The sequence below is a fragment of the Astatotilapia calliptera genome, chromosome 4, assembly GCF_964374335.1.
Source record: "Astatotilapia calliptera chromosome 4, fAstCal68.1, whole genome shotgun sequence".
NCBI classification, from domain to species: Eukaryota; Metazoa; Chordata; class Actinopteri; order Cichliformes; family Cichlidae; genus Astatotilapia; species Astatotilapia calliptera.
Window position 1 is genome coordinate 18,051,888 of NC_137425.1, and position 543,877 is coordinate 18,595,764.

Below are 543,877 nucleotides of genomic sequence, written 5' to 3' on the forward strand. Positions count from 1 at the left end.
GGTGCAGGCATCAGGTTGTGTTTTCCTTTTGTGAGTAGTTTGTGTTCTAAAAGAAACCCACTGCATCAGGAAAAACTCCAAAGGTGGCTTTGAGTGCTCTATCAAGCATTACACCGTATACGTGACTTGTCAACATGATGACATCTGAAGATTTCAGGTAAATGTAACAAAATGAAGGCTGAAGTTTCAAAAGGTTGTTGTTTGGGAACTCCTTGGCCTTTAATCCCATTCAGAGGCATAATAACTCTGGCTTCTACATGCATCATAAACACATATTGTGAGTGCACATTTTCAACATATAAGTGGCAACAATGTTTCAATCCTCCACAAAACCAGTCAAAATACTCACCCATCAGACCCACATCATAATCTGGAGAATGGTGTGCTTGGCAAAGTCACTGATAGTACTGCTTAAATCCCAGCAGCGTTCTCACCCTGCTCTCTTCTCTCATTCTTCCTTATGAGCAATGCGTTTCTTGCAAAACATCATTTAAAATTGCCGCCGCGCCAGCTAACTGCTTTAAAAGATGCTCACTGAACAACAAATTGTTGCATAGGAGACTTTTTTTGTACAAATGGCAGCGAACAAGGCCGGGAAACGCAAATCAGGAAATTCAGGAAAGATGCCTGTTTTAATCAAATGTTTAATACAATCAGAATCAAAATGACTGAGCAAATAATTGCACGCCTAAAACTGAATTAATAAGGAAAGTGTATATTAAAGTCAGGCTTTGGTTCTGGGCGCCTTAGCATGATAGAAGCATTCTCTGTGATGTGCAGGGCCCTCCTACCTTCTTGGTCCGGGCGCGTTGCCCCAACTACCCCATTGGATGTTGAGCTTTCATCCCATTCCCAGTCTTCAGTCACATGAATCTCTGCGAATCTTCTAAAATGTGATCTCGCTAATGCTAAGATTTACTAGGTAGCTGAATAACCGGGAAGGATAAACACGACCGTGCTCTCTGTGCATGTGAGAAAAGACAAAGCCAACCAGAGGAGACGTCTGAGATGTCTCTGTCATGCCTTAAAGTCCAATTCTCCCCCGATGCTGAGCGCTTCAAAATGGCGACTCGCTCCTTTTTACCCTTCAAGATGGCGGCAGTATTCAGATGGCGCACGCCTGCAACGCCCACATCCCGCAGCCACCTAGTAAGCTTGACCCTTTGCCCCCATCTCAAGTTGAGACCTCCCCCCTCCTGGCTACATTCTCAAACTGCCTGTCTCCACGTCTCCCGGGAACCAGACGGGAGAGAAGCAGCTGCATCTCCGCTGGCCCGGGCTCATCCTCTTCCCTGCGAGCCACCCAGCAGTCGTCTTGTTGGCACCCACCCAGCGCCTCGCCGCCTGTCTTAATGACATTCATTAATGAGCTGCGTGCTTTATGGATACTAATGAAGTTGGCGCCTCAATGAGAGAAAGAAACAGTTTGTTTTTGTGCGGATCGCCATGATATGTCTGCTCGAACTCGCGTTACGTTTTACACACAGAGTATATCACCCTGACTGCAGATTGCGTCGTTCCAGCTGTTTTAATCCTCGCTGACAACTTTACAGCTTTTGCCAGATTGCGGTGTGGATGCACGCGCAACCTCACGATATTTCTAGGTACAGGCTGCTAGCCTCACACGATGGAGGGGGCATTAACAGATATGGGCATGCTCAGCGGTCAGACAGTGCTGATGGATGGCACCTATAAGAGCAGAACAGGCCCTCTGGTCAGGAAGCATCCTGACAAATGCTCGTGTGAATGCATGAATATGCAGGAGGCGGCTGCAGCGGTGTGTCAATGTATTTAGATATGAGTTGTCCTTGTCACACATGTACTGTTGAAACAGGAGATGAGCTTTGTGTGTCTTTCTTGGCTTTATTTATTCAACTACATTAAACTGCACCTCACGAGCTCATCTGCATGAAGCCAATGTGGCTCCAATTAACACCTGTTTGTAAGATGAATATAACTATCTAGCTGTTCCCCCCCCCCCCCTTTTTGATTTATTAATTAGCTAACTTGATTGCAAAATCTGTCGAGATGTTTGTCACACGTGCACGCGTGCATGCAGCTGATCGTGCTGTGCATACATTTGTTTAGCGTGTGTTTACATGTCCACCTCGCTCATTCTTAGTGGCGTGAGTTGTTGTTGTTTGCCCCCCCATTTGTCTCCTCCTTTTCCTCCATCTGCTGTTTCCCGTCTCCTTTGTTGGCGGACGCCTCACCTTCTCCTCCTCCATCCGTCCCTTCCTCCCTCCTTGCTCCTCTCGCCAATGTCAGTTTCCACCCTTTTCTCCTGGCTCCGTGCCAGGCGCTCAGACATGCGTGGGGGAGGGGCTGCGACCGTATGCAAATGAGTCGACTTTATGCAAATCGGTCCCGTCGTTAATTAAAAGTCAGCTGCAAATTCAATTAGCCGACTGAACAGAGAGGGAGGTTTGCAAGTATCCATGGGATGACGGTTGGAAAGAAAAATTCCCAAAACGACGCGAGGGTTTGAAAAACAAAGAAATCGCAGCTGAGGGGGGTTTGGGGGAAGATGGGATGCAAACAAACAAAACAAAACAAAACAAAGAAGGGGCTAAATATCAAATACTGTTTGAATACACTCTTCAGCTAGAGCATGTGGTCGCAGTAATTGGTTGCAAGACAAAAATGTAGGCGCGTGCTGCTCCTGGTTGACATACGCAATGCTATAAAACACTTCAGACAGAAGGGAGAGAGAGATCCAGACAGAGAAGGTGAGACAGAGAGAAGAGCATCGTTGGTAGCTCCTGCCTCTGGCTCATTACTGTAAGTAATTAAACCAGTCGCAGATGTGTGTCAGCGATTATGCTGCTGTTATGGAAATGACTGCGAGAAAGCATGGGAATAGGCGTACATGCATGCTCGTCACCGTGCACGCTTACGCATTTTCGTACATTGTTTGTCTGGAGATTTGTCGAATTTGGTCTTTTGTGCATTGTGCTGCCTTTTACCCAGCATATTGTAGACACAACAGCAGGTTGTATTAAGAGGTGTAATCACTCTCTAACCCTAACCCTGGCAAAGTGAGCCATTCAGAGCCCCAGATTTAACCCGACTCTTTGTTAATCAAAAGCAATGGTGTATTAACAGTGTTCATGAAAGGGCAGATGTTGATGTGTTATGGCATTACATGGCAACACAACTGGCGTTATGGTGGCATCACAATGGTAGGTACAGTTGTGGTCAGATGTTTACCGACACCCATCGAAAATGTCGGGGTAATTTGGGGCTTTTAATGATTTCTTAATGCAACATGCATCTTTATTACTTTAAAAAACAAGAATATGGTGCACAAGTTTGGGGCTGTTTTGGATTTTCTCTGGCTTAAATATATATACATACACTCACTTCAATGTTTTTATAAGGGGTGGAATTCGTCATTTCTCTCTGCAAGCATAAAAAACGCTTTTTTGACAGCACTCATTGGTTATCAACAATCAGTTAAAACAATTCAACATAAGTACAAGTCATTTAGTTGTGTCACCACTTTGGCACGCACCTCAGCAAGCTTACACCCTCAGATGAGAGGAAATTGATTTGGATGTTCAGGAACAACCCAGGAACCACCGAGGCCCAAGCCTACAATGAACTGCCGAACAACAACATTACTGTCCACAGCAAGGGGGCAGCTTGACCTAATCATGGACTGAGAGGGTGTTGACCAAGAAAGGAGCCCATGTCCCAAAATCTGAGCCTCAAAGCTTGACTGAAATTTGCAGCTGCACACACAAACAAGCCAAATGCCTTCAGGAGAAACGTTTAATGAGACAAACTTTGAGTTATTTGGCCACAATGACAAGACGCGTGTTTGGAGGAGTAAAAGTGAGGCTTTTGCACCTAAGAAAACTTTACCACCTGTAAAGCATGCCTGTGGTAGCGTCATGCCATGGGACTGTTTTGCTGCTAAATCAAATCAGTAGCTAAATGGTTGAAACTTGGGCACAGTTGGCTGTTCCAATGTGACAGAGATCCCAAACACACATCAAAACTGGTTTTGGAATAGATAAAACAAGCCTTCCTGAAGCTCCAACCTCAACCCTACTGAAAATTTAAAAGCCGAGCTCGTGCCAGGAAACCAACTAATTTAAATTAAGTCTAGCAATTCTGCCAAGACGATTGGCCAAATATCCAATCAAAATTATGCCAGAAAATTACTGATGGCTACCAAAAGCATCTGGTCAAAGTACAGCTTGTTGAGAGAAGCACTGGGGGTGTGTGTGACCTGTCTGTAAACCTTAGACCCTGTGTGAATTGGAGGAAATCCAAAATAAATTCAAACTTGTGCACCCAATTCTTGTTTTTTAAAGTCATAAAGAAGCATGCTGTACACTCATTCCACTCTGGATAAAGAGGAATATAAAGAAAGCATGTGAGATTCAAGCTCATGACTATATGCATAAACCTCTGATCACAGCTGCATGTTTAGTCGGAAGACAGAACACCTTTAATGAGATACAAATGCGCCGCTGCAACCCACACTTTCAGTGGCATCTCTGTAATTGCAATATGTTGTGTTTGTCTATATTTTTAACTTAGACTGCATAAATGCTGGTAATTCGAGAAAGTTCCTTACTACTTTATCTATGAAGTGTATGTGGGATGATGAATATGGAGGATGGGTGTGTTCTGCTCCCTGGGGGTGAGTGCCAAGGCACTCTGCCAAGCATTTGCCAGCAGGGATGATGGATGGAAGTAAGTTTGTGATGAACGGAGCAGAAGAGAAAAATGGATGTGAGGCGAGAGTGTAGGAAGACACTGAAATGGATTCAGTTAAATGAAGAATGGTAGATGTGTGTGTCTTACTGGGGAATTTCCTCCATGTTAAACAAGAAGACAGACGCTGTAGTGAAGCCAGGAACTTGATATTTCCCATAATTGTCTCGATGGATAGTTCCTGTTCGGGTTTGTCCTCAAGAGGTCTCCCGATCAATACTCATGTCTTGATGAGTTTATTACTTTGTCTGTTTTCCCATCGAAGTCAGGTTTTGCTGTTGCTTACAATATGCCAGTATCTCTGTCTGCTTTTTTAGTCCAATAAAGGCTTATGTCTCTTTACAGTTATTTTCAGTAGCCATTAAAAGGATGCTCATTTCTAAACATCTATCCAAAATCTGTCCGAAATGTAAAAAATGAACCTGGATGGATGTCTTATCCATAAAATCAAAGGTTGTCATTTACAAAAACACATGTTTAGCCATTGAAAAAATCACAAAAAAATACCAACAGACTTCGTCTACACACTTATTTACGGGAGAGGAGGATGGCAGCAAAAAGGAAGAACCTGGATATAAGAAAGTATTTTTAAAGTCAAGTTCACTCAAAAAATGTGTCCGTCAAAATAACGTTACTATGCTAGGCTTTGGCCCACATCAGTCTAAAATTGTATGTAACCATGAATAACGTGTTTTGGAAACTAACTGCACAACAGGCAGCACTATTAATTATCTCAGTCTCAGAGTAACATTTCTAATTTTGATTGAAACAGTCAGCCTCGAGCAAGCCAGGATATTAGTTTACAGAGGAAGTTAAAATTATATGTCTAACGTTAAAATATTGGTGACACAATAATTTCATCCTAATGGTACTGACATATTCATAGGGTTCATTTTTGAGACAAAATGTCATGAGGTAGTCATGATTTTGCAAATATTCCACCTTGTAGTGCAGTTTGCACAAATTGTTTTAAAAATGCACTCAGCCTACAAACATTACTGATGAGTCAAGATCTGCACAAAGTGACAGAAACACTGAAGCAGCTCCACATTTTATTCTTATTGTCATGTATGTCCTATTTGTCAGGTGACAGAAGAACCAACACAAAGCTCAGAGAGCAATGGTGATACAAGATCACAGGAGAGATTGGATGATGACCTGGTGGTTCATTACTGTATTTGAAGCACATGCGTGACTGCATGTATGTGGAATGTCTCACTGTTATTCATCAGGTGACAGAGGCAGCTCTGCCATGTCTTCACCTCTTCACCTCGGACAGAGGTGAAGAGGTGAGGTCACAGGTGACTGACTGATGGTTTGGTGCTATAGGTTAACTAGTATTTATTATCACGACAATTGTTAGGCTGCTGATGTAAATTGATTCATTAGTGTATATTTGACAAAGAATCTGAATTGACATGTCTCACTTTTTATATGGCACGAATCCATGTGTTATTTTATCAGGTGGCAATATGTCCTAGTGCAGTCAGAGGGGAAGAGCCAGGGCCAAAGGTGAGGCACATCAAGCAAACAATAATAATTTTAATCTGAGGATAAAACGCATGTACAGTGGCTATAGAATAAAATCTACACACCCATGTTCAAATGCCAGGTTTTTGTCATGTTAAAAAAAATGACAGCAAGTCATGTTGCTGTAACAGTAGTTCATGTTTAGAATAAAAAGTCCCAGCTCACTGATTTGATCGGGGCAATGGTGCCTAAAATGTTGCATAATTTTGCTGAGAGATCTTTGACTTTGTGGTAATCTTAGATGAGTAGTTTTATGGACAAAAACCAGCAGGTCATTCAGTGTTCCCTTTGTGCCAATGTATCAGAGATGTTGGTGTAGTATAACTGAAGTAATGTTGTTAAGTCCTTAAAGTCATATTCATTTATTGTCATGACTCTATTTGAAGCAATTTTTATTTTTGTATGATACCTGATTTATATGGAATATGGCTGAAGTAAACTAAAGTCTAAAATACTTAGTCAGTCATTTGTTTAATAGTAATTTAACATTATATAATTCACATATAAAACTATGAATTGTAATTTTAAATGGTTTAAAAGCATGTAGAATAGCATATGTAGGCAAGTATATTTCCCACCTTTTTTTTATCAAGAAGCAAAGACAAAAAGGAGAGAAAAAAAAGAAACAGAGCAGGGTTTGGTGGTTGAATCATCCGCCGCCACCAATGCCAAAACCAAATCTACGCCCTTGGCTAGAAAGTAATTCTCAAATGTGTTTTTAACCTATTTTAATAGGTTTTAAAAAAGATGAAATGAATGTGTCCCTCAGATGTTAAATCCCACACATGCATACTGTCCCACATTTAGTTACTTAGTGTCAAAGTTATCTGGTCAATCTAGTCACAGCGGCTACAGTGAAAATCAACTGGTAGGTGCAACTGTTTGATTTTCAGACACAAGCTTGTTAAGCTTTAACCTTACTGTATATTTCATGAGACAGACCAGTCTTTGGTCATCATGGTAAATGTTAGCTTGAATGGTAGAGAAGAGAATACGTGGGAAAAAGGAATCACTGGATCTACAGTTGTTGTCATGAGTTTACATCCACTCATCATGACTGTTGTGGTAATTTAGGTTTTTTCCCAGGGTGGAACAATTGTAAAGTATAACTATCTTTAGCAACTTTTAAAAAACATGAATCGGGTTCACTAATTTGGATTTTCTCTAATCCACAGAAGGTCAAAGGTGTATACACACAGTCTCGAATATATGCACAATTCGGTTAAACGTCTCTTAGCAAGTTGCACTTGCCATTAACAATCTTCTGGGATAAATCTCCACATTTGAGCAGCCTTGTTAGCAGAATTGGTGAAGTTTGTTTAAATTGGTACAGAGCTGGCTTTTAAGCACAACCCACAGGTTTTCGATAAAATTGAGGTCAGGACTTTGGGAAGGCTGAAGTTTGTGTAAGCCTGCTTTATCCATTCAAAAGCCAATTTTGGTTTGTGTTTGGGATCATTGCCCTGGTGGAACACGCCACTGTCCAGGTTTCAACCATCTAGCGCAGGGGTGCCCAATCCCAGTCCTCGAGAGCTACCGTCCTGCAGCTTTTAGACGCATCCTTCTTCTGACACACCTGAATCAACTGAATGGCTTGTTATCAGGCCTTTGCCAAACTTGATGGCATGCTGAAGAGGTAATCACACCATTTGATTCAGCTGTGTTGGAGTAGGGATGCATCTAAAAGCTGCAGGATAGTAGATCTCGAGGACTGGGATTGGGCACCCCTGATCTAGCGCTTCGTGGTGAAATTGAAGATTTTGGAGTTAGTCCTCTTTTATTATTCCGTCCACTTTGTGCAATGTACCAGTGTCACTGGAGCAAAACAGCCCCATAGCATGACGCTACCGCCACCATGCTTGACAGTGTGTACAGTGTTCTTCAATTTTAAAGCCTCGCCTTTACTCCTCCAAACATGCCTCGTGTCATTGTGGCCAGATGGCTCAATCTTTATCTCGTCTGGCCTTAAAACTTCCTTGATCGACACGCTCCTGTTTCACGGTGATGAAGCCTACCCTCACTGTGGACAGCGATGCTGGTTTTCAGCAGTTTCCAGTTCATGGCAAACATGAGCCTTGGTGGGTCCTGAACATCCTACTGTATTTCCTCTCATCTGAGCGTGACAGCTTGCTAAGGTGCGTGCCAAAGTGGTGATGCATCAGAATGACTTGTGCTGATGCTTGCAGAGAGAAATTACTGATTCCACTCAGTGGTGAGAGGTTAATAGACCTCGGTCCTGTCAAGTTAAAAGACTTTGTAGAAACTTTAGTGCCACTTATTAAAAGATTTTAATTAATTTATGTACATATTTGACCCAAAGAAAATAAATTCAAACTTGTGCACCCATTTCTTGTTTTATGAATCCCAAAAGGTTGATTCTGTTCGTCTGGACGTAGAGCTGAGACTGACTTCTTCAGTCTCAGCTGTCTGCAGGTTTCCACAACCTTATAAACAGCACATTTGCACAATAACTGAAACTAGCCCACTGAATGAACAATGGGCTGTGAGGTCAGTTCTTTGATCATTGCAAATTGTCATGACCACTGATCAAAGACGATTGATCAATGATCTATGGACCGTTGATGATTTATCTTGTTTTATAAAGTCATTAAAGATGTATACTGTACAATCACTCCACCCTAGAATAAGAAAAGTTCAAAGAAATGACAGTCATGTCCATGAACGATGGGTGTCTGTAAAATTCTGACCACAACTGTTTCGTGTGGCACACAAATCATATTGGTTCATATTGGTAAGTGTTACCTTGAATATTAGAGAAGAGCCTTCATTGGATCTATATTTCCTCCTTTGGGATTTTAGAAGTGATTGTAAAGAGATGGACATTAAGGAATTAGTACAGGAGCAAATTTGTCTTTGATGAGCCCATTTATGTGCGCGCGTGTGTATGTGTGCATCATCTGCATGCAGAACTGAAAGCACGGAAAAAGATCCAATCAGAGTGTGTGAGTGCCTGAGGAAAATCATAAATGTGCTCAAGTACAAAAGACACACTTGCCAGATTGGTGTTTGACTTTACTGCTCAAGTCTCCTGACAGCCCGCAAATTCCATCGGAGATAGGGCGAATGAAACCAGCCGGCTGTCTGGAAAAAGAATTTAAAGCCGCTTGGATGTATGCAGCCAAGTGAGACGGCAGGTGAATAGTAATTGAGGTTAAGGACAAGCCGGAACAGAAACGGAAAGGTTGTTGATAAATGGAGTGAGGAGAAACAATGTGTTTTATGTATGCACGTAGCAGACACTGGAGCTGTTACAGGACACAGGCTTTTAGAAGAAAGCAGGTCGCATAATAAGAATTTAATTTTCCCCATGGTTGCACATTTGCTTGGTGCAAATGGAGAATGGTGCACATGCTTAAATTGACCACAAATACTTGAATTATTCCCACTATTACCCCAATTGCTGCTGATAGTTGGAAAAATGACCGTGAAAAAGAAGAATGCCGGAAAAGTGAGAGTGACAGGAAGCAAATAGTCTAAATGAAGAATCTGTGCAGTAGCAAAGAGGAAAAGTAAAAGCTGATATCCAGCGCCAACCTGTGAGCAGATCCCCTCATTTCATTTCATACTACTGACCTCAAAACCGTCGACAACCCAGAAGCTGCCCTCGAGTTTCAGCATCTGGCTTTTTAGTTGACTGTCCGTCCATCTTTACATCGCTCGGGTTATTGAACTGCCATCAGGCATCTACAGGAAACCTTGTCACAGATAGGACCGGGCAGGTGTGGCTGCCGCTTATTTCCCCTATGACTGTCAAGTCATAACGGTCAAGCTGACTGGTGTGACAGGCAACACCTCCCTGCTTAAACAAATCCCACATCAAAGCAGATGTTTCTTAAGGTAAAACTTTAAACTGAGCCACATTGACCTCTTGGATTTTCTACATGTCAAAGATAGACAATGAAGCGAACTGCTTCATTGTCTCTTGCACAGCTGTCCTCTGGGCTTTTCCTCCCTCTCCATTAACCTGCCTCTCTTTGCTTGAAAGGTTTGATATTGTGGGTGTGTGGGTTTAATATTGGGTGAATGCTGACCACCCAGCTCTCACACATGCACACCCACCCCCTGTGGCTACAGCAGTCAGTCAGATGTGAACCAATAAAGCTTCTCTAAGTTTGCAGTGAGAGGTGGGAGTACGTGCTCTTTATTAAAGGAGAAATGTTGGCACAAAGTCCCTCCGTACCTCTGTCAGTTCATTCTACTCTGCTCCACTGAGCCCCCACAGCACCACAGACTTCACTTTGTTCCATGTCTCCTGTCTCTTTGGAGTATGATGGGTATCCATATGTGGGGCTCTGTGTTGGCTGCTTTTCTCTGTGGTGGGTGGAGAGTTTGCTATCGATTGATGGCTCATCCGAAGTGAGATAAAGCCCTTAGATACTGAATGTTATGCAGACAAAACGAAAGAACTCGTGTCCACGTTTGTGTCTGTAACAGTAAAATGAAAACATGAGCAAATAACAAAGGCCTATGATCGGACTCCACTCTATCTCATCAGCTGTATCTTGCTATTTGATTATTCTTACGCCAGTGTCATTGTAAGCATGCAGACATGATAAGACAAGATGACCGAGCAACGCAGCAGGGAAGAAAGGTGATTTCAGTGACTTTGAACGTGGCGTGGGTTTTTGGTGGTGCCAGACGGGCTGGACTGAGTATTTTCAAAACTGCTGATCTGCGGGGATTTTCCCACACAATCATCTGCAGGGTTTACAGAGAATGGTCTGAAAAAGAGACAATATCCAGTGAGCGGCATATCTCTGGATAAAAATCCATCACTGATGCCAGGGGTGAGAAATAAAAAAAAACCCTCTATGTACGCTCGCTCCTTTTCAGTAGAACGACCTGGATGCTGAAGTACCATGACTGCAACTTTATTTACATCTGCACAATGAACACATCACAGGGGTGAGAAGGAAAAATGGATCTGTCGAGGGTGTAAGTGGGAACATGGGAAGGCATTACTTTGGTATTGCTGAGTGGTTATCTCCACGCTGTCAGCTCGAAGCAGCGCAGGCAGCAACACACGGAAAAATTAATCTGCCTATCAAATTTAATTAATCATTAGCTGAAGTTGCCCGTAGACGACATCATGTTACCCAGAACTTACATTTTAAGTTCTGGCATTGCGACCTTCAATATTTTGGTTTTCTTGAACTGGAAATGATCATATTTGTATGAGAGAGTATGGGCAGTTTTTAACTTAATGCTTCCAAGAGCTAGCTATCTTTGTTAGCAAAGATGTCGGCTGTCAGCTAGAGAAGCACGCGTAAAGCTACAGACAGTAAAAAAACATGGACACAGCTTGGGGTTGAAAAAATGAAGCCTGTGCTAATGTACCTTAAAATGTCTGAAACTGTCTATCTTAAAGCCATCAGGTTGTTGCAAAACGATTTCTCGTCCTTTCTGACATAACCTCTGTAAACACATTCAGTCAGTCAGACTCGCCGCTTTTCAGATTCTTTTTTTTTTAAACCAAGATATTGCCAGTGAAAACACTCATCTAAAACGGTCTTCGTAAACCGCCGGATGACATATTGCTAGCTACGTCCATGTTTTATGTGGCGTATGCCTAAAACAAAACGCACTCACCAGAAAAACTGAACAGCTTGTAACTGTTTGTTGTTTGTCAGAGTTTCCAGATAATTTATTAATAACTATTATTCCAAATCTATTTTATTTATTGGTTGCTTAATGACTTCCTAAATGTATTTTCCTTGTTAGCAGGCTACTTGTAACACAAGAACACAGACTATGTAAATAGACTATGGTGTATCACTACCAGTGTTGGTCAAGTTACTTGAAAAAAGTAATCAGTAACTAATTACTGATTACTTCCCCCAAAAAGTAATCCCATTACTTTACTGATTACTTATTTTCGAAAGTAATTAATTACTTAGTTACTTAGTTACTTTTTAAAAACACGATCTACAACCTGAAGAGGTGATAAAGCAATAGATCTTTCAGCCCAATTCTACTTTTTCTGCATAATCCATCATACAAAATGTAATCAAATGGAAAAGTCTCTTTTTTTTAACTTGTTTTATTATTTTTAATCTTTTAACTTTATGCATCAAGCAAAAATTTAATTATATGCAACATTCTCTGAGTTGAATAAATTAGTTTAACATTTAAACCTATTTCCTACACATTCCAGCACATAAAATAGTTTTTGTGTTTACACTCAGTCTTTCAAATAGATGCAAGTAAAACACAGCAGAACATAAATAAAGTCAAAGACTCAGCGGTCCTGTTGCTCTATTTTCACCTGTAAAGCAGGACTGCGGTAGGCGGAGGTTTACCCTGGTGCAGGTGTGCCGCGGTCAGTTGAAGAATCCGCGAGTGTCTCTGTGAGTTTCCCATTATGTCGTAGTGCACTCGGTGCTTGCTTGGAAGTTTAGGGGTTTTTTTCGCTGTAAAAAGAAGTTTTCTTCCCACGCACGATGGACGCTAATGTTTTTGTCACTTTTTATGGAATCAAACTCAAAGTAAGGTCAGTACTTCCACGCTTAAACGCTGCACGCTCATACTCTCTCCCACAATCAATATGTGATCCACTGTTGATCTGCACACAGCTGTTGTCACTAACGTCGCACTTGCTTACTCACTGTCGTGAGACATTCTCGCAAAAAATCAGTTTTAGTAACGCAGTAACGCAGCGTTCCTACGGGAAAGTAAGGGTAATCGAATTACCGTTTTTGCAATAGTAATCCCTTACTTTACTCGTTACTTGAAAAAAGTAATCAGATTACAGTAACGCGTTACTGCCCATCTCTGATCACTACTAATATATATATATATATATATATATATATGAACACAATTAAATTTGAATGCAGAGGTGGGTAAGAGACACATCTATGATACTGATACATTAACTACTACAAATACTGACATAAACAGAAAAAGTAACAAACTGTCTTACAAGAGTAAAAAAAAAAAGTGTGACAGCTGTGATGGAGCTCAGGACGAAGGCGCTGTAACAAATGATTTAACCGGAAACTTGTGGCTCTGAGCGTGACAACTCACCTGTGTCAGCTGCAGAAAAGTAGACTCGTCTTGACGGGTCCTTCCTTCAAGTCAGGAATATTTGAATAATTGATCGATGTTGGTGCTGAAACATGGAGCAAGCTTGATGTTAAGACTAAAGAAGCTGTTTTACCTATTGCTTTACTTTTATCTTTAACATACTCACTTTGCGGTTATTTTTTAATTTGCTTTGGATTTGTTTTGTCAGCGAGAAAGGGCGAGAACGAAGGTCAAAGCGGACGCAACACCATAAGCGTTAGGGTCGGTAATCCTACGTTATGTCTACTGTAAAAACCCATCAAAAAAAAAACTGACTGATAACAAGGTGACAACTCAAAAATATGTGCACAATTTACTGCATAGTCCACACAGAGCAAAGGCTCTTCTTGGGGGCCATCTTTTTCACAGTGGGATGGGCTTTTAAAGACAGCAGGAGAAATTTAATCAGATGCTGTATTTAATTCTGAGCCCCAATGTGATGAAATATTCTGCACCATATGGAGATCCAATCAGCATGCATGTTTATGACCGACCTACAGTAATTTGAGGATATTTTAGGGTTTTTTCAGCCTTTCCTGGGAGAATTTCTATTGCTTTTGATCTTTCATATAGGTGTGCTCGCACACGTACAGACTAGTGCACATCATCCGCCAGGAGCTTTGGAGATTATGCACCATGCAGATGATAAGACTGTCAGTGCAAGATGATTTAAGCTCTCCCTTTTTCTATATGCTACCCTCTCACTGACCTTTGTGTTTCTTAGCTTTGCATGTGCATTGGTTTCTTCTTTCAAGGTGTCCCAAAGAATAAAACTCCTACATGTTATCATTTCATAATTTTCATAATTTTCCACAAGTCTGTTGCATTGGTGCTAAACGACACGCTATAGAGTGAGTGGAATAAAACCCCACAGTTTAGCAGAACTGCATATTACACGCAGAGGTACACGCACAACAGTAGTCCACATTTGTGCTGTAACACCATAACAGAGTACACCACATTAAATTAGATTTATCTATTGTGACTTCAGACAGCGTGTGTCTGTGTAAGTCAGCCCAGAAACCTGTTATTGTGTTCATTTTCCCCTCTTTTTCTGTCATTACAACACCTAGTTTCAACAATGTCGTCGACAGGAAGCGTTCAGTTCCTTTCCATCATCTATATTACAGCTGGAAAAACCCTGACAGCCTTGTTTGTCTTTTTTCTCTTCGGTAAGGCTTTTACAGCCGTGCTAATGACACCGAGAGTGCCACAGAAGGGGAAACTGCTGTCCTTGTAATCCCTGCACACCTTCAAATGAGGCTCCTTTATTGAGGAAGTATGTGGTTTATAATTTTGAGTATTTACTGCTCTCTGGCTCAGGTACCTTTCATTAAAGAATACCCCTACAATGTTTCATTCGCTAACAGCGACACCGGGGTTAAAATACAGAGTGGAGGAGGCCACATTATGTGTTGCAAGCTGCTGAAATTGCAAGGATAATGTGACATTAACAATGAAAGCATGAAGCCGTAGTGTCCTTGATTCAGTGGGTAGAAACCTACATCCTATTGCCCACAGCTAAAAGCATGATGTTAGTTAGATATTTTTGTTCTGAAGACACCCACATAAAAAAAATCCCCCTACTTTACATTACCATTATTGAGTTGAAAAGTTTTGAGTTTTTTAACCCTGTGAAGTCTAAACCTTAATAAGATGAGAAAAGCAAAAAATATATATTTATTTTTAAATAATGAAATATGAGGGAATATATGACTCAGCCCTTCATTTCTAACATAACAGGAAATATGATATATAAGGCAAAAACAGAGTTTTTATATGAAAGTCATTATTAGTTATGAGGACCTTTATTCTTCAACACAGTCTGAACTGTAATTTCTTTAAGTAGCCTTCACGAATAGTTCTCCGGGCTTCTCGAAGGACAGTCGAAGCTCTTCTTTGGATGTTTTCATTAATAATGTTGAGGTCCGGGCTGTATTTTGCTATGCAGGTCTGCTTTTACTGCATTGGCAGGGTGTTTGGGATCGTTGTCATGCTGGAAAATAAAGGCATTGCCAATCAGAAGCTTTCCAGATCGTACTGCAAAATACTACTACTTTTCCTTCCATTTATCATTCCATCAATCAAGATCTCTGACAAGATTCAATATCACTGGCTGACATGCAGTCCAAGCATGTCAGATTCTCCACCATGTGTTATAGATGGTTGTGGACAGTTACTGTCTCTTGTACAAAGATGCCAGATTCTCAGTGCAGCTCTTGTATAATTTAGTGTTTCTCAGCCATTTCTCTCTGTTTCCCTTCCTAATCATGGCTTCTTGACAGCCACCCTTTCACTGAGACCATTTCTGATGAGACTTCAGTCAACAGTAGATGGATCAAGTGAAGGTCCAGATTATCTCTCAGATCCTGTGTTAGGTCTTTCCTGGATTTCTGCTCTATTTCTTTAGGGCATGGCTTTAAGATGCTGTTTACCTGCTGTAGATATTTCAAGACTTCTTCTTTGTGCAGTTTCCTCAGAGTTTCAGAAAATAACTCTTTGAAAATCATTTTGTTGGTGCAAGAATGTTGTTTTATACCTGTCAAATTGAGTTATCTTTGGCAGTTTTTTATAGATTCAACTAGGTTGTAGAAACAATACTGTTTCAACCCCCTTGATTTAGGTTCCTGTACAAGCAAAAAACATTCCTTGATTTGAGACTTTTTGTACAGTATTGTTATCTGATACCACAGTATTAGAGTGAGGGTCAGACTTTACAAGGTTAATAAAGTAATAAATAGGCTTTTCTGTTATTCATCTATAGCAGATGGCACTTATTATACAGGCAAGAAAGCAACCTTTCTTTGGCTCAGCTTTGACATGACAGAGTTTTAATCCTTAATGTCAGTTCTTCCTGAACCTGAATCAAAACAAAGAGAAACAGAACAGATCCTCTTGGTAGGTCTCAACCAAATTCCCACAGAATATTTTCATCAAGTTTCTGTCTCATCGCAGCTATATTTCTGCAGAAATGGTTAATTAAAGGCCGGGCCTATCTTCAAAGCTGTGCAGTTCAGCACCTTTCCAACAGCACCACATGAAAGCAGTCAAACTCTGAGAGATTTGAAGGATACAAATCTCTACAAAGACAGAGAGGTTTCACTAATGTCGTTTGTGATTTATCTGGGATTTGGGAATCTTGTAAAGAACAAAAGAGGATTTTCTGATTGAGATTACTAGAATCAGAAGGATGGAAGGAAATGTAATACAATTCATTTTTACTTTTGTTCTTTTTTCTTTCTCCTCCTGACATCACAGATTAAATGTCAAGATTACTTTTGGCACACATTAAAAATATAACTCAATAAAAACTTGTTGAGAATAATATTCTATCTAGGCTACCAAGATTTTTGTTTAATCTCTCTAGTAGATGGACAGCACAGTAAACTACCGCTGAAATGCCAAAGACAGAGTACTTAAAAAATGCACTGTGGCTGAGTAGGAGCTGGCAGTCGAAGCTGCACTTTCAAGGGAGATGTTTATCCTGTTGAAGAGCTGATGAAACAGTGTTTCTTTTCCATTTTAATGGCTCTGTTGGCCTGTGCCTCGTGTCTTTAAAGTCCACCACACAAGATTTATGCAAAAAGGCAAGACTCATGGAAAACTCCTGAAAGTTCTGTCTGGTAAAATTAAGTTGGCCTAACTAAATAATGGGAGGTGTTTGTGAAACTGCAATAAAATGCACATCCCAGCAGCTGGAGCGCCAGAAAAAAACGTAAAATAGCAGAAATTTACCACCATGTGAAAATACAGAAATTCTACATAAAAAAACACTTTCATGATTACAGGATATTTTTAATTAGATGTGCTAATTTAAAGTTTATTTTTCTATCTTTTTTTTTTTTAAACTGGAAAATTCAGTAGAATTTAACAGGGAAAAACAACTTTTTTCTACAGTGCACTGAAATTTTTCCCTTTAGTAATTAAAGTTAGTGATCAAACAATTATGTCTCATGCACTGAAGTAAATTAATGATTTATTAAAACACAGGTGCACTTTTAGGTGCAAGTACAGTAGTTACATAAACAGGAGGAAGTTTCTTCGCCTCAGGAGAGAGCTTTGACCTCTATAAGATTTAATGTTATGTTACTGTCATGGTCCCGGGTCCTTTTGACTCAGCGTTTTGTGTTTTCTATTAGTGTGATTGTTGGTTCTGTTCTTCCTCTGTTTAGTGTTTACTCTGTTCTGCCCGTGTGTTCCTGTATCAAGTCCGCGTTTCTTAGTCTGTGTCCTTGCATGTGTAAGTTCCTGTTTTATTGTGAAGGTCTGCGTCTTATGTGAGTGTTTTCAGTTCGCCTCCCTAGTCTCGCCACGTTAATCACTCCCAGCTGTGTTCCCCACCTGTGTGTAATCTCCCTGTGTTCTCTGAGTGTTTTTAAGTCGTGTCTTCTGTCGTTGCTGGTTCGTCTGTGTTGTTTACCTCGGTCTCCCTGCGTCTCTCCATCCGTCGTCCCTGCATCTACGTTTCTGGTTTGTTTTGTTAGCTCTGCCCAGTTTAGGTTCCAGTTTCATGTTCCCGCGCCATTGCTGTTTGTATTTTCTTTTGTTTAATAAATCACCTGCACCAGAGCTGCCGTATTTTGGGTCCTATCTTCAACCCCACACGGCTGCCACACCGGACGTGACAGTTACTAACACACAGTTATTTAAAATGTGTCTTAACTGATGTTGGATGCCAAAAGGGTTTGTTTTGTTTTTTCCCCATAATTTGCTATTAGATTGCTTGGAATTACAACCCCAGCACTGGTGATAAACAGTAGATCAATCCGATCTTTGATTACTTCCACAGCCTCTAAAGTGGTTGTGGTGCTCATTTCCAAGTCAACATTTATTTACTGGATTTGTAATGTTTAACTAACTTATAATCCTTATTTATCTTATTTTGCTATGATCATAACAGCCATACTGATGGGACAGCAGTTGAAAGGCAACAAATACACAATATTTTCTTATTATAGCTGTCACAAAATACCAAAAAAACAAATAAGACATCACCAAATGAGAAGAGAAATAAGGAGCTTGTGAGGTGACACGTGAGATAGCCCCTCTTATGATATCTTTGTTTCAGGACCAGCATCGCCCCACAGGGGCTGTAGCCTCCAATTTCCTCCCACAGTCCAGGTACATGCATGTTAGGTTAGCTGGTGATTGGCTGCATTAGCCCTGTGATAGACTAGCAACCTGTCCAGGGTGTACACCGCCTCTCGCCCTCAGCTGTAACAGCTTGTATCATTATACCACTCAAGCTGATGTAACGATCTATTAGAAGACACCTATTTCATGTAAAATAAGTAATGTTACTGTCGTTTCTACTAACACCTTGACAATTAACCAGGCATAAAACAGTGCTGCAGACGCTACAGAGCAACACGTATACATGGTGTACAGTATATACAGAGAACATGAGGCAACCTTTACCCTCTGCCTCAGCTGAGACAGGGGTCAGCTTCTTGGAGAATGTCAGGCCACCAGACAAGATTAATATTGTCTTGCTGTTATAGACACACACACAAAGGCACACACAGTGTACATAGAGACACACACCTCAGCACCAAGGTGTAACTCAAATTCTCTGGCTTAATTAAGAGCAGCCCACTTTGGAGCTGCCATCTCATTTAGCTAATTAGTCATGAATATGAAATGCCAGGATTTTAATTAGCTTGCCATTGTCAGAGAGGGAGAGGGAGGAATATCAGACTAATTTTCCTTTCCTCGCTTGGCCACGCTTCATATTATGAAGACCTAGTAGTACGGCTGTGATTTGATCCCTTTGTAGCCATCAGGAAGTTGGACGAGCACATGAAAGCTCATTTTCACTCTCTAACTGTTTCTAACAAGGCCTGCGTGTTCAAAATTAATGCTAATATTTGTTAAATGGTCTCATTTAGAATTTAATTTAATTGGTTTATTTATAATCGACTGAATCCACTAAAAGAGAGCACTTCACAACAAAAAGAAACATGTGACGATGGCAGTTTGCGTGTTTATTAGTGATATCACTGGGCTGTGCATAAATAGTAAACAATAAAAGAAAAAAAAAACATCTGATACTCGTTGAGCGATTCAGCAGGGTGGGGCTGTCTGGGCCCAAAGCAAGCACGGAGACAGCCTGGACAGACATAGGTGGACAGGTAGATGGGTCTGGGGTCTATTCTGCGGTTGGTAATTAGATTGATTAAGGCTGAGCTGGCGCTGGAAGGACGACGACAGGGAGCGGGAAATGGAGATGGATGAGCCCGTGAGGCTGCAGCTACGAGATAGGAATGGCGAATAGGGCTCATCTCGACTGGCTGCTGTGGAGCAAAGAATAGGCCGTCGGGGTATAATCCTCCCCTCCGTCCTCGCTCTGCGTCTGAATGCAGCCGGGGCACACACTCATTCCCACCGAGTCAATGGACGGTGTGGATGCCAGTTTGCCCTTTTCGATTGGTGGGTGGATTCGTTTTGCGTGTGTGTGTTTTCTGTGCTCTCATCACTGTTATTTCTCTTACTGCCTCGATGGCAGAGGCAAGCTGGGGTTCTGCATGGTTTCAAACACGCACAAACAGGGCCGACGAAACAGGTGGGCTCAGCGTGTGCCTGTCACTCCCTGCGGAGTTAATGTTTGATCAGGGACAGACTGAGAGAGAGTAACAGAGAGCGAGAGATGATTGTTTTCTGTCTACAGGCAGAGCTGTGACCAAACCACAACTTCCTCAGGCGATATCAGGTTTCACGGCTGCGACTGCTAGGTGTTTTCCAGACATTTTCGAGCTCACTGGGGAAATTCATATCCCACACATGACATTTCACACAGCCAACGCTGTCAACTATCAAACACTGTTAGCCGTCAGGCAGAATAGATTAAAGTCTCCCCCCCCCCCCAAAAAAGGATATATTGTGTACCTAATGTAAAGTTACCTGGGAAATGGCTATTTGGTATGCAGTCTCCATTGTGGTGACAAAATGAAATGGCAATTAACAGTGAAGTGACTGCGGCAGAGTGTACCCTTGGTAAATAGAGTCTGCTGATTGGTGCAGATTAAAAAGGGGGTTGGAGGCAACTCCTTATACCCAACAGAAATAAGAAATCATCTCTGAAAGTAGATTATGCAAGTTAATAAATAGACTTGGTGCTCTTTTCATTTGTGAGACACTTAGCAAGACTGGCATCTACAGCCGTGAATGCAACTTTAAGAGGCGAAATACTAACGTCGGCATGCATGAAGGTAATGTTCACTTCATTTACTATCTTAGTTTCATCATATTAGTTTGCTACCAAAAAGCAATTAGCACTAACAACAATTTTGTACGCTTTATGTGGCCCAAGGATAAACAGTGGATTATAAAAGAGGATGTGAATGTGTTAATGTGCACTAGTCTGATTGAAATTGCAAACTTAATGGTTGTGCTAGGGCAGGGATGTCAGATATAGCCCGCTTTTATTTTGGCTGAACCAGCGAAACCCCACTTTGTCGTTGTAAAGTGTGTAACTACATATTTAATACCATTTAGTATACGAAAAAGAAGTGTTATTTCAACAGCATGTCTCGGTTTTTCTACATGATAACAAATGCTGCCATAGCAAATAGTGTAAATTCACATTTACACAATTTTTTCTCCCTTGTGGATCCACTTTAAAAAAATAAAAATTCTCTATTACATTGTGGAAAAAACAGGAACTTGTCTTTGTTTGTGGGGCAAGTCTTTATGAGTAGGAAAAGCTGTAAAATCTATGCCCTCCTTTACATTTTCCTAATCCGTTCAGTAGTCCAGATTGGAGTCTTCGCTGGGCCAATTCTGAGCCCTGAGCCTTATGTTTTGTTACCTGTGTGCTAGAGGATCACAAGGTCAAGAGGTTTTTTTTCATTCTATTGCAATCATCAAACTGTCCCGTGGATGACCCCTCTGTAAACGTCACTAGATCAGTTAAGTCAAGTTATCTGGACACAGCTCACGTCTAAACCGCCAAGTTTAATAGAAGACCCTGCAATACCACGAGTACCACAAACAAACAAGCAGTTCATCAGGTCTGTGGGATCTGTGAATGTCTTGATAAAAATCAGTCCCTTGGAGTCTTTTGGCTTGTGACTCACCTGTTCAATCATGCAAAATGTTGGGCCAACAGAATGGTGCTGCATGAACTGCTCACAACCAGGTGTTTCTAATGAAGACATATGACAGGTGTACACGGTGTTTATGGATTCAGAGGATCTTTATGGGAGTTCACATTTGTAAAGTGAGAAGAAATAGTTTAGAGAAATGTTAAATGGTGTCTTCGGTGTACAGGCAGCATGTTTTGCTCTCGCTGCTCTAACAGAAGAAAAAAGATATCCATCTAAATCTCTCCCAGGAACTCTTATTCAATCATCTGAGAGAGAACTGATTTAATAGCAAGACCTCAACCTTCCATTTATCACCAGAATGAAAGGCTCTGCAGAACTGAAAATTAACACAAGCGCGTGTGTGTGTGTGTGTGTGTATGCTGTCTGAAGGGAGTAATGGTCTAAATATTCTCCCCCTCCCCCGTCTTGCCCTTTAACACATAGACATGCGTGTGCCAAACCCTGTTGTGGTGAAATTAGAAATGCAATGATTATTGATCTGCGGCTTATAAATAATCCCCTTATTCACCGTCCCCTCGACACTCTCTCTTCTTTTTCATTCTTCTGTTTTTACCGTTAAATTAAAAGAGTCTTTTGAACTGCACATGTACTCAATGGTTGCCTGGGCTGTGAAATGGCAAGATAAAAATGTTTACGGCGTAAATTCCAGGAATGTGCTTTGTCTTTGGGAGTGGCTGAGGCTTATAGGGCAGTCATACTGGTCACTGAAAAGCAGAAGCAGAAGGTTATAATGTCACAGGTCATTCCTGATGTAGTCTGAAACCCTGACCTCTGAACTCTCCTTGGAGTTCCCAGGGGAGTTTACAGCTGTGAGGATGAAAAATTGATTTTATTGGCTTGTGTGTATCATTATAAAAAGAATTACTGAACGTTTTTATAACTATGTTTATTTGGTTTAGATGTGTGGTACTACTCTGTGAAGTAGGCTGACATTTATATAATGATTCTCTAGTTAAACTAGTTGACCACTCAAAGCAACATTTAATCATTTTAACTACCTTACATCCATAGCCACTTTAGGACCACTGATTAACTTCACAAGCATGTTTATCGACTATGGAAGAAAGCTGAGGAACCTGGAGAGAACCCATGCGGGGAGAACGTGCAATCTCCACAGAAAGGCCTCAGCCGGGGTTTGAAGCAGGAGTCTTCTCGCTGTGAGGCAACGCCCCCTGTCTGTTAAATATAAAGCTACAGTTCAACAGTATGTCTACTTATCCTCTTAATTTTGATGAACCTCAACAGTGGTGGCTAAGTGGCTAGTTTAAGTCTGTGTCAGCTCAAGGCTCAAACATATTTTCAGCTCTTAACAGCTGGGGGATTTGTTCAAAAATTGCTCAGGGAGCCCCTGGTTTAAACGGTTCTGACGTGCCAGAACCACTAGTAATAAAAACTAAAGCTCGTGTTTGGTTTTTGTGCCGCTAACAGGAAGCCAGCTATCTGAGATTAGCGTTGAGAACCAGTGTCTTTTGCTAGCTAGCCTGCAGTTACTGTCTTTACAGTTAGCATTTGGCATTTAGCATATTTCCCAAAACGATTACTTATTCCCTGAAATTAGATGGTTAAATCAATCTTTAAGCTGATCAAGGACACTGAAGATGTGATATTGCAGATATTGCAACAAGAATCCCTACTGAAGACCAAATGCTGTTTACATGCAGCTATTTTTTTCTGTAGAGTAAGTCTGTTTCATAAATTTTAACTCCTCTTTCTCTCTCGCTCATTCAAACATGTTTATTTGCCTTCCGCACTGTGGGGGAATGTGATAAGAGAGCATCCTAGTTACGTATGCAACCTGTGCTCTTTGTTAATTCCTGGGCCTGCAACTTATGGGTCATGTCATCAAATAAAGCTCCCTAAAGCAGATAACAGTGAAATGAGTATAGACTGAGGAACAAAGAGCAGTCCCGTCTCCCCTGGCCCTTTTCTTTTTCTTCTTCTGTCTCCTCCACTCTTTATCTGCTAATGAAGCACAATCCTCTCAAGAGCGCAAGTGCTGGGATTTGTCAAGTTATCGCAGGCTTGGTTTGACTTCCCAGCTCGACACGGTGCTACTCTTAAATATTACAGCTTCTGTCTGTCTTCACATCTTATTAGAATGTTATTTCTCCATTACTTTCCTCTACTTTAGACCACATTTTATTGTTGTTCTAAAACTGCTTCTCTTTTTTTTCTGCAACGATGCTACTCGTGAGTATCAGAGTGAACGGCAGAGAATCCGCTACCAGGCCCAATTTCAGTCTTAGTTTGCAGTCATCAGTTGGAGTCTCATACCTATTTTTTCCCCCAGAATGTATTGTTTGCAAAAATCTGTCCCCAGGAAAACTGACTGTACAAGATTATGCATGCAAACAACGCATAATATTTGCAACTAAAAGTATTAACTCTGCTGTGGGAGATGTCTAATCACAGAAATGTGATTTTCATGGGCTGATTTCCATAAATATAATCTACTCTGTCACTGCGTCTCACACACCTCATGAATTTGATTGAAGCTGGAACGGTGTAATTTCCAACAGATATTAAAAGATGCAAAATTGCGTAATTGCATTGCCTCTATAACAATAGCTTTGGTCTGAAAATATGGTATTATGAGCAGCACAATCCACCTCAGGTCTCCCCTCACCCATCTGCAATACTGTATGCTAATGATGCTATGCTAACAGCCACAATAAAAGTAATGATGATTACCAGAGGGATTGGGGTAGTAACAATAACAGACCCTGTGATGTAGAGTAAATTATAAACATCCTCCCTGCTGTAATTTCACAGCTAATCTGTATTTTTTTTTCCAGGGTAAGGAGAACTCACTCCCTGAGCTCTAAATAAGCTCTCAGCCTCACTCTCAGCTGCAGCTTCCCTTCTTTAGAGGGCATTTATATTAGGGTATTGAGCATCATGAGGGACCTCTCACACCCAGCCCATGGATTGTTTAGCCCCTCTATCTGTTCTAAGTGTTCATTAACGCACCTATCCAATCAGCCAGTCACATGGCTGTAACTCAGTATATGTAAGCATGTAGATGTGGTCAAGCCAGCCAGTGAAAGTTCAAACTGATCATCAGAAAGGGAAAGAAAGGTGGCTTGGAACGTGGTATGGTTGTTGGTGCCAGATGGGCTGTACTAGTATTTCAGAAACTGCTTATCTGCTGAGATTATCCTGCATATCCATGTTTAGCTTACAGGGGATAGTACGAAAGAAAGAATCCAGTGAGCTGCAGTTCTTTGGGTTAAAATTATGTTCGGGTGAGAATGACCAGACTGCTTCAAGCAGATTGGAAGGCGAACTCAGATAACCACTCATTACAACCAAGGTATGCAGACGAGCATCTCTGTATGTAAAACACACCAAACCTTGAAGCGGATGGGCTGCAGCTGACGAGTCTTGATGTCTTCTGCTACGTTTAGACGGTAGAATCAAAAGTTGTCATAAACATCGTGAAAGCATGGCTCCATCCTGCCTTGCATCGATGTTTCACGCTGCTGTTGGTTCTGTAATGTAATGTCAATATAGACCAAAGCTCTGAAGAATCTGTACTGTGATGAATTAAGGCAGTTCTGCAGACAAAAAAAGAGGGTCTGGTGAGTGCATGTGGTCCTCAGTTGGGTGTCCCCTGTCACTGGCACACCTGCAGGTGGCAGTGTATCTCACTGTGCGTGTGTCTATACAAATCAATACACTGCGTGACACTCATTTAGTATAAATCTGCATCTGCAGTTTTTCGCAACTGTGCATTTATGCACAAGGCGTGTGTTCATGACTGATGGTAGTGTGTGCTGTGCTGCAGCTTCTCTCTGGTTGGAGCCTCAGCAGCTCTGTCTGATCACTTATGCAGCACAGCAACTGTTTTGTCATGTTAAATGTTCACAGTGTCTCGAGAGGGAAACCTCGCATGACAGCAACCAAGAGCTGTCCAGCGGACTGATTTGTGATGACACACACACACACACACACACACACACACACACACACACACACACACACACACACACCTCATGACAGCATAGTGTGTGTGTGTGTGTGTGTGTGTGTGTGTGTGTGTGTGTGTGTTTGTACACATGCACAGCTTGTCTGAGGGTGTGTCACAGTTCCCCAGAGAGGCTGCTACGTCTGGTTTTATTGCCTGTATTGATTGTGACTCAAGCCGAGTAAAAGGATCAATATGTGGATTACAGAGGGGAGTTGACTCCTCAGTGCTGCCCCAGACACCCCGCACCCCACCCAAACCCCTCACAGTTGGACTTAGCACCTTATCACTGCTGCGTAAAAGGGAGAAATGAAGAGGGAGAGGCACGTTTGTGTCTGAGTGTGTGTGTGTGTGTGTGTGTGAGAGAGAGAGAGAAAGAGAGAGACAGTGGGTAGAGACAGATAGGAATGCGTGCTGTGCTCAGAAGACGTCTACCCCACACTCCCGGCCTGTATCTACATATCTACAGTAATTGACAGTTTCCATTTGGCAGGTTCTGTATTTTCTTCCCGTTATTTCTATGGCAACCAGCAGTGGGGGCCTTAGCTGAGTGAGTTAGCTGCTCCCCTTGGGCCAAGGCGTCTAGCCAGCTGCCTGCTTCGAAAAAGCCTACAAAAGAGCACAGGGGACTTTTTTTTTTTTTTTAATAATAATTTTACTGCCCATTTAATGAGGTGAATACTCAGACACTTTAATAAAAACTAAACCCTATTTAGTCCTCTGTTTGTAAGCCAATTATTCTAACACTAGTTTCAACACCTGGACGCATCTACTTTACTCAGATTTCCAGCAGTGCTAATCCACCAAATATCATTAAAGCTGTATGGTTTGTTGCAAGGAAATACACAAGCATCTTTGAGAGTGCAGGCAGTTTATTCTTGGTATGAAGATTAACCTCTTTTGCTTGGAGTAAAAGTCATCCTTCAGGTGACTTCTTTTTTATCCTGTTTATGCGATGATACCACGTACGTAGCATACCCAGATAACTAGTCGAGTGGATTTCAAATTTTCCCCCAGGCTGATATGAAAACGTGTGTTTAAATTGATGGCATGCACGCGCTTTTACGATGACGTTAATCATCGTAAAAGCATTGGGGCAATAATTACTTACATGTCTCACAGATTTTCTTTTTTGTGCATATTTCAATATCAATCTTCTTCTCTGTCCTCTCACATTTTTCTTCTCTTGGATTTTCCCACATGAGGCTCGTTACTTCTGCCTCTTACACCTTGCATCAGTACCTTCATTCTCCCTCCTTACTTCAGTGTCTCCACCTCTCTCTCTCTTTTTCTTTCCCACTTCTATTTGAAAGAGTGAAGATGGGGTGAGGGTTTAGAGCGTCTGTCCCCACGGCCCCTGTTTTAGCGCGGCAATTAGGAGCTGAAGAGGTACTACCAAGATAACAGTGGCACTGATGTGCACATACAAAACACACACACTGTACCCCCAGACTTCCAATGAAGACATCAAATGCATTTGCACGTAAGAGAAGGGAAAGCAGGAGAGGAAGGATTGAGCTCTCGGTGAGTCGGTGCATTATCAGACAAACACTCGGGCTCCTTGAGATGGAAAAATAAGCTCCCGCATAGGTTGGAGAGGTGAGAGGATAATGGAACAGCAGAACAGCGCCTGTTCCTTCTGATATCTGCGAGGTTTGTCATCTTGTGGCCTTTTGTGGCTTAATGGCGTAATTTGTTACTGTGGGTTTCACTTTTCGGTCGCTCTCCATGAGATATGATTTAACAGGGCACACATTTCTCTGCAGCAACACGATGAGCAACCATAAAAAACTAAACAAAAAAGCTGTTAAATTTTGTATCAGTGGGAATATAATGGACGGCATGCAAAAAGCCATGACTGAAATGGCTTCAGGGTGCTCCAAAAGAAAAGCTATTTGTCACTGCCATCAATGGCACATACTTTGCTCTACCCTTGTAACTCTCTGGTACTTTCCAGCACTCATCAGGTCCTGCCTGCCACGCAAGCTACTGGATTTCCCTAGCAGCCAATGTCATGCAGTACTTTAATATGAATGCCTCATATGATATACATATGCTGCTGATTGCGAGCGTATTTGTTTTCCTGCTGTGGCACAACCATAATTGAGTGTTTTGTACAGCGATAACTGACATACCTCATATAGTGTTTTTTAATTTTTACATCATTTTGTGCTTTCATGTGTGCATATTCAGTGATTTGTAAGGATATCTTACAGTATCATGACCCAAAGGGGTTTTCTTTTCTACCAAACACTTCGGCAGCTGCTGAATTGATAAAGCATTAGTGCTATTTCATTTTTTTTTTTACTGTTTATTAAACAGGGGTAAGGGAGGTGGGGTGAGGTGTAGAGGAGAAACTGAGTTGTAGAGGCTAAGCCTACGCTTGAAGCCACTGAGGTGGTCGTTAACGGGGGGTGACGCGATGTCACTGGTATGCATGAATTAAGTTAACAGTCCAATAAATCCAGCAGTATGTATCTTGTCCTTTTTTTTGGTCTTTATTCTGTATCGACTTAGCATAACAGCGCAACGGTCACAAACTGTTTGCCTTCTTAATGACACACCTGACGCCGATTACGTGCGTCTACCTTAAATACCTTTACATTACATAATCAAAACAGAAAAAGGTGACCTCTAGTGACCACATAAGGTATTAACCCAAGAATGGCTCCTACAGAGTATTTAGATTTCTCTCAAATCAAGCCTGTCTCATAAACTGCATAACTAAAGCCTCAGTACAGACTAAATGATAGCCAAACAATAATTACAAAGAGGAAAATTAGCTATAGTAAGCATGATTATGTCTGCACCAAAAGCACACATTTTAAACCGAGGATTGACTCCCTTTTTTAACCAGCCTCAAGTGGCCACTTTAGGAACAGCAGTTTTTGGCATTTTTCTGTTGGATTCAATTTTTTTTTTTAGATGTCCTGGTTTTCATAGCGGAGAAGTGGAAAGTCCGCACAGAGCTGATGAACGAAGGTTGACTTAAAAAATCTTTTATCCAATCCTCCCTGTCTGGCTCGAGTTTCTAACTGCTGCTTATATTATCAGAGTTCCGCTGAAAACAAAACAAAGACCTCCCTGTGAGCATGTGTGTCTGTGGTTATTCTGTCAGTACATACTTGTGTGTTGTTTCACTCAGCTCTTGCACCACACAGCCACAGGGAACAATGAATGCATTACTAGTGATTCATGTGTGATCAAGAGACTTGCTGACCAGAGTTAAGGTCTTATAAGGCTTATAAGCCAGCAGATTTCGACCTTTTTCAGAAACATCAATCTTTTGCACCGACATGGGGATTCCCAAAGAGATATTAGCTGAAAACTTGTCATATCTCAGCAAGTTGTGCAGTTTTTCCTCAAAATATTCAAAGAAACTGGACAAATGGCAGACAAAAGATGAAGTGACGGGCCTAAATAAGTATTTACAGCACATGAATATTATTTTAAAGTCATGTCCCTATGAAATAGGAAAAATTCAGATCTGTCGCAGGATCTGAGAGATGCAACTGGCCCTTCAGATGATTCATCCGCTGTTCACTGAAGCCTCATCAGAAATGGTCTCAGTGGAAGTGTGGTTGTCAGGAAGCAATTTTTAAGGAAAAGAAACAGGGAGAAAAGGCTGGGGTGTGCCAAATTTCACAAGAAATGGACTGAAAATCTGGTTTGAGTATTTGGTTTGGGACCTGGATTTCGGCCAGTGGTTTTGGGGATCTGGTCGAAATTGGTGGAATTATGAATGCAGAAAAGTACCATCAGATTTTGATCCACTGCGCAAAACCATCTGGAAAGCATTTGATCGGCAATAGCTTCATTTTTTAGCTCGACAGTAATCCAAAACACACTGTCAGAAAAAGTGACAGAAAAACAGAAAAACACACAGTTGAACACTATCAGTCATGGATTGGCCTCCCCAGAGCCCTGGACATCAACATTATTGAACTAGTATGGGATCAGCTCACCTAAGAGAGCTCACATTGTGACTGTGAGAATCCTACAAACTCTCTTTTTGCCTTATATACCGTATTTCCAATAGAGCTGGGCGATATGAGATTTTTTCATATCACGATATGTTTTTTTTTCATTTCAGGCGATAACGATATCTATCACGATATAAGCCAAATAACTATATTTGTAAGATTTAAATGTGCCGTTGCTCACAAGTAAAATGTGAAATAATCAGCAGCTTGTTTTTAAATATTTATTTCCCATAATAAGTTCAACAGGGTAGATGTACTTAAGGAACATGAGACTTTTTCAGATAAATAAAGGCAAATATTGCAAACTACACAAAAGGCAGCCGCTAAAGCGTTTAAGTTTCAAAATAGAACAAATGAAACAGACTAAATTGTCAATTCCACTTAGAAACAAAGTATTAATTCTAAAAATAAATCTTAGTTTGTTTTACAGAAGAACAGACAAAACTGACTAACTTTTGTCAATATCAAATAAACTGAGAACTAAAAGGAAATTCTCAATCTCTCCTTGTTGTATAGCTGAGCTTTTCAAACAGTTTTAACAGTTACTTTAGTCTGACAAAAGCCGAATGACGAATTAGCGCTTCCAGTCAGAGACTGAGGCTACGTCCACACGTACACGGGTATTTTTGAAAACGGAGATTTTCCGTTTTCGTTTTAAAAAATAATCCCGTCCACACATAAAGGCAGAAATGAAGGAAAACGCTGCTATGAACATGCCAAAGCAGCAGGTGGCGCTAGATTCCTAACCGTGCAGAAATGTTGGCCAATCAGAAGTCTAGAAGCCTCGGTGGGAAAAAGTAAACAAAGCTGGGGCACAGAAGCAGAGCCCAGTCGTATGTGTGGAGGGACAGTAACTGTGTGTATATGTAAGCATTTAAACACTGCAGAGAGTAGAATTAACAGTAACAGTATTGTAGAAATTCATTTCACCGAAACAATAACGTGGCGCAGTGTGACGCATGCACCAGTTTATTGTATTTCCAGACTTGCTTTCGGCACATTTACAGTGCACGCTACTCTGTTTTTGTCAGACTTGAAATAGCCGAAATACCTTCACACTACGGAACTTCTATGGCTCTTCCGTTCGACAATCTCTCCGGCATTGGAACCATCATCTGTTTTCTCTTCGGTCACGCTCGGTTGATTTTTCTAGTCGGTACACTCATTTCCTACATTACCCGCTGGCTGCTTCCCAAACAAACACACGTGCGGCTTGGCACTTGTGCTGTACGTAACAAGTCACGCGACGTGAAGCTGCGGCTGTGATTGGTTCGGCTCTGCGCTACTTAATTTGGATGGCCGACCTTTTTTTTTTTTTTTTTTTTTTTTTTTAAGAGGACAAGAGCGGCGAGGTCTATCGCGATAGCTTAATTTCTCTATCGAGTAAAAGTTATATCGCGATAGATATCGTTATCGTTCTATCGCCCAGCTCTAATTTCCAAGTATGTTTGCAGAAGTTTCAATAAATCGCAGCACCTTTTTCTCATTTTCTCATTAAAACACAAAGAAATAAGATGTGGCTCAAGATTTTTTTCACAGTACTTACTTGTTATGAAACAATATAAATAAATAATAAATAAGTCATGGATAAACAGAGACATACAATGTCAACTCCTGGACCTCATATCAAACATACCTTGCCAGATATGGATACCACTCAAGCTACAGATAAATCTCAAGGATATTTAAAGAAGAATGCTTCTATTACTTTAAAACTACATTTAATAAATATATTTCATTAATATGAACTTTTAAAAACACCTTCCTGGTTTTGAACATTAGTTGCTCTTTTTTTAAATAAAATTTACATTAAATAAAGTGTTTTATCTTTTTAGAAGTGCGGTGTTCTGAACATTTTCTAAATGCCTTGAACAAAATGATTTATTCATATATTTCATATGAAAACGGCTGACTCAGCATGTTTGACTAATTAGTAGTTCCTTCCTCCGTAACCTCCTTCCCTTAACCAGAACACTGAAGATGGGTTGTAAATAGATATTTCATCATTGCAGTGATCCATGAGACACCACCAACACAACAAAGGAGTGGCTAAAGAAGAAGCACAGTAAGGTCATGGAGGGGTTTAGCCAGTCTCCAGACCTCAGTGGAGGGAACTGAAGATTCAAGCTGCCAAACAGCAGCCAAGAAATCGTAAGAATTTAGAGAGTTTATGTAAAGAGGAGTGGGCCAAAATCCCTCCTGAGATCTGCAAGCCTGGTGACCAACTACAAGAAACATCTTACCGCAAGTCATGTTTTGCTTTGAGATCAAATAGCTATTCCACTCAATGGCATGAAAATCAATTTAATACTTTATGTAACACACATTTTTCTATAATTTTGTTTGTTATTCTGTCTCTTCATTAGAATGAAACTACTATAAAGGTTAGAGACTCTTCATTTCTTTGTAAGTGAGCAAATTTTCAGCAGGGGATAACATCATTATTCCCCTGCACATCTTTTTTGTTTTACTGTCTTTATTCAATGTGGTCCCTCTTTGACTTACAAAGTGCTGCAGCTCTGTGATCAAACGACTTCATACTTACTCTGTTCATGAACACTGTAGCTACATAAGCAGACAGACACGTCAATTAAGTAGAAAAGGAAAAGTGCTTTAGTCCAGATATGATTAAAAATACATGAAAGAAAAACTGTCTTATACACCCTATGAAAATCATCCATATCAGTCAGTCAGAGCTTATTAAATTGTCAAATGTCTTAACCGGCCTCCCAATAACATGCTTTTAATCTAATCCATCTGCTTAATCTATCGCACACTGTATTGTCTTACATCTTAACCCATTTCATTTCCAGCTTCACTCTCATAATCCTCTTCTCCCACTGTCTTTCTGTCTGCCCTCCCCTCTCTCTCTGTCTCTGGCGAGAGGGCTGAGGGCATTATGTGCTCCTATGAATGATTCATCGTCTTCTGTGGTGTGTGTGTGCTTTGACTAGAAAACAAGGAGGGAAGGAGAGGGTAAGGTAGGCGTCTGCAGGAGGAGGGGAGATGAGGTGACAGGAGTGAGAACATGGCCAGAGCTGGTGGACAGCAGCGTTGACTTTGAAAGGGGAAGCACATGAAGAAGCGATGAGGTTTTGATTACAGCAGTACAAAGAGAGGTAAATTTTTTAGGCTCCCTCTGTACACTCCGTTTATAGTCTCTATAATAGGTGACAGGAGATCTTTGAAATTAATGGTCTCATTATCACGCACTCCTCAGGGTGCTAATTGCAATACATCATCCTTTTTAAAAACTACTTCTTATTGCCCCATCAATCTAAATACATCTCAGACTATTTCACCTCACTGACTCTCCTGCTTTATCCCTCTTTTCCCCCCAATTTTACCAATAATGCTCCCAAAACTCGTTTAATGCACCCATCATAAAAACCACTCGAGTGGAAAGCTCTCCACACTCGCACTAAAGATGGTTAGAGCCTAGCAACAACGTTATCTTTCCTTATCTAATTTCCCACGACCTGGAATAGATTATCTGCCGGATAATTAAGACCTGATGAATAATTAAGTGGACAATAATGCTAATTCATGAATAATATATGTGTTTATGATGGCGAGGCACAGATAGCGGCTGCAGTGGCTGCTGACAGGAAGATTGATGCTGTGGCCTAGATAATATATCTCCGGTGAGGGGATGCTACCGACTGCAAAGCTGCCTGTATTCATTAGGCCACTATCGCTGGCTCTGTGCACGATGGCATGCTTGTGTTTCATTTACAGGCAGAGGTGGCACAAGTGTGGCACGTGTTTTGCTTTGCAGTGCTCTGATATGTTCCCGCTGCTAGTGATCGATCAGCGTGCTGCCTGCGTCAATAATGGGACAGGTGTTACGGCTCTGTGTGCACCTTACACCGGCATGCATACTCTTTGTTCCATCAGAAGACTACAGAGAGCGTGCTCCAGCTTCAAAAACATCCCTCCCTGTTTTTTCAGCTCAGCCCACCCCACCCGGGCGCAGTCCAGCCTAGCTCAGCAGAGCCTGCAGAGTCCCAGCCAGTTTGATTACATTTGCGATTAGAGCAGCGGCCAAGCGATGGTGAATTATGCCTGAGCTGTTACCTTGCTGTTGCTGCCGGGAGGGAAATGGGCCGCATTTTTCCCCCCCACCGCTACTGCTGACCTTGGAGGTCACTCGCAGGAAGGAGACATTCATCACTCTGACGTGTGGATGCTGCGGGGAGAAGAGGAGATGATGCGTGCGCGTGTGTACAGTATTAATCCACCAAACTAAACACTTTCGTGGTCCCAGTAGTAATAAAGCAGAAACTGAAGTAATGGATAATGTGTTTACATCATTGTTTCGTGTAATACTTTTGTTAATTGGAAGTTAGTTTACGATATGACAGCTTTAAAAACAAGACGGGTTGTCCCTTCCCTTCTCCTTTCCTCCCTCTCTAAGCCTGTAGTCTCTCTTTTCTGTGCATACAATCATGAGTGGCGGACAGATATCGACCGTGGCCACTGTTGGCCCGAGCGTCTGTTTGCTCACTAAAGAAGACTCATTAAGTTACAACAGATTGATACCCCCACCTCCCAAGGACTTTAATCTCATCTCAAATGAAAATAGAAGTAATCATAGCTTTGTTGGTGGGGTAATGGTCTTTGTGAGTCTCTCCGCCCCCACCACCACCACCTGAAACATCAGCAGAGTGACCTTGGCAGGTGAAGGCAGCAATGGGACGCACTGACTTTGAAGGATGACGAACTGACAAGCTTTCATAGCATATCGCTGTGCCATCTTCTCCTCCCCCTCCATCTTTCCCCAATGCGAGACAGAGAGCCTGCGCGCCATATTCGTGGGCTCGAGTGAATGCAGAAACTGCCACGTTGGGGGGTTAGAAGAAAGACAGCAAAGACAAACAGCACTGAGAAAGCAAATTAATGTTTACCAGAGATTAATTGTTCAGCTGAATCATTTGAATCCATAAAGACACACAATTATGTTTACGCACGCCATAAATCTGATTAACGCTGAGCTGCAAAAGGAATACAGTCTGTACGGGGGGTTAATGCCCACCCACACAGCACACATCTGATTAGCTGCATAGCACAATCACTTGTCTCTCGTTCAATTACAGTCTATGAAATGCAGTATAGAGATACCCCCCGTAAATTAATCGCAGCCTTTTCTTATTTGGGACACAAGCATCAGTGACAGAAGTGTTAAAACGACAGCGACTCTTAAAGAGAGACCTTCATTCTGTCAACAAACTGATTTGCCATGCTTGTCTGAACAAGCTTTGGTTCAAGCTGCGTTTGCGGTATTTTTCTAATGATAATGTACAAAATAAATTCTGAGAAAATATCCCTTCATTAGAGTCATCTAATTCTCCTTTATTGGATGCAGAAAGCACTGGGGAGAAGCACAGAATAAAAACATAAAAAACAAATGGCTGTCTTACACAATCGTGAAGAAAACATGTAATATTGTTGTGCATGAAATGTGCAGTTGTTTAGAAGTTGCTGTGCTAACATGCAAATACATGAATAAGGCTTTTACGACAGCACACCGACCCATCTGTATGTGACTACATCTTAGGTTGTGTTTTTAATTCAAGTAAAACCTCTAACCCCTGCTCCCTGGAGGTCTCAAAGTCCCGCTTCTTCACATAGTTTAAAATGACACCTTGATTGACCCCTCCGCCTTTCCCACAGGGGCAGGCTGGTAACAGTCTAACCATTGAACTTCAGTCGCACCCAGACAGGCCATCTCAGCTGGCCGAGGTGATAATTGAATTTCTCACATACACACTGCCTGTCTGTGTGTATTGATCAGTGCTGTTAATGCAGAGACAGCAAGGTCAGATTCTCTTGTATGGATCACAACATACTGAGATGCATTTGTTGTTTTTCTTTTCTTTGTATTCTGCTAATTGCATAACAGCACATATAGTACTGTGTAAAAATATTTTGAGTAGGGAAATGAGAAACGGGCAAAAGTAAATAGAAATACATTACATTAGGCAAAAACGGAGTTTGTACAATGAACTTGAAAATCATTGTACAAACTCTATTTTGTTAGGGATAGGTGTGGGCATGGACCCAAATGCAAAATGCAACAATGAGAAGTCTGAAAACGAATCCAAAGTAACAAACAGCAGGGGAAATACATTAGTAGGCAACACTACAATCTGACAAAGAGCTATGGGAAACTGAGGCTTTAAATGGATACATGAGGTAATCAGGGATATGGGAAACACCAGGGAAACGAGACACACAAAGTAATACAAGATGATGAGACAGGGGACACAAAACTGGAAAACAAGACACAAGAGACAGAAGATACCAAAGTAAAACAGGAAGTATCAAAAACAAATGAACCCCCAACACAGAAAAGGAGATTAGACAACAACAGCACAGGTGAGCAGGAAAACTAAGATTCGGGGAGTTAACAATAAACAGTAATGATAATCTAAAACTGAGAATGAAATCATAGGAGATTTTAGGTGGAATACAAAACTCAAAATGACATGACAAAAACAAGCTAAGCTGAAAACAGGCAGTGGTACACGAGCTCATAATGCAGGACTGTGTGTTGCTATCCAAGTATGATTTTACTGCATCGGCAGTGTGTTTGGGGTCATCGTCCATTGTCATGCTGCCAATCAGATGCATTCCATGATGGATCACAATATGACTGTACTTTTCTGCATTCATTCTTCCATCAGTTTTGACAAGATACTCAATACCACTGGGTTAAATACAGCCCCAAACCATGGTAGAGCCTCCACTGTGTTTCATAGATGGCTGTATACACACACTGTTGAACCTCTCTCCTGACCTCCTGATGACAGATACTGACAACAGTTTGAACCAAAACTTGCAAATTTGTTGTATTTCTTAAGGATATGATTTTAAGATACTCTTTATCTAGTATAGAAATTTAGTGGTGTGTCACTCCTTCTTTTTTCCTTTGCTTGTCCAGTTCACTCATATTTCTTTTAGGACACACTGCATGCCACGCTGAGATATGCCAAGTTTATACTGGTTCATGCTTGAAGTATTCAAATGTCAGAGTAAAGTGACTTTGCAGCCTGCCTCACTGTAGAAACTGAAAAAAAAGAAGCTTACCCCCAATTTCCCATAACTTTTTAGCAATTATTACCAATTAATAAAGGATGAGGCATGAATTCTGCTCAAAGGTGCACCAAAGTATTTTTTTTTACTTCTTATTTTTCATAACCTCCATCCATGTACACTTTTGGAACCACTGCCCTGAGCAATGCTTAAGGTTTCCGCCCCTTTCTGAGCATTCCTGATTAATTATTAGCACTCCTGCTGATTCTGCAGTTATGCTAGCAGTTCTGCAAATCTACTTAGATGCTACTTTAAACTAACATGTTCAAAAAGGCAATGATGACATGCTCGCTTTTGGTAGCCATCGTGTTTACGGCCGCCATCTTAATTTGCATTGGTTTAGTAAGCAACTAAAAGGATTGCATGAATCTATGATCTACAATACTTTAGTGGTTAAAACATTTCATAACAAATCGCAGATGTCGACTTCATGGCACTGTGCTGAAATTTAGGAAGTAGTACGAGGAACAAGCATGGCATAAAAGCAGGGTCACAGTATACTGTTAGAGAAATCGTTCAGTCATTTTAAATGTAATAATTGGTGAGAATATCTTCCCACAGGGAGCATAAACTTTTTTTTTATGGCAGCTGTTCAAGGAGATCTCCCCTCTTTACATGCATACATGCTCACACACACACACACACACACACACACACACCACGCACAAACTCGGAAAAGGATTCAGGCGATGGATTATTATCTACTGCCATGACACACAGAAGATTCATCACTATGGCGTGTGATTAGTGTCTCCCTCTCCACATACTCCCCTTGCACTCGATCATCTTGTAGACTGACTAATTGTGTTTTGCCACCGTCACTGTAATGCATTTTTCTGCGATTATCCAGATGTGGGTGACACTGTAATCTATATGGCTCTGACAGCAAGTACAGATGGTGCTGTAATTGTGAGCACACGGTGGCGATCAACCTGCTTTGTAGTCAGAATTATGGTTAGTTCATGTGGGCGTTCTCCATTTGATGTTTTCAGACTCTTTTCAGATGCCACAGATACTCAAGCGGAGTGGTCTTTTGTGGCTGCAAGTGAGATAGGAGGGCATTTATTCAGGCCCAGAACTGACTTACTGAGTGGAGACGAATTGACTCAGAAGGCACTCCAGTCATATTTGTTTCTCTTCAGTTTGATGGAAAACATAAGATTTCCTTTGAGTCACGCGCACGGGGAATTTCTCACACTAAATGACCAAAATCCTGGCTGTGTATTAGAAAAACATTCAAAATTGGCAACATAAACATGCTAGATCTATATTCTAGTGCATTTGTATTATCAATCATCACTGTCATTCACCTCAAAAATAATGTCTATAATAAACTTTCCAAGTTCTCCTGATTTACGCATTACAACTATATATTTAATCAAAGCCTTACTTAATATTTTGATGTTTTCATGTAGCCAAATTAAACCACAATTGTTTTATTTCCCTAAAAATGAAACACACATTTTCAGTGCTGCTGAATTTATCCCAAAGAGGAAAGCAAATCATGCTGTAATTTTAGAAATAGAGTAAATAAAAACATCTCATGTAACTGCACAGTGTAGTCTAATCACTTTATTTTAACTGCGTCAATCAGTATTGACTAGGAACAATTATTATTATTAATCTTATAATTATTTCTTAAAAACGGGTACTGTCAGTCTGCACAGTCTACACAGATTAAAACCTCCCTTTACAACATGCTGTTTATCTCATTGAGTGTCTTGCAAGGTCAATTTTCTCATCATAACAGGTTGTTAAGTACCAAAGTTATTGTATTAAGTGTGGAAAAAAAAGATTATGCCTAACTAAGATAAGACTAAGATAGGGCAGAAAATATGGAAGATTGATTCCTGAGCACCAAAGAAACAAACAAACAGACAAAAAAACAAAACAAATAAATTGCCATCAAGTCAAAATTTCAAGTTAGATATCTCAACTTTTCAACTTACAAATTCAAACTTTTGAGAAAATAACTCAAAATTGAGAAAATGGCTTAAAATTCTAAGTTATTGTGTTAAAAGTTTGAGATAGCAACCCCAAATTTCAAGTTATGGATGGCTTTTTTCCCAGTGGGGAAAAGCTTGCATAGGAAAGGAATGCATGACTGCATTTAGTGCACATGTTTATTCGGACAGAGATGTCTACATGCCTCTGTAACAATGTTATCTTAACTCTTCTTATGACCTTCTTATGACCCTTGATGAATACACCCATCTTCTCTGGAAACTTACTAACGAAAAACAAACCTGAAATGCACATAAAAAAACATAATTCATAAAGAGATTTTGCATATTTTCACAAACCTATTACAAGCTTAAATCTTAAAGCTCTCAGATAAATGCTGTGATGCACAGTGTTTCTCTCTTTGGTTGCTTAAACTGGACACATCCATTCCTATATCATTTGTACTGCATGTTCTGTTACGTTTCCCTGCTGAACTGGTTTTAACAGCAGAAAGATTAAAATATATAAATAAATAAAACTCTCACCGCTTCATAGTGCGAATGTATATTATGACTATGACGAGGCTATCTGCGTTGTAAAACAAACTGTGCCCTCTGTTGGCGTTAAAACACAGCGCAGGTGCCAGCGCTGCTGAAACGCTGTTATGTTTCTTATTATCCCCCCCCCCCCCCCCAACAGTTCACGTTTTACACGGAGCTTACTGACTTTTATATGTGCGTACTTTCTTCGTTGAATCTACACCGTATACCGTGAGGAAAAGGGGAGGTAGGAGAGGTGGGGGAGGTGAAGGGAGGCGAGTCCACGCACGGCTGCGAGCTGAAGCGAGCAGCACAGAGAGGGGAGTGATGGAGGAGCTGCAGTTGTCATGGAAACGCCTGGGCGGAGCGATGTGAAGTGGGACCAGTTTGTTTTGTTGTTGAAGATCACATGGCAAGGTGGAGCTCCGCCCCCCTTCCCCGTTACCACCGATTCAACCGTCTCGAGCTCCTGCTCCGGTCAGTTACTACAAAATGGCTGCAGAGGCTCCGCCGCTGCTGAGAACCGACTGAACGCTTCACGGTAGGATTTATCACCGAGTCCGTGAGGTTTACCGCGACGGAGATGTGCCTTGTCGCGTTTTTGTTTCTTGTTGGGGGGGAAATGTGGCGAGTTTCGATAGCAAACATGGCAGCTGGGAATCAAAATATTTTCAGCTCAGCCCACTTTGACATCAGTGCTGTCTTCTTCGTGAGTGCTGCTTAACCCCCCCTTTTTGTATATATCGCATTTGTCGAGTGCACACTGGAGCTTATTTTAACTTCTAGCGCGGTCGCTGAGGTTAGCACGGAGGTTTTCTTCATAGTATGTTCCTAACTTGAGCTAGCTCGTCATTAAAACACCGTGGCTGCACAGCTGCGGTGATTCAAGGGCGCCCTGTGTTGTCGCTTGTCGAGTTGTCGTATGTGTAGCAGCTTGGCAGACATTGGTGGGACGCTTGTTGTTGCGCTGCCGTGCAAGAGAGTTGACACGAGCATTAAAGCCGAAATATCCTCGGTGCTGCACAGAGAGGTGGCTGGATCTAGCTTGCATCACCTGACTGGGTTTAAACGCATTAGCCACCAGGGTTTTACCTATTGTACTCATGCCCTCGTACGGCCGCTCTCTGTTTCATTTACTAGGACTGCTGCTTGCACCTCATGCATCCTCATCCGCTCGGCTTTTTTTTTTTTTAATAGTTGGTAACTGCTGGTCCTCACTTTCTGCCTACTTTTAGATGCAAAAACTCTCCCCCTTTCAATGCTTTGATTATAACCCCGGCGCTGTGGTTGAAATTGCTCCCAGACTGCTCAATAATTTATACAGTATATGTGTTGGAAATCTCTTCTCAGTTCTTTGTTTCCCATCAGAGACCAGTGTAACCCTTAAGATGCACCAGTTATCTGTACCTGGCTTTTTCCTGCAGCTTGACATCCTGTAGGGGACACACACACTCTCCATTAGAAGACAGTGTGTGCGGCTGATGCTGGGGATACCAGTACCCCGATGCATGTAGAGGGCAGATTGATGCAAGCTTTGAGGTCCGCTTGTTTTACTAATGCGTTGGAGTCCTTAATTTGTGTGTGTGTGTTTGGACCTGGCAAAGGGTTAAGAGAAGCGGGCTGGAGGTCTTTTCTGTCCCTGCCAGGTTTGGGGCCCCCGGTCAGCACCCAGTCCTCCTGAAAGAGGCAGTGTGTATTCACAGAGAGGCGCCAAAGGGGGGCTTGATAACAAAAACAGACTACTAAATGCTGTGATTACTATACAGCTTAGGTCACAGCCTCACTTTCAGTTCAGAAGTCTTCACGGGTTATTTTGCTTAGAGCTGGACTGGAGGGATGAGGGGTTGCTTTTGCCAGATTATGTCATTTGGTTTGGCGGCTTGTTTTCTGTGTCAGCGATCAGATGCTCGCTTGGAGTCTTCAGTGGAAATGATGAGCTTGATTTCTTATGAAGGCAGTTAATTGATTTCACACACAAAACTCTACTTTTGTCTTGCAAGATGTTTTTGAGTAATTTTATCTCCCCTTTAAAAAAAACAAACAAAAAGCCCCCCACATATTTGGTTTGCTTGAGTTCAAGAATTTCTTAAGAAATGTATCCCAGAGGAAATTATTATCATATCTTGGTTCTGTTATTTCTATCATTTTCAGTAAGAAACAACCTCTTATTCTTTTTTTCTTTTGAAGTAGTAGCTGTTTTGTTTTGTTTTCTGGACAAATACTGCATGAAAGTGTTTTCCTAATTGCCCCTTTCAGAAATAAAAATCTGAAACAATGTGAAAAAACTGTGACAGAGCTGCATGATTGCATTTTAATTAAGCATTTGTTGAGGATTTTCTTTGATCTGTTGGGGGGGAAAAAAGAAAAGAAATTGTCAACATGCACCCTAACCCTGTGAACGTGTTCCCTTTACTTTTGGAGCAGCTGACACTGTGTGCTTTTGGAGTTTGTCCATACAAGTTATTTTAGGGCCTCTACATAGCACCAGGAGTGCAGCACAAGTTTCTCTTTTCCCCCGTCATTAGTCCGGGTCAGAAAGCATTAACATGGCTACACTGAGAATAGCTTCAAGTAGTTTACAGAGTGCAATCCTCTTTGCAGAGCACAAAGACGTTGTAAGTGCTTACCCAGCAGATTTTAAACCTTCACACAATCTGAGCGCATTACTGACAAAAAGTTGCTCCTTTTCTTTCTCTCTTTTCTTTCCAATGCGCTTGAGGTTTTTGCATTTGAAAACCTGAGTGCGGTGACTGATCAGCAGGCTTGAAAAGCTGCGTCGCCCGGCGTGCAGGCGAGCAGAGGGCGCTACACGCGCTGCCATAGCTGTGGCTGCTGCTGCTGCGGCTGCTGCTGCGGTTGTTAGCAAGCCTTCTCCCGAGTGCTCGCCGTTCTCTTGTTTGGCTTGCAGCGATGGCATTCCTGGCTCTGTGCCCAGTGACTGCCGTCTAGCACCCCTTCCCCCAACTCTCACACACAACGCACAAGCCTGCCTCATCGTTTGTAGCACCCCCCTCCTCTTTAGTGGTACAGTGAGGGGCAGTGAGGCATTTACACATCCACGGCAGCAGCGTGTGCAGTTTTGACAGTTCATCTATTGAGTTTCCTCTCCATCTCCACTCCACATTTTCAACCAGTTTTACACCTGCTTTTGTTAGACTGCCCTTGGTCTATGTGCAGTGTGTGTTGCCTTTTTTGTGTCTGAGTGTGTGTCTGGTTTTAAGAGGGACACCAAGCTCTAATCCTGTTGTTCTGACAGGAGGGTGTAATTCCACAACAGAGCTGAGCTTATTGAACGGTGTCCTTATCATGAGCAGTGCTTTGCCACTACAGATTCATAGCATATTCGTGTTGCACATTTGTTAAAAGTACATCCCATTAAGACTGCTTTTTTTGTGATTTATTTGATCCAGATCTTCATTGAATCAGTGCCTATTAAGAAAGGTGCTATACACTAACAGAGACTTAAAATCACTTCATTTTCTTCATTCAAATGAACAGTAATGAAGAAATATTTGACAAGTCACACTGAAATAAGTTGGTATACACAGACTAGTTTCACACCTTCAAATCCCTAAAATTAGGATCAGCTGTTTCAGATTAGGTGAGTGATTGCAGTCTCTTTAAGCAGTGACAAGTGCAACCTGAATTGGCTTCTAGGATCTGTTGATCTCATTGCTTAATATTGCTGTTGTTTTTGTTATTGATTTACCAGGTTCAGGGGTCATCATGGGGAATAAGTTTGTGGATACCTGTGATTTTTTTTTATTTTTTTCTTTCTTTCTTTCTTTCTTTCTTTTTTTAAAGATCTTGAAAGTAAGTGGGGTAAAAAAAAATGTAAAGAAAATCAAGTTTCAAAGATTTGAGGCAGTTCCCAATTTGTTCAGGATCAGCTGCTGCAGCATGGAAATAGATTAGAGAGAGAGAAGTTTTCAAGATGCTCCATATTTCATCCCCGGATCTCCAGATAGCTCTCGTAGTCAAAGTGCATACATCTACACAAAGAATTTATGTACTTGCAGAGATGAGGAGAAAGAGTTGTTTGGTCATAGTAACATTAGCAAAATCAAGAAAGATAAAGGACTTGAGGAGTTACAATAAAGAGGAGTGGTTCAAAATCCCCCTGGAGATATGTGCAAACATGGTGACCAACTACAGGAAACATCTTACCACTTTGTAACCCTTGGAGGATATGTTTTCAAAATTACAGACCATTCATATCTTTGTAAGTGAGCAAACTTACAAATTCAGCAGTGAATTAAATTAGGGCTGCACGATTAATCGTTAGAAAATCGTGATCTCGATTCATACTTATGTGCGATCTCATTTCCAAATGACAACGATTAAAAAAAAAAAAAAAGGACGACGGTGATTGTACCGCATTTTGATCCGGGACGTAATCTGCATGAAAACAAGCGCTCACCCTTCCTGCTCAACAAATGACAAGGGCGGAGCCTTATACCACGTGATACAGAAGCTGTGCCGTGTGATGCTAAAATTAGCAGGGAAAAAACAACGGAGAACACGTCAGGGATGACGAGAAAGTGACAGGAGAAAATCCGTCCCGGTCAACCACCCAAACATCAATAACGGGAACCTTATACAGCGCTTCCCTATACCCGTCGAACTCCCGCAGGCACAAAGAAATTACGGAGGCTATTACTTATCACCTGACCAAAGATATGGCTCCCATCAACACTGTGCAAAACGAGGGATTTAGGAAAATGATCAACACCCTAGACAAACGCTACACAGTGCCGTCCCGCAACTATTTTTCTATTGTTGCACTACCTGCTCTATACACGCAGCGTCGAGCAACGGTGGAGACGGAATTTCAAGCAGTACAACATTTTGCAGCAACAACAAAACGTGAGACATTTATTGTTTTTATGTTCAGTCTCAACTGTTGCGAAGTTGATGTGCAGTTAATAAGTGCAATAAATATTTATACTGGAAAAGAAAATCGTGAGAGAATCGTGATCTCAATTCTAAGCCAAAAAATCGTGATTCTCATTTTATGCAAAATCGTGCAGCCCTAAATCAAATACAAATATTATTTAGCGCACATTAAAGTCGCAGGTCACCTTAGACCAGTTACAGGTCGGTCACAGAGCTGACACCCAGAGACAACCATTCATGTTCACATTCACACCTATAGTGAGAATCAACTCTGAATTTTGCATCATAGCTATCTGAAGCATGTACAAACTGATATTCCTCTTTAATAGGGCTGTCAAAATTGAGAGCAAACAAAACAACTGCTGTATAATGCCCTCTGCTATCTTAGTTTAATTGGTCACATGACTGCACCATATGACTAACACGTATCATTGTTTTAGAAAGTCTCAGTTTTTGCTGTCCAAACTGCGACGCACAAGTCGAAAATGCTGCATTTTCCTTCGGGGAAAACGCCGTCTCAGTGTGGACGGGAGGCCAAAACGGAGAGAAAACTATTAGTGTGGACGTAGCCCAAGATGCTAAGCGACAGCTCTCATTGAGGGAGACATCCTTCATCCTGCTTAGGGACCAAATGTTTCTTACTTACTTTATTTTGACGCTTCGCTCTGCTCCTCATGTGGGTTGGTGGCTGACACCAGCTCACATTAACTGGAGCATCTCCCTTCTCCCATGATCCTACGTGACACAAGTCCCACTGATGCCTTTGAAACAAGCAGCACCTGCTAAATTTAGCTCGGCAGCTGTACTCAGCAGGTTCCGTATCAGCTAGTTAGAGAAAAAAATTACGTGATTACAGTTATGAATTAATAGCCAAGTTTATGGGAGCTCTGTGTTTGCATGGTTTGGTCAGGCTCACAATCTGAGCTACAGTTTATAATACGGGGCCTTCTTGTTGCTGCTCTTTGGACACAGCCTGCCTGCATCAGAGTCAGCTAAGGGCATGTGTTGAACTGATTGAGCGATATTATTGAAGTTGTTGGCAATTGAGTTTATAAAAATTGCATGATATTGAGGTTTAGCTCATTAAAGTGTGCCGTTACCTAATCGCAGGATGTTTTTGAAGGCTGCTGTTGACAAGACAAATGTACTGTCTTTTTTTCTCTCTTTAAATATAAAAAATGTTCACAGCAGCTCCTTCTATTTCACTTGTGGCTGTTGTGGTTTAAAAAAAAAAATAATGCAGATCTCTGAAGTGAGATGAGACAGCAGTTCTCTTCTCTCTGTTATGAAAGGGAAGAAAGTTTTGTTGTCAAACAATATTTGAAAGAGAGCTCAGAAAACCTGTGTTTCACAATTACATACCTAGGTATAATCTCCGGCACTGTGGTTGTTGTTTTTCTATGTTTTGGTACTTTTTTTTTTTTTTTGACATAGAGTTTAAGGGAAAAAAACATTCAGTAAAGGCAATAAGCAAGTCATTTATATAGTTACGAAGTACTCTTGAACCCATGGTTTAAAGACATGCTTTAAAATCCTCACTTAGCTGCTTAATTGGAAACTTATGTGTTACTTGCCCAAGCTCGTCTTTCTTTTTTCTGTTCTTTCTTTTTTTTTTTTCCTTTTTTTTTTTTTTTTTTTGAAGTCCTATTGTTGAACTTCTACAACCAGACTAATGTCAGCGCTGTCAGCACTTCAGGGCGCATTCTATCTCCACCTGACTGCTCACCTCGGGCCTCCGGGAGCGCTTGTTGCCAGGCAGTGGCTCATATCGCTGTCGCCTGCAGCAGCTTAGGCTTGGCAGGGGGAAAAAAAGCTGAAGGTTTTATGTGCAGTTTCACATTTGTGGTTCAAGCAACTTGACTTTCAAATGTATATATGATTTTTTTTTTTTTTCCCAGGCCAATTCATTTTTACTATGTCCTTCTTTTAAAACACTGTTTCTAGCTGTAATTTATTTATTCATTTCTTAGTGTAGGCTGGATATAGATGCTGGATGCTTTTGTAGCTCATAAGAAATGAAGGAATCTCTGTGTGTATGTCTGTGTGTCAGTGTCATCTTTGCTTTTTCATACCAGCCGTTTATCTGATGATCTTGACACTTGCCGGGTGTGTTGCTGGGGACCTAAGGAATCAGGAAGGTTGAAATGAAATCAGTGCACATTTCCATCCTGTTTCACTCATGCTTTGAAAAGGCCACCGAACTAGTGTGAAACAATAGGCCATTGGCAGATGGTTTTCAGCTTGAGTTGTCGACATTTAAATCCTCAAGACCGTAAACTAAAAGTGCAGGGTACAACCCGAGGTTTTGAGATTTTTGTTTCGATGTAGTGCGAACACATTATTTGTGTTAGAATCTGTTGGTCTTGTAGAGTGTGTGTAGACTAAAGAGCGGCAGGCTCAACTTAAGAGCACCAACATGCTAAACCCACAATGCCTTCCTAATAGCTTCCAGAAAAAAACCTAAAGACAACTGAAAAACGTATGCACACATCTTTGCACACTTAAAGAAATATGCTGCTTAAAAGTGGAATGTGAAATAAACTCACAGTCTTACGTCTGTGGATTGTGGACGAGTCGCTCACAAGCACCTGCCTCATGTTTACCACCAAAACAAGTGCCATGGACATGGGTCCAGTCTTAATTTCATTGACCAATAATTTCTGTGATAGTTTTTGTCAGCCTTTTTTTTTTTTTTTTCTTCTTCTTCTTTCTTTCTCTTAACAGAAGCAAGACGATGACTAAATAAAAATGAATGCACGAGTACAAAAACAGTGATGAATAAAAACAAGATGGAAGTGTTCTGGAGAGACTAGATCAAATCAGTTACAAATTAACAAATTAAATTGTTTAGAAAGGCGGGATGAGTTTGCTTCTGATTGGATCACTTTCAATCTTTTGTGCAGTAAGATTAGAAAGGACATTTGATCTATCCCAATAAACAGGGTGGCAGCCAGCTCCCATGCTCTCTCATAAAACTGCGAGAAAGAAGAGAAGAGTGGACATATGGACACATTTTGCTTTTGTTTTATTTCTCTTGATATCAATCTGTAAACGTGCCGAGTAACTCTTACCTATAAAATCACAACAAACTTTTACTCTTAAGTCAAGTGAATGAACTTTAGATTTATTCTGTCATAATCTTATGACATTTAGTCAGCTGAAGCTAAATGACAAGACTTTTGGTTTTTAGGGTTTTTACATTAGGTTGGAGTACTTGGTACCAGGTGGTTGTTTAGTACCTACTCAGCTGGGGTTCTGTGACGTTAACAGACTGCACGCCACCAATTGGCTAGTTAGTGGCGTCACTCAATGAGTCATGAGAGTGGCTTCATGAAAATCAAAACTTCAGTTTTTCAAACCCGAGTATATGAGAAATGTCCCAGAGTCTGAGAAAAAGCCATAAACTGAGAAGCAGGTATACTATAACCTTGACATCCACCATATTTTTATTTTTTATTTTTTTTTTTTTGTGGTTTTTTGTTTTGTTTTGTTTTTCTATCCAAATGACGTCACATCTTTCAGCCACATTGCTGTAATGACCCCATTCACAATTGTATTAGGAAACAACTGAAACCAGGTAGGGCTGAGTAGGTACTATTAGAACTTTGGCAGTGGATCATTTTGAGTGCTGTGGGTTGCAGTTAACCCTGATTGGTTTGGGGTTGTTCTGGAAGATCCTGAACAGATGTTGATTGAATTTGGATTTTGGAGTTGACGATAATCAAAACTATTCACCTCAGCTGACAGTGATTTCAGTGTGTTACTAGTCCACATATCGTCACGTGTTACAAACGCAGCTACTGACACACTGATTTCAGCTTGAAGACTGATAAAATGAACCATTCAGCTGAAAAGAAAATGTCAAGAAATCACTTTCATCTGTGTTCACTCTGCTGAGCCAAAGTACTCCTCTCTTTGACTGGTTCTTGGGGTAAAACCTTGTCCATCTCTCTCCATCTCTCTTTTTATTTAAGCTGTGAAAAGAAGCAAAAATACAAGAAGAGAACCATTTGATGGAAGATAAGAAAAAGAAAAAACAAGACGAGAAGAAAAAGAAAGAGGCTGCTCAAAAAAAGGTAGGCTTGCAGAGTGTTTTTGAAACCCACATGCTTTTATCATGTTGCTGTAATTGTTCCTTCCTGTTCTTTATCATATGATAAGATACTGTAAACTCCAGCTAATTGCAGCAGTTACTGGCAGTCAGCTGGATTTTGGGTAGGGATTGGAGTGATTTTATAATTATTAATGTTTTATTTTTAACCAGTTTCCAGTTAACTTTGTGTTTAATGCAGGGACTCCTCTTTGTCTGTAGTCTCCATTACGAGGGCTCAAGCAACATTTGACCTGTTGTGCTGCTTGTTTTGGTTACACAGAAAATATTTTTTGTTAGTTCTAATTATAATTTTAGGATAAAATGTCTACATTTTATAGACTAAAGCAATCATAAATAATTACAGATTATTCTATGGTGAAAAGAACAAGCTTGTTGGCATTTGTAGTATTTTAGATGCTAGTATGCTATGTAGTACAAGGCCAGGCACAGCTCTACATTATAAGTGTTTTCGGTGTATAGAGCTCCTATGTCAGCACATTTATATATTCATATCCCCTAACCTTAAGTCCTCTTCTAGCGATCTGTTGTGCTTGTGCTTAAGCTTTTTTTTTTTTTTTTTTTTTTGCTAGTGCTGGAAAAAGTACAAGCTACAGGCTAGTTTTCCCTCATTAACTTAATAAATAATACAGTTTACACTATTCAATTAAATAACACAGCAATAATCAGGTCCTCATCTGTCAGATGGACTTAACTCCACCGTCTTGCAATGAGGCGAGTGCCAGCAGTCAAACCACGGCAAACTAAATCTTGTTTGGAGCTCTTAAATGTGTCGAGCGTTAATCAATTTAGTGTTTAAATACACGAGCACTACCTGTCCCTTAGCATTGCCCTGACTAGTTTGCTTCATTACTGTTTCCGTGGATCATGAGCAAAAATGTTAAAAATTATTTCATGCAAAACCGCATACTGTTTTCTGGATCTTACATGGAATGCATTACATGTTTATCTTATCATTTTAAGTTTGATCTGTTGTTAACTTGTTTGTTTGTTTTTTCAGGCCACAGAGCAGATTACCAAAGGTGAGTTGTTGCTGCTTGTTTTTTGTACAATTGATGCACAACATCAAAGAAAGACTCATTTGCTTTCTTTACCACAGAATAAAAGGAGCGTCTGTTATGCATGTTTTAATACTGGAGTTGTCAGTGTAGACCTTTGCTGCGAGTCTGTGTGATATCTTGTGATAGCAGGAAGGACACTGACTGTGTGAGGGTGTTACATTGTTGTCAGAAGGGGAACCACACAGTATATGCAGTTCTACCTTTTTGCCACTAGGCGTCAGTTGATTCTCAGCTCATTGCTATGCTGTTGATTATGAAGGATTTGCTTTTAAAGTTGAAAAATATATTGCAACTGAAAACATTACTGGCCACCAGCTCTGCTGTACTACCTGAGCCTACTACCTACAACCTAATAAGAAGCATAAGAATGGTCCATCTCCTCTCAAAGCCTCCACATAGGGGTCCTCAGGCTTACCTCAGAGGGTAGAGGAGAGGAAGAAAATCTGAAGGAGAAAAAAAACCCAACAAATAAACCATCTGAATAAAAATGCCTAGAAATGTAGTTTTGTAGTGAAGACTGCACTTAGCTTGCAGGTTTTAACTCCTGCTTTGTGGCAGCTACAGACCCACTCTCTTCACTGTCTCCCCAAGCCAGTGGTTTTAACAATCAGAGGGAAGCAGGTAGGATGTGGTGGACAGTCAGTTAGCCTGGAAGCAGATCTTCATGTCGGCATGAGCAAGCAGATGGGAGAGGGACTTAATGTGTCATGAGGGATAGGCAGCGGGAAATCTGATTAGAACTGCTCAAAGATGCTGACAGGATGGCCTGAAGGGTAGAAAGAGAATGGTTATTAGTGAGTGTTAGCACATATAACATGCCGTTTCTTTTCATAGTATTTATTTGACACTTCAACTCTTTATCTTAACCCCTATTAAGTACCAGATCTAAAATTCACCATTTATAACAGGCTTTTCTATTATCACACTTGACTTTTTAGCACCTTTTACATATTTTTCTGTTGCACTGTGCTCATGTTGATCATTTCTGAAGAAGATCACACAGATTATAGATTGTCTTTACCTCAATATTACTGTGGCAGTTAACGAGGCACTGCAGTTATTATCTATTAATGACTGGAAAAGATTGTGAAAAGGGGCTGAAACAGTTGTCTTTTTTTCTGAAAGACACCATGAATCTTAATTGACTAATCAACTAAAAGAGGCAGATTGTGCCTGATACTAGTGTAAGGTACAGTGGGAGCTAATTAGGAGAGCAGGGCTAGTGCGGAGGCTGAATAAACAGGCATTCATACACAGGAGATTTCCAGGAAGACCCCAAGCGCCATAGTAACACTACACCACCTCCTGTCTGGTCTAGCACTGAGGCCCGCCCTGGGACCAGAGAAGGAGGAAGGAGAGAAAAAGGTGGGCTGTAAGGAACAGAGATGGAAGAAATTGTTGTGGTTTTTATTTGTGTGAAATGTAGAGAGGTGGCTGGTGCCTCTGGTTGATTTGGGAGAGTGCAGGAAAACAGTGTTTGAGAACACACAAAAATGGGCAGAGCTATGTGAAACTGTGAGAATGCACTCCCGTTTCCTGTTTGCCGGCACAGCTGAGGGGCCCCTTTGTAGGATATTTCTACTGGCTCATTTTTATGACACACACGCTCTCACTCTTACAGTCTCCTAATGTGACCTGCAAACACAAACAGCATATATATGCTCTGTGTCTGTGCAAATCCACCGTTACGCATATGGTTTTATATCACAGCTACTACAGACTCCTTTGCTTCAGCATCCTTGAAAGTGCTGTAATATTTGTTAACTAAACGTATCACATTTACCTCCAGATACAATAGGTTCAGTTAAAACAATCTAGTGTGATTGCCTGTTTGGACATTTGGGGTTGGAGTATAAGCTGTCAGATGACCAAACACAATAAAATATCTGGGCTGAGACTGCTTGAAAAGCTGGTCTGTCCACTTGTAGGCAAATTCTATGATTTTGAAAAATGAGAACCAAATGTGAGCATTTACAATGCCAGGTATTTTAGCATATCCACACCATTTCAGTATCTAATATCAGTCACAGAAATCACTATTTTTATACTTTCAAGAAGGCATCACATAGATATATAGAGAAAAGAGATATGAGAGAGAGATCTATATTTGTCTGTCTCTATATCTATCGCTCTATTTTACAGTATTTAAAGTCCTACTGTATGATTGATTAATTTTGCATAACCCCAGGAAACCAGCCTAAAACATACACGTGTAACATGTGTAGGATGTATCTACTGGCATGTGGCTTTTTTTTTTTTTTTTTTTTTAAACTAAAGATGCTCAAACAGCTTTAATGGTGTGGGGAAGCCATGAAGCATGGCAGCAACGCTGTGATGTGAGTATCACAGAGACCTTTATCACAGTGTGTGCTGGGCCGCACTCATGGTGTCAGCGACGCACCCTAAAAAGAAAAATAATAGAAGAGTCTATTAGTAATAAGCATTGTGCACATCCACCATCAACAAGCTACTCTAGAGTTCATTTCTAGGGGTTAATGAGCTATTGTGTGCCTATCCATGCTGTGCATTTTTGTCCCTATCAGAGACTGGGGACAACATGCATGCACATCAAGGCGCACATTTACATAGTGCAATAAAAGATAACATTATTACAAAGTAGTGTCGTGGCAGTAATTTCATAACAGATTAATTTGCCGTTTCACATTCGCTTAATTACGCCCAGCGCTTTGTGCTAGAGAGCCATAAATTGTGGTGCGATCAGGGGGGAAATTTATACCACTGCTTGTCTTATCCCGAGCAGCACAGCTTAAATGAATGCAGTACTGGTAATGATAAGCTGCACTTAAAGGAACAACACAAGTAACAGCTGTGTTCAGCTGTATTTACACCATAAATTGTGCATATGAGCCTGTTGTCATTGCATATTGTCACTTGAGCCATTATATTTATGACAACTGACAGATGGGCTTGGGTTTTGACATTACGGTACAATTTAATTAGCAACACTCAGATGTGAAAGGGTCTTTGATAAAACACTTGTGTGCTATATAATTCACACGTGATCTTTTTTGTGTATGTGTGTGTCTTTTCTTGAAATATACCCACACGCTGAGTTTAGCCTGTCAAAAAGTGGATGTGGACTGGTTGGTTAGTGAGCTGCAATCTGAAAGGAAGCTTTATTGGAGAAGTTGCAAAGGTCAAGTCTGTGGCAAACAAAAATGTCTAGAATGTGTTTGACAAATTAAGCATTTTCAGCCCCTGAATGTGGCGAAACAGATACTTGTAACATAAGTGCCAAGTGGCATTTCTTTGTTGCAGTTTCAGTTTGACGCTGTTATGTGAGACTGAACCATTTTTCGGGCTCAGCAGGGGCTGCCCAGGTCAGGAGGACAGGACGTTCCACTGTCTTTCACACTTCGGTTCCTGTAAATCATAACACGCTGGAATCTGGGCTGCCTGCAGCTGCTGGCACAAGAGCTGTTTTGTCTTCTGAGATCCCCCCTACTTCAACCTGTGGAGCTCTTCTGCAGGTGGAGAGTAGGTCTGGAGAGAAACACTTAAGAGCTGGAAGTGAATGTCGATCCTGAGATTATATATTCAGACCCATAGTTACCGTTTGATTAACGCTTTGACCATCACAACCTTGCGTTCTCTGCACTGTGCTGTCAGATATTAAATATTTTTTAAAAATCTTATTATTATATATATATATATATATATATATATATATATATATATATATATATATAATTTTTTTTTTTTTTTTTTTTTTTTTTTAAACAGCATTTTTCTCTGTGTGGAATGTAATGCAGTGACGGGTTTCCCTCTTAACTACAGTGTCGTATTTATTCACTTCTAATTAAACCCTTTAATCTTCTCTCTTGTGAGGCTCGCTGCTCACATTTTAAAGCCCACAGGAAAAATGAGACGGAGAGCCTCAAAGACATGCCGCCGTTCCTCCCTCACGATTCACTCTTTCTGCTACTTTTTTCTAGAAATAGGCAGCATGTGTGTTTTCTTCTATTTCAGTTCCGTTAAAGTGGTGTGCTGTGACAGTTTGGAGGCAAATGATGCAAAGGCATCAAACAGGATTTCACTCTTAGTCACAAGAAGGCCTGGCTGTTAGATTGAACACATGTAACATACTGGACAATAAGCAAACAGCAATCCTGTTTACAGCAGCGAGATTTTCTTTAGCTAGTTTATAAAGCTCCATTCATGGCCTAACTTGTGGGATTAAAGGCTCAGTTATAGAAGGCTTGCATTTCAGTATGTACTCTGTCCAAGAGCGAGACGAACCACTTCAATGAAGGAACAGAGCAGTGAGAATGATTATTAGCATGCTATTATTGTACATATAGGGGAGGAGAATACTGATAGTATTTAATATATACTTGTAAATATTGTACAGGCTGCACAGTACTGTTAATATATTAATTATGTTTTTGAAAATTGGTTTGCGACTCAGAGGAACATCATTTGAAAACATTCATTCATCACGTATTGTTGTTAGGACAGTTTTAAAACTAACTTACCTTGTGATGAGTACTTGCATTCGCTAGTCTTCAGTTCTTCTGCACATTGCTATCCAAGCACCTGCACAGAAGTATCCTTTGTCTGCAAGGTCACAGACCTTTTTTTTTTCCCTTCCACTCAGAGAGATTGCCAATGCTTTTCACTCTCTTTCTCCTCCACCTTCTTCCAACTCTTTTAATATATCCCCAGACAATCCTAACCAGGCAGCCCACAACCTCTAGCTCTTAAACAGCCAGGCAAGCATACTATCATTGTTTCTGAGGAAATTAAGACCCCTTTTAAAATAGAAAATGGGATGGCTTCCTCTGCATGAAGCACACACAGCCCCAAGGCCAAGGCTTGATGTGCATCTTTGATGAAGTGGGAATTCTCCTGTGCAGTGGCACAGCTGAGGACTCTGTTATTGCAAACAGGCTGTCAGCAGGAGTCGGTCTCGTCTCTTCTTACTCTATTTCACTGTTTCGCTGCTAAGTACTGCCTGAGATACAAGCACTGTACACCACACCTGCCAGAAACATTTATTAAGCCCTGCCTTGATCAGTCTCTGAATTTTAATTGAGAATAAAAGGATATTTTTACATTAAATCATCAGTTTATCAGGATAACTGAATTTGGAGGACTTGTGTCGCTCATGCAATCTGAAGAAACCAAAGCAGCACCGGCAAATGGTGATCCAGTTGTAAGCGGATTTGGACCCAAGTTGATTTCAGGCAGTGAGTCTCGAGCTAACAGAGGAGTGCACGAGGGGGTGGAGACTTTCTTACACACACTACACTCTTCATCACTTATCCTCGCTCCCTGCCTCCTTCCCTTCCTCCCGAATGTCGATTCTCTCGTTCGCTCGCTCTCCCTCCCTCCCTCCCCTGTCCCCTCCTTGTTTCTTCCCTCTGATTGGCTAAAAGGGCAGCCAGCTCTCCCCCCCTCTTCAGCTTCCAGAAGAATCTACGTCACATCATGGAGTCCCAACTGTGTAATGCTCATGTTCATAACTACGATTGCACATTGTGGCATAACCTACAACAGTCTTCAGTTTTTTTTAAGAGGAAATCACCTCTTAAACTCAGCGGGTAGAATTGGGCAGGAATTATCGTGTCCATCTGCCGCCTTTAATACAGTAATAATGACAAGAGGATAATGGTAGATCACTGGGAGTGAAGGAGAAAGGGAGAGGGGAGCACAGGAAGGTGGGGAGGGATAAAGAATGAAGAGGAAATGAAGCAGATGTAGAGAGATCTGATGAGAGGCGAGCTCCAACACTATAGCGTGTGTCGTCTCTCCCCCCCCCCCCCCCCCCCCGCCCTCCACCCGCAACATTGCTGAGCTGCAGGGAGAGGGAGATACTCGGACAGATTTGGGTGAAACTGGATCATACTATGACTGACACACACACACACACACACACACACACACACACACACACACACAAACAAACGTGCACAGAAAAATGTTGCCATTTGTGACGTGTGAGCGAACATGTCTGAGTATTTACAAGGCTGAGTGTGCTTCCACGACACCATCTCGCCCTCTCCCCTCTGTGTGGGCCTCAGCATTACATAACTCTTTGTTTTTGTGTGTGATGCCGGACTAGCCGCATGTGTGCAAGTTATTCACTGCTGCCTTGCACACACTCATTTTGTCAGCCAATCGCAAGGCCCCGCTCTTTATAATACAGTTAGGCTGCAGCACAAAGATTTTCTTTTTCTTCTGGCTGGTGGTTTTTAAAGACCCCCCTTCCCCCGCAGCAAGAGCTCAAATGCCATTGTGGCTCAGTGCACATTATGTCCAGTCAGCTGGTGTTTGGGGGTCTGCTCTTGTACAGTATGTGTAGCTCTTAAGCACTTTTTTCTTTTTTTTTTCTTTTTTTTTTTTGGCATCCTGTTTGCATTCTAGTTTACCAGCTTATTTTATTATGTAATAAAATGTGCTGAGGAGATTATCCAGTGCGCTTTGTGTCTCATGATCAATCTCATTCTGGAGCAGCTCCGTGACCCCAAGCTGACCAACATGTTTGATTTGGTGGTGGCTTCCGACCGCCTATTTCCAAATTCAGCGACTGTAAATTAGCATCCTGGGGGTGTTTTGGACTTCACGGCTCTGATGTTTGACAAGTGGATCTTGTCGGTTATAGCAGCCGTGTTTTTTATAGCAACAACTCTTATTTCAGTGTATACATTTTAGAGAGGTGTGATTAGGTAGTGATGAACAAACAAGGGATGCATCACCCATTATTAAGCTTTACACCTTCACTTACCCCAAAAGTACTAAAACCTGCATGTGGTAAAAACACAGTTTTGGTCACTGTAGATAATTTCTCCCTTTATAAAATCTATAATGGGAATAAATATTTTAACTAATTTGTGTTTTGTGAACGCTTAAAGATGAGAGCAAATCGCCTCTTTGACAGGCGTGACGATATCTGGAGCTGTAGTTGATTGTAGTCTTAGACCCTTTACCAGTAGTTCAAGTCACTTCTTGACCATGTTTGCAGTGCTGGGGGTTTTTGCAGCATTTTAATCAAATGATTTCACGGGTAACACGACTCTCTATAAGATGCAACCAATCCAGTGAGTTTGCACTCCAGTTTTGTGAAATTCTGGTAATTTGTTAGTCTGTTACTTCTCACTAATTGGCGAGCATCATATATGCGTTGCACCCATCCAGCATATGGATTAAGCTTGCTAGCCTTAACTTGGCCCTTCACTCTTCTGTCTCTTGGAAATGAAGATTGTGACAGCGTAAAACTAAACTGGAGGCTTCACAGTGGTTGCATTTTTTTTTTTTTAAATACATAGTAGATGCTCTCACGAATCCCCAATAAAACGTCTCAAGTACACATTAGCCTGGTAGCTGCATGCAACAGTTGACACCAAGATTGTAGATATGATGATGCATTTTTAAGCTGCAGAGAGGCTAGATATTTTCCTCTGGGGAGTAAGAGAGTGACTATTGGAGTTTAATTTTCTTTTGTAACACACCAGTTTTATAGTGATGATATACCAATGTTTTGTTCCCAACTTCTAATGTCCCTCAATTGGAAAAAAAATAAAAATACGAATGCATGAATAAATGTTATTGGAGGTTTTTTAAATTATGTGCAGTTCTTAGGCTTCGCTGCTCATGTGAAACCCTGCAGGGCTTCGACCATGAGAAATGGCTGGTCAGAGCAGAGAGAGCCTCGCACTCTGTTGCTAAGGGTAACTAAAGCTAGTTGGATAAGAGCACTTTGCTTCAGCAGCCGTGCAAGCAGTTAATAACTAACGGCTTTTGTAGAGCGCTGAGAGGTGATCATTTCAGGGGCCATAACCTGCCACAAACCATGAACAGCTTATGTTGATGGTGCTCAGCGCTCTTTACAGCACCGTCCTGATGGAGACAATAGCCCACAATAATGTAGCAGGCAGGTCTAAGTCCATTTTCTGGTACTTGACCTCTTCAACACATATAATCTGTGAACCGGCACCATGACAGGCTGTGAGGGAGTTGGGTGTCTTGGCCATCTCTAAAGTCATCATTTTTTCTTTTATAGTGCCACCCCGAGGTTATTACAGTCCTGTGGTTCTCCAAAGAACAACCATCTGTTTGGACTGACCACTGCCTTGAGTAAATCTTGTGCATTTATAGATTTCTGCTCCTTTAGCCTTTCTGAATTTAACTTCATAGAAATCTTCCAAAAGTATCCAGGGCTTTGAAAAGAGTCAGTGAAGGAAATGCTTAACCACAGTAGCTTTACAGAAAACATTTAAAATGAATTACTGACAGTAATTTATAGAGGAAGAGGGCAGTATTCAGCAGTTCCTTTTAGTTTTCTTTAAATGTGTTATGTGTCAGATATAAGTCATATAAACGGTCTCTAGCGAGTGATTTTATTTATTTATTTGGAATATGGACCAGTCCATTTGCAACTAATCATATAGTATTTTAGTACTAGTGTGTGCTCAACAGCTCTGCTTTACCCTTCCTCATCCCTGCATTTCTGTTTTCTTGTTGTTACTTATCCCCACCCATTTCATCAGTGCCAGACTCTACCAAGCTCAACCCCAGCCCTCCTCTTCCCCCCGTCAACCCCAGTGCCATCCCATCTGTACCCCCAAGCAGTGGAAATGGCAAGCGCATCCCCTCCGGAGGTCAGCCGCAGACAGCACAGCAGTCCCAGACTCCGCTCCAGCAGCGCTACCCGCCCAGAGAGGTGCCCCCACGCTTTCGTCAGCAGGAGCACAAGCAGCTGTTAAAGCGGGGCCAGCCTCTTCCCTTGGGGACGCTGCCTCTCATCACCACGGGACGTCCCACCACTAGTGAACCTGCAGCAGCAACAGTAGCCATACACGCCTCTCTTTCCTGCTCCTCTTCCACTGCAGCCAGCTTGCCCACAGGTCTGTTGGTTTGAATAAGTACATTTAATGTTTTCTAAAAAAAATCTTGTGATGTTTAATAAATCGTAAGAGGTTATTTGGAATTACTTGTTTTACTGATGATATATTCAGCTTATCCACATGAAGTGGATATAAATTGAGAATGAGGAGTGAAATTCAGTGGAGTTACATTATGTTATACATATAGATGATGCACTTCCTATAATATTGTTTGACCTGCTTGTGATGGGATAAAAATGATACGCTGCTTTTATAATGTGTTGTGGGAGCAGCAATGCTTCTTCGTTTTAGCACATTGCTAGGTGGTTGCCAGGTAACCTGATGGCATCATAACATGTCATATATAATACATGTTTTGTGGATACAAATTAGATATCGTGAAATAAAATTGGATGATGCTTTTTATAGGTGCACAAATGTTAAAAACAGTTGATTTTAGCCCTGTTGCTAGGTTGTTGCTTGGCAACATGACATGGTCACAAGACTTGATATAGTTAAAAACCTTCAGGGACCTAAAATGTACCTGTGTGTCCCCTCATCCTGGTCTTGTAAGAGGAGTAAATGGACAAGGAAACAAACACACATACAGATTGTGTATTATAGTAAGATGCTACACATTTTAATCAGGCTTCTGCATGGACAACACTTTCTTGCTCTCACTGTCTGCATCACTAAAATTTAATCAAACAAGACAAAATAAAGTTGACGTTACTTAATACAATTAGAGAGTGCAGGTACTCATTGCTGCAGGATGTAAACTCTTGGTTCAGTCTGTACTCGAGCAAATTTGAGTGTATCCCATCAGTCACTGTCAAGTCTGCAGTTTTAGTTGCAACATGTAGAACACTACTCCAATAATAACTTTGGCTGGCTACAGCTACTTAGTCAAAAAGTATGTCATGCCACAACAACAACAGTGTTGGTTCTTCAAAGATCTCTACTAATATCTGTTTGACTTATCTCAGCTGTGCCAAAGAGTTCTGGCATTCTTAAAAAGCAATGGCTGTATCCACTCCTGTTTTTGTAAGGCACTGTGCTGGTAATCATGCAGTTTACCTGCAAGGCTGTGCAAATGCACAGGTGCCGCTGGCTATTGTTTATTTTCATTCAGCCTGTCTGGGAATTAGGGATGTGGATGTAGGAATACTGGGGTAAAGGATGGCAAGTAAACACAGCTGGCTATCTTTGTGTGTCTGTGTACTCTCCTTCCTGTGGTTTTATGTTTGGCAGTAAATCAGGTTCTTATGTGTTTTTAAGTGGCGGCAGGGAACGGTTATTTCCTAAAAAGGTGCTCTTTGGTGACACTTTAGGGGCACTGGACACTTTTCAATGCCTGAGTAGCAGCACAAACTTTCTCATAAATGTGTCGTCTGCTGTTTGAGTGCAGCCTTATCTCCATGGTGATAAGATGTTTATCCTGTCCACGTCTCTGTCTCCGCCTCCACCTCCACCACCTCCTCCATTATCATCTTCCTCCTACTCTTTCTTGAGCTTTCCTGACCATCCCTTCAGTATTTCCTGCTTTTGTAGGCGGAGCAACACTGCACTAGCTAGCAAGCTAGCTGGCTGCCTCAGTGGGCCTGACCTGGCATAGATAGAAAGACCGAGTGAGAAGGAATAAAAGAAAGAAGGAGAGAACTAGCATGGCAGACATCCAGTTCTGTGGGCTGAAGTGACTCATGGCTTACGGTAAAAGCTGCTGTTTCTCCCCGCCCCTCTCTGGCAGGCTGGTTCGGCTCTGCTTTTGCTCTCTCTGCGTCTTTAAACGGACTGATTACATTATGACAGACAGACAGAACGACCTCACAACACTAAAGGCAGCTCAAATGGACAGTTTTGCACAAGCATGACTCTGCGCCATCTCCCCTTGTGATTCGTCATATGTCTCTTTAGTTAACTTCAGTCGAGTTTCACTGAGTTCCCTTTTGCTCTTCTAGTTTTATCATGTTTCCATCTCATTTTACACTGTATTTCATTACCTGCCCACATGAGGCCTTTTGACGAGCAGTAAAGGTAATTCTGTGTGCACCACTGTGTATACATGCGAATGTATGTTAACGTAAACAGTCATAACTTGAATGTCCCTGCTCAACTTGACTCATAACAGTAAACAGCTGGTGTGTTTAATAGTCCAGGCTCAGGGCAAGAGTTAAGATTGTATGTCATAAAGATTATTAGCTATTCTCTGGATTAAACGGCTGTCTCTATCAGGGATATGTGAGGATATTACATAGGGAAATCCTGGCCTCCCTTTGACTTGACTTGTTTAGGTGAACTGTTATGACTGCATGGTTGAAAGTGCTAAAATTTATAGCTACCCCCTTTTTGTATTTGTGTAATGCTCTGTGGGAAAAGCCCTTAAAACATGATCAGGTTTTTTATGCCCATAAGCTGCATTAAGACAAAAATGGCATAACATTGTGGTATGAGCCGTCTTTGTCAAGTGAAAGGACAGTGCAGCTAATGTGCTAATGGCTTGTCTGGTGGAGCAGAGAGAGAGTGAGTACATGCTTGCTAGACTTGATGTGCTCTTTAAGTCTGCTGATGATGCTGTAAAAGAGCCTTGGGAATCCCCTCAAAGAGGACTGGGACATCTTGTGATGTGATTAAACATCAGCTCTCGCTGATTTTTTTTAAAAACTTTATTTTCTTCTATCTTGTCTTTCTTACACTGTGTCCCTGCTCTTCTGACTTTGTCTGGTGTGCTGGTTGTTCTTTTCCTCAACCTCTGCCACGCCAAAACACATGCTCACACATACTGTAAGTAAAGAATGTAAAGTATCCGTGATTAGTCAGGCTCCACATACTATATTATATGTGTAACTGTGAGTCTTCCCATTATTATCACTCTCTCCCTGATGTTGCTGTTTTGTTTTTTTTGCTTTGCAACAATTCATATCCCGAGGCCCTTTCATGTAGAGAAGGCATGACACCGAGCTATTTTAAGACTGGCATGTTGAAGAAAGACCTTGACCTGGTTTATCCTTTAGAGAGGGAGGAGAAAGATGATACTGACAGCCAAACATGATGGCCAGATGTCTTTGCTGTGTACTTTTTAAAAGGCACAGATTGTCCTTCTGCCATTCTTTTCCCCTTGAGATAATGTTGAGATTATCGGCAAAGCAGTTGCAAAGAAAGCATCCATTAAATCAGGTTTTGCATATGTATATACGCACAGCTCCTGTCCTTATCTCACCCTTGTTTGTCAGAGAATTTAGCAAGCTATCTGTGCCACTTTGGCTTTGTTGCTACTGCTGCGCTGCAAATATCTATTGAGGAGTGTTATATTTGCCTTCAACAAATCTGCTGGTTATGCCTGTGGTTGATGACAGCTGGCATTGTGTCCTGTTCCACTTTGCCTTGTCAGGATATCCGGGTCACTGTTGCCATACAGTTTAACCCTGCCTCAACTCTAACTCTTAAATCTGTAACACTAAAACTTGCCATTATTGCAGAATATCCCAAACACAGCATGCAGTGACTAAATAGCTTTGTCTTGCATCTTGTTGTGGTGTGGGTGTGCAAAAGGGCCATTTTCTGCGTGCTATCAACTGGAATTGTAATGCTTATAACAAAAATGTGTCACATTAGTGGCTACCAACCCTATTAATAGCGTTTTTGATTAACCATCATCTCTAGCTGATATGTAATTTTTAAAAAATCATTACAATTCCTCTAACAATTTGTGCAAAACTGCAAACACATTTACACATTTTTCTGTCTCATGGGGAAAAAAACCCCCATCAAATCAGCTCATGTGAGCTGAGCTGAAAAGTGCCTAAAAGGATTTGTAGAGCGAAGATGCTCCATAATATCAGCAATGAAATGTTGGATACAACTTGCCCCAGTTAAGGTCAGTAAGTGGGTTGCATTGTAATAAAAATTAAACTAGTTAATTCAACTTCCCAACAGTTTCTACATCACAAATTCGCCGAATTTTTGAGTCCCTCTTGTGTTATTTTTGTTGCTTTGTGCAGAAGTAGAACAGGAAATATCAAAGTAGGAAAGACAATTTTTTTTTTTTTTTAGTTGTCTTGTTTTGTAGTACTGAGACTTCAAAATAGTATAGCATGACGCAGAACAATTGTTTTTGCAATGTTTCTGCATCAAACCCATTCTATCAATAAGTTTGATAAAACGAACCCCTGCTGCCGCTGCTGTAATGTTTTGCACTGATTACAATGCATCAAATCAAACGCAGTGTGGCGTTTGAGACCATCATAGGCAGAGGTAGCAGATTCCTGGGAGGTGCACGTTTGTGTGTTTATCAGAGAGTTCATTCATCTGGCTGGCAGCATGCATTGTCAGCTCTGTACCATCCAGTCTCTGTGCCCCTCAGGGACTTCATTAAGCCAGGATCAGTACAGCTGAGGCCCACATAGCCCTCCTAGATTATTTCCTCCTCCTATCTCTCAACATCCATCTTTGTCCTTCATTTTCTGACTTCTTTCTTTTATGTTTTCGTTCCTCTGGATCCCTCCCTTGTTCTACCCTCATCTCCATTTCCTCCACAAGTACACCCTCTGAGAATACATTGGCCGTGAAAGTATTCAGATTTCTATTACCAAACATCCGTCAAGTTCATAGGAGTACTTTACAGAAAATAGAAGGCATAGTTGAGCAAATTGTGCATGCCGTACATTTCTTGGGAAGGTGAAAAGGGAAACGTTAAAGCATTGTTTGCACAAAGAAGGCCACTTCAGCAAGGAAACTCGAGCTTCCCTCGCCTCTAGTCAGGTGTGTTGTACAAATGTTAAAGTGAAGGACAGAGAACAGAAGGCACACAGGCAGTCCAGTACCAGATCAGACCGCATCATTTTACAATCAAGAAAAATGAGCATTCAGCAAAATGACCCAAAGTGTGTTAACCGCTTTTTGAAAGAGAATTTTTAAAGCAAACAATCCTCCACCAGCTTTTGACCTGAATCACACAGACCACCTAGCTTTCCAAGCTAAAGGATCACAAACTAAATACTTGAACATTTCAAATTTTAGTGATCCCACCACTGGATATCCGAATGCTTTAGCTTTCTTTTAAACTGTAGCTTTTGCTTTTACAGTTTGCTGCACGATAAAGTAATAGATATACAACGAAGCATCCGAGTTGTTGTCAGGAAGCTGTTTGTTTTTTCCTCTACTTGGATGCACCATCTGTACTTTGTGTAAGTTAGCACACAAAGCGAGCGAGTGGCCATGACCTCACCGTGCATTAGGACCTCACAGCCGAGAGGCACAGGGGGCTGAACTTCAGCCATAAAGGGACTCTGTTCTCCACTAAACATTGACTTATTGTCTTGTTGTGTGGGTGCTGGGATCATTTGTAAACAATAGCAGCCTTGATCTAGGGAGCTGCTGCTCCCTGCTCTTCCTATCCTCTTCCCTCTCTGCCTTCTATCTCATGGGTATCTTCCTCTGTTGTCTCTGTGTGCGTCACTCCAGCACCATGTTTTGAACCAGACTAAATCACACACAAATTAGCAGATCCCTTCAACCTTGCTTATTTCATGTGTCCAGAAACCATCTCCCCAAAGTGACAGCTCTGTTTTTGATTACTGCATTTCCGACTTGCAGCCATAAATTTTGACAAAAATCGACATTTGTCATCCTGTGCATTCTTATCCTGTGTCTGTTCATGTGTGAGGAAAATTGCCATTCCAGCTCTGAAGGGCTTCTCTCGCTCTCTTTCGCCTGCTGCCGCTATTCAAGAGGTTTTCCGTCGTGGGCGGCAGCACTAATTGCAGACGGAGCTAAATGTTTAGTGACAGTTTTGAAAGGTTGAAAGATGTGAGGGCATGGGCGGGAGAGAAGAGCCCTGCTTTTTTGTTTTACATCATGGCTTGAGAGTGAATAATAAAAGTCTCCCCTCTGTTTCTCTCACTCTCATCCCCTCCCCCTCCCCGCTGAGTCGGCTGCGTCTCGGTGCTTTTCCAGAGAGGGAGAATATCCTCCATCAGGATAGGAATAGAGCGCGATATAAATAAAGCCGGAGAGAAGCAATAGATAGGAGAGGAAAGACCCAGTCAGAGCAGGGTTAGTGGGAGGGGCCGAGCAAGAGGGGTGAGGAAGGAAGGGAGGTGGTGGAGGAGGATGGGGGGGGGGGGTTGTCTCATGCCGTGCAAGAGCTGTGCAACTTCTTGGCAGCATTTCAGATATGAGCCTCAGAAGCTTGGCGAGCCGAGCAGACATATTGAGACAAGGATGGTCGCTGCGTTGCACACAACCTAGCTCTTTACAGGATGGTCGGGAGGCACCTCTCCACAGGTATTTCATTACTGTGTTGCACACTCTTCTACTTTCTTCTTGCTCTCTGTTTTTCCTCCCATCCCTGTGTTGTTTCGGCTGATTGCGTTTGCGCACTTTTAAATATTAAAGCGACAGTACACTGTCGAGCATGCAGTGTCGTGTTACGATGTTCTGTGTGTGTTATTGTGAGGAAAGCATGTGTGCTGTTGAAGCAGGAGCACTGGTTATCCAGACAGGAGATCAGAGCCTTTTTGGCTCTAGTTCAGGACTGAGAAAATGGCGGCCCTGCACTTCTCAGTCGAGTGACGCTACAGAACGACGGCGCTGTGTGTGTCAGAAATACATTGCCCTCTTTTTCTTTCTTTCTTTTTTTTTTTTTTCTCCCCCTTGCTCTCTTCTGCACCCTCTCTCCCTTGTCTGTAGTTGCAAGCATTAAAGTAAGCTTGAAAACATCTTGGTGCACGCATCCTATCACTTCCCTCCTGTTGTTGTGACAGTCGCCGTATTTGCATACAAACTATGCACGCATGTGAGGGCGCATGTAAACAACAGAGGCTTCAGTTTGAGATGTAGCAGAAATGAGCCAGTGAGGTGGCGCAAGGTTGATGATTGGAGTAGAGTTTATTGTTTCAGTGCTGAAAATCGCAGCCGGATTGCTTGATCCATTCTACTCGCTCTCGGAGAAATAAGATGAAGCATTTTTGCATGCAGTTGTATGGGTAGATGGATGTTTTCTGAGGTGTAGAGGTCGTAAGTAAAAGATGTTGTCATTGATTGCATTCTGCAACATGGTTCCCAAGTATGGAATTCCTTTTTTGACTTTTTGGTATAAGGATGCTCCAATCCAGCTTTTTCCAGTTCCTATACTACACCATTACAATGGCTTTGGGTAACTGCCAATACTGAGTACAGGCCCTGTGACAACTTTGAGCTGTAATCCACAGTCTGATGGAAAGAATAATGTAAGATAACATCATTTAGCCTAATTGTTGCTTTATGAACTTTGTAAATTAAGATGCTGGAGTTTAATATATATATATGTACTAAATTGGTATTTATTAGTGAAATAACTTGGGACACAGAAATGAATTAAAAAATTTAATAGATAATAATTATTTGCACTAGGGTTATTTAAGTTGAGTGTGAGGATCACTACTGTTTACTGTTTTCCTTTACAATAACGCTAGCTTCTAATATAGCCCTGCTCACAACAGGAATGTGTTGAGTCACACACTTGTATCTCAGCTGGAGTAGAGCTCAAAAGAAACAGGAAATCTGAAATAACTGAGTTGACTTGTGTTACCATGAGTGAAACGAAGGCTTTAAAACAGGTGTTAAACCAAACACAAGAGACGCTGATGGGGAAGCATTTTTGTTTATTTAGCACCTTTGAATATAAATGTCACAACAAAAATGAACATTAAAAAACAAAAACTTGCCCAAAAGCATGTTTTATTTAAAATTAACTCTGGAGTTAATGGGGAGCCAGTGCAGCTGAATTGATAGCTCCCTCATATTGTGTTATGCTGCCTTCCAGTTGTAGAATTTTTCCACTCAGAAAGTTGGAGAAGCCCCGCCAACCCCGACTTCATAATCCAAGATGGTGGCAGTGCACGTCAACAGTAGTAAAACTGGGAATCTGTGCTATAAATGTTGTGTATTTGTGACTCGCTAAGCAAGCTGTACACAGAAAAACGACCAAGGTATTGTGTGTTATTGCTGGCGATGGATGAATGGTTCGACCTTGCTAAAGACCAAAATAAATCCTGCTATTTCTTGCTTTTACTACTGCTACCACAGCAGTGGCATCACTCCCAGCTTCAACTTCAGAGGTAAAATGAGCGCAGCATTAATTCAGCCTGTGCTCTGTGTGCTGACAACTGTTGTAGTAAACAGAGAGGCCCCAACAATAAAGGAATATCACATATCAGATCTGTGCGTCACTAGTTGGAAAGGTGCAGTATCTATCTGTTATGACTTCTGTTTGCAGTGTGTGTTAAATTATTTCAGCAAAAATATTTTACATGCAAATGTTTTTAATTTGATTTATTTTTAACCTTGTTTGTTATAAATAACCTTAGAAACTGAAAACTTTATTATTGATGCTTGAGCTGTATACATGCACAGTAAAATAAAGAGCAAAGCTGTCAAAAAATTAAGACTATGTTATTTTTACCTGAAGGTATTACAAAAATAAATACATTTCAGTGCATTTGAAATACATGCAGAATTTGGTTTGTTATTGATTTGCTGATATGGGTCAGTCATTCACTAAAAAAGACATTCCCTAGATAGCAGCATATGTTGCTCTAAAGCCTGTGCACATATATCTGTCAGGATTAATGGTGCACAGGTGGAGACTTGCCATGTCCACTAAAGCACCTCTGCATCACGGTTCCTGGCTTTTGAATTGTGTGTTGATTGCAAGCTGGAATGTCCCTGTCCTCTTCCGTCTGGAGCATTCCACTTCCATTATTTCTCCCAGAAATTGCTCATTTTGATTGGTCAGACCACAGAACATTGTTCCACTTCTCCTCAGTCAATCTTAAATTACCTGAGGCCCATAGAATGAGGCAGTTTTTTTTTTTTTTTTTTTTTTTTAAATGGTAGCGTAGTTTTAACTTGCATTCATGAATGCAGTGATAATGTTGACAAGTATTCCTGAGCCTGAATCTTTTTATGACCTACAATACATAATAATAATCACAATGATGATAATAATAGTTATTATTATTATTATTATACGTAGAGCAGTTTGTTTGTTTTTTTTATGATAAAATATAAAATACTTCCTCTTGCAGTCTGTATGAACTTCTTCCCATCAGCCTCTCTGGAAACTTTTTTATCTAATCATGTTACCAATTAGCTTAAAAGGTTCCAAGATAGTATTCTAGCTTTGTACCACGTTTCCAATCTTTCTGTTGTTCCTTTCTTTAAATACTCATAACTTTTCAATCATTTTCAATTAGAAAAGCAATGTTATCACTGCCATTTTTTTAAAGAATTGCACTAAACTAATTGAACATTTGAGGGAAAGACGAGAGAAAAATATAATATCATGTTTTACTACAAATTCTTTAAACGTACTGAATGCACGGCACCTTATTTTGATAAATGACATATTTTAAAGTGTTTGTTCCTTTAGAAATGTGTAGTATACAAATAAAGTACATAATTTTTATTCATTTACTAATTAAAGCCCCCTCTGTTATCATATTAGTAATTTTTCCTTTTATTTATTTATTTTTATGTGGGTGGTATGTATTTTCATTTATAAAGCATGGTGAAGACACATTGCATGTTGCCATGGTATTTCAATCTTACTAAGCAAATGTGGGTGTGATGACGTATGCAACTTAGTCTCTCTGCTGTCATCCTGTTGCTCCTGCTTATGGCTCATGATTTTTTTTGTGTGTGTGTCTATTTTCCTTGTGTGTGTCTTTCACACAGAACTGCCCCCACAGAGTGGCCAGGGAGCCCAGTATGATAATCCCCTCTGGGGGCACCTGCCAGCCAACAGAAGTGCTACGAGTGCTGCATCTTCCACCAATCTCAGTGGCTGGGATCAACTAATTATCGACCAGAAGGACACAGAGGCTTGGCCTTCTATTACACTCAGCCAGAGCCAGGTCCCTCCAGGAGGATGCCCTTTGGACACTGACTCTGGTCACCTGACCAGCAGCAGCAGAAGCAGTAGTACTAGCAGTAGTTGTAGTACAGTGAGTATGGCCACGGGAGCAAATAGCCAAACAGGCCACTTCCCTGCCAACCACCTCAGCAGCAAAGCCAACAGTGGGCCCAGCCCTGCCAATCATACTGGAACCAGCATGCTCTCTGGCCAGGTTGCAGCCAGTCGCAGCTGGGGCCCTGGGGCTGTATCTTCCCATTGCCCCCCTCAGTCCTCAATGGGGAGTGAAACGAAGAGTGACAGCCCAGGAGGAGGAGGCAGTACTAGGAGCTGGGGTCCTTCATCATCCTCCAGCACCAACTTTAACTTGAACCTAAACCCTAATGCCAACCCGTCTGCCTGGCCCATGTTGGGGCATGACGGAAGTGGCACAGGGGGAGGCAGCTCAGGGGGAGCCAACACCATTTCACCTCCTCACTCTACACCCAACCTCTGCAATCCACCTGGCCCCCCACCAGCCCAGACCAGCACCTGTACCGGAGCCAACACTAACAGCAACTCCTCGGGGATTGGCAATGCCTGGATTACCATGATGGCTTCTGATGCAGAGCCACACCCCTCCCCGTCCACGAATGTGTCTTTCAGTTCAGAACCTCAGAACCTTAAAACTGATGGACCAAATCACACTAATAAGCAGGAACCCCCCAGCCCCATCCGCAGTTTGCCTGGCTGGGGAAGTGCACCTGTAGGCTTGGGTTCCATGACCCAGCCACCGCCAGGAGGCTCACAGGTCAATGGTGAAGATGGTAATTCAGTATGGGGTAACAGTGGCAACTCAAAGGCAAGTTCATCTAAGGAGGCACCTGGCTGGGGCCATGAAGGAGATGGAACAGGGAACTCTGGAGGCTGGGGTGAACACCCTGAAGAGACCCAGGGAGGATGGGATACACCCAGCTCTCCCGCACAGGACTCTCAGTCCATCTCATGGAGCAGGGCTGTAAGCACAGCTGCGGCTAGTGAAGGAAGCAGTGACAGCATGGAAGGCCATCCCCAGCAAAAAGACCGGTCATCCAGAGAAAAATCAGCTCCTTTGATGCCTGCCCAGGATCTGGACCCCAGGGTGCTGTGCAACAGTGGCTGGGGACAGACTCCCGTTCGCCAGCACACTTCCTGGGACATGGACGATACCAAACGTAAGAGTGATGTAGCCACTGGATCATGGGGCTCTGGCTCAACCACTCCAGTCGATGCCCAGGGGCCCTCCAACACTAACACAGGCCCTAGCCAGATGACTGACTCTGGGAGCAAAAATGATGCGCCTGGTTCTCAGGGCACTTCTAGTTGGGGTGGTAACATAGCAGCTACCAACCAGCCAAGCTCTGGTTGGGGAGAGCCACCCAGCAACATCAAGCCCCCAGGTGGCCCTGGTGGTTGGGGAAACCCTCCACCAGGAGGTCCAAGCACCAGTATACCCAAAAATGGTGGTCAGTCCTGGGGAGAGAAGCCAAGTGGGTGGGAAGATTCTCACATCAAGTCAGGATCCCAGAACTGGGGAGAACAGCCCAAAGCATCTCACACTTGGGCTAGCAGTGGAGTGAGCAATAACACAGCAGAGTGGGGGGACTCAGAAGAGAGTAAAAAGAGTCCCACTACTGCTTGGGAAGGAGAACCACGAGGCTGGGGAATGTCTTCTCAAGGACCTGGAGGTAATGGTGGCTGGGGAGAGTCACTTCCTCAGCGACCCAGTGGTCCCTCTCAAGGCTGGGGGGGCAAGCCTCAAGATGGGCCTAGTGGTAACAATGGAGGAGGGAGCATGGGGTCCTGGGGGGGATCGGGCTCAGTGAAACAAGGTCCAGGTAGGGGTGGAAATAAGCAGGAATCCTCAACAACTGAGCCTACAGGCTGGGAAGAGCCTTCCCCTCCTTCCATCCGACGCAAGATGGAGATCGATGACGGGACCTCTGCTTGGGGCGATCCCGGTACCTACAACAAGGCAGTCAATCTGTGGGACAGGAACAATTCAGGATCGTCCCAAGCTAAAGTTACTACTGGAGGCAATAATCCCCCCAGCACCAACAACAACCATCCCCACCCTCTCAATCACCCTTACCACGGGCCACCTGCACCCCTACAGAGCCACAGCCAAAACAGCCAGAACTCAGGCCCCACCAGTGGGCCTTTGGATCCTACTGTGCAACACCAGCCTGGAGCATCTCACAGCAGAGGTCCCCTGATGGCTCAAGGTAAGGTGATATAAACTATATATTATGCAGACTGTAACATGACTTGCTCAGATTTCCCTGTTTATGAATGCTAACAATGTATAGTTAATATACACAGTCAGCATTCAAATTTTGATTTCAATGAGTTTAATCTAGTTAATGGTAAACTATAATGCCTGCCTGGGTTTCCTAGTTTCTTCATCCTTGTTCACTGTTCAAAGCAAAAGGTGCTAAAAAGCTTGTTTGGTGGTTGGCTTTGTCCACTGCTAAGCTCCAAGCTGTTGATCCACTTAAAGGTAATATCTTAACCTAGTTTACTCTCTTTGGATTTGCCTCTAATCAACTATCTAAATCAGGTGGGTAGGGCCAGGCCTGTCCCTCAGTGACGCCCTCACACTTCACAACTCTCGGCTCGACTATGGGGGCAACCCTGGCAACCTCACATGGCAGAGGAAACACAAGAATGCTGTTTACAAAGGGCCTCGTGAAAATATTGATTCACCACAAACTGTTTGAGGTGGATAGGAAGTGTGTAATTCTATAGGAGCCACCATCTGTCAGTAGTTGAAGTGAGGAACAGGAGGAGGAGGAGCAAGACACTATGCACTGGGCAGAAGCCTCCTGCTGGCCCTCATTTGACTCTTCATGTTGAACCCTTTGGATCAATCCTGACAGCAGGCTGTTCACTGGCTGTTTAATATAGAGTTTTAGTGACTTACGATGGATAGAAACAAACTCTTCAGATGAGATTATATCTTGTTTAGATCAGTGCACCTCTTACCCAGTGACACAAGAGGGTTGAATGTTAACTATAATTTTGAAGCAGCCTTTGGGACTTGACCTTTCCTTGGGGAGAGAGCTAAACTGAGCTTGGCGCTGCTGCAGGCCTAGAGACAGCACTCTGTCTTTCTTGCCAAAAGGGACGGGACCATGCCAAATCTTAAATGGGCATCTCCTCCCTCCATCAACCTTCCTGCTAAGCCAAACCCAGGTTTCTGCCTCTCTGCATGGCTGGCATTTCACACTTCAAAGCAGAAGGCTAAATCAGTTTAGTGGTGTTAACCGGACTCAGTTATATTTAAGCCTCAGGTTATTAGGGATCAAATACTAAAATGTTTGGTTTTTCTATGTATATATAGACATTGAATATGGTCAAGACACAATCATACATCACTGTTAGATTTCCATCCCATTTTCTGTGTCTTGGGCATCTACCATGCACATTTAAACTTAGCTAGCAAAGTAAACCAGGCCGTGCTGTATGGCACAAAGAGCCTTTATTGTTGCTCTGTATGAAGGGCAAGAAATAATGATTTGGTCTCTTAACTGTCATTTAAACACACAATTTTGCAAACAGAAGTCAGTGTAATGAACAAATGGCGTATCGTAACAACAAAATCTTTGTAGTTTAGTTTGACACTGTGTGGTCACAATATTGAAAAAAACGCCGCATGATCTGATTGGTTTCTGAGTAGTACTGATTGTGTTTGTGTGTCCTCCAGGTTGGGGAGAGATATCCAGCTCCCACACAAAATCGGAGAGCTCCTGGGGGGAACCTGCATCTTCCCCGGTTAGCGTGGATAATGGGACGTCTGCCTGGGGCAAACCCAGCGGGAACTGTGGGGGCTGGGGGGAAAGCAATCCGGAGAGCTATGGCAGGGGCAACCCGACAATGACACCTGCATCTTGTAAACCTGGTAAAGGGCTCAGTCTCGTCCAAGTGTGGATAGCTTTGGGATACAATCATACTGTATGTGTTGCTATACTGCTTAAAAACAGAAGTTTAAAAATTCTCTCCCGGTGAGTCAAGTCAAGGACATCAATATGGCACAAGGGAAGCAGGAGTACTTGGGTTTTGCACATAAATCTACACTGACCCCTAGTGGCTATATTATGTTTTTGACGTAGTCTCTATGTGAAACATAAAACCTTCACATTTACTAGATGTAAAACATCGTACAAACAAGTTTTTAATTGTGCATTATAAACATTACTAGCTTAAGAGACTCATGCATATTACCCAACCATCCCCAGTGCTTTTGAGCCAGGTTGTCAAGCGTGGTTCAAACATCCTACCCATATAGTTGAGATTAACTTGGACCAGGGAATAGTAGATAATAGAATAGAATTTACCTGTTGCTCTTATTCATACTGCTTATTTTAATAATTAACTTCTTGTTATTTATAAAGACAATAACAATAGAATTAATAGTAGCTTTGTGCTCATGGTAACAGATAACTTACATTCATGTTCTTAATGTTAACTTTTTTTTTTTTTTAACCACCAAAACGCCTCGTTCAGCTGACTAATGGTTACTTTTAGTGATTCAACTATGTTAATTTAACTAAGGCAAATTACTCTTTTGCTAAATGTTTTGACATATTGCTCATGTTTCCGTCTTGGCATATTTATATTTAAAAAGAAAAAAAAAGAAAAACTTGTTGCATGTGTGGCTTTGAGTGTTGTGAGCATTTACTCTTCAGAAATGAAACCACACTTTCGAGCAAGTCTGTGTATTTGATGCACAGTGCAGCCATGGTTGTAAGAGACAGCTGCACTCACACTCAGAGGCTCTAAAAGAGAGATAATGGGTATTAAAAACAGAACAGAACTCTGCTTTAATCAAGGTTTGTTTGTTTTTTTATTAATACTTTGGCCCAGTCATTGTTCCAATACTGGGTTTCAGTATCCATCCTGTTGATATGTGAGATATTGTAGTACTTTGAGCATGTTATTTTAAATAATGACAAACATCACAAATATGCCACATAAGGTACCTGTTTTGCCCTTATTATTTGTTGTTATGCGTTTTTGTGTGGTTGTTTCCAGCTCCCAAACCTATGCAAGATGGATGGGGAGGTGGAAGTGAAGACCTGAGCCTGTCAGGTGGTCAGTGGGATGCAGAGGAGGTAGACATGTGGAATAGCACTGCCTCCCAGGAGAGCAACTCTTCCTGTAACTCTTGGAGCAATGCAAATAAAAAGCCCCCACCAAAGGTGTGCAGCACAAATGCTTGGATAAAGAACACTTCCTTATGCTTTTATTTGACATCATAAGAAATCAGTTAATTGCACTGACATTGTCATTTTTGATCACATCTCCTACAGGGGAAGATCCCAGGGAAGCAGGATGAGGTCTGGATCATGAATCGTCTCATCAAGCAGCTGACTGACATGGGCTTCCCTGTGAGTGCTTAGTCTTTTCTTCAAATATAAATATATATAAAAAAAAACATTCAATAGCCATTTTATAAACTTCTTATTAAAAGACTAGTAATTAATAATAATAAAGCTAATCATGAAATGCTTATAACAGCATAATTTTGATCCGAACATTTTGGGATTAATCTCTTTTCTGTTTTCAGAGGGATCCAGCAGAGGAGGCTTTGAAGAGCAACAACATGAACCTGGATCAGGCCATGAGTGCCCTGCTGGAAAAGAAGACGGAGCTTGACAAGCGTGGGATGGGGATAGCTGGCCACGACTACAACAACGGGCTCATCAACAAGCCCATGAGCTGCCCTCGGCCTCCGCTTCTTTCCAAAGACCCCTCAGCAGATCCCCGCCTGCCCTTCATGGATAAGGTGAGTCACTCCATTGTTAATCCATATTTAAATACGCTCTGCATGTGCAGTATTAAATTCCCTGCTGATGACAGCAGAGTGTCTAAATGTTTCCTGGGATTTCTGCACGTTGTAGTACATCATACCTGAGCTGGTCTTATGATGCTTAAAAGCCACAAATGTAAATAGTCTCCATTAAAACAAGGTCACTTCAGTAGAGTAAATGCTAAAGAAAATGATCGACATGTCCTCTTTTCGGCAGGTGCAGAGTGGAATGTTTGGCGGTGGTGGAGCAGCACAAGTCCGGGCCATGCCGCAGCCGCCTCCTCAGCCACCAGTGCCGCCTCTCAGCTCCTCTCAGCCTAGTCTACGTGCTCAAGTGCCTCAGTTTCTCTCCCCTCAGGTACACTCATACACACAAACATATGAACTTATTTAACACTTCCTGTCTAAATATTAGGAGAGAACGAGTTTGTATGTATACAGTGGTGAATACTTCAGACTTGTACCATAACCTTTAAAAGCAGCCATGTGAGATTCTTACATTTATTATTTCAATTCAAATGTCTCAGAGTCTAACACGAGAAAGGTGCAGACTATACATAAGGCAGATTCTCAGATTTGCATCTTCATTTTGTTAAGTCATTGCCTACTTATCTTTTTCTTCCACAGGTTCAAGCACAGCTCTTACAGTTTGCAGCAAAAAACATTGGTCTGAATCCTGCACTTTTAACCTCACCAATAAACCCTCAACATATGACCCTTCTAAATCAACTTTACCAGCTGCAACTGGTGAGTCTCATTTAGTTTTATCTGCTTTCAGTTTTGTTGGATACATCTGAGCATTTTAAATTCATCTTTAACCTCATACGTAACTAAAAAGGACATGTGGTCATATTGTTTAATCTACATTTATTGTACGTGGCATTGAGAAACTTTTAATCCTGTTTATGCCTGCACAGGCGTACCAGCGTTTACAAATTCAGCAGCAGATGTTGCAGGCGCAGCGCAATGTTTCTGGCCCCATTCGACAACAAGAGCAGCAAGTAGGTTCACTTTTTAATTCTCCTACTGGATCTGTAAAACCTGCGCATTGAATATCCATCATGTTTATTTTTTTCCCTAGGTTGCACGTACAATCAATAACATGCAGCAGCAGATCCAACAGCACCAGCGTCAGCTGGCCCAGGCCCTGCTGATGAAGCAGCAGCAACAGCAACCGCCCCCTTCCCACTCAGGCCTGCATCCTGGTGGAGCCAAATCCTCCCTGGATTCATTTCCAGGTCATCCCCAGGCTCCAGGCCTCCCGGACCTGCAGACCAAAGAGCCGCAGTCATCTCCTAACACCTACAGCCCCTACTCTCTCTGTGAGTAGTATCAGCATTGCTCTTTGAATGTGGAAAAGTAGTCCTTGCAGGATTGTGAAGTAACATCTCCTTAATGTCCTCAGCTGGACTGAATGTAAACTGCATGGAGGTGGGAAGTCTGTCAATGAAGGAACCCCCCCAACCCCAATCGCGCCTGTCACAGTGGACACACCCAAACTCAATCGAAAGCCTCTCTGGAAACTCTTCTCCATTGGAGCCCAACCTGGGCAAGCACGGTGAGAAAGAAAACGGGGCTCACTGTCATGATTATTTCACCTAATAGCCTTTTGACACTGGAGACGAGTGTTCAATGTGTAAAATGCAGATCTGAAATGTGGACTGGAAGTTGTATATCCAGCATGATATATTCAAACAATATGTTTACGAGACCCAACGCCAGCTTGAAAATCCCTTTGTATTTGAGCGTGTTGAAAATACTGTTTCAGCAGTTTCTGCCAGTTATTTAAAAACTGTTAATGTATTTGGGTTTTAGATGTCTCATTGTCTCATTGTGCTTTTCTTAGGTGCCAACCTGGGCCCTCCTGGAAAGCCCACTCAGCTGGATGAATCTTACAGCCCCTACAGCCTGATATCCAGCTCAGAGTCTCCTTCCAGCCCTCTGGTGCCTCCAGACAGCTGGGGACAAAGCAAAGGCAGCAGTGACAAAATGGCCAATGGGACCAATATCAACTGGCCACCAGGTGAGCAGCGCTCATGTTCTCAGTTTGTCAGCTTTAAGTTTGTTATGTTGTCTGCCAAAAACTGCTTTGTCATATCTTCAGGACAGGCATTTGAATTCATGTGCAGAAAATGAGCATAATAGAAAAACCTTTACCTGTGAAACATGCCTGTTATAAGTTTCTTTGGTGTCCCGTAAGTAAGAAAATCATGCGCACGTGTTCCTTTTACTTTCAGAGTTTTGTCCTGGTGTACCGTGGAAGGGCCTCCAGAATATCGACCCTGAAACTGACCCCAACGTGACCCCCGGCAGCGTCCCCAGCGGACCCACCATCAACACAAATATCCAAGATGTCAACCGCTACCTGCTCCGGGACAGGAGCGGAGGTGAGAACAGGAGAAGTGAGTGAAGGCCGGACCACGTCGCCTCCAAATCAAGATGCTCAGTTTGAGTGTTTTGGTTCTGATGTTTAAAGTCAAATAAGTAAAGAGATGAATTGGAGATGATTTTAAAAAAGAAAGGTGTATGAATCAGCCGTGATCCGGTGTATTTCTGCCACCTGAGAGCCTGCTTCTTTTTCTTTCGTTCTTCATTTTCCTACTTTTTTAACTGCTGCTGTAATCATTGTCATATTCTATATTCTTCTCTTCTTAAAGAACCTTACTGTCATCATTTGTTGTGTGTTTTTCTTTATGCCATTTTCTCTCTGCTGCGTTTTCCTTATTTGTTTTGTATCTATTTGTTTGTGTTGCTGGCGTCGGCTTAGGCTCCTCTCCCACCTCATCTCAGAACGAGGCTCTGCCTCCCTCCACTGATTGGCCAGTCAGTGGCTACACTAGCTCGTTCAGTCTTTCGTCCCCGGAGATGGAGGATGCAGGTACATGGTTTATCCACAACCACCCACCCACCCCCTCGCCACACTGCAGTGGCTAATTTCACTGCAAGTCAGCATTTTCCTCTCCTTCCTGTTACTTTAACACCCAGAGCTTCAGCCATTCACTGGAGAGACGTGTCTTCTTTTCCATACGAGTCACTGCCCCTGATTAAACGTGACCTTCATTTGAGCTGTATCCCTGTCAGTTTTGTGTATCCTGCAGTGCATAATCCCCTCCCTGCGATGTTAGTGCATCTCCTTCCTCCTCTGTGTGCGGCATGGAGAGTACAGCTTGTCGTGTTTCCCGTTTTTATAGCGACTCTTAACTGGTCTGTTTGAAAGAAGTAATTTTCCTTTTGTGTGTCTCTCAAACACATCTCATGCATACGCTAACACACTGTGGGGTTTTGTGCCTCCTGCGCCACACACAAATGTGCATGAAGGCCACCAAGTTCAGTTATTTTTGGTTTATATGTAAAGTGTGTGCTTCACAGAAACAGAAGATAGATTTGTACCATGACACAAGATGAGATTATTTTGGAGTAAAATCCAGCGAAGGCTGTACTTTGTAATGCAGTCTTTACTTGCTTATTCATATTCACCTTTGGACAGTTTCTCAGAACTTTTCAGCGATTTCATCCTGCAGGACTCCTTCCTGCGGGAGCGGTTGTCTTTCGGACGAATGATTCTGCAGACCAACCTTTGCCATCTTCTTTTTCTTGTAGGTAAACTGTCAGAGATGAAATCCACTTGGTCTCCAGGCCCCATTTCTCACAGCCAGGCCTCTCTGTCCCACGAGCTGTGGAAGGTCCCACAGGGCCCTCGGAGCAGCACCACAGCCCCTTCCCGCCCCCCGCCTGGCCTCACCAACACAAAGCCTTCCTCCACCTGGGGGGGCAGCTCTCTGGGTCTGGGACAAGGCTGGAGCAGCTCTTACACCACAGGTAGTGTTACAAAGAGGTTATTGTGTCTCTAATGTTTGTCATGTTCCTCTTCAAATGCTTCACGTGAATTTTGTCATGTCATTAATCCAAAAGACAGATATAACTGTTAAAATAACAAACCAACAGAGCTTCAAACTTTTGGAAGACAATGCACTTCTAATAGGAATTGTTTCCATGGGTGATTTGGAAGAAAACAGCATTCATGTGAAAATACTGGACATTTAAAAAATGAAAACAGTGGAATAATTAGAAATGAAACCGTATAGCAAAGAGGAAAAGTTCACATTCTGTGAGCCGTGCAGAGGTTAGTGTATTTAAAGTACTATGTGTGAGCGTGGTTGTCAGTATACTCTCATAGGAGGAGGCATTTTGATGTGGCCTACGACCGCAGGGCTGCTGTACAGGTAGAGCACAGGCAGGAATAACGCCTCGAGAAGATCTTGTTGTGGTTGAACGTTGAAATCAACTGACTCTGGTCAGCTTTTCTTTTTTCGTGGGTGAAGTTGACACCACCCATTGAGCTTAACTGACTTGATTCTGGTTTCACATAAGCTTGGGAAGTATGAACCACATGCCAACAGACTTCTTCCTTTCACTGCTGTCTCTTTCTCGTGCACAGCAGGTACCACATGGAGTACAGACAGCTCCACCAGAACAAGTAGCTGGCTCGTGCTGAGGAACCTCACTCCGCAGGTAAGAGGCTTGCTTCTCCACAGTTTTTGAAAATACGCCCCTTTGTAGCTAAAATTAAATGAGCTGGCTCACCATTGGCAGCTGTTTTTTCTTTTTCAGATTGATGGTTCGACTCTGCGAACACTGTGCATGCAACACGGCCCCCTCATCACATTCCACCTCAACCTGACACAGGGAAATGCTGTAGTGCGCTACAGCTCCAAGGACGAAGCTGCCAAGGCGCAAAAGTCCCTGCACATGTACGTGCATCAGCGCATTGGTTCAAAGTGTTTCACTCAGTTAATTTTAGGGCATTTAACCATGAATCATTTGTCTTTGTGCTTCAATCTCCACGCAGGTGCGTGCTCGGGAACACCACCATCCTGGCCGAGTTCGCCGGGGAAGAGGAAGTGAACCGCTTCTTTGCACAGGGCCAGTCACTCGGAGGAACAACCAGCTGGCAGGCCACTCCAGGCACCAATCAGACAAGGATGGGCGGGACCGGGTCTGGAGCGTCTCACCCCATCGGGCACTCGCCCCACTGGAACAACAACAACAACGGCGCCGGCAGCAACAGTAGCAGCGGCGGCCTGGGAGCAGGCGGAACAAAAACAGGTGGAGAGCTGCTGTGGGGTGGTGTTCAGCAGTATTCCAGCCTGTGGGGACCCCCGAGTGGAGAGGAGGGACGGGTCATGGGGAGCCCCACCCCAATCAATACACTGCTGCCTGGGGACCTGCTGAGCGGGGAGTCCATGTAGGATAGAAGAGTCTAGGCTTACAAAAACAAACACAAACAGGAGCAAAAACCTTGCAAATCAATGTGGAGATAATCAGCGTGGATGTAAAGGTGGAAAGGAGAGACGGAGGAGGACGAGGAAACACCTTGCTGCTCGCCCTCGTCAGCCTCGTCTCCTCCTGGGTTTTTACTGACATTTTTAGTTGCAGTTCTGTTGTGAATCCCAATAACGGATATTTTGATCACAGTGTTCAGCTTTTTCTTCACAGGAACGAGAACTTTATTTTATTTTATTTTTTCAGAAATGAACTTTTGAGAACTTTGCCGTGCGAGACGTACTTTTAGTCAAACTGACACAGTGACGAGCTGCCATCTTTAAACTAATCCCTCACTGCCTATTTGAGGCAATCATACTGCACCTCAGAGATCCATGGAAAACAAAAAGGCGTCATTCCCAAAGTTTAAAAAACCCTTCAATCAGAGTGGTTGTTGAACTTTCAGCTGGTCCAGACTCCACATTTGTTTCTCTCAGCACTAATAATTAGCCTTAAACTATTTCCTGCCCTGCTATCCTCACTCACTCTGTACTTGGTGAAGAAGCATACGGACACCTGCACACCCTTATTTCTGAGCCAGTGAAACCTGAGTGGAGAGTACATGCTGCTGCGGCTTAACAACCGCTTAAGCAACCACAGCTCGCGACTTCAGTGCATTGTTTTGTTTAGTTTTGTTTGTTTGTTTAAAAGCAGATTGAGTTCCCCTCACAGCGCTCAAAGGGAATGATGCAACTCTGTTCGCCTTGTTCAAGCCATTTATTTTTGCAGTTTTATTTTTAATTTCTCTTCTTGAACCATTGCAAACAAAGCTAAGAAATGATATTATTCAAAATGTGTCTGTCAATCTTATGTGGTGGTGTCGGGGGACGGGGTGGGTGGGGTCGTCGCATGTACAGTTAAGATGGGCGACAGTGATGAACCACTGCTATTACTATGGAACTGTAAAGATGAAACACTTCGATGCACCTCAACTCACTTGCGGGGAGACACCTCGCAGTTTGGTCTCAGTCTCTCAGACCCAGTCACTGATGCTGTGGAGGAGGAGAAAAAAAAACTTAAGTCGTTCCCTGCCTCTGCCTCGCCCCCTCTACCGTGCGCGCCCACTCCGCCTGCAAAGCAACCATTTCAAGCGACGTGCAATATTATAGCCACAGACTCTCACCGTCCAAGCACCCCTACTCGCGGGATTAATAGAGGAGACTGTAACGAATGAACTGCAAACACTTTATCGGTCTGCCCGCCAACTTCACCACCCACCCATCCACCCGCCTGTACCGGCCCTCATCTCCTCATTGCAAAACAAAAAACAAACAAACAAAAAAAACCCTGCCACTATAGCTTCCCTTTGTCTCCCCCAGCAGGGTGTCAGGAGAGTAGCACGCTGGCCTTCTGTCTAAACACAAGGACGCACACACCACCCGACTCTCCACGATTATGCTTGTGACTGATTTTTGGGGAGAAGGACAGGCAGGTGTGCGTGCATGTGTGTGTGCGTGTGTGTGTGTGCGTGCGTGCATGACGGGGTGATGGCGTCAAACCAAAACAAGAAGACCAGATGACTCCCCTTCCCTCCATTTTACCCACATTTGCATTTCAAGAAATGTCTGAATCAACGATTTGTGTGAGTTGGTGGTCTTATCACAGCACATAGCAAGAGCACGGCTACTCCTCATACCCTCAATGCCAACGAACAGAAGAAAGGAGAAGCAACACTGGCAAATAAAAATTGAAAAGACAAAAAAAGCAATCTGCTTAGTGGCTTCTCTGTATACTTATTTTTGAACTTGACGTGGATGTGAATTTATTTTTATTTTTTCCCCAATTTTATTTTATTTTATTTTATTTTTTGGAGTCCTTCTTCCCTCGAGTCAGCGGGACCAGAAAGGATGTCAAACCGTAGCAAAGTGAAGGGAAACACAAAGAAGAACTAAGTCAAGCGATGATGGGTGGTGGCAGGAAAAGACCTCAGAGAACTCCACCCCTCTGCTATCAAAGTAGATATCACTGTTACATTGCAGCTTTTGAAATCTTTATCCTTGGTGTCTGGAAACACTCGACGTGTTCATGTTCTACTGGGTTCAGCAGGGAGGATCGCCCCCACCCCCGCTTTTGGATTGTTTTTGTTGTTGGAGGTCCTGCCAACCTGTGTGATAGTGTGGCCACTGAGTGCCTGCCTGCTGCAGAGTGCAGTGCTGCAGCAGCCCTCGCCCCCTCCCTCCATCTCCCACGCTCGCTCGCTGCCTCCCTGCGGACCCTTACAGACTAGCTTCCCTCCTCTTCCTTCTCCTTTTCCTCCCAAGAGCAGCTCCTTCAGAACTGGCCCGCCACCTTGTATTGAATCTACTACTCACTACTACTACTGCTACACCAGAGTCTGTCAGCAACCTCCACTTCCACTCTCTCCTCCCGTCTCTCTCCTGCAAGGATCACTTTATCCGGAGACGGAGTCGACTGATGTTTTGTTTTATTGTATTTTCCCCTTCTTCTTTTTTTTATTTTATTGGAGTTGCTGGTGTGCATTTTAATTTTGTTTTGTTGTGAGAAGTTTGCTGATATTGTTGCTGTTATCATGAACGATTGTTATATTTGATGATTTCATGGTTTTTATGCAGTGTTCATCTTCTTTCCTGTCCCTCCCACCGCCGCTGCCTCCAAGGCAGAACCAGCGTGTAGTTTAGAGGTACGCCTCAGCCGCGTGAATCACTGAGGGAGGGAGGGAGGGGGTTCAGAATTGAGGAGTCAAATCAGGATGAAAAGGAGGGGGGTGTAGTTTAAGGTTCTCCAGGATGACAAGCCAACTTCTTCTGTCCATCCTGGGGTGACCGAGCGTCCACTGCGCTGTGTCGTAACACACCCATCGTTTTTAGTGTTGATGGGCCTCGCTCACGCTGGTGCTTTAACTCTGGGAGCACCCAGTTATCACTTAGAACCACCTCAACTTGATGACAGCCTTCCATTTCTATGCAAAGACAAGGAGGTGTTCGCTCACAGCCATCCCCTTCATCCGCCAATTTTCCACTTAACCCTTTCAACCTTTATTACCGGGCAGCTTCTCTTGAAACCTCACCTGGATTCAAATGTAGGGGACACTGATGGAGCCTCTCTTCAGAATAGAAAAAAATAAAGGGTGGGGGCGGGGCGTGTAGTGGACAGAGCTGTTAGATGACACTAAATGACCTGCTGGAGGCACCAAGTTGAGTTTTTGTGCCAACAGATTTCTAAAAGTCTACTTCCACTTTTGGCCACATCCTGATTTATCCTTAGCAACAATGAGTGTATGTTATCGCTGCAGGGCTGTGGGAGCTGTGGGAGGCTTAAGGCCAGATGAGTGGAGCTGGTCACTCACCAGTAGGAGGAGGAGGAGGGAGCGTCCCTGTATGTGTCTGTGCACTGTTTATGGGTCACATCGGGTACATCTCTTTAAAAACCAAAAACATTATCTTTCTTTCTCTTTTTTCCTTTATCATCAAGGTTTTTGCAAAAACTAGAAACTACAAAAAAAACCACAGTCTGTTTCAGCTGTGCACTCTGAGGCCGAGACGCCTGATTTCTGTTTCTCTGCAAGCTGCCGCCTTCTCACCCTCTCTGGGCTCGTTTCTCCGAGCCACGCCTGGGAGAAGCTGTATCCTGGAGGTTCACTCTGGACCTCCAAACCTGAAGGTTGTGCCAGCCAGTATACACGCATATATATGAATATATAGAAAACAGGTCATGTCTGCACATTTGACTTTGGGGGTCCAAGCGGGGATCTGACGTATCAGCAGAAACAAGAGACGCACCTCAAGTTCGGTACCAAGTCTTAAAACTCTTTGCGGGGTGGTTTTTGACCCTCTTCCAGAGTCACTTTAGACTCGCATCATTCAACGAAACAATCACTATTGCCTGTGCTGTCTGTTTTTGTGCGATTGTTCCTGAAAAACCTGCATTTTGCTCCACACTGGACTTGAATCAACGGGAGGAGGGGGAAGTTGAACCGAGTGGGAGGGATGGGTGACCAGGACAGTCTCAGACGTGCCCTGGGATTTCACCAGCACTGAGAAGCCCCACCCTCTCCCACGCCTTCGTCTGCACTCTTATCTACCGGTCTAGTGTTGGAAATCACATCCTCCCCTCCCCCCTCTGATTTTTTTACGATTTATTATTGTTATTTTAAGTCACACGGACTCAAAGGCAACTGGAGCTCGAGTAAAATCTACTTCTCAGTCGTGGATCAGTCGAGGATCTGGGGGCAAAAAGAGCTGAATTAGCAAATCTCTAAAAACAAAGGTCTGGGTTGAATATGCACATGCTAGCTCATACACAGGATACAACCAAGCGTACATTTGTGGGTGTATGTGTGTCTATGGCTAGATTTCTGTTTTCCACTTAAGCCTAACGCCCCACCCACCCACACCCTTACCCTTACCTCCCCGCCCTCTGCCCTGGCATCAGCTCCTTACCCTCTGTATCCAACATCAATGTTTCCCAGAAGACAAGATCATAAACATATCAGAGTAATACAAAATAATGAAAACAAATACTTGAATCAAAAGAAGCGCCAATAATGTAATGTGAACACTTTTTTTTTTTTTTTGTAGTGTTTTTCTTTTTCTTGTCTCATTCATTCACTTTGGAGTTTTATTTTATTTTTATTTTTAAGCATCAGTTCAGAGTGAAAAAAAAACAAAGATCGGTTTTAAAAAGATTTTTTTTTTTTTTTTTTTTTTTTTAAAGGCAAATTTACATCAGTCGTATTTGAGTGTTTGCACAAGGCCGCTTGTACTGTACGTTGTGAATGAATGTCTGCGAGGTGAAACGATGCGTGAGAGCTCGTGATTACAGCGGAGGGATCTCTGCCTCACGTTTCTCTTCAGTTCAGTATCATTTTTGTTGTTGTTGTTTTCTTTTTGCTTGTCAAATACTATATTCTGATGTTAATTGTTACTAGCCTCTAGCGTTGCACTGAGTGTCAGCCTCACCCCTCATCCAGCTATATGAACAACATGATACAAGTACTGAGGGGAGGGGGGAAGAGGTATCTGGGGGGACAGTTCATGTGTAAATGTTTACTCAAGGACTAAAAATAAGTGTGTTTTTAAAAAGAAAATGTAATGTTTATCTACCTTAGTGGCTTTCATTGTGGAATAATCCAAGAAAGTATGGATCATAATTGAGTATTGCACCATTTTTCAGACTATAAACTTTAAAAAAAATCAAAAAAAATCATATGTATAAAAAAAAATGCAGCAAAAAAAAAAGTATTTTGCAGACCTGTGGCCATAGATTGGGGTAGAAGGACTTCAGCTCTCCCAAATCTGAGCAACGGAGGGTGAAGGACATGACATCAGACCGAGCCTTGGCTTCTAGGGCTCATTCAGAGGTGCCTACCTTTTTATTTTTATTTTATTTTTCGGGGTTTGTTAGCTTTCGTTCGGTTTTCTCTTAGTTCACTCATCTGTTCTTCTGCAAGGCCACTGACAGTTTACAGTTTTTATTCTGGAGTTCAGAAACAAATCAGCAAAACAAAGGAATGAAACCATGTGGGGAAACTAAAAAAAAAATTAAAAAAAGATTTTAAAAAAAAGGACAAATGCTTCCATTTTTAAGAAAAAGTGCAACACTTCACAGAATGAAGATTTTATTGTGCTACTTTCAGAACTCTGGGATTGAACAGTGTTGTCTTGTTATGTTTAACCTTCTTTATTCTGTGTTAATGTTGTTCATGGACTATCTGAAGCCTGTTTGTTTTATGTTGATTATATATATTTTTTTCCTTTATATAAAAAAAAACAGAAAAGAAGACAAAAAAAGACATAATTGCTCACTATCTTGCACACACACGAAAAAGTGGATCTTGTCTCAGGAAGGCCAGGGTTCCAGAGTACCAACTCCACGCCATTTTAATGTACATTTTTATGAGTTTAAAGAAAAAAACAAAACAAAAAAAAACAAAGGATGACTTAAAAGAAACAATTCTAAGCACTGAAAGTTATGGATTTCAGAAGAAGAGAGAATACCTTTTGTTTCTAAATCCGTAGCAGTTACATAATAACCAAATAATGGACTTTAAAATAAAAATGGAGTGCTTTATATATAAATCTATATATTAAAATTGCTTTACATGGAAAAAACAAAAACAAAAATGGTCTGAGTTTGTTTAAGAAAAAAAAAAGATGGTGAATAACATGCAAAATGCTGTATGTTTGAATCTTTATTGTGTTTTCTTAATGAGGTCCCGTCCTGACTGATTCAGGAAACATTGTGCATTAATCTCTTTCTCTCTCTCTCTCTCTCTCTCTCTGTGTCTCTCTCTCGCTCTCATTCTCCCACAGCGGGTATTAATGTTAATAATAGATGAATTTTGTTTTCTTTCTTTTTGTGGAGCATTTTTCACAGCTTGGAGGATGTTTGTAAAACGTGAGCTGGTTGTAAAAGGATCATGAAACTATGCACAAGTGTTTGGGGTGGGGGTGGGAGGGGTGAAGGTGGGGATTTTATGGCCTACTTGCTGTAGGTGGCTGATCTATTGCAGGGGTTTTGGGGATCCAATGTGTTTTTATTTGTTTGAGTTGTTTTGTTTTTTTCTTTGATAAAGAGGGCAGAGAGGGGTTGGAGACCTCCATCTCCAGCTTCCTCCCCCCACCCTCTGATTCAGATTGGCCTAGCGCTACATCACCATGCTGTGTATTCCTAAAAACCAATGAGCGTCTCACTCTTTAGCACTGTGGGATTCTAGCCTGTCACCCTCCAAGGGTTTTTTTTGTTGTTGTTGTTGTTTTTGTTTGTTTTTCTCCTCGGTTAAGGTTTTACAGAGGGTGGGTGGGAAAGTTATGGGATTAGGGCTGCTTTTTTTTTTTCTTTTGTTTGAATTATTAAGTAAAAACGTCTGTACTGAGAGTTAATGAGAAGTCAGTGGCTTGTAATGTTTTGTTTTTATTTTGTTTCTCTCTGTATATCTCTTACTCCTCATAGAATGTGATTGTTAAATGACATGCACCGAAACAAATGTTTTCATGAACTATGGAGCTTCTTTCAAATATTAATAAAAATAGCATTTTTTTGTTACTTGGCTGTTAAAGCCGTCCCCTTCTCATGTATTGCTTCCACCAAGAAGGTTTAATGTGTGTTGTCCTGTCTGTAAACACGATAGCTCAAAGACTTTCCACAGAGTGTAGAGCGGGGTCGGGTTAACAGTCCATCGAGGTCTTTAAGGTCGACTCAATGATTTATTGGTCTAAAATTGACAAAAAGCCTTCTGACTCAGACACTATGATTCTTACAAGTGTGGTGTGTTATCAGCGTAAAAATTTATCGTGTAAACAGCGATGTTTAACTCATTTCTGTCATTGTGAAGAAGTTTAACCACACACTGAATCTCCCAGATGTAAGGAAAAAAAGTGCAATTTCAGCAGAACATCAGAGTTTGTGATGAAGAAATGCTGCTGTAGTTAATGGAAATGGAAGAGTAGATGGTGAAAAGACTGTTACTTTGTTTATATATTACTTAATTACTTTGGTGTAGTGTGACTGGTCATGGGGGAGGTCTTCTCTACCTGGCTGTTTCTGGCCCCCAAGCCATATAACGACACCCCTGGTATAAGGATTTAAAATGTCAGCTTGACTGCTCCTTCAAGCTCAGTAGATTTAGCTGAAGATAAAAGTGATAATAATGTTATAAAGAGCTATTTTTGTTTTGCTAACTGATAATGGTGTGCAGGAATTCTAAATGTCACATGTGACCTCTGACCTCATTTTTACTTTTCACGTCTGCCTTTCTTTCAAGTTGAGCCAAAATGAGTTACAAGTATCACTAACCATTTTTAAGTATCACCACTCAAATGTTTGATCACATATATAAAAAGGGTTTTGAACAGAGAAAAACTTCTTAAATTATGTTTAAAAAGAACAAAGTAAACTAAATGCATGTGTACAAAATACAATTTTAAAAGTGAATACTGCTCAGAGAGTGAGTCGCCTCAGTGGAGGTTCGTGCTATTTCTTCATCCTTTTGTATCCTGAATGCAAATCACCATCAGAGCGTGTGCAGCGCTTGTATTTTTGCAAAGGCGTCTGTTATTTCCTGTTACTGCTCGCAGCACCGTTGGCCCGATGGTGTCAGTCTCTCAGTTTGAGCTGTCTGGGACAGGCGTAGTAGTTGTCCTGAAGCTGTCGGATGTTTGGGTTAGCGTACACGGGGAAGTTGACTTCCTCCAGGTGCGAGGGGGCCTCGTGGTTATTCTGGGGGCCTCTGGGGCTCTGGTGCTGCTGCTTCCTGCCCATTTCCTCATAGATCGGAGCATGAGGTTGTGGTTTGCGATGAGACCTTAACTTCACCTACAACACATGTTTGGGGTTTTTTTTAGATTGTGATAGAACAAAAAGTTTCAGCTTTTGTTTTTGTAGCTTGGATGTGTCGTCTTGATTTAAAAAAATAAAATAAAAAATCCCTCGGGGGTTTTCAGTCTGAAAATATCAAAATACTCCAGTAATCTCTCCTTTAACGCTCACTCCACCAGTACCTGATCACAGACCTTATAAATAAAGTTTGTTACTTAAAAAGGCAAATGATACTAATTACATTAGAAACTGTTCTGTCCTTGGGTTTTGCACCTTGGCTATTTTGTGCAAAACTGATGGTATTAATAATAACGCAGCAGGAAATGAAGCGTACAGTCATTTGAGGTTGTCTGGGTTGTTGAACACAGATCCTGCTGTGGTTCACCTCTAACTTGGGCTCCTGTCTGCTAATACCTTTTGCACATTTTGAGTAACGATGCTGCAGTCACACATCACACTTTATCAGAAGATTCCCTCAAAAAAAAACAGATGACTGTCAGACCAGGATCATAGCCGACACATTAATCGATAATTAGCCTCGTGTAACTCACTCGTGCAGCTGTAGCCGTTATTTTGATGGAGTTATGCAACCAAACTATCAGAGCTCAGTTAAAGCTGCATCTCTGAGGTAACTACTCACACATTTCTGGATGGCCAGCCAGGTGAGGGTCAGCAGAAGAAGCCCTGCTGCTGTGAAGATGGTCCAGAGTAGAGGGGCGTAACTAGGAGAGCAGTGGCACGGCCTCCCTGCAGCACAAACAACAGTTAAATCTCAACAAGCTTGAATCCTGCACTGTGAGGTGGTGTAACCACATACCTGCCACCTCAACCAGCACGAAGGTCTTCTGAGCGCAGAGGATCATCTGATCAGAGCTGTTAGTGTCTCTGTAGCTCAGATCCCACATGTACAGCCCTGTGTCGCTCAGCTCTAAGCGAGAAATGGTCACGTTGACCTTCATGGAGCTCAGGTCTCCACGGAGCACCAGGCGAGCTCTGTGATCCGTGGCGACCGTGACCTCACCGGCCTCAGTCACGGACACCAGGGTTGTCTGGCTCTGGACACCGCGGTGGTACAGGTGGAGGCCTGTCAGGCCTCCGTGGGCCTGCCAAGGGGAGCAGGAGATCACCACAGCCTGACCCTCCGTCAGACGTTTTAAGATCACCTCTGCGTTGGCTGAAGGAGGGAATGATAGACGTTAACTCCACACGGAAATATGTCTCAACATCCCTGAGGATTAACCCTTCTGTCTATCACATGTCCAAACAGCTGGAGAAGGAGCCATCAGATTTTCCACTTTCTTTACATCTCGTTGTGGAGGTTGATTTGTTTCCCCCATCATGAGATCAAATGTTCCTTTTATTCATTACCAAGGTTTATGATTTCAAACCTTCTCTCACAAACTTTTAGTTTAAGTCTACACACACACACATTATTATTAATATGATTCAAATGTCCGTATTTCTTACCTTCGAACAGCTGAAAGAAAATAAGAATCCAGGCCGGCCTCGCCTTCATTGTCCGTTCAGTTACAGAAGCTCTGAGATCCACCGCAGCTCAGTCATAATGTGTCTTTCCTCTTTGTTTCACACTCTTGTGAGTCTCTGTGGACAGCCTCACCCTATTTATTGTTCTTCACCTCGAAGCAGGAAGACGACTTCAAAGCGAGAGCAGCTGTTAAAATCCTCCCCTTGGTCTCCGAGCTCCACGCTGAGATTTTCTGACTTGTAAAGGTTGTCACGTGCTGGGTGCACACCCCTCTGAGTAAAAAACTACAGTGAAAATGAATCCTCAACATCCTCAAGAAGTTTTTTTTTTTTAATTAGTCAAGTAAAAACAAATATAGAGTTCTAACATGCGAATCTTCTGACTGCCTCCAACAGTCAGGTTACAACATTATCAACTAAACACAGATTAAATAAGAAAACTAGTTTGTTTCTGTGTGACTGTGTGAAGTTCCTGCAGTCAGGAGGCCATGCTTGGTGGAGCAGAGTGTGGGAGGTGGTTTTATAGCTTCCTTAACACAGAAAGATCTAACATACGTAAAACAATACAGAACATAAATCTGTGAACGTTACTTACATACTCACAGGAAAATTATCTTCTGGCTTCTCCCTTCAGGGGTCACCTCAGCAGCCCTCTGCATGTCCCCCTTCACTACATAAGATAAGATAAGATAACCTTTATTAGTCCCACACGTGGGAAATTTGTTTCATTCTGAGGTCTTCCTTTTTTCCTCCTTCCTGGCAGCTTCATCTTCAACATCCAGCTGTCCCTTCTCTGCACATGCCCAAACTATTTCAGCCTCACCTCTCTAACTTTGTCTCCAAACCTGAGTTGTCCGTGTGATGTACTCATTCCTAATCCTGTCCATTATCATCACTCCCAATTAAAATCTTAACATCTTCAGCTCAGCCTCCTGTCTTTTTGTCAGTACTACTGTCTCAAAACTGTACATAATAGCAGGTCTCACTACCATCTTGTAAACCTTCCCTTTCAGTCTTGCTGCCACCCTTCTGTAACAAAATCATCCCTGACACTCGTCTCCAAGAGTTCCTTTTCATTCTCTTTACCCACACACAGAAAAATAACTTAAAACATCATGTACATGGAAATATATATGATGTGATTCATTTAATGAATTTGTTCAGTAAGTTTTTTTCAGTAAGGGCCATTCATTAGAAAGCCTCAGAAATAAAATATCACCTAAAAGTGTATGTAAATGAAACTAAAGCAAAGAAAGACAAAATAGGAATTATGTTCTATAGGACCCACACACAGCACCAGAGAACTACCTTATACATAAACAAAGAATAAAATGTAAATAATAAATCATTAGTAAAAAAGAAATATGATGCATTTTATTTGAATGCATCATATTTCTCATCTCTGGGTGTAACAGTTGACCTGTATTATATTATTCACTATCAGCTCTGCCTTTGTTAACAATGAAGGTTACTGTGCTACTGGGCCACGTGCGTAAATGCGCTCATCTCTTTTGCTTTCGGGTTTTTTTTGTTTTGTTTTGTCTCTTTGTTGCACATTGCAATATTCACACATGAACATCTAACAAACATTTCCTCAATCTCTAACATCGTTACTAAATCAGTACAGTGAAATCTGCGCACTGCTCAGATAAAGACAGCGCAAATCAGCTGATTTCTGCCCCGTTTCATGACGATCTGAGCCAGGGGCGATTTTAGCCCATTTTTGGGCTGAAGCACCCCCAAAGATTTCTTACTTTTTTGACAATATTTGCTGTTTTTGTGACACATTACTAAAAATATAAAAAGCATACAGTACGTAACATTTCAACAACAAAAGTATAGCTACCCCCCCCCCCCCCCAAACAAAATGGTTTGTTCCAGCTCGTCTCTCCCCTACTGTGAGACGCAGCGGAGCGGAGGTGTAAGTGCCTGGCTGAAAACAGGACATGTTAGCTGCATTTAACCTGCAGTTACTCTTTATATAGTTGGGTAGGAGTCAGACCATGTTTCTTTTTAGCTGAAAACCATTACACCAGGTAACCTGCAGTGTTGAAAACGTGTTTTCCGACGATGTTTGCTACCCTACAATCCGTCCTACTCTGTAGTAAAATCAGCGACATTTGACCGTCCTGTTGCTCCCATTGAATTTTATATAGCATATTTAAAATGTAAAACTTAAAATTGTCCGTAGCCTGCTGTTGTTACCACTGTCCTGTTTGAAATGGATACTAACTAGCTAACTGACTGAATGCCCATTAACATTATAACTCCTGGTGTGTGTGTGTGTGTGTGTGTGTGTGTGTGCAGAGAGACAGCCAGGTTCATAATGGATATAAGGAAGTTTTTTTCAAAAAAAGGAGCAACATTCAGGTAAAAGTGTACCTGTGTACCAAATGATCCGTCAATAAAAGATAATGTTGGATCAGTGTTTCAATATTTATATCTTTTATTAGATGTTCATGTGGTTTGGTTATTTGCCTTTTGGTTGAAAGTACACTGAAAGAGGACTTTTTGTTAGCGATCTTAATAGTATTTTTTTCATATTAATTTAATTTTTTCATCTAATTGAATACAATCTATTTGTGTATGATTGTCAGTCCAAAGAGGGAGAGAGGAAAGAGGGGAACATGAGAAAGTACAAGGTCAGGAAGAACCAGGTAAGAAAACAGACAGGGAACAGTGACAGGCACAACAGAAACTGTTTAAACTGACAAAGAAAAAAAAATGTACTCACACAATCAGGAAGTTGTGTTCTCCCTATATTAAAGCTGCTATACAGAATCTGCTAAACAAACTGGGTTGAAACATTTTGACCCTCTTTAACAACATTCCAACATAACATTATCATTGATTTGGGAGATTAAAATTAATGATATATTTTTATGTGGTTCAGCCACAACTCTACTAAAACCTCAGCCAGTAATAGGTAGGCCAACTTTTGGACCGTCCAGTCGTCTGTATGACTGCCACAGTACATACATCACATTTGCACACTATCAGAAAGTGCCAAACAGCCCTGATGGAGTGAGGAGCTGTAAAGAGAAGCAGATGCTCTGTTTATATTCTAAAAATGTTTTAAGCTTGTTTCAAAGATTCTGTACTACAGCTTTAAATGTTTTCCAATAGCACACATACACTTATCAGTGTTTCTCAAACTTTTTACAGTGTGTACCACCTGAGAAAATGTCAAGCTCTCCCAAGTACCACTATGAAAGCATGAAACTCATAAATCTTACAACACAAAATTAGTATTATTAAATTAGTCAAATTAGTGTCTGCAGTAAAGATTTTTTCATACATTGTATACATTCTACCACAGGCAAAGTTGCCTCCATTTTTATTTTTTTTTATTAATATTTTGTAATAATTTATTCTGTTTTGGGAGTATTTTTGTATGTATCTGTATTATATTATACATACTCATTAAAAGTGAATCTCTGTCCAAAAATGCACTCAGTTTACTTTTTACTCACTATGAGCATCATTCATTATTCTCCCCCAGTAATTAAGGTTAGGATGTGTATTTTTTTCTATTCCAATCCATTCATCTTTTGCAGCATTTAAATAAACTTTATCAGATTTGATGGTTTTGTTACAGACTTTTCAAAATTTGGGGATTAAATTGTGTTAAAATGTACAGTAACAAAAACAGGGATGTTGTGTTTTGTGACGAGGATCCAGGCACAAAGAGACTTGATGAATTTAAGAATCTTATGATTTAATAAAGAAATTTGCAGACTTGCACAAAGATGGTGAAATTATGATGACTGATAACAGAGACGAAGACAACAGATGACGAGGACAGGGAGGAACAGGGGTTTAAATGCACCAAGGAGGCAGTCATAGAGAACTTGGGACAACTGGAGACATTTAAGGATGCAGGGACTGACAGAGACAGGGAAGACGTGTAAAGTTTATTTTGCCTGGTTGAGCAGCTCTCTGGGTGCTCAGCACCCCCAAAGCTCTGATCCTAGAATCGCACCTGATCTGAGCAGTGTCGTCGTTGAGCATCAGTGAGTGGGCATCAGCTCTAAACACTCATCGTGAACACTGAAGAAGAGTTTCACGACAGAGCCATGTGGGCACCTCGCTCACAGCTTTGAGCCACTCATCCAATGTGCCAGTTACGCGCTCGTTCGCTCCCTCTCAGTAGGGGAGACCGGGGATAGTTGTAACATTTTTGACATTTCTGTCTGTAAATTGAAGCTCTTTTAAGGTAGTGGATTCAAAATGTAAAGCAAAGTATTTACATGTCTCTGCTATTAAATAGTGCAGTTATTTTCTCTGCAGCACAATTACCCATTGCATGGTATGGTCTCAAACACGAAGAGTGAAATGTTACAATTAACCCCATAGTCTGGGTTAGTTGTAACACAACTAACTGGGGTGAAATGTAACACAATGAAATAAGGGTACTAACAAAACATTAACATGTAATCTTTGTTTATTCAACACATGAATGCACTTACATCCATTTATGTAGCTCTGTGTGTGTGTGTGACAGAATGCAGAAATCTAGCTTTTGAACATATTCCAACCCCCCAAAAAAGACAAATTATGGAATTTTCTGCAACTGAATATTTCATTAATTTTGGTTGGTCTTCCTTGAGTTTGGCCTCATTGGCTCAGTGGGCATTATAACCTACAACTCTTGCACCAATTTTGAACATAACAATGAAGCTGAAAAAATGTAGTTGTTCACCAGCATCGCAATTCCATTACTTTTTTTCATGGCTTACCTTGGTGTGGTTTGCAAAGTGCTTCAGAAAGATGAGGAAATCTGTTTCTTGCACCCATCCTGACTTATTTCCACTACCAGTACTTCCTACTGGTCCATCTCTGACACAGTGGTCTGCATAATGTATGTGTTGGAACACAAACAGTGGAGGAATTGTGTTGCCAATGGCATTAACCGCATATACAAATGCGACCAGTGAACCTCTCTCTGCTGATGTCGTTGCCCCAACTTGTTTAATATAAGTTAAAGTAAAAGTGTGGTAAGTTGTAACATCTGCATTATTGTTACAACTAACCCAGACTGTTGCTGTTACAACTGACCCAGACTCCTATAGCCATGAACTCGCTAACATTACAGCCAACGGCTAAAACATTAGCACTAAAGACCTACACAGAATATATCCCCATAGACATTCAAATAACATAATTTAAGTTTGATGAGTTTAACTGAAAAGCAAATAATGCTATTACAAATTGAAATAAAGTAGAAAAACTTACTTTTTGCCATACAAATTACTTTTTTTCATGTTAAATTGTCTGTGTTTGACAAAATGTGCTGATTTTTCACATGTGATAGCAGAACTGAATTGGGCATGCACAGGATGAATCACATCATTTGAAACTTAGCCCTGATTGGAGAAATTGGAAGTGTTACAACTGACCCACGTTACAACTATCCCCGGTCTCCCCTACAAGTAAATTACTCACATAGAAGCAACTACTACAACCACGAGGTACACAAAGCACCCTTTTTCGGTGTTAGATCTTTGTACAGTTCCAACAATTTCTCACAGACTGCTCTCGTTAACACGATCTGCATGAAGTACGTAGTTATATCTTTTCCCAAATCCATATGAAGCCTCCTACCCGTCTTTCCTACCCACTTTTTCTTAATCTCAATGAGGTTTCTGTGAAGGAAGGGAGTTTAGGAAAGGAGGCAAGAGGAACCCCGAGACTGCGTGGATGCAGGTAGAAGCTCATTAGTGTTTGAGTGGACTCAGGTGTGCGGGGTACGCTGACGAGGCTGATTGGTTGAAGCTTAAAACGCTCCTCGTGTCAGCCTAGAGCGCTGTCTCGTGGGTCAGACAGGAGCGCTCGCGGTCCGAAGCTGGTTGCCTCGTTTTGTTTTCTTTATGGAGCCTTTACATTTTTGGGTTGACCTCCTCGTTGGGCTCTTCCTGTCGGGACTCTGCGTTCAGTCATCTTTAGTTTTCCCGCCGCCACCGCTTCATGCTTTCTTCCAGAGGGCTCCGCGTTCGTGGAGCCACAGCCACACTCACAGCGCGCACCAGGAGCAAAAAGAACGGGAGCACGTGAACACCGTTGGCGTGATCTGCCACCCGGACTCTCTGGAGGTCGTGATCAAGGCAGACATGTTTGCTATTGGAGCTCCTGTTAACAGCGACGACCTCCGCCTTGGAGTGGAGGGCAGCGACGACTGCAGAGCCGCAGCGGCCTCTGAGGATGAGTACAGGATCCACGCTGGCCTCGCGGACTGCGGCACCAAACACATGGTAACTAATCTGTGCTGCAGCTTATACACGTATTAAATCTTACATCGTCTACTTATAAACACACCTGCTCTCCACAGATGACTGAAGGATGTCTAGTCTACACAAACCTCCTCATTTACGCTCCTGTGGCCTCTCCTCATGGCGTAATCCGAATGGAGGAGGCTGTGATTCCAATTGAGTGCCATTATGAAAGGTCTGTATTCCCATTTATTTATTTTTAATAAAGTACACCTTCAAAGATTATCAATATATTCTTCACTCTTTTAAAAACGTGCTTTGTATTTTAGGAAGTACAGTTTGTCCAGCTCTCCACTCCAGCCTGCCTGGATCCCCTTCACATCTAGGCAGACCACAGAGGAACGCTTGGAGTTTGACCTGAAGCTGATGACAGGTGAGTTGACTTCCATCACTGACTTCTTGGCCTTGATTTTATGCTCACCGCTCTGCTCTCTGTGCAGACGACTGGCAGCACGAGCGTGGGGTTAATGTGTTTTACCTCGGCGAGCCCATCAGCATCGAGGCCTCAGTCAGAGTTGGACATCACGCGGGACTCCGGGTGTTCATGAACAGCTGTGTGGCCACTCTTCACCCAGACGTGAACACTCAACCCAGATACAGTTTTATTGAAAATGGGTAAGCACACAAAGGCCTGGATTTGGACTACGTTAGAGTGGATTTTAAGCCTGAGCGGGAGTTGCAAAGTAATGAGGGGCTAAAGTGATGAGCCATTTAGGGAGTGTAACTGTTGATGATGAAGATGGTGTAAAGGCTGGCTAGAATGGTTTGAGTTATGGAGACTTGAGGTTAAAGTTTCTACAGTCAATGCAAGTTAAGTGTAGTTTATCTGACTCTCACATTACCCTAAAATCTTGTTTAGGTGCTTGGTTGATTCAAGGCTTCCAGGGTCGAGGGCCTTCTTCCTACCCAGGGCACAAGACGAAAAGCTCCACTTGGTGATCGATGCCTTTAGGTTCCACAATGCCGACAACGGGGAGGTGAGAATGTATTGTGGCAGTAAGTCGTACTCTTGCAGATGTGCTTTCTTTGTCTTCCTGACAAATTCTCTTGTTAGGTCTACATCACATGCCATCTGACTGCTGTCCCAGTGAATGATGCAGAATCCACAAATAAAGCATGCACCTTCATAAATGAAAGGTGTGTCTGAAAGTGTCCAACAGATGATTGAAAGTCAATGCATGTGGGACTGACTAAAACGTGCCAATGATTCTCTTCAGATGGCGGTCAGCTGATGGGAACGACTACCTCTGTGGGCAGTGTCAAAGCCAGAATGAAGTCGTCCAGCCCCGCAGTAAGCCCATCAGCCAAGGGAGATTTGGTCCCCGTGGGTTTGGGAAACCAGTGGAACCTGAACCACTGAGGACTAATCAGGGTAGAGTTTCCAGTCTGTCCATTGTAGCTGCTGTTTAGTTTTGTGCATGCTGGTCACCACTAGATGTCAGCATTAACCCAGTTTTGTGCTCGAAAGTCTGATGGTGTCCTATTTTCTTTTGGGAAGTGTGGGAACATGAAGCTAAACTAGGACCAGTGAAGGTCTTGCACTCACAGAAGAGCAGGCCTCTACCTGTGGAGAAGCTGCCTGTGGGTCTCAATAAAATCGGTGGGCCTGCTGTGTATGGCAGCCAGTGGAGAAGTGGAATACACAAACTTGGTAACCAGAAGGGCAACAGTAATTACTAATTTTTAGTCTGGTTTTGTAATAAGTGAAACTTCTTAAAATAATAGATTTGGAGAAAGGACTGCTTCCTGACTTGTCTGCACCAGACCTTGAAGAGACTGATGGCAAAAGTGAAATGGCTGGAAAAGGTAAACTAGGGTCTTGTCAAGTCTTTTAAAATTTGAACAGTGATAATGTGGGGTTCTCTTTCCTCCAATTACAGGTGGGGAAGAAGATGCTCCTGAGTCTAAAGTGAACCTTGAAGAATCCTCTCTGGACAACAGCACCACTGCAGCTCCCCATGTCAACACCACCTCAGAGTTTGAAGTGGAGGAGACCATGCTGTCTAATGCAACTGCTATAGAGTCTGACCCTAAGAAATAAACTTAGCTATACATTGTACTCTGATCTGACTAATCTGTTCTGTCACAGTTACACAATTTTGCAAATGGACTGCAACAAGGCACATTTCTTTGGAAACACGGGGTCACTGGTCAAGATGAGACTTTTGGAAGGAGATCATGATTTAGAGTAGCAGGCAACATGGAGAAACCTTAGATTATGGGAGACTGCTGCACTTAACATGTTGCTGGTTCTAACTCCTATAGCTGTGGGAAGAACTGACGAGTGCACTTGCATTTTAATACTGGACTTGTCTTCTAACATGAGGTTGTGAGATGGTGCTGGTCTGTCTCGAATGAGGGTTGTATATGGAAGGAGATCCAGTTTTGAGTCTGACTTGCAGCTCATCAATAACACCAACAATGCACAGGTGGATGGCAGGATTATATTAAATATGGAGCTGTCAGGCAGGAGGAAGAAAACACAAGTTCTGGGATGTAGTGAAGGACGGAGCAAAATGGCAGCACTTAAAGCTAAATCTGAAATGTGCTGTTTGTCCATCAATAAAATGACTCGTCAGCAGACACAATCAACCCTTTGAGGGCCAGCATCAAAGTCAAGGCAATACATAAAACATCGATCTGTAGAATAATCAAACTGCTTCATGCAGTGCCAACGTCTAATAGTACAAAATGGGTGAATTAAGACATGATTCAGTTTAATCTGCAGTAACTGAGCTGGTCTCCTGAGACATGCTGTCTGTCATGCCTGATTCCAGCACTGGAGGAAACTAGATTGCTCACTGTGGTAGATGAATTTCATTTAGGAAGTTGTTTCTCTACTTACAAGACAATCAGGTGGGGTGTTGGGTGGACAAATGTGAATGTGTCATCATGGCCAACATTTCTGCTGCTCCCAATAATCTCTATATGAACATTTTGGTGGCTGACCAAAGTTGCATGAGTGTCTTTGCAACATGAGTGACATCAGTTCACTGTGAAAACAAAACATAAGTTCAGAACCCTTGGCATTAATGTCATCGCCCTCTTTTCTTTTCGTTATTTTGTTACTGTTTTTATCGTTAACTCTGTTTTCCTGGGTCTTTTTACGTATGTTATGAATAAATCTTCTTTTTTTCGGTACCGGTGTTAGTTTTATTTTGTTGTATTTATCCGCGACACCTTAAACGCCGGTCCGTGAAAATATTGTCGGGCACAAACCGGTCCGTGGCGCGAAAAAGGTTGGAGACCGCTGCCTTAGAGGGAACATTGACAGGAGCGTTTAAACCTTTAATAGCTTCAAAATCTTTCCCACTTAAGTCCGTCCTTGATATGAAAGCATATTGGCGATAACAGCTCCTTCAGCCTGTCTGGCTCTTTTCATTATGTTTATATTATAACCTACATATATCTGAGAATAAGGATGACCTCTGCTGTAGTTCCTGTTTCCTGCCACTATAAAAGATAACATTTAACTCATTATCTTGTTCAAAGAGGAGAGCATGCACTTCGGCATAGCCTCTTATTGGCTGACCTGAGACAGATGTTGATTCAGGGTTTTTATTCTGTAGGAAATAAACCATTTAAGTGACAAAAAATAATAATAATTTGATTTAGTAGCTCCATAAAATACAGCAAACATCTAGGCCTGCATTGTTGGCACCTCCCCTGGATTTTAAAATGTCTTGAATTGAGGTACAGATCACCAGACACCCCATCCTAGCTGGGCTTTATGTTTGACACCCCTGATCTACAGCGACTGTAAAGCTTTACAGCTTGGAGATGCTTCATGAGGAATGTTGTAAAGCTTATAGTTAGAAGAGGCTTAATCCTGTAACATTATGTTGACAGTTTCAGATGCCGTGCGTGGTGACACCCTGAGGTCTGAGGACTTTGATGATTTTTTCCAGTAAGTTTGAAAAGAGCAAACACCTGGAAAACAAACTTCTCCTCCCTTATTGTGTCATGGTGCAGTTGTAACGGGTGTCTTAAAAAAATAATTTATATTTCACCAAAGATCCATCCTGTAGTGTTATTTTGCTTTGTCAGTTTTGGTTATGAATATGTGTTTATTTATATATATTTATTTTCTGTATTTATTTTTTGGGAGCTTTTATTTGGTTTGTGTGACCTTTGACCTTTGATGCATTTTGTCTCACAGTTTTGTCAGATGTTTTAGTGTGAATTGTTGTTTCTCTGTCGAGTACAGCACTTTATTGCAGCATGCTAATTAGCCGATCTCAGGTTAGGGCACAGGAGCATGCAGGTGGTTTCTCATGTGGTCCGCTATTCTTCTCTCTCCCCTGAAGGTGTGCGTGCAGAAGCCCACCTTCAGATTTGATTTATTTTTCTTTTGAACAGGTATGTGAGCTCCCTCTTTTATTTTTGTGTCATGTGTAGGACCTACTGGTTATATCTTTTAGTTGTTTGTAATTCATGTTCACTGCTTCAACTTATTGTTAAATATATGTAACTAAAAATATGTAAAATTGCCACTGGTAAATGGGGTCTCCCTAGAGCTAAATTTTGTTGTTGATGAGGAAATGTCACAATTCAGTGCATTTTAATTTCTTATATATGTTTAAAGATGTGTTCGAGTATTTTAATAGATCAATTTGTTATTGTGTTGCACCTCAGTCGCCTAGAGGCCCCGCTGAGGAGAGGTGTGCATGCAGAAGCCCAGTAAGATGAAGTTGCTGTACGGATTTATTTTTATTTTGAACAGTCGCCTTGACGCACCGCTGAGGAGAGTTATGGGAGAATAAATCCGCCCCAGCTGCCAAAGTGAGAGTTGACTCCTCTGGTCATTCGCACAGCACAACACAGAGAACACGGCGATCGGAGTTTCAGGCCAGACCGGCTACACAGTGTTAAAGGTGGATTAATATAACATAGAAGAGAAGCACTGTAAGTCCTTAAAAGTGTTTTAAAGTGTTAACTTCTGTTAAAGTGTTGACTTCTGACTCGTTGGTTCAACACACACATTCATTGCTTTCTTTGTGTGTCACACATTTCTTGAAACAAATAGACTCAGTGAGCCTGCTGCTGGAGGCAAATAAAGTTTAATCAACCCTGCTGACACGATCTCCAGAAGGCTGAATTATTCTAATACACCTCTCCCCCTACAGTCGACATGTCCATATTGAAACTTTGGACATAAAATGGTCTTTTACGTGACTGCTAAACTAGAAACCCTTAAATCCATGATGGTGTTGCTCTTTAATAGCCTCATCCAAATATTTGGAATATCAAACTTCCTCTTCACGACTAGCAGAGCTTGTTTCTCTGGTTTCATTTACAAGAAAAGCAAAACATAAAAGGAGCTACGACTGTCCTCACACAAACAACAGCAGCAGACTTACACAGGTACGTTCTCTCATTTCCTGGTGGATTCATTTTTGCTTACTTTCACTCACATGACTTTACCCTGGTCTCTAATGCAGCATTTATTTTATATTTAAAGATACAGTGAAGTGGGTTTAACATGGAGTGGATTACACTGCACTTAGTCTGCCTTCTCTTAAATTACAAACATACTCATTCACATGAAAAATGATCTATAAGTCTGCAATATTACAGTTTTGACAAACGTAATCAGTTTAACTTTCTGACAGAGGGAGAGGTGAGTATCATGAAACCTGGTTGTTGTCGTGTCGCACGCACTGCTTTAGATACTGGACTCGTTTCTGAGCCACACCTGACAACATAAATAAAATTCTGGTTTAAAAGAAGTGTAATGAATAAAATAAAAGCATGTTTGGTCATGGCTATAAAATATGCTTCACCTCTTTGTTAAAGAATTACTTAGTTTGCTTTGTTTAATTAATCCTCTGTAAACTGAGTGTTGAGCGATCCTTCCCTGTTATTTATCTGAAGCTGACAGGAGGCTTCAGCCAACAAGTTACAGATACAAGTTATTAGTGTGATTTTCTCTCTTTATGTCACAAAGTTAAAGCCGTTTGAGAAAACAACATTTCTCACTAACAAGCCTCTCTTAACACCCTCTTAATTAAAAGTAAACTCTAATATTAAAAAAGTAACTTTTGATTTCAACTGAAGAAAACAACATTTTAAAAAGCAATTGCATGAACAGTAAAAACAGTGACTTCTTAAATCTCCACAGGATGAAGATGTTTGGAAGAATGATGAGCTGCTGTGTGGCTCTCCTCCTGACCTTCAGCTCTGTGTCAGCTGTAAGACGAAAGCTCAACTCAATCACTGATCTGAGGTCAGTAGGCTTTGGCCAGTCTGTGCCTGAGCAGAGCCTCTGGTTGCTCCGCTGGTTTGCCAATGAAATTGACATTGACATAAACGATGACATAAGTCTGATCTTTGACCCAAATAGTTTTGACACCATATATATATATATATATATATATATATATATATATGTATATATATATATATATATATATATACATATATATTAGGTGGCTGTGGCTACATTGTAGCTTGCCATCACCAGTGTGTGAATGGCTGGTTGTGTAAAGCGCTTTGGGGTCTAGTAAAGCGCTATACAAATACAGGCCATTTACCATTTTTATAATATAATATAATATAATATAATATAATATAATATAATATAATATAATATAATATAATATAATATAATATAATATAATATGATAATTATGATAATTATGATTATTATTGATTCGAAATTTTCCATAATTGGTACGATTATTGCGAAAGAACTTTTAAAATCAAAATAGTTACTATTTGAATATTAATTGCAACTATGGTGTTTTGCAATCAAGCCTTCGTCACTGTGAAGACAGTGATCTTATTAAAAGGGTTAAATTATATCTGCCTGAATACAGACACTGGCATTATTGGAGTCTTACGGGAACCATTCTCAGATTGTTAAATAAAACTTAGAAGGTCGGGATTATTTACCATGTGAATTCCACAATGCAGATGACATCTATATTTAAGGCTGTAACCGAATTAGCTTTTTTTTTAAAGAACAGCTGATTTACTGATTTATTTTTTGGTTGACTAGTGCAACGATATTTTTATTAAAGAGCATATCACTCTGATTCTTAGCTCACTGCACAGACTTCCAGTAAGATATTTAATTGTTTTTTTAAACTTACTTCAGATAAATCACTGAGAAAGTTTGGGCCCTAAATTTATACCTGACATGTTTAATTAATATGAACCTGGCAGGTATCTGCAGTAGAGCCGCTCATCCTGTGGTGCCTTGATGTGAAAATAAAGAGGGTGATATGACATTTAGTAGCGCTGCTGCCTGCTGCTCAAACAAACTGTCTTAGATCGTCTCCAACTATATCCCTTTCTATTTCAATAATCGTGTAAGTTGTTAAATTAACACCACATGGTCTCATATTTCATGCCTTTCCTTACAATGGGTTTATTCATCATATAGTCCATTTTGGGGAAATGTGCTTATTATCATCAGTCATCTTTGTGTCATTGGAACAGCAATAAATGAACATTTCAGCATCATCTGCTTGACTCGTGCACATTCGTCACTGAGCATCACTTTCATCCAAACATCCACAGTCAACAATGGTTCTTCTTTAGGAGTCTCTAAACTTGTTGTCTCCTCTTTAGATTTTCATTTGGATTATTATGTACATCAATTTCATTTATTACAGTTCTGTCACAACGCTGGCTCCTGTTGCTGCCTGTTTTATGCATTGATTTTCTATTGGGTGTTATGTTTGATGCCCCTGATCCACAGTGACTGTTTCTTTACAGCTTGGAGATGTTTCATGAGGAATGTTGTAAAGCTTAGAGTTAGATGATATTTAATCCTGTAACATTATTTTGTCAGTTTCAGATGCTGTGCTTCGTGACGCCCTGACTCTGAGCTCTTTGATGATTTTATTTCCACAATGTAAGCAAAGAGCAAACACCTTGAAAACAGACTTCTCCTCCAGTAAGGTGTCACGCTCCAGTATTAAAAGTGTACTAATATAACTAAAGAGAGAAGTACTGTAATCCTAAACAAAGTTCTACAGGGTCACTCACTGCTAAAGTGTTGACTTCTGACTCACTGGTCGACTGCACACATTCATTCATTAAAATACTTTTATGCCAACATTTACATGGTTTTCTTTGTGTTTCACAGACTTTTAGTACAAATCAAATAAAAAATAAAACTCAATTTCAGTTACAGTTTGAGATAATGAAACTAAAAGTTTGAGTTGTAACTAGAGATGGCACGATACCACTTTTTTATGTCCGATACCGATATCATAAATTTGGATATCGGCCGATACCAATATGAATCCGATATAGTGTCTTTTTTAATCAATAAAACTGTTTTTTTAATATCTTGCTGCATTTTGTATAAGTTCAAACTCAAGTTTAAAAACCAAAAAACACTAAAGCTAGTCTGTTATACCTGTATGCAAAAAATACACTGCACCCAAAATATTTCACGGTTCAGCAATACTGATCAATCTAATAAACTTAAACTTACTGCATCCTCCCTATTCTGGTATTTTAAAGAGTAAGCAACCTAACCAATAGGGCTGCAAACTCCCAGCAAAAAAAAAAAAAAAAAATAGGGAACCAGCTCATGATGCTTAATCGATGTAATCAACTTTAATTTGATGCAGTGTGAAAAAAATGCACAGAAATCAATTATTAATAATTAAATAGATTCAACATCTTTCTTCAACAGAATTGCAGACTGCACAGATGGTACCTTCCCAAAGGATAAAGTACTATAGCTTACTAGGTTATATTCGACTTAATAGTCACTATATACAGTAATGGACTTCTATACATTTTACATCAAATTAAAACTTTGGGTGTAAGATTCAGATAATTATTTATTAAAAACTAGACATTCTAAATGAGAATAAGAAAGAAAAGTATGTCTTTGTGCCCCCTTTTCCCTGTTAATGCCCTATCGGCCCCCCTGGCTAAACTTTGCTAGATCCGCCCCTGCACAGTTACCAGCCGTCAGTTACGTAGAAAAGGATCCTGGTGTAGAAAGTAATATTAAATAAATTCTAACTACAGCTTATCAAGGTTAAATGTGCTGCTGTTGTTCAGCCGCTGGTTTCCTCTTTCTGGTGCAAAGTGAGCCAAAAACAAAGAAGAGAGACGGACTCGCGACAGAAAAGCCATCAGCTGATCATTGATCAGTTTCATGATTGAAGTAGCAGCAGGAGAGGGAGGGAGAGAGAGGCAGTCGCCCCATATATCGGTTGTTAAGCTTAAGGCTGGAATGCTTTACAAACATTCAGAGATGAACTACTATCGGATAGTTGTAACATTTTTGACATTTCTGTCTGTAAATTGGAGCTCGTTTAAGGTAGTGGATTCAAAATGTGATGCAAAGTATTTACATGTCTCTGCTATTAAATAGTGCAGCTATTTTCTCTGCAGCACAATTACCCATTGAATGGTATGGTCTCAAACACAAAGAGTGAAATGTTACAATTAACCCCCTAGTCTGGGTTAGTTGTAACATATCCTGGGGTGAAATGTAACACAATGAAATAAGGGTACTAACAAAACATTAACATGTAATCTTTGTTTATTCAACACATGAATGCACTTAGAGCCATTTACACTGAACAAAAATATAAACGCAACACTTTTGTTTTTGCTCCCATTCCCCATGGGATGGACGTAGAGACCTAAAATTCATTCCAGATACACAATATTACCATCCCTCCCAAACAGTGGTCACAAATCAGTCCAAATGTGTGGTAGTGGGCACATCTGCTATATTGAGATAATCCATCCCACCTCACAGGTGTGCCACATCAGGATGCTGATCTGACATCATGAGTAGTGCACAGGTGTACCTCAGACTGCCCACAACAAAAGGCCACCCTGGAATGTGCAGTTTTGTCTCACAGCAAAATGCCACAGATGCCACAAGCAATGAGGGAGCGTGCAATTGGCATGCTGACAGCAGGAATGTCAACCAGATCTGTCGCCCGTGCATTGAATGTTCATTTCTCAACCATAAGCCGTCTCCACAGGTGTTTCAGAGAATATGGCAGCACATCCAACCGGCCTCACAACCGCAGACCTCGTGTAACCACACCAGCCCAGGACCTCCACATCCAGCAGGTTCACCTCCAAGATCGTCTGAGACCAGCCACCCAGACAGCTGCTGGAACAATTGGTTTGCACAACCAAACAATTTCTGCACAAACTGTCAGAAACCGTCTCAGGGACGCTCAACTGAATGCCCGTCGTCCTCATCGGGGTCTTGACCTGACTCCAGCTCGTCGCCGTAACAGACTTGTGTGGGCAAATGCTCACATTCGATGGCGTCTGGCACGTTGGAGAGGTGTGCGCTTCACGGATGAATCATGGTTCACATTGTTCAGGGCAGATGGCAGCTGAGAATGTCCCAGTTCTTGCATGGCCAGCATACTCACCGGACATGTCACCCATTGAGCATGTTCGGGATGTGCTTGACCGGCGAATACGACAGCGTGTACCAGTTCCCACGAATATCCAACGACCTCGCACAGCCATTGAAGTGGAGTGGACCAACATTCCACAGGCCACAATTGACAATCTGATAGACTCCATGCGACGATGTGTTGCACTGCATCAGGCAAATGGTGGTCACACCAGATACTGACCGGTTCTGGGTCCCCAGACCCCCAATAGCGCAAAAAACTGCACATTCCAGGGTGGCCTTTTGTTGTGGGCAGTCTGAGGTACACCTGTGCACTACTCATGATGTCAGATCAGCATCCTGATGTGGCACACCTGTGAGGTGGGATGGATTATCTCAATATAGCAGATGTGCCCACTACCACACATTTGGACTGATTTGTGACCACTGTTTGGGAGGGATGGTAATATTGTGTATCTGGAATGAATTTTAGGTCTCTACGTCCATCCCATGGGGAATGGGAGCAAAAACAAAAGTGTTGCGTTTATATTTTTGTTCAGTGTATGTAGCTCTGTGTGTGTGTGACAGAATGCAGAAATCCAGCTTTTGAACATATTCCAACCCCCCAAAAAAGACAAATTATGGAATTTTCTGCAACTGAATATTTCATTAATTTTGGTTGGTCTTCCTTGCGTTTGGCCTCATTGGTCCAGTGGGCATTATAACCTACAACTCTTGCACCAATTTTGAACATAACAATGAAGCTGAAAAAATGTAGTTGTTCACCAGCATCGCAGTTCCATTACTTTTTATGAAACATCATGTTGGCAGCAGGAGCTGACTGTTTGAAAGATGAGGAAATCTGTTTCGTGCACCCATCCTGATTTATTTCCACTATTAATACTTCCTACTGGTCCATCTCTGACACAGTGGTCTGCATAATGTATGTGTTGGAACACAAACAGTGGAGGAATTGTGTTGCCAATGGCATTAACCGCATATACAAAAGCGACCAGTGAACCTCTCTCTGCTGATGTTGTTGCCCCAACTTGTTTAATATAAGTTAAAGTAAAAGTGTGGTAAGTTGTAACATCTGCATTATTGTTACAACTGACCCAGACTCCTATAGCCATGAACTAGCTAACATTACAGCCAACGGCTAAAACATTAGCACTAAAGACTTACACAGAATATATCCCCATAGACATACAAGTAACATAATTTAAGTTTGATGAGTTTAGCTGCAAAGCAGATAATGCTATTAGAAATTGAAATAAAGTAGAAAAACTTACTTTTTGGCATACAAATTACTTTTTTTCATGTTAAATTGTCTGTGTTTGACAAAATGTGCTGATTTTTCACATGTGATAGCAGAACTGAGTTGGGCATGCACAGGATGAGTCACATCATTTGAAACTTAGCCCTGATTGGAGAAATTGGAAGTGTTACAACTGACCCACGTTACAACTATCCCCGGTCTCCCCTACTTCTCTCTGGGATAACTTTCTCGGAGATGAAATGCCGGTGTTGTGCCAAAAACTGATTTCCAATATTTCTGTGTATTTTTTATGTGTAATATCTTTACGTATGTTCGTAAATAGACTTTGGTGAACAGGGTTTACAAAGGGGCTATATAGAGAATTAAAACAATATCTGTTTTTCAAGTATCTTTACAACTCTCTGCTATTGTACTTACATTATAACCAATCCGGTCCTTTATCCCCACTTAAAATATTTTCACAGAAATATTGTAATATTTGCTGCCATTTCTGTTGTCCTCTTGACCAACTTACTCTTACAAAAGACATTTTTAATGTTAATGAGATTTTTTTTAACTGCATAAATAAAGGTTATATAAAAGTCACTGCCAAAAACTGATTGCGGCTTCTACCTTGTTACACGAATGTTGTTTGTGGCTCAAGATGACTTTATGTCATCCATGAGGGATGCATTTGACATATGTTTAACATATTATAGCCCAACAAGTTTATAGCAGTTTAAATACGAGCAATCAGTTTTTGGCAAATACCGGAAATCAGTTTTTGGCAGACAATCACTTTTTGGCACAACATTTGGTAACGAGGCTCCAAATGCTGAACCAGACCCACCCCACAGCCGCTCTATCACGTGATGCACACTGCTCCGACGTTCTACGGTTATGAGCCGAGTTATGCCATGTCGCAAGTTTTGTGAGGTGCTTTTCTTCTTGGATCGGATTACATTTTTTATTTCTCTCCTATATCCGATCCAGTAATTTAGGTCAGTATCGGACTGATCGGTCCATCTCTAGTTGTAACACAATCACATCTTTCTATGTAGGGATCTCAAAGTTTGTTAATATAATGACAGTAACTATAGAACGCCTTTAAATAAGGAAACTTGAATGACCAAACAAATCATACAAGAAAACACTGCCACTGAATAAATGTGTACACTATTTAAAATTCATTTGTAACCAGCTCCTATATTAAACAATACTGCAACCTCTCACCCTACAGTCGGGCAGACACGCCCATATTCAAACTTTGGCCATAAACTTGCTCATAAAATGATCAATAATTTGCTTTCACGTGACTGCTAAACTAGAAACCCTTAAATCCATGATGGCGTTGCTCTTTAGTAGCCTCATCTAAATATCTGGATTGTCAACCTTCATCTTCGCCACTAGCGGAGCTTATTGCTCTAGTTTCATTTACCAGGAAAGCAAAACTTAAAGGGAGTTACGACTGTCCTCACACAAACAACAGCAGACTTACAAAGGTAAGTTTCCTGGTGGATTCCTTTTCACTTACTCACATGATTTTGCCCTAATGCAGAATTTTTTTTTCTATATTTAAAGATACAATGAAGTGGCCACTTGGGACATGAGAGAAAAAAATAAGATGAACTTTTGCGAGATCTCAAAACTATTGTGAGGATAAGTAGTACTTTTAATAAACTTATAAGATAAACGTTTAAGATGTTTTCAGGCATGAATGTAGCTGTGTTACCTTCAAATATCTGATCGGTTCATCAAGACATATTTGCGCATATTTGTAAAAGTGTTCGTTTTTGGAGAAGTCTGTTACCCACCAGCTCGAAGCTGAGGTCGAGCATCGGGAGTGCGCTCCCGATGTGCCGGGAGTGCGGGGGGAACACCGGGAGTGCGGGGGGAACACCGCACTCCCGGCACATCGTGCCTCGACCTCCTTGTTTTGTTTTTAAACTTGATATAAAAAGTTAAATACATTCAAATAATTTGTAATTAGTACAAATATTAATAGTTTTCATAGCCTTTTTATTAAGTAATTCACGAATCAATTTTATGTAAGATACAGTATCATTGTAGTAGTGTTTAAAATTAGGCTTTTGGCTACTGTATTTGCATTTGTGAAAATAAAAATTAGCTAAGAGACAACTAACAAGTTTATTATGGCGACAACTGCGTCACTCACCCTGCAGACACGTCCATGTTTAAACTTTGGACCTAAACCTGCTCATACAATTATTAATAATCCACTTTTACGTGACTGTTAAACTAGAAACACTTAAATCCATGATGATGTTGCTCTTTAATACTCTCATCAAAATGGCTGGATCATCAAGCTTCATCTTATCAACTAGCAGAACTTGTTGGTCTGGTTCTATTTACAAGAACAGCAAAGCATACAGGGAGCTACGACTGTCCTCATATGAACAGCAGCAGCAGACTTACACAGGTTCTCTCATTTTCTTTATTTTCACTCACATGACTTTACCCTCTTTTCTAATGCTCCATTTATCCTACCAATGACAAAATATTTAAAGATACGATGAAATGGATTGTACTTTGTCCACTTTCTCTTAAATTGGAAGCATACTCATTCAAGTGCAAAATGATCTAGTTTTGATGTTATTAGTTTAACTTTCTGACACATGGAGAGGTGAGTATCATGAAACCACCTGACAACATAAATAAAGAAAATTATGGGTTAACAGAAGTGTAATGGCTAAGTGGGAAAAAATAAAAAGATGAATGAAAAAGCACTCAAATATGTAGTTGTTTCAATTTGCTAATGGCTATAAAATATGCATCACTTCTTTGTTAAAGAATTACTTGGTTTGCTTTGTTTAATTAATCCTCTGACAACTTATTGTTGAGCGATCCTTCCCTGTTTATCTGAAGCTGACAGGAGGCTTCAAGTTACAGATACAAGTTATTAGTGTGATTTTCTCTCTTTATGTCACAAAGTTAAAGCTGTTTGAGAAAACAACATTTCTCACTAACAAGCCTCTCGTAACAGTTAATCAAAAAACTAACTTTTGATTTCAGTTGAAGAAAGCAAAATTTTAAAATGCAATTCGAACCCATAATAGATGGTATAAACCAGAGAGGAGAAAAACAAGTAAAACCTGTTTCAGAGTTTGTGTGGCTGAATGGCTATCAAATTATAAACTAGGAGGCAAGGCAAGGCAAGGCAAATTTATTTGTATAGCACAATTCAACAACAAGGTGATTCAAAGTGCTTTACAGAGACATTAGAAACAAAAACAAATAAAAAGCATGATTTAAAATTAATTAAAACAAGCAAACAAACAAACTAACTAAACACACACATTTCACACCTGTTCGCGCGATCTGAACCCTTATCGTAAGGGGAGCTACCAGTCCTTCTGTGGACGAGCTACTTTCTATTTTAAATTCCCTGAATTTAAAATACTCTCTAGACCCAGTCTAGAGAGTACATTTAAAGTTGTCTTAATCATGATTATCCTATTAATCACATTATGCAGTCATCACATAATCGTTTCACTTGGTCATGAATCACGTAATGAATGTCAGAATATAAAGTATGCATGAACAATAACAACAACAACTTCTTAAATCTCTCCAGGATGAAGATGTTTGGAAGAATGATGAGCTGCTGTGTGGCTCTCCTCCTGACCTTCAGCTCTGTGTCAGCTGTAAGAAAGCTCAACTCAATCACTCATCTGAGGTCAGTAGGCTCTGACACATCTGCCCAAGAGGACTGCCTCCGGTTCCTCCACTGGTTTGCCAATGAAATTGACATCAACACAAATGATGACATAAGTCTGACCTTTGGCCCAAACCATCGTGATTATGGCTCACATCAATATCGCAACGATGAAGAGCTGTTAGAGCCACTGCCGAGGGGATACCGATACTACAGTCTTGGTAATATCCATCGAGAAGGATCGTTGCAACTTCCACCTCAGGTCATCCAATCGGAGCAAGAGGACGGTAACAGGGCTCGAATCATAATCAGAGTCAGGGAGCCGAACCATGGACGGCGAACTTCACGTATAATAGACCAAGTCTATATCACACAGCATTATGAGGCAGCTGGATATCATCGGACAGCGTATGATCCACAACATACATATGGGATCACTACTAGCCTCTTAAGAGCGATCAGGAGGTTTTCCATGGACAGTGATGACATCAATTTACTGATGTCTCTCAGAAACCGCTATAGAAGCAACGCTGATGACTCCCAGCTATCAGAGATAAGAAACATGTGGGGACACCTCGCTTGTCTGGGACTGTTGTTGTCTATTGTGATCCAGTAGAAAAAGTTCCTCTCACGAATACAACACACGTCAGCATGATGTGCTTCACAGCTCACAGAGTCGTCAAAACGATGCTTTTGCCTTTTCAGAAAGGTACTCTAATTTGGAGGACAACACCTGTGTTTATTGTTTCATCTGTCTTGTTGTGCTTCTTGCTTCAGTCTTTTTTGGTCTTGTGTATCTGTCATAGTCATCTAAATATTAAATCAACTAAACTCAATGTCAATGTAACTGGGCCATGAATTACATATTGTTGTAATTACACAAAATGTGTTGTAGACCACATATTTTATTTTCCAGTTTATACCTGACTTTTAGGACCTTCAAGCCTGTAGTTATGTTCTTTATCAGTTAGAGCCCCTCCTCATTGTTCTTCTTCTTTGGTGCAACCCTATAAATACAGTGTACCCCTTTGGCCTCTCCCGTTTTCTACAATTTGCCTGTGAGAAAGCTTGGTGTCATTTATTTCCAGACACTGTACAACACACATATAATGTATATTTATCCACCCTGATGTTTCTGATTGTGATTTTAGTTCAGTTATTGTCATCATTGTGCCTGTTTTTGTTAGATGCAATAAATGTGTTTGTGCCACAAATGTGTTTTGGGCACCGTTAACACTAGCATGAATATATAATTCTGGCTAGCTTGTGTGGAAAATACATTATTAGATAAGAGGGCTTTTATTAGTAACATGTTAATCTAGAAGCTATTGAACGCGCAGAGCCTTAAAAAAGCATTTTGCTTGTAACTTGTAGACGTGCCTGCTTAACTACAGTTAAGGACAGGATGTGCTCCGGTCGGGTACGAAAAGAATAGAACGACAGGAAATATCTGCAGTCTAAGACGACTGAAAATAGTTCTTTAATACAGATATAGGAAGTGTCTAAAGGTCACTAACTGTAATAGACGTATGATATGATATGATATGTTTTTGCTTATGCATTAAGAGGCTGATATACAAAAACAGTCTGATGTGTTTTTTAGTTGAGATCTATGCAGACGGTGACGTTGTGTGCTTCTCCCACACGTGTGTTTAATACATCAGTTTTTTGACTCTACTTGGCTGGTGTATTGGTGGTTTTGTTCTCAACCCCACATCAAAGAATCGTAACACTTGGAAGATGTGATGGGTTGAGCTAACCCTCTTCCCCACTGTTTGTATTTGGTCGTAGGAGCTGGAGCGGTCAGGTTATTTACTTGGAGGTCTTTCTTTCTTTTACCTTTCTTTGTCAGACACAACGCAGGAACACACCCGTTACATCATCCATCCATCCATTCGCTTCCGCTTATCCTTTTCAGGGTCGCGGGGGGCGCTGGAGCCTATCCCAGCTGTCATAGGGCAAGAGGCAGGGTACACCCTGGACAGGTCGCCAGTCTGTCGCAGGGCCAACACACAGGGACAGACAACCATTCGCACTCTCATTCACTCGCACATTCACACCTAGTGGTAATTTGGGTTATCCAATTAACCTACCCCCACAAGCTGCATGTCTTTGGACGGTGGGAGGAAGCCGGAGTACCCGGAGAGAACCCACGCAAACATGGGGAGAACATGCAAACTCCACACAGAAAGACCCCGGCCTGATGGTGGAATTGAACTCAGGACCTTCTTGCTGTGCGGCAACAGTGCTAACCACCGTGCCACCGTGCTGCCCTCCCGTTACATCAACGCAGATTAAATTGAGCTTTTCGTTTTTGATGTATTGCCACTTACTGCAAAACGCTTAGTAAACTGTGTTACATCGTTCATCTTCTTCGTCATGTCCTGCCAGGGTTTTTCTTCCCTTAGTCATTTAGCCCCTGCAGTCTTTTTCCTGGTATTTTCCCTGAATCACTGAAAACTTCGGTTATGAAGCTCCTTGTGAAAAAGAGAGAAATTGACGTATTCTAACATTATAACACAGTACAATAATTATTGGCTTTATTATTGGTCTATTTATTCTTCAGATTGTTGAAAAAGTAGATATTAACCAAATTAGTGAGTACTTGAGTATTAATAGCTACCATGAAATCTTCCAATCAGGCTTTCATCAGTGTCACAGCACAGAAGCTGCTCTCATGAAAGGTGTGAAATTATATTTGGTGTACTGGTATTGTTAGTTCTTAAAACAGTATTCAATACTGTTGATCATAATATGGCATTATCATCTCACAGGAATCATTCTTAGACATAGAAGGTGGGGATTGTTTACATTTTGTCTCTATTGACAAAGCTGATTCATGGATTTATGTATTGGTTGACTACTGCACTTCTTTTCTTGCAGTAGAGCCCGTCATGTTGTCTTAAAATCACAGCATCTCGTATTTCATGATATTTCCTAAAACGTGTTTATTCATCACATGTTGAATTTTGTGTGGGATAAAAGAGAAACAAGTTACAACCACTTATACCTAAAGCTGCAGGGGTATAGTAGGTATACGTAGTAAAAAGTAGTACAAACTGTCAGTGATCAACACATGATCAGCAGGAGCTGAAGAAGTTGTCAGAATATTACAGTGAAGTGGTGTTTGCTTGCTTGGAATGAAAACCTGAAACACTCAGATGCCTGTGCCGCATTTTCCTATTAAAACTGCCAAGAAACAACAAGAAACAACAAGAAAGTGTGAAGTTTACTTAGAGTAAAAAGTTTACAAGTTCAATAACAGTTTGTGAATCAGTGTGGCTCGTTTGAGGAGAATGCACAATTACTCTGATGGATAAATGACACGTGTTGATTGAGAGTCTATTTCACTGATGAGTTTGTTACTATTATCCGTCGCTCACTCTGTTTTCACTGACTGGGAAATAGAGACCGGGGTGACTAGACATGACACGTGGGACACGGGAACAGAAACTAAACACAAAGATGAAAATAGAGGGAGGGAGAACTAAGATTGCTGAGAGCTTGAAAAATAAGAATAACCAAAACCAAGAGCAACAGTAATCAAAGAATATTAAACCAAAAACACAAACACTAGATCATGAGACCCATTTCCATGACAACTATGACAGATAAGAAACATGTGGGGTGACTGGTCCTGATTCAGGACAGAGAAGAGACTTCATTGGTTGCTGTGCTGGCACACTCACACCTGACCCAACATCAGGCCCAGAAAATGGGCAGATTCAGAATCAGAATCAGAATCAGAAACTTTATTGTCATTGTCATGAGAACAACGAAATTAAGAATGGTCCCCGATCATTGCATCATCCCTAGCAATATCAAAATATAAATAAAACAATAAAATTCAATAAATAAAATAGATAGAATACTTAAAATACTAATAAGATATAACAGTAAAACATTCACATACATTCCCACACACATGCTTCAGACCGTGCATAGATTAACACAAGAGTGGCGTGATGGACATTTTTTTGTAGTATTCAGATGTGTTATTGCAGTTGGATAACAGCTGTGTTTGAGTCTATTAGTCCTTGCTCTGATTGCCCTGTACCGTCTGCCTGAGGGCAACAGTTCGAACAGGGAGTGGCCAGGATGTGAGGTGTCTTTTATGATGTTTTGGGCCTTTTTAAAACAGTGGGCGTTGTGTAGAACTTCCAGTGTGGGGAGAGGGCAGCCAGTGATCTTTTGGGCGGTGTTAATGATCAACAACAACAACAACAACAATCTTTATTCATAGAGCACATTTAAAAGCCTTGGGCATACCAAAGTGCTTTACATAAAACAATAAAAGGTTCAAACATTGATAACGGATAAAAAAATAAAAAAAATAACGAGTTATGATCATAGATAAAAGCTACCAATAAGAATGACTACAGCACATGGGTAATAGCAAGATAAAAGCTGTACCACCATAATAAAAGACACCAATAGAAAGATAGGAGGGAATTAATACAAGAGGTCAATAGGTCACAGCAACCAAACAAACAAACAAACAAACCAGCAATTAAAAGGTGGAGAAGGCAAGTTTAAAAAGATATGTTTTAAGCTGTGATTTAAAAGAATGAATAGAATCAGATGCCCGGATGCCAATCGGGAGATTGTTCCACAGCACAGGTGCAACAAGAGCAAACGATCGATCACCTCTAGTCTTAAGTCGAGATCTGGGCTGAACCAGCAGTAACTGTGACGATGACCTTAAAGCCCTAGCAGGAGCATAAGGGTTTAAAAGGTCCTTAAGGTAGCTGGGTGCAGTGTTGTTAGTAATTTTAAAAGTAAACAACAAAATTTTAAATTGAATACGATATTTGACAGGCAACCAGTGCAGATCGGCAAGGACAGGAGTAATGTGGGCAAACTTGCTGGTTTTGGTTAGAATGCGAGCTGCAGCATTCTGAACTGTCTGTAATCTCTGTAAAAGGGAAGAGTGGAGACCACAATAAAGTGAATTACAATAGTCTAGCCTCGACGTTACAAAGGCGTGGATGAGCTTTTCGAGATCTTTATGCGGGATATAGCGCCTAGCCTTAGAGATAAGACGAAGCTGGTAAAAACTAGATCTGACAACAGCAGACACTTGTTTGTCAAGTGAAAAGGAGCTGTCAAATAAGACACCCTGATTCCTGACAGTATCAGAGAGAGAACAACTAAGAAAACCAAAGGCATCCCGGAGTTTGGCACGAAGGGCATTACTACCAAAAATCATAATCTCGGTTTTCTTCTCATTAAGGATAAGAGAATTCGACAACAACCACTTCTTGGCCTCAGACATGCATTCTCGGAGGCTATTCAGAGACAGAGCAAGATCGTCGTTTAGCTCAAAATAGAGCTGGATATCATCTGCATAATAGTGATAAGCAATATGGTATTTCTCAAAGATGGCACTTAAAGGAAGCAAGTATAATGAGAAAAGGGTAGGGCCCAGCACAGATCCCTGGGGGACACCACAGCAAACAGGTACAGCCGAGGAAGAGGATGTAGCCAGATGTACCGTAGAGAGCCGATTGGAGAGATAGGATTTAAACCAATCCAGGGCAGCGCCCTTGATGCCTACAGTGTGCTCAAGTCTCGCTAATAAGATATTATGGTCAACCATGTCAAATGCCGATGATAGATCCAAAAGCACTAAGACTGAGGGGCGTCCATTGTCAGCCATTAGTAGGAGATCATTGAAAACACGAAGCAATGCTGATTCTGTGCTGTGATGTTGTTTGAAGGCCGATTGAAATTTATCATTTATATTATTCTCATCAAGGTAGGTCTGCAGTTGGAGCAGAACCACCTTCTCAAGTATTTTAGCCAGAAAGGGAAGCTTAGAAATTGGCCTAAAATTGGCAAAATCACTAAGCTCAAGGTTCCTTTTTTTTAGAACAGGTTGGATTATGGCATGCTTGAGAGCTGAAGGTACATAGCCAGAAAGCAAGGAGAAGTTCAATATGGACAATAAACAAGGTCCAATTACACTGAAACAATCCTTAACAATACGGGATGGGAGAGCATCATGTACACAGTTAGTATTGTTCAGTTTATCAATTAGACGCTTCAGAGTGGAGAGAGAAACGGGTTCAAATTGATAAAAAGTGGCCGAACAATCAGGAGTAGACATACAATCAGTCACCAGAGGAAGAGTAGATCTAAGGGATAAAACTTTATCTAAAAAATAGTTTGAGAATTTTCCACAAAGACCCGGGGAAGACAGCAGTGGCATAGAGGGACGGGGGTTCACCACAGAGTTAAAAATTTTAAATAGAATTCGTGGATTATCACCATTAGTGGTAATAATTTTAGAGAGAAAAGCCGCTTTAGCCGTTCTGGCAGCAGTTTGGAACTTCGAGCGGCTAATACGTAAAATATCATAAGAAGACTGAAGTCTATCACTCCTCCACTTCCTCTCATCACGCCGACATATACGTCGTAGGGCACGAACAGAATCATTTAACCAGCATTGTGAGAAAGTTCTAGGGCGTTTCATTTTGATGGGTGCAACAATGCTGAGAATCGAGGAACAGGTGGTAAAAAGAGTATTAGTAGAGTTCTCAAGTGTGTGTGGGGAAGAACAATCCAGCATACTAAATGGGGAGTTAACAAAAGACGTAGTAAAGTTGACCACAGTATTGGCATTAATAGTGCGCGTAGGATAAAGAGGAGAGTTTAGGTATTGTCCAGTATCACCCAGGTCTACATCGAAGATGACCGGGGAATGATCAGAGAGACCAGTATTCCTGATTTCCTTAATGCAAATGTCCACATTGAATGAAAAAACCAAATCAAGGGTGTGGCCTTGAACATGGGTAGGCTCATTCACCCACTGAATAAGATTAAAAGAATCAGTCAGCACAAGAAAGTCTTTAGCCAATTGGTCATTCATACAGCAGACATGAATGTTAAAATCTCCAGAAACAATAACAGAATCATATTTAAAAAGAACGGATCCCAAAAAATCAGCAAATTCAGAGATAAACATCTTATGATATTTAGGCGGACGATAGACCACGACACACAAAGTGGTCCGAGAGCCCGTCAGTTCCAATAGCTGAACTTCAAAACTGGAATAGGTTGGAGAGGATAGCAGCCGTGCATCATGTTTATTATTGAAAACCGAGGCTAAGCCACCACCTCTACCAGTTAGCCTAGGTGAGCTAAAGAAGGCACAGTCAGGAGGTAGAAGCTCAGAGAAGGGGATGAACTCACCCGGAGAAGTCCAGGTCTCCGTTAGAAATAGGACATCCAGTCCCGAGGTGCGAAAAAAGTCATTTAGGAGGAAGGCCTTATTTGAAAGAGACCTGACATTAAATAAGGCCAACCGAATCCGGGGGGCCAGGACCTTTGTAGTAGCCCGTCGCAAGGAGCAAAGGTTGTTATGTTGAACACCGCGGCCAGGCGGTGTTATCCAAAATCGGGCAGAGTGGTAAGCCACTGGGCGAGCAGGGTAGGTTTGAAGGCCGACGGAGCAAATCCAACGGTGGGTTAGCAATCTAGCCGCAGAGTGGCTGCTGAGATAGTGGAAGAAACAGGATAGCTCACAGCTTGTAGAGGGGAAGTCCATAGCCATGGCTCTGATATAAGCCTTAACGCGGACACGGACGCCGCTCCTCCTACCCCGTTTCCTGAAGCGTTTCCTACGGAGCATGGGAAGAGGAGGATAGGTCACATAGGTAGGGGAGACAGGCATCAGGGGGATAGCGGCACCGGCGGTCCCAAGGCAGTCAGGTCGTTGAGAACAGGAAAACCGAAGATTCAGGAGCGTGTCTCTGTCATAAGTTATTAGTGTACAATCACCTAGAGAACATAAAACCAAAGATAAAACAACGAGAAGTACAACGCCAAGGCGAAGACGTGGTCGGAGACGGTCAGCCATGCACACCGGCGCCATCTTGCTTCCACGCTTCCTCAGCCTCCCTTGGAGTGCTTTCCTCTGAGCCCCTGTGCAGCTAGTGTACCAGATGCATATGCAGTAAGTTAGAACACTCTCAATGGTGGCTCTGTAGAAGGACACCAGCAGTTTCTGTGTGATGTTATTCCTCCTGAGAATTCTCAGGAAGTACAGTCTCTGTTGGGCCTTTTTCAGCAGCTCGGAGGTGTTCACACTCCAGGAAAGGTTCTCCTCTATATTGACTCCCAGGAAGCGGAAGCTTGCCACCCTTTCTACACAGTCCCCATTTATGAATAGTGGTTGGATCTCTGCCTTTTTCCTTCTGAAGTCTATTATGAGTTCTTTGGTTTTTGAAGTGTTGAGGAGGAGGTTATTGGCCTTACACCATGACGTCAGCTGCTCCACCTCGTCTCTGTACGTAGACTCGTCTCCCTTGGAAATGAGCCCCACCACTGTGGTGTCATCTGCAAATTTCACAAAGATGTTGCTGTGGTGGCGAGGAGTGCAGTCGTGTGTGTAGAGAGAGTAGAGCAGTGGACTGAGCACACAGCCCTGGGGTGAGCCAGTGCTGAGACTCAGGGCTGAGGATGTGTGATGGCCAACTCTGACTCTCTGTCTACGGCCCGAGAGGAAGCTATTGATCCACATGCAGGTGCTGTATGGAAGCCCCAGGTCTTGTAGCTTGGCTACCAGTTTGTGTGGAAGGATGGTGTTAAAAGCTGAGCAGTAATCCACGAGGAGCATCCGCACATAGCTACCATGCTCTTCCAGGTGAGTTAATGCAGCATGGAGTGCTGTGGCTACAGCGTCTTCCGTGGATCGGTTTGCTCTGTAGGCAAACTGGTGTGGATTGTGATATTATTCTGTTATTATATGTTACCTTATATATGTTGTTGGGGGAAAACTCTGTAAAAGACCCAGGAGAAATAAAGACACAATGAGACAAAGTTACTTTCTTTATCAAACGTGTACACGGGTGAGCTGCTAAGGACAACTCACACCATGCACAGTGGCTTGGTAATTTTTATAGGAAAGACAGTGAGAACAGGATAAGAAAATACAAAACAAATAAAATAAACAACTCCATATGTGGCGCTAGTCTCGTCAGCAGAGAGCTGGGAGAAGGCTGTGAGAGATAAAACAATCTAAAACAATATGTCCCAAAACAGTATGTCTTTGCTGAGAAAGTCTAAAAAGATAATTCTAAACTAATCTAACCATAGGCAAAGGGCAGACAAAAGGCATCTTTGTACATTTAAAAGAAGGTAAAGAAACATAGAATCATTTTTCCTGTAACATTCCCCCCTGTTTAACTTATTTTAAATGTATACAACAATTGTCTATGAAAATTATTTATTAAGTATGTTAGGCAATTATTAATTTCCAAAATCTTCAAAATGTCAGCATAGCAGAAATGGCAGTCATTTGGTCTAAAGAATAAAACAAAAGAAAATAATAAAAAGAAAAACATAGTAAATGAAATAACAAGTGGAATAAACAAGAAAAAATAATAAAACTAAAACTACAAAAAATAAAAGGATGAAAACTAAAATGAAAACTTCAAAAAATACAAGGATGAAAACCTTATATTTAAAATGATGCAAACCTTAAATTGAAAACTTTATATGTAAAATAATGAAAACTTCATATTTAAAATGAAAACTTTATGTTTAAAACTGAAGACTTCAAAAAATAATAGCATGAAAACTTGCATAACCTACTAATGTTTTAATCAGTGCATGATCACTTGACAAGTCATTTTTAATCACCACATCATTTATTAGCAGCTAGTACAAGTTCTCCTCTAACAGAATTGCAACGGGATGTTGTTCTTCTTCAGGCACGGCAATATAAGCAGTCATTGTAGTTGTTATCATCTTTGAAATCATTACTCTTAGACATGGCGGTGTAGCTGCTCCAGATGTGTGGTCAGTGACATATTTTTGCAGAATGGACAAATTCTGCAAAGCTTCATAAATGTCTCCTCCAGCTTTGTATCCATCAGGGATAAAAGTGCAACATGTTTCCCCGATCAGCTTGCAAACTCCTCCTTGTGATGCTGTTAGCAGGTCTAGTGTCAGTCTGTTCTGCAGCACCATCGTTCTGATGGCCTGCTGTTCTCCTGCTAAGACGGTTCCCAGGGTCTTAGTCAAGTTGATGTGTCGTAGCAGAGCATATCGGTTGATCTCCACGTGATCCCGCACCTCGGCAACTCCAATGCCGGGGATCAAGCTCTGTAAGAATTTCACTCCTCCTCCCCAGATGCGAAACTCTCCTGGCACTCCAGTGTCCACTGTAATGCCGAAAGAATTGGGGGAGGCGATGTCCACTTCACGTCTCTGCCGGCTGCTTGGGTGATGTGCAACACTTTGCATGAAGAAAACGTGATCTGATAATTCCACCAGGGCGCACAGACCTCCCCAACCTTCAGGGAGTGACAGATAAGCCTTGTTGCCACATAGGAAGTACCAGTCAGCCAAAACTCTGGTTCCTCTACTGCTGGGTGCCGTCCGTGCACATCCTGTCTGGTACTGAGTCTTTGTTTGTAGTGGCATTCGGTAGCTGTAGTTTGAGCGACAGTTGAGGCTCATCAGCGTCGTGTTACTGGCACAGGTTTCGTTGAGTGAACAGTCCATACACTTCCTCTCGTTCCTCGGTGGGCAGAAAGTGCATATGTATTTGCATAGCAGTCAGTTTTATTATTCAAGTAAGCTGTAGTGTTCATAAACTGCCACCAGAAATTAGTGGCATAGCCATGGGGAAACTTGGTGTACTTTCCTTTGTCATACAGTGTCTGCCTTTTCTCCATATAACGTGACTTGTTGTCCCTCACGGAAGCAAAGGTGAGGAGCCCGGCCATGGTCAGGGCCACTGCAGTTGTTAAGAGCCACCACCTCATGACGACGGAACACACCCTCCTGTCGCGAGTAGACCCCCCGGCCAGGAAAGCTGACCCCTCCACCGGGCGAGATCACAACAAGTGGGCGAGCCTGCCGTCAGCTGTGTTTAGATGGCTTCACTTACTGGCTCTGATGGATGCAAGATGGTCGTTCCGCTATTTTGCAAGCTCCAGTTTTTCCTTTGGAGCACTTTGATCAGAACCCAGTCACCGGGCTGTGATCTGCAAGACACTTGATAGACATCATTACATTCTTCGTCATTTACAATCATCTCTTTATTTTCCTACAACTTAGACATACATTTTGCTACTGAAATTGTATCTGCCTTTTTCACTGGGTAGATTTCTGGCCACTTTGAGAATACATCTATAACCACTAGGGTGTATTTTTACCCTTGGCATTCATTTAGCTCAATAAAGTCCATATGGATTGTGTGGTCTCAGGTTTCCCTGAGCATTATATTTTTGACACGTTATGCACGTTCTGACAAATTGTTTTGCTGAGGTTTCAAAATTTACAGTGTAGAATTTACAGTGTAGAAATGAGAGTTGACAATACTGGTCAGTCCCCCCGTTGACAAATGCGTACAGCCATGAGTCACTAATGCCGCCATTTTGTGGAGGAATTTTTTGGCAACACTGGCTTGCCATAACACATCATTAAGTCGTTTGTCAGAACTGCACCGTGTTTTAGCCATTTTGCCTGCTCTGCTGTGCTTGCTGCTTTTGTTCATTTTTCAACACATCCAGTGGAATCTGATGTGTGTTTACTGCCATCAATGTGATGTTTGTCTTTTGTGCCGCCTGTTTTGCTGCTCTGTCAGCAAAATTGTTGCCTGTAGTAATGAAAGAGTCAGTAGGCGTTGTAAGAGGTTGGCATGCTGGTTTGCCGGTTGGTGTAATCATTCCTCTGTTATGCCAAATTTTTGCAAAATGATGCACAGCAGAGAAAACATACTGGCTGTCTGTATGTATGTTTATTAGTTTGTCTTTGTGTATTTAGCTTTCGCGTATCACAGCTATCAGCTCAGCGCTCTGTGCAGGACATGAAGGAGGAAGTAGTTTTGCTTCTATTATTTTACTATCTGTGGTTACTGCGTAACCTACACAACTTCGGCCTGTGCTGTAAGGTCAAATGCTGTTCTCCTAGCTTCCACACTTGCTGATCATAAGGTGGATCTGGGCCTGGAGTTTGTTTAAATCTCAGAATGTTGTGATACTCGGTCGGTTTCTGGCACTCAGGTGTAATACCAGAAAAGAATGGCATGACTGCTATCTTAAGTTTTGTCAGAGCGTCTCTACCTAGCAAATTTACTGGACACGACGGGTCATATATGCATTTAATAAAGCACCTGCGGCCACTTGCTGTGTGTACTAGTTCTAAAAGGGCAGTTAATTGTTGTACAGTTGTGTGGCCTGAAGCTGACTTTACAACTAATTTGTCCTCTACTCCTACAATCTCGTGGGAAGTGACCTTCCTCTCCACGGTTCTAGCAGGCGTTGTCTCTATGTTATCTGCTGTTTCTGCGTGGCTGTCTGCAGCCTTGGTGTTTATGACTTTGCTCGCCTCTCTGTTCCTGATAGCCACCTGCGGATTAGTGTTTTAGTCTGTTGTCAACACGTCAGCCTTATTTTTAAGTTACAGAATGCTTCTTCTTTTTTTCCTTGGTTTGGGAGAATAGATGCAACACTACATTTTCACTTAAGGCAATTTTAAATAATTTCTAGTTTTTCAAACAATTCATGGATCTCACACATTTCAAACTTTCAAGTTAGAGTTGTTTCCCATTTATACAAATATATATATATTTAACTTTGCATTGCTCACAGCTCATAGCTCACAGCTCTAAACCTAGGCATTTTTCAATCATATGCCTAATCACTATGTGTCACTGTGATTCTCAAGTATGGTCACAAGTTCGTTTAAATTCGTTTCCAAAACCAACAAAATAATCAAACAAAAACAAAAAACATAAACGTGTCAGGACACAAAAGAAAAAGAAAAATGCTGCCACCCGAACAAGGCAGAAGTCTGCATACGTTGGCTTGTAATAGCATGCAGCTTGTAACATGGTAGACTAATGTGCCTGTGTTAATTCAGTTTTATATTATTGTGTGAAGTTGCACTGGGTTGGGAGTGGTTTTGTGTTTGTCACATTTTGGTGAGCCAATGGCTGGAATGGGGTTGGACTAATTAGAGGCAGGTGTACTTGATTGCACTGATACACTGGTCTACTTATAGCCCACACTACAAACACTGCTGTGTCGTTTTGTCTCTCTGTGCAGGCCAGGGCCTATTATATGCCACAGCCTAAAGGCAGCAGAGTTCCAGAGGCTTGAGTGACCACTGACTATATGCTTGCAGGGTGGTGGGTCTCCAAGGACAACTTCTAACCCTGTTAAAGGCAACATGTGGGGTGCAACTTGGCCGTGTGGCATAGCTGGCTCTGGCCTTGGGACTGTGTGTTTTTATACAATTCATAAGTGGGACACTGGACTGTTTTATCTTTTATCTCTTGATATATTTTTCGTCAATAAATTATCTTTTAGAATTTTATTGACTGTCATCTTTTTGCCCACGACTGAGACGGTTGGTCAGACCTAGAGTCTTTCTTTGGGTGTGTTACAGCAGCTTCTGCTCTAAAAGAAACAAATAAATAAAAAGAAAAGAAAATGTGGAACATGCTCATCAGCTTAGCAGTGTCTACATATTTAATTCAGCTTCTCAATCCTGTAGTTTTAGCTGTTGTCTACAGGGTTTTGCTTATTGGTTGTTATTATAGGTGTGCTCTATATCTCAGCAATGTGTCATTCTAGGATGATAAGTTTCAAGCTGGTCAAGTGCCTCTATGCACTTCATTAGTTTAGTTATTCTCTGTATTGTCTTCATCTCACATGTCATTACACTGAGTTTCAGCAAACCTTAAGCTTGATGCAGACTACTGCTTAACAGTTATCCACCTCACATCATAACCGATTAAGGTGCCTCTTCATATTAATATTATGTCATTGTTAATATTATCCTCTTTGTCTTATATAACAGCAATAGCATATTATAATATTTTATCAGTGTGTACCATTATACTACTCCTGAGCCAATTTGTTAGTTAGGATCATCTTATTCAGCAAACAGATAATTTAGAATTCATCCAATCTGCGGTCACATTTGTTCTCTCTGTTGCATGGCGGACCAGGCAGTTCTATTATAATATATTATTTATATTTTATTTTGTATCCATCAAGGGCTTCAGATGACCTGCAGAATCATCCTTTTCCCAGGGTGGAGACAGTTACCTTTTCACACACTGTCCTTGGCTGAACAATGACACAGCCTTAATATACCTTATTTATTTTATTAAAATATTTTCGTGTGAATTATTTGCTTTATATTCATTTTATACATGCTGGGCATGGTCATCATGCCAACTGTGTTTCATTGTTAATATCACTTTACAGGTTGTTATCCTTGCTATTATTAATTTCAAGTACTCTAAAGATAATTTCTACTGTAATTTTCCCTTTGTTCATCTTTATTTCGTACTTTTTATATTTATATCTACTCAGTGGGGTCTGTTTTCAACCCTTTTAAACTACTTCAAACTACTGTGATCTCTAGTTTTCACTTAATAAGGGATTATTAAGTTCTTCCTGATATGGGTGGTGCTGCAGATGCGGCTGCAGGAATGAGTGATGGTTTACTAAAAGGATTGTGGGAACTGCACAGTGTCTCGTCTTCTGGTTTTACTAAACTGGCAGTTGAGTTCTGTTCTTCTGACTGTTTATATTTTGTTTTCTTAAATCTCTCAGTTTACAGACACTGTTTTTGTCCGGCGTCTGGACTTTTCTTTTCTCACCACTGCTCGTCAGCAGGAGTGAGTTTTAATTTCACTTGCTTGATTACCCATCTTATTTATGTATTTACTTATTTTTGTTTAAGTAATATATACACGATACAGCTGCTATCACCTTCGCTGGTATTAGAGACGAGAGTGGTTGCTCACACGCCCTTCTACTTTCGGACTATTTCCAAAAGCGGTGTGAACTTTACGAGACGGAACTCGACCGTTCTCTCAACTCACCAGCACGTCAGTGAACAGCAGTAAAAGAAAAACACAGTAGGAGCAGCTCAGTCTCTTATTGGACCGTGAAAATTCAGCTTGCTCCGTTAATTAAAACAATACACACACACACATTCACACTTATTCGCGCGATCGGAACCCTTATCATAAGGGGAGCTGCCAGTCTTTCTGTAGACGAGCTACTTATTCCCTTGACCCAGCTGGGGGAGCTACTCAGAGCTCCAAACCTAACCCACAAGAGTGGGGAGCTTCCAGTCGACGAGCTCCAAGCTACCAGCCGACGAGCTACTTTAAACCCACAGAAGTGGGGAGCTTCCAGTCGCGACGAGCTACTTTCGCTATTTTAAATTCCCTGAATTTAAAATACGATTTTACGCAAGATTGTGTCAGTGTGTCTGTATCTACCTGGTCAGTGTCGCCGGGTCTGGTCCACCTCGATCGGGCCCCACCACCGTGGGTCGCTTTCTAAGAACGTTGGCCAAGACTCGAATTTAACGCCCTTGGTCTTTGACCACACACCTAGTGTGTGGGCTGTCGACAGACGAGCAACGTGGACTGGTCACGGAGATGGGACACGATGGAGGCGCTCCGGCTCCGAAGGACCAAGAAATGTTGGGGGAAAACTCTGTAAAAGACCCAGGAGAAATAAAGACACAATGAGACAAAGTTACTTTCTTTATCAAACGTGTACACGGGTGAGCTGCTAAGGACAACTCACACCATGCACAGTGGCTTGGTAATTTTTATAGGAAAGACAGTGAGAACAGGATAAGAAAATACAAAACAAATAAAATAAACAACTCCATATGTGGCGCTAGTCTCGTCAGCAGAGAGCTGGGAGAAGGCTGTGAGAGATAAAACAATCTAAAACAATATGTCCCAAAACAGTATGTCTTTGCTGAGAAAGTCTAAAAAGATAATTCTAAACTAATCTAACCATAGGCAAAGGGCAGACAAAAGGCATCTTTGTACATTTAAAAGAAGGTAAAGAAACATAGAATCATTTTTCCTGTAACATATGTAATCAAAGTAGTTGAATTAGAATACTGCTGTAGATCATATTATACCCTTTAAAATAGAGTGTGTGATCTGTATGTAGTTTAGTTCTCATTATACTTTTGAGTTAACAGAACATATTCACATATTAGTTCATTAGATAAATGTGCATCACTCTGTATCCTTGATCTGCTGGGAATGTGTTACACTGTTTTCTTGACATGCTTAATTGTTGAATCATGAAGAGAAGGTTGTAAGCAGGAGACTCTGTGTCTAAAGACAGGGGAGATAGATAGACCACATTCCACACCCCCACCTTACAGAAAGCAGAGAAACAACTGCCGAGGTCATAACTTAGGCGCTGTAACAGAGAAAAAATGTGATGTTTTGGCTTTTACGACTAGCTGGGGGCCACTAGAGACTATAAAAAGCTGAGCAACCCGTCACCATTTTGAGACATGTGCCTGACCCTCTGGTAGCATCTCTCCCGTCCGGACGTTCTAATGCTCTTATTGTTGAATTGTATGCAAATAAATGATTGTTGATTGAGCATTGATACACCGAATATTGTCCTTCCTTCAGCCCAAAGATTCAAAGAACTGCGTGTTTTCAACAACTTGGTGCCGTGTGACCCGGATCTTTGGTGTGCTGAGGAGGTGTAGATTTGGCCTTTGGTGAGATCGTGAGGCGAGGTGAACAGAGGACCGGTCCAAAAATAAAAAGGTAAGCACAGCCTGTTGTATTATAAATACCAAATGTGCATATTGGGCTTTCCAAATTAATCTGTTCACTGAGTTACACGTATTTTCACAGTAAATTTGTCGGTGTCTGGTTTTTGGCGCAAGATACTAACAACATAAGTTGAGGCTGAATTCCAGTGTGTTAAATAAACTGCTTCTACCGAGAAACTAATAAGACACTACGTTGAGCTAGTTGCAGTAAACTGCTTCTACCGAGAAACTAATAAGATACTACGTTGAGCTAGTTGCAGCCACTTTACCTTCCACATTTAATTTTGTCTAATACTGGCTTCTGTAGCAATAATACGTTAGAATTTCTTCTGAAGACGCGGCCATAAGTTCAGTACATTGAAGTCGAGGTTTGAAGTTTGTTTATGGTGTCGGTTACGTCCTGGCTCTTGCCGGCTATGAAATAGAAGTTGATTTAAGGAAAAGCAGATGCTGGCTTCACGGTGCGGTTAAACACTGGCAACGCGAGAGCGAAACACGTCCGTAGGTTTGGTTTATGATACGGCGTGTTCCGGTGATATGCGGCCGTGAAGTGCAGTAGTGGTTGGTGCTAATTTTAGTACATTGAACAGAGGTTTGACGGTGGTTTGTGGCGTCAGTCGAGTTTTTTTTTTAAGGGCTGCGGTCATAAAACAAAGTAAAATTTTACTTGCCAAGAAGTACATAGAGCAAAACCTGGTTTATGATGTCTGGTATAACTTCGGGGATGCAAGCATCACTTTTATGATGCGACTTTGCTCCGTTGTGGCGGTCATAATCGCAGAGAAAAGGGTATTTTGGTCTATGGTGCAGTGTGCCTTAAGAAGATCTAATAGTTGAGCTCAGAGGTTTCTGTGTAAAATTCCCGCTGAGGAAAAGTGTTGTGTGTGAGTGTCAAAGCGCGCTCTGGGTGAGAGAGTGTGTGTGAAGCTGCGAGGCGCGCTCTGGGTGCTGTCTTGTGGGTGAAGCGCGCACTGAGGGAGAGTGTGACTGAGGCGCGCTCTGAGTGTGTTTTGTGTGGAGTGTGAAGCGTGAACACAGTGACAGTGACGGTTAATGTGTTTGATTAGGAGGACATTAGAGCAAAGACACATTTTTAGGATCAAACGTTGATGCCTAGTGTACCTGTGGACCTTTGCCCTAGGAGTGGCGACCCTCCTGTCCAGGGACGCTTGGCCAGGACCGGCGGCGTCCGGGTGCCGAGGTGGTGACTTGGGGAGGTGAGGGCCCCCGCATAGCTACGGATATAACACTGGAACGGCCGTGTAATCACGGGTTCTCATTTATTCCGGACTAGAACAAGACACATTTTTGCGAACAAACGTTGAGTCTAGATTAGTAAAGAAATATAAAAAGGTTGAATTCCTCGTTTCAGTGGTTGAAATTGTTGTGTGCCTGTCCCCTGACGACTGTGAAATTAAAATAAAGAGGGAATTTGGAGCCACATAGAGATAGACGGGCATAATTGGGTGTATTACTCTGTGGTGTAATAAAAATAAAAAGGAGAGATAGTAAGAGGTGTGCAGTGGAGAATTATGGAGGAGTACAGAGAGGAATGAGTTGGGAGACTGGCGTACAGTTTACGCTGTCAAGGTAGGCGGGTTGCCTGCGTATCTGTTTAACAGTGATGAAAATGAAATTAAAATAAATCTCTTAGTGTGTTCATACAGGAAGCTGCGGACCTGGACCAACTGCCCCCACAAGCACAGCGGCCGAAGCAAAATTATAGGTAATGGGAACCACACCCAGCACGAATCAGCAGCTGTGAAACAGACAGCAGCGAGGAGAGAATTAGAGGAGAAATTAAGAGAAGTTTTAACACATAAAACTGGGGCCAACGGACTTGTGGAGGTTGGGAAGGCGTCCGGAGCATCACAACAAAAAGGTGAAACAAAAACACACACAAGCAGAGAAATCTGAGAGAAAGGCTCCTTTTAAGGTAACGCGTAGTTTGAGAAAAGATAAAATTAACCTGCTTTTATACAAATGCACATACACGCAATGAAGAAACAGCTTACACTCATGAACACGTGAAGATTTTCCAGCAAGGTTAAAGAAAAATTAACATACTTAAATGATGAAGTCTATACATTACTGACAAAGAAACCCTCTGGGTTGCAGGACAACAATTTAACTAAAAAAAAAAAAAAAAGGAACACTGGTCTAACCAACCAGGCAAGACACAACAAATTTAGTGGTTAAAAGATTCAAATTGTGACATGTTTTCTGTTGATTGATTAATAAAAGTGATTACTGAATGAAAGAAAGTTCCTTTTTGGGTTTTTAAACATGATCTTAAGAATTTTAATATGTACTTGTGTTGTCCTGTCAACTTGGTGGGTTAGGAGTTGATTATATCGGGAGACAAAAAACAAAAAAAAGGGGGAGAGAAGGCTGACACAGGGCCTGGTCCCGGTGTGTCTCCCCTCTGAATAACACAGCCAACACAACATCATTTTCCTGTTCGTTTGTTTTTGTTTTTTGTTTTTTGTTTGTTTTTGTTTTTTCTATACATATTTAATTACAGGCTGCTTTGCCGGCCCTGAAAGCCGAGGCTGACTGGACTCCTGCTCTCCCCCATACGTGACACTGACCAAATGCTGCAACAGCTGGACCCACAACAACGACCTGAGAATGTCAACAGACCTGCAGGAATGTGATCTCATGCAGCTGAGACGGAGAGCACTAAACCTAAGGCCCGTTTCACTACACGGGGGAAAATTCCCAGACTGCGTCAGCTGACAGAGCTGTGACGAGACGCCCGCCAAGCCCGAATGAAAAGTAAGGCCGAGCGAAAGAATGCTGACCTTGATAACTTTGCATTCACACTGTGCAGGACAGTGATGGACCAACACGGATGATCGGGTGGCGAAAAAGGGCGTGACCGAGACAGGAGGAGTAACTGAGGTCAGAAGGCACCTCAGAATGGACAAAAACACAGAAGAAGATGCAGGTCTCACCTGCGGTGAACATCGACACTGGAGAAAGGACTGCCCCAATTGGGGTCAGAACCAGGACGGACTGAATTTTGAGCAGCAGCAGCAGCAATGGTCGCAAACAAACTGAAAAAGGAGGGGGGCAGGACCCCAGGGCACGCTTCAGGCCGTGGTTTACCCAGAACACCAGAACAGGAAAGTGATGAACACAAACACCCACACAAACACACACATCTACATGCACTGACTCAGAATGAAGTGAAATACACACATGAACACGCGCACTCGTTGAGTGAGTGAGAAATGACACACACACACACACACACACACACACACACACACACACACACACACACGGGAATGTTGATTCACTGAGAAGTGATGCACACATACACATGCACACGCTTGTGCAATGAAGAGTGATCCACACGCACACACACATACATGCTGATGCAATGAAGAATGCTTTGCTTATGCTGATATGCAAAATGCTGCACACAAACATCCCAATGCATAATTTTTATGAGGAGCCATTGATTTCCATTGATTACCATTGATTACTTAGAATGTGTTATATGTCACCTAGAAGGCATTTATGTAGATTTTAGGAATAAGCTCTAAAACGGTTTGGTTATGAAAACAATGTCTGTGCGTGATGTCTGTTTATGGCTCAAGGCCTTGACTGAATTCTTTGCTGTGCTTCACACAGCCCTGATGAGGAACAGTGGCACAGAGTGAAAATGATGAATTAATAGTGTAAGTTTTAGGTCGGAGTACGGCATTTTCTGTGATTGAGTTTTAATTCAAGGAGGAACAAAAGGTGTTACGGCACCTGAGGTTCTCATTCCCACACAATATTGTCCCGGCAGGAAGCAAAATGTTCCTGTGAATTTCTGGTTGATTGTTTGGTTTTGTTTAGCGCTAGCTTGATTTTATCAGTGAGCCTTGGCTTGTGTTCTTTCTCGTAAGCGAGAGAGGGATAGTTTTATGCTTGGACATGTCTGCAACGGGCCCTAGTTTGTGTTATTTTAGTAGTATTTTGTTGGTTATGTCTGTTTTCGTTTTTGTTACAGTGCACTGGAGAAAAAAAACATCTGAGAGGTGTGATCCACCGGTGGTGATATGTTGATAGTTTGTGAGTTCATGATTTAACAATCAGCTCTTTAAACAAGGCCTGAAAGATTGAAATTTAAAGCGCTATAAAATATTATTACTGTAAACAGTTGCAAAGTGTGCTTCTCCATGATTGTAATTGGCTTGGGAGAAATTCACTTATAGGGAACACTGAGAAGTTCTGAGTCTAAAAGGATTGCACCGAGTCAATCCGGCCCAAAAAACAACAAGGAATTGTTTTCCTTTAAAATGATGACGTCAACTTGCTGGTGATGGATGCTCGAATAGGTTGCGCGTGAGACTCCATTATCAGCAACATCTGGTATGAATGTGTATGGAGGTATGCATGTGAATGGACTGTGATGGACTGACGACTAAAAGTTTTGACTGACTTGATACTGAGACAAGGACTGCACCCACTTTAGGATTAGTAAATGCCAATAAACAATTCATAAACAATTCACCCAGGCGACAAGAGAAGGGTGGATGCTTCGCTTTGTTTTGTTTTGTTTTTTCAGGAGCAGGAGGATAAGAGAGACTGGAGGAGGAGACTGTAGCTTCACATAAGTATGAACTGCAGACTTAACACTGTGGTTGCTGATTTTGAGTTACTGATGTTTGCATTAAGAAAACTGTGCTATATTAGCTGTGTTTTGATTAAGGTATCATGTTATATTATTGGGAATGCCAAATGCTACAGTGGAGAAGACTTTTTGATACCACTCATGACAGGAATATGTTATTATTAACCATAGCAGGCCACTGTAAAAAGTCAATTAAATGTTATAGAGGAAAATCGCCAAAATTGAACAATACCTATGAATGACTGGCCACATTCAGAATAGAGATATGCAATAATAAACATTGGTCCACATGATTTAGGTTCTCACTTGAAATAGTAAGTTATTAAATGTAGAATATAATCGACAGGGACATTTGATAGGATGTGGTACTGCAAAAGAACAAGAGCAAAGTAAATAAAGAAATATTGTGTTTAGTTTGGATAAATTCAAATTAAAATGTACCATTACACTCAGAGGATCAATATGAAATAAAACATATGCAAAATTTGTAGGAAGTACATGACTGATAACTGTTCTGTCCTGAGCGTTTGTTTCTAGAGCACCCACTTGACCACACCAACAGTTTCTCGCCACCGAGGAGGGGTACTTGCAAAAAAAAAGAATAAAATAAAAATCTGAGTTTAACAAAACATTTTAAATGTAAATATCAAGCTTACCTTTCTTTTTCCATGAAATATGCTTGTGGGCACGCCAGCCATTTTGAAAAGGTGGGCAAAACAATTGGCAAGGCCACACCCCCACACGTGTGATATAATTTTAAAGGTACTGTTGCCCTCTCTAAGAAACATCAGGACTTAGAGGAGTGGCAAGTAGAGTATGCGAGCTACAAGCAAAAACTAAAATGGGTACTACAGTGTGCAAAAATGAAATACTGGGTCATCAGGGGGTCATGAGGGACATTTATAAAACTAAAAGTCCCACTAACCTTAAAGTGCACTTGAAAAGCTCACACAAGAAGGTTAACCTAGCTTACCTAGAAGACCTCATCAGGGGGAGCACACTCCCCCTCCTTGAAGAGCTCACCCACTCAACCCGCATCCCCAGAAAACAGCTCACCCCAGATAAGGCAGCGTGATGTATCCCGAGACAACAGGACTGGGACATCTAAATAAAGGTGTGAAACAATCGCCTTCAAAAGGTTATCAATTCACTCCAACCAAAATTAGGACCACACGGTGCGGCAAGAGTTAATAGTTATTAGTCTCAACACCCAAGGATAACCAGAAGAGCATGACTGATATGATGGAACTGGGATTTTGTTACCCTTAATTTTTGCAAAACACAAATAAAACTAAATTGGAACTAAGGATTTTCAGAAAATAAAAACTACACTAAACTAGCAAAGAATTGGTAAAAACTGATGAAAATTGCAAAACTATTACAACCCTGGTGCAGAGATTGGCAAATCTGACCAGGAAACGTTATAAAATGGATTGTCAGGATAGTCAGCGTTAAAGCCACTTTTGACAGTCCATACTAGGATGGCATTGGACATCTTCGGGGCAGAAAAGGGTTGGTGTGACCAAGGTGTGGTTTGGCTTGTTGTATGTACATTTCAAAATGTTACAGCTCTGGATGGACCAGTTACCAGGGCATGGAAGGATGACAGACTTTATTACATGAGGAGAAGGGACATTTTCGGGATCGAAGATCCTCAGGGATGACAAGGCTGGAGCAACGGTACTCGAGAGAAGAATTTCTGATACTTTCTGAGATATGATGTCACTAACCTTCTCTTTTAATTGTCTAGCTCCAATGAATTGACACATGGGAGTGTGTCAAAAAGGGGGAGTTGAGTTCGAACATCAAACAATGGTTTTATGAACATCTTATGACGTTATTTCTGTGTTTAATAATTTAGCTATGGTAAAACTTAAGCTTATAATGTGTTAGACTTAGAAAGGGTTCACTAATTTTTGATTTCTTTTACACACACATAGATTATGATTAGAATAGGTCCTGAACATAATATTTTAAACCAAATTTGAATCATTAGAACAACAATGGATAACAATATTAGATTATCAAGGCTAGGGAGAGAGGTGTTTTGGTTTTCTGTCTCTTGCAGAGAAAGGAACAGACACCAGACGGGGACACGGAGATGTGAGGACCCTTCACAGCAGGGACAGATGTAGGGACTGCCGAGACAGCAACTGGGGTCAAGTGTCATGACGTTTGGGCTCCTGGAGAAGATGGATCCCACAAACACAGCAATAACCATGAAGGGGTTGGCGAAAACCAGGAACACCAGACCAACGAGGTTCGAGAGGCTCTTGGCAAAAAGGGGGACACGGCGGTGACCCCAAAACACACAGATCCTTGTTTGAAATCGCAATAATCCCCAGAACTGTGCAATGACTAAAGGGTGGTCTAACCCCGGAGGACGAAGAAAGAAGCTGAGAATCACCCAACTGGAAGACACTGGTAGCTGCAGCAATAAAAATAAAGGTTAAAAGCTCCTTAGACAGAGGTTCTAGTCTAAGTACATTTGAAAGGTATAAGGGGGCATTAAAATGGGAGTGGAAAACTGGAGCACCAAAATAAAGCTGTGGGAAAATGGGGAGTGATGGGAGTGTCATCTGTAACTGCCGTTATGGTTGTAAATCTAACTTTGCTTGCATCTGAACTGCGTGAACACGGAGGTCATCCCCCATATGGTCCACCCGTTAAAAGGGGACAGAGGGCCTCAGGATCAAGAAAACCTGGACCTTGCAACGCTGAAGTGCTTGTTATTAGTGATCTCTTTAATGAGAGATCAAAAGAGGGTATTGTGATATTATTCTGTTATTATATGTTACCTTATATATGTAATCAAAGTAGTTGAATTAGAATACTGCTGTAGATCATATTATACCCTTTAAAATAGAGTGTGTGATCTGTATGTAGTTTAGTTCTCATTATACTTTTGAGTTAACAGAACATATTCACATATTAGTTCATTAGATAAATGTGCATCACTCTGTATCCTTGATCTGCTGGGAATGTGTTACACTGTTTTCTTGACATGCTTAATTGTTGAATCATGAAGAGAAGGTTGTAAGCAGGAGACTCTGTGTCTAAAGACAGGGGAGATAGATAGACCACATTCCACACCCCCACCTTACAGAAAGCAGAGAAACAACTGCCGAGGTCATAACTTAGGCGCTGTAACAGAGAAAAAATGTGATGTTTTGGCTTTTACGACTAGCTGGGGGCCACTAGAGACTATAAAAAGCTGAGCAACCCGTCACCATTTTGAGACATGTGCCTGACCCTCTGGTAGCATCTCTCCCGTCCGGACGTTCTAATGCTCTTATTGTTGAATTGTATGCAAATAAATGATTGTTGATTGAGCATTGATACACCGAATATTGTCCTTCCTTCAGCCCAAAGATTCAAAGAACTGCGTGTTTTCAACAGGATCCAGGCTGCGGGGCAGGGCTGCTGTGATGTGTCTGCGGACCAGCTTCTCAAAGCATTTCATTACCACTGGGGTGAGTGCCACTGGTCTGTAGTCATTCAGGCCGGTGATGTGGGGCTTCTTAGGCAAGGGGACTATGGTGGAGGACTTCAGGCAGAGTGGGACAGTCGCCTGTGCGAGGGATTTGTTGAAAATCCTGGTGAAGATCCCAGCCAGCTGTCCTGCACAATCACTTAAGTTGCAGCTCGTTACCTGTTTCAAAGGGATCCAGTGTTGTTTTTTACACATATATAACTTGGCTGCATAAATAACTGGAAGCTGAAACTACAATATAGAGAATCAGCCCAATTAAAAACCCCTGCAATTACATATACTCAAGGTTATGTTTTTATTGTAAATGAAAGGAAATAATCAGGAAATGAGTGTTTAGCAGTCACAATAAGAGCTGACTGAATTCTTTAAATACTAAGTAAAACGACTTCAAAGCTTCCTTTGTAACCTTCTTAACTAGAACATAGTCTGGTAAGTAGATGTGGGAATCAACAGACACCCCACAATACGACTTTCAAAACACAGAGATGTGATGATTGAAGAAGCATAGACTCATTGTGGGCATTACAGTAAGTGCATCAAAGGGTTTTTGTGCAGTGTATGACTAATATTTAATCAAAATGATAGCTGGAAGACAATCAGTATCGGGTGCATGTGGAGTGTTTGAAGTTCTGCCATAAAATATCTTAGTTTGATAAATGATGACAATAAAAAAAGGGTTGAGTTGTAACACAATCACATCTTTCTACATATGAATGATCTCAAAAGTTTTATAGTATGATGGTAACTATAGAACAACATTAAATGGGTTAAATAAAACCTGAATTACCAAACAAATCATACCAGAAAACACTGCCATTAAAAACATGTACACTCTATTTAAAATTTATTCATAAGCTTCGACATTGGAGACTCTACTACATCTCTGACCCTGGACTCTTTTGCTGGCTCATTCTTACTTTCATTTAGGTTCAAGTTCTACAAATGCTTTCTGCACATTTAGACTGTTACGACCCCCTCTGCTAGAGGCCAGGGGGAGAGTAACAGCTCTTACACAGGAATCTAACAGAAAAAGGGATTGTATTACCAATTGTATAACTGAAAACCATGAGGGCTGCGCACAGCAAGCCAATGGGCAACGTTACATACACACACAAAGGGCATTTTAGATAAGCAAATGAGGCTTGAGGAAGGGAGGAAGAGTAACTCAATACAACAAACCCTACTCAGCTAACCTCGGCTTTGCACACACAGTTTAACTAGTAGGCATTCACAGTGAGCCGAAAAGGCAGACTGCGCTCTCTGTAAAGCAGGGAGAGTGGGATCACTGGTGACGTCTGAAACCTCGCATATTACAGAATGTAACACCTGCATATGTGTAAAAAAAAAAAGAAAAAAGGCTTTGATTTTGTCACCCTACTTGATTTCTCCATTTGCCACCCTAAGAAAGTTTCTCTAGATCTGCCCCCTTTTGGTGTCATAATAAGAGCTGACTGAATTCTCTAAATACTAAGTATTCAAAGTTTCAAAGCTTCATTTCTAACCTTCTTTATTAGAAGACACTCTGGTAAGTAGATGTGTAACTGTTGATGATGAAGATGGTGTAAAGGCTGGCTAGAATGGTTTAAGTTATGCAGACTTGAGGTTTATTAAAGTTTCTACAGTCAATGTAAGTTAAGTGTAGTTTATCTGACTCTCACATTACCCTAAAATCTTGTTTAGGTGCTTGGTTGACTCAAGGCTTCCAGGGTCGAGGGCCTTCTTCCTACCCAGGGCACAAGACGAAAAGCTCCACTTGGTGATCGATGCCTTTAGGTTCCACAATGCCGACAACGGGGAGGTGAGAATGTATTGTGGCAGTAAGTCGTACTCTTGCAGATGTGCTTTCTTTGTCTTCCTGACAAATTCTCTTGTTAGGTCTACATCACATGCCATCTGACTGCTGTCCCAGTGAATGATGCAGAATCCACAAATAAAGCATGCACCTTCATAAATGAAAGGTGTGTCTGAAAGTGTCCAACAGATGATTGAAAGTCAATGCATGTGGGACTGACTAAAACGTGCCAATGATTCTCTTCAGATGGCGGTCAGCTGATGGGAACGACTACCTCTGTGGGCAGTGTCAAAGCCAGAATGAAGTTGTCCAGCCCCGCAGTAAGCCCATCAGCCAAGGGAGATTTGGTCCCCGTGGGTTTGGGAAACCAGTGGAACCTGAACCACTGAGGACTAATCAGGGTAGAGTTTCCAGTCTGTCCATTGTAGCTGCTGTTTAGTTTTGTGCATGCTGGTCACCACTAGATGTCAGCATTAACCCAGTTTTGTGCTCAAAAGTCTGATGGTGTCCTATTTTCTTTTGGGAAGTGTGGGAACATGAAGCTAAACTAGGACCAGTGAAGGTCTTGCACTCACAGAAGAGCAGGCCTCTACCTGTGGAGAAACTGCCTGTGGGTCTCAATAAAATCGGCGGGCCTGCTGTGTATGGCAGCCAGTGGAGAAGTGGAATACACAAACTTGGTAACCAGAAGGGCAACAGTAATTACTAATTTTTAGTCTGGTTTTGTAATAAGTGAAACTTCTTAAAATAATAGATTTGGAGAAAGGACTGCTTCCTGACTTGTCTGCACCAGACTTTGATGAGACTGATGGCAAAAGTGAAATGGCTGGAAAAGGTAAACTAGGGTCTTGTCAAGTCTTTTAAAATTTGAACAGTGATAATGTGGGGTTCTCTTTCCTCCAATTACAGGTGGGGAAGAAGATGCTCCAGAGTCTAAAGTGAACCTTGAAGAATCCTCTCTGGACAACAGCACCACTGCAGCTCCCCATGTCAACACCACCTCAGAGTTTGAAGTGGAGGAGACCATGCTGTCTAATGCAACTGCTATAGAGTCTGACCCTAAGAAATAAACTTAGCTATACATTGTACTCTGATCTGACTAATCTGTTCTGTCACAGTTACACAATTTTGCAAATGGACTGCAACAAGGCACATTTCTTTGGAAACACGGGGTCACTGGTCAAGATGAGACTTTTGGAAGGAGATCATGATGTAGAGTAGCAGGCAACATGGAGAAACCTTAGATTATGGGAGACTGCTGCACTTAACATGTTGCTGGTTCTAACTCCTATAGCTGTGGGAAGAACTGACGAGTGCACTTGCATTTTAATACTGGACTTGTCTTCTAACATGAGGTTGTGAGATGGTGCTGGTCTGTCTCGAATGAGGGTTGTATATGGAAGGAGATCCAGTTTTGAGTCTGACTTGCAGCTCATCAATAACACCAACAATGCACAGGTGGATGGCAGGATTATATTAAATATGGAGCTGTCAGGCAGGAGGAAGAAAACACAAGTTCTGGGATGTAGTGAAGGACGGAGCAAAATGGCAGCACTTAAAGCTAAATCTGAAATGTGCTGTTTGTCCATCAATAAAATGACTCGTCAGCAGACACAATCAACCCTTTGAGGGCCAGCATCAAAGTCAAGGCAATACATAAAACATCGATCTGTAGAATAATCAAACTGCTTCATGCAGTGCCAACGTCTAATAGTACAAAATGGGTGAATTAAGACATGATTCAGTTTAATCTGCAGTAACTGAGCTGGTCTCCTGAGACATGCTGTCTGTCATGCCTGATTCCAGCACTGGAGGAAACTAGATTGCTCACTGTGGTAGATGAATTTCATTTAGGAAGTTGTTTCTCTACTTACAAGACAATCAGGTGGGGTGTTGGGTGGACAACTGTGAATGTGTCATCATGGCCAACATTTCTGCTGCTCCCAATAATCTCTCTATATGAACATTTTGGTGGCTGACCAAAGTTGCATGAGTGTCTTTGCAACATGAGTGACATCAGTTCACTGTGAAAACAAAACATAAGTTCAGAACCCTTGGCATTAATGTCATCGCCCTCTTTTCTTTTCGTTATTTTGTTATTGTTTTTATCGTTAACTCGGTTTTCCTGGGTCTTTTTACGTATGTTATGAATAAATCTTCTTTTTTTCGGTACCGGTGTTAGTTTTATTTTGTTGTATTTATCCGCGACACCTTAAACGCCGGTCCGTGAAAATATTGTCGGGCACAAACCGGTCCGTGGCGCGAAAAAGGTTGGAGACCGCTGCCTTAGAGGGAACATTGACAGGAGCGTTTAAACCTTTAATAGCTTCAAAATCTTTCCCACTTAAGTCCGTCCTTGATATGAAAGCATATTGGCGATAACAGCTCCTTCAGCCTGTCTGGCTCTTTTCATTATGTTTATATTATAACCTACATATATCTGAGAATAAGGATGACCTCTGCTGTAGTTCCTGTTTCCTGCCGCTATAAAAGATAACATTTAACTCATTATCTTGTTCAAAGAGGAGAGCATGCACTTTGGCATAGCCTCTTATTGGCTGACCTGAGACAGATGTTGATTCAGGGTTTTTATTCTGTAGGAAATAAACCATTTAAGTGACAAAAAATAATAATAATTTGATTTAGTAGCTCCATAAAATACAGCAAACATCTAGGCCTGCATTGTTGGCACCTCCCCTGGATTTTAAAATGTCTTGAATTGAGGTACAGATCACCAGACACCCCATCCTAGCTGGGCTTTATGTTTGACACCCCTGATCTACAGCGACTGTAAAGCTTTACAGCTTGGAGATGCTTCATGAGGAATGTTGTAAAGCTTATAGTTAGAAGAGGCTTAATCCTGTAACATTATGTTGACAGTTTCAGATGCCGTGCATTGTGACACCCTGAGGTCTGAGGACTTTGATGATTTTTCCCAGTAAGTTTGAAAAGAGCAAACACCTGGAAAACAAACTTCTCCTCCCTTATGGTGTCATGGTGCAGTTGTAACGGGTGTCTTAAAAAAATAATTTATATTTCACCAAAGATCCATCCTGTAGTGTTATTTTGCTTTGTCAGTTTTGGTTATGAATATGTGTTTATTTATATATATTTATTTTCTGTATTTATTTTTTGGGAGCTTTTATTTGGTTTGTGTGACCTTTGACCTTTGATGCATTTTGTCTCACAGTTTTGTCAGATGTTTTAGTGTGAATTGTTGTTTCTCTGTCGAGTACAGCACTTTATTGCAGCATGCTAATTAGCCGATCTCAGGTTAGGGCACAGGAGCATGCAGGTGGTTTCTCATGTGGTCCGCTATTCTTCTCTCTCCCCTGAAGGTGTGCGTGCAGAAGCCCACCTTCAGATTTGATTTATTTTTCTTTTGAACAGGTATGTGAGCTCCCTCTTTTATTTTTGTGTCATGTGTAGGACCTACTGGTTATATCTTTTAGTTGTTTGTAATTCATGTTCACTGCTTCAACTTATTGTTAAATATATGTAACTAAAAATATGTAAAATTGCCACTGGTAAATGGGGTCTCCCTAGAGCTTAATTTTGTTGTTGATGAGGAAATGTCACAATTCAGTGCATTTTAATTTCTTATATATGTTTAAAGATGTGTTCGAGTATTTTAATAGATCAATTTGTTATTGTGTTGCACCTCAGTCGCCTAGAGGCCCCGCTGAGGAGAGGTGTGCATGCAGAAGCCCAGTAAGATGAAGTTGCTGTACGGATTTATTTTTATTTTGAACAGTCGCCTTGACGCACCGCTGAGGAGAGTTATGGGAGAATAAATCCGCCCCAGCTGCCAAAGTGAGAGTTGACTCCTCTGGTCATTCGCACAGCACAACGCAGAGAACACGGCGATCGGAGTTTCAGGCCAGACCGGCTACACAGTGTTAAAGGTGGATTAATATAACATAGAAGAGAAGCACTGTAAGTCCTTAAAAGTGTTTTAAAGTGTTAACTTCTGTTAAAGTGTTGACTTCTGACTCGTTGGTTCAACACACACATTCATTGCTTTCTTTGTGTCTCACACATTTCTTGAAACAAATAGACTCAGTGAGCCTGCTGCTGGAGGCAAATAAAGTTTAATCAACCCTGCTGACACGATCTCCAGAAGGCTGAATTATTCTAATACACCTCTCCCCCTACAGTCGACATGTCCATATTGAAACTTTGGACATAAAATGGTCTTTTACGTGACTGCTAAGCTAGAAACCCTTAAATCCATGATGGTGTTGCTCTTTAATAGCCTCATCCAAATATTTGGAATATCAAACTTCCTCTTCACGACTAGCAGAGCTTGTTTCTCTGGTTTCATTTACAAGAAAAGCAAAACATAAAAGGAGCTACGACTGTCCTCACACAACAACAGCAGCAGACTTACACAGGTACGTTCTCTCATTTCCTGGTGGATTCATTTTTGCTTACTTTCACTCACATGACTTTACCCTGGTCTCTAATGCAGCATTTATTTTATATTTAAAGATACAGTGAAGTGGGTTTAACATGGAGTGGATTACACTGCACTTAGTCTGCCTTCTCTTAAATTACAAACATACTCATTCACATGAAAAATGATCTATAAGTCTGCAATATTACAGTTTTGACAAACGTAATCAGTTTAACTTTCTGACACAGGGAGAGGTGAGTATCATGAAACCTGGTTGTTGTCGTGTCGCACGCACTGCTTTAGATACTGGACTCGTTTCTGAGCCACACCTGACAACATAAATAAAATTCTGGTTTAAAAGCAGTGTAATGAATAAAATAAAAGCATGTTTGTCAATGGCTATAAAATATGCTTCACTTCTTTGTTAAAGAATTACTTAGTTTGCTTTGTTTAATTAATCCTCTGTAAACTGAGTGTTGAGCGATCCTTCCCTGTTATTTATCTGAAGCTGACAGGAGGCTTCAGCCAACAAGTTACAGATACAAGTTATTAGTGTGATTTTCTCTCTTTATGTCACAAAGTTAAAGCTGTTTGAGAAAACAACATTTCTCACTAACAAGCCTCTCTTAACAATCTCTTAATTAAAAGTAAACTCTAATATTAAAAAAGTAACTTTTGATTTCAACTGAAGAAAGCTAAATTTTAAAAAGCAATTCCAACCCACGATGGATGGTATTAACTAGAGAGGAGACAAACAATTAAAACCTGTTTCAGAGTTTGTGTGGCTGAATGACTATTAAATTATAAACTAGGAATAAATTTAAAGCTGTTTTAATCATGATTATCCTATTAATCACAAAATAATTAATAATATAAAGTATGCATGAACAATAAAAACAGTGACTTCTTAAATCTCCACAGGATGAAGATGTTTGGAAGAATGATGAGCTGCTGTGTGGCTCTCCTCCTGACCTTCAGCTCTGTGTCAGCTGTAAGACGAAAGCTCAACTCAATCACTGATCTGAGGTCAGTAGGCTTTGGCCAGTCTGTGCCTGAGCAGGGCATTTGGTTGCTCCACTGGTTTGCCAGTGAAATTGACATTGACATAAACGGTGACATAAGTCTGACCTTTGACCCAAATAGTTTTGATTATGGCTCACATCATTATCGCAACGATGAACAGCTGTTAGAGCCACTGCCGTGGGGATATCAATACTACAGTCTTGGGAATATCCATCAACAAGGATCGTTGCGACTTCCACATTATGTCACTCACCCTCAATCAGAGCACGAGTACGGCAACAGGGCTCGGATCATAATCAGAGTCTGGGAGCCGAACCATGGACGGCGAACTTCACAGATAATAGACCGAGTCTATATCACACAGCATTATGAGACATCTGAACATCGAGGGACAGATTATGATCCACTACATACATATGGGGTCACTACTAACCTCTTAAGAGCATTGAGGAGGTTTTTCTTGGACCCTATTAACTTACTGATGTCTCTCAGAGATGATTCCCAGCTATCAGAGGAAAGAAACACAAGAAACACGTGGGGCTACGTTGCCTGTCTTGGACTATTGCTGTTCACTGTGATGCAGGAGAACCATTCCTCTCACAACAGACGTCAGAATGATTGGTTCACTTGGGCCGGTTATTCAATCTGTTTGATTTTCATTATTCTTTTTTTTTGTTGTTTTTGGTCTTCTGTATCTTGAAAACTTGCCCAAGTATTAATTTAATTCAAATCAGTATTAGCACACAGAATGTGCTGTGTTTGCATTGCTAAAACTTCCCGTTGTCAAATCCCTCTTGAATAATATAATATAATATAATATATTTTAGTTGTCCTGGGGCGCCTCTGTTAGTGCGCCCCAGGGTGGCTGTGGCTACATTGTAGCTTGCCATCACCAGTGTGTGAATGTGTGAATGATGTTGTGTAAAGCGCTTTGGGGTCTAGTAAAGCGCTATACAAATACAGGCCATTTACCATTTTTTAAATATAATATAATATAATATAATATAATATAATATAATATAATATAATATAATATAATATAATATAATATAATATAATATAATTATTATGATTATTATGATTATTATGATTATTATGGATTTGAAATTTTCCATAATTGGTACGATTATTGCGAAAGAACTTTTAAAATCAAAATAGTTACTATTTGAATATTAATTGCAACTATGGTGTTTTCCAATCAAGCTTTCATCACTGTGAAGACAGTGATCTTATTAAAGGGGTTAAATTATATTTGCCTGAATACAGACACTGGCATTATTGGAGTCTTATGGGAACCATTCTCAGATTGTTAAATAAAACTTAGAAGGTGGGGATTATTTACCATGTGAAGTTCCACAAGGATCAGTTACTGGGCTAATCTCTTAATCTGTCGATGCTTCCTTTAATACAGAGTGATTTATCATAACTATGCAGATGACATCTATATTTAAGGCTGTAACCGAATTAGCTTTTTTTTTTAAAGAACAGCTGATTTACTGATTTATTTTTTGGTTGACTACTGCAACGATATTTTTATTAAAGAGCATATCACTCTGATTCTTAGCTCACTGCACAGACTTCCAGTAAGATATTTAATTGTTTTTTAAAACTTACTTCAGATAAATCACTGAGAAAGTTTGGGACTAAATTTATACCTGACATGTTTAATTAATATGAACCTGGCAGGTATCTGCAGTAGAGCCGCTGATCTTGTGGTGCCTTGATGTGAAAATAAAGAGGGTGATATGACATTTAGTAGCGCTGCTGCCTGCTGCTCAAACAAACTGTCTTAGATCGTCTCCAACTATATCCCTTTCTATTTCAATAATCGTGTAAGTTTTTAAATTAACACCACATGGTCTCATATTTCATGCCTTTCCTTACAATGGGTTTATTCATCATATAGTCCATTTTGGGGAAATGTGCTTATTATCATCAGTCATCTTTGTGTCATTGGAACAGCAATAGATGAACATTTCAGCATCATCTGCTTGACTCGTGCACATTCGTCACTGAGCATCACTTTCATCCAAACATCCACAGTCAACAATGGTTCTTCTTTAGGAGTCTCTAAACTTGTCTCCTCTTTAGAGTTTCATTTGGATTGTTATGTACATACATTTCATTTATTGGGGCGACCGTGGCTCAGGGGGTTGGGAATCGCATCTGTAACCAGAAGGTCGCCGGTTCGATCCCTGGGCTCTCTGTCCTGGTCGTTGTGTCCCTGGGCAAGACACTTTACCCTACTTGCCTACTGGTGTTGGCCAGAGGGGCCGATGGTGCGATATGGTAGCCTCGCTTCTGTCAGTCTGCCCCAGGGCAGCTGTGGCTACAACTGTAGCTTGCCTCCACCAGTGTGTGAATGTGAGAGTGAATGAATAGTGGCATTGTAAAGCGCTTTGGGTGCCTTGAAAAGCGCTATATAAATCCAATCCATTATTATTATTACAGTTCTGTCACAACGCTGGCTCCTGTTGCTGCCTGTTTTATGCATTCATTTTCTATTGGGTGTTATGTTTGATGCCCCTGATCCACAGTGACTGTTTCCTTACAGCTTGGAGATGTTTCATGAGGAAAGCTTTGTTGTAAAGCTTAGAGTTAGATGAAATTTGATCCTGTAACATTATTTTGTCAGTTTCAGATGCTGTGCTTCGTGACGCCCTGACTCTGAGCTCTTTGATGATTTTATTTACACAATGTAAGCAAAGAACAAACACCTTGAAAACAGACTTCTTCTCCAGTATGGTGTCACGCTCCAGTATTAAAAGTGTACTAATATAACTAAAGAGAGAAGTACTGTAATCCTAAACAAAGTTCTACAGGGTCACTCACTGCTAAAGTGTTGACTTCTGACTCACTGGTCGAATGCACACATTCATTCATTAAAATACTTTTATGCCAACATTTACATTGTTTTCTTTGTGTTTCACAGACTTTTAGTACAAATCAAATCAAAAATGAAACTCAATTTTAGTTACAGTTTGAGATAATGAAACTAAAAGTCTGAGTTGTAACACAATCACATCTTTCTATGTATGAATGATCTCAAAGTTTTTATATGATGACAGTAACTATAGAACGCCTTTAAATAAGGAAACTTGAATGACCAAACAAATCATACAAGAAAACACTGCCACTGAATAAATGTGTACACTATTTGAAATTCATTTGTAACCAGCTCCTATATTACAGACACTACTGCAACCTCTCACCCTACAGTCGGGCAGACACGCCCATATTCAAACTTTGGGCATAAACTTGCTCATAAAATGATCAATAATTTGCTTTCACGTGACTGTTAAACTAGAAACCCTTAAATCCATGATGGTGTTGCTCTTTAGTAGCCTCATCTAAATATCTGGATTGTCAACCTTCATCTTCGCCACTAGCGGAGCTTATTGCTCTGGTTTCATTTACCAGGAAAGCAAAACTTAAAGGGAGTTACGACTGTCCTCACACAAACAACAGCAGACTTACAAAGGTAAGTTCTCTCATTTCCTCATGGATTCCTTTTCACTTACTTTCACTCACATGATTTTGCCCTAATGCAGAATTTATTCTATATTTAAAGATACAATGAAGTGGGTTTAACATGAAGTGGATTACACTGCACTTAAATTACAAGCATACTCATTCACATGAAAAATGATCTATTAGTCTGTAGTATTACTACAGTTTAGAAAAATGTCATAGTTTCACTTTCTGGCACAGGGAGAGGTGTGTATCATGACACCTGTTTGTTGTCGTGCCGCACGCACTGCTTTCGCTACTGGACTAGTTTTTCCGTTTTCAGCGTTTTGATTTCAGTTTTGATTTCGGTCCGGAGCCACTGGACGGCCAGTAACAACCTCGGTTAACACTGCTTAATTTGAATCATCCCTGGGATATTTTGGATTAAGGACGCTAGTGGCAAACTTGCTAACGGGTCATCGGGGTAACGCTACGAGCGCGTCTCTAAATATGGGCCGAAGAAAGGACCGACAGCTGAGGAAGGCGATGATATTAAGTCGCTGGAGTTTATGACAGGGGAGATTTCTACGGAGCCCCGCAAGGGACATAGGAGGGAAAAAAGTAAGATGAACTTTTGCGAGATAAACTTTTAAGATAGTTTCAGGCGTGAATGTGGCCGTGTAAAAAATCAAATATCTGATCGGTTTATCAAGACATCACATATTTGCAAAAGTGCTCCGACGTTTTCGGAGACGTCTGTTACCCACCAGCTCGAAGCTAACAGGAGTTCGAGACATAAATTAACATATGCCAGGGGGTGTAATATAAAAAAGTTAAATACATTCAAATAATTTGTAATTAGTACAAACAGTGGCTCTGCTATGCTCCAATCCCTCCATATTGTGGCCAATCACATGCGAGGATATGATAATATCATTATGTGAAAAACAGAGAGGGTGAGAGACGTGGCAGTCTTCAGGTGAAGGCAGATGGATTATTCTGGTTTTCAAATTGGACAACACCTTCTTTATAGTCTGTAATTTATACAGTCATAACAACACAACTCAGGCCAAATCTATGTGCATACAATTATCTGAGAAACTTGATTTTTTTTTTAAATCAAAATATAAAGGAGCCCACATGATTCTTGGAGGAGATTAATTACAATGATGCTCCAGACGATCTTATAGATAGAGTGCCAATAAGAACATCTCAACACTCAAAATTTAAAAGCACTGCATTTTTCTGTGAACAACTTGCAGTTATAGATGTATGGAGATTCTTCAACTCTGATACAAAAGAGTTTACCTGGAGCAATGCAAATAGATCTCTACAATCCAGAATTGATTTGTGGTTAATATCTTCTTCATGTTTACATTTTGTTTCAGAATCTTCTCATGATTTTGCTCCATTAACTGATCACAAATTGATCACAATTCACTTAGTTGGCAATAAACAAAGTCAAAGTAAACTACGTGGTTTTTGGAAGCTAAATAATAATTTATTGAATGATGATACATTTTGTAGTATAGTGGAAAAAACGGCAGAACAGATGGAAAAAACTAAAACTATATTGAACTTATGGCTCCAAAGAGACCTATCCATTTTTGGTAGAATCCTTTTGACTAAAGCTGAAGGTGTTTCCAGATTTGTGTATCCAGCTCTTTCCCTTAATGTGTATGATTCCACATGTAAAAATGTTAATAGCTTATTTGTTAACTTTGTATGGAAGAATAAGCACCATCATCTAAAAAAATCATTGCTTTGTGGACCTAAAGATAAAAGTGGTTTTGGCCTTCTGGACTTCATGGACCTGAACTATACATTTAAGGTGAAATGGCTAAAAGAATGCTTAAAATCTCCTGGATCATTATGGCATTTCATTCCACATAACATTTTTAGAAATGTTGGAGGTTTACAGTTCCTATTGTCTTGTAATTATAGTATATCAAAGTTACCAGTTAAAATGTCTGCATTTTATCAACAGGCATTGTTGGCTTGGAAATTATGTTATTCACATAACTTTTCTCCACATAGATCTATTATCTGGAATAACAAATGTATTACTAAGAGGAACAAATCACTATATTTGCAGAATTGGATTGATAAAAATATAATATATTTAAAAGACTTATTTGACTCTGAAGGCCAGCTACTTAGTTACAATGACTTTATTACAGAAAAAACATTCCCTATCAAATTTAAAGATTTTAGCTCTGTAATAAAGTCCATTCCCAGTGGACTGACTGAGTTGATGAAAAGCTACAAAACACAGAACACACCACATGCATCCGTTAACACTCTTTATATAAATGGTATTGATTTCTTAAGCAAGAAATGCACCAATAAACATATTAGAGAATGTTTGTATAATGCGAAGAAAATAACTCCAAGAGGGAAGTTTTTTCGGAATGCTATTTTTGATAATATCAACTGGGATAAAGCGTGGCTTGTTCCTTTTAGATTTTGTATTACAAACAAAGTTAGAGAATTACATTTGAAAATATTACATAACATATATCCATCTAACACGTACATTTCAAGATTCTGTGACATTGATAGAAAATGTACCTTTTGTAAAACTGAACTTGAAAGTGTTACCCATTTGTTTTATGGCTGTTCATATAGTGCTACATTTTGGAGAGAGCTTGAAAATTATATACTGTGCAAGACAACATACGAAATCAAAATTGAAGGGAAGAACATTATCACTTATTTTGAAACTAAAGAAAAAAAAATATGTGCCATTGTCAATTTTTCTATCTTATTAGGGAAATTCCATATATATAAATGTAAATTTCAAAACTCAACCCCATCATTTAATTTGTTTTTGATTGAAATTGAATATTACTTAAACTCTCTTAAATTAACTTCCAATAAAAAAGATTTATCATTGATTGAAATTCATTCAGACATGTTTAACGAATGAGCTGTCACAACTTTCAAGTACAAAGTTGTTATGAAGTCTGTCACATCCCCCCCCCCCCCCTTTCTTTTTCTTTATTTATTTATCCTTCTTATTTCATTGTACTGTATATTGTTACTCTTATTTGCCTTGTATGTCTACTGTACAAACTGAACTAGAATGACTGACTGTTCGCTTTATAATTTCAATAAAGTTAAAGTTTAAAAAAAAGGCCCTGGAAAGGAAATACAGAAAAGAAAAAGAGAGAGACGCGGCAGTCGAGTGGGGCTGTCCTCTCAGTAAGTGAGTGAGACAGTAGACAGCGGTGAGGAGGGCTGTGCGAGTGCATTGCAAAAACACATAAATATGCCTGACACCCGTAAACAAAGCAGCATCTGGGTGCAGTTTAAAGACTTTTTTTGTCTCGGTCTCAGTCTTGACTTTGTCTTGGTCATGACTTGGACTGTCCTCGTCTTGATCTTGGTTTAGGCCAGCGGTCTCCAACCTTTTTTGCGCCACGGGCCGGTTTATGCCCGACAATATTTTCACGGACCGGCCTTTAAGGTGTTGCGGATAAATACAACAAAATAAAACTAGTACCAGTACCGAAAAAATTAAAATTTATTCATAACACACGTGAAAAGACCCAGGAAAACCGAGTAACCGATAAAACCGATAACAAAATAACGCTGAAAACCGATAAAAACCCTGAAAACTATACATTTCACACCTGATCCTCAACTCTCGCGGCCCGGTACCAAACGACTCACGGACCGGTACCGGTCCGAGGCCCGGGGATTGGGGACCGCTGGTTTAGATGGTCTTGACTACAAGTCTAGTTCTCACCCACTATTTTCATAACAGTGACATGTATACATGTGTGTTGGTGCAAAAGTATGTTTATACACTACATACATACACACACATATACATACATACACACACATATACATATATATTATAGATAAATAGATAGATAGATAGATAGATAGATAGATAGATAGATAGATAGATAGATAGATAGATAGATAGATAGATAGATAGATAGATAGATAGATAGATAGATAGATAGATAGATAGATAGATAGATGAAGTTGATTGGATTTACAGAAAGTGTACAATAATTGTTTAAACAAAATCGGGCAGGTGCATAAATTTGGGCACCAAAAAAAAGAAATGAAATCAATATTTAGTAGATCCGCCTTTTGCAGAAATTACAGCCTCTAAACGCTTCCTGTAGGTTCCAATGAGAGTCTGGATTGTGGTTGACGGTATTTTGGACCATTCCTCTTTACAAAACATCTCTAGTTCATTCAGGTTTGATGGCTTCCGGGCATGGACAGCTCTCTTTAACTCACACCACAGATTTCAATAATATTCAGGTCTAGGGTCTGAGATGGCCGTTCCAGAACGTTGTACTTGTTCCTCTGCATGAATGCCTTAGTGGAGTTTGAGTGTTTCCGGTCGTTGTCTTGTTGAAAGATCCAGCCCCGGCGCAGCTTCAGCTTTGTCACTGATTCCTGGACATTGGTCTCCAGAATCTGCTGCTACTGAGTGGAATCCATGTGTCTCTCAACTTTGACAAGATTCCCAGTCCCTGCACTGGCCACACTGGCCACACAGCCCCACAGCGTGATGGAACCACCACCATATTTTACTGTAGGTAGCAGGAGTTGGAATGCTGTGTGCTTTTTCCTCCATGCGTAACGCCCCTTGTTATGCCCAAATAGCTCAATTTTAGTTTCATCAGTCCACAGCACCTTATTCCAGAATGAAGGTCGCTTGTCCAAATGTGCTGTGGGTGAAGAAAAGGCTTCCTCTGCATCATTCTCGCATACAGCATCTCCTTGTGTAAAGTGCGCCGAATGGTTGAATGATGCACAGTGACTCCATCTGCTGCAAGATGATGCTTAAATCTCTGAGACAGCTTTCTGTGTCCTTCCCCTAAACCATGACGGTGAACAATCTTTGTCTTCAGGTCATTAGAGAGTAGTTTTGAGACCCCCATGTTGCTACTCTTCAGAGAAAATTAAAAGAGGAGGGAAACTTAAAATTGACCCCCTTAAATACTCTTTCTCATTATTGGATTCACCTGTGTATGTAGGTCAGGGGTCACTGAGCTTACCAAGCCAATTTGAGTTCCAGTAATTGGTTCTAAAAGTTTTGGAATCAATAAAATAACAACAGTGCCCAAATTTATGCACGTGTCTGATTTTGTTTAAACAATTACTGCACACTTTCTGTAAATCCAATAAACTTCATTTCACTTCTCAAATATCACTGTGTGTGTCTCCTATATGACACATTTAACTGACATTTTTTATTGTAACAACCAACGATTTATACAGGAAAATAATGACTATTAACCCTCTCAAGGCAGACGTTGCCGATTTGCAACAGTTAAAAACTAACAACCTGATTACCCCACATACATATTTTATGAGTTTTTTTTACTCAGAAGTACCACTGCAGGACTAGGTTGTGCATTCGCAACAAAAAAACTAATTTGAGCCTGAGAGGGTTAACAAGGTTCCCCAAACTTTTGCATCCCACTGTATATACATGGACGGACGGACGGACAGTTAAAGCTGTCTTAATAATTAATATTCTATTAATCACAATATGCAGTCATCACATAATCATTTGATGCTTCACTTGGTCAAAAAAAATCATCTAATGAATGTCAGAATATAAAGTATGCATGAACAATAAAAACAGTGACTTCTTAAATCTCCACAGGATGAAGATGTTTGGAAGAATGATGAGCTGCTGTGTGGCTCTCATCCTGACCTTCAGCTCTGTGTCAGCTGTAAGACGAAAGCTCAACTCAATCACTGATCTGAGGTCAGTAGGCTTTGGCCAGTCTGTGCCTGAGCAGAGCCTCTGGTTGCTCCACTGGTTTGCCAATGAAATTGACATTGACATAAACGATGACATAAGTCTGATCTTTGACCCAAATAGTGGTGATTATGGCTCACATCATTATCACAACGATGAACAGCTGTTAGAGCCACCGCCGTGGGGATATCAGTACTACAGTCTTGGGAATATCCATCGAGAAGGATCGTTGCGACTTCCACATCATGTCTTCCAATTAGAGCACGAGGCCGGCAACAGGGCTCGGATCATAATCAGAGTCAGGGAGCCGAACCAGAGAATAGACCGAGTCTATATCACACAGCATTATGGTACATCTGAATATCGAGGGACAGATTATGATCCACAATATACATATGAGATCACTGCTGACCTCTTAAGAGCGATCAGCAAGTTTTCCATGGACAGTAATGACATCAATTTACTGATGTCTCTCAGAGACCACTTTAGAAGCAGTGCTGATGACTCCCAGCTATCAGAGATGAGAAACACGTGGGGTGACCTCGCTTGTCTTGGACTGTTGTTGTTTATTGTGATCCAGAAGAGCAATTCCTCTCACAAACACAACAGATGGCAGCCATCACAGAGAAGCAACACACTAAGTGATACTGTGGTCAACATCACAGAGAGCAGGCAACACAATGCTTTTGTCTCCCCAGAAAGCTTCAACTCTACTTTGCAGGACGACAACACCTGTGTTAGGTGTTTCTGTGTTGTGTTTGGTGTTTCAGTCATCTTTGGTCTTCTGTATCTGGCATACTCACTTATATATTAATTTAACTACAATCAGTGTCAACACACAGATTAAATAGAGCATTTTATTACAGTGTACTGCCACTGACTGCAAAACCCTTGAGCAAACCGTGTTTCGCCATCAGTCTTCCTCCTGCAGTCTTGATACACTCCCTTTTTTCTTTTCCTCAGAAGCTCAGCCCCTAAAGTCTTTTTCCTGACATTTTCCCTGCAGCACTGAAGACTGAAGTTGTCAATCCTTCTTGAAAAAACAGAGAAATTGGTATATTTTACACTATAATATTTATTGTCTCTATTATTGGTTTCAAAGTATCCATAAGATTGTTGAAAATGTAGTTTGTTTTTATTCAGCCAATTTTGTTCTGTCTATGCTTCCTTTAATAGAGGGTGGCTTATCATAACTACGCAGATAACACCCTGATTTAAGGCTGTAAGTGAGTCAGCTTTTTCGAGAGAAATTGCTAATTTATGGATTTATTTTTTGTTCCCCAACTTTCCCCATTTCTATTTTAATAATCAGCTAAATTTTTTAATTTCACACCACATCATCTCATATTTCATGACTTTCCTTAATAAGGGTTTATTAATTTTATAGTAAATAAACCCAGTTAGTTTGATCTCACATTGTGTGTGATAAAAAGAAAAATAAATTACAACCAGAACTCCATGTCCTAAGAATCAGTCAGCTATTTTGTTACAACCAGTTGAATAACAGGAGTTGTTCCATTGTACACTTTGAAATGGTGTTTCCTTGCTTGAACTGAAAACCTTAAAGACTTAGATGCAAAACAAAACAAGAAGAGAAACAAAGGTTTCTCTTTAGGACTTTGTGAACTTGTTTTCTCCTTTTTAGCTTAATTTGTTTTTGTTTTTTATCTACATGAATCTTATTTATTACACTTCTGTAACAACACTGGCTCCCGTTTCTGTCTGTTTTTTGTGCGCATTTTCTATTTTCAATGCATGTTGCTGCTTTCTTCATGTTCTATCTATCTGTATGTATCCCAAACAACCCAAATATTAGCGAAACAAACATCTTGTGACACATCCTGTGTTGGAATCATCAATTTAACTGACAGACGTTTTGCTGACTTATTCTTCTGTTCAATCAGGTTCAACAGTTTGTTAAGGTCTACAAATACTTTTTGCACATTTAGATGTTTGCAGGTGTTTATTTGTAGACATGTAAATTATATATATTTTCCTCTACTTGGTCTGGAAATAAAAATTCTGAACAAAACTTTTGATTAATTTGTGTGTAATTTATTTGCTACAAAGAAAAAGAGCTGGATGAACATCCGACTCTGTGGTGATGCCATCTTGTTTGCCAGTGGGTGGAATGATGGACAAAGGAGCTGGATGAACATCTCTTCTTCTTTACGGGCAGTGGTGTCACTGGTGACGTCTGAAACCTCGCTGGTTCAGAAGGTGGTCTGAGCATTGGTGTGATTTATGAACATGTATAAATTTGCGTGTTAGCGTTCGTGTTGGGTTTTCATCTGTGAGACAGAGGAGCTTGATTTTAAAGAGCCAGCTGAAAGGAGAAGGGTTTCCCCCTGGGTGGAAACACTTTTAGCTGAATGTTACATATAAACATTACTACTAAAACATTCACAAGTTGGGTTTTTTTTTTTTGTTAAGTTAAATGAAACAAAATTAATACACTTTTAAGTATTTATTGTGTGCCAATTAACTGGGGCACAACACATCACCTATGAGTGTCTGTGCTGTGGGATACTGGTGCACGCCTGCCTCCTCACCATTATGTGAAAGAAAATACCATCAGCCCAATATTCATGAGCACAGTCACTGTCCCATCTTTTGAAAACACCACAACAGGTTTAACATAAACTTCTCATATCCTGTTGGATTTATTTAAACACTGAGTGAAGTCTTACTGACAGGTTTTTGACATTGATAGAGCTCAACAGCCACGAGGCCTCACAGGTGGTTGAAATGACAATAAAGGTTTTGACCAGCAGGGGGCGTGGTCAGACGAAGCCTCGAGAAATTAAACTTACTTTGAACCAGCTGGACTGAAAGTTTTAAGGTTTCATGAGGCTTTACGAGGCTTCATCTGCACACTTCTGACACCTGACCGGTGCCCACATACTACTTCATCAAGAATCATGGGTTAGAGCAGCTCAGCATATAATATCAAATTATTTATTTACTCTGAACAGCCCCATAAACAATGCCTGCAGTTACAAACATTCAAGGTTATGTTGCTATTGTATTTGTCGAACTAGTCTCAATTTTATTTAGGAAGGTTCCTAATGCTTGGCAGCAGGGCTGGACCCTCAGGGGTGGCACGTGCCATCCTAAATTAATCTCTTGGTTTTATTTCTTGTTGTCAGTAGCAACCGATGCCGATGCCAGAGCACATCGTGAATCAACACCATGGGCATTTCAGATTTTACACAACTATTATTTTGTCAGTGTGTGATGAATGAAAAGTTCCTGTTATTCACTTTGTTTATTACTTTGTAGTTTGGATGCCCGCAGGTGAGGTCTTTATCAAATGCAAAAGGCAGAAATTCATGTCCTTCACATTTTCCATTCAGTGCGCTATAATGGAGACCTAGCTGGGTTGTGTGTTTGACACCCCTGATCTACATTGACTGTAAAGTTTTACAGCTTGGAGATGTTTCACGTGAAATGTTGTAAAGCTTACGGTTAGAAGAGGTTTAATCCTGTAACATTATGTTGACAGTTTCAGCGGCCGTGCGTTGTGACACCCTGACTCTGGCCCCTTTGAAGATTTTGAACAGCAAGTAAGCAAAGAGCAAATACCTGGAAAACGAACTCCTCCTCCCTTATGGTGTCAGTTTAAAGATGAATCAGTATAACAAAAGAAAAAACTATTTTAGTCCTTAATAAAGCTCTATGACATCAGTCACTGCTAAAGTTTTGACTTTGACTGATTGATTTAATGTAGACATACATTTAAATACATCTATGCCAAGATTTGCATTGTTTTCTTGGTGTCTCACAGATTTCTTAGAACAAACAAATAGAGTGACTGGACCACCTGGTGCAGGCAAATCCAGTTTACTTAATCTGTCTTAAATGATTCAAAGAAGGCGGAAATACTGGTTGAACTGGCTGACCCCTGGCAGAGTTCCACACAGCTGTCCAAGAACTTTCAAAACACAGAGGCGTGGTGATCGTAGAAGCATAGGTTCACTGTCGGCATTACAGTAAGTGCATCACAGTTTGTTTGTTTTTTTAAATTAGAAAAGAACTGTTAAACTAGAAACACTTAAATCCATGATGGTGTTCCTCTTTTACAGCCTCATCCAAATAGTTGGATTATCAGACTTCATCTTATCAACTAGCAGAACTTGTTGGTCTGGTTTCACTTACCAGGAAAAGCAAAACATACAGGGAGCTACGACTGTCCTCACACAAACAGCAGCAGCAGCAGGCTTACACAGGTAAGTTCTCTCATTTTCTGGGGAATTCATTCCAATTTATTTTCACTCACATGACTTTACCCTGTTTTCTAATGCTCCATTTATTCTACCAATGACAAAATATTTAAAGATACGATGAAATGGATTGTACTTTGTCCACTTTCTCTTAAATTGGAAGCATACTCATTCAAGTGCAAAATGATCTAGTTTTGATGTTATTGGTTTAACTTTCTGACACATGGAGAGGTGAGTATCATGAAACCACCTGACAACATAAATAAATAAAATTATGGGTTAACAGAAGTGTAATGGCTAAGTGGGAAAAAATAAAAAGATGAATGAAAAAGCACTCAAATATGTAGTTGTTTCAATAGATAGATAGATAGATAGATAGATAGATAGATAGATAGATAGATAGATAGATAGATAGATAGATAGATAGATAGATAGATAGATAGATAGATAGATAGATAGATAGATAGATAGATAGATAGATAGATAGATAGATAGATAGATAGATAGATAGATAGATAGATAGATAGATAGATAGATACCTTTTTTTAGTCCCACGAGTGGGAAATTTCATGTTAAACAATTTGCTAATGGCTATAAATATGTCTCAATTCTTTGTTAAAGAATTATTTAGTTTGCTTTGTTTAATTAATCCTCTGACAACTTATTGTTGAGCGATCCTTCCCTGTTTATCTGAAGCTCACGTTACAGATACAAGTTATTAGTGTGATTTTCTCTCTTTATGTCACAAAGTTAAAGCTGTTTGAGAAAACAACTTTTCTTAATAAAAAGCCTCTCGTAACAATTAATCAAAAAAGTAACTTTTGATTTCAGTTGAAGAAAGCAAAATTTTAAAATGCAATTCCAACCCATAATAGATGGTATAAACCAGAGAGGAGAAAAACAAGTAAAACCTGTTTCAGAGTTTGTGTGGCTGAATGGCTATCAAATTATAAACTAGGAGTACATTAAAAGCTGTCTTAATCATTAACATCTGTTAATATGCAGTCATGACATAATCATTAGATTCATCACTGGTGAAAATCATGTAATGAATGTCAGAATATAAAGTATGCATGAACAATAAAAACAGTGACTTCTTAAATCTCCACAGGATGAAGATGTTTGGAAGAATGATGAGCTGCTGTGTGGCTCTCCTCCTGACCTTCAGCTCTGTGTCAGCTGTAAGACGAAAGCTCAACTCAATCACTGATCTGAGGTCAGTAGGCTTTGGCCAGTCCGTGAATGAGCACAGCTTCCGGTTGCTCCACTGGTTTGCCAATGCAGTTGACATCAACATGAATGGTGACGTAAGTCTGACCTTTGGCCCAAATAGTTTTGATTATGGCTCACATCATTATCGCAACGATGAAGAGCTGTTAGAGCCACCGCCGTGGGGATATCAGTACTACAGTCTTGGTAATATCCATCGAGAAGGATCGTTGCGACTTCCACATCATGTCTTCCAATCAGAGCACGAGTACGGCAACAGGGCTCGGATCATAATCAGTGTCAGGGAGCAGAATGTGGGATGGCGAACTTCACAGATAATAGACCGAGTCTATATCACACAGCATTATGAGACCTATGAAGATCGACAGACAGCGTATGATCCACAACATACATATGAGGTCACCACTGACCTGTTAACAGAGTTGAGAAGGTTTTCCTTGGACCGTGATAACATCAACTTACAGTCTCACAGAGTAGTCCAGGAGAACTATTCCTCTCACGAGTACAACAGACGTCCGCATGATGTGCTCCAGAGTTCACAGAGCCATCAAAACAATGATTTTTTCTTTTCAGAAAGGTACAACTCTAATTTGCATTTCCAATCTCAGGACGACAACACTTGTGTTTATTGTTTCATCTGTGCTGTTGTGATTGTTGCTTCACTTGTTTTTGGTCTTCTGTATCTGTCATACTCACGTAAATAGTAATTCAACTAAACTCAATGTCAACACTCATATTGAATTGAGCTTTTCTGTTTTGCCACTTATTGCAAAACCCTTGAGCAAACTGTGTGGCATCGTTCATCTTGTTCTTCATGTCCTGCCAGACTTTTTCCCCTCAGTCACTTAGCCCCTGCAGCCTTTTTCCTGGTATTTTCCCTTGTGAAAAAGACAGAAATTTACATATTTTTACATTATAAGACAGTATAATAATTATTCACTTTATTCTTGGTCTCTATTTATTCTTCAGATAGTTGAAAACCAAATTAGTGAGTACCTGAATATTAATAGCTACCATGAAATCTTCCAATCAGGCTTTCATCAATGTCACAGCACAGAAGCTGCTCTCATGAAAGGTGTGAAATTATATTTGGTGTACTGGTATTGTTAGTTCTTAAAACAGTATTCAATACTGTTGATCATAATATGGCATTATCATCTCACAGGAATCATTCTTAGACCATTTAAATCAAACTTAGAAGGTGGGGATTGTTTACATTTTGTCTCTATTGACAAAGCTGATTCATGGATTTCTTTATGGGTTGACTACTGCAATGCTTTTCTTGCAGTAGAGCGGGTCACTTTGTGTTGCCTTGATGTGAAAATAAAGAGGATGATGTGACATTTAGTTTCTGCCCACTGCTTGAACAAACTGCCTCAGATCTTCACTAGTTTTATCAAATTCTATTTTTAAAAACATGGAACATTTCAAATAAAATCACAGCATCTCGCATTTCATGATATTTCCTAAAACGTGTTTATTCATCACATGTTGAATTTTGTGTGGGATAAAAGAAAAACAAATTACAACCACTTATACCTAAAACTGCAGGGGTATAGTAGGTATACGTACTAAAAAGTTGTACAAACTGTCAGTGATCAACACATGATCACCAGGAGCTGAAGAAGTCGTCAGAATATTACAGTGAAGTGATGTTTGCTTGCTTGGACTGAAAACCTGAAACACTCAGATGCCTGTGCCGCATTTTCCTATTAGAACTGCCAAGAAACAACAAGAAAGTGTTTAATAACAGTTTTATGGAGCTTGAGGCGACTGTTGTTGTGATTTGGCGCTGAATAAATAAAATTGAATTGAACTGAATTTACAAAACAACAGTTTGTGAATCAGTGTGGCTCGTTTGAGGAGAATGCACAATTACTCTGATGGATAAATGACACGTGTTGATTGAGAGTCTGTTTCACTGATGGGTTTGTGTTCTTTCTGTAATCTTGAAAACGCTGTTCAATAAAATATATTTTCACGTGTGTGATGTGTCGTAACTGTCTTGACTAAAAGTCATATTTTCAAATTCAAATTCAAATTCAAATTCAAATTTTATTTGTCACGTACACAGTCATACACAGTACGATATGTAGTGAAATGCTTGGACAACTGCTCGTGACCTAAAGAAAACAAAAAAGGAAAAGGCTATGAATAAGATAGGAAATAAATATGAAAAATTAAAAAGGGTAAATTTAACTAGGAAGGAATAAAATATAAATTAAGGTTAAAAATGAAATAACTGTACAACACAAATTAGAATGAAGGGTAAATTTATCTGGGAAGAATAAGATAAAATATATAAATTAAAGTTGAAAATAAAATAACTGTACAACAAAATACACAATATAGAACTATATAAGAATGTATGAAGAAATCTAAATATAAATAAATATATACACAATAACAGCAGCTGTACAAGTATTAACCGGAAATGAAGAATATAGTGACCAGTGTTGTGCAAAACCAAAGTCCAGAAAGTCCAGTGTGTGTGTAAGAACTGTATGTGTGGGTCAGTACTGTGTGGTGGTGTGATTGAGAGACCGTATCGCCTGCGGGAAGAAGCTCCTCCTCAGTCTCTCTGTGTTGTATTTTATATATTAGTTTATTTTTTCAGTAATACAAATTAAGTTTCCCAGAGACCTGCTGACATAAAACCAACACAGTTCACTTGATTCAAATTCATCTGGGACTGTTTGTTGCAGGTCTTTCATGTTTCACAACATAGTGTATAACAAACAGCAGATAATATACAGTGGGGCAAAAAAGTATTTAGTCAGCCACCGATTGTGCAAGTTCCCCCACTTAAAATGATGACAGAGGTCAGTAATTTGCACCAGAGGTACACTTCAACTGTGAGAGACAGAATGTGAAAAAAAAATCCATGAATCCACATGGTAGGATTTGTAAAGAATTTATTCGTAAATCAGGGTGGAAAATAAGTATTTGGTCACCTCAAACAAGGAAAATCTCTGGCTCTCACAGACCTGTAACGTCTTCTGTAAGACGCTTTTCTGTCCCCCACTCGTTACCTGTATGAATGGCACCTGTTTGAACTCATCATCTGTATAAAAGACACCTGTCCACAGCCTCAAACAGTCAGACTCCAAACTCCGCCATGGCCAAGACCAAAGAGCTTTCGAAGGACACCAGGAAAAGTATTGTAGACCTGCACCAGACTGGGAAGAGTGAATCTACAATAGGCAAGCAGCTTGGTGTGAAAAAACCAACTGTGGGAGCAATCATCAGAAAATGGAAGACATACAAGACCACTGATAATCTCCCACGATCTGGGGCTCCACGCAAGATCTCATCCCGTGGGGTCAAAATGATCATGAGAACGGTGAGCAAAGATCCCAGAACCACACGGGGGGACCTGGTGAATGACCTACAGAGAGCTGGGACCAAAGTAACAAAGGTCACCATCAGTAACACACTACAACGGCAGGGAATCAAATCCCGCAGTGCCAGACGTGTTCCGCTGCTGAAGCCAGTGCATGTCCAGGCCCGTCTGAAGTTTGCCAGAGAGCACATGGATGATACAGCAGAGGATTGGGAGAATGTCATGTGGTCAGATGAAAACAAAGTAGAACTTTTTGGTATAAACTCAACTCGTCGTGTTTGGAGGACGAAGAATACTGAGTTGCATCCCAAGAACACCATACCTACTGTGAAGCATGGGGGTGGAAACATCATGCTATGGGGCTGTTTTTCTGCCAAGGGGACAGGACGACTGATCCGTGTTAAGGACAGAATGAATGGGGCCATGTATCGTGAGATTTTGAGCCAAAACCTCCTTCCATCAGTGAGAACTTTGAAGATGAAACGAGGCTGGGTCTTCCAACATGACAATGATCCAAAACACACCGCCCGGGCAACAAAGGAGTGGCTCCGTAAGAAGCATTTGAAAGTCCTGGAGTGGCCTAGCCAGTCTCCAGACCTCAACCCCATAGAAAATCTGTGGCGGGAGTTGAAAGTCCGTGTTGCTCGGCGACAGCCCCAAAACATCACTGCTCTCGAGAAGATCTGCATGGAGGAATGGGCCAAAATACCAGCTACTGTGTGTGCAAACCTGGTAAAGACCTATAGTAAACGTTTGACCTCTGTTATTGCCAACAAAGGTTATGTTACAAAGTATTGAGTTGTATTTTTGTTATTGACCAAATACTTATTTTCCACCCTGATTTACGAATAAATTCTTTACAAATCCTACCATGTGGATTCATGGATTTTTTTTTCACATTCTGTCTCTCACAGTTGAAGTGTACCTCTGGTGCAAATTACTGACCTCTGTCATCATTTTAAGTGGGGGAACTTGCACAATCGGTGGCTGACTAAATACTTTTTTGCCCCACTGTATGTTGTTTCAATAATACTGTATCATGAGTGACAGTGAGATGTCGTATTGTGGGGTGTCTGTTGATTCCCACATTTACTAACCAGACTATGTTCTAGTTAAGAAGGTTACAAAGGAAGCTTTGAAGCCGTTTTACTTAGTATTTAAAGAATTCAGTCAGCTCTTATTATGACTGCTAAACACTCATTTCCTGATTATTTCCTTTCATTTACAATAAAAACATAACCTTGAGTATATGTAATTGCAGGGCTTTTTAATTGGGCTGATTCTCTATATTGTAGTTTCAGCTTCCAGTTATTTATGCAGCCAAGTTATATATGTGTAAAAAACAACACTTGATCCCTTTGAAACAGGTAACGAGCTGCAACTTAAGTGAATCTGCCCATTTTCTGGGCCTGATGTTGGGTCAGGTGTGAGTGTGCCAGCACAGCAACCAATGAAGTCTCTTCTCTGTCCTGAATCAGGACCAGTCACCCCACATGTTTCTTATCTGTCATAGTTGTCATGGAAATGGGTCTCATGATCCAGTGTTTGTGTTTTTGGTTTAATATTCTTTGATTACTGTTGCTCTTGGTTTTGGTTATTCTTATTTTTCAAGCTCTCAGCAATCTTAGTTCTCCCTCCCTCTATTTTCATCTTTTTGTTTAGTTTCTGTTCCCGTGTCCCACGTGTCATGTCTAGTCACCCCGGTCTCTATGTTCGCTCTTTTTTCCCAGTCAGCTGTGCCTCCTTGTCAAGTCTGCGTCTCCGTGCCTGTTTTGTTCTACTTTGATAGTCTCTTGTTCTGTGTTCAGTGTGTTGAGTTTTACTTCTCCTTTGTCTTGTTATGTCAGATTAGTCCCAGCTGTGTTTCCCTCCAGTTTCCCATTCCCTCGTTGCTTCCTTGTGTATTTGAGCCCCGTGTTTTCCTCTGTCCTCTATCCCTTCGTTAACAATCATACACCCTCATCGCTGTGTGTTTCTGTCGTACTCCTTGTATTTCCGAGTTCTCTGTTCCCAGTTCAGTTTCTTATTTTTTGGTTATGAGTTTCTTGTTTTTGGGCTTGTTTTCTGTTTTCTGTGTAAGACTTTTTCCAGCAGTAAAGCTGCTGTTTTGAGTTTACTCTGTGTTCGAGTCCTACATTCTGCCTGCCACGCAGAAAACCATGACAGTAGTTGGGAATCATCAGCACTGCTTCTAAACCGTCAGCTTATGTCATTTTCTTGCACAGAAAACTCTCTGATCAGCAGGTTGGTAGTCACCTGGTATGTTCTGGATTATACCTCGTGCCCTAATTTTCAGATGTTTCATAATGCTGTGTGATATACACTTGGTCTATTATCATACATCATTCTGCTCCCTGACTCTAATTATAATTTGAGTCCCATTACTTCTCCCATTGTCTGCCACATACAGTACAAAGAAACTAACTAACATTTTGTCAATGCTTAAAAACAAAAAACAGAATCAAATTTCTTGGGGAAAAAGACGAATTTCTATAGCAGATAATTAAATAACAGAAAAGCTGACCTACAGTGACCTACAGTGACCTACAGTGACCTACAGTGAAGTTTCACGGTTAAACAAGGTTTAATCCTGTAACATTATTTCAGATGCTGTGCTTAGTAACACCCTGACTCTGAGCTCCTTGATGACTTTCAACAGCAAGTAAGCAAACAGCAAATACCTGGAAAACGAACTCGTCCTCGCAATTGTGTGATGCTGCACAATTAAAGGTGGATTCATATAACAAAAGAAAGAACTATTTTAGTCCTTAACAAAGCTCTATGGCGTCACTCACTGCTAAAGTATTGACTTTGACTCATTGGTCTAATGTAGACATTCATTTAAATACGTCTATGCCAACATTTGCATTGTTTTCTTTGTGTCTCACAGATTTCATAGAACAAACAAATGGACTCAGAGGACCAGCTGGTGCAGGCAAATCCAGTTTATTCAACCCTGGTGACATAATTTCTAGAAGACAGAAATACTGACATTGTTCCTTGCAGCTGTCGAAGGACTTTCAAAACACAGAGATGTGATGATTAAAGAAGCATAGATTCATTGTGGGCATTACAGTAAGTGCATCAAAGGGTTTTTGTGCAGTGTATGACTAATATTTAATCAAAATGATAGCTGGAAGACAATCAGTATCGGGTGCATGTGGAGTGTTTGAAGTTCTGCCATAAAATATCTTAGTTTGATAAATGATGACAATAAAAAAAGGGTTGAGTTGTAACACAATCACATCTTTCTACATATGAATGATCTCAAAAGTTTTATAGTATGATGGTAACTATAGAACAACATTAAATGGATTAAATAAAACCTGAATTACCAAACAAATCGTACAAGAAAACACTGCCATTAAAAACATGTACACTCTATTTTAAATTTATTCATAAGCTTCGACATTGGAGACTCTACTACATCTCTGACCCTGGACTCTTTTGCTGGCTCATTCTTACTTTCATTTAGGTTCAAGTTCTACAAATGCTTTCTGCACATTTAGACTGTTACGACCCCATCTGCTAGAGGCCAGGGGGAGAGTAACAGCTCTTACACAGGAATCTAACAGAAACAGGGATTGTATTACCAATTGTATAACTGAAAACCATGAGGGCTGCGCACAGCAAGCCAATGGGCAACGTTACATACACACACAAAGGGCATTTTAGATAAGTAAATGAGGCTTGAGGAAGGGAGGAAGAGTAACTCAATACAACAAACCCTACTCAGCTAACCTCGGCTTTGCACACACAGTTTAACTAGTAGGCATTCACAGCGAGTCGAAAAGGCAGACTGCGCTCTCTGTAAAGCAGGGAGAGTGGGATCACTGGTGACGTCTGAAACCTCGCATATTACAGAATGTAACACCTGCATATGTGTAAAAAAAAAAGAAAAAAGGCTTTGATTTTGCCACCCTACTTGATTTCTCCATTTGCCACCCTAAGAAAGTTTCTCTAGATCTGCCCCCTTTTGGTGTCATAATAAGAGCTGACTGAATTCTCTAAATACTAAGTATTCAAAGTTTCAAAGCTTCATTTCTAACCTTCTTTATTAGAAGACACTCTGGTAAGTAGATGTGGGAATCACCAGACACCCCACAATACGACATCACAATAGGTCTCTCATGATACGATATTATTGCAACAAACAAACTAACTAAGTAAGTCTGTTGTTCAGATGAACACCAAGGTACCTGTAGCTGTCCACAGCCTCAATGTCCATACCCTGGATGTTCAGTGGTTGCAGTGGAGAATGCTTGTGCCTGCGGAAGTCTACCACCAGCTCCAGATCAACGCCAGTAAAACCAAGGAACTGGTGGTAGACTTCCGCAGGCACAAGCATTCTCCACTGCAACCACTGAACATCCAAGGTATGGACATTGAGGCTGTGGACAGCTACAGGTACCTTGGTGTTCATCTGAACAACAGACTGGACTGGACTCATAACTCAGATGCCCTCTACAGGAAAGGGCAGAGCAGGTTGTACCTGCTGCGGAGACTCAGGTCGTTTGGGGTGGAGGGCCCACTCCTGAAGACCTTCTATGACTCTGTGGTGGCTTCTGCTATCTTTTATGGCGTGGTCTGCTGGGGCGGCAGCATCTCTGCTGGGGACAGGAAGAGACTGAACAGGGTGATCCGAAGGGCCAGCTCTGTTCTAGGATGCCCTCTGGACCCAGTGGAGGTGGTGAGTGACAGGAGAACGGCGGCTAAGCTGTCATCCCTGTTGGACAACGTCTCCCACCCCATGCAGCAGACTGTGACAGCACTGAGCAGCTCCTTCAGTGGGAGACTGCGGCACCCACGGTGTGGGACGGAGAGATTTCGCAGGTCTTTCCTCCCCACTGCTGTCAGACTCCATAATAAAGACTTTAACTGAACAAACACACACATCCACACATGTGCAATAACACTAAGTGCAATAATCCTTTCTGGCATCGTTGTATTTTTACTCAGTTGTATATAGCATTCGTATTCTATTTTTATCTTATTGTATATTTTTATTCTATTTTATTCTACTGTATATAGTATATTATTTTATTCTATTCTGTACAGTTGTGTACTGTATTTATTCTTATTGTATTCTAATTTTTGCGTCATAACTTTTGCACTGTCCACTTCCTGCTGTGACAAAACAAATTTCCCACGTGTGGGACTAATAAAGGTTATCTTATCTTATCTTATCTTAACTAACATTTTGTCAGTGTTTAAAAGCAAATAAACAGAATCAGTTTTGGGAGGGAAAAGATGAATTTCTATAGCAGATAATTAAATAATAATGTGTGCTGTATTGATCCCCGTGGGGAAATTACTTTTCCCCATTTTACTCATTCACTCAGTGAAGCAGTGGGCAGGCACGCAGGGAGCAGTGTGTAGGGACGGTATCTTGCTCAGGGGTACCTCAGGGTAGCCGTTCAGTGGATTCGAACCCCCGACCTTCTGATCATGTGGCAACCACTCGACCTTCTGACCTATCTAATTAAAACATGCTTAAAAGGTAAAAATTCATTGGGCTGTAGTGGAGTCCTAGCTGGGCTTTATGTTTGACACCCCTGATCTACAGAGACTGTAAAACTTTACTGCTTGGAGATGTTTCATGAGGTTATGGTACTACGGTGGCCCCTAGAGACAAAGCATGTACAAACTCCAAAACACGTGCAAACTCCAAAACACATGCAAACTCCAAAACATGTGCAAACTGTCCTGTGGTCTCAGCCTCAGATACTTATCAAATCACACAAAGCTCTTGTAGAAACAAACAAACAAATGAACAAAAGATGTTCTCCTTCATTTCTGTCAAACAAAGTTGTATGACACGTTTCCAGCGGTTAGTATCATGGTTGCTAGGCAACCTGGGAAGCGCAACGGAGACTAGAGCGTCCTATACAGCCCATGTTTGCAACAAACTTGCCGTTTATTTTGCAAATCGAGCTCAACACTGCCCCTAGCGTCCTGGAGCACTTCCGTTGTGTTTTGGAATTTGCATGTGTTTTGGAGTTTACATGTGTTTTGGATTTTGTAAGTGTTTTGGAGTTTGTGTGTGCTTTGTCTCTAGTGGCCACCGTACAGATCAGGTTTAATCCTGTAACATTATTTTGACAGCTTCAGACACACTGACTCTGAGATCTTTGTTGACTTTGAACAGCAAGTAAACAAAGAGCAAATGCCTGGAAAGTAAACTCCTCCTCCTTTATGATGTCATGGTTAAGTATTAAAGGTGGATTGATATAACAACATAGAGGCCTTTTTTAGTCCTTAATAAAGCTCTATGGCGTCACTCACTACTAAAGTATTGACTTCTGACTCATTGGTCTATTGTAGCCATTCATTTAAATACATCTATGCCAACATTTACATTTTTTCCTTTATGTCTCACAGATTTCTTAGAAGAAGAAAAAAGAACTCAGTGGACCAACTGGTGCAGGCAAATCCAGTTTACTTAACCCTGCTGACACGATTTCTATAGGGCAGAATTACTGACAGTGTTCCTTGCAGCTGTTGAAGGACTTTAAAAGCACAGAAACATGATGATCGCAGAAGCATAGATTCATTGTGGGCATTGTGCGTCACAGGTTTTTTTTTAATTTTTCTGTCTAAAGAGTGCAGTCCAGTGAAAAAGTGGAGCTCATGAATAATATTTAATCAAAGACAGGACTGAAAGACATCTTAAATCACTGCTGAGTAGGCTGCAGTGGATGGGCAGCGCATAAAGTTCTCCCATTAAACATTTTAGTTTGATAAAAGAAGGACCTTTTTTTTTTTAAAGGAAAACTACTGGCGGCAGCTAGCGTTACCTCTTAGCCTCCTGGTATCAATGATAAAATCCTAGTGGAATTAGTCATTGCATTTACAAGACTTCTAGAAAATGTGACCTCTGACCTCCGATGTTTCAGTAAAAACATTCAAATAAAAAATGACGCAAACTTTTAGTTAAAATTTGATACAATGAAACTAAAAGTTTGAGTTGTATTTTTATCAATTTCCTCCTTTATTTTATTTTATTTTTCTCTGTCTTCCTTGTTTAAAATACTTTTGGAAAAGCAATAAATAAATCTTTGGGGGGAAAAAGTTTGAGTTGTAACACAATCACATCTTTCTACATATGACGGCAGAAAGATATAAGATTATATGATGACAGCAATGATAGAACACCTTTAAACGATGAAAACCTGAATTACCAAACAAATCATACAAGAAAACGCTGCCATTAAAAACATCTGTACACTATTTGAAATTCATTTGTAACCAGCTTCTAGATTACAGACACTACTGCAATCTCTCACCCTGCAGTCCGGCAGACACGTCCATATTCAAACTTTGGACCTAAACCTGCTCGTAAAAAGATCAATAATTTGCATTTATGTGACTGCTAAACTACTACTGGTGTTGCTCTTTGATAGCCTCATCTAAATAGCTGGATTATCAAACTTCCTCTTGACGACTAGCGGAGCTTATTGCTCTGGTTTCATTTACCAGGAAACGCAAAACATAAAGGGAGTTACGACTGTCCTCACACAAACAGCAGCAGCAGACTTACACAGGTACGTTCTCTCATTTCCTGGTGGGTTCATTTTTACTTACTGTCACTCACATGACTTTACCTTCGTCTCTAATGCAGCATTTATTCTACATTTAAAGATACAATGAAGTGGGTTTAACATGGAGTCAATTACATTGCACTTAGTCCACCTTCTCTAAAATTACAAGCACACTCATTCACATAAAAATGATCTATTCATCTGCAGTATTACAGTTTTAAACAATATAATTAGTTTAACTTTCTGAGAAAGGGAGAGGCGAATATCATGAAACCAGAGCCAAACCTGACAACATAAATAAGTAAAACTCTGGGTTAACAAAAGTGTAATGAATAAGTGGGGAAAATAAAAGCATGTTTGGTCATGGCTATAAAATATGCTTCACCTCTTTGTTAAAGAATTACTTAGTTTGCTTTGTTTAATTAATCCTCTGTAAACTGAGTGTTGAGCGATCCTTCCCTGTTATTTATCTGAAGCTGACAGGAGGCTTCAGCCAACAAGTTACAGATACAAGTTATTAGTGTGATTTTCTCTCTTTATGTCACAAAGTTAAAGCTGTTTGAGAAAACAACATTTCTCACTAACAAGCCTCTCTTAACACCCTCTTAATTAAAAGTAAACTCTAATATTAAAAAAGTAACTTTTGATTTCAACTGAAGAAAACAACATTTTAAATTCCAACCCATAATAGATGGTATTAACTAGAGAGGAGACAAACAATTAAAACCTGTTTCAGAGTTTGTGTGGCTGAATGGCTATCAAATTATAAACTGGGAATAAATTTAAAGCTGTCTTAATCATTAATAATCTGTTAATCACTTTTTGCAGTCAACACATAGTCATTTGATGCTTCACTGGTAAAAAAAAACATGTAACGAATGTCAGAATATAAAGTATGAACAATAAAAACAGTGACTTCTTAAATCTCTACAGGATGAAGATGTTTGGAAGAATGATGAGCTGCTGTGTGGCTCTCCTCCTGACCTTCAGCTCTGTGTCAGCTGTAAGACGAGCGCTCAACTCAATCACTGATCTGAGGTCAGTAGGCTTTGGCCAGTCTGTGCCCGAGTACAGCCTCTGCTTGCTCCACTGGTTTGCAACCACAGTTGACTTTGACAATAACAACATCATCCTGCTGACCTTTGACCCAAACCGTGGTGATTATGGCTCACATCATTATCGCAACGATGAACAGCTGTTAGACCCACTGCCCAGGGGATACCGATACTACACTGTCGGTAACATCTACCAAGATGCATCACTGGAACTTCCAGATTATGTCGTGGAGTCGGACATTGAGGAAAGTAACAGGGCTCGCATTATAATTAGAGTCAGGGGGCGCAACGCAGTACGGACAATAGACCAAGTCTATATCACACAGCATTATGAGCCATATGAAGCTCGAGGGACAGAGTATGATCCACAACATACATATCGGGTCACTACCTGCCTTCTAAGAGTGTTGAGAAAGTTTTCCTTGCATCTCAATAACATCAACTCACTGGCTCTCAGAAACAGAGTTCATGACTCCCAGCTATCAGAGATAAGAAACATGTGGGGGGACCTCGCTTGTGTTGGACTGTTGTTGTTTATTGTGATCCCAGAAAAATATTCCTCTCACAAACGCAACAACAGACGTCAGCCAGCACCAAGAAGCAACACACAAAGTTATGTTGTGGTCAATATCCCAGAGAGCAGGGAAAATGGTGACTCTGTCGTCCTGGACACGTACAACTCTGATCCTTGGCATTACACATCTCCCTCACGAAGAGACAGGTGCAATGAGAAAAACCGGGTTCAGTGTTTATTCTGTTGTTGTTTTCTAACAATAATTTTTTCAGTCTTTCTTATTATATACAGTGGTGCCTTGTCTCACGACTTTAATTTGTTTCGTGACGGAGCTAATAAGTCAAATCATTCGTATGTCAAAGCAATTTTCCCCACTGACATGAATTGAAATGCCATTAATCCGTTCATGACCCGAAAAAACATTGAGAAAGGAATTTGTTGCATGTTTTTCAATAAGAAAAATCTACTTATAAATAACAAATATTATATAAAAACACAATAAAATTGGATGCACTGCAATAATCTGGTCTTATTAAGTATAATATACTTCATTATGGTGCAGAGTGTAGAAGTTTGATTATTTCTGTAGTTTTGAAAACACCGTTCAATAAAATATATTTTCATGTGTGTGATGGTCATTTTGTGATGTGTCGTAACTGCCTTGACACAAAAGTCGTATTTGATATAATAGTTAATGTTTTCAATAATACAAATTTCCTGGAGATCTGCTGACCTAAAACCAACACGATTCACTTGATTCAAATCCATCTCTGACTGTTTGTTGCAGGACTTTCATGATTCACAACTTAGTGTATAAAAAACAGCAGATAAGATATGTGGCCGACAATAAGAGAAGTAACAAGGATTTTATTATAATTACAGTCAAGGAGCAAATTGAGGCATTGATAACAGACCAAATGTGCATCACACAGCATTATGAGACATGAAAATCAGCGTATGAGGTCTAATCCAGAGCATACATATCAGCTCACTACCAACCTGCTGAAGGAGATCAGAGAGTTTTCTGTGGAAGAAAATGACATGAGCTGACTGATGGAAGCAGTGCTGATGATTCCAGCTGAGGCAGATCAGAAACACATGGGGTGACCTTTCTTGTCTTTGACTGTTTTTCTTTATTGTTTCTGAGGAAAAGTATTCCTCTCACAAACACAACAACAGACCTCAGCCTGCAGCAGGAAGGAGCACACAACGTTTTTTGTGGTCAGACTGTGAGCCCCTCTCAAGTGACTGAACTCCTCTTCCTATTTGTAAGGGAGAGGCCAACCACCTTTCACAAAAAGCTTATTTCTGCAGTCTCGTTCTTTCGGTCACTACTCAAAGCTCGTGACCATAGGTTGAGAGTAGGGATGTAGACAACTAGTAAATTGACAGTTTTGCTTATACCCTCAGCTCTTACAATCTCACATGTTATACTGATCCTGACTCTGGACAGAGGAGACTCTTCATTGACAGTAGTTACCACGCTGACACCTGACACATCGTCAATCCTGAGATACTACTTCATTGAAAACAATGGGCGAGGGCAGCTCAGCTCATAGTATCAACTTATTTTACTTCCTTACTTACAGCTCAATAAACAAGGTCTGCAGCTAGATACATCCAAGGTGTTAGCTCCATGTATAGTTATTCAATGTTTTATTTTGAAAAGCCTCAAAAGGATATGGTGCGACACGATGGTTTTACCATCGTTGTTGCACAAACCGATGCATAAAACAGTCTCATCCATCCAGAGTGTTTTTTAAAATATAAGAAAAATAGACAACTCCAAGAAGAAATTAAGAAAGCCACTACACAAGGTGACTTCTTTACATTTTTATTTTTTACTTGTAGGCCAGAAACTGCTAGAGAACATTTATCAGGGTTACTCTATATTATGTTAGGAGGAACTGAAAAGTACAAGCGTTCAGTGTCTCAATAAGCAAAGTTGTTTTGTAGAACATATCCAAATATTATACAAATTTCTGGGCATGATTTTCAGAGCCTTTCCCCTGTCCTACCAGGCATAGTGCATGTTTAAAGGTGTTTCTGGTGTTTTTCAGCTTGGTTCCTGTTTTGCTGTGTCCATCCGTGAAGGTTCCACACCTGCATCTTCCACCTGTAACCCATCAGCGCCAATCAGCAGGATGACATTTAAGACCAACTCATCCCTCCATTCATCACCAGTTCATCAGCTACCTCACGGTGGTAACTAGGTCTTCATGTCTCTTGTTATTCATCTGCTGATCATTCCATGTACACCAGTAGTCCTGCTGTGATAATACAGAGCCCTGTGTAAAATATACAGGGAGTGCAGAATTATTAGGCAAGTTGTATTTTTGAGGAATAATTTTATTATTGAACAACAACCATGTTCTCAATGAACCCAAAAAACTCATTAATATCAAAGCTGAATGTTTTTGGAAGTAGTTTTTAGTTTGTTTTTAGTTTTAGCTATTTTAGGGGGATATCTGTGTGTGTAGGTGACTATTACTGTGCATAATTATTAGGCAACTTAACAAAAAACAAATATATACCCATTTCAATTATTTATTTTTACCAGTGAAACCAATATAACATCTCCACATTCACAAATATACATTTCTGACATTCAAAAACAAAACAAAAACAAATCAGCGACCAATATAGCCACCTTTCTTTGCAAGGACACTCAAAAGCCTGCCATCCATGGATTCTGTCAGTGTTTTGATCTGTTCACCATCAACATTGCATGCAGCAGCAACCACAGCCTCCCAGACACTGTTCAGAGAGGTGTACTGTTTTCCCTCCTTGTAAATCTCACATTTGATGATGGACCACAGGTTCTCAATGGGGTTCAGATCAGGTGAACAAGGAGGCCATGTCATTAGTTTTTCTTCTTTTATACCCTTTCTTGCCAGCCACGCTGTGGAGTACTTGGACGCGTGTGATGGAGCATTGTCCTGCATGAAAATCATGTTTTTCTTGAAGGATGCAGACTTCTTCCTGTACCACTGCTTGAAGAAGGTGTCTTCCAGAAACTGGCAGTAGGACTGGGAGTTGAGCTTGACTCCATCCTCAACCCGAAAAGGCCCCACAAGCTCATCTTTGATGATACCAGCCCAAACCAGTACTCCACCTCCACCTTGCTGGCGTCTGAGTCGGACTGGAGCTCTCTGCCCTTTACCAATCCAGCCACGGGCCCATCCATCTGGCCCATCAAGACTCACTCTCATTTCATCAGTCCATAAAACCTTAGAAAAACCAGTCTTGAGATATTTCTTGGCCCAGTCTTGACGTTTCAGCTTGTGTGTCTTGTTCAGTGGTGGTCGTCTTTCAGCCTTTCTTACCTTGGCCATGTCTCTGAGTATTGCACACCTTGTGCTTTTGGGCACTCCAGTGATGTTGCAGCTCTGAAATATGGCCAAACTGGTGGCAAGTGGCATCTTGGCAGCTGCACGCTTGACTTTTCTCAGTTCATGGGCAGTTATTTTGCGCCTTGGTTTTTCCACACGCTTCTTGCGACCCTGTTGACTATTTTGAATGACACGCTTGATTTTTCGATGATCACGCTTCAGAAGCTTTGCAATTTTGAGACTGCTGCATCCCTCTGCAAGATATCTCACTGTTTTTGACTTTTCTGAGCCTGTCAAGTCCTTCTTTTGACCCATTTTGCCAAAGGAAAGGACGTTGCCTAATAATTATGCACACCTGATATAGGGTGTTGATGTCATTAGACCACACCCCTTCTCATTACAGAGATGCACATCACCTAATATGCTTAATTGGTAGTAGGCTTTCGAGCCTATACAGCTTGGAGTAAGACAACATGCATGAAGAGGATGATGTGGACAAAATACTCATTTGCCTAATAATGAATTTAAGATTCAATGAGGTGGGTTTAACATGGAGTGGATTACATTGCACTTAGTCAACACAAACAAATAAACTCTGGGTTGACAGAAGTGTAATGGATAAGTTGGGGAAATACAAGGATGTTCGCTAATGGCTGTAAAATATGCTTCACTTCTTTGTTAAAGAATTAGTTTGCTTTGTTTGATTAATCCTCTGTAAACTGAGTGTTGAGCGATCCTTCCCTGTTATTTATCTGAAGCTGACAGGAGACTTCAGCCAACAAGTTACAGATACAAGTTATTAGTGTGATTTTCTCTCTTTATGTCACAAAGTTAAAGCTGTTTGATATTAAATATTTAAAAACTAACTTTTGATTTCAATTGAAGAAAGCAAAATTTTAATTAAATTTTTTTTTTTAAATGCAATTCCAACCCATGATGGATGGTATTAACCAGAGAGGAGACAAACAAGTAAAACCTGTTTCAGAGTTTGTGTGGCTGAATGACTATCAAATTATAAACTGGGAATACATTTAATAAAGCTGTCTTAATCATTAACATCTCTTAATCACTTTATGCAGTCATTACATAATTATTTGATGCTTCACTGGTAAAAAAAAACATGTAACAAATGTCAGAATATAAAGTATGAACAATAAAAACAGTGACTTCTTAAATCTCTCCAGGATGAAGATGTTTGGAAGAATGATGAGCTGCTGTGTGGCTCTCCTCCTGACCTTCAGCTCTGTGTCAGCTGTAGGACGAAAGCTCAACTCAATCACTGATCTGAGGCCAGTAGGCTTTGGCCAGTCTGTGCCTGAGCAGAGCCTCCGGTTGCTCCACTGGTTTGCCAATGAAATTGACATTGACATAAACGGTGACATAAGTCTGACCTTTGACCCAACTGGTTATGATTATGGCTCACATCGATATCGCAACGATGAACAGCTGTTAGACCCACTGCCGAGGGGATATCAATACTACAGTCTTGGTAATATCCATCGACAAGGATCGCTGCAGCTTCCACATCATGTCACTCATCTCCAATCAGAGCACGAGGACGGTAACAGGGCTCGGATCGTAATCAGAGTCAGGGAGCAGAATGTAGGATGGCGAACTTCACAGATAATAGACCGAGTCTATATCACACAGCATTATGAGACATCTGAACATCGAGGGACAGATTATGATCCACAACATACATATCAGGTCACTACTAACCTCTTAAGAGCTATCAGAAAGTTTTCCATTAACAATGATAACATCAATTTACTGATGTCTCTCAGAGACCACTTTAGAAGCAGCGCTAATGATTCCCAGTTATTAGAGATGAGAAACACGTGGGGACAACTTGCTTGTCTTGGACTGTTGTTGTTTATTGTGATCCCAGAAAAATATTCCTCTCATGAACACAACAACAGACGTCAGCCAGCACCAAGAAGCAACACACAAAGTGATGCTGTGGTCAATATCAACCAAAACAATACTAATTTGAATTTCACATCTCAGGACAACAACACCTGTGTTTGTTCTGTCATCTGTGTCATAATTGTTATTTTTCTCATTGTTGGTCTTCTATACTGGGCATTTAAACATTAATTTAACTACAATCAGTGTCAACACACAGATTAAATTGAACTTTTCTATTACAGTGTACTGCCACTGACTGCAAACCCTTGAGCAAACAGTATTTCACCATTAATCTTTTTGTTGGGCCAATTTTGTTTAATCTGCCTATGCTTCCTTTAATAGAGGGTGGCTTATCATGACTATGATGATACACTGATTTAAAGCTGTAACTGAGTCAGCTAATTTATGGATTTATTTCTTGTTTGACTCTTGCCATGCTCTTTTTGAAGTAGAGCTTGTCACCTGGTGGTGCCTTAATGTGAAACAAAGACGGTGATATGACGATTAGTTGCTCTGTTGCCCACTGCTCAAACAAATTGCCTCAGATTTTTTCCAGATTTGTCTTTTTCTATTTTCATAATCATGTAATTTTTTAATTTACACCACATCATATTTCACAACTTTACTGTAAAAGGGTTTATTCATCATATAGTAAACAGTTAGTTTGATCTCACATTGTGTGTGATTAAAAAGAAAAACAAATTACAACCAGAAGACTAGAACTGCTGCATAAAATTGATAATAATTATTCCCCCAAATGTTTGAGATGTAAGGTGACAGATGGTGATCTCCTGCACATGCTGTGGAATTGCCCAGTGATAGAAGAGTTCTGGAGACGGGCCATTGAAATAATCTCAAGGGTAATGGGGATCCAAATCGAACTGGACCCAAAACTATGGATTCTAGGTGACACAGGTTCTATTAATGTGAATTATCATAAGAAATATTTTATTTTACTTGCGAGTACTGCAGTGAAAAAATGTATTCTGTTACATTGGAAATCTGAAAATTCTCCAACACTGAGACACTGGATTAATGAGCTAGCGTCCTACTGCACACCTGAGAAGATATCGTATAGTGTAAAAGGGAAATATGGAACCTTTGAAAAAATTTGGGGCCCCTTCCTGGCAGTACTACCGTCTTTGAACCTAATAGATCATAGAGATGACGCAAATCCCCCTGGGTCTGCCTTGATTTGATCCCCGGTTAGGTCCTCCTGATTCGATTTCCTGAATGCTGCAGTTTTATCGTGGGGGATGTTGATTCCTGTGCATGATAGTTTCTATAGATAGGTGTAAATATGGGCTGTCTGGATACACGAATGTGATGAGGTTGAAAGCCATACAGGGGTAATGGGGTGGGGGGATGGTGGGAGGGGTTCACATGATGTGTTTTCGGTTTTGCTCACTTTTTTTCTTCTTTGTTTTTTTTTTGTTTGTTTGCTTTTAAAAAAATCTGTAATTATCAGTGTTGTTTTGCTGTTATTATTATTTTTTATTATTATTATTATTATTATTATTATTATTATTATTATTATTATGCTTGTATTTTCTGTGTTTGGTTTTCGGATGTCTGAGGTTATCCTTGAAAGGCATAGATACAAGTTGTGAGTTTTCTGTTTGTTTTTTTGCTTTGTTTGTTTGTTTATTTGTTTTTGTTTGTTTTCCAATTTAAAATGAAAATAAAGCTTGGGGATAAAAAGAAGACTAGAATTGCTGGCATATTATTATGACTCCATGTCCTGAGAATCAGGCAGCTACAACACTTTGGTACAACCAGTTGAATGACAGTTATTCCATTGTACACTTTGTCTCGATGTGTTTAACTTCACCTGCTGTGCTATATTTGTAAACCTTCAAAATCTACCTGTAGAAACAGTTGAAATTATTTTCACATAAATACAAACTTCAAACAGTGGACCATGAAGGGCTCAGAGTCTTCAGGGTTTCACTCTGTTAAATTTATTTTTAGGATGCAAGACTAGAGTAAAAACTGTCAGTGACCAACACATCTTTAACAGGAGCTGAAGAAGTCGTCAGAATATTATATTGAAATGGTGTTTCCTTGCTTGGACTGAAAACCTGAAAGACTTAGATGCCAGTGCCAGATTATACAATTAAAACTGCATTCATCAAAACATCAGATAAGACCAAACAACAAGACACTGTGTGATGTAAATGAAAAGTTTAGGAAGTACACAGACAGACAGGAGGGGAGGAGAGAACACGGAGAGAAACCACAGACATAACGGGCTGGGGAAAACATGGAATAAAACACAAGGAGGAGAAATGAGGCATGGGAACTCAGATACGTGGAGGGGGACACGGGGTAAAGACATGAGGGGAATTCTAATAAACTGAACAACCTAGGTGTAGAATGACCACTCGGTAGCTTTCTTATGATGCTGCTTTATTGAACGTGTATCCAGCATGGGTTATAACAGCACAACAACAGGTGTGGCAGCTAAGAGAAGAACTGCACATAGACAGCCCTGCCGCAAAGCATGTCATGGTGGCGTAAAGCCGCAACGCCCACCCGCTCGACACAGGCAACCCAGTATATGACACTAGGAACCATAGAATAAATAGAGAACAAATCGACCCAGGACCATGACACCTCGTGTTAGTGTAGGTTTAGTTCAGTGTCTAGTCTGTGTCTGCCATGTTTCCTGTGTTACTTTGAACGTCTGTGTCTCATGTCAGTGTGTCTAGTTTTGCTTCCCTTTTCTCGTTAAGTCTGATTTCTCGTTAAGCTGTGTATCTATCCTGTCTCCCTTTCCCTGATTACGCCAGTGCGTATTTAATCCTGTGTTTTCCATACCCTGTGCTGTAGCATACTTCTTCGTGCTGTGTTTCGTCCTCCCATGGTCCTGAGGCTTAGTCTAGCTCTCAGTCTGTTTTGTTTCTCTCTCTCGTCTCATAGTTTCTGGTTGTCGTGTTGAGATTTTGGGTTGTTTTTTGAAGTTTGCTTTTGATGAAAAGTTTTTCCAGCAATAAAGCTGCCGTTTTTTGTTCATCCCTCTGTGTTCTGCAAGTCCTGCATTTGGGTCTAAGCTCCTGCCTGCCACACAGCACGCATCATGACATTAATAACAAATAAACAGAATTTAATTTCTCAGGGCAAAAGATGAATTTCTATAGCAGATAATTAAATAACAGATAAGCTGCAAATCTTATTAAAACATGTTTAAAAGGCAGAAATTCATGTCCTCCCTTCACATAGCCGAACCCATCCAGCGGGCTGTAGTGGAGTCCTCGCTGGGCTTTATGTTTGACACTTCTGATCTACAGTGACTGTAAAACTTTACAGTTGGAGATGTTTCATGAGAAATGTTCTATAGCTTAGAGTTAGATGAGGTTTAATCCTGTAACATTTGACAGTTTCAGTTGCTGTGCTTTGTGATACCCTGTCTCTGGACCCTTTGGAGATTTTTTTCTTAGAAGGTAATCAAACAGCAAATAAAATGGTAAATGGCCTGTATTTATATAGCGCTTTACTAGTCCCTAAGGACCCCAAAGTGCTTTACACATCCAGTCATCCACCCATTCACACACACATTCACACACAGGTGATGGTAAGCTACATTGTAGCCACAGCCACCCTGGGGCGCACTGACAGAGGCGAGGCTGCCGGACACTGGCGCCACCGGGCCCTCTAAATACCTGGAAAAAACTTATCCTCCCTTATGGTGTCACGCTACAGTATTAAAGATGGGTTAATATAACAAAAGAGAGAACCTTTTTAGTCCTTAATAAAGTTCTATGGTATCTCTCACTGCTAAAGTATTGACTTCTGACTCATTGGTCTAATGTAGACATTCATTTAAATACATCTATGCAAACATTTGCATTGTTTTCATTTTGGATTATGCATTTCTTAAAACAAACAAATGGAGTCAGTGGACCAGCATTTGCAGGTGAATCCAGTTTAATCAACCCTGCTGGCACGATTTCAACAAGGTAGAATTACTGGTCGAGCTGGCTGATCCCTGAGAGTGTTCCTCACAGCTGTCCAAGAACTTTCAAAACACTGTAAAAACGCGCATGCGCAGTGCCTTTGTTTTCATACGCACATGGCGGAAAAAGCATTTCGGCGACAGAAAATGAGAAGGGCTGACCCAGAATTGGTTTGTAAAAATGCTGCAACTTCAGTGGTGTGGAACTGGTTTGGCTTTCGTCCGTCAGATACACGACGAAGCACTATTTTTGGTAGAGCATGCTAGCGGGCCGCCGTTATTACCGTGTTGTTTGGAAAATACGGCACACTTAAAATCAATCCTTTGATTTTTCTGAAAATCGACAGTGCCCCTTATAATCCCGTGTGCCTTATGTATGAATTCTGGTTGTGTTTACTGACCTCGAAAGGATTTTATATGTTAGACGGCGCTCGAAAATCTGTCAAATGTTTCAGTATGACTTTGCTAAGCTTTGAAGCCGCACCCCTTGATGGATTGTCGGAGCATTATGGCTACCGTAGGCAGGAGCCTCGCGGAGTGATACGAACTGTGCTTCAACATAATATTACCGTATTGTTTGTGTATAACCTCTTTTTAAGTTTTGTGGATATTATACATGGTTATGCTGATGATATGTCGGCCAATTTCCACTGGAAATGCCTTTTGGTTAAACTGTCAGCAAAGAATTTGCATTTGCACTGTTAAATTTTTATATAACTTGAATGCACATAAAAGAAAAACAGCTGCTTGTTTAAGTGAAAATACATTGATGGGTTTTTTTTTCCACTAATAAAGTTGTGGAGTTGTAAAGTATTTTGTCTAGTGTCAATGGTATCGTCAGTTATATCGTTATCACAAATTTTCAAATGTATATCGTGATAAATATTTTTGGTCATAACGCCCTGCTGTACTTTAAACAATGAAAACCTGAATTACCAAACAAATCATACGAGGAAACACTGCCATTAAAAATCGATATTGAACTCTTCGATACAGTGCTTTCGGTTCGGTACTCATATGTATCGAACAATACAAAATTTTTTATTTATTTTATCAACTTTTCTTCTGACGATGCTGTCTGTGTCCCAAAACGTCGGCTGCATCCTCCGGAGGCCACATTTGAAAGCCAATTACGTCACAGCCAGGCGACGAAGGCTGTCCCAATTCGTAGACTCCTTCAAATGCGGCCGACAAATGCGTCCTTCATTTCCCTGAATTTGAAGGATGGGTCGGGTGTGTCCTTCGTGGCCCTCCATATCCAGAAATCATAGCGCGGCCCAGCCAAATTTCAGCTGCCAACAATGGCGGCCGCTACTAGGTTTTAAAATTAGTCTTATTAATCTTTCTGGGTCACAAAATAAACTTTTAACATATTTTCAGGCGAGAAAGTAGCTGTGTAAATTACAAATATCTGCTTGGTTTATCAAGACATCGTATATTTGCAAAAGTGTGCCAACGTTTTCGGAGACGTCTGTTACCCACCAGCTCGATAGCAAGCCGGGGGGTTCAATGGACACTCCAGCCGGCGAGAGCAGCGGACTCCCGGCTTCGTCGTTTTCAGAACCCCGCTCTTTCGCTACTCAGGTTAAACATGATATATAAGTCACTCGGATAACATAAAAATGTAATTGTTTGCCTTTTTTCGGTGTTTTATTTGTTCCGGAGTAAATCGGTTTGGCTGAGATCAAAGTTATTAGATTATTAGATTAAAAAAATTTATTAATCCATCGGGTGGGTTCCTCCAGGATTTTCACACAGCTGAATAAACGTCAAACAAAAAACTGATTAAACAGAAGTGTGAGACGGTCGAGAATTTACGCCAGTGTCCTGTTATATTTTAGATAGCAAGGAGCAGACGGCTGACTTTATTAAACTCCACCGACACAGCGGTGACGCAAATCTGAAGGCTTGACCGTCCTATTTCACAGCCTCGCACTTCCGGCCTTCTCGGTCTACGAAGGACCCGGCCCACGTAGACCACGAAGGACCAAATTTAACTTTTTGTTAACTTTTGCCTGTTGTTCCTCATTAAGATGGCTGATGTCGACAGGAGGCTGCCATAGAGGTAAGTCGGTGTGAGTAGATGTTGAGTTGGCACTATTGGCTGTCACTGTGGGCTTAGATTCTCCTAGTGAGTCCATTGTAATCACCTTCTCAACACAATGAATACTGCCAAGGGCTGTTTTCCTTGGTAGTGTGATGTTATGTTTTGTGTTGTTGCCCACAGGTATCTCTACAAAGGGCCTCTTGGTGTTTTGCACTTCAAGCAGTCCTTCACAGACATCTAGCTCAGCAATCTGTGTGCTGTTATCATCGGGCTCAAAGAGGAAAACAGATTCAGACAGGTTTATGGCAGTTGAGACTGGAAACTTAACCCAAATCACCTGGCCCGCTGTAATGAGGGTGTCATTCCTTGCCATACCGCAGACGTCCACATTGTGCAGGAGCTTCATCAGCCTTGATGAGGTTTACCAGGAGCTCTGCCTTTTCTGCTGGTACTGACATGGCATTGCAAAGCAGGGTGACGAGAGTTGTCATGAACCGTCCTGGTTGTTCCTGCACCAGCTCCTCCAGCACATTGAAACCCAGCAGCAGCCTCTCCAAAACAAAAAATGCTTACAAGAAAAGGCACAGTTATTGACATATTAGGTTCTTCATTCCCTCTCAAATTAACCGTGATTGGCACCCAGCCATCAAATGGGAGAGTGTCACCATTCACAGCATGGACCTTTAACGCTTCTTCATTATCAATGATTTTATCAAGTGACCTTACAGGTGTATCTGCTAGGTATTTATTTTTCCACTCTCTGTCAATCATGCTCACTTGAGCTCCCGTGTCTAACAAAGCACTAACTGCTAAACCATTTAGATGGCACTGGGTGAGAGCTTTTCTTCCAATTAGTTTGGCTAATTTTTCACTTTTACTGTAGGGTGAAACCACAAGAAGTATAGCAGATTTATTTTCTTGGTTATTCTGTCTCTGGGTTGGCATTACATTATCTTTGGTCTCAGCGTCACATTTTGCCAAACTTACAGCAACAGTCTCACTGGTACTACATATGTCAGATTGGGACGGAGCGTGGGACACGGTCACTGTTTGTCCCGTGACAGGGACCGGCTCCCGTTTCCCTGACGTATTGTTTTCTTCATGCAGCCAACTGCGCGGTGGCCTTCCTCACCACAATGAAAACAGTGAGGACAGTCGGGACGATCTTGTTCTATGCACTTTTCACAGCCATATTTTCTTTCTCTGTGGTGATTGGTTTTGGTTTTCCTGTACTGGCTGCTTTGTTCGGCTGTTGTTTGCAGTGACTGTGTCATTTGTTCAACAATGCTTGCAAGTTTTTCAACTTTCTCTGACAGCTGCTGGATCATATCCACCTTAGGTCTTTTTCCTGCATTTTCCTCTTTCAATACAGGACACTGCGTGCCATTAATCTCAATTTATGTACTGTGCACATTGATATTTTTCTGACGGGTGACTGATCCCAGACGACGGTGTCTTTCACTTTCATCACTCATTACCTTCTTCATTTGTTTAAGGATAGCCTCATCTGTGACATTGGCATCTGCAAGGAGTGGCTTTAGCTCTCTACGAATGTCACTATGTTTGTGGCCCAGTCCTTGATACACAGTATGAAGAAATACATCCTGAAGTGTACTGGCTGAATACTTTACATCTGAGTTGGTATGCTTTGAGGTGAGCAAGATCTTTTGTTTGAGACCTATGACTCAATACAGGAACTGTTGTGGTGTCTCGCTGTCACTTTGTTTGGTGCAGATGAGTTCCTGGAAAATGTCTGTGTTGTTTTGCTCACCAAGGTGTGAATGGAGGATGTCTTTAAGCTCCTCTACTGTCAGTTCATCCTTGTTCATTAGCATGTCTTTGAAATTACCAGGTTTTATAACTCTCATGACAGCCCTCACAATCTCTGCATCATGAAACTGTTCTTTGAGACCCTCTTCAATCTGGCGGCAGATGCTGTTATAACTGATGTCTGATCCCTGGTCTCCAATCTGGCCCCCGTGAATCTTAAACTCCCTACGATGGAGGTAAGACAAGTCTCTTAGGGACACCACCTTGTCATGTCTCATGGGTGCGTAAGTTTCAACTAAGCGGTCATTGTGTGGTGTGCTTCTACAATGAGCCTGTGATGGTGTCTGAGAGGTAAGTTGCGGACCTGATGTAGACATGTACTGCTTAATTTTCTTAGAGAGCTCTTTGTAAATGAAGAGTATTTTTTGTAGTTCTATATCATGTTGGGAAACAGCAGTAGAGCTGGTATTCTGGGTCACACTGTCAGTTACTTCTGTACCACTATTATGACCATCTTCTAAAAACATTGCATTAGTTGGACTCACTTCAACATTGACATCATGAGGCTGAGCATTTGGACATACACTGAACAAAAATATAAACGCAACACTTTTGTTTTTGCTCCCATTCCCCATGGGATGGACGTAGAGACCTAAAATTCATTCCAGATACACAATATAACCATCCCTCCCAAACAGTGGTCACAAATCAGTCCAAATGTGTGGTAGTGGGCACATCTGCTATATTGAGATAATCCATCCCACCTCACAGGTGTGCCACATCAGGATGCTGATCTGACATCATGAGTAGTGCACAGGTGCACATCAGACTGCCCACAACAAAAGGCCACCCTGGAATGTGCAGTTTTGTCTCACAGCAAAATGCCACAGATACCACAAGCAATGAGGGAGCGTGCAATTGGCATGCTGACAGCAGGAATGTCAACCAGATCTGTCGCCCGTGCATTGAATGTTCATTTCTCAACCATAAGCCGTCTCCACAGGCGTTTCAGAGAATATGGCAGCACATCCAACCGGCCTCACAACCGCAGACCTCGTGTAACCACACCAGCCCAGGACCTCCACATCCAGCAGGTTCACCTCCAAGATCGTCTGAGACCAGCCACCCAGACAGCTGCTGGAACAATTGGTTTGCACAACCAAACAATTTCTGCACAAACTGTCAGAAACCGTCTCAGGGACGCTCAACTGCATGCCCGTCGTCCTCATCGGGGTCTTGACCTGACTCCAGCTCGTCGCCGTAACAGACTTGTGTGGGCAAATGCTCACATTCGATGGCGTCTGGCACGTTGGAGAGGTGTGCGCTTCAAGGATGAATCATGGTTCACATTGTTCAGGGCAGATGGCAGCTGAGAATGTTCCAGTTCTTGCATGGCCAGCATACTCTCCGGACATGTCACCCATTGAGCATGTTCGGGATGTGCTTGACCGGCGTATACGACAGCGTGTACCAGTTCCCACGAATATCCAACAACCTCGCACAGCCATTGAAGTGGAGTGGACCAACATTCCACAGGCCACAATTGACAATCTGATAGACTCCATGCGACGATGTGTTGCACTGCATGAGGCAAATGGTGGTCACACCAGATACTGACCGGTTCTGGGTCCCCAGACCCCCAATAGCGCAAAAAACTGCACATTCCAGGGTGGCCTTTTGTGGGCAGTCTGAGGTACACCTGTGCACTACTCATGATGTCAGATCAGCATCCTGATGTGGCACACCTGTGAGGTGGGATGGATTATCTCAATATAGCAGATGTGCCCACTACCACACATTTGGACTGATTTGTGACCACTGTTTGGGAGGGATGGTTATATTGTGTATCTGGAATGAATTTTAGGTCTCTACGTCCATCCCATGGGGAATGGGAGCAGTAACAAAGGTGTTGCGTTTATATTTTTGTTGAGTGTATATTTGGCCATTGTTTATAGGTCAGGTTTTTATATGGGACGAATCCAAAGACCAGGTCAGCGATTCCAGAACCCAGAGTGTTCCAGTGTTCACTGGATGGCGAGCCAACCCAAGATCCTAGGAGATGATATGCATATACACGCACACTCATTTGCACACTGATGGACTACAATCCTCTACTGTACAAGTAGTACGGTAGGACAGACAATCACACACACTCCTTGTCGGACGAATTCTATTGTCATACACCCGTTTGTCATGGGCCCCACCGGTACCATTTGGACTTAAAAAAAAAGACTAATTCTTTTACTTGTGCACAATTTTATTTTATTCTATTTTTTTTTACTTTGGGGGAAACTTTTATACTTGACATTCTGTTAAAACCTGTTGTGATACTGTGTTGTTTACAAATTTCTTTTACAAGGCTTAACATCATTAAAGTACTTTTAAAGCCACACAACTGTGTTTGTCTAGTTTCTCTGCCATTCGTGTACCAGAGCTCTAAGAGTCGTTCTCAGTCTTCTGATACTAGCCCAAATTACTTATTACCTTGGTAATTATCCATTGGTACTTTATATAACTCCACGCAAGTGCTACATATTCAAGATCAGCATAAATGACAAACCTATGCCAAAGACAAGGCGAGGCATCCTCTCATTTGTAAGTGTAATATATGACCCATTGGGCGTTCTGTCTCCTGTCATTCTACCAGCAAAAATCTTTCCGCGAGCGCTATGTGGCAGGAAGATCTCATGGGATGAGGAAATCCCAGCTGAACTGGCTCTAAGGTCACAGGTTTGGCATTCAGAGCTTCCTAAACTTCATGGCTTTGCCATCAACAAGTGTTTGAAACCTGCTGGATTTGGAGTGGTCATATCTGCACAATTACACCACTTCGCTGATGCCAGTGCGAGAGGTCATGGAGTCGTTACTTACCTCCGTATCACAAACCAGAAAAGAGAAACTCACTCCTCATTCATCACTGGCAAGTCCAGATTGTCTCCTCTGAAGCAAATAACAATTCCACGTCTCGAGTTGACAGCAGCTGCAGTTGCTGTAAAAATGTACAATCTCATGAGAAAGGATCTGCAAATGCCACAAATAGGAATCTGTGTTTTGGTCTGACAGTACCACTGTTTTAAAGTACATCTTCCGTGAGAACATCAGATTTAAGACATTTGTAGAAAATAGTGTCACTTATTAGAGACAACACAAAACCAAGTCAGTGGATGTGAACTCTGAATTAAACCCTGCTGACCACGCTTCAAGAGGAATAAACACAGACACAGTTATGAAGTGTCCAAACTGGATTGCTGGGCCAGAGTTTTTGACAAAAGATTTAAAAAGAATTGACCAATTCCACCGGACATGAAAGAAATACCAAAAAAATGATGTCAAAGAGGCAATGAGTGTGGATGTTACAGAAATGCATGAAAACCCACTAAACAAACTGATCACTACTCAGACTGGTGCCGTGTAAAAAAGGCATCTTCCTGGATAATCATGTTCAAGCAGCTGCTTCGCAGGTTAAGCGCACATTGGAAGCTTCTTATGTCACAAGCAAGTGGCTGTGAAAGCTGCAAAAGGAAAGCTGAAAAGGTTGTAGGTCAAATGCAGCAGTTCAAATCATGTATTAAGGGATCTTCGCTCACTACTTCAGATGTTGCAATAGCAGAAACTGAGATTGAGTTTTGTCAAAATCAAGGCTTTGCAGAAGAACTTGCAAGTCTTCCTAAAGGTGACAAGCTTAAAAGGAGCAGTCACATTGCGAAGCTGGATCCTTTTGTCCAGGATGGAATTTTAAGGGTTGGCGGTAGGTTGCACGAGTCTGCACTACCTGCTGACGTTAAGCATCCAGTGATTCTCATGTTTCTACTTTGATTCTGAGACACATTCACCAAGAAACAGGTCATGGAGGAAGGAATTACACATTATCCAGGCTGAGAGAAAGATTCTAGATTCCATAGGCAAATTCAGCAATAAGAAAGATCCTGTCAAAGTGTGTAACATGTAGAAGGACATATGCAAAACCTGGTGAACAAAGAATGGCAAACTTGCCACAAGATCGGCTGATGCCTGACAAACCACCATTCACAAATGTGGGAATAGACTACTTTGGACCTTTTGAGGTCAAACATAGGCGTAGCAGAGTTAAGCGATATAGTGTATTCAGTGGCGGTCCTAGCCTGTTTGGCACCCCACCTACACACACACACACATTATGGATTGTACATTAACATAAAACTTGTTGGAACCATACTGAATTTCACCAGAGAAACACACACATACATGAAGAGAGAGAGAGTATGCATACTATGCAAACGACTACCAAACAGCCATCATAATTCGCCATACAATGAGAACAGGACAAATAAAGAATTGACAATGACTAATTAATATTGTGCTGAACACACGCTCTTTTCTGGAATATTCTCACTAATTTTCTTGATATTTATTTATAATCACCTCTGTTAATCCTTGATATTTATAATTGAGTGATCTGTATATATTAGTGATATTTCTTAAATGTGTGAAATCTGTCAAATAAGGTATTGTTTGGAGTTTAGTCTGTTACTGTTACTATTTTTACCATTTCTTCTTGGAGCAACTGTAACCCACATAATTTCCAGAATCAGAATACTTAATAAAGTATTCTGATTCTGATTGTTTCAGGATGACCTGCCATTATCCAATGACACATCTGCTTACCTGTATCTTTTGCTCGTTTCTCCTCCTCTTGTTTTCTCTTTTTTCTAAACTGAGGGCCTGATGGCTTTGAATTTTTATTGTCCATCTTCCATCGGTTTTAATTTTGCACTCCAGTATGAACACCCATCCCCCAACCCGAGGATCACCACAACATAATCTAATAGACCTACACCTTAGTTCACAGATTCACTTTGTCTAAGGTGTATTTCTGGGATTTCGCACAACCCAGGATTCAAATCATGAATACATGATGGGCTTGGATTTATTTCCATAAGAAGAAAAACAACATATACATGTACAAATGTGAAATGGTCATATGTAGTGTGAAAGAGCTATTTGACATCTTTAAATTCAAAGTAATGTATAAATCCACTTACATAAAACATGAAAAGGCGGAGCAGCGATGCCTATCTCAGCCAGTGTATAATGGTGGGGCAAGATGGCAGCTTCCACAACATGACGCCAGCTCCTATGTATTTTTAGTAGATAAATGATACGTTTATGTATCAATTTGTTAGAAGATGTAATTACACCTTAATTATGTAATTAGAAGCAAAAATTATTTTTTAAATCAAATCACCTCAAAAAAATACTGTATATACTTTCTAGTTGATTCTTTACCTCTAAAAGGGGTGGCTGTGGCTCAGGAGGTGGAGCAGGTCATCTACTAATCAGATGGTTTTTGGGTCGATCCCTGGCTGCTCCAGACTGCATGCTAACTGTCTTTGGGCAAGACATTAACCCCAAGTCACTCTCTGATGCATTCATCAGAGTATGAATGTGTGTGAATGTTAGATAGAAAGCACAGAAAAAGGGCTTCTATGAACAGGTGTGAATGAGGCAACCTGTATAGAGCGCTTTGAATGTTCAGGTAGAGTAGAAAAGCACTGTAACAAATTTCTCTGTGTTGATTTATTTTGGACCTCAAACATTACTCACCTTGTTACAGGTTTCTTTATTAATGCTGAAAACCCAGAATGGAAACTGACCTTACTGCTTCCTTCCTTTCCAAACTATTGCGGCTCCTCCAACCAACGGCCGCGGCAGGCTAAACATGAGGACACAGATGACGCGCAACAGTAAACACATGAGATACACCTCTGTACTATTTGCTACTTTTATTCCACATACAACTGTCCACTATACAAATCGGCACACGGGCTCAAACCATTAAACAAATGCACAGACTGCACAAATAACTGCACCATTTACTATGCCAAATTTCAACATTGGCCTATTGCATAACTTAGTGCATAACATAAACCATCAAGTTACAGTCAAAAAATGCATCAAAATGATTCAAGCTGCGCTCAAGCTGCAGTCAACAGAAGGTTTTGCCTCATGCTCACCCTACCTTTCTGCTCATCAACATCAGGTGCCGTGAACAGGTGAGTGCAACCATATTTATCACCTAACACACCCATGAGTCACACCCCACACCCGTGTACCAATACAGTGAGTGCATTTAAACCAACCCACTTAATCAAAAAAGGAACAACTCATATGACTCCTACACAAACTACTGCCTAACACATAGATTAAGCTCGTCAAACATCTTTCTAATCAGTTCTTTGGCAACAACAGAATGACTTCAAGGCGTTGCCGTGTATTTGTGTAGTATGTTGGGTTGCATGGTACTAAGTGTGAGATTATAATATTATTTTATGCCATGTTACCCCTAATTAAAGATTGTGAATTATTATGTAGTTTTAGTTTGCATTATTCTCCTGAATTAGAAGAAGGTGGTAACTATTGCATTTGTTAAACTGATTTGCATTACATTAGACTGCTGATTTATTTAAGGTGTTTGGGCAATTACCCATTTTGTAGATGAGGAAGGACATGTTCTAGGACATCAAGATTTTTGCCAAAAGTTTAATATTAATATTAATATTGTTTTTGATTTCTGAAATCAACTTACTCCACCAACAAAACAGTAAAACAACAGTTCATACGCGTAATGAGTATTATTCTGGGCAGCTCTGTGTCTTCCTACATTGCTCCGAGCCCTCTTTCAGGCGAGCCAGTAACCTCTACGAGTCCTGTTTCAGATGAGAATGTTACTAACAGGTGTGGCCACGTAAACTTCTACGAGTCCTTTTGCAGACGAGAATGTTACTTAACCTGTATATTTTATGTACAGACCACAGGTTGCCTCAGTCGTTTTTTTCGCAAGGTGTGTTGAGTGTAAAATATTCACCTCAGTGGATTGTCGCCGGTCTGACGTCCGTCATCAACCCCCACTGTCGTGGACCTGTATAAGATGCTGGCCAGGACCCGAATTCACGTCCCTGGACTTTATCCTTTCCGGGAAAGGAGCTGTGCACAGGCTTCAACGCAGGTTTATCACGACGTCGGGACTTGATGAGGGGGTTTGGGTTCGAAGGACCAATTAAATGTCAAGGGTGAACAGTTATCAAACACTTAGGTGAAGAAATGACACTCAGACAGTTCAACAGTTAACGTGCACGGGTGAGAGCTCGAAAAGACTCACACCCCCACACTTGGCTTGCATCTTTATTTATTCACTCAGTATAGTGATGTCACATGGCAAAGCAAAGATAAAACAGGAACTTTAGCTGCACGCTCTTCACTCGTGGGGGGAGAACATGCAGTTCCTGGAACTTAATCTAACAATAACAGCTGGTTTTCACAACTTATTTTGGTTAATGCTTTGTACGCTTGCAAAGATGATTATATTTGCACACATCTCTTGTGATTTCCTGAACAGTGGTGAGCCACTGTTCAGAGAGTTTATGATAGAAAGACATTTGCATAAGCATGAAATATAAACACTTATTAGTATGTCACTCAGTTACATTTCATGACAATAAAAGTTAAAAATTCTCTGACAAATATCCAATGTTCTAAAAGTAAATTTAATCGGGTTATAAAATCCATTCCATTGTCACTTAAAAACATAGTTGTAAATGATATAATATATTCTGACATCTCCCCCAAGTTAAGGCAATTATATATAGATGATATTCGATTTTGTGATGTTAAATGCAATAATAAGTTTCTTAGATCTTCATTAAGGAGTCTTTATTCTCCAAATTTACTTAGACATAATTACATATTAAAAGATTTCCAAAGGGAAGAAATTGAAAAAATAAGAACTGATTATATCACCTTCCCTATCCCTCCTAAAGGGAAAGAAGTCCAATTTAAAATCTTGAATAAAATTTACCCGACAAATAGACTCCTATAGATTCAAAATAGAAACGGGTAATTGTGTATTTTGTGAAACAGAAGAGGAGGATTTGGACCATCTATTCTTTTTGTGCAATTTTATACAAATATTTTGGTTGGATTTTCATACCTGGCTTTATTCCAGTGGGATTCAAATTACCCCATTTACCTTAAATATGATAATGTTTGGAGTGTTTTTGAAAGAAAAGAAAGCTAATTATGGTGTTAATGTGTTATTAATCTTGTGCAAGCATTTCATACATAAATGTCGCTTTTTTAAGACTAAACCAACACTAGCTTACTGGAAAAACGACTTAAACCTGTTGGTTAAATCTTTGACTTTAGTTAAAAAGAAAAAGGCTGCTTTTTTTGTTTCCTTTATGGAAGATTTTGATTTAGTGAGTTAATAATCTGTTCAATTATGTGACCCCATCTTTATTTTCACTATGTATGAAAGGTGCTAATATGTAAGAAATGTCTATTCTCTGAATCTGTAATATATGGTGCATTTTGTTTGTATGTTTAAATTACTAATAAAAAAATAAAAAAGCTCCACAATGCCATGGTTGTGCTCTCAACCAAACTCTGGTGTGGACAAGAGATATTTTATTTTGTATTCTTATGGTGACAGTTTATAATCAGAACTATCATTGATCAATCATTCATCATTGTTGAATCAGTTGATAGAATAATCTTTGATTTATATCTATGTTAATCTGAGCAAAGATTAATGTATGCATATTATCAGCACTTTAATCAGTCTATGGTTGTTCTGTATCATTCTTTCTATCTGCTTAAGTTGTTGCAAATGGTATTCACATCATTGTAGTTACACCTCCCGAAGCCGTGGGTCCAGTAGGACCTTTTACATTTACACACATATTCAGGTCTACACTAGGGCTGCCACGATTAGTCGACTAGTCACGATTATGTCGACTATCAAAATCGTCGACGACTGATTTAATAGTCGACGCGTCGTTTGAAGCTTTGTAAGATCCCAAAAGACGCAGGAATAAGTAGTAGGATTTAAGAGTGTAATAACGGACTGAAACAGAAGATGGCAGCACTGCATGTACAAGGATGCCAGCTGCCGTTAAACCCCGAAGAAGAAGAAGCAGCTGTGTCCCAGAATTCATAGCGCGGCCCAGCTCAGTTTCCAACAATGGCGGCAGCTAGTTAGTTTTAATATTACTCTTATTATTCTTTCTGGGTCACAAAATAAACGTTTAACATATTTTCAGGCGAGAATGTAGCTGTGTAAACCTCAAATATCTGCTCAGTTTATCAAGACACCGCATATTTTCAAAAGCGCTCCGACGTTTTCGGAGACGTCTGTTACCCACTAGCTCGATAGCGAGCCGGGGGCAAGGCTAGCTAGAGCCCGTGAGAACACCGGACTCCCGGCAAATCGTTTTCAAACCCACCGCCGTCTTTCGCTACTCAGGTTAAACATGATATATGAGTCACTAGATAACTTAAAAAGGTTATTGTTTGGTTTTTTTTAGTATTTTATTTGTTCCTGAGTAAATCGGTTTGGCTGAGATTAAAGTTATAGTTTTTACACAGCTGAATAAACGTCAAGCAGACAGCTGATTATCAGAAGTGTGAGATGCTCGAGAATTTACTCCGGTGTCCTGTTATATTTTAGATAGCAAGGAGTTTATTAAACTTCACCGAAACAATCTGCAAACTTCATTAAAATGTAATAAACTATCATCTTGTCTTTATTTTTAGTTAGCACAGACCTTAAACACTTAAAGCTGTAAGCTAATGATAGTTATATGAGAGCAGATGCTGCTGGTGCAATAAGCTGTAGTTTTACGTCCAATGGATGATGATCTGATTAGTCGACTAATCGCAAAAATAATCGGTGACTAGTCGACTATCAAAATAATCGTTTGTGGCAGCCCTAGTCTACACCAACATGCACAAAGAGAGTCATGTAGGACACGCACACACTTATGGAGAACTGTGAGGGCGTCTCAGGACATGCTCCCTGTTTGACATACACACACTCACAATAGACACGAATAGATATACACACCACACACACTGGTTTTCTCTAAGTGCTGGACTGAGTGGAAACATCTGGAGGCCATATAAGGGGAACTTCCTGAGTTCTGAGAACTGACTGATACTTATCATGTGACTTGACGTCATCATTGCAATAAAAGCCTTGTGACATGCTTGTTCGGGGGAGATCAGCTCTGAAAGGTTTGTGATGCTCATCTTCCCCACATATATATGTGTATAATAAAAACCACTATTTTGACATCTACTGAGGACCATGCAGTCGTTTGTCTCCTCCTCAAAAACTCGAACCTTGACACTGGTCATGTGACAATTACAAACTTTACCTCATACAAACTTTACAGCACTTTACATATTTAACAAACCCATATTTTGTAATCACATATTTTAGACATGTTTTTTAATTAATGTTAAACTTTTATCATCTTATCTTATAAATAAATGAACTAAATTAAGCATGAATCTATCACAGAAACATGTAATAACCAACTTTATTTTAACTGTCTCAGGGACAGTTACAGTTTCTATTACTACACTTTCATTTTCAGTAGTGCCTAGTCCCAGTCAGAAAAGACACGCCCAGGATCACTAAAGCAGTTCTTTGTGCAGCACAAACCCACAAATCCCCATTTCCAGGAAGGGTGTAAAAGTCTACTGATCAGATTAGGTAAGTACTTTACTAGGGGTGGGTTTAAAAGATCAATTTCCTGATTCAAATCGATTTAGTTTTAATAATGGGATCTTGATTAATTAAATCCTGAATCCTGAATTTTTAAATATAAATGTATTTTGCCAGAAACTACGGAAGCGTAGAGCTGCCACCCAGGCAAAAGAAAAATACAAGTGTATCACGTTATAACGTGAAAGGTTTATTGTTCTAACAAGATACTTTTCCTGTTTGTACAATATACTATCATGTTTGTACAATATACTTTTCACGTTTGAACAACATAATATCACGTTATTACAATATACATAATTATCACGTTCGTACTTGTATTTTTCTTTTGCCTGGGTGGCAGCTCTACGCTTCCGTACGAAACACCAGAATCTCAGGTTAAAGCTCACAAAGCAATTTCAACAACCGCCGTGTACTTCAAGAACAGTTTCCCATCTTAAATCTCAGTTTTCTCCATTATCCGCTTGCTTATCACGTAGTGTACTGATGTATACGCCGCTGTTTTGTTTCTTTTTTTTTTGTTTTGTTTTTTGTTTGTTTGTTTTTTGGGGTTGTTTTTTATGGAACTTTAATGATTCGTGTAACCGAATTATGACGCTTGTCAGAAGTTTACTTTCAGTGTGTAGCGCAGTCACGAATGACTAACATATCATTAAAGTTCAATAAATGCATACCTTTGCCTAACAACAAAGGCATAAATGTGTTTGGGGTTTTCTTCCACGTTATATCAGTTGCGCACGGAAGTAGCTGTCAATGCAAATAATCCGGGCGTTGCCGTTTTAAGCAACAGTGCGCGCTCCCGAGGACGGCAATCACTTTCTGGCAGACAGTCACTTTTTGGCACAACACCTGGTCTGTCCGATCCTTTTATCTTGGTAGAGATCACGCAGAGGTGTTTCCAAGTTTCACGCAATTCTTTTATTATCCATTTTCCTTACAGATGCATCTGGAGATCAGCAGACTGCATCCTAAAGGCAGATCTGAAGAATTCCGCACAGCAGTTACAGTTAGTCTTTGGTCTCCTCCTCCTAGAGTAAACACCCACGACAATGGAAAACTACTAGTAAAGTGACCAGGGGTGCTGACACCCTAACCCCCAACTTGTTTAAGGTACTGTCCGTTTGCCATTTGTCTGTCCCTCACCCTCAGTAACTCTTGCTTCCTGTCTTGGGGGTGGATGTTAACTGTTCCCCTGCCCTGCACCCCAGTTCCTTGTTCACATTCCAGGAATATTTTCTATTTATATGCTACCCCCTAGCAACCGCCATATTATAATATTGCAAGCAATCACACACTCTATAGTCTCCTTAACTCCTTAACTGTATATTAAGCAATCTATTATCCTCAACAATATGTACCGATAAATGATCAGAATTATAATATTTCTGTCAGTCTGAGTAAAACAGAATTGAATCGAATCGGAGATTGACTTGAATCAGGACTGAATTAGAATTAGAATTGAAATAAGGGACAATACCCAGCCCTAGTATACCCGTCAAACAAGAAAGGTCATTACATTTTAAGACTAAGAGTGTTTATTTCTGGAAATGTAATAAGTTAAAAACAAAACAAAGTTGTAGTTTAACATTGCAAATCACAAAAAAAATAAAGCTTATAATTTAGTTAGATTAGAGCATCTGTTCCTGGGATGGTTCTGGATCTTTGTGACCCAGCATTTTGAGTTCTTGTATTTTATATTATAGTTTATGTTCTAAGCCCTTGGTTGTACTGTTTTGATTATTGTCAGGTTTCAGCTATGGTTGTCAAGTGAGTTCTTAGGTTTTGTGTGATGGTTTCCCTATGTTCCATGTTGTTTCTATTGTGCCTTTCTGTCCCATGTTCTGTCTCCCCAGTCTGTTAAATTTACATGTCTTGAGTTCAGTCAGTGTGTTTCCTGTTTTACTTTGAAGGTCTGTGTCCCATGTCAGTGTTTCTAGCCTTTCTCGATATGCGTACTTGTGCGTACTTGCGTTCTCGTGTACTCGTGATACGTCATCAGTCGGAGACCAAGTACACATCAAGCTGAGAACACGAAAAAGTCCCAGATGTGTTCTCACTCCGCCCCTTTTATCGAGTATGCATCGGTGGTGACTTGTGTGGACTTGGGCCCTTTCTCAATTCTCAAGTACGCGAGTACGTACTCGCTGAGAACGCATGGGAGTACGGACTTGCCGAGAACGCGAGTACGGACTTGATGATGTCACAGGTCCGGAGTTTTTACTGCCGTCCCCTCTTAATTTAACTGTGAGTAATATGTTATGAAGCTTAACTTTAATCACAGCCAAACCGGTTTACTCAGGAACAAATAAAACACTGAAATAAACCAAACATTAACATTTAGAAGTGATCTAAGTGACTTATATATCATGTTTAACCTCAGTAGTGAAATCTCTATTAATAAAAATAGTGTACGTGTACATACGTGTACATACCTTAATAAAAACAAGCAGGTGAGATGTTAGAACGCTTTTATTTTTATTTTAGTGGACACTCAATACAATAAACAGCTACTGGGGTTTGGGGTTTGTTTAACCTGAGTAGCGAAAAGACCGCGGGGGGGTTGAAAACGATGTGCCGGGAGTCCACTGTTCTCGCCGGCTCTAATAATCCTCGACCTCGCTGTCTGCTATGGAGCTGGCGGGTCACAGAAATTCAGACCACAGATATCATTTATTCTTTTAGCACTGTTTAAATTGTTTTGTTCAAATTATGTTCAAATTAATTACCTCATCTAAGTACTTATTTGCAAAACATTGCATTGGATACAAGCCCATGTGTACGAAAGAAACAACAATTGTATTCATATGAAGGGAATGAATTTATTTCAATAAAGTAACTGACACCATGTGCTATTTTCAGAACAATTTATACTTTCATCCTTTATGCTTGTCTGAAAAACCTTACGACAAATACATAACCTAGCATACAGTTTCATTTATGGTCAATAGAACTGAAGACATACACCGATCAGGCATATCATTACAACCACTGTATTTTGTTGGTCCCCCTTTTGCTGCCAAAACACCCCTGACCTAGATGGGACCAAGATGCAAGTTTGAAGGTTGGGGCTTTATGGATCGGACTTGTTTGTTCAGTATATCCCACAGATGCTCTGTGGGGATTTTGGAGGCCAAGTCAACACAACAAACTCATTGCTGTGCTCCTCGAACCATACCTGTTTTGTGATTTATGGTCAGTGGTAACTTTAACTTTATTGTCCCCAATGGGAAATTTATTTGTAGTATGTCCACACATGAAAAACAGAAGAAGAAAAAAAGATTAGACAAAGTCATCTTTTTCCATTGATCCATGGTTAGTTCTGATGCTTACGTGCACATTGTTGGCACTTTCTCTGTGGTGAACAGGAGTCAGTATGGGCACCCTGACAGGTCTGTGGCTAAGTTTATCTATTCTTTTTACCAAATGGGCCAACCCTCACTGCCCATATGTATTGGTAAGCCTTGGCCACTTCATTACCCTGACCCAATATGCCTGATCTGTGTATATCAACAGTGAATTTTGGATACATGTAATTTTCAAACATTTCATTTTAAAATTTGAGAGCATCCTGATTTTGTCACCAACAGAAATACTGAAAGAGGGATGATCAACTAAACTGGTGCTCTATAGTCTTGTCGATGTGGTAAGTATGATCTTCTACTGCACCTGTGCAAGTCAATTTATTAGAAAATACAACATAGTAAATATTAAATGTAATGTTTTTTCTATTTATAGAAACAATAAAAAATGGAAAGTAGCTGCTCAGACATGGGTAAGTATTAAATGCTGTATATCAAAAGACCAGTTTAGAAATAAAGGCCTAATATAGGTAGAAAAGTACAGTTCCTTTATACAATTATGTTTCAATCTGTAACCAGAGAATAAAAAGAAATACTTTGTTCATTTCATATTTGGGAAATTTTTTAATGTAATAAATATTCTAATTTAATTCAAATTAGTTTACTGCTTGCTACTAATTTGATAAAACATTGATAAGTAGTAAATTTCTTGGTAATAATGTACTGATATAACTAGATCACTGTAATATTTGGATTAAAATTTATATTAACATACCGTATTTTTCGGACTATAAGGCGCACTTAATGAATTTTCTCAAAAATCATCAGTGTATGAATTCTGGTTGTGCTTACCGACCTTGAATCAATTTTATGTGGTACATGGCGCTCAAAAATCTGTCAAAAATGTTTTAGTTTTAGTTTGGTGAGCTATGAAGCTGCACCGCTTGATGGATTGTCGGAGCATTATGGCTGCTGTAGTCAGGAGCCTCGCGGAGTAATCTGGGTCCAAAACTCCATCTGCTTCAGGTGCCAAAGTCAAACGAACTCTGTGGCATCACTGAGAGTTAAAAACTGTCTAAATTCTTTCATCTATAATAAATTGATCAGCGTTGCTGCTTTACCAGGTGTAACAATAAAGTTCAACATCCAGGCATCCATGAAAACAGAATTTATTAAATTTAACAGAGTTAGAAGTTAGCAGGGCGTTTGCTCACTAGTTTCCACCTAAACATGATATGCCATGTTCTGAGAGATTTCTGAAAAAATTAAAACGTACAGCTCTGCTATCACTTCCAACATAAATGAAGACAGAAAACTAAACAGCACTGACGTTTGTAGGGTTACTGAAGTCGGACCAGCTGGTATATAATGATGTGCTACATGATCGATGGTTAGGAACAAATGTAATCACATGGCAGGATGTTGTAAACGGACCAAACTTCAGTCAGGAGAACAATTGAGATAATCCATCCACAATACAAGGTTAGTCATTAATATACTGCAACAACATGGGAATAGAGCGGCTGCGAAAGAATTCAACAGTAATGAATCAATGGTAGGGAAGTGGAGGAAGCAAGAAGAATGAGTTGAGTAAAGTTTGACTGTTTTGTTTCGTGTAATGCGCCTTATAATCTGGTGCGCCTAATGGCCTGAAAAATACAGTAAATGTATTTATCTATTATTTTCTATGCTATATTCTATGCTCAGAGTTAAGTTTACTCTTTAGTTTAGTTAGTTGTTATTTAATTGTGTGAAGGGAACCTGCAAAGTAAAAATTTTCATTGCTTTGCATAACCATGAGGTACATGACAATAAGCTTCTTGAATCTTGACCATTAAAAGGTTGTCAAAGCCTATAATATTAATACTTAAATGCTAATGGTTAAATGCTCTCTCCTTTATATTCCAAGCAATGGCTTTTGTTTAAAGGTTATAATGTTAATATTATATTTTTATTGTTGTGATATCTTCCCTAAGAAATACGAGAAACCATTTTACTGTATAATAGCCATGAATCAGGATGAAAAATGCTTTACTGCCCATTTAAATTGCATCTCAAATTTTATCTTTTAACTGAAAACCAGTAATGTATAAAATTGTTTATTAATTATAAATCAATCATGGATAAAAGGGCTATTTTACTATACAAAGACACCACTGGAAACAAGGCCTTAATTAAACTAGTTTAACTCTTCTGGGCTGGAATAAATGGGGGTGGGGGGGTGGCTGCATTGCATTTTAGCTCTGCCGTGGCCACAGGAGCTGATCTCGCTAAAAGGAAGATGATTCTTGCAATTCCACCAGCATCCCAGAAGCCTAAAATAGCTCCGGGTCTGTTTTGTTATGGAAGCTGCTTCAAGACCCATGCAGACCAAATTATATTATAGTTTCTGTGTTGAGTATGCTTAAATTTAGGTGATGTCATTTTGGTTATCAGATTGTTAGGCTTAAAGCAGACAAACAGGAATCAGTCTAATAATCTCCACATAAACATTTGACTTTTGAAACATTCCTACTGTGCAAAAGATGGAACAAAACAGTGTCAAACGCACAATTTCACATTTTCAGGGTAGGCAATGCAGAGCAGAGCACTGCTTCTTAAATGTGCTCCAGTGGACCTGGTAGATTTGTGCGATCCGTACAGGCATTTGCATCAGAATGCTGGTAGTCACTAGGCTAAATTGGTCGCAAAGAGGTGATGCTACACCTCCTCTCAGTTGCTTTAATTACTAGCAAGTTGTCGTAGTCATTCATGTTTTACATCAAAGCTGTCGGCTTGTCTGCAAACTTCTTGCTGAGCAGCAGTAAAACTCTGAAGTGTGTGAAGCAACCTGTAGACTGAGAGCATTTGCCTTGAAAGTTAAAGTTGTGCACTGAACCTCTCACGGGCAGATGTAGTCACTTCAAGTAGAGCAAAAGCAGAGAAAAACACCCAGGTGCAATTACACATGTGACTTGGGTTTCAAGATCAGTCTTACCAGCAGAGTGACATCTCCCATTTAGAATATGGACTATTTGGGTGTTGAAAAAGACTGTTCTTTAGCTTTTGTGTCACAATAGCATGGAGAAATTTCACCAGCACCTCATTCAATTTTGCAAGGGAAGAAAAACTGAATTATTAAGAGCTTGCTTGCAGCTGACAGAGCCAATAGCCTCTCTCACCCCTCAGGCAGTACTGAGGAAGTGGGATTTTCAGCACTGGCTGTCCTCCCAGCTGCTGGATGTGAGATGCCATCTCAGCCATATGATGCGAATTTAACCCAAATATCTTCTAGCTCTCTGTCAGTGAGACCCAGAGACTGTTCACTCGCAGTGTCCCCCTATGTTTGAGGGTTACAAGAAAATCACTGATGTTAGGTTTATCCAAGTAAAAACCTTGCTGGAACAATATGAGACAACCTACAGCAGCAAAACAAGATGCAAGACAGAGCTCTTTATATATTTTCGCACGTGAGGGAGGCCGACCGAGGTCAAGTGCCATTCCTTTACTTGAACTCTGTCAGACTCTCGGCCGGCTTTCCCGTAGAACTCCTTTTATTCTTGTTACATGAATATGCATAGTTTCATTAACATGTGACATGTTAGAATAGGCATTTGTGTGAATAGAGGATATCTGTCTGTGTGTACGTGTGGGTGTGTGTATGTTTGTGGGTGTGTGTGAAAATATGACACCTTAAGAATGTGTAGAGTGCACCTAGACCCTCAGCAGACCTAAATAAGGATGAGACATTCTATCAATATATCGAAAAATTACATATCTCTAAGCATAAATGAGATACTTCACAATTATCGTAAACTTATTTTTTTCAGACAATCGGGTTACCCTGGTAACATTTCTACTGTGTTGTTATGGGCCTAACTACAAGATCACTTCAGTGCAGGGTTTTTATTTGTGTGTGTGTTAATTAGTTGAGGAAAATTTTTGAGCGGTCTACAACTTTTGAGGAGTGGCAATATGAACATTACCTTTGTGTTCTTGTTCTTTGTGTAATCAAAATAAGAGTAAAGTGCAAACTGTGTCCAAGATAAGGACAACTGCTAACACATCTTGAGCTCTTTACAAACATCTGCAAAGACAACATACAAGCAATGGCGGCAGCTACTTAGTTTGATTATTACTCTTTCTGTGTCACAAAATAAATTTTTAAGATATTTTCAGGCGAGAATGTGGCTGTGTAAACTTCAAATAACTGCTGGCATCACAAGTGCTCTGACGTTTTTGGAGATGTCAGTTACCCACCAGCTCAAAAGCTAGCCAGGGGTTCAAGGCTCACAAGAGCCGGCTAGAACAGCGAACTCCCAGCACATCGTTTTCAACCCCCCCATGGTGTTTCGCTACTCAGGTTAAACATGTTAAATAAAGCTGGGCTTACACTGTGCGTTTTTTGGCCCATTTTGAGCTGATTTTTCAGTCGTGCGACCGTTTTGGTGATTGGCCCGATTCTGGCCTTCATCGTGCGTCGAGCATCGTGTAGTATACGTGGGGTAACGACAAGCGATTAACACCTCACGACCAGCTCCCGATCATCAATCGCTTGGTCGGGAGGATTTCAAACCTGTGTGAAATCCTCATGACCGTCGTGAGGGTGTCACCGCAGCTTCTCACACTGCGCACGCGCAAACACATAAATGTCGGTGAAAAAGACGGAGTAGCACGGCAGTGCAGCGTGTGATCTAGACACAAGCGATGGAAGGCACTTGTAGAACTATGGCAAGCTCATCCAAGCCTTTTCGATGTGACCTCACAAAATTATCACGACCACAACAATCGTGAAAATTGTTGGATCGACACTGCTGCTCAATCACAGCTGCCTGATCAATGTTTTTCATTAGCAATTTAGCAAAGCTGATGGTGGTGGTGTGTCTGTGTGAGTGAAAGACAGAGAGGGAGAGCGAGCGACAGTATTTCTGTTATAACCTTCATTTTATGTACGCACAGTGTGAGCACTCAGGTCAGAGCATCGGGCCGTATAGTGTGAGACCTGCATCGTGACCTACGAACTTCTAACCCCTCCGAGTCAATCATACAGTTTGTGCAGAAGCTGAATAACGCGACTGAAAAAAATCGCACAGTGTCTGCCCAGCATTAGTCACTTAGATAACTTAAAAATGTTATTGTTTGGCTTTTTTCAGTGTTTTATTTGTTCCTAAGTAAATCAGGTTGGCTGAGATTGAAGTTATAGTTTTCACAGAGCTGAATAAATGTCAAACAAAGAACTGATTAAACAGAAGTGTGAGATGGTAGAATTTACTCCAGTTTCCTGTTATATTTGAGGGAGCAAAGAGCAGACGGCTGAGTTTACTAAACTCCACCGAGACAAGTATAGTATACTAAGTATACTACAAGGTTATTTCAAATTGTTGGGTGTAAGTGGCAGTAAGTAACTTAATGTAAATAACTTAATTGATTTCAAAATTTTGTTTCAGAGTGGTGTAAGCTGCCGTATAACAGCTGGACAGAATCTCATGTTAGTTCCTGGCTGAAATCCATTGGAATAAAAGAAATGTACAGAGTAAAAATGTTGGAGGCGGAAGTGACGGGACCAGTACTCGAAAGTGTAGACCGGGATTTCCTCAACGAAACAATTGGAATGAAAAGTGGCCAAATTAAACACCTGCTGAAGAAACGAGATGAGCTTTTAATACCGGAAGAGCAGAAAATAAAAAATAAAAGTGATTTGCCTCGTAAGAGTAGAGATGGCAAAAAAGAAGCTGATACAGATGTAGGACAAGAACCAAAGATTTCATCACAAGAGCTATGTGATGGAGCAGAGGATAAAAATATTCCTACAGAGAGCAATGATAACATATCCACTACAGAAGTGATTTTCTGTGACTATCGTAAATTTGACCAGGATGAAAAGGACTTCAGGTACGTGAAACATCATGTGCTTCCTCCTGAGACAGGGACTGAAAACATGATGGTTCCATGTCATGAATATAAGTCGCTTGAGATTGCATACAAACTAGACTCAAAGAGGTTACAAGTAAAAGTAGCCAGTGAAATGTTAAGATTTGCATGCGCATGCATGAATATGAGAGCAAATGGGACAATTCACTTTGGCATCATGGATAAAGTCAAAGGAACTCACAAACATGGAGAAATCATCGGGATACCTGTAAACAATCGAGAAGACTTTATGGAGGCATTAAACTACATTCAAAGGTGCTTCAAAGGGTCAAATCAACAAAGTGATGCCAGGAGTTGTATAAGGCACCCGCGATTCATTGAGGTGCTTGACAAGGAAAGTAGTGGGAACACATGGGTCATTGAATATGACATTGTCCCAAAAGCAAGCATTGTAAAAGATAAGCTTTACTATGTTGGTGTTCCTAAATTCTCTGAAAAAGACAAAAAAGTCAAATGTGAAGAGAAAATTCCCTATTACAGAGTTGGAGCAAACACACCACGTGTACCTGAAGACGACCTTGTTCCTTTCATTCAAGGACTGAGAGAAAAAGACCAACAGAGAGAGGAGGCAGAATCTACAAGCAATGAAACAACTCTGGACTTTGGCGAGGATCAAAAGAGGAAACTTGCTATCCTCCTAACATGTGGGAAAAAGCACATGGACAACTCTCTGTTTTACATTGTTGTAACAAACAAATTTCAACCAGCGCATCTTGACAACATAAGCTTCTTAGTTCACATGAATTTATTCTGTGTGTTTGACTTTGACCCAGATTCAAAGACATCTGGTCTTTGTGGAAAATACAAGGAACAGAAAACAGTAAACCTTCACTTTTTTGATGACTATGCAAAAGACAAGAGATTAGCAACTGATGACATCAAAAAGTCTTTACAACTTTTGGAGAGAATAAGTTGGATTTTCTGCAATGGAAGAAACAACTTCCCAGGTGGAGAACAACCCTGTGATGAGAAAACCTGGCTCAAAGACAGAAAAAAGAAACTGAAAAAAGTAGTGTCACTCATCTGTAATGAAATCCTTCCCAGACATTCATTTGTTGTCCTTTTCCTGCTCATGTCCGATGTTGAACAGCCACTTGTTGAGACTTTCCATGAATTCTACTCAGAAATGAGCGGACATGAATTTTTGGCAGTCATATCAGAGTCAAAGGAAAACTACAAGAAGTGGTCAAGTCTTGCCCAGGTGTCCTCCCCCATTTCTGATCTCAAAGAAATCAGCATTGTTGGAATGCCACTGAGTCACGTGGATGCCACAGTTCAAAGCATTCAACTATTGAAAAATCAATCCACAAGGACATTACCAGTCCCAAATGGAGGCGTATGCTTCCTAAAGTCTGATGACGAGGCTAAGCTAGATTCTTTGGAAATCATCAGTGTTGATCAGTGCAATGATACAAAACTAGAGATCATGAGTGAGGAGGAAATCCAACAAACTGAGAGCTACTTCTATCGAGGTGGAAAGATCAAATGGATCAACTTCTGGCTTGCTGATAAACACAAGTGTGGGGTGATTATAGAGAGGGATGCCTACAAAGAAGCAAATACCATTCTAGAAAATATAGTACATCGTCCCAAAGCCATACGCCCCATAGAGAGTGTGAACATATACCATCATCCAGGTAGTGGTGGAAGTACAGTTGCACGGCAGATCCTCTGGAGGTGGAAAAATAAAGTGCGATGTGCCGTTGTTAAGCAGGGTAAGGAACTCACAACTGTGCATGAACATGCAGTGCAATTGAGGGAACATGATAAAAACGACAAAAATATCTGTCTCCCAGTGCTGCTCCTGCTAGAGGACCACAATCCAGATTACATCAATGACATCCAAGTGCACCTTCAAAATGTCATTACAACCAAAAAGATAAGTTCCTCTGTGTTGTGCTTCATCCTGCTCATCTGCAACAGGTCAAACGATCCAGAAAGAATTTGCAGAAAAGCACCATCTCAAAAAGTAGCAGTCACTCACAAACTGTCCGTAGAAGAGAAGCCTCTGTTCTCAAAAAAGCTGGAGCAACTCAAACTGCAGTTTGAACCGTACTTGAATCAGTACAAATGTGAGGATTTTATCCTCACATTTGTACTGATGACTAAAGGGTTTGAGCGAAGCTACATTAAAGACTTTGTAAAAAATCTTCTAGATAAAACCGATCATTCATCATCCATCACTCGTCTCATCAGATTTGTGGCTCTCTTGAATTGCTACGTAAAAGATTCGTACATATCTGTGTCACACTGTGAGGCATCTCTCGGCATTGCAACATATATGGATAGAACTCAGTACCATGCCTTTGTGGATCATCTAAGTGAAGAAGCCAGGCTCATTTTTATCCACCTTAACCAAAGTTCAACACACATCCAATCCATACGAATTATTCATCCACTGGTGGCAGAAGAAATTCTGAGTCAGCTGTCTGCTAATTTGCCTCAGAGTGATATTGCCATGGATCTCATCAGTGATAAGGTACTGATCAATCACAGGTTTGGCAGAGATGAGTTTCTAAAGTTCATCAGAGCTCTTTTCATTAGACGCAACAAGAAGAGCAGAGGAGATCCTAAAGACACAACTTTTTCACCACTTATTGAGCATGTCTGTGATGTTGATAAAGGGGGTGTTCAGAAAGCTGTTGATCTCATGAAAGCTGCTTACATAGATTTAGGAAAGGATGCATTTGTAGCACAACAGCTTGCTCGGCTGCTTTACACAAATCTTAGATTTGAAGAGGCTCTTGAATGGGCCAAAGAAGCAAAATCTCTTGCACCATATGACACATTTATCCTTGACACACTGGGACAAGTGTATAAGCGGTGGTTTTATCACTTGTATGATACCCTTGAAGAAAAAGAACCATCTCCTGAAAGGTGCACTGAAATCATAAGCACAGCACTCGAAGGAATCTCTGCCTTTCGGGCTTCTGAAAAAAAACCAAAAAAAGAGACTGTCAACCTTAACAGCTCATACTATGGGGAAGTAGATGTTGGTTGCATGCTTCTAACATTCCTGTCAGGAGTAGACATTTTTTCAAACACTACTGGAAAATCAGAGCTGATGCAGTACCTGCTAACAGACTACATACCAGCAGAGGTCAAAACACCCTGGCAGAAGTTTCATCGGCAGTTGAAAGGCTTACAGAGGAGCTTGAGCCAAGCACTTGAGTGCATTTCTGAGGAACTCAGCTACTTTCAAACTGACATTAGTGAAGAGGATGAAGAGCTTGATGCAAGGGATCCAGAGCAAGTGCACAAGCCAAGAGAGTGGCTGACAAAAAAGAGTGTTAAATATGCTGAATTTTTTTGTCTTACACCAGATGAGAGTGATCAAGCAACAGAAAGCAATGACATTGACATGGCTGGTCCACTTGAAAAGCTTTCTCCATTCCAAAGACAGATGAGGGCCTACAAGCTTGGTGGAGGAAATGTTACATCTATCATCTCACTACTTTATGACAAGATACCAGAGAGGGCAGGAAAAAAACTTGAGAAAATCTTTAGCCTGTACCCAGAAAATCTGACCCGGAAGGACCTTGATCCAACAGAACTCACAAACTTCATCTTTTGTCAGATAGCTCTCAACTGTATTCTACCTGGTTCCTCAAAGCTTCTGTCTCTTCAAAAGCTACAAGAACTCAGCAAGAGATTTGTGACAAAAGGGAAAAACATGTCATCAGCAAATGCTCTCTTCCTTCTCTTCCTTCTGTTTTGGCCTGATACAAGTGATGAAGTAAGTTCTGATGGTGCTCAGACCCTTTTCTCAGCCATCGATGCCCTTCAGAGACTTTGTGAGCAAAAGATCCAACAAAGGTCTCAGAGGAAAAGCAGGATTGTGACACACTTCTTTCTGGGAAAGGCAAGAGGTCTTAACAAGATTGTTCCCCGAAGTGTTATTGACAAGGACAATGTCACTTCAAGTGACAGAAAACTAAGATGGCGTGGAGGAGAAATATGGAAGACAAAACAAGTTGTGCAACTTCTCAAACGGGTTGACGGGTGGACAGAAAATGAAACCTTGTTTATGAAGTGTGGAAGCAAAGGCAGCAAAATCAGAGTCATTCCTCTGTATGGTCCCTCCCTCCCTCATGGAAACGAAAAGGTTAACTTCTACTTGGGCTTTTCGTTTGATGGTGTAGTTGCCTGTGACATCCAAGTGATGGACTAATGTCTTCATTGTAAATCTCCAATAAATAATAAGCAATAGTAAATCTAGTTTACTTGATCCTGACCTATAATTAGTTATTGCTTTCTGAGTTTGTTATTGTTTCAGTTCAAAATGGTTTTTTTTGCATGTTCCACTGATCTTTATAAGTAATTATGACATATGCAACACATATGCACACAATGCGGCATTAATCATTAATATACCTCCTTACTGGAATGGATATATGGAGTTAAACTTGTATTGTTCTGGTAGTAGTTCAGATCGGTAATTACATATGATTCACGTTTGTTTTCACTTGTCTGTACTGAGGATCAGTGTTGCATTGTATGTATTTGACCACCAAACTTCCTTGAAAGTTTTTAATCTCAATTACATTTTTACCTGGATATATAAAGGATAACAAAAATGAAAAAGAATGTTAAAAGAGTCAACAACAAAAAAACAACAATAAAAAAACACTTTAAAAGTGGTTACATTTGGAAAAATGTTAACATTGTGTTGGCATATTCTTTAAAATGATCTTTGAATGGTGAAACAAAGTGTGCCTCATTTCTGTCAAATAAAAAGCATATTCTTGAGAGATTGCAAATATGTTCTGAGATCATTTTAATGCATATGGTTCTTGTACAGACTTTCATGTTAATATAGATTCCTTTCACACAACCATTGCTTTTTCTACTTGATGATATTTGATCATAGTACTTTCTTAACTTACTGTTTTTTATTCATTTTTGTGTTTGCATCATGAAATATGTAAAGTTTATTTGCATTTACATGTATTCAGTGAAAACTTCAGTCTTCAACATTCAGTGCAGAAAAATAGAAAGTAAATAAATCAGAAGTTATGAATTGGTTTATTTAAAATTGAGACAATTTACATTGAAAGTTTTAAGTTGAAAACTGAAGCAAAGTACATTATTTCATAAATATGAGCCAATTAATCTTCTTTCATTAAATGGTATACTTCAAAAAGTAAAAATTTTACAGAATAAAAAAAAAGAATCATAATAATATAAGACTATACTTACCAATAAAGTCTGCCTGAATGACATCTGTATATTGCTGAAATCATTTTCAAATGCTCACTAGCATTTATTAGTAGTAGTGAAAACAAATTGCTGGACACCAATATAAAATTCCTTTCAGATTTATGAAGGATGGCATTTTTTTAGAAGATCGTATCCAATACAAAAAAAATTACATACCAAATACAACTTGATGAACATCAAAATTATAGTAGTGGTACTAACTGCTTTAACTAACCCATTACTGGCAGAGATTGTCCTTCAAGTAAATAGTTAAATTCAAATGAGGAAGGTCAATAAAACAAACAGGATTAAGTAGTAAAGCCATTTTAGGAACATGTGAAAAGTAGTTTGTTCATTCAAACATCCTGCCACACATTTTAACTGCAAATGATGACCCTAATGTATAACTTTTAGGCCTTGAACCAAGCCTTCAACAGTCTATATAATAGTAAAATAGATTTGAAAGCTCCATACTTTAAAACTTTTCTGATGGTGTTACCCACAGAGAGCTTCACTGGTTTAAAGATCCTAAATATTCCAGAGATAAATTTCATAATTACTTTTTGCCAGAAGTTGGTTAAAATTAAAACTTCAGTTTCATTTAAAAACTTTTTTCTTCTGTGCCTGGCTGTGACACTATTCTTTGTCAAGAAAGCTGATTGTGGCTTTCCCTCTCTTGCTGATGGAAGCAGCATGGACTACTTTTATTTTAAAAGCAGCAATGACAGTTTCCCTTTTGAACTATAGTGGCAATTGCTTGTTCCATGGTTATGGCTGCACAGAAATACTCATTCTCATAGGTCATTTACTACAGATCCACTTTGTACAACACTTCAGAGAAAACCACATGTGATCGATCAGGGCTCAGGGGATTGGGAAGGTCATCTGTAATCGGAAGGTTCGATCCCCATTCTCTCTGTCCTAGTCGTTGTGTCCTCAGGCAAGACACTTTACCCTACCACCTACTGGTGTTGGCCAGAGGGGCCGATGGCGCGATATGGCAGCCTCGCTTCTGTCAGTCTGCTCCAGGGCAGCTGTGGCTACAACCGTAGCTTGCCTCCACCAGTGTGTGAATGCGAGAGTGAATGAATAGTGGAATTATAAAGCGCTTTGGGTGCCTAGAAAAGCGTTATATAAATGCAGTCCATTATTATCATTAATATTAACACTTCCACCATAATCAGTGCTGCCTGATCTATTCCACACTATTACAGAAAATGTTCAAAAGCCCAGGACATGATAACAGAATCAGGATAGTAATACTGAGACTGAGTTTAGTATCCAGGCTTAGGGTTCAGGCAGACTAGTGAAGAGCTTGACCAGTAAATGGAGGACAGGGTAGATAGTTTAATGACAAACAATGAAATATTGTTTACGTTTGTTAACATGTTTAAAGAAAAAGATGCCTAGATGCAAGAACACAATCAAGGACCTTCACCAAACTTGCTGCAAGTTTGGGGACAATGATATCCAACAGCATGTAAGCTGTGAGGGCCCCTGATAATGAATGAGAAGACAGAAAACAGTGAGACTTGCCTCTGGCTGAAACAGGGCTACACTGAGACAGGGCCTCAGCCAGTTCCCCACAATGGCATTGCTACAGGGAGAAGAAAAATCTGGGTTTTAGCACTACAGCCTTTAATGATCTGGATGCTATGCACCTGTACAATGCTTTCTATCAGTGACATGTACAGAGCATCAGTAAAAGACTGCCTATAGATAAAAGACAATATTTACAAGTATTTTGCATTTCATATACAAGATATCAATGTTTACTGTTCACCTTCATAATAACAGAAGAGCAGTCACAATGCAGTTTATACCAGGAGTACAAACCTGTTGTGACGTCTCAGCCCAGCAACATCCCACAAAAAAATCTAACATTTTATTACAATACAGTTTCACAGTCATACATATACTAATAAATACCTCCTTTATTTAGAGTTAAGGGAGCAATTCTTCATAAAAATATCAACACAAAGACAGAGTTAGAGCATGAACAGGTAGTAGAAGCCCTCACCAAACAAAGTTGGGGACACAAGTCCAACAGCACTACGTGCTGTGAAGGCCTCACCGTTTAGCTTAGAACAGAAAGGTATTTACATCAAACTTGCCTTGATAAAGGGTGGGTACTGCCCATGTAACTCCAGCGCCTTCACAACACTACGAACCATATCTACTACACTTCTATACACCTAAACATGAAAAGGAAAAAAAGCCACAAAACAGAGATGGTTTCAATCAGAATCAAATCAAACAGGTCTTTGATAGATGCAATGTAATATTTCCCATGCCATGGGATGTTTACAGCTCCTGTCTTTGCTGTTTATTTAATGTCTCTTCCTCATAGCTCAGTAGCAGAAAATCAGTATACTTTGGTAATATAATACCAATACTGGTTTCTCTACTAGCCGCTGAGGGCATTAGAAAAGGGTTGAGAGTCCAAACCTATTGAAGAGAGGGAGACTTCAGTAGTGGCCTCCAGGAGACATGACAGGGGGTCTCGTGACAATGGTTGGCCGTGGAGGGCCTCCCTGGTACACTGGGGGAACAACAGGAGGGGCCTGAATATACGGAGGTAGTCGCCCAGGTATGTAGCCTGGCATCCCCTGCTGTGGCCCACCATACTGACCTGCAAGGACCAGGCTCATTGGTAAAAACATAATTTTTACTGCAGCCCTTTTAAGACTCTACAAACATTATCTATAGAGCACTTTCTAAAACAATTAAAGCTGAAATAGAGTTAAACATTTTCAAGACTACAAAAAAATGAAGCCAATTAAATTAAATTATTTGGTTTACAGTTGGCCTAAAACTACCAGTAGTGTATACCAGGTATGGGATGCCTCATGCTGTGCTGCTGAGGAGCCATCATGCCACCCACTGACGCTGCAGCACTGGTGGTCTGGCCTTGACGGGGAATACTGCACTGGTACTGGGACAACTGAGCCCGAAACTCTTCCTACGGCACAAAAAAAGCAAATAAAAGTGATTTGACACTTGACATGTGTAGCTCAGCTGGGAGGAAAAAAACAAGAAAAAGATTTGTTTTAAATAAACACATTGCATAACTACTTACTTTAACAAGAGTGTTCCAGCTAGAATACTTACCAGTGAGATATCCTCATCAGGGTGGATCAACTTACTGGTTGCACTGGAGGTGGTGAGCGTGGCAGGCTTACTGGTTACTGTGGAGGGAGGTTTGGAGACCGTACTGCTGCCAGCATTTGGGCTGGCCAAACCGGTGGAGGACTGAGTGTAGGCTGGGAAAGTGGGCTTTGCGAGGTCGGAGGTGGTGGAGGGGGGAGTGTGAGGGGACCCCGACACTGTCTGCTGACTCTGAGGGAAGAGACAGGAAAGCAGGTTAGAGACACTCAGCAGAAAGACCTTTGAATTTCACAGGGGGGTCAATTTTAGTCAAACTCCAAGATTACTCCAATGATATCGATTATTTGGTCCTTTTTAGCCTTGGCATTCATAACGTTCATGAGCAGGAATAAAATGCATTTGTCTGGAACAGCTATAGACAAAAAGTTTAATACTTTGATCTCTTCCTTGTATCCGTAATAGATGACAATCAAAAAGTGTTTCTTTCATGTGTTCTTTTTTAAAATGAGAATTTATGACCCTAGATTTTTTTATACTCACTAAACTGTAAATTTACATTTTAAAATTTAAAACACCAAAACAAAACCTTACAGGACAAATTTTGTAAAGCAGCACAAATATCTAATTCATCTGACTAAACAAGCTTTTACCATATTAATGCCAAGCTTATAAGATGGATCTGTAACATTTTACTCCACCATTGTAACATGATAAGAAATCTTTCAAAGTTTGACTAAAATAAAACCAGTTTCTTTAGATCTGCAGAAAAACTAAAAAAAAAGAAAGAATAAAGTGCTGAGCATGCTGTCATATTTTGCCCAACAACAGAAGCCCATATATTATACATATCCGCATAATTCTTCACTTTAACATTTGATTTTAAGGTGATGAAGCTATTTTTAATATTGAGTGAATGCAGATAAATTAAAAAGCAAATTAAAAAAATAGCTAAACATTTTAATTAAGAAAAAAAGAAGAAAAAACAGCTTTGCAAATGAAAGAGATTCAACCTGCCCGCCACAAGCAAACTATACACAGTTGTGTGCATGCCAGCTGTAAAGCAGCAGGTTGTCAGAGTAAAGAGGGCAGACAGCCTCATACTTGTGAAGTGCTAGGGAACAGAGCTTTAGGGGAAGCGGACTGAGTGTCTGCGCTTGGTGAGGCTTTACTTGTACTTGCAACTTGACCGGCCATCTGTAGCACAGGAAAAAAGTAAAGAAAAGTAAACAGAAAAGTCTTTCAATTAAAAGAATTCCTGGGTAAAGTCTCCTTTTTTAATCAGCCCGTGCAAGCTTAGACATCTCTTACTGAAGAAAACTGTAATGTCCTGTCAGAATGCTGAGAGGAAGTGAAAACTGTGCAGCGATAAAAAGGCGTCAAGGGTTTTACCTGCCCAGCACTCGGGAAAAGAGGCTTTGTGACATCAGGTTGCACCGACGGGCCAGCAGGAACTGCAGGTCTGGGCAGCACGCCTGCAGCAGGCGGGAGCTGAGGCATGTGAGTGATGGCTGGACGGGTACCCATTGGAGGAGGAATGCCTGATACCAGCAGAACAAATTAATTCCATGTGTGCAAACACCTCACTGCAGTAGTGTTACTTAGTATTTAAAAATATTAAAAAGAAATAAATGAAACTGAGTTACAGAGATCTAAGTGGATCCTGAGGGTGTATGCTAACAGGGCATTACCTGGTGGTACACCGGGCATCATCGGAGGCATCATCCGACCCATTGGGATCATCCTAAATACATAAGAAAACATGATGTTTACAATATACAATATATATAATATATAGGGTTTGACTGATAGAAAGATTTGATTAAGAATGACAAAGATTTACCCTGGAGGCATTCCTGGCATTACAGGGGGCGTCGCTGGAATCATGGGTGGCACACCTGGCATCATCGGGGGAATTCCTGAAGCAAGTAAAGAAATTGTACTTATATCAAAACACACGTTCCTGCAACTTCATTATGTGCACCGGGGGAATAAGTCCCAGTGGCCAGAATTGTGGCCAAAGACTCTAGGTCCTGTCTATTGGTTAGCTTTAGAAAATGTGAAGGAGATTTTAAAAAGTCAAAAAAAATTTCACTGTCTAGAAATTTCAGTTTTTTACAGCGTGCTCACAGTAAAAAAATAAATAAATAAAAAGGGGGAAAAAAGAGGGAGAATAAACAAACACATATTCTGTCACATTTAGTTATTACAGTTTAAGTCCAAAGTGTCTGCTGAAAGATTCCTTAATTCACTACAGGAACGTCACTTTATCATGCAAAAATAAATGAGACATGCTGTTAAAATTTCAATGCTTTTTCAAATGTTAATAATCTGATGGATTCTGTTTGCAGTTTAACTTCTTTATACTGACAGAAAGGGGAGTTTCACTGATCTACCCCACTTATGATCAAAGTGTGCCGAATGTGGCCTATAATGCAAGTTGAGTTTTCATTGATAAATACAATATATTACGCCCCATTGTGGATCAAATAGTTACTTCAGATGAGACACAGGAGGTCATTCAAATTCATGTAAGAGAGTACCGGTTTAGCTCACAATAGTTACGACTCTGACCCGAGGAATCCCTTTGTCAGTACCCTCGAAGGGATGTGTGTCTATGTAACGTACACCATGTGGTTTACACGTTTTGGCTACAAGCTATGTGTTGCACACATAATGCAATTAGCATCTTTGATGTTTGATACTTTATGTAAACTTACAAAACAACAGGAATGAGGCTCAGTATTTGGGAACCAGCAATTAGATAATTTTGCACCAAGGCGAAAAAACAAAACAAAAAAAAGCATAAATACTATGTTGAACAGCCACATGGGGTCACCATTGAGTCATTCAAACACCAGAGGCCTTTCTCATTTCTCTAATTCGTGCCTTATACACTGTGACGGATGTTTCAAGGATGTTTCAGTTCCTAAAATGCTTTCAGAAGAAAGCGGAGACGAGGCTTCCCAGAAGCTTAAACCTATAAAAAGAGGCGAAGCACACAGCTGGAATACACAAACCACAGTGCAAGGAAGACTTTTTTTTTTTTAGCATGACCACACTTTCTTCCTTTCACTATTTTTGTGACAAAAACAGGTCTATCTTGTGGCACAGCAACTAAAGTAACATTTATGAACACTGTTATAGCTAAAATAATAAAATACATCTCTGTCAAATGCTACACATAAATTACGCTGAGGCTCCTTCCTTGCATCTCAAACTAAGACATGAAAAAGAAAGTAGGACTCCATTACAGTGTTACAACAGTCTTGAACATTGCAGATCAAGTTAAGTATCTGTTCCCCACCTGAGTAGCTGCCTGGTGGTAATGCTGGGGTCCCAGATCCAACAGGAAGCATACCAGGCTGGGTCATAGGGGGGACATAGCCAGCTTGTGGCTGACGTGCAGCAGGCTGCTGAAAGGAGGGACCGGGCTCATCGTCGTCATCATATTCATCAGAGTCATCCTGGTTCTGCTTCTTCTTCTGAGTCTCTGAAAATCAGGATGAGCAGAGTCAGACATGTAGCTTAAAGAGATGGATCCTGAGATTATCGTGGTGTTAATACCTTGGTTCTTCTGCTCTAACATCCTTCTCCTCTCCTCCATGTCTTTCTCTGGAATACCCTCCATGCCGTATATCTCCAGTTCAATATCTATTCTTCCAGGTATTGCATTAGGAACTCCATCAATGGTCTCTTTATGTACCTACACATGTGAAGTGGTACAGCGTGGTAACTTCACTGCACGAAGACACGATTTAGCTTCACTTCACTTGCATTATTATCGTTTCCTCACCTGCATACAGTGGATGGCGAGCCCGGGGCCGGTGTACAGCTTCTTATGACAGATGTGGCACTTGAAGTGTTTGGCTTTCTGATGCTGGATGAGAATCTTTTCATCATCGAAATCTCTGTTACAGTACCTGAGATAACGGCTGAGGAAACTTTGGATGATAAACTCGCTGCACTTCCAGGTGAAAATATCGTTTAGTTACTACAGATATTTTTAATATGTATTTTATTTAGTATCGCTAAAAATAAGCTGAACAGCCACATGCCAAGTAAACAAATAACTGTCATGTTAGCTAAGTGTTGCTTAAGAGCTGCTAATTCACACAACCGTTAGCTGGCAAGACATAGAAACGGGTGCCGACTGGCGTAATATAACAGTATAATGTAAGGTGTGCTAAAGGATACCAACACCAAGGCTTCATCTGCTTTTTCTTCTTCCTGCCCATGATTTTAGCGTTGTCAGTTCACTGCCTGCTAAAAATAAAAACACCTCACAGCGATGGCGTCAGCTCTCCAACATCCCATAACACACTGCGGCCACCTCTGTGATTTAAACAAACACTCACCTTAAAACCTGTTAGGACAAAATAACTATTATTAAAGATTATTAAAGTATTTGACGATACCTGGTTACCTTAAACATATCTGTAGGTTCATATACATGTGATATTTATTTATTTATTTATTTATTTATTTATTTATTTATTTATTTATTTATATCTGTTATTTAAATTATCAGCAGCCTTCTTATGGAATCGTAAACTCTAGAGATAGCTGTGTAGACCAACAGTTTCTGAAATACTCAGACCAACATGTTCAAAGTCACTCCAATCACATTTTTTCCTCATTCTGATGCTCGGTTTGAACTTCAGCAGGTCGACCTGACCACATCCACATGTGCTGCCACGTGATAGGCTGGTTAGATATTTGTATTAAGCCGGTGAACAGGTGTACTAATTAATAAGAATACACTATAAACATGTGCAGGTATTATGCATAATATATTTACAAATTAGTTTAAGGATACAATATTAATTCCTAATTATCAATTTCTAGATGTCAAATTATTAATTATTAGCCTGTTATTATTAATTTACGACACAGATTTTATAAAATGAAGTAAATTCAAAACTACAAGATTGAGCTATATGAATCACAGTATGCAAAATAAGCCGATCATAACAGAAACACAAGCAAGATATATTAAAAAAAAGACGCCAGAGTTACATTGGCATTAAATAAAGATATTAAAAAACGTTGCAAGATTTAATGGGTTTTAAGCTCTTTCGTTATAGGATGTTACCCTCGCTTTTATTTACCTGGTCGGACCCAGGAACTTCCAGCAAACCACTTTGAAGTCGGACGTATTTGGAAACGTACAAAGAGGACATGCGCAGTAGGACCATAAACGAAGCCGTTGTTTGTTGGCTTTCAGTTAATATCAGTCAGGGCTTGCAACGTTTACAGTCCTTTTTTTCATATTAAAGCAGCTCAGCTAAACAATAAAGTTTGTCCTTGTCATCTTCCACTGTAGCCGCTGCTAGCTTTCTCCGTGCAGCATGTTTGCCTCCCAAACCTCGTCCTTCCAAGATTCAATCGACGTGGAGGAGAGAGATGACTTTGACAGCGAAGAAATAGCTGGATACAGCCAGAAGATTCAGCTGAACTGCTACTACACCATCTATCTTTATCAAGGCACAAGGTAACCGTGGCTATTTATCTGCTAGGTTTCTTCTTTGCAGAGCTTTGCTGCAACCATATGATACCTATGGTTCTGCTTCTTGCATCGATAACTCGAATTTAGGAGCATGTTTAAAATCTTAGGATTATTACTGTGGATAACCCTTATCCTCCTTTTATTTCTGAACACAGCCAGGAAAGATATCTCTGTGTAGTTTATGGTTTTATTTAGCTGTATTTGTCCCTTCTCATGCTATTATGCGGGTAAAGCCCACTTTATACATTAAACTCTAACCAGGTGATGAGTAAACTGTCGATTGTCTTAGATCTGAGGCTTCTGGGGAAAATGTGGCATGGAACCAGAGACGAGCAGACTCCACAACCAGTCAGGAAGACTTTAGGTAACGAAGGAGCCAGCGCCTACCTCCCACTTGCTTTGCCTGGTTTCTCTCTGGCTTTCTTTGTTGTGCATCAGTGTTTCCACGAGCTGCCACCGGCAATCCGATTAACATGGATTCAGTGCTGTTTTCATTCATGGTTTTTGTTCCAACTGGTCATCACTCTGCTTCTGAGTTACGTGGCCTTAAGGTGCCTCCTGATCTAAACAGTGGCTCCACTTTTATGTATCAACTACTGTTGGTAAAAAAAAAAAAACTAATAAAAATAACTTTGAATGTCTTTGTAGAGTGTGGAAAAGTTTAACAACTATGTGACTCAGTTGTGTGTTGTGTGCTGCATATTGTCATCAGCTTTCTCCATCTCCTCTCCATTGACTTCAGTGGCTTCCACAAACTTCTCATCCCTGCACTGGCTGTTTTTATCCACACTGACTCTCTGCTTTGCCCACAGCCTCACACTAATTGACAGCAGCCTGCCATCAGAGGCAGAGCCAGAGCTGCGGACCTACATTTCAAGGAGGCTGAGCAAAGGAGCCCTGCTTGGAGGCATGGGCAACATTGCCACTGTGGAACTCAGGTAATAATTTTACATACAGCAGTGGTAAGCTTACACACACTCAATATGCTTTCTTTGAACTGTTCTTCTTCCGGTGTGGAATGATTGTACAGCTACATCTTTAAGAACTTTAAAAATAAAACAAGAACTGGGTGCACAAGCTTCAATTTATTTAAGATTTTCTCTAATCCACACAGAGTCCACAAGCTTCTGGCTTAACTTCAGCTGGATATTTGAGCACATGTTTTGAACCTCATCTCGTTTGTTAGACTTGTGCAGGTCATGATGTGGAAGCATATTATGTATTTATATCAAAGTGAATATAGCCCGTTTCATTTAACCATACTAATGAAAAGCTAAAGTTTAACTGGAAATATGTCTCAGCAGTGGAAATGTATACGTTTATTAACACAACCATTCTGAATTTTTACTCGACAGTATTCCAGAGCAGGCCGTCGGCTGCTACTGCTGCCTCCTGGAGCAGGAACGGTCTCCCGAACAGCCGGATTCCGATGGAAATGGATATGTCATCTGCTTTATGGGAGGGTCTGAAAAAGGACTGAATTTATATCCTTTTGTATAAAATAAGCCAAAGTTCTAAGTAAATTGCTTTCCAGGACTATTATACGTGATCCTCCTTGCTGCTACGGAATGTGTTTCACTGCATTGTTGTGGTGCGTCCGTGTTACAGTTCAAATTCCTTGACTGCATACACATTCAGATTAGAGCTCGATAAGTACGTCCAAGGCCTGCACAGCAGCCTGCAAACCCCAGAGGTATGACAGTGCAATAACAGTGTAACTGTGTACCAATAATATGTTATAGTATTATCCGTGCAAGACTGACGTGTCCCACTTTGTTTGTGTTTAGCTGCAGAACCTTGAGACGGAGGTGCGCCCCTATCTGAGTCAGTGGTACGAGGAGTCTGTGATGCACATTCATCGAGTGGTGCAGCTGGTCCAGAGCAACATCAGCTTCCTGCTCCACGCTGTGAGTCATTTCTCACCACTACACTGTTTACTTATTGAAGTATGTCCAGTAAAGATAAGTGCTCACAAAGCAAACACTCATCTGATACAAGAGAATAAATAATTAAGATAAGAATGGAGGACTCAAGAATAACACTGCGAGTTGCTCTAGAGAGGAATTTTGTTTAATAGGTACAATACTCCATGAGACAAGTGTTGGAATAATATCAGAAGCTTGTGACATAACCCTGGTGAGGAAGACATTACATAACAGTTACCAAAAAGTGTTTCTAGAAACAAACCTCGGTCACAGGTGGTTTGGTTTGCTCTCATTTCAAGAATATTACATCATTTCTATCATCAAATCACCCCTCACTTGATCCTCAAGACAATTAATAGATTTATATAAAATGTGTGGGGCGCTAAAAAAACAAATTGAATTAAGCACAGGTTTCCATAACTACAGTGAGACTTGCCAGGGTTTCCACACATTCACTGTCTGTGATCAGTCTTTATCCTTTTTACACGTCTGAAAAGTATTGGAACTACATATACTCACTGACCACTTTATTCAGTACACCTCAGTAGTAGCAGGTTGGACCCCCTTTGCCCTTCATAGAAGAATAAATTCTTTATTGCTTAGATTCAACGAGGTGCTTGAAACCTCAGTTCATTTTGACATAATTACACCAAGGAGGAAGATGAGTGTTACTTTGGTTCTGGGTGAACTGGTTTTGAAATCATGGTTTAGCTGTCTGTTTCCAGCTTAATTCATTTCAACCTCTAAAACCTTGTGTGCACAGGCTCTGAGTCACACACATGTCGAGGTCATCAATTCAGACGAGAGGACGAAGGCTGACGTTTCCAGGTGAGTGAGGTGACGAAGTCCATGCTGATCCTCATGTATCAGGTCTGTCTTTCTTCCTGTTGTTCATGTTCAGCAGTTCAGTGTGAAGAAAAAAAAGCATCCACTTTATGCTCTCAGGTTCATCAAAGCAGCCAGTTTGCAGGGACTTTCCCAGCAAGACACCACGACCGCTTCTCTGTGCAAGGCCATCTCAGAGGACGCACAGTCTGCCCTGATTATAGACTGCTCCACCAGCCCACCCACACTCACAAAAACTGGTAACTCACACACTGTGACATGTATGTAGTCTGTCTTTGTAATGTCTGAGAAACTAATAAAAATGTTTTGTCCCCTCAGTCAGTAACCGTTTCTGTGATGACTGGATTCAAGCATTTCTGAACGCTGCAGAGCGTTGCAATCCGTTCCTGCTCAGACAGATTCTGGAGAACTTTAAACTTAAGGTGGGAAAACACACACACACACAGACTGTAGTTGGTTTTTTTTTTTACTTGTTGCCTTTTTTTTTTCCATCCTCGCCTCTTCCCTTTTTGTAAAACCCACTACTTTGTCTCTCCCCCTGCAGGCCATCCAGGACATGAACAGCTTGAAGCGCTTTGTGCGGCAGGCAGAGATGAGTCACTACGCGCTATTTCGCTGCTGCCAGTTCCTGCAGGGCTGCGGAAACGGGGACGTGCTCCTGCAGAACGCCCGGGCCGAGCACAGCGACCTGCCCGAAGCCTGCAGCATCATCACGGTCCTGGAGGAGTTCCTCAGGGAACAATCCCAGGCCCAAGCGTGATCCCCGACCGACGTGCACTACCAGCAAACCTCACACTACAATCTAAAATATCAGATATCCTGAGAGAATCGCAGCTGTCGAGGCTGCTGCGTAATAAAATGTGTAAGTTATAAAACTGTTTTGGAGACTGGTGGTCAGACTTGGAATATACTGTACTGTAAAGCAGTGACAGATTTAGTAGCATCACTGTATTAACAATGACAACTATTAACGCCAGCTGTAATTCACAAATTATAACTTTCTAAGGACATTACCTCAGTGAAGATAAGTACAAATTGAAGAAAAACAGATTGTTTAAACTGCAGTTGTTGAGTGGGTAGTGCAGCTTGTGTTGTGTATCACGATACTATGAACCAAATATTATTTCTGGTATTTTTGCTAACTGACAAAGATGACAACAGGGCGTAGCGTGTGGCTTATTTAATTCTATTCTTATCAATTCATTAATATTTAGAATTTATTTTGATTGTGAGGGGAAAAAATTACTGCGACTGCACAAATCACTTTTTACGCATTGCTTGTTACATACGTGCGCCTTGTTTTTGCTTGTATTTCAACACAATATATGCACTACTAAATTATTTTAATGAGTAAGGATACTGTGTGTGTACCAACTGTATGTTTAGTCTTACTCTGGTAACGGAAAGAAAATTGTCGTATTTGTAATGTGTGAATATTTTTGTTTACATTCAGTATCACAGCCTTCATCAGCTCACAGGCACCACGTGATCGCTCGCTACATCACTAAACTGAGTGCGTGGCGTTTAAAGAGTTTCCCACAAAATAAATGAAATAAGAGATTAAAAATACAGATTTGACAACAAGCTCATAGTAGACTTTTACTTTCTTTCCTTCTTTTAAAGTGTTTTAGCATTAAGCTCAGATCATTCCCATTACATCAAGTCCAAAGTGTGTAATACAGCAATATCAGTAAAGTATAATGGTGTATACTTTTAAACTGTGAACCAAGTTTGACATGTAAAATGAATTGTTTTTACTTTTGTGAAACATAGTGTGACTGACCCTGCAGTTCTTTGTGTGTACACATTTCTGTACAGCATGTTTTCTCTACCTATAAATATGTGTTTGTGGTTCTCTGGTCTTGTATAGAAGGAGTAAATAAATACCACAGTTGAACCTCTGCTGCGGTCGTATCTGTTGCCTAGTTTTAGACGAAACATTGAACAAAGATGAGGGATATTATTTACATTTGTATAAATAGTACTAGTATCCAATACTGCTACTTCTAGTAAAACAAATAAAATACAGAAATGAACAGTTCCCAAGGTTGACAGCGTGTGGAGCTGCTTGTGCTGATGTTCTGAAACCACAGATCAAATCATCCACTTAGTTCCTTCCTTTGGCTGCAACCGATACAATGAAACTGTGTGCAAGTGCATTTCACAGAACTGATGCAGTTTTTACTGCCTGTCTGCCTTTACATACCAGCATCAAAACAAACTATTGCAGCACACGTTAAAAGTTCTCATTGTGTAGAGTCGGTTGGGGGAAAAAAATAAACCAGAGTAGAAGACGCGATTAGTTTCATTTAAAACTGAAACACAAAGATAAAGAGATGAAGCAGCGACGGTCTTCCAATCCAAAGCTGGTGAGTTTGCCGGCCTCCACCGATGCTCTGAAACTACACCTCATATATTCCAGTAGGTTCCTTCCTCTGGCTGATCGTCTGCAGATGCAAACAAACACTGTCAAATGAGTTTATGAAGAACTGGGTTATTTAATTGTTTAACCGGGTAAAGTCATAGAAGTTACCTATGGTGTGATCAGACATGGTTCTCAGGAGTGAGCTTGGCACGTCATAGACACTCTCTGCGAGGGTGTGAAATGGATAAAACATCAGCAAACAACAACAAATATTCAGACTTTTCACTTCTTTCCTCTACAAGCAAACCACAGTCTCACCATGACACTCAGCAGTCTGTCTGTAGGACGCAGGGACATCGTAAACGTCCTCTTCTGCCTCTGCTGAGCGGTTCGCCTTACACAACCCTGAAGATGTGACACACATTAGAGCCCCCTCTTGGACATCTGCATGCTCTTATTGTGAAAGCTTAACTATTTCAAGAAAGTTTTTGGTCATACTGTTTCTAATAGGCAAAACATCATAGTGTCCTTCTTGTCCGGCTTCTGCACTGCTCATCTGGCTGGACCACTGGGGATCGCTGGGACAGTCATCTGAGAACAGCAGCATTTAGCACCAGAAATAACAATTCAAGCTGTGATGGTGCAGAGAGACAGTCATGATCATTTTTACCGTTGCGATTCTGGTAGGCTTTCCCTGTGTTCTGATAAATGTCTTCCTCGCTGTCCTGCTCTATGGGCTGCCAGGTGTTTTGGGGCTGAGAGGTCTCCTTGGGCTGCCAGGTGTCTTTGGGCTGCCAGGTGTCTTTGGGCTGCCAGGTGTCTTTGGGTTGCCAGGTGTCTTTGGGCTGCCAGGTGTCTTTGGGCTGCAAGGTGTCTTTGGTGCGGGGGCAGATTTTATGGGGTTGTGCGTAGATGTAGTCGGAGGGAGGGGGCGCAGAGAGGGGCCGAATTGGAAGCTCCTCCATGACACTTTCGCGGTGTGAGCAGATGGGTGCCATGCTATGTAGTCTTTCTCGCTGCTCACACACATCAAGTCTGAGGAGCAGAAAAAGTGAAAGGTCAAAAGAAAGAAAATTTGCCGGGATATGATTGTAAATTCAGATCTTACTGTGCGTCCTCAGAGACGGAGGTCGGGGAGGCAGAGAGATGCATGGCCTGCCAGAGGTATCCCACCCACTCCTTCCTGAGGTCCTCCGTCTCTGCTGCCTGCACCACACACACGCGTCCAGTGGTTGAAGAGGGAAAAGGATTGAACTTACAATTGACAACATGCATATCAAAATTAGAAATATGACATTTCTAAAACGCAGTAATGACTCACCAACACTTTTTTCTTCCCATTTGTCATGGTTATTTCAAAAATAAAGCGCTTCCTGTCAGCTTTCTGGACCTCTCGCACTGACTGCACCTGACCCAGAGGACAGATGACACATTTAGGTAATCCAAACTCACGTACAGGCGCAACAGCTGCGGAAGTACCCCAGAAATCACAAACAGACTGGAAAATATGTGCTAGTGCATTTCAGAGAAGTGGTGCTCATTTAAAGAGAAAGGCTGCTCACAGCCTTAAATACAGCACTTTCCTTATTAAGAGAAGAGGTTAAAGCAGTCATGTGTGAGACTGGCTTATATAGTTGTAGAGTAAAATGAAAGAATACATTTTATTTCACATTATTGTGAGACAACTTGTGAGTGAAGCCATCAAATGAATGTAGTTCATCAGAGGCATCAATTAGTGAGGCACCACTGCTAGTCCTAACAAATAAAAAAAAACACTCAATAAAAATGCTTACTGTGGTTAATTTGGGCACTTACTGCCACATGTGCAAAATCAGCTTCCTGTATATAAACTGTAATATTCAGGGATATGACGGACTTACTGTGTATATGTAGTAAAATCCTCTCAAGCTCGACTGCAAAGAGAAAAACGTCCAGTGTGAACATACAAAGCAGTGAGATCTTTACAAGAGGCATTTTCTATTTCTACCTGTAATGAAACCATAATTAAATGGGAATTACTAATTAAATAAAACAAAAACACTTACAGCACTTCCATTCTTCTTAGTGTAGAAGAACAAGGTTGTGTTTTGAAGCCTGAACCAGTATGTGACCCATCTCATTTTCTACAACCACAGCAGAGAGTGCCCAAAGTCACTTTCTAACAACAACCGTAACGTTCACAGTAACTCAAGGGCAAAAGGAGCTTTATAACTTACCACCGTGTCTTTTCTTTTTTGTAGAAAGCTCTCAAAAAGCAGCTCGGTCCCATCCACAGACATGTTAACCTTCAGATTACAATTTCACACTGTGGCTGCCAGTTCTTGCTACCTGTGTGCGTGTGGTGAGACTTCCTCATCGCTCGAACTGAGAGCAGTATCGCTTGCAGCCACATCACCTTCTCACTTCTGCATTCTGCACAGAAGTCCTATCTGTTTGAGTTCACGTCACAAAGCTAGTACAGCAATGACCATTTCTACTATGACTGCTGCTTCTATTCAGTGACACACACACAAACACGGTGACATAAGTGGGTGTAAAGGTCATTTATTACAGATATTTAAAACCATTTCATTTCTCCTTGTCCACCAGCATCCGTACGGCACAAGTCGTTATTAAAAATGCCGAAGATGAAGAATGACAAGACTCAAAGTGGGGAAAAGGGCGAACAGCTGTTAATATAATGATGCCTGGTTTAAACGGTGCGTCTAACTTCATAAAAATATAAGGAGGAAAAAAGCTTTATTCAAAAGGCAGAAAAACAAAAATAAAAACAGAAAGCAGGTAGTCGTTCACCATGAAAATGGCTTCGATAATACTAAATACAAAAACACATGAAAAAGAAAAAAATCCCAGAGTTTCATGCGGTGCACTCGGAAAACAGACGAGAGAGAGAAACAGGTTAATAAATTAAACACACAAAATAAACAAGTGCACGGCATCCGTGACCTTTTTAGTGTTAGATGCAGCGCTCTTTGTCCCATCGCCTCCTGTTCTGGCTTTAGCTTTGATCCTAAAATGTTTTTTTAAAGGAATACATACATAATACCTGCATATGCACATCTATAAACAGATTCAAGTCCCTTTGTGGTGGATCTGTGGATGTCTGCCTCTCTCTGGTGTCCAAATATCTAATTATACTGACCTGAGGAGGTGGGGGAATTAAAAAGAGGACTGGACCAGCTGACTACTCATGTCTAATCTCACCTAGACTAAACCAACAGACCAAACGACGCCAGCATTTACAAACCGAGGTGATGTTTCAAACGTAACCTGCCCCCCTCTTCAAAACATAAGGAGAAAAACACCACACTCCCTTATATAAAAGGTACCTATAAGTCTGCACGTTTGTTCATGGTGACCAAGAAATGAGGCCTGGCTGGTGGGTCAGGCCGTCTTTGTGAGTCTTTTCTTTCCCCAGGTATGAGTGGTGGGAGGAGAAGGGGCAGAGTCAACAGAAGGACCAGAGAGGGGAAGTCTGGTTCTGTCTGATCACCGCTGTTTGAGAAGCGCTCTGTACATGGCGAAGCCCAGCACGGCAAACACTGTGGCGCCGACGCTCGCCCTCAGCCAAAAGGTGGAGTTCTTCAGGTCTGCCTGAGCCATGTGTCTGAGAGAAGAAGCAGGAAACACACAGAGAGCAGGTGAGAGGCTGGGAAAATACATGAATAGCAGAAAAGGGGAGCAGCTTAAAACACAATGACGAATCTAGTGCCACATTTTCCATCTGCTCGTAAAACCACAACGAGAGAAATTGCCAAATGACACAACAAAGTCATGTGTTTCCCCCTCTGGGTGAAAACTTCCCAAAGCCTGACCACATATGACGAATCCAAGGATCCTCTCATGGCAGCATGAAAGGGAAACACATGGCTTCTCTTGTCATTGTTTGTTTCAGTTTGGGATACGTAAAAAAGGGAAAGAGCAGAGTCTTAAAGAAGCACCTGCTATGTACCTTAAAGGATTGTTAAAATTATATGGAGCCCAGGTGGTGTCTAAACTAAATAAATTTGGTATTTCTAGTGCTGCTGATTGGATCATTTCTCTATAATTTGGCTTCATCTCCTCTCACAAAGGGCAGAGAACAGTTTTGATACAGAGCGCTTTAATTTAAATGAGGCGTAGAGTGAAATAAATCTCACACCTAAATATACCTGTGGCAACAATGAGGTAGGCAACGCATTATTTTAAGATTAAGCGCATGTGTGTACATGACACCACCTGAGCTTCATAGAACTGCGTTAACACTTCTAAAACAACAGACTGAGCTGGAAGGAAAAACAAGGTGAACTATGCAGCCTGCAATGACAGGTAAAAGCAACGGAGGAGGAGGGAGGAGAAAGGGAGTAACCCAAGTGCCCCGTATACATAATATACTGATTGTACAGCTTCATCAGAAATTTGAGAAGCTGATCTGGGGACAGACACGTCACCACTCAACCCTTCAAATGTCCTGTTACTCCCGTAGGATCCAAAGAAAAGCCAGACTCATGCTCCATCTACTGAAAAAAAGAGGAAAACGCCTCTGGCAGTAGATATCGACATGACTCTTATAGGTCAAAACCTGATAAACCTGCTGCCATTATGAGATACAGTCACATGCATGGAGTGTTCGCCCATCCTTCCACGGGTATAAAAATCAAACATCCCCTCTCTCTATGATTTCTGTTGTTACCTTTGTGGAGGAATTACTGGTTCAGCGGAGGCCTCCATAAAAGATGGACCCCACCTCCACGATGGAGATGGCTGAAACCTGCTGCTTCAGGCTGAAATCGTCCTCTGACAGCAGGCAGCTTGCCTCACCACCACCCCCACCCCACAAACTCCACCCAACCAGGCAGCCTCTCACACAGTCACAAAAGGAGTCAAATGCAGCAGGTGAAGCAGGGAGATACTTTGAATTTGTTAAACAATCAACACATTTATCACAGCCAGAACCGCTCAGTTAGTGATTAAAGCATGAAACCCGGTTCAAGCATCCTCCACAATGCAGCGGAAGTTTTCAGGGGCGGCAGTGGTTTCTACGAGAAACATTTTCCCTAACAACCAGCTAACACTTTCTTTCTAGGGATTTTTTTTTAAAGAAGGCGCAGTTTACTGAACATCAAAACTTTCTGTAAACATGTTTTAAACACAAATTGGTGTTGGCATAGTAAACGATGTTTGCTTGGTTGCTAGGCAGATAATTCATACTCCATCATACAATATATGCCAACATCTATTTTTAAACACGTGTTTATACTTTAGTCATTGTTCATTCATTTAGTGAAATCACTTACACAGGTTCTCATAATTGCAATTAACATGCAGCACGTCATGACACGCACAGTTACCTGTTAACTGAGTTGCCATAGCTACGGGATATATGCAAATAAGTATTGCACAGCAGGAAACCTGCACGTGGCCCTCAAGCTGTCATCTTATCAGAAGAATCTCTTCTTCAAGGAAGCGAGGTGAAAGTAATGACAGCATGTTGTCACGTGAGGAATCTGGACGGATGTTTTCATAAGACCGTTAAGAATCTTACTCTTCTTCCTGTTAAAAGCTAGTTTTTCCTTCCCGTTGTTGCCAAAGCGCTTGCTCATAAGGTGTCATATGATTGTTGGGGTCTTCTAGTTTTTTTATTGTATTATTGTAGGGTTTACCTTGGAATATAAAGCACCGTGAGGCAACTGTAGTTGTGATTTCACAACAACAGTTGTTGCTGTAGAAATAAAATGTAGACTCTGTCCCTAAGAGTTTATCCTTTGTTTCTGGCGTCGAATAAAGGAAGGATGCACGTCCTTTACAGACTACAGTTTACACGGGGTCTGCATCTGCACTGCTGTCGTTTGCTTTTACCAAACTTCCATCAAAACTCCGTTTCTGTGTGGACTCTACACCGTGCCTGTGGTCCGGTCACACGATGCTGGTCTGTGCAGGCATTTACTTAAAAAAATTTTCAACTGTGGTTTTGTAGTCTGAATCAGTAGGAAATGGTGATGGCTATCTTTATAGGTTATCTGACCATCAACTCATTGACATAAATAGGCCTGCAAACACAGTCTATGGGCGGCTACTGGTAGAAAATCTATTTCCAGCCATCCTAATATCCTGTTTGCTCAGAAAAACATTCGCGTTTTGGTCTTTTTTTGTTTGCTTTTTAAACACTTGTTTGAGCTAAAAAGAATATAGTCAGGTTTGGTCTGACCCAACAGCACTTAAAAATATAGTCTTTAATCACAGGAGACGAAGAAAAAAAAAAAACCCGGAAATATTCACGAGGGAGACTGAAGCCGAAAAATACTATGTGTGTGGGAACTGTTTTTACATAGAATGAGGAAATGGCCACATATATGTGGTGCATACTGTATATACTTGGTTCTATATTACATTATATCCTCTTTAACAGTAAAAACTATTTAATACACTTTTTCAGCAAAATATATTTTCCCTTTTAGTTGATGTGAAGTAGTTATTTTGGTTATTTCTTCTTCTTTTTAAAAAAAAAAAAAAAAAAAAAGGAAAAAAGTTTTTATTTATAACAATGACAAAAATACAATAAAATGCACCAATAAGATAAACAAAATACTAAAAAGTCATCTGTATCGCCCAGCTCCACCGAGTCCGAAAAGTAGGCCAAACGCCACCTCTGAAACAAAAGCTTGAACACAATCACGATACCTGACCCACTTTCATTTCATATCTCAAACAAAAGCACACAAACACACAATAAACAAGCTGTATAGTTTGTTACCAAATAAAATAATAGTTTGTGTTCTTGGCGTGTTAGATTCTTTAACAACAGAGTATAAAGGATGGTCTGTACTTGTTACTCAGTTAATTTCTAATCTTAATGAGCACTTTGGCTCAATGCACCTTAATCTCGATGCTTGTAATCAATCAGAGCTGAAATGTTCCTTTAATGTTAGATTTTAGGTTGTCAGGCCCTCACTCTGCCTGATTAAGGTCACTGATAACAACTCCCAGAGACGATGTCGACACAAGGGTTAGTTGTTGGGTGCAACACTTCATCTAGCCCTGCCTGAGTGACTAACGATAATTTACAAAAATTAGAAACGTACGCACTCAAAACACATTTAAACACATTCACACCCGCAGTGTAGCTCAGCAAACCTGCACCATTAAATTCAAACACCAAGCTCACTACACTGTACAGACAGATGCAGAACCTTCCCCAGCTGCCAGCAGATGGCAGTATTTCACAGAGGACTGAGGCATGCCCTTTAAGTACAGAGGCTGAAGTGAACAGGTGAGCCATGCAGATTAGCAGAGAGTGAACACATGCAAGAGGAAGAGGATGAGGGGCAGCCACAAACGTGTGCGTGAACACCTACAGAGTGGAAGGAAGAACACAAAGACAAGAAATAGAAGACAGGAGGGGAAAACAGGATGAAATGACCGAGTAATTGGAGAAGAACAAAAACAATCAAATTCAATCATTTAAACACATTTGATTTCAAACATCAGTTCATCAAGTCTTAACCCTTCAGGAGGACAAGAAACAGACTGGTTTAGTTTTTATTTTGCCCATTAAGAGCGATGCTTTTCAGACTAATGTCTCTCCTGTGGGCGCAGACTTCAAGGTTAAGAATGGAAATGGAAACAAAATGAGGCTGAAAACGTCACAAATAATCAAACAGCTGAAAGAGGAGCTGGAAACAGACGTAACAGGCTTTTGCTTTTTAACATACTTCTCTGTGAATGAAATCAAACATGCAAACATGTAGAGAGCAATGACGTTTTCATTTTGAACCACAAACAAACCAAAGAAATTGGTTGTTTCTCATTTTGTGCACACAAAGCCTGTTAGTCAGATTTACTGTCTGCATATCCACTGCAGGACAGGAGGGGGCACACGTGACTCGGAGAAAAGCTCTAATACACACCTGGAATCATCAAAGTTCCTTTTTTATCATTCAAAATTCAGGCCAACATAAAAATTCTGTTCTTTAGTTTTAAAAAAATTCACAAATATAAAACGATCAGTTAACTGGGGCTGAAGTTTCTTTTACTGCATGTTAGTGTGGGAGTCAGTATTAGGAGCCGAGTTTGTGGTGCAAGCATCATGCATCGCAACACAGTCACACAGGTACCTCCCTGGCTACCACGCTGTTTGTTAGCTGGCACAGCACCGTCACAGCTCGCCGTGTCAGACTGTACAGAGAGCGACTCGGCTGCCTGGAGCTGGAGCAGAAAGCGAGATATCTGACATCATTTATAGGGAAGTTACTCCCAGCAGTCCTAAATCACAAGCAAAGAGTTCCTGCTTAAGAGCTTTTAACAAGACTTTTATTAATTCATTCAGAGAAATGCTGAGCGAAGACAGCAGGCCGTTAGGGTCTACAGACAGTTGTGTCTGGCCTGTGTCAGTGAATGTGAGAATAGTCAATATGCTGCATGTAAATTGATGTAATATTATTCCAAATGTGTTATGATTTTAAAGTTGGAAAAAGAACTTCTGGAATTTTAGGAAATGAACCATCTGCAGCATCAGAATCTGTCTGCAGCTGATAGAGATAAACTGACGTCACAGTTTAAGCTTGAATAGCACAAAATCCACACACAACTGCATCGACAGTCAAGCAGCTGGTTTTTGTGTCATTGCTACAGCTGCTAACTCTACGCATCCCTGACGACCTGCCTGAGAAAGTCTGAGGACGCATTTTCCCACACGGTGCAGAAGATTTAAAAGACCTTCAGCTCTTATTCAGCTGAAACAATGACCTCTGGGAAACACGATCATCATTTGATAACAGAGATTAACTGTTAACTATATTATTATTAACTTTACTACTGCTAACGACTTCATCACTGTGTTTCTCATTGAGCAGAGAACAGCCTGCTCTGTACGAGTACTATAACCCAACCGTGGCAGGAAAAGCCAATAATTTATCAGCAGAAATATTTAAACATAACGTAAAACCAATAATGGTGTCCCCCTCTCCTTACAGTTGATATGCAGTGTAAACTGAACCAGTGGGGAACACTTAGGGAAAGCAGAGGAGCTGTCACTACCACCAGTGTTAGTGAGCTTGGGTAAAGCCTCTCTGCGTCCCATCGTGGAGGTCCAGCCCCAGGATCGGAGACAGAGAGGAGGAATGAGTCCATGTTAAACACTAGAGTTTATTTTGTGTATGAACCTGTTGAACACGACCGTGCGGAGTTGGGCCTTAATGCTGCGCAGCAGCTCCAACTTGAGGAGGTTCTGACAGAGGCAATATGTGCACCTGTTGCAGGCACACATGCAGTGGAGACGGGCGTGGCTGCAGAAAGATACACAGAAATGCGTGTATTCACCACCACGCCAACACACACAAACACAGAAGGACACACACTCACAGGAGGAGGGACCAAAGCCTGACAGATGAAAAGCAATTACATTTGTTTAACTGCTAAACTACATCAAAGCATGACCTTCACTGTAATATGAAACCTGCACTGCTGTTGGTTACCTCAAACTCTTACTTTCATCCAATGGAATAGAATTACTGATATCTGTAACACAAAACGAGAGGAAAGGAGGGAAAACCACAAAACAGACATCACAACTAAAACAATCTCAGACTGACGTTTTGTCAGCTGCTTTTACTTTTAGATATTTCAGAGGCAGCTAAAACCAGAGAAAAACGTGGCTTATGCGATACGAGTTTTCAGAGACCACAGTCACCTGTAAATAACAGACAGCCACAGTGGTTTCAGCTGACCAAACAAACTATCTGCAGCTTCACTGCTGAGACAGCTGAATCACTGAACTTGCTACGCATTAAAATGTAGGTGTTAAACACCTTTAGAAACTACTGACGCCTGAGTGATGGGAGCTTATTGGTTTGACACAATAAACTTACCAACATTTACGCTACACAGTGAAGATCCGGGCAGTTTTGTAGAGTTGTACAGGAAGCCTGAGAGTTTACCACACAGCATGCATGATAATGCTACAATTACCAAGCGCTGTACGATTAAAATCAAAGTAAAAAATCAACACAGCGCTGAGTTTAAAGCTCAGACTTTATTCTATTTCGTCTAATAACTGAGTTAACGATAAGTCGCCGGAGCAGTCTACTCTCTGGCTCTCAGCAGAAAGTCGCCTTTCAGTAAGCACTTCTGCTTAAATCTACTCAGACTAATGCTCTAGAGCGCAGCAGATCCAATGATTTCAGATTTTAGCCAATAGGATTTGTGGGCTGCTACAATGAGCTTTAACGGGCACATCCCTTAAGTGCCAATTAATTAAGCTACTGAAATCCAATCTGCTCAGAGAGCTTTGAGGACTTAGGACACCCTGCAGGGCCCATAAATGAAAGAACTGGCTGCAGTGTATTTCAGAGTGTCAAGTCTTCGCGTACTGACCGGTGTGATCGAATGATTGCAAAAATCATTGGGTTAAGGTCTAAACTGTAAAGTTTCAGTGCTACACAACACATTGAAGGCGGCTAGTATTCATTTTCCTAACATCACTGAGTGCTAAATGTCATAAAATCACCCAAGAGAGGTAAAAGAAGCATAAGTGGGAAAGAAACAGTGAAGACTGTAGCTGAATTTTAATGCTTACGGGTACATGGCCATGGTGGTGAGTCTAGTGTAGATGTCTTTGCTGGGTGCTTCGTTCGTGCTGCAGGTGAAAGGCTGGGGTGGGTGGAGCTTGTGTTTCCGGCAGAAGTCATGCGGCGACAGGCTGTAGTGCTGCCGCACCTCGTGCAGGTCCGACTTGGCGGCTATCACCACACACGGCGTCTTGCTGTCTATGAAGTATTGCTGCCAAACACAAGAACTCCGTGTCAGGAGGCAAGACTTTTAAAATAAGGCCTGATAAGACGCTCTCAGTTTACACACCTTGTACACTTTTGCGCAGTACTCAAACGAGCGAGGATTGTTGACGTCGTACACCAGGCAGACCACATCACAGGCCAAGTCCGTCTCCGTCAGGAAGTCAATATCCGGCATCACCTCGTGGAGCTTGTAGTGAGCAGGCAGGGCAGGGAGCAGGGACGGAGCAACAGAGCGTGCAGACGGAGGGATTAACATTTGTAATGCTGAAACTCAGTAAAGCACTCAGATTATGTAACAGTAATCCAGCGAGCAGCTGATGACTCCTCAGAGTAAATGGATCTTACCAGCAGGTACTTCTCCTGACCGTAAACGTAAGTCGTGCTGATGGCATAGAAGGACTTGTGCTCTTCTCTAATCCGCCTCTGTCGCTGTGGAGGAAAGCAAAGCCAGTGTCGCCCGTCAACACTATTGTTTTATTTATTTATTTAATTTAGGGGGGAAAATCCTTTATTTTACATTATGTAGTTAATTTTTGATGATTTAGATTATGAATATAATCTCATTAAGAACGGCAAAATGTTATTAGGGGTCCAAGCTGTGTAAAAATGCACAGAACCATCCATCCAGTCTCTTCCTCTTATCCAATTCAGAGTCAAAGTGTGCATGTGTGACTCTTGAGTGCCATCCATCAATCAGTGACAGATGATGATGATAATAAAATTTTGATCCAGTGTTGAAAGTGAAACAGAGTTCACATTCAACACTGGATCTGTAAGCAAAATCAACAGAGCTGCAAGTCCTCCTGTGATGTGCTCCATGTAGACAGGGTAGGAAAAAATGGCTTAATTACGAGCTTTGCATTGGTTAGAATTTAGGCTTCCTCATCATGGTGACCATTATCCTTAAATGCTGACAAGTTAATGTAAAAGTCCTGAAAATTAACCTTTTTTTTTTTTATTACTCACCATTTGTAAGATCTGTACCTATATTCACTTCGTACATCCCACTTTATTTTGTACATATCGGAAACAGTTGCGATAGCTGCAGAATTAGCATGTTTCATAAAGTTTAACAGGCTTTCTGTTAATGATTTCCACTGACCTGCAGGTTCCTGCCGAGAAATGCTTGGAGGAAGCCGCTCTTCCCGCTGCCCCGTGCTCCTAAAACGTTGCAGCGGAAGACGCTGCGCTGGGTCTGCTTCTTCTGCAGGTCAATGCGCTTGTTACGGGTCACTGAAGGAAAAGGAAACATTTTTCTTGTAGCTTTATAATACAATTAGTAATATACAAAGCTGGCAAAAGTACAGAGATTCTGTACTTAACCGGATCTGAAATGTACTCAAGGTAAGTAAAATGAGCTCGTTGGAGGAAGTTTCTTTTTTGTGAACTGAACCTTGTGCTATTTTAACATAATGATGAAATAACATACATGCGAATACAATTTAATTTAATTATACTCAGCTTGGAAAATAAAAATAAAAAAAGGAAAATAAAAACATGCATCTCTCTATTTTCTGTTGCCTACATTGTAGATGGTGACTTTGCCTCAAAACAGGAAAATGAGCACAATGAGGGGATAAAGTGGATTCAGCAGGATCCCTAAAATCAGCAGTAATGGATCAAAACTCAACGATTTCTACTGTGCGCTGCAGTAAATTTTCTTCGTGTACAGACTGTGATCAGCTGACCTGCTGCTCTTTGTGGATGGACACGACTGAATTCAACCAGATGTCAGCAGATGTTTCACGAGTTGTCCTGGCTGATTTCCATCCTCTACACTGACAGTACACTGCTTATGCTGTCTTTATATTGGACTCCATAAATGAATCTCTGCTACACTTGATGTAACCTAACTCTGACTATGACTCCACAGCCACTGTGCAGCAGTCACAGGCTATACTTAACTCTAAATCCATCACAGTACTGCAAACTAACCTGTTTATCCTGCACTAACCTGCAGAGGATTTTCATGCAACCTTTAAAAAGCACAGTCTACCTCAGTTTGATTTGCAGCATGTTTTTCAATAATAATTTAAAAATATATATGTCACATGTACAGACCCTATATGTGATTTTGCTGATGTTTGTTGAGCTGATAAAAACACTGCTTTTGAAATTACCTGCCACTCCTTTTATTCTCCCTCATCAGTAGAGCTAGCTAGATGCGAAGCAGCGCAGCCACAACTTACAGACACCTGGAGTCGTTCCAGTGTTGCGGCAATAAATACATAATTCAATAAAAACACCCTCTCTTTAACCCCTGACTTTGGCACGCGTCATCTCTTTTTATGAGACATCCTCTGCTGATTAATAAACAAACAGGGCTGCCTTTAATCCGTTTCTGTTTAGGCTCAAACGTGTTTGATGTTTGGAGGTTTGCAGTGACAAAATATTAACTCAAATGCGTTAAAACCAAAGGTAATGAGCCTGTTTTTAAAATGTAAAGACTAGAAAGTACAGATATTTATTTAAAAATGTTGGGAGTAAAAAACAAAAAAACTACTCAGGTAAAACACAAATACCTGAAAATTGTACTTAAGTACAGTAACAAAGCATCTGTACTTTATTACTTCCCACCTCTACCTACCTGTAATTGCAGCCGCTTGGGATTCCTGCTCATAGATGATAGAGTAGCCGAGGTAGCCCAAGTACTCCAAACTACGCTGCACATCCAGATATGTTGTTAACCTACCAAAGGAAAGGAAGAGAAGTGAGAAGATTTTACATGACTGAGAAGTGCCTGTTAATCTGTCCCAGCGTGAAGTTTTTCAGGGTGCATGAAGTTAAAACAGATGCGTAACAATATGCACACTCACGTCCACTGGGAGAGGTATCCCTGGTATGTGAGCCATCCCTGTTCATTAGTGCAAACTGTGTTGTTTACATCTGGACCCCAGGGCATGTAGGGAAACACTTTGAACAAGTCTTTCACCTCCTCTGGCGACAGCGCGCAGTCTCTGTCCTGGAAGACCACAGAGACAAACACACACAAACTCAACTGAGCACAGAAAGGTTCATCTTGCTGAAATCTAGTCGTAAATATGGAAATAAAAGTGCTAAGGGAAAAAACAAACCAACAAACAAAACAAACATGACCACTCACTTTGTCATGCTTGTCAAAGACACTCTGAAGAAAGAGGTAAGCGTTGTGGTTAAGCTCCGTGGTGCAGTCTGGAGGGATCTTTATCCTGGTATAAAGAGAAGGAAGAAAAACATACGTTTTGGTGAATTTGCAGCTTTCTGGTTTTATTCAGGTACCTGCTTTTTTCTCCACTTCTTGCTTTAAATTGAACACCTCTCAAAGTGACATGCAAACTAATCTGCACTCACAGGGGGAACAGGTACTCCTGCGTGAGCTCCAGGTCGTCGTCATAACCGAACCTCCTCAGCACGGTCCATGTGGTCTCGTGCCGACCTCGCTGTATGAAGAGGGTGTGCAGGAAGAGGAAGCCTGCAATTAAAAAAAAAGAAAAAGAAAAAAAGTGGACACAATTTGAGAGAGAGGGTGAACACTCAGAAAAGTGATTCAGACAGTACAAATTATGTTCACAAAGCCACCAAGTATGAGAAACACATAAAAACAAAGGAAGAACGGGGCAGTGTCCGACCTTTGAGCGTGAGCCCGTTGTCTTTGACTCCATCCATCATGTTTCTTCTGACCACGTTCTTTACGTCCTCTAACGCCTGGGGTGCCAGTGGTGTATTGAAGCATGTTCTCTACATGCATACACAACATATATGCAGTTTTCAGATGCTGCTGCTGTGACATGTGTTGTTATGAGCACATCGTTTCATGTCAAAGCCCATCTCCCTAAACCTGTTACAGGTTGTTTTCCTCATATACAAACAGACCAACGCTGAACCTTACACCGTCTCAGTACTCACAATCTAACAAACAGACGCTGATGTTATTAAAGAGGAAAACATTACCTGAAAGAAGTTGAGCTCGCTGTCATTAAGGGTGCCGTCATTGTCCAGGTCAGAGATTTTAAATATCCTGGTTAAAGCCTTAATGCATGAAGGCTTCAGCTGTAATACAGGAGAAAAACCATTTTTTAGGAGACAAAATGCACTTCTATGATGCACCAAGATTTAAATCTGCTTTTCTTATTTCCTTAGCTTTACTCTTGATCTCCAACATAAAAACAGGCCACAGTGAGGATAAAATACATGAAGAACAGATTTAGGTGATTCTTGCACAGTTGCAGAGTTTATGACGAGTGTAATCAAAGGATAATGCCGTCTCAGACCTGCAGCCTGGTCGGTGTATCCCTGACGACCTAGTGAAAAATCTTTTCTAGTCTGCTCGTGAGTGGTTGCTACTTGTTGCCAGCTGAAATCGGTCACAAAGAGGATGCACTTAAAACTTCCTTGCGATTGGTTGCCAACAGATTGACACGGCTGCCCATAGTTTCCACAGGTAACTCCACCAGGTTTCTGAAAGCTGCAAACCAACATTTCCATTAAAGCTACCTGTGTTCAACAAGTCAGAACCCACCTCCTTCTCCTCTGGGCAGTACAGGGGTCCTGTCGGGTGGAGAACGGCCTTCTGGGCGTAGTAGAACAGCTCGGAGATATTCTTCAGGTTTTTTGCAGAGCACTGAGAGAAAAACAGGCCGCCTTATTTTAAACTTTTATTTACCAGGAAGTGAAACTCTTGAGATTGAGAATCTCTTCTCCAAGAGTATGATGGGTATGACGAAGGCATGGCTGACAGAACATGCTTTTCATTAGCCGGAGGTTTGAACCCAGAGCCCTAACCGTGAGGCAGCAGAGCTAACCACTGACCCACTGTGCAGCTCAGGTTACCATGTTGTTATGAATGGTTTCCAATAAACAAAAAATAAATGAATAGAAAAAAAGCTGAATGCATGAAGTAGGTAATACTAAAGGATGGAAATTCTGAACATTATACGGGGTACTGCAGTCCATATAAAAAACTGACTTAAAATGCAGCTTACTGTCCAAATAATTCTGATCATTTCCCCTTAAAAACCATCTCATTTGGGGGGGTTGAGTAAATGCAGACTTTTATCTTAAACATGATTTTCTAAAAAGCTTCATAAAGACTGTACTTTAAACTGTGCTGCTGCTTTTATTTTTGACACAGTTATATCTGAAATCTAAGCACCTCACAGGATCACATATTTCTCATAGCAGAGTGACTGACCCCAGTCTGTTCCCACTGTGTATGTGCTGTCCCTCACGTCCACCATGCGTCCCTCTTTTAACCTCGTAACTAAGCCAGCTCAGAAGGGCAGGACCGAGCCGTCGCAGGCGGCAGAGGGAAATTTGAATAAACGCAGAGGGAGGCAGATTCCCATTCCCTCGCTCCATGACAGCCGAGCCTCACGGCACATTCACAGTCAGTCAGCAGGCCGTGGCCCCGGAGCGTGGTAATATAAATCTATTCAGGTCTCAGAGTGTATGTGCAGTCAGGATCTGGATTGCACTCTAAGAGCAGCTGGGGGTCAATCTGTCCTCCGCACAGGTTGTCTCACTCTGACACACTCTGCCAGTATTGGATTTTCAATCAGCCTTTTAAACTTTATTTGCAGTTTCACTGCTCTCAACAGTTTCATCAGACTTTGACATTTAACTGAGTGGGACCTCCAAACAGCCTCAATAGACCCAATCATAGTATGAGTCCAAGTGTGTGTGTCTGTTTGTATCACTTTTGCTTTACCTCTACACACGTCTCAATATCCTGGTATTGATTCATGATTGGCAGGATGGTCTCCATGCTGCTGTGCTCCACCAGGTCTGACTTGTTCCCCACAAGAATCAGTGGCACCCTGCAGTGAAGCCATTTATTACAGAGCAGCAACAATCAGCCAATCAACAGAAAATCAGACTAAAGCTAATTAGATCATGTGTTTTAATCATTGCTTTAAAATCTGCAGTTGGTTGCAGATATCTAAAGGGAAGGATTTTCCAGCCTCATTAAAAAAAAAAAACAAAAAAAAACTGTAAACGTGTTTATTCTGGTTGGAAGAAGAGAAAAATTAAACTACAATTTTTGACACTGTATAGACCAAACACTGAATAAGTTAAGTAAGAAAACGGTCGGTAGATGAGCTGATGATAAAAATAACCGTTAGCTGACGTACACACCTGCTGTCTTTGTCCGTTCTGTCGTTTATGAGAGGAATCCAGTGGCTCGTCACCTGGGGAAGGAACACACAATGACAAACATGCAGCACCAACACAAAGGTTTTCATTTAAATACATGCCTGGAATAACAAAGGTAACCCAGTCTGATGAAAGTACTGCAATATATTTGCAGAGTAATTCAGTCTGTGTCTATGGCAACCATCCCAGTAAAAGCTACTGGAAGTGCAAATCAAACATTTCTGCCGCAGTGTCACATTAAAAGCTTTTACCTGGTGAAATATGATCTGACTTTTATTATGAGGGATGCCAGTGACCACCGTGGTGTTTAATGGTATTGGAGTTGTTGCTGGCTCAGGAGGTAGTGCTGTATATCTCAAATGGGATTAATGAAGTATTCTGATTCTGATTCTAAAACAGCTTCATTTTTGTGTGTGTGAAAGGATGAATGTGAGCTTTAGTGTAAATAACTTCTTCTTTTGGCTTCTCCCTTAAGGGGACGCCTTCATCTCACCCTGTCACACCAACCACTGCATGTCCTCCTTCACTACATCCATTACTCTTCTCTGGCGTCACCCCAAGATAACATTAAAGATTGTTTATGGACAGTAAAATAATAACAGCAACCAGCTTTTGCCAACTTCTTACAAAGAAACCAACTTATGTCGAGATGAAAAAGCAAGTCGAGCCAAACAAGAGTAATATAAAACATAAGGACGCTGACACCAGGCTCACCTTCTCAATCGACTTCTTGTTGTTGACTGAGTAAACTATGCAGATCACATTAGCCTAAGAAGAGAAAAAGCAACATCACCTTATGAAGCACACATCAACAATATGCAGCACAAACAGGGCAAAGCAAGAATGAAATAACACCGACCTTTGATATTTCCTGATACAGCTGCTCATCTGACTGCTCTGCTTCTGTGCAAAAGGAAAATTAGTACAGTATTATGTTACCTAACACCTCTTGTGCTCACTTTGTTTTTCTCAAATAAAAATGGAGACACTTTCATGACCTACATCTTGAAACCCAGTGGAACAGATAAGAGGTGCAGCCACGCACAAAATGATGTCAGCTGAACACTCAATACTTCCTTGTATCGGAAGGATTTGAATGGGCTTCTTTTATTAGCTACACTGTTCTTGTGTCAGTTTGAAAGACTGTGTGTAAAGGGGGGAGATACCCGAGTAGTCCACAATGTGTGTGGGCACCCTCTCCGGGGTGACATCGGCTGGGATGGTGATCTCTTCAGCTCGGAGTGGAACCTGGAAAACAGGACAATGATGTCAAACAATGATAAAATGACGGTCAACAGTGAACCTTCAAAAGGAGGCTTTTAACCATAACCACAGTGCCTCATCACACATACCTCATCTGGAAACTCCTCACTGACTAAAGACATAATCAGGGACGTCTTCCCCACCTTAGCTGTAGAGCACAACAAGAAAAAGACAGAACAGGGTCATTAACATGCAAAAACGCTCTGCCATTTTCATGACAGATCCTGGTGATGTGTGAAATGACAGGAACAGATAAGAGCAGCTGAAGAGCTGCAGCCAAGTGCCACCGATCACAGCTGAGCGCTCACTAAAGGCCACCATCCAGTGAATCCAGAACATCGAGAGGTAACGCAGTCTGCAAATAGGCCTGCACTGGAAAGGCAGGTCAAAGAGCTACACTGTTATGTGAATAAAACATCCAGAAATGATGAAAGTAAAGTCATGCAAAGTCATGTAAATGAGTAGTTTTAAACTCAAATTAGTGTAGATTTAGTAGGATTTAAGATGTTAAGGTGTGGTAGTCCACACTGTTGCCTCACAGCAAAAAAGCTCCTGAGTTAAACTCCATGTACAGTGGGGCAAAAAAGTATTTAGTCAGCCACCGATTGTGCAAGTTCCCCCACTTAAAATGATGACAGAGGTCAGTAATTTGCACCAGAGGTACACTTCAACTGTGAGAGACAGAATGTGAATAAAAAATCCATGAATCCACATGGTAGGATTTGTAAAGAATTTATTCGTAAATTAGGGTGGAAAATAAGTATTTGGTCACCTCAAACAAGGAAGATCTCTGGCTCTCACAGACCTGTAACGTCTTCTGTAAGAAGCTTTTCTGTCCCCCACTCGTTACCTGTATGAATAGCACCTGTGTGAACTCATCATCTGTATAAAAGACACCTGTCCACAGCCTCAAACAGTCAGACTCCAAACTCCGCCATGGCCAAGACCAAAGAGCTTTCGAAGGACACCAGGAAAAGTATTGTAGACCTGCACCAGACTGGGAAGAGTGAATCTACAATAGGCAAGCAGCTTGGTGTGAAAAAATCAACTGTGGGAGCAATCATCAGAAAATGGAAGACATACAAGACCACTGATAATCTCCCTCGATCTGGGGCTCCACGCAAGATTTCATCCCGTGGGGTCAAAATGATCATGAGAACGGTGAGCAAAGATCCCAGAACCACACGGGGGGACCTGGTGAATGACCTGCAGAGAGCTGGGACCAAAGTAACAAAGGTCACCATCAGTAACACACTACAACGGCAGGGAATCAAATCCCGCAGTGCCAGACGTGTTCCGCTGCTGAAGCCAGTGCATGTCCAGGCCCGTCTGAAGTTTGCCAGAGAGCACATGGATGATACAGCAGAGGATTGGGAGAATGTCATGTGGTCAGATGAAACCAAAGTAGAACTTTTTGGTATAAACTCAACTCGTCGTGTTTGGAGGAAGAAGAATACTGAGTTGCATCCCAAGAACACCATACCTACTGTGAAGCATGGGGGTGGAAACATCATGCTATGGGGCTGTTTTTCTGCCAAGGGGACAGGACGACTGATCCGTGTTAAGGACAGAATGAATGGGGCCATGTATCGTGAGATTCTGAGCCAAAACCTCCTTCCATCAGTGAGAACTTTGAAGATGAAACGAGGCTGGGTCTTCCAACATGACAATGATCCAAAACACACCGCCCGGGCAACAAAGGAGTGGCTCCGTAAGAAGCATTTGAAAGTCCTGGAGTGGCCTAGCCAGTCTCCAGACCTCAACCCCATAGAAAATCTGTGGCGGGAGTTGAAAGTCCATGTTGCTCGGCGACAGCCCCAAAACATCACTGCTCTCGAGAAGATCTGCATGGAGGAATGGGCCAAAATACCAGCTACTGTGTGTGCAAACCTGGTAAAGACCTATAGTAAACGTTTGACCTCTGTTATTGCCAACAAAGGTTATGTTACAAAGTATTGAGTTGTATTTTTGTTATTGACCAAATACTTATTTTCCACCCTAATTTACAAATAAATTCTTTACAAATCCTACCATGTGGATTCATGGATTTTTTTTTCACATTCTGTCTCTCACAGTTGAAGTGTACCTCTGGTGCAAATTACTGACCTCTGTCATCATTTTAGGTGGGGGAACTTGCACAATCGGTGGCTGACTAAATACTTTTTTGCCCCACTGTATGTTAATCTGGCCGGAGCCTTTCTGTATGGAGTTTGTATTTTCTCCTAGGGCTGTTCGATATAACGATATATATCGGATGACGATATAAAAAGGTCATTTTACGCTATCGTTTGTTTCGTGGTGTCGCAAAAAAGGCTGTTTACGAGTGGCTATATTAATTTCCTTAAAGTTCTCTCTTTCTCTTATATTTAATATAACCACACTACAGACGGACAAGCGCCTGTTTTTATGCGTTGTGGTTAGCAACAACGACGGTAACAGCTACATGACGCGCAGCTGGAAACACTTCCCGCAAGTCGAGCTGCCCGAGATTCACAGAATTTACAGAAAATGTTACATTTTTGTGATTTATATTGTTATCGGGACGATAGAATTCTTATATTGGGATATGAGATTTTGGTCACGTCGCACAGCCCTATTTTCTCCTCGTGTCTGTGTGGGCTCTCTCTGAGTACTTTGGCTTCCAACCACAGTCAGAGACATGCAGTTAGTGGGGTTAAGGTAATTGCTGATTCTAAGTTCTTATTGTCTGTCTCTCTGTGTTAGCCCTGTGATGAACTGAAGACTTGTCCAGAGTCTGCTCCACCTCTCGCCCTACGATCGCTGGGATAGGCTGCACATTTACAAAAAATAAAAAATAAATGTATAACAATCAAGGTAAACAGCCGACAACAACATGATCTGTCTCACACACAGGACGTGGCCATTGCCATTTTGTTAATACAGGCAGTATTTATCAAGAAAAACCTCAAACTCTAGATCTAAGGACTGGGAGTGAAATGATGTGTTGACTGAACGATTAGTCGAATCCCACAATGCAATAAATGAAGCCAAAACACCCTGAAGCATGAGTGTTTTACAGCTTTGGAAATGTGGCGATTTGCTTTTTTCCAGCAAACTTACTTTTGAATCGTGAGTTGGACAAAGCTACCACTTCCCTGACATCACTGCTGATTCCTGTGACAGCATATTTTTTATATTTGTTCATTTTTATAGAAGTTAACAGTCAATTGCAATTATTTGAAACTGCAGCCCTGCGTTTCCCTGCCACTTGCCTCTCGGTGTGTTCACAGTTAATCTCACAACCTGAACTTCATAACACACAGGCTGGCACGTAGCTTTCTGGCTGCACCTCCTTAAGCACTAACTCTCCTAAAGTAGCAATGTGTGCCATCCTGAAGAGCCACAACTTGAATATAAATAGTACTGTCAACATGTGTGCTCAAAAGAGAACAAACAGACACGGTGAAACACGCAGGGTGGGACATGCTGGCTTTACAGGTAATTTCAAAGTCCTTCAAAAGGTCAGGATCTGTAAACATGCAGCTGTTTACCCATAATATCCTCTGCCATGTAAAACTGGCACATTTGGTCAACAAACAGCTCTTCAAAATAAAAGTTCAAATCATTTATTTAAGCACTGTGATAGATGAGCAGCCAGTGTGCCAAGCTGTCCAATGTATGCTGCAATAGGCAAGGTGAACCTTGATTGTTTAAGCAGAAGAAAAATGGATGGATGGATGGATGATTTATTTAATATCTTCTGCTTCAAGCTTCCCGGTTCTGAAGCTCTGGGTCCAAAAAAAAAAAAAAAAAAACAAGAGTAAAGTGAGGAGATCACTTTGGGCTTCAGGTAGTTTACGTGAACCATTTTACAAGACAAAGAAATAACATTTGACAAACAGTGAACATTAACATTTTCATTTGCTGTAGTTTTTTTCTTGCTAAATGTATTAAACTATATTTTATTTTGACTTATTAAATAAGATATTTTGCTTCATTGTACTTAGGGCTGCCACGATTTGTCGACTAGTCACGATTACGTCGACTATCAAAATCGTCGACGACTGATTTAATAGTCGACGCGTCGTTTGAAGCTTTGTAAGATCACAAAAGACGCAGGAATAAGTGGCAGGATTTAAGAGTGTAATAACGGACTGAAACAGAAGATGGCAGCATTGCATGTACAAGGATGTCAGCTACCGTTAAACCCCGAAGAAGAAGAAGAAGTAGCTGTGTCCCAGAATTCATAGCGCGGCCCAGCGCAGTTTCCAACAATGGCGGCAGCTAGTTAGTTTTAATGTTACTCTTATTATTCTTTCTGGGTCACAAAATAAACGTTTAACATATTTTCAGGCGAGAATGTAGCTGTGTAAACCTCAAATATCTGCTCAGTTTATCAGGACACCACATATTTTCAAAAGCGCTCCGACGTTTTCGGAGACATCTGTTACCCACTAGCTCGTTAGCGAGCCGGGGGCTAGGCTCACTAGCGCCGTGAGAACACCGGACTCTCCACAAATTGTTTTCAAACCCACCGCCGTCTTTCGCTACTCAGGTTAAATATATATGAGTCACTTAGATAACTTAAAATGTTATTGTTTGGCTTTTTTTTTTAGTATTTTATTTGTTCCTGAGTAAATCAGTTTGTCTGAGATTAAAGTTATAGTTTTTACACAGCTGAATAAACATCAAGCAGACAGCTGATTATCAGAAGTGTGAGATGCTCCAGAATATACTCCGGTGTCCTGTTATATTTTAGATAGCAAGGAGTTTATTAAACTTCACCGAAACAATCTGCAAATTTCATTAAAATTTAATAAACTATCATCTTGTCTTTATTTTTAGTTAGCACAGACCTTAAACACTTAAAGCTGTAAGCTAATGATAGTTATAAGAGCAGATTCTGCTGGTGCAATAAGCTGTAGTTTTACGTCCAATGGATGATGATCTGATTAGTCGACTAATCGCAGAAATAATCGGTGACTAGTCGACTATCAAAATAATCGTTTGTGGCAGCCCTAATTGTACTACATAGATGTTAATATTTTTTTAATAAGAGATAAAGGTTTTTGTAATAGCAGTGCGTTTAGATTCTTTCACCCTCTTTCTCTTGTGTAGTTTTTATGTGAAATTTCTTTATAATTCCTGTATTTTTTTTAAACAAGCTTAAATATTTATTCTGTTTATTCAAACTATTTTACTATCGACTGTTTCATTTCAACAAGAACTTCCCAACTTTTGAAATGAATAAAGTATTTCTTACCTTATCTTATCATGTGTTATGTTATCTTAAGCCAACAAAACTTTTTATACCACAGAATGACCTTAACTTCAGGGTTTTCCCATTAGTCTTTGAATTCCTGTGATCTTTGTCACAGCTCAAACTTTCAGACACTCTTACACCATCTAATCGGCACAATAGCCCTTCAATCACTTAATAATACAGAACTATCAGAATATGTCACCTACAAAAATACAATTAAAGAGGCCCAAAAAAAAAATCATGATTCACATATTTATTATACCGATGTCTGGGGGTGTTTATTACCACTTAATTACTTCTCTGCTTTGCTTACCAAGGCTGTATTCCAATTAAGAGCACTTTAGTTAATAAACTCCGTTTACATCCTCCTAAATCCTCATCGCTTGACTCCGATAAGCCAAATTACAGTAATTAACCAATTAAAGCAACTGTAGTTTTTTTTTTGTTGTTTTTTTAAATACAAATACTTGTATCACATCTAATCTGTAGTATTGATATTCTGTTTTAGGACTCTTTAGAACACACAGAGGTTTGCCTTCAGATCACTATCATGTTAACAAATACTACAATAATATGTTAAACCACCCTCACTGACTTGTAATTGTTCTGTTTGTGCATGCATGGTTTCAGACTCTCCCTGAATCCCATTACACATACTTTGAGAATGACTCACAAGCCAAAAAATGGTACACAAACATTTTCTACAGATATCAACATAAAATAGTTAAAGTGATGTCCATACTCCAAACTGGACTGTTTGGCTCATATTTTCCCTTCAAATAAGAAGCAGCGAGCCGAGCAGTGCATGTAAGACCTGATAAGGCAGCTGTCATGCACCATGTGATAATGATTTGGCCGCTCGACATAAACAAAGCCTGCTATTTATTCTAATAACAGGACCAGTCGAAGTGTGTGATTATCAAGCTCTGTGGGATAATGAAGCTATTCCGCTGACCCTCGCAGCTCATCACACGATATGTAACTGATACAAAGTAGCTGTAGCTACTAGCATATTAGCTAGTGAAGATTAAAGAAGTTGCTACTTACGCTCCCCTACAAGGAGTATCCTCACGTCCTTCCTCATGTTGGCACTTGTTTTCCTGCACAGAGGACCGTCTTTATTGTTTCATGTAGACCTCTGGATGCCGTCCTCCTCCTTAGGCAGTTAACTACCGTTGGGCCCTGCCGCTGTCAAACACTCCGCGCCTTTGTAGGACAAAACGGACGGACACTTTTCGGGTCCTGCTCGCAATTTTCCGCACGCTTCTGCTGAACTTATTGCTTATCCGCTGGACAGAAAGACAACGTTTAATGCAGTATGTGTCACATATCTCTGTAAGCGCACGTTAATCGCTCTCTTGAAGGCGCTGGCAGAGGATTTCGCAGTGGATGGTTCACGGGCATGCCCGACCTACAAGACCGGGTATCTACGGCAAGCCAGACAGGACAAAACGCGCACCAGAAATTTTAAAAACATGAAAAGAAAACACTCTGTGCTGCTCCCTGGATTTAAAACGTGGAAGTGCAATGATTTGGCGTCTCCTGCCTGTCCAAATAAAATATTAAAAATTAAAACTTTACTAAAACAAGCAGCAAACAATATACCTGGTTTTATGTGGTTGATAAGATGACTGCTTTATAATGATATCTATATTTCTTACCTTTTGTGAACAGCTTTACACGTTAAACAGCTCAGCTAGTATTTTCCCCCAAAACAGGATATATGGACAAAGCTGGATGAAGTGTTTTCATGCCAAGGCATCGTAGTTTCTGTCAGGCAGCCTGTTATATCAGTGCTGAGGTTTTCCATCCAGCCATGTTCTTCCACATTCAGGGTGTTTATGGAAGCATCAAGTCAAATAATGTTTTATAAACGTTATTTTGTTTTCGAGCTCATGTTCAAATTTTCATTGGATGGATGCAGTGAAGGAAGACATGCACATAGTTGGTGTGACAGAGATGGATGCAGATGGTCCGCTTTGGCGACCCCTAAAGGCAGCATGAGAAATTTTTCAGTTAAAAAATAAATAAATAAAAAATAATTGAGGAACAAGAAAGAGCAAACACCAAAATGGCATTAATTTAAAAAGCTGTGATATTGTGACATAATCTTGATTCATTAGCATCATTTCTAATAAGTGTTTGCAATTTGTCTGCACATGGGAAAAAAAACCTTGCAAAAAAGACACCATTCAAAAAAAAAGACATTTATTTTGTGGCCATAGTGTCATGTAGCATCTTCACTTTCAAATATAAATGTATCCACTCATTAAATATCCAAAATAAATTTATTAAAATTTTGAAATACATTCATATACAGCATGGGTGTACCCAGTGATATATCAATGCTGATCAGGTGTTTAACAGCAGAATGCATTTTATGTATAATGATAAACACATGTGAGGCCTTATTTTAGCATTAGAAACAGTGTCAGTTGAAGTGAGCGTACTGAAGCCTTTTAATGCTCTGCACAGCATGAATCAGTCAGTACTGAGAGTCAGTGCAGCCGACAGCAGGTCTGTTCTCTCGCTCGCAGCTTCATCGATCATCGCTTATACTTCATGACGGCTTCAGCTGGAATGAGAAAGAATATCATTAGAGCTTAACACACTAACGATCAGCTACTACAGCTTTCTATAAATGATTACATATGTATATTAAAGCTGTAGCAGGGAGGCCAGATTGCTTGAGGCACTTTGCTTTTGCACTGTTACGAGCTACATTTAGAGGATAAGCATGCCAACTAAGGGCTTAAAATATTACCTAAAAACGTACCAACACCATATCTGAATGTGCTAAACAAGGCCAAAAATACATACTGTAACTGTGATAACACAAGATGCTTTTTTTCTCTCTGCCTCTTCTCGGACAGACAGAAACAGCTACAGACAGCATGTGTCTTGCTGCTGCACACTATATCTTAAGTAAATACATGTCAAGGTTCCTTCATTGAAACCAAATATAACCCTAGTTAAAAAAGTAGATGGGAGTGTGCTGTGTGAAATATAAATAAAAACAGATTCAAATGATTTGGAAATATCAACTTAAACACATATTTTATTCACAGTAGAACACAATAGATAATGAATCTTTAAACTGAGCAGTATGTGGTTTAGCATACTGGATGGGAGCATGTGTTGCACTAAAACAGGGGTGGGGGAAGTCCAGGCCTCAAGGGTGGTCAGGTGTGTTGACCAGGGTGATATCTAAAGCCTGCAGGACACTGGCCATTTAGGCCTGGAGTTCCCCCACCCCTGCTCTAAAACCTGTATGTATTTTCAGCATTAATGCTGCCTTTCTAGATGCGCAAGCTACCAATTCCATGGACACTGATGTGCCTCCATACCAACAGAGATGCAAGCTTTTGAACGGAGACCCTTCACCTTCAGAGTAAAGGTTGCACTACTGTAATGGAACTGGTTGAAGCAGTAAAGCTGGAATTTTTGAAAGTGAAAGTTCTCCATTTCCAGTTTGTGTTGCACTTTAAGTTTCACTGCAGCTCAGCCAGTAGTTAGCAACACTTATCAAACAAAATGTCATCCCTGCAAGTCCATGTGCTAGCAACCAGAACAATCATGAAGAGATTTTTAGTGCAGATCCTTCATTGTGAGTGTGTCACCTAGCAACTACTCGCCAATCAGGGAGGGGATACACATTTTTCCCTAGTGACCATTGGTTGGCCAATCGGTCTCTAGGCCTGGGTGAGTGATGCCTTAAAAAACTAAGGTCCAGAGAAGGTGGCAATGTTCCTGAAGTATAAAATTTTTTTTCTTCACAAAGTACAACTTTTGTGTGGACACGGTCGCCCCTGCTAAGACGGTACGGTGTTATCCTAATAACAAACCATGGGTAACACAGGAAGTCAAAGCTGTCCTCAACATGAAGAAGAAGGCTTTCAGGAGCAAAGTGAAGGAGGAGATGAAGGCAGCACAGCGGGAGGTGAAACGCTGCCTGAGGGAAGCAAAGGACACCTACAGGAGGAAGGTGGAGCAGAAGTTGGAGAGGAACAATATGAGGGAGGTCTGGAATGGTGTGAAAACCATCACAGGCCACAACACCAAGAAAAGCACAGTGGGGGGGACTGTGGAGAAGGCAAACGAACTCAACAACTTCTTCAACAGGTTTGACCAGCCCACAACCCCCCCACCCTCACCCTCACCTTCACTACAGAGTCCAATCCCCACTCTCCTACCTCCCTCGCTTCCCCCCCTTCCTGACACCATGACACCCCCCTCCTCCAATCCCTCTCTCAGCAGCAAGACATCTCCCCCCCTCCCCTCTTCCCAAACATCTCCCAGTGTCACAGTGGATCAGGTCAGGAGGCAACTGAGGAAGCTTCGCCCCAGAAAGGCAGCAGGCCCAGACAAGGTGTGTCCTAGGATGCTAAAGGTGTGTGCTGCTGAACTTGGGGAGCCGCTACAACGACACAGCCATCATGGGGTGTATCTGGGATGATCAGGAAGAGGAGTACAGAAGTCTGGTGAGGAACTTTGTCGCATGGAGTCACACAAACCACCTGCAACTCAACACCTCAAAGACTAAGGAACTGGTTGTGGACTTCGGGAGGTCCAGAGAAGGTCCACTGCCGGTTCAGATAGAGGGGGAGGAGGTGGAGGTGGTCAACAAGTACAAGTACCTCGGGCTGTGGGTGGACAATAAACTGGACTGGTCATGCAACACAGAGCACCTGTATAAAAAAGCACAAAGCCGACTGTACTTCCTCAGGAGGCTGAGGTCTTTTAACATCTGCAGGAAGCTCCTGAGGATGTTTTACCAGTCGGTGGTTGCTGGAGTACTTTTCTATGCTGTGGTGTGCTGGGGGAGCAGCACAGCAAAGAAGGACTCATCCAGGCTGGAGAAACTGATCAGGAGGGCTAGCTCTGTGGTCGGCATGAAGCTGGACACTCTGGTGACAGTGGCAGAGAAAAGGACATTAAAGAAACTGATGGACATTATGGACAATGCCAGGCATCCTCTGCACACGGCCATAAACAATCAGAAGAGTCTGTTCAGTGACAGGTTGCTTCTCCCAAAGACAAGAACTAACAGACTTAAAAACTCCTTTGTCCCACACGCCATCAGACTGTTTAACTCCTCTCTGGAGGGGAGAGGGAGGGGAAACAGGATACAGGAGGACAAAGGAGGGGGGAACAACTAAGCTGTAGTGCCTCTTCACCTCACTGTGCAATACCTTTTGTGCAATACTTTTGTAAATAGTCAACGGTGCAATAGACTCAATACTTGAAATGTGCAATTCACTTGTATTTTTATTTTTATTCCTATTTATTCTATTTATCCCCTTCGTATATTTTATTTATATTGTCTCTGTATTTATATATATGTGTGTGTGTATAACTCTGTAACTTCTGTCGGTGCTGTGCTTTTTTGGAAATCGAATTTCCCAGAGGAACCCACCCGAGGGATTAATAAAGTTCTATCTAATCTAATCTAATCTAAAAGGAAAAAGGCAAAATTGCATTTTTGTGCGCAGCAGTGAGAAAACCATAAAGCGCGACCAGAATCATGACTGGACCTAAAGATAATGGTCATGCAATATAGGTTTTCAGCCACACTGGCCCTCGAGGCCTGGAGTTGTCCACCCCTGCCTTATAGGGACTGGAAACAATCCCAATGATGGATTAAATCAGCGGTGTGCAATTCCAGGCCTCGAGGGCCAGTGTCCTGCAGGTTTTAGATGTGTCCTTGAACCAACACAGCTGATTTTAAATGGCTAAATTAGCTCCTCAAAATGTCCTGAAGTTCTCCAGAGGCCTGGTAATGAACTAATCATGTGATTCAGGTGTGTTGACCCAAGGTGAGATCTAAAACCTGCAGGACTCCGGCCCTCGAGGCCTGGAGTTGCCCACCCCTGGATTAAATGGTCAGTAATGGATTAAATAGACAATAAATAGTATTTTAAACTATTTACTGTCATCACTCTCCATCAGATGTTTGTTTTACAGCATTACACAACTTTTTCAAGTTATTTAATCCCCCTCGCCCAACTTTTTTTTAAATGTGCTCCTGCCATTAAATTCAAAATGAGCAAAACCCAACACATTTTCCCAGTTTCAACATCATAGATAAGAGATAAGATTTTAAATTTGTGCAAAATATGTCATTCTGCTTTTACTGATAATTTCCACAGTGTCCAAACGTTTCTGTAAAATGGGGTGATGGTTATGGGTTGTGCCTGTGGAGGATTAAATAGTGGCCATGTACGGTATTTAGTTAATGGAGTTCAAGTTTTCCTTTGAATACAAAGAAAAATAATATGGAAAATTGGGCACCAGCATATTTAAAGCACACTGAAGTCTTGCTTACTGGTATAATCCTGGGGTGACATGGGTCTGGACAAAACCTTCCTGAGCGCTTCCAGCCACTCCCTCTGGTCCCTCTCCTGCTCGCACATGAAGACGAACTGTCGCTCGGGCGTTTCCACCATCAATCCGCACTTCCACTTGTTTCCCCGGGCGTTCAGCGGGACACACTCCCTAACCGAGTAACCTTTGCACTCTGTGCCGATAAAAATGGCCCCTAGCTCCTCTGCATCCTACAACAAGAAAAAGCACGTGACTCACATACTTCATAGGTGTACAGTGTGGGGTTAGAGTGAGATGGAAAAAAGAGGTAGTGTCCTCACCAGATGGCCTTTGAAGTAGAGCAACTTCCTGTTTTGAGAGTCTAAAATGAACCACCTCCTTTTGAATGACTCTGTTTGCTGCGTACAAAATAAAATAAAAAGCATTTGATTTCAAAAATAAAATGTGCATTTGAAAAATGTGCTCATCAGACTTCATTTCCTCAAAACCTCCTATCGCACAAACTGATTCTTAAAAAAGAAAAAAGATTCGAGCTGCACGCACATGTGAGTCAGAGTCTAAAAGAGGAACAGAAACACATTCAGATGTACTGATCACACATAATGTAGTCACAAACAAGTTTGCTGGTGAGTGTGAGTAAAAATCAAAGTAAAAGAGAAATAATATAGGCGTGCAAATGACGCTCGAGTGACTTCAGTGAGCTCACCATAGGCCCCGTCTTTTCCATGTAACCCTCTTTGAGGTAGTTTCTTGTTATCATTGGTAACAGCTGATGAAGACACAAGACAGTAAACATGTCAAATACTAAAATATACAAGCTAAAAACTGACATACAGCTGGCTTAAAATGAAATAGTTTGACACTTACTTCTTCATCGCTTCCTGTCGGGTAGGCCGTCTTCAAGTACGCATAGCGAGCGGCTCGAATCGCGTTGTACCATGTGACTATTTCCTGAAGTAAAGCGAAAACAAAAACTTTGAGATTCTATTAGAACCTCAAAACAAGTATATGAGACCTACCAGGTGTTAATATTGATGCTATAGACGATCATGTCGACTGACTTCAGAACGCTCATGATAAACGTAGAGGTTCCTGGTGTGATCCCCGTCTTGGTAGGTGATCTGCAGTCCGTTAGGATGGCCGATCTTCTCTGGCTGAAAGGTGGCGTTCAGGTCCTTGATGGATATTACAGCTTTGGGGCCTTTAGACTCCTGTAACAAATACACAAGGGCAGTTCAGATTTGGAGGCTTTGTGCTGCTGTTTTTACACTTGTCTGAGCCATGCTGGCTGCAAGTGGTGATTACCACAGGCGCATAAAAAGTGAAGGATCCCTGGTTGAAGCCCAGAGGGAGGCATAACAGGAAGGCATCCAGTTTATACAGCTGTTGTTGCTGGAAAAACTGGCTCAATGTCACTTAGATCGAAACTGCTCAGCATCAGTTGGAGCACAGACATTCATGATGCCCAGAGGATGAATCCAAATTACTTTAGTGATCTTCTCACTTTTCCTCTAGTTCTTTTTTAACTTTCTTTTACGTTTATGAGAGCTATAGTGAAACGAATTGCATTAAAACTCTTCTGAAACTCTACGCCTTAACCGGACACGCTCCTCTCTAGAAATGTAACAGCATGTCGCCATTATCACAGCTGCTCAGGTTTATCTGTGGCGTTGACCAGTTGAATAGGCTTATGTCATAGGCTCCACATGGATTCAATGCAGATGCAAATAATATAGATAAGGCCCCGTAATGTGTAAGGGACACTTCATGCGTGCAACTTCTTATTATTGCTGCCGTTATCTTGTTGTGAGCCATCCAAGTTTATGAATTTCAGATGGAAACATCCACCATATATCGAAGTGAAATTAGTCAAATAAATCCTAAGATAAGACTATTGCTTCCACAGTGTGTCTTTTATCCCATTTCCCTCCTTTCACCTCAGCTGGCCATGGCAGATGGCTGATTATGGTAATAACCTGATAATCTGATAAGCATCTGTGGACGAGTACCAAAAATCTCCTTGTTTGACCTTTAGCGGTAAAACTAAAACCAAATTAGCTGAATTTCCTCCAGTAAATGGTGACCGTTGCCTTTATAGTTGCTGGTGTATGTGAAGCTATAGGAAACTGATTGACTGATTCTAAGGTGGCTTTTCTGCTTACAATAGATCTTTGAAGAAACATTTGAAGCTGTGTGTGCAAAAGATAAACAAAGAGCTTAGATACAAGATCTAATTTCTTCAACACAAGCAATGATTATGCCATAATAACTACACATCTTGCAGTATTTAAGGGTCATCGCTCTTGGTGATTCATGTTCTAGCGGGTGGTGTAACTGTGTCAAAGCTGCAGGGAACTCACATCTTCTTTGTTGTAGTAGCTCAGGGTGAATTCTCTCTCCGACAGCACGAACTTTCTCTTCAGAAACTGTGTGTTGTCTTTGCCTTTCTTCAACAGTATTCCTTCATAGAACCCTAGTATGAATCCAAGAGAGTCACAGGGGAATAAGAAAAAAGGTTTCACTTAAAATGAAAACCTTCTGGTTGCTCAAAGAGACAGTGGCTAGATTTCACTTCCTGGATGGTTCATTGTGCAAAGAACGGGTTTTTCTGGCACAGTTCTGCATGCAAAGAACAGGTTTTCCTTTACCCCGATACTGACAAGAAGGTGAGCCCCAAAGAGTTTATAAGTAAATCGTTAAAAAAGTCACCTGTGGTGTATGGAAGCGGTGGATACTTGGTCTCTCCTGTGAACTCCTTCCTCTCGTATTTAGCACGGATCCACTGCTCCCTGAGGATACTGTGGATCAAAGTGAAAATATAAAAGCATTCACTGTTCAATAGCAATGTGTTCTTACAAAAACCTGAATCATTGAAGCTTGATTTAGCAGCAGAAATTCATCTATATTTCTCTTCTACAGCCAGAAGCTCTCACTTCTCTACTTTGTGGCTCTGCCTTGTCAGCAGTCTGGTATTACACATAAAGGATTCTGCCATGGCGACAGAGGCTGGTAAATATCATCATCCTGGAAAAGACCTACTTGCAGTCTTCCCGCTGGGGTCGATAGTAGTACGGTGGAACAGCTTTCTCATATTGAGCCTGGGCCCTGGCATTGCCATTGGATTCCATGAACTTCCACCCCCCAGAATAAACATACACACACACATTAGGATTACACACAGACACAGTCTGATACAGCACAAATAGAGGTGGGTGACTGATAAAACAGTGATCACCTCTACTAGTTTGTCGTCCCAGAAGTCCAGCCTGATAGATTTGACATGGCTGGACAGGCTGCGGTGGATCCCGGAGCAGTTCAGACACACAAAAATCCCCAACTTGTAGGAGGCCCAGTCCGGTTCTGGGAGAGGTGAGAAGAAGAGACATGACTCAGATAAATACTTCTTCCCGCCACTCTATTAGGAGGTTAAGAACATATAAAAAATCTAATCAATCATTTAAGATTTCCACTGAAATCTGTAAATGTTTAGTTCACAATTAGGCCTCATCTATGCCCGGGAAAGTGACTTTTGAGTTTTTAAGTATTAAGTTTTCAAGTTCAAAAACAGGAAACCCTTTTCAGCCCCTCAATGTCAGCCCATCACCAAGCTTTAGCCGTGACGGACATGCTTCAGGGTGCACGCGTTCACGCAGAGCAACAGTCTTTTCAAGCCTCATAAATAACATTAACAAACCGGTTAAACTGCATGAAAATAAATCAAATCTGAACATCTCGAGGCCTCTGAGTAGTACCCGCACATCAAATTCGGATCCGCGCCTCACTTTATTTCGATAACAAACGTACCAACGTTTATATATTTGCTTACCGGGCTCGCCGCAGTCAGCGCACCGGCTGTTGTCTGACTGTTTCACCAGTTCCAGTAAAATCTTTTTGTTCCGCTCACGGTTTGCCATTTCTCTGCACAGTCAGGCTCATACACTGATGGATCCCGCGGTTGAACTTGAGCGTGGCGGTCACATGGTGCGACAAACAACAAAAGGCGACTAAGAAAAAAAATTTAAAAAGAAAGAAAAAGTGGAACTTGCGACAGAAGTTTTGGATGCCTCAGCGCGAAGCGGACCTCCACCCTCCTCCCTCTGGAGCGCGTCCAGCTGCGAGCTTGTCACAGAGGGTGCTCCCTTTGATTTATTTATTTATTTATTTTTAAAACAATGCACCTTTGTGCACAGAGCACCCCTGCTGCTCTCTGTGATGAAGGTAAAGAGGAAACTAACCACAAACCGGTCTGCCCGCCGCGCAGATGCGAGCGCGCTGCCAATTTACACGGAAGCCTGTTAAATTTAGCAGATTTATGACACCATTAGGCTTGTTTGGATGATAAACGTTTATTGCTGTGTAAGGAAATCCCCACTGTGGTGAAGAAAGTGTCCATATTTAAAGCATTAAACACAGCAAAATGACTGAAGATGTCACAGTAAGCTTTGGATCAAGAGCTGCACGTCTTTATTAACTGTATGAACCAAAAAAATAATAAAAGAAATAAATCAGTGACAATTTACACAAATACAGAAGCAAGATTTATTTTACATGTTAATCTCTTACATGTGGTGTAAAGCATGGAGCATGTGAAGTTTTTTTTTTTTTTTTCTTCATTCCTTTAATTGTAAGTTATTGTGCAGAAAGATGTGCTGGCTGCAGACATCTGAAGCTGCCAGACATGCATGTGCACTTCAATTCAGTAACTTACAAATTATATTTTGCACACACCCACACACGAGGGACCCCAGGGGCTTAGTAAGAAGAAGAAGAAAATTTTTTTTACTTCATAAAAACAGCACTTTGCAAAATAAAAACCACCGATACGCATCCCTATAGAGCACTACTGTACAAAAATATAAAGATGACAAAATTGTAAAATTTTAGTTTTTAGAGCACCAAAAGATGACACAAGTGAGGTTAGTTAGTTGTCCGTCCTTTAGCTCAGATTAAATCTTTACTATTCAGTCGCCTCTATGTTGGTACCAATGTGGAAGCGGTCCTCTGTGCTCACACGCCTCTGACCGTGTGCTCTGTCACCATCTCAGAGGATGACACACACTTATTTAGATCTGTACACCAGTCCTTCTGAGAGCCAGAGAGTACTTATTGAAGGCCTGTGTGTGACTGTGGAGTCCAGTCTGGTCGTCTTTGTTGTTTTAGGGGAAATCTTCAGCGAGCAGCTGTAGAGTCCTTTTTTCGAGACCCAAGTGGATCGCGTCGAGGTAGTGCAGAAACCTGGAGGAGGCAGAAAATAAACAGCTCAGCATTATCTGTGGACTCATATAAATGAATTGCATTAATGCACCACGTTTTATTTTATTTATTTGTAGCCTCATATTCAAATGTGACAAAATGAAACCTCACTACCACCGCCGTCATCTTTACCACATCCTGCCAACGGTTCAAATCCAAACCCGCCACCGCTGACCGGCTGAAGGAGCAGCAATTCTGTCCTCACCTTCGCTTAACTTTGCCTTGCTCCTTAAGCTTCTCGGATCTGCAGATGCAGCGCATGATTGGTAAATAGTCCAGAGCAGCTGGTGGACTGTTGCCAAGTGTACCAAACACTCCTTTCAGCATCAGACTCTCCATCACTTCTCTCCTCCGCTCGACCAACCTGGAAAGCAACACCGGACATCAACGTCAGCTAAAACCATTGAAACTACTTTTACACGTTTGTTGGGCAACGTGGCATTTTCTCGGGGTCCAAACTCACTGTGGCTCTGAGGGCCCGTCCTGTGTGAAGCTGAAACATTCACGATGAGCAGCCACGGGGAGGCTGAGCTCTGCTGCAGCCTCTTTGGCCAGCTCCCCTTCCAGCTGTCGTGTTCTCTCCAAAGCCTCCTCTGCTGATACCCGGAACTTGCGGAAGCTCAGAGCCTCGACCGCCGCCTGGATCTCCAGGCCAGTTGCTGTCATCGAGCTCCCTCTTTCAGCCTCCACACTTGACTCGTCTGTCATCCCATCTTTTATGACCACACTTACAGATGACAGACCTCTGTGACTGTCAGCCCTGTCGAGCAACGAGTCCATGCAGGACATGCTGTCTAAGAAGTCTGCTATTGATTCCAGACACTGTGACACTGGGAGGCTTTTTAAGCGCTCCTCAGGAGTCAGCGGCTTCCTTTTAGCCCTTTCTGAAGCTTTGACTTTCTCTTTGGCCTGAGGAGCGTTCTGAGGCTTACAGAGAGAAAGAAATCTATCTTCTGAGTCTGAGTCAGAGTTAGCTCCAGCTTGGTCAGGTAGATGGTGTCTCCTCTTGTTCTTCCTCATCCTGTTAGACATTTTGACTGGACTGTTGCTGTCTGAGCAATCAGCTGACTCTGTCGATAGCAGCGTGGATGACGGTTGCTCTTTCGGACTGGCAGAAGGCTGGTCTTGCGATACAGAAGCGCACTGCTCTGGGTTGCGGGTAGAGGTAGTCAGATGTGTGAGCGGCAGAGGTAAAAGGAGCTCCATGTTCGAGTAGAGCAAGTCGACTCCACGTCGTTTGCAGTCCGTCAGCAGCTCCCAACAACTGGGCTCCTCCACCAGACTGTGGCTCTGCAGAAACAACACACACTCAGTCATACTGGACACTAGAGCTGGGCGATAGAACGATAACGATATGTATCGCGATATAACTTTTACTCGATAGAGAAATTAAGCTATCGCGATAGACCTCGCCGCTCTTGTCCTCTTTTTTTTTTTTTTTTTTTTTTAAAAAGGTCAGCCAATCCAAATAAAGTAGCGCAGAGCCGAACCAATCACAGCCGCAGTGTCACGTCGCGTCACTTGTTACGTACAGCACAAGTGCCAAGCCGCACGTGTGTTTGTTTGGGAAGCAGCCAGCGGGTAATGGAGCCAGCGGGTAATGGAGGAAATGAGTGTGCCGACTAGAAAAATCAACTGAGCGTGACCAAAGAGAAAACAGATGATGGTTCCAATGCCGGAGAGATTGTCGAACGGAAGAGCCATAGAAGTTCCGTAGTTTGAAGGTATTTCGGCTATTTCAAGTCTGACAAAAAACAGAGTAGCGTGCACTGTAAATTGTGCCGAAAGCAAGTCTGGAAATACAATAAACTGGTGCATGCGTCACACTGCGCCACGTTATTGTTTCGGTGAAATGAATTTCTACAATACTGTTACTGTTAATTCTACTCTCTGCAGTGTTTAAATGCTTACACATACACACAGTTACTGTCTGTCCACACATACGACTCGGTTCTGCTTCTATGCCGCAGCTTTGTTTACTTTTTCCCACCGAGGCTTCTAGACTTCTGATTGGCCAACATTTCTGCACGGTTAGGAATCTAGCGCCACCTGCTGCTTTGGCATGTTCATAGCAGCGTTTTCCTTCATTTCTCCCTTTATGTGCGGACAGGATTATTTTTTAAAACGAAAACGGAAAATCTCCGTTTTCAAAAATACCCGTGTACGTGTGGACGTAGCCTCAGTCTCTGACTGGAAGCGCTAATTCGTCATTCGGCTTTTGTCAGACTAAAGTAACTGTTAAAACTGTTTGAAAAGCTAAGCTATACAACAAGGAGAGATTGAGAATTTCCTTTTAGTGCTCAGTTTATTTGATATTGACAAAAGTTAGTCAGTTTTGTCTGTTCTTCTGTAAAACAAACTAAGATTTATTTTTAGAATTAATACTTTGTTTCTAAGTGGAATTGACAATTTAGTCTGTTTCATTTGTTCTATTTTGAAACTTAAACGCTTTAGCGGCTGCCTTTTGTGTAGTTTGCAATATTTGCCTTTATTTATCTGAAAAAGTCTCATGTTCCTTAAGTACATCTACCCTGTTGAACTTATTATGGGAAATAAATATTTAAAAACAAGCTGCTGATTATTTCACATTTTACTTGTGAGCAACGGCACATTTAAATCTTACAAATATAGTTATTTGGCTTATATCGTGATAGATATCGTTATCGCCTGAAATGAAAAAAACATATCGTGATATGAAAAAATCTCATATCGCCCAGCTCTACTGGACACGCTTAACTTCAGCTCAGCTCAAAGTGCTGTGCGAGTCCTGCAGAACTATAACAGCATTTGAACTTTCAAAACAACAAACTGTGTCTACTTTTTCCTCCTGTTAAAGCCAGACATTATTCAAAGTGTGGGGCCATATAAGCGTCCAATACTACTCTTCAAAATAAAATTTTCACCCCTTTAAACACAGCACATCATTCTCCTTATTGTCACGATTGATGATTTCCTGCGTGAAATCATCAATCGTGGAGGTGATACGAGGAGCTGGTGATGTGTGACCCAAATGTAAACAAAGGACTTCAAGCGTTGCAAGGTGCTCTCACTTTCGGCACTCCATATGAGAGGAGCAGCAAACAGGGGATGGAAATTATTGATGTGGTTATGTGGTAGCTGGTTACAAGGCACAACATGTGAGGTAGAAATATATTTTTGTTTTATTACGTGAAAATACTGTGCATCTCCTGGAGGGTTTTAAGGTTATGTTACTTAGGAAGTGTGTCATCACTGAGAGCAGCTTATTGGAAAAGAAGGATGAAGGATTTTTATTTACTGACACTTTTAACTGCAGCGTCTAACAGGAAGCATCGATACGACAGTCCGCGTTTCTTCCTATATCGTCCACTCCTTGATTTCACAAAAACATTTTTCCCTACTGGAATCAGAGATTCCTTTGGTGTAATTTAATGTTAGATCACAGAACAATGTCCAACCTACTACTAGTTAATTCATGTTTCTGTTTGTCACTGCAGCCAAATTACCTGTATGAGATTTTAATAATATTGACTAAGTCCACACTACAGATCAGGGGTGTCAAACTGATTTGAGTAAGATTAAAGTTTGAAACTGCCCTTTCTGTCAGTGTACAGAGGTTTAACTACACATTTAATCCCTGAGTAATCGGCATTTCAACAGAAAGAAATCTGTCACTGCGACTCTTTGGGCTTAAATTTTAAGAAGTAAATGTGTAAACTTATAGAAATCTATTATCTCATTACTTTAATGCAGGATGAATGACCACAGGAGCTCTTTATCAGCAGGAAAAGCTACAAAATGCGTGTAATAAAATTAAAAGTCTGACATTTCTGTTCTGCTTCACACTTTAGTTACAAACTAATGTGCACAGTTAATGTGCTTTTATTTGATAGTGTATTTCCATACATCTAAAATTAACTTGAAAGAATGAGCAGCCTGAAGGTACGGTGAGTAAACTTTCGGTGCCCCTGCAGTGACAGGAATTGTTGCCTGAGTACCAGAGCCACGATCCATTAATAGACGTGACTGCCTGTTATGCACTCTGCGTGGTAAATAAACAATTTACCTTGAGCAGCTCCAAAACATCTGTCTCTTGTCCATTATTGAGCAGGCCCAGCTTGCTCTCAGTGCAGCCAGTGTCACAGGGAGGCAGGGTGGATTTGTCTGCTGCCTCTTCAGCTTCTGGCTTTACTTCAGTTTCTAATAAAATGAGAGAGAAAACACTTTTAGAGCGAGTCACAGCTACAGAAAATTATTTTATTATGCAAAAACAGAAGGTATTAAAAGCTCAAACTCTCCCTGATCATCTTCTTACCATTTTTGCCCGTCGGCACTAAAGGCCTTGCCCCGTGGCGGCCGCCTGCACTGCGAGTCCAGAACTGCAGCTGCAGCAAACTCTGCCTGATGTCGCAGCCGTTGAGTCTGAGCAGAGACCGGATGTCCGCGGGGTCCGTCCTCATGTCCTCAGCCAAACACAGCAGCTGCAGGTAACTGCTCACGTTCAACTGTAGCAGGAAAAAAACCAAACAAACAAAAAAACCAAACATGAATGCTGGGCTGAATGACTCCATCAGAGCCGACACAATCAAGCCGAACAACCCTCCACTCACCAGAGATGGGGCCTTGAAATGTATCTCCTCAAAGGTTCCATCAAACATGCTGCTGAAAGCCGGATCTACAAAAACAAACATCATTTAAACTCAATATGCAAACAGTAGATAAACACACCGTTAGCACAGGCCACACTGAAAGACTAACCGCTGGTCGTGAGGACGACTGGCCTCTTAGTCGTCGTCATGAACGTCTTGATAGCAGCTAGAAATCCAGAGTCCTCGTCAAATATAACATCCACTTCTTCAAACAGGATGAGCGACGTTGCCGTCTTCTTGCTCTGTTCTTCGCTGCCCTTCTCTTTGGGAGCTGGTGGTGATTTCACAGGAAGGACAGCCTCATTTGCTTTCCCAACTTTCTTGGAAGCAGCTGGAAGAAGAAATGAAAGAATAAAGTCCCCAATTAAAACCCTTCATGCAGGTTTTATCATCAAAGAAGATTAAAATGTACCCATCTGCTTACCTTTTGTAGTGTTTTGTGGCTCCTTGGTGCTGGACGCTGCTGTTTTAAAGAATTTAGCTAAAGAAACTGGAGTCAGGCTTCCTTTTTTAACACCTCTGGGCGACTGTGGTTTCCTGGGGGAGGAAACCACCCTGCGAGGGGAGTTCAGCTTTCCTGAAAGACAAAGTATTCACATCATTTATGTTAATGAGAGTGTGGGGAGTGAGTTGGAGGGTGGGGTGGGCTGCTTTTAACTATGTAAAGCACTTTGTGCTACATTTTTTGTATGAAAAGTGCTTTATAAATAAAGATTGATTGATTGATTGATTGATTGAATCAGAGAGTCATCTTGTAATATTCTCATGCAGATTGTGCAGAATGTAAAATTTAAAAAAGAGAGAGTGATATTTTCACATACTTGGAGAAGATCCAGGCCTGAGCGAGCCGGTGCTGCTGCTCGTGCCATAGCTGTTGAAGTATGTGGGTTTGTGGGCATTGACCCCCTGACTATCCACCTGATGTGACTGAGTGGCTTCTTTCAGCTGGGACAGAATAAGACGACCACTTCGCTGCGATGAAGCATTCACCTCAAACACCTGAAGAGACAATTTAGGAACTTAAGTTATCCAGGTATCCATTGAGCAAACGCATCGCATCAGAGTCACGTGACACGTCTGTACCTTGAAGCCCAGCTCCTGGGCACAAGCATACACTGCAGCAGTCTTTCCTACTCCAGTGGGTCCTGTGATCAGCACTGTGTTACACAACATGTCCTCTCCATCCTGGGAGTCGTCCTCTCCACCGTCCCAGTCTGAGTCTGGGGATTTTAAAAAAAATCCCCAGAGTTAAAAGAGCTAAAAGTAGTAGTTAAGATTTTTATTGTTGTTCTTATCGCTCACCATAGCTGCCGTCCTCTTTTTTCTTCTCCTTCTGCTTTTTTCTTTCTTCTCTGTCAGCACGGAGTTTCCATTCCTTCAGCCAGCTAGCCGAAAAAGAATATATACAGTCAGTATTTGATCTCCATACAGTGCAGATTTTTTTTTTTTTTTAAATGAGAGGCACAGCATTATAAAAACGAGTCATCTACATCTGCATTTCCTCACCTGTGCAGCCTCCTCACTGAGGCGGTGTTGCCTATGATGTCACTGGAGTGTTGTGGTAGATATTTGTCAGTCCAGAGCACGTCCTCCTTCACCACATCTGTAGGAAAAAACAAAACAAAGAATACACCAGACTGAGTTTCAGATTTTAATCTGAGGATTTATATTTGCAATTACTGTTTTTCTTTTTTTGGCCAGTTGGGGGCAGCAGAGAACAGGCTGTAAAACAAACTTCATCTCAAAAGCAGATAAATACTGATATATACTGAGAAGAACTACAGACTCCTTTAAGGTAACAGCAGTGATTCAGAACACACACAGAAAAGCTACCACACCTTTTTTCCCAGTGTCCTCTCCTGAAAGCAAGTCCTCTACTATGCACACGCTGTCATCGTCAGGTGGGATGGGAACAGGATGGAGTGGAGGCTTGGTTTTCTCTGTCGCCTCGTCCTCCTCTCCTCGCCTGGATCTCTGAGATCGTCTTGTACGGCCTCCACGCTTCGTTGGCTCTGCTGTGGAGACGTTCTCCTCTGAATGGTTGGATCGCCGCTTTTTAGCCACCTTTGCCGTATTTTCTCCTTCACTCGTTCTTTTCCTCTTCCCTCCCGCTGGTTCAGCTGCATCTCTGGTCACAGCCTCTTTTTCTGAGAAAGGAAAATTCAGTATTTGTTCAGGATAATTCAAGACAAGCACATTTGTCCCATTTTCACTCAAACAAGGCGAACATTAATTACAGTCAAAAGGACTAAACAGACTGTCATTAAACCCTAAAACACACAGCTACTGCAGTTTAACACGTGTCCTTGCACTTATCTGCTTATAGACACTGACCTGAGTGTGTAAACTGCTTCTGATGGTCAGCGCGTTTCTTCAGGAAGCGAGCGATGAACATCTGTGCAGGGAACTGAGGGTTGCTGGTGCTGAACTCCTCAACTAGAAGCTGACGAACACTTTCAGAGATCTCAGGTCTCCAGCCTGAACCCTGCAACCAAAACAAGTCCACTCTTTATTTATCCCAGTACAATACAGCCAAAAGGGGGTTTTAAGCTTGCATTTTCATATAAACTCATCCTTTTTTAAAAATATAACATTGTTATTATACATGTGCCTTTAGATGGGAGGGATTAAAGCTGGATATTAAGTGATGGGTGTTGAGGATCAGGTTATTAAAACAGTGTACCCTTTTACAAAAGCTCCGACAGGCTGGTGCAGTCTTCACACAAAGCGAGCTGCTGACTGCTGGCAGAGGTTTGGATGTTTGCCTCCAAAGCTCTTTTAGCTGACAAAGTAATGAGGACTCGGGCCATGGCAGACTCCAGAGAGAGCAATCTGTCGGTATGCACAGAAATTAGGCTTTGCCTTAAAACTCCAACGTGATATTCGACTACTGAATATGAATCTGCTTACCGTTTGGTGGTTGCCTGGTGTGTGTCACTAGCTGAAAGGAGGAACAGGAGGCAGAGTACGCCTCCTTCGTGGCAGCAGTCTTGGCCATCTGTTTTTTAAAGGACTCGGGCAAACCGCTCTTCAGGAACTCTCTGCGCGCCCTGAAATGCTCATCATCCTGCGAGTTCTCCGAGCCCTCGCGGCTGCTGTCATCAAAGATGGAGATCACGGCTGACACCTTGCAAGCAGTCTTGTCTTGGCTGTGTGAGCCCACTCTGGAGCCTTAAACAAAGGAAACACATATCTGTTAGAAGATATTACAAAATAAATCAATAAATCACAGTTTTAGCTAAGAGGAAACTATAAAAACTACCCGAAGAGGCTTTGCCAGGTGGGGCGGCTTTGCCCAAAACATCATTCAGACTGCGTAAAGGCTTCTGGGTTTTCATCTTTTCAGGTTCTTTGAGAGGAGAGGCAGTCTGGTCATCAACGCAGATGACAGAATCCTGACAAACACAAACAAACAAAAACACAGAGAGCCTTTTTTATGGTGTTGTATTTTAAGTTTTACTCCAGAAAGACTCATGAGGGCGACAGCGAGGTAATATTTAGGCCTGATGCATTAAGACTGATAACTGTTCAGATTTTTAAACCCAGATTTTAAAAACATCTGGGTCAGTGGTGACTAATGACTGAGGATTTGTTTCAGGTGGAAAGTTATGGCATAGGTTTGAAATAATGACCCCTCTGAAACCTCTACCACAGTGAAATGTGTCTTGAATGAAGAACTGACGATCCATCCCCACCTTTATCTGCACTAGAGCACTCAATTAATAATAATAATAATAATGGATTGGATTTATATAGCGCTTTTCAAGGCACCCAAAGCGCTTTACAATACCACTATTCATTCACTCTCACATTCATACACTGGTGGAGGCAGCTACAGTTGTAGCCACAGCTGCCCTGGGGCAGACTGACAGAAGCGAGGCTGCCATATCGCGCCATCGGCCCCTCTGGCCACCACCAGTAGGCAAGTAGGGTAAAGTGTCTTGCCCAGGGACACAACGAACAGGGATCGAACCGGCGACCTTCCGGTTACAGATGCGATTCCCAACCCCCTGAGCCACGGTCGCCCAATTATGCACTATACTGTATGTAAATGTTTAAATTTTACACATCTTCCATTGTTCCTGTCAGTGACAATAAAGATGATCTTAAAGTAACTTGCAATCGACATCGAAACCTCACATGTAAATGTTCTCCGAGTAATGTCTTATAATGTCATAAGACCCTTAAGGACAAACTGAGTAAACATCCACAACATGACTGAGAAATAAATGTGTAGTTTAGTGTGTATTAACACACGTGTGTATTAGTTACGTTCGATTTTGTAGTCTCAGTAATCTGAGACCAGTCTGCCTTAGTTCTTGTTTACACAGTCACGCAACACCACTCACTCATAGCCTCATCTTAACACACACTTCATCTTCCTCGCTTGCCACTGACTCTACCTCATTTTCACAGTAGCTCCTCTTGATGGAAGTTCGCGATGATCGCCTCAGAGAGCTCTTCTCCAAAGTTTTTTTATTCTGCTGAATCACTTTGGCTTTTTGCACCAACCTCTTGGCCTGTTCTCTCTTCTTAGACTCACTCGATGTCTGAATAGGATGAATTAGAACAAGTGTTTAATTATCTTCACACCACAATTATGATGGTTTAGTATTTTTTCCCAAGGTCACAAAATAAAAAAATGCCATGCTTACTTTAGTAGGCAAAGACGCATTTATGCCTTCAGCCTTTGATGTGGAAAGATTTTTACTGGATCGCGTAAATTTCATCCTAAAAAAGAAAAAAGAAAAAAAACATTACACGTTTTCATTTTTATGTTAAAAATGGGTAAGATCAGGAGGCAGATTAAAGAAAAAGCATGCGTCACCTGATTGGACTCTCTTTATCGTCAGGCGGGCACATCAGCTCCGATTGAAAGACGCCATATTTGGACGTGCGGGTCTTTGGGGTGGACATCTTTATGGGGCTGTCCTCAGGATGAGGTAAAGCAGTAACATCAGTGTCCTTTGACTCTGTTTGAGTTTGTCTCCTGGTTTTTCTGAGAGGACTTGTTGGGGTGGTTTCAGGTGTTTTCTGCACTACGGCCTCCCGTCTGGATCTTCTGAGAGCTGGCACGGACGGAGATGTGGTGATGGGAGACTCTGGCCTTTTCTCCTCGACCGCAACAGTCATGTTTGGCGTTTCTTCCTCAGCAGCAGCAGGAGACGCACTCACAGTCTCCTCTCCCTCTTTAGCTTTCTTTCCCCCCTTTTTTGCTGGTTTCTTCTTAGTGGCTTTCTTTCCTTGAGAGGGTTGAGATGTTTCCTCAACAGTCAGCAGATTTTCAGTTTCAGCTTCAGCAGCTTTATCAGCAGCATCCAAACTTTGCTCTCCTGGTTGCTTCTGCTTGCTTTGGCTCTTGACAGGCTTGGATTTGGAGCCGTCTGCAGTGGGCTGCTTAAAAGCGGCCATGAACTGCTTCCTCTCGACTTCACTGCACTTAGGAGTGGATTCGCTCTCGAGCACTGCCAGCTCTAGATCCTCCTCCTGGAGAACCACGTTGGATTTCCGTTTGGTAGTCAGAGAAGGAAGCTGCTGTCCAGCCTCTGCGAGAGAAGGTGAGAATCTCTCTGCAGGACTACGCGCGCCTTTTCTCCGGTTGAAGATGGAAGCCAACTTTCCCACTGCTTTGCTTGGTTCTTGTTTTGGTGAGACGTGCACTTGAGCCTGGATGGTGACAGTTCGGGGTGAAACCTGAAATGATGGCGACTCCTTAGGAACCATGTTTTCTTCAGATTTGGAAATATCCAGCTCACCCAAGTTTGTTTCCTTTGTCTCAATTTTTATTTTACGGTCATCATCTTTTACTTCTTCATCTTCTCTGTCCTCTTCAGCCTCATCCTGATTCTGACTCCGCACAAAATCCTCAAAGGAGATTCTTACTGTGCTGCTGTTCAACTGAGAAGACTCATCAACATTGACCTCCGTGCTTACATCACGGAGAGAGTTCTCAGTTTCTGCTTCTTTCTCCTCTGGCTCTGACTGCTTTGCCTCTTGTTGCTGCCTCTTCCTGGTATTTTGTGGTGTGGTTTTAACCTGTTTTGCTTCATACTTTGATGGTACAATCGGAGACAACTCAATAGTGTTTAGTGCTGTTTTAAGTTCAACACATTTAGAACCATCTTCCTGATCATCATCTTTCTCAGCCTGCTCATCCGTGATAATCTTAGTGGCATTCCTCTCTGATGTTTCTGCAGGAATGCAGCTCTCAGCACTAACCTGGGCCAGTAGAGCTGCTGTATCGCTGCCAAGGACTCCAAAACTTTTAACTGCATCTACAGCCTGGACTTTGCTTTCATGGGATTCTTGTACAGTCACGCAACTTGACTCCTCGGTGGAACTGACACCTTCAGCCCCCACAAGTTTCCTTGCAGCTTTGCTGGTTTTTCGACCCCGTTTCTGAGACAGCTGTTTCACCGTCTCCGAATTGTTGTGTTTTTCTGCAAAATGAGGCCTCCCTGCTTCTTTAGTTTGCTCTGGTGAGCTGGTTTTCACTTTACAGGATGGAGCCCTCTTGCTAAAGTAGTTCATGATGTTGTTGGAACGTGGAGGAGAGAAGGGTTTCTCCACAGGCTTAGGCACAGGAGAGAAATAGTTGGTGATTGTTTTGACAACAGGACTGCCACCATCTTTGCGAGATTTCTTGCAAGGCTGCAAAAGAAAGACAAATTTAATCAAAGATAAAAATGCAAGGCAGTTAAAAATAGTTGGTGCATTTGATGCGCTGCTCAAATCAGTGTCATAGCACACCTGGCTGTCAAAGTCCTCAATGACAGAAGGCATAGCCACAACACCAGCCATTTTCCGACGAGACCTAAAGCAGAAAGAAATAAAACACTGTTACACAAAACTCTGCAGAAGAACAGATCAGCAAAGGCACATCAGAGATTCAGGTGAAAGTTTAACTACTTTCCTTTTCCCAGAGACCCAGCCATCCTGTCACCTGACATTTTCTAATTTTCCCTCATACTGATTCCTGCCAAGGAGCCGTCTCTCCTCCTCTGTGACTTTACTATTTTTAGAGAAAATAATAACTACAAGCTACAGGTGGGACTCACCAGACACTCCATAATATGATATTATCACAATACTTTTTGATGTTTTTATTTTATTTTTGCCGAGTATTTCATTAACATATATTGAGATCTTTGAACCTTTTGTTAACTGCAAATGATGACCTCAAAGTTAAACTTTGTAAATATCCAATATTTACAATAACCAACAGTAAGTCAGTGTTTATAAATTAGATGTAACTATTTGCAAACCTTAAACGAGTAATGGCAGGCAGTCAAAGTCAGACTGACTGCAAAAAGGTTGCCTCCTACTAGGCAACCTGTGCAATCCAAATTGGTCGTGAGTGGGCAATCTTTAGTCACCGCAAGTTGCAATCAGTCGCTGAATGTGAAAAATTCACTACAATCACCAGGCAGCGAGTCTGGTGGCAAGAAAAAAAAAGGACCCGGAAAAATAACAATGGGGAAAGAAAGGGGGGGAAATGAAAATCAACAATTAAAATAAAGCTATGTGCAGGTTATTTGTACTTTATATGATGCATCTGCATTCAGGTATGTTCTGGATGATTTAGCAGTTTTCCTTTTATTTTGTTGCGCGGATTACGAGCGTTTATTATGTTTTGACATTGTGATAAAAGCATGTGGTATTTACATTCAGAAATATTAATAATTACTTTAACACTAAGTGTATTTACAAGTGATAACACAAAGCCTTTCCTTTTCTTTAAAGTAGTGTTCTGTCAGCGCTTTTTGTCAATGTCACGACAGCCAAGTAGAAGTTTTGCTAAAGCACTGTCAGTATGAAAAGGCTGATAAACACTAGGCTCACGTGTCTGTTACTTATGGTGTTCGCGAACAACAACTAAGCTGTAAAATGATATTATTCATGACATGGCGCCCAGGAACTTCCAGTTTTGTGCGACACAAGAGAGAGAAACTACGTAAACAAAGGAAACACTCACCGATGAAGCCGAACCGGAACTTGCTGCAAAGGTTTGTCATTCACGTCTACGACTGACTGAACAAACAACTAAACATAAAATCATCGCGTGAGTCTGTTTGGTGCCAAAAGAAATATGTTACTGTAAAACAACAAGCTAGCTGTCTTCGCTAGATGCTAGTCTAAAAGCTTCCCACAGATCCCAGAAGTGCTCCAAACATTTACCAGCGTGTCAGACAAGTATATAAGAAGGCAAAGTGCTAAAAGGTTACACGGATATTTTCCGAACTGCTCCGAAACCGAACCAAAGGTTCGTATTTCTTCACATACTGCGGCTGTTTCAATAGCGCGCCAGTTCGGTTGTGAATCAAGAGCGCGAAATATACACGACCTTTGGCATAGCGTCAGTCCACCAATCACAGGGAAGAAAACGCCTCCGTCATCAGCTGTCCTAGTCCGCCCATAACAAAGATGGCGTGTGGCGTCGCCTTCAACGGAGAGGTAAAATAACGACAGCTCCCTCTAGTGTGAGCATTTCACGTTTCACAAAATTATATCCCATCCATCCACGTAAAAGCTATTAAAATATAATTTTTTGTGTAAATTACACTTATTGGGAGAAAAAGCTAAAGCTAGTTGTTAAAAAATGGTTCCAAAATATTTAAAATACAAAATAGATCAAGGAGCTGTTTTTATTTATTTATTTTACATTTTATCCCAACTTCTTGATAATCATATTTCATGACAAACAATTACAATTCATTTTATAATTGTGTCTTTTATATTGTTACACCATTTTTTCATCACATCAATATGTTAAAGATGAAGAATAATAAATGTTTTTTCCCCAAAAACATATCAGCAACCCTGTTACTGAAGCTCATTTAACCTGGATAAGGAAGAGCAAAACAATTCTATGACCTGAAAAGAATGATTGAGTCAGGAACCAGTTTACTTTGGTATATTTTGTGCTTATCCAGTCTTTTGAGACCCGACTGAGCGTCACTCTAACCTGTTACCCATACAACCAAAAGAAGGCAAATTAACTTCAAAGTTTCCTACCTTTATTTATATAACTATATTCACCCAGACTTTCACAGCCTACTGTTCCACTGTCAGTAAGTTTTTCCAAGAAAACACTAATATTAGCACAGATTTAAAACCCTGTCACTAAAGAGAATAAACAAAAATTACAAACCTAGAAGTTGATCCTGTTTTCCTGGACTTTTTCAGTGGAAGAACCATTTCAATACTCATCCAAGTGACTTCTTCACTCTCAGCTGACTGCAGGTTTCCCCAACCTTTTAAACAGTACATTTGCATAATAGGTGAAACTAACAATGTCTAACAATGGGCAGTTTCATGATTGTACCATTGATTGACCATGAGTACCATTCAGAGAGTTGGGGAGTGGACGCAATCACAGCATTGTAAGTTGGAGATAGAGGTACACTTAAGGGGCCTAGGTATCTTTTCCCTTTCATGTAAATGACCTGTGTTACTCTCCGTCCCTCTGTTCCTCCCTCTCCAGGACGTCCACATCCTTCACATTAAAGAAATGGCAACTGGCCTGTTAGTGTACATAGACTGGGGAAGTATAAATATATATCTGGATCTCTTCTACAGCATGTTTTTTGTCCTGTCTTCCTTCTCTCACCCCAACTGGTCGCAGCAGACAGACGCCCCTCCCTGAGCCTGGATCTGACGGAGGTTTCTTCCTGTTAAAAGGGAGGTTTTTTTTCCACCACTGTCGCCAGTTCTTGCCAGTAGGGGTCATATGATTTTTGGGGTTTCTCTGTATGTATTATTGTAAGGTCTGCCTTAAAATAAAAAGCGCTTTGAGGCGACTGCTCTTGTGATTTGGTGCTGTATAAATACAATTTTAAAAAAAAAAAAGGATTTTTGAAGGGCCTATATTATATTATATTCAATCTTTTCCTTCTTAGTCACTTAAAGTATGTTTATAAAACTGTTTATTGTTATTTATTTATTTTTACAATTTCTGCTTCCCTCCTGGCCAGATCTTTCTTTAAAAAAAGACATTTTTTATGTCAATGACACTTTTTACCCGGATAAATAAAGGATATGTAAAAGTCTCTGCTAAAAACTGCAAGCAGACCTTGTGCAGCAAAGAAGCGCCAGGCCATCATACTACCACCACCACGTTTGACTTCCAAAAAATGAACCTTTTTTCCTCATCAGTTCATAGACTATTAGTTTATATATAATATATATAATTTCAATTTAATATTATTTTATTTAATATATTTCTTGGGGAATGATACGAACCTTTGTGTTCTTTTTGCTCTCCCATGGACGCCATTTTTCACAGTCTTTTTCTTATTGTTGAATCATGAACTTTGATATTGACTGAGGTGAGTGAGGCCTGCGGTTCTTTAAATGTTGTTCTGGTTCTCTTATGACATCTTTTATGCTCCAAATCTTCTCCATTTGTCTTTCCAGACTGAGAGATGTCAATGGCTTTATTTCTCAGCTGTTTCCTTAGACTGTGTTATTATGTGGTGCTGTTTGAGAGCTTTTAGCCTACTTCACTTTATCAGACAGTTTCTCTTCCTTTTGGTGATTTCATGATTCAGCAAGTCTGGCAGTAATAAGGCCTGGGTGTGGTTAGTGAAACTGAACTAAGCTCTCACTTTGTCGCACAGGACCAGGTAGGATTGGACAACTTTCTTACCATAATAAATTAAATAATCACTGTTGTATTTAATCAGGTTACTTTAGTCTAATATCAACATTTATTTTACCATCTGAAACATTTAACAAATATGGAAAAAAACAAAAACAAAAACCAAGAAATCAGGAAGGGACAAATACTTCTTCGCAGCACTGTTTGCCTGAAGTGATTTTAAAAAGAATATCACCACATTTCTAAAGTAAATATTTGGTATTTCTCCTTTAAGAAAACAGCTTGTAGATGATCAAAACTGGTTCTTTGAGTTCTGCCTTTCCTGTTCTTTGTTTCACTTTAGTTAAACAATGGCTGATGAGCGTGCTGTTCCCAGCTCTGGTAAATATTATTCTGTTCATGAAACCTGTATATAGAAATGGAATATAAGACTGTTTTGATTTATTTGTTAACATAACAAGGAAGCACATTTTTAATCAGACTCAGTTGTTACTGGCCGTGTCTTTGCATACAGGGAAGTGACTTTCAGTGTCGCATGTCTGATTGTGCTTATAGATTCCACAGTGTTCAGTAGAGTACTCAGTGCTTAACAGAGATATCATTTACAGATTATTCTGTGTGTATAAAACATCATTTTATTTCACACCTCTGTCATCTTGGCTTTTAAACTGATGGACAACAAGCTAAGCAAACAGTTTTAGTACTAGTTTTATTTACTAGTACTTGCAGTTACACAAACGTGTCCATAAATTCTGTATGAAGACACTTTTCTAGTTTTACAGTTTGTAAACAGTGCTGCATCTGTGTTGCAGGGCCCAGTCACGACTCTCCAGAGTTGAGGATCGTGCTGATAGGTGGCAGAGAATTAACAGGAGAGCCCAGTAATAAGAGTCTGAGCGGTAACATCATACTGGGTCAAAATGTTTTTGACACCAGCAGAAGAACTGCCCATAGTGTCGCGGGGCAGCAGGAGGTTCATGGCAGACGGGTCACTGTGGTGGATACTCCAGGCTGGTGGTGGCACTATCCACTAGAAAACACCCCAAAGCTGGATCAGATAGAAATCCAGAACAGCGTCCATCTGTGTCCCCCAGGACCTCACGCCTTTCTTCTGGTCTTTCATGATAGTATGTATTTGCCTCAGATCTTCATATCATCTTTAAAAGAGCACCTGAAACTCTTCCACAAGGATGTGCTGAATCACACCATCGTACTGTTCACTGCTGAAGATGCATGGGATGAAAAAAATGTAGAAACTACAATCAGTGAGTGGTCAGAAATGCAGTGGATTCTTGAGCAATGTGGAAACAGAAAACATGTCCTCTGTGTGAGTAACAGGGAGGACAGCAGTCAAGTTGAAAAGCTTTTTGAGAAAATCGAGGCAATGGTCGCTACGAATGGAGGCCGTCACTATCCCATTGATCGTGCTCATGGAAACGCTCTGAGGGAGGAAATGAAAGCAATAAGTGACAGAGCATCAAAGAGGTTTGGTGAGGTGCAGACACACAGAAGGAAACTCAGAGCACTAATTGAAGGTACGGCCTCACATTTTACAAAATACCCACCATGATAGAAAGAAGAGGATAAATTTGAAATAAATGGGTGAATCCAGATGTTTGTGATCAAACACAGAATCACAGAGTTTTGTAAAACAATTTCTTAAACATAAATAATGCTAATAAAGCTCCAAAGTAAAATGTCAAAGAAAATATTTGTACTTATACTAAGTCAAGATCTTACAAAGATATTTTAATGTGCTAAACGCAGTGATCACATGACAAATATAAAATTGTGCTGTAACTATAAACTGTAGATGAACTACAACCATTTGCCTTGTAGATGTCATGTCTCACAGCCAAATATGGCTTTCGCAGTAAGAGGAGCTCTCTTGATAAACTATGTGGCCCACATCATTATCTAACCATCAAATGTAATTTGATGCATGAAACTACATTCCTGATTAGTTTACCTTCCAATTCTGCAGGTGGTAAAACCCCACCAGCACATTTAAGACTAGTGATGGTTGGTGCTCAGTGGTCAGCTAAGAGCTCGGCTGGAAACACCATTCTGAGGAAAAAGGCTTTTGCTGTTCATCACAGAAGAACAACGATGTCCTGTGAAATTAATCACGGCATTCTGGGAGAAAGGACACTCGCAGTGGTGGATTCTCCTGGCTGGTTCTACAACCACACCCTTCAGGACACCTCTGAGACAGATAAACATGAAATAGAGAACAGTGTGTACATGTGCACTCCAGGACCCCACGCAGTGCTCCTCGTGGTCGGCCTGGCAGCTGCATTTAATACATCCTATCATAGAGCAGTCCAGGAGCACATGAGTCTGTTTAGGGATGATGTCTGGAAGCACACCATTGTTCTGTTCACTAAAGGTGATTGGCTGGGAGTGAAGACTGTGGAAGAACGTATAGAGAGTGAGGAAGGTCTGCAGTGGCTGATGAAGCAGTGTGGGAACAGGTACCACGTCCTGGACAACATGAAGGATAATGATGAGATGCAGGTACAAGATCTCCTGGAGAAGATTGAAGAGATGTGGGCAGGAAATGAAAACTCACATTATGAAGTTGATCCGGATCGTGAAGCACAGCTGGAGGCCAGAAAAGAGGCAGAAGGAAAATTAGCTAGAAGGATCAGAAAGACCACTGAAAGACAATCAAGAATACTGGGAAAGTTATTTGAAGGTAATCAAGAAATCATCAAATAATTATGGCATTATTTTAGTCACTCTTTCAGTTTAAACTTTACTTTTTTACAGGAGAGAGGCTGACAATCACTGACCTGAGGATTGTACTGCTTGGCAGAGAGGAATCTGGGAAGAGTATGGCAGGAAACAACATCCTTTTTGAAGAGACATTTGAGAGAGTTTGGGTGAAGAAGGTAACCAAATATAATGCCCGAGGTTCACGTGTAATTTATCAGGTGTCATGATCATTAAATAATGTTCGGATCTTTGTTTCTATGCAGGAATTCGAGGACCAGAGAAGAACAGAAAAGTGTGTAAAGCATGAAGGAAATTTAGGTGGAATAAATGTTGCAGTCGTTGAGACTCCAGGCTGGCCTGCAGACACGACGGCTCCTGTCTGGCTAAAAGAAGAAGTTCTCCGCAGCGTCTCCATGTGCGCTCCAGGCCCTCATGTTTTTCTCTTGGTTGTTCCCATTTCCAAAGCATTCACAGAGGAAGACCACAAAGCACTGGTTGAGCTGTTGATGCCCTTTGGAGAGAGAGTGTGGAGACATTGCATGGTGTTGTTCACCTGGGGAGACTGGCTGAATGACAGACTCATTGAGGAGCACATTGCAGGAGAGGGGAAAAGCCTCCAGTGGCTGGTGGAAAAGTGTGGGTACAGATACCATGTCCTCAACTGCCATAGTTTGGGTTATCCTTTTCCTGTCAAACTGCTCTTCCAAAAAATAATTGATTTGATTACACGGAACAAGGAACAATGCTTCACTGCTGAAAGCAAACAAGGGAAAAAACAGCCTGTGCTGACAGAAGAAGAGTGGAACAGGAGGGAGCAAGAGCTGATAGACCGAATGTTGAGAGCTGTTGTAAATGAACCAGAAGAGCCAAAACAACCATTTGTGAAGCGAGGAGCCAGCTTGGATGGAGTTTTCATTCCAAGCAGTGAGTTGATATTAATTAGAGAAAACTCTGAATTTGTTTTATATTTTTACTTGTGGGTATGATATCAAATAGCATTCAATTTCTGTTTCAGTGTGCGGAGACGTTCCCTCCGAGTTTGGGAACATGTCAGAACTTTGGAATCAAAGAGCACGTGCCAAAGTGTCTGAATGGCTGAAGACCAGAGCTGGAAACTCTGATGTCACCTCGGGGATTGGCAGCATGAGCGCCTCAGCCAGTCATGTGGATGAAAGTCCTCTGCCTGATGAAAATGATTAACCAGCAATTCCCACAACGGACAAGATAGTTATTCATTAGAAGAAAAACTCTATAAAAACTCAAATGCAGGAACTTGCTAAGCAAACTAAAAAAACTGGATTGAAACAGAGGTACTAAGATCCTGATTTTTTAAAAATAGGTTATTTTTTTATGTAATAAGCTATGCAACCTTCAGTTGGTTTTAATATAGTTAGCAGATTCTCGTTGTCAAAACGGCTGATGCCACCCTAGCCCAAACCTTATATTTGCCCCTGGTTCTACATTAAATGGTTCAACGTTAAGAATTCAATAAAGATTTTATGTTTGACTGTTTTCTGTATTTTGCTTGTGATAAAAAACAACAACTTTGAAATGTAGACTGTAATAATTTTGCAACCCAGTACTTTCACTCTAAGAAAAGAATTTACAGCAAAATGCTGCAGTGTAAAAAACTTAGTTCCATCTGTTAATGCCCTAATTTAATTTCCATATATTTTACTGCATAAAATTATGTTTAAATAATCATTAGAATTACACATTTTGATAAACATATTTTAAAGATGCAACTAATACAATGCATTTTTTTTTTTTTAAACTACAAATTTACGGTGTCATTGATCAGAATCAGAATCAGAAACTTTATTGTCATTGTCATGAGAACAACGAAATGAAGAATGGTCCCCGATCATTGCATCATCCCTAGCAATATCAAAATATAAATAAAACAATAAAATTCAATAAATAAAATAGATAGAATACTTAAAATACTAATAAGATGTAACAGTAAAACATTCACATACATTCCCACACACATGCTTCAGACCGTGCATGGATTAACACAAGAGTGGCGTGATGGACATTTTTTTGTAGTATTCAGATGTGTTAACAGCTGTGTTTGAGTCTATTAGTCCTTGCTCTGATTGCCCTGTACCGTCTGCCTGAGGGCAACAGTGCAAACAGGGAGTGGCCAGGATGTGAGGTGTCTTTTATGATGTTTTGGGCCTTTTTAAAACAGTGGGCATTGTGTAGAACTTCCAGTGTGGGGAGAGGGCAGCCAGTGATCTTTTGGGCGGTGTTAATGATCCCTTGGAGTGCTTTCCTCTGAGCCCCTGTGCAGCTAGTGTACCAAATACATATGCAGTAAGTTAGAACACTCTCAATGGTGGCTCTGTAGAAGGACACCAGCAGTTTCTGTGTGATGTTATTCCTCCTGAGAATTCTCAGGAAGTACAGTCTCTGTTGGGCCTTTTTCAGCAGCTCGGAGGTGTTCACACTCCAGGAAAGGTTCTCCTCTATATTGACTCCCAGGAAGTCAATATAGAGGAGAACCTATATTGACTTCCTGGGAGATATGTTAGAAATCGACAAGCCATCAAAGAAATCTTGCGTGTTCCACAGCTCCACTCACAGTTACTTGAATACATGACAAAATATTTGTCCCAGTGTTGATTCAAAGTCCATAAGACACATATAGCCCAAGTCTCTCCGATACTAGAAACTTGGAGTACAAGTACAGCTGATATTAGATCGCATTTCATAGAAGTGCACCATAAGAATCACAGCTGATTTTAAAAAATCTGAAATGGTTGCTGAGTTTATTACGATAATTGCATTTCAAGTGTTTCATGATTTGGCTCAAACTTTACTCAGAAAACAGACTTGAAAGGTCGACTGCAGTTTTATATTTTTAAGCAAGAGTCATCTTATTGGGAAGATGTAAGTAACTTGGGACGGAGGTGGAAAATACCTAAACCATGTTTACTGTAGTGCTGGACCAAAGTAGTTCATTTCTGCTATATTGCACCTGTATCCCACCACAATTAAAGTTCGGTTACTTTTCCTTTTTATATTTTTTGTTCATAATACAAAATCTATTTAAAAAACATAAGTTATTGGGCTTTGGATAGGCTGTTAAATCGCTCAAGCACAACTATTTTTTTTTAAATAAAAAGTCTCTTTTACATCCTGCATATGAGCTTTGATCATGTTTTCTATGATAATAAATCAGCTACCACCAAAACAACAATAAAATTGCGAATGATCCTCGCCGGCCTCCGTCGTGTCTCTAACCGGCGATATCCTTCCCGTCACTTTCTTGACTTCCCATCCCACTCCTGCGTAGCTCTGATCCCGGCTTTCTGCTTCTCTCTCCTCTTCGGTCTTTTCTGGATACCATGTCGGAGTACAACGCGGTACCTCCGCCCGTCCCCGGGGCTCCTCTGCCCGGACAGGCGGCTGTGGGGAACGGAGCGGGGGGCGCCAAGAAGGATGCGTTTGCGGACGCGGTGCAGCGGGCCCGGCAGGTGAGGCAGGGATGAGACAGACAGCTAAGAAGCTAGCATGTATGAAGGCGGACACACCTGAGACCAGGTTAAATTTGACATTCGAACACTTCATGGTGAATGTGTCTACAGTCAGGCACACCTCTGCCGCTTCATCCATCACATGTCAGCGTTAGCTTTAACTGAGGCCGGACAGTTTCAGCGTCCCACCAAATATCCAGTGTGACAACACTGAAAACCTTCAGAGAACATTATTATCTTCACTTCACTACCAGCTTCTTCCTCTGCGCTGAGCTACATTATGAATGTTAGTAGTTGATATAAAGGTGTTTCAGGATAATTCAGGTGTGTGCTGCAGCCTCAAGGCCAAAGAATAGAAAACACATCAGTATCCATCACATAGCTCATTAAAAAAAATACTCTATTTATCTTAATGTAATGGTGGATCTGATCCATAAAATAAACTACAGTCACGCCAGAGGCATTCCCAGGATTTCCGTGGGTGGGGTGGGTTAACCCCAAGGAGGGAGCTTGGGGGGAAATCAGAAAAATGTGTAAAAATCATTAAAAAGCAGTAATACTGTAGATCTGCTGCACTACAGTGAACTATCTGGCAAATCTTCTGCTTGTGTTTCAGATCGCAGCTAAGATCGGGGGCGACGCTGGTCCTCCTGTGAACAACAGCACTGCTCCAGATAGTTTTCCCTTCACTGCGCAGAAACGACAGCTAGAGGACACAAATACTGGTGACTGCACCTTTATTTCGCTTTGTGATTATTTTAGTTCCAGGGAGTCTCCTATGAACATTCATTTCATTTCCTCCTCTGACAGATGAGCCAGAGACTAAGAAGCTGGCTGCTCAGAGTGACTTGGAGTCAGCCAAAGCGCTGTGTGAGTTCATCTTACTGTTGCATGCATTGTTATTTGTGACCTACAGTCAACAGTGGGTGTCTGCGTCCTCCACATTAGTCCGTTGGTAATCCTAAACCTCTCCCCTGCCTTGTTTTCTCATTCAGCTATTGGTGCACAGCTAGCTGCTCTTGCACAGCAAAGGTGAGATCTCGTACCTCTCAGGTGACTGTGTATTAATCTGACTTTGCTATTGTCTGATTTATTGCTTTTTTTCCCCCCACCTTTGTATCCCTCCTGTAATCATGGCATCAGACCCACCTCCACCACAGAGGAGTACAGTGTTCCAGACAGTATGGTGGGACTCAGTGAGTGTAGCCCAGCTTTATTTTAACACGTACTGTATACCACACTTTTTTTTAAACCCCACCTTCTCTCTTCAGTTATTGGCCGTGGCGGTGAACAGATCAATAAGATACAGCAAGAGTCGGGTTGCAAGGTTCAGATAGCTCCAGGTACTGGTTGCACTCGTCGTCTACAGATACTCATCCTGGGCGTGAATGTCAGTGTAATTTGGGGTTTTCTTTTTTCAGGGTGAAATGATTGTACAGCATGCATCTTTAATTACTTTATAAAACAAGAATTTAGTGTACAAGTTTGGGTTTATTTTGGATTTTCTCTAATCCACATAGGGTCAAACCTTTACATACGCTCACTTAATGCTGTTCTTCACTGAAAGGCATTTAGTGAAGATCTAAGATGGAGAATTGTAGATTTACACAAGGTGGGTGAGTCTCTTGGAGCCATTTCTAAACAACTGCAGATATCACAATCATGGATTCAAACAAAAAATATCTGAAGTAAAGTTTTTCAGATATGTCACCACTTTGCCAAGATCTGAAGAAGACCCCAGCGGTCACCCTCAGTTTAAAAGCAACTGGTTAAGATGTTTAGGAACAACCCAGGAACCACCAAGACTCAAGCCTGCCATAAAAGACTGCTGGAACACCAGTGTCACTGCCACAGTGAAACAAGCTTTACATCATCATGAACTGAGGCTACGTCCACACTAATGCGTTTTCATTTGAAAATGCATCGTTTTCTCTCCGTTTTGGCCTCCCGTCCACACTGAGACGGCGTTTTGAAAACGCATACGTTTGAAAACAGAGCTGTCCCGTCGCAGTGTGGACACTCAAAAACGCAGACTTTCTAAAACGACGTTTTCAAATCTATCCGGGCTAGTGTGGACGTAGTCTGAGAGGGTGCCGACCAAGAAAGAAGCCCCTGCTCCAAAGTGGACACCTTCAGGCTTTACTCAAATTTCCACACATGGACAAGCTGAATGCCTTCTGGAGAAAAGCTTTATGGTCACGCTTCCCACAAGAGGCCTCTCCTTTACTACTTTGGAGGAGTAAAGGCACCTAAGAACACTGTATCTAACGCTGTAATGTCAAGCATGGTGGTGGTAGTATCATGCTCTGAGACTGTTTAGCTGCCAGTGGTACTGGTACATTGCACAAAGAAGTTGGAATAATGAGGAAGGAGGACTATCTCCAAATTCTTCAACTTCACCTCAAATCAACAGCTAGATAAGTGAAACTCCAACACAGTTGGGTGTCCCACCAGGGCCATGATCCTAAACACAAATCAAAACTGCATTTGGAATAGATAAAAGCAGGCTGACACTTTTGGAATGGTCTTCCCAAAGCCCTGATCTCAACCCTATTGTATGCTTAATGCTTTAAGATTAAAATCTGAGTCTGTGCTAGAAAACCAACAAGTTTAAATGAACTCTTCTAAATTCTGTCAGGAAGCGTGGTCAGATATCCAGCTGTAATTTTGCCAGAAGTTTTTTGATGACTACCAAAAGCATCCGGTTAAGGTACAACTCACTAACAGACATTTAACTTTATCTATACTTTTGAGACTGTGTGGATTGTAGAAAATCGAAAAAATATTGAAACTACATTTTTTTAAGTCATTAAAGGTGTATGCTGTACAGTCACTAACCACCCTGGATAAAGAACAGTTCAAAGAAATGATTAAAAGCCTGAAATTACCATGACATTCATGCCCAGGATGAGTGTGTGTAAACTTCTTCTGATTATTATTATTTTTATGCTCAGTTTGTTAAATATGAACATTTTCTGCTTGTGCAGACAGTGGAGGTCTTCCAGAGAGAAACGTCTCCCTCACAGGGACACAAGACTCCATACAGTGAGTTTTAGACGTCATACAAATACACTCATTGCAGTTTTATGTGGAAGCGTTTTAACGGTCTGGTGCTTAATTCTAAACACTAGAGTGATGTGTTTCTTAAATGAAGTAACCAATCAGCTCCTCCCTTGGTTAGGAAAGCCAAGAGGCTGCTAAATGAGATAGTCTCCCGAGGAAGAGGTACTCCCCCTCTTTCTTCTTATCATGACTCCAGCAACGGGCAGAACGGCGCAGTTCATGAGATGATGATCCCAGCCGGCAAGGCCGGCCTAGTCATCGGCAAGGGAGGAGAGACCATCAAACAGCTACAGGTAAGTTTCGTGTTTTTTGCTTCAGCATTTTTAGAAGTCAGCATGACCCAACCAGAGTTGATTAGGCCAAATCTGAACCTTTTTCTTAAAGTCAGTATTTTCACATTAAAATAGCAGCAAAGGTCTGAGTTAATTTAATCCTACAGGAATGTGAGGTTTTTAATTGGGTTTGTCTTACACTGGATCAGGGCAAGATCATGAGCTTTCCTGCAGACTGAAAGCAGTCAGCCTGATGCTTTATAGCAGCAATCCATGCACCATGCAAGGGTGGGACTAAAGAGGAGCACAACATTCATTTTAAAGCCATTAATGTTTCTAATTTATAATAGATAGTATAATTCTTATACATTAAGCTCACTGTATATAAAATAGCCAAATTAGCCTGTTAGTGTGCCAGTAAAAGCCTAAGTGGAGGCAACTCCAGTGTAGGTAAACACTTTCAAGTGCGTATGGCTGATAATTATGTTTCATTATGTGTTATTGGATGCAGGAGCGTGCAGGGGTCAAGATGATCCTAATCCAGGATGCCTCTCAGGGACCCAACGTTGACAAGCCTCTGCGCATTATTGGAGACCCATACAAAGTCCAGGTATAACTTTAAAGTCCTGTTATTGTGTCTAAGTAAATGTGGCATAGTGCCGAGCTTCCTGATCCTTAATGGTTTTTCAGCAAGCCCAGGAGATGGTGCAGGAGATTCTGAGGGACAGAGACCAAGGCGGCTACAGCGAAAGAAGCGAATTCAGCTCCCGAATGGGAGGCGGCATGGATGTAAGTTTGTGTGTCGGAGCAAGACTGGAAGTGACTGCAGAGGGTTTTTAAAAACATTTTTTTAACCAAATCACAAACAGAGGAAGCAATAGATGTGTTTTTTTTTTTTTTGTCATATTAGATCCCAGTACCACGACACTCGGTGGGTGTGGTCATTGGACGCAATGGAGAGATGATCAAGAAAATTCAGAATGATGCCGGAGTCAGGATACAGTTCAAACAAGGTGGGACGCTCTGACGACGGCATTGTGGCTTCATTTATACGTCTTTCGCATTTGCTGACGTTCTGCTTTCCTCTGTTTTGGTCTCATTTAGCTGCCACCACTTAATTTAGTAAATTTAGTAAAATCAATATGAATGTTATTAGTACCAGAACAGATGCTGGCAGCTGGCACTGCCATCCATCAGAGAGTCTTTAGGTGGCACAAATCCCCTGGAAGTACAAGCCCTAAAACACATAATTACCAGGTTTCTCCATTGCAGTGATATTTTTTGAGGGGGTAAAAGTTTGCCTACAAATGAAGCGTCACAAACTCGCTGTCTAGCCTGACAGCCTGTGCATCTGCTGTACTTTGCCCCTTTGTATCAGGTGAATCTTTTACTCAGGCAGTGTGATTGCCTTTTGCGTAAGCTGTTGTGTAGAGCTGGTAAAATTGGCTCCTTTTCTTCTTCTATTGATTTGACTTGTATGTTGAAAAGAAAATCAGATAAAGAAGGATCCCTGCATAGATCCAGTGTTACAAGAACAATGGTCACATCAGAACGTCACCTGGCATGACCCTTTAGCGTGTTTTCTTTTTTGTTTGTTTTTGTTTTTTACCACTTTGCACTTTTTTTTGAGATCCTAATTTACAGAAAGCTGTTAATTCTCACTTTGACCGGTGCTGGAAGCTGACCTGATTGATTTCATTTAGTGTTAATCCCAAACGCTTAATGCACTTTTAAATCCCTTCCAGATGACGGGACCGGTCCAGATAAGATCGCACACATCAGCGGTCCGCCTGAACGCTGCGAGCACGCGGCTCAGATCATCAACGACCTGCTGCAGAGCATCCGGGTCAGAGAGGAGGGACAGGGGGTACGGATCAGCTGTCACACTCTAAAACATCATAAATCAATAGATGAAGGCCTCACATCATAACGTCCATAAATATTTGGATAAATTAAGTGCTTAGCCTTGTTTTTTTGTTTCGTTTTTTTTTTTTGTTTGTTTGTTTTTAACGTAGTCAGATGAGGCAAAATCACCAGAGGCTGTGACGTACTGGGCATATGTGAAGTAATGTGGTATAATTGTCCACAGGGTCCCCCAGGTCCTCCAGGAATGCCTTCAGGCAATAGGGGGCGAGGTGGGGGACAAGGCGGTTGGGGTCCCCCCGGAGGGGAAATGACCTTCTCTATTCCCGCCCAAAAGTGTGGGCTTGTGATTGGCAGAGGAGGAGAGAACGTCAAGTCCATCAACCAGCAGACGGGGGCATTCGTGGAAATCTCTCGACAGCCACCCCCCAACGGAGACCCCAACTTTAAGCTTTTTATCATTCGTGGGTCCCCGCAGCAGATCGACCACGCCAAGCAGCTCATTGAGGAGAAGATCGAGGTGCTTGTCATTCTAGATTATCATTATTCTTAATTATTATTTCTTAAGTTACCGATCAAGAAGAACACTCGGCATGTGGCATCATGTGATGTGTTTCAGGGTCCACTGTGTCCTGTGGGCCCGGGGACAGCTGGGCCAGGTCCTGCTGGGCCAATGGTTCCTTACAGCCCAAACCCCTACAACCCCGGACCGCCTGGGGCTCCTGGACCTCCACAGTGAGTGGCTGCAGCTTTAAAGCAGATTTCAGAGAACTGACGATGACCCTGAGATGTTTTTGGTTTTTTTGGTTTTTTAAATAAGAAAGCGCTTCTTCTTTCCTCAGTGGTGGTCCTCCAGGTCCTCCCCAGTACAGCTCGCAGGGCTGGAGCAACACCTACCAGCAGTGGCAGCCTCAACCACCACATGACCCCAGTGAGTCACTGCTGGCTTCACCACCTCTGCTGATTTTAAGTGTTTACTGCTCAGCCCTCGCACTTATTTCTCATTATACTTGTTTTTTTTTTAATCTGAGAAGGTCAACAGGAGTTCTGATGGAAATGTGATGAGATGCGGTGTCTTTATCTGTAGCAGCTCTGGCTCTAACCCTGTCTCTGTTTCCTCCCCCTGGTCTCCAAGCCCGGTCTCCAGGCCAGTAGCAGGGGCTCACCCTCACCCTATGAGGACCTCACCCCCTCCACCCTGCGTCTTTTCTAGGCAAGGCAGCAGCCAATGACCCCAATGCAGCCTGGGCGGCCTACTACGCTCAGTACTACCAGCAGCCATCGGGGGCTGCGCCAGCCCCGTACCCCGCAAACCAGGCTGGAGGTGCCCAAGCCGCAGGTGACCAGACCCAGGCTGCACAGACACCGGGGGGCCAGCCGGACTACACCAAGGCCTGGGAGGAGTACTACAAGAAGATGGGTACGAGTATGTTGCATATGTTAGGTAGTAATTTATGTAATTTTGTTGTTGTTGTTTAATTTTTCATGTCTGTGTCTGTTTCTGTTTCTCAGCCCAGGCAGGCGGCTCTATACCCGGTACAGCAGCTGCAGCTCCAGGAGCAGCAGCAGCAGGAGGAGGAGGTGGTTCAGCATCCACAACGGGAGGCCAGCAGGACTACAGCGCAGCTTGGGCGGAGTACTACAGGCAGCAGGCTGCGTACTATGGACAAACAGGACAGCAGCCCTCCGGCCAGCCGGCCAATCCCCAGCAGGGACAGGTTGGTGCAGCGGCCTCGTCGAGGTCTTGTTTCTGTGTGTGTGTTAATCTACCTCCTCACGTCTCACATCTCACCTCCAAACGTCTGTATTTTAGATGCAGTGAGAGTTCGTGGCAGAAGACGGGATAAAGAAGAGGGCTCTGAAGTCTTAGGCCAGGATCGATCCCTTTATTCATATATATTGTATCCGTTGCAACTAGAAGTGAAACGCTTCCCCACATGTGAACATCATCTGGATCCTTTTTTGATAATAATGTGAACTGAACCCGATGCTCCTGTGCTTCGCTGCTGACGGGAGGGAAAAGACTGATTAAATGCGATCATTTCACAGAGCTACTCAGAGCTGCCTGAGCGTAGATTTAAATACTCACGGGAGCCCCGGAGCGGTTATTTCATTAACAGAGTTTTCAGCACATCTCAGTCATCCCGTAGCCCCATTTTAAAGTACTCACCTTCATATCCCAGTGTTGTATTAACTGACTTGCACAGAGCTTTTAGGACTATAATCATGTTATGTGTTCGTGTGTGTGTGTGTGAGACACAGGAGGAGACATGCCTCATTTGATTTTCTCATATTGGTTTTTTGCTTCCTCTGCAGAGGCTTGCAGGGTGTTTCAACACGTGTATATCTGGGTGACTGTGCGCAGGTTAGATTTATGAAAAGAAGCCCCGAGCTGCAAGGTTCAGAAGCACGAATGTGAATAATGTATTAATTGCCTCTGTTCATTTTAAATCGCACCGCTCAACACCTTTTTGCCTCTTGAAACGTCCCATCTCGTGAACTGTTTGTTCCACCTGACCGCTTTAGTTTTGGGTTAGAAGAAAAGGCCGGCTTACTGTGGACTAAAGGCTAAACTGGAAAGATGGGGCTGGGTGGGGGATAGCTTTTCAGATTTGGCCAGCTTTCTGTGAGTAATCATCGTTATTTCTTATCATTTGGAAAGGTCAGAAGGGCTTTCAGCACACCTCAGAATGGCGGCATATGGAGACTTTAAAGTGTAGTTATATTCTTGTGTAGATTGTACTGCTGAGTTCTCCTACAGCAATTTATCCCTCAGTTCATTGCCGCTTGTGCAGACTCCAGGTTGCATGTTGTCTTCCTTTATTTTGTAAAGCTTTTTTACAAACGCTGCCTTTTTTTTTTTCTCTTAATTGTCCTTCCACGGTCATTGTTTGTGCAAAAGTTTGAACTTTAGTCTTCCAAGTGTGTCCTGCTTTAACATATATTGTATATACACAAACTGTATATTCAGCAATATAAAGCTGCTGGTTTTCACTTCCGGAGACGTATCAGGTATGATTCTTGTATTCTGAATGGCAGCTGCGAGTCTTGCCTTTGGGTTGATATTGTGTTGAGATTGTTATAAACAGACGACCACCAGCAGCACTGATCTGAAATAAATATATCAGCTACTTTGAAATCTTGAATATCGTGTCTGTGTCGCTTTTGGACCAAATGCACTCATTAGGTACACCTGTTTAACTACTTGTTAACACATATCTAATCAGCCAATCGCATGCCAGCAACCCAACATATTTAGGCATCTAGATGTGGCCAAAAATACCTGCTGAAGTTCAAAATGAGCATCAGAACAGAGAAAAAGGTGATTCAAGTGACTATGAACTTTGATCTGTTCAGCTTGTCCCCACACAGACATCTCTAGAGAATGAGAACATTTCTTGAGCATTACAATGAGTTCACTATACTTTAATAGCTTCCACAGTCACCAGATCTTAGTGCATTAGAACATCTTTGGGATGTGGTGACACGGATGATTTCATTCATGGATGTACAGCTGACAAATTTTCCGCAACTGTGTGATGCTATCATGTCAGTATGGTCCAACATCTGCGAGGAATGTTTATAGCACCTTGTTGAATTAAGGCAGCTTAAAAAGCAATAGTGGCTCCAAACCAGTAACTAATGAAGTGGCTGCAGAGTATATAATACATGCCCTGCTGTTGCCAGCCATAAAAGAGCACTTGAGGGAAAACACCACTAGGGGTCACTGTTAGCTTACCTGACGTGATACGTAAAGGAGGGTCTCTTGACATAAATGACATGTTTGTGTGTCTCTGAGCCTCATTAGGTGTGGCCACTCATGGTACTTTGACACTTTATGACACTTTGCAGTCATTTACTTGCGCTTTTCTGCTTTTATCTGAATATTGCTCAGCTATTTATTGCAAAACTTTAAAATCCTGTGTGTACCATGGGACCTCGCACATGCAGAAACACTGCACCAATAACATCTTTCTCTGCTCTGTACCTCTGATTCTTCCACCTCTGCTGTTCTCAGTGAACACGCTCGGGTTACCAGTTGTCAAAAGTTGCCAGCACAATTGATCCGTTTCTGCTCTGCTTAAAGCAGGCTGACTTTTGAGTTTCAGGTATTCTGCGTTTCCTGTTCCAGTGTCTTATTTATACAGCAGCAGAAGTGGTAGCAGACAAGTGTGTTCGTGTGAGCGTGGCCCAGGAAGTCACGGTCTTGTTTTTTTTTTTTTTCAGCCAAGGGTGTCAAATTTAATAAGAAAGTGACTGTTTTTCAGACAGTAACCCCGCCCTTACACTGGTAATGACTACAGAGATGATAAAATCAGACTCAGAAACCCACGAGAGATATCCGGAGTAATTTTAAAAATTCTTTAATTTATATCTTTAAAATTAAAAACATCTGAATTGCATTCTACCACCTCCAAAGGCACAGTCATACTTAGAGCAGACCAAAATTCAAAAAACACTGCCACTGAACATCTTTTTTTTTTCTCATTTTGTTTTGTACATAAGAAACAACGCACTATAAAAATGACGAACATTTTTTTCCTTTTTTAGTGGGTAAACAATGGCCATTCTGCACGCTGTAGATCATTAAAAGACTGGAGTGATATGTACTCAGCTGTGGTAGCGCTAGACTTCGTATAAAGGATGATGTGCTGGTTTGAGGCTGGCAATGCCTGTGAAAAAACACGCACCGCTATTTATAGACAGTATTGACAGAAATGAAAAAGGAATATGACAACTGATCTCAATGAACAGTGTTTTAGAAGCAAAACAAAGCCATCGGGCATGAGAGTGAGAAAAAAAACATAGTGAGACGAGGGGAATGAGATGAGCGGTGGTGGACTGAGCAGATCTCTCACCTCGGTCGATTTCTCTGAATCTCACCGAGGGGTGAGAGACATTTGCATGAAATCTGACGCCTCCATCTCACCGTTTAAAAAAAAAAAAAAAAAAAAAAACACCTCGAAGAAAGTGAGGGGGGAAAAAACAAACAAAAAAACTTTTAGACAATAAAGTCAACATGTGCAAAGAGGCAGGGCCTTACTTAGCCTGTGAGTGGAAAAGTCATCAGATATGAAAGAGGATCGATAACCGAACGTACAATCACAAATCAATAATGCACACGAGGGTTGCTTACAATGTGTGACAACACAGCACCGTACACTGCACAAGAGGTTCACTTAGTGACAACGAAATTCAAAATAGTGGATAAATATACAGTAGAATATAAGTATATCACCGTTCTTACTCAGGCACAGTTCTTAAAAAAACAAAAGAAAGAAGAAAAATCAGCGAGGATCAAAGCAAACCGGTTTGGCACCCAGAAACACACAAATGTGGGGAAAAAAAACAGAAACAGAATGAAATAAGGCAAAAACATAACGAGTCGAGGGCAAATGAGGGCACAGAGGAACTTAATGGGTGGATAGGATTGAAGCACTTAAACATAAACTATGGTACACGTACGGCACTTCTCTCTCTCTCGTGGGAACCAGATGTTCTTGTTTTAAAAAAAAGGAAAAAAAGAGAATTTTTTTCTTGCAGCAACTAACAGGAGTTCCTACTTCACAGCTGGAGCTTCATCTTTACAAGTGTTTGTGGCAGCTGAGGTAGGCACTCCGAGAACACGAGAGCTTCTCTTTTTCTTTTTTGTCTTTTAACAGGTGAATCACACAGGAAATCTGCACACGCCATCAAAAAAAAAAATCAAACCATGAATGCTCTAGAAAATATCTACACAACAGTCACCACTCGGCATGAGTCACGCAAACAGACGCGCACGACCGGGTAAAAACGCGTGTTCACTCGGCCTCTACAAATAACAGCAGAGCGGTGTGACCACAGTGCTCGTACAAGCTGACACACACACAAAAGTCGCCTGCTGTCTTTAAAAAAAAAAAAAAAAGCAACAACAACAAAAAACCCTACGCTCCCACAAAGCGGTAAATGAAGTAGTGACTAAATTCAAACACCGCTTACGGTCCGCTCCGCACACAAACACACCGCAGTACCTTTTAAAGACCACTTTGATACGGCAGTGACAGTGGTGGGAGGGCGAGCATTCGTTTTACAGCAATGAGAGGGAAAAACAGCGAGGCTGCGGCGCGATGAGGAGATAAACGAAAAGAAGTGCCTGGCTTTAGTTTGTTTTGTTTTTACAGATTCATACAACTGAAGGTCCTCTCTGCATCAAGAGACCCTGGGTTTCTGAAGCCACGTCCTGTTACAAAACGCCACTGACTGTGGGAGTAATCAATGGTGGCGACAGGCGGTTGTGCCATCCGGGCAGCAGCAGTTACTGACTTGAGTGTGTTTTGATTGTGTGTGCCTGAGGACTGCACGCAAACAGAACCATATGCAGCGAGAGTGCACGCGGGCGCACCTCAACAAGCTCTATATACAGGTGTCAGGGGGTATAAATTACTGTTCTTTGTACATCGGCGTGTGTGTTTGTGAGATCAGCACATGTCATTTACACTGCGGCTAGTTGTCAGCTGACCCGGTGGCGAAGAGAACTCTCTGGTCAGTTCTGGCCAGCTTGGCAGGCGGCTCCAGAGACTCCTCTCCGAGCACGGCCCCGTCTGAGGGAAGGGACAGCTCCTGACCTTCTTCATCACTCTCCTCCTCCTCTTCTTCTTCCTCTTCTACAACAGACAGCATAACAGAGATGGTTACCAGCAAAGCTTAGAGCACAGGTGTCAGTTAAGACGAGCTACAGCAGAATCAGTGCAGACCTTTATCCGGATCCAGCTGGTTCAGACCTCGGCCTAAGCTGGCAAACTAATGGCAAGAGGGGATTTGGTTAGTGGTGTAAATGTGGCTTACACTATTATATGAATGTATTTGCATTTCTGGATCCGTGTATGTTGATACCTCTCCCATAACAGCAATGGGGGTCTCTCCTTTAGCCTGGGCCACTCTGTGCTCGATAAGGTAGTACATGTACTCGTCGTATAGCAGACGAATCAGGTGAAAGGATCCGAAGCTGGCGGCACTCCGCAGGGTGAGGTCTCTGATTACCATGGAACTGAGGAACAGAAATGGGAAACAAGCCACTCTTCATACATGTACCACTTCTCTAACTTACAAACAGAAACTGCTTTTTTCCTCTATCTCATTGCTTTACTGGGACAAGGTTGACACCACAAGTCGAGTCGGTGACTTATTTACTCAATTTGAGTATTTGATAAGTTCCTTCAATAAAGCTGTGTGATGTGGGGTGGTTTGGATTTTAAATTTCAGCTCTGCTATTTATTCCAGACAGGTCTGAGAGCGATTCAGAGCCTTCGGATTTCCATCCAGTCTCCAAAGGAGGCAAATGAATGGCAACTGACTTGTAATGACCTGCTTGACTAAGACCCTGCTTATGGGATGAGCTTGGTTTTATATATATTTATATAAATAAATAAATTAAATTCCCCACTCGCCCTTTATCCTTCTTTATCTTTATCCTTCAAGCTCATGTCTCTACCAGAGGCCTAGGAGCTTGAGGGTCCTGTGCACACACACACACACACACACACACACACACATATATATATATATATATATATATATATATATATATATATGCATATCCTTGCTTTTTTTTTTTTTATCACTATGGCATATGTGCATAGGAAGGTATATGGATGCATACTTACGATTACAGCATAGAGGTGGATGAGGATTATTGTTACTGTTACTTTTAGCATTTATTTAGGAATATGGTTATAATGAGTAGTACACTCATCCTTTTCTCATGTATATCTCATGCACATATCTTTCTTTCTACATAGCACTTTAATTCTTATTGTCTGCACTGAAGCACCGCAGCAAATTCCTAATGTTGTAAACCTCAACATCTGGCAATAAACCCATTCTGATTCTGATTCTGATTCTGATCTCTACTATCCTAGTGATTGTTTTCTAGTTTGTGTTGTTATTGTAAGTATTCTATGTCCTTGTCTTGGTTATCACTTTTTAAACTGCTCTCTTGTTTTGTTAATTTTAAAAAATCCAGTCATTTAAAATTTGGACAGTTTTGATGATTATCTTGTGATTATTACAGTTAGCAATGACTTAACAAAGTACAGACTAGGTTTGTTTTAACTTCAGGACTAAAGCCTGCAGCTCAAACTGAATACAACATCACAAAAAATAATGCAAACTGACAAAGGCCATTTTAGCCCTGTATACTTCAGCTCTAAATTGTGCACTCGTACACTCCTCCTTCATCATTTTTACCAGACATTTAGCTCAAAAGAGGAGAATAAAGATCCAACCAAATCAAATCTATCAACACAAATAAAAATGGACTCAGAAAAGGTCAGGAGAGGCAGAACTTGGAATTCATTCTTTCTGACTGCTCCCCACCTGTAAAAGGACCACTTGAGCAGAAAGAGCTTGGCAGCTTTAGGGAAAGCAGGGCTCTGTTGGTAGGGCTTTAGGACCTGGGAGACCACACCGTCAAGCCACGCGGCCCACTGCTCCAGTGAGTTCTGCTGCTGGAGGGTCAGCTTGAAGTCCTGCTCGAGCCGCTGGACCACACGGTCTTCGCACCGGCACACCCATGAAGCCTGCTCCTACAAAAGCACAAACAGGGAGAAAAAGGCAAAGTGTCATTATAGGGCAGTCACATCTGCACCAGTAAAAGAGGCTGGATGACCTTATATTTATAAACAGCAGCAGATGATGGAACTTAAACCACGCACTAGCACTAAGTTTACTGTTCAGTATCTGAACATATAATCAGGCGGAAGAAGCAGTTTCTTAGAAAAACCAAGTGAGCTTCCTGAACAGTAAAATAAAAAAGAGACACTATGACGGAAGTTGGATAAACAAATAACACACGAAACCTCAGTGTAACCACAAGCTACAGAGTCAGCTGCAAAACCAAAGCGGCATTCAACCACTGACAATGTCATCAGCGCGATTTAATGAGAATGCTGCTAGACACTGAACCGACCTGGACGTTGGCAAAGTCGACGCGGTTGAGGTCGGACAGCATCTGATTGATCTGAGCCGTGTTCTGGAGGACAGCACGGGCTGCCTGGGCCAGGTGGTTCAGACTGGTGTAGCGGCGCAGGGTCTGAGCAAAAGCATTGGCTGATGTGACCTGAGAGAGGAGGAAGACGACGGGTCAGAAAAAGATGCATATCAATATTTTCACAAATATCCGTATATAACAGATGTTTTCTGTGATAGCTGCTCACATCTGTTGTCATTTATTTACTTTGATGGAACCTCTTTTTTCCCTTCTTCACAAAAGCTGCACCGCAGAGCTTTTATATAAATTCAACTCTAGCTCCTGCTCACAAAAATCTAATAATGTCTGAGCTTAGAGTCCCACACAATAAGACGATGTTTTTGTCATGCCTGAAAAGACTGTTTGCTCCATGGCTCAGAAAACAAGCGGTTCCATCAGCGCCAAGCTAATAATGGAGGGCTTTACCTTGATGCGGACCATTTCCTCAGGGATGTTCATCATGGCATTGGTCAGCCAGCTCTCCAGGCTCTTGGCAAAGTTGCGAATGGCTTGAGTTAAGGCACCTGTGGGCAGAAATGGGTCTGTCACTGCTAGAGTGGGAAAACGATTATCTAATGTCTAGACAATTAGCCAAGGTTCTGCTGGTCAAAGATTTTTCAATTTTTATTTATTTTCTTTTTGGCATTACAGCTGAATAACCAGACTTGTATCCACTTTATGTGGATGTGGAACATTTTTTTCTCTGGCAGCATTGTGATGGGAAAGAAAATGACGAATATTCAAAAGGGAACTGTTCAAGGTCTTAAAAGTTAAACTCTGACTAAAACTATAACCGAAACCAGAAGAAATAAGTGTAGCTGCCAGTAAGGGCAGCGCAATGGGTACACGTGATGGAAAACAGTGTATTCTTTCACTACACATCCAAAAGGCTGTCAGGAGGATCTTTGCTCCCTAGTTGGCTCATTTCAACAACTTTAAATTGGCACTGAGTTTTAGGAATAGCTCTTTATTTGTATAAACACACTCTGTAGGCACGGATAAGCATGCTTACATGGTTCACTACATAATCAGTCTTCCTATAGAGCCTTACTGGGGATGGGTCTGAGGACATCAGGGATGAGGATTTCCACCAGGCCCTGGTAGAGGCTGTTGTCACAGTCGCGGCTCCAGCGCAGCACTGGCTCATATTTGCACAGCAACACCAGGCAGGACTTAGGGAGACGCTTCTCTGACTCATCGTGACTGCCGAGGCGCACACACACGCACACACAGTTTGTATGGAAATAGTAATGCTACGGCAACAGACAAATGTTTTTACTATCTTAGGACACAATCTGGATCTTGAATGAACGCCTGCCTGTGGAGTACAATCACTCACACGGCCAACGTGGCATCTCCGGCCTGACTTTGGCTGAACCTCCAGAAGGTCTTCCACAGAGTCTCCACTAGGGTAAACTGCAGGTTAACCATCACATCGAGAATAGCCTGAAAGAACGGAAAGAAAAGAATCCATACATCGAAGAATCGAAGACTGAGGACAAATAGATTATTGGGGTGGGGGTAGTGGGGCAACTGGAGGAACAAAGGAGAGGAAAACAACATTCTGCATTTCTGGATTTTGCTTTCAATGTGGTCTTCCTAACCTTAAAACTCATCTTCACCACTACATCTATAAGAACTTGACATTTTGATCAAATTACAGTCGGTTTTTCCCACTAAAAGGTTATAATTGGTGTAATTTCATTTAGAGTAGTCCTGCAGTGATTCACAGAAAGGAACTACACACAAAGGAAAAACTTCAGTAAATAGTCAGTGGGTTCCAATTTCGGTTACCTCACAATGTTCTCTGTACAGCAGCTGAAAGCTCTTTATGTGCTCCAGCTCAATGCCCTCTGGCAGAGACTTCCCCTGGAGATCGATCTCTGGGAACTCTGGGAGAGCTCTGGATGCATCTGGACACAGGACAAAGGAGCAGTGGATACTAAGAGAGAAATCCCATTAACTGCACAGAGTAATCAACATTTATGTGAATGCCACTAAATGTGCTTAGATGGACATGCCTGTTGTGGTTTAGCTCATAGTAGGAGGGATGTGGCATTTAAATGTTGGTAATGAGATTGTCTTTTTACATTATGTTCAGATTAAAAACATATAATCCGTCCATCCATTTCCATCTGCTTATCCAATTCAAGACCCTGAATTGGATAAGTAGGTAGGTCTCGAACAAACCTGGACATATTGCCAGTCTGTCACAGGGCAAACACACAAAGACACAACCATTTAAACTCACATTCACACCTATGGCTAATTTAGAATCACCAGTTAACCCAGCCCCTCTAACTGCATGTGTTTGGACTGTGGGAGGAAGCCAGAGAGAACCCATGCAAACACGGGGAGAACATTCAGACTCCATAAAGAAAGGCCACAACCAAATATGCTAGATTCAAACCCAGGACCTTTTTGCTGTGAGGCAACAGTGCTAACTACCATCCTGCCTTACACATATAGAAATAGCCATCCATCCATTCTCTTCTGCTTATCCAATTCAGGGTTGAAAGGGGGCGGGGGGGGGGGGGGCTATTCCAGCTGTCTTAGGGCAAGAGGTGGAGTACACCCTGGACAGGTCGCTCGTGTGTTGCAGGGCTAACACATAGACATAGACAACCATTTGCACTCACGTTCACACCTATGGGCAATTTAGACAAACACGGGGACAACCTGCAAACTCCACACAGGAAGATCCTGTCCTGGTGATGAAATTGAACCTCCTTGCTGTGAGGCTCTGAGTGTTAACCACTGCACCGCCAGCACAGCAGCATATAGAAATGTTAAACATATATCAGGTGTAAAAATCCCATCATGCTATCAAACAAAGGAACTACGCAATTCAAGTAAACACAGCAGCATAAGTATAGCCCTGTGTGCTATATGCTTACATAAATAGGAAACCATGCCTTATATACTTGTAATAAACTGTTACAGCAGATTCTGTTACTGGATTTGACAGTCCGTTAACAGGGCATGGAGGTCCTTGCTGCTAATAAAAATGAAGGCTTCCCAAAAAGCCTAAAACCTAAAGATGAGGAGACACACTTTGTCAGGCCAAATTAACAATTTACTTCACAGGGAAAAGCAAGTTCAAAGACTGGTGCTGTGTCAGGCACAGCCCATGCACTCTAAACAACCACATACTGTAATGCAAGGTCCTCACAACAAGCCCTGAGAGCTTACAAGAATATTTTGCTTGCTCACTCTTGTGACTCAACCAAATTAACATTAAAAAAAAAAGGCAGCACTCACTAACAAGTGTGTTCATTGTTTACTAAGCTCACCAAGGAACTGTTGGTACTGCTGAACCTGGGTGCTGATATCCACGTGGCCCGATCCCTGCTGCTGTTGCTGCTGCTGACCTGCTCCTGCTGCCGTTCCATTGGTCATTCCTTCCACCTTATGAACAGGCTTCAACCTGATAGGTAGGGAGCGAAAAAGCACATCAGGCATTCATGTCTAGACAAAGGTGATAAATAATGAAGTGAAATGAAATTGTAATTCAGTCTTATAATAAGAGCAGCAGATGCCCAGAGCCGCGAGAAGAATGGAAGACATGGTGTGAGAGATGGAGAAAAAACAGGAGCCGGTGGCAAAAACCGTATGAGGTAGAAAAAAGGTCAACTGTGTAATGATAGAGAAGATGCGCTTGAATGTGTAGACATTTCTGTGGATACCTCTGTTTCTGTGAGAACGGCTGTTGCCTCATAGCCAGGTGTTGTTGGTCTTCCATCAGCCGGAGAAGAGAAGAGCCCGCTTTGATTCTCAGCCCATAATAGTGGTATTTAGAATTACCCCTAACAGGAAGACAAATGTGGTTTGACTTTTATTTTTAAAAGAGCCTAACTCTATAGAGAGCATAGTGTTTATGCTGTCTGTTTAAATGTATGTTAACTCCATACAAGCCACATGTATAGTCTTACTATACACTGAATTAGAATTTCATAAAACACAAAGTATTTGCACCCATAGCACTAAATACTTTTAAAAAGTCATTTCACTAGCTCACTCACTCTCCCACACACATGCTGTCTGTCTTCATCACTACCCACATGTCTTCCTACACAAGGCAAACATTTCCCAATGCTCCAGAGAGCTTTATAGATGTTCCTAGAAAAATTAAAACAAAACAACACAAAAAAACTGCATTTCTGCTGGAAACTAATTTAAGGTACACCAATCAAGCATAACATATGACCACCTGCCTAATATTGTGTTGGTCCCCCTTTTTCTGCTGAAACAGCCCTGATATGTCGAGGCTTGGGCTCCACTAGAGCCCTGAAGGTGTGCTGTGGTATTTGGCACCAAGAGGTTAGCAACAGATCCTTTAAGTCCTGTAAGTTGCGAGGTGCGGCCTCCATGGATCGCACTTGTTTAACTAGCACAATCCAAATTCTTGGGAATTGGGAGGCCAAGTCAACACCTCAAAATTGTTGCTGTGCTCCTCAAACCTCAAACCAACCAGAGCACGTTATTCTGCTGAAAGAGTCCACAGCCATCAGGGTGTACTGTTTCCATGAGAGGGTGTACTGTGGCTATGCAGCCCCACACACAACGAGCTGTGATGCACAGTGCATTCTGACACCTTTCCATCAGAACCAGGATTAAGCTACAGGAACGGTACCGTGGCTGCATCAAACCACAATCAGCCTTGGCCGCCCATGATACTGTCATCATAACAGTGGTTCACTATTGTTCCTTCCTTGGACCACTTTTGATAGATGCTTACCATTGGAGACTGATAACAACCCAGCTCCAACCCAGTTTTCTAGCCATTACAGTTTGGCCCTTTCAAACTCAGAGAAATGCTTTTGCTTCTTGCTTTTAGCACATCGACTTTGAAGACAAAATGTTCACTTGCTTCCTGATGTATCCCACCCACTAACAGGTGCCATGGTGAAGAGACAATCAGTGATTTCACTTTACCTGTCAGTAGTCAAATCTTATGCCTGATTGGTGTGTGCATGCATAGCATTACGCACGTCAGTTACATGGAGACTACTGGTGTCTGGTGAAATGAACGGAGGACTACTGGGTTTGTGCTCCTGACATGCATCACTGCAGCAGAAAAGGCCACAGTGGAATGTGTGATGTGTTTGTCTGATCTCTCCTCTGTGGTCTTCCTCTTCTCCTCTTGCCTGGCAGCTCCATCTTCAACATCTTTTGTTCAATATATTCACTATCCGTCCTCTGCAGATGTTCAGACCATCTTAGCCTTGACTTTCTAACTTTCAAAACCACTCAACTTAAGTTGTCCCTCTTGGTCACTATCAATGAAAATCCTAGCAACTCTGCCTCCTGTCTTTTTGTCAGCATCACCATCTCAAAGCCATAAATCATAGAAGTTCCCTCTACCAACTTGTAAACATTTTCCTTCACAAACCCTTAGCATTTGTCTCCACCCACTCGACCCTGTCTGTCCTGTCTTCTTCACCTCTCTCTTTACTAATGGATATAAATGGGTTGCATATATTTTTTTTTACCCTATGAGTTTGGGTGACTACACAGCTTACCGAGTGCCCAGACGCCGTGTGCGTAGCCCCATGAACACAGATCTTATGAGTTTCCCGAATGACGCAGCATTAACAGGTTCTAGCTTCTGCTCCTGGCAGTGCAGCAAGTAATGGCAGTAAAGGGTGGAACGGGGCAGACTCACTCCTTCAGCTGTCTCATAGTTGTCCAGCAACCACTGTACCTGACACACAGGCAATGGAACAAAGAAAATAGCTGGTGCAGTTAGCAAAGCCAGCATATACAGATATACAGAAAAACATAGAGCAACAGATAAATGCATAACTATTACCACACATATCACACCTTTGAACAGATACATGTACATGACATGCACACAGACGCACACACACACACACACACAGATTTCTCTGGTATTTGTATTATACAAACGCAAATCCATTCGTATTTACAGTCCGTCTGTCATTCAGGAATGAAAACACAAATACATCTGTTTGCGTGCCGTGGCATACAACTTTGGTATGCAATGAATCAATGACCTGGAGTACTGATGGGATGCCGGCCAGACATGTTTTGGTTATGGCCATTGTATGGGGGTTCAATATGATGAATTTGGGATGAACAGTATAGTGTCAAGGCATTTCAGGCAAATTAAAAATGCCCCTCATTACATGCACTGCAATGGTATGAAAATGATGAGGTCATGGTTTTGTTTTCTTTGAGGAAATCACAGTTAAAGCAAAATAAATAAATAAATAAAATTTCAGCTAACATTTTTTGCTCCTAATCTCCAAATTGTTCACTTGTGTTTTCCACTTTGACAAAACTCAAACTATGACGTCATCAGTGTGCGCCACCAAAAGGGGGGGTTGTGTGGATGAGAACAGAACGAGAAGAAATTCCTGCGCTTGGCGCCTCTGCATACCTTCTTGTCTGCCGACGGCACGCTACTCTCCTCGCCCTCTGTAATACTCACAGTGGCCGGAGAGGCGCGGGCAGTGTGTGAGTAGTTCTGACTGTTGCCAGCTGCCGACCCGCTGCTGCTGCTGCTGCCGCCGCTGCCCAGCATGTAACCCCCCTGGATCACATAACTGCCTGCCGCGCCGCCGTTGGTCCCTGCCCCTTCTCCGGCCCCGTTGGTCGTGCCGCCTGCCGTCACCACTGTGGCCCCTCCCCCCGCCGCGGTGGTAGGCTGGGCCACGAACATCGAGACGCCCGCTGTGGTGCCGGCTGTCACGGACACAGTCAGAGGTGTGCCGGGCGTGGAGGCCTGGGTGCCGGAAGTCGGCTGACCTTCGTAATATGGAGCGGCGGTGGTCTGGGTGTACAAAGGGGTGTCGGTGTAAGGGAAGGTGCCGGAGCGACTGGATGAGAGACATGCAAAGATGGGTTACAAAACCAAGCAGCCGAAGAAAGAAGTAAGACAAAGAAAACAATAATTCTGTGTGGACAAGTGTTAGAAAATGAGGTTCATTCTAACATGGTGCTGGTGGTGTAGTTGTTGTCTTCTCCTTCAACATACTGCACTTGATTGGTGTACACATGTTGCACTGGCACTGATGTGAGCTGCTGCTGGACCTAAGGAGTGAGCGCGCACACACACAGACACACACACACACACACACACACACACACACACACACACACACACACACACACACACACACACACACACACACACACCAAAATCCAATAAATCCTCAGCCATCTTGTTGAACCACATCAACTCTTTCATCCTTTAGAATCTTAATATCTTTCATGTCCGGCCTTGTTTTTGCACTACAAACATTTCTTATACTGACAGCTTCTCTGTCCACTCATCTTTGTAGCAGCAGATTCCCTCGTGTCCCTGACCTACTTGGAAAGCGGCGGTTGCTGTGTGCAGAGGTGGCTGATTGGGACCTGAGCTGAGGATGGCAGGGTAGCCTATCTCTCTCTCAGCATGCACAGAGAGCATGCACAGTGACTGCCAATACTCATCCAAGGGGAGGTAGACGGGTTTGCAGCAGTAGCCGTTTACGCAGTCTGCTGACATCCAGGCAAGGCAGACTGACTCCTCTGCCTCATGACGCAGCTGCCAATCTTCTAGTTTCCTATCCCTGACTAAACCGGTCACCTCCGTGCTAAGGGGAAGCTGAAAAGTTGCAGATTTGACCACAGAAACGATGAGCTGACTAATACTGAGCCAAAACACAAGGAAGTTGCAAAGTTTTGTACGCATCACAAGTCACATTGATCACACATTTAGTGAAGTGAAGCTGTGATGACTAGCTCGCATTTACACACTGGTTAGTGAAAGCATAAGTTATTTTCAGACATCACGTATATGCCATCACCACTGACAAACTCCACTGGGAGTTTGGCTTACCTCCTGGGTGATGTGGACAGGCTGTAGACTGGTGACGCTGAGCTGTGTGCCTGGCTCAGTTTTGGCAATCTGGGAGGTGGCCTGCACCACTGACCTCTATTGAGATGAAGAGAAGATTCAAGAGCAAAGAAAACAACATAATATAACATAGACGGACATAACCATGTATGTGTGCAAATTTTACCTGCTGAGCTGTCTGCACCTGCTGAACAACTTGTGTGGGGACTCCAGTCTGCACCACAGCTGGAGGTGGACTGGAGTCTGACACACTGTCATTTGAGTGAAGGGAACCCTCTGAAAGATAAAGAGGGTATCTTAGTACCTGCACAAATTAGTGATTTTATTTCTACTTCATTAAGCTGATCATACACTGCCTCTCATCTCTTGCTACAGCTAATTAATAATAAAGTGGTAACACTAATGGTGTAATAAAGCAGATAAAATCATGTCTTTAAACACATAAAAGTATGCACAAATCAAAAATCTCCCACCTAAAAAAACATTTGCACTTAATTATTTGTCAACTTTTTGCTTGAAAAACCTTTATGAAAACTAATGATAGTAATAAAAAAAAACACCATCTTTTAAAGACACAATTAAAATTGACCACAGAGGATAAGCCTGTGACTGTAACACAGTTTTACTTCATTCGCCACACACCCTTATACCAAACTGGGATTATCCGGTATGTGAGCCGAGCGTTTTTGTCTTTACAAATACTTGACTGTACAAGTCGAATTCAATAAGTCGGGCAAAATCAGGTATTTCTGCTGCAGCTAATTACTAGTTTACTTACCTTCCACTTCTAGAACCTGTGCATTAAACTCCACGCCTCACCCTTTTTGATTTTGTCCCTATAAATCAAATCTGCTTTGTCAAATAAAATGATGAGTCTGAAAAACCCCTTAAGATAAATTCTCATCATCCATTGTGAAACACCTCTGACTGGTTAACTTCAGGCCTTGCGCCAACAGATCTTTATTTGTGATGTGTTATATGACTGTGGGGTGGCAGATAGAGACATATTTACACAGTCTGAAGCAAGGAACTTCTAGGACACTTGTGTTATGATATAATAGCTCTTGTCTAGACTGTCAACATTTAACTTTAGTAATCACACTGTTAAATGGATACAGTCTTATCTATCAGATAGAAAACAATGCGTGCAAATAAAGAATAGCAAGTCACCCTATCTTTACTGTACGCAAGGTGTCCCCCAGGGTTCAATTCTAGGCCCCCTGTTATTTTCACTTTATGTAAATGACTTGCCTAATGTGTGCAAAAATGTGGACACATCCGATACGTATGCGGATGATACGGTAATTTTTACGCAAGCCAAAACTGCTGATGATGCCGCCCATCAGCTTTCACTGGCATTACATGATTTACAAAAATGGCTGAATGACTCATGCTTGTGCCTTAATTTTAAAAAGGCCGTATCAATGTTTTTTAGTAAACCTAAAACAACCGTGGCTGCAGTAAAAGTTTGCTTGGGTGCACAAGAATTAATTAATGTTGAGGAATTTAAGTATTTGGGAGTGCTACTAGACTAAATTATCCTTCAAAAAACACATTGAAAAAGTAGTGAAAATTGTAAATGTTAATATACAGAACTTTAGACATATCTGCACATCATTAACAGACACAGCAGCGATTACATTCCTGCACTCAATGATACTGGCTCATATTGAATATTGTATTACAAGTTGGTCCTATACGAGCTCTGCTGCTATTGGGACAATTGAAGTATGCTACAAGAGAGCATTGAAAATATTAGATAAAAAACCTTTTTCATATCACCATTGTCAAATTTTAGAAAAATACAAGTTTTTAAATTTTACTAATTTCAAATTATTTAAATCTGCCTGTCTAATATACAAAGTTATACATGGTCTGGCGCCTCCACCAATGAGTGATTTTATTAAACAAAAGTCTACCAGTGTTGCCGGGTCTCAACTGACTCGAGCCACTGTTAGAGGTGATTGTGAACTGGCATTCAGGCGGACCACCTTTTCACAGAATGCTTTGTCATATCAGGGAGTGAGATTCTGGAATAGTCTTCCACTGTCAGTGAGGGAAAGTACAAGTCTCCCCATCTTTAAGAGTCACTTAAAAGGGCGGCTGAGGGACACACAAACATGTAATCATGTTTAATAATCATGTTTTATATTGGACGGGAAAAAGAGTTAGTGTATTACAAAAAGGGAAACAACTGTTAGTGCAATGGGTGAACGCAATATCACGATGGTCAGGGCATGTACAATACTGGGTTTTGTGCAATATAATTGATGTGTTTCCGTTATTGTTATTGTTATTGTTGTTGTTGTTGTTGTTATCTATACTGTCCTCTGTGTCCACTCTCCTTGTCACTGTTTGTGCTACAGGGAGTGCAGAATTATTAGGCAAATGAGTATTTTGTCCACATCATCCTCTTCATGCATGTTGTCTTACTCCAAGCTGTATAGGCTTGAAAGCCTACTACCAATTAAGCATATTAGGTGATGTGCATCTCTGTAATGAGAAGGGGTGTGGTCTAATGACATCAACACCCTATATCAGGTGTGCATAATTATTAGGCAACGTCCTTTCCTTTGGCAAAATGGGTTAAAAGAAGGACTTGACAGGCTCAGGAAAGTAAAAAACAGTGAGATATCTTGCAGAGGGATGCAGCAGTCTCAAAATTGCAAAGCTTCTGAAGCGTGATCATCGAACAATCAAGCGTTTCATTCAAAATAGTCAAAGGGGTCGCAAGAAGCGTGTGGAAAAACCAAGGTGCAAAATAACTGCCCATGAACTGAGAAAAGTCAAGCGTGCAGCTGCCAAGATGCCACTTGCCACCAGTTTGGCCATATTTCAGAGCTGCAACATCACTGGAGTGCCCAAAAGCAAAGAAAGGTGGCTATATTGGTCGCTGATTTGTTTTTGTTTTGTTTTTGAATGTCAGAAATGTATATTTGTGAATGTGGAGAGGTTATATTGGTTTCACTGGTAAAAATAAATAATTGAAAGGGGTATATATTTGTTTTTTGTTAAGTTGCCTAATAATTATGCACAGTAATAGTCACCTGCACACACAGATATCCCCCTAAAATAGCTAAAACTAAAAACAAACTAAAAACTACTTTCAAAAACATTCAGCTTTGATATTAACGAGTTTTTTGGGTTCATTGAGAACATGGTTGTTGTTCAATAATAAAATTATTCCTCAAAAATACAACTTGCCTAATAATTCTGCACTCCCTGTAGTATAATGTGATCACTGTTTTTGTCCTTGTCACATGACCTGTAAATAGTGTCTCTGTATGTTTTTACTAACTTGTGTTTAACACCAACCTGCCGGAGGGTCTGCAGATGGAAATTAGCCTAAGGCTATAATCTGGCATATTTACATTTGTTAAAATGTTCATTAATATGTATTGCCCCTCTTTCTAAAAAATAAATAAATAAAATAAATATTTAATTGGGATCACATGCACTGTTAGTGCAGAAAGCCTTTACCTGTGACAGTAACAACGATGTACTGTGGAGTGCTCTGAGCATTTCCTGACTGCGTGGGGGAGCCCTGGATCTCTGCAGTCACATACTGCGTCTGAGCTGGCTGGGCTTGCACTGTGGACTGGGTCTGACTAGCAGCGGGCTTTTGGGTGGTGATGGAAGCGGCTTGCTCTGTGGGAGTAGTTTGGCCTGTGGGTGTGACCACAGAGGGAGCAGCCACAGTAGTCTGAATCTCAGCCAAAAATTGTGGGGCAGTTACAGGGGTGGAGCTGGCATCAGGTTGACCCGTTGTCACAGTGACAGCAGTCCCCTGAGTTTGGGCCGCTGGCTGGATCTCACCTACGTAGCCTGTAGTGGCCATTACAAGAGCAGGGAATCAGGCTGGGGAAAAAAGAAAACAAGACAACAAGTTACACATTTTCAACCTAAGCTGTTTGTTTTCAAACTACAGGGTGGGCCATTTAAATGGATACATCGTAATAACATGGGAATGGTTGGTGATATTAAAGTCCTGCTTGTGGTACATTAGTATATGTGAGGGGGCAAACTCCTCAAGATGGGTGGTGACCATGGTGGCCATTTAGAAGTCGGCCATCTTGGATACTACTTTTGTTTTTTCAATAGGAAGAGGGCCATGTGACACATCAAACTTATTGGTAATGTCACAAGAAAAACAATGGTGTGCTTGGTTTCAACGTAACATTATTCTTTCATGAGTTATTTACAAGTTTCTCTTTGTTCACAGCCATTGACATGTCGAAGAGGTTAACACGTGAGGAGCGGATCGAAATTGTGTTGATATCTGGTGAACGCAGTAACCGGGTCATTGCAGCAGATTTCAATGCAAGACACCCTACGAGACCACCCATCTCCCATGCTGCAGTTAGCAAACTGCTTGCTAAGTTTCGTGAAACTGGTTCAGTGTTGGATTTGCCAAAATGTGGACGCAAGAAAACTGTCACTAATGAAGAAACATCAGTGGCTGTCCTAGCTTCATTTAGCAAGAGCTCACAGCGTAGCACTCGCCGCATGTCACTGGAGAGTGGCATTAGTCGAACATCCCTTCGGCGGATATTAGCTACTCACAAATGGCACCCTTACAAACTCCAGCTACTGCAGCAGCTCAACAAGGATGACCCAGATCAGCACACAGAATTTGCAGAATGGGCAAAACAAAAATTGGAACAGGACCCTCAGTTCACGCAGAAGATTTTGTTCAGTGATGAGGTAAACTTTTATGTGAATGGTGAAGTTAACAAACAAAACCACCGCTATTGGTCTGACACTAACCCACATTGGATGGATCCCTCCAAAACTGTTGGAACAACAAAAGTGATGGTTTGGTGTGGTATATGGGGTACAACGATAGTGGGTCCATTCTTCATCAATGGAAACCTCAAAGCCACTGGATATTTGAAACTGCTACATGATGATGTGCTTCCCTCTTTATGCACTGAAGCTGGCACGTTCCCTGAGTTTTTCCAGCAAGATGGTGCACAACCACATTATGGGTGCCAGGTCCAAGCATTCCTAGATGAACAGTTTCCTGGAAAGTGGATTGGTCGTCGTGGGCCAGTTGAATGGCCCCCAAGGTCTCCCGATCTGACCCCTTCAGACTTTTATCTTTGGGGTCATCTGAAGGCAATTGTCTATGGTGTGAAGATACGAGATGTGCAGCACCTGAAGCTTCGGATACTGGATGCCTGTGCTGGCATTTCTCCTGCCGTGTTGCAATCAGTGTGTGAAGAGTGGGAGAAGAGGGTTGCATTGACAATCCAACACAATGGGCAGCACATTGAACACATTTTATAAGTGGTCAGAAACTTGTAAATAACTCATGAAAGAATAAAGTTATGTTGAAACCAAGCACACCATTGTTTTTCTTGTGACATTACCAATAAGTTTGATGTGTCACATGGCCCTCTTCCTATTGAAAAAACAAAAGTTGTATCCAAGATGGCCGACTTCTAAATGGCCACCATGGTCACCACCCATCTTGAGGAGTTTGCCCCCTCACATATAGTAATGTGCCACAAACAGGACTTTAATATCACCAACCATTCCCATTTTATTATGGTGTATCCATATAAATGGCCCACCCTGTAGTAGACAATGCTGTGTTAAAAAAAAAAGAGGCAATGAGGCAAATTTAGTACAACCAAAATATAAACAATCATGAATAAGGAGTCTAACTTGTCAATTGCATAGGTAACATTTAAACAGAAGGTAGGAGGTTAAACTCTATCATAGGAATCAGCATTAGATCACGTCTTTTCTAACAATATTAGCCTGTAATAAGCAGCTCATACACCACACAGATATTTTTACATGCTCATTTCTCGCCTAGATGTAAATGAATGCTCGAGGGGGGTGTCTGAAAGTACTATTGTGGCCAGGGCCTCTCAGTGGTGCAACTCATGAGGGTATGCGGGGGAGGAGCATTGATGGGAACAAGCATTTTGGTGTCTCATTACCTGTAATGTGATCGCACCGCCTTTGATGTACATAGGCATGCCCGTAGAACAGCTAGGGAAAATCCCTTACCAAACTGTATTAACGCTACAGTGCTGTCTATTATTTTGCTTTATGTCATGTACACTGTCACCGTAATCCACATTTTTAATACCATAACACAGATAGTTAACTTATGGCTGTCAATAATTCAAGTCAAATAAACACAGCAGAAAGAAAGAAACATTTGTAACTGAAAATGTGTGTTTTCTTCTTTTCAGTTAGATAGTAGGGAGCTTGTTATGAATCTGAACCTGTAAAGGTGTACACTTAGGAGTCTGCGTCAGTGAACAAAGAGGTGAAAGTGAACTGTAACCTAGAAAGCACCTGCAGAACGCCCTCCTTCGCCACGCCCCTTACGTATTAAATGTCCGCCACCTGCCACAGCTTTCTAAACTTTCCGTTAAAAGACAGAACGGCATTTTAGTCAGCCTTCAATTTATTTAACTGCTCAAAACTAACACAAAACACGTCCCTCTATTAATTTTACAATCCCAAATTGGCCTCCCTTCTATTTTGGAAGGGATGGGGGCTGTCGCTAGCTTTATGCACCATATGTGTGTCTAGTCAGCTAACGGAGAAAAACATAAAGTGCAAACCCATCACTGACTGTACATAATTCACCGTTAACAAGATGAGTGTCCGTTTATAGTCAAACAGACGTTGGCTGCGAGCAGCGGCAAGCACTAGCCTGTCGTGACAGCCACTGATGCTAGCTGTGTAGCGAGATAGCAGGATCAGGAAGCTAACTGGTCTCTACAACAACCGCCATTTTGTACCTTTTGCATTTGACATCGCCATAACAACGGCCTGCTTGGGTATGCATCTATGGCTGCGTCGTCATGGCAGGCGAAATTCAGAGTCACACAGATGTGCAGCAAGCAGGCACAAACTATCGCACACTAGAAAGCCCGACCGGTTATCAGAATGACAGCTAGCTTGCAGGCTAACCCCCAGCTAACACTGGGAGGCAGTTGCCTGTTATGGCTACTGAAACAACAAGGGGGAAAAGCAATAGCAGAATTCAGCTGAAGCGTTAGAGGACATAAAATGCTACAGATCATGTTAAGAGCTTCACCTCTGGTTCCGCGTGTGTATTTCCCACTGGCAAAATATCTTCTTTTATTTTTATGGCGGTTTCAGTTGTTGTTGTTGTTGATTCTCGTTGCTGGGTTCTTGTCGCCAGGGCTACCGTGGCTATGGCGCTTCGTCCTCACCAGGGCAACTGTTGCTACCCACCCGCTCCCTTCCCTCCCCCTTTGCTGTTGTGATTGGCTGAGAGCTGCCAAATTGTCTTAAAGTGACAGCTCCAGGAAAATTTTACTACAAAGCCTTCCACGCCCATTTGTGGAAAATCCCAGAGGTGGAGGCTCCCAGTTAAATCCCAGTGAAAGTAATAGAATTGTTTGTAGTTTGTTTTTAAATTGGAATAAAATCAATGCACAGCCTATATGGACTGTCATTTAAATTGATCCATCTGGCTACATTCATTCAGTGACTTACCCAAGGGTCCATTAGTAGCCTACCTGAAGAATGGGCTATTGATGTGTTGTTTTATTTTAATATGTTTCTTCCTTTTCTTTACTCTCCTTTTACAATAATGTAAATATCAGTCCATAACAAGACATTACAAAGTGTTTTACAAATAAATGAATACAAGGAAACACAAGGCTATATAAAGACAAATTAAAAAGTTTTGAAAACAGAATTAAAAAATAAACAGTGAATTTTGCATTTTTACCTGTCATCACAACACATTACAGGTTATTATATATGTGCATGTGGCATATGACTGCATAATAGTGAGCCAAAGGCAAATTTCTTGCCCTAAATTTCATTTAATGTTCTCATCATACAACATAATTTATACATTTTTTTTCCCACACACCACTGGTTTATTTACTGTGGTCTGTAGCATTTTGATATTGCTCCCTTGACCTCCACAGGTTGCCCCAGCATGACAGTGTTTTAACAAGTGTCATGGTGGATACCTTCCCAAAATGTCATTTTGTTAGCTTTGTATCATCACATTAATTACAAATTCAGCACCCCTTTTGTAATTTCCTAAATGAGCGACCTTTGGCTATGCGGATATACAGATAAGAATGTGTTTTATTTGTCTCTGACTCATAATAAGACTTCTGTGTTATCAGACTTTGGAAATGTCACTGGTCCAGTCTCTCTTCTTCAATTCACCTTTTGGCAAAGAGCTAACAGGATGAGTAATTTCCTGCAGAAAAGGTAAGTTCTACATAAAGAATTTTTACGTAGGTTAACTGTGTCAAAGGTGATGTAATGAACTAGGATTGCAAAAACCTGAATGTATGGCTGTAATATTGTTAAATGTCATCAAGACAATTAAAGGCCACATGCGTCGGCAGAACTAACATGTTAATTCTTTAGGGACCATATTTTTTTACAGTGTGTTGGCATTGTTTTTTAATAATACAGTTTTATATGAATTAAATTGGATTTGTTTGAAAAAAAAATTGAACATGTAAAAGTCATTCAGTTTCCAATGGTCTGTGCAGAAAACTACACAAATATGTGCTATACACTGATTAATAACACTATATGTATTTTTTAAGTGCTAAAGGAGATGTATACATGTGTTTGTAAACTTTTTTTCACATTTGATATACAATATGTATATAAAAATGGTTATAATTAGTATACCAAACAGCAATCAAGTAATCTTGTTATAACAGTCTAATTGTGTTTGTCATTGTCAGTGATCTGTACACAATATGGGTTTTCTGGTCTGGTCATTTTATTATATAGAGGGACAAACATTTGCCTAAACTATTAGATTATAGATTCCTCTAACAAACTCATTAACTATGCCACCTTTGGTCTTCTTTTTGTCTCCATAAAGGTCTCCCACTGTATCTCCTGTTCAGATCTGTTCTTCTCTCAGAGGAGGCCTACATGCGCAGTATGCATCTCCTCCTTTTCAGGGGTTCAAACACCTTTATAAAGCGCGCCTGGGTCATCTAAAAAGTCATTGCTTATGCAAAGAGCGAGTTAAACCAAATATTCTCCTCCCACTTCTTGCCTCGCGACTATGTGGAAAGCTGTGGTGCTGGCTGTGTGTCTGCTTGTGGCTGGCGTTCAGCCCATGGATGACCCAGCGTATGGGGTGAAGCTCTGTGGCCGCGAGTTCATCCGGGCAGTCATCTTCACCTGCGGGGGTTCACGATGGAGACGGTCACTCAGGAGTTTAGGTAAGCCCGGTGATATTTCACTTTATTTTTTACCTTTTGCAACCACTTTTAAAATTTCTATTTGTGAATCGAGGTGGCTGTGGCTCAGGTGATAGAGCAGGTTTTCTACCAGTGGATTGATTCCTGACTCCTCCAGTCTCAAGTATTGTTGGGCAAGATGCTGAAACTCACGTTGCCCCGATGCATCTGTCGGAGTGTGTGAATGTCAGAAAGCACTCAGGCATAGATAAAAGCTCTATATGAATGAGTGAATGACACTTGTAGTAGAAAGCGCTTTGAGTGTTCAGCTGAGCAGAGACGTGCAATGTGCCATCCATGACTATGTAAATAATTTAGACTAGTCTTTTTCTGCTCATTTGTGATCATGCAGAGGTATCCAGAGAAATGATGGAAGGAAATCACCTGTAAGTTTAAGTGTAGAATGACTGGCCGGCTGGTTAGAATGGCTGGTTAGCTAGCAATGGATTACATATGATCAGATTACAAAAACCGAGTGACTCCTACTTAATTTTTAGCTTTTTATTATAATTAATGGTAGTATTATTATAGTTGTTGTTCTTGTCTGTTTTTTTTTTACCTTATTAACTATAATTTTATGACTTTTGCATTTCACATCTCTCTATCTATCTATCTATCTATCTATCTATCTATCTATCTATCTATCTATCTATCTATCTATCTATCTATCTATCTATCTATCTATCTATCTATCTATCTATCTATCTATCTATCTATCTATCTATCTATCTATCTATCTGTCTGTCTGTCTGTCTGTCTGTCTGTCTGTCTGTCTGTCTGTCTGTCTATCTATCTATCTATCTATCTATCTATCTATCTATCTATCTGTATTGTTGTTTAAGATTGAATTTGAGTGTATCCACTGAATTATGTTATTACTTACAAAAAAATGTATGAACTGTTCAGTAAATGACTACAGCTTAAAATGTAATTGCTCTCAGCCCTGAAAGGCTGAAAATGTGATATTCTGAATCAAAGTGCCTTGGTTTTCATTTACTATAATGATGTGCGCTTACTATTCTGAGCTATAAACCACCAAATGTACATTTAAGCATCTAACCCACCAGGCACACTTGGCAACAATCCAGTGGCATCCCACCCTCGCTCCTTCCATCGTATCGTCTCCAGCAATAATGAAATGCAAATAATGCACATATTTTGCTTGGATGCAAGAGAAACCCATTCCTTCATACTTTATTGTTTTTACTCCCACAGATGCTTCAGAGGACCCCTTCACCTCCCCTCAGGATGAACTCTCAGAGGGCTTGAATCACAATTTTGCGGTGGAGAGTCTCCTTCAGAGAAACACAGATCCAAGCTCCGCATCCAGAGACAACCAGGAGGGAGCGTTCAGCCGCTCCACCCGTTCATTCATCACCGAAGAGATACTGGAGGCGCTTCGCAAAGCTGACCGCAAAGGCCGCGATGTGGTGGTGGGTCTCTCCAACGCCTGCTGCAAGTGGGGCTGCAGCAAGAGCGAGATCAGCTCTCTCTGCTGAGGGTCGATATATGCAATCTGAGCGCGCTGGCTGCCAGGCATGTTGTACACCTTAATAAACAAACAGAGACACACATATGCACACGCACTCTTCTTTATTCACTTTTTTGTGAATTTTATATCCTGCGTGTGTCTGTTCAGTAAAGTCTGTTTAATGTCTTTAATTTTCAGTATCAAGTAAATCTTTATGTGGCCAGTATGATATATAAAGAGACACGTTTGTTTTATGACGTCTTTGCTTGTTTTCCTTTTACATTACCAGTAACTTTCTCTGCTGCAACTGATGAGAGCTCAAGGGAATAAAATGCTTTGCTAAAATCATTTGAGAACAAGTTCATTAAAAAACTAACAAACACACTCGTCACATGACACGGAGGGATAAATGAATGGAAAATTCATTACAATCTGTGTTATAACAAACATAAAGTGACAGGTAGATGTGTATTTTTACCTCAGTCCCCAATGCTTACACAGCAGCTTTGCTTCCCATGAAATATGCTGCTGTGGCCTACTTAGCTTTTGAGGCATTTCCACTTCCTTAAAAACATGCTGTAATTGGTGGAAGGGGGGCAAACATTAAAATGTACGATACTTAAGTCACTGCAGCATAAAAATGACTTTTACTTGGGGGAAATTATATTTGCAGAGTCGGTTTCCACAGTTGATATGCTGCTTTCAGTTTAGGTTTTAATGTCTGTTTAGTTTCAGTTTACTATTTATTAGTTTCAGTATTAGGTTTAGTTTAGTTAGCTTTGGGGTTTTTTTTTTTTAGCTTTGATCACTGATGCTATTTATCTAGGTCAACAAGTTCACAAGGGGTCACAAAAAAGAACAATATCTCATGTCATGTAAACATACCCTCTGGAAATGCATGCACGAAGAGCCTCTGATGCAGGTTAACACATGTTACTGTGATTTGTGTTTTATGTGCCACATATTTTTTTAGTTGGTCTAATGTTATATTAGCTAACAGTTTAGCTTTAGCAAACTGATATTACTATTCTACTGCTCTATCACAAACACACTTACCATCCACTTCATACAGATTTGTAATAAAATGGCTAGTGTATATATTTTTTAATTCAAATGACCATTAGGACACATAGATTTCACATGAATACGTTTAGAGAACTTTCCTATAATGATTTTTAAAGGTTGCAAACAACCTTCAGGATATTCTTTTAAAAAGGAAACAAGCAGACACAAACGTGTTTCTTAAAACAGGTAACAGACTCTAAAACAGAGGGAATTATGGTGTGTTCAAAAGTTTATATAAGCCCAAAATGCTTTATACACTCAGGTTAGTAGCTGTCATTTTAATTAGACACTTTCATACACGTGCTCACGTTTGAGCGGCAGAAATTCAAAACAAAACTACCTCAAAGTTCAGTAACCTAAATATCTTACGCTACTTTTTGTCACGTGATATCTCTTTTTCTTTTCTTGAACTTATGAAAAGCGTTTGCGTAATTAAAAAACAAAAAAATAAAAAATACAGGGTAGCTACGACAGACACGTTTCGAGACCTGCAGCGAGTTAGTGTGTGGGAAGAACTGACACGACTAGCTGCCGGCGAGCACGCGCGGGTGAGTTGACGTCACTGGCAATTCCAGCAACTGGGTGGAGCGAATCGGTAACTGCGGAGAGGAGACATTTCTGAACTTCACAGCAAGTTTCTCAGTTAAAACAAAAGCTGCGTGTTCCTGCAGAGCATGGGCGGCTCACATCTCAGCGTGTCTCACCCGGAGGTAAATCATTTGTACCCTAATAATACTTAATATTTACTTAGAAAAAAAAGAGATCATAATTAAGGTTTAATAGAATTTGAGACTAAATAAAATGCCGAGTGTCTGGTAATTCGGTACTTATCACAAAGCTGCTCCCTCCTATCTGGCAATACGCCTATTTTTGTTAATCACCAAATGACTTTACGCTCCACTGCACCCAAGAGGAAGTCTGAAACTGTCAGTCTGTATGCAGTTGGGCTATTTATGCCAGATGTTGTATTTGTGATACGGATGTAGTTACCCCACATGTTGCAGCTACAGGTCAATGCGTGAACTCTTTCTGTAAGACCAACAGAGTTTTTGACTATGTCTTGTGATTGATTATTATTGTTGTTGTTGTTATTTTGTATGTGAGAGTTCCTGATGAATTTGGGCTTTTCGCAGGCACTAGATGCCCTTGTCTAAATGTGATGGCCAGACCTATAACAAGGTGGCTTCTGTCCATCTTGGTGACCAGTGTCTCTGCTGCTGCAGCAGGTAGGCCTGTTCAAAAGCGCTTGTGCACAAATACTCATAAAAAGTACTTGCGCCTGCATTCAAAGGGAAGTGTTATCGCCTTGTACCCCACAACTTTATCAACTGTAATAACCACAACACTTTAACACCCTGTTACACTAACCCACTTAAATGCCATGCTATCTGCAGTGCTGTTTTCTTTACAGTCATGTTTACTGATTATTTGATTAATTCTGTACTTTGAGAGGTTTTGCTTTATCATAACCCCTAAATGATTTGTTTTTCCTGTTCTCTAATGCTTTAGAAATTCCTTCTTTGTACTGCTTTCTTTGTTTAGTAATACTTTGGTTTAAAATCTTAAACTTAAACTTGTAGACACTCACTGTGGTACCGCTGTCCTGACCTTCTCTATACATTTTAAGATTAGAATCATCACCCCATCATTCCCACTGATTTTCAGTCCAGTTCTGGTGTAATTTGGCATCCCTCAGCTTTTTCTCCCTGTTTCACCCTTATTGAGAATTTTCAGCCATTCTTCCACTGAGACCATTTCTGATAATGCTTCAGTGAACAGTAGATGAATCACCTGAAGGGTCAGATGCATCTCTCAGGTCATTTTGTTTGTTCTGGTCACATTTTTTCCTGTTTTTGAGAACGTGAGTTTCCAGTAGTGTCCGTCTGCTGTAGAGAGTTTTTTAGGCTTGACAGTTCTTCTTTTGTAGTTTTGTAGCTGTAGCTTCCTCAAATTTGTTTTAGGACACACTGCACACTATGCCTAAATATGCCATGTTTTCAGCTAAAAGCTCTTTTGGAATCATCTTACAAAAATCCTATTTTATGCCTGTCAAACTAGGTTATATTTGATATTTTTCTTAGATTTAACTAAAGAAATACAAGCAAATTATTTGTTTATTAGACAGGCTGCTTGTAAAAAAGTGGCTAAATACAATAAAAAATGGGTTTTTGCTCAGTTCTGTGTTTTATGTAGGCACAACACTGGTTCGTCCTTTGACTTTGATCCCTTTTTATGCTTGAATGATTCTTTGGTCAGTGTTAAGTGGCCCTAAAAATAGTGTGTGGACATTCCTGAGTGAAAAAAGGAACAAACAACCAAAGAAAGAAACATGTTCCAAGAGAACTAGACCACTTTCAAAGGTTACAAAACAGTCTGGCTCCCCAGATGCAACATACAAAGAAAAGAGGGTAGCTCAAGACTTTTGCACAGTACAAGGGAATGGTTGCAGACTAACCAAGAGCAGACCAAGTATATTAAAGCTTAATTTTCACATTATTTTCCACTTTTCAACTAGGCACATGCAAATGCTATCCATAAATGAATGAGTATTTTAGTTCTTAGTAAAGGACTGACCTGTACAATAACAGAAAATGTTAGTTGGGAGCTTTATGTGCATCACATTTTCCTGAAGCTGAGGACACTACATCAATCTCAACACATTTTTACTATTTATTCTCACTATTTATTTATTTGGTGGCCCATCTATCACACCTATCAGTCTTTCCTCATTGTTTGTGCTGTTTTTAAAGAGAAGTGGTCATAATTGACTAGACTACACTTGTTTTGGATCCAAACTGCACAAACTGCTCATTTCCTGTTCTGCAATCTGCTTTCCTGCAGTAGTCGGCATATATTGAATGGGTTACTGCTAAAAGTGTAGAGGCTTACAAGAAACGTGTAAAGGTGGCAATCTTGCGATGAGTAAAATCAAAGGTATGCGTGTGTGTGTGCGCACAGATAGACGGATGCGCGCACATTTTTTTTCTTGTGGTTGAGAACAGTGTTAGATCTATTGCTTTCTCCCCCTTTTCTTCATCATCTCTCACTTCCTGTATCATTTTATAACAATTATAGTCACCTTTGCTAAAAGCCTTAACTTATGCAATCTTATTAAATGATAATAAATGTGGAGAATATGGTTGGAACTGACGGTAAATCAGTCGTGTTCACTCTTATTTCTTCACTCATTACATGTGTCTGAGTTTGTGAGTCATTGTAGCTTCGCAGTCTGTCACACAGGGTCAGTTTGCTTTACTGTGACTCGTGGGGATATTACCAAATATAGTTTTATTGCAGACGTTTTGTCACTTTCCTTTCTTTGTCTTTTGTTTCATTAGTTTTATTTCCTAGGAAATGAGACAAAGGAGCTGATTTAAAACACATCTGGAGCTTTTTAACAGTAAAGCTGTTATAAAAAGCTAAATTAGCCCCCACTAGCAAGACGCAGAACCACATTAAATATATTAAATAAATACTCGTGCTGTTAGTGTGTTTGGGTTTTAGCAGCAGTGAAGGTGACTGGTGTAGCAAGAGAGAGAGGTTTGACAGAACTGCCAGAAAGTGACTAGAGAAGGGAGCTAAGGCTGGATTTTGGAGAAGGGAGAGTGCATGGTGTGGTTTAAGTAATGTGGGATCTTGAAGTGGATGAGTGCAGGCTGATTAGATGGACAACGAGGTGGGAACTCATTGCAGTTTATTTTTTCTGTACTTCATCTCTCCTCTGTCTTCCTGCATTCTGTGAGCTGGGAGTTTTTATATTCAGCGTGCTGCTGTGTTGCATCAGCGTAGGTTTTTGGTTGAGCAGTATTGAAAGGACAAGTTGTGGAACACATCTGGGAAAGATTTTGTGCATCACTGGCCGAATTTCCTGTACTTTGTTCGTATTTTTAGAAATGTTTGATACTTTTCTACATCACTTTATGTTAAAAAGATCTAGTTAAAGTAATGGAAAACACACAAATCAGGCACTGAGTGGACCTCACCTGCCACTTCGTTAAGCACACCTTGCTAGTAGTGGGTTGGATCAAAGTCTGCCTTTATTCTTCTTGCAAAGATTCAACAAGTTGCCGGAAACATTCCTCACAGATTTTGTCCATATTGCTACAATGGCTGCAGATTTGTCTGTCGCACATCCAGATTCAGATCTGGTGACTGTGGAGGTCATTTGAGTGTAGTGAACTATTTGTCATGTTCAGGAAACCAATCTGAGGTTTGTGATGTGGTGTTTTATCGTGCTGGAAGCAACCACCTGACTCTGGGTACACTGTAGTCATAAAGGGATGGGCAGAAACAGTACTCAGGTAGGCTGGCCCAAAGACTGCTAAGAGAATTTCCCCCACATTATTACACAACCAGCAACCTGAACTGTTGATACAACCCTGGATGAATCCATGCTTTTGTATGCCAAATTCTGAGCCTGCCATCTGAATGAGGAAGCAGAAACTCCTCTATTACCCAATTCTGGTAAGCCTGTGTGAATTTTGACCTCAGTTTCCTATTCTTAGATGACAGGCATGGCAGTTTGACAAACAGCCACACCAGCCCATCTGGCACCAACAGCCACATTGAAAGTCACTGCAATAACATTTCTCCTTCATGCTAATGCTCAGTTTGAACTGAGCATTAGCATCCGGTCATCCCGGATCAGAGGATGCTGATTTTCTATGTGATTTGATGTTTGTGTTAACAAGAAGCATGTAACAGTTTAACTAATCAAGTGGTCTCTGAGTTTATACTAGAATATAATTGAAACAGACTTTTGACCTTTGTCAGCTAGTACAGCGGTCCCCAACCCTCGGGCCACGGTCGTTTGGTACCGGGCCACGAGAGTTGAGGCTCGGGTGTAAAATTTATGGTTTCCAGAGTTTTTATCGGTTTTTAGCGTTGTTTTTTATCGTTTTTATCGTTAACTCGGTTTCCCTGGGTCTTTTCCTGTGTGTTATGAATAAATCTTCTTTTTTTGGTACCGGTGCTGGTTTTATTTTGTTGTATTTATCCAAAACACCATAAAGAACGGTCCGTGAAAGTATCGTCGGACATAAACCGGTCAATGGCGCAAAAAAGGTTGGGGGCCGCTGTTCTAGTATTATCCCTGACACTGAGGGCTCAACATGGATACAAATGTATTTTATTTTCTGTCCTCTTTAGTGTTTAGTTCAGATCCGCAGAAAATCAGAGTATAAAATGCTTAAATATGTCACCCCTTCATGTCAGGGATTAATTATGTTATTCAATATTAGAAATATGTGTTTCTGCTCATATTCACCTCATGTTCAAGACTTTCTGCACATTCAGAACTTTTCACAAAGCCTGTGGTTATAGAGAATTTCCTTGTCAGTTATCCAAGTAGCAACAGTACTTCTAAACCTGGGCTTAAAAAGTGGATCGTAATCCTTGTAAACATGACCCCTGTTTGGCAGCCCACAGTTGGCAGTCAGCTAAAGTAATCTGAAATGTAATGTAATGTTCTCCCTGCCTTGTCGGTATAAGCCCCACCCACCCCCTTACGGGTTCATGTGGACTAAGTGTGGCTTTACCGTTCCTACACCTTCCCACGGTTCACCCAGACCTGCCCACAGTGGGACTACCTGGGCCTGTCTGCTGGGACTGATGCTTTTGGCGTCTTTAGTGTAGTGGTTAAAACGTTTGCTTGGCAAGCAAAAGGTTAACAGTTCAAGTCCAGCCGAAGACACAGATCCCTTTGGTGTGTGATGACTCTGCCAACTCAAAACATTAGGAACTACGTGCTGTGGCGAGAAAGTCGCTGAAAGCTGCGTGAGTTAAAAAAAATAAAAATACTGACACCAAACCTTCTCTTCATCTTATTTCGTGGCTCCTCCATGGGATGTGTGTGCACAACATAGACATTCACTAAATTGGCACAAAAGATTTCATGTATAAACTGTACAAACTCATATCTGATATAGTTTTTTTTTAATTTAAAAAAAGTCCCACTGTTGGAAAAAGACCTGCCTCTGAGGTTTATAGGAGTAATCCCTCTGCTTCTTTCATTGGGGCGATGTGTTCCCTGAGTGCCCCATGGACTCTATGCCTGTGCCTTGAAAGATCGTCTGCCCACGTGTCCCCCCTACTTTGTGTTGACAGATTTGGGAGGGTGTGGAATCATGGTTCAGCGGATGGGCATAGGCTAATAATGCAGCAGCTGTCTTTAATGGAAAGCGGAACTTCAAATCATAATCTAATGCAAACTAGACAGCTGTCAGAAAAACCATGTATTTAGTTTATTACAGAGACACTTTCTAAATCATTATTTGTAGGTGTGTGGGCTTGATTTCACTGTAAAATGACTGTATATGAGTGAGCATGCCTTTTTCTCATCACCTTTACTTGCATCTTGGCCTGATGGAACACGAGAGGAAGACGTAGAGAAAGGAGTTCAGGGTGTACAAACTAAGAACTGTTTTTATTGAGCAAGAGACAAACATGAGGAAAAGGAATATGGAAAAGGAAGGAATGGGGAAAAGGAAGAGGAAAGACAGAGGAAACAGTAGGAGTGAGGAAGCATTAATGGGAGGAAGAGAACAGTGAGAGGTTTGCCTCTTTGGACTTTTCCTCTTTGGAGCTCAAAGGAGGGATATCCTCCTTCTATCTCTCACGGGCAAGAACAAAAGCATCCTAAACACACAAAGGGAAGCGGGTGAAACAAAAAAGCAGATATGAACTCACGTGAAACATAAAACATAATGAAAGTGGGTCTGAAAATAAAACAGGAAGAAAAACTACAAACAAAACCCAGATTGGTAACGATGACTTGTGTTTGTCCTTTGTGTTTTTTCAGATCCGCCAGCTCCTCCCTCTGATCTTGAGTGCTTTAGACCATGTGACGAGACAAGCTGCCATGTGGACATACAGTGCACCTGGGATCCAAAGTCAGACCCTAAGATCCCCACTAACTACACCCTGCACTGGGAGCCAGCTCATAACCAGTAAATAAAACCCATTTTTTACAGCTGTAAACAATAAGAAATGCCCCCTGAATTTGTCTTGAACTTCTCCTGGTGTCATGTCTCGTCTGGTCTTTTCTTTCAGCGACAGCCATGTGAAAGGTGGGACCAGTTTAGACGGTCGCATTCCTCGAGAGGACTTCTCCGGTGGAGGAGAACTTCGGGTTTGGGTCGAGGCCGTTAACCAGAATGGCTCCAACAAATCTCAGCCGGTCGTCTTTAACGTCGAAGGAATCAGTGAGTCAGTCCCACAAATACAAACGCCACCACAAACGGCAGTAATAATGATCAGTTCCTAATACCGAAAATTTTTTGATGTTTATCTTCAAATGATTGATTTTCATTTAAGTAATATTAAAGATGAAACTTTTTTTTTCACTGCTAGCCAAGCCACCCCCACCTAAAGACATTACAGCCGAACCGGAACCGTTGGAGTTTTTGTGGAACACTTCCTGCATAGAGTCTTCTGGACGCTGTCACATTCGATATCGGACTAAGGGAGAAACAGACTGGCCAAAGGTGTAGTGCGTTTAGGGGTTTTCTTCCCCATTAACAAATGAATACATGAAATAAAGTCCTTAAAAAAGCTTATTAGGCAAGTTAAATTGTATAGTTTGAGAGACAAAAGTGTCATCCAGTGAAATTATGCTCAAGCTTGTTTTTTTCCTCTTGTGCAGTTTGAGGATGAAGTACATAGCACCTACGCAGTGGAGGAACCGGACTTTTTTACGGTTTATGAATTCCAAGTTCGTTGTGACTGTGGTACAGGATTAATGAGCGACTGGAGTAAGATCCATAGCGTTAGGAGCTCAGAGTCAGGTGAGAGTCCTCATTTGGAGTAATAATAATGATGATAAAAATAATAATAATAATAATAACTTAGATCTTTATGGCACCTTTAGTGGAACCTAAGAAATGTCACGAGGATTGCATCACTTTCCCAAGTTTAGCATTTAAGAACAATTCAAAAAAGGTTCATGTTTCTCTGGGTTTTTTTGTTTTTTTGTTAAAAAAAACCTCTTTAACATTCTTTCACATATTACATCAGAATTGGGAAGCCACTTGAATTGTAGCTGATTACTGTAGTTTTGCATTAAACTGTAACTGTTCTCTTAGCTGTTTTAGTGGCATGTCTTTCGTGCAGCTAGAAGGAAAATGTTGCCTTATCTCCCTGGCTTTGTCTCTTTCTTGCAATGCCACTCAGACCCTGTTGGAGAAGTGGATTTATGGAGGGACTGCGGTATTTCCCCTCTAAGCTCTGACTGTTTTCTGACTTGGAAGGTAGGCTGAGAACTAACTCGCTCACTCTGTCTCACCACGAGCCAACTCATCCCTCACTCTCCTCGCCTTTTCTCCATTCCCTCCAGAGTCTCTCTGATTCTCAGGCACGTGGGTTCATTCGTGGATATAACCTCACAGTTTTCTACAGCAACGGCTCTAAATTGCAGATGTCCACGGCCGAGCCAAACAGGCAGTACGTGCATGAAATTGTGGAGCAATTGTGCAGCAACGGTACCACAAAATGGTTCCTCAACGCCACTCTGAAGGATGTGTCATCAGTCAGCATAATCGCCTACAATTCTAAAGGTGCCACAAAGGAATCGTTTCTGAATATATCAACAACAGGTAAGAGACTGTGCAGACTTTCATAAAAACTACAGGACGCTTTGAAGCCCCTAGCGGCATCTAACCATCTCCGATAGGGGATACATTTAACCTTAAGCACTGGTCTCTTGTTAAGGTAAAGAAGAAAATGTTCTAAAAGTTAACCTCGAGATGAATAAAGAGAACCTCAGCGTGTCCTGGGACCCACCGTCTGACGTCTCCGAGCTAGAAGAATACGTGGTGCAATATAAACAGGCAGGATCTCCACCTGGCCGAGAGTTTGACTGGATAAGAGTGAAAAAAAGCCAGAACGGAACATTTTTTAAAGGTCTGTAATGTGTCAAACCTCATTAATTAAAAGAGTTGTTGTTGTTATGATAACTGTTGATTGCATTTTGAACCCTGTTGTGTGTTGTATGTCTCCACCTACAGGTCAGTTTCAGGAGTACAAAGCATACCAAGTGTCGGTGTTCAAGGTATTGAACAGCAAGAAAGTCCTCCATCTCTTCACAGAGATTGGATATTCTCGTCAGAAAGGTGGCGCTCTCTGCTTTGTTCCTTTGATGGTTTCAGGCCACTGTAGCCTCTTTTCTCTCATCATAATAATTTTTTTCTTTTTTTCTTAATCAGCTCTGTTAGCAGTGCCGTCATTTAAAGTGGAAACTCTCACTGAGACTGAGGTGACTCTTCACTGGAAAGCCATTCCTCTCTCCGAGCAGACTGCCCGGATCTGGTGCTACGAAATTGGATACAAATGGTTGGATACGCAAAAAGGTATATAGCAGCAAACTATGTTACAGTTCAGTTATTTCTGGCTGATTTTTGCAAAGCTAACTGTTCATAGTTAGTAAAGAAGATAGCATGCATGCTTAAAATATAAAGCACATTACATATGAAGGGAAAAAAGACAGAAAACAGGATAAAGATTTTTCTGGGTTGTATTTATCAAACATCTCAGAATTAGTCCTATATAGCATAATATAGGACTTGGCTTTGTGTTTTAAATGTGTTCCTGATGTATTATTTCTGCCTTAAGCTCAGGTCTTGTACCAGAGGTCTGGGATTTTGAGGGCTCCGCACAGTATCTTAACTCTTCCCAGGACATTCCCCGAATCTGCTAAGGCCACTCTCTCATTTTACACCCCCTAACGGTCCCAACAACCACTGGGTCCACTTTGGACTTCCACGCCTATTCCTTCAGCCACTAGTACATAGCAGTCGTCTTGTGCTCCTTTTCGTTTTTCTAGCATTGCTATCAGCTGGGATCACGTCATCTATCACAGCTGCAGTCCCCTGATGCTTGTCAACCACCACAGTGTCTGGTTGGTTGGCCAACAGCTGTTGGAAGTCCCACAAGACCTTAGCCCTGTTGTTCCACTTTCAGAGGTGTGTCCCACTGAGACGTGTGGACTAATACTTACGTGACCCAGATGTTCCTGCACTGTATCCCAGCCACTTGGATTGTGCTTCTGACTGTACATTGTCTTAGGGTGTGAACGATAGGTTCAATTGACATGTACCATACTCGAGAAAAACTTCCCTCCATCCCCTCTCCCCTGCAGGCTTGCACTCACATTGTGTTTAACTGTCTGGGCTAATTCACTGAAGTTTCCTTTAGCGTCACAAATACTTTTTTACTCTTAGATAAAGCTTTTGCAGAACCCAAGGAGCTCATGATTCTGTGCATTTTGTGGCACCCATAATGTGGTGGTGCACCATCTTGCTGAAAAAACTCAGGGAACGTGCCAGCTTCAGTGCATAAAGAGGGAAGCACATCATCATGTAGCAGTTTCAAATATCCAGTGGCCTTGAGGTCTCCATTGATGAAGAATGGACCCACTATCGTTGTGCCCCATATACCACACCAAACCATCACTTTTGTTGTTCCAACAGTCTTGGAGGGATCCATCCAATGTGGGTTAGTGTCAGACCAATAGCGGTGGTTTTGTTAGTTAACTTCACCATTCACATAAAAGTTTGGCTCATCACTGAACAAAATCTTCTGCATGAACTGAGGGTCCTGTTCCAATTTTTGTTTTGCCCATTCTGCAAATTCTGTGCGCCGATCTGGGTCATCCTCGTTGAGATGCTGCAGTAGCTGGAGTTTGTAAGGGTGCCATTTGTGAGTAGCTAATATCCGCCGAAGGGATGTTCGACTAATGCCACTCTCCAGTGACATGCGGCGAGTGCTACGCTGTGAGCTCTTGCTGAATGAAGCTAGGACAGCCACTGATGTTTCTTCATTAGTGACAGTTTTCTTGCGTCCACATTTTGGCAAATCCAACACTGAACCAGTTTGAACACAATTTCGATCTGCTCCTCATGTGTTAACCTCTTTGACATGTCAATGGCAAAGAGAAACTTGCAAATAACTCATGAAAGAATAAAGTTACGTTGAAACCAAGCACACCATTTTTCTTGTGACATTACCAATAAGTTTGATGTGTCACATGGCCCTCTTCCTATTGAAAAAACAAAAGTAGTATCCAAGATGGCCGACTTCTAAATGGCCACCATGGTCACCACCCATCTTAAGGAGTTTGCCCCCTCACATATACTAATGTACCACAAGCAGGACTTTAATATCACCAACCATTCCCATGTTATTACGATGTATCCATTTAAATGGCCCACCCTGTACTACTGAACCCAGTGATTTTTATGGGGGCAGGTGTGGGGTGCAGATAGGAATGCTACTAGATTTGCACTGTGCTCAAGTCCAGATGAACTGTGTCCCAGCCCACCTTTTCAAGCAAGCAATGGCAACTTACCACTGCCTCACTTCTTTTCTGCCATATTTGCAAGAACTTTCACAGCCCAACTTTATTGACACCCGCAGCATGAACGCATGACAGGAATGTGCCGTGGTTTGTAGTATTGGACCTCTGATTTAGGATTTTTTGGAATATAAACTCTGGTCTAATAATTAGAATTTTCAGTTTTTGATTATAGTTTAGAGTTCTTAGTTTACTTTCAGTGTTTTTCTTTATTTTTGTAATCATAGTAGCCTAATGCCTTTGTGCTTTAGTCATTTCATCATAGGTGATGATTTTACAGTAGTATAATCCTACTAATTTCATCTGTCTGACATACGTGCATTATTAATGATTAACACCTGATTAGTGACTTCCTGCTCTGACATATTTGATAAATAAAGACTCAATAACTTTGATTACACACGTAACCTCACTCCAGACATTTTCTCTCTTTCAGTGTTCAATGTAAATGCTTCCAATGATCATCAGCCCTTCACGCTCCGTGATCTCAGTCCAGGCGACTATGAGGTGTGGATGAGAGCTATTACTGAATTTGGACGTGAAGCGAATGCCACTGAAACATTCAAAATAAACCACCAGCAAGATATGTATGGTAGGTAGGATGGGTTTGACGTTATGTTTGAAGTTGTTGTTGATTTTTCTTTATTTTTCTTGCTGGATGTAACTAACTTAGGGTGTAATGGATTGTGCAGTGTTATAAGATATGAACTATTTATTATTTCTCTCACAATGATCGCTTCTCCCTCTTTTTTTAGGGTTATTGATACCAGTTCTGTCTGTTGTTGTGCTCCTTTGTGTGTGTTGTATTTTACTCAGGTGAGACGCTCATCTTAAACTTATCTCTGACATCATATTTGAAGCACATCACAATTGTGTTACGTACTGTTAACAAATACTTTTATATTCTGAATAAATGTTGAATAACGTGAGAAATATAGTAAAAAAAAAAATATCACAGTATACCAAGGACACAAAACATATTAAATTCAAACTCCCTCCAGTTTTGTCTTTATGAACATAGTTACTTCTACTTTTTTATGAGGTGATCTCCCAGTCTAACATATTTGCTGTTTACTGTCTTGTCTCTGGCAGCGTTTGTCCAGGACCAATCAAAGCATGTCCACTGATATCTTCGTGCACCTATGAGAAAGTGCCTGATCCCCGCAACAGTCACATCTTTAAACAGATGAAGCATCAGGTTAGACTGAATGAAACGTAACTGCGAGGTTTCTATAGACTCCTAAAAGTCTTAATTTTTTTTACTGTATTTGTTATAGTAAAAGCCTTAAGTTATATAAAAAAACAACTTTAATAATGGTTTCAAAAATCCTTTAAAAGATACTTTCTGGTATTGTAAGTAATTAACAAAATGGCTCTTTATAGATCTGTATTACAGAAACAACAGCAGTCATTCTGTGATGTGAAAAAGAAAGTTGTCACAGGACTGTATGCAATCCCATGGAAAACTAAGTAGACATCATCATTCAGCAGCTTGTAGAGCCACATTTAGCAACAACTTAAACTGATTGTTTCCTGTATGGCTATCAGCATCTCACAGTGTTGTGGGGGAACGTCGCTTCAGTTGGTTGAGGTTTGTGGGAATTTTTTTTTAAACGCAGATCTCTTAAGTTCCCACCAAAGCATTTCAATCAGGTTTAGCCACTGCAACATGCTGAGTCTTTCCTTTTTTAGCCATTTGGTTGCAGATTTGCTGCTCTGCTTCGAATCATTGCCCTGTTGCATGACCCAGTTTGGAGCATAATTTACTATACAGAGGAGCTCATGGTGTCCTGGTCTGGCTCCAAAACAATCCCAAGGCTACTAATGACAAAAAATAAGCTAAATCAAGACCAATACCAGTTGATGCATACAGGTCACTGATATATAAACTTGGCTCAATGATAATCAAGAAATTGTTTTTTGTTTTTTCTGTCTCTCTGTAGTTTAATGATCCTTTGGGCTGGATATGCATTCCCGTCTGTGAGCCACAGCCCAAGATCTCTGTGCTCGAAGTTGTAAAAATAAAGTCCCCAAATTTAAACCCTGATGGATTAGTAGGACCAGTGACAGGAGACAAGTTTTCACAAGATGATCAGAGGGAGGATGCTGTCCGAGAGGAGACTGGAAGGTTGGACCGCAGATATGGAAAAGAGCCCTACAGCAAAATGGTTGATTCCGATGAGGAAACGAGTGGCAGCTCATCAGAGGAAGAACAGTTCACGTCTGGTTACGAGCAACACTTCATGCCCTCTCCTTTAGAAGTAAGTTTTATCAAAGCCTCACACCTGATCAGAGACATTATTCTCATTTTTTTCTTTCTTTGTTGTTATTTATTGACTTTATTTAAAAAGAGCCAGTATACAAATAGTAAAGTAATACTATTTTACCTCAGACATACAGCTAAGCACTGGTCCAGGTCAGTCAGCTCACTGAAATTATTTCTTTGCGTCATCGGATGTGCTCCCAACTCTGCCAGCAAGAGCTCAAACTGCCCGGCTGACAACCTGGAATATGTACGAAAGAATCAGAATCAGAATACTTTATTGATCCCTGGGGGAAATTATTTTTTGTTACAGTGCTCCATTATAAGCCAACATTAAGACAAGACAGACAATACGCTAACTAAGAATAGTACAATATATACATATACATACATACATACATAAGTCACTCATAAATAAATAGCTGGAAAAGAAACATGTGTAGTTGTAGCAGCAAACAGTGTGTTAAGTGGATGCGTTGTACAGGGAGATGGCCACAGGCAGGAATGATTTCCTGTGTCGTTCAGTGGTGCTTTTCGGTAATCTCAGTCTCTCACTGAACGAGCTCCTGTGACTGACCAGCATGTCATGGAGTGGGTGGGAGGTGTTATCCAACATTGTCTTTATCTTGGACAGCATCCGCCTCTCCGACACCACCTTGAGGGAGTCCAGCTCCATCCCCACAACATTACTGGCCTTACGGATCAGTTTATTGAGTCTGTTGGCATCTGCGACCCTCAGCCTGCTCCCCCAGCATGCAACAGCATAGAGGATCGCACTGGCCACAACAGACTCATAGAAAATCCTGAGCATTTTCTGGCAGATGTTGAAGGACCTCAGTCGCCTCAAAAAATAGAGACGACTCTGGCCCTTCCTGTAAAGTGCTGTGGTGTTTTTAGCCCAGTCCAGTTTATTGTCAATGTGTACTCCAAGGTATTTATAGTCCTCCACAATGTCAACACTGACCCCCTGGATTGAAACAGGGGTCAAGTGTTTCCTGGTCTTCCTGAAGTCCACGATCAGTTCCTTGGTCTTTGCCACGTTGAGCTGCAGATGATTCTGCTCACACCACGTGACAAAGGAGTCGACCACAGCCCGGTACTCTGTCTCATCAAGCAGCTGTGATACAGCTTCAAGTCCTGGATTAAACCAGGAAATTCTCTCTGCTGCTTCCTTCTCGTGAGAATTGGGTGGACCCAGGATCTCAGTTTCTTACTTTTCTAGTTTAGAAACATCCTGATTGCTTGATGTCAACTTCATTTTTTTCACTGTGTGCTTTTTGAGGGCAGATTTTCTCCCAAAATGCATCACTTTTGGTGTTTGTATACATTAGATGACAAGTTCAGATCACAAAAATTCAGAATTTTGTGTGCTTGGTTTGTAATGGCCTGTAGTCTAACTCTGTCATGATTTGCAGCTTTTGCATTAGTATACGACCATATCATGTTTAGTTTTTGTTTTTTATTCCACTATGATGTCATAATTCTGCCAGTCTTATATACACTTTGCAACTAAAGGCTCCCTTATTTATTCAAATCCTTTTTTCTCTCTCTCTGTAGTTTAATGAGTCCTTGGACTTTATCTGCATTCCCGTCAGTGAGACACAGCCCAAGAACTCTGAGGGATTAACAGGGCCAGTGGTGGGAGATGAGTCCTCGGAGATGGAGAGCCCAGATGATCAGAGGGAGGGTGGAAGAGAGGTGTACAACAAAATGGATGATCCCTATGAGGAGACAGGGGATTTCTGTAACTCATCAGAGGAAGAACAGTTTACATCCGGCTATGAGAAACACTTCATGCCCTCTCCTTTGGAAGTACTCTAACATTGGCTATATCGCCACACCTCATCTGGCACGTTGTTTGTTTGTTTGTTTAATATACGATTGTTTAAGATGGGAAACCTCTGGATAGCCTTTTTCTTGAGATGCCTGCAGAGCATTTGGGTCACTGGAAAAATTTGTCTGCTGAAGCTGATTTTATGTCTCTCTCTGTCACAGTTTTCAGCTTTTGCATTAGTTTGTTCCATCTAATCATATCATGTTTATTGTTTATTTTTTGGATACTTTTTCTATTTCAGTTAAAGTCGACTCGCTCTGCATCCCACACTTTGCCCAGCATTGAGCCTGACTATGACAACACCAACAGCAGTATTTTTAAGAGTCGAAACATTTGCAGGATGTGCAGTAGTTTACAATAGTTTATTTCGAATCTGCATATTAACCCTAATCAAAGTGCACAGAGTGACAAATTATACTGACACCACCTGCTAAAACACTTTATGGTATTATAAAGTATCTCAGGAAACTCAATAGAAATAAAAGTTATCTGTACAATTATAAAACTGTGCTTTAAACAGATGTTTGTTTGTTTTTTCACATAAAGCGTCTTTAGGTAACACTGGATCTAATTTTATCATATCCATGACCTGTATGAAGTCACTGGAAATAGAGTCTGAATTTGTTGCTATTTACTCACACACATGCTCTGTAAATGCCATCCATCCACTCTATTCTAATCCAATCTGGGTTGTGGGGTAAATGACAATCCTTTGAATTTGATTTTTAAATGATTTTGAGTGTGTTGGAAATATTAACATCTTTCTTAGTTTTTTACATTGTTGTACAATATACTTTATATTTTGATAAATAAAATGTCTGTCAAATACATGTACAGCCATCACATTTGATTTAAATTACTAATATTGACTGTTTAAGCAACACCATGCTGGAGGAATATGGTGTAACACACAATTTAGGTGTAATGATTAGAGATTACACTTAATAACAAAACCCAAAAGGCCATAATTGTAACACATGGTTAAGTTGGTTGTTATAGATAGATAGATAGATAGATAGATAGATAGATAGATAGATAGATAGATAGATAGATAGATAGATAGATAGATAGATAGATAGATAGATAGATAGATAGATAGATAGATAGATAGATAGATAGATAGATAGATAGATAGATAGATAGATAGATTGATTGATTAAAAGTATATTTTGGATTATGATTGCAGTTTTAAGATCAGAGTTGGGTGGAGAGGAGTGTCAGGGATGCTTTATGACAGAAGGATAGCAGCAAGAGCGAAAGAGAAGGTTTACAAGATGGTAGTAACCTGCTATCATGTATTGTTTGGAGATGGTAGCAACAACAAAAATAAGTGAAGATGGACAAGATTAGAGGGACAGCACTGGAGACAAAGTTAGAGGCACAAGGCTAAGATTTTTTGGACATTTACAGAGGAAGGATAGTGTTGAAGATGGATCTGGCAAAGAAGGTGACCACAGAAAAGATCTGTGAATGTAGTGACGGAGGAAATGCAGAGGGTTGGTGTGACAGGGGAGCTTGGAACACAGTGAGATAGTGGCAGATGTTCTGCTGTGCTGACGCCTAAAGGAAAGAAAAAAACGAACTTCTGTGCAGTTAACTACATTTATACTACATTTATTTCTACATTTAACTCCTAATTAATGCACAATCCATCTTTTAGGTCGTCTTTAATTCCATTTTTAGTTAAAAAAAAACTTGCGTGCATACAACGTTTATTTAAAACAAAATGCTTATTTTTTGTTGGCGGTAGTATTTAATTATAGTATTATATATTGTTATTGTATTTGTATAATAATGTATTTTTTTTTATTTATGTTTAACCAAATATGGATAGTAAAACTAGTTGCCTTTCAGTCTACGACAAATCTCGCGTAGTCAGTCAAATGTGTGACGGAAGCCGCCAAGGGTCAATTTCAATCGGCGTGCTCATTTGAACAAGAGGAACCGCTACGAAGAAGAAGAGAAGAGCGGCCCAGTACTGATTATTCAACTTTCAAGTTAATATTGTACGTACACTCCTAATAGGGTTGCACTTTAACAACGAATTCTTAATACCTCGATCACTCCTACTCATCGGGTAAGGCGTTTTACAAAATCAAAGCAAGTTTCAGTTAAATAGCATTAGCCTTGCTAGCAGTATTAGCATTAGCAGAGTGAGTCGAACTCCGATGCCTGACGATTTAGCGGCTAGCGCCTACTTACAAAGCGTGTTCACCTACTTATTACCCAATACTGATTGACATCCTTATGTTTAACCGCTATGTTTAAAACGACCGCATGGCTGTTATTGTTCTGCAAAATAATTGCTCAGCTCGGCCCTTTCTTTGGATAGCTAACGGCAGAATTTTCTTGTTTTCATGCCGACCACATTGTGAGCCTCCAGCCGGGAACTGCCCTGTCGACCAGGCCCTAGCAAGAAGGGCAGGTTGGGTATTAGTGGGGTCAGCTGTCCATAGCGCAAACAATCTACAAGCTAATCGATAATGGATTTTATAATTGGAGAAAACTAGCCAGTAAAGCTAAATGTTGTAAAGGTAAACCACATGATTATGAGCCTGGAGCCGGACATGGCGATCGTTGCTTCGTTGCTAACTCATTTCCTGAGAACTTTTTTTCCCCTCTTCACTCTGACCAGCCACAGCTGAGTGAGTGTGACCTTCTACCTCACAAAACGGGCTAACCGCGCGGCTCGGGCCCACGTGTTACGGCATTGCGTTGAAATTCGAGCGAAAAAAAAAATATCGAAGCGCAACGCGGTTCCGCAACTCAGACCGGAGGACCGGGTGGGGTGGGGGTGGGGATGGGGGTAGGATTAACTTGGAGCAGTTAAGCCGGGTCACAGAGATTTTAGCTGGTCTTGTTGTCTGATGTCCTCGTTTTTGTGCCGCATGCTGCTATTAGGGTTTTAGGTGTTTGACGGGGGGGGGGGGGGGGTGACCAGTCCCGGTGCCGCCGGGTCGTTTCACCCTTTAACCCACTATGAAGGCGGCCAGAGAGCTCCCAACCGACACCTGCGCAGTTTTGTTTTAGAACTGATCTTTTCTCCTTCAGCTGTTTCGTGCATGCATGCATTAAGTAACTACAGTAAACCCTCAGTGGGTTCCAATAACTTTGCATGTCATTAAGCAGAGGTATCTTGTTTTAAGTAGTGATTGATTGGATAAAAGCCCAGCAGAAGACCATCTGATGAAATGTACAACGTGATTGGCATCCTGTGGTAGTTTCAGGTCCATTGCATTACTCCTGTTTGAAGATTTGTTCTTCTATGTACAGGCATCCTTCTTTTTTGCCTATATCAACTATATACGTGCATGTCGACTGGAAATGATGCATTAAAAAACATCTGACCTGTTGCTGATGGTGTTTGTATTCATACTGTCTGATCCAGAGACCTCACCTGCTTACGTGTTTCTTAATATTTTCCTTTGAATTTAAAGAGAAATGTGGATTAATTTGTGTGTGTGTGTGTGTCAGGATGGAGTGGCAGCCAGATGAGCAGGGACTTCAGCAGGTCCTACAGCTGCTCAAAGACTCCCAGTCACCTAACACAGTCACACAGAGAGCTGTCCAACAAGTATCCTACTTCAGTCTGTTCTGAGTGTGCATAATAAAACTGGTTAATGGTATTTAATTAAATTTTGATCCTTTATTGCTTTTAATGTAGTATAGCAATGAAAGTGTTTGAGGATTTTGTAGGAGCTGCGAGAGCAAAGGCGAGGTAGCAACTGTGACATGACACCTCAGTCATCTTTAAGGACTAAGTGCATCTATACTGTCTACTTTTCTTCACTTACAGTATATTTTTGACCAAAAATACATGATGGAAGAAATGTCACATCACATCTGTGCGATTAACATAAATGAGTAATCTATAATAAGCCCTTTCAGTCTGAGCCAAGTAAAGCTCAGACTGAAAGGGTGATTTGAAAGTGAAATGATCCTTAACTGCCACTTCAGAAACTCGAACAACTCAACCAGTTCCCTGACTTTAACAACTATCTCATCTTTGTCCTTACACGACTCAAAACTGAAGGTGAGTAGTCTGGCACGTGCGTCTTATGTCCCTCAGATCATTGATCCATTATGGTGAGAATTTAGTGCTTCCTGTTGCACGTAATAGCTGGATGCACCGAATGTTACTTATTGTGTTGGAGCCTCATTCTCAGCAGAGGCCTTGCATACATGTTTATACAGTGTGAGGGGGGCAAAAAAATGAATTGTGCCACTTGTACTCTTCTCACAGACTGACAGCAGTGACGCATCAATTGCTTAATCAACGTAGCACTTAAACATATACCAATAAATGTAACAGGACAAGTATATAGAACCGTGAACCGTGCTGTCACCATTGCTTTGGATACATGTCTTAGTTTAGGGATATAGATTTGTTATATTTGGTAAAAATTTAGGAATTTGTTCATGCCTCTACCAGAGCAGCCCTGAACTCTTCAAAGTTCAAATGAATCCTTATCGATTTTACATCGGGCTTTGCAGCAGCTCTGCATTCATCCCTTTCCCTTTAGAGTAAGTCTGCTCTCTTTGAGCGGACTTTCTTCTGATTGGCTGTCCCTCACAATCAGAAGGTCTGAATAATAATAATAATAGGTGAGTGGTGCTTCTGTGTTCAGAGTGTGTATAAATAATGTTGTTCCTGGCATGAGTGAGTGCCAAGAGTAGGAAAAACCTCTGAGATCTGAGTGCTTGGAGCAGCCTGAAGCCTGTCTTTTGGCCCACAGGGAATACCTTTAGATTGGCTGATCTAATGATTTGAAACTTGGAGCTAGTTTGAATATGAATATCCACCTTTGCAAGAGTTTATATATGAAATAGACTGAGAAAAACTGTTGCGTCCACTTTGACTAAGAGTGATTGCTCTGAATTCCACAATGAAGGGCACACAGATTTTAAAGTAAGATGAAGAGTTGGATTACACGTCCTCAGGATTGAGTAGTGGAAAACGTTGTGCACTTTGATGTAGTGATCAGACTCCAAATACACGCTGATGGCTTGGCATCTTGGTCTCTAACTGCCCTCTCTTCTTCTCAGATGAGCCGACTCGCTCTCTGAGTGGTCTGATACTGAAGAACAATGTCAAAGCCCACTACCAGAACTTCCCATCAGCCGTTGCTGACTTCATCAAGCAGGAATGCCTCAACAACATCGGCGATCCCTCGCCGCTCATCCGTGCCACCATTGGTGAGTGTATTGGTTGTGTTGGTTTTATAACTTTATATACCATCTATTTACACACAGAGTAACCAGTTTAATTCCTGTGTGTCCTTATGTTACTCTCTGGAAATGATGCATAAAATCCATCTGAGTGTCTGTGAAGGTGTTTGTATTCATACTGTCTGATCCAGAGCTTCTGCATAGGCCAAAGGTTGCGGTCTTTGTCAGTGGTGAACAACTGACCTGAACTGCGTTTTCTCCTGTAGGCATCCTGATCACAACTATTGCCTCCAAAGGAGAGCTGCAAACATGGCCCGAGCTGCTGCCTCAGCTCTGCAACTTGCTCAACTCAGAGGACTACAACACGTGCGAGGTCTGCACTTCCTGTTTGGCATTTGACTCATTTAGATAGTTGCTCTGGTTTAAGTATCTGACAATTGAATGAGGCGCGTATTCTTGAAGTAGACATAAGTTTGAATTCATCCCACACAGACAGCCACAACAAGGCTAACTGGAAAGTCATAGTTTGCAAATGATTCCTGAGAAGAACCAGATATAGCTCTGCATGGACTTTGAAATGGAGCAGTAGATGTCGTAATAGTAGTAGTAATAATAATAAAACGGATGAAAATCAGGCAGGATTAGTTGTAATATCTGTGTTGGAGCAGCTAATATCTCCAGTCGTTCCTTTTATGATGACGATTTCATAGTCGCACATGTGCTTGACATGAAAAAGATGTTCTCAGCTGATAGGCAGAGTCTTTGCAGTGCATTCAGAACTTTGCTCCGGTCTTGTTGTCTGATGTGGTCTTCGTTCTCTCCTCTGTGTCCCTGTACGTTTGCGTTTGATTTGACAGCTTCTCTGTGTATGTCCGTGTCTCAGGGCTCATTTGGCGCACTGCAGAAGATCTGCGAGGATTCATCGGAGCTGCTGGACAGCGACGCTCTGAACAGACCCCTCAACATAATGATACCCAAATTTCTTCAGTTCTTCAAGCATTGCAGCCCCAAGATTAGGTACAAGAAAGAGAGAATCTGGGTGTGATTTATGCTAACATTTGCCTGACTGTATATGGTTAGTTAAGAGTCGTGTTGATTGGTTTCAGTGGCAAGTTTTCTTCCTCATTACAATATTTATACTACGGTAGGAACCATTGTGAGCATGTAAGCGAGTTTTAATGTGCTTATCTGATCAGATCTTTTCATAACTCCTTTATTTATTAGCAGATTTATTGTTTTACGTTATGTAGACCTATAGCCTTCCGGTGTTTTCTGTTTAAATGAAAGGCACATGTAAGTTATACAAGGTTCTTATCTGAGGCATTTTCATTTGAACCAGTTTCTTCATCACTACAATGTCTGATCATTGCTGTTGTTGCTCTGCAGATCCCATGCCATAGCCTGCGTGAACCAGTTCATCATCGGCCGAGCCCAAGCCCTGATGGACAACATTGACACTTTCATAGAGGTGAGCTTGTGTGTGCTTCGGTATCAGGCTGCTGTGTTAGTTTTGTGCCTACTTCACACTCCTTTCTTTTTGCTCCTCTTCTCCTTTGTTAGAGCCTGTTTGCGCTGGCAGCAGATGAGGACTCTGAGGTCAGGAAGAATGTATGCCGAGCCCTGGTAATGCTACTGGAGGTCCGCATCGACCGCCTCATCCCCCACATGCACAGCATCATCCAGGTGAGTGTTAGGACAACCAGATAACCAGCTGTGGAGCACACAGTGGAAGTAAAAGGACACGTACGCCACATTTTCGTGTAAATACGTGGAACTTGGAGCCCATCTGGATGTGATGAGAAACCCAGCTCATTGAAGCACGATGATACCTCAAGTTCCTAATGTTTCTGATCCAGATTTCTCTCAAGTTTCTTCTTAGGCTGGTTTTTGTCTTTTTCCTCCCTTCCCACTCACCTGATCACACATTCCCATTCTCAAACATCTGCTTTTCAGTACATGCTGCAGCGAACCCAGGACCCTGACGAGAACGTGGCTCTGGAGGCCTGCGAGTTTTGGCTGACTCTAGCAGAGCAACCCATCTGTAAAGAGGTGCTCTCCGGACACCTAGTGCAGTGAGTAGCTTGTTAAATATTGTTAGTATGTGCCTATTATTAGTGTGAATTTCCATCTGTGTTTTTTTTAATCAAGGATATCCTCTTTTGTCTCACTTGTTTAATATAGACTGATCCCTATCTTAGTAAATGGGATGAAGTATTCTGAGATAGACATCATACTACTGAAGGTGAGTGCCATCGTAGGTATTTGAATGCTTGGGATACCCAGCTGTACTTCTTTGCCATCAATCTGCTTTTTGACCGTTCCCCCAGGGTGACGTGGAGGAGGACGAGGCGGTACCAGACAGCGAGCAGGACATCAAACCCCGTTTCCACAAGTCGCGCACGGTCACTTTGCAGCATGAAGGAGGCGAGGGGGAGGAGGGGGAGGACATCGAGGAAGACGACGACGACGATGACGACACGCTGTCTGACTGGAATCTGCGTAAGTGGTGGAGAAACACATTATTTGCCAGAATGTGAGTGTAGTGACTTGACTGGTTGTACTTTGGTTTCCATTTATGTTGTATATCAGGTATTAATATGCCAACTGGCCCCTTCCCAAATGTAGCACAGATCTATTACCTTTTAAGCTGTGAGTGGACATGTGGATGTCATTCAGGAAGTACATGCAGTGAGTTTTTAGAAAACTTAAACCTGCTGTAGTTTCAGGTGATATAAGAGAAATGGCAGGTTAGGTGTCGGGTTGTAACCAAACTTTTCTTTCTCACGTAGGGAAATGTTCTGCAGCAGCACTGGACGTGCTGGCCAACGTGTTCCGTGACGAGTTGCTACCCCACCTCCTGCCACTCCTGAAAGGCCTGCTCTTTCACCTTGACTGGGTGATCAAGGAGTCTGGTATCCTGGTGTTGGGGGCCATAGCTGAGGGTAAGATGAAAGGACACACATTTTTCATGCAATCTACAGATTTTCTGGTTAGTGGTCAGAGCTGCAAAAACCCGAGCTACACCTTCCTGAAATGTTCCCAGTTTATGCATAGACAGTTATCTGTCCCTAGTTGAGATCTAGTAATGAGGTTTAACCTTATTATATGCAGTGTGCAAAAAGCCTGTCTGCATGTTCATGCAGACATTCACTTGGTGTTCTGAAGGACACATTATAGATTTCTAATGTCATGCCTCATTAGCACAGGGTTGGTATCACCAGGACACCTGATTTGATTAAGAAATCACCCCCACAGTGCCGTCTATGCTTTATTCAAAGTTACTGGCATTATCTGCGGATGTGTTGAATCCTGATTGGAAAAGTAATTTGTGTCAAACTGTTCTTTCTGAAATTGCTAAAGCAGTCTTCATATTTCTCAATTGGGAAAGAGGCAGAAACATAGAGAGGGGACTTCTCAAATCTTTTGGATGCAGAACTGGGATTTGGTACTTTCCCATTTCAACTGATACCTAGAATTCCCTCAACGGTGCCTAATTAGGTCGCCAACCTTATGCAGAACCACATCTGTCAAAAGTAATCTGTATAAAGTGATGTCTGTGTTGGAATGTCTGAGTTATAATAACCAATCACGTTTTGTCGGGCTTTGCATGCAGGTAAATGGTCTGTTTCATGAGCAAAAGAGGGAATGCAAATGCAATCTTACAAACTGTTCAGCCTAATTTTTTTAAATTTGCATGAATAAAGAGTGATTTGCAGATGGATTAATGACTGCCCAGATTGGCAAGAGAGTCAGAATGAACCTGTCACAGAAAGAAGTGTTGTTTAGTTTCACAGAGTTTGTAGGAATGAGCTCCTGAAGCGTTCTTTATTGCAGCAAGGTTGAATAAGTATGAGTTAGGCTCTGCTCCTCAGTAGTGTGGAGTGCAGTGGGCGCGATGGATTAAGCTTGCGATTGAGGTTTCTGTTTACAACAAGTGACGTAGTAGATTTGTACTAAAACAGAACTGAGTTGCTTTTGTTCCATGTATGCAGTGAGATCTGAAGTCTGAGTGTTGGTTAAGAGGCATAAAGCAGAGAAACCTACATTTGTATCGTCTCCTCTGAAGCAAATCAGCTGTGCAGTCTTCTCGTGATATAACGCCCTAAATTGATGCACATCGCAAGTACACATTGGTGTGAGACAGAATTTCACAGGGAAGAGCTGCATTATGCCACATACTGCCGGCGAATGATTATTAGGATCAGTAGATTTGCTCTGCTGACTGCAGAAGGTCTGGTGTCGTTCTCACTCGTGCTTTCACTCTGTGCTTAGGCTGCATGCAGGGCATGGTGCCCTACCTGCCGGAGCTCATCCCTCACCTCATCCAGTGTCTGTGTGACAAAAAGGCCCTGGTCCGCTCCATTGCCTGCTGGACCTTGAGTCGCTATGCACACTGGGTGGTTTCCCAGCCCCCCGACTCGTATCTCAAACCGCTCATGACGGAGCTCCTGAAACGCATCCTGGACAGCAACAAGAAGGTGCAGGAAGCCGCCTGCAGGTGAGCCACGCTGCAATCTTTGTTCCCTTCTAACGTGGACGTGATGAAAATCCCAGCTCATTGACTTACAATGATACACTTTGTTCCCATATTGTACTCTGATCCACATCCTGCTTGTGGTATTCCTGGACCACAAGACTGTGTGTGTAGATTCAGCATTGACCTTCATCATCTTGTTTTTTCTCAGTGCATTTGCAACCTTGGAGGAAGAGGCATGCACAGAGCTGGTGCCATATCTGAGTTACATTCTGGACACTCTGGTCTTTGCTTTCGGGAAGTACCAGCACAAGAATCTGCTCATCCTGTATGATGCCATAGGAACTCTGGCAGATTCAGTGGGTCACCATCTCAATCAGCCTGTGAGTTTGAGATTTGGATCTTGTATATTTGTCTTGAATTTACTCAAGTCAATCGGGTTGCTTAGCTTTGGGAGGAGACTAATAACAGGGAATCATTGATTTGTTGCAGAAAGCCTGAGCTGTTACCACTGTGTTGCTTTTTCAGGAGTACATTCAGAAGCTGATGCCCCCTCTTATTGCAAAGTGGAACGAGCTGAAGGACGAAGACAAGGATCTCTTCCCTCTGCTGGAGGTGAGTAAATTTAGCGCTGCTTAGAAACAGGGTTTTTCCTGTTTTCTGTTTGACATGTCCAAGTATGTCGAAGAAAAAATGCTTTACGTCATTTAGAGGAAGGAGAAGAAAACCCAAACAAAACTGTGCTGTCCGGATGTCTTTCAGTGTCTGTCGTCAGTAGCCACCGCCCTGCAAAGTGGGTTTCTGCCCTACTGCGAGCCCGTCTATCAGCGCTGTGTCACATTAGTCCAGAAGACACTTGCTCAGGCTATGGTGAGAGAGCAAGCATGAATAGAATAAATGTGGTGGAGTCTGTTTAAATCTTGAACTGGTGCTTAAAAATTCACATTTTTTCTTTCTGTCTACATAGATGTACAACCAGCATCCAGACCAGTATGAAGCTCCTGACAAGGATTTCATGATTGTGGCCTTGGATCTGCTGAGCGGCCTGGCTGAAGGTCTGGGAGGACACGTGGAACAGCTTGTGGCTCGCTCTAACATCATGACCCTGCTTTTCCAGTGCATGCAGGTGTGATGGAAGTTCTCTTTATTTTTCTACATGCAAAAACTAGTTTTTCTGTTTTTTTGTTTTTTTTGGGGGTTTTTTTTTCTCCCTCTGAGTTTTCTGTGATCCCTGTGTAACACCAAGTTATGTGGTTCTGCTGCAGGATACCATGCCCGAGGTGAGGCAGAGCTCCTTTGCTCTCCTGGGCGATCTAACAAAGGCATGCTTCCTCCACGTGAAGCCCTGTATTGGTGAGCGTGCCCTCTCATTTTATTACCAGGGAACACCCAGATTTAGTGATTGTTGTAGCCACTCATGAGCTCATGTCTTTAATGATGAGCTGTAAAAAATAGGAGGCTGAAATGAATATCCAGCTGTGTGTTTGTGAATCATTGTTGTAACTGGTGTCCATTTCTCTTCTCCAGCTGAGTTCATGCCCATCCTTGGGCTCAACCTGAACCCAGAGTTTATCTCCGTGTGTAACAACGCCACCTGGGCCATAGGGGAGATCTCCATGCAAATGGGTAAGTAACAGATCTTATTGTGGATGGTTTTCCTGTCGTCCCCCCCACCCCCCAGTATCTGGATATGATGAAACACCCAGCTCATTGACACAAAGTGATACATTTTGTTCCCATAATGTTTTCTGATCCAGATCATTCACAGTACATGTTGCATGCAGGCCTGTGCAGTCTGAGCTCGTACGTTCAGGAATTGTAAACTCTGCCTCAGTGTGGGCGACATATTTTGGCTGAGACAAACTTGAATCAAAGACGTGTTCAGAACCTGATTCTCAAAATGGATTTTTACTATTCACAAATCTTATTTAATAGTTTAGTAAGAAACTAGTTTTTCTATTGAATTTAAGTAAGAGACAACACCAAGGCTTGTTTAGGTTTTAAGGGCTTGGTAACTGCAAATGGTTTTATTGCTGATAAGTGTTCAGACACTCCCTTTTCTTTCTTTCTTTTTTTTTTTTTTTAAGGACCTGAAAGCTCTTCTCAGTAACTTATGACCAATGAAGCCCTGAAGAAAGTTAAATCAGTGTTGGGTATTTTTGATATTTCAGCTTTAGGTTTTTCACGTGTTCCTTTTTATTCGATTGAAGCAGGTCCGATTCTGTCTTGTGCCTGATTGGCAATGAATTCCTGGCTTTAACACACTTAGAGACGTTACCATGTTGTATCCACACTGCAGGATGCTCACTGCCTCCTTCTCTTCTTTGTGGCTCTCCAGGTGCAGAAATGCAGCCGTATGTGGGTATGGTGCTGCCACACCTGGTGGAGATCATCAATAGACCCAACACTCCCAAGACTCTGTTGGAAAACACAGGTAAACAATCAGCTACAGAATGATGATAAGTGTGTCTCTTAAATTTGATTCTGATATTGAAGACTTCTTTTATGTCTCTCTATGCAGCCATTACGATCGGCAGGCTGGGTTTCGTGTGTCCTCAGGAAGTGGCGCCACAGCTGCAGCATTTCATTAGGCCATGGTGAGTCCCAGTATGGATATTACCATATATGATTGATTTTTTTTTTTCACGTTCTACTTTCACAGCATGAGTAAAAACTCTTTAACTTGTTAGTTTAAAAAGTTGAAAAACTAAAAATAGTTGAAAATAGTTGAAAAATTGCTCAAAGTGGAGCTGCTGTAAAACAAACAAAAAAACCCCAAGTTGAACTCATTCTTCTGTCGCCACATTGCTCCTGTTCACAGGTGCACGTCGTTGAGGAATATAAGAGATAATGAGGAGAAGGACTCGGCTTTCCGGGGAATCTGTGTGATGATCGGCGTGAACCCTGCAGGAGTGGTGCAGGTAAGGTGATATTGCTTTAAAGGGGTTGGAGAAGTAGGGGAGGTCTACTTTGGCAAGTGCTGAGTTAACAAGTCTTCTGTGTTCAGGACTTTATTTTCTTCTGTGATGCTGTGGCCTCATGGGTGAACCCGAAGGACGACCTGAGGGACATGTTTTATAAGGTAAATACTTCATCAAAAATCATATTTCTGTGACAGTCTGCAGGATGGACCAGCGTTTGTGATTAAAACGTTCCCTCTTGTGTAGTTTTGGGTCACCGACCTATGATGATCATTAATCAGACATCGGAAATCTGACGGCATGGTGCAGATGGCTTTGAAGTCTGAGAAGTGTGGTACATCACTAAGTCAAGCTGATCAGTCAATAATGAGTACTATAATATAATAATAATCAATACTAATCAATTCTGGGTAGCCTTAGAAATCCCTCTTGCTAAAGCTTAAAACATTAGGCCTCTACTTTGAGCAATCCAGATCGTGGAGGGGTCTTTAAATTAGTTTTAGGTGCTCGGCCCAAGATGCAGCTGCAGTTGCAAGGTCATAGCTAGATGTACAAAAACTGTATATTGAAAATGGATGATGCCACTTTAAGGTTACACATTAATTTGTGGGTTGCCATTATAAAACGTTGCCTTTAATTTTGATTGTCGTCGTGTGGTTGTTATGCTGTCATGACTTTATTTGGACGGTAAGGAGGAGCTAAAGAGCTAGTGCTAACTAGCTGGTTTATTTGTGATATACATGTCAAAGCTATTTTGGCTTAAAAAACTGAACAGCTATCTCTTTAGTGTCTTTACAGTCAGAACAAGTGTGTTGTGTATTGAATAACACATGAAGCCAGCAACTGAGACCATAAACTGATGTTGCAGTGAACAGACACCCCTCCATATATTATGGTGACTTTTAACATTTTCCAGTCTGTTTGAATATGTCAGCAACACGTAATGATTTATCAAGTTATCTCGCTTCAGTTGCTGCAAACTGAGATTGTCAAGCACAGCAACCCAGTGAGAAAATCTACCATTAATGTTGCCATAAGACAGTCTGCTATCAGCCTGCGAAAGACTTCGCCCACAAAGTCTGACCTTCAGATTTGAACGCCTGCTGCAGAATTTATCAAGTCTCATTTGTTTTTCCAAGATCCTGCATGGCTTCAAGGACCAGGTCGGAGAGGAGAACTGGCAGCAGTTCTCTGAGCAGTTCCCTCCTCTGTTGAAGGAGCGCCTGTCAGCCTGCTACGGCGTCTAACCCGGCCACCCCTTTGGTCCACGCAGGACACTGACCTGTTAGGTATGTTCACCAAATGATGTCACCCAAATGAAATACCCCTCAGCCCTCCTCTGGAAGTGATGAAACACCCAGCTCATTGACAAACAATGATACATTTTGTTCCCAAATCATTTTTTCTGATCCAGAATCGTACTTTAACCGCTTCATTATCAGCTCTGCGTGCATCTGTTCACACGATGTGGTTTAAAAGTGTCTCCTCTGTTCTTGTGTTTGCTTGTCCCCCAGGTTAATGAAGGGGAGGGTAACAGGGGAACTCATTGCACTGCCCAGAACGTGGGGAGAAACTAGAGCTGGAGGGACGTGACTGGCCTTGACCCTCCACTCTGCGGATAGCCTCCATTTCCCCTCCCCCGTTGCCCTGTTTGTCTCTCTGAGGGAGGGTGGGAGGAGGGTGGTGGGTGTGGGGAGGGTAAACTGGGGATATACACATACCTCTCGGATAAAACGCCTCACTAAATCCAAAATGCTCAAAAGTGACTTTTCGCCAACAGCACCGCAGGGATTCTAGGTAGGTGAGGGCAAAACGGAGGCCAAGTTCGACCTCCCCCCCTCCTCGATATTTTTTTTTCCTTTTTTTTTTTTTTTTTTTTTTAAATTAGTCTGACATAGATGACGGCTGGGAGGGGAGGGGGGGTGGCAGATAGGTACACTTTTAAAAACAAAACAAAAAGGAATTATCTGAAACAGCATAGGGTGCCACAGTCCCAAATACCCCACACAGGTGTTTAAACAGGCTCGTGCCAGAGGCTAAATAATAAAAACAGGCGCTTTTACTATGTAACAATGTGCACACAGTTTCTTTTGCACCTTTCACTGCAAAAATCATCAAAGCATTTTGTGTGCATACACATGGGTCTTTTTCTTCTTTTCCTCTCTCCCTCCGTTTCACGTTTACTTCCTCTTCCCTTGGTTGCTGAAAATCTTCAGGCTTGTAGCTATTTTCCTTCCCTTGTCGGAGGCAAAGAGATGCAGTACATCTGTCCTCTTAAGGTTTTACCACCGCAGTACCAAAATATTGCATGGCATACGATCACCTCTTAAGTGATGCACGTTAGAGTAAATGGGTTTTGTTTTTGTATCGTTTTGTTTTTTTCCTTCTCCATTTATCGCGCTAGTCGTCGTCCGAACGGGGAGGCTTGCCATGACGTAAAGCCGTCACGTGCGTGGTTCTTTTGTCCTCCCTTTTCATGCATATTGTCTAATCAGTGTCCATGTAGTTAAAACGGAGGCAGCGCGCACATGTGCGAAGAGCAGATTATAGGCAGGTTTAATCAACCCGTGCGCATTTTTGTTTGGGGAAAAAACCAACACTGCAACAGGAGTTTAAATACTGTAGGCAAGCTGAGAATCATATTTGCTGCTTTCTTTTTTCTTTTTTTTCTTTTTAAATAGAGTATTTGCAAAACAGAGCTATAAGACATCACCAAGAATGAATTGGTTCTTACTGGTATAAATGCACTTTTTTTTTCTCTCTCTTTTGTAATAAATTTAGAATTTCTAATGTAAGGCATACAGTAATATACTGAACTTGAAACCTAGCGTTTTGTCTTGATAAGTGATTTTTAGGACTGTTAACGGCTTGCCGAGGTAAGCATAATGATAATGTTAAGCAATGATACGATGACTTGGTAAGACTTGAGGCCTCTTAACATAGTTTTATAATGTAGCTCCTTATAAAATGGACTGATTAGGATGTAAGTGGAGGGAGACATCTTAATTGTAGTGTTTTTCTTTTGCAGTTGTCAATCCATACCTGTGTCTGAGGATGTCGCTCCCCCCTCGCCCCCTGTAGTTTTCATTACAGCTTCCTGTTAAGTGATGGCTGTTGGAGCCATCGAGGCTTCACCTTGTCATGAATGTTGCATGCTTTTTGACAGGTCTTGCTCCTTTCGTTTTTCTTGTTCTTCTAGTAGCTGGTCCCTTTTTAGGGACCCACCTTTATAAGTGCTTGTCAATGGCAATGCAACGCGCTGCTGGACTGATAAGGTACTTCTCCAGCTTATGATCAAACTAGTGATTGTCGTTGCCATATATTCACCCGTTGATACTGTGTAGGATATGCCTGGGATAAACAGACTGAGTCCTGATAGTACGTTCCCTCATCTTGGTTATCTTACTCTGCTTTATCTTCTCATCACTGTCCATGGTGTGGACGGTTGTAATGGAGCTGTATATGGCTGTTTGCCTGGTGTTTCCAGAAGTACTTTTTAGACATAATTTCACACCAGCCCTACTCAAAAAGTTATGTTTGGGAGTAAAGTTAGGCCACTTGCCTGGTGGTTAATAGCTGGACAGGGTGCACAAAAGCTTCAGAGATGATGATTAAGATCCTACCCACGCAGGGCAAGAGACCGGTCAGGGGTCTCCCTGGCAACCTCCGGTCGCTAGAGGAAAAATGTCTATTTCACGAGTGTTTTCTGGCGTTTGCCAGGTGGAAATTCGTCACAAAGGGGATTTATACAGCGTTCTAGTGATAACCTCGAAATTGCTTTGAATACTTCCAGGTGGCTTCTGTGTCTATAGTTTCTATTGAAGACTGCTCACTGCTGGTGAAACTGCCAAGTTCACCACTAACCAGAAACTGAAACTGTTCCCTTTAAAGTAAAAGTAAAAAAGGACAGAAGGGAAAAAACAGAAAAGAAATTGTTGCATCAGTAAGGCCCGGTTTTTACTTTGACAGCAAATGTTTTTAGTTTCTGGTTTGAAGGTTTTTCACATTTAGCCACCGGAGGTCGCCAATCAGTCTGAGGCCTGATGGACATCTCTAACACATGCTCCTGCCTGATCAAAGTTGGATTCACATCATCTTCTGTCTGTAGATTATGTATTTTAGAATAAACCCTTTAATTCTGGTAGTTTTGTTTATTGCTAATTAATGTGGCCACTTTAAGCCGCAGCACTCCACAGTGTGAATAACTGAGGGCATCCTGTGCAGATTTAACTGGAAGGCAGCCATTGAGAGATGAGGTGGCCCCCTGCTGGTCACAGGCTGCACCAGCATGCTTGCAGCTCCTGTGCCACAAAGAATTAGTTAAAAGAAAATAAAAAGCTTTGCCACATCTCACCATGTTGTTGATACATAAATACAAGTTGTCCACAGGTTGTTGTTTTTTTTTTTTTCCCTTTTTAAAAAAAAAAAAAAAGAAGTTTTTTTTTTATTTATTTTGTTTTTTATGTTGTGTTTTTGTGCTGTAATGCACAAATTTTTTTTGGACTTTAAAAGTTTTTTTTTCTCCTTTTTATTCTTTTTATTTAAAGAACAGTTTGTTTTCGTTGTTTTATAGCGGACCATCTGATGATGTTAAATTTGACACGGTTGTACTGAGGACAAGGCGGTGCTTGGTGCATACCGGAGGGAAGAACGTGGAAGACAAATTCAGAAGTTTTGTTTCAATCTGATATCAAGGCCAGCAGTTGAATTTCATGTATTACCTTTTTTTTTTTTTTTCTTTTGCTGAACTGTGGTGCAGGTTGGATGTAATCTGGTGTGTCTCTTTTTATTTAATTTTTGTGAATAGGGGAAAATAAAAGTTTTTTTCTATAAGCTTTGAGTTGACTCAGAATTTTCTATTGTCTATGATCACATAAACCACCATCATTTCAAAGTCCCTAAAGACCCTAAAACATTTTTTGAGAGAAGCTCTTGAAAGTGCTTCTCTCTCTTTAAGAACTGAGCTTTAAAACAAACAGTGGTTATAAAAACCGAGAGAGGCCGACAGTGATCACTGAATTAGGGGCTTGTTCAGATTAAATAAAACAAGACACAAAGCAGTAAAACATGTTAAAAACACAACAGCCTTGATAATTAGTTTTAACCCGGAAGCATGCTTCATACGTCATTACTTAACACCAGCACTGCCCAGCCTTCTACCTTTAAAACCCGCCTTCCAGCCAAATGGCTGGTGGGCTTTTAGCTAGGCTTTAGCTTCAGCCAAGTGGAAGCTAAATTGTCTAGTCATTCATATGTAAATTAGGTTGTTATCTGGGAATTCTGGGGGGGAGTGGGGGTGTGTGAATGAGGGGGTGGGGGAGCTGCTAAAAGCTGTGAACTTCCTTTTGTGTTCGTCTTGATGCATTCTCAATCATCCAGGGAAATAAATCTCCAAAAGTCCAAAAGACCGGATGTGGCACCTGCTGTAAATGTTTTAATGCAGTACAGTTATTATTATTACTTGTCATATCCTGTTTATGACAGTTAAAATAAATTCATTCATATAAGAAATAAAATTGTCATGTGTAAACTGTATATGGTGTTAAATAGGCGCATACTACTTTAATGTCGGTCATAAGAGTGGTACTTTAAGAGCCATAATCTTATGTATATGTATATATATATGTATATGTGTATATGTATGTATATATATGTATATGTGTATATGTATGTATATATATGTATATGTGTATATGTATGTATATATATGTGTGTGTATGTATGTATGTATATATATGTGTGTGTATGTATGTATATATATATATGTATGTATATATATATATGTGTGTATATATATATGTATATATATATATGTAAGTATGTGTATATTATTTTATTTCAATACATTTATTTCAGAAATAAATGTATTAACTTTTCTAGAAAGCCTCCATCACGCGAAATACAAAAACTGATAACATAGCGGGCAAAAGCTTTTAGGAAAGTCTTCCCCGTGATGGTCGCGTTGACAACGTATCCACCAATCACCGATGAGGGTGTCCCCCTCCCTCATACCGGCTGATCCAATCGCAACCAATAGAATTGTAATTCTGCTGCACAGTTTGATGACGACATCGGAACTGCCGTTTGAATGTTTTTGTGTGTGTGTGTGTGTGTGTGTTTGATGATAGGACAGAAACAACAATTGGTGCTTCTGCCTTACATTAGCCTTTAATTCGATTTATATTCCGCTTTAGTAACGCTGACTCAGGCGGTAAGTTTTAAGAAGCGGTAAACGCTTTCAGGTTTTGTTTTTAGGGAGTAGCAGCCAACACTTGGAAGATAACCGCTATCTGGGCGTTTTAAAGCCGTATTTCTATTGCAGTTAGCAGCTATCAAGGAAAGGAAAGCGTTCATTTGTGACGGCTATCTAAAGCTTTCCTCAGGCAGAGTTTCCCTGAATACGAACATCATCAGTGTAGTTGAGGCTAAGCTTAGCTTAAAGAGCTCCACCTTTATTAAAACACAAAATAAAGTTAGTCTAAGGTCCATGAGTTAGCCTTCTGGAGGAGAAAGGTGATGTCTGAGGTCAGCGATAAGCTGCAGGAAGGCGAGGCAGGTGTACGCGGTGAGCAGCCATTTCCTGACCAGGTGAGGAGCACTGAAGCCACCAGGCCTGACCTGCATGGGTGAGCCTCACACAATCAGATGGGTTTTCATGTGGCACAGTGTCATGAAGAAAATAATTAATCTGTGTTTATCTAATCTTCTCAGTCTGCTGACCACCAGCCACTCATCCTCAGCAGATATCAGCCCCTCACCTTCAGCTGAGTCCAGTGGCTTGTTGTCCTTACCATGGGAGATATTAACCCACATTGTCTCATATCTTCCTGTTCACTTTGTAGTCAACGTGCTGCCAAAGGTTAGTTTGAAAGCCTTTTTTACGGTTGATTATTTTTGTAAAGACAACATTTGATGGGCTCCCCGGTATCTTTAAAGATGAGTTTTAACACCTCTGTATATGTCAATAAAGACCTGGTTTGACAACCATTAGAATGGGCACTGTGTTTTTCGAAGGGTATCCCTAGTAAGCTGCATGGGCAGAGATCACCCTCGCAAACTTCTGGAAGCAGCCCTGAAATATGACAGAAACTGCTCAGGTCAACAAAGAGAAACAAAAATTACCCATAGCAGGCGTCCAAAAGGGGGGGAAAGGGTTAAAGATGAATCAGGAAAATACAGATGTTTGGCACATGGCCACATTTGTCTCATGCAGATGTTTAAATGTCCTTCAATGCCTTCCCCTTCATGTTTCAGGTCTGCCATGCGCTGAGTAACGTGGGGCAGGACAGAACCTCCTGGCAGCTCCGAGCACAGAGGTTGGTGGGATTGAGAGCTGCTTTTCCAGTGGGGCCAAGGGAGGACTTTGACTGGCCTGGTGCCTGCCTGCAGATGGAACAGCTCATAACCTGCTGGTCAGGTGAAGTTGAGCATGTAGCCAGACAAAACCAGGAGGATGAGGAGAGAAGGGAGCAAGCGATGCCTCAGGATGGGGAGCCTGGTGTGGGAGGCCAGGATGATGGTGGAGAGGGTCAGGTCGGAGTGGCAGTGGCAGTGCAGGAGGTTGCTTATGGTGCGGATGAGGCAATGGAGGTGGCAGTGGAAGGTGAAGAGGGTGAAATGCAGCACGTCTTAGGTGGGGACCAAGTAGCGAGATTGAGAGAAGAGCTTGAAGACAGACTAGAGGGTGATGCTGCAGCACTAATGGAAGAAGAAATGGACCACAGAAGGGTTTTTATTGCCAACGAGGGCCGAGACGCAGTTCTTAATCACCAAGAAGACTTGCCAGACCACAGGAATCTGGGTAATGGGCAACATGTAGAGGCAAGAAGTCCAAGCCCACCACCAGCGCTGGAATGCATTACCCTGCCTACAGGCCACATTGCCCATGTAAACTCGGTCCTCCTTCTTGGGGGAGAGGGGAAGGTCTGTGCCACAGCTTCCAGAGACTGGAACGTAAAGCTCTGGGATCTGGAGCTGGGATCACTGCTGCAAACGATGGGACGGCAGGGTGATTTTAGCAGCCATCGAGGCTGGGTCTGGTGCCTGGCATCTCAAGGACCTCTGCTGGCCTCAGGGGGCTTTGACAGCACTGTGAGGCTGTGGGACCTGCAGGCAGGAGGTGCAGATAGGGCCCTCATCAGGACCGGGGCTGCTGTTCTCTGCTTGTCCTGTCAGCCCGACATGTTGCTGGCTGGTACATTTGACAAGCGGGTCAGCATGTATGACACCAGAGGTGAGAGGGATTTATATGAAGCTTGTTTTGCTGTGTAGAAAGTGCACATGAGAGTCAAGAGTTTAGTAAATACAAAGCAGTTATATAGACAAATGACTTGCTGAGGTGGGTTCTGTCTGTTTTTGTCCACAGCTGCTGCACCACTGGTGAAAAGCATCCGTATGCACAGTAACGCCGTAATGTGCCTCTGTGCAGATGACAAATACATCATCTCAGGGAGCAAAGACTGCACTGTGGCTGTCTATGACCGCAGAGCGGGCAAAGGCTTGAAGAGACTTCGGGTAGATTTCTTGAAGAGCTTGTGTTTTTGTAAACATACTCATATCCATCTTTACACCAAGCCACTAACTCCACCCACCCCACCACTTTACAGCTGAGCTCCTACCTGCTGTCCATGAGCTACAGTGGCTGTGAGGTATGGGCAGGAGACAACGGCGGCATGCTCCACTCCTTTTCCATGCAGGCGGGGACCTTAAAACCTGTCTCTCAGTTTGATGTGGGGCACACAGCTCTGATCACCGGCATCCACAGATCCCCCGGTAGCCTCTACACCTGTTCATCTGATTGCACCGTCAAGGTGAGAGAATTCTTCGTTACCTTAAGCTGCTGGAACTTTGCTACTGAATGTCTTGAAAGTCTTGAATTGTAATTTTTCCGCCTGCGCTACAGGTTCATATACCATGCGCGCCTCCGAGGACGTTAAGCACCCTGCACTATCAAACTGGAGTCCATGGGGTGAGTGCTGTGCAGTCAGTCAACACTTTGTTTATATAGCAACTTTTTTATACAACTTCGTAGCTCAGAATGGTTTACAGAACAACAACATGTGCAAAAAAAAAAAATCAACCCAGCAAACACACACCGTATAAAACTTGTCAGGAAGCCAATGCAGAGACTTTAAAACTGGTTTTATATTTGCTCTCTTTCTGGTTTTGGTTAGGATCTGTCAGTTTTGCAGTAGCTGAAGGGGTTGCTATAGTTTCCTTTAGGGAGGTCATACTCTGATCAAGGATGACACATTTTGAACTGTTTTGGAGGAATTCAATGTTAGTGATCGCAAAAGTACTGACAGTTCTCTCTTTCTGGGCATCAGTGATGATATTTTAACTTTATTAATGTGGGCTTCTTTTCATCGTTCATGTGTCTTCTCTCTCCCTCTTGTTTCTCTCACTGCACTGTGTGAAAACTTTCAGCTGAGCGTGGAGGCCGGAGTCCTCGCTATAGCGTCCGGTGACGTCAGGGTGCAAGTGTGGAGGCCTCGAAAATGAAGTGGAAGCAACTACATGGTAACAATGAAAACAGGAACCCTGGTCTTTGTTGTGTTGTTCTGTGTCTCTATACAAATCAACAAAGGTAAATAAAGAAGCTGCCGTTGCCTGGAAGGCTGGCTACATCAACAGTCATGTAAGTGCTGAGTAAACAGACAAACACAGAAGGGAAGAAATGACGACAGATGATGACCAATCAGGTTATTTTTAATTTTTAAGTGAACTATTTTGAAATGACTGCTTTCAGTTGTTTAATTTAGTTGTAAATATGTGGTGGAGGATATTTCAGGTATTTTAGTCTTGTCACAAACCCTCACATTATATTTTTATTTTTTTTATTTCTATCTTGTTTGATCCACTGAAAAGATTTTTCTATGGAAGGAAAAGCAAATGTTTATTTTCATTGTTTACCCCAAAAATGTTCATTTTGTGCCAAAACTCACTGAATCACTCTTAAGGACACTTTAAGTGTTCAAACAGCACTGAAACCACAGACATGTAAATGTTTGTAATTATAATACCTTTATTGAATCTCATATGTAAACTGGCATTATACAAGAATAATTACTTAAACATTTCATGTACAGTAAACTAATTATTGCTCTGTGACAAACTGATTGTATTTCTATAGCTATTTAATTGAATACAGTCAGGAAAGTGTTATTATTTGTGTCCATATGCTGTGTGTGTTTTTACTATTGACCAAAAATCCATTTACAAACATGCTGAGAGACTGTTTCCACAGAAGACAGCATTAAAAGTTCTAAAAATCAAGTGCGTGGATTCTTTCATGATTTTCCAGATGAGGACATGTAGTATCTTTTACACAGTACATGTTCGTGGTTGCGTTCTCGGACAGAGGTTTTCCTCACAGCGCCGTCTGGGAGCTGTCAAAGAATCAAACAGGTCTTCTTATCTTTGAAGGGATTGGATGAAGCAGCTATGCCGGTAAGCAGGGGGTCACTGCGCCTGTGCTCCTGACAGTACTGGACTAAATCTGCTGCTGTCAGAGAGATCTGCAGGGGCAGAGAGTTGACTGGATTTTAGACACAAGTATGAAAAACTGTTGGACAGTGAGCATGGGAAGTTTTTATAAAAAATACATATATATTCAGTACTTTGGCAATTTAGCAATTAAAGTATAAAATGATAGTCCTGTGTGATACTAAAAATTAATATTGATCCAATACCAGCTAAATACAGATACTGATACCTTTAACTTATGTCAGCAGCTTATGTCGGGAGGCCAGTGTGTCATAAATTCAACCAGATGAATCATACATTTTCAAATTCTGAACACATCTTAATGACCACTGAAATGACCATTTCAGATTTCTATGTATTTCGTAACTGTTTTTGGGAGACCTGGGATGTAAATGTGTATGTGTCTAAAGCACTCTGGATCTGCTTCTGTTGTTTAAATGTGCCGCAGGCTTTAAATAAAACTGATGTGACAATAAACACAAAAAGATTAAGACATCATTCATAGCGCATGTTTAAATTATAGGTTTTTTACACCCCCCCCACACACACACAAAATTTAATACAATTTAGTGATCTACATACTGAACGTAGAGGATGGAAACAAATATCGACCATATCATGCTTAGTCTCAATCCAATACCGATACCAGCATTGGTATCAATACAATTAATTTTTATATCAATCTGCCCACCTCTATAAAGCAAATTAACAGATGATTTAGATTCTTACCCACCTTGAATCTCTCCATGCTTGCCTCTACCCGAAGTTGATCCACCAGTTTTTGTGCCTGAATAACACTGCTGCTGCTGCTGCACATCTTTCCTGACATTGTCTTGAGAGCAAAAACACAGAAAAACAACAAAAACATACTCCTATGACACCAAAGTTAGCAGCAGAAAAATGAGTTACACCAGTCACTTACCTGATCTAAACAGCTCAGGTTATACAGGAGCATCTGCTCAGAGATGCTCCTGGCTTTCCCTTTTGACCTGTATCCTCCTCTGTTTGTTGTTTTTTAATTCCCTGTTGGGGCCAGTTCAAAGACTGTGATAGAAAAGGTCAGACAACACAGTGGTGGAAATGTCACAAACATCACATCTCTTCACAGGCACTGCTGGAGGCTGTGCTTTAGAGATGTGGTCTGCCCTTAAAACAAGATTATGCGTCTGTACTTTGACATTAGATTTTATGTTATATTATATTTAGGATTTTCTCTAATCCACACAGTGTCAACAGTATACATACAGGCCCAATATGTACATACACTCATTTAAATCTTTTAATAAGTAGCGCTGAGGGTTCTATAATGTCTTATGACTTGAAATAGTCAAGGCCTGTTAATTTCTCATTAGTGATCATGATTGACTGCAACTGGTGGGTGTAGCATACAAAGGATTTGCGATTAGCTCTCACTGGACTGATCGACACTCAAAACAATGGGAAAGTTCACGGAATTCTGTAGAGATCCAAGAACGGGTGGAAAAAAATCTAAAATTTTACTATTTGTCTATCTGCGGAAGATGTGAAAGAAAAACACCGTGAACACCACAAAGGTAGAGTAGCTAAAAAAAAGGGCAACCTGGCAGTAATGCAACAGTTTTGGATGCAAGCTGCCGTTAAACTTGACTGAAGAAGAAGAAGAAGAAGAAAAGGGCAACCTGGATCACATTTGTCCCTTTTCACTTTCCGTAGAAGTAGCTCGTTTCTCACAGGCGATCCATGCGACGTTTAGGGGAATACAAATCTTCAATATTTGTTTTTTTGCGCGTAGTGACAGCCGTTTATTGTTCAGCCTTCTTCATCACCTGACGCCTCTTCAAGAACAGGTATGTCTTCATTTCTCTTTTAGATGTTAAGTCGCGATTCAAGCTAGTTTGACTCAGAGTTAGCTTCTAGCTAACGTCTATCACATGGATTTTGTATGTTTTCATTGATGTTGTAGCACCTGCTAAACGCCATATGCTCTTTTAATAAAGGCTAGTCCCTGTACAAAGACATTTATTCCAAAAATAAGTGGAATTTTACATCTAAACCATAGGGTTTTTAAAGTTTCGATATTTTGTGCCTGTGAAATCGATGTTATTTTTTGTTTAAAGCTGATCAAAACCCATGTGATGGCCAGAAGTCGCATTTACATTTAAAATATTCATCTGCTTACTCTCACATTAGCATGTGTTGTAACGAAAAGTCACCAGATATGTAATCCTCAAACAAAGTATTAGAATATCCTGATAAATCAATGCCCAGTCACCTCTCACGACAGTGTTGGTACTCATAAAATCAGATAGTTGATTTTATAAGCTTGCAATATGTTTATGTGAAGTCTTAACAAGTAAAGTTACAGCATAGTTGAGTAAACTGTGCCGTATGTCTCTGTGCAGCAGATCTATAGCAATGTAACTGCAGTACAGTGCTGTGGTAATAAATATACATAGTTGTTTTTTTTGTTGCACGCCTCAAAAACGTATTAAAGTAATTTTCCTCCACTTCAACTACGGTATGAAATTAAAGAGATTTTGAGCCACCAGAGACGAGAATATACAACAGACCCGCTATCTGCTCATTTCCAGCTCCATGTTTTTACTTATGGGCTTTACTAGAGTATCTTTATGTAAATAACAGTTAAAATAATAATTTTTATCTTGTACCTGGCCTGCAATGCTTCCCTAAAAACCTGCTTTCTCCTGATTGGCTGCCCTCGGAAACAGAAGGTTTCAATAGCAGATGGGAGGAGCTGTTGTTCACAGAGCCAGAGCTGACCAAATTAATTAATCTTGGGAAGTGCACTGCAGTGGTGAGTTCTCAGAACCTGCTCTTTGAGCAAAAACAATGACAACATCACAGAACGTAAGTTTGGATAACATCATAGAAAGCTCACGGCTCTCCAACGGGAGATTGAGAGACCAGTGTTGGACTGTTAGAACAGCTTTGAAATTCATATGAGTTGTTCGCACTAAAGTAAAAAACACCATCAATTCATGCGGAGACCCTCTTGGCGCCAGCTGCGGTCTCAAGGCTGGAGCTGAACAAAACACCCTGATAACGACTGTGTTTAGACTGTCCCCCCCCCCATCCCATGCAAGGCCACCTGGGTTGGCTGGAAGACTGTTTACTTAGCCTGGCAGGGCGAAGGACACTGTCTCAGCTGAACTCTGGACGCGCGCGCGCACACACACACACACTGATATGTACACACTGATCCCCCCTCCCTTTCCAAACGCCTTCGATGCTTGTGCCCTACCGGGGAAGATGGCAGCCGACTGGACCAGCACAGACATGCTGCAGGACCGGATGCACTGTCTACACCGGCTCTCTCTTACCCTTTAACCGCCCCTGTTGCTTGTCTTGTGTTTCTATGGTGTATTGATAGTCATGTGCTTTTTGTGCTGAGGTGTTTTTTCTGTTATCAAACTGTTCTCCCACTAGGAGCTCAGTCTGAGTGGAGTTTTTTTTTTTTTCTCCTCCTCTTACCTCATGTTATGTATTTCTCATTGTTTTTTTCCTATCAGCCTACCTTTCTGACATGTCTCCCCAATGTGATGTTTGCGTAAAGTTGGTCAGAAGGTTCCTTTGTAAGTGCGCATGCGCCACTAGCGTGCTGCCTGCTGTAACCCTAATTTCCTTCGGGATTAATAAAGTATTCTGATTAAGACATCCTCCCTCACTGGCATCATTCAGAGGCCCAAAAAGAAATAGCAGAAACAAAGCAGTCTATAGTCTCCACTTCTGGTTCACACGGATTACTTTTACATATGTTGACCTTACTATGAGGTTTTTAGCACTGTAATGAATGATGAATAGAAAATCAGGAAAACTTCAGGAGGTGCACTTTAAAGGAATCTGCAGGATGGACATCCACCTTAGAAACATGCTGCTAGCCTTTCCAGGAATTCAGTTACTCAAATTTTTACTAGGAATCCACTAACTTTAGTTTCTTTACATGCAAACACTCCAGTAACCAAATGTTTCAGGAAAATGTTCTTCCCAACATTTGCACATTCAAATGAATCTCATCCTGAATAAGCTGGATCTGCAAGTGTGTGTTATATTTATTTATTTTTTTTTACCTAAAATATGCTGAAAACCTCCAAGAAGGCCCACCTCTGTGGAAATCTCAAAGAGCCTCTGTTTGGTGATTGTCTTTTGCAGAAAAGATGGCAGACCAGGCCCCCTCAGTTGCCATGGAGGCTGTCCTGAAGCCTAGCTGCGATCTCCCCGAGGACATGCCGAAAATCAGAGGTTACGACTTCAACCAGGGAGTCGATCTCCATGCGGTGCTGAAGTCCTACCTCACCACGGGCTTCCAGGCCAGCAGCTTAGCCCTGGCTATCCAGGAGATCAACACCATGGTGAGAGGACAGCCTTTGGGGGGGTTATTAACTTTCAGTAAACGACTACAAGGTGTCTGGACCCACACGTTCTCCTGTCTTATAGTAGTTTTGGTTTTGCTTGCCCAGGTTATGCTATGTGCATCTTTTGGCATTTCTTCTTCCACTGTAGTACAAGAGGAGTCCTATTGATGGGAATCATAGGGATCATATTGATATGAATATGTCACTATTTTAAAAAAACAAAACAAAGAACCCTAAAAGCTTTTAACTTCCTGGAGTCTTGGTCCACTGATACTGAGAGACTTTTACTCGCCCTCCTCATTCAAAAAACTTATCAGTCACTCCAGACTGGGCACATGTGTCACACCCACAATCCAACCTGACTTTTCTCCTGCGTTCTGTTTACCTCAAAACTTGGAGATGGAGTGTAAAATTACAAATTTGTTGACTTTGATGAAGTTGACATTGAGCCAGTGGTGGTTTTGGAGCCAGCTGCTCGACGCTGTTGTGTTTGGCCTCACTTGTAAGGTGTGGTTGTTGCCACAGTGATCCACGTTGTATGTTTGCAATATCTGTTTATCTGTTGCTCAGCAATGATTTTGACCACCACAGATCGAGAAGCGTCTTGAACCAGTGGAGGAAGGGGAAGGAAATGAGTCGGAAACCCCAAAGTCAGGCTGCACCATCTTCCTGGGGTACACCTCCAACCTCATCAGCTCCGGAGTCAGAGAAAGCATCCGCTATTTGGCGCAGCACAAAATGGTACAAAATGACACGTCTTATGTAACGATCCACATAAGCTCTAAATCAGTCACCCGGTTTCTCAGAATCTGTTCCTCTGCGTCAGGTGGATGTTATTGTAACCACAGCAGGAGGCGTGGAGGAGGATTTGATCAAGTGCCTGGCTCACACCTACCTGGGAGACTTCAGCCTCCCTGGCAAGGAGCTCCGCCTGAGAGGCATCAACAGGTTTGTTAGCGCTGCTGTGGTTTATCTGTAAGCTAACATGTAAAATAAAAATATTAATAGTAAAATATAAAACTGTTTGTCGTGGCCACCCTTCAGCTTCTGTTTTAGCTCATCCCCCTGGCTTTCTTCTGTTTGACTTCCCCTTTTGAAACTTTTTTTAAACAGTGTAGATGAACAGCATATAAGGCAAAGCAATAATAGGTCCACTTTAAAGAAAACATGCTTATTCGCCTTAGAATCAATGCCACTGCACAGAGAGGAAGCAGTGCCAGTAAACCAAATGGATTGGACTGGTGTTTATATAACGCATTATATAAGCCCACCTTTCCACAAGCCTCATTCATACATACATACATACATACATACAGTGGGGCAAAAAAGTATTTAGTCAGCCACCGATTGTGCAAGTTCCCCCACTTAAAATGATGACAGAGGTCAGTAATTTGCACCAGAGGTACACTTCAACTGTGAGAGACAGAATGTGGAAAAAAAAATCCATGAATCCACATGGTAGGATTTGTAAAGAATTTATCCGTAAATCAGGGTGGAAAATAAGTATTTGGTCACCTCAAACATGGAAAATCTCTGGCTCCCACAGACCTGTAACGTCTTCTGTAAGAAGCTTTTCTGTCCCCCACTCGTTACCTGTATGAATGGCACCTGTTTGAACTCATCATCTGTATAAAAGACACCTGTCCACAGCCTCAAACAGTCAGACTCCAAACTCCGCCATGGCCAAGACCAAAGAGCTCTCGAAGGACACCAGGAACAGGATTGTAGACCTGCACCAGACTGGGAAGAGTGAATCTACAATAGGCAAGCAGCTTGGTGTGAAAAAATCAACTGTGGGAGCAATCATCAGAAAATGGAAGACATACAAGACCACTGATAATCTCCCTCGATCTGTATGGCGTTATTTTTGTGCCACTATTCTGAGCGCACGTAAAAAAGGTTTGCAGGTGCAAGTGTTGCATTTTGAGGAGAAATTTATTTTGAGCGAAGAAAAGCTGAATTTGAGTGAACAAAATTCATTGCTGCATGCAAAAAATGTATATCCGTGTTTGCTATTATCCATATACACACGCACAATAGCAGCCCCTCTCGCTCAGTTTTTGTATTTGCGCTCGCAATGTGTCGCTCACGCTCTCAACATTTCTGCCCGTGCACGCTCAACTCTTTCTGTACACCGTTATATTTGTGCCACAAAACCAGCCAATCACAGACTTGGATGCAAAAAAATCTGATTGGCTGTTTTTGTCTCCAATCAGCTCGAAAGGACGAAATGCAATATCCCAGAATCCATTTCGTCCAAAGCTCAAACGAGACAGTGGCGGAGGAACACAGAGTGGCGGAGTTTGAAATATTACTCTTTCTGGGACACAAAATAAACTTTTAAGATATTTTCATGTTAGAATGTAGCTGTGTGAACTTCAAATATCTGCTCGATTTATCAAGACATCACATATTTGCATAAGTGCTCCAACGTTTTCGGAGATGCCTGTTACCCACCAGCTGACCGGGTGGGAACTCGGGTTAAACATAATATATAAGGCTGAACTGACAAAAAAATCACCGACTACACCACCAGGTATTATTGGAAAAACCATAAAGCCTTTGAACGAAAACAAACGCTGTTGTGACAGTGATGTACACTGTTTTGTTGGTATATATGTATGATTTGTATCACCTTCATGTTTCCAGCTTTACAGCTGTGGCTCCAGCAAACATCAGCTGATACTAGAAATTAATTTTAAATAAATTCTAACAACAGCTGATCAATTTTGAACGTGCTGCTGTTGTTGTTTAGCGCAACATCCGCTGGTTTCCTGTTTCTGGCGCAAAGTGGGAGATAAACAAACAAGAGAGACGATCAGCTGATCATTGATCAGTTTCATGATTGAAGTAGAAACAGGAGAGGGAGGGGGGAGAATGAGGAGAGAAGAGGCAGCTAAGACACAGAATAACTCCAGCTTTGTGTCTTTTTTATTCTCGCTGAAGTCTTTTCCCCTCAATACGGATGTATTGTAATTGGTCCAGCCCAGAGTTGATTATTACCAGTTGGCTAATCCACCACCTTTCATTGTTTATACCATTACAAAAACAAACAAACTAACATAAAAATGAAAAATCACCATTGGCCCACCGGGCAAATGCCGGGTAAATGCCCAATGGCCAGTCCAGGTATTCGGTCAGCTGGTGGGTAACAGGCATCTCCAAAAACGTTAGAGCACTTATGCAAATATGTGATGTCTTGATAAATCGAGCAGATATTAGAAGTTTACACAGCACCATTCTCGCATGAAAATATCTTAAAAGTTTATTTTGTGACCCACAAAGAGTAATATTTCAAACTCCGCCACTCTGTGTTCCTCCGCCACTGCCTCATTTGAGTTTTGGACGAAATGGATTCTGGGATATTGCATTTCGTCATTTCGAGCTGATTGGAGACGAAAACAGCCAATCAGATTTTTTTTGCATCCAAGTCTGTGATTGGCTGGTTTTGTGGCACAAATATAACTGTGTACAGAACGAGTTGAACGCGCACGGGCTGAAATGTTGAGAGCGCGAGCGACACGTTGCGAGCGAGCGCAAGTGCAAAAACTGAGCGAGAGGGGCTGCTATTGTGTGTGTGGATAATAGCAAACACTGAAATACATTTTTTGCATGCAGCAATGAATTTTGTTCACTCAAATTCAGCTTTTCTTCGCTCAAAATAAATTTCTCCTCAAAATGCAACACTTGCACCTGCAAATTTTTTTTACGTGCGCTCAGAATAGTGGCACAAAAATAACGCCATAGATCTGGGGCTCCACGCAAGATCTCATCCCGTGGGGTCAAAATGATCATGAGAACGGTGAGCAAAGATCCCAGAACCACACGGGGGGACCTGGTGAATGACCTGCAGAGAGCTGGGACCAAAGTAACAAAGGTCACCATCAGTAACACACTACAACGGCAGGGAATCAAATCCCGCAGTGCCAGACGTGTTCCGCTGCTGAAGCCAGTGCATGTCCAGGCCCGTCTGAAGTTTGCCAGAGAGCACATGGATGATACAGCAGAGGATTGGGAGAATGTCATGTGGTCAGATGAAACCAAAGTAGAACTTTTTGGTATAAACTCAACTCATCGTGTTTGGAGGAAGAAGAATACTGAGTTGCATCCCAAGAACACCATACCTACTGTGAAGCATGGGGGTGGAAACATCATGCTATGGGGCTGTTTTTCTGCCAAGGGGACAGGACGACTGATCCGTGTTAAGGACAGAATGAATGGGGCCATGTATCGTGAGATTTTGAGCCAAAACCTCCTTCCATCAGTGAGAACTTTGAAGATGAAACGAGGCTGGGTCTTCCAACATGACAATGATCCAAAACACACCGCCCGGGCAACAAAGGAGTGGCTCCGTAAGAAGCATTTGAAAGTCCTGGAGTGGCCTAGCCAGTCTCCAGACCTCAACCCCATAGAAAATCTGTGGCGGGAGTTGAAAGTCCGTGTTGCTCGGCGACAGCCCCAAAACATCACTGCTCTCGAGAAGATCTGCATGGAGGAATGGGCCAAAATACCAGCTACTGTGTGTGCAAACCTGGTAAAGACCTATAGTAAACGTTTGACCTCTGTTATTGCCAACAAAGGTTATGTTACAAAGTATTGAGTTGTATTTTTGTTATTGACCAAATACTTATTTTCCACCCTGATTTACGAATAAATTCTTTACAAATCCTACCATGTGGATTCATGGATTTTTTTTTTTCACATTCTGTCTCTCACAGTTGAAGTGTACCTCTGGTGCAAATTACTGACCTCTGTCATCATTTTAGGTGGGGGAACTTGTACAATCGGTGGCTGACTAAATACTTTTTTGCCCCACTGTACGTACGTACATACATACATACATACATACATACATACAGTCCTTTTATCGATGCCTAAGCACTAATATCTACCAATCACACACTCACACTCTGATCACCCCAATGGATGCACTGAAGGCAACTCGGGGTACAGTTTCTTACCCAAGGACACAGTGTTTGACCTCATAGTCGTGGACAAGTTTCTTATTCTCTATGCTTTCATCACAAATGGCACATGTTGTGTTGGTGCAAGGATTTGACAGGCAGGTGCTGATCTGTGACCTTGGTTCACATAGACAAACCTGCTGATGTATTGATTTTGTCCTTGTCCGTCTCCCTCTGTCTTCACTGGCTGTAGAATTGGTAATCTGGTGGTGCCCAACGATAACTACTGTAAATTTGAAGACTGGCTGATGCCCATCCTGGACCAGATGTTGCTGGAGCAGAACACAGAGGTGAGTCGCTCCCTGCACCCCAAAGCCTACTGCAACAATAGTTGTTAGTCTTATGCACTTTTAGGTTTAATATGTAATATACAACTTTATAAAGAATTAGGAATAATAAGAAGTTTCTGCGATTCCAGGGCACCCGCTGGACTCCCTCCAAAATGATCCACCGACTTGGAAAGGAGATAAATAATACAGAGTCTGTCTACTACTGGGCATACAAGGTGGTTATGCACCTCGTATTCTCACTTGCTTTGCTTACTTTGAACTGTCTGTGCTGTTTGGTGGCTAAATGTGCTGTTGTGTTGCGTTTCAGAATAACATCCCGGTGTTCAGCCCCGCTCTGACAGACGGCTCTCTGGGCGACATGATCTACTTCCACTCGTATAAGAACCCCGGCTTGATTCTGGACATCGTAGAAGGTTTGTAGCGGCGCCGATGTTGCTGGCTAAAACGCAGGTTTTTAGTCGTTTCTTGTTGCTAATGCGCGCTTTATTTTCAGATATTCGCAGGTTGAACAGCCAGGCGGTTTTCGCCAAGAGGACTGGGATGATCATCCTGGGAGGGGGGCTGGTCAAACATCATATATCCAATGCAAATCTTATGGTAACGAAATTCTTTTATCTTTGGCTTGAACTTTTTTTTTTTTTTTCTTTTCTTTAGCTTGAACTTTTCTCACTTCTGAAAAAGTTTGATAAATTAGGTTATACCTAAGAGGTTCTACTTGAGTACAAATCTGAGGAACGTGGGCTGTCTGAGTATTTCCACTGTAGCTGCTTTAACAGTTACAGCCTGCAGTTACTTCAGATTCACTGTGATTTTCTACCTGTAAGTTGCTGTGACAATTTCATAAGAAATTGTTCTTATTTCGAGAAATATTAACAAGTTTAAACGAGTAAAGCAAACTTCCTCACAAACCTAATCAGAATCCTGTTTTGACACTCTCTCTTTCCTGCCAGAGAAATGGAGCGGACTACGTGGTGTATGTGAACACGGGGCAGGAGTTTGATGGCTCCGACTCCGGGGCCAGACCGGACGAGGCTGTATCTTGGGGCAAGATCAGAACAGATGCCAAACCTGTTAAGGTGATGATAAATGTCAACTTTACCTCCTGTTTTTACGTCAGATGGTCTTTATTCACATCAGATTTTGAGATGTCTTTGGGGGATTTTTTTTGGTGGGGTTTTTTTTTTTTTTTTTTTTTAAGCACACAAGTCTAAGGGTGTCAGTTTCAGAGGTGTTTTAAGAACTGAAAACGCCTTTGAAGACTTTTAAGAGTGCGGTACATAACACCCATACGCTTGCTGTACTGGACACATCAGCTCCATGCACTTATGGGATCATTCAGGCATCACGGAGATGTTGGTTGGTTGGGTTAGGGCAGACCTTCCCAAAGTGTGGGGCCCATGGCAGGGGGGGCGCGGTATGAAAGGGGGGGGACAAAGCGGGCGCCTACAGAAACGCAAAGCAGGAGATGAAGCATCGCTGAATATGTTTCCAAACCAACTTCATTCTAAGCCAAAGACTAGAAAATATGGTGAAGCATACGTTTTTCTTGTAAAACAAAGGGGGGCCTAGCAAAAAAAGTTTGGGAACCACTGGGTTAGAGTTGGTTGGTTAGCAGGGTTGAGATCGTATAACTGCGGGCCAGACTGATCCAAACATTTCTGTTTTCATGACTACTGAGTAATGTCTGAGAAGCTAAGCTAGTATATTAAATTACTGGGTTTTTACCTGTAGCTGTCAAAGGTTGATGGGGTATTATCAGGGGGTTTGTGAACACGGGATTTTCAAATTCATACTGTAAGTGCAGTAAGTTTGGATCTCAGTGACCTGAACCTCAAGGTCAGAGCTCGTCTTTTCTGAAAATCACCTTGAACTTTTACATTTACACCATAGGTGCTATTAAGAGGCTGGGGGGAGGTACTGGGAGCCACCAGCATTTTAATTTTTAATTCTTTTTTTTGTCATGCTTAATATAGAGTCACGGACACTTTATTAGATAAGCCTTGGTTCTGCTGGTTTGGACCCCTTTTACCTTCAAAACTGTGTTAATTCTCCAAGGTGCTGGAAACTATCCTCACAGATTTTGATCCATATTGACAGGATAGCATCACACATTTCTGCAGATTTGTCGGCTTTCTGACGAGACTTTGCTGTTTCACCACATCCCAAAGCCGTTCCGCTGGTTTGAGATCTGGTGACTGTGGTCTGGTGATTTGAGTACAGTGAACTCATTGTCCTGTTCCGAAAACCAGTTTGAGATCACTCTCTTGTATGTAAATCCCAGTAGTTCAGCAGTGTATGAATAGATGTGCAAATTGAAGTGGCCAGTGAGTTTTTAATAACAAAGAATTTCTCTGTTTGATCTGAGCGACTTGCGTTTTTATTGCTTTCATTGTTCCATGTTTGGAGAGTTCCTTCTTTTCCAGTGAAATGTGTTTTAGGGGCATTCAAAGTGTTTAGATATATTTTCATACTGGACCAGAAATGGCAGCGAGGTAACAAAGCAGAGCAACAGATTCTTCGCACACAACGAAGGAACGAGAACAAGTCAAACAGAACGGGGGAAAATGGTGTCAATGGTGGTGCAACTAGGAGATGTGTTCCTCATTTTGGCCTCAAGGTGGCAGCGTCTGTACAGTGTTTGTACTCAGAGTGCATCCAAGGCACTGAAAAGCATAACTAGGAAAACTGTCTGGTTTCACTTTAGTGAAAAACAATAATACAGCATCATTGTTTAAAAAATATGATTTTTATCATAATAGAAAAGTGATCAGCGGCTCTGTTCTTGGTTCTCAGGTGTACGCCGATGCCTCTCTGGTCTTCCCTCTGATTGTGGCCGAGACCTTCGCTCAACACGTCGACAAGCTGGCCGCCGGCAAGAAAACGGATTAATTGGCTGCTCTGTTTAAAAACGACTGTCTTTGCTCCTCTGGTTTACGCCTTTTGTTTGTCAAATTGAACACTTCAGCCTGATCCTGGGTCAGCTTCAAGACCGTGTACTGTCATACATACAGTGCTGTAACTGAACGACTTATTGAATGGGAAACGGTGGTGATGCTTTTCTGTTTTAATGCTTTCCAGTATTTACTTGTTTGAACAAGTACAGCATTTCTATTTCTTACTGTTCAGAAAGCTGAAATGTCATAGATATCATGCTAATGCATGCACCAAAGAGACGATTATGTCTATAATGTAACTGGTTTTAGCGTGTGTGTGTGTGTGTGTGTGTGTGTGTGTGTGTGTGTGTGTGTGTATATAGTTTTAATTTATTTCATTTTAGTTGTGGCGTCACACATACACCGGTCGATAATTCTTATTTTCTATTATATTAAGCAAACCTTTACTTTCTCGTTATGGTTACAGGATGAAAGATGTCCCTGTATGTCTTAATAAACCATGAAATCATCAGTTCTGTCTCTGTTTTAAAATAGGTTTATTGCACTTTTACAGAGACTTTGTGCAGTAGTCCTGTGAGAAAAGGCTGCGGAGGACCTGTCATATGACACTAAATTTCACATGACTCGATCCTTGTTGCATAAAAAGTTTGCAGAAAGAGTTTGAAGTGGCTCAGGAGCATTTCATCCAGGAACACAGAGGTGGCTATTAAGCATTGATTAGAGGTCACTTTATTAGGTACTCAAGCAATAAATGAATAAAGAAGCTCTGATTGTTAAACTTTCACATTTACATCTCTGTAAAGGCACAGATCTGAATTACTTTCCTCGTGTTTACAAGATTGACTTGAAACAATTCAAACTTACATTTGCATACCTCTGAATAGAAGATATTCTGATATCCGAAACCTCTGTGACCTCGGGGCTAAAACGCATAATTAAAACCTCCATTAAAGTGAGGGAAGCGAACATTAACGGTGTCATTAAAGCTGTCTTTATGGCAGCAATACTCCATTTATAGCCTGCGGGGCCAAATCGGGCATGCCATAGTGTGCCAGCTGGCCCGCAGACTATTTTCTAATTTACTTAATATTAATAATTTAAAAGGTTTTTAGCTCTGTTTGATGCACAGACTCTAAAATGTAACTATTCACACCTGAAGAACAGCTGTTTGAATGCAGTAAAATATGCAGTTATAGGCCTGGTGTCAGTGGCCTTTTATGACCTTATAGACCTTTAAATGCTTAACAATTTATTTTCCTGATAAATATGATTGGCCCCTGGCCTGCTGTAATAGTCCTTAATAGTTGTGGTGGGTTGTGTGAGACTAGAGCAGTGCTTTTAATCAAATAAACCTTCAACTTTATGACCCTCCCCCCTTTTTTTGTAGTTATGAGATTCAAAAATCCTTCATCAAACTGTTTCCAAACTGAGCAAATAAAACAAATTCTGTGCTCTGTTGCTTCGGGCAGAATTTAAGGTTTCAAGGAGAGGAAAAAAAACAAAAAACAAAGAAAATTGAAATCTGGCTCGACTTGCTCAGCGAGCAGCAAATGCTTGAATAAAGTCTGTTGAGCGAGTCTAATGGCTTTGATGCGGCTTGCGAGATCCTACCTTCAAATCCCTCAAGCGGCACGTGCACGTGGGGTTGTTTTCTCACGCGCATGCAGATGCAGCACAGTTTTCTTCCACCCGTTGGAGGTGGGACTCCCTGGCCCCTTTTCTTTGTGCTGTCAGCCGAATAAGCCGTGTAATCAAGTATCAAGGATAAAGACGTTTCCCTTCGAAATACATCAGTTTACTACTGTGGGAATGGATATTTCCTGCAGCTAATCAGTGCTCTCACATCCTCTGCACAGAGCTGCTTTTACACCAGGATGTGTGTAACATGTTCGCTGAAGCTATTTTAAAATTATTTATTTATATTATGGAGTTGTTAAAGTGTCAGTACTTTTAATGTGTTTGTGACCTTTTAATTTTTGGAGCTGAAGAAGTGGACTTGGACACGGGGTAAGGTCAGCTTTCCCAAAAACCTCAGCTCCATATGCTCTCAGAAACACACGCACACACATTAACTGGGTGTTCCTGTTCTGGTACAAGCTGCTTTTCCATTCAGGCCTTCTATCTTTTCCTATTGGTGGTGGCACTGTGTGTGTAAGTGTGTGTTTACCCAGGGCTTGACAGTTACAATTTCTTTCTTTTTTTTCTTTAAAGGCAGCAGTGTATGGATTTTTATCCCTATAGAAACCCGTGTTTGCTCTGCGCTTAGCTGAAAGATTACAGAGTCTGAGTGGGCTGAAAAAACTGAGTAGAGACCCTGTCTGTGTGTATCTGTGTGTGTGGATGAGCTGTAGTCACGCTATGATAATATTGTGTGGCGTCTGCACAGAGCAGACAGTGTTTTCCTCCCCCTTTCTCCTCCTGCTCTGAGGAACAATCAGCATACTGTGTGATGTGCAGGGCCGCAGCAGTCATAATGGCAATTATGTCTTCTTCCAGCCAGATTGGCAGCTTTTTTATGGTGAGAACCAAAGAGCCAGACTGGGAGGGAGAGAGAGAGAGGGAGAGGGAGCACTGACCTGCTGCACAGCTGCAGGGTGGGGTGGATCAGTGAGGAGTGAAAGGGGAAAAGAAAAGTAATATGCAGCCATTTACATATTTACATTGGTTTCTGAGTAAAGTCGTGTCCAAGTGTATGCAAGAGCCAATTCCCATTGCTTTGTTTCTTTATTTTCACCGTTTTGGGTCTCTTTAAACTGTGTCCTCCCCCCCTTTTTTTTTTTTCAAGTGTCCGGTCACCATATTTCCAGATAAGAGAAGGGAAGTGCTGATAAAAATGTCTGTCTGAGTCACCTTCAGTTAGCTCAACTAGCTGCTTTGCAGACTTTTTCCACATTAATTTGCCCCGAGCTTTGCTTCTCAGACCGAATCCAACCTGCAAAAGGTCCAAAAACCATCCCCTCTTTGGAATATAACACTTTTCCCTCGCTGTCTTTTAACCTCCGCCAAGGATGTATGCTTGCAGGATTACTCAAAGAGTTATGGAGTTTGGGCTCGGCCCAGATTAGAAGTAATTACCTTTTGATGTCTATCCGGATCTGTATGCAGGAATTTTTGAAAGGAGAGAGGAAGATTATCATCGTGTCTTCACAAGTAGATGTAAAATACAAAGATATCCTTCTGGATTCAGGGAGTTGAATAACGCATGACGCAGAGTGTGTTTTCACCATGTTAATGTTTTTTTTTTTTCTTACGTGTGACTGAATGGGAAAAATATGATATACACAAGACACTTTATACATGGAAAAACATATCATTGGATCATTTATTTAAAAAACAAAACAAAATATAAATAATTCACTTTACCACTTTACCAAATTAAATGGACTAAAATCTGATTTCACTACCAATTAATCATTAAACTAGCCTACTGAAAGTTTAAGCTAGCAGTAAGGTAGCTTTAGCAGAGCAAATAATATATGTATATATTAATATAATGTTTATGTATAACAGGCCTATAGTTCGGTTAACTTTCTAGAAAGATTCCCTCAGTTACTTTAAATCCCCGAACAGAAAAAACTCCTTTAAAAAAAAGCATGAAACCAAACCTGTGGCCTACATACGAGGGAGTATTCTGCACGTTGTTGCAAAGCCGCGGCGTCCTCGCTCCACCCATGTTTACCTGTTTGTTGTTGCCACGGGAACACCATCTCGGCAGCCTATTGGTCCACCCGGAGAGGTATCGGCAGGTGAAGGAGTGCAGCTGCGTGGGCGTGCTGAGGGAGCGAGAAAGGGGCGGCTGATAGCGACGGAAAGATAAACATTGCGATAGGGAGGGCAATAAATGTATGGAAAGGGGGGTGGAGCTGTGATAAATGGACGGACAGAGGTGAAGGTGGAAGTAGTGGAGACGGAGGGGGAGGAGGGGGGGGGGGGGGGGCACTGCACACACCTCGCTTGCTTTCTCAGAAACAGGAAGTCGTCAGTTGAACCGCCGTCTCCTCCAGTGACGCAGCTGGCTGAGTTTGATGACAGCCATGTGTCTGCGTTGCTCTGGCAACCGCTTGGACAAGGACAAACATCCGGATGTCATGTGTCTGTTGCTGCACCGTCATCGTTCTTCATCAGATTTGTTGTAGCAAGAAAAACCGCATTATCAACCCAGGTATCAGGACGGGCTTTGGTTTGAGCTTTCTAGTAGTCAGTTCCTTTACATCCAAATACTAATAGTGCACTATACTGCATATATATATATATATATATATATATATATATATATATATATATATATATATATATATATATGTATGTATGGGAGTCGTGCACTGTTCCATTTAGTAGTTTCTAAGCTCTTATTTACTGCACTCAAACATAAGGCCTGGGGGCCAGAAATGGCCCAGCAAAGACTCCATTGTGGCCCAAATGACCATTTTGGAAAATGTAAGGGAGGACATGAATTTTGGTCCTTTTGGTCCTTTAACTGTATTTTCTTTTCTTTTCTTTCTTTCTTTCTTTTTTTTTTTACAGCTCCTCAACTGATAAATACCTAACCTTGGGTTATTCATGTTACACAAACATAATTAAAGCTAAACAGCTAAACAATTAAATGATAGAAAAGTTCCAGTTTTCCAGTTATTTGTTTGTTTGTTTTTAGAATGGGTTCGTGGTAAACAAAAAATACATAAATAAAAATGTGTACTTTATAATCACAGGATAGTCTGAGCAATGCCATTTTCAGTAACTCTACACATTTATTTCTTACAGAAAGATCCACGCTCACAGGTTTCTTTTGTTTTCAACAGCAGCATCTTTCTATTATGTACAAAAACCGAGACGTGTTATTGAAATTGCACATCTTTTCCTCATCTCACAGTTGTGTAGTTTAGTTTCTTTACACTGACAGAAAATAGGAGTTTGACTGATCCGACACGCTTAAGATCAAAGTAGTGAGTTTGTCATGCCTGCTCTAAATGATTACAAATTGTGTTTAATAGTATTGATGTTCTCTAAAGCTGCCGCCGTGAAACATCTTTCATGTCTGCGTGGAAAAATAACCCATAGTAACGCCGTGTTTTGAAAAGTGCCATATAAATAAAGTTAATATTAATAGCTGGTTAACATTTTCATGCACATTTGTTAAGTGTCTCTTTTGTTATTTAAAAAAAAGTATAATTTGTAAAGAAATTTGATAGGAGAGCAATAATAAATTTAACAATGTGGAAGAGTAATTAAAGGGGTACAAATTGAGAGAAACTGATATAGAAGTGAACTGATTTCTATTTAATAAAAATACTCTAGCAATACTTTAGTACTTTATTAAAAGCACCCTTTTGCTCATTTATAGTAAGACCACTTTTTATACCTTGTTTAAGGCAAAGCTCAGGAAAGGTTGAAAGCTAGCTCAAGTTAAAAATGTACAAAAAAAACTTAACCCTGCAATACAGTCATGTTTGTCACACTTCCTGCTGTATTTTTGTGTAGGCTTTCGGTGGGTGTTTTTACAAGTATTTTTATAAAATGTCTATGGGCTGAGGATGTGGTCAAAACGGTGTGAAAGAGCAACAACAAATAAATGCCTAACAGCACCGAAATAAACCTGGACTCTGCATGGAGAAGATGCATGAGGGTTTTTATATCTCTTACAGGCTCTTGTTAAAATTACCGAGGTGTAACTGCATTTAGCTAAATGAATGAATTCTGACATGTCCATGAATGAGGTAAGGGTGATGATTAAACTGTTAAAAAAAAGAGAGATGTGAAACCTTTACACTCATAGCTCTCACTGTACTTTTTTCACTTTCAGGTCGCTGTGGAAACAAAAAGTACATCCTAACTAAAGCACAAATGAAAAAATGGAAAACAGTGTAAGACTTTCCTTTGTCCTCTTCTCATAACCATTGTTTATATATATATATATTTTTTATGGTTTTTGTGTAGAAATGTCCATTCCCCCCCCCCCCCCCCCCCCTTCTCCACATTAGTGCTTGTTTTCTTTATAATGTGGACACGGATTGATGAATTATGAGTGTAGTTTTGAGTTAGAATAGTGATGAATTTTGCACTTTTTCTTTATTTTGAAAGTTGAAACTGCTGCCTGTCAATTTCTTGATTTTGCCCCCCCCCCCCCCCCCCCCCCCACACACACACACAGACAGACACACACACCTCTGTTGTCACAAATCTTTCAGTTGTGTGGTAAGCGTGACAGACTGTGCGAAATCCGTAGGAAGTAAAAGCTTATTGTTGCGTAATGGCACAGAAAGCTCTTTGGATTTAAGCAATATGAATTTCTGTACACAATAGAAACATAGCCTACAAATTAAGTTCACCGCCACACAAAAAAACCAGAGCCGAGTGATTTCATTCGCTCTCTGGTTTCACAGGCGAACGTAAGCAGGCGCGGTGTAACTTTTACCTGCTGATTGGTGGCCATTTGCCGCATATCTGATTTCCTGCTTGCGACCTCAGCGTAGATAAGAAAGACAAAGAAAGTGATGGAGAGCAAGTGAGAGACGCAAAGGTTAAAGAGGTTTATTTGATAGGTGAAGGAATGAGTCACAGAACACAAATGCACAGGTCTTCTTTTTTTTCCAAAACAAGTTTTATTTTTCCAAAAAAGATTCAAATATACTTAAACAGACTTAATTAATTGATATATTTTTTCATTTTCATAGATCACGGTACAAAAAACAAAGAAAGAAACCCTAAAAATACAGTTTAAAAAATTTCTAACATTTATAATACATTATAAGCTTTTATGGTTATATGCTTTTAAAGGTCTGTGTATGTCATGAAAAAGAGCTGCATAACTAAAGAAAACACGCTGGTGTTAATGTTGTTATTAAACTGACATTAAAGTGTGTGTGTGTGTTTGTGTGTGTGTGAGAGAGAAAGAGTGTGGAAATGAGAACAGTCCCCTGTTCCTGCTGAACTGAGCCAGCCGACGTCACACACTGATTATCAGCACAGCAGGCACAGGAGACCGACCCAGCGGGGGGGTGAGGAGGAGGGGACAGAGGTGGTCACACACACATAAACACAGACACACAACAACGAGCCAAACAGACACTGATGCTCATGCAGAAATCAACAGGTAGAACACACACACACACACACACACACACACACACACACACACACACACACACACACACCAGAGAGAGCCTGGCAGCTAGCAATACACCCGACAACACAAGATGACATATTGCCCGCCCAACAGGAACGGGAGCAGCCTTCGACACTAATGAGACGCCTGACATTTATCAGGCTCTGACACACTGAGACCGAACAATTTCGGCTAATTCACCAGATTAGCTGTTTTTGCCAGGCACTCGCTCATAATGGAGTGCGATACCTGTTCCCATGCATCCCACTCAGCCACATCACAGTGCCGACTCGTAACACTACTGAGTCATCCATGGAGTACTCCCGCACGCGCGTGCACACACACAGCCTCCGACACATGTTGTCAATTTAGCAACGATCAGGAAAGCTCGTAAAAATAAAGTCAAAGGATCAATCTGGCTGTTGAGGAGTAGGACGTATTTGCCTCGTTACCGGCAACGTGATGCTTTCTAGTAGCGGGCAGTGGATCGATTCAAATATTGATAGTATCGATACCAATACTGGTGTTGGTATCAGATGGATACTAGCACAATTGGACCGATACTCTTCTATCCTTATGTTCAGTACGTAGCACATTTAAAGGACAGAAGCTGATCCAGAGTGCTTTAGAGACAGCCACATGAAACGCTGATTTGTTGTACTGAGTAATTATTGTGGTAATTCATCTCATAAGTCATGACACACTCCCCTACATAAGCTGCATTTATCAGTTAAAAGTAGCAGCATTGATAATTCTGGCTCTGTATTTTGGTATCGGATCGATACCAAAATTTGCAGTATGGCACAGCATTTGCTGTCATTTAGGTGAAATTGGCTCTTTTGACACTTCCTTTGATGGGTGCCGGGTTTGTGTGGCAGACTTCCTGAAAAGCTTCCTTTAAGGAAAAATAGACTCACTGAGTTTGCTGCTCAAGTTTCTATAAACCGCTTGAGAAAGCAGGGCAGCGATGAGATAACAGAAAAAAATGGGCGATGGTGTGACAGATAAAGATCTTTTTTGCTTTGTTGTTGTTGGGTTCAAGTGCCAAAGAAGGTCACAGGTTCTTAAGTAAATCATCGAACAGTCGGCTAGATCCACATTTTATATAAAAAAGCAGATTTTTGTTGGGAGGATATAGTCATGGGACGAGATCATGCTCATGTGAAGCCTGGTGTTGATGTGGAGAGTGGTGTTTTTGATGCAGTGCGGCCCCTCCCTGACCTTTACTCCTCTCCCTTGTCCCCTGCAGGCTGCAGCCCTGTGGCGGCAGAACTTAACCACTGTGAACATGGCAGACACTCACTGTTCACATGTGGGTTAAGTCCTGCTGCCGCACAGCCAGGCTTCGACGGGCATCTGTTTGTGACACAGAAAGGAGACGTTTCTATGTGTGTATGCAAATGAGTGACTGTGTATGAGTTGGCAAATTGGCGCGCGTGCGACGAAGAGGCTGCTTTCTTCGTGTCAGCCATTGGAAATCCCTGGCAATGTGATTCAGTCCTCTAGTTTAAAAAAAATCACTCTGCCAGGAATTCCCCTGGCCAACAGATAGAGCTGGACGGTCTGTGGTGGAAAGAAGACTTCAAAGCATGCGCAGTAATAAATACCACAATAAGACTCGAGCATCACTGTCACCTTTTTAAGCAGCAGCTCCCTTCTTCTTTAACCCCCCCACACACATAGAGAGCAGTCTGGCTCTGTCACATGTTTGTCATTCGCAGGTCAGTCACTGCATTTTCTCAACCCTGTGTGCACTGTACGTGGTCCTTGTCAACTCCCAGACTTCCCGTGGCCTCTTATAAAAATAGCTTTTCAATGACAGAATGGAGAATTAGGTTAGAAGGAAGTGGCCACTCGAATGGCACTGCCTTTAACAGACGCTTACCCTGCACCCTTTATCTGTGCCCCTTGTGAACAGGGGAAAACCAAAGACAAAACAAAATGAGAAAAAGAGCACTGGAGCATGTTTCCTCTGCTGCTAAGTTACAGCAAAATCTCTTAAGAAATTGTTAGGGATTTTCATGTTGCATAGAGAACCTTTGCTTTTATACATTGTGAAAACATAAAGTCTGATCCTGCGTATTCCTTAAAAGAAAAAAAAGGAGAAGAAGAGAAGCACACACAGCCATCCCGCCCCGGAGCACAACATAATGCTGTGAATTTCTTTTGGTTGAATTTCACTTGTCTGGACAGGATAAACTTTATTTAATGAACACCATTCCAGTCTCCAGATCCCGGCTGATCCGCTCATTTTGCCGCCCTCCTTTGAGTTGCTCTTATTTTCAGCAGCTTGAATATTTTGCTGTGTACAAGGTATGAGTCAGTGGGAACTCCAGACTCTAAATAAGCTTTAGCTGGCTGTCTGTTGTCTCTTTGGGGCAGTGGCCGGGAAATGTTATCACTAAAGCGGGCACCTCTGTTTCACAAATCTAGTGTTTAGACAGAGCTTCCATAAATAGAACGCAAACTTTTTCCAGCCCAGTTGTGAGCATCGTTTTGAGCTAAAAGCAGCATCTCATGTGGAAGCTTTCCAGTTTTCACCAGGCCAAAGTGAGGTTCAGTGTTTGGGTGCTACTGGGAAGAAAACAGAATAGCATTGTCTGTTCTCGCTAACTTTCAAAATCAACTTTTTTGACTCTACAGTAAACTAAAGTGTACATTTACATTGCCTTCGGGACAGTTTTTTTAATCGCTCGGTTAACAGAAAACCAAAATGTCAACATAAAAATGTACCCAGTGCGGCCCGTTTTAGATCCCAGTTGTACGTCTTCTTAATTTCCTTTCTGTTTTACGAGTTGCGCTTTTTAAAGCCTAGGCCGGTCTCCACACGGTCACAACAAGATGCTGTCAAGAAAGAAGGTAAATTAAGGTCTTGGCATCCATCAAAGACACGACAACTGCTCCCTTTACCTCCTACCCGCCTTTAACCTTAAACCCTTTATACCGCCATCTCTTTTCATCCTGGTGTGTTATTTTCTCTGCCTTTTCATCGTTTCCATCGGTTTCTCGCTCCCCCCCCCACTCAAACCCGCAGCCCGTTAATGTCCATGAGCTCATTCCTTCCCCTGTAATGACGGCATTCTGGTTGACGCACGCTGTCCAACACCTCACCTCAAACACTCTCTGCGAGGATCTCACATTCGCCTTGTTTTTTTGTTTTTTTTGGGGGGAGGATACAGGCGGCCCTCCTGCTACTGGCTTCTCATACTGGATGTTTATTATCATTAGAAATAACAAGTATGTGGCATATAGGCTGCATCTTACTGGTAGCTCGCAACCGTGGCAACTTGTTGCACCTCGACGGAGGCGTAGGGTTGGAAAATGAGCATCACCGAGTGACGCCTGCCAGCAGATGTATTCTAGTGAAATTAAAGTGTTTTTAGAGAGCATGTCTTCGTGGATTATGGCCTCATGTGTGGGTTCTTTGATGGTTTCGTGGTGTGTATGTGTGTTTATTGTTCATGCACATGACGTATGGCGGCCCAAGTGCAGACGTGGCCACTGGCTGTTTTCTCAGATCGTCGGCTCGAGTTCAGAATTGACATTGCCGTTTACACAAGGGCACACAGTTAAGTGGAAAAGCCTCTGCTGGGACAGCTGGATCTCAAACCCTTGTTGTTTCAACACATATCTTCTCTCTGCCCGTGTCCTTGTGTGCGCATTGCACAGAAATGCACACACGCTCCGCAGGCCAAGCGCAATCTACCAAACTCTCCACACACACACGCAATATGTTCACTATCACTGAGCAAACACAGTGATGTCAGTGGCAAACGTGTGGTTCGCGTAAGCTGGTTTTCACTCTTTCTCATAAACTGTGAATAGTAAAAATACCAAGCTGACATCATTCGCACCTCCAGGCTGTGGACCGCTTAACAGAACAAACAGTGAGCAGTACGATTCCCAGGCTCGTGCATGTCATTAAGAATTGTTTCTCAAAGCCGAGCACAAGTCATTTATGTTTCCACTGATTTTCACAGGGGCCAGATGAAGCTGTTTCCAGCCACAGCTTCATCTTTCTCTGTAAATGCTATAAGTTCAAGACATGAAGTCACAATTGTTACAGTAACATGTTAATTCCCTTCTTACGGTGTAAATTTGCCACGTCTGCTTTCCATAATTGCTATCTTCTCTGTTGCGCCTATTAAACTCACTCCTGGGAAGAAAAGGTGGAAAAGCCTAAAAACGGTTAAATGATGAGGAGCGAGCAGCTGACACATCAAAAGAAAAAAAATTATCCAGATTCAAGGCTGCATTTTTAATCCGCCAGAAAATCAACCACAGGATCAACAAAACTGCAGTCGAAACGGCAAAGCCCGCCAACTAAAACACAACGCAGCACCACACCTTAACTTGCTTTCTACCAGACAGGGTCTGTCTGGGTATGTGTGCGCATGTGATTGTATTTGTTTCATGTTACGTGCGAGGGTGTAATCATTGCTGAGGCTGTGACATTTAGTGACATTCAAACAAGAGCCCAGGCCTCTACTATGGGCCTTCTATGTTGCAGTTTTCCCAAATTAAAGGCGACCGTTCATTGGCTGGCCTGGAATCAATGGAACGCGCCACATGTGGGACATTAGTCTGAGAAGTAAAAAAGAAGTATTTCCAACTCCTTTTTTTTTTTAAAGGGAAAAGCTCAAAGTCTCTTTGGGCTGTAAAGCTAGCCTCAGCAGTGAAGAGCCCAGCCCAAGCCCGTGGTCCACTCCCTGTAGCCCAGTGCGTGTAATCCTATCCTCAGCCTGATTCATTGCCAAACACCCTTACCACCACCACCAGCCCTGTACTTAGAGTACAGCTGCCCTGCTGCCACTGAACCACACATGCACAAGTGGATGCTGAAGCTGCACACACACACACACACACACTTTTATTCCACTACGCCACGGTTTCCTGAGCCTGGGCCCATTCCTACAGATTGCTGCCGGGCACACCCACCCACTCAAACCACCCCACCAAAGCCAAGGCTTGAGGGTTAGATCCCCACATTCTTCTGCTCCTCCCATCCTTTCTCACCATCAATCCATCACCCCATTTTTCCACCTTCTCAAAGCAGAAGGCAAAATAACAACACATTTGACCCGTGCCTTCTCTTTCCCATGTCATTTGGCATGGAGGTTATCTGAAGTCACAGCCAGACGCACACGGAGCAAAGTGATAGACGTCACTGTCGGGGCTAAATTAATACCACTTTATCTTATCCTTCTTCTTTAGGTCAACCTCACTTTTCCCTCCTTCAGTTCCATTTTTGCCTTCCGCTACTCAGTTTGGTCTATACCAACACCCCCGACACACACACACACACACACACACACACACCAGACAGGACGGCAAACAGGAAGACAGAGAGCCAGCCCTGAAATGCAGCTCAAAGTGGGTTAGCTACAGTAGCCACTGGATTCCCTTCCTTTCATGGAGGTTTGGGAGCTCGCAGACTTACGGGGCCCCTGAACAATGAGAGGAATGTTTGAGCGGCTCCGGCCTTGCTTCAACACTGCCATTACGCCTCTCAGGCTTTTTATGACCTCACTTAGCGCTCCGTGCTGCCAGCAACACCCCAAGGAGAGGCACACAGACTGACAGACATGACGACAGGCAGATGACACACATGGGCAGACAGATGACAAACATACTGTATAAGCAGAAAGCTGTATGGAAACAGGTGGAGGCGAAACAATTATGCCTGAAATCACTCAAACGGGGGGGTGGTACATAACCTTTAAATTAACAAGCGAGTTAGGCAGCGAGGAATGAAACCATCCCATTCAATGGCACTGTATTCATCTGACCTTTGTAATGGAGCCGGTCCACAGTGGCAGACCTCATAACGGGGCAATATTCCAGTGCCAACAACACAGTACATTTGAACAGCAGGCAGACTTTTACTCCGACTCTGTGTGAACGTCCCGTCCTGATCAACAGGTTGCAGGAACTGCTGAATTGCCCCTCTGTGGAAGACCAGAGGTTTAAAAAAAAAAAAAAAAAGTCAGAGGAAGGTACACAGTGTTCATGGATCATAAAGTCATAAAAGTAATAATCATGTCCTGAGAAGAGGCAAACCCACTGCTGTACCTACCTGAGACAACAGTTTTTACTCCTTTTCCTCTCCCTCTTGTTCTTCACGCTCTTCAATGTCACACTCTAAAAGTTGACCTTCACAGTCCCCATCCCATCTCCCGTCTCTCTCGCAATGTCTCCGCGTCTCCCACTCTTTGTCCTTTTTTCCTTGTCAGTCCGTTCCTGCTTTGGCCGTGCAGACAGGAGTGTGTGTGAACGCGAGTGTGTCTGGGAGCCAGACGGGGTGAGAGTAAGCAAGTAGGCGGGCTCAGCCTAGCAGAGGGGATTCCTTTATGACGATGTCAGAGGAGAGGAACACTCCCCTTCTCTCTCCCTACCTCTCCTCCCCTGTGCATGGCCGAAGCTGCTGGTAGAACACAGGAAAGGGGGCAGGGAGATAATTGGCTGCACAGCTGCTAATAAATGAGCAAGGGCTGTTTGTGTCAGTAGCAGACAGGAAGAAGCTAAATGTACACTGAGACGAGTTTGCTACTTTTGCCCATTTATGTCAATTTAGGAGAAAAGAGTGCATGTCTATACTCATCCCCATATAAGCAGATATTAACCATATTAACCGAAAAAAAGAAATTAAATATAAAGAAATAAAAGAAAGTTAAACGTGACATTAATGAGGTTAGACACACTTGTTAAAAAGTCTTTAAACTGAGTGTTTAAAAGTCAGATCAAAGCCGTGCATGTTGTGGATTTCAGATCAGAGACGTCAAAGCTGAAAAAGTGTCTGTTGAGGTCATAAAACTATTAACCCTGAGGCACTAAACAGATTTATGGAGGATCACAGCAATCTTAGCAAATGGCAAAACATGGCTGATATTTTTCCCTCCCCTACACGCTCCATTTGGTACATAAAGATCAAACTGAGAGAGATCTTTGGATCAATTACGCCACGTCAGATAATCAATAAAGCATTGAAAAATGACTTAAATCACTCATGCTGGCTTACAATCTGTTTAAAATCATTGTCTTTGTAACTTTCGGGTCTTTGGAAGCGTTTGATTTTCATCTCCACCTGTCAAGCGTAGGACCCCCACCCCACCCAACCAACCCTCCAGGCAACACTGGGGCAGTAACATGAGCTTCTGAGAGGGGCTATTAGAAGCTTTACAACTTCCCCTGAAGCCTTTGGGTGTGTGTGCGTGAGAGTAGCAAAGTCCTGTACAGAGAGCCACGCCCCTGTGCGAGATCAGACGTCACACATTCCACACACACATACGCGTCTCTAGGCAACGCATACACTCAAGCTTAGCGAAATGACTGTGCCAGTAAGACACGTGACCGCCTGCGACACATCATTTATCTTCGGATGGGATAATGTTTTGTTTGCGGACCTCAGTTTCTATGTTGTCTTCGTAAGGGGATTTACAGCTTTGCACAAGAGCCAAAAGGTTTTAATGAGGGCCTTAACTTTTGATTGATAGCTATCAAAGATTACATACGGGTATGTGTAAACTTGTGTTGATGATGATGATGGAGCTCTATCTTTTTCTTCTCCTTTCCTACTCTTCTTATAAAATGATGACCTGCTTGCGTCAAGCAAGCAAAAAAACCCAAAAAAACGACCTCTCTGAGGTGGTGAACTGAGAGATGAATATTGTTAACGTGCTCTTTTAAGCGATGAGTTTCATCTTTATTTTGTGGTCTAAACCACTATGCGTGCCGTGCACACTCCTCTTTTGCTTTGCTTCACAGGCACGGCAATGAGCGCTGCCACACGCAAACCAAATACTGTAATGACTGAGATAACACAGAATTGAAACAGAGATGTGCCACTCTTAAGTTCAGGCTGGTAGCACTTCTTTCAGTCTATCTAAAATATGAACAGAACAGAGGAAAGATATGAAACCGATGCTCTCTCAAAGCTTTTGCACACATTAATGAGAACACTCTGGTGCGTAACGTTCTCGAGCTTTTCCTGCTGACGGTGAGGATTGTGGTATTTGGAAAACGATGCGTCTTCTCCACTCCAAGGCCATACTCTGTACTTTATGGTTCTGGGAAATGGAATCCAACATTTGTACATGTTTGCATATGTCTATATTTCAACATATATCAGTCCATTTTCGAAAGATAACTGTGGCCGAGGTGGTGTGAATTCCCATTTCTGTTTTTTGTACAGTTGGAGATTACATGTTGCAAAAAAAAAAAACCTAACTTCACTGTGGCCTGGAGAAATCCTGTGAGGGTTGTGGGCACTTCTGTGGAGTCATGGTTGAGCTGTGTCATTTTTAGTTATAGTAGTCACTGAATAGTAGTTCATTGAAAAATATTCTCCACACTTTGGTTTGCTTTGGTGTCCCAGCTCAGGGGACTCAACATGGGACATGTAACATGTAACATGGGACTCAAAACATGTATTTCTGTGTGTGTTCTTGGACGGCTTGTGTGTTTTTCATATTTTTTGGCGCATTCAGTAAGCCTCTATAAAAATCACTTTTTTTTTTTATTGCGGATGAACAGTGTGTACTTGTGTTGATGGGTCACAGCGGACGTTCAGCTGAGCGATCATCTTCACCGGTGAGTCAGACGACAGGAAGCGACTCTAATCTGGGCCGCGGGGTCTGGGAAAAAGAAAAAAAATCAACATCCATTTGGTTGTCATGGTGAGTTAGATCCAATTATGCAACAGGCAGCGGAAAATGGTTTTGGAGAGACAGATATTCAGGAGACTTGGGAGAAAAAGCCGCTTGCCGTGCCAGCTGATCTGAGAGGTATCAGCGTTACCCTTATTTAACCAGACACATTGGCTAAGGGCACATTCCTGTGAACGGCAGCAGGTTCTGCAGAAAGAGATACGCATTCACAGATTTGTTTAAGTTTTAAAACTATTCTTCTGTTCTTGGAAACTGGGCCCTGCAAATGCTTTCCCCAAGGGCATCACGACCTTGACTTTATTGCCTTTGCATGTCAAGAGCCAGCCCAAGGATTTGAAACAATCCATCCTCCCTTCACTACATGAAATAATACTTTTGTTGAGTCCTTTTTAAATCTGCCTAAACAATGCTGTCATCAAGTATAAGGCAAACGACTTTCTGCCCTCTGAACAGAGATTATAAGAAGATCATATTGATATACTTTACCATAGTGATTAGCCTCTTCCAGATATTGCTTGTTGCAACAAACATTGCAATCTGATGACTGATTTTAATGATTAGCGTACCCAAGCCTAAATGTCATTCAGCCTGCCTTATTGGTGCCAAAGCCCCCCAGGCCTTTTAAATCAGTTGCTCTACCCTTGTTTTTGTTACTGCAGAACAAATAACACTGCAACGTTGCATTAAGATTTTCAAGAAAATTTTACTCCAATAAAAATGAGCGCATCTGTAAAACCTAATTGCCTCAAGTGTTTTCTGTTACGTGATTAGTAATCATAGCTTTGTCCTTTCTCCTGTATGTCCTTCAATCCTCAGTCTACCTCTTCTTCTTCTCTAACTCTGCCCAGCTTGAAGAAAAGTTGTGGCGATAAAGCTGACTGGTAATGCGAGCTAGCTGCTGGCACAGTTTTCCACAGCAGCTTTCTTTAAAACAGTGCCAACATTGCTAGTAGTAGGGCTTGCTAGAAGAGCAATGACGGCAAGCTCTCTCTCTCTCTCATGGAGCTCAGATTTTAGCCTGCTAACATGCTCTCAAACAGCATAAACACAAATATTAGACGTGCCAAACATCTGCAAATTATCACTTGAGAGCATGGTAGTGTGCTACCATTATCAATTAAGTTAACAAGCAGAAGAAGGAGAAGGAGAAGCGGGTACTGTGAAGTAAGACTAAACCTACTCATTGAAAAAAAAGGTTTCTTTACCTTCCAAAGCTGTACCAAATCACTTGTCTTGATGCTTACATTTGCTATGTTGCTATATTCCCATTGCAAATACGGCTAGCATGAACCCCGCGGTGTATGAATAACTTTCACAAAGCTGAGTGTGGAAAACTGGTGTCTGTAGGTACACCCACCTGTACCTTTCACTACAATAATGAGTAGATGTGCCTCCCACTTTACAGTTAAAGCAATTATTACCTTTACTGTGTGCATGTGTCAGCACAACAACAACACAGCTGGCTGTTGATTGGCTACTTCTGGCTTATGCAGGTAATAAAAATGATAGTTGTTTTGCAGCTCCATGCTGGATTTTTACATCTGCGGTACTGCATGTAAGTGCACAAACATCTGTATCTGAGTTAAACAAGGAGTATGTGATTTTTGGAGTCGAAGAGGAGTACACAGCGGAGCGCTTTCCCCTTGCAGAGGTTAAGGGAGCATGCACTTCAAAGACTGTTTTTAACATTTTTCCTTTCACGTCAATAAAACAGTCTGGTACACTGTGAAATGCGTATAAATAGATATATTGCTTGGATCTGCAGCAGTATTGGCGTAGTTGCTAGAGAACCAGCAACCTGTCAGCTGATAGGTGGCCTCCTTAATCAACCTGTCAACTCTTTTTTTTGCTCTCATCATCATCATCATCATCATCATCTCCACCCTGAATTAGCGCCATCATGCATTTTCCTCCCATTCCTGGCCTCTTTTTTTTTTTCCCCCCATCCAACCCTGACCCAGTCCTGGGACATTTGAGGTCATAGCTTTTCTACACCTCATCCATGCTGGACCAATTCGCTGGAAACTGGTCCAGTACTCGGTCATAAAGTCCATGAACACACCAGCACATCTAAGCTGAGCTCAAAACAGTCAGTTAAGAGGCTCCGAATGTATCCACTTGACTTTGACTGGTCTGTCCTGATTTTCTCTTTCCTATGCTCTCTCTTTCTCTGTCTCTCTCTCTCCCTACTACCTCTCTGGTATTTATGTATTGGTAGTTGCCCTGGAGACAGGACACACAAACACTGTGGCGGTAGACAGGAAGTGCTGTGGAACCACAATGGCGTCACTGCGGCTCTGCGCTCGCTCTCCTCTCCTCCCCTCCTCTCTCTCCCTCTGTCTGCCTCAGCCAGCATGCATGCTATTATCCTTAGCAGAGCTATACACAGAGACCACACTTCTCTTTCTCTCCCGTCTCTCTCATTTCTCTCATTATTATTAGCATTGCTTTTTCAGCTGTCTCCCGCTCTCCCTTCAACTTTATACCACATTAGCTACCTCAGTATTTGGAAAATTGCTGTCTGATTTGCGGTGTCTGGTATGCCTTGGTGTTAGTTGATGTGCTGAAAAGCTGTTGGGCTGTTTTAAATATCTCGACCTGCCCGACTACAGGCAGGCAGGTCGAGAAACTTACTCCCGTGCTTTAAAAAACTGGGTCAAGAATGCGTGTGTTTACTGTGTGTTTTGGAGCTTGTGAGAGGACTCCAGGACGTGCGGGTTCAAGAGTGAAAAACATAAGTGAACGCCTGAAAGCGACTTACAGAGGCGGTGGCCTGCTTGCGTACTGTAAAGTGTTTCGTATACGGTGAAGAGGCAGATATGAGAAGGGCAGTGGCACAGAGAGTACAAAGGGAATGTGTGTGGTCTTATTGCAGACTCTTACATCAGGCAGGCCTTAGTGTACAGTGCACATCCCTCCTGTTCTCCCTCTGTCTTTTTACACACCCTGCCTCTAAATATACTCCTCTGGAAAAACCCCTTGAGAAGATACCGCCCTCTTCCACTCAGTGTGCTAAAAATACGCTGCCAAGACCACCTTTACAACCCCCTGCCTTCTGTGCTTGCCTTTCTTTTGGCCCTCTCCCTCCCCCCCTCCTTCGACTGCTGCTGTCCCTCTTGCTCATTGTCGTCTCTTTACTCAACACCAGTTCATTAACTTACCTAACTTTCTTGTGTGCTGTGATTTCTTTTTGCCCCTTTCTCCTGTTCTTTCTACTTCCCCATACTTTTCTGTGTGGCCCCCTTTCTGATAGACATCCATCCATCCATGCACCCAGCCAACCCCTCTGGGTTCAGCTTCTGGTGTCAAAACTCAGTCGACAGTTGAATTCTCAGGACACATAAACAGAGAAGAAGAAACAGAGGTGAATTTTATTGAAGTGAGCTCATAGCATGGGAGTGAGCGACAGAGCAAAACAAGTTGAAGGGAGAAGGAAAGATTAAATGCAGATATGGTTGAATGACCTATTTGTCGGTGGGGCCATGAAGATGGAAAACAATATTAGTGCTGGCCACAGCCACAATCATAGCTTTGGTTTCATTTATGATTAAAACACCATAAAGCATAGAAAGAGGAAGAAATTAATAAAAATCCCAAACAAACTGAAACTGCTGTATTAGACGTGTCCTAAAACGATTCAATTCAGCTTAATTTATATTGCACCAAATCCCAACAGATCACCTGAAGGCGTTTTAAAGGCCCTACAATAATACAGAGAAAAACCCAAACTTAAAAAAACCCACCCTATGAGCAAGCACTTGGGAACAGTGGGAGGGAGATAAGGCATAAGACATGCTGTGGAAGAGAGCCAGAGATTAATAATAACTAATGATTAAATGCAGAGTGGTCCATAAACAGACAGAGTTAAAAGAGGTGAGTAGTGAAGAAACACTGAATCATGGGAAGCCCCCAGCAGCCAGGACTATTGCACCGTAACTAAGGGAGGATTCAGTGTCACACGATCCAGCTGTAACTATATGCTTATTCAAAAAGGAAAGTTTTAAGCCCAATCTTAAAAGCAGAGAGGGTTTCTGGCTCCAAACTAGGCGCTGGTTCCACAGAACAAGGCCCTGAAAACTGAAGGCTCTTCCTCCCATACTACTTTAAAATACTAAGGAACCACAAATAAGTCAGCAGAGTGAGAACGAAATGCTATAATCGGGTTATAACATCCTATGAGTCAATTTATATGATTTCATGATTTCTTGTTTGATTAAGTCAGCTGGTTCCACAGAACAAGGCCCTGAAAACTGAAGGCTCTTCCTCCCATACTACTTTAAAATACTAAGGAACCACAAATAAATCAGCAGAGTGAGAACGAAATGCTATAATTGGGTTATAACATCCTATGAGTCATTTTATATGATTTCATGATTTCTTGTTTGATTAAGTCAGCTCGATCGTGTCAATATTAGCTGACAAAAACATAGACTGATAACCTGTGAAACCAAGAGGTGACCTTTGAGCAGCCTCAGAAGAGAAACCAGGGCCCCAAAAACTCACAGGGGAATTTCTGCGACTCTTACTTTGAGTGTGACTACCAGAACTTTAATCAACCGTTAACAGGACAAGCCGCCACAGAGACTTGATTGAGAAAATCAAGACAGAAATAACGAAAGCCCACTGTGGCTGCAAAAAGGAGGAAGCCGAAACTGCTTCAAGGCAGGAATAATTATAGAGAATAAAGTAAACCTGTGAACCTTCCTCATGGATGTGCTGTTCCTTCTCTGTATGAGGAACTGATGAAATGTGGCGTACTGTATGTGTAACGCATAATTTTTCAGCGCAGGAGAGAGGAAGCCTGTCTGTAGCAACGGGGTTGTTTCTGTTCCTCTGCTCAACCGTTGACATCATCTGGAGTGACACACACGGGCCGACTGGCTTCCTCCGTCTCATTAATCACTTGTGCGTTAACAGGCGTGCACATTCTCCTGCGCCCTTTCACAGCTCCACAACACATTTTACCCTCCCTCGTTAGCTCCCAGATACCCTGCCCACTCAGCAGTGACCTCTGACCCCCACCCTTTCTACAAGTACAGCACTTACATTTTACATTCTCCACCTGCTGCTCACCTGCAATAGAAGCACAGGAAATTAATTTTAAACATACGTGAGAATATAGTTTAGGCTTTGCTGTTTTTTGACCTTCTTGTACTCACACTATATTTCCCAAAATATTCCCCCACATTAAAATCATTGAAGTCAGGTGTTCCAGTCACTTCCGTGGCTGTCTGAGTGCATTGTGCAAAGTGTAAAGCTTCGTTGAGGGAGGATTATGGTGTGGAGATATTTTTCAGGAGTTGGGCTCAGCCCCTTAGTTCCAGTGAAAAGAACCTTTAATGCTCCAGCATACCAAGACATTTTGGACAATTTCATGCTCACAACTTTGTGGGAACAGTTTGGGGATGGCCCCTTCTTCTTCCAACATGACTGCGCACCAATACACAAAGCTTTGTGTATTGGTGTGAGTCTGGTGTAGAAGAACTTGACTGGCCTGCACGGAGTCCTGACCTCAACCCAAAAGAACACCATTGGGTTGAAGTAGAGCCGAGTCGATGAGCCAGCATCAGTGTCTGAACTCACAAATATGCTTCTGAAAGAATGGTGAAAAATTCCCATAAACACACTCCTTAAATTGTTGAAAGCTTTCCCAGAAGAGTTGAAGCTGTTATAGCTCCAGAGGGCTGAAATCATATTAAGCCCTATGAATTAAGAATGGGATGTCACTCAAGCTCATATGCGTGTGAAGGCAGATGAGTGAATACTTTTGACAATATTGAGTACATTGTGAAAAAATGAACAAACCCATGGCAGTTGGAGGACAGTTGAAATATCTAGTGCCTTATCTCTGCTGTTATAAAGCTGACATGACAAGTTATCAACACGAGCTCTGATAGAGTGCTTTGAGCTGAACTTCAGACAAAGACTAGAGCAGAGAGAAAGAAGGGAAAAGTTGCATTTTTTTCCCTCCCTTCACCCGGTTTGTTTTAAAGAGTTTAAATGATCACACATGTTCCTTTTAAATACTACTAAATGCAGTCATTCATTCACTATTTACACAAAAGCTCCAGTAGTATATCACACCATTAAAAGTCGGGGAACTGAACTGAGAGGACAAAAAAAGCCCGTGAGTGGAAGATGGTAGTCAGCTTTGTGAAGCAACTAGGTCTTCCAGTGTGTGAACGTTTATGACAGCTTATAAACACGCGCACACATCAGTGCAGAAAGAAGAAAAAAAAAAGAGATCTGTGTGCGTTTGTGTGCGGTCTACTTTCTGTTACTCAGCAGGGGTCAATAGTAGTCAAAACACACATTTTATACGGGGGTGAGCCACGCTCTGCTACTGCCTACACAAACACCTTCTTTGTGTAAATAATTTTTAGTCACGTTTACCACCCAAAGGACCATACGGCTATAAAAAATCGCAACAGGCCGTGGGAACGTCGACTGGTCGCAGAGGACAGAAGATGATGAAACACGGGTTTAATCACTCATTTTCATTACACGACGAGATCTGAAGTCAAAAGCTTTGCTAAACGTGTCGCTTTTTTCAGTTTGTTAGGAAAAAATAATAAAAGTGTACATTGACCTGCAGATTATGCAAAGTTTGTTGTGCATAACCAGGTGGCCTTCCTCGGTGTGTAGCCGTGAGACAATAAATGGGTGGTTTAGCAAGTTAAGCCAAGGTGTGCACAAACTGGGTGTGTCTGTATGTGTGTTTCCGCTGCCTCCGCCCATGTGAAGGGTGCTCTGGGGAGAGGTTATGTGCCTGCAGCTCATGCCCTTTGGCTTTTAGTTATTTATTTTTTTGCTTCTCTCCACTTTTGTGCACTCTTCTATCCTCGTTCTCCTCGTATTTTCTTCATTTACCTGGACCCGCTTGTAGCTTTTTATCATTTTTTAAATTTTCTTTCTCTTGATTATTTCTGGATTTGAGCAATTTATTCGTCTCGTTCCCCTCTCTTTTTTCTTTTCTTTTCTTTTTTTTTGCCTTCTCAGTCTCCTCTCTGTGCATGTAGCTGTCCTTATTTGGCTTCTCTCTGAGTGAGTGGGAGCGTATGAATGTGACTGTGTGTGTGTGTGTGTTTCCTCCTGACTGTGACTCACTGCTTGTCTGACTCACGAGCGCTAACAAAAACACAGTTGCCATGGGAACGCACCCTCCACCCCTCCCTTCCATCTCTCTCTCTCTCTGTGCACCTCCCTGTCAGTCTCTGGTTTCTCTCTCTCCTTGCAGGCATCCCGGGCAGCCCTGGCACTGTGAAATGGTTGGCATAGTTGGGTGGGATGATGGTGGCACTAAGGTGCATGCAAACAGGATCAAAGGACACACACACACACACACACACACACACACACACACACACACACACACACACACACACACACACACACACACACTGAACAGAATATAAACTAAGGCTGGAAAAGAACAGGCTGCAAATAGGTGAAAATAACTGTTTACACTGAGGTATTACAGTGCAGGAGAACAGAAAACTAGGGTGCAAGACAGGCAATCATCTATCATCAGTAGTAGGTAAAAATGCTTGCATCGGCTAAACAGAAAGTGCCCACCTGTGGCTCTATTCTCTGCTTCTGTTCTCCTGCTTCTTTTTCCTTTCTTTTTTTTTACTGTTCTGAAATTGCAGAGTGCTTTGAACGGCGCCTGTCCTTTGATGTGCTGGCGTCACTGCTCGGCCTTGCCATAACCTCCAGGGAGTTTGATAATGTGCCCACGTGTAGCACTGCCTTTTCACAAAGATCAGGTAGGGCACTGGATGTACTAGCAGACTGAAGCAAGTAAGGTTTGGCCTACTTCCTGGATTCCTAAATCCTGGTTGTGCCCCCTAGTGGACTACCCTTTATTTATTTTTTCTTTTTCATTATAAAGGGAATTTACATACACCCACAATAATATACAGTGACTGGACGCTTTATTACTGTTCAACTGCTTGTTAATGTAAATATCTAATTATATGGCAGCAACTCAATGCATTTATATGTGTATACATAGTCAGGAGGAACTGCTGAGGTTAAAATTGAGCTTCAGAATTAAGAAGATAGGTGATTTAAGTAACTTTGAATATTGGTGCCAGACAGGCTTTCTAAGTAGATCAGAAACTGCCGATCTACTGGGATTCCCCAACACAAGCATCTCTAGGGTTTAAATGGTCTAAATAAAAAAGAGACAATATCCAGTTCCCTGGATGAAAATGCCTTGCTTATGTCATTGTTCATATCAAGCTGATAGGAAAGCAACAGTAACTCAAATAGCCACTCATCACAACTGATGTACGCAGAAGAGCATCTTTGAACACACAACAGATGGGCTAAAGCAGCAGAAGATCAAACTAGGGGCTGTTTTTGTTGGCCAAGAACAGGAAAGTCTGGAAAGTCTGTAAAAATGTTGGATGGTCAGATGAGCCTCAAATTCTGCTTTGATTATAGAATTTGGCATAAACAGCATCAAAGCATGAATCCATCCTGCCTTGTAAAGTGGTTCAGTCTGCTGCTGGTGATATAATTGTGTGGGGGATATTTTCTTACTAAACTTTGAGTGTCTCAGTACCAATCGATCATCTTTTAAATGCCATGCTGCCATGTCCATCCCTTTAGGACCACAGTTTACCATCCTCTGGTGGCTCCTTCCTGTGAGCTAATGCTCCGTGTTATAAAGCTCAAGTCTCTAATTGGTTTCATGAACACGATAATGAGTTCACTGCACTCAAATGGTCTCCACAGTCACCAGATCTCAATTGAGCATCGCTGGGATGTGGTGGAATGGTCGGATCTACATTAGTAGATTAGTAGCTGGGAAATCTGCTGCTACTTTGTGACGCTACCATGTTATTATGAACCAAAATCTCTGAGAAATGTTTCCAGCATCTTGTTGAATCTATGCTAAGAAGAATTAAGAGACTTCTGAAGGCAAAAGGGGATCCAACTCCGTACTACCAAGGTGTACCTAATGCAGTGGCTGTGACTGTTTATGTTGAAGTTTGAGTGTTGCATGTATTACCAAACTTTTTACATATAAAGCCAAGATTAGAGAAAAGCCAAATGTGATTTATATTAGTTTTGTTATTTCATATACAATTAATATTCTCGTGTCCCTCCAGATTTATTTTGGGGGTCCAGACCTCCAGGTTCTGAACTGTTGCAATACCCTAAAAAAGGCTATTTCTCACTAATACAAAAAGTAGCTTATCATGAACCTGTGCTTTGCTTACGTGGCGAAATAGTCATAGAAGAAGACTTTGTGGGGAATGAGTGAAGAAAGAGCGAAAAAAATTACAGCCAAAGGTCGTTCTCTTCAAGGCAGACGATAGCGGTGCACACAAAAGCCTCAAATTCGCCATGCACGCTCACATGTGCACGCAAGCGCACTTTTGACCTCGGTTTCACCTTTGTCAGCCCAAAGAGCTCAAAGCAGCTGGGTGGAGGAGAATTCTGACAACACGCTGAAACTGAAACTGTATGCCCACATAATCCTGGGCCACAGAGGGTCGAGTGGGTTCAGGGGGAAAGAGAGGAATGAGGAGCAAATGAGAGATACTGTGACTATAAAAAAAAACACCAATAGAGAGAAGAAATGTTTCAGTGATACAACGTAGGTCAAAACAAAGCTCAAATCCATCTTAGAGAGAGTGATGGAAACACCATTGTCACACTTTATTGAAAAAAAAATGCAACCTGCCACATATACCGTATTCTTTTACTGTACAAACATGAGCCGCAATAACAAGAGACTGCTTTGCTGATTGTCAGAACATACAGAGCGAGCCCTACAGCGCACACAGACAGACACTGAAGATGAATCACGACACTGTGTGGAAAGACTGTGGTCGTGAATGAGAACAGAAATCCACTTGCTGTCATACATTATATCAATATTGGTTGGATTATGGCATGTATAACTCCTCTCCACACACATTGTGCACCCAACGTGTGTGAGCATGTGTATGACAGCTGTCCCTGTATGTGTAATAATCCTCGGTAAGCTCCATGGCTCCCACAGTCTCTTCCACTAGATCCTCCAGAGCATCTCTGACCTCAATGTGTGCTTCTCTGACACTCCCTACAACCTACAATACACCACACAAACTGCTCAAGCTGTAGGTGAGAGATACCATGACTCCAACTACTGTCTTCTTGCAGTGGTCAAGCAGGGCTGTCACTTACAGAATACATACATACAGATATTTAGCTTCATATGCAATCTCTACGAGTGTACTTGCATGGATCCTCTTATATTGAAAAGCTGAACATTAAATAGTTCAATGTTATGGTAAATACGCATACTTTTAGTTTTTGTATTGTGAGAGGATAGATGCCATTCTGTTGTTTGTAAGTAAAATAGAAAGCTATAGGGAGTAGCTGGCTAACTTAGCTTAGCACAAATACATTAACAGCTAGCCTAGTGATGTGCAGTTAAAGAGATAAAAACAAAAGCGTTTTGGCTCTCATCTTTTGTCCAGTTTGTCTCAAAAGCTCATTAAAAAGAAAACATATCATTAAAATAGACCACACAAGTTAATTAGTGGGCTTTCTAGGTGAATTTGTTCCTTCCGGACACAGTTGCTTTATATCTGGCCGGAAGCAGGAAAATGTACAGAGTTGCGCAACAGACTTGAGCCACCCTTCATTTTTTCACATTTTGTTTTCATAGACCCAATTTTCTTGTAATTTTTCTCTCTTCTTTTGAAATTGGCTGCTTTTTCAATCATTTTCAGTCCAGTCTTTGTACCTTCTTTTTTTTGTTAAGCACTTAAAACTGACCTATGACTCATTCAAGCTTAAAAAAGGCATCTAACTCAAGGGATAAACCAATCTTGTATGTAGACATGACAGACAACTTAGCAAAGAACCAGTTTAAAATGATATCTTTAGACACTTTGTTACTTTCAACCTATCGAGAAAAAAAAGAAAAGAAGAAAGAAATGACAAGAAAGCTATCCAGTCGTTAAGTGATGACGTCACGAATCCTACTTCCGGGCCTAAAGTAGTCTGCGTTTAATATGGCTTTTGTGTTGTTAACATGTTTAATGTTTTGTATTTTCTTCTATTTAATCTCAAAAAGCTCCTAAAACAGTCAGTGATCACTGTTGGGATCCCTCGGCTTTTATTACCGCTAATTATTTATCTAAGCTCAGTTTTTAAAACCTTACGATGTAACTACAGCCCAGCCCATGCAGCAGTATATGAATGACTAACTTTGTATTGTGGATGGATTATCTCAGTTGTTCTCCTGGCTGAAGTTTGGTCCGTTTACAGCATCCTGCCATGTGATTACATTTGTTCCTGACCACCGAGAACACTCACGTTAACTTTTATCGAGTGGACAAACGTTAGTGTGTGCTCACATAGCTGTGTCGCTAGCGGTCATTATATACCAGCTAGCCAAACTTCAGTAACCCTACAAACGTCACTGCTGTTTAGTTTTCTGTCTTCATTTATGTTGGAAGTGATAACAGAGCCGTACGTTTGAATTTGTTTCCAAAGTCCCGCAGTCAGGACATGTTATATTGTATTTAGATAGAAGCTAGCGAGCTAACTTCCTGCTAATTTCTACTCCGTTAAATTTCATAAATTCCGTTTTCATGGATGCTTGGATGATAAACTCAATGTTACACCTGGTAGAGCAGAACGCGGATCATTTTATTACAGATGAAAGACTTTAGACAGTTTTTCAACTCTCAGTGATGCCATAGTGATCATTTGACTTTGGGACCTGCAGCGAAGTTTGAGCCCAGTGACGTCAGACTTAAAGACCGGATTAAAAGAATTCAGGCTATGTTGAAAAATAAAGGTGGTCATACAAAATACTGACTTACAATCTCATCAGAATTTTTGCCTTACATACTGTATTTACAAGTATATTTGCATGTTTTGTTAAATCACTGCATACATTTCCTATTTTCCTAGCAAAATGTAGAAAAAAATGAAAGGTGGCTCAGGGGTTTCTCCCAGCACTGTCACAAAATATTGACCTTCCTTGAGCACAAATCAACTTGATAAACTTCACATTTACAAGACAATACTATAGTTAATACTGACTGATTATTAGCACGTGGCCAGCAATTACATTTCCCTTCCAAAGCTACTTATAAAATGATGCTGAGCTTCATACCTTCATATTTAACAACTTACCTTTGAATCAAAGTCCAACAAAACATAACTAGCTCATAAAGTGTAGGCCACTTCACATTAAATCTGAATAATGCTGTCTAATACAAATACATCTTCAAATTATCTAAAGTTTATTTTCTCCACTTCATCTGAATTATTTAATGTTTCTGGGACATTTTAAGATGATGAATGAAGTCTGGATAAACATCTATTCCGTTTAGTGTCAAAAGGGGGTATCTATTCATGGTGTAAGTTCGCCCCCTGCTGTACACATCGAGCCTTCAATAACAACAACAAAACTCATCCCTCACACTATTTCCCCTGAGAAACTCCCTCACTTTTCATGCCTATTATTTCCTTCAATAACACAATTAATAATAGTGGTGCCTCCCTTTGTTATGCATGTGTGCACTGGAGCACTTTGTAAATAGAGGTTAGTGGTGATACACTTATTACGACTAATGGTTAAATAACAAGTAGGGGATTCGTAAATCAAAGTAATCGACTCAAAGTAAAGGTACGAATACACGTAGGATACACTATGCTCAACTATCATTTTCTTTATCAGTGGTTACAATCAAACATGGGATCAATGGGCTGAAGGTGGAGGGTCTCAACTCTTTCACAGTGATCTTCTGTCAAACTTTGGGCTTCTTATGACTTCTGTGGGACAAAATCCCCACATTATCCACAATCATTCATGTCACAGTGTCCTCAAAAATCTCTCAAACGCAGTCCACGATAATGGGATACTGTTTAATCATAGTCGCTTATACTTTTTAAATATAAAAATAGCTGTCAAAAAGAGTCTCTAGGAGCAGGGAGAATGGGGTAATCAAGTAAAGACAAAGGCAAATTTGTGAATATTTGACTGCACTTTCCCCAAGGACAGCAGTACATGTAAGGACAAAGTTCCCTTCTGAGCATATTTTTTGCAGTCACAAAGTCATATAGCACTTCCTTTATGCTGGACTTGAACGAAAAGGAACTATTAAGTCACTTAAGAAGTAAAATCCTTCGAACAGTTCTGTCACATTAAATCCCAGGATGAAAATATCTTCTGTTTGAAGGGTTATTTTGGTTCTTTGTCTAAGAAGAAGAGAATCTGTATATCAAGAGGATAAGTCTCCCATTCAGGGATCTGCATAAATCTCTGTCCTTTGTCGTGTCCTTAGAGCAGAATGTCTCAGAAATTGCTGAAGAGCTCATGCTTCTTCGTCCAGTCCATCTGCGGGGCCTTCCTCTTTTCTTTACCACGGACCTTCCTCTTTTCTTCTGCCGCCGTAGCACTGAGACTCAGGCCCATCTCGGCAAAGGGGTCAGACAGCTGGCCACCTTCATCATCTGCCAGCTAGAAATGATGAGACAGACAGATGCAAACAAAGGATTAGGGTAGAGGCTTTTATGTGGAGGTACAAAGCCCAAACATGTCACTGTGCACGAATGCTCACATCCACCTGCGTGCTGTTGCCCTGGCTGCTGAGGTCAGAATGCGTGGACCGGATGGACTGAGTGGTAGAGCTGCCATTGATCTGAGGACTGGGGGAGCCATTGGATATGGATGGACCGTCATAGTCTGCGAAAACATTCACATATGAAGGAAGTGTTTTCCAAGCCCACGGCTTATTTGACATAGTGCTTGTCTTTACTTTTGTCATTATTTGATAATAATTGTTCAAAAAAAATAACTTTACATAGGAAGATACCCCAAATTATTTGTTTGTGTATGCTAGACTTTTTAGTCAGTGCTAAGCAGATGACCTGAACAAATTAAAGGCAAATTAGTCTGGCTGTAAAAAGCAGCGCTCCACTGCCACCACTCTTTTAAAGGTGTATAATGATCTTTTTATGGCGTCTTATGGATTTTACTTCAGTGCAGTTTTTAATACCATTAACTGTAACATTTTACTTTATAGGCTTAAGGTTTTAGCTGGTATCGCTGGCTCTGCGTTAGATTGGGTTTCCTCTTACTTATCTGATAGGTCTTTCTCTGTTAGGGTTGGCAAGTGCACCTCTAACATTGCCTCCCTAAACTGTGGGACTCCACAAGGTTTAGTCATGGGGTAATTAGTATTTTTCTTTCTAAATCCTAAATACTTTAGCTGGCATCCTTCAATCTTTTATTGATTTTTCTTATCAAATGTTTTTACGTCGATGACATTCAGCTTTATATCCCTTTAAAACCTCACCAGCTGGACAGGTGAGGTTCCCCTAGTCCACTGTTTAACACAGATTAGTCATTAGCTCTCTACCAATTGCTTTGTTTTAAATATCACCAAGACCAAGACCAAGATCATAAAATATGCCAGGCTCAACAATTCTTCCCTGGGCTTTAACTTGGATGAAAAATCTTTATCTTTATTGCCTTTTTCATTTAAAGAACATTTCTAAATTGCAACATATGGTCTCCTCAGGTGAACGGGAGAAAAATATTCATCCATCTGTGCCATTGTGTTTAGATTACTGTAATGCCATGTTTACATTCTTGGACAAATCATCTCTTTCACCTCTCCAAGCGATATAAAATACTGTGGCCATCCTGTTAAAAGGTTCTAGTAAGCTCACATTACTCCCATTTTATCCTCTTTACATTGGCTCCCAAGAGATTTTAAAATTCTTATATTTACAAACAGAGCACTAAATGGCCAGGCTCCAGATTATTTATGTCATCTACCTACAAATTGCACTGCTGCTTGATAGCCTGATGTAGCACAATCCCACCTTTTACATGGCTGACTGTGGGGATCAATCCCCTCCTCTTGAAGTGCTCGTCTGTTTCTGGATCCACCACCAACAGCCAGGTTTCATCTCCCCCTTTCTTGATGAAGGCCACCACCTCTGCATGCCGCATGCCCTCGATGTTAACGCCATTAACCTGGAAAACACACACACACACACAAAAGAAAGGTTGCTTTTGTTTAAAAGAATCATGCTTTTACATGTTATTCTTTTTAACTTTTCCATCCAGGCTTATGACAGCTTTAAACTGAATTTCTTAATAGTTAGCTATACAGTGAATAGTACTCTCTATTTTGGACTGAACACCTGCTAACCTTCTGACCCTTGAGTAAGTTACTATTCATGCTATTATGAAGACCTGTTTTGTAAACAGCTAATGCTCAGTCACAGTCCCAGCTACACGAGTAACTGTAACTATAACCAGCAACATGAAGTTATCTACACTCCCATGAAGTGTCTTTTGGGCAATCTGGGCAAATGGGATGGGAACACGGACAGCCCTCATTACAGTGTTGAGGTCCTTATTCAACTTTGTCATCACTGTCCCATAAAAAAAAATACACACAGACATGGCATGTATAGTTTGATGATTCAAGACTCCCTCAAAACATGATTTTCCTTGATTCGACCCAGGGTCATTTTGGGTCACTTTAGGAATAGTCATAAAATTTTAGCCTAAAGGAATGACATTTAGGGTATTTTGACTTCTGCTGAAATGTCAGTTTTTAAGGGACAGTACAGTATAGAAGTCTGTGCTACCTCATTCAAACAGCAGGGGGAGCCATGCAGCCACAAACTAATTGCACAGAGTTTATTTTTCAGGGGGCCTGAAAAATGCAACAATTCTACTACCTCTTGAATTTCTGCAACAGCGATTAAGCAAAGCTTTTTTCTTTACATCTGTACGTACGTGTGGCCATGGATGCAGCGTGACGTAACAGTGTGGAAAGCACACATCCACATCTACTCTTGTGTGACGTCGCCCTTGCTTTCTACACTTCACTTGCATAACACAACAGTCTGTTGTTGCCTCATCTTATCTAGATGCTGTGTTTTGAAAACTTTGAGTAGACCGTGGCTTCTCAAAAGGCAGCAGTCGCGGCATGCCGAGTTAGTGTCGGTACACAATCAATTATTGATGGCTCTCCTTGGCTCTGGCTATAGTGCAAGTTTCAGGTGTCAGTGTACTGAAGGGAAATTTGTGTAAAATTTCACTGCTTATGATAGAGGAGGATGGAAAATTTGAGCTTTAAAAAATAAAACTGTAGACAAAAAGGTACAATATGACAGACCAGGAAACAGAAAATGAAGGGAAGGGCAAAGAGAGTAGATGGAAATGAAATGTAGAGAGAGCAGGATCAACAGATGGAAAAATGTGAACCTCTCTACATCAAAAAAATCACAAATGCAGGACTTATGTCAGCCAGAGGGACAGACAGACAGTTTGAATCCGAGAGAACAAACATCTTTGTATTTGGCCAAACAACAGGTGTTGTGTCATGTTTCACAGACTTCATTAACAGTCCATCCCACACAAGACAATACACTCTGTTCTTTGCCCACTGAGCTCATTAATACAGGCTGTAGAAACGTGCAGAAGCTTATTTCTCATGGGACAAACCCTTGTGGGACCTCTTGATACTCTGACTGTGCGTTTCTGAGGTCCTGCCACCTGCAGTTCACGTTTTTCATGCTATTTGCACATGTGGGTCTAACCTTGGACTGATCGAAACAAACAATTTTAAATGCATCCACACATCTGAGAATATGACGCATGTGATACTGTGAGTGACTTTTAACACTTCTGTCCACGCAGAGTCCCAGGAGGGGATGCCGGACAAACAAACAAAGCATGAAATGTGATTTAGATGAATGTTTGCAAGTATTTTGCCTCAGATTAAGTCATGCTTGTAACAGATGTTAATGTAATTTACATAGAACAACAATTTTTAAAGTTTACCAGCTAAACAATCATTTCAATTGTTCCGTTCAACTCAGTTTTGTTTATATAGCTGCAAACCATAGAAAAACACTTGCCTCAAGGTGTTTTACATCTACAATATTAGAACGAAAAGAAAACCTCCACAATCAGACGACCTCCTTTGAAGAAGCACTTGGTGACAGTGGAAAGAAAAAACTCCCTTTGAACAGGAAGAAACCTCCAGCAGTTCCAGACTCAGAGAGGGAGGATAAGGGGAAAGAGAAGAAACATACGAAGAGTGAAGTCTAAGCCTTAGTGGAACATAACTGAAACTAAGTTTGATCTAAAAGGAAGTTTTTAAGCCTTACTGGTCTGCCTTCTGAAACCAAACTGGGAGCTGCTTCTACAGGAAAGGGCCTGAAAGCTGAAGGATCTGACTAGGAGCAAAGTGCAAAGTGGTCTGTTAGGATAGTAGTGTAAGCGTTCCTTACAGCAACTTGAATCACATTTAAAATACCTTTACTTTTATTTTCAACATAGAAAACTCCAATGCCTTCATCAGGGAATTTAACAGGTTCCATGGACACAAGTTTGTAGTGATGTTACACCAATAGAAATCTTCTACCAGGAATTAGAGCGTAAGATTCCACCAGTGATCTTCACATCAAACTTGCACATGGTGTGGGAGTCAAGAAGGCACACATAGCTGCGTTTCCATTTTAAATGAGTAACTATAGGCAAACTAGGAGGTCCATGAGGCTGCACCGATCTATATGCAGCAAAAAACTGAGTGAGGCAGTTGGCACAGAGACTGATGAGGCGTTCACTGGTGTCAGGGCTTCTGCCAGACATGGGCAGAAAGCTGAGCTCTCATCATAGTCTTAACACGCGTCCTGTGTAATGGGGCGTAGTGAGAGAAAAAGACGCCGGGAGATGGAGAAAGAGAGATCTGTCATGGTTGTTCACCTCTCTAACAAGCTGCTGACAGATAACACAAGCGCATCTTGATGCATGGTCAGAGACGGCTGTAATTATCAGGGTGCTCTCCCACACTAACTCACACAGCAGCCAACTAACTTCACAAAGACTCAGATTTGCTGATCCACAAACAACTCATACACTGAATTTGACAGGAAATTAAAAATAACTTTTTCTCTGCTCTAAATAAGCACACAATACTGGGCGTGTTATTTCTATGCCAATTAACCCTGCTCTTTACTCTGCATATGCATACGTATTCATAATTTCACTCAAGCGCTTTAAATTAGTAAGGTTGAGTACCATTCAACTTCATCTGTATATGAATGTTCATGTCTGTGAGTGTCCCTCGGTTTCTGTCTCCATGGAGAAGGGAGGTGGAGGACAGTCAGTGCCTTCGTTGACCTGCTACAGGATGTTCCCACACTCTCTCTCCAGCCATCTAATTTTCCAGTGAAGCATCAGCGCACTTTATTTTCTAATGATAAGCACGTTGCCAGCACAAACTCGCCTCTTGCTAACTTTGGTGAACAGCAACTCTGCTCTGCTCGTTTAGGTTTGCATAAAGACTGGAGAAAAAGGGCAAAACTCACTTTAAGCATTCCGGAATATCCATGCATTTCCTTAAACTCCAACTAAGGTTGTGGAAGGGCTCGATTGAGAGAGACATGGGTTGTCAGTCTGTGGTAAGGTTAACGCAGAATAGCAGACCCCCCCATTCACGCTGACGCCTACACCCAATTTAGAATCACTAATGAACCCAACATGGATGTCTTTGGGTTGTGGGAGGAAGTCAGAGCATTTGGAGCAAACCCACGCAGGCACTGGAAGAACATACAAACTCCATAAACAAAGGTCCCAGCTGACCAAGAACTTTCTTACTATGAGGCGACAGTGCTAAAAAACTGCACCACCGAATCTGCTCTAATGGCATATTGTGATTTTTATGCTTAGGATTGCCAGTACATTCAAATTAAATATGTGTCATAACTGCTAACTGGCTGATGGGGCTCTCTTCATCTAACTCTTCTACCCATCGTAATACACCACCTTATTTACTTAGGAGGAAGTATATCTGCGAGCTATCAACTGAAACCAGGAGCTACAAAAGCATCAGTATGTTTCGCTAGATTTTAGCTTCGTTTAACTTTTCTATCAGAGCCTGTTGGAGTCCTGTTTGATGTAATGTGCTGCACTCTAGTCTCAACCCTGATATAGAGCCGGAGAGGTCAAAGGTCATGAGAATCGAGGGTGAATGCTGTGTGACTGTGTACACTCCGATGAAGAACGACTTATAATGATGATGATGTTTCAGTAGCGTGGATTTTGGTTAATCTAGGGGAAAGTTCACCAAACATCCGTGAACTTTCTAACCAGTTTCCTCACTCCGGTGGAAATCTGAAATAATTATGTTGTTTTTCTTTTTTGCACATGCATCTTCATTTTCTGCTGCATTCTTTCTTTGCTATCCACCTCACTCAGTCTCTTTCTACATGTTATTGAGGGAGCACGTATACGCTCCGTATTGTTTCGTGTCTCAGCTCAAAGTGATTTATAGCAGATCCTCCTCTCCCCTGAGACCACCCTGCTCTGCCTCACCAGTTTGACACAGTAAAGCTCGAGTTCAGGCTGCAGGTCCTGTTATCCTTAGAAACACAAACGTGTAACGCCCGCCGTTTTAATTACAGCCAGGGTCACATCTGTATTTGATCACATGTGTGAGACTGCTCTCAAATCCTGAAGCCTTTGTTTAAAAATAACAACTAATGAAAAATCTCCATTTTATACCATTTAAAATGGTTTATTGCTGAATTTTGAATGTTTCCAATAAGGTGGCGAATGTCTTGTGTACAAATACTCTAAATCAAATGGATTTTTTCAAATGCAAACATAATGTAAAGTCACCCATCAGCTTCTAGTGATGAGGGAACAGCTACGAAGAAAGTCATGCGAAGTGTTTTGGTATGATTTTCTTACGAAAGAGACCTTTTGGGGTTCTTATAATCTTCCGTGACGGGAATGCAGTATGCATCACCAGTAATCAACTCATCAGTGCGCGTCTACGTGCTTTAAAATATCCTCACTTGTTTTTCTGGTCTGCTGTGCCCACGCCAAAAAACCTCTCACACAATAATTACTTAATATGTTGTTCTGGAAATTTTGCACCTTAGATTGCTTAAGGACACTTCTTTGACCTGCTAAACTTTACTAACTTCACTCATTCAGCATGCAAGTCTATCAATGTCCTAAAAGTATCTGTTTGGGGACTGTGCACAACCTTCAACTTAGGCTATATCCAGTTAACCAATTTCAAAATCTCACATGGTCAGGGATGTTGTCATCATACTGTTCATGTCTGAATAACTTAATTTTACATCACAAACACATACACCTGTAAAAACTGGACTTTCCTACCTTTAAAGAGGAAAAATTTACTGGACAATGTGATTTTTCTGGATTGCACTGAATTGTATATAATATTCAGTGCCGTGTGTAGTGCGTTCCCAAGTCACAAATTACTGTAATCACATTACACTTTTCAGTAACACGTTGTTGTAGTAAATTAAGTAATTACATTACAATAATACTTATGTGTTTTTCTTGTGTTACTTGGTTCTTCAGTCATCTGCATGTTGGGCTTGGAGGAGGTAAATGGTGGAGAGGTCTACAGCTTTTGAGGAATGAAGATTAACTTTATTTTTATTGCACGAAAGGACAAGATGTTGAAATGCAAAGTGAGTCCAGGACAGACAAACTGGATGATGCTACTAACACAGATAGAACCCAGAGTGATGTTAAAGCTGAACGTATGGCAACTCCAAACCAGCAAACCAGGCCCTGAACTTCAACGGGCGTCAGTCGGAGCTGCAGCCTCCATTTCTACCTGTACATCTACAGTAGAATCACCATGACGATCGCTTTGAAGTCTAAAGGGAGGGGCGGCAAAACCACCAACACAAAGAAAAGATTTGCTTTGTGTTTCTGGTTTTTATGGTCATGCATTCAAAACTGAAAGAAAGACTGTGTGTGCATCTTGTTTAGAATAGTTACTTGCGTGGTCTGTGGAACTGGTAACTACTAACTATACAACATTGCATTTCAGGTCATTTATAGAGTAATGTAACAGATTACTTCATATAGTGAGTAATTAAGTAACATTACTGCATTGCTTTCAAGAACAGTTACAAGTAATATGTTGCACTTTACATTTCTGAGTAATATTACAGATACAAAGACTCCACACCTCTATGAGTCTGTCTTGAGGCTGGAGCCCGGCACGGTCTGCAGGTGACCCGGGGTCCAGGGAGCGGATGTACTGTCCGGGCCGCGACCGATCACTGTGAAGGTTGAAGCCGTAGCCCATCTCTGACCGCACCAGGTGGCAGAGACGTGGAGCGAGCTCGGATGGGTTGACCTGGGGCCTCGACTGGGACTCGGGCTGGGTTTGAGCTTCAGCCTGGGCCTCCTGCAAGTGAATGGGAACAAGATGTTTGTTCGCCTGCTTTGCATAACACACAATACAATTAATCTACACTGTCAGTTAAGGGAAACCCTCAACAGAGACTAGAAAAAGAACTGGTGACTTGACACTTGACACATCACTCATTTTAAAAGGCCATGCTTTGACAAGTTGTGTTGCCTGAGGACATGGCTATTGCAGTAGTGCTGGTACAATCAAATAGTGTGCATGAATTCTTATCCCTACTTTTATTTTTTCATGTCTATTTAAGTGCTATTTATGACACTATGTTTGCACTGAAGCACCGCAGCAATTTCCTAATGTTGTAAACCTGCTCAACATTTGGCAATAAACCCCTTTCTGATTCTGATTCTGAATATTTGTAACTGTACGCCATTCTTTGTGGCCCTTCTATTACAGATGTGTTAGCAACAACTGTAGGAACTTAATACTGTGCTCAACCAGCACAATTCACTTGACATAGTCAGCCACACACACACATTTTAAGCTAATGACTCACAGCCATATTCCTAACAGCCAAACCACATCCATAGCTACAGTTAGAGTCATAATCACAGCTACAGTCACGGAGGCAGCAGTTGGTAATAAGCTGGCAAACTAGTTTGTTAACTTTCAAACTTCAATGACACAGCTAAAGGATCAGACAGTGGTTACAACCAGCAACGGTCTGCTGTATCGTAACGCAGCTTTCTTCATGCAGGAAATACAACATCAGCTATGGCTTTCTTTCTGTGAAGCAACTATCGAACCAATTTGAGGTGATTCGAGCTTTGTTAGATGGAGTGTTATCCTGCTGGAAGCAGCCGTCAAAAGATGTGTACACTGTGGTCATAAATGGATGGACACGGTCAGCTATAATGCTCATATAGGCTGTGGTGTTTAACAAATGGACAGTTGGTACTAAGGGGTCCCAAAGTGGGCCAAGAAAATATCCACAACGCTATTACACCACCATCACCAGCGTGAGAATAAATCCATGTTTTCATGTTATTCAGGCCAAACTGGCCCTACTGTCAGAGTGTCACAAAGGAAATTGAAACTTATCAGACCAGGTAACATTTTTTCAATCCTCTATTGTCCAGTTTTGGTGAGTCTGTGTGAACTTTCCTGTTCTTAGCTTCTGGTGTGGACTTCTGCTGCTGTACTTAGTTTTACAGATTTGACCTGCTATTCATTCAAAGATGCTCTTCTGCAAAGCGTGGTTGTTTCTGTTGCCTTGAAGCAGTCTGGCCATAATCCTCTGACCTCTGACATCAACACGGCATTTTTTCCCAGGGCTCCCTGATGCAACCATTGTCTGTAAATGGTCTGTTTTGTGTGGTAAAATCCCAGTTATCAGCAAGTTACTTACTGCAAATTACCTTTCTTCCCCATTCTTAACTTTAGCAGGCCACTGAATTGCTGCCATGTGATTGGCTAATTATTATGCATTTGTGTTAACACACAGTTGAACAGGTGTACCTGAAAAAATGGCTGGTGAGTGTATATACCATAGGAATAGAAATAAAAGTGAAAAAATATAAATTGCCAACAGCTATCAGTTCATGATGTCAGAAAACAATAAAAAGTGTGAACAATAAAACATGTGAGCATCAGAGAGAGATGAGATCAATCGCAGCTGATGTTTGGTCTGCAGAGAAGTTACATCACAGCAGTGGTATTTATGTAGGGATATATGTACAGTGGTTCATATGTAAATGTAAAAAAAGATGTAATCCATCAAAGTAACACGCTCCTTTCTGCAGACCATGTGATGATTTTCAGAAGCCGGTAACTAAACACGCTCCACCAACTTCCCTCTCCACTGTGTGAATATTTTATACATAAAAAGTGATGCTTAAATTCAGTGGTAATTTAATCATACTCACCGCGTTACGTTTTGAATAGTTCCGGCTGATTTTTTTGTTGGATAACAATAACCTCCTTTTCATGTACCACCATTCACTCATTTAATAGGATGTCTGATTTTATTATAAGATTTCAATCTGGACTGAAAATGTCCATTTGCAGCATATCTCTGACTAATAGCCTGGGTGAAGACATTTATAGAACCTGTATAATTGTGCCTTGAGTTCTACAGTGTGATCATGCTGATTTACCCTCCTACACACCCAGGAGAGAAATGTGCTGCGAGAGGGATGGCCAGCTCCATAACCCCTGCTGATATTAGCGTTGAGATAACAGACAGGCTGAGCTGGAGTCCACATAATGTACACACGCTGTGTTCACATGATGTAGCTCCAGCCACATTACGCAACTTGAGAAGCCTTTTGCTTTCGCTGCATATGCAAAAACTAAGATCACGGTCCAGCTTGCGCCGGCTATAAATACATATGGAGCATGTGGGCAGGGTGAGAGAGAAAAGAGACAAAGGTAGTATGGTGTGTTAACAGGAGATGATGGTTGATGACAGCTTCTTCTTTTCTTTTTTTTCCCTATTTTCTAACTCGTCACTCATTTCCATTCAACTTCCTGGACATTAACGCAAACAGCTCCCGAGAACATGAATCTCCACAGCAGTTCTCACCAAGAAAGACCTCAAAAATAACAAAGATGGCAACATATAATTTCAGTTCAGGCGCAGAATTCTTTAGGGCAGCAGTGATCTGGGCAGCTTGCCATTAGATGGAGGGAGAGAGAGAAGAGAAGGGAGTAAGAACTGACAAACAATGGAATAATTCACAGTCCTCTGTTTCCTGGCTGGAGAGGAAGTGCCTGGGTTGAGCAGCTGGGGCGGACTGTCCAAGGGAGAGAAAAAATATTTGCAATATCGAATGCATTACTATCCTGGGATGTAGGCAAAGGGAATTAACAAGAAAATGACAGAACGGAGGAGAGGAGGAAGGCTGAGAGAGAAGTGAATGAGTGAGCGTGCATGTGTGGGAGGGATAGAAAATTAGATGCAGTGAGAGGGCTGGGAAATAAAGTTCAAGAAAAAAGAGAGACAGGCAACTTAAGAATATGCAGAGCTAACACATAAACACAGAGTGCTAAGAGAAATCATGATGACAGAAGTTTCCAGTAAGACACGATGGCGAGGTCTGCAGTGGAACTCCTCTAACATAAACACTGAGAGGAGCACAGCTGGGAGTTATTAGGTCGGGGGAGACGTAAGCGCCTGCCAATCTAACCTCCAACCGCCTCCCAGTGCCTGTCTGCACCCCACTAATCACCCCCTGGGGTCTGTGCCATCTCTTGAACTCCGTGTCCTCAGCATAGTGTGCATTCAGGACACTTTATTTTGGCGCTGTGGGTTTCTTCTGCATAAAACTAAGAGCACAGGTTAGCTGCACGCCTCACTCACGTGTATGTGTGTGTACTCCGCTCCACATCGAGGAAGATTAATTTGGGCAAGAGGAAATTGTAAAGGACGGAGGCGCTGATTTGAAAGATTCGAAGGGTGACAGCCAAAAGGCTCGGAGGGCTTTAAGTTACCACACAACCTTGCCAAAATCGCAGGCAAACAAATGAAATGTAGCCACTGTGTTTGTTTGAACTGTGGGTGCTGAAAACTTGATGGTTTTTGGAGAAAATATTTTGATGAGAGAGAGAAAAATGAGATGTAATGTTCTTATTTTTGTCAGCAAACTAGCTTGTCATCAGGAAAGTTATCAGCATTGGACATTTTGTTTTTCAAAACAGAGGAGGAGAAGCGATAGGAAATGCTGGAAAAAAGCAGAGAGACCATGTAACTACAAGTTCATGGAAAATGACCAGGCTGCTTTTCTATAAGGAATATGGAATATTCCACTCTTACTGCTGTACATTAAACATGACATGCAAACGCATACTGACCCGAGCATCCTGACTGTGACTTCCTGAGACGATTTGCTGTCAAAGGGACGAGTGCCCTCCAAAGGATTGCATTAGTTTCCAGCCACAATGACATTTTGCTGGTCTCAGTAGATGCATGTGTGGGTGAATACCCAAGTCATTTCTTTAACTCTGTAATTGGGATTATTTTGATTGCACTAAAAGTTTGAGGGCTGAACTCTCTTTTGTTTAATGTATGAGATGACATGCCAGAGCTGGTTCACTTTATTTTCTTATGCATATTTTTTCCATTAGCAGCTTTTGCCCAGTTAGTTCCATATTTTGTACAATAGATTTATTTACTGGTGAACAGATTCATTAGCCATCGGTAGCTCAGTTTGTCCTTCGAGACAAATTGTGTCACTTGGGAGCCGTCTTAGTAGCTCAAAATTGATAGTGACATATAAACTGCATATACAAAAACACTTGTCAAGTCTAATTAAAAACACTTTAACCTAAAATCTGGTCATTTTATTGCAGGTTATACTTAATGCATGTGCAAGTTATGTAACATACGATGGTTGTCCATGACTTGGCAGGGCTGAGTTTGATTCATGGCTCTCCCATGACTTCCAGCCCATGTTTCCTCAGGCTAGAAAACTGCCACTTTGTGTCTTTGAGACGCCTGCAGTTTAACTATTTGGTGTGTGTCTTCTGGCTTCCTTGACAGACATAGTTGTGTATCATTTGCATAGCAATAAAAATGTATGCATTGCCTGATACTGATGATACTGCCTGGGGGAAGCATAATAATGTAGAGTGAACTGGTCCTAGCACAGAACCTTGTGGAACTCCATAATTAACCTGTGTGTGTAAGGACTCCTCATTTACATGAACAAATTAGAGCTCGTTAGATAGACATGATTCAAACCATTGCAGTGCAGTTGCTTTAATTCTTATGACATGAATCTCTGTAATAAACTATTGCGGTCGACAGTATTGAACACAGCACTGAGGTCTAGCAGGACAAGTGCAGAGACGAGTCCAACGTCAGAGCACTAAATCAGTGGAAGGTCTGAGAAATCAGAGAGAAACGCTGAGTAACTGTAACTTCCTGGATTCTTGCTGCCTGCCTGGCCTCAGCTCCTTGCAGTTAATTGTAATTTTTACATAAGGAGGATTTGTTTTTTTAAAACCTTGGGTTAGATTGAGGCCCCTATGTTAGCAGTCTTCACAAATAAAGCTCCATTTCTCTACCTGAAAGTAGATATTTTTTTTCTCCCCAGAAAATGACTGAAGTCAAGACAAAATTAGCCAAAAAAGGCAGCACTAAGCTGTGTTCTGGGGTCTTCTCACCATTTCATATGTATATGTGGAAAGCTGTAGATGGTGAGAACAGCTGCAAGACCCAACACAGAACAGAGGATGCATCAGTGATAACAGACACTGTCACTGATACAGCCGGAAAGGTGAAGCTGGGGTGGAGGTGGGTTGCAAAACAGCTTGCAGGTTCACAAGTAACTGTGCAGCTTAAAGCAGCTTAAATATCACGCAAGATATGCGATTTGCCAGAGGGATGCACGGAAGGATATCAGATGAACTATCAGCTCATGTGGGCTTGCAATGAAAGCAACTAATCTGTCTGGATTGTGCATGAGCTTGACTTTATGGCCAGCCTGAACAATGCTACGATTTTAAGGTTAAACCATTATCACTTATATTGGTCTTCACAACACAGGTTATATCGCAAAATGTTATCACTGATCTCCAAAACAGTGTGCACTTTAATGGGAGCAGTTTGAAGTTTGGCAGACTAAGAAAGAAGACACACCAGTTTACATGTTTAACTGGTTTATGTGCACAGATGCTTCTCCATATTTTCCTCCTTGCAGTGACTACTGAAAGTGGCATTGGCAGGTGATGAAACTAGATCGCAGCTTGTTGAATAATTGAGCAGCGGCCTGCTGCGATGGATGGATCATGACCGGTTGTTAACCCTTTCACAGCCAGGGTGTGTGTTTGGGTCATGCCTACGTGTGTGCACTGCTATACCTGCCCTAGATTTCCTACAAAGAAACTTTAGATCCCCTGTGTGTGTGCATCAAGTGGCTTCCGTAGAGATTATTGTAAACTTAATAGCCTCTTTATGAGTCAGTCAGCCCTTTGAACCGTGAGACAAAAGAATGCAGTCTTTCATGCTGAATTTGTATTGCTAAAACAGATGTGGGAAGCTCTAAAATATGACAAGTGTCATGAAATTAAATAATAACGATATTCAGCTTATCATGTTTGTAAAACAAGCACACCCACTATTGTTGATAAATAGGGTGTCTACTGACCAAAGACATTACAATTGCATTTGGAAAAGAAAATTTCCACATGAATCTGTGCAAACCTGTTAGAAACTAACTGCACTGCCAGATGCTGCTAATCAAATGAACTTGATTAACTGATCATCAGCAAATGCGAGCACCTCTTTTAAAGCACAGGCTTTGCAGTTTGCAGGTCTGGAAGATTCAGGGGTGTGTTAATATGATGGTACAATCTTCTTAGGCGTGGACATCCCAACAAATTCACCCCAAGGTGAAACTGTGCAATGCTGAAGGAAACTGCAAAAAAAGAAGCTGTATCTAAGGCTTGTTCCGGAATTTACGTTTCCCAATTTTGCTTTAAGTTATAAAGTTATTTACATATGGCCTAATTATGATCCTTATTGCTTCTTTTAGAGAGGAGCGGTGCTTCAAAGGATAGTTGCAGATTTCTGTCAGAATCTGCAGATTTTACAGTACAAATAAAATGTTCAAATTTCTCCAACGTTGTCTTCCCAACAGTTTCACGGGATGGCCAGGAAGCATTCGCGATGTCTTCTCTGGCGTCTGTCTTGTGTCAGTGACGTAAAAGACTGATTTAATGCAACATGAACATTCAAACAGCAGTCGCTTTCTACAACATCAGATATGTATCGGTACCACATACGAAAGTGACCCAGATCGGATTTGAAAATATCGGATTTGTGCCGTTCACACTGTCATACCATGTTCGGATATGGGTCACATAGGGTCAAAAAAGTCGGATTTGATGCGCTTTCGCCTGCAGTGTGAACGTAGCCTAAGACTCTACTGACCTCGACTAGTATGCTACATGTTAAAGTTTATGACAGTTCAAAAAGATAGAAAAAGACTGAACAAGTACAACTTGTTTGGGAAGGCTGGCAGGCAAATGCTTCTTCTTGCTTAAAAAAAACATGGCTGTAATGCACACCGCCATGTTTGGTGAAAACCAAACACAGCATATCAGCACAAACACCTAATGCCAACTGTCAACCTGGTGGTGGAGGTGTGATGATTTGGGCTTGTTTTGCAGCCAGACAACCTGGGAACCTTTGAGTCACTGATTAAACCATGAACTCCTCTGTGTGCCAAAGCACTGTAGAGTGAAATCAGCCAACTAAAACTGGGCCAATCTTTGGACATGCACCAGGACAATGATCCCAAGTACAGCAGCAGATCTACAGCAGAATGGCTGAAAAAGAAAAGAATCAAGGTGTTGCATGGCCTAGTCAAAGATCAGACCTCAACCTGACTGATATTCGGTTGCAGGATCTAAAGAGAACTGTGAATAAACAATACCTGCAAACCTCAGTGAACTGAAGCAACACTGAATTAAAGAGTGGGCCAAAATTCCTCCACAATGATGTGAGAGAATGATAAAAGTAATACACAAAACAATGACTTCAAGTTACGGCTGCTGAAAGTGGTTCTACAAGGTTTTACAGAACTGCACAGAATCCCGTGAAAACGTTTAATTTTTTAATGACTGCACTTGTGCATCTATCAAATGTCAGTAATGGTTCAAATAAAACTTAACTTTAGAACAAGTTTATGGAAAAAATTGACATTCCGACAAAAAATACAATCTGGAACTAAACTAAATGTGCAGCTTATTTTTTCTTTTCCGTGGCCTTGGTGTAATTTATTTTATGACTTTCCATAACCCGACCAGAGTTCTTTCATGACCTAAAAAACTGTATCCCAGTTTGTTGTTGTTACTCCTCAGCTTGGAAACATTTTCACTGGAGTCGACAGTCTGTTTTCCAGCTGGGCATGCAATGCAGAAAATACCATAAGTGTTCAAAACACAAGAAAGCACCTCTGCTGTAATCATGTAGCAGCTGACCACTTAAAAAAAAGAAAAAGTTTGCATGTTTTCATACATAAGTATCTATGAGATTACATCAAAAAATACTCTAGTATAAGCAGCAATGTGCACAGCACAAGGAAGGAGCTGCTGCTCTTGTTTCCATGCATGCTTGTCCTTCGTCATCTGGGGAGGATCCTCACTTTTTTTTTTTTTTTTTAGCATGGAAAGATTTTTATCAGGGGTGTTTTGGAGACATCAATCATGCAATGAATTTGACACCCGTTGGAGCCGTGGAAAGAAATGCCTGCCTTTGTTTGTTCACTTTACTCGATAATAGCCACAATGATCTTTGTGTGCCACTGAGCATTTAACTATTTATTGTTCATCTTGATCCTGTCCTTGTTTTAATAGGCCTGCAGACATATTTACTTGACAAGTAGGAAAAGCCCCAGAGTTCCTGATAACCCTGTTCTGTTTAACTGCAGAAGTAATTAATTGCATTGTTGTACCGTGACATGGCATAATATGCCTGCGGTGAGAAAAAGAGGCCCTGCTGGGGCAGATAAAGTTTTCTTTAATGAATTGCGTTAGCGGGAAAGAGGTTAGTGGACAGCCATTTAGCTCAGGCTTGGCTTTCACTCTGACCTTTGTGGCCGACACCAAAACCTGCCTGTTTTATACCACGTGTTACAGTCTTGTTGACAATACATGTGTTGCTGAGGTCTTCTTCATTAAACTGAATCATGATTTACACACTTAGTTACATGGGTTAATAAATAAATGACATCATCGCTGAGTGAAATCCCCTCGAGTGGACACTGAAGCCAGAGTTGACCCAAATCTAACTTAAAATAATGTTCCACGACATTACATGCAAACACATGGGACTGATGCCATGGTTGACAAACAGGGACATAGAGACGGCAGAGGAACTAGTGGAGGCAATTCCTTCAATCAGGGCGCCTCAGTAACATGTTAAGTAACCTCACAGGACTAGATACAAGACTAACTATTGTGGACACACAGGTATAGAATCGAATATATATATATATATATATATATATATATATATATATATATATATATATATATATGTGTGTGTGTGCCTGTCATGGAAGGACAGGCCCCTGCACGGTATGTACCACCGGCAGATAGAGGAGGTGGCTGATATCCAGAAATCCTACCAGTGGCTGGACAAAGCTGGACTGAAAGACAGCACAGAGGCACTAATCATGGCAGCACAAGAACAAGCTCTGAGCACAAGATCCATAGAGGCTGGGGTCTATCACACCAGGCAAGACCCCAGGTGCAGGCTGTGTAAAGATGCCCCAGAGACAATCCAGCACATAACAGCAGGGTGCAAGATGCTAGCAGGCAAGGCATACATGGAACGCCATAACCAAGTGGCCGGCATAGTAAATGGCCTGTAAATGGCCTGTATTTATATAGCGCTTTACTAGTCCCTAAGGACCCCAAAGCGCTTTACATATCCAGTCATCCACACATTCACACACTGGTGATGGCAAGCTACATTGTAGCCACAGCCACCCTGGGGCGCACTGACAGAGGCGAGGCTGCCGGACACTGGCGCCACCGGGCCCTCTGACCACCACCAGTAGGCAACGGGTGAAGTGTCTTGCCCAAGGACACAACGACCGAGACTGTCCAAGCCGGGGCTCGAACCGGCAACCTTCCGATTACAAGGCGAACTCCCAACTCTTGAGCCACGATCGCCCTTCCCTCTCTTTGTTACCATCCGACTACACTTCTCCAGTCCGAACGACATTCCAATGTCATTGCTGTATAGCCTGGTAGTGTGGATCAGTGAATCGATGTCTCGTTCACTCTTGGCATACAGCTTGATGTCATCCATGTACAGGAGGTGGCTGACAACTGCTCCGTTCCGTAGTCGGTATCCGTAGCCAGCCTTGTTAATGATCTCACTGAGGGGGTTCAGGCCTATGCCTGAATATATATATATATATATATATATATATATATATATATATATATATATATATATATATATATATATATATATATATATATATATATATATATAAGAGGGGTGCAACGATACACAAAATTCACGGTTCGGTTCGATACTTTGGTGTCACGGTTCGATATTTTTTCGATACAAAAAAATGTTCATGCCTTTTTAATTTGTCATTTATTAAAATTATAAATATATATTTTAACTCAAAAGTACAGTTTTTAAATTTAACCCTAACCCTTGTGCGCGTTTTTTATTTTGACAGTGAATGCGCACCTGCGGACCACTTATGTGCAGCCCTGGTTATTTAGCTCGTCATATTGCAGCCACAGAAATTCTTTTGTCCATGAAACCATAAAGCTGCACTTTCTTTTTGCCTTATAGTCTGATTTGTCATAACTTCTCCGTTTTGTGGTAAGCTTTTCTTTGGCTGTCACTTCTTCACCCTGACCTGTCTTATTTGGCTCAGCAGAACTTTAATGCTTTTACACACGCACTCACATAAGCTCAGCGATTCTCTGCGCGATCAACCTCTCACATGTTTAAGCTTGCTGCGGGAGATTTCACTTGTCATGTTTGCATAGTAAGCTAACGATTAATAAGACGATGTCAGAGGAATTGGTGCACAAATTATCATCACTCACAGATCAGTGCTGTCGCTCTCTATACACAGTTCGCACGATTGCAAAGTGAAAGCAAAAAAACAAGCGCAAATTCAAACGCGACTTCAATATGTCACATATTGACAGTGGCTCATCGATGCCAATGACATAATTACCCAGCTACATTTCTGAAAGAATGCAAAAGCATTGACATATATTTTTCCTACAATAGCCCGACGGGCAGGGAAGAGATAGATTTTGGTAGCCCGACTGAAAAAAATCGCTAGCTCCGGGAAGTCGGGCTAGCGATATTGCGAGCCCTGTATCTGATTGAGGAATCACTCATCTTTGGAAAAGAGAGTTTATTACAGAGAAATGGCTCTTTCCAAAATAAAAGCTATACTATCCGCTTCTTCTGGGCTATATTCTCAGCAGCATAAGGAGAATCATGTGCTAACAGCTGTCTAAATGACTCGGCTAAAGTTAGTAGCATGCTTGCTTTTTTTTCTCTGATTCCACTTGTCTTTGCACTAGGATGATGTCGGCGTAAATGTGCAGTCATATTCGTCGTGTTCCCACTAGTGCTTTCAGGTTAATCTCGTTGAAATGACCTTAACGCCACAACACGGCAAATCTCCGTTAATGAGCTACCGCCGATCGCTCCGTGCATGGGGCTAGACGGCCAACACGTTAACGAGCTAACTGCGCTAACACACTAGTTCACACCCATGTAATTGAGCATTGCATGGCACATCCAACATACTGTTTTACTTTAGTCCATGACTCGCTTACCTTCAGGGTCATACGTCACATGAAAACCAAAATAATTCCAAACGCCAGATCTGAATGAGGGTGGGGGAGGTCCATGTTGCAAGGAGAGCTTAACTTCTGTCTCGCTAGCTTGCCCTGCGCTCTTCCTTCTGACTATGCTGTCTGTGTTGAGCGCTCAGTGGATCTGCGCTCGACAGTGCAGCCTAGGCGGAGTAGTCGAACACAGATTCACTGAGCGCTCAACACAGACAGCATCGTCAGAAGGAAAATTGATAAAATAAATTACAAATGTTGTATTGTTCGATACATATGCGTACCGAACCGAAAGCACTGTATCGAACGGTTCAATATCGATACAAATATCGTTGCACCCCTAATAAATATATATATATATATATATATATATATATATATATATATATATATATATATATATATATATATATATATATATATATATATATATAATGTGAAAACACGGCTTCACATCTGAGAGTGTAAAGGAAAGACTTGAAATCTTCAGAAACCCATCTGAGGATAGTTTAATGGGACTTTACCAAATTAAGAAAATTGCTGTGTCTCCGACTTGCAGACCACAACGACTCTGCCTTCAAATTGCGTGTGTGTGTATATATATGTGTGTGTGTGCCCTACGTGCAGCTGCTTCAAGTGTTGCTCAAGCAGAGAGGGAAAGAGCAACTCAGGCCAGTTTACAGTGGGTGAGAAAGACAGGAGTGAGGAGGGGAATGAGAGAAAAGAGAATTGAAGGCCAACTGAAGGGAAGCAGAGGCAGGGTTTGTGGCTTGTAAAAATGAAACTGGAGGAAAGTGGGTTAGAAAAATAAGCAACAGAAGAGAGCACTGGTCAAAGAGATGATGCACAGGACATCGAGGGCAGGGAGAAAGGCAGCGCTAGAGACAGAGAGAAAAGAGAAAGAGTGAAGACTGGCCAGAGATTTAAATAGCTGATGGGTTTTCCTGCTGATTTTGGTGTTGTTATTGTGTAACAGCAGCGGAAGTGTTTGGTTTGTGTGTCCAGTGCTGCTTTACCAGGACAGAGCTGCTTAGATCTGTTTACAAAATCCTTTGCTCAGCTTCACTGCATGTGTGTGTGTGTGTGTGTGTGTGTGTGTAGGTGAGTAATACGTGCAGCACCTGCTCTTTAAGTGTTTCCTGAGAACATAACTCCTGACTCCCGAGCAGCGTGATTAGACTGGAAAATTGTAACCTGGAAAAACTGCATCAGTCATAGATGAAGTTTTCCACAGGCTTTATCATCGGTGACTGCTTGGACTCTTTGGAGGAATTTTGGGGAGATGAATACTAACTGTTAAAGGTTCATATTTTTTAACACTAATTGTTTAAACCATCCTGAGAATACAGTGGGAAGATTAATAACACTCTCTTATCAGAACAGCAGATATGAGGAAAGCCAGTAAGTCTGCATACCACCAAATTAAAGCTAGGAAAAGGACACACTTTATATTATTTATTGTCACCGTGTCCAATAATCAGGAAAAAACTTTGTTTGCTATTTCTCTGGAGGTTATGCTCTGCGTTATTTCTTGGCTTTGAGAAATTAATAGTTTCCCCTCGTTGTTTGTCTGCTGGCCAAGAAAGACAAAGAAAAGTTAACATGCTAATTAGTGGTGATGGTAGGCAAGTAGAGATGGGAACCAAGAACCTTGAAGTTCCAGTAGAGAACTGGTTCCCAGCAGTCCAGTTCCTTGAAATTGTCAGTCTGTTTTACTATTGATTTCACCTATTAGTTCTGCTTGCACTTGCACTACATATTCAGTTGATTTCAGCTCCCGTGTTGCAGGAGGACGATAGTGGCCGGTCTGCAGAGTGGATATGGACATAACTTTTATTTTTATTGCACAAAAGGATGACAGAGTGATGCTAAAGTGGAAACTGCATCCAGAACATAAACAACTGCATTATGCCGCTAAAACAACTTCAGCTCTTTGCATTCACCTGCACAGACAGCATGCTAATTTAGATAACATGCTAACTCTAAGCTAGCCGAGAACCCAGAGCGATGCTAAAGCTATTGCTGTTCTAACAATGCTAAGCTATGCTGGCTGGCTGCTGGTTCCACATTTACTAGCATGAGAGTGGTCTCGAGCTCCTCAGCAAGAAAGCAACAACTATTTAAAAAACAGAACTTCATTTCAGGGACAACAACAGCATACATGCTAAACAAAATCACGAGTTATAATTTTAAAAAGCCACAGCTGATGACTCCACATGCCTGCTGTCACATGGCTGCACAGTCAGAATTTCATGTCAAATGTAAGTCATTAGCACAAATGAATTCAGGCTCTAAATGACCATTTGAAATTCATGAACTCGCATCTGACTGAGACTCTGTGATTGTGTCTGGTTTCCACTGGTAACAGCTCCTTCTAAGTATCTGTAGGGCTTGAGAGGTTACAGTAGTGCTTTCATTTAACGATCTTTAAATATGTACTGCAGTGATTTATTACTTTTTCCATAAAAAATGTATTCACTCCCTAGAATTCAAGCTATGAGTACAACAGATGAATAGAAAAGCATTTATTAGCCTGGAATTACACCGCAATGCAGAAAAAAACACTTACATATGAGCTTCCTGTGATTTTTTTTGTCATGCTGACTTAAATAGGTGATTAAGCAAGCATGGATGCTGATATCTGTTGTCATTTAACACCTGCTGAAGATGCCTGCAGTTCAACTGTCAGACTGAAGCTGTAAGTAGGTGCAAAACTCCTGTGAGTGCTAACATATTGTGCAGTAATTTTGTAGCTGGGGGCCTTTGCTGTCACCAAGCCCAGACGAGAGCATGATGGATATGAAGGCACTCAGCTTGACTCTTCTTAATAAGCACAGAAATAGCTTTGATGCAGAGGCAATTAAACAACCCTCTGAAATGTCATTGCAGGCTGGAAAAAAGGCAAACTACCAAAACATTTGACAAGAAATACAGTTCTCTGACAACCTTACAGAGTTTTAGAAAGCTACTGAAATAATAACATTATTATATTATATATTATATCAGACTGTTGCATATTATTCTTTTGTAATGCTGATCTAAATCAGATCAAATTAATGTAAATTTCTCTTTTGACGGGCATAAAATAGCATTTTATTTGCTGCATATCTCCGCACGGCATGCAGTGTGTGCTTAAAGAAACTGGGGAAAAGAACAAGTGGAATGTTTACAGAGCTACCTACAGCAGATGAACAGTATCTGGAAGTCATGTTCTTTAAAAATAGGAAAAAATCTCAGCCGTCAGCTGATCCATCTGCTGTTCACTAAAGCCTCATCAGAAACTGTCTCAGTGGAAGGTTGGCTCTCAAGAAACCATTTTTAAGGAAGGGAAACAGGGAGAGAAAGCTGAAGTATGTCAAATTACACAAGAGCTGGACTGAAAATTAGTGGCAACAGGTCTGATGGAGCCATGAATCCAAATCTAAAATGCACAAAGACTGTGCTGAATAAAGGTATTCACACCATATATTGACTTTCAAGCTTGTTAGAATTGTACAGACTCCATTTTTGCCCTAAATGTTGTATTTCCAAGTACGTTTGCACATGTTTCAATAAATCACTGCACCTTTTTCCCATTTCCTGAGGAAATGATAACAAACTGAGTGGTGGCTCAAGACTTTTGCACAGCACTGTATGTGATGGGCCGGCTGTGTTTCCTGATGTTGTGATTTCATTGGAAACAAATGTGACCTTCGGAGCAAATCATCCATGAGAGCCGCTGTATGTAGCTGATGGGATTCTCACTGCCCGATTTCACTACAGAAGGAAAAACATCAAACACACTGACTGTCCAAAAGGATTTTCCAGAGAGCAGACTCTTTGCCTCAGTGATTTCAGCGTCCTGAATCCTAACAGTGATCTGTCGTTGTTTCATTTTCACAGTCATGCATGAGGTTAGTGAAACTATGCAAAGCCAGAAAGCACAACAGGTGGTTTAAGCCCCCCTTACAGAGTTTCGCTATCTCTCACTATCTTTCTTCACCTCATTCTTCCTTAATCTCCTGTTTGCTTTGCATTTCACCCTCCATGCCATGATAACTTATGCCAGCTTTCTGCTCAAGTATCACATCCAGCATGAAGAAACTGGCAGAAAAACAAAAAGCTTGCTTCTACATACATTTAAATGCCATTTCAAATTATGGGCCAATGTTGACGCATTTGGTGGTAATGTGATGATGTATGTGTTAGAAAGAGGCAGCGATGTTTTAAAGGTTGGGGCAGTTATTTTCTCTACCCTCTGGTTGTTTTCCCACCTTCAAATTCATGTAAAAAATTCTCTCCATTTTGTGTTTTTGCTGTGTGATGGGACGGCCGTGAGTGATGTAACGTTTGGATGAGTGCGTCCACACCCCTGTTATCAGTGCGTGGCAGATATCCCTCAACTCTCAGAGGTGACGGTTGTGGTTTTGCGTGTGTTTTTCACAGTGTCCAAGAAACCGTTTGAATGAGCAGAGCTTAAACAAGTAGTTTATCTATTGATTACAAAATAGAACGTTTATCAGTTTAAGTCATTTTCAAGCAAAAAAGTAACAAAAATTCTTTGAAATTGAATTCGTGATTTAATTGAACATTTTATGTGTATTTTATTTTTAAACAAAACAAGACATTCGACCAGGTTTTGGATAATTATCAGTCATCCAAAAATAGAAAGAAGTTCTACAAGTTACCGACCTATATATGTGCATGTATTACAACAGTCATATCATGGAGATACAAGCATGATCCGTGCTGGATGCCTCAACACAGACTTTGAACATGGCGTGGTTGTTGGTATGGCACGGGCTAATCTGGGTGTTTCAGAAACTGCTGACCTACTGGGATTTTTCTCCACAACCATCTCTAGGGTTTACAGAGAACACACAACAAATTGAAGCAGATGGGGTAGAGTAGCAGAAGACCACACCGGATGCCACTCCTGTCAGCTAAGAACAGGAAACAGAGGATACAGTTCACATGGGCTCACCAAAAGGGGACAATAGACGATTGGAAAAAACATTGCTTGGTCTGATGAATCTCAATTTCTCCTGTGATATTCTGATATTAACATAGGCTTGACCTCACCTCACATGCAGGTGAGGTCAAGCCTCCTCCTCTTGTTTGTCACTACTCAAGCATCCTTAGAATTCCCAGTTGATCCATAAGGAAGCAAAACCTCTCTCCCATTACTTGACTCCCACAGACAGAGCAAAAGATGGCTTCAATTAAACAGGTCTGAGATGTGTAAGCTGAGTAAAACAGAGCAAGGCCAGTGGGACGTCAGATGTGTTTTTCAAAGTGTGTGTGTGTGACCTCTGTGAGGATCGATGTATGGGAATAGATGCTGGCCTGCAGCTGTGAGTGTAGCAGATATAAAGAGTGTTTCAGGGAAGCAGCAGAGATGTGACAGCAAGTCTGCATCAAACAAAAAGCTCTCTTTACTACTTTCAAGGACTTCTCACTCAACAGAATAATTTCTTGCTGCTTGCTTTTTGAGTTCTCTGTATGTTACAATGTTTCTGTCTCTTTCTCTCATATTTTTTGCCAGCACTTTGCGTGGGCAGTGCACTGTTCGATCCTCACCCTGGCTGCGGCCGACCTACTGTACATTCCAACATCCAACAACTGACATTTAAAAGATGACATTAAGAAAACTGAGACAGAGAAGCAGAACAGAGTGTTCATTACCCAAACAGAAAAGATTTATCTGTGAGAGAACTCAAAATCGCAAATTAAATATCAGAGTTAATGGTTTCAGGAAAAGCTTTTGGATGCTAGTCCCCGATGATTCAAAGATGGCATCGGATCACAGGTCTGTTTTTAACATTCAGGCCAGTAAGGGCTACACAAAAGTAGTACAATCTATAAATAAAGCTGAGGATTTGGGTCAAGCATCTTAATTGCCACAGATATGATTTTTAGATAGCAAGAGTTCAGTTCTTTCATAATCCATCCACGTATGGCTTTGGTAATTTGTTAAGTCATTAAAAAGAGCTACAAAGTGCTCCACAGAGAAAAGGCACAATATATTAAAAAACACATGGGAATCAGTTAATGCAGATACTTTATATAAACAATATTTTGTTTTAGTGGAGACTTCAAGGAAGTTGCTGAATAGGAAAAACAGATGTTGGACAGATTTAAGCTTGTAGAAAAGGGACAACAAGCAGAGATTTGCTGCAGGATCTGAAGTTCAGTTAGCCACATACCGCATCAAGAGCTCACCATCAGTGACCTTAATATAGTGCTGAAATCAGGCCATGAAGTGGTTTCAATATTGTTCTAAAATAAACTGAAACCAATGAAAAAAAGAAAAAAAAACCCACATAAGATATATATTACTAACTTTATGAGCCATGAAGGCCAGAGACCAAAAGCTCTGCCCCCTTTAGTTTTTAGCCAGACAAAATCCCTCTGCCCAAGGATCTAAAGGTACTGGTATGTGCATATGGTATTAAAAGGTCACAGGGGGACCTAACAAGTAAATGGACAAGTAAAAAGTCTATTTCAGTAATCTAGATGTTATGAAATACTACTCTTTGTTTAGCAATATGGTGCTCAAAATAGTAGGACTTCACTACACCAGCACTGCACCAATAACATCAGATTTAGACATAAAATGCCAAAAAAGAGAAAAGTCCGTAAAATTCAACCTGCATGTCCTGCTGGATTAGTTTATACAGCTGATCTCAGTTCTAGTCAGCCTCAGCTGAACATTATTTATGTATCCAACTGGAAAACCCCATATAAATTTAAGTTACTTCAGCCTCTCTACAGTTGCTGCAAGCCACTATGCAACCCATCTCCAGTCCAGGTCGCCGTTTCCAGGCTTTTCCTGCTTTAAGTTAATCAGTGTCAAGTCTGCTGTCCGCTATGGCCACGCTGTTCTGTACCAGAGAACCACATGCATATGCTTTCTACTTTTGTGTATGCAGAAGCAGGGAGTGCCCAGAGCAGTCTTACTGCCAAATGTACATAACTGCGATCTTCTTTTGATTCAAAGCGTTCTTAACAATAAAGAGCAGTGTCAAAACACCTTTTAAGGTTTTCTAGGTGACAAATTCAGAAAAGAGCATCTACTATATAAAATGCATAACCAGACATTTTTGTATCTAATTCATTTTAGGTAACTCTACATCGCTTAAACTGTCCATCTGGCGAAGTGTTCAGGTCAACATCCACTGGTTTAACTGGGAAACAATTTGAATACATTATCAGCTCTGCATAGGGAGAGATAATACAAGAAGCACACAGCTGTGCTCACTCTCACATACCCACCCACACACATTTAACACAGTACTCTCAGTTGTTCATGTCTCTCTGGCATTACCCACCTTCAATTTCTGTGTTGCAATTCCCCAAAATACATAGCCTACACATACCATCGTTCCCCACTAGTGACCCTTCCACATCCTACGTGATCCCACTCCAGGAATTAAGTTTACTCTCTCTCTCACACACACAGAATCAGGACCCTTGATGTAACAACATTGGTATTCAAAGCAGGGGGTGGAGGGTCTTGTACACTAGCTCCAGATGTTGGTAAGAGTCACTCACTCTCGCCAACTTACAGTAAAAAGTAAATTAGTTTCAAACTCTTCATAAGCATGAAACATCTGTTTAGAAGACGTCAGTTTAAGGGATATTAAACAAAAAAACGCCATAAAAGAAAACTCTGCAGAGTACCTCACACAAACTGCTGCCTCTGTGCAGCCCTTTGCAGTAACAGACACCCCCAAATGGCTCGCCTTGTCAGAGCAACAACTTCTCATCTGTTTGCCCCTCACAGTACACCTTAGAGGAGGGCAATCCTGCAGGTTATGACACGGGCTGAAGTGGCGACTGCAGGACCCCCAGACAAATCCTGTGCTCTGTGCTGTTACATTGGAGCTGACAGGCAACATCTTTTTCCTATTATCCCGGGCAAAATGAGAGGCTGAACCAGAGAACAGGACATGTGACTCCCACTGAGTCAGAGCTGAGCCGTGGTCTCATTTTCTGTTGTTAAACTAATGGCCAGAAATAATCATTTTTAGGAGGCAGAGACCAAGAAGCAAAAGGGGCATTTAAAATACAACATGTCAAACAAGGAAAGAGACAAGCCTGCCTTGTCGTGACGGTTTACAACATCTGCAGAGAGACAGAGGAAAAGCAGATGTTTTTCTTGCCTTTGCGGATCTGTTTAAGGTTAAATACACAGAGATGTACATTACTGCTAAAAGCACCTCTACTGTTTTCGTCTGTTTTATCCATACAGAGAACACTGATGGCAGATTTCTTTTACACTCCTCACCCCTCTGACCTCAAGCCCTGACTTTTAAACATCGTGATGTCTGTCCATAATTATCTCACAAAATGGTTTTCACTCAAACGACTACAACAATCTGCATTTTCTAAAACGGTTTAGTGTATTTCTAGCGACCGGTCCCAAGCCTGGATACATGGGTCTGTTTAAGTTCGTTTAAGAGGATTTTTAGTCTAAGTTGTTGTTGTGGTTTTCTCACTATAATATAGAGTCTTTACAATGGTCATAATGGTTTGATGGAAGTCAGAATTTAGGGCGATGCAACTGCCTGTTGAACAAATATGCACATGTGCATGTTTGTCCTTGCACCATCATCATCATCATCATCATCATCATCAAATCGTTAATATGCCAAACTTGATCATGCAAATGTTTCACGATCAGATGCAGAATACCCTCACATACCACGCCCCTCCTCTCTGTAACTGTTTTGACAGATGCATCTCCACAGGGAACAGGTGATCTCTACAAGACGTCTGCAAATCTTTTACATTTTTATTTAAAAACAAGCTTCTCAGTGGGCTAGAAGCAGGATCAGTCATCTGCTGTTGCACTGTTTCATACTGATCAGTATCTGAATGGGACATGTTGTTAAGTATCAAATCACCTGGAAACAGAACTATTAAAGTTACAGCTCAGATGTTGCATCATGTACCGGGAAAGCTGTAAAACTTCTCTCCTCCTTTTCTTTGTTTTCCACATATAGACTTTTTGTGCCAAATTTAGCCGTGTGTATGTTTCCTGCACGCTAAGTGGTGTCACTGTGACCGTCACCATAGCAATGACTTTCTCTGTGTTTCCTAACAAGCCTGGTGTCAAACCACCCCGGAGTCCAGCGGGACTGGAAAGACCAACAAAAGGCTGCAATATATTTATGTGTGTCGGAGGCTTCACCATGAACAAAAGAGGAAAATTCCAGCCAGGGAAAGGTGAACAACAGAAACAATATCCACTCTGAAATGCAGCAGTTTCCACAGATGAGGTAATGCAAGCAGTCCTCTCCCCCCAAACTTTCTATATTACACTTAAAAAACAAACAAACAACTTAGTATGCAATCCCAGTACACCACGGGTTAATTCCTAATCTCAGTGCCAACAAACACCAGCTAGCTCTACTCTATGTATACATGCTGCTTTCTCTGCAAGCTCTTTTGCAACCCACCTCCAACCACAGCTCCTCATTCAAGTCTTGTCTGCTGTCACTTTTCTTTGTAGCAGGGTGCTGCTGCAACCATACAGTCCCTGGCCACTTTATTAGATACATTTATCTAGCTGCTTTTTAATAATGTAATTATCTAAACAGTCAACCACATTTCAGTGCATTTAGGGATGAATAACATGACCAACTCTTTATGATCACAGTGTAGTCATCTTCTGTTAGCTGCTTCCAAAATGCACTATGTTACAAAGCTCAGACCATCTAAACCTGGTTTCTTGAACACGACAATGATTTCACTGTCACCAGATCTCAGTCCAATAGAGCACCTTTGATATGATGGAGCTAGAGATTCCTGTCATGGATGTACAGCCGATGTACAACTCTGCAGCAACTGTGTGACGCTCTCATCTGAATATGGACCAAAATCTCAGAGGAAGGTTTCCAGCACCTTGTTGAATCTGTGCCATGAAGAATTAAAGGCAGCACTGAAGGCAAAAGTCCAACCCAGTACTAGCAAGGTGTAACTAATGAACTGGGAAGTGATATCCTTCACTGGCTGTTCTAGGTAAATGTGTACGTGAGCATGCATGTCTGTGTGTGTGCTTGTTTCAAAACAGGTTCTGGAGAGAAAGTGAAACCCAATGCTTCATCTTTAAGGTTTAGTGTTAATGACACACACATAACACACCTCACCGCATGTGTGTGTCTGCAAAGGAGGGAAAGAGGAGCTCGTGGACGGAGCACAGACACCTCAGGTGTGTGCTGAGGTAAGACGACGCAGCTTAACCTAAACTGCTGATGCTGCTGTCCTTGAAGCCTTTCTTCTGCTCTCCCAGGAGCAGGCACAGGCAGTAGGATCACTGTTTCTGCTAGAGGCTTTCTACACAGTCTAGTGGCTGCTATTGTGCCAACAGGCCAAAGGTTTTAGGAGAGATGGAAACGAATATTGTTTCAGAGACCAAAAATAAGCTACTTTCTTCTGATCTTCAATCAAAGAGGTAGAAAAACAAAATGCCTTTAATGTGGTTCTGTAATTCAGTTACTCACTTTAAGTGGGCAAAAGTAGCTGAAAGCTGAGAACGGTGCTCAGTGATAGTGACACTTCTCTCTAATGCTGAAAAGGGCAACAAAACAGCTGTTACCAGGCAAAGGTGTCATGATCTACTTATGTTAGGAGAGATTTGATGAACACAAAAAAATTGTCTGCTTCTTCATTTTTTTTTTGTTTTTGGTCATATATATATATATATATATATATATATATATATATATATATATATATATATATATAGGATATTGATTTAGAATGCATGCACACACACAGCCAGTCCATCCATCGCTCAGCCGTCGCCCTCTCGACTCCTTCTGCTGTACCACAAATCAAGAGAGAAGTAAACATGAGAGGAATGCAAAGGAAAAAAGCAACCTGGGGGATGAGCGGCCATAAAACAGAGGGAAAATACAGACAGTGTCATGTAACCTGGGGAACACATGCACAAACACACAAATCCCTCTCATGGGGATATTTATTGGGGAAATGTGAAAGTAATTACAGTTGCAGAAAAAAGTTTATGTCATGTTTCTTACGCATGTAGCGATTTTAGGCTATTAGACCTGCATGATCTGTGGCTGTCGAAGCTTCTATTCGTTCAGCAGACAAGGGGATATTAAAAAAAACACAAGCTGTAATAAAAGTTTGGCATTTGACGGACATAGTTTGAAACTGAACTGATCATGGCCCAGATTTTCCCTTTGCAGCTGACACACTGGGACCTCCTACACCTCCCCTCCCATCCCCTAACAATAATTTTGTGATTTTTGTTGCTGTAAATAAAAAGTACAGTGCTCTCACTGAGTTAGTTAGCAGTAGGTTCCAACTTTGAAACCCATTTTGAGCCATACTTGTCTACGTTTAGGAAAACTGGCACCATTGAACAGGCATGAAGTGAATTCCTGTTCATTTTGGATAATTTTCGTATTGAAGAAAACATAGGATCTTTCTCAAGTCCTTTTATGTTAATATGTTATTTTAAAGGTGTTTTTTTCGTGGATTCAGAGGTAAGTCTATCTATTTTAGGTCACAATGCAGCTCTGACGTCGCCTCATCTGCCCTTTCTCCCATCGTACAGCAGGAGGAAACTGTCTGTGGCAGAGTTCTGAAAACTAGAAGGTGTGTTTGTTGGTGAGGGGCAGCGCATGGGTTCAGGAGCCAGGGCACTCTTTTCTTACATGTGCTCATTTGGACATTACACTGAATTTTCATTGGGAAGCTAGCATGGTATTATTCCTGAAATCTGGTACGTACCCAGCTTCACCAGGTAATAGCTCGAAAATGAACAATGTACGTGTGCAAAACCGGCTATAGCTTGAAATTTGTGATTTTCACTGAATATACAAACATAATCTGCACAAAGTGAACTGAAAGTGCAAATTAAAAACACCAGTAACATAAAACAGCTTGGGGGTCAGGTATCCAATTAAAAAAAAACATCCCCAGCAGGAGGCTAGACCCTGGAAACACACTGTGTACATGCACAACCACCCTCACTGCTATACTGGTACATGCACAACCCATCTTTCTCCCTCATTGTGTGACTCCTTTGCACTGCAAAGAGGAGAGAGCACTTCCTGAAACTTCTTCTTCCAAAGCTCAAGGTTAGCACTGGCTGTGGTTCCTTCTATCTGCTCTGTCTCTAGTTCCCTCTCCTACCTTCTCTTAAAAAAGTGAAACCTATGAGGAAATTTGCTTAGCTCAGCGGTCTGGCTCTCCTGCTTTGATGAGCAAAAAGAAACTTTTACAAGAATCAAAAACAAAGAATTGGGAGGAGTATTTTACTATGTATTTTTATAGTTTATTCTTGTCTCGGTTATTCTGTGTTTCTTCGGTGGTCTGTGTGTTTTTCCCCTCCACTTTCATTGTTGTAAACACCAAACAAGGGGACGTGCTGCATCAGCAGGCTGTGCCAATAGTCTGCATATGTGTGAGGGAACAGCTTCCTTTGAGAAGTCCGATTCTTTGGAGGCTCACAGGAATCAGTCAGGCCACAGAGGAACTCTTCATTGCGCCAGTAAAAATAGAAAGAAGCTGATTATCTGTCACGGTGCCTGAGCAAATGAAGTCGTTTCAGTGAACTGTTGATACATCAACAGGTTTCCTTCGTTTTTTATTCGGAACCACAGATGCCTTTTTTTGGCTCATCTTGCTGAGCTTTTCTTCAATTCTTTCATTAGACTCATTAAGACAGAAAAGAGAAACGAGAGACCGCTGAGCAATTCCTGAACCGAGTACTAGGATTTCTCCCCACAGGTCAAAGCCAGAGCTGGACAAAAGACACACACACGCAAACACACGCATCCAAGATTTAACTGATTGGGCCTGTCACTGCTCTGGTAGAAGGACTGCCTGAGTGCTGCTCACATATTGGCAAGGCAAGCCTAAGTGAAAACACATGTTGTGTAAATGCAGAGAATAGAAGTTGAGCCTCGGCCTCCCCCCAATAAAGACCATTTGAAACCAAATCCGATCAGATCTCAGAGCGTTCCAGGAGAGACAGAGCGGGCGGAAACGCTTCCTGTTTTTCAGGACAAAGGGGAGTAATAATAAGCAGTGAATCCAAAAAAAAAGAGAAAATAAAAAGTATCGAATGCTTACTACAGGTTAGGCAACCAACTGTGACAGCGATCCTGTAACTGTCCTGTAAAAACACTCGATCTACAACCTTTCAAAATATAGGCAGGTCATTATTTTTCATGTATTGCAACTTTTTTATTTTCAAGATTTCTGTGGATTTTCTTTTTGCAGAGTTACTACGTTGCCTGGTGCCAGATTCCTAACCTCTGACCTTTCACATCCTCTTTGACCTCTAACACAACATCTGGAATGCTTCACCCGCATTCATTGCATTCACACGTAACAACGCAGACTGTGGAACCTGAATGTTATCTACGTATCTGATCAAAAACTGGCAAAGCGACAAGAAAACAAGTCTAGGGTGAAAGCATGCTGAGGAGAGTCTGTTCAAAGTGATGACTCAGTCACTACCTTCCATCTGTTCTAATGCAAAGTGTGTATTTTTAACTCTCGGGTGTGTTCAAGCAGACAAATCTCTAAGAATTTTCTATGATGACTGGCTCGAGAAGCTTGACAGTTATTTGTGGGTTTACTGGGGAGCTGGTTCACACTGAAAAAAAGAAAACACACTCTTTCTGTAAGTTTTAAATTCTTTTGTTGTTAGACAGATATCTCCTTAACAAGCCTGGAAACACACATATTAGTGCTTTAGTAAGCGTGTAGTGTGACCATTGTGATGATCCAGCACGTCCTTACCTTCTTTGCAGCCTTAGACGGTGACCTCCTAGTGGGCTTCTGCACCTGGTCGCTCACTGTGACGGGCTGCTTAGACAGAGAGCCGTTCTCCCGCTTCTTGGAGGGGGAAGATGGTGTTGACGATGGTGCTGGAGAAGGAGACACAGGTGGAGAGGAAGAGGAGGAAGGATTTCCAATTCTAAGGACGGCCATATCCTCTGTTGCTGTGAGGCGCAGGCTGCGTAGGCTTTCATAGGTCTCAGAGTCAACCACCAGCAACCTGGTCTTGTTGTCCATGGCCTTAATCCTCTGTACCACCTGAGGAATGGAACATCGAACGTTTGGTTTGAATACATTAAATTCTCTACAGTTTGGCAGCAGATAATTAAATGCTACTCCTATGAAGGATTAGTCCCAATCCATCCATCAAGGACTTGTTTAATATATAATTACTGACCATTATATTAGGCTGTATACACCTTTTAACATGCAGGCCTGTGATTTGCATCTTTATTTTAGGAAAAATGCTGTATAAGCAACGTTTTGAAAAAGGCGATGGCTCTAGGTTTTTGGGGTATGTGTGTTCCTTTAACTGAATTTCTTAACATAACTTTGTATTTATTTGGTTCTTACTGTTTGACAAAGCAACTGTATCAACTGATCCATCAGTTTTTCTAACCATTTATTCCCATACATCTGTAGTGGGAATATAGTGGGAAGCGATGTTTTCAAAACTGACAATTATCATTGTCGTTGTTATAGATCATTGTCATATGAGCAGGAATATGAGGCTCCTTAGAAACACCTGGGTGGCAGATTTGTTCCCTGAACTTCAAACACAATAGTCAGAGGGTTTGTTTTCGTCTTTCAAGCTGCAACAAACCTAATATACAGCACACAGAGAGGAGGCTGGTGCTGATCTTCCCCCGTGTGCCTGCAAGCTTGTGAAAATAATTATCTGAGCCTGCTGACTCTATCTGACCACCAGCCAGGCCTTGCAAATAGAGGAGCACACAGTTTGTTAAGATCTTATTTACAGGGACCGGTTTATATTTAAGCTCAGGCCACTGACTAGAGACTTGCTGATTTGTTGAATTTCACTAGGAAAAAAACTGCAAGGGAAGGAATACAGCCTGCGTAAAGTTCTTGCTCAGCGCGCCCCTTGTTTCCAAACAAAATGTTTTGTAATTCAATAACCTGCAGACCTCTGGTCTGTGACGCCGAGTGGAGGAGGAGGCTATGCGCCACCGTGTCAGGATGTCTGCATCAGCCAGTGTCACCTGTTGATGTAGCCCCTGCTCAGCCAGCTAAGACACAAGTTAAATAATAAACACATCTACTTGCCTGATGGTGCGTCTCCTTCTCCACGTTTACTCCGTTCACTGCGACCAGCCTGTCACCGGCACGCAGCCCTGACGCTTCTGCGGGGGAGCCAGCCTCCACTTTGCGGATGAACTGGCCGCTCTTTCCTTTCTCGCCATGCAAGTGAAATCCATACCCGTTCTCCCCTTTTGTCATGACACAAAGCCGCGGTTTCCCCACTTTGGCCATTTCCCCCTTTGTCAGTTTAAAGCTTCTGAAGTGTTCAAGTAAAATATAACAACAACAGCAACAACAATAATAATAACAATAAATGGAAATATTGGAGTTTAGGAGAGCGACTGCAGGGCTGCTAAACTTCTTGGAGAAAACATATCTGGCTGACACGCGCGCTCTCCCAGTACAAAAACACAAAGTGGAACAGCCACAGATGCGCTTCAGAACAAGAAGAAAAAGAAAAAAAATAGTGCATGCAAGAAGCAGCAAAGTGTAAAACTTCAGGTAACGAAGCAACAGCAGCAGATCCTGTGTCTTGTATCCAAGCTGAAGCGCACGGCTCAAAGACTCCAACAAAAACCCGACGGGCGCGCACAGACTTCAGAGCCCCCGACAGCGCACCAGTACTGTTACTGCAGACGTCGAATAGACTGCCGGGTCCTCTCCTCTCACTGGAAATTTCTCCATAACAACAGTTCGGAGAGCATACGCTGAGTACAGTTTGCTCTGGGTTAGAGCCGCGTGCGCAATAGCACCACCTCTTCCCAGACCGCTTACCTGCTCTCACTGTTTTGGGCAGGGAAGGAGGACTAAAAATGATACAACGTTGCCCCTGGGTGGCAGGAAATGGTTTTGAACGGTGTCCTAAAAATTATGAAAACACCCAGCTATTTGGATTCTCACTCTCAATACATCCAACTGGTAGGCTAATTGTAATGGGTCCAGACAACAGTTCATCTAAAGTTTCGGAGCCGTTTCATAACATATTATTATTCAAATAAATGTCATAACTGTGCTACTAAAATACCTACTAAAATCTAACTGATGAGCCCAAAGCTTTTAGTAAGTAGGCCGTTTCAAATACAGTATCCTTATACTATCCTTAATTAAGTATCCTCATTAATGCAGACCAGGGATGTCAAACTCATTGTACATTGAGAGTCTTGTCTAACGACTCTAACTGCACATTCATTAACTTAATATAAAACATAAGAAAGTGGAATTTCAACAGAATGCCTCAGTTTTTCTACATGTTAAAGAGATTCTGATGTTATAAATCAAATACATCTGTCAGCACGACTCTTTGGACTTTACAGACAAATTACTGGTGACTCATTGGCCAGACTATCCTGTAGCTGTAAAACAAAACAGCCCTTGTTATTACACAGATAAATTTCTATTTATTTATTTGTTAATTAATTTAACAGTGGAGATGTATAATAGTCACGGAGGAGATCTTTATTGGAAGGAAACGCTATAAAAATTATAAAAAGACAGTTGAAAGTCTACAATTGACCTCGGGCCTTATGTTTGCCACCCCTGATGCAGACCATCAAAAACGCCAATGGTATTGCTGTTTGAGATCTTTGCTAAAAAAATGAACTTAACACATTCATAATTACAGCCGTTGATTGAATTTATGTTGCGTTGGAGGGCGCAACTGTACTTCCTGTTGAAACCTTCACAATAAAGCAACCCAGTGAACGCTGGAACAAAAGCAAAACAAAAAGGATACAAGAAAAGAAGAAAGGTCATTTAAGTAAAAAATAAAAAAAAGACAGAGAAAATATCCAGTGAGCAGCAGTTCTCTGAAGAAGGCAAGTAAAACAGTTAAGTAAATAAAATAGCACTTGTTACAACAAAGGTATGCAGAAGACAGCACTTTGTACCTTACAGATGGGCTACAGAAGCAGAAGACCACACTGACTGTCACTCCTGTCAGTTAAGAACAGAAAACTTGGGCTACAGTTTGCATGAGCTCAACAATACTGGACAATGAAATTTTGCCAGGTCCAATGAGTGTCAATTTCTGGAGGGTAGTGTCAGAATTTGGAATAAGCAACATGAAAACATCCATCCATCCTACCTTGTAGGCCCTATTGGGCCCCTTAGCACTAACTGAGCATCATTTAAATGCCACAGCCAACCTGAATATTGACGCTAACCATGTCCATCCCTTTACCACAGTGTGCCCATCTTGTGTTGGCTGATTCCAGCAGAATATTACGCTATGTCACGAAGCTCAGGTGATCTCACATGGCCACCAGAGTCGTTGGGTCTCAGTCCAATAGAGCAAGCTCGGGATGTGGTGAAACAGGAGGTTCACATCATGGATGTGCAGCTGACACATCTGCAGCAATGTTACAGTGCTATCATGTGAATATGGATCAAAATCTCTAAAGAATGTTTCCTGCACTGTGTCAGTCTACGCAATGAAGAATTAAAGCAGCTACAAAAGGAAAATTGGCACAACATAGTACTAACAAAGTGTATCTAATAAAGTGATTGGTAAATGTAAATACTGTAATTGAATGGCGACGTGTGTGGGGAACACACCCTGTCATATCAAAAACTCCACTGACTTCACGAACGAGGTCCAGAAACTTACCCTGGATCTACATGAAACCATCGTGTCCTTTGATGTGGTCTCACTCTTCATTTGTATACATGCAACTGAGGCAGTCAGAAAACAACTACAGCATCAGATTTGCACATGGTTAGACCTCTGCCTTATCACCACATATTTTAAATACAACAAGCACTTCTACAGGCAAAAGCTTGTACCATGGGCTCCCCAGTGTCACGTATTGTAGCCAACCTTTGCATGGAGGAAGTGGAAATTAAAGCTCTTGGCTCTTTCACAGAGACAGCGCCTAGCCCCTTAGAGATGGTGGCATGACAAAAAGACTGAAAGCTGATAGAAGTATTAAATAATTTCCCCTAGGGATCAATAAAGTATTCTGATTCTGAAGTAGAAGAAGATCTGTATTTTTAGGATGAATGATTTTAATAAATAATGTATATATACAACCCCAGTTGCAAAATAGTTGGGATGGTGGGAAAATGTAAATAAAAACAGAATGCAGTGACATAAAAATCTCATAACCGTTACTGATACCAACGACCTTCCCACTAACCAGGTGCTGTAGTTCATACTATGACAAAACGAGGGCGCTAAACACTCACATTTCAGTAATCGTTTAGCACTTGTCAAAGTAGAAACAACACCATAGTTACACTTCCGGTCACCCTTTAAAAAATAAATGCATGTTTTCAAAGGCTTAAAAACACAAAAGCAGACAAATATAAAAAAGGCGGTATGTTACTGAAACGAATCACACGGATAAATAAAGCAGTCTGTGATAAATACTGAGCAAACAAAATACTCACTGTGAACCTTTAAAAAAAAAAATAATTTTAGCCTATAACAAGTATTTATTTCAGCAGGAAATGTTTCTTTAGTGTGATTTCTAACCTGATGCTGACATGAACACCAGCAGGTTAGACTGATTTCCAGAACTAAAGAGTTTATCCCGTTTATTTACTTTTTTTCTCATCAGAAAGTACGCAGGTGATTAACTTTCACCTTTAATGGACTAATACTCATCCAGCTGGATCCAGTCTGAGCCCGCGGCCTTGAGTAATGAAAAACAGATGGTCAATCTCAGTTTATTACTCTTTGTATTGCCGTGGCACAACTGCTGTTGCTCATCTGCACATCCTTCACTTCACAGCGATGATTCCACTGAGTCGGAGCATCATTTCCTCTCTCAGCTCCTCTGGGAACTCGAGGAAATCACTGTTTGTCAGGCCTGGAGTCCAGGCTGGCTCACTGTTATTTTAGCTGTACGCCTACCCGCTGATGGACTGTCTAATCTTGATGACTGTTCCATTTAATACACTAGTTTCCTGTCAATCAGCCATGGAAGGATCATCCTTTTCACGGTGGGGCACTTTAGGGAATTTAATTTTCAGCGGAGACAACACAGCAGCAGAAAGTGGGTCGTTATCGTTCCTGCTCCGAGGTTCACTTTATTTTTAGATGGGTGTTAACATTTCCCGAGGAACATATAAATCTCTCTCAAAATGTGACAAACCCTGCTGCTGATTTCTCACTTTTAATTTTATTTTGGGGGATAAAATAGTCCTTAGATGAACCATCAGCAGTGGAGCTCCAAGGATTAGCGGACTGAAAAAAATGACTGGGAACAATTTTGATAGCGATTAATCATTTGGAGTGATTAAAAAGTTGTGCATTAATGGCCAAAACGTGTTGCTGATTTTCATAAAAATAGCCCCCCCAAGGGCTAAAACTCAAACCTTTCACCGCAAAGAACAAAAAAACACATGCGCTCATGAGCTTGCATAATGATGAAGATTTATTCTGCCTGTCAGGCCCTGATTGTGCTGCAAGAGCTGCGTTTCATGTTGCATTCTTCTGCTGACAGGGACCGAGAGGGGAGATATGAAATTGTAATGTAGCGCTCAACACAATCACCCTCCTCCTACATGAACTTTTGCACGTTCTCTAGCTCTCTTTCTGTTCCAGTTTCCATGTCATCATCACATCACCGCTTCTTCTTCTTATACTGGCGGATGGTGGAGGTGAGGTGGAGAGATGATGGTGAGGGTGGGTTGGATTCAGTGACTGACACCTCCCGGAGGAGAAAAGAAGGTTTTAGTGAATGTCTGCGCATAGAAAGAAAAACAGCTGGGGATTGTCAGCATCCACACACACACTGTAAGATGTGTTTTACCAGCACCAGCGAGGTCTTCTGCTGCCTGTTTATATTAAAGAAGACAGCTGGTGCCATCGGGGGGAGAATTCTTGGGGGAAAATGTCCATTTTTAGTCTGTGTCACAGCTGTCACTGCCTCACCTAAATGGCTCCATGAGTCAACAAGCACGCAACACATACACACACACAGTGTCCACAGCAGGACAAGCTTCAGGTATTTTATTCCGATGACGCAATCACAACCGAAGTAGTCTCAAGTGCCTAATTTAGTGCCCAAGTTTTACCCCCTCATCTCCTCAAATCATGCTTTTTCTAATTGATATAAACAACTTAGAAAACACAGGCGCGACCTGGATCTCCGTCACACCCGTGTGACCTGGTTTAATTGCTACTGACACACAGGAGCCCTTCCTGCTGCGAGGCTCCTTCCGCTGTCGGTTTTGCAGAGAGTCTCTGAAATATCAAATGGGGTTTTTTGAGACATAAACCGGTGTGAAGAAAATGGCACTGCTCCAGGAAATGCTGCATTAATAAGTATGACATATGCCATTTTCTAATCTTAAAGTCATCATCATCTCGGTCCTAGTCCTCTGGGTCATCTGTGACACTCCACCGACTGCTCTTTTGTTCAGGAGGCCTCTTATATATGACTTTAAACTTGAAATTGAGGCGGCGAGAGGTGCGGATAGACAGCAATCACATCTGGGTTTCAGTGTATTATGGCACACTCAATAATCTGCATCCATGCATCTTGAGTTTATTTTCTCGGATCCATCTGTCATACATTATTGAAATGGACAGAGACATCCTACCTTCCCCCTCCTGGCAGAGGGAGGAAAAGAAAACACTGTGGGGTGGAGAAGGGCACAGCTCTCAGCTTTAATTAACCACACAGGGCAGCTCACTCCTCCTCCTCCTCCTCTTCTTCTTGCTGATCCCCTCTGTGCTCCTCTCTCCGCTATGTGTGCAAATCACATGGAAAGAATGTTAAGTTTCCTGACTTTCAATTCAAATTCCAAAAACAATACACTGATTTCTTTTAGGTGTGGTTAAGACTGACTTGACAGACAGTGCTGCAAATGATGTGTGAGAGATTTTGGGTGTTTTTCAGCCAAAATGCATGCCTTTGTTAAAGCATTCATTTAAATGCATCAAAGTCTGAAATCATATTTCATGCTGTATTATTATTATTATTTTTACCCCTAAGCTGTTAAAAGGCTGACAGGTTAATGACGTCACCCCGCCAGGCAGGCGATGTAGGATTTTGAAATGGATACCATATGTGTGTCTACTAGGACCCCTAGGGGTACTGGGGATCGCGCAGTATTTATATATATATATAAATACTTCAGATTTTGCACTCCCTTTATATATCTTTGTATGATAGATATTGTAAGTTTCAGCCAGATCCAAAAGTGTTTGCATGATGACATAGTTGTTGTAAAATTGCCTCTGCAGACCAACAAGGGGATCTTAAATCAAAGATGGGACTAAAGTGCAGGGTTTAGTAAACTATTGCATTAACTGTTCAGGAATTACATTTTTATACACAGTGAAAAGTAATTGGACAGCCGACCGAGCTGGTAGCCATTGGCATGTTGAATTTTGTGGTTAGCAGCTGTGTGTTTTGTCTTTTGTCTCCATTGCACAAAAATTACCGTTAGATAAAACACAACTGAAACACCTTTACTTGTTATTTAACACACTTGCTAAATATCAACATGTTAGCATTAAGGTAAGTAAAGGAAGTAAGCTTTGATTTAAATAGCATCGCTCAACATAAATGTCATGTGTTGCACTGCTAAAGCGCACAGGGAAAAACTTTGTAATATGCTCCGTGTTAGCATTTATCTCAAATTTTCCAAGTAAAACCTGAGTTAACATAGCTGCAGATTTTCTGTAGTTTGCCAAAAACACTCAAAATCATGAAGCAATAATTTAGAGTAAAATGAAACATATTCATATAAATCAAATGTTTATTTAATATTATTATTAATCCTTACAGAAAGCATGCTTGCTATAAACTGAAATTATACCAATCAAGTTCATTTCATTCAACCAGATTCTATTAAATTTAATGTTCTACATTGTACTTATGCAACAAAACATGGAAAATTTACATGTAATAAACCTGCTTGAAGTCAGCATCTTTTATTTACTTATGTATTTTGGGCTGTTTTTGGCCTCAAATAAAATGGTGTTGCTAATATTGTCTCACGAGGCATGGTTCTTTTCAACAACAAAACACTTGCAACTTGGACCTCTGTTCATAACTTCTGCAAACATGTTAAAAACTTTATGCACTTGCTAAATGTTCATATTTAGGAGCAATAATTGCGCATGTATTTTGATCTGTGATATGTCCTGCGTCAGTTAATTGCAAACAGGTTCTCGGAAGGGCCCCTGCAGTACCTTTACAGCTTTGCCCTCCAGCCATCAATAATTTTAACGACCTTCACAATAATTAACTTGCAGCTTGTTCGCTGGTACAGTGCTGAGTGCGTGACGTGAAGAGGGCTGCAGGGAGACGAGCTTACCTATCAGCTTTTTAAAAAATATATATTAATAATTCATATTTTGAATCAAAAGTTAGATTGAAAAAGTTATACTGAGTGCCGTGGTTTGTTCACACTGTTATAGTGACAAACCTCGTATCACAGTCTGCTCGCTTTCCTGACAAAAATGTCTGCTGTAACTTGAAATGTGGGAAAATCTCAGTGTTGTTCCCATGAGCTGTTTCACTCTCAGGTATCATCCTTAAGCCTCAGGGGCAACAGTTTCCTCAACTTTATCACTGGATTTCCAGTTTGCTGGTCTCATGTGCTTCTCAGAATTTGCTAAATGACCGCAATAGCTGCGAGTTCCACAAAGCTGCTTTTTGAGTTTTTCTTTTTAATCTATGTGCGTTCAGATGTTACGGTGTTAATCTTTAGCTTTTATTTCATGACTGCTTTTTATGCACATACTTTGCATTGTTAAAACCCAACATTGTAAAAAAGGCACTAAATGTCATGAAAAGAAAGTAGACATGCGTCATGCTGGTTAACAAACTATCCTGGGTTTTTTGCTTTACACGGAAGGATGTGCTTTCTCGCAAGGCCAGAGTCTTCCCCAGAATCGTGCTGTTAATGGAAATTAATGGTGCACCTCACTCGGTTCTGACTGGGCGAAATGAAATACCCCCACAAAAACCCGACCAGTGGACCTGCAGGTGTGTTCACTTAGTGAGAACCCCATGTGGTTTCTGCTGTATTGCAGTGTCTTTTAGCGGTGCAAAATAATAGCGGAACAAACCATTCCTGTAATTCCTGTCAAAGTTTGGAAGGACCTCTGGGATTTGTCTGTTTCTGAGTATAGTTGAAGTTATGTGTGTATGAAAGATCACATTTACTTGTGCTTAGTCGTTCGTGGCTGATTTTTCTTAGAATCAGCAGAGAGCAAAAAACACTTCTAGTGTACTGTGCACTGTTTTCTGTTTAATAACAATACTGTTTAGCATATGACATTGAAGGAGCTAGAACAAAAGCTGCATGACTGCAAAACTTTTTGTGTGTGTTCACCCTCACAAGTTACCACAAAGCAAGTTGTCAGTAAAAACACAGCAGAATAAGGGCTAAGCAGTGAGGTAAAAAGTTTCTTAAAGAAGTGTCAAGTGTGGAGGCTGTGGAGCAGAAAAGAGTTAGACACTCATATGTATATCTTAGAGGAGGTTATGAAGTGGTCAAGCAATTTTTTTTATTAGATGTGTTACTTTAAAATCCTTAGATCATTGCCATAATGAGTTCATATTTTAAATGTAAAACAGACTATGGATAACAAAGGTGTTCTGTGGTGCAGTGGTTTGCAAGATCATGAAATTTGCATGATCTCTCTTTGCATGTGTGGGGGAAAAAAGTCTGAAGGCATGGCTTTTAGATTAATTGGTGACTGGCTGCTGATTTGAGTATGTTATCCCTGTGATGAACTGTTAACCTGTCCACGGGTGTACCCCGTCTCTCAATCTGTGAAAGCTGGGATAGGCTGAAGCTACCCAGTCCATTTAGAGCCCATCACTAAAATGCTGATTTTCTCCTTGAGGTACCTCGTTGGGCTTTATAACAACCTCATCCACTTTTGCATTTATAATTACTGAAATGTTTTTGGGTTGAGATCAGGTCACTGACTTGGCTGCTGAAGAATATCTGATTTATTAGCCCCGAGAAACTCTTTTGCAGTATATTTTGGGCCATTAACCGTTTGCATTGTTAAGCCCTGTCTGATCAGTTTTGCAGCTTTTGGCAGAATGTGACAGAGTATAGACGAGTAAACACGACTGTTCATCCTACTACTTCTGTCTGCAGTCACATCATCAATAAACACAAATGACACTAATGACCCAGTTCCAAAGGCAGTCATACATGTCCATGCAATAACATTACGAAGACCCAACTCATCCGCTGGATGGGCAGGTGGGGGGACGGGCGGGCAGCATGGACACCCAAGTTTGTGAATGTGAAAACCCGAGAACAAGGTGACGTAAGATTTTGAAATCCATATCATAGGTATATCTGCTAAAACCCCACATGTGTTTGAATCTCAGTGACCTCTAACTCAAGGTCAGAGGTCAAATTTTCTGAAAATCTTTTGAATGCAATAACTCAAGCAGGAAGTCACCTAGGATTTCAAATTGATATACAATGGTGTATATCAATGCCAATAACAAATCTGATATATAATATAAATGAACTGTGGTGTATTCAATTTTGAATACACGTAGACATTGAGGGCTAGCAGGAGGGACTATGCGCTTACCTGCTGCTCTCTGGCAGGTAGCTCCATGCCCTCCTGGGTTTTAAATGCACCTTAGAACACACATGCATCAACACTACAATGAGCGGGTGGAGGGAGGTTTGGAGTCTTCTCTCACCCCCGTTCTCTGCGGCCTGCTGGAGCGGGGGGGCTAGGTGGAGGAGTTGGTCGTCCGACTGCGGTCTGGAGTGTGGGGCCTCCCTGCTGCTGCGGAGTCGGGGCGGTCTGCCTCTCCCCACCACAGGGAAAAGGGTAACACCACCTGGGTCTGGGTGCAGTTCCCCCCTCCAGGGGCAAGGGTACCTAGACCCGGTTCATAGAGTACGCTTGGGGAGTGTGATCGTGTGTACAGCGTCTCTTTATGTCTGTCTCCACGTTGGTTGAGTGTGGAGTAAGTGCATATGAGAGCATGAGGGTGGGAATGGATGTTTGTGTCTGTGTGTGCCTGTATGTCTGTGTCTATATGTCAGGTTGGGTATCAGACGCCACCTCTCTGGGGACATCTCAGGCCCTCCAAGGTTTGGAGGCCTATCTCCACCCACCACCACTTCCCCTGCCAGTGGCGGACTCCCTCAGGTGTCGGTGTGTTGGTGGTTCTTTGTGTGTGGGGGTGGGCGTCCAGGTACACACCGGCTCACTCCTTGGCGGCCGCTTATCGGGGCCTGGAGCCTGGGGCTCGCTCGGGCTACTTCGGAGGTGGGGTGCCCCCGGCCTCTCGGCCTGGGGCTCGGTCACTCAGGCACAGCTGGCTGCCGGCGCGTCACTGCAACTCCCCCTGGCTTCTGCTCTGCGGCTGCTGAGTGAGCCCTCATCTGGGACTCTCCTCAGCTCTTACTGGGACAGTGGCGCGGCTGCCCCTCTGTTGGTCTTCCTTGGTCTCTTATGTTCTGGGGGCCTCTGGATGTCTGGAGTTTTGATCTCCTTCATACCTGCTTCATACCCTGGAGGACGGGGCTGTGGCTCCCCACACTCCCTAGCAGATCGTTACATGGAGAAACCTTTGGAATGCAAGCATGCTGATCCACACAGGTATGCACACAGGTGTACACACGGGTATTCACAGACGCGGACTACAGCTTTCTTGGCTGCTGCCTCAAAGCACATTGTGCGCTGTCTATCTTGCGTGCTGCACAATATCGTTTATTACTTAGTATCTACTGATAGCTACTGCTAGCTAGTTTATTGTGATGGTGCCGTTTTTTTTATTATGTTGCTCTTTGTTGTTTGCTTTCTCTTCTGTTTTTTTTCTCCATACAGGTGACCCAGGTGTTTTGTTTGTTTGTCTGTTTTTCTTTCTTTCTTCCCCCCCTTCTCACCGTCTCTTCTCCCCTTTGGTTTTCTTTCTCTCCCTCTCTTTCTTTCATTCTTTCTCCCTGTCCTATCCCCCAGTCATGTCTGTCCCGTTTGTAGCAACTGAAAATAAAATAAATTCATAATTATAATAAAGGTCAATCAAATGGACCAATATGGCAAGGCCATGATGATCCACTTGGTAAAATAAATCCGCTTGGCATCTTTCTTGGCCTTAAGACAACAATTCTGATGGCTAAAGATCCAAACGGGACACAAAAAATAAATAAATAAATAAATAAAATAAAAAAATAAAAAAATAAATGAACTGTGGTGTATCACATCTTTGTTGGTAAGTTCAGTTTCTCTAGCCACACCCAGGTCTAATTACTGCCACACCTGTTCTCTATAACAAATTACTTAACTACGACCTGCCTGACAAAGTGGAGAAGACTAAAAGATCGTCAAAAGCCAGATGTCATGCAGTGATTCAAGGAAATTGAGGAACAAATAAGAAACAAATTAAATGAGCTCTCTCAGTATGGAAAAGGTTATAAAGCCATTTCTTAAGCTGTGGGACTCCAGTGAACCACAGTGAGAACCATTATCCACAAATGACAAAAACATGGAACAGTGGTGAACCTTCCCAGGAGTGGCAGGCCGACCAAAATTACCCCAAGAGTGCAGTGATGACTCATCCAGGAGGTCACAACAGAGCCCAGAACAACATCCAAAGAACTGCAGGCCTCACTTCCCTCAGTTAAGGTCAGAGTTCATGACGCTAACAAAAGAAAGACACTGGGGAAAAATGGCCTGTGTGACAGATTTCCAAGACGAAAACCGCTGCTGAGCAAAAGGAACATAACTTTTGGTAAAACAGTCTGTAGGCTGACAAGAGAAGAACTGAACTTTTGGAAGGTGTATGTCTCGTTATATCTGGCGTAAAAGTAAAACAGCATTTCAGAAAAGGAACAGCAAATATGGTGGTGGCAGTGGGATGGTCTGAGGCTGTTTAGCTGCCTCAGGACCTGGAAAATCATGAATTCTGCTGTCTACCAAAACATCCTGAAGGAGAATGGATCCGTTAGTGACCTCAAGCTGAAGCGCACTTGGGTTCTGCAATACAACAATGATCCAAAAAACACCAACAAGTCCAAGAAAAACTAAATGAAGAGTTTGGAGTGGCCTAGTCAAAGTCCTGACTTGAGTCTGATCGCGATGCTGTGGCACGGCCTTAAAAAGGTGGTTCATGTTGGAAACCCTCTAATGTGGCTGAATTACAACAATTCTACAAAGATGAGTGGACCAAAATTCCTCCACAGAGCTCTAAAAGAGTTAGCTGCTTGATTGCAGTTTTTGCTGCTAACGATGGCCCAACTAGTTATTAGGTTTCTTATTGAGAACAGGTGCCCCCTTTCCGACAGGAGATCAGAAAGGGGGCAAACACTTCTTCGCACGACAGTATGTGCATCTACTAGGGGGCTTAGGGGCAGCACTTGTGGCCGTCAGTGATTTTATTCTTTATTTTATTTTAATTATTCTCAGTAATTCAGGTCCCTGATCAGTTGGGAGCAGAGATGGGCAGTAAGTAACGCGTTACTTGTAACGTGTTACTGTAATCCGATTACTTTCTTCAGGTAACGAGTAAAGTAAGGGATTACTATTGCAAAAACGGTAATTAGATTACCGTTACTTCACCGTAGGAACGCTGCATTACTGCGTTACTAAAACCGTGATTTTTTGTGAGAATGTCTCACGACAGTGACGTAAGCGAGTGGGACGTTCGTGGCAACAGCTGTGTGCAGATCAACAATGGATCATATACAGTGGGGCAAAAAAGTATTTAGTCAGCCACCGATTGTGCAAGTTCCCCCACTTAAAATGATGACAGAGGTCAGTAATTTGCACCAGAGGTACACTTCAACTGTGAGAGACAGAATGTGAAAAAAAAAAATCCATGAATCCACATGGTAGGATTTGTAAAGAATTTATTCGTAAATCAGGGTGGAAAATAAGTATTTGGTCAATAACAAAAATACAACTCAATACTTTGTAACATAACCTTTGTTGGCAATAACAGAGGTCAAACGTTTACTATAGGTCTTTACCAGGTTTGCACACACAGTAGCTGGTATTTTGGCCCATTCCTCCATGCAGATCTTCTCGAGAGCAGTGATGTTTTGGGGCTGTCGCCGAGCAACACGGACTTTCAACTCCCGCCACAGATTTTCTATGGGGTTGAGGTCTGGAGACTGGCTAGGCCACTCCAGGACTTTCAAATGCTTCTTACGGAGCCACTCCTTTGTTGCCCGGGCGGTGTGTTTTGGATCATTGTCATGTTGGAAGACCCAGCCTCGTTTCATCTTCAAAGTTCTCACTGATGGAAGGAGGTTTTGGCTCAAAATCTCACGATACATGGCCCCATTCATTCTGTCCTTAACACGGATCAGTCGTCCTGTCCCCTTGGCAGAAAAACAGCCCCATAGCATGATGTTTCCACCCCCATGCTTCACAGTAGGTATGGTGTTCTTGGGATGCAACTCAGTATTCTTCTTCCTCCAAACACAACGAGTTGAGTTTATACCAAAAAGTTCTACTTTGGTTTCATCTGACCACATGACATTCTCCCAATCCTCTGCTGTATCATCCATGTGCTCTCTGGCAAACTTCAGACGGGCCTGGACATGCACTGGCTTCAGCAGCGGAACACGTCTGGCACTGCGGGATTTGATTCCCTGCCGTTGTAGTGTGTTACTGATGGTGACCTTTGTTACTTTGGTCCCAGCTCTCTGCAGGTCATTCACCAGGTCCCCCCGTGTGGTTCTGGGATCTTTGCTCACCGTTCTCATGATCATTTTGACCCCACGGGATGAGATCTTGCGTGGAGCCCCAGATCGAGGGAGATTATCAGTGGTCTTGTATGTCTTCCATTTTCTGATGATTGCTCCCACAGTTGATTTTTTCACACCAAGCTGCTTGCCTATTGTAGATTCACTCTTCCCAGTCTGGTGCAGGTCTACAATACTTTTCCTGGTGTCCTTCGAAAGCTCTTTGGTCTTGGCCATGGCGGAATTTGGAGTCTGACTGTTTGAGGCTGTGGACAGCTGTCTTTTATACAGATGATGAGTTCAAACAGGTGCCATTCATACAGGTAACGAGTGGGGGACAGAAAAGCTTCTTACAGAAGACGTTACAGGTCTGTGAGAGCCAGAGATTTTCCTTGTTTCAGGTGACCAAATACTTATTTTCCACCCTAATTTACGAATAAATTCTTTACAAATCCTACCATGTGGATTCATGGATTTTTTTTTCACATTCTGTCTCTCACAGTTGAAGTGTACCTCTGGTGCAAATTACTGACCTCTGCCATCATTTTAAGTGGGGGAACTTGCACAATCGGTGGCTGACTAAATACTTTTTTGCCCCACTGTATCGAGTGCAGGAGAGAGTATGAGCGTGCAGCGTTTAAAGCGTGGAAATACTGACCTTACTTTGACTTTGATTCCATAAAAAGTGACAAAAACATTAGTGTCCGTTGTGCGTGGGAAGAAACCCCCTAAACTTCCAAGCAAGCTACCACGTAATGGGAAATTCACGGAGAAACTCGCGGATTCTTCCACTGACCGCTGCGGCACACCTGCACCAGAGCACACCTCCGCCTACCCCACTCCTGCTTTACAGGTGAAAATAGAGCAACAGGACCGCTGAGTCTTTGATTTTATTTATTTTCTGCTGTTTTTTACTTGCATCTATTTGAAATAGTGAGTGTAAACACAAAAGAATATTTTATTTTATGTGCTGGAATGTGCAGAAAATAGTTTTAAATGTTAAACTAATTTCTTCAGAGAGAGTTGCATATAATTAAATTTTTGCTTGATGCATAAAGTTAAAAGATTTTAAACAAGTTTAAAAAAAAGAGACCTTTCCATTTGATTACATTTTATATGATGGATTATGCAGAAAAAGTAGAATTGGGCTGAAAGATCTATCACTTTATCACCTATTCAGGTTGTAAATCATGTTTTAAAAAAGTAACTAAGTAACTAAGTAATTAATTACTTTTGAAAATAAGTAATCATTAAAGTAACGGAATTACTTTTTTGGGGAAGTAATCAGTAATTAGTTACTGATTACTTTTTTCAAGTAACTTGACCAACACTGGTCTGGAGGGAGGTCACTCACTAAGATTGTGCACCCTCTCTTGAAAAACAAGAGTGAACTGAGAGTGCAAATAGGTCACCCAAGTCATCCAGGTCTGCCAAACTCTGTGGGAGCTTTTTCTGTTTAACATAACGACACATCTTTTGGGAAAGATTTACACCGTGGACTTGGACTACATCAGTTTGGGACTGCGGCTGTTCAAACACCAACATGCGTCTAAAGAATATCTAAAACCTTATGATTACTAAGAAATTTTAATGATTCCAGGTATATTAAAATTTGTTTATGGATTTATACCTCCTCTTTCCGTGAAATGAAACTACCTGAACAGATAGCTGTAACAGATCCCTTTTATAGAGGCGATATGTAAACAGTGTAACGATGAAAACGTAGTCATTTATAGTTTCGAACCTATGAGGAATATCTTTCACATCTCTTTTATTGAGTTTCGGCTCACTTCTGGCCACCTTCATCTTTAATATTTTGGTCTATGTTCACTCTTACCACATTGTTTTTGACTACAAAATGCTACGATTGTAATAATAATAATAAAAAACCCCTCAAAGAACAGCTGGAAGCTTAGCAATCATTGACCATTCAACCCCATGTTTTGTGTTGAAAGGCTCACTGTCAGCGGTGCTGAGATCCTTCAGCTGGAAACAAAAGCAGACACAATAACAGATTAGAAATTTAATTAATAAGGCAACACAAAACCCTGGTTTGTAAATGTTCTGGCCTCAGGACTGGCTTTGGGCTAGAGAACTGCGTAAAATATGTATTGATTATAATTTTAAGGTTTATCGACAATGCCAGAAACTGAAAGAGAGCACAAAACTGATATTTGCAATTCATGGACTGGAAAACATTTAACTGTGCTGCCAAAAGCACATGCCGTACTGAGCATTTGTATGCTGAGATTAAACTACTACTAAATGCTTGGACGTGTCCTTGTTTTGAACCATCTGTACACCTGTCAACATGGGCACATTTTCAGCAACCATGACTGCTGAATTCCACTGATAATTTGTGTTATGTATGCAGATGTTTGCTGGTATTCTCTGTTATTTTACTGTTATTTTAACTGCTGGTCTGTCTGGTAGCAGCTTTTGGGCTTTAGTAGACATACATACTTAGATTGGCATACCTTTTTTGACCCACATTTGAAAATTTTAGTATTCTTTACCTGATTGTGACACACAAACACCGACTGTGTTACTATACACCAAATTTTCTCCTGTGTGAAACTGGAAAATGACTCTAAGCTTAATTTTCTTTGGGAAAGTCTGCAAAATCTGCAAAGTGATAGATATTTTTATATCTTGTATTCTATGTGCACCATGCTTCTCTTTTGAATTCTTCTGCACACCTTTCTTTGTTGTCTTCCATCAAGGTCAAGGAAAGGTGTTTAGGAAAAGGAGATGGGAGGTGATTTTTTAGATACTGGTCTTTTTAACACATTTGCCAAGAAAAAAGCTGGACCAATAAAAGGAAAAGATTAAAATGAGCAAATAAACGCAAAGAAGGGAGAGAATGGAGACAATAAAAGTTCTTATGGCGGATAAATCTTTGTTTGATGTTGGGTTAAAAAAAAAAAAGGTAAGCGATAGAACAAATGAAGTGCTTGATGGTAACTTCCAAGCATGGCGAAGGAAGTGTGATGAGATTTCTTGGTGTTGAAGTTTTGATCCATTTTGCAAGCCACACCATACCCTGTAAACTCCACTGAATTTGACCCAGTGTGTTTCTATAACATCACAATGACTCAAGTGTAGCTCTAATGTGTTTAGAGAAGAAGCAGTCTATAACAGCGTTTCCATTTGATTTTGACCGAGCAGCTGCAGAAACATCTTGAAGTAGTGCCAAACAAATCCTACTTGTGGCAGGTCAGAGGTCTGCCAGACTGTTATTGCTGCAAACGGAATATTTAATGACAGGCGTAAGAATGTTGATGTGCATGGATCACATTACATCTGTGTGCAGTTTCTAAGCGAGGAAACATGATTGTGCTTTACTTTGGTAGTATTCTTTTTTACTTTGCAGCACCCCTGCAGCTCTGGCAACATTTGCTTTTGGAAAGGATCTTCTGGAAGCTCTCCTTGAAGTTTTTACTGAGGAAAGCATAAAGACCTGGTTTTGACAGGAGCTGACATACAGTGGAGCAAAAAAGTATTTGGCAGCCACCGACTGTGCAAGTTGTCCCACTATCCTCCACTCATTACCTGTATTAATGGATTCTGTTTGAACTTGATATCTGTATAAAGGAGACCTGTCCACAACCTCAAACAGTCAGACTTTATCCTCCATCATGGCCAAGACAGAGAGCTGTCTAAGGACACCAGGGACAAGATTGTACACCTGCACAAGACTCGGATGAGCCAGTCCACAACAGGCAAGCAACTTGGTGAGAAGAGATCGACTGTTGGAGCAGTTATTAGAAAATGGAACAAACTCACAATCTCCCTCAACTTGGAGCTCCATGCAAGATGTCACCTCGTGGGGTACAAATGATCTTGAGAACGGTGAGGAAACAGCCCAAAATTACACAGGTGGGACTGGTCAATGACCTGAAGAGAGCTGGGAACACAGTAACAAAGTTTTCTATTAGTAACACACTATATCGTCATGGCATAAAATCCTGCAGCACTTGAAACGTTCCCGTGCTTAAGACACCACACGTCCAGGCCCATCTAAAGTTTACCAGAGACCATCTGGATGATTCAGAGGAGGACTGGGAGTATGTCACGTGGTCAGATAAAACTAAAATAAAAGTCTTTGGTATAAATGCCACTCGCTGTGTTTGGGAAGAATGCTGAGTTGCATCCCAAGAACACCATACCCACTGTGAAGCATAGGGTTGGAAACATGCTTTGGGGCTGCTTTTCTGCAAAGGCAGGAACACTGATCTGCAATAAGGAAAGGATGAATGAGGCCATGTATTGTAAGATTTTTGGTAAAATCCTCCTTCCATCAGTGAGAGCACTGAAGGTGAAAAGTGGCTGGATCTTCCAGTATGAGAATGATCCCAAACACACCACCCAGGCAACACAGGAGTGGCTACGTAAAAAGCATTTCTAGATTTTGGAGTGGACGTCAACCCAATAGAGAATCTGTGGAGGGAGTTGAAAGTCCCTGTTGCCCAGCGACAGCCCACATCATGGCTCTTGAGCAGATCTGCATGACAGAATGGGCCAAAATACCAGCTGCAGTGTGTGCAAACCTGGTGAAGACCTACAGGAAATGTCTGACTGCCAACCAAGGTTATATTACAAAGTACTGAGGTCAACTTTTGTTATTGACCAAATACTTATTTTCTACACCATTATGCAAATAAATTCTTTAAAAATCATTCAATGTGATATCCTGTATTTCTTTTTAACATTCTGTCTCTCACTGTTGAAGTGAACCTATGCTGAAAATCGCAAACCTCTCTCATATTTTTAAGTGGGACAACTTGCACGATTGGCGGCTGTCAAATATTTTTTGTCCCACTGTAGGTGAGGATGGCCATGGAAAAGTTGATATCTATTCTTTTTTCAGGGATGATATGAATCATGTTGACAATGCTGAAAGTAAAAAAAAATACAAATCAAAAAAGTACAAACACCTGCACAAAAGTCACCACCAGGAGTGTCACCTTACACTTAGATCTAATCTGCCTAGTCAAGCCTGTATGTGCACATGCTGAGCTCACCTGAAAGTAAAATTTTAACACGAAAGTTTAATGAGGGCAGAATTTCAGTGGAAAAATCATTTTTGAACAACTCAGTCTATGCCACTTGTTATCTTCACCAACTTTGGTTTTAACACTGCGAAGAGGATAAATGATGAATAGGACGTGATCGATGCTCATCAGTGTCAGGGAAAAGGTGGAGGTGAACTGGCTCATAGCAGTCATGCTGATCTTGCAGATGCGACTCGAAATGGCCAATAGGAAAGCACGCTATTGGTCCTTATGAAGAGAATCCCCAGAATGTAGAGTTCAGGATGTAAATGTTGGTTGCTGTGTTCATTTTTGCATATCGGGCCATCACGTAGATGGCCAGTGTGTTACCCAGAAAACCCACGATGAAGACGATGGTGTGGATGATGATGATGACCTAAACGGTAGCAGCATACAGCAGGTGTTTGAGAAACTGTCAGGAGTAAAGCTGTAAGTGGAAGAGATGCTGACGTTCTCAGATATCCCACTGTAGTCCTCGATTTCACCTCCGCTGAGGTCATGCCAGAAAAAGTCTCAAAAGAGAAAATGACAGAGTTGTACAATTACTATACCACAAACGTAAATCATCCCATAAAATGTTTTCACAGCAGGAATTTATCTGCTGCAGATGCATTTGCAGTGCTGTTAACAGTCTGTGTGTCACGGCTGGGGCAGCAGTCGTGTGGTGGAATGAAGGAGGACCCAAGATGCAGATGGCAGTGGAGATGCGAGTGGAGATTTATTTACAGTGAAAATAACAAAGGTGGGGGCAGAACTGAACATAACCCTAAACTGGGAAAAACTAACAAACAAACCTGAAAAACATAAGGACAGCGGGAGATGTACAGAGGTGGCAGATGAAGAATGCTGGGCAGAGAGAGATGTGGAAAAATACAGAGTAAATGTTGAATAGCACAGAAGACTCACAGAGAAACACAGATGACACGACGAGGTGCACAGGCAGACACGCAGTATAAATACACACACCAGGTAATTAGGAAATGGCACACAGGAGGGGACACAGCTGGAACTAATGGGCATAACGAGACACAGACCTACAAAGTAAAACAGGAAACTCACAAACTGTTTCACGAAGAGAACACGGAGGAAGGACACAGGTAGGGATAATAGAACACTAAACACACAACTCAAACCCTAAGAACAAAAACAAAACAGCAGAAACTGGAAAATAATAACAATAAACTCAAAGCACTGGGTCAACGACCCGGGATCATGACACTGTGTGCTTTCTATGAGGGCATACATGAAGTCTGCATACATGACAGTCGCTCTCTAGCTGTAAATGTACCTGAATATTATTAATACTACTTGCACACTGGTGCACATGATAGAGAGTAAAGTTCTGTTTGTGCACCTCTGCTGCTGCAGTGCATATATGAAAAGAGCTATAGTTTATTATACTGTGGAGGATTTACTATTCTGTAAGTTTCTGCTTTAGGAACTCCATTTTTGCTGCCCTTTGGATCACAGAGAATTACCATATGTAGAGAGCGCCGATTTCCTCATATTTACCAGGAGAAACTCTCCTGTGAATTGTTTGGGCATGTGGCCAACATGCTATTTCTTTTAATGGGAGGCTGCGCTTTGGAAGAGGATGACATTAGTTGAGCAGGCTTTGTGTGCTGCTACTGTCACTGGATTAGATTTCCATAATGGAATAACAGAGAGAATAAGACAACTAAGTGGCAAGTAACCCCTGTTGAAAGATGAACCATCTGGCATCTCATTCTGCAATATTGAACACTGAACAAGAGGAAATGCACATGAAGAATCCTGAATGCGCTCAGGATCACTGCTGTTCACATCTTTTCCCTGCTGCCATAAAAAAATGACCACTTTATCATGTCCCGTGTAACTGAACAGGCAGCATTCACCGTATTCAGCACAAGTGTTAAGTCTTTTAACACAACTGTTCTTCATGCAAAAGGATGACAAAATAATCAAAACATTTTATTAAGAAGAGTTTATCATTTGCATTCTTTACTTCAGCTTATAAAAAACACTAGATGGAAAGTTCGTTTGAAGTCAAAGTAAGCGAGGGAACATAGATCTCTGCAGGAATATTCCGTCCAAGCATGTTTGAGGTGCAATACCCAAATCAAATAATTCAGACTCTGAGTACCAAATGTTAAAAATGAGCACATATTCTAGTCACAGACAAAGCAAAACAGATAAATAATTAACAAATCTTTAAGATATATTTAGATTTGGAGTATTCTCTGGACAGAAGACGGGAACGTATTCAAAGAAGGTCAGGAGAGGTTGACAAAGAAAAGTCAGGGAGACGAAAAAGTAGACAGGAGTAATGGGAGACTAGGTGGCAAATGGAAAGGAAAAGACTTGTAGTCATTTGTCTGTGAAGCTGGACACTAAGGCAGGACAGAAGGACTTGTACTGACTGGGTAGGCATAGAATGAGCTATGAAGGATGTGCAGCAGGTCAGGGTGATTAAGCACAGCGATGGAAATGTACTAATGAGTTAAGAGAGGCTGTTGAGAAGGTGGAAAGAGTGCTTTGATGAGCCTATGAATAAAGAAAATGTCAGAGAAAGGAAGATAGATGTAGGAAAGTTAGTGAATTAGGAAATGCAGAGCATTAGTGAGGAGGAAGTGAGGGCAGCTATGAAGAAGATGGAGAGTGGAAAGGTAGTTAGTCCAGATAACATACCAAGGGAAGTGTGGAAATGTTTAGGAGAGAAGAAAGTGGGACGTCAAACTACTTGTCAAACCAAATAGTTTGATTCCTGGAGAATCAGAGAGAATGCCTGAGGAATGGAGAAGAATTGCACCGGCACAGATTTTCAAGAATAAGAGTGGTGTGCAGAGCTGCTGACAAGACAAAAGGAAAGGTGATGAGCATGATGCTATGGGAAAGAGCTGCCAAGATATGTTTGAGGAGAACGGCTACAATTAGCAAGCAGCATGGCTTTATGCAGAGAAAGAGCACTGTAGATGTGATGTTTGCTTTGAGAGTGCTGATGGAGAGTTATAGAGAAGGTTAGAAGGAGCAGCACCGAGTCTGTGTGGATCTGGAGAAAGCTTAGGGTGCTAAGAGCTGTGGCACGGCATGATGTTGGAAAGGTGGCATGAGTTGTTCAAGGTGGGGGTGCGACTACATCACAGATCGGCTCCTTCCTGTTTGTTGTGGTGATGAAGAGGTTGACAGATGAGGTCAAGTAGGAGTCTGTCGATTAAGATGACATTGTGATTGGTAATGAGAGCAGATGGAAAAAGGCCTGGCGAGGTGCAGGCTTGTTCTTTAGAGAAGAGGAATATTTATGGACAGTGATTTCTGCACGTGTTCCTGAGCCTGTGCATTGATTTCCACAACAGAATTGTTGGGTCGAAAATTTTGAATCTAACATGATAACCTTATCCAGCCAATGATATAGAGATCCACCCTTTTAGATCCAATTAAAATCAAATCATTTAAAAAGATTCTCTGGAAAAGAGTAGAATCTTGAAACAGAGCTTATTAAACAGTCATATAAACAGCAAAACACCGAACAACAAGACGACACATAGCAAAGCAAGCAAAGACAGAGACAGAGACAGGAAAAAGCTGGTGGGGGTATATCTGACCTGTCTTTTATAGGGCCCGTACCCTCTTTTTATCGTTCTTCATCACCTTTTAGTACTTTTGACAGTTTCAGGGCCAAAGTGAGTTCAAAAGTTTAAACAGTAGAAGCGTCTCCCTTACCACTCATAAGAGATTTTTTTTTCTCCCCATAGATCCTAAATCTTGCTAACGAGGTTTTTTTTTTACAACTTTGGGCTGTTTGGACTGTTATACCATGTGCATCGTCTGAGGGGCCAATGTCGACTATCTGTATGTCATAACCTGCCACCACGCTCCATAAAACTGTCAGAAGTTACATAGTAGCTTTACTTGTTAAATTCCAGAGCAAACAGTGTGCATCAACAGGCTCTCATGCAACATGTGGCACAGCCTCATGACTCATTCCACTAGTGGGCACACCTATGATACAAATGTGGATAATACTTTACCTAAATTAATGGGTCTTATGCACTTTGATAATACAAGTTAGATGCTTAGCATGGTAATCCTGTTATATAACACACTCCAGCATGGATATCCAGTGTGTACAAGCCTCATCAAAAACAGACATGATTTTATAATATGTATCCTGAAAAAAAAATCCACAACGAAATCATGGCTGTTTTTAATAAAATGCTGTCTGAGTGCCCAAAGATCACAGAAATCTATACTGATTTTTGACCTTGTCTTGAATCTTTTCACGATATTATCCAATTCAACTCAATTGTATTTATACAGCATCAAATCACAACAGCAGTCACCTCAAGTGCTTTATATTGTAAATAATAATACACAGTGTTGGGAAGGTTACTTTTAAAATGTATCATACATCAGGTTACAGAACACACGGCCCAAAATGTAGCTTGTAACGTATTCCGTTAAGTTACTTAACAGTAACTTAAAGGTAACTATTAGCTGAGGTTAATTCATAGACCCCAGACTGTTAGACTTGTGGGGGCAAAAAAGTATTTAGTCAGCCACCGATTGTGCAAGTTCCCCCACCTAAAATGATGACAGAGGTCAGTAATTTGCACCAGAGGTACACTTCAACTGTGAGAGACAGAATGTGAAAAAAAAAAATCCATGAATTCACATGGTAGGATTTGTAAAGAATTTATTCATAAATTAGGGTGGAAAATAAGTATTTGGTCACCTCAAACAAGGAAAATCTCTGGCTCTCACAGACCTGTAACGTCTTCTGTAAGAAGCTTTTCTGTCTGTCCCCACTCGTTACCTGTATGAATGGCACCTGTTTGAACTCATCATCTGTATAAAAGACACCTGTCCACAGCCTCAAACAGTCAGACTCCAAACTCCGCCATGGCCAAGACCAAAGAGCTTTCGAAGGACACCAGGAAAAGTATTGTAGACCTGCACCAGACTGGGAAGAGTGAATCTGCAATAGGCAAGCAGCTTGGTGTGAAAAAAATCAACTGTGGGAGCAATCATCAGAAAATGGAAGACATACAAGACCACTGATAATCTCCCTCGATCTGGGGCTCCACGCAAGATCTCATCCCGTGGGGTCAAAATGATCATGAGAACGGTGAGCAAAGATCCCAGAACCACACGGGGGGACCTGGTGAATGACCTGCAGAGAGCTGGGACCAAAGTAACAAAGGTCACCATCAGTAACACACTACAACGGCAGGGAATCAAATCCCGCAGTGCCAGACGTGTTCCGCTGCTGAAGCCAGCGCATGTCCAGGCCCGTCTGAAGTTTGCCAGAGAGCACATGGATGATACAGCAGAGGATTGGGAGAATGTCATGTGGTCAGATGAAACCAAAGTAGAACTTTTTGGTATAAACTCAACTCGTCGTGTTTGGAGGAAGAAGAATACTGAGTTGCATCCCAAGAACACAATACCTACTGTGAGGCATGGGGGTGGAAACATCATGCTATGGGGCTGTTTTTCTGCCAAGGGGACAGGACGACTGATCCGTGTTAAGGACAGAATGAATGGGGCCATGTATCGTGAGATTTTGAGCCAAAACCTACTTCCATCAGTGAGAACTTTGAAGATGAAACGAGGCTGGGTCTTCCAACATGACAATGATCCAAAACACACCGCCCGGGCAACAAAGGAGTGGCTCCGTAAGAAGCATTTGAAAGTCCTGGAGTGGCCTAGCCAGTCTCCAGACCTCAACCCCATAGAAAATCTGTGGCGGGAGTTGAAAGTCCGTGTTGCTCGGCGACAGCCCCAAAACATCACTGCTCTCGAGAAGATCTGCATGGAGGAATGGGCCAAAATACCAGCTACTGTGTGTGCAAACCTGGTAAAGACCTATAGTAAACGTTTGACCTCTGTTATTGCCAACAAAGGTTATGTTACAAAGTATTGAGTTGTATTTTTGTTATTGACCAAATACTTATTTTCCACCCTGATTTACGAATAAATTCTTTACAAATCCTACCATGTGGATTCATGGATTTATTTTTTCACATTCTGTCTCTCACAGTTGAAGTGTACCTCTGGTGCAAATTACTGACCTCTGTCATCATTTTAGGTGGGGGAACTTGCACAATCGGTGGCTGACTAAATACTTTTTTGCCCCACTGTATGTGTCATTCTGAAAGGTATTGCTTTCAGAACTGCAAATGATTATTTGCAGCTAGGAGGTTGTAATGCAGTCTTCAGTAATAGTAATAAATTGCACAGCAATAGTACATTGAAGAAACAAGGTAGTTGCAGTAGGTCAATGCTAGTTTCTTTTTTTTTTTTTTTTTTTTTAAAGAACTGGCATCCAGATGTTTCTTTAGGTTGGAGTCTTTTGACACCGAGAGCAGCTTGATTGCTGGCAAACAGAGTTTGCATTGCACAGTCAGATTTCTTGACAGCGCCTCTTATTGCTTGTTTTGTTTGGGTTTCCAGCAATGCCTGGAATTACCAAAATTAGAGCGGGGATAGCCCAACACATGAAGCAGGAAAAGACCGCTGTGTAATCCATTTATTTCAACAAAGTAACTGGATTCTAATTATCACCTATTTAAACAGTAACTGTAACAGAATACAGTTACCCATATTTTGTATTTTGAATACATAATGCCGGTACATGTATTCCGTTACTCCCTAACACTGATAATACATACAGAGAAAAACATAACAATCATATGACCCTCTATGAGCAAGCTCAGGGAGGGGCGGGGCCATCTGCCACAACCGGTTGGGTTGGGGTGAGGAGAGGAAGACAGTGTTGTCAATTTTATGTTCAGGGACATTATTCTGAAATTTATTACGCAATTTAGAAATGAATTATTATTATTATTATTATTATTATTATTATTATTATTATTATTATTATTATTATTATTATTAATAATAATAATAATAATAATAATAATAATAATAATAATAGTAATAATAATAGTAATAATAATTCATTTTTTCAGATTGGTGACTGTTCATTTTTACATTTTCTCTGCCTCTCAAAGAAGCGCTTTTTATACCCCATCATATTCCTAAGTTGACATGTTATCAATTAACCCAACAACCTCCAGCTGTTTCTTTTTAGTACCTCTTAGAGGTCCAGTGTTTTTCAAAATGAGCTAATATTTCCACAAAATATGATAATGTCTCAAACTAAACATCTGATACATTTTCTATGCAAATCAATCCTCTCTGTTTGTATTTACACTTTAGTCAGAGTCTTAATTTTTTTTGGAACTGGGGTTTGATGCAAAGCTTCACTGAAACATGGTCCAAAACACAGAAGTGACATGCAGCCCGCAGTATGCTGTTGAGAAAACAAACACTTCCATCACCCATTCCCTTGCACTGGGACTGACATTTTTCCAAGTCTTAAAAACCACTTTAAATGTTCATATTAATGGCTGAATAATTAGAATTTAGAATATCAACCTTTCTGACATTATTTTTGCTTTTGCATGATTTTCTTACACTTCTTAGATTGACAGAGAATAAAATCCTTTCCTGAAATGATGAGACGGTTTTTTAGCACCTTTGACACCCTGTCAGTGTTAATGTGGGGATATTATGTGGTTGTTAATGTCATTGCGTCTTTGTATGTGAAAACCCTGCCCAACATTTGTATAATCCACCTTCCTGTTAAACATAAAATACACTTTCAACAGGTTTAAGGTGCTGAAAACATTCTTAGGAGATTTTGGTCCATATTGACATGACATCCAAAGGTGCTTATTGTCAACTTCAAGACACTGGTTTGAGGTGGTTTGATCTTTATGACACGGTGTGTCATCCTGCTGGAAGCAGCCATCAAAAGACTGGTACATTGCAGTCATGAAGTGGTCAGCATTAATACTCATGTAGGCTTCGGTGTTTAAAATTTCTCAGTGAGCTAATATCCCCTCTACTATTACACCACGACCACCACCAGCCTGAACTGTAAAAACAAGGTAGGATGGAACCATGTTTACTGTTTATGCCAAAAGTCGCAGTAGAAACTCATCAGACCAGACAACGTTCTTAAAATCTTCTGTTATCCAGTTTTGATGAGCCTGTTTCAACCTGTAGACTCAGTTTGCTGTTCTTAGCTGAAAAGACCTGGCACCTAGCATGGTCTTCTGCTGCTGTGGACCATCTGTTGATGCTGTTTTGCATACCTTTGGTGCAATGAGTTATTTGAGTTACCATTACCTCTCACAACAACAAGCCCGCTTTCTCTTTCTCTGACCATTCTCCGTTAAGCTTGGAGATGGTTATGTGGGAAAGTCCCAGCAGTTTCTGGAATACTCAGTTGGTGGCTGTCTGGTACCAACAACTGCGGTACATTCAAAGTCACCTTTCTTCCTCATTCTGATGCTCTGTTTGAACTTCAGCAGGTTATCTTGCACGTTTATGTGTCTAAATCCACTGAACTGCTGCAGTGTGATTGCCTAATTAGATAATTGTGTTAAGGAATTTAGCAGGTGAACAGGTGTGGCTGCCAAGAGGCCCAGTGAATGCACATATCACAACTGTGCACTTATAATACATCCTGCTGTGTGTCAGCCCCATTCCATATCTACAAATTAGAGAATATACAAACATGTTGCTACTTTAGAAATATTAGATACTTTGTTTTGATGTATGCATTTCATATGTCTAACAGCTCTCATACCAGTGTTTACTTACTATTTGACCATTTTCCTTCATAAGAAAAATGAGACAGCTACTCCCCTTTTACTACTCCTATGAATGGAAGGAATAATGCATAAAAATATTAACATTTACTATCAGATTCAATGGGAACGTGCTGAAACATACATCTGCTTTTATTTAAAAAAACATACAATCACAGTTAGTGGAATAAATGTACATATAATGCAACTTTGTAATATATATATACAATTAATTTTGTTTAGTTAGTTACTGTTCTTACTGTCTTGGAGCAACTGTGACCATGGAGATGCAGAGTAACAGACGTCACCGTTTATTAATGGTCAAAGTAGCTTCACTATTTTTTTCCTTCGTATAGGTGACCCATATACAACACATTTAACTTTCATATGCATAACAAACTCAAATTCACTCGTCTTTTCATAATTCACAGTGCTTTGAACACAAAAAAATTCCCTTGTTCCATTCTCACCTGTAAGGCTTTCACAAGTCCATCTGGATTTTTAACCAAGCTCAAAGTCACGACTGGTCACATGCTTTTTGCTTGACTCATGTTACAAATATAAGACGGGTAAGTGCTGCTCAGCAGGTTTGTCCACCAGGTTGAGAATGCTGCTTTACTTCCCCGTGTTGTCCACTCCAGTCTGTCAGACTGACTTTAATATGTCCCAAAAAACCTGTCACATGAAAATCCACCGTAACAGTCATGACCATTCAGCCAGCTTTACATCAATCAACAAGACAGTCACAAGTCTAGTAACAGCAGTACAAACCGAATACTGTAAATTCACAAATTAAAGAACGAACAGTGTCTGAGATAAAGCGGTACAATAGGAGCCCGGGTCAAAGATGGCGTGAATGTAAGGCTAATACCTGATACATGAATATACGTTCAATCTAACGTCATTAAAATGTATACCGGTATTTCCACAGAACTGATTAACTACTTTGTTATACACAGTTTATTTCTAAAGGAATGCTTTCACTTTTCAAAAAAATTAACCTAATTTTATTTTTAAGCTGAGCACTAAAAGACCCCTCTTGTTTTTATCACAGTTACTTCAACACAGAAAAGAGTATGATAGTTGTTTAGTCCCAAATGCGCTCAGTAAGGTAAAGTCAGTACTTTCACTGAAATGCACATTTGACTGAATTAACAGGTAACAGCACCATGACAAGCTAATAGAGGTGAGAAAGCATGGGGTCTAATAATGCAAATTGAAAATTTTCAGCATTTTGTAATCCGATGACGTTTTCTACGTCATCATGACATAAACTTATGCCTTGTATAACACAGTCAGTCTAGTACAAAGTCCATAAAAAATATGCTGCAATGACTTCTTTTTACTCCTTTGAATGTTCCACTCAGGAAGAAATGATCATTAATAAAGGCAGGTTATTAAATGACAAGGGAGAAAGCATCCAGGTTCCATGTGGTATCAAAACAGTACATAGTGGATCAGCAGTCATTGGCCATTCACCACATTTTTTGTATTGAGAGGCTCACTGTGAGCGGTCCTGAGATCCTTCAGCTGGACGGACTATGGAGACAAAAGCAGGCACAAAACTGGATTAGAGATGCAGTAAATGCAGCAATGGAAAACATATACATATAGATCTGGATCTGGGTAAGTATTATTACAATTTTCAGACTTATTCAAAAGTACAAGCTGATATTTGCAATTCAGAGACAGGAAGGCATTTAGTTGTGTTGACACATTCACATGCGCTAAAAAAAGTGCTCAGAAGTTTAGTGTTTCTAGGAAATGCCATTATTTTGAAAGATCTCAACACATATCTGGGCAGGAATGCAGAGGCATATTTTCAGAACTAATCTGTATTCCAGTGAAGGATTGCGTTACTCAATAATATTTCTACTTAATTTTAGCTTGTTTAAAGTGTAACTGATCATTAGACTAACCCTCAAATAAGCCTCTTCAACTTCTTCTTACTCAATGAAATAGAGATATAACGCTTGTTATGAGCTAGCTCTAACCAGACTAGAAATACAAGTGGAGGGTAAGGGTTCACGGGTAACCAAGAGAACAACATCAATATCTCCACTTTGAAGAAACATGCCTCACAAGTTCAGATGAAATGGTACCTGCATGAAAAATGCCCGAGTGTCAATGGTAAACATGTGTTTCTTGGCCTTTCTTGGATTCTGGCCTTCGAAGCAGAGTTGGCAGAAAAGCCACATCAATTAAAAGGAACCGCTTGAGACGCACAAATGTACACAATGTGCAGATGAAGACTGTAAAAATAGCTTGTTTCAGGGCTGTTGTGAGTGTTTTATATATGTTGAGAAAAGAAAAAAAAAGGAAAAGAAAATCTACCCATTTTTCTTTGCTAATCCAATTCATGGCTGCAAGTGCCATGGGAGGTAGACCCTGGATAGGTTGCAGGACCAATACAGAAAGACAGATAACCATTCATGTTCACATTTACACGTGCAGCCAATTTATAAAAGCCAATTGTCCTTGCATGCATGTTTTTGCACTGTGGGAGGAAGCTGGAGTATGTGGAGAGCAACCACGTAGGGACCGTGAGAACATGCACGGATTTAACACCCAGGACTGTCTAGTGCTAACCAGCCAATGCAACCTGTAAGCTGCGGACAATAACCTAAAATACAGCTGTGATCTATGCAAAAACTTTGCACCTAATTGGATCAATAAAAAGGGTTAGGTGACCCCCCGCCACCGCCACCACCCCTTCAAGTGTTAGTGTCTTACTGTTCCTATTAAAACTTTGCACAAATGCTGTATGAGAAAACAGGATATTGGTTTACCTTGGTATCATTCTGTCTACCCTGCAGCACCTGTGCAGCTCTGGCAACATTTGCTTTCTGAAAGCAGAGCACTTTCTGGAAGCTCTCTTTGAAGTTTTTGGAGAGGAAAGCATAAAGAAACGGGTTGGCACAGGAGTTGACGTAGGTGAGGATGACCACGGAAAAGTAGATGTCCATACTGTGCTCAGGGATGATATGAATCAGGTTGACAATGTTGGTGGTGTAAAAGGGAAGCCAACAAAATACAAAGACCAGCACGATGATGACCACCATGCGTGTCACCTTGCGCTCGGATTTGCGCCGCTTAGTCAGGCCTGCACGTTCACGTGCTGACCTCACCTGAAAAGGAAAATTAAAAGAAAGTTTTAATGAGAGCGTGAGAGCAGAATCTCAGCAGAATAACAAAAAAATATATTAGCTAAGTCACAGGGTGCTTTTATTTGTCACTTTACCTTAATGACAATGAAGAGGTAGCAGAGGCAGACAACAATCAGAGGACCAAAGAAGCTCAGGATAGAGGTGTAGAGGATGAAGACAGCAGACCACACATCATGTGGTTCAGGCCAGCTCATGTTGCAGGTCTTAAAGTCCTCCTGTACACTTGAGAAGATGATGACTGGCAGAACAATCAGGAATGACACAACCCAGACTATGCAACTAGTTATCTTCGCCAACCTTGGTTTCCGCCATTTAACACTGCGAACAGGATAAACCACGAAAAGGAAGCGATCGATGCTCATCAGTGTCAGGGAAAAGGTGGATGCAAACTGGCTCATAGCATCAGCAGTCATGCTGATCTTGCAGACAGCTTCTCCAAATGGCCAATAGGAAAGCACGCTGTTGGTCCCTATGAAGGGAATCCCCAGAATGTAGAGTTCATCCGCCACAGCTAAGTTCAGGATGTAAATGTTAGTTGCTGTGTTCATTTTTGCATAGCGGGCCATCACGTAGATGGCCAGTGTGTTACCCAGAAAACCCACGATGAAGACGATGGTGTGGATGATGACAATGACCTTGTTAAACGGTAGCAGCATGGTGGTGTTTGAGAAACTGTCCGCAGTAAAGTTGTAAGTGGAAGAGATGCTGACATTCTCAAATATCCCACTGTAGTCCTCCATCTTCAAGGAGGTAGAGCTGATGTCCACTGGAGTTATGCTAGAAAAAGTCACAAAAGAGAAAAAGACAGAGTTGTACAATTATTATACCACAAACCTAAATCACCCCGTAAATGTTTTCACTGCTGCAAATGCATTTGCAGTGCTGTTAACAATCTGTGTGCTTTCTATGAGGTTGTTATCTGGATAGAGAGTTCAGAAGTCTGCATACATGACAGTCACTCTCTAGCCATAAATGTACCAGAATATTATTAATGCTACTTGCACACTGGTGCACACTGACACGGTAGTGAGTAAAGTTCTGTTTGTGCACCTCTGCTGCTGCAGTGCATATATGAAAAGAGCTATAGTTTATTATATTGTGGAGGATTTACTATTCTGTAGGTTTCTGCTTTAGGAACTCTATTTTTGCTGCCCTTTGGATCACAGAGAATCAGCAACATATGGGGAGAGCACCGATTTCTTCATATTTACCAGGAGAAACTCTCCAGTGAATACTCTGAGTGAGAGAGAGAGTAAAGAAAATGCCTCCCAAGGCTCTTGAGTTCACTTCTTCTCACATATGCTCACTGCTGCAATCAAAACAGTTGCCACTTCACCAGAACAGGCAGCCGTGATCATCATTTTATGTGTTTGTGGCCAGCACAAGCATTACGTATTTGATTACATTCGCCTTTTATATTAAAGAAAAAGGACATGATAATCTATATTGCATTTTCACAGATCTAGGAGGATTCTTCCCTTTGGTTTAACCCCCCCCCCCCCCCCCAACCTTTAAGTGAGATTTTTTAATGTATATTTGTTTGAGGCGCTAAACTAAACCAAAACGATGTAATTCAAATGAGAGATATTTTCAAAAGCTGGTACAGATGCAAAGCTCAAAGCAAAACTGCAGACTAACTTCAGCTGAACCAATTCATCAGACATAAAGAGAGTAAAAAGTGGCAAAAACAATCAACTTTCTTCTCCTATTTACAGCTTCTACCTTTTTTTATGTTGTTGTTGCTGTTAAAAACACCCCAAAACCTTCAAACTGGTATTCTGTTTCATGTTGGCATCTCAAAGTTGCCCCCAGGCGCCATAAACGTGTCACACGATGTAAAACAACAAAGAGTAATGATGGCAACGACCAAAGCAGCCAGCATTCTAATAGTTAATAATCCGCGCACTTGTAGTAACTGCTCCTTCGGTAGCTCACTTAAATAATCTTATAACTGCCTGTTGTCGGGCGTTCCCAGCTGAAGCTGTGAAAATTTGTTGCACAAATAAATAGTGTGACGTAAATATTAACTGAAACACGCTGAAAAACAAAGGAGTGACGCGCAGCCCGCAGTATAATGTTGAGAAAACAAAATATGTCCAGCCCCTGAGCCTTCAGGCTGCTTTAAGCTTGCCATTTTTGTTTTCCACCATAGCCCCCAGTTAAGGGAGACAGTTTAACCGTTCATATTCATATTCAATAAACGAAATCAACTAAACTACTACTTTCATAAATAAAACTTTAAGGCTTCTTGAACATTTTTCTAAGCATGACAACGTATTTTTGCCCACTTTTGGTAAATATTAGTTAAACTATTAAAATACCTCTTCGAATATTCTTTAAACTCAGTCTAAGTTAACATGTAATTCATGTCCAAGCATTTGCTTCCACCAACCTGTGCGCTCCCGTGCGCCTCTCCACGACCCAGCGCGTCTTAGGCACTCATGCGCTTTTGGAAACGCCAACGCTCCTTTCACAATTTCTTTTAAACAGGAAGCATCTCACTTGACTTCTCATTTTGTGCCATCTTCCCGAAGTCTCCGTGGTCCAGTCTCCATAACCAGCCACGCCAAGACTGCTGTTATCTTCGCCTCCCCACGATTTTCCTCAAGCTTCTTCTAGAGAAGAAAACCCAGTGTGCGGAGAGATGCTCTCCTGCAATGATGAGAAGGTCTTGTAGTATCCACGACTCACTGTGAGTGTTAATGTGTGGGGAAACTTCGTCCCGCCTTCGGATGAGGAAGCCCCACCCACGAGGTCAGTTGTTGGTATAAAAGCATGCATTACAGCCCTCCTTTCCTTTAATTTTTTACTGCGACTTTTATTGCCGCCCTTTAGGTTAATGATAACATGACACTTTTACCATTATTGTGAAAATAGTGGAGGGAGATGGAGCAGTGCCAAGCTCCAGCCAGAGGAATAAATTACCTTGATGGTGGCCTTGGGCACCTGAGATATTAGAGCAAAAGGAAAAGGGAAGGAAAGTGGAAGGGAGGGTGAGGGTGCACTTTTGAGGAAGACATTTGATGATAATTGTGTGGGAAAGCTGCCTAATTTCAAGCAATTAGTTTCATGTTGTTGTCATCCAGGTCAGTGCAGCGTTCACACACACACACACACACACACACACACACACACACACACACACACACACACACACACACACACACACACACACACACAAACAAACACACACCACATATGCAGGCAGAGTGCGCTTGCAGAGGCACACTCACACAATGCCCCGCTCATGTCATTAGTGTCATGTCTGTATCAGGCTAAAACACCACACAGGGACATCAGTGACTTCTCACAGTTTGAAAGGTCCAGTTCACTGGTTCAAACCAGATCAACTGTTTATAAGTAAACACTGCCGGACAGGTGTGCACAGAGGCTTGCCCTGAAGGGACAGGTGGTGTGTAGGGGCATTTAGGATACCAGGATAATGATAAGGCTCATTTATACTAAGCTCTCACCAATGCAGGCTCATGGGTTCAAATTTTATACAGCCAACGTTTTTGTTTTTGTTTAGTTTTTCCAGAACTAAAGAGCTTCACAAATGCTTTTTACTTTATAGAAAACTAAACAAATGAAAAGTTGCTAAACTGGTCTGTAACTATTAACAGCAGGACTATTAAAGAGGAGCTCAAATACAGTTTAGATGTCTAAACTGTGGCTCCAGCCAAAATCTGGTGCAGTGAAGGTTAGAATAAAGTCAGCATACCAGACATTTCTAAACTTCTCCTCAGAGACTGCATTAGCTGCTAGAAGAAAACACCTGGATCTTTCATCCAGCTGCATTGTTCTTACTGAGGGATGCAGATTTATTCTGTCTTTTTGTCAAAGGAACGCTCTTTGCATTCCTTCTGTTCTTTATAAAACTGTGTAATAACTCTTCTTTCTGTTACAGGTGAACACGTAAGATTACACACACGTATTTCCGCATCATATGCAGACCAAATTTAATGCTAACCAAATAATCACACTATCATTTGAACTATGGCAAACTGTTGTCATGTATTGAAACAAACCAAATTAACCCAGTTTACTATATGTTAAACTTTGACTCTCTCCTTCAAGGTCAATAGATTTGAAGGTCAAAATTATTATGATGTCATACAGAGCTGTTATAAACTGTGTTTCTTACTGCCATATTTTGTATTGACAACATGTAAGCATGTAGAGAATGATATCTAGAGATTCTAAATATCACATTATAGGAGACATGATGTCACGTTTGACCTCTGACCTTCCAACATCTGTCATGCTATTCTTATATGTCACTACACTACAAACTTCTTAGTGTATGTTTAAAGAGCACACATACACACAATACAGTACTACTGCTCAAAGAGTGAGCTGCCTTGGCAGTGGTTTGCACTCTCGTAGTGCTTCCTTTTTCATTTCATTTAATTTAATTTAGTTTTTCTGTATTATACATGTCATTTACTCATGAAAGCATCTTTTTTCCCTTCATTAAACGATGAATGATCTATGAATTAGGGTTGATCTGATATCCTCGTGTTGGTGTTGTTCCCAGATCATCATACTAAATGTTGTTCCAGGATCAACATTGCAAGTGACCAATCAGAATGTTGTGACGTCATACTCTTGCGACTTCGGGAAAAAACGGCGTAAAACAAAAAACTGTACTAAAGCTGCGTGAAACCGCCTCTGTCCGCCGATCAACGGACCCTGACCCTGACCCTAACCGTAACCCTTTAATAAACGGTAAGCAGAATTGATATTGTCCTTGCAACATTGGAATTTCATAAATGCACGAATGGCTTGGCGCGCAAAAGAATAACGTCACAACAATGTGATTGGTCACTTGCAATGTTGAACCTGGAACAACATTTTCATGATGGTCTGGGAACAACACCAACACGAGGATATCAGATCATCCATGAATAAGCCTGCATTAGAAACATGAGAAAGCATTTTCTTTCATGAGTAAATTCACGGTCCAATAACGGCTTCATGTAGAAAATATAAAAATGTTGAAATGCAGTTGGAAGTGAAGCATAACGGTTTCCTTTCTTCTTGATCTCTGCCTTTCTTTTCTCATACGAGTCACTGTGGCTTACAGCGGTTGTCATGCCCCCTGCCTTTCTATATCAAGCCTTCTCTCTGTGGGCACTGAGATGATATCAGAGCGGTGTCTGTCACTGACTTTGTCTGGCCGACGGCAAAAAGCTGGCAGAGATCGATGAGAGAACTACTTCTAGGTAAATGGAGCGATACTTATGTGCTTGGAACTGGAGGAGCTCTTGACCCAGCTAAATCAATACTGAACCTCTGGTTATAAAGAGGAGACAGAGGGGATGAGTGAAAGAAAGAGGAAGACAGAAGAGAGAGATTAATCAGATGATGTCCAAAGTGGGGATTGTGTGTCTATGTGTTGACAGATCTATGTGTTTAACTCCCTCTAAAATCACCTTGGCAGAGCTAAAAACAGCTAAAATTCACAGAATCTGAAGTGAGCTAGCTATTTAGAGTGATCTTCTTGACATACAGCACCCAGGGGTAAGAGTTTTGTTTATTATCTTGTGATCTGATTACATCACAGTGCAGTCATGTCATAAGCTTTTATGCAAGTTTAATTAAATTGTATTATAGAAACTGGCCTGTGCCTAGTGGTAGGAGACACGACAATCTTGATCCAACAAAAAAAGCCTGCATTTATTTACTTTCTGCTTCAACTTAAAAGTGATTTAAGAGTGATCACCAGGCCACCTGTGCGCATTTACTTTTGTTACAACGAAGGCAAATAATGAGGCTGTTTGCTTCTACACAGACTTCAAATGGAGCCGATGGCTGTGGTGACCTTAACGTGCACGGTGTTAGCATGTGGGGACAAGCATCGTGCTAAAAGCTAACAAGGTTTACCTGGATTCAAGCAACCCCTTTGTCAAATGTGTGCCAAGATGAGAGTTTTAACAAACATTTTATAATTTGGCACGTTCCCTGCTAGTTTAAAACCACCCGCAAGGCTAAAGTATCTCGCTAATGTGAAAAGCTGCAGTATTTGCAGTTATTACGGCACTTCCTGGACTTTACACTTCAATGAGGCAGTTCCTGATTTAAACAGATTTAGTGTAATTCAATGAAATGCCGAAGCTGTTTGTTATTGAAATATATATATATATATTCAAAAAATATCTGAAAGGAGAAGTATTACACAACAGAGGAACAATTTGATTCAATTATTTTCTTTTATAAGACAGTGCTTAATGGCTCAGGGTGTTTGTGGAGTAACAGCTTCCCCTAGTGGGATTTCAATATTATTCTAATAACCATGCACACTTTTTTTTAAGGCCATCAGATATCAGTCATTCATAAAGGCCTTTTCTTTTAATAAAATACTTCAACATATCTATGCAGAGATGGGTTCATCCACTCATCCAATTTATTAACAACTTTTCTACTGCAGGGTCATGGTTTGAAAGTGATCAGTGATTAAAAAGATAAAGACAGTTTAGTTAAATTATAATTTTTTTGACAAAACTGATGCATTTTTATGTTATACAATCAAAAGTACACCATCACTCTGAGGATTTATTACATGTTTTTGTCTGTATTTGCATGTCACATCACTGACAAAAAACAAGTTCATAAATCATTTGACATAAAGACAGAGTTAAGTTAAAGTAACTTTACCTTGAACTTAACTCAAGTTATGGCCTATTCAGTGTTATTTATACCTCGCCAAATCACAACAGCAGTCGCCTCAAGATGCTTTATATTGTAAGGTTGACCCTACAATAATACATACAGAGAAAAACCCAACAATCATATAGAATAGAATATAATTCAACTTTATTGTCATTGCACATGTCACAAGTACAAGGCAATGAAATGCAGTTTGCATCCATCCAGAAAGTGCTTTAGCAACAATATAGATATATTACAAAATATATATTAACAATAATTTAGATATATAGATATATTACAAAAATGGGTCTATTATTGTTACAATGTACATGGTATGAAGGTATATTATGAATATGCTATAACTATAAGTATGTACAGGCTGTAGTGAGTGTTCAAGCTATGTACAAGATATAAATGTGAAACTATAGAGAAATATGAAATATGAACTATACAAGTTATAAACAGTTGTAGGACTATAATTATTGTATTGTATAGAATGATTGTCTATACAGCATTGACAGTAGTGCAGTTTAGATCAGTGAGATATGTGGATAATTTCTACAGTGGTTATATAAAGTGCTAGTGGTTGTGAGTGGTGGTTCAGGCCATGTTATTATTGTGTGTATGAGGGTACAGTTGGCCATTTGTTTGTTTTTGCTCAAGTGTGTGTGTGTTCAGTTATTGGTGGTTGTTGGTGTGTGTATGTTCAGTCCATGAGTTTAATGTGGGTCCAATGTCAGGAAGCAGAGTGACCTCCTATGAGCAAGGACTTTGGTGAAAGTAGGAAGGAAAAACTCCCTTTTAACAGGAAGATACCTGCAGCAGAACCAGGCTCAGGGAGGGGCGGCCATCTCTCACAACCGGTTGGGGTGAGGGGAGGAAGACAGGATAACATTGTCTCTGTCCACGGTGCAGTGGGTTAGTAATAAAGTAGTTTTATATATGATATGAGCCAGAGCTGAAGTTTTGGGGAAGTTTGAATATTTTATGATCAAAGATCAGACCTGTTTTACTACTACTACTACCAGTTTAAGCACTAAAATTTACTACTGGTTTCACTTATTAAAATAAACATCTTCCATGAAGTGGACAGTGTAGTGATATTTATTAAATTCTGTAGCTCATAACATCACCTTCTTCCACTGCTTGTCAACCACTCAGGCGTCAAACCCTATATTTTTTCGAGCCTTTACAAATCGCATAGTTTGAGAGGATCTGAACACAGGTCCATGTTCCCTTTCTCATTATGCTAATAATAGCAGTGCTTAATATTCCTTCTAACAAAAGCCCCTTTATACTTTACCCTGAAGGGCAAATTAGAGGAGTTAATTAGGAAAGACTGAAAGGCTAGATTGTATTATCAAAATAAGCCAGTTTGACAATGATAATTATAACTTGTCGGGACACTAGTTTTGGATGCAACAACCAATTTCTAAAACGAGACATGTCACTAAGCATTTAGGCATCGTTTGGCTTTTACTGGAGAGACAGTGTCAGCCTGCATTCATCTTTCCCCCTGGAGAATTGAAGGATCTACACAAAAAGGAAGCAGCTCAGAATAACCTCTGCAGAGAGGTGTGTATGTAAGAGAGAAATATTAAATGAATGAATAAGCCATGGCTAAACTGAACTGACTCAAGTTGTTTAACAAAATACACGAGTCTGTGTTCCCCGACATTTTAAAGACCTGCACAGAAGTGTCTCCAAATCTGCTTTAAAAAGAAGTAAATGACTTGCATTTGGTTTTTCTTTTATATAGAGATTGTTTTTTGTACACTTTAGTTGTGGTATTTGATTTACAGTCACCTGCCTTTAATTTGATGTACACATTAATTTGTTGTTTATCAAAAATATCTAATCAGCCAATCACATGGCAGCAAATCGGTACATTTAGAAATGCAGATGTGGTCAAGAAAGCCTTTCAAACTGAGCATCAGAATGGGGAAGAAAGGTGATTTAAGTGACTTTGAGTTTGATGTCCTGGGACTTTCTACACAACCATCTCTTGAGTTTGCTGAGAAGTCTGAAAAAGAGGAAATATCCAATGAGCTGCATTTCACTGCGCAAAAAGGCCAAATTGATGCCAGAGGTCAAAGCAGAATGGGCAAACTGCTCTGAGCTCATAGGAAGGCAACAATAAGTTAAAAATCTAGTTGTATGCAGACGAGCAACTGTGAAGCATATAGGCTACAGCAGCAGAAGACCACACAAGGTGCCACACCTCGAAGGTAAGGGGTTTCATGTTGGTACAACCAACATGAGCCATCCCATGTTGCACCTATAATTCAGGTTGTTGTTGTTGGTGTAGTATAGAGGATATTAGCGCACTCTGGGCCATTTAGTACCAGTTGCAGATTGTTTAAATGCCACAAATACCTGAGTATTATTGCTGATCATGTAGATCAGCATTCCAAGCCCTTTTGGGATGTGGTGGTGTGATTTTTATTATGTATGTACAGCTGACAAATCTGCAGCAACTATGTGATCCTGTCATGCTGGTATGGCAGCTTGTTGAATATGACATGTGTTGTAAAGGTACAAGCTGAAAGCACAACTAATAAAGCAGCAGGTGGGTGTAGTTATTATTCTCATGTTTCAGTCTTATTAAAGCTCTATGTTTTTGTGATTTCAAAAGTGCTGCAGAAATAGTATTTCTTTTATATTTTGTGATAATTATTAAGGAGGTAAACAATGATGTCTGAATTTAACTGTATAAATGAAGCAGCTTTGAAAGCAAGTTAAAGGGAACAATTGAGGTTGCGCCCGTGGAAAGGTTTTGCTTTTCAGTGTTTGATGAATGTACTGCAGGTTGGTATGAAAATGAAAGGAAAGGAGCATGTGTCCCCTCTAACAAAACCCTTTAAAAAGCAGAGTCAGTTGACGTTAAGATGAGTAATTCCCAACAATAAAATTCAGTCGTACTATCCACATGTTATCATTAGCAAACGTTCAGGCTGACTTTCTGCTTTGACTCTGGGGTGGTCTGCACGTTCATCCCTTTCCTCTCCAGGACAGGAAGCCTCTCATCTGCTGCTCTGATGGTCTTTCCTTTCTCTTTCCTGTCAGATGCACCTACCTCTGGCGCTTCTTACCTCTTTTTTCAAGGACCTCTTTTGAAACACAGATTACCGTGTTTTTTTTCACATCTAGTTGGGAACATAATTCAATAAATCACATAACAATTCGGTCTAGAAAGTTCAGCATGGGGACAAATGAATTTCTGTGCTATTTTCTGAACAACACTGTGACGGCCGCATAGCAGTGATTGATCTGAATATTGCTCGGTGATGATGTGACGAAGAATATGCCTCACGCGAACACATACACACACACGGGTTTACACAAATCTGCCACAATCAAATCTACCAGCTGGGCCATGTTACTTGCACACGAATAACTGGGTTAGCATAATTTTATTGCTGACATGCTGACATAGAGTAGGCCTGGATTTTTTGCTTAAAATTAATGTACGGCCTAAACCCTGTGCGTAGATTAGTTTTCTCTGTGGCTGTACCAGTGCCTGTATTTATCACATACCATTTGGTTTGTGATGTGTGGTTCAGATTGTTCTGCCTTGTTAGTCCCAGAATGAAATATTCTTGCAATAGCATGCCCTACGAGATTAGCTGGACATACAGGTCACCAGTTGCATTAAACATACATGCTGTGTTAACTCACACTGCTGACTTTCAGCCTTCTTTCACAGCCAGAATCCCTGATTTTGAACAGTCACATGCACGCTGACGGACGATCAGTCGACCTCTATCTCAAGCTGAATATACTCATCAAGCCTCCAGATGTTTTTTTTTTTTTAATCTGACTTTTTAAAACGTGTCTCCTCAGTGCTGATAAACAGAGAACATTTCTTGTGTTGTGTAGTTGGATTTTGGCTGTGCATGTGGTAAAATGACTGCATTTTGAATCTGCAGCTGCAGTCTCTTTGGACACATGAGACAAAACAAATGAAGAAAGGAAAAAAAAAAACCTGCATGAAGATACAGCAACTGCTTTTTTTAAGCATCAAATATGTGCCTTGAGTAGTCTTCAGTTCAGTTCAATATTTTGAAATTTAAATATAATAATTTAATGCAGCTTCCATTCAGTTCACTTCGGTTGTATTTATTCATTTAGTTCTAATTCACAAAACACTGACTTTATAATGTGAGACCAGGAACAAGAAACACACTTTAGGTGTTGGTGACAAATGTATTCATCAACAGCCAAAACTCCTTAGTAACAACTTAATGAAGCTGACAAATACAACAATAAAAATGTTGCAAGAACTGTGTAGAATATTTATTATACCTTAGTAAACATGTGGGATTTAAAGTGTTATTAAGCAGGGATGTATCCAGAAGGTTGGCATGGGATGGCACCAATCTGTCCTGAAAAATGATTAGCCCTCCCAGGCCCCGACTCCTCCCTGACTGTGTGGTTGCTTTAGGGTGTTGTGAGTTGTGGGGCAAAATGATTGCCAAAATCTCAGTCAGGAAAAATCCTCCAGTGATTTCTTTGATTACAAACTATTCTGCACTGACAGTTTGAATGGAAGCGACAGACCTGTGTACAAACACTGCCCAGTTACTCTCTGAGGAGGAGGAGGAGGAGGAGAGAAACTATAAAAAGCTAACTTGAAACTGGAAAAGTTGCACATTTTGAAACATGTTGCATAAACTACAGGCAAGAATGGCAGTCTACTAACAACCACACCAATCTCTCTGAGGTTTTTGGTGCACCACCTTCTTTGCAACTAATTTGATCCAGAAACCACAGCCAACCAATCAGGGGTGAATGCACTTGGTTCCCTAGCAACAAGCAAATGGAGCACAAACCTACCTCAGTAGCTCCAACATTAAAGAGATATATACACACCAAAAATCAATAATTATGATTCAATAATTTAATTTATATGATTCTGAGTGAGTATTTTTTATGTGTTCACTGTGCACTCTGCACACTATAAGGCTTCTTAAACTGAATCTGTTTGTTTCATTTTTCAAAATAATAATTCAGCTTAAGATTGTGTTAAACTCTTTTGCATTATGTTTTCTATGGTAGTTTTGTACTTTAATAATTGAACAGTTGCTTTATGTTATCAACAATGCTTTGTTCTCTTCCGTATTACTTTAGTATTCCAACTAAAAGTTAGAACTAGTTAATGATTACCACTAACTCTGCTGGTATTTAATGAGCAAACACACAGGGAGAAAGCGTTGGTTGATTTAACCACACTAAATGTAACACCTCTTTACATAGATGCTTTGAATAGTAAATACAGTCACAAAATACATTTTACTGCAACTCCTTTTAATAAGGAAGGCACATTTTGGATGTGTTGTACAGTGTACTTTTTCATACCTCTTTTCCCCCCTGAAGTGGAAGAAACTCGTGAACTGTTGATCGTGAGTTGTCCATTCGGTAATCTAAATCAAAGCACACCTTACAGAATCCAATTTACTGTCACGTCTGGCATATATAGACGATTTACTTAAATGTGGTCTTTCCTTCTGACAGACTGACATGAGAAGAAAAGCTAAATTTCCATGCTTCACTTACTCTATTTGACCCAAGCTCACTCACACAGATTGGTATACCGGGAAGCACAATACTTTTGGGATTACATGTAAGATCTGGATGAAGCTGTTTTAAAAGAATTAACTGAGGTCCTACTTTTTGCTTCCTAGCTTTCCAGGCCTGCCCAGCACATCTCCAAAGAAGAAAGAAAGGGGGGAAAAAAAGAAAGAAAACACCTTCCAACAAATCCAACTTCATTTTCTTTTTTGGCTTTCCCACGTATCCCACCAAGGTCTGGAAATTTCTTGCCGTCTCACTGCTGTCTCTGCTTCATCTCCGCCTTTAGAAAAAAAAAAAAGTCCCTGTATTTCTCTCATTTCTTCCAGCCCCATCTCAGTGACAGGTCTGTTTGCCTTTCAGTGTTTATATTTTCCTGTTTGTGCTGCACACTAAGGATTTTGGTTTTATTATATATTTATCTGCAACACTGGCTTGACATTTAGGGAACAAAATGTGGTCTTTATTATATAATTCAGGTGACCACACCCGAATAGCAGAAAGTCTGGGAACATGGAAACAGTTGTTATTAACTGGATCTAAAAGATGAACATACATGTCAATGTCACGCATTGGTTTGTAGATTACTATTGTTGAAACTAGGACACGTTCATTTTTAGGTAGTTCAGCACAAACAAAATGATACTAGACTTTTGCTTTCACTTTTCAATGCAGGATACTTGGTTCTACATGAAGGTAGCAATATCGACCTTCACCTTCGAAGGAGATACCGTTATCTAAATGTCGATCTGACTGTACTGGCATTTATATTGGCCAGTAAATGAAAATTAAAAAGTAACCAAGGGACTGGAGAAGCACTCATGCAGCACGAGTCTTCATGCCGAGAAGTTTGACCAGCAGAGGGCATTCAGTAACTTTCTTGTTGGCAACAGGAAAGTTGCCACAAACACAACAACCAGCTGACTGGCCAGAATGTAAACAAGTATATAAACTACAAACAGCAAATGTGCAGTTATTGGCTGAAATCTGTTTACATTTATATCATCCAATGTTGGATATCAGACTTTTTAAATCAGCAGATATCGGTATCGGCCTAAACAAATAACATATCAGTCAGGCTTTACGCTAATACTCAAGAGTGCATCAATAACATTTTGCTCTTGGCCTTCATTTTTTTTTTGAAAAATAACCACCGTGTTTATTATACAGCGAAATGTCAACTGTCAAACTCTTCCTTTCATCAGAAAGTTGTGACACCGTCAAGTAAAAAGATGAATGTGAACACACCCACCTTTATTTGGCATATAATTTGACTACACGACGCAGCAGAGCTATAGATGACCTCAACATTATTACCTGTACTGTTCGATCACCTCAGGATCCAAAGTTCCCCTCAGATATTTGTTTTGTTTTTAGATCTTACGACAGTGATACCACAGATCTAATCATTAACTGAGTATGTTTTGGTACTTTACATTTCTTTTATGCAGTTATTTAAGACAGCACTTTAGATTATAATAGACTATGTTGGATTCGTTATTTGGTCAGCAGCTGTATAACACAAGTTTATAAAAAATTGAAACACTTTTATAACCTTGTTCTATTAAGAGTGATGCAAACACAGAGCATGTTTTGTTTCATATTAGTCTTCACGATTCATGATGCAGAACACAAGACGTATCGAGTACACAGCGTCCAGGGTGTAAACAATAAAGTTAAAGATTGTCATGAAGGTGACCACCACCAGCTTATCCCAGGGACAGAAGTGACCACAGTTAGGGGGTCTTTGTTTGTTCTTAGAGAAACTGTAGAGTGGCCAGATCACCATAGCTGTCGTGTACATCACTGCTGCCAAAATGTTATAGACAATCACCACCATGTCGAAGGAGATCGGCAAGTAGGAGGTCAGCTGTGCGAGGGTGAGCAGGATTATGATGATGGAAAAGATAAAACACAAGGAATACACAGCCACACACCACTGGAGTCCTGAATTACCAGTGTACTGGCCTTGATCCAGGGATACAAAGATGAGACAGGCAATGAAGGTCTCCAGCATCTTCATTATCCCCGGCAGCGTGGAGAGGAACCCGCTGGTTTCCCCACGAGGATAAAGGCGTGTTAAGACCACCTCACCTGCATATGTGGCGAAACAAACCCAGGAGACCACGGAGGCACCGATAGCACGGTGGCAGGTTTTGCAAGTGAAAAAAGTGGGGTAGATGATGGAGACGATCAGGCACATGAGGCTCGCAAGCATTGCAAAAGCGGTAGTGAAGTCATCCCAGGCGAAAGGTACTTTGCTGTTGACGGTGGTGAACTCCAGGATGACAATCAGAAACGTGAAGAAGAAGCAGAAGCACCAAGTGAACATGCACCACGCCCAGTAGGAAGATGAATTAGCTCCTGCCGCTCCCGCCAGGCTAAAACACATGCAAGTGAGGATAGCTGCCATTATTCGCATGATCCCCACTGGCTGGGTAAGGGATCGGACATCTACATTCACCATGTCTGGACAGGATGAGTGTCTTTGACCTTAAAAAAAAAAGTATTCTTTGGTTTTCCAAGTCAGTTTACTGTACTCAGTGTACAGCAAGCCTTTGACTTTGAAACCAGCTTAAATGATAGCAGCTAAAGATGTCCATGAAGGCAAAGACCAGAGCAGGTGTGTTCTTTGAAACAGAAACGCAAGTGGTGGTGCACATTCACTCAGAGCATCCTGGGCTTATCTGAGCTGTTTATGACCCCTGTTTCACGCCATTGATTGGATACTCATGAGCGTTATCATGTTAGCCTCGCAACCCACACTGGACTCTGGTCTTTGGCACAAACCCAGCTCAGTACAGCATAGTGATGGGGTGTAGGTCATATCCTAGAAACAAATGCGTTTTTTTCCTGTAGTTTTGTTGACTTGATTTATTGCTTCTGTGTAGTTAAAAGAGAGCAATTTGGGACACTAAGTTATGTTATTGAGCTTTTAAATTTTAGTGGGTGGCAGTGGTAAAATCCCTGGCTACTATCCTTGGGCAAGGCACTGAAGACACTGACCTGAGTTCCCTCCATGGTGCATCCGTGTGAGTGTTAGCGTGAAAGCTACAAAAGGTGCTATAGAATGAAGAGCTTGTACGAATGTGTGTGAAAAGTTGGATAAATGAGGGTTAGAATAGATAATAAGTACTGTTATATAAGTACTATTCCATTTACACTAACACATTGGACATCATATGATTCATTTCCTTAAACATTCATGGAATATTTAAAATGTAAGAAAACGTTAAACAAACCACAAAACAAAGAAGCAGAGAAAAGTGTACATTTATAAGAATACATTTAAAAGAACACACAATCACTACGGTACTTTAACACACATTAAATCTGCAGATGCAGAATGTGGATGTGACCCATGTGGTCTCTTCCTCTCCAGTTCTTCCATTTTGTAGCTTTTTCCTTTTTTAAAAAACAAAAACAAAATCTCTCATTGCTCACAAAACTACATACTACTACATACAATTGCTTTTCATAGTTGTTCCCATTTTTGTATGCGGGTTGCTGTACATGATGGGTGAAAGGTTACGCTTCAACCATATATGCTAGTGGTTATCAGCTTTATTACTTATACTCTGATAAGCAAACTGGGCTAACCTTGAGCAACTGCTTTTATGGTTCGAATGGTCTGTTAAAAGAAAACTAAAATGGAAAAGTACTTATCCTGTACTCTCCCTTTAAGTAATAGATTTACTAAGGGAAATTTTTATTTTGTGACACTGAGTGAAGGTGTGCTTCATCTTTAAAAACTTTAAAATATTTATAAAAATAATGTTTTATTACTGTTTGGACAAAATCCAAATACAACCAGTTTAAACTGTGCATTTTTCACTGTTTACTGAAAGAATAACCAGAACCATTGTAGACTAATCAAACAGCAAAGTCGTCACTGATTATTGTTCCAGCTGGCTTTAGAGCTTTGGATTGAATAAATAAACCTAAATAAACCTGTTCTGGCAGTAAACGTCCAGTAATTCTTTTCCTGTGTAAACACACATGAGGAGCCGTTCGACAGCTCAGCTCATCATCAGCAGTTAAATCATTAGGACAAAACAAAGCAGCTTCTTTCTTTAACAGCTAAAGACTGCCTTTTAAAAAAACTACAAGAAGAAAAAACTTTCTTAAATCTGCTCTTTTTTTGTTCTCTTTCACTTACTCCATGCCCATAATCAAAAAAAGGGAGTGGAGTTGTTAGCTCAAAACCCATAGCTGTGTGTATTGCAGGATATGCACACTTGGACACACCTTTGCAAACATTCTCAAAGGGGAGTTCATTATTTAACCATGAAACCATGAAAGTGGTATTTATTTAAGATTTACTTATCATACTTTATTACCGAGGTGCTAAAACAACCATATGGGTATGTAGGCTTGTTCAATAACGTTCAGTAACCACAATGACTGGATTTTAGTGTTCTTTATCAGGGTGAGATTTGTAAGAAACTACACTGAATGAGTTTCCTACTCGGTACTTTTACAGGCTCATAAACCTGAATAAAAAAAACCCTGAATCAACCACAGCTACGTTAACGCTTCAAAAAATGCAAAATCGTGTTTAAAAAAAGCTACTCTAATTAATATGAAATCTGCAGTAAAAGAATGACATAAACCATCATAAAAATAACTATCATACAATCAATCAATCAATCAAAGATAAGTTCAAGCTGACTTTTTGCAACCTATGTTCTGCTGACGAAGAAGACGAGCTTAAACGAGTAAACTGTATCCACAATGTAAGCAATGAGGTTCAAGCAGGTCATCACAGTAATGACTATGTAAAAATTATTGCTGCCTAAATTGTTCCTAAAGCTGTAAAATGGCCAAATGACCACAGCTGTGAAGTACATCAGCACTGCCAGCACATTGCACACCGTCAAGACTTTGTCGAAGGGCGCAGGGAAGAGAGACAGCAGGCGGCCGATGGTAAAAATGATGACGAGGAGGGCAAAAATGAAGCAGATGGAGTAGACGGCAACGCACCACTGGAGCCCCGGGAAGATAGAGTAAAAGGTGAAGTCCAAACAGATGAAGATGATGCAGGCCACAAAGGCCTCTAAAACCTTGAGGAGGCCTGGGACTGTGGAAAGGAATCCACTGATCTCACCAGGTTTGGCCCGGGTTAGCCCCACCTCAACGGCGTAGAGGATGAAGGCCAAGCAGGTCGTGACACTGGCACCAATACCTCTGCCGCAGCTAGAGCAGACGAAGAAATATGGATAGATAACAGCTGCTGTGAACATCTGTGTGAAAGAAAGGGTGGAATTTTTTTTTACTCAGAGTTGATTTTGACTGATTTCTTGTGTTTCACTCCGTTTAACTAGTTATAGATTATTGATAAAGCTGCAAAAAAATAAAGCTCTACCATGGGACTTTTAAACTCATCATTTAGGGTGTTGATATGTCTATCTCTAAAAACATAGTTAATCTGCCTCTTATTTTTCATGAAGTAGTTTAATTGTACTTAAAGTAGTTTGAGCCGTATGAAACCTTTAAATTTAAGTTCAGCTTAAAACACTTTTATTTTCTTCAAGTCTCAGTGGCAGTGATCATGAAGAAAGCTGGCTAGTCCTTCATACAACCTGCAGCAATAGCTATAGCAAGAACAGACAAATGACATTAGAGTTTAAAAAATAAAAATCGACACATACCATCAGGGTAGCCAACATGGCAAATGCAGCAGTGAAGTCATCCCAGGAGATGGGCAGCTTTGTATTTAGAGTTGTCAGTTCCAGGAGGAGCACGAGGAAGGTGATGCAGAAGCAGAAACACCAGCTGAACATGCACCAGACCCAGAAGGACAGAGAAGTGTGGCCCAGTGATGCCACCAGGCTGAAGGAGATGCAGGTTAAGACCACTGCCAGTATCCTTAAAATGCCCACCGGTGCTGTGAGTGTCTTGAAGTCCACCGTAACCATGCTGACTGTAAGCCGTTAGACAGATTACAGCTGGATCGATCGTTAATTTAGCACCTCTTCTATTTCTCTCACTTCAAAATTATTATTATGCTATGTAGAAGCTGTTTGGTTTCTGTCTCAGCAGAAATGCTGTCGAATGTAACTGAAGGTATGTGGAAACTGCGGCCGCTCCCTCGTTGCATCCCATCCAAAGCTGCAGAAATGTATGACATTCACATTTGCTTATCACTGTAGAGGGGTTGGTTTATTGACTAAGCTGTTAGGTATAACAGGAAAAACACCTGCTGACACTCTCTATTCACCCTATTGCTCATCCATTACGAATTCTAAATTAGTGGCATGTTCAGGCCTTTACAGCTTAAATCTGTTAATATGTTACAACAAGCTGAGGAAATGGTCCTTAGCAACATGGTATATTGTTTTATCTACAGATGTAAAGTAGGATTATTTCAAAGAAATATGAATTAGTTGCTTTATATTGTGAAAAAAAACTTCTGTTTATCTGAATAATTTAAAAAAAGATCCGAGTTACTATACAAATTATTTAACATTTTAACGTGGACAGTACTTATAGCCTGTGGATGCAGTCAGTGTTCAGTAATGTTGTTCATCGGTTAGTGAAGTCCCAGCTTGAAGCCTCGAGTTTTGCATCGGCATCTAAGGGTTTGGAAACAGAATGTTATGAATGGTCTGTACCAAAATCAGGAACAGAGGGACAGCACACTACAGTACAAAAAACCCACCCCCCCATAACACATGCAAGTCATTATCTAGCAACACTAAACAGGACCATAAGTTACTGAACAAACATCATGCTGCACCAGAAAAAGAACAGCAAGTAGAGACTGAGACCTCTTTCTACAATTGTAAGATAAATAACCCTTTAATGCCAAGTGCCACCCCCCACCACCACCACCTTTTAAAGCAATAAATTGCATTAACTTCTGGATATAGCAAATATAATACAAGTTAAAACTCATATATGCAAATTAAAAAAAGTGGCTAGTCAAGAAAATGTTAATTAAAAGAAAAATAACTTCCTGTCAATTCAAGTTTTACAGGGTTAAAGTTTAGATTGTTTTAATAGGGTTTATGAAGTGAGCTTCAACACAGTCAAACTTATTTCTATTATAAACTAGAGATGGACCGATCCGATATTACATATCGGTATCGGTCCGATACTGACCTAAATTACTGGATCGGATATCGGAGAAAAATAAAAAATGTAATCCGATCCATTAAATATCACGAAAGCACCTCACAAAACTTGCAACACGCCGTAACTCACCTCAGAAAGTTAGCACGTCGGAGCAGTATGCATCACGTGATAGAGCGGCTGTGGCATGCGGGACCTGTCCGTGGTCTGGATAGCATTTGGAGCTTCGCTAGCAACCCGGCATTTCATCTCCGACAAAGTTATCCCCGAGAGAAGTAAAGCAAGTGTGTAAGTCCATCTCTGAATGTTTGTAAAGCATTCCTGCGTTAAGCTTAACAAACGACTGCCTCTTCTTGCTGCTACTTCAATCATGAAACTGCTTAACGATCAGCTGATCGGTTTTTCTGTCTGGAGTCCGTCTCTCTGGTTTGTTTTTGGCCCACTTTGCACCAGAAAGAGGAAACCAGCGGCTGAACAACAGCAGCACGTTTAAGCTTGATCAGCTGTTGTTAGAATTTATTTAATATTACTTTCTACTCGAGGATCTTTTTCCACGTAGCTGACGGCTGGTAACTGTGCAGGGGCGGATCTAGCAAAGTTTAGCCAGGGGGGCCGATAGGGCATTAACAGGGAAAAGGGGGCACAAAGACATACTTTTCTTTCTTATTCTCATTTAAAATGTCTAGCTTTTAATAAATAATTATCTGACAGCCAAAGTTTTAATTTGATGCAAAATGAATAGAAGTCCATTACTGTATATAGTAACTATTAAGTCTAATATATATATATATATACCCTAGTAAGCTATAGTACTTTTTCCTTTGTGAAGGTAGCATCTGTGCAGTCTGCAATTTTGTTGAAGAAAGATGTTGAATCTATTTAATATTTCTTGAAAAATAATTGATTTCTGTGCATTTTTTTTCCACACTGCATCAAATTAAGGTTGATTACGTCGATTAAGCATCATGAGGTGGAGCGTGAGGGGTGGTTCCCTATTTTTTATTTATTTATTTTTGTTGTTGCTGGGAGTTGGAACCCTATTAGTTAGGTTGCTTAATATTAGGGGTGCAACGATATTCGTATCGATATTGAACCGTTCGATACAGTGCTTTCGGTTCGGTACGCATATGTATCGAACAATACAACATTTGTAATTTATTTTATCAACTTTCCTTCTGACGATGCTGTCTGTGTGGAGCACTCAGTGAATCTGCGTTCGACTACTCCGCCTAGGCTGCACTGTCGACCCTAGGCGGAGCAGTCGAACGCAGATTCACTGAGCGCTCAACACAGACAGCATAGTCAGAAGGAAGAGCGCAGGGCAAGCTAGCAAGACAGAAGTTAAGCTCTCCTTGCAACATGGACGTTCCCCACTTTCATTCAGATCTGGCGTTTGGAATTATTTTGGTTTTCATGTGACGTATGACCCTGAAGGTAAGCGAGTCATGGACTAAAGTAAAACAGTATGTTGGATGCGCCATGCAATGCTCAATTACATGGGTGGGAACTAGTGTGTTAGCGCAGTTAGCTCGTTAACGTGTTGGCCGTCTAGCCCCATGCACGGGGCGATCGGCGGTAGCTCGTTAACGGAGATTTGCCGTGTTGTGGCGTTAAGGTCATTTCAACGTAGTACATCGTAGTCAGAGGAGCTTGCAAAGAAAAGCGTCTGGACTTCGTAATCACATGAGCCAAGGTGTGAAACTGGGTGTGGGTCCCAATCAGCCAGGGTTTCGGGTGAGCTCATTGTGAAACCTGGCCCCACCTTATCATGCGAATTCCTGAGGTCAGATGGCCCAGGATGTGAGTGGGCGTTAAGGCGTCTGGGGAGGGATCTCAGAACTGGATTATAGATGGCAGACAGTTGGTGTTGTAAACCACCGCCTCTGTTCAAAGATGGTCGCTCACAGTGGACGTAGATGGCTTAAGTGGAGACTTAACTAATCCTATAAAACCTTAATTATTTAACTGATAACAAAAACGTTAGAAGCTGATGTTGCTTATTTTGATTATTTTTGTGCTTTTGAATTCATTTGTGCTGCTTATGTAGCTCACAAGCAACTCAGTTTTCAGTAGAAATTAAGAGGATAAATAGAAACCCGGTGTGGATAATTAGATGCCTGTATTATCTGATCTCCAGATAGAGCACCTCTATAAAAGCAGAGATTTTGTTGCTAGTCTGGAGCAATGCCATATCACAGACTTCTCTGGACTAAATAGATATGAAAGGGTTTCCAGGAAAAAGCCTCTTCTCTCTAAAAACAACATGGCAGCTCAGATTAAGTCTGTAAAGTTTTAAATGAACAAACCATAAAGATACTGGTACAATGTCCTTTGGACAGATGTGACCAAAGTGGAGATGTATAGCCATGCACAGCGAAACATTTGGAAAAAGCAAACATAGCATATCAGCACTACAGCAGCTCCTCATACCAGCTGTTAGGCACGGTGGTGGAGCGGTCATGATTTTGGCTTGTTTTGTGGCTAAAGAACCTGGGCAGCTTGCATTCATTGAGTTGTGAGGTCATCTACCAACAGTTAAAACTTGCCCATAATGCAACAGGGCAATGATCACAAGCACAGCAGCAAATCTACAACAAAATGTCTGAAAAAGGAAAGAATCAAGGTTCTGCAATGGTCGAGTCAAAGACGAGACCTCAACCTGACTGAAATGCTGCTGTGGGACCTTCAGAGAGCCGTGCCTGCAAAATTCAACAAAGTTGTAACGAAGAGAGGGGCAAAGTTCCTCCATGATGCGAGACACTAATTAGTCATACTGAAAGTGACTTAAATTTATTGCTGCTAAAGGTTGTTCTACAAGCTACTGGTTCATGGGGAGCTCAGGACTGCACAGAGTCCTGTGAAAAAACATGTTTTCACAGGATTGTAGATGAAAGATTTTATGGATCAACTTTTGTGTTGAAATAGTGCAGGATTGGCACAGAGCTATTATTTTAACTCTGACTCATCCCTTAAATATTTGGGAAAGTGTTCTGAATACTACATAATCCCATCGATTCAGTTCTCACTCCCTTATAATAATCTATTACAACAACTATACTTTATAACTAAGGTTACAGAGTATTTCACTTTACATGGAACAGCACTGTTTTATGATTTTACCCCCCACTGATCATCCTGAGACACTGCTCCAAATTTCCATTGGCTCTAGTTTAAAAAAGTCAACACATACAACTCTCACAAGAAATGTGTGGCTGAGAGAGAGATCCCTACTGATGACAGAACAGAACAGAGGCTACAATAACAGCTAATCGTTTTATCAGATACTGGAGCACATTTAAAACAAATATCACATAACAACATAATAACAAACTTTAGCTTTGATTTTTGCATTAAACAATCAGTGTGTAAACTGGTCCCTCACACGAATGATACTAAACTTATAACTTACACACTTCATTTGTTTATTTTAATGCCAGATATGTGAAAAGATGACCTCTTACTCTTGTAATGCGCACCAGACAGAATCCTGGCCCCACAATAAGCATCTTAGAAATGGGAGAAATGCTGAATACAAAGTTTATTCCTCTAAAAATAGAGGAAATAGAGCAATAGAAAACTATTTGAAATAAAAATAATTATATAATAATATGGAATTGTGCTGATAAGAGAGACTTTCCAAGCATGGCCACTTAGGCCCCAACAGGAAAGATAACTTGACTTCTTTGTCTTTATCAGGTCACTTTTGCTGAAAATTGCATATGCAGTAGTACAAGCTACTATGAACGCTGATTAAACTGAGACCTGAACTTGGCCTACATCCTTAAACCTGCGGTTTTTCCAATGCACAGCCGGAGTACTTTAGCGACAGCAAAAAAAAGTGTGATTGTTTAAAAATGGATGTGGAAGCAACCCTGTGACTTGAGTGTATTTATCATTGTTCTCAATAAAAAAAAAATCCCCCCAAAACCAGAACTCTGAATCACAGAGTAACTGAGCTAAAGACGACATCTGCACAAAATGATACATACACACCCAAATACATTACTCCAAGTAAACAGTTTCTCATTCACAGTTAGCCTACCCAGACTGCAGGAAGTTTCAGTCTGAGATGACAGCTCACAGCATGACAATAGAACGAAAACCAATGAAAATGAAGGCCAAACATGTAGCAACAAGAATGATCGCTGGGTCAAGTTAGGTCGCAGCATTCCCACTATTCACCACTTATCATTGAAAAGCACCCAGGGGTACGGTCATAGGCCACAAAGTCCTCAAATGTTCTCAAAATGGAAAAAGACACAAATCACTGGGGATTTTGTTAAATGTTAGTTTCTAGAGATGTTGGAGGAAACAATATCAAGCTCTGTGAAACTGTGTCAGTGTGGCTTTTGAAAAATGTGCAGCTTAAACCAATCACTGCCAGCCATGTACCAAGCGCAGGCAAATAAACCCCAACACCCACCCACTGTGTGTTTGTATTAGACGTGTGAGTGAGGGGAAGGAAGAGGAACCACAAGCTCATTTGTTCTTAGAACAGAAACAAACACTTATGCTTGCCGTCCATTGAGTCCCATGGTTGGGCCTGAGTTCTGAGGTCACAAACGTGGACACAAATCTGTGCAAACGTTCCCTGGGAGTTGCCTCCTGCCCTGCTCTGCTGTTGATGGATGCTGTAATCCTAAATTAACCTTGGTGTCAAGAGTGTTTGTCTGAATATATACTTAAGTAAAGGAACACAACACTATTTTTCTAATTTTGTTTGACATATTTTCCATTTCTGTTTTTTGTATGTATGAAAGTATTTGGACTGTAATTGATCTTACTTTGTTTAAAACTGGAGCAATTTCCATCTGTAGCTCAATTTGATGACTAAACCTTTCCAACACTGTTTTATGATCTGTACACTATAATATTTTAATAGAGCTCTTATCTGCTTTTTTACCTGGGGAGATAAGTTAGTATTGTGAAAATATGCACTGAATGAAGTAACATAGTGGTTTACACATTCACCTAAAAAGAAAAAGATCACTGATTTAACCCCAGGGTGAGACATAAATACCTTCTGGGTTGAATCTGATGAAGAAAAGAAAATCACATTTAGTGAACAGGTTCACTTTGCAAGACTTCCTGTGTGATTATGACAGACACTATGAATCAGTTGTTGCAACATGGGTGGAAGTCAGAGGGGTTAAATTCACTTTTCCCTCAGAATAATATATACTATGCCCTAACTTTCAGTAAGTAAATTAAAATAAAATAAAGTAAAACAAGGCATTATTTTTTTTGTCTTTATTTTCAATCACAGACAAGCTGCAGCTACTTGCTCATTGTTAAACTGTCCAGGATTTGATTTCAGTGCAAAAATGTGAAACACTTGCCACATTCAGTAGTGATGTGCGGATCGATCCTGAAATATCGATTCCTCCGATACCAGTCATTTACATATCGATATTTTAATGTGAGAATTGATTCTAGAACATACAGTGGCTTGCAAAAGTATTCGCCCCCCTTGAACTTTTCCACATTTTGTCACATTACAGCCACAAACATGAATCAATTTTATTGGAATTCCACGTGAAAGACCAACACAAAGTGGTGTACACGTGAGAAGTGGAACGAAAATCATACATGATTCCAAACATTTTTTACAAATAAATAACTGAAAAGTGGGGTGTGCTTAATTATTCAGCCCCCTGAGTCAATACTTTGTAGAACCACCTTTTGCTGCAATTACAGCTGCCAGTCTTTTAGGGCAGTGGTCCCCAACCCCCGGGCCTCGGACTGGTACCGGTCCGTGAGTCGTTTGGTACCGGGCCACGAGAGTTGAGGCTCAGGTGTGAAATGTATGGTTTTCAGGGTTTTTATCGGTTTTCAGCGTTATTTTGTTATCGTTTTTATTGTTAACTCGGTATTCCTGGGTCTTTTCATGTGTGTTATGAATAAATCTTCTTTTTTACGGTACCGGTACTAGTTTTATTTTGTTGTATTTATCTGCGACACCTTAAAGGCCGGTCCGTGAAAATATTGTTGGGCATGAACCGGTCCGTGGCGCGAAAAAGGTTGGGGACCGCTGTTTTAGGGTTTGTCTCTACCAGCTTTGCACAGAGACTGAAATCCTTGCCCATTCTTCTTTGCAAAACAGCTCCAGCTCAGTCAGATTAGATGGACAGCGTCTGTGAACAGCAGTTTCAGATCTTGTCACAGATTCTCGATTGGATTTAGATCTGGACTTTGACTGGGCCATTCTAACACATGGATATGGTTTGTTTTAAACCATTCCACTGTTGCCCTGGCTTTATGTTTAGGGTCGTTGTCCTGCTGGAAGGTGAACCTCGGCCCCAGTCTCAAGTCTTTTGCAGACTCCAAGAGGTTTTCTTCCAAGATTGCCCTGTATTTAGCTCCATCCATCTTCTCATGAACTCTGACCAGCTCCCTTTCCCTGCTGAAGAGAAGCACCCCCAGAGCATGATGCTGCCACCACCATGTTTGACAGTGGGGATGGTGTGTTCAGAGTGATGTGCAGTGTTAGTTTTCCGCCACACATAGCGTTTTGCATTTTGGCCAAAAAGTTCCATTTTGGTCTCATCTGACCAGAGCACCTTCTTCCACATGTTTGCTGTGTCCCCCACATGGCTTGTGGCAAACTGCAAACAGGACTTCTTATGGTTTTCTGTTAACAATGGCTTTCTTCTTGCCACTCTTCCATAAAGGCCAACTTTGTGCAGTGCCCGACTAATAGTTGTCCTATGGACAGATTCCCCCACCTGAGCTGTAGATCTCTGCAGCTCGTCCAGAGTCACCATGGGCCTCTTGGCTGCATGTCTGATCAGCGCTCTCCTTGTTCGGCCTGTGAGTTTAGGTGGACGGCCTTGTCTTGGTAGGTTTACAGTTGTGCCATACTCCTTCCATTTCTGAATGATCGCTTGAACAGTGCTCCGTGGGATGTTCAAGGCTTAGGAAATCTTTTTTTTGTGTCATGTATAATTTTCATTCCACTTCTCACGTGTACACCACTTTGTGTTGGTCTTTCACGTGGAAATCCAATAAAATTGATTCATATTTGTGGCTGTAATGTGACAAAATGTGGAAAAGTTCAAGGGGGGTGAATACTTTTGCAAGCCACTGTATGTTCTAGAATCGATTCTCACAGTAAAATATCGATATTTTAGTAATTTCGGGTAAATTTGTAGTTTATCATTAACAGGAACACAGTGGGAAGAACCTATTTCATTCGGATTGTCTACATTAGAAGGAACTACTACTACTAGTCATGTGCGAAATACGGCTGTATAAATGTGTCGCAGCCTCTGGCGTGCGCACTCAGAACAATGACTGAGCGTAACTGGAGTTATGTGCGTATTTTACATCCACAGACGTGGTTTGCAAGAAAGTGAGGTGTTGTGGCAACACCACAAATTTGTCAAACACCTCAGAGTAAATCATATCACAGAACATGACGAGCGTATGTTGAGGCGAACTGAAGAGGAGGAGTGGACAGAGACAGGTGCTGCTAGGGTGAGACACACGTCTCTCACGGAGTCCTTTAGTGCTGCAGGCAGGCAAGGTGTTCAAATAGTGCACAAATTCAAGTTTTTTATTTCTATATGATGAATTCTGCATTATTAAGTGATAAGAACAAGTAATCTGATGTCCTGTAATCATTATGACGCTATAACTTGAGATACAATAAATAAAATAAGTTTTTGTACAAAGTATCGGTATCGGATCAGTATCGTCGATACCACCCTGAATTTTACTTGGTATCGGATCGGAAAGGAAATTAGTGGTGTTGCACATCACTAACATTCAGACCAGTAGCGCTAGATTAGATTGTCCTATACATGTCTGGCTCCTCGCACTTTTTTTCTTTTTTTAAAAAAAGCAAATGTTTACTCCTTTGTTACTTTATGAATATATATTTGTATGACCATTGTAAATGGATCATATGTAAATGTGAGCTTGAAAGCTTGGCTGTCTCTATGTGTTAGCCCTGTAACAGACTGGTGCCCTGTGCAGGGTGTACCCCGCCTTTTACTCTCCAACAGCTAGGATAGGTTCCAGCTCACCTGTGGCCCTGAGTAATGAAGGAAATGAATGGATGGACTTCAAGATTAGCATATAATACAGTCTACAGTATGCAAACCTTTGTTTATGGTCAATGAACAATCATTGTTCTGCTTAAAGCAATCTAGTGCTGTCTGATGGCACGAAACAGGAACATTTCTTATATTAAAGCCTGATATCACACTAGTTTTAAGCCTGGAATTGATTCCCAAGAAATACCAATCTATGTTGCAATTACCGGATGCTTGAGATACTCTTTGTGTGCTGGCGCACTCTCCAGTCTGAAGGATGCTTGAACTGCTCCCTAAGTTTAGAGGAAATAAAAAACAGTGTTGCAACACTGGAATTACGCTGACCTCTAGTGGTCGTAAATTGAAAGCAGACACTGGTCAGGCCGGCTGCACTCATACTCGGACACTGCAGTGTCTTCCAGAAGTGATGAGTAATGGTATTGTAACAGTCCCGTGAACCTCTCAGTGTCCTTTCCTGAATATCGCAAGACCTTGGTGTGTCAAAGTGATGTGTTTAGAGGGCAAATGGAAGCAATCACAAAAATGTGGAAGTAAACGTACAACACTCATGCAGGAAATGAGAAACAAATATTCATGTAAAAGCACGTAGCACCTGAGAGGAAAGTGGATATATAATAGAATAGCAGGCATTTATATAGCTGCTATTCTATTATTCAGTACAACATTATTTCTTGTATTGTAAATCTGGTTGAGCACATTTTTGTCAGCACATTCAAACTGTTTTGGAAGACTGAGAATGTCCTTACGAAATTCAGTTTTCTCATTGTGCTTCTAAAGAGCAAGGCTGGATGTGAAAGAAAATATGGCCACATAAGTTTTCATTTACTGAGTTCACTGAGGAAGTCAAAACCACAGGAAACCACAGATGTAGGCAAAAAAAAAACAAGAATACAGAAACCAAAAGCTGTACCATGCATTGATTGGTTTACACTACCAAAGTCTAAGAAAATAACAAAACAAAAACGGTTCACATGAAAATAAATCTTGTTTCTTGATCTCCAGATGTTAAGTGAGATGATTCATGCTGTTATCGGACTCTATGCGTGCGTAGTTTTTTTAAACACGTAGGCAGGGCTGTAGACACAGGCTAAAACTGATAAGACGAATTGTGGTAAACAAGGAACACTTTGTTCTCAGCAGCGGGACACACTCTCCCTGTCTTTTCATATTTGTGCTCACATATATCTTATGGCTGTGCTTTTTATGGGTTGTTTAAACAATAACTGAGCGAACAGGGAAATGCTTTTCTTCATTTCTTCTTCTTCTGACACACCCAGTTACATATGAGGGGAGGAGGGAGCGAACGGGGAAACAGAGAGTGAAGACTAACAGATCCACAGCTCAAAAGCCTTCCAAAGCTGACTGAGGAAATACGCTTCTTCTCCGTTGGTTTACAAGATTTTGTAGCAGTCGTGTCCATCGGTACTCTGTATGGACCTTCCTGTTGTGGTTTTACTGTGTTTCCCCTTCAGGCACTGACAGAGAGCTCCAGGAAAAAACTTTTTTTTGGTGAGATAAGAGGTAAGTTAATGTTGTTTTACGTTTGCTGTCAAATAAGGATGAGTTTCTTCCTGGTTCATAGTTAGACAGCCTGTTTTGTTATGTACTTTTGTAGAACAGAAATGGAAAAAAAGGTATTTCTTCTGTAGTTATGCTTCATAGCTTCATCAACACTAACGCTTATTCAGAAAGAACATTCAAACAAAACTGGATGAGGTGCACAGGGTGTGCTCAGGGGAATGACAGCGCCTCATTAGTTTAAGTGGTTTGTAGCTCTCTGTAATTGATTTAGGATGGATTTAGAGCAAGATACAGAAAGGCTTGGTTGGACTGACTGGGCCTCTTTCCTACCACACTGACCAGCCCACGGTACACAATGTAGGCTCTGTATTATAAAAAGAGACTAAGACCAGTAATCTGTAGTCAATGTACAACAGGACTCAAACTGAGTAAAGTGCATTCAAACCAGATTGCATCATGTCTCACAAACTAAGTAAATGTGTTACACAGTAGCATAGCTTCGTTATTGTTACTTTCCTGTTTGGTACTTCAGTTCATTTCAGCTCTGTGTAGATGTGGATTAAGATTTAATTTTTAAAATACAAAACACTGTCGAAGTTAAAACCACAAAAAACAACAACAACAACAACAAAACCCCACACCAACTATATGAGCAACCCGTCTTAGTTGAGTTTTTTTCATAGTATTTTATATAAAATTGTAACATTCAGGAAGAACATTTTTGGAGCCACTTTACTTGAACCCTTGAATAACACTTAGTAAATATTACTTTTTTATCATTAAGGTATTTGCTTATGTTGGAGAGAGTATTTCTTTGTTATTAGTACTTCAGATGACTGCGCTATATATACAGTGCTATGGAAAAGTATTTACCCACTTCCTGATTTCTTATTTTTGTGCATATTTGTCACATTTACATGTTTCAGATCATTAAACACATTTTAATATTAGACAGATATAACTTTTAAAGTAATGACTTTGTTTATAAAGGGAATAAAGTTCTTCAAAACTACCTGCGCCTGTATGAATAAAGCTGTCTGATGATGTGAAATAGGCTAAAACCCCTCAAAAAGCAACACATCGTGCCATGAAACAGTCATCTTTCAGTCTGGGTTACAAAGCAATTTCTAAGGCTTGAAGACTTTGGAACCATTTTTCACAAACAGAGAAAACTTGGAACAGTGGTGAACCTTCCCAGGAGTGGTTGAGTGCATTGAAGACTCATCCAGGAGGTCACAAAATAACCTAGCACAGCATCTAAAGAACTGCTGGCTTCACTCAGCTCAGTTAAAGTCAGAGTTCATGATTCAACAATAAGAAAGAGATAGGGTAAAAATGGCATCCATGGGAGAGTTCAAGGAGAAAACCTCTCCTGACCAAAAAGAACATGAAGTCTCGTCTCAGATTTGCCAAGAAACATGTTGATGATCCTCGAGACTTATGGGAAATATCATATTTCACACTAAGAGTCAAACTTGTTGGTGGTAGTGTGGTGGTGTGAGGCTGTTTTTCTGCATCAGAAGGACTTGCTGTAATTGATGGAAACACGAATTCTGCTCTCTACCAGAAAATCCTAAAGGAGAATTTCCAGTTCAGCTCATAGGCTGAAGCTCTAGACAATAAAGATTATTGCCCAGTCTAGTCAAAGTCCAGACTTTGTTGAGTTGAGATCCTTTGGTGTGGCCTAAACAGGCTATTCATTTTAGAAACCTTCCAATGAGGCTAAATTAAAACAATTGTGCTTAGAAGAGTGGGCCAAAATTTCTCCACAGTGCTGTAAAAGACTCAGTTCAGGTTATCTCAAATGCTTGATTGCAGTTCCTGCTGCCAAGGGCGGCACAACCATTTGTTAGGTTAATGGGGCAGTTACTTTTCATACAGAACCACAATTTTACTTAATCTTTTTTTCAGGAGTTACTATGATAAGTTTCAACTAGAGATGGACCGATCCGATATTACGTATCGGTCCGATACTGACCTACATTACTGGATCGGATATCGGAGAGAAATAAAGAATGTAATCCGATCCTTTAAATATCAAAAAAGCACCTCACAAAACTTGCAACACTGGCGTGACTCAGCTCATAACCGTAGCACGTGGGAGCAGTGTGCTCACGTGATAGAGGCTGTGTGTATTTGTAGCCTCACTACCAAACCAGCATTTCATCTCCGAGGAAGTGATCCCAGAGAGAAGTAGAGCAAGTGTGTAAGTTCATCTCTGAATGTTTGTAAAGCATTCCCGCGTTAAGCTTAACAACGATATATGGAGCGACTGCCTCTTCTCTCTCCCTCCCCTTCCTGCTGCTACCTCACTCATGAAACTGATCAATGATCAGCTGATCGGCTTTTCTGTCGCAAGTTCGTCTCTCTTGCTTGTTTTTGGCCCACTTCGTGCCAGAAAGAGGAAACCAGCGGCTGAACAACAGCAGCACGTTTAACCTTGATAAGCTGTAGTTCGAATTTATTTAATATTACTTTCTACACCAGGATCCTTTTCTACGTAGCTGACGGCTGGTAACTGTGCAGGGGCGGATCTAGCATTATATTAAATATTAAATATTTATAATATAAACTGCAGAAAAACTACAACCCCCCCCCCCCGCCCCCAAAAGAGTGTGAATCTTGGATTTCTGTCTACGTATCTAAGCCACTGCAATTGTGTTGAGTTGAGTTGAATACTTGTGGTTACAGATTGGAGGGCCTCTTAACATATTTTTTGTGCTACACTGGGTAATGAGCTCAGTATCTGAGCAATAGTCAGATACTAACCTCATAAACCATTAGAAGGATATCAACCACTGGAAATATTTATGTGATGCTGTGGTTAGCTTTTAAAAAGCTTTAGCTCACACCAACATCTGCTAATGTTTCCTCTGAAACCATATAACTGGTTGTCACACACAAACCTTTGAATAAACAAATGCAATTAATATTTTGCCTCCTGTTTGCATTGGACAAAGCAAATTACAAGTTCCTCGTCACTCATTGAAAGTGACACAAATCTCAAATACTGTGTTGCAGTGCCAGAAAACTTAGATCAATACGTCTTAAGTTTTTATTTGTACTTATTCAGTTTCAGTTTACATTTCTGAAGATGGAAAAAGGATATCCACCACAGGAATCAGCTCCACCTTACCCCGGCCCACCCTTGGACTATGGACAAGGAATGCCTCAGCCAGGGACGTATCCTCAGCCAGGGACGTATCCTCAGCCAGGGACGTATCCTCAACCAGGGACGTACCCTCAACCAGGGACGTACCCTCAACCAGGGATGTACCCTCAGCCAGCACCTTCTCCTCCAGGATATCAGCCAGGTCTGTGTCTGCACTCACAAATTATTCCTGCTTTTTATACCAAAATATTCTAATAAACCTTTGTTGTTATGTGTTTGCTTAAATACACAAATGAAAGAGATTAAAGATTAAAGAGATAAATTATAGAGTGACAGTTCTCTTCAAACAGTATAGTAAAGTACTTATTTACGTATGTATATTCGTCCCTGTTGTGATGACTTGTGTACTTTGTTTAACAGGCGGTGTCTTTGCTCCTGCACCGGGTGCACCTGTCACAACAGGTGAGGCAACCTGATCCTGTAAAGTACACCTACGTGTCTTTGTATGATTTCTCAGAACTCTTGCATGCAAATATGCATCATGGGAAAATAAAAACATTAAAAGGTTAAAGTGTAACTTCTCACAGCTGTTAAAAAGCTGTTAAAAAAAATGAATGTGCATCTGCTCCAGCGTGTAAAGTGAACAGAGCTGCCTCTGTAGACACTGGCTGAAATTCTTGGTCTCATATCAAACTGATCTGAAGAATAGGCTTGTTTGTAGCCTCTCTACAGGGAAAAGCAATTGTTCAGAGTTCACCCCATGTGCAGTCACATCCTGAGTCCTGCCTTTTGAAATAGATGCATAAGAATTCACTCCAAAGCCACATTTGTGTGTTAAACACATGTAAAACATTAACTATGTCACAGTTGTACAGTTATATACTACTACTAATACCAGTAGTCTTCTACTTCTAGACTATATTACTGGTCTATGCTGTGCTGGACATCTGCTACTAGAAACCTTAGTGCTTGAATGGCTCATTACTTTAAAATACAAGACAACAGAAAGGCTTTGAAAAAAAAGCCCCTTTCCACCCACAACTTACTACTGCAACCACTACTGCTTGCTACTTGCACCCTCCAGTGGTGATGTCGAGTCTTAGCTGTTGATACAAGGAAAGGATGGGGAACACATTTCCACTGACTTAAGTAATGCAAGTGAAGGGTCACACACTTGACGAATGATTTGAAACCACACTGGGTTTGGTTATAGTTAAGTAATAGGAGCAGGCCAGCTGCAGGAAGTTGGCTTGAGATCAATCAACATAAGGTGGCTCCTTATGGAAGTTTTGAGGGTTGTTTGGTTTTCCTTTGCAGGAGAGTTCTGGTCATCAGCCTGCATCTTGCAAATGTCTGCTGCAAGATGCAACAGACATGAGATCCTCACTGCCAGTTTGATAGTCAGTTTAAAGCCAGTCTATGAAGCTCGACTGTGCTTTGAATTTTAAAATGGAAACAAAGGTTAATAGAAATAATAGGAATAAACACCTTTATTCTGTGTTTTACACATTTCTGTTCCTCAGTGACTAACATTGTAGTAACACCGAGGCTACAAGATGTTCCTGGACAAACTGTGTGTCCTCACTGCCACCAGGCAGTGATCACCAGGACACAACACACCCCGGGCCTGCTGACGTGGGCTATTTGTGGAGGCCTCGTCTTCTTTGGGTAAATACAACCATTTAGGTAGAGGATTTTCAAGCTAAAACTCTAAAAGAGCTGAGACACATATTTGATCTTAAGAAAACCTTAACATTACAAGTGCTTTTTTCCACCTACAGGTGCTTTCTTTGCTGCTGTATCCCATTCTGCGTTGATTCCTGTCAAGATGTGGAGCACCACTGTTCATCCTGTGGCAGAGTCATCTACGTTTATAAGCGAATGTGAATCTTTTGATGACTCTTACCCACTTGACTATGACAGAAATCAGTGGAAGATTTGTAAATCAAGAGATTCAAGCCAAACAACATACCAATAAATACTTTTATCAGGTGCATGTTGTAGTTATGAGTTTTTCTCCTTTGCTCAGATGTGAATCTGGGCGGTTGCTCATGCTGTAATTCTGTATTTAGACATGATATTATTTTGAGATAAATAAATATTGAGTTTATACACCAGATACATTTGTAACATTACAAATACAAAAATTAAATCTGTAAATACTAATAGATTATATTTTTTTCATAAACTTCTTTGTATGTTTTTATCATATAATTTTATGCCACTGATTACACGATATTTTATATGTATCATCTTTATTGTTTGTTTTCTCTTAGTATACCTAGTTTTGTATTGCAATACTTCTAATGCGCTTTGAATTACTTAGACACCCAAACTCTTAAACTTATTTCCAAATTATTTCTGTGTAACCAGCAAAACTCGGACAATAAAGGAATATCCTTGGAATATTGTTTTGTGGTAATTAAATGCACAGATAAATGAGTGTGGTTAGGAGGCTAATTTCATCATTGATCTGATGTTGGAATCATCCTGAAAAAACAACATGATTTTGTTTTGTTTGACTGCGGTTTGACTGTGTGATTAAGTGTCTGTCTGACACACAACACACACGATTAATGAATAAACAAACAGATTAACTAATTAACTGATTTTCAATTTTGCACTTTCGTTTGAAGGTATGTTAAATTTTTTAATTAACTTGTGAGAAAAGGGCTAGGGTTACAAAGCCAAGGAATTTTCATTTTGATTATTTGTTTTTTGTTGTTCTTCATGTAGTTCTTCAGCTTCTGACATATTTTTTTAAATGTTTATCCCCATGTCATCAACAAGCTTCTGGAATAATTCTGCTAATTTGACCAGAATTGGAGGAGTTCAGATAAACTTGTTCGTTTCTAAAAAGGTTGGCTTAGGTCGGGGCTTTGGGAAGAACATTCCAGAAGTTTAATGTCAGCCTTTTTTATCCATTTCAAAAACAATGTTGGCTTGTGTCTGGGATCAATGTCCTTGGAAGATCCAAGTTTCAACTGTTGATTTGAGGTGAAGTTGAGGTTGTCTTCCTTCTTTGTTAATCAATCTACTTTGTCTTCAATCTACAATGTATCACTACCACAGGCAGCAAAAAGCCTGAGCATGATGCTACCACCGCTGTGTTTGACAAACACTGTGGTAAACTTGTCCATGTGGGCAGCTGCAAATTTAAGTCGAGCTTGCAGTTATCAGTTTTTGTCTTGTTTTGTAAAGTCATTAAAGTAATTAATAACTTAAAAAATTCAAAGGTTTGTTATGTACAATCATTCCACCCCAGAGAAAACACCAGCTAGAACCATCTGAAGTAGTTCTAGTGGTAATATGAGCATTGCGAGCTGTAAGTCCTCCAATGGCTCCAGTAGATTCCAGGTACAACACTGGAGGTCTCTGTCCAGAAGAGTGCAGTCACAGAATAGCTAAGATACTGTGCAGAAATGTAGGGAGCTTAAGGTCGACACACACACACACACACACACACACACACACACACACACACACACACACACACACACACACACACACACACACACACACACACACACACACACACACAAAACCTTGTGAAAGTTTTAGATATAATCCCACGGCATGCTGGATGCTGTAGAGAGAGAATCCCAGGGTGTGTTGTGACAACATGTAAAGCACATGGAGGAAGATAAGGGAAAATACATTTTAAATAAAATGTGACATGAAAATAGAAAATCTTTCTGTGTAGTTGTCAACAAAAAAAGAGCAGCTCAAACATTTATTTTAGAGAGAAGCAAAAGGCATACACAGCTGAGTAGTTTCCCCTGGTACATTGTTTGAGGTAAGGAGGCTGAAAAATGTTCAGTACAACTTCCTGTTTTTTTCTTGAGCTTAATTAGTTTTAATTAATTAATTTTTATGACATTGAAACCATCTATAATGGATGTAACTAGTTACTTCTCTTTAGTGTTGCATGTTTTTCTGCCTGGAGATGAGGGTTAGTAGCATTAGTTGGTCTACATGTTGTGGAGATGTTGCCAGCGGCCCTTTTCGAAAAGAATATTTGTGCCTATGTAGGTGTAGGTGCTGTAATATTGTGCTTTGTTGTAGCTATGGGAGGACAGAGCTCTCAACCTGATGACTCCTTGTCTTCTAAGAGTAAGACGTTTAAAACGGAGAATCAAGTTTAAGCTTTACAAAAACAACTGGGAAACATTGCACAGTTAATGTTCTTTATGTATTTTGTTAGATTTAGAAAATGAATGGCGGAAACTAGAATGAAGATGAATGTGTGCTGATGTTCAGTGTTTGCTTTTTGGCTTCATGGACTAAAACTACAAATGATTACCTTCTACAATCAGTCACCATTACCCTTGTTCTGAACTGCGTCTGTACTGTAACTATAAAGTATCTGCATCACTAGCTTATTTGGCTTTAACACCGCAAATGTTCTTCCACAAATAGAAAAGAGAATGATCTACAGTACATAAATACATACCAGCCTCATAACAGTGAGATCCAGTATCTCAGAATTCTTCTTTATGGACCCACTGGTTCTGGAAAGTCCAGCCTCATCAACTCGGTTGATGATGCTTTACGAGGCAGAACGATCAGCCGAGCTCTGGCCAACGCAGCTCCTCAGGAAAACTTCCCGAAAACAGTACGTGCCAGTTTTGAACCAAGTTTGTATTTCATGCGCTGTAAGTGTTTAGCTAAGCTGTGATGAAACTAGTCAGCATATGGGTTTCTCTATCAGCCTTGGCTGGCCTTTTAGTAATAAGCAATGACTTTGCACAGTATAGGTGCTCAAATGTCATCCTAACAGATTTATTATCAACTGTATCATTGCAGACCTCACCCACCCTATCAGAGCCTTCTCCCCTGTCATCAATCTACACTGTGCTAGAGACTAAAGGGAAATATGTTTAAAAAAAAGTGAGGAGGCAGTATTATTATTATTATTGTTGTTGTTGTTGTTGTTGTTATTATTGTAACTTCATTTATATGGCACTTTTCAAAACAGAATTACAGGTGCTTAACAGTTCAAATAAAAGCCAGAGATTGAAAATAAGTGTACATGTTAAAACATACAGACATGTAATCAGCCATAATGACAAACATTCATTCCAACATACATGCATACACACATACATGATTGCAAACTAAGGCCAAAAATGATCAAATATATATAAAAATTAGTTTTTAGCAATTTCCTAAAACAAATAACAGAGTCGGCCTGATTGACTGAGAAAGGATGTTTCACAGTTTCAGTAAATAGGCCACAGGCTGACTGCAGGCAAGTGGAAACCAGAAGTGGTGGATGGAAGAGCTAAGTCGGGTTGGTGCGGCAACAGGGTGATCCAGCAGGAAGGAGCCGGAGATGGGACGATAAAGCAGGTTGTGGTTTTTAGAAGACATATAAACTTGAGAAACTCTGCTACAAGAGACTTATCTCCACTCCTGCAAATAAGCAGAAGAAACACACACACACACACACACACACACACACACACACACACACACACACACACACACACACACACACACACACACACACAGTAGATGGTGACTGGGAGAGAGAGAGAGAACCACTCAAGGTCAAAGTGGAACAAGGTCATGCTGATTCAGGATCAGTTATTCAGGGCGAGTGAAGTGCTGGCGTGACACTGATTTTCAGTTTGGAGTTCAGTTTCACTGACTTATCTATTTGTACTTTTAGGAAACAGCCTTATTTAAGCCTCAGTTTATTGAATCACAATACCAACTGCCTTATGGTCTCCGCTGATAAGGTGACTTATTTACCGTAACAGCTAAACATTTCTCTTTTACAGTACACAACTTTCATCTAAATCTAACCATAAAATTCTGATTATTAGGCTTTAACATAATAATTCTTCTTCTCTGAACAGCGACAAAGAGAATAATCTCCAGTGCTCAAAGAATTACTTACCTGATAAAAATGAGCTCTAGAGCCTGAATTTTTCCTGGACCCGAGCTGGACCCAAGTCCAGCTTCACTGACTTGTTGACTCGTTGACCCTCTTTTATGAAGAAGAGCGACCACTCACTTCTTGGTGGATGCAACGTTTTGGGATATTGTCTCTTTTAAAGCATGTGTTAATTCTGAGTGTGATTTAATCAAGCGCGTGTATTTCATACATGAATAAAGTCTCACTGTGCCACATTATGGCAAAAATCGGTATATGTTTACCTATGAAACCTTCCAGTGCTTTTACCCTGTATGATTTTTCACTGATGAACTGTTTAAAAGTAGAATTTGTTCATTCCCACTAGACTCTCTCCTCTGTACACTATAAAATGACCCATTGCAGTGACGTCTCTGTAGATGAGCCTATCGGACGTGCTACGCAGCAATCTCTCCACCGTGTCCTGGTTCTGCCCCCAGGCTTCCTCCCAGTGGGACAAACCCAGAACACCCCCCCAGGAGACATCCTTGTGCCTGAACCACCTCTCTGGTTTCCCTGAAACCATATTCAGTCAGCTGAAGATAATTTAAGGGTTTTTGTTTCGGAGTCTTTATTTGACAAAAGTAGAGTTAAGCAGATAAGAGCATGGGGGGAGATGCAATCCCACACAAAAGGACTTCATTAAATTTGATGTATGATGTACTCAGTGAGTACTAAGGGAGTCCCATACATAATTTAGCTCAGCTAAATGTACAATTAGATTATGAACAGTCACACGGATGACTTAAAAAAAATCAAATGGAAAAACAAATTTTGTGTACAACTTTAACTTCTATAGGTTGTCTTTCTTCAGTGAAGGCTTGGAGAGTCCTGAATCAGAATATTGTAGTCTTTCTCTATAAATAACAAACTCAGACAAAAATACTTAACAAGTATTTTTACTTCAGAAGCTAGGATGATCTAATAGATGAGTAAAATAAAGGAAGTCCAACCTCAAACCCTACTGAAAGGCACCAACCAGATGGTGGACCTTCTTGCTGTGTGGCAACAGTGTTAACCACCATGCCACCGTGCTGGCCCAAGAGTGAAAATGTCATCCATATAGTTATTTCTTTCTTTCATTCTTTCTAATCCAGTGAATGACTGTTGGAGATGACTCTATTCTAACTAATGTATGAAACTAATATAGATGCAAATCCATTATCTAACATGTTTGAAAAATTGGTATTGAAGGATATAAAAAAAACAACAACAGCAATAGAATAATATTAAACACAAAGTGAACCCGTCTTCCTTCATTAAATAGGTTCTTTTAGATGTTAAGGAGGAATTGACTTAACCAGGCTGGCGGAGAATGAAGACAACCGGACACCTGCAGCAGATGGGGGAATCAGTGAACTTTTATTGAGACAGAGACAACCTCTCAAAAACAGCTCACATCAAGAGATTCCTCATATTTTCTGTGAGGATGGGTATATATTCTCTAAAACCTAAGGAGGGGGTTGTGAGGAAAGTGCTGCATTAGCAGAAAAACAACTCCATAAAAGGAAAGCGGCCTTGAGTGTTCTAGTCTCTTCGCTTGCAGATATCTTTCGCCTGCAGGATGAGGCGATCGCTTCTTATCGCTCTCAAGGCCAAAGTCGTGAGCACACATTTTTATTACACAGTTGCACAGTAACTTTAAAGCTGAACAATATTTAAAGCTGAATAATGTTTGATCAAATTATATTTTCTTCAAATCCCCCTTTTGACCCATCTTAAATGGGTCAACACACAAAAATAAGTAACATTCAAAGGAACACAGAGACGTGTCGAAGCCTGGCTCGAAAAACTCCTCGGGTCTTATCATTTGTATTTATCTGTCATTGCAGATGAGGAGAAAAGAGTCCAGGCACCACCCTGCCCAGGGGTCGGCTGCAAGCAGTCTCGGTTCCCGATGAAAGCAGTAACAGCTGTCCTGCACACACGGATACAACGAGTTAGTGCAACCAGGGTAGTGACACAAAATTAACAGTTCCTGTAACTCAGCAACCAAAAAGCATAAGTAATGATAAAAATGTGGAGAGTACAGAGTATACTATAATAATGAGAGATATAAACGTGAAAATGTGAAAGAATAAATCAACTGTAAAATAAACTCAGAACGGTAACTGCTAAGGACATTCAAAAGTGAATATGGTAAAATGTGAGGAATGGGTGTGGAATAAAACAATTCATATCCATTTGTGGGAGTACATATTCGCTCAGGCTTAAGTCCGGAGACCCTGAGAACATCGCTTAACCCTCACAACCCGACCAGACACAGTTCAACCAGATATATCCTTCAATAGGAATTGGGTGAGGGAAACAATTAATAACAAACCTAATACAAAACACCACAGAGAAACAACCATTCTAGAAGCATTTAAACAAGAGAAAGACGATAATGTTCGTCACCCTCACGATCAGAGTTTTCATCATCCGTTGGCGAGGAGGTGGGAAGTTGACTAGCCAATAAAGGCATCTGCCGGGCGAGATCCTTATCCTCAGGAGTGAAAGCTGTAACAATCAGTCTCTGGAAGAGGGATCGAATGCATGGAATACAACAGCAACCGCAGGTGACTAGGATAGCAACAAAAACTGAGATGGAAACTAGGATGGAAGCTACAAGGGCCTTATATTTGCCAAACATGTTAAGCCAAGAGTCCCACATGGCAGTATCAACGCCCGAGTGTTCCTTCATTTTAACAGTAAGAGCTGTGAGACCAGTAATAGCTTTAGTGAGGGAACCATCAGGAGCTGTGTTATTGGGGATATAGGTACAGCACTCCTGACCAAAAAGGCTGCAGACTCCGCCTTTTTCTGCGAGGAGAAAATCCGTTGCGACCCTGTTTTGGAAAGCCATTAGGGAAGTGGCAGATAACTGTGCATGCACAGCTTCAAAACCATCTCGAGTGTAATTAGCCAACAGTTGCACATTAAAGTGAATGTAGTTAATTCTGTCTACATTCGCATTTATTTCAACCATCCAAAGTATCGAGGCCCATCCTGCTTTAACCTGGTCTCGCAGTTTATATTCATCGGGGACCCCACGGGGTATACCTACAGCATCAATATAGGTTGGATTATGAGCTGAACCTGGGATTAGAGAACGTTTAGAGCGGCGTTCAGAGGAGGATGGGAGGCTAACTTCGTGTACTTCTATAGAGAGATCCACTGGAGTGACTAAAACAGGTAAAATAAGAGTTATGAGAGCGCAAAGACCTGACGCATCCCGAGGGAAACCATCATATAACTTGTTATTGCCACACCACCACCACAAATCAGCCCTAGCCGTAGGTCGGAAGTTTGGTTTCATAACAGTCATCTCAGTGCACCAAGAAGAGTTCAAGCTACCTAGTTTTACTGCATTGCCAGTCAGGTTAATACAAGTGAAATTGTTCACAGCTACATCTGAAGAAAAGAAAGGTGGTTTATTAGAGACTGAGCGTTGAGTTTTAGGAAAGTGATTTTCCAGATATGAGCAATGACCTCGTTTTGTATTGTTCATAAGATGCAGGAGGCATGCACTATTGACTGGCGCCGGTACAACTCGTAAAGTGGGGCGGGCTCCCATACATACTATGCAGTCGGAAGCCGTCGTGTCAGCAGCTTGTTCAGCTAGTAGTAACCAGTTGTTTGTTGCTCCAGAAATACCGGTTAGAATTTGGAAGAGGTCATCTTTAGACATTTTATTTGTGTCTACAATGCGTATTCGGCCATTTCTCCCCCCGTTTGTATATGTCACCGGAGGGCCATTAAAGGTGGGATTATCATCTTTAACTACAGAGCTTGGAACTGCAGCAACGCTAGGGCATATTTCCATTTGCCAATACAGGGCGGTGCGATCAGTCCAAGGGGCAATTATAAATTGTTGACAGGAGGTCAAGGCCAGATCCTTTAGGGTAAAAATTAAGCCTGAAAGATCCGGTTTTTTTGCTATTCTGAGCATATTTTGGTTTCTCCAGTGCAAAGCCTGACCCCTAGAGTACTTTGACCAATCCAGGTCCGTTTCTGACACTAAACTGGACCACTTCCACTGATGCCAACCTCCCAGGGTTATATACCACACTGAGGAGGAGAGATGTACTGCCAGGTTAAAAAGATCCCCCCCTTGGTCTTTGGTGACGGGAGTGACTGGGAAGCTAGCGAAATCTATTTCAACTACCCAACTTTTATTGTTGGGGACACAAAGAGTAATCATTCTAGTCGTGCTTGGGGTACAGGAGGTAACCGTGTCTCGTTTCTTTCTAACTGGATCGGGCGTGGGCAAAACTGGAGAGGAAGTGGTGGGCAAGACCCTAGGGGCTACATTTGTCAGATTGGAACTTTCAGAAAGGGGCGAAGCTTTTGAACTTGAAGGTGTCAGAAGTGTCGGGGGCCCTTCACAGATCAGGATTATGCCAATGGGAATGAGACCCAGGGCCAGGAAGGAAACAAAGACGCAACATCTTTGCCTGCCTGTCATTTCAGGGGGAAAGGGCCAAGACATGTTTACTTAGCTTGGATGTCGTCCAATAGAGGATGATGGGGCAGAGAAAGGTGGTCCAGTTCCCCCCACCTCGCCAAGGGCGTGTTCTAGGAGTTAAAGAGCAACAAAAAGTATCAGTGACACAACTTTAAATGAGCTTTCAGCGGTTAAAACTATTGCAATGTAAAATGTAAATCTTAAAAACTCAAGCCAATATAAAAGCAAAGTCATAAAAGATGTTAAAAATAAAAAAATAAAAATGTTTAGTTCAGTGTGAAGAACACCCCCTTTTGTAACCAGCCGGCTTGTAGGTTGAGCTTTGGCTCCCTCAAGTGGTTGGTGATGCTGTTGCAGCCCCTTCTGACAGGTCCTTCTGCACCTCTCTCAAGGTTCTTCCTGGTTCGGTGGCAGCAGCGCACTGTGTGTAATGAAACCAGGTGTCACCTTTACCTTCGAGCCTGACAGCGTGGGAGGTCCGCTCTGTTATGCGGTAAGGGCCTGTCCAGCGAGGCTCAGCCCACTTTCTCTTTGTGACTTTCAGGAGGACGTAGTCCATTCCAGGTGTAGCCGCCTCTTTCAGCTCTTGCTGGTTTCTTTCAGCGACCTGTGAGGAATACTGGGCAACAAAACTGCGGAGCATGTTATAATATGTCCTCGGATCGAGGTCTGAATCAGCTTCATCCGACATTAACAGGCGAGAGGAGGGGCCAGGAAAAGGCCTGCCATGCTCCAACTCAAATGGAGTGTAACCAGAGGTTTGATTTACTGAGCATCTTATGGACATTAATGCAAGAGGCAATGCTTTAACCCAATCTAATTTGGTCTGTGCACAGATTTTAGCCAATTTAGTTTTTAGAGTTTGATTCATCCTTTCCACTTTCCCCTGGGACTGGGGGTGGTAAACTGAGCCAAACTTATGTTTCAAACCTAATGCGGCTTCAACCCTCTGCAGATCGTGGTTCCTGAAATGTGAACCATTGTCCGACCTTATGACCTCGGGAAACCCATGCTGTGGTATATAATGATTAATCAGACACTTCACCACAGTTCTACTGTTTTCACTTGCTGTCGGCCAGGCTTCTGGCCAACCTGAAAATGCATCCACAGCCACCAGCAGGTACCTGTAACTACCTACTCTGTCCACCATGTCTGTGTAATCAATGATTATTTCTTTCCCTGGGCAAAGTGGGATGGGGAAGTACCCTGCTATTGGCTTGAAGGCGGGCTTGATTCCAAATTGGTTGCACTCCTTACAGGTTTTAACCATGTATTTTGTCATGTCTTTTAAATAAGGGTGCCACCAGACGGCTAAATTTCTCATCATTTGTGCAGGTCCCACATGCCCCACTCCATGTGCCTCTTCCATTGCTGTCTGTCTGACCCCTGGCGGTAGAATGGGCCTTCCATCTGGGCCACGCCAGACGTCTGTGTTTGTGGCCCCTCTTGTTACCCATAATGATTTTTCCTGGGGGCTGGCTTTGTCCTGTAACTCTCTGATTGTGGCTAGGCCTAGTTGTATGGGTGGTCTTTCTGGAGGGGGTGTGGCTTCTGGGTCCATTACCATAATCAGGGAGGGTAAGTAACCAGCTGTCTGCTTAGCTACTAAGTCGGCCTGTTTGTTACCTAATGCCACTAAATCCAATCCGGCACTGTGTCCTTTGCATTTTACCACTGCCACCTTAACAGGTAACAACAGTGCTTCCGCTAATTCCCTCATTTCCATCTCATGTTTAATAGGCTTTCCGCTGGCTGTCAAAAAACCAGCTCTTAGCCACTGCTTGAGCTCCACATGCACTGCTCCCACAGCATAAGCTGAATCACTGTATATATTCACTTTCTGTCCCTTTCCCATCCTTAAGGCTTCAATCACCGCTCTCAGTTCAGCTCTCTGTGCAGACTGTTGTCCTGTCAACTGCTCTGCTTTCACTGTTTTCCATCTCATGTCTGTCTGTTCCACTATTGCCCATGCAGCCTTCAACATTCCACTTTCAGTTCTGAAACAACATCCATCTGTGAACCAATCTTTTTCTGCATCCATTAGAGGTTCTGCCTGCAAATCTGGCCTGATTTTCTCCTGTACCTGCACAACCTCTTCACACATATGTGGTTCTCCTGATCCCATGTGATCAGCCATGTTTATGCCTTCATGTGAGTAGGTGATGTGTGGTGCTTCCAAAATGGTACTGAGGCGTCTCTGCCTGAGTGACGTGAGTGTGAAGGCCTGTGAAGAGACGTAGGCCACCACACTGTGTGATGTCAAAATTTTTAGTGGGTGGTTCATCACTATGTGTGCTGTTTTCTGAATGATTTTTGCAAGTCCAGAAACGTGTTGTGTGCACGGTGGGTGGCGTTTTTCAGTGTTGTCAAGCATTACGCTTACATATGTCAACACTTTTCTCTCTCCCCCTTTTTTCTGGAACAGGATACCATTAATATGGGTTCCAGTTCCAGAAACATCAAGATGAAAAGGCAAAGCATAATCTGGCACAGCAAGGTCAGAGGCGACAGAAAGCTGTTGTTTTAACTTTATAAACGCCTGTTCTGTTTCTGTAGTCCATGAGAGGGGAGCGGAGAGGTTTCTCATGCCTTGTTCATTTACCAAAGCGCGCAAAGGGGAAGTAAGGCCAACATAGTCTGGGACATAGGTCCTGCTGTAACCAGTCAGGCCCAAAAATGACAACATGTCTTTTACAGTTAGAGGTTTTGGATGGTGCAAAATGGAGTTCCTGTGTTCTGGGGACAAGGAAATACCGGACTGTGAGACCATGCGGCCTAGAAAAGAAACCTGTTTTCTTGCAATCTGTAGTTTGTTTTTGCTCACTTTAAAACCTGTGTTGGCCAGGTGTTGAAGTACCACTCTGGTGGCCTCCAAACAGATGTCAGCCGTGGGAGCAGACAGCAAAAGGTCATCCACATATTGTATTAACATACAGTCAGATGGTAGTGGGCAGGTTTGTAAAAGTTCTTTCAAACACTGATTAAACAGTCCTGGGGAGAGGGCAAATCCCTGTGGTAAGCGAGTGTAACGCCATTGTCGGCCTCTAAATGTAAATGAGAAAATGTCACGCAGTGACTCACGAAGTGGGAGGCAGAAAAAGGCATTAGCCAAGTCAATGCAGGTGAACCAGGCATGAGATGGTGGGAGGTTGGTCAAGGCAACATAAGGATTAGGCACAGGCAAAGTAGGAGTGCCAAGTAAGGCATTAATCCTTCTCAAATCATGTGCCATTCTGAACTTCCCCGTGCCTTTTTTCTCAACGGGTAGGATGGGCGTGTTCCACTTAGAGCAGGAGGGCTCCAGGACACCGGCAGTGACCAAACCAGAAATTGTTTCTGCAATCCCAGCCTCAGCCTCCGGTTTGTGTGGGTACTGAGGCTGCCACAAAGGGGTAGCAGATGACAGTTGAAAAGAGACTGGCTCCACATCAACTAAACCTACATCTGTGGGTCCAAGGGACCACAAACAATCTGGAAGAGAGTCGAGTAAAGGCGCAGCATCACAGTGGTCTGTGTGTTCTCTGCCATGTGACCCGCTGACCACTCTATGTTGCAGTGTTGAGGAATTAAAGCAATCATTTAAAATTTGGTATGTGTTGGTAGATGGAGAAAACAAAACCTGTGGGAGTTTTGTAGGTGTCCAGTCAGTGGCCGCAAGGGAACGTTTAACCATTCCACCCAGCTCCTTAGCCTGGTGTCCAGGATGTAAGGCCAGTGACACATGGGGAGCTGCCTCATCAGACATCATGTACCACTGTAATTGATCTGTTGTAAAAGTAACCGCTGCTGCCACTCCCTCCGGTGCCGCAAAAATGCATGACATGTTCAAAGACCAAGCCCGCCCCTCACACTGCTCTTGGAACATGTGCTGGTACCAGGTGGTGTCATGCCTGTCATAAAACAGTGTAACATGAGGTGGGTCAGGGGGAGGGACATAAGGATGCAGGAGTGAGAGCCACGGCCGCCATTGCTGAAAAGCAGTCCAAACTCCTGGTTCAGCAGGTGTTTCAACTTCCAATAATGCCCAGTAGATGTCAGCAGAGTCCGCTAAACAGGAGGAGGGTTGCAGCAGAAACTGACCACCTCCCTCTGGCCCATTAGAACAGGGAAGCACAACACCAGTAGGGAGAGTCACAGTTAGGCCTTGTGAAGAGCAGAGTATTGTGGCTCCTAATTTAATCAACAAGTCTCTTCCCAGTAAATTCACAGGCGCCTGTTTTGAACAAACATAGCTGTGTAACAAAGTCTGATCTCCAACCGTTGTGGGGAGAGGCACGGTGTAAGGCAGAGTTTTAGGTTCCCCAGATATGCCCACCACTGTAATCACTGTGTCAGTAAGTCTTTCACGAGCAACATCCTTAATGGTGGAGTACGTAGCTCCAGTGTCCACTAAAAAGCTGCTTCTTCTTTTATCTACAGTTATGGACAGCATAGGGTCCGCCGTTGTCCCTTCACCGTCCTGGGCAGTCTGTGGGGTGTCCTATAGCTGGGGACCACCCTCGTAGTACTCCCACCCCATCACAGGCATCTGTGGGGCCGGGGGCACTTCAACTAAAGCACCACGAGGTCCACCTCTGTGGCCAGGATGCTGATAGGGCCCACCACGGGCTCCCCTGCCTCTTCCAGCAGCCGGGTTCAAAGGGCACGCTTTAGCCCAGTGTCCAGGTTGTCCACACCGGAAACAAACATACATCTGGCCTCCCCTACCACCTCCCATCTGACCTCTTCCCCTGAAACCACCTCTGTTTCCTCCAAATGGGGAACCTCTCTGCCCATAAGGGGCCGGTGAGTGATAAGCACCATACTGGGGGGGCTGTGGATCAGCTGGCCACGGGTTCGGATACAAATCAGGGGCAACTGGACCAGGAGGGGGAGCCGCAGCGGCCACAAGCTGCTTTTTAGGCTTGTCACCTTTTCCACCCAGGTCGTTTTTCGCTTTCTGCAGCTGAACCTTCAACAGTTGCAACTGTAAATCTTCGACGCTCTCCGCTTTATCATCAGACTTAATCTGCACTTTGTTAAGATTAAAAATCAAATGTTTCTTCCAGATTGCAAAGTCACAGTCCTGCAAATCAGGATTATCCTCCATTTTCTGGCTTACTGACTCCGGAATGCCCCTCAGCACCGCCCTTCTAAACCACATGCTCTGTGAACAAGTCCTACTGGGGTGATGACCTGTATGGTTCACCCAGTCTTCAACAGCCTGATTTAGATAATGGGTGGGATTTTGCTTTTCCTCCCATTTAAATTTCTGTAAGGTGCCTTGATTTTTGGGTGGGAATTGTTTGCGCAGGGCCGGTCCAATAAACCTCAAGGCCTGCATTAGTGGCACCTCGTTCTCATGCGTGGTAGTACCCGCATTTTGTTCCAGATCCGCTGCCTGAGATCGGGATGTGCACCTAGTTATAATAGCTCTAAAATCTCCCAGTGCGAGGTCCTGTCCAGCTGTGTATTTATCCAAACCAGCTAACCAGGCATTCCCTCCCTCCATTATGTCAGGGAGTTTGTCCACTAGGGCCTGGACATCTCCGAATGAATAAGGTTGATACACTGGTCTACGTTGCGCTTTAGTCTGGACCAGGGGAAACATGCCTGGAGGCTGAGGCACAGGGCCCTTAGATCTAGTCTGATATCCTAAACTGTGAGGGGTAGAGGGGGGTGTATTGTTAAGGTCACTGAGTTCATCATCAGTATCCTCAGTTTTTCCCCCGCCTGGTGGGGTAGCAGTGTCAGCAAAAACGTGGGCTAAACTCATCTGTGTTTCCGGATCCTGACGGCCCACCAAAGACATGTTAACTGTGACATTTGGTGAAGTGCCAGGCTCAGTTTTTGCAGTAGCGGTCAGATCTCCTTTAACAGCGACGGGAGTGCTGGCAAATGGGTTGGACCGGGAAAGAGGGGCTGACGCAACACGATTATTCACCTGGACCACTGACCTACGTTCATTTAAGCAGCTGCGTAATGCTGCTTCTAGATCAGTTAATTGTTGTTCAGTGGGTTCCTGTCTGTTCATTCGAACCGCAAATGGTGCGCTCGCAAATGGGTCAGTTAGGCCCTCAGATCCGGTTCCAGAACAATGGGAGATGGAAGAGGGGGCTCTACTACTAGCTGAGGGTGTCGCCGACAGAGAGGAGCTTCCTGGGCAAAAATGCTTGGTATCTATGGGAGTTGGAGCTACGGGCGGTTCTTCTCCAATAGTCATTATTCCACCAGAGATATTAAGTACCGGATATATGCCTGCCGAGGGAGGAGTCTGGACTGAGGCAGAATAGGGAGGTGGCTGAGACCTATTTTTCTTCATGTGTGGTTTTGCAGTTTCCCATAAACACACCCAGTGATTAAATTTAGCTTTGCGGCCTGCGTGCTTATCTGCTTCCTTTCTGTGTCTCACCCCGCTTATCACACCTGCACCTGCTGCTGCTGAGTTGGCTTCTTCCTCTTTCTCTTTTGCCTGCATAGCCTTATTCTGCCAAATTATTCCCCAATTACCACTACTCCCCTCATTCTTTCCCTTTTCTTTCATTAACCTTTCAGCTGTTTTCCTCAATGACTCTTTCTGCTTTTTTGCTTCTTTAGGCTGGTGTGTGGAGTTGATGACTGTCTCAACACATGTTAATTGTTCTCCCAATGTGCTAAGAATAACACCGGGACCCCAACCATCATCATTAGTTTGTCGATCTAATTCTCCATCCATTTTACTGTCAATGGAGGAGTGTTCTTTTATTGATTTTAAAGGAGAATTTGGGCCAGCTGGGTTTCTGCCTCTGTTAGGCACTAATCAGCTGGGGCGCTGCTTTAAAGGTGAGTCAGCACTGAAATATCCCTTCAGGTGTTACCAAGCTTCTACCAAACCGGAGTCTGGCGGGTAACCTTGCCTAGAGCTTCCTGATAGGGGTGCTAGTTGGTTGTCACCTTGTTCACACGTCTCATTCACACTTCATACATTACCTGCAGTCACTCATTACCCTCCTTATGTATGTAATAAATGTGTAAAAAAATTCTATGTGTGGTGTATTATTTTAACCAAAAGAGGAACCTAGTTCCTTTAATTGTGTAATCTGTGAACACGGAGAACCAAACTGTCCTGCCCAGTGTTCCACAGCAAGCATTCAGCGTGTATTTATGTGTGTCCAATATCAAACAGAACATCAAAACATTTAAAACACTAAAATCATCGGGGTTTTAAGAAGAGATCCGTTTTCTCCTATTGATCAAAGGGACCTCTCCTTTTGGACTCCAACCAGTACTTCTCTTTTTTAAGTTTTAGAGGATCTTTTCTAATAAAGTCCTCTGGGCCTTCCTAACCCTTCTGTAGTTTAGAGAATATTACTAAAAAATATTCTCAAGGCCTTTAACCTTTTAATTTGTTTAGAAAGGCGTTACTAATAAACCCTTTCAAGGTCCCAGACCTGCTGAGGTATTTATCCGACACCGGAGAGCGACCCGTCGGCCGCAACCGTGGTCAGACCTCAGTTCACTCTTATCTTTATTCACTTATTCACTTATTTCTTATTCACTTATCTCTTATTCACTTGTCTGATTCTCAGCAAGCCTTAAGTAAGCCAGACAATTTTGGTTATGAATTACTAGGAGTTTGGACACTAAGTATTTTTATAATGTTCAATATAGCAGAAATAAAAGGTCTGCTTACCTTGTTTTTGTGTGCACACAGCTTTTGTCCAAACTCCGTTCACTCAGACCACGGCCGATGTCCTCCCACCCGTTCCAGTTTGGCCTGGAGCGGATCCTGTTCGTGACGCCAATTGAAGGATATAAAAAAAACAACAACAGCAATAGAATAATATTAAACACAAAGTGAACCCGTCTTCCTTCATTAAATAGGTTCTTTTAGATGTTAAGGAGGAATTGACTTAACCAGGCTGGCGGAGAATGAAGACAACCGGACACCTGCAGCAGATGGGGGAATCAGTGAACTTTTATTGAGACAGAGACAACCTCTCAAAAACAGCTCACATCAAGAGATTCCTCATATTTTCTGTGAGGATGGGTATATATTCTCTAAAACCTAAGGAGGGGGTTGTGAGGAAAGTGCTGCATTAGCAGAAAAACAACTCCATAAAAGGAAAGCGGCCTTGAGTGTTCTAGTCTCTTCGCTTGCAGATATCTTTCGCCTGCAGGATGAGGCGATCGCTTCTTATCGCTCTCAAGGCCAAAGTCGTGAGCACACATTTTTATTACACAGTTGCACAGTAACTTTAAAGCTGAACAATATTTAAAGCTGAATAATGTTTGATCAAATTATATTTTCTTCAGTATCAGGGAGCTAGCAGAGCTAGTGGCCATGCTCCCCGTTCATGTTGAAAGGATGCAGCTGACATGGAGCCATCTGATCAAATGGTTAAAGGTTTTTCCTGGCACACCCAGCAGGGAGCAGTGTGAGATCCCCTAGGAGGAACTGGAAAATATTTCTGGGAAAGATCTGGACTAAAGGTCACACCCACAATGTCCTGGAGTAAAGCCTAGTCCTGAAACACAATGACTCTATTCACACAATTTGAAAGCTTTTCTTTTTTTTTAATCTGAGTTTTTAAGTGAGTAAAAAAAAATACAAAAGAAGTGGAAACCGTAGGGGCAAAACAGACACAGATAAAAACAATTGAAACAATCACACTGGGGAGGAAGTAAAATCAAGCAGAAGACACTGGTGACTTGTGCTATGGGAAAAACATGACGAGGTCAAACACACAATACAGACTGAAAACAATACAGTTTTTGCATAAAAGCAGTGGTGTGATGTGTATGAGAGGAAAGGCACTGTAGACTAATGTATTATTAAAAGTTTGTGCATTAAGTCAGTGAGATAGGAAAAGAAATGCTACATATTAATGAACTTTAGCCTATTTGAAGCCAGGAAAGAAAGCTGACTGTGAAAATTAACAGACAGTCTAGGTATAAAACGTGCGACTGAATAAATATTCAGTCTGATGTTTAAATGAAATGTTTCATTTTCTCATGTCTCAGTCATTCAAGTGGCTGAGATAGTCTTCTCCAAAGACAATCATCTGTTTCAGTGCACACAGGATGTGAGCATCAGTGGCATCATTTGTATTGATTTCTGAACTGTAGTTCTTCACAAGAAAGATGCTGTTCACTGGGAGGCCCAGAAGCTGGCTAAATTTGTAGACCTGAGTGTTGAAAAGATTTCAGTGATTCAGTAACTGTAAAAAGATTTCAGTGCTAAATTTAGAAAATGTAACTGAAAAAGTGCATTCAAAATTAATAAAATTTACCTGTTCCTTCAGGTAGTCACTCTTGTAGATGTTGTTCACATTCTTTTGTGCCTTGGGACAGGCGTCATCAACTTTAGTGAGAATAGCCAGCTGGGGAATTTCTGTTAATGCAAAAACGTAATCACTTTATAAACATTTGTTTTTCTCCCTCTTTTTTTTGCTGCATATTCCATAAATTTATATATATATATATATATATATATATATATATATATATATATATATATATATATATATATATACACATATATATACAGTGGGGCAAAAAAGTATTTAGTCAGCCACCGATTGTGCAAGTTCCCCCACTTAAAATGATGACAGAGGTCAGTAATTTGCACCAGAGGTACACTTCAACTGTGAGAGACAGAATGTGAAAAAAAAAATCCATGAATTCACATGGTAGGATTTGTAAAGAATTTATTCGTAAATTAGGGTGGAAAATAAGTATTTGGTCACCTCAAACAAGGAAAATCTCTGGCTCTCACAGACCTGTAACGTCTTCTGTAAGAAGCTTTTCTGTCCCCCACTCGTTACCTGTATGAGTGGCACCTGTTTGAACTCATCATCTGTATAAAAGACACCTGTCCACAGCCTCAAACAGTCAGACTCCAAACTCCGCCATGGCCAAGACCAAAGAGCTTTCGAAGGACACCAGGAAAAGTATTGTAGACCTGCACCAGACTGGGAAGAGTGAATCTACAATAGGCAAGCAGCTTGGTGTGAAAAAATCAACTGTGGGAGCAATCATCAGAAAATGGAAGACATACAAGACCACTGATAATCTCCCTCGATCTGGGGCTCCACGCAAGATCTCATCCCGTGGGGTCAAAATGATCATGAGAACGGTGAGCAAAGATCCCAGAACCACACGGGGGGACCTGGTGAATGACCTGCAGAGAGCTGGGACCAAAGTAACAAAGGTCACCATCAGTAACACACTACAACGGCAGGGAATCAAATCCCGCAGTGCCAGACGTGTTCCGCTGCTGAAGCCAGTGCATGTCCAGGCCCGTCTGAAGTTTGCCAGAGAGCACATGGATGATACAGCAGAGGATTGGGAGAATGTCATGTGGTCAGATGAAACCAAAGTAGAACTTTTTGGTATAAACTCAACTCGTCGTGTTTGGAGGAAGAAGAATACTGAGTTGCATCCCAAGAACACCATACCTACTGTGAAGCATGGGGGTGGAAACATCATGCTATGGGGCTGTTTTTCTGCCAAGGGGACAGGACGACTGATCCTTGTTAAGGACAGAATGAATGGGGCCGTGTATCGTGAGATTTTGAGCCAAAACCTCCTTCCATCAGTGAGAACTTTGAAGATGAAACGAGGCTGGGTCTTCCAACATGACAATGATCCAAAACACACCGCCCGGGCAACAAAGGAGTGGCTCCGTAAGAAGCATTTGAAAGTCCTGGAGTGGCCTAGCCAGTCTCCAGACCTCAACCCCATAGAAAATCTGTGGCGGGAGTTGAAAGTCCGTGTTGCTCGGCGACAGCCCCAAAACATCACTGCTCTCGAGAAGATCTGCATGGAGGAATGGGCCAAAATACCAGCTACTGTGTGTGCAAACCTGGTAAAGACCTATAGTAAACGTTTGACCTCTGTTATTGCCAACAAAGGTTATGTTACAAAGTATTGAGTTGTATTTTGTTATTGACCAAATACTTATTTTCCACCCTGATTTACGAATAGATTCTTTACAAATCCTACCATGTGGATTCATGGATTTTTTTTTTCACATTCTGTCTCTCACAGTTGACGTGTACCTCTGGTGCAAATTACTGACCTCTGTCATCATTTTAGGTGGGGGAACTTGCACAATCGGTGGCTGACTAAATACTTTTTTGCCCCACTGTATGTATATATATATATACACATATATATATATATATGTATATATATATATACACATATATATATATACATATATATATGTGTATATACTTATATATATATGTGTATATATGTATATATATATACACATATATATATGTATATATATATATATACATATATATATGTGTATATATATATACATATATATATATTAGGGGTGCAACGATACACAAAATTCACGGTTCGGTTCGATACTTTGGTGTCACGGTTCGATATTTTTTCGATACAAAAAAAATGTTCATGCCTTTTTAATTTGTCATTTATTAAACTTATAAATATATATTTTAACTCAAAAGTACAGTTTTTTAATTTAATGTTGCTGAAACAAAAGTAATTAAAAAAATAAATATATCTCAGGGCTCTCAAAATTTCAAAATCCCTGGTAGCCCTTCGGGCAGGGACTCTTCAGTTTTTGGTAGCCCAAAATAAATTTAAGTAGCCCGAATAAAAAAGAGAGCAATTTTTTGATTGATGTTTTGTTTCCTTTACAATATTATACATTAAAGTATAATATTGTAAAGGAAACAAAACATTAATCAAAAAATTGTTGAAAAACAAATTACAACATTGTATAAAAATTACAATCATCAACTCAAATACTTGGTTCTAATTGAACAGAAATTTCTATGAACTTGTAAGAACTGTGTAGGACATGAATCAGTCTGTGTCAGATCCTGAATTTGAAATTTCCACTGAAGTTACGGGTAAGAAAAAAGTGGAACCAAGATCTAGGCCATTTGCTTTTTGAAGTTTGCAAAGACTGCTAAATTTTGCCAGTGGTAGTTCACTCTTTGCAACATAGTACGCTGTTCTAAACAGATTTTTCAGGTTTATTTTTAGTATGTTATTTGCAATTGGTGTTTGTTCTGGGAAAGATATTGCAGACTGAGCAATAATGCATTTCTTGCATTTCTCATGGGTTCTAATGGGGGCCTTTCTTAAAATGACTGGTCCCAGTAACAAAGGCGCTTGTCGACTCAGAAATCGAGAGAAAACCAACAACACACCCGGCAGAACATTATGTTATTTACACGGGTGCACATAAGTGGTCCGCATGTGCGCGTTCGCTGTCAAAATAAAAGACGCGCACCAGATAAGAAGTTGCAACGCGCGTTTGCGTCCATATAAAAAGCACTGTTTTTGTCCGCTAGAGTAGGATTTTCACGGCACATTCCGCACCACATCTCTGTGCGTTCATCATTTGTTTGAAGCCAGCTCACCTCCTGCAACCACTTTTCCGAGAATACGTGCTTCTTTTGTGGTTCGGACTCCTTCTGACATTTGTTTGGAGGTGGAGGAACACCAAAGTAATTGCTTAAAGGAGCTTCTTCGACATCTTTAAGAGTTCTAAACAAATGTCTGTCCTTCTCCAGAAAATCTTATGTATGCAAACACGCGTTACAACTTCATATCTTGTGCGCGTTTTTTTTTTTTTTTTGACAGCGAATGCGCACCTGCGGACCACTTATGTGCAGCCCTGGTTATTTAGCTCGTCATATTGCAGCCACAGAAATTCTTTTGTCCATGAAACCATAAAGCTGCACTTTCTTTTTGCCTTATAGTCTGATTTGTCATAACTTCTCCGTTTTGTGGTAAGCTTTTCTTTGGCTGTCACTTCTTCACCCTGACCTGTCTTATTTGGCTCAGCAGAACTAAAATATATATCCTGCTGCTTTTACACACACACACATAACGGTCAGCGATTCTCTGCGCGATCAACCTCTCACATGTTTAAGCTTGCTGCGGGAGATTTCACTTGTCATGTTTGCATAGTAAGCTAACGATTGATAAGACGATGTCAGAGGAATTGGTGCACAAATTATCATCACTCACAGATCAGTGCTGTCGCTCTCTATACACAGTTCGGGCGATTGCAAAGTGAAAGCAAAAAACAAGCGCAAATTCAAACGCGATTTCAATATGTCACATATTGACAGTGGCTCACCGATGCCAATGACATAATTACCCAGCTACATTTCCGAAAGAATGCAAAAGCATTGACATATATTTTTCCTTCCTACAATAGCCCGACGGGCAGGGCAGAGATAGATTTTGGTAGCCCGACTGGAAAAATCGCTAGCCCCGGGACGTCGGGCTAGCGATGTTGCAAGCCCTGTATCTGATTGAGGAATCACTCATCTTTGGAAAAGAGAGTTTATTACAGAGAAATGGCTCTTTCCAAAATAAAAGCTATACTATCCGCTTCTTCTGGGCTATATTCTCAGCAGCATATTGTAGCGGGTCAGGGCTGTTCGGAGTTCTGTTTGTACAGTTATGTTTTGTTTATGTTGCCATAGTGACGGGTGACGCCCTCTCGCTGCGACGGTGTGTCCTTCCGGGGTCAGAGGGCGCCCTGTGTGTGTGTGTGTTTTTTTTTTGTTGTTTTTTTAACTTTATTTAACAAACAATGAGTATACAACATACGAACAGATGAAGTATACAAAACAACAGAACATGAACATAAAAGCCAAGGGTAAAAGAAAAAGGTAACAATTATAGGAATACACGCAAAAATTCACATACATATATTGTTTTGAGAGCTTTTTTGTTGGTGGAGTCTGATATTGATTGTATGTACATTTCCACATGGGCGCCTGTGTGTTGTTGTTGTTGTTGCTGTGCGGTTGCCGCGCTGAGCAGTTAGCTAGCGGCAGTGTTCTTCTGCAGATGTCAATAAACGGCTGTGCTCCCTGGCTAGCTCACGGGAAGTAAGACCAAACGACACCTCCGTCTCCCCCTTGTCTGAGCTCGCCACATTGGTGTCAGAAGTGGGATGATGGTGGCACCCCATGTTCTGACCCGAGTGACTTTTCCCCCGCGGGTCGTGACCAGCCGGTGCGCCAAAAGAAGGCACCTGGACATTTGCAGGACTTTGTGTGGGGTAATGGGGTCGTCGGGGACGACTGACCCCTTAGATGGGGGCTATGTAGCGGGTCAGGGCTGTTCGGGGTTCTGTTTGTACAGTTATGTTTTGTTTATGTTGCCATAGTGACGGGTGACGCCCTCTCGCTCCGACGGTGTCCTTCCGGGGTCAGAGGGCGCCCTGTGTTTGTGTGGGGTTTTTTTTGTGTGGTGTTGTTGTTGTTGCTGTGCTGTTGCCGCGCTGAGCAGTTAGCTAGCGGCAGTATTCTTCTGCAGATGTCAATAAACGGCTGTGCTCCCTGGCTAGCTCACGGGAAGTAAGACCAAACGACACCTCCGTCTCCCCCTTGTCTGAGCTCGCCACATTGGTGTCAGAAGTGGGATGATGGTGGCACCCCATGTTCTGACCCGAGTGACTTTTCCCCCGCGGGTCGTGACCAGCCGGTGCGCCAAAAGAAGGCACCTGGACATTTGCAGGACTTTGTGTGGGGTAATGGGGTCGTCGGGGACGACTGACCCCTTAGATGGGGGCTATGTAGCGGGTCAGGGCTGTTCGGGGTTCTGTTTGTACAGTTATGTTTTGTTTATGTTGCCATAGTGACGGGTGACGCCCTCTCGCTCCGACGGTGTCCTTCCGGGGTCAGAGGGCGCCCTGTGTTTGTGTGGGGTTTTTTTTGTGTGGTGTTGTTGTTGTTGCTGTGCTGTTGCCGCGCTGAGCAGTTAGCTAGCGGCAGTATTCTTCTGCAGATGTCAATAAACGGCTGTGCTCCCTGGCTAGCTCACGGGAAGTAAGACCAAACGACACCTCCGTCTCCCCCTTGTCTGAGCTCGCCACATTGGTGTCAGAAGTGGGATGATGGTGGCACCCCATGTTCTGACCCGAGTGACTTTTCCCCCGCGGGTCGTGACCGGCCGGTGCGCCAAAAGAAGGCACCTGGACATTTGCAGGACTTTGTGTGGGGTAAAGACAAGGAGGAGACACATCCGTCTCCTCCTTGTCTGAGCTCGCCACAATATTAAACATATCAGGTCCCCATAAGGAGAATCATGTGCTAACGGCTGTCTAAATGACTCGGGTAAAGTTTGTAGCATGCATGCCTGCATGCTTGTTGTTTTCGTCTGCTTCCACTTGTCTTTGCACTAGGATGATGTCGGCGTAAATGTGCAGTCATATTCGTTGTGTTCCCACTAATGTTGTCTGCGTTAATCTCGTTGAAATGACCTTAACGCCACAACACGGCAAATCTCCGTTAACGAGCTACCCCTGATCGCCCCGTGCGTGGGGCTAGACGGCCAACACGTTAACGAGCTAACTGCACTAACACACTAGTTCCCACCCATGTAATTGAGCATTGCATGGCACATCCAACATACTGTTTTACTTTAGTCCATGACGCGCTTACCTTCAGGGTCATACGTCACATGAAAACCAAAATAATTCCAAACGCCAGATCTGAATGAGGGTGGGGGAGGTTCAATTTGCCATGTTGCAAGGTGAGCTTAACTTCTGTCTTGCTAGCTTGCCCTGCGCTCTTCCTTCTGGCAATGCTGTCTGTGTTGAACGCTCAGTGGATCTGCGCTCGACAGTGCAGCCTAGGCGGAGTAGTCGAACGCAGATTCACTGAGCGCTCAACACAGACAGCATTGTCAGAAGGAAAGTTGATAAAATAAATTACAAATGTTGTATTGTTCGATACATATGCGTAGCGAACCGAAAGCACTATATCGAACGGTTCAATATCGATACGAGTATCGTTGCACCCCTAATATATATATATATATGTATATATGTATGTATATATGTATATATATATATGTATGTATATATGTGTATATATATGTATATATATAATTAGTCCAAATAATGTATTACAGAAAAATTTGCAACTGCTACCTTACCCAACGTAGTGGCTGCCAGTCTGATATCTCTCAGCTTTGCGATCATGTCCGAAGTTAGTAAAGACACTACGCCAGCAGGAACAACAGTGACCACAACATGAACTCTTTCACTCAGTTCAGGAGCAGCGTTGTATCCTAGATCTCCCTCTTCCAGCTTGTTTTCAGGATCAAACTAGAAAACAATGGAGTAAGAAGAGGTGTAAAGAAGATTACACCTCTTCTTACTGAAACTCATCTCAGTTTATATCTCTTGTTTATTAAATAAACAAGAGTTTAAGTAATAATTGTGATTAATTATGATTATATTCAGAAGGCACAAACTAAACAGAGCCCTGAAAAAAGTCTTACGAAGTTTTGACTGTGGAGAAGATGAGATAGGATGAAAGACGGTAGAAGTCAGAATCAAGGGTCTTCAAAGTCAGAAAAGAATGAACTGACTATGCAATAAGGACTTAAAGGCTGCTGAAGTCCAGAAATTATCAGCCTGTGATAAATGCCTGAGGACATGGAGGGAGTGATGCTTGAAAGAAGAATAGCAGGCTCATGCTGAGACTGAGAATATCACTGCTAAAATTATTATGACTCAAAAGAAAGGTAGCACATCATAAACAGAACTTGTCACAAGATCTAAACCAAGACTACACACCATTACTCAACTCTGAACTCACACAGCTTATTTTTAAGATATTAACTTTTATCTTGTAGGCATATAAAATAATAATTTGTAAACATATATTCCCCTACTATATCCCATACATTTGAAATGAAAACACTGTAACACTAAAATGTAAATGCAAATCTAGTGATTTGCAAATCGTATGAACCCATATAAGAACACAAATAAACAAAACCAAAAAACTAGACATATGAAGCAAAGCCAAAGGTCAAAAGATTCTACCTCGTAACCATCTTTCACATGTCCTCGTAGGGCAAGCTTAATGTCTTCCACATGAACGCCTTTGGTCCTTTCCATGCCCATGATGTCATTAATAACAAATGAGTAATGACCTTCATTGGTTTTGGAGAATTTATATGTTTTGTACTGAAAACAGAAGATGGAGTTCATAAGTCTTTGTTTAAAGCAGCTACAGTCATTATTTGACAGTAAAAAAATGATAGATAGATAGATAGATAGATAGATAGATAGATGGAAACATACATACCTTTTTGGTGAATGAATCTGCTGTAACGTGTTGATCTGTTGGAGCTCGACTAGCAACTCTGCCTTGTAAAACGCTGTCAACAGAGTTGATGAAGGTAGATTTCCCCTCACCAGTTGGCCCAATAAGCAGAATTCTGAGATGGGTAGCTTCATGATTTCGAGGACTGTACGATTTCAGAAAATCCAGCGTATCCTGGTTATTCCTGCAAACAATCAACCAAACAGACACTGAAACTTTACAAATAATTTGTTTTTGTTTTTAGAAATAAAAAGGTATCACTTAAATTTTTCTAAAAATTTAGCATAAATAATATTTCTTGAACTTTAGCCAAAACCTTCTTTTAGGCCATACCAGTTTTGTGTTTTACCAACAAAAACTGAGCTATCATGAGCAGGATAAACAACACCAAATATTATGTCAGTGATCTGGGGCATGTAGGTTTGGATCCCCCCCCCCAATCAGTAACGCCTTTGTTTAGAAACTGTAGTGTGTCTTTCCTTATATTATCTTTGTCTAATATTTACATTTATTTGATAATCTGAAACATTTAATTGTGAAAAAAGAAAAATGAATACAAAAGAAAGAGGACAAACACATTTTCACACCACTGTAGTCTCAACAGAGTTATTCTTGTTCACTAGCTGGCCCGCTAAGAAGGGGTTTGAGAAGAATGGTTTCATTATTTTGATATTTTTGAAATTTCACAAAATCAAGAATTTTTTATTTATTCTTGTTAATTAAAACAAAACAAAACATTGAAATAAGATATGGCTTGCACTATTAGCATAAGAGCGATGCTCTGCTATCACACACAACAGTCAGCTACCAAAACAAAAAATCTAAATTCTGTGTTAAGGAGCAGAACGAAGCCAAAACAATAATATATGTTTATCATACTCACTTTGGCAAAGGCCTCCATGACTGACTAAATACTGAAGAGGAAAATCACATATGTTAACATAATGGGAAGACAGGAACATAAACAAATAGTGTCACAATGCAAAAGTGTTACCTTGACATCATTATCATTTAATAAAATTTGAGTGACAGTAGGTGGAGCATCTATTGCTAATATTGTTACTGTTTTTTTGATGTTCACCTTAATTACTTGGTTAGGTTGAAGAATAAAAGTTCTTTAAAAATGTTTCACATATAAGGATTTCACAGTTTTCAGTGTTTGTTGTAAAAAAAAACAAAAAAAACAATCATAAATGTTTTTAATTTTTTTTAAACTCTGGATCAATGGAACGATCATGCATTTTGCTCTGAGACTAGTGCGACATGTAACAGGTCAGGACTTACCTCCGCCCATATCTGTAAAACAAGACAATTATATGAAAAGGTCAGCAAACTGAAATAAAAAAAGATGAAACTAGATATGATTTGCAATTCAGAGTCTTTCATGGTCCCTTCATCCTCACTATATGCGTTTGAGTCCATTCCAAGATTCAGAATCCTTCAATTGAGTCTCATAAACAAATATTTTATTGACAGTAAAACAGAAAATATAACAGATATTTAAACTAAGATATTTTACTGTTTCATGAAAAATATTAGTAATTAGTATAAATATAAGTTATAAGTATATTTATACAAACTAATAAAAATATTAATTTAATCGTTAATTGTGAATATGATGACAGCAACATGCTACAAAAAACTTTGGAGGTGAGCAACAAAATGCTGGAAAAGTAAATGGTGCTAACAAGCAGCAGCCAGAGGAACACTTTGCAGCTAAATAGGTTAATTTACAACAGCTCAGTGACATGATTGGGTATAAAAAGAGCATCTTAGGCAGAGTTTGTTAGAAATAAAGATGGGCAGAAATTCATCAATCTACAAACATTATGCAAATTATGGAACAATTTCAGCAACATTGGGTGTTCAGGATCAGGCTGCACTGCATTAAAAACAGGCATGATTCTGTCATTGAAATCACTGCAGTGAGTCAAAGCAGTATAATTGAAAAGGTCTTACCTTCTCCGACGTGGTTCTGGACACAATGACTGCAATGGGGTGTGTGGGGGTATTCTGTTAGTTTCCTTACTGCTTTCACTTTCATATTCATCTATTTGTTTTCAAGTAAGCCATGTGACTTTGAAGAAGCATAGTTTTCTTGTTCACATTACTTATTGAATTACTGACATGCAGGTTAAGTAAATGAATCACACAGGGTTAGTTTACTCAGATTTCAATTTTGTTCATTCTTGTATTTAGTCTTGTTCCAAGACGCTAGCTTTTTTATACTTTTCTTCTCTCCAGAGTATTCCATCCTCTGGTGTCACGTTTACTGTATTTCGTTCATTCATGTCTGTGTTTTCCCTCTTTAGCTGTTACACTTTCTGTTTTACTTTAAGAGTTAGTTTTTGTTGTGTTTTGCTTTTAGTTTTGCTTTTCTTGTCTTCTGTGATGTAGTTCCTCTGTTAGCCAGAGGAAGGAAAGGACTCCTCTTTCCCTACCTGCCCTTCTGTGCATATGTATAGTCATCTTTTCCCCTTCCCCTTTGTCAGAGTGTCTGTTATGCTGTTACTTGAAGCACTTTCCGAATGTGACAAATATTATTTAAAGGTAGATCTTTTTCAAAAACCTTCTCAAACTGCAGATTTGGAGCTTAGGTCTGTTATTTGTGTGGCCCGGTCATGGGGAATGAGACAGGACACAGGAAATACTCTTTTGTGGGCTTTTTTATTCTCCGACTGTACTCGGAGGAGCACAGTTTTAATTCTGTAGTTTTGAGTGAAACGGCAAAATTTAACTATTCCACTGGCTCAGCCTAAACTGCCTTTCAGGGTCTGAGACAACAGTAACTATCATATGTACATGTTAAATCCAAACAGTATAGACAACAGTAGTGACCTGTCAAGAAACAAATACAACAAAAAAAGAGAAAACAAAACAAATAAACACATTGTTTACATCCCACAACTTCGCAGGTCAACTGGCAATAAAGTGCACTGTAAACTCTCTTTTAAACATACATTTCTATGGGAGAACATCATGAACTCACTTCGGTTTCTCCACACAGCTACTGTGCTAGGACAAGTACACACGCAGGAATCACACAGCAAGTGATCTCCCCTCTGAATCAAACAGAAACATACAGAGTTATGCAAAGTGAGTAAAAGTATAAACTTAACAACTTTGAAATCTGTTAGGACACTGTAACTACTCACGCCAACCGGCTCTTCAGTCCCTTTCACAGCACGTGACCATTAAACATGGACCCGTCGCGCGTTAAGAACTGTACAGAAATGGTCACAAACCTGGAGTCATTGCTAAAGAAACTTAGCTAATTACAGTCTACTACAACACTGGTGACAATATTTTGCAGTATGCTACACTTTTTAGCACATTTACCTCGTGTGTAGCTAGCCACAGAATCTTTTGCAGTCTCTAACTCTCCAGTGCTCCCGCTCACAGCGCTCAGTGTGACACAAACTTGAGTGCATGCGTGCTCTGGCTTATGGCGGCTCTTAAAGGGACAGTATACCCCCAAAACGCGAGGTCTAGTCATCACCATGACAACCCTACAACAGACCTCCGGTAGACAGGCAACCAGTCAAAAACACAATTCCCTCTTTTTAAACCCTTTCCATGCGTAGTATTAGTTCACTTGGCTACATTCTCCCCTGCTACGAGTCAATGTCCTCGGTGACCCCCTGCTCATCCACCATTCCCCTGAGTTTGGTGGTGTAGAGAACCATACCGGCTAACACCTGGGAGAGTACATCTGGACTGAAGGATACTGCATTGCATGCTGACCTAGGTAGATTAAATGGGTTTGTGTGGACCCCTGCAGTTTCTCTCCTACTCCTGCGTGTAGCAGGTGTGGGTGGACCGGCCTCCGCTTTCTCTTTCTTTCCTTTCCTAGGAGCTGGAACAGGTTTTGCCACCGGTTCTTCACTGGAGAATCCAATGCTTCCTGGCCCAGGTGGAAGGTAAGCTGCTGGCTCCACCTCGAGGTCATCAGGGTTGTCGCTGCTCTCTTGCCCTAGCAGATCCTCACCCATATTTTCAGTTCCATTCTCCAATTGGTTTCCAGGCTCGTTGACCGTCGGAACCAAGTTCCCAGGTCCCTGAGCCACTGGCAGCTCCATTGGGTACTGGACCTCCTCCATCAAGGCAAACTCTGGATGCTCAAGCTCCGTATCAGACACTTGGTGCTCATCTGCAGAACTGACTTCCTGGTCACGTAGCCTTGGGTTGGGTGCAGGTATAGACCCCACGCATGGCCTCAAGTTAGATCTGTGGACTCTTTTCACCAGCCCTCCTTCCAGTGGCACTACTGTGTATGTTGTCCCTTGGATATCAACCACTTTGTACACAGGGGCTGCCCAGGCATCTTGAATTTTATTCCTTCCTGGTGGTCGGTAACGGAGATACACAAACTGTCCGATGTCAACAGGTGGACAGAACACCTTTCCTTGCTGCTGAACCACTCTCTCTGCAGCCTTCCGTTCGGCAAATTCTCTGGCTCTGGCATGTGCATCCTGGAGACGCTCCTGGTGCACTGCTAACCAGTCCAGTTTGTCATCCTTCACTTCCTCCCGGCCCAACAATGCATCAACGGGTAGATGTGGGTGGACCCCAAACAGCAGGTAATGGGGAGAATACCCTGTCGTTGAGTGCGGCGTGACATTGTAAGCATACACCAGCTCTGACAGATGCTCGGGCCAGCGCCGCTTCTTCTCAGGGGGAAGCGTACGCAAGAGGTTGTGTAAAGTCCTGTTGAACCTCTCACAATGTGGGTTACCCTGAGGGTGGTGGGGTGTTGTACGCGTTTTCTTCACTCCATACAGTTTGCATAGCTCAGCAATCACTGCGCTTTCAAAATTCCTGCCCTGGTCTGAGTGCAGGCGCTCTGGTACCCCATACTTCAGGAACCACTCTTTCAGGATAACCTTAGCTGTGGTATCTGCTTTTTGATCTCGTGTGGCAAATGCCTGACTGAACTTGGTGAACACGTCAGTCATTACAAGAACGTTTTCACGACCATCTCAAGGGTGGTATAATCAACAGCAACAACTTCAAGTGGGCGGGTAGCCAAAAATGGAGCGTGGGGTGCCTGAACTTTGGGTTGAGGCATCTTTGTTAACACACACCTCTGACATTTCTTCACCCAGTGCTCAACATCTTCAAACATGCCTCCCCAGAAACATCTTTGTTTCAACAATCCCAGTGTGCGTTCGATTCCCTGGTGTCCCATGTGATCATGCACACTCCTGAGCACTTTTTCTTTAAGACAGGCAGGTAGTAGCAGCTGATGGCACTGTCCAAGGTGAGCATCTTCAATTACACGGTATAGCAGTCCATCCTTTTCTCTGATCCGAGGCCACTGCTTCAGTAGAGAACGTACCGGTTTAGACAGACCCCCTCTCTCTCTGTAGGTGGGTCTCTTCTGTCTGCTCCAAAACTCTCTCAAGACACCAATTGTTGGGTCTGACACTTGGAAGCGATAGAGTTCTGCATTGGAATAACCAGGCATCGTTGGGGTGTTGCCCAGCACAGCCTCACTGACTGCTTCCCCATCTGGTTCGGAGGCCTGCAGCAGTCTGATCCTACAAGCCTCAACTCCAGCCATGACAAGATCTGAGCCTAGACTTGTACCTGCCCTTAGCACATTACATATGGATATAGAGCCATCATATTCTGCATCCTCACTGTCAGGTTCTGCCGTGTCAACTGTTGGTTGCCGAGAGAGGGCATCAGCGGCAGTGTTGCAGCGGCCAGGGCGATACTTAACATCGAAGTCAAACACAGACAGCTGAGCTACCCACCTCTGTTGAATGGCTCCTAAATTAGCAGTGGGCAGGTGGCACAAGGGATTGTTATCCATTATGATTGTGAACTTGGACCCCAGCAGATAACTCCTAAATTTTTCGGTGACTGCCCACTTTAACGCTAGGAGTTCGAGCTTCATGCTGCTAAAGTTTTGATCATTCTTCTCAGCCCCTCTGAGCCTCCTACTAGCATAAGCTATGACTTTATTCCTTCCCCCCTGCTTCTGAGACAGGACAGCGCCTAATCCAAGACTGCTAGCATCCGTTTCCAGCGTGAAAGGGAGACTGAAGTCAGCATAGCCTAGAACAGGGGCACTAGTCAACTTTCCCTTAAGCAACTCAAAAGCTTGTAAGCATTGCGGTGTCCAGGCTGAAGCAAAAAGCTGTTTAGCCCTGACAGGACTTATCTCCTTAACACAGACATTCACCACATCATGGAGTGGCCCCGCAGTTTGGGAAAAGCCCTCAATGAATCTCCTATAGTAGCTGCAAAATCCTAAAAAGGACCTTAGCTCTTTCACAGTACTAGGGATGGGCCATTTTGCCACAGCGTTTATCTTGTCAGGATCTGTGCTTATTCCCTGAGCCGACACTTCATGACCGAGAAACTTGACCTTGAGCTGGAGGAAATGGCACTTCTCAACCTTAACCTTCAGCCCCGTATCCCTCAACCTTTTCAAAACAGTCTCCAGTCTCACAATGTGATCCTGGAATGTTGATGAAAACACAAGCAGATCATCCAAGTAGATCAATACAATCTGAAAGACCAAATCACTCATTGTGGCCTGCATAAGACGTTGAAACGTCGCGGGGGCATTACATAACCCAAAAGGCATCCTTAAGTATTCATACAGGCCAAATGGTGTGGTAAAGGCTGTTTTTCTCATGTACCGCTACCTGATGGTAGCCACTGGCAAGATCTATGGTTGAGAAGAACTCTGCACCACTCAAGGCATCCAGGCTCTTCTCAATGCGAGGGAGTGGAAACGCATCACGCCTGGTCTTCGCGTTTAGTCTGCGGTAGTCTACACACAGTCTAAGACTCCCATCTGACTTGCGTACCAGAACAACTGGTGAAGCATAGGAACTCGAACTCTCCTGAATCACCCCCTTTCTCAACAGTTCAGAAATGTGCTCCCTGACCTCTTTGTACTGATTTGGTGGAATGCGCCTGTATGGCTGAGAAACAGGGGCTTCATCTACAACAGGAATTTCATGCTACATTTGTACAACTTTACAGGCTATAGTAATCCCTAGTACTACATAGTATTAACACAGGGATATCCTACCATGGACTGTATTATTGTTACTTCTTTGTCTAATAATGTCTAATATCCTTTGTCCACTATATACTCTCTCCCTGCTCTGCACATGTCCGAATTGTCTCAAGGTTTTCCTAATAATAATTTGGTCTCCAAACTGCTCAATCTGGGCTATGCCTCTGATGTGCTAATTTCGAATGTTGTCAATTTTAGACACTTACTTACTTAACCCCACTGAAATGTCTACTCATCTTTAACTTAGCCAATTTCAGCTCTGACTTCGGTCTTTTTGTCAGTTCCACAATTCTGAAATCATACATCACAGCAGATCTCACTACCATTTTGCAAACCTCCTCTTTCATTAGTGGTGCTATCCTTCTGCCACAAATCACCCCTGAAACTCATCTCAGTTAATATCTTTAAGCCATACCAATATCCTAAAGGCATGAACTATAATTTCCTGCTTCTAAATTCAGATCAAACTGAGGTTATTGTACCCTAAAAATCTCCGAAACATGGTGTCTAATCAGATACTTGCTCTAGATGGCATTACTATGGCCTCCATTAACACTATTAGGAATCCTGGAGTCATTTTCACCAGAACGTGTCCTTCAATGTGCATATTAAAAAAAATGTGTAGGTCTGCTTTCTTGCATTTTCACAATATTTTGGTTTAGGCACCGTGTTTAACACCCGTTTTCATTGCCGTGCACATAAGTGGTCCGCAGGTGCGCTGTCAAAATAAAAGACGCACACCAGATAAGAAGTTGCAACGGGCGTTTGCGTACATATAATAGGCACTGTTTTTGTCAGCTAGAGTGGGATTTTCACCACATCTCTGTGCTTTCATCGTTTGTTTGAAGCCAGTTCACCTCCTGCAACCACTTTTCCGAGAATACGTGCTTCTTTTGTGGTTCGGACTCCTTTTGACATTTATTTGGAGGTGGAGGAACACCAAAGTAGGGGAGCCCAGGGATAGTTGTAACGTGGGTCAGTTGTAACACTTCCAATTTCTCCAATCAGGGCTAAGTTTCAAATGATGTGATTCATCCTGTACATGCCCAATTCAGTTCTTCTATCACATGTGAAAAATCAGCACATTTTGTCAAACACTGACAATTTAAGAAGAAAAAAAGTAATTTGTATGCCAAAAAGTAAGGGGTTTTTTTCCTTTTTTTTTTCTCCTTTATTTCATCTTCTAATAGCATTATCTGCTTTGCAGTTAAACTCGTCAAACTTAGATTATGTTATTTGTAATTCTATGGGGATATATTCTGTGTAAGTCTTTAGTGCTGATGTTTTAGCCGTTGGCTGTAATGTTAGCTAGTTCATGGCTACAGGAGTCTGGGTCAGTTGTAACAGCAACAGTCTGGGTTAGTTGTAACAATAATGCAAATGTTGCAACTTACCACACTATTAATTTAACATATATTAAACAAGTTGGGGCAATGACATCAGCAGAGAGATGTTCACTGGTCACCTTTGGATATGCGGTTAATGCCATTGGCAACACAATTACTTCACTGTTTGTGTTCCCACGCATACATTATGCAGACCTCTGTGTCAGAGATGGACCAGTAGGAAGTACTGGTAGTGGAAATAAATCAGGATGGGTGCAAGAAACAGATTTCCTTTCTGAAGCACTTTGCAAACCACACTAAGGTAAGCCATGATAAAAAGTAATGGAATTGCGATGCTGGTGAACAACTACATTTTTTCAGCTTCATTGTTATGTTCAAAATTGGTGCAAGAGTTGTAGGTTATAATGCCCACTGAGCCAATGAGGCCAAACTCAAGGAAGACCAATCAAAATTAATGAAATATTCAGTTGCAGAAATTTCCATAATTTGTCTTTTTGGGGGGTTGGAATATGTTCAAAAGTTAGATTTCTGCATTCTGTCACACACACACACACACACACACACACACACACACACACACACACACACACACACACACACACACACACACACACACACACACACACACACGCAGCTACACTCAACAAAAATATAAATGCAACACCTTTGTTACTGCTCCCATTCCCCATGGGATGGACGTAGAGACCTAAAATTCATTCCAGATACACAATATAACCATCCCTCCCAAACAGTGGTCACAAATCAGTCCAAATGTGTGGTAGTGGGCACATCTGCTATATTGAGATAATCCATCCCACCTCACAGGTGTGCCACATCAGGATGCTGATCTGACATCATGAGTAGTCCACAGGTGTACCTCAGACTGCCCACAACAAAAGGCCACCCTGGAATGTGCAGTTTTTTGCGCTATTGGGGGTCTGGGGACCCAGAACCGGTCAGTATCTGGTGTGACCACCATTTGCCTGATGCAGTGCAACACATTGTCGCATGGAGTCTATCAGATTGTCAATTGTGGCCTGTGGAATGTTGGTCCACTCCACTTCAATGGCTGTGCGAGGTTGTTGGATATGGGTGCAGTTCCCCCTCCAGGGGCAAGGGTACCTAGACCCGGTTTGTAGAGTACGCTTGGGGAGTGTGATCGTGTGTACAACGTCTCTTTATGTCTGTCTCCACGTTGGTTGAGTGTGGAGTAAGTGCATATGAGAGCATGGATGTTTGTATATGTGTGTGCCTGTATGTCTGTGTCTATATGTCAGGTTGGGTGTCAGGCGCCACCTCTCCGGGGACATCTCAGGCCCTCCAAGGTTTGGAGGCCTATCTCCCCCTACCACCACTTCCCCTGCCAGTGGCGGACTCCCTCAGACATCGGTGCGTTGGTGGTTCTTTGTGTCCGGGGACGGGCGTCCAGGTACACACCGACTCACTCCTTGGCGGCCGCTTATCGGGGCCTGGAGCCTGGGGCTCGCTCGGACCACTTCGGAGGTGGGGTGCCCCCGGCCTCTCGGCCTGGGGCTCGGTCACTCAGGCACGGCTGGCTGCCGGCGGAGCTCACGGGCGCGTCACTGCAACTCCCCCTGGCTTCTGCTCCGCGGCTGCTGAGTGAGCCCTCATCTGGGACTCTCCTCAGCTCTTACTGGGACAGTGGCGCGGCTGCCCCTCTGTTGGTCTTCCTTGGTCTCTTGTGTTCTGGGGGCCTCTGGATGTCTGGAGTTTTGATCTCCTCCATACCTGCTTCATGCCCTGGAGGACGGGGCTGCGGCCCCCCCACACCCTCTAGCAGATCATTACATGAAGGAACCTTTTAAAAAAACAAGCGCGTCCATGCTCACAGGTGTACACACGGGTGATCACACCCACAAACTACACCCTTTTTGGCTCCTACCTCAAAGCACACTGTGTTCTGTTGATCTTATGTGCTGCACAATAATGTTTAATATTTAGTATTTACTGTCATATTCCCATATATCATTGTGATGCTGTTTATTCTATTACTCTTGTTCTCTTCTGCTTGTTTTCTTTTTTCTTTCTCAGCAGGTGACCCAGGTGATTGATATATGCATTTTTTTTCTCTGCCCGTCCCTCTTCTCAGCTGTTTCTCTTTCCCTCTTTCTTTCTCCCCTTCTTTTCCCCAGTCAAGTCTGTCCCGTATTCAGTAAGTGAAAATAAAATAAACAATAAAAGGTGAATCAAATGGACCATTACGGCATGGCTGGGATGGTCAGTTTGGTAAAGTAAATCCGTTGGGCATCTTTCTTTGCCTTTAGACAACAATTCTGATGGCAAAAGAGCCAAACGGGACAGGCAAAAAAAAGAAGAAAAAAAAAAAGAATTGTCTGATTTTATGGCCAAAATATTTCAGAAGTCTGACAGTCTTTTGTGATTTTAATATTTATGTCTGGTATGAGTCTAAACTTTCTAAATGTTATAGACTGTGTTAACCTGACCCAGTGGGTCACTGGCTCCACTCATGAAAAATGACACAAACTGGACTTGGTGCGATCTCGGGGGTTTGATGCGTGCATCACAGAAATAAGATAAGATAAGATAACCTTTATTAGTCCCACACGTGGGAAATTTGTTTTGTCACAGCAGGAAGTGGACAGTGCAAAAGTTATGAGGCAAAAATTAGAATACAATAAGAATAAATACAGTACACAACTGTACAGAATAGAATAAAATAAAATACTATATACAGTAGAATAAAATAAAATAAATATACAATAAGATAAAAATAGAATACAAATACAAATACTATATACAACTGAGTAAAAATACAACGATGACAGAAAGGATTATTGCACTTAGTATTATTGCATATGTATGGATGTGTGTGCTTGATCAGTTAAAGTCTTTATTATGGAGTCTGACAGCAGTGGGGAGGAAAGACCTGCGAAATCTCTCCGTCCCACACCGTGGGTGCCGCAGTCTCCCACTGAAGGAGCTGCTCAGTGCTGTCACAGTCTGCTGCATGGGGTGGGAGATGTTGTCCATCAGGGATGACAGCTTAGCCGCCGTTCTCCTGTCACTCACCACCTCCACTGGGTCCAGAGGGCATCCTAGAACAGAGCTGGCCCTTCGGATCACCCTGTTCAGTCTCTTCCTGTCCCCAGCAGAGATGCTGCCGCCCCAGCAGACCACGCCATAAAAGATAGCAGAAGCCACAACAGAGTCATAGAAGGTCTTCAGGAGTGGGCCCTCCACCCCAAATGACCTGAGTCTCCGCAGCAGGTACAACCTGCTCTGCCCTTTCCTGTAGAGGGCGTCTGAATTATGAGTCCAGTCCAGTCTGTTGTTCAGATGAACACCAAGGTACCTGTAGCTGTCCACAGCCTCAATGTCCATACCTTGGATGTTCAGTGGTTGCAGTGGAGAATGCTTGTGCCTGCGGAAGTCTACCACCAGTTCCTTGGTTTTACTGGCGTTGATCTGGAGGTAGTTCAGCTGGCACCAGTCCACAAAGTCTTGGGTCAGACCTCTGTACTCCTTGTCGTCCCCATCAGTGATGAGGCCGACTATTGCAGAGTCATCAGAGAACTTCTGCAGGAAGCACTGGGTGGAATTGTGGGAGAAGTCTGCAGTGTAGATGGTGAAGAGGAACGGAGCCAGAACCGTTCCCTGTGGGGCCCCCGTACTGCAGACGACCCTGTCCGACACACAGCCCTGAGTCCTCACATACTGTGGTCGGTCGGTGAGGTAGTCCAGGATCCAGGTAGTGAGGTGATGGTCCACTCCAGAGTTCATCAGCTTGTCCTTTAGAACCGAGGGAAGAATGGTGTTGAAGGCACTGGAGAAATCAAAGAACATGATTCTCACAGTGCTTCCAGCGGTCTCCAGGTGAGCGAGGGAACGATGTAGGAGGTGAATGACGGAATCATCCGCTCCAATGCCAGGCTGGTAGGCAAACTGAAGTGGGTCCAGTGATGAGCTTATTAGGCGCCGAAGCTGAGCCAGGACCAACCGCTCCAGGGTCTTCATCAGGTGGGATGTCAGAGCCACCGGCCTGTAGCTGTTGAGGTCCTTGGGGCGTGAAGTCTTTGGCACTGGTACAACACAGGAGGTTTTCCAGAGCTGTGGGACTCTTCCCAACCTCAGGCTGAGGTTGAAGAGGTGCTCCATCACCCCACACAGTTGGTCCGCGCAGGACCTGACGACCCTCGAGTTGATGCCATCTGGGCCCGCTGCCTTCTTGCCATTAATCCTCCTCAGTTCCCTCCTAACCTGGGTGGTTGAGAGGGGACAGGCTGGAGCCTTGTGTTGAGTGTGTATTGGATGCTGTTGTTGGGGGTGGGGGGGAGTGAGCAGGGTGAATAGAGGAGGTGTGAAGTGTCTGAGGTGGAACAGCAGCAGTGGGGGTGGGTGAGTCTGCAGCCGATGTTGCAGACTGCCTCATGGCTGAGTCAAATCTGTTGAAGAAATGATTCAGTTCATTTGCCCATCTCACATCCCTCCCAGGCAGAGAGTTCTGCTGTTTGTGGCCCGAGATGGTTCTGAGGCCTCTCCAGACTTCACCAACGTTGTTTTGTTGAAGCTGGTTCTCCATCTTCTGCCTGTAGCTCTCCTTCCCATTCCTTATCAGTCCCCTCAGCTCTCTCTGCACCCTTTTCAACTCCTCTTTATCTGACTTATGTGATTTCTCTGATCATTTTCCTGAGCTGTTCACTTTAATATTGCAGTGCGTTGTGGAAAAGCTTACCGTATTACTGAATGGAGTGTGCAGTTGTTGTGAACTCATGTTGTTCCATGATTTATGTAATTACACTGCGATGTTGTTGTTTATTTCTTTATTGTTTTCTTTAACTTTTATCAGTGTCTGTTTACAGTTTCACAACAAAGTCCTGGAAACTATCTCAACCGATGCTCCTGTCTCAGATATTTTTAGCTTGCTGTTTAGGCCATGTGTTCTTTATAGCACATGGTGAGAGCAGTAGATTTCTGTCATGAGTTCATGTGAATTTAAGTTTATTTTGTCTGTAAAAATGGTTAAAAATATATTTAAATAAGATGTTAAAAACATTTAACAAGGTAATATTGCTTAAAAATGTATATATATAATGTGTGACCATAAAATAAAGTTTTGGTTATAGATGGTTTGTGATCTTCATATAAACTTTATTTAATGGAGCGTGTAAAACTGTATTACAAACATAATAAATTTAATATATTTTTTCAAAAACACATTTTCCTGTTATTTAATTTTTTAATCAATAAAAATACATTAGTGAATTGTATTTCCCCAGTTTGATTAATATAGCAATGAAAGCATTGGTACTTTCATTGGTCTAATAGATTTTGGGCAAAGAGTGTTATGTTCTAAATGTTTTAATGCATATGTATGGATGTACTATTGTGCTTTTTTTTTAGCAATGGGAGGACAAGAGTCTCGACCTGTAAACACTCCAACGAGTAAGATAAAACATAACACAATAAAGTCAAACAGATCAGAAAAAATTACATATTTTTAAGAAATGCTTTCTTAAAAAATATTTTCTGTTTTCTTTGTCAATTCTGTGCAATTTTTCAGCTTTAAGTGAAGAATGGAGGAAAATACAGTGGAAGTGAGTGTTTGATCCTTAATGGGCTTTTTGTTGCCACGTAAATGTTGTAAATTAATTACTTGCAAAAATCGGTTGCTGTCAGCTGAATTTCCCATTCTCATTGGTGTTCATAGCATAGTCTCACCACTGTATCTGCACCACTATCAGTTTCACTTTCTTGACTTTAACTTCATAAATATTCTTCTTTGAACAGTGGCAAAACCAATGATCGCCAGAGCATAAATAATTACCAGCCTCATAACTCTGAGCTCCAGCACCTCAGAATTCTTCTTCATGGACCCGTTGGTGCCGGCAAGTCCAGCTTCATCAACTCAGTTGATGCTCTTTTACAAGGCAGAATGGCCGCAAATGCTTTGGCAGATGGAATTTTTGGGAAGAGCTTCACTAAAACAGTATTAACAGTTTTAATTCTAGTATGGTTTAGTCAAGCTCATGTATTTTGTGCAATTTGTTAAACAAAAGTCATGCAATTTGTAACAAAACTAGGGGACTGAAACTAAACAGCTATAAAGCTGCACGTAGAACCAAGCTCACTTGCTTTTCCACTACAGCACAGTAAAGATTAGCACTTAGAGGTCTTAGGATGTGGTCTGCTCTTGCATGACAGATTGGGGGGGGGGGTATTTTTTGCTTCTTGAATCTTTGTCTGAAGTTTAGTTTCACTTTACTTTTCTCCGTAGTTGTTCTCACAGATATCAGCCTTATACTAAACCAGAAACCAGCTTTGTAGTCTTCAGTGATTAGGTAACCCTGTTATCAGAATCGTTAAAACCTTTTGTTTTACAGTATGAAACTTTCAAAATTCACAAAGGAGGACCAGGAACTTTTTATCCTTTTGCCTTCACTGACATCATGGGCCTTAAGAAGGACACAGGCGTTATGGTGGAAGACATCATACTGGCCATGAAGGGGCACGTGAAGGATGGTTACACGGTATCATGAAGTTTAAGGTATTTTTGCAGACACTATTGAATGGTGTATACAATGACACGATTTAATTATGCCTTTAAATAACACATACGGTGTATTTAAAAGTTAGATTTAAAAATCAGAGGAGGAGATACATTTGTTCCAACGGGGATCAAAGTCTGGCAGAGGCATGGACATGTAAACCAGGAGGGGGCAATCCCTCGTTACCCTTGGGAGAAATTACACTGTGCATGTATATACATGTGAAACATTTTTATATACTTGTTTAACTGATTTGATTGTTTTCCAGGTCAGTCCTGAATCTTCATTATCCGAACATGATCATAAGTACAACAAGGAGCCCACTCTAAATGACAAAGTTCATGTTTTAGTGTCTGTGCTCGATGCCAACAAAATAAAACTCATGAGTGATGATATAATAAAAAAGATGAGGACTGTCAGACTTGCAGCCAGGGACATGGGTAAGAGCCAAGCGTGGTTATAGGATAAACCCAAAATGAATTAAATAAGCTGACAAACATCACTTCAGCTCTGATATTCTGTGTATTGACAGGAATTCCCCAAATGGCAATTCTCACCAAAATTGATGAAGCCTGTCCAGAAGTTAAAAAAACATATAAGAAATGTGTATAAGAGCACCTGGTTGAAGGAACAGGTACTTTTCTAGCGGTAAATTTTTTAAAACGTTTTAAATTTTCAGTATTTATAAGTATAAGTTTAATTCAAGTAAATTTTAAGTAAAATAAATGCTAACAAAGGTTAAACTGTTAAAATTTAGATGGAGATAGTGAGTGTGACATCAGGTATTCCACTGGACTGCATCTTTCCTGTCAAGAACTACCACTCTGAGATCCAAACAGATGATGACATCGACACACTGATACTGGCTGCTCTGAAGCAGATGATCAACTTTGGAGAGGACTACGTCAACAAATAGAATAGAATAACAGAAAACAGCAAAATAAATAAATAAAACACATAAAACATAAAATTAAAACAGCCCTATGTTAAAACAAAAACAAGATAAAACAGCATCGAATCACCTAAAAACAACTAAAATAAAAAACCAACATCTCACGTGGTGTCAAAGGCCAGGGTAAAGAGGTGGGTTTTCAAGAGTGACTTAAAAACAGATAAAGAACTGGCCTGTCTAATCTCTAAAGGAAGCTCGTTCCACAGTTTGGGAGCTGCTACAGCAAAAGCACGATCTCCTCTAAGTTTACGCCCAGTCCTGGGTATCTTCAGGAGCAGCTGATCAGCTGACCTGAGAGAGCGGGTGGGTGTATAAGGCTGTAGCAGCTCAGAAAGATAAGATGGAGCTAGGCCATGGAGAGCTTTAAAAGTAAATAAAAGAATTTTATGAATTTTAAGAATTTTATGGGATGTGCTCCTGAGCCCACATGGTGAGGACATAGAGGGGGCGACACACTGTCTTACAGACTACCTCAACTTTTGTGTGGACACAGTCGCCCCTGCTAAGACGGTACGGTGTTATCCTAATAACAAACCGTGGGTAACACAGGAAGTCAAAGCTGTCCTCAACATGAAGAAGAAGGCTTTCAGGAGCAAAGTGAAGGAGGAGATGAAAGCAGCACAGCGGGAGGTGAAACGCTGCCTGAGGGAAGCAAAGGACACCTACAGGAGGAAGGTGGAGCAGAAGTTGGAGAGGAACAATATGAGGGAGGTCTGGAATGGTGTGAAAACCATCACAGGCCACAACACCAAGAAAAGCACAGTGGGGGGGACTGTGGAGAAGGCAAACGAACTCAACAACTTCTTCAACAGGTTTGACCAGCCCACAACCCCCCCCACCCTCACCTTCACTACAGAGTCCAATCCCCACTCTCCTACCTCCCTCGCTTCCCCCCCTTCCTGACACCATGACACCCCCCTCCTCCAATCCCTCTCTCAGCAGCAAGACATCTCCCCCCCTCCCCTCTTCCCAAACATCTCCCAGTGTCACAGTGGATCAGGTCAGGAGACAACTGAGGAAGCTTCGCCCCAGAAAGGCAGCAGGCCCAGACAAGGTGTGTCCTAGGATGCTAAAGGCGTGTGCTGCTGAACTTGGGGAGCCGCTACAACGAGTCTTCAACCTCAGTCTGCGACTGGGGAGAGTGCCCGCCCTATGGAAGACATCCTGCATCGTCCCGGTCCCCAAAAAGAACCGGCCCAATGAGCTGAATGACTTCCGACCGGTGGCACTGACGTCACATCTTATGAAGACTCTAGAGCGGCTCTTCCTCAACTTCCTCCGACCACAGGTACAACATGCCCAGGACCCACTACAGTTTGCATACAAGGCGGGTGTCGGAGTGGAGGATGCCATCCTGTACCTCCTACACAGAGCCCACTCACACCTGGATGGGGGAAAAGGCACGGTCAGGATCCTGTTTCTTGACTTTTCCAGTGCCTTTAATACCATCCGGCCCTGTATGCTTCAGGAAAAACTGAACAGGATGGAGGTGGACCCCTGCCTGGTGGCTTGGATTTCCGACTACCTCACCGACAGACCACAGTACGTCAGGCTGAAGGACATCACGTCTGACACAGTGGTCAGCAGCACAGGAGCACCACAGGGAACTGTGCTGTCCCCTCTTCTCTTCACCCTGTACACCTCTGACTTCTGCTACAACTCTGAATTATGCCATATTCAGAAGTTTGCAGATGACACGGCCATCATGGGGTGTATCTGGGATGATCAGGAAGAGGAGTATAGAAGTCTGGTGAGGAACTTTGTCGCATGGAGTCACACAAACCACCTGCAACTCAACACCTCAAAGACTAAGGAACTGGTTGTGGACTTCGGGAGGTCCAGAGAAGGCCCACTGCCGGTTCAGATAGAGGGGGAGGAGGTGAAGGTGGTCAACAAGTACAAGTACCTCGGGCTGTGGGTGGACAATAAACTGGACTGGTCATGCAACACAGAGCACCTGTATAAAAAAGCCCAAAGCCGACTGTACTTCCTCAGGAGGCTGAGGTCTTTTAACATCTGCAGGAAGCTCCTGAGGATGTTTTACCAGTCGGTGGTTGCTGGAGTACTTTTCTATGCTGTGGTGTGCTGGGGGAGCAGCACAGCAAAGAAGGACTCATCCAGGCTGGAGAAACTGATCAGGAAGGCTAGCTCTGTGGTCGGTATGAAGCTGGACACTCTGGTGACAGTGGCAGAGAAAAGGACATTAAAGAAACTGATGGACATTATGGACAATGCTGGGCATCCTCTGCACACGGCCATTAACAATCAGAAGAGTCTGTTCAGTGACAGGTTGCTTCTCCCCAAGACAAGAACTAACAGACTTAAAAACTCCTTTGTCCCACACGCCATCAAAGTGTTTAACTTCTCTCTGGAGGGGAGAGGGAGGGGAAACAGGAGGACAAAGGAGGGGGGAACAACTAAGCTGTAGTGCCTCTTCACCTCACTGTACAATACCTTGTGCAATACTTTTTGTAAATAGTCAACAGTGCAATAGACTCAATACTTGAAATATGCAATTCACTTGTATTTTTATTTTTTATTCCTATTTATTCTATTTATCCCCTTTGTATATTTTATTTATATTTGTCTCTGTATTTATATATATGTGTGTGTGTGTGTGTGTGTGTGTGTGTGTGTGTGTGTGTGTGTGTGTGTGTGTGTATATATATATATAACAATTCTGTAACTGTAACTTCGGTCGTTGCTGTGCTTTTTTTGGAAGTCGAATTTCCCAGAGGAACCCACCCGAGGGATTAATAAAGTTCTATCTTATCTTATCTTATCTTATCTTAAAATGAATCCTAAAAGAAATGGGCAGCCAGTGAAGTGAAGCTAAAACAGGGGAAATGTGCTCAAACTTTCGAGTGCCTGTTAAAAGACGAGCTGCGGCATTTTGCACCCTCTGTAGATGACTAATATATAATGCACTGACCCCAATATAAACATACAACAGAGCAGCATGACGTTGAAGATAAGGACAGGGCATAAACAGGCAATAAGAGTGAGAGAACAAATACACAGAATATACAGTATATACACAGATTACACAGTTTTGAAATTAAAGTGACTGCACTGAAAAAAAGGGACTGGCCATCTCTTGGATTTATGTAAGCATCTTGCATGTATTTAACACAATTGCCACATGTTTTAAAGTTAAATGTAACTACATAGTGTAAAAACTACATGATGTGCAGAAAGGGTGTATTAAGTTGTTCATATCATGTTCAGGTGAAGTAAGTCAATAATATAGCAACGTTAAATCTTGTGAAACCACGCGTGATTTCATCTTGCGGGCTTTGGATCGTGGTTTAAAAAAGGCATCCTTCTCAGTCAAGTCGAGCAGCCAACTCTACGTTTTTTGGTATGTCTTGATTTTTTGAATTAATATTTACCATATTTCAGCCAAATGTACAGGGTGGGCCATTTATATGGATACACCGTAATAACATGGGAATGGTTGGTGATATTAAAGTCCTGTTTGTGGCACATTAGTATATGTGAGGGGGCAAACTCCTCAAGATGGGTGGTGACCATGGTGGCCATTTAGAAGTCGGCCATCTTGGATATTACTTTTGTTTTTTCAATAGGAAGAGGGCCATGTGACACATCAAACTTATTGGTAATGTCACAAGAAAAATAATGGTGTGCTTGGTTTCAACGTAACTTTATTCTTTCACGAGTTATTTACAAGTTTCTGACCACTTATAAAAATGTGTTCAATGTGCTGCCCATTGTGTTGGATTGTCAATGCAACCCTCTTCTCCCACTCTTCACACACTGATAGCAACACGGCAGGAGAAATGCCAGCACAGCCATCCAGTATCCGTAGTTTCAGGTGCTGCACATCTTGTATCTTCACACCATAGACAATTGCCTTCAGATGACCCCAAAGATAAAGGTCTAAGGTGGTCAGATCAGGAGACCTTGGGGGCCACTCAACTAGCCCACGACGACGACCGTGCATGTGTGCTGTCAGCTGGTGATCGGCTGTGATCAGCTGATCACGGGGCCGGGGTTAAAAGAGAGACGCCACCCACCTGTTCGCCGCTCAGACATCATTCTCTTCGTGTCAGGAGCTCCGAAACTCTGCCGACGTCAGTCTCCGCCTGATTCAGCAACCGTGAGTGATTATCCCTTTCAATCCTTTTTCTCTTCCCGGCTCCGCTCGCTCTCTGTCTGTAACGACAGTTCCGAAGCCACGCTTCGTGCACTGATCGTTACTAGAATAACTGCGTGTCTGCTCCAAACCCACCGCTAGCCTTCGCCGCGCTTGGGTCTAGCCAGCACGCCACACGAGCACGCCGAATTACTGTGTGTGATCCGCCCAACCGTGACATGTGCATGCTTGCAGAAGGAAGGTCAAGGCAGGAGCTTTTTTTGAATGCTTTTACAATCAGCTTTCTTTTTCTTTCTTTTTTTCTTTTGACAAGAAGTGTAGCTCATACATTGCGATAAATGTATTCTGCTACATCTGCTAATGAGAGAACATGTTTTTCATCATAAAGACTGTGATATGCAGCATCGTTAAAGTGTCACTTCAGTAATGCTGGACGGCATCGTCTTGAGCCGTCTGTTGTAGTGATTTGACACATTATAAGTAAAATTGAAGCACACAATCCCGTCGCACAACATTAACATTTATTTATATACAAAATAAAAATGCTTTTTTTTTTTTTTTTAAACAGAAAAGAATTGTAACTTCACAGTCACCGTTTACATGGGTATAGGGTAAGTCCCCATCCTTATCCCATAGTGATTTGGGTAATTTCTCAGGGCCTTGGAAGGGTGGCCATATCAGGATACATGTTTTAAAAGTGTGCTTAAGTAGGATACATGTTTGAAAAAGGATACATGCTTTTAAAAATGTGGTAAAATGCAGGTTTTACCACATTTTAAGAAAGACAAATCTGGATGCATGTTTGAAAAAAATAAGCAGGGTAGCTGTTTGAAAGATACAGTACAATATGTTTTTTGTTTTTTGAAAAGAATCAGTGTTTCAGAGAAAACATTAGCAGCCTCCTTTGTCACTCTGTGACCAAGTGTAGCTGTCCGATTTTCACCACGTCCAACCTCACCAGATTGTCGTATGCCTCGGCGACGGCGTCAAAAACTTTCCTTACTGATTTCAGTTTGTGCCACCGTGCGGACTTTGACGTCGTCCATTTTGATGTTGCGGGCAATCAGCAGACGTTGAATGGAAGGAATGAAACGAGGGGTGAGGAGTCTTTTTCTGATGCTGTAATAATTGTCAGCGTAAAAGACATCCTCCAACACATCCTCCAGCAGACACTCGTGCTGTCTCTGGCTGGGCTGATCAAACTTACAGCCGCTGCATTCGTCAGTGAGGTACTTGTTGATTACTAGATTGACTAGGTGATACACAGCGGTTTTCATGGTATCAAACTGACAATCACCTCTAAACAGGGGGCTTAGTTTATAGGTTTTTTGTTTGTTTGTTTTGTTTTTTATCAGGCACAACCACCAGACTAAGTTTGTAGTCTCACCTACTAATAATATTTTCTTATAGCACAATATTCAGCTTGGTTACTAATTTGACTTTCTTACTTTGAGCACATTTCTCAGGGTTCATACGCCTTTTTCAGGGTCAAATTCTCAAGCAATTTCAAGGTCCCTTTTCAAGCTTTTCCAGCACATTGATGCTTTTTTCCTGTGTGACAAGAAATAGGAGATGTTTGTTTGTTGTTTGTTTTTTTTTTTAAGTTAATTCCCAATTAAACTGTTTTATTGCTAACTACATTGCTGTGTGTATTATTGCTGAAGTCCTAAATGATCACCTTTAAAGTGTTTGTACTAATAACATCATGTACAGTCAGACAGGCATGGAGAACAGCACTGACTGGGAGAGGCTTTGAATAGATCACATTGGTCAATTCAACATATAAGACTTTAAGAAAATTTACAAGTATCTACTTAAAATCTATTGAATTTATCATCCGTCATATTATCACGTACAATTCCAATGTATTTTGTTCATCTCCCTTAAATAAACAGGCAGCCTTAAAGTATGAAATATTCATATACAAATACACATAAATGTGTGTACTGTCTCAGTGGCTGATTGTGCCCCACAGGCCTCAGTGTGAGCTTGAAGACATTTATAATGTTTAAGTAGTTTAATGTGCAGGTGCTGACCAGAAACACATTTTGGTATCACAGAGTGGTACCAATAGTTCTTGTGGTATCACAAGTGGCTATTCTTTGTGACCATATGGATCGGTCCCTCATATTACCATTATTTCACACAAAGGCACCAAGTTAATACTCAAAAAAGTTGCAGCAATACACACAAATATAAACAGTACTTGGTGACAACTTTACTTTTAGCCTTTGACCCTCTGGGGTCCAGGGTATAATTGGCTGTTTTTGACTATATTTCACCTTTGTTATTTTTTTATTTTTTTTGAGATATACAATTTTTATTCGTTATCAAGAATAGCATAAAATATAACAACCAAGAAAGCAAAGGGGACCAAACATTGAGAAAGAGACCCTCATTTCCTCCTAAAATAGCAGCAGTTCTTTCGTGAGGAATAACTTTAAATAATTCTCTGTACCACAACGTCATTTTGTTATTTCGACATACTGTATCAGCACAATTTATCTAAATTCAGACAAAATTTAAAATACGAGTAGAAAGTGATATTTTTGACTGTAAAAACCACAAGCATGTTTAACGAATCATTTTCATAACTTCAAATGCAAATAGAAATTGTACATTTTTTAATAAATTGTACGTTTTGCAACCAACAAAGTTATATGGTGCTATTTACCTAAAAATGCAGCCAAGGCTCAGTTTTTTATATAACTACTTAAAACTACTTTACAGAAGAATCAGCTGTTCTGCATCAGATAAGAAGGCACACAAATTATTTATGCAACTCCAAAAAATAGTTTGTGTCCACTATAACACAGATGAGAACAGCACAGGGATAAACCTGCAGGTCTGACAGCAGGTGTGTCACTCAGCGTTTACACTGCAATCTGTCTTTGGTGGCTTTTTTGCAGCAACTGTGACGTTCACTAGTAGAACTGACACACAAAGCAAAACACGACTACACTACACACTAACTACACAAGACAACACACTAACTTGAGACACGGCAAACGTCACAAACCTCTCACATATCAAAACTCTCTCTCTCTCTCTTTCACTCACTCTCTCTCTCTCGCCGGTCACTCCTACTTCCCCCTCTTCCCAAACAACCAAATGCCACATGTTGCCATATCATTTTTTGATTGGTTGACATGGTACATTTTTCCACCAATAGGGAAGGAGTGTTTTTTCTTTTTGTTTTTTCACTCACAGGCAAAGCTGTTTGCTAGCGCTCTCCTTAGAAAATAGTTTTTACCGTTTCTTAGTTTTACTGAAAGCGCTTGGAACCATAAGCCAACAACAAACTGTGAGAAATAAACTCGGCTCTGCCTGTGAATCACTCCTTGCTTCTCTTCCTCCTTCATCTCCTCATCTCATATATCACTCTCCACTTGCTGTCCATCTGAGAACAAGGCACAACTTGCTATTGCAATAAACTATTATTTAATATTCCACACCTAATAATTCCTGCACTTAACCTATAATAAAACGATGCCGGAAAAATGTTATAGAAGCAAAACATTCCTGAATACCTCTCCAACATCTGGTACATGTGTTAATGTTACATGTGCTCTTTGTAATCCAGCTGCTGAGGGATCCACTGCCTTTAGTAGCCTCACACAGCTATTTCTGTCACTGTTTCGTCCTCGTGTCCTTACCAGCCATGTCTGGACAATGTTATATAATGAGTAATAATTTTAAAAAATCTATACACACACAAGCAAGTACATATAGTGACATTTTAGACCTTCTTCAGAATACTGTATATACTATGGCCACAAGTTTCCATCATGGTGATGATCCAGAATCCTTCCCTTATTATTTATAACCAGAGCTACAATATACAATATAGATGATTCCATTTGTTTCACTATCCACTGTGCAGGCAGAAAGTTTATTAAATGTTTAAACTGCAGAGATACAAGAATTTTACTGGCCTAAAATAAGCATTTTGTCATATTTAAAATATCAATCTAATATTATCTATTTCCTAATTTATGTTCTTTAAGATACAGCGTGTGTTTTTTAAATATCACAATTTTAATAATCCATAATTATGTGGACATGCATATTACATCGTTTTTAGTGCAATATAATCCCCCCAGAAAGGCAGGAAAAGCCCGCTAACTTACTTTAAAACTAAATATGTTCCCTAAAATGGTGATAGAGCTACAGACATGTGAGTGAAGTTGGCCCCCCCACCTTCTTCAAATCCAACAAAAGTGGTATCAAACGTTTGTGCTGGTTTGTGCTGCTAAAATTGTCATTTGTGCTGCTTCTGTTTTAAAGATATTAATGAAAATGTAAAGGTCAAAAGGTCAACCAGCCCCCCCACATCACCCAAATCAAACAAAACTGATGTCAAACGAAACAAACGAGTGTGTGTGCAACAGCGCGACGAACATTACCTGTCCTTCTATTAACTGCACAAGTAGTGCTGGTCATAGCTGCTGGCTGACTGGTTAAGGCTGCCATGGGTCTGTAGCTGTGAGTGAAGTTGGCCCCCCCACCTTCTTCAAATCCAACAAAAGTGGTATCAAATGTTTGTGCTACGTTTGTGCTGGTTTGTGCTGCAAATATTTTCGTTTGTGCTGCTATCATTTTAAAGATATTAATAAAAAATTCTAGAGGTCATCAGAGGTCAACCAGCCCCCCCACATTACCCAAATCAAACAAAATTGATGTTAAACGTTTGTGCTACATTTGTGCTGGTTTGTGCTGCAAAAAATTTTGTGTGTGCCGCGATCATTTTAAAAATATTAATAAAATAACGTCTTGATGCGTGCTTAATCATCCAGGTAAGTAAATCCCAAAAGGTTGATTCTGTTCATCTGGACATTTTCAGTGGGAGAAACGTTTTGTCACTCATCCAAGTGACTTCTTCAGTCTCAGCTGACTGCAGGTTTCTCCAACCTTATAAACAGTACATTTGCATAGTGAAGGAAACTAGCGCCACTGAATGAACAATGTGCTGGGGGGTTAGTTCCATGATAGGATGCAAATTCTTATGACCATTGATCAATGACAACTAATCAAAGCCTACTGATCAATGGCCATGAGTACCATTCACAGAAAGTGGGGAATGGCTACAATCACAGCACTGTAAGATGGCGAAAGATGTACCCTTGGGCCCCCCTTCTCAATTCAGAGATGGTTAGCATCCTGACAACCCAATGGACGAAGCTGTCTCTCAGTCTGCGTGTTCTGGCCCGGAGGCTCTTCAGTATCTTTCCTGATGGCAGCAAACTGAAGACACTGTTGAAGGGATGAGTGGAGTCACCTGTAATGGAGAGGACCTTCCAGATGAGGCAGGTGCAGTAGATCTCCTGGGGAGGGAGGCAAGAGAGGTCCCCACAATACTCTCGGCTGCTCTCACTACCCGTTGTCAATTTTTCCTGCAGAACCCAGTGCAGGAGTCATACCACACAGTGATGCAGCTGGTGAGGAAACTCTCAACTGTGCCTCTGTAGAAGGTGCTCATAATGGGGGTTGAATCTCTTGTGCTTCTCAGTTTGCAGAGGAAGTAGAGTCGCTGTTGGTCTTCTCCACATTCAGGGACAGGTTGTTGTTGCTGTACCACTCTGCCAGATGGTTAACTTCACCCCTGTAGTAGATCTCGTCGTGGGTCAGCAGAGTAAAGAGAAGGGGGCTCAACACACATCCATGGGTAGCCCCCGTATTCAGTGTTCTTGGGCTGGAGGTGTTGCTGTTGACTCGTACTATCTGCTGTCTTCCTGTCAAGAAATCTAGCAGCCAGTTATACAGCAAGGTGCTGATCCCCAGCAGATCCAGTTTGTGAATGAGTTGCTGGGGAATGATAATGCTGAACGCTGAACTGAAGTCTATGAACAGCACTCTGACATATGAGTCTCTAGTGTTGAGATGTGTGAGGGCTGAGTGAGGGGCAGTTGAAATTCCATCATCACTTGAGCGTTTTGACGAAAGCGATAATTTGATTTGATGCATGACTAACCGTTCAAAGCACTTCATAATGATGGAGGTGAGTTTGACAGGACGGTAGTCCTTAAAGCAGGAGGTAGATGACTTCTTGGGTACAGTAATGATGGTGGAGGCTTTGAGGCATGTGGGAACGGCGGTACTGATTTTGGCATCGGATCTCCACACACTGTCTAGGGATTGTGTCACCACGGTCTGCAGAGTGGGCTTGTAGTCTGTGATGGTTTGTATTCCTTGCCACTGCCTCCAAGTATCTCTGCTGTCGCTGAAGCTTTGCTGTAGCTGATGCCACGTGACAGGTTTGGCCTTGCTGTTCTTTGGCTCACCTAATTCCCGGCTCTGAAGGCTTGCATTTTTCAACCTTAGGAGCATTTAAACCTGACCTGTGAGCCATGGTTTCTGATTGGCCCGGACAGTGATAGTCCTGGTGTCACGACCTGCAGGATCGGCAAGGTGCTGATCAGAATCTCTCCACTCCTAGCCCTCCTTCTCTTCTCTTTTTCCCTCTCTCTCCCCCCTCTCTTCTTCTCTGCCCTGTTTTGCAGGGGCGGAACTCATGGCGGCTTCACGCCCTCGGTCCACGCTTTCCTGGATTGGGAACACCTGGGCCTCATCAGACCAGCTGGTATATTAGAAGGAGGAGATCAGCTGTTCAACGCTGGATTGTTGTGAAGGCTCTAGTCAGTACACGTCTAGCTCAAGTTTCCTGTGCCGCCATCTCAGAGACTTAACGAGTGTTTCTTTGTTCCTAGATTCCCGTGTTTCCCCGTGTGGAGTGTGGAAGGAGTGACTGGTCGCTAGCGGAGAAGAGAGAAGTTGAACTGAGCGCGTGTGTGATTTTCCCTGGAGCCCTGCCCCTCACGTCTTGTATATAGCACTAACCCCGCACTGTCTGTACATACACTTGGTGAAGATCTGTAAATAAACCGTCTCTGTTTAAACGCTACTCATGAGTCCTGCGAGTGGATCCTCTAAGCAACCCGTGACACCTGGTCTCTGTGACATCATCGATGCATTTTGGGATGTAGGCAGTAACAGTTTCTGTATATTCCTGAAAGTCTGTGGTGTTGTCGTGTGTGGCAGCCTGTGGTGGAAAAGCAGTCTTGCAGTGCCTCTGAGGACCCTTCTGGCTACACCTGTACCTGCTTACGAACTGGTTTGGTGACTTTGACCAGGGGCCTGTGGGAACCCATGGCACACCTAGGTTTCTGCCTGTACTGACCCTTATGGAAAATAGGTGGAATTAAGACACAGTTCCAAAAGCAAACACAACTGATCAGTGCTGAGAGTGGTCCTGTTGCTGAGGTTGGCGTGATCCTGTAATCTCTCATGAACGACCTCCAACGCTTCTATGACTGGGATGCAAGTGAAGACAGATGTAACATCTCTCTCTCACTGTACATGTACTGTTTATAAAATTAGGGAAACATAATCTGCACAAACAAAATAATTTGCAGGACAAATGTTTGACATCAATTTTGTTCGATTTGAAGAAGGTAGGGGGGCCAACTTCACTCACATGTGTTTATAAGGTTGGAGAAACCTTTCTAATCCAAGTCACTTGGATGAGTGACGAAACGTTTCTCCAACTGAAAATGTCCAGATGAACAGAATCAACCTTTTGGGATTTACTTACCTGGATGATTAAGCACGCATCAAGACGTTATTTTATTAAAATTTTTAAAATGATAGCAGCACAAATGAAAATTTTTGCAGCACAAATCAGCACAAACGTTTGACATCAATTTTGTTTGATTTGGGTAATGTGGGGGGGCTGGTTGACCTTTTGACCTTTACATTTTCATTAATATCTTTAAAACAGAAGCAGCACAAACGACAATTTTAGCAGCACAAACCAGCACAAACGTAGCACAAACGTTTGATACTACTTTTGTTGGATTTGAAGAAGGTGGGGGGGCCAACTTCACTCACATGCTACAGACCCATGGCAGCCTTAACCAGTCAGCTAGCAGCTATGAGAAGGACAGGTAATGTTCGTCGCGCTGTTGCACACACGCTCGTTTGTTTCGTCAGTTGCCACAAGACAACTTAACCAACGTGTACATAATAAGCTAATACTCCTGTGTGCTATAGACTACAGTGTATGCTGTACACCTACTTACTGGTTTTGTCGCACCAGTCTGTCCGTCAGTTCATTTGCATTTCTCCTACAGCTCCGGACCAGAAACAATGCGCGTGCTCTTTGTGAGCTTGTTCCCGGTGTCGTGCCAAACTAGGTATCCCCGACAGAATTTGTTTCCCCTGCGTCGGGAGCACACGCTGGACTGTCCAAATCACGGACAAACAGTATCCCACATTGTTAATTTTTAGTTTACAAACACTTCTTATAATGACTAACTACTCCTGACGTTTTTGAGATGTTAGCTCTTTATACAACGAAGTTATAGTGGGATACAAATAATA

At 41.4% G+C, this 543,877-nt stretch overlaps 30 protein-coding genes, 5 long non-coding RNA genes and 1 other non-coding gene across 72 annotated transcripts; 20 read left to right on the plus strand and 16 right to left on the minus strand.

Moving 5' to 3' along the window:
* Nucleotides 1-39,245: 39,245 nt before the first annotated feature.
* On the plus strand, nucleotides 39,246-85,940 carry tnrc6c1 (trinucleotide repeat containing adaptor 6C1). Of its 12 annotated transcripts, XM_080300348.1 has the most exons (22): nucleotides 47,842-47,949; nucleotides 48,035-48,088; nucleotides 48,985-49,006; nucleotides 57,069-57,142; nucleotides 57,556-57,912; nucleotides 67,606-70,026; nucleotides 71,508-71,702; nucleotides 72,836-73,002; nucleotides 73,114-73,191; nucleotides 73,371-73,589; nucleotides 73,831-73,971; nucleotides 74,241-74,360; nucleotides 74,531-74,614; nucleotides 74,695-74,935; nucleotides 75,019-75,171; nucleotides 75,460-75,636; nucleotides 75,851-76,015; nucleotides 76,381-76,491; nucleotides 77,214-77,432; nucleotides 78,052-78,125; nucleotides 78,225-78,364; nucleotides 78,463-85,940. In XM_080300348.1, coding segments are annotated over exons 4-22 (5,463 nt in total). In that variant the 5' UTR covers nucleotides 47,842-47,949; nucleotides 48,035-48,088; nucleotides 48,985-49,006; nucleotides 57,069-57,141; the 3' UTR covers nucleotides 78,863-85,940. The 12 variants fall into 12 exon arrangements, with proteins under 12 accessions (XP_026020954.1, XP_026020955.1, XP_026020963.1 ...); XM_026165169.2 differs by lacking the exons at nucleotides 48,035-48,088; nucleotides 57,069-57,142 and adding an exon at nucleotides 39,246-39,518 and having other exon boundaries at nucleotides 47,848-47,949; nucleotides 78,055-78,125; XM_026165170.2 differs by lacking the exons at nucleotides 48,035-48,088; nucleotides 57,069-57,142 and adding an exon at nucleotides 39,246-39,518 and having other exon boundaries at nucleotides 47,848-47,949; nucleotides 73,837-73,971.
* On the minus strand, nucleotides 84,614-88,976 carry LOC113020888 (uncharacterized). Its single transcript, XM_026165181.2, has 4 exons — nucleotides 88,680-88,976; nucleotides 88,030-88,386; nucleotides 87,853-87,959; nucleotides 84,614-87,209 (listed from the first exon to the last, which is right to left on the minus strand). Exons 1-4 carry the CDS (start codon nucleotides 88,726-88,728, stop codon nucleotides 86,991-86,993), a joined length of 732 nt encoding a protein of 243 aa, XP_026020966.2. The 5' UTR covers nucleotides 88,729-88,976; the 3' UTR covers nucleotides 84,614-86,990.
* A 5,512-nt stretch (nucleotides 88,977-94,488) lies between these two features.
* On the plus strand, nucleotides 94,489-137,826 carry LOC113020893 (zona pellucida sperm-binding protein 3-like). 2 transcript variants are annotated; one of them, XM_080300352.1, is made up of 10 exons: nucleotides 94,489-94,948; nucleotides 95,026-95,141; nucleotides 95,236-95,339; nucleotides 95,407-95,581; nucleotides 136,627-136,744; nucleotides 136,822-136,904; nucleotides 136,985-137,139; nucleotides 137,266-137,418; nucleotides 137,493-137,573; nucleotides 137,648-137,826. In XM_080300352.1, the coding sequence occupies exons 1-10, from the start codon at nucleotides 94,568-94,570 to the stop codon at nucleotides 137,806-137,808; spliced, it is 1,527 nt and encodes a 508-aa protein (XP_080156478.1). In that variant the 5' UTR covers nucleotides 94,489-94,567; the 3' UTR covers nucleotides 137,809-137,826. The 2 variants fall into 2 exon arrangements, with proteins under 2 accessions (XP_080156478.1, XP_080156477.1); XM_080300351.1 differs by lacking the exons at nucleotides 136,627-136,744; nucleotides 136,822-136,904; nucleotides 136,985-137,139; ... (1 more) ...; nucleotides 137,493-137,573; nucleotides 137,648-137,826 and adding exons at nucleotides 95,826-95,943; nucleotides 96,021-96,103; nucleotides 96,184-96,338; ... (1 more) ...; nucleotides 96,692-96,772; nucleotides 96,847-97,025 and having other exon boundaries at nucleotides 94,493-94,948.
* Nucleotides 100,228-103,033, plus strand: LOC113020902 (uncharacterized). The gene is made up of 3 exons (XR_013908527.1): nucleotides 100,228-100,330; nucleotides 101,088-101,192; nucleotides 102,765-103,033. It is a non-coding gene; the product is annotated as an uncharacterized LOC113020902 (long non-coding RNA).
* Nucleotides 107,814-111,919, plus strand: LOC113020901 (uncharacterized). Its single transcript, XR_003272245.2, has 2 exons — nucleotides 107,814-108,068; nucleotides 110,162-111,919. It is a non-coding gene; the product is annotated as an uncharacterized LOC113020901 (long non-coding RNA).
* Nucleotides 137,827-145,405: 7,579 nt separating the features above from the next.
* LOC113020033 (uncharacterized) lies at nucleotides 145,406-153,382 on the plus strand. Its single transcript, XM_080300354.1, has 2 exons — nucleotides 145,406-145,638; nucleotides 151,252-153,382. The coding sequence occupies exon 2, from the start codon at nucleotides 151,253-151,255 to the stop codon at nucleotides 152,162-152,164; it is 912 nt and encodes a 303-aa protein (XP_080156480.1). The 5' UTR covers nucleotides 145,406-145,638; nucleotide 151,252; the 3' UTR covers nucleotides 152,165-153,382.
* A 1,814-nt stretch (nucleotides 153,383-155,196) lies between these two features.
* Nucleotides 155,197-158,788, plus strand: LOC145428278 (uncharacterized). The gene is made up of 3 exons (XM_080300353.1): nucleotides 155,197-155,342; nucleotides 155,436-155,579; nucleotides 156,685-158,788. The coding sequence occupies exons 1-3, from the start codon at nucleotides 155,212-155,214 to the stop codon at nucleotides 157,505-157,507; spliced, it is 1,098 nt and encodes a 365-aa protein (XP_080156479.1). The 5' UTR covers nucleotides 155,197-155,211; the 3' UTR covers nucleotides 157,508-158,788.
* Nucleotides 158,789-167,550: 8,762 nt separating this feature from the next.
* LOC113020897 (uncharacterized) lies at nucleotides 167,551-169,883 on the plus strand. The gene is made up of 2 exons (XM_026165198.2): nucleotides 167,551-167,690; nucleotides 168,621-169,883. The coding sequence occupies exon 2, from the start codon at nucleotides 168,622-168,624 to the stop codon at nucleotides 169,642-169,644; it is 1,023 nt and encodes a 340-aa protein (XP_026020983.1). The 5' UTR covers nucleotides 167,551-167,690; nucleotide 168,621; the 3' UTR covers nucleotides 169,645-169,883.
* A 1,193-nt stretch (nucleotides 169,884-171,076) lies between these two features.
* Nucleotides 171,077-189,396, minus strand: LOC113027870 (uncharacterized). 4 transcript variants are annotated; one of them, XR_013908531.1, is made up of 6 exons: nucleotides 189,113-189,396; nucleotides 187,902-187,960; nucleotides 187,534-187,631; nucleotides 187,290-187,381; nucleotides 180,836-185,257; nucleotides 171,077-171,544 (listed from the first exon to the last, which is right to left on the minus strand). It is a non-coding gene; the product is annotated as an uncharacterized LOC113027870 (long non-coding RNA). The 4 variants fall into 4 exon arrangements; XR_013908528.1 differs by having other exon boundaries at nucleotides 187,534-187,635; XR_013908529.1 differs by having other exon boundaries at nucleotides 187,534-187,635; nucleotides 187,852-187,960.
* Nucleotides 173,720-176,200, plus strand: LOC113020891 (uncharacterized). The gene has a single exon (XM_080300355.1). The coding sequence runs from the start codon at nucleotides 173,735-173,737 to the stop codon at nucleotides 174,683-174,685; it is 951 nt and encodes a 316-aa protein (XP_080156481.1). The 5' UTR covers nucleotides 173,720-173,734; the 3' UTR covers nucleotides 174,686-176,200.
* Nucleotides 189,397-193,127: 3,731 nt separating the features above from the next.
* Nucleotides 193,128-196,655, plus strand: LOC145428562 (uncharacterized). Its single transcript, XR_013908853.1, has 3 exons — nucleotides 193,128-193,924; nucleotides 196,402-196,457; nucleotides 196,550-196,655. It is a non-coding gene; the product is annotated as an uncharacterized LOC145428562 (long non-coding RNA).
* Nucleotides 196,656-200,436: 3,781 nt separating this feature from the next.
* On the plus strand, nucleotides 200,437-206,194 carry LOC113021540 (sterile alpha motif domain-containing protein 9-like). Its single transcript, XM_080300674.1, has 2 exons — nucleotides 200,437-200,455; nucleotides 201,540-206,194. The coding sequence occupies exons 1-2, from the start codon at nucleotides 200,437-200,439 to the stop codon at nucleotides 206,192-206,194; spliced, it is 4,674 nt and encodes a 1,557-aa protein (XP_080156800.1).
* Nucleotides 206,195-208,839: 2,645 nt separating this feature from the next.
* On the minus strand, nucleotides 208,840-214,675 carry LOC113020894 (BUB3-interacting and GLEBS motif-containing protein ZNF207-like). Of its 4 annotated transcripts, XM_026165193.2 has the most exons (12): nucleotides 214,525-214,675; nucleotides 214,124-214,250; nucleotides 213,895-214,033; nucleotides 213,635-213,820; nucleotides 212,171-212,246; nucleotides 212,019-212,071; nucleotides 211,720-211,868; nucleotides 211,432-211,524; nucleotides 210,334-210,561; nucleotides 210,055-210,184; nucleotides 209,671-209,854; nucleotides 209,280-209,417 (listed from the first exon to the last, which is right to left on the minus strand). In XM_026165193.2, exons 1-11 carry the CDS (start codon nucleotides 214,563-214,565, stop codon nucleotides 209,691-209,693), a joined length of 1,386 nt encoding a protein of 461 aa, XP_026020978.1. In that variant the 5' UTR covers nucleotides 214,566-214,675; the 3' UTR covers nucleotides 209,280-209,417; nucleotides 209,671-209,690. The 4 variants fall into 4 exon arrangements, with proteins under 4 accessions (XP_026020976.1, XP_026020979.1, XP_026020978.1 ...); XM_026165191.2 differs by having other exon boundaries at nucleotides 208,840-209,854; XM_080300357.1 differs by lacking the exon at nucleotides 211,432-211,524.
* Nucleotides 214,676-215,503: 828 nt separating this feature from the next.
* On the plus strand, nucleotides 215,504-220,509 carry c4h17orf75 (chromosome 4 C17orf75 homolog). Of its 2 annotated transcripts, XM_026165195.2 has the most exons (10): nucleotides 215,504-215,821; nucleotides 216,126-216,200; nucleotides 216,649-216,774; nucleotides 217,192-217,320; nucleotides 217,469-217,529; nucleotides 217,624-217,743; nucleotides 218,525-218,589; nucleotides 218,707-218,846; nucleotides 218,926-219,029; nucleotides 219,152-220,509. In XM_026165195.2, exons 1-10 carry the CDS (start codon nucleotides 215,679-215,681, stop codon nucleotides 219,365-219,367), a joined length of 1,179 nt encoding a protein of 392 aa, XP_026020980.1. In that variant the 5' UTR covers nucleotides 215,504-215,678; the 3' UTR covers nucleotides 219,368-220,509. The 2 variants fall into 2 exon arrangements, with proteins under 2 accessions (XP_026020980.1, XP_026020981.1); XM_026165196.2 differs by lacking the exon at nucleotides 216,126-216,200.
* On the minus strand, nucleotides 220,194-223,402 carry LOC113020896 (uncharacterized). The gene is made up of 10 exons (XM_026165197.2): nucleotides 223,189-223,402; nucleotides 223,018-223,095; nucleotides 222,853-222,885; nucleotides 222,294-222,380; nucleotides 222,081-222,178; nucleotides 221,643-222,007; nucleotides 221,471-221,563; nucleotides 221,291-221,377; nucleotides 221,141-221,197; nucleotides 220,194-221,054 (listed from the first exon to the last, which is right to left on the minus strand). The coding sequence occupies exons 1-10, from the start codon at nucleotides 223,249-223,251 to the stop codon at nucleotides 221,017-221,019; spliced, it is 999 nt and encodes a 332-aa protein (XP_026020982.2). The 5' UTR covers nucleotides 223,252-223,402; the 3' UTR covers nucleotides 220,194-221,016.
* A 98-nt stretch (nucleotides 223,403-223,500) lies between these two features.
* On the minus strand, nucleotides 223,501-245,806 carry rhot1a (ras homolog family member T1a). 4 transcript variants are annotated; one of them, XM_026165186.2, is made up of 20 exons: nucleotides 245,408-245,806; nucleotides 239,226-239,284; nucleotides 239,040-239,121; nucleotides 238,733-238,773; nucleotides 238,588-238,641; nucleotides 237,856-237,908; nucleotides 237,428-237,536; nucleotides 236,240-236,341; nucleotides 235,672-235,770; nucleotides 235,350-235,458; nucleotides 235,072-235,192; nucleotides 234,845-234,929; nucleotides 234,558-234,703; nucleotides 234,329-234,429; nucleotides 232,844-232,974; nucleotides 232,087-232,170; nucleotides 231,806-231,928; nucleotides 231,525-231,727; nucleotides 230,113-230,235; nucleotides 223,501-224,579 (listed from the first exon to the last, which is right to left on the minus strand). In XM_026165186.2, the coding sequence occupies exons 1-20, from the start codon at nucleotides 245,442-245,444 to the stop codon at nucleotides 224,462-224,464; spliced, it is 1,980 nt and encodes a 659-aa protein (XP_026020971.1). In that variant the 5' UTR covers nucleotides 245,445-245,806; the 3' UTR covers nucleotides 223,501-224,461. The 4 variants fall into 4 exon arrangements, with proteins under 4 accessions (XP_026020971.1, XP_026020970.1, XP_026020974.1 ...); XM_026165185.2 differs by having other exon boundaries at nucleotides 238,733-238,776; XM_026165187.2 differs by lacking the exon at nucleotides 223,501-224,579 and adding an exon at nucleotides 228,138-228,302 and having other exon boundaries at nucleotides 238,733-238,776.
* A 745-nt stretch (nucleotides 245,807-246,551) lies between these two features.
* Nucleotides 246,552-254,830, minus strand: adap2 (ArfGAP with dual PH domains 2). The gene is made up of 11 exons (XM_026165206.2): nucleotides 254,511-254,830; nucleotides 253,920-254,044; nucleotides 253,724-253,815; nucleotides 253,394-253,482; nucleotides 253,045-253,157; nucleotides 251,746-251,895; nucleotides 251,552-251,635; nucleotides 251,391-251,453; nucleotides 251,005-251,082; nucleotides 250,686-250,914; nucleotides 246,552-246,935 (listed from the first exon to the last, which is right to left on the minus strand). Exons 1-11 carry the CDS (start codon nucleotides 254,596-254,598, stop codon nucleotides 246,907-246,909), a joined length of 1,140 nt encoding a protein of 379 aa, XP_026020991.2. The 5' UTR covers nucleotides 254,599-254,830; the 3' UTR covers nucleotides 246,552-246,906.
* Nucleotides 254,831-255,125: 295 nt separating this feature from the next.
* On the minus strand, nucleotides 255,126-269,778 carry atad5a (ATPase family AAA domain containing 5a). 2 transcript variants are annotated; one of them, XM_080300356.1, is made up of 22 exons: nucleotides 269,717-269,778; nucleotides 267,316-267,379; nucleotides 265,394-267,216; nucleotides 265,221-265,296; nucleotides 264,969-265,115; nucleotides 263,828-263,960; nucleotides 263,476-263,736; nucleotides 263,249-263,397; nucleotides 262,900-263,050; nucleotides 262,404-262,712; nucleotides 262,072-262,168; nucleotides 261,868-261,950; nucleotides 261,649-261,785; nucleotides 261,387-261,564; nucleotides 260,990-261,142; nucleotides 260,675-260,896; nucleotides 260,527-260,591; nucleotides 260,232-260,421; nucleotides 259,983-260,116; nucleotides 256,401-257,227; nucleotides 256,143-256,301; nucleotides 255,126-255,919 (listed from the first exon to the last, which is right to left on the minus strand). In XM_080300356.1, the coding sequence occupies exons 1-22, from the start codon at nucleotides 269,773-269,775 to the stop codon at nucleotides 255,841-255,843; spliced, it is 5,496 nt and encodes a 1,831-aa protein (XP_080156482.1). In that variant the 5' UTR covers nucleotides 269,776-269,778; the 3' UTR covers nucleotides 255,126-255,840. The 2 variants fall into 2 exon arrangements, with proteins under 2 accessions (XP_080156482.1, XP_026020989.2); XM_026165204.2 differs by lacking the exon at nucleotides 269,717-269,778 and adding an exon at nucleotides 268,541-268,911.
* Nucleotides 269,779-270,817: 1,039 nt separating this feature from the next.
* On the plus strand, nucleotides 270,818-275,395 carry LOC113020905 (GTPase IMAP family member 8-like). The gene is made up of 7 exons (XM_026165209.2): nucleotides 270,818-271,190; nucleotides 271,509-271,546; nucleotides 271,978-272,700; nucleotides 273,150-273,863; nucleotides 273,938-274,059; nucleotides 274,147-274,807; nucleotides 274,899-275,395. The coding sequence occupies exons 2-7, from the start codon at nucleotides 271,516-271,518 to the stop codon at nucleotides 275,081-275,083; spliced, it is 2,436 nt and encodes an 811-aa protein (XP_026020994.2). The 5' UTR covers nucleotides 270,818-271,190; nucleotides 271,509-271,515; the 3' UTR covers nucleotides 275,084-275,395.
* A 1,716-nt stretch (nucleotides 275,396-277,111) lies between these two features.
* LOC113020906 (far upstream element-binding protein 2-like) lies at nucleotides 277,112-285,709 on the plus strand. Of its 4 annotated transcripts, none has more exons than XM_026165210.2 (18): nucleotides 277,114-277,365; nucleotides 277,982-278,090; nucleotides 278,176-278,235; nucleotides 278,361-278,397; nucleotides 278,509-278,561; nucleotides 278,637-278,708; nucleotides 280,353-280,410; nucleotides 280,547-280,721; nucleotides 281,212-281,310; nucleotides 281,391-281,489; nucleotides 281,611-281,713; nucleotides 282,446-282,567; nucleotides 282,790-283,083; nucleotides 283,183-283,298; nucleotides 283,406-283,494; nucleotides 283,777-283,989; nucleotides 284,076-284,281; nucleotides 284,377-285,709. In XM_026165210.2, exons 1-18 carry the CDS (start codon nucleotides 277,237-277,239, stop codon nucleotides 284,383-284,385), a joined length of 2,043 nt encoding a protein of 680 aa, XP_026020995.2. In that variant the 5' UTR covers nucleotides 277,114-277,236; the 3' UTR covers nucleotides 284,386-285,709. The 4 variants fall into 4 exon arrangements, with proteins under 4 accessions (XP_026020998.2, XP_026020999.2, XP_026020995.2 ...); XM_026165211.2 differs by having other exon boundaries at nucleotides 277,116-277,365; nucleotides 283,777-283,983; XM_026165213.2 differs by lacking the exons at nucleotides 284,076-284,281; nucleotides 284,377-285,709 and having other exon boundaries at nucleotides 277,112-277,365; nucleotides 283,690-283,920.
* A 1,202-nt stretch (nucleotides 285,710-286,911) lies between these two features.
* On the minus strand, nucleotides 286,912-306,662 carry rfx1a (regulatory factor X, 1a (influences HLA class II expression)). 6 transcript variants are annotated; one of them, XM_026165221.2, is made up of 19 exons: nucleotides 306,504-306,662; nucleotides 302,918-303,295; nucleotides 299,604-299,713; nucleotides 299,420-299,515; nucleotides 298,910-299,185; nucleotides 298,532-298,629; nucleotides 298,028-298,415; nucleotides 297,093-297,268; nucleotides 295,257-295,376; nucleotides 294,864-294,997; nucleotides 293,365-293,483; nucleotides 292,910-293,016; nucleotides 292,622-292,773; nucleotides 291,997-292,094; nucleotides 291,511-291,660; nucleotides 290,919-291,127; nucleotides 289,437-289,590; nucleotides 289,298-289,343; nucleotides 286,912-289,207 (listed from the first exon to the last, which is right to left on the minus strand). In XM_026165221.2, the coding sequence occupies exons 2-19, from the start codon at nucleotides 303,273-303,275 to the stop codon at nucleotides 289,047-289,049; spliced, it is 2,952 nt and encodes a 983-aa protein (XP_026021006.1). In that variant the 5' UTR covers nucleotides 303,276-303,295; nucleotides 306,504-306,662; the 3' UTR covers nucleotides 286,912-289,046. The 6 variants fall into 6 exon arrangements, with proteins under 6 accessions (XP_026021006.1, XP_026021004.1, XP_026021000.1 ...); XM_026165219.2 differs by having other exon boundaries at nucleotides 297,977-298,415; XM_026165215.2 differs by having other exon boundaries at nucleotides 297,093-297,274; nucleotides 297,977-298,415.
* Nucleotides 306,663-307,497: 835 nt separating this feature from the next.
* On the plus strand, nucleotides 307,498-310,486 carry rln3a (relaxin 3a). Its single transcript, XM_026165224.2, has 3 exons — nucleotides 307,498-307,666; nucleotides 308,301-308,649; nucleotides 309,883-310,486. The coding sequence occupies exons 2-3, from the start codon at nucleotides 308,490-308,492 to the stop codon at nucleotides 310,164-310,166; spliced, it is 444 nt and encodes a 147-aa protein (XP_026021009.1). The 5' UTR covers nucleotides 307,498-307,666; nucleotides 308,301-308,489; the 3' UTR covers nucleotides 310,167-310,486.
* Nucleotides 310,487-311,775: 1,289 nt separating this feature from the next.
* Nucleotides 311,776-327,477, plus strand: il12rb2l (interleukin 12 receptor, beta 2a, like). The gene is made up of 16 exons (XM_026165226.2): nucleotides 311,776-311,913; nucleotides 312,337-312,429; nucleotides 318,003-318,150; nucleotides 318,254-318,405; nucleotides 318,554-318,687; nucleotides 318,846-318,987; nucleotides 319,373-319,449; nucleotides 319,536-319,794; nucleotides 319,910-320,101; nucleotides 320,206-320,310; nucleotides 320,404-320,547; nucleotides 322,987-323,142; nucleotides 323,306-323,366; nucleotides 323,643-323,748; nucleotides 324,494-324,811; nucleotides 326,371-327,477. Exons 2-16 carry the CDS (start codon nucleotides 312,363-312,365, stop codon nucleotides 326,632-326,634), a joined length of 2,325 nt encoding a protein of 774 aa, XP_026021011.2. The 5' UTR covers nucleotides 311,776-311,913; nucleotides 312,337-312,362; the 3' UTR covers nucleotides 326,635-327,477.
* Nucleotides 327,478-328,533: 1,056 nt separating this feature from the next.
* On the plus strand, nucleotides 328,534-342,038 carry LOC113020910 (transportin-2-like). 4 transcript variants are annotated; one of them, XM_026165228.2, is made up of 25 exons: nucleotides 328,534-328,653; nucleotides 330,122-330,221; nucleotides 330,605-330,680; nucleotides 331,694-331,843; nucleotides 332,083-332,189; nucleotides 332,700-332,833; nucleotides 333,203-333,284; nucleotides 333,377-333,499; nucleotides 333,770-333,888; nucleotides 333,998-334,058; nucleotides 334,144-334,315; nucleotides 334,606-334,758; nucleotides 336,089-336,314; nucleotides 336,502-336,673; nucleotides 336,819-336,905; nucleotides 337,053-337,160; nucleotides 337,258-337,416; nucleotides 337,556-337,643; nucleotides 337,818-337,916; nucleotides 338,629-338,724; nucleotides 338,812-338,887; nucleotides 339,112-339,211; nucleotides 339,298-339,372; nucleotides 340,351-340,500; nucleotides 340,726-342,038. In XM_026165228.2, exons 2-24 carry the CDS (start codon nucleotides 330,123-330,125, stop codon nucleotides 340,456-340,458), a joined length of 2,670 nt encoding a protein of 889 aa, XP_026021013.1. In that variant the 5' UTR covers nucleotides 328,534-328,653; nucleotide 330,122; the 3' UTR covers nucleotides 340,459-340,500; nucleotides 340,726-342,038. The 4 variants fall into 4 exon arrangements, with proteins under 4 accessions (XP_026021013.1, XP_080157045.1, XP_080157042.1 ...); XM_080300919.1 differs by having other exon boundaries at nucleotides 328,557-328,653; nucleotides 332,674-332,833; XM_080300916.1 differs by having other exon boundaries at nucleotides 328,561-328,724.
* LOC113021585 (small nucleolar RNA SNORD41) lies at nucleotides 329,966-330,035 on the plus strand. Its single transcript, XR_003272318.1, has one exon. It is a non-coding gene; the product is annotated as a small nucleolar RNA SNORD41 (small nucleolar RNA).
* Nucleotides 342,039-345,321: 3,283 nt separating the features above from the next.
* On the plus strand, nucleotides 345,322-349,486 carry fbxw9 (F-box and WD repeat domain containing 9). The gene is made up of 7 exons (XM_026165229.2): nucleotides 345,322-345,837; nucleotides 345,923-346,070; nucleotides 346,466-347,444; nucleotides 347,577-347,725; nucleotides 347,818-348,021; nucleotides 348,114-348,179; nucleotides 348,638-349,486. Exons 1-7 carry the CDS (start codon nucleotides 345,728-345,730, stop codon nucleotides 348,710-348,712), a joined length of 1,731 nt encoding a protein of 576 aa, XP_026021014.1. The 5' UTR covers nucleotides 345,322-345,727; the 3' UTR covers nucleotides 348,713-349,486.
* On the minus strand, nucleotides 349,214-350,791 carry LOC113020913 (guanine nucleotide-binding protein G(I)/G(S)/G(O) subunit gamma-7-like). Its single transcript, XM_026165232.2, has 3 exons — nucleotides 350,619-350,791; nucleotides 350,430-350,528; nucleotides 349,214-349,728 (listed from the first exon to the last, which is right to left on the minus strand). The coding sequence occupies exons 1-3, from the start codon at nucleotides 350,649-350,651 to the stop codon at nucleotides 349,603-349,605; spliced, it is 258 nt and encodes an 85-aa protein (XP_026021017.1). The 5' UTR covers nucleotides 350,652-350,791; the 3' UTR covers nucleotides 349,214-349,602.
* A 565-nt stretch (nucleotides 350,792-351,356) lies between these two features.
* dhps (deoxyhypusine synthase) lies at nucleotides 351,357-362,707 on the plus strand. Its single transcript, XM_026165230.2, has 10 exons — nucleotides 351,357-351,522; nucleotides 353,846-354,045; nucleotides 354,640-354,789; nucleotides 354,875-354,996; nucleotides 359,206-359,302; nucleotides 359,431-359,517; nucleotides 359,610-359,715; nucleotides 359,796-359,899; nucleotides 360,253-360,378; nucleotides 362,096-362,707. The coding sequence occupies exons 2-10, from the start codon at nucleotides 353,851-353,853 to the stop codon at nucleotides 362,189-362,191; spliced, it is 1,083 nt and encodes a 360-aa protein (XP_026021015.1). The 5' UTR covers nucleotides 351,357-351,522; nucleotides 353,846-353,850; the 3' UTR covers nucleotides 362,192-362,707.
* Nucleotides 362,708-368,775: 6,068 nt separating this feature from the next.
* On the minus strand, nucleotides 368,776-376,197 carry LOC145428563 (uncharacterized). The gene is made up of 2 exons (XR_013908854.1): nucleotides 375,375-376,197; nucleotides 368,776-375,246 (listed from the first exon to the last, which is right to left on the minus strand). It is a non-coding gene; the product is annotated as an uncharacterized LOC145428563 (long non-coding RNA).
* Nucleotides 376,198-390,835: 14,638 nt separating this feature from the next.
* LOC113020914 (Na(+)/H(+) exchange regulatory cofactor NHE-RF2) lies at nucleotides 390,836-426,257 on the minus strand. Of its 2 annotated transcripts, none has more exons than XM_026165233.2 (6): nucleotides 425,595-426,257; nucleotides 424,272-424,568; nucleotides 398,976-399,197; nucleotides 392,815-392,968; nucleotides 391,551-391,669; nucleotides 390,836-391,444 (listed from the first exon to the last, which is right to left on the minus strand). In XM_026165233.2, the coding sequence occupies exons 1-6, from the start codon at nucleotides 425,799-425,801 to the stop codon at nucleotides 391,280-391,282; spliced, it is 1,164 nt and encodes a 387-aa protein (XP_026021018.2). In that variant the 5' UTR covers nucleotides 425,802-426,257; the 3' UTR covers nucleotides 390,836-391,279. The 2 variants fall into 2 exon arrangements, with proteins under 2 accessions (XP_026021018.2, XP_026021019.2); XM_026165234.2 differs by having other exon boundaries at nucleotides 391,545-391,669.
* A 26,782-nt stretch (nucleotides 426,258-453,039) lies between these two features.
* Nucleotides 453,040-458,765, minus strand: LOC113020915 (somatostatin receptor type 5-like). Of its 2 annotated transcripts, none has more exons than XM_026165236.2 (4): nucleotides 458,464-458,765; nucleotides 456,146-456,848; nucleotides 455,694-456,032; nucleotides 453,040-454,443 (listed from the first exon to the last, which is right to left on the minus strand). In XM_026165236.2, exons 2-4 carry the CDS (start codon nucleotides 456,809-456,811, stop codon nucleotides 454,369-454,371), a joined length of 1,080 nt encoding a protein of 359 aa, XP_026021021.1. In that variant the 5' UTR covers nucleotides 456,812-456,848; nucleotides 458,464-458,765; the 3' UTR covers nucleotides 453,040-454,368. The 2 variants fall into 2 exon arrangements, with proteins under 2 accessions (XP_026021021.1, XP_080157041.1); XM_080300915.1 differs by lacking the exon at nucleotides 458,464-458,765 and adding an exon at nucleotides 457,794-457,993.
* A 9,247-nt stretch (nucleotides 458,766-468,012) lies between these two features.
* LOC113020916 (myeloid-associated differentiation marker homolog) lies at nucleotides 468,013-471,070 on the minus strand. Its single transcript, XM_026165237.2, has one exon. The coding sequence runs from the start codon at nucleotides 470,758-470,760 to the stop codon at nucleotides 469,897-469,899; it is 864 nt and encodes a 287-aa protein (XP_026021022.2). The 5' UTR covers nucleotides 470,761-471,070; the 3' UTR covers nucleotides 468,013-469,896.
* A 1,624-nt stretch (nucleotides 471,071-472,694) lies between these two features.
* Nucleotides 472,695-474,372, minus strand: LOC113020917 (myeloid-associated differentiation marker). Its single transcript, XM_026165238.2, has 2 exons — nucleotides 473,945-474,372; nucleotides 472,695-473,536 (listed from the first exon to the last, which is right to left on the minus strand). The coding sequence occupies exons 1-2, from the start codon at nucleotides 474,209-474,211 to the stop codon at nucleotides 472,976-472,978; spliced, it is 828 nt and encodes a 275-aa protein (XP_026021023.2). The 5' UTR covers nucleotides 474,212-474,372; the 3' UTR covers nucleotides 472,695-472,975.
* A 10,038-nt stretch (nucleotides 474,373-484,410) lies between these two features.
* Nucleotides 484,411-490,463, plus strand: LOC113020918 (lipopolysaccharide-induced tumor necrosis factor-alpha factor homolog). Its single transcript, XM_026165239.2, has 5 exons — nucleotides 484,411-484,945; nucleotides 488,019-488,259; nucleotides 488,478-488,519; nucleotides 489,581-489,725; nucleotides 489,839-490,463. Exons 2-5 carry the CDS (start codon nucleotides 488,040-488,042, stop codon nucleotides 489,942-489,944), a joined length of 513 nt encoding a protein of 170 aa, XP_026021024.1. The 5' UTR covers nucleotides 484,411-484,945; nucleotides 488,019-488,039; the 3' UTR covers nucleotides 489,945-490,463.
* Nucleotides 490,464-506,938: 16,475 nt separating this feature from the next.
* On the minus strand, nucleotides 506,939-516,895 carry LOC113020920 (interferon-induced protein 44-like). Its single transcript, XM_026165241.2, has 7 exons — nucleotides 516,802-516,895; nucleotides 516,401-516,431; nucleotides 515,500-515,701; nucleotides 515,235-515,378; nucleotides 514,337-514,508; nucleotides 507,676-507,776; nucleotides 506,939-507,570 (listed from the first exon to the last, which is right to left on the minus strand). Exons 1-7 carry the CDS (start codon nucleotides 516,809-516,811, stop codon nucleotides 507,403-507,405), a joined length of 828 nt encoding a protein of 275 aa, XP_026021026.1. The 5' UTR covers nucleotides 516,812-516,895; the 3' UTR covers nucleotides 506,939-507,402.
* A 1,270-nt stretch (nucleotides 516,896-518,165) lies between these two features.
* LOC113020921 (uncharacterized) lies at nucleotides 518,166-520,491 on the minus strand. The gene is made up of 2 exons (XM_080300921.1): nucleotides 518,507-520,491; nucleotides 518,166-518,355 (listed from the first exon to the last, which is right to left on the minus strand). The coding sequence occupies exon 1, from the start codon at nucleotides 520,470-520,472 to the stop codon at nucleotides 519,132-519,134; it is 1,341 nt and encodes a 446-aa protein (XP_080157047.1). The 5' UTR covers nucleotides 520,473-520,491; the 3' UTR covers nucleotides 518,166-518,355; nucleotides 518,507-519,131.
* Between the last annotated feature and the right edge of the window lie 23,386 nt (nucleotides 520,492-543,877).

Excerpts from the sequence above, each read along its gene's own strand:
- LOC113020920 (XM_026165241.2), bottom strand. Across the intron at positions 515,702-516,400 it reads TCATGGAGGCCTTTGCCAAA|GAATAACCAGGATACGCTGG; the intron begins GTGAGTATGATA and ends GATTGTTTGCAG. Across the intron at positions 507,777-514,336 it reads ACTGGCAGCCACTACGTTGG|AAATTCCCCAGCTGGCTATT; the intron begins GTAAGGTAGCAG and ends TTGCATTAACAG.
- LOC113020916 (XM_026165237.2), bottom strand. The coding sequence starts at position 470,760 with ATGGTGAATGTAGATGTCCGATCCCTTACCCAGCCAGTGGGGATCATG.
- LOC113020905 (XM_026165209.2), top strand. The coding sequence starts at position 271,516 with ATGGCTGATGAGCGTGCTGTTCCCAGCTCTG. Across the intron at positions 272,701-273,149 it reads ACTCAGAGCACTAATTGAAG|GTGGTAAAACCCCACCAGCA; the intron begins GTACGGCCTCAC and ends CCAATTCTGCAG. Across the intron at positions 274,060-274,146 it reads AGAGAGTTTGGGTGAAGAAG|GAATTCGAGGACCAGAGAAG; the intron begins GTAACCAAATAT and ends GTTTCTATGCAG.
- LOC113020910 (XM_026165228.2), top strand. The coding sequence starts at position 330,123 with ATGGAGTGGCAGCCAGATGAGCAGGGACTTCAGCAGGTCCTACAGCTG. Across the intron at positions 337,917-338,628 it reads GGAGATCTCCATGCAAATGG|GTGCAGAAATGCAGCCGTAT; the intron begins GTAAGTAACAGA and ends GTGGCTCTCCAG. Across the intron at positions 339,212-339,297 it reads ACCCTGCAGGAGTGGTGCAG|GACTTTATTTTCTTCTGTGA; the intron begins GTAAGGTGATAT and ends TTCTGTGTTCAG.
- LOC113020914 (XM_026165234.2), bottom strand. The coding sequence starts at position 425,801 with ATGGCCAAAGTGGGGAAACCGCGGCTTTGTGTCATGACAAAAGGGGAG. Across the intron at positions 424,569-425,594 it reads AGAAGGAGACGCACCATCAG|GTGGTACAGAGGATTAAGGC; the intron begins GCAAGTAGATGT and ends TCCATTCCTCAG. Across the intron at positions 391,670-392,814 it reads CACAGTCAGCCATGTAAAAG|ACTATGACGGTCCATCCATA; the intron begins GTGGGATTGTGC and ends ATGTTTTCGCAG.
- dhps (XM_026165230.2), top strand. The coding sequence starts at position 353,851 with ATGGCAGACCAGGCCCCCTCAGTTGCCATGGAGGCTGTCCTGAAGCCT. Across the intron at positions 354,790-354,874 it reads ATTTGGCGCAGCACAAAATG|GTGGATGTTATTGTAACCAC; the intron begins GTACAAAATGAC and ends CCTCTGCGTCAG. Across the intron at positions 359,518-359,609 it reads TCTACTACTGGGCATACAAG|AATAACATCCCGGTGTTCAG; the intron begins GTGGTTATGCAC and ends GTTGCGTTTCAG.
- LOC113020896 (XM_026165197.2), bottom strand. The coding sequence starts at position 223,251 with ATGTCTGTGGATGGGACCGAGCTGCTTTTTGAGAGCTTTCTACAAAAA. Across the intron at positions 222,886-223,017 it reads CTAAGAAGAATGGAAGTGCT|TCGAGCTTGAGAGGATTTTA; the intron begins GTAAGTGTTTTT and ends TTCTCTTTGCAG. Across the intron at positions 222,381-222,852 it reads GATTTTACTACATATACACA|GTGCAGTCAGTGCGAGAGGT; the intron begins GTAAGTCCGTCA and ends CCTCTGGGTCAG.
- LOC113020917 (XM_026165238.2), bottom strand. The coding sequence starts at position 474,211 with ATGGTTACGGTGGACTTCAAGACACTCACAGCACCGGTGGGCATTTTA. Across the intron at positions 473,537-473,944 it reads CCATGTTGGCTACCCTGATG|ATGTTCACAGCAGCTGTTAT; the intron begins GTATGTGTCGAT and ends TCTTTCACACAG.
- rfx1a (XM_026165215.2), bottom strand. The coding sequence starts at position 303,275 with ATGGCCACTACAGGCTACGTAGGTGAGATCCAGCCAGCGGCCCAAACT. Across the intron at positions 295,377-297,092 it reads ACACGGCGTCTGGGCACTCG|GGGTAATTCTAAATACCACT; the intron begins GTAAGCTGTGTA and ends TCTTCCTGTTAG. Across the intron at positions 289,591-290,918 it reads CTCAAGTGGTCCTTTTACAG|TTCCATGGTAATCAGAGACC; the intron begins GTGGGGAGCAGT and ends TCTGTTCCTCAG.
- LOC145428278 (XM_080300353.1), top strand. The coding sequence starts at position 155,212 with ATGATTCAAAGAAGGCGGAAATACTGGTTGAACTGGCTGACCCCTGGC. Across the intron at positions 155,343-155,435 it reads GGTTCACTGTCGGCATTACA|CCTCATCCAAATAGTTGGAT; the intron begins GTAAGTGCATCA and ends CCTCTTTTACAG. Across the intron at positions 155,580-156,684 it reads GCAGCAGCAGGCTTACACAG|GATGAAGATGTTTGGAAGAA; the intron begins GTAAGTTCTCTC and ends AAATCTCCACAG.
- LOC113020888 (XM_026165181.2), bottom strand. The coding sequence starts at position 88,728 with ATGAAGGCGAGGCCGGCCTGGATTCTTATTTTCTTTCAGCTGTTCGAA. Across the intron at positions 88,387-88,679 it reads TTTCTTTCAGCTGTTCGAAG|CCAACGCAGAGGTGATCTTA; the intron begins GTAAGAAATACG and ends TCCCTCCTTCAG. Across the intron at positions 87,210-87,852 it reads GGCTGGCCATCCAGAAATGT|GTGAAGTTAAGGTCTCATCG; the intron begins GTGAGTAGTTAC and ends CATGTGTTGTAG.
- c4h17orf75 (XM_026165195.2), top strand. The coding sequence starts at position 215,679 with ATGTTTGCCTCCCAAACCTCGTCCTTCCAAGATTCAATCGACGTGGAG. Across the intron at positions 216,201-216,648 it reads ACCAGTCAGGAAGACTTTAG|CCTCACACTAATTGACAGCA; the intron begins GTAACGAAGGAG and ends CTTTGCCCACAG. Across the intron at positions 216,775-217,191 it reads ATTGCCACTGTGGAACTCAG|TATTCCAGAGCAGGCCGTCG; the intron begins GTAATAATTTTA and ends TTTACTCGACAG.
- LOC113020893 (XM_080300352.1), top strand. The coding sequence starts at position 94,568 with ATGGAGCCTTTACATTTTTGGGTTGACCTCCTCGTTGGGCTCTTCCTG. Across the intron at positions 94,949-95,025 it reads ACTGCGGCACCAAACACATG|ATGACTGAAGGATGTCTAGT; the intron begins GTAACTAATCTG and ends TGCTCTCCACAG. Across the intron at positions 95,142-95,235 it reads ATTGAGTGCCATTATGAAAG|GAAGTACAGTTTGTCCAGCT; the intron begins GTCTGTATTCCC and ends TTTGTATTTTAG.
- rhot1a (XM_026165185.2), bottom strand. The coding sequence starts at position 245,444 with ATGAGGAAGGACGTGAGGATACTCCTTGTAGGGGAGC. Across the intron at positions 237,537-237,855 it reads AGAACGGACAAAGACAGCAG|GGTGCCACTGATTCTTGTGG; the intron begins GTGTGTACGTCA and ends GCTTCACTGCAG. Across the intron at positions 231,929-232,086 it reads GTCAGGAGAAGTACCTGCTG|CTCCACGAGGTGATGCCGGA; the intron begins GTAAGATCCATT and ends GCTCACTACAAG.
- rln3a (XM_026165224.2), top strand. The coding sequence starts at position 308,490 with ATGTGGAAAGCTGTGGTGCTGGCTGTGTGTCTGCTTGTGGCTGGCGTT. Across the intron at positions 308,650-309,882 it reads ACGGTCACTCAGGAGTTTAG|ATGCTTCAGAGGACCCCTTC; the intron begins GTAAGCCCGGTG and ends TTACTCCCACAG.
- LOC113020894 (XM_026165191.2), bottom strand. The coding sequence starts at position 214,565 with ATGGGCAGGAAGAAGAAAAAGCAGATGAAGCCTTGGTGTTG. Across the intron at positions 214,034-214,123 it reads TCGCCATCCACTGTATGCAG|GTACATAAAGAGACCATTGA; the intron begins GTGAGGAAACGA and ends TCACATGTGTAG. Across the intron at positions 211,525-211,719 it reads TTTTCCCGAGTGCTGGGCAG|ATGGCCGGTCAAGTTGCAAG; the intron begins GTAAAACCCTTG and ends CCTGTGCTACAG.
- LOC113020918 (XM_026165239.2), top strand. The coding sequence starts at position 488,040 with ATGGAAAAAGGATATCCACCACAGGAATCAGCTCCACCTTACCCCGGC. Across the intron at positions 488,520-489,580 it reads GGGTGCACCTGTCACAACAG|TGACTAACATTGTAGTAACA; the intron begins GTGAGGCAACCT and ends TCTGTTCCTCAG. Across the intron at positions 489,726-489,838 it reads GGAGGCCTCGTCTTCTTTGG|GTGCTTTCTTTGCTGCTGTA; the intron begins GTAAATACAACC and ends TTCCACCTACAG.
- tnrc6c1 (XM_026165168.2), top strand. The coding sequence starts at position 47,887 with ATGGAAGATAAGAAAAAGAAAAAACAAGACGAGAAGAAAAAGAAAGAG. Across the intron at positions 70,027-71,507 it reads AGGTCCCCTGATGGCTCAAG|GTTGGGGAGAGATATCCAGC; the intron begins GTAAGGTGATAT and ends TGTGTCCTCCAG. Across the intron at positions 76,492-77,213 it reads CCCGGAGATGGAGGATGCAG|GTAAACTGTCAGAGATGAAA; the intron begins GTACATGGTTTA and ends TTTTTCTTGTAG.
- LOC113020897 (XM_026165198.2), top strand. The coding sequence starts at position 168,622 with ATGAAGATGTTTGGAAGAATGATGAGCTGCTGTGTGGCTCTCCTCCTG.
- LOC113020915 (XM_026165236.2), bottom strand. The coding sequence starts at position 456,811 with ATGGAGGACTACAGTGGGATATTTGAGAATGTCAGCATCTCTTCCACT. Across the intron at positions 456,033-456,145 it reads ACCTCTTCATTGTCATTAAG|GTGAGGTCAGCACGTGAACG; the intron begins GTAAAGTGACAA and ends TTTCCTTTTCAG. Across the intron at positions 454,444-455,693 it reads GTAGACAGAATGATACCAAG|TCCGTCCAGCTGAAGGATCT; the intron begins GTAAACCAATAT and ends TTGTCTCCATAG.
- adap2 (XM_026165206.2), bottom strand. The coding sequence starts at position 254,598 with ATGGCAAACCGTGAGCGGAACAAAAAGATTTTACTGGAACTGGTGAAA. Across the intron at positions 253,816-253,919 it reads GGGACGACAAACTAGTAGAG|TTCATGGAATCCAATGGCAA; the intron begins GTGATCACTGTT and ends GGGGGGTGGAAG. Across the intron at positions 251,636-251,745 it reads TTTATCATGAGCGTTCTGAA|GAAATAGTCACATGGTACAA; the intron begins GTCAGTCGACAT and ends GCTTTACTTCAG.
- LOC113020033 (XM_080300354.1), top strand. The coding sequence starts at position 151,253 with ATGAAGATGTTTGGAAGAATGATGAGCTGCTGTGTGGCTCTCATCCTG.
- atad5a (XM_080300356.1), bottom strand. The coding sequence starts at position 269,775 with ATGAGTATTGAAATGGTTCTTCCACTGAAAAAGTCCAGGAAAACAGGA. Across the intron at positions 267,217-267,315 it reads TTGAGGACTTTGACAGCCAG|CCTTGCAAGAAATCTCGCAA; the intron begins GTGTGCTATGAC and ends TTTCTTTTGCAG. Across the intron at positions 262,169-262,403 it reads AGAGGACACTGGGAAAAAAG|ATGTGGTGAAGGAGGACGTG; the intron begins GTGTGGTAGCTT and ends TTTTTCCTACAG.
- il12rb2l (XM_026165226.2), top strand. The coding sequence starts at position 312,363 with ATGGCCAGACCTATAACAAGGTGGCTTCTGTCCATCTTGGTGACCAGT. Across the intron at positions 319,795-319,909 it reads TCTGAATATATCAACAACAG|GTAAAGAAGAAAATGTTCTA; the intron begins GTAAGAGACTGT and ends TCTCTTGTTAAG. Across the intron at positions 320,102-320,205 it reads GAACGGAACATTTTTTAAAG|GTCAGTTTCAGGAGTACAAA; the intron begins GTCTGTAATGTG and ends CTCCACCTACAG.
- fbxw9 (XM_026165229.2), top strand. The coding sequence starts at position 345,728 with ATGTCTGAGGTCAGCGATAAGCTGCAGGAAGGCGAGGCAGGTGTACGC. Across the intron at positions 348,022-348,113 it reads CATCTGATTGCACCGTCAAG|GTTCATATACCATGCGCGCC; the intron begins GTGAGAGAATTC and ends CCTGCGCTACAG. Across the intron at positions 348,180-348,637 it reads ATCAAACTGGAGTCCATGGG|CTGAGCGTGGAGGCCGGAGT; the intron begins GTGAGTGCTGTG and ends GAAAACTTTCAG.
- LOC113020891 (XM_080300355.1), top strand. The coding sequence starts at position 173,735 with ATGAACAATAAAAACAGTGACTTCTTAAATCTCTCCAGGATGAAGATG.
- LOC113020913 (XM_026165232.2), bottom strand. The coding sequence starts at position 350,651 with ATGCTCCTGTATAACCTGAGCTGTTTAGATCAG. Across the intron at positions 350,529-350,618 it reads ACCTGAGCTGTTTAGATCAG|ACAATGTCAGGAAAGATGTG; the intron begins GTAAGTGACTGG and ends TTTGCTCTCAAG. Across the intron at positions 349,729-350,429 it reads CAAGCATGGAGAGATTCAAG|ATCTCTCTGACAGCAGCAGA; the intron begins GTGGGTAAGAAT and ends CTGCCCCTGCAG.
- LOC113020921 (XM_080300921.1), bottom strand. The coding sequence starts at position 520,472 with ATGACTGACGTGTTCACCAAGTTCAGTCAGGCATTTGCCACACGAGAT.
- LOC113020906 (XM_026165210.2), top strand. The coding sequence starts at position 277,237 with ATGTCGGAGTACAACGCGGTACCTCCGCCCGTCCCCGGGGCTCCTCTG. Across the intron at positions 281,490-281,610 it reads GAATGGGAGGCGGCATGGAT|ATCCCAGTACCACGACACTC; the intron begins GTAAGTTTGTGT and ends TTGTCATATTAG. Across the intron at positions 281,714-282,445 it reads CAGGATACAGTTCAAACAAG|ATGACGGGACCGGTCCAGAT; the intron begins GTGGGACGCTCT and ends AATCCCTTCCAG.